The 553,920-nt window shown below is 41.6% G+C and overlaps 7 protein-coding genes and 1 long non-coding RNA gene across 30 annotated transcripts; 3 read left to right on the top strand and 5 right to left on the bottom strand.

Annotated features, from left to right (window-relative positions):
* Positions 1–19,353: 19,353 nt before the first annotated feature.
* On the bottom strand, positions 19,354–165,750 carry MAPK10 (mitogen-activated protein kinase 10). 6 transcript variants are annotated; one of them, XM_064711183.1, is made up of 15 exons: positions 165,337–165,750; positions 160,718–160,837; positions 115,202–115,358; positions 99,276–99,347; positions 89,629–89,798; positions 72,886–73,015; positions 70,819–70,877; positions 69,728–69,866; positions 68,583–68,748; positions 65,358–65,429; positions 43,959–44,141; positions 41,620–41,744; positions 32,245–32,308; positions 31,687–31,764; positions 19,354–26,760 (listed from the first exon to the last, which is right to left on the bottom strand). In XM_064711183.1, exons 2-15 carry the CDS (start codon positions 160,723–160,725, stop codon positions 26,618–26,620), a joined length of 1,566 nt encoding a protein of 521 aa, XP_064567253.1. In that variant the 5' UTR covers positions 160,726–160,837; positions 165,337–165,750; the 3' UTR covers positions 19,354–26,617. The 6 variants fall into 6 exon arrangements, with proteins under 6 accessions (XP_064567253.1, XP_064567254.1, XP_064567256.1 ...); XM_064711184.1 differs by lacking the exon at positions 165,337–165,750 and adding an exon at positions 165,129–165,214; XM_064711185.1 differs by having other exon boundaries at positions 26,615–26,765.
* Positions 165,751–202,618: 36,868 nt separating this feature from the next.
* ARHGAP24 (Rho GTPase activating protein 24) lies at positions 202,619–449,265 on the bottom strand. Of its 6 annotated transcripts, none has more exons than XM_064711178.1 (10): positions 449,130–449,265; positions 355,680–355,879; positions 320,484–320,571; positions 232,722–232,844; positions 221,000–221,207; positions 210,524–210,656; positions 209,687–209,760; positions 209,156–209,277; positions 205,531–206,602; positions 202,619–203,349 (listed from the first exon to the last, which is right to left on the bottom strand). In XM_064711178.1, the coding sequence occupies exons 2-10, from the start codon at positions 355,857–355,859 to the stop codon at positions 203,106–203,108; spliced, it is 2,244 nt and encodes a 747-aa protein (XP_064567248.1). In that variant the 5' UTR covers positions 355,860–355,879; positions 449,130–449,265; the 3' UTR covers positions 202,619–203,105. The 6 variants fall into 6 exon arrangements, with proteins under 6 accessions (XP_064567248.1, XP_064567249.1, XP_064567246.1 ...); XM_064711179.1 differs by lacking the exon at positions 449,130–449,265 and adding an exon at positions 411,809–411,827; XM_064711176.1 differs by lacking the exon at positions 449,130–449,265 and adding an exon at positions 385,069–385,222.
* Positions 415,776–417,719, top strand: PRPF31 (pre-mRNA processing factor 31). Its single transcript, XM_064712307.1, is given in 8 exon segments — positions 415,776–415,907; positions 416,400–416,608; positions 416,610–416,698; positions 416,701–416,830; positions 416,832–416,977; positions 416,980–417,375; positions 417,455–417,544; positions 417,547–417,719. Coding segments are annotated over 8 exon segments (1,365 nt in total).
* Positions 449,266–454,018: 4,753 nt separating the features above from the next.
* Positions 454,019–463,023, bottom strand: COPS4 (COP9 signalosome subunit 4). Its single transcript, XM_064711175.1, has 10 exons — positions 462,728–463,023; positions 461,486–461,565; positions 460,609–460,760; positions 459,517–459,620; positions 458,631–458,784; positions 457,373–457,523; positions 456,877–457,047; positions 455,489–455,604; positions 455,057–455,141; positions 454,019–454,566 (listed from the first exon to the last, which is right to left on the bottom strand). Exons 1-10 carry the CDS (start codon positions 462,802–462,804, stop codon positions 454,433–454,435), a joined length of 1,224 nt encoding a protein of 407 aa, XP_064567245.1. The 5' UTR covers positions 462,805–463,023; the 3' UTR covers positions 454,019–454,432.
* Positions 463,024–463,176: 153 nt separating this feature from the next.
* LIN54 (lin-54 DREAM MuvB core complex component) lies at positions 463,177–502,910 on the top strand. 7 transcript variants are annotated; one of them, XM_064711168.1, is made up of 15 exons: positions 465,843–465,954; positions 468,773–469,019; positions 478,938–479,671; positions 485,242–485,362; positions 487,917–488,062; positions 489,532–489,687; positions 491,951–492,167; positions 492,889–492,962; positions 493,115–493,312; positions 494,907–494,998; positions 496,170–496,241; positions 498,531–498,633; positions 498,827–498,964; positions 499,684–499,886; positions 500,205–502,910. In XM_064711168.1, the coding sequence occupies exons 2-15, from the start codon at positions 468,977–468,979 to the stop codon at positions 500,404–500,406; spliced, it is 2,499 nt and encodes an 832-aa protein (XP_064567238.1). In that variant the 5' UTR covers positions 465,843–465,954; positions 468,773–468,976; the 3' UTR covers positions 500,407–502,910. The 7 variants fall into 7 exon arrangements, with proteins under 7 accessions (XP_064567239.1, XP_064567242.1, XP_064567240.1 ...); XM_064711169.1 differs by lacking the exons at positions 465,843–465,954; positions 468,773–469,019 and adding an exon at positions 463,177–463,307; XM_064711172.1 differs by lacking the exons at positions 465,843–465,954; positions 468,773–469,019 and adding an exon at positions 463,526–463,651.
* Positions 502,893–507,988, bottom strand: THAP9 (THAP domain containing 9). 2 transcript variants are annotated; one of them, XM_064711165.1, is made up of 5 exons: positions 507,908–507,988; positions 507,640–507,835; positions 507,265–507,556; positions 506,859–507,009; positions 502,893–506,496 (listed from the first exon to the last, which is right to left on the bottom strand). In XM_064711165.1, exons 1-5 carry the CDS (start codon positions 507,985–507,987, stop codon positions 504,546–504,548), a joined length of 2,670 nt encoding a protein of 889 aa, XP_064567235.1. In that variant the 5' UTR covers position 507,988; the 3' UTR covers positions 502,893–504,545. The 2 variants fall into 2 exon arrangements, with proteins under 2 accessions (XP_064567235.1, XP_064567236.1); XM_064711166.1 differs by lacking the exon at positions 506,859–507,009 and having other exon boundaries at positions 506,130–506,496.
* Positions 507,989–508,321: 333 nt separating this feature from the next.
* Positions 508,322–549,147, top strand: SEC31A (SEC31 homolog A, COPII coat complex component). 6 transcript variants are annotated; one of them, XM_064711161.1, is made up of 29 exons: positions 508,322–508,435; positions 508,655–508,918; positions 509,459–509,541; positions 510,060–510,183; positions 512,361–512,559; positions 513,612–513,707; positions 515,218–515,358; positions 516,861–517,003; positions 517,938–518,037; positions 519,213–519,374; positions 519,564–519,716; positions 521,578–521,814; positions 522,354–522,428; positions 524,484–524,534; positions 525,246–525,323; positions 527,496–527,571; positions 528,141–528,319; positions 529,807–529,933; positions 530,065–530,210; positions 531,805–531,978; positions 533,239–533,409; positions 536,602–536,731; positions 537,726–538,034; positions 541,114–541,161; positions 542,623–542,681; positions 544,576–544,848; positions 545,242–545,361; positions 547,453–547,524; positions 548,410–549,146. In XM_064711161.1, exons 3-29 carry the CDS (start codon positions 509,463–509,465, stop codon positions 548,587–548,589), a joined length of 3,702 nt encoding a protein of 1,233 aa, XP_064567231.1. In that variant the 5' UTR covers positions 508,322–508,435; positions 508,655–508,918; positions 509,459–509,462; the 3' UTR covers positions 548,590–549,146. The 6 variants fall into 6 exon arrangements, with proteins under 6 accessions (XP_064567231.1, XP_064567230.1, XP_064567229.1 ...); XM_064711160.1 differs by having other exon boundaries at positions 537,726–538,079; positions 541,114–541,152; XM_064711159.1 differs by having other exon boundaries at positions 537,726–538,079.
* A 2,371-nt stretch (positions 549,148–551,518) lies between these two features.
* Positions 551,519–553,706, bottom strand: LOC135447396 (uncharacterized). The gene is made up of 3 exons (XR_010440096.1): positions 553,432–553,706; positions 553,023–553,145; positions 551,519–551,937 (listed from the first exon to the last, which is right to left on the bottom strand). It is a non-coding gene; the product is annotated as an uncharacterized LOC135447396 (long non-coding RNA).
* Between the last annotated feature and the right edge of the window lie 214 nt (positions 553,707–553,920).

Raw genomic sequence — 553,920 nt, 5'->3', positions numbered from 1 at the left:
GGTTGGAGCTTCCCTGGTGGGGAAACTTCCTCTGGAGTTTTTGTAGGAGCTCCCTCCTCTGTGGAGCCAGGCTGTGGAAGAAAATAGTTACAAAATAGCACTTTTAGTCACAAGGAATAATGTCGCCAGAGATATGGCCCCAAATTCAGGCTGTGTGAAAATGAACGTTCAGAATGACAGTCTGGTAGATTAATTTCTGTTTGAAAAAAAAAAAAAAAGAGTTAAAACATTGTGAGAACAGTTGCTTCAAAGTAAATAAAAATGTTTGACTGTAACTGTTTCCTAGTGAAATACCAATTGCTTTGTATTAACTAAAGTATTAAGGACTCAGCATAAAAGTCAATCTGCCATAACTAATAGTGTCAGGGACTTTGTGTAAGTCATAACAAAAATAAAGATGAGTAGTAAAACTAATTTACATAGTAAGAGACTACAGTTAATCTGAGAGGTTGTTAGTTATGTAATTTAAATATAATTTTCTTGTAATACAAGTTCTTTAAGTTGATAACTATCTACTTACATTTTAAGGTGAACTGACTGTATTGGTATCCACATTTCCAAAAGGAGCTCATTTTGGTCCCTGTACATCTATACATTCTGTGGCACCTCCTCTTTCTACAGGTCACTGTCCCAATGAGAGTTTTTAATATATGTTAATGATCTGTAATAGATTTTATCTTAAGACTCTGTTTCCACACTTCAGACCAATTCATAGCGGCCATAAGTCATGCCACTATATATTCTGCCCTCACTTTGAAGGTAAGCCACAGAAAGAATTCTTTGTAGGAATATGATTTTTTGCAAAGGGGCATTAATAACTCAAGGGAACAGAATGGATGAATCAGGACTGGGGGATGTGTTAAAACCCAACATACATAACCAGGCACTACTGTACACTTGTATTAGAACACACCTCTGAATATAGAAGTCTCCTCCCCAGAGAGTCATCTCCCTTAAAAGACTGTAAATTTGATTGTAATTTACTTTCCTCAAAAGAAAATTTATTTCCTTGTTCTTCATTCTCCTAATGAGCATCTGTTTGGGACAGCATTTTCCTTGGCCTTGTCAAATGTATGTGAATGCCTTAACAATTATCTCATTAGACTATTTGATTATATTTTTAATTAAACATTTCAACAAGGAAACTTGGAGCTTAGGATCAATGAAAAATATAATTACCATCTTCACCTACTGTGCATTTTACAGAGATGCAAATACATGGAAAACATTGCCATAACTTTAGAAACTTCTTACATCACTGGCTAAAAGAAAGACAGAATGTGCACAAAGAATGATGCATTGGAATGCCTCCACTGTGGGAAAATGAAATGGCTTTTGTCAGTGTGGTGCTTCTGGATTTGTTGTGAACACAACACATTTACTGCAAAGATTGACATTCCAGCAGTTGAGAGATTCCTGAGTGTGACTTTTTCCTTAGCTGTTCCGAGGAAGTTTCCATGCTAACCGGAGTTGCAAACATTAAATTTTCCTCTGAAGAGATTGTCTGGCAAGTAAATGTCCTCCAATTACTCCACCATCAAAATCTTGCATCATTTACTTATAGCTTATGTTTAATGTAGTGCAACTTTGCTTAAGAAAAAAAAAAAAAAGCCAATTTATATTATCTACTGTTTATGTTGAAACTTCCTTAATACAGAGTTGGATCTCTATCTATGCCTAAACTGGGAGGTTCAAGAGCATCTCCAAGTTCCTGGTTTGGGATGCATGTCTGGCCACACCTTGACTGTGTACTAGGACAAAACCTGTACATAAACTGGAGAGAATCATCCCTTAAGCTCAAGAGCATGGGCAACTGAGAACCAAAAATTGTGTGGCCTGCTGCAGTGTGCATGTAAAGGTCAGTTTAGAGGGAGACTAAGTCTGACAATTCAAACTTTGTGACTAATGGAAGCCATAAAAGGGAAAAAAAGAAAAAAAACCCGACATAGGTGCATCTTACAGTAATTCACACACTTGGCCCACAAAGCACCTTCTGTTTGTCTGCATTAGGTGTTGTCCTTACATTATCTAAAAGATCCTAAGCAAATTACATGAGGGGTTCAGAAAGAAGCAGCAAAGGGAAATAGCTACCACAAAGATTAAATCTCTGGGAAATATTAAGACAGGACAGTGACTGTCTGGGATTTTCAAAAGCAACAATTAATTTTGGGTGTTTCCCTGTTTTGGTGCACAAATGGGGACCTCATTTTCAAAAAGTACAGAACAAGTGGTATCTGAACTTTGGCAGCTTGATTCACAGATCCCTTTAGAACTACTGGCCATTTTATATTCTTTGGCTAAATGACAATCAAGGGATAGGGAAAACGCTGCCTACAAACATCTGATGAGGTTCAGTGCCAGTGGGAGGAAGTATTTCCAGTCCCCATCTGCAATGAAATCTATTTGTAGGCTAGTGCCAGTGAAGTCTGTAGTGCTCCTGTTGGCCCTATATCAGCACTGTTGCAAAAAAAGTGGCCTGAGATATATTTGGGAGTTTGGGCATCTTGTAGGGAAAAAAAAAAAAAAAAAAAAAGGAAGTTCAGTAGGAAAGTACTTCTTACACCAAGACTTTTAGCTCTTGAGGATAATCTTCAAGAAAATCTAATTTACAGGAGCTAATTACTCTAGATACTTAAAACCAGACTGGTTGAAATAGTAGTAAATATACAGTAGAGAACAATCTTGCCCAGACAGAAACTACTTGTTCAAACTGGTCCTTTCTGCATTTAACTTTGGAGTCTATCTTAATGAAGGTTTTGTTCAGGAATATTACAGTGAAGAGTTAAATCAGAGCAGCGGAAGAGAGACATTAAAATATGTAGGGAGAGTAGGAGAAAAGGACTTGTCTTCATCTGAGATTTGAAATGAGATGAAGGGTCACCAAGGCTGAGGAATACACAAAGGCTGTCCCAGACTGCAGCCTGTTTGGAAGAAAAGGCTCTCACATCAACAGTAGCTAGATTGTATGGAGGGACAGACCAAAGTCTAGACAAGTTGCCAGGGGCACAGGGGAGCACAGAGAAAAAAGATTTTTTTTCCCCAAAATTGTAGTGTTTCTATTATTTCTATAATTCTATAATTGATGACTCTCTGCTGACCAAATTGTAAGGGCCAGGCATTGTGGATTTTGAATATTCTTCTGTTGTAGCTCTCCAGCATCTACAAGCATTGTGTTTATCTTCAATCGATTCATTCCTCTTGCTGCAGTGCAACTTGGCATCATCCTGTGTACAAGTGATAGCACAACTGCTGCTGAGAGCTCCATGGTTCCCTCAACAGAGGAGTGACTTGTACAAATGACAGATTTCTATTTGGCTGTGATCTTCAGTACTCACCGGTCAACAAGAAATGCTGCTTACCTAGTGGTGAATTCTGTGATTTGGGGATCATTCCCAAATTTGTTTGTGGGTTTGGTTTGATGCAAGGAAAGTTGCACAATGACAGTTTCAGTAGGTGGCTGTCTGCAGGCAAATAATCCAACATTTACAGCGTGTGCATGGCTTTATTATACTCTTCACGAGCTGCTGGAATTCCTCAGGCTACACATGTGAATTTTTTCTGCTTGACCAAATCCCACTTTGCTAAGGTGACAGAAGTGACTGGAAACCAAGTTGTTCATATTCATCTTTAAGGACTGCATGATTTTGCTATTTTTGACTAGCAAATAAGTGCATATTCAGATGGGTGATCTTGAACCTAGCTGGAAGGGATGGGAACTGAATGTAATAATTGCAGTGCTTTTCTATAAAAGGTGGTAAACCCAGTAAAAGTTAGCAAATCAAATTAACAAAACCCTCTTTTTCCAAACTTTTTTTCCACTGATTATTGACATCTGTAAGATTTTTTTTTTTAAAAGTTTCTCTCAGGGATAGCATTCATTCAGGGACACTGGTTGTAGCAACAGTGTAACAGACTCTTGAGTCCTGAAAATTGCGCTCAATATTTTCTTCATTTTTTTTTTTGTTCCCAGTACCATCTATACAGAGGGAATATCAGGGTCTTTGCATTTCCTAGCAGCAGCCAAAGGTGCATAAACAAATGTCGGACATTACAGGTGATGAAATATTTCAGTAAAGGTAAAAATATCTATGGATGAAGAGATAATAATAAGATAGACTGATGCAAACATGTTTGTCGAGTAATTAAATGCTTTGGAAAACCAGCAAAAAGAAGTTTGAAGATAGAGTCCCAGAGAACATAGCAAGAACAGAATTAAAGAAGTAGAATCCCTGTATAAACCACTAAAGGAGCTATCAAAGAGTCTGAAGAAAACAAAAATATAAAAATATATCTGATGACATAGAAATATTGTACTCACTGTAATGGTGCTCGTAAAAATCTCTTCTGCCTGTCTGAAAATCACTCCACAAAAGTTTTGGAGTAATTCTCCACCAGAATAATTATATTGAAATCTGTGGAATTAGTCCGGTTTTGCATTGAAGTTACAGTGCCCATAATCTGACTGTAGGTGACAATTACTGTGACACCTACTTACTCTATAAACCATTTTAATTTATATTTCTATTCATATTTGCCATAAAAAGCTGTGAACTAATTTGACCAAAAAGCTGTCTTGTGTCCTATGTAATAATAAGGATTATTTTAATGTACCTTTTTAATGTTATTGTACAAAACTGTGCTTTTAAAAGCTGTGTGCTGGGATATCTGATGATAAGTTTGTTTTGACTAGGTAAAAAGCTGTTTTGTCATACTGAAGGGACTGAGTTTTGCTCTAAAAGTGAACCTTTTTAAACAGTTTTGCCCACTGAAGTAGATTGCTTTAAATTTTATTGGAATAATAAGCAATAATAAGTAGTGCTTTTGCATTTGTGCGACCATTTTTTTCAGGATTTTACCTGGTTTTCTTAATTGCTTATTAACACCAAGCTTTCATGGTAATTTTACTATTTGCTTGCAAGTCATTATCAATTAGTTTTGCTCTCATGGATTTTAAATCAAATGTCTTTTAAAAAGAAAGAAATACTTTTGAAGAAGAGAGCTCCTCCCACAAAGTGAGTGGCGTCCCTTCATCCTGGTAAATTTTATCACAGGCCAGCCACTCTAGCTGACTTCTGTGAGGATTGCATGTGAACAGCTTGTGAAAGTTTCACATTTTGGTGCTTAAAAAAATTATATTGATTAATATAGTTATGTAATAATTTTTGGACAATTCTTTCCAACTTCCACTTTGTTGTGTCACACTGCTTCTCTTAGTAACGTTTTAGTGCTTTGTTAACTCGAAAGTATTTTTGAAATACAAAGCAGATGGAGCAGTGTGATGGACAGTCTTCCTCATGCATCTTTTGTACTATGTATTTCCACAACTTGAAACATAAACAGATTTTCTAAAAGTTATTAGCCGCAAAGAGAAATTTCTTTAGTATCTCCTGGCCATAAATTACTTTTAGAACAAGCAGAGACAGGAAACAATTTGTAACAGAAACACGCCCTTGGAAAAGTTTCTCACTTCTCAGAGACAGGTCATCCTTTAATCCCTGTGAAGGAAACACTTGACAATTGGGGTGAAGTGTTAATGAATTGCTTAATTTTCAATTCTGCCTTTATAGTACTAATTATATATTTTTATGTATGCCTGATAATATTTTGGCATTTGTAACTCCTGCTTCTTGAAGCTTTCAACGCAGGTAGCTATATGGGATTTGCTAAATCTCACAACACGTGGAAGAGTAAAATTATCCACTTTTCAAAGAAAGAAAAGCTGAGGCATGGCTTGATATATTCAGGGTTATGGAGGAAACTTGGTGCAAAGTACTGACTTGGTATAAAGCTTGGACTTCCAGTCCCACATTCTTCCTCCAGAAGAGCTGGTGGTCAGAAGGAATCAGACCCCTGCTCTTCTGGAAGGTTTTCCTCTGGCTACATATAGCAGTAGTTAAAAATCTATTTTCACTTTACTACCTTGATTTTTTGGTAGAAGACTATCTTATTTAAATTTCAAAGGGCTTCTTTATAAAGTACTTCCTTATGGTGGAACCACTACTTTATGCTTTTAAATAAAATCTTTACTCAGCATGTTTAAAAATTACAGGGCATTGCACACAAGGAGCATTTCAGGCTACATGTGCAAACAAATTTAGTGTGTACAAATGGAGTCAGAGCATAAGAATGTCGTGATCTTTAGAGTAGCCTTTGCTGTTCTGAATTTGCCACTCTTTGGCTCGACACTACCTAATGTGCAGGAGCCACCTAAAACTGTATCTCATTCTTTTTGTTTGGCAGCTTGTGTTTTTAAAAACCCAAGCACAAAATATACCGCATGTCCTTACTTATCACATGACTAATTAAAACCCAGCTACTTTACACTCACAGAATACATCGTATTATGTCAATTACAATCAGGCATCATCAGATCCACACAACTTTGGCTGAATCCATTGATGGGAGAAACGCAGGGTGAACTGAAGCAACAGCATGTGGTGCCTCTTTATAGCATCATTAAGCCCACAAGCACTTCAAACACCTTCTTTTCAAAGTTAGCCCCAGCACTCCATGCCATCAGTGAACAGGGACAGAACTGTACAACTGGCAAGAGGAAAGTCTGCTAATTCAAGTTATTGCTCGGTGTCTCAAAGGGACAATCTGTGATGTAGTGTTTGGGTGATAAGGAAACATAGCCACCCACCAGATAGTCTGTCTTTTATCACCACTGGTGTTAAGAATAATCTAACTCTAAAAAAAAAAAGAAGATTTTGAAAATATTACCTTTTTATCTAAGTGAGAAACATGGATTTTTTTTTCTCTTTCTTGAACTAGGATTTGACTGTATTGTCCACATCTCAATGTAATTTGTCCCATTGCATGGAAAGAGAAAATGATAGTGCTCTAGAGAAGGCACACTTACCATGAACGCAAAAAATGTTGGAGGGATATGTCCAAATCACACAGCATGCCATGACAGCAAATCACAACCACATTACCAATTTAAGATGGAGAGAAAAAAAAAAAGAAGTTGTCATTAACAGACTGCTTTTATTACTTGGATTATGCTCTTGCACAACTACAAATAACACTTAGTCCCCTGTGGTACATATCACAGTCAGTCTACCTGAGGTCAGAATTGGGAAATTGCCATTATTTTCAGAGAAAAATAAAGGCATTTGTTTGTCCACAGCATATTTTCTGACCCTCATGTACCAAAAATCCGTTGAGATGTACTCTGAAAACTTCAAGGACAGCAGACTAATAGGAAAAAAAAATAATTCAGGGGATTGTACTCAAATTCAGTATGATCAAATCTATCTCTAAGTTACCTGGTTTGTATGACAGTTTAAAAGGAAGCCTAAGAGTGTTAAGCTGTACTATTGGATCAAACCCTTAGCTGCATGTGACTGGAGAGAAGTCATTCTTCTATTACAGGAAACTGTCTGGCATCAATTGTTTCCTTTACAACTTTTAAATAGACCCATTGTCTCTAAGGCCTATTAGGCAGAGATTTAAACAAAAAATTTAGCCATATGTTCTGCACACTCAGGACACAAAATATGAAGAAATATTTTTTGCATTTCTTATTTTAATCTTAGTGAAATTATCATTGCTAGACAACTGCTGGAATATGTTAGGTATGAAATCGCCAGAGGGGAAAAAACCCATACTTTTAAAGCTGTATAATAGTGGGAATAAAAACATAACTTATTGAAATAATTTTCTCTGAAGATTGCTGAAAATTTGCACAATTTATCTGTTCCTGGAGAAAAATATTAGTATTTTTTAAAATAGTTTTGTAGATTTATTCTCCCTGCTGGTAGGGCTGCTTCATTCCAATATGAGCAATGTATTTTCTCTAAGAAAGCCTGAGAGGTGCCAATATTGTAATTTTTTCTTTATTCTAAAGAGAAGCTGACATGACATTACTCAATTTTTATATGAATCAAAGGTCTTCTTTTTGACAGTAGGCTGGTCAATGTCACAATATTCAACAAACTTACCTGGGTAGTGGAACAAGGCTGAGACTTGGAGCTACATCAGCTCAAAAGTTTCTGAAGTGTTTAGCCAGAGAGGTCTGCCCTCTAATTTAAGTATTCTCTGTATGTAAACTGTGAAATTATTTTTAAGTGGTCTGATCAGCAGTTGTGTAAATAAACATGAGCCTGTGTACTTTGGGTATTCAGTCCTTAACATTATTCCAGCAGACCAAGTGACTGCAAACCCAAGCCAAATGTAGTGGTTGCTCTTCCACAAGCAGGGTTCCAAATTTGGGAGGTAGAAGTACATATAGATGGCAAGTAAGAAAAACCAAGGATTTCTTTCTTGTTGGGCCTTAAATTGGAGTCCTTTGAGTGTTGCTATGCATAAGATATTACTGAGAAGAGAGGTACTTGCCAAAAGAAAACCAGGGACCACCAAAGCAGTCTATGATGTAGTTTGGAAAAGGCAAAAAAAGGAATCACTTTCAAAATTTCACTCTGTGGGCAAGTATTTTTTAATTCTCAAATCCTTTGTGCTTAAGAGTTGTCCTTTCTCTTTCTTGAGCAAAAATTGAGAAACAAAGCAACTTGTATGGAGATCTTAAACACTAAATACATGAGCCATCAGCAAATCAGCAGTCATTTGAGTTGTGCACATTAACTTCCTCTCACCTCACTCCAGCTTACAGCAGGGGTTTCCTGTTACATCCCTGCAGCTCAGTCTCCTTCCCTGGTGTAAATGGATATGGTGCAGGAGACTTAACTGGAGATAAAGGACTCCTAGTAGTGCCCCACATGCAATGTCCATGTGATCTGCTCTTGGAACCCAAACATTCCCAGATCCAGGGAGGTTCCACTTCTGTGCCTTGTCCACACTTTTTCTGCAGGAGTGCAGATGAGATGACTTCACTCTTGGTTGCCTTTTTTGCTCAAGTAATGCTTGCTGCTCAAGGGTTTGTGAGTCCCTACAGACTTGTTTCATCTTCTGACTTGAAACATTCTGTATATTTCCATGCACCAACTCATCTTTTTCCAACTTTTTTCTGTCCTGCTCAGGCTGCTTTCACCAATGATGCAGCATCCGCTTTATTTTATAGAGAGAAGATATAATTTCAAAGCATTTTTTTTGTTTGAAGTGCATTAGTCTACTCCAATGCCATTTGTCTTTCTATCTAATACTTCTGATGTTCAAATATGGTATGAAGCATAGGAAACATAATAAGAATTATTCTGTTTTAGAAGATGGAATTCAATGTGTCTTTTCTCTGAAAGGAGATATTCCAAGTAAGTTAATTTACTGATACTGCCACAAATACAATGAAGGCAAAGGAGTTGCACTGATTAACTGTGCCTGCTAAAACTCAGACTGACGTCCTTGTTACAATGGCTGTGTAATTATTACCCAAGAAGGGGCTCAGAGGATATTTTTTATGACACTGCTGGAAAGCTTTCTACGTGGAATGCTAGCAAAACAGATACCAACAGCAGGTATCAATGTACTTGCCCACTTGTGACTGCCTTAACACTGCAGGTACTCCTTTCTGCCTCAGAAACATGCTTTACTGCAAACCTGTTCCACAGACACTTCAAGTCAAGTAGTTTAATGTTCAAAAAAAGAAATCTGAAACCCTGCTGATTTTGTTCATTTTGTCTTGGAAATGCTGCAGATTGCAATATATTTCTATACACAAAGGACTGTAGCATCTGATGTGCATCTGTTCTGGTCTGAAGGAAACAAAGCAGCTCCCTTTTCACCCTGTTCATCTCTTTCATTGTTAAAGCAAATAATGAACAAAAGCAGAAAGTCTCACAAATACATTTGACATTAACATGCCATTTAATCTTTCAGTCTAATATTTTGCTGTCTGCATGACTGGGTGTTTAGCCTCGGTTATATTCTATATAATCTGTTTCAAGTACTTGCAGTGAAGCTGCACTTTCTTGGCAGAGGTAGCACACCATTAACATGAGTGCTGTGACCAACTCCAGAGCAGGCAGCTTTCAGCAATAACCCCATGGTCCTGTAACGATGTTTAAATAAGCAGAAGGTGTAGCTGAAATTCCAGTACTATTCATACAAAATATTTCCATGGATGTATTTCCTCTCTACTCTCTTTTGCTTTTGTTGCAGTTAAATTTACCTGCATTGTCTTGCTGGGTTCTGCGTGCTTCAGCGTCCATAAATGAGTTAATAACAAATCCCTTACCTCTGTTTCACCATGCTGTGGCATGCAAGCTAACTTGTTATAATTTATAATGAGATGATATCCTACTTTACAGATTTTTAAATGCAGGGAGGTCCAAGCAAATTTATTTCACACTATGTGCAGGATAATAAAAAATTATTTGCACCATCAGCATAACAAAGTACTTTAATGTACATCTTAGTGTTGTTATTTGCAACCCCTTGGACAATCTCTTATTTCTGATAAAAACAGGTGGGAAGAAGGAGGTGATTGAATTCCAGCACATGATTTAAGTGGAGTTGTAGCCATCTCAGAAAGTTTAGCTCCAAATATTGGAGACTGAATTTGCAACTTGTTTAAGATAACACTCTCAGATGGTCTGTTCTGATTTGCAGCACTTCTAACTAAGACAAGTGGGGAATCCCATGGTGCTGTGGATAACAGAGCCATTATGCAAATGTACAACCTAAAGTTGTGCTGTTTGCACCATTAGTTTTGTAAAAGTTTAATGCCAATACACAATGAATTTCAGATTTAACTCAATAAAATCTGGTTTAATTTCCTGGTGGTGTTGAAACTACAGGCATTGTTGGAAATGCTGGAGTTTTTCATTTATATCTAGTATCCTAACCAAAATTACAAGAAAGCAAATTCTTTCAAGATAAAATATGAAAATAACTTTTTTTTTTTTTAACTGAGAGTACCTTCCTATTTCCATTCTAATCAAAATCTCTCATTGAATAAAGTCACAGCTTTGTATAAAAAATGTTTATGAAGAATGTCTGGAGGAAAGACAAAGTGACTTATGGTTGTAAATGGATTTCAGTAGCTAAAATAACTCGGTTGTAATCAAAGCACTGAAGTAAGTATAGGCAACATTTTTATACCATTCCCTGATACCAAAGTATTTGAAAATAAACAAAATAGAGTTAACTCTGGCAGTAAATTGTTTTCTCCTTTAGTATATTATTCAATCTTCAATTGTCTTGTAAAAGAAGTAGCTGAAAATATGGTATCATGTCAAATGTTTACTACCACAAGCCAGAGTATTCTGACAGCACAGAAATTTACTATATCCAGTATATCTACATTGGAAGACAAAGTATTTTTTATTTGCTTTGCTGTCTTCCAGAGTGCAATTGCCAAACATGGCTGCACTTCATTTGATTATAATGATACCCTTGCAAAGCAAGGCTTGAGAGGTGAAAGTGCATGACTGATTTCAAAGACTTGCTTTTATTTTAAGTCACATACAGAGTTATTCGTACAGAAAAATTTTAAATCTTGAGCCCTTTTTTGGCTCTTTCTTCTAAAAAGAAATATAATTAGTTCAGGATGGAAGACACATGTAAGTAATTTTTCTGAAATTATTATACTTTTCTGAAAATCTGGTGGCGGTTGGATTGGAGGGAGCAGAGAAAAAGATGGAGCTGTCAGACTCTTGCACCATACTAATGTAGAGAAACTGCACTTAACTCCTTCTCACACCAAAAAAAAATTAGTCACTGTCCATTAAAAGAAAAATGAGCCAAAACTGTCTGAGTTGCTATTTATTTAGTTACATTACAGAAAATAATTACATTTAAGCCTCACCAGATAAGGAGTTTCTTTCTCAGCCTTCATCTCTGTATAAGGCTCGACCTTGATTCTGACCTTGGTCAACCAAATCTCCTCTTAGTGAAGGAGGAGTTTTTGTTTGAACAGAGGATCCTGAGTGAGTAGTGCTAGTGAAGGAGAATGTACACATGAGGCCTGAGGTGCATAAATGAGTGCAGCAAGTACCTGAATTTCCCTTTCTCACTGAAGTTTTAGCTCTGTTCTGCTGTGGCATCCACGACTGAGATGGGGAGGAGACTGTAATGCATCTCACTAGTGAACACTGCTCCTGCAGCATGTTGTCCTGAAAGGGCAAGACAAGATTTTAGTGTGTCAAGAACATGGAGGGAAAGAGCTAAACTTTAAAGGGTACTTTATAGGATACACCTCCCATACTTTTTCACTGTTACATTAGTCCTTTTAATTGCTATTTTAAGTCCTGCTCAGTTGAAGAATAGTAATTTTCTTTCCCAGCCTTAACAGCTGCCTGCCATAGTCTTTTAATTTTGAAACTCTTTGAATGGGTAGGTCAGAACCATGTGAGTTTGTGAGAAGAGACCTCCCACAGGCAAAGCATGGACTTCTTAGCCTGTGTGACAATAAACATTCCAGTTCCCACTACTGAACCTCAGGGAAAATATTATGTGCCAACTGAAGCAAAACCTACAAGTCAAATTATTTGGCATCAAAGGCCACAACCACCAAACCAGCAATTGTTCACAGAGCACCACAGAGAATCAAAGAACTCCTCCTGCCATGGAGAGGAATGTTTGGGAATCCACTGCTTCTCTGCAGTGCAAAACTATCACACCTGTATTCACACAGTGGGACAATGTGTTGGCCACTCCCAGCTCTCCCCCTTTCCTTACCCTGATGTGCATTCCCGTGTGTACCCTGTGTTTTAGGGGTAATCTTACACATGGTTGCAAAAGCCTAAATCTCCAAAAGCACACGTGGCATTTAACCAGCTTCTGACCTTGGCTGAAGGTGAAGTTCTGATTTGGTGTTATTAACAGCCCCTTGCCTACAGGGAAAGTGTTTCCCATTAGCAGGCGTTGTTTTGTACATTATGCTCATTAAACTTGGTATTTCCTAAAAGAGTGATGACTGAAACTGCCTGCCAGGTTGTCAGGTATTTATTCATCAGTTCAAAATGCTGAACACAGCATCAGCAACCTAATTGCCTGAAGTGTCAGAGCTGTTTCAACCAGCTACTCATCAGTCCAGTATATCAGTTCATTTGGGTTGATTTTTGCAAAAAAAATGCCACTGTGGTAGATGGTTTTGTTAATACTACTGAGACAATTGTGCTCCTCAGCAGTTAAAAAGAGTGGAGAAAAGAGAACATAAAATATCCTCTGCATTGCTGGGACCTGGAGCAAGTATACGCCCTTATTTCAGTGTTGTGTTGGAAGAAAAAAAAAGAAAAAGCTATTGTGCCAAAATGTTTCCAGGTATATTTTCTCCAAACACCACACTAATTGTAATGAACTGTTGCCGGCATGCAATGTCATTTTCTTTTCTAACCTGCCTTTGAACATACGAAGCACTGTGATACAACTAACTCACACACACATAGCACAGATAAGAGGTAATTCCTGCTAAAAGAAACACCTGACAGAAACTCACTGCCTGAGACAGACCTTGCTGGATTCTATATTACAAAAAATTTGGTAAGGAAATATTTTTCATTTGGCTTGTTGAATGAATTGCACTTTTTCAGTTAGTGGCTATGTTGTTATTACTCTGACTGTTCTTCCTCTTCAATGAAGGAAAATAGAGAGTTCTTTTGTGTGCATTTGCTGTGTTATGTACCTGTTCCCTGAACATTAACTCTAGACCACCTCAAACCTCAAATCAATGACAATATGAATTTTTTGCATGGACTTCACTAGCTAGTGCAAATCATTAGCTCCTCACAGCAAAATTGCAATGTTGATGCTGCATTTTATTCTCTTTACTTGTAATACACGTCTTGCAGGCAATGTAGCAGGAATTTGCATGTGATCATAATTTCAAATGGCTTCTCTGACATGGTGAAATGAGAGATGTGATAATTACTGAATGCTATTTTTAAGAGAACTCATTTCCTGAGCTGATGGAGTAGCCTGTAATAAATAAATGCACTACAGCATAAAACAGAAGATGAAAAGCTGTATCACTTGGCAAGATGTGTAAGTTTTAAAAGGTTTGCTCCATGTGGGAGCAGCAGGTTCAATTGTACAGATTTAAATGAAAGTTTAGCCTGTTACTAGTAGTCATTGGCTGTTCCCACTGCTAAAGAAGTTGTTATAGAGGTAAGGGATAATTATAAATTAATTAATATTAGGATAAGGTTGATCTCTAGTTTGGTGGTACTGGTGAGACCCCCCTGGAGTGCTGTGTCCAGCTTGGGAGTGCTCAGCTCAGAACTCATTGGAGCGAGTCCAGGGGAGGCCATGGAGGTGATCAGAGGGCTGGATCACCCCTCCTATGGACAAGGGCTGAGGGAGCTGGGGTTGTTCAGCTTGGAGAAGGCCCTGGGGAGACCTTAGAGCCCCTTTCTGTACCTAAAGAGGGCTACAAAAGAGTTAGAGGGGATTTTTTACAAGGTAGTACAGTGATAGAACAAGGGGGAGTGAATTTAAACTGAAAAAGGGTGGGTTTAGGTTAGATATTGGGAAGAAATTCTTTACTGTGGAAGTGATGAGGCGCTGGCATAAATGGCCCAGAAAATTCCTTTGTGTTAAAGTGAACATGAAAACAAAAAGAGCATGGATTTGAAAATAACTCAGCACAAAGGAATTTCCCAAAATGGCAGTGTTGTCCTGCAGTCTGATGGCTGAGCTATCTAAAGGGAAGAGGAGTAGCCTAACATAAGTTGTCTATTTGGATGCAACTTTGCATGCTCTGTTGGAAGAAGTTTCCATTATGTAATTTCTAGTTGGTCACAGACCAGAGAGTTAAAAATGTATAAAATGCATTCTTTTTGGCCTCTTATTTTCAGGACTCCAAACAGTATTGAAGAGACTGAGGGTGCCTAAATCTACCCACACCCCCAACTGGTTTAAGCACCACTCTCTTCCACCCCTCAGTTCTGCTCACTTGATCACCTTTCTTGTTCTCCCCTGTGCTACAGGGAGCCTTTTACACTCAACCATACAGAAAAACTACTGGAAATGGAAGAAAAAATAACAAAAGCTTACTGAAAAAGTAGAATTATGTGTTGCCCCTAAACCTGGAGCATCTAAGAAATGCTGCAGACCATTAAGTCCACGATGAACTGTCCAGGGTCCATCTGGCTGGAGAAGAAATCCAACAAGTAGATGATTTATAGGCTGAAGAGCTCGCTGAAGTTGCCCTTGCTGGAGCCTTGAGCACATTTGTGCCTTTAGGTGTCACTGTTCACCTGCACCGTGCGTCCTCCTCGCTGAAGGAGCTGTGTCTGTGCCACACCAGCCGAGTGAAGAGAAATTCCAAGGCTGCTCTGCTGCTACAGCTCTGCAATACCACATTGAGAGGAGCAAGACGAGTGTGACATTAACCTGAAGTGAGGGATCTGATCTAACACGGAGCTGGGACAACCAAGCTGCTTGTCTTCCTTCTGTAACGCTGCACATTCTGATTTTTAAATTTATTTTCACCCTTCCCAGTTGCTGAATGCTCCTGTGAATTGGTTGCAACACAGTGTAAACTTGATGTACAGTCACAGTTCTGGATTTAGTGTCACAACAGTGGTAGCAAATTTTTTGCAGCACATGTGTGTGTGATAACTGCTTAGAAATCCAGCACTAAAAGTGATGAATGGCTTGGTGGTCCTGTTAGTTTGCTCATGCTCATAATTATGGCCAAGAAGGGAAATTAAAACAGCCTTCATGTATTTCAGAAATCACATGACAACGTTGGCAGATGAATTATTTTAACAATGCATGCTGTAATTTGTTGTGTCCACTAACCTTCTCTTGTGCTAAAATGTCAGAAAGCTAAAATTGATGAGTACAACTGTGCTGAAACCGGACCAGCACCATCCCACTGACCCACCTGCAGCCAGCAGCATGGAATTGTGTTGCAGTGTTGTTCAAGGTGTTATTTTTCTCCTTTCTGATGAAAAACATGGGAGTTCTGTGCTTTGCCAAAAATTAGTGTTTTCCTTTATGTAGAGAATCATAATAATCCTTCAACTAACTGGCATTGCAGAAAGCCATGCACTAAAACCCTCAGAGTACTCCTGCTTTGAGAACATAGGTGTACTTTCTGGTCTGTTACATGGCATTAGGATTTTGAAAACGAATTTGGACAATGTTCTGACTGCTAGGAACTCTGAAATCAGTGGGATTCAGACATTAGGTTTGATTCCTGGACTATTTCTTATAATGCTTTTTGATTTTGAAACTAGAACTTCATCCTTCAGTCCGCTTAGTAACATGCTGGACCCTACAGCACTTCCATTTTTACTGAAGAGAGCTTTTGCTCTCCTAATTCTCTGAATTTATCTGTGTTCAAACCCTGTTAAGTCTGAATTGAGGCTGATATTAAGAAAGAGTCTCCATCCCCCCTGAACACCCATATCCACAAATCTTTCCCTGAAAGGCAAACTGCTCTCTGGAAAACAGATGTGGATGGTGTAGGCACATTTAACAGCACCCTCCGGTGAGATACCTGAGGATTTTCACTATTAGGGCACCTTGGATAATTATTCATATTAAAAAAAAAGAAGAAAACAAAAAAAAATGAACATTTATTCTAGCTGTGATTTAGCATTCTTATGATACACTTAAAACATATCCTTTTCCTTCTAAGATAATGCAACTGAACTGAAAAGATTATTCCAAGAGCAGGGATATTGTCTAGAGAATGCTGAGGACAAACCCATCAAAGCATAAGCATAAATGTATCTACCAAGGCAAAAAATTCCAGAAGTAATCTTTCTGAAAATTTGTCAATGGCAAATCAAGACTCAAAGACATTTTTATAGGATTTGCCATTAATTTGTTAATTAGTATCAGCTTAGCCTTGTAACATCAGACATGTCTCTACTTAGTTGGCATTAACAGCAGGAAGGGGTCTTGGTAGAGGTTTTTACCTCATCTACACCTTAAGCCATTAACTGGTCTGGAAAATAGAAAGGTTATTTTGTTTCATTAACTTCTTTGTAATTTCTTCCTCCTGGGTTTGTAAGTATCAAAACCAATTTCCCTGATTTTCCACTGGCAGATGTGGAGTAGAGCAGGGAATAACTTCACACATTTTAAATTTAGCCTGGAGGAACATTAAATGCCCCCATTGTTAATAACAGACTAACGATGCAAGAAAGGCTAAAATCTTCCAGACAACAACAATCAACCATTCCCCATAATGGGACTTACTTCACAAAAGCCCCAGTCAATCCATTAAAAAGACATATTCACAAAGGGAGCTATTTTATCCTAGACCCTAATTCCTGGGTAAAATTTTCTGTTAAAGTGCTCCTGGAATGGGGCAGAACATCATATGGAAGTATCAGGTGACAAACAACACTTCTTCCCAGCAGTCAATTTCAAAATAAGACAAATACCTTAGGAAATTGGAATTAATTCACCAGCTAAACCTTCTCCCTGGCTTCTTCCATTGTACAGGAAATCACATTTTCTTGGAGGCTGAGCAGTTTTGCAATTCAGGCTCTAAGCTCTGCCATTAACAGAGGGCTTGGGAGAGAGTGTTGAAAAGCAACAGGAGTCTCTGTCTGTACTCAAGGAGAGCCTCAGCCACAGAGCAGCTGATGGAGAAGCATTGCTTTCCAAGCATCAGCACACAGAAACAATAAAAACTGAGCAGGCTTCAGCAGAGGGCTCCACAGGAGCCGCAAAGCTTCCCCTCCGCCATCACACCAGGGAGTTTGCCACACGCACACCACGCAGTCCCACTTACCGTGAGGGCACCATGGGCTGGTCTCAGCACACCCACAGGGGCCTCCCAGTACCACACTCAATAAATATCCATAGCTGGAGCACAGGGCTGGTCACTGACCTTCATCCCCTTGGTCTGCCTCAGCCAGAGAGCTCAGGGGATTTAACAGAGGCACTTTGATCTCCTTCCCCACAGAGGGTTCCACGGATCTGGCGCAGGCCCCGCTGCGGCCTTGCAGCGCGTGTGGGGTGCTCGGGCCAGCACGCAGCCTGTGGGGAGCCAAATCACACTTACAGCTTTAGAGTTCCATGATGTATCAATCACTGAAATATGGCCATAAAATTGTGTCTCCTGAAAAGGGCAAACTTCTCAAAAATGATGACCCTTCAATTGTTTCAGAAAGTACCCAGTAAAACAAAGAAGATGATCCCTCTGGTATTCACATGCCCTCTGAAGAGATAGAAGCTGTGAGACAAGCAGAGGAGAAGGAAAACACAGTTCTTATCCTGCTTGCTGTGCCTGTGTTGTGCTAAAGTAGAATGTAATATGGAGATTGTTTACCCAAAGTGAGGATGTTTTGTTCCCTTGGCCTGTCAGGGCCAAGAAGTGTGTGTATGTGTTGGACTGTCACAGGACAGTCACAAGAGAATCAGAGATGAGTACAGTTCCGTGCAGTTGTGAGCAAGAGTGAGTGCAGAGCAGATTCAGTTTAGATGAAATGTACATAGTATAGTATAATAAAGTAATTCATTAGCCTTCAGATAAGCCGGACTTCTCATCATCCTCTCTCCCCTTTGTTGGAGTCTCCTTTGATTTACAATAGATCCCTATATAAAATGGATCCCTCCCATTTTGGAGCAAGAACCACAAAGCCAAAATTCCCCAGCCACTGCAAATCAGAGGTTTCTATTAGATTGTGTAGCTTGGCCAATCTCTGCACATAGGAACTGGGAGAAGGACAGCAAGTCAAAACAAGAGTACTACTGTGCATAGTAGGCTTGAAACAACATTCAAGTACCAACAGCTATAAGAATTTCTTTCTTTACAGTAGTTCTTACAAGGAGCTTTAATTCATTCTTTTCTGCAGCTCCTGCTTTAAAATTGCTTTGGCAGAAAGCTGTTTGGGATTTTAATTTTCATCTCCGTACATGATAAATCCAAATATAAAAATGTCCTTTGTGTATTATGGTTTGACTTGCTTGGAAATGTTCTGGACATAGCTAGCTTATGCAAAAATTGAAAAATCATCAATCTTTTCCAAATGATGCATCTCTTTCCTATTCATTCGTATTTCATCTAGAGTGAAGTGCGTTCAAATTTGTGGAAAATCAATCTCCAAATTATTAACTCTGCAATTAGTATGGGGGTTTGGGGATTGGTTTTTTGTTTGTTTTTCTTCTGGGTCTCTTGTTGTTGGCTTGATTTTGGTTTACATCTTTTTTAATTGGGGAAGAGCTGGGAGAGGGACTAGGTTTTACTTGGCAAATTTCCTTCATTCTGTCATGAGACATGAAGTCATGTCAGAACTGCATTTCCCCTATCCCCTCCAATATTCCTAGGCAGTCAGTCAGAGGAATAGACTCCAAAGCCACTCAAAGAAAAAATACCTGAGTATCATATGTCTTAAGATACCTTTACATTTTTGTAGTGCTGTAGATGCTTCTTAAATAAAGCCCACCCAAAGCAGCACTGAATTCAGTAATGCTGGCAATGTCCATGTGTTTACTGCTTTATGTGTGTCCCCTAGAAAGGGCTGAAGGAAAGGAAACAAGAAGCCAGGAGAGCTGTAGGAGAATTCTTTCCACCTTCTTCATTGATACCCTTCATGCCATTCAAATAGACTCCGGAATACACTACTTTAATTAGCAAAGCTTGTTTTAAAGTAAACAACACAAACACTCCTTATAGGACAGTCACAGTCTCCCCTGCTAGATATACAGGCTTTTTTGGCAAGATCACATTCAAACAGCATGAAATTCACCCATGGGCATGGTCCCGAGAAGGCCCTTGCACCTCTTTAACTTCTATAACCCCCATTTAGCTGCTCTGGATAGGAGCGAGTGGTTTGTGGGATAAGGACAGCTTTCCTCCAAAAAAAAAAGATGGTCCAAATCCACATCTGCAAAGATCATCAGTTTTACCACTATAAGGTCATAAAGGTGTGATATAGGCGTCATGCATAGAGTACATACCATACTTCAATTGAGTCCTGTCCCCAAGTGACTTTGAGTCCCTGTGAAAGTACAACACACACCATGCCCACATGGAACCTGTGGTGGCTCTTTCCTGGGAACACTGCAAAGTCACTCACCAGACAGGAGTCAGGACAGCAGTGAGAAGAGTATCCTCATGAGGAAGCTCTGACAGGATTCCTTTTGACACATGGGAGAACATGAGAGTCCCATCTTCGTTCAGTAATTGCTAAACAAACAGAAATCCGAAATCATTGATGCGACATTGACCCATAAAACACTGATCACTGAGGCCCTGTTCTCCCCTGTGCCACACACAGGGAACAACAGATGCTCAAAGTAAACAGGGTAAGAACAAAACAGTATGGAAATAATGTTGGTTCCTTAACAAATGTCTTACTGTAGTCCATTTATGCTGACTGACACCGGTTGTTCTTTTCAGTTATAACTGTGCAACAAAATCAGACATGTCTCATCTTCCAGTCTTGATACTGAGCTGTTGCTGATTTTCTTTTGTTGATCAAGTTATTCAATTTTTCTGTTATTTTTCTCTTTTTTTCATTTTTCTTTTTTTTTTTTTTTCATTTTTTTTCTTGTTTACATCTACGTTTATCAACACTGATACATTACAGATTTTGTTAGTTATACTTTGAAGTCTGATCATGCAGAACTACAGGCAGGTGCAACTTAGATCTTATTACAGGATGGACATGGCAAGGTGAACAGTTGTTTTTGCTAGTTAAGATCTGGAGCTTTGTTACTGTTGTGGCTTAATGTATACTGGCCATAAGTCCCACTTACCCAATTTAATAAATATACATGATTCTATATGTACACTGAAACTTCCAGCACCCTCCTTTATCAACACGTCACTGACTCAGGAAAAGGTCAGAGGTCAACCATATTTAGGCAAACAGCAGCCTTATTGTAAAAGTTTTTAACAGAAATAGCATGTTGGATTATTACATATTAGTTACAGAGGAAGGAAAAAAAAAAATAAGTCCATACAACTATTTACATTATAAATATCTTGCTTTCCAGAAGACAAGAATGGCCCTGTTCAGTGAAAATTAGCAAAAGAGACCTGTCTGAAATGATAAGCATGGTAAGGATACATTTATTCCCCAAATTGACTGTGTCTTCCTTCAATGTGTGCTTTTCAGCTTTTCCCTCTCAGGTAAAAAGGCACCACTAGCCTCAGCTGAAGTTTTTCAACATTCTTTTGTCAAATCAAACTCTCTTTAAAACTCAAACTTGCCATAGGCCAAAGAGCCTGAACATGCATTAAGTTAAACATTTCACTTCTTTCAATCAATTGTTGATTAAAAAACCCCCAAACCTACAACAAAAATGAAAGAAAAATCAGGCCCCATTGGCAAGTTCCTAATACACTAAGAAGATTCCACTAAATTCCACTGGACAGGTTGGTTTTCCAGCTCATTGGTGAAGATGACACATTCACCATTCCCCTGCATACCTCAAGCATCTTACTAATTAAGACAATTACATATTCACATAGTATTCAAACCTACTGCACAATGATTTTCTTTTTTTTTTTGTGTGTGTGTGTGTGCGTGTGAGAAAAAGATCACCTTGAGCTTGCAATCAGTTAACTGTGTCCTTTTTAAAGTGGTGGAAGTTCAAATAAGCACAGCCATCAGATTCTTGAAGATGTGTGATTATGTTACAATTCCTCTCTTTATCCACACTGACAACTGGGACCAAGCACAAGTGGAACAGAGGTTCTGCAAATCCATATGAACACCCTCTCTTCCCTACACACACATACAGAAGTAAAGAAAAAGAAAAGCCTAAACATAAATGGAATGACTAGCTCAGACTTTAAATAGAAAACTAATTGGTTCCTGAAAGTTTTCTTTCATATTGCTCTCCCTGGAAGCAGAGTTCGTTGTAAAATGCCCTTTCTTTGGTTGGTTTTGCATGTTTGAATTCACACAAAATTTTAAACTCTAAATAAGCATGAAGGAAGAAATATAAATAGATCTGAATAGAAGTAAATAGATCTGAAACTAAAATAGTTTTTGGTCTTTTAAACTACTGTGAAGCTTGCAATATAAATAGCTAGCATTGGTTACTAGAAGTTACTTTGAATTAAAATACTCCAATTCCATTTTACAATAGTTCAAACATATTCAAAACACTTTTTTAATAAAACATTTGGGAGATTTTCTAAAAGTAACTCTCTCAGGCAGTACTAAAAGTTATTATTAGCATGTTTTTCATGAGAAAATAAATTAGTGGAAAAGAAATCACTGGTGCTCACTGACAACTTTAGAATACAATCCAAATCAGTTAAGTAGTACTACTTTGGGAAACTCCCAAAAGGCACTGCATCAGGTCTCATTTCTTCAGTATTGTTATCCCAGAATTAGAAAGTAAAGCAATATCTATGAAGATAAAGGAATGTATATGAACCAAATTGCTTATAAATTTGGAAGAGTAACATGATCATCTGTCTTGTGTAACCTTCAGAAGTCAATGCTTTGCAGGAACTGGTGATTTCCAGAGGAAAACCATCAGTGCATTAGGGCTTAGAAAACCTGATCAGGCTTTCTGTAGCTTTACTGCTTGGGGGTTTTTTTGTGGGGTTTTTGGGTGTTTTTTTTTGACACACTGCCATACTTGTACTCCAATTTCAATCTGTTTTATGTAATGCAAACTTGCTATGATTCATGAATCTATTTGTGCTGTGGAATTCTAGATAGGACAGGGGAACATCAACCACAATACAATTCGCATAAATCACAGTGATCAACTCAAATATCTGAACTCTCTGAAGATATATTCTAATGGAATACAGTCAAAGCTCACAATATACTATTGCAGCTACCAAGTCAGTATCTGAAGACTGTTTTCAAAAATTACCAAAATTTTGGATTGAAAACATACATAATCTTACATCAACTTGTAATAAATCACTGCCTTATCTTTGTTTAACCTCAGCAGTGAGAAAGCAAATAGAGGGATGGTCTTTTAAGAACTGTTCTGACTTATTTCTTTTTTTTCCTCATACTATCCCAAAATTCTCCATCTGAAAAAAAGCAGGGATGTTTTTCAGCAATTTTCCTCTCTACCATCTCAATGCAGCTAGTGGTCTGATCAGTCACTGACAGATAATGCTCGCGCCATTCTCCTCACCCTGCTGTTGCCTATATACATGACTTAGGTGAGCCACTTGGAACAGAATTTCCTTGGGTATTGAGGCACTTATGACACCAAGAGGCTCTGAGGCATATTTTCAGAAATGTCAAGGTGTCCAGCTGCCATTCAGGATGATGTAAGTTATGCCACTTCTGGCACAGGCTCACTGATTGCCCCCTAGAGTGCCTAAATACCTTGGAACATCAGTCACAGATCTTTGGCTTCCCAGTTTCCTTCACTTCTGCACTGGTGGCAGTGATGCTTACAACTGCAAACCTCAGAGAATTAAGTGAAAATTGTTGCCAAAGTACTACATTTAGTAATGTGTTAAGCAGAAGCAGCTTTGAAAGATCAATGGCAAAATTAAGGAAAGAATATATCATTATCAAGCTGAATATAATTTTGGAATAATGGGGAGCAGACTTTAAGAGGATGGTATCAAAACTTCGAGAATCAGAAAAAAAAAGTGGTTTCTCTTAAAACATCCTCAGAACATCATCACTATGATCCTTTATTCAAGAGTACATGTGTTATTGTAAGGTATCAGCTGACAGCACTGAATTCCTGGCACAAAGCAAAACAAAGGATGCTATTCCTGCTGCTTCAGTTTGGACACACAAGGACCAGAACTTTACAGAACTAATGCTTTTCTTCATTGATGGCTTTTTTTTTCTAGTGTCCAGTGTGGACAGCTCCAAGTCTCCTCCCCCAGACAGAGCTTCTCATGAAGGAGACTGATTTGAGGACAAAAAGAGATGCAGTAATTCTTTCAGGCCCCATTTCAGCAAGGCACTTAAGCACATGCTGATGTCGATCACTGCTGAGCAAAGGACAAAAGCACATGCTAGTTAATTTTTTGTAAGCATCCTCTAGTCTCTATGAGATGTTTGAACAAGCTCTGGTGCTTAGCAGAATCAGGGAATAAAGCTGATTATGTAACTCCTGTGTTGTGAGTCCATTCAGCACCTACCTAAGGACACCTTCTCTGGTGACTGCTTCTTCACCCTGCACTCATGAACCCAAACAGGACTGAATTATACCATGAGACTAAGAGCACAGATTTGCCTTCTAGAGATGAAACATGGGAGGTCTACAAGTCTCCATCTACTCTAAATGGCTTCTCTGCTATTGCCTATGCCACATCTCCATAACTTCACTGGCAATGAACTGGGATTACTCCAAGTTTCTACAGTCTACACTGGTGATATTTTTGCAGGTTTGCCTCAATGAGACTTAGTTAAGCTTTGCTTAAATAACACACTCGAATGGTGCACACTAAGGAATGTAAAGTAGATACTAGTTACCTGAATATTATTAATATGTATCTATGGTGAATTAAATCTGGAGGCGATACATTTACTTATTGCTAAGAAGTCACCCTTGGTGTTATTGCCTACATACCTACAGAGCTTTGCTGTTAACCTTTCAATACTTTTATGATCATTGGCTTTGGAGTGAGTTACATCACTCAATAATCACCTGATGTTTCATGGCTTAAGAGAGAATATTGCTAAATATATTTAGCAGTAGTAAATTATTGCTTTTAAAATTACTGCTCTGAGTTTTTAGAACATTAACAACCTAATTTTATTCTCCAAAAACAATTTGATAAAAAGCTACCAAAAATATAACCAGGGAAAGACCCCCACTTCTTACAGCAATTCTGATGCAGCTCAGACCTACCAAGTCTGATTTTATTTTATATCCTCTTCATTTTTATCTCCTGTCCTCCTCACCCTGGAGAGAAGTTTTTTCCTTCTCTTTCTTCCCTTTGAAAAAAATCTGATTTGATACTAATTTTTTATTCTACCACAGAATGGCAGGCTTGTAAGCCACCCAATGGAGCAGCCCTATTTTGGTAGAGTTTTGAATATTAAAGAGTTAGTGAATTTAAAATATCCACTAACATAGTCTAAACAGTTTCTCTCTCTGGCACTTGGAAAAGCATTAGAGTAGGATTTAGCTCATTTCAGTTTACATGGCACACTTTGGTAAAAGGACAAATGACTTGGAGTTTGGTTAATTTCCAACTCAGATAAATGCTGACCTTGCTGTGGAAAATGCCAATTGCTGTTTTGGCTGGAAAAAAAAATTCAACGGTTCTGAAATTTTGTGTGGAATTTTGTCATTCTTGCTGTTACTTACCACGGGAAATCCTCTGCTTTATTACCTGGCAAATTCAATTTGATATTCAGTCACTGTTGAGTTCTTCAGAACTTGTCCAAACTGCCCAAGACCCCTGGCTGTGACCCTTCCAGGCCAGCGTACGAGCTGATTGATAACCTTTGCTGTTAGAATGTAGGAAAACTAGACCCATGCACTCTGTGGTTCTTTTCTGTGCAACACAAATGCTAAAACTTCCTGGGGAGTCCACTGATTTGTCATGAGGAAATGAAGAGCCAATAGCACCCAGAGAATGCCTGTTCTCTGAGTAGCAGAAGTGCCTGCTAGGGAATGATGAAAAGGGAAAACAACCTCTGAGCTGCAAACACACACTGAGAGGGAGTGAGCTGCAAATATCCTTTCTCTAGCTAATCTAATAAAGATCTAGACATAAAATAAAAACAAGTTGGTGCATGTCCTTTTGATCACAGTCTGCTTATTCCCCAACCCTGTCATACCCTCTAATTTACAAACATACAAGTACTTCAAAATAGCAAGCCTATCTATGCCCTAAGATGATAACTCACTTAACATTGACAGAGAAAGTTGCTTACTGATACCTTTCTGGGCTTAGACATGCATAAAACCCCTTCACTCTTGTTCCCTGTAACTCGCAATGATGCATGTGCTTTCTTCTAACCCAGTCTTATCTTGGCATATCTGCTCTAAAAATCAGAACAACAAATCTTAACATTCACAAACTAGCATTTTTTCTATGAAGCTCTGTGGCTTCTTCTTTCAATAAAACTGGTTATTATTTCAAAATTTATATACAACTCTCAGCAGAAATTTGGTGCTACATCTTCAAGTGTCTGAGGGAGCCACAGGTCTATGTGGTTATTTACACTTCCACAAGTCCTCATATGTAACCTCATCAAGGAGCAAACGGATAGAATTTGTACTGTAAGATCCCATATGTAGTTAAGCAGTTCCCCTGGAATGGGCCATTTATAGTCGTGAAGTGCACACTAAGTGCCTGTGCAGATGTGCAGGCACACAGCTGCATGCACTGCCAGGATTCTGTTGGCACATGTGTGTATGTGTGTGAGGAAAAAATGCATGGAGATCCCTGCCTGCCTCACTGGGCAGATGGCAGAGCAGACAGTGAAGGCAGACACACACTCCTATGGTGGAGCGTGGCTACTGCACACCTTGTCATGCCATTGTGAAAAAGACAGTTGCAGGTTGCTGGTTTTGCAGCCATTCATTTAACATCTTGTGGGGAGGGGGGTAAAAAAAGGATTTTTTCAGTTCCTTTTTTCCTTTTGCCCCCCAGTAAGCATCACTGGAAGAAGACCAAAGCAGAGCAACTATAAGTTAAATACACACTTGAGCTTAGCTGCATTACATAACTCTGTAGGAGAAGCAGGCTGAAAAGATTTTTTTTTGTTTGTTTGTTTCTTTGTTTGTTTCACTTAAATCTCTGTGTTTTATTTCTCTTTCTTTTCATCTCTTAGCTCCCATCATTTTTTCCTCCTAGGTTCCATCATCCTCTGAAGAACGCTGGGTTTCGCAGGCAGGCGGCTAGTCACCTGCAACAACCGAGGGGTCCCGCAGAAGCTTCCAGGCTGCTGTCCGTGTCAGACGCCAGGGTTTGATCCGTGGACATGGATGAGATGTCGTTGACAGATGAGGATGGAGGGAGGCTCTCACTGCTGTTCACTGCTGCACCTGTGCTACGAAAACGAACACCAACGTGATTAAACCCGAAACCCCAGAAGGTGCCATGTGTTAAAAGAGCAGAGGGTGCTTACCTGGTGGTACGCAGACCTTTTTATCCAGTGGCAAACCTCAGCAGGAAATGGATCATGCAAACTTTAGACACTGGATAATATTAAATATCTTACCAGGAAATTCTGTCTCTCAGTCTGCTTTGAAAAGCTATAGCTCATACAGTGTTTGTCACCCCACTTTGCTCTAGTCTGCTTGGAGTTCCACAACACTCAACAGCATATTAGGATCATATAATACATGACCAAAACAAAACGAGGCCCTACCTATTCCTCATCAATTCCTCTCATATATTCCTCATATTCTCATAAATTCCTCCATATTCTTCTCATAAAATTCCAGCTTTCTTAGTGGCTTAGTCTAATAGAGTGGGTGGGATCAAATCACCCAGTGGAAATGCAGAGTGGTTTCTTTCTCTTACTAAGGATTAGGGCACTAAGCCCAGGATTTCAGCCAGGACTGTATTTTTGTACAGTCAAGTTTACCTCGCCTCTCTAAAATATGATGGTAACAGATATTATTGCAAAAAATCACTTTGACTTCATGAAATGAAGAATGAATCTTCCTGAGATTATCATTAATGCACCTGAACATTCATCACATCCCTGAATATTATCAGAAATTATCTGTCTGATCAATTCAGACAGCTGAATGACAAATACAGAGCCATGTAAAGAATGTATTTATCATGCACCTATGATTGCTTAACTGCTACTGCTCATTAACCTCAGCTCAAACTAAAGTTTGCAGAGTAGCATAAACCTGTTTGACTGGGAGGGATACATTAATTTCCATTAAATATTCATGATAATAAAATGTGTCATTTTGTATGATCTTGCATAGCTAGAAATTACAGCTAGGCAGGTGACACAGGTCTTTGTTCTGCAGATAGATGCCATTTCATTCTTCTGTCTGAAAAGTGTGCTCAGCCAACTTTTACAAATTTTCATTTCCACCAAATGGCTAGAAATGAACATCTATTATCCAGTAAAACTACACAACTCATATATTCCTAATACAGAGATTAAAAGTTCTCTCTACAGCCCAGGTAAAGTATATCCTGCAATGGCAAAAAGAAAGGATTTTTATCAGTTTCTAGTTTGCAAAAAAACATTAATTTGAGAAAACAAGCCACCATACCATACCTCCAACCACTATTCTATATTCCTCAACTTTTTCTTCTCTATATAGATATCCACTGCAAATATGCACAAACCAAATGTGAGACAGATATGCTCACATTTAGAGCTCCAGATGGGAACTGCTTTCTGCTGTTCTAGTTGTACATTACAGCATCAGAACCAATTAAATTCATTTACTCTCCTGATACATTTGAAAATAAAATGGCTAATTTTGTAGGTGCTGCAGAAAGAGCAATCTTAATGAAGTCTGACTGGTGGCTGCAGACAGCAATCATCCATCCTCTCTGTCATAAACCGTGTTTTGCAAAGTGTTATTTATGTGTACCTCATCATTCAGTACAATCCTGTTACTTCATGTTTACATGTTATTTAATCATGTGGTATTTTATGAAAATACTAATCAGTCAAGACAAGTGCACTTATGGGTAGTCAAAATATGACTGAATTCATTCATTTTAATGACTAAACAATATATTACCTTTCTATGTTTACCATGCTGGGCAGAAGCCTGCCATTAAGTCATGGATACTGTCCTAAGAATAAAATGGAAAGAATTCCAGCAGATTCAATCAACTTTTGATTAAACTGCTGCTTTCTTGGATGAAGATGCACTCAACTTAGCTAGGCAAAATAACTGAAGAAATAGCTGCAGAAATTGTATAGGTGAAGATTTTGTTACCTTCTGTCTGATTCAGCACCACTGAATTCAATAAACCGTGGTATGATCTTCTCAGCAAGTATCAGTGCAGCCCACGAGTTTCTGGAAATTGCATTTTTATGGCTATTCCTAGCCTTCAGCACAATTCCAGATGACACAACACAGATGTGACAGGTCCTGCTGCAGCCCCAAAGCACCCAGACTCATCAAGTATCCACAAAAACAAAGGAAACCACTCTAAACCTCAATGACAGAATTAAAGAGCTCAGCAGCACAAAGCAGGACTTGGGCAGCAGCACTCAAAAGCCTAAACAAAGCTGTCCCAGTCAGTAAGGAATGCTCCATTTGCTGTGCTACAGCAGTTTGCTCCTGGAGGGATGTGTGCCAGGTAGACAGTGCACATACGACACAGGTGCACTCAAAAGAGAAAAAGAGCCCCATTTATGAAGTTGCTGTTTGGCAGGAAGCTTCTCACTGGCTGCAGGATTGAGGAAAAGTGCTAAAGGTTAGAGCAGGTGAGAAACAGCTCCTGGGATCTGTTCCTGGTGCTGCTATTGCCTTGACAGCTTCTCTTTTAAAGCACACATCAGCCTGTGTCCTGTAAAGAAGGGATTCCTTCCTGAGAAGGCTTCTGGGAAATGCTACTAAATAGCACCAATGGAAGTGCCTCTGAGACTTCAACTCAAGTGATACAGACTTGGGGTAAAAAAACTGAAAGGAGAACTGCAGCTTTTGCAGTTTCCAAAAAAGCTCAGTGTCTCTACTGGGGATCGGCTCAGCCTCTCATAAATTGTGTGAATAGCAGCTCCTGGGATCGAATGTCACAGTGCTTGGCAAGTCCACCAGCTGCTCAGTTTAGAGTCTGCACATGACAGAGGACGTGTCCTACTAGTAAAGGTGTCCAGTAGTTCCTGGGTGATGGCAATTCAGACAGCAAGTAAAAGGCAGGAAATGAAGAATAAAAGATCCATTTTCACCTAGAAAGGGAATGCTACAAATAAGCTGCACTAAGATCTCTCTTATTTACTATACTCTGTACCCAAAAAGGACAAGAGAGTCGAAAATGTTATGTGTGAAACTACAGCTGGGTAGTGAAGGCTAGGGGAGAGTGTGAGAGGAGGTTAGATAATATGGACAGAAATTAAGTTTAATTCTAAATAATCTACAGCTTTGTATTAAACTTATCTTTTTTTCAAATGCTGCTGTTTGATAATAACAGAGACACTTTTTGGACAGGCAGAGGTGGCCTCTGCTGGGAACAATTTTTGACATTGTTGATTTTATTCACTGAACATAAGCACGAGGGGCAGCTGCTTGAGTTTCCAAGCTGATATGTTGTACTAACCAATTCTTCACAGAAAAGAGATTGACAGCCTGATACACAGGCACTCTAAGTGGCTCTATCAACGAGCAATTATTATCCTTGGTGCTGTCAGCTTCAGCAGTCTCCCCCAAAACTCTTATCAAGTAATCATGGAAACTAAGCTCCAGCTTGCTTGCCATCATTATTGATAGAGCACTAAATCTCAGCTTTCTGAATTCTTGCCAAGGACACCATCCAATGAGCAGAGCCTCTCTCATTTTCCTTATGCTCAGAACTGGTGTTTTACCTCTTTCTTCCATTATTTCATTCAGCTGAAAATCTAAGTCAGGCACACAAATTGAAGAAAACCAGGAAATCTACTGTTTCATGAAACAGCCTCATCTGAGAGCAGTTTGAAATGTTTTATGAACTTGTTGGTGCCTAACATTCAAAAAACAGTCAAAGGGAAACATCAGAACACATTCTAGGTAAAAAATTACAATTTTGTGTGTTTGAAAATATTTTACACAAACAAGAAAAACCTTCCACATAGCAAAAACAGAATATGAAATTAATAAAGAAATTCCTGGGTAGTTTATTCCTGAAAAAAGCACCTATAGTGTTTCTTGATCATAAATCAACCTGCAGCCACAATTCTGCAAGAAAGAAAAATTTAAGGATGACGATTTATCAGATAAGTTTTAGGGGCCCAGATTTCTTTTCAGTGGTGGCACCATAGTTAGGTAAACTAAATCTGCAAGTTCTGTTCTTTGCTACTTGGCAAGAACACAGTGGATTCTTTCCAATATATTACTTCATCCATGTCAAAATCCAGGTGCAGGGCTTCTGCTCCAACATCACCACCCAGCACTTTATTAACTCCCTCCATTATTGCCATGTTCCCCCTTGTCCTGTCAATTACTAGTGATGTATTCTTGTTCTAACATTACCTTGGCTCAGCAGCAAGTGAAAAATAAGAGTGTGAAAAAAACTGTCTGAAAATATGCAGGGAGCACTGAGTTAAATGATTACACTTTGAGGAAAGGCAGTTTTACTCATAAATACTGCTGGAACACTGTGCTCAAAATCTGGGCACTTCATGTTTCCCAGTGAAACTGTACCTTTACAAATATGTATTTCTGTGTACTGACAGTAACAGTTTGCATTTCTGTGAAAAGACTGCTGATGTGAATTATACTCTGAAAAAATTTAGTAGTTATTTTTTTGTGACAGGACTTTAAGAGTCAATAGTTGAAGATAACTTTCCCTTCCCACTGAAGTGTCATCAAGAGTTGCCAGCCAGCTGTTCTAATATGATTGGACTACTGAGAAGATAGACTACCAGATTAGTACCAGACACCTACATGGGGCTGGGGTGGAGCTCAGGTGTGCAGTGTTGTGTGTCCAAGAGATTAATGTGTGCTAACATCACCAATTTTGCCTGTTTCAACTACCAAAGAACTGGTTCAGTTATCCATCCACAAGCAGCATGAAAATACCAGCGTGAGAGAAACCTCCACACTCAGAGGAATACAATCTGTAACCACAGACAATACCAGCACAACTGTCCCTCAAATAGCAAGAAGACAATTTTTGAAGCACTATATTAACATGACACTGGAGTACAATTAATAAAGGTCAACTCATCTGAATCTCATAAAAACTTCTTCATTGGCCTGCATAACTGCAAGTGTAGCCCTTCAGCAATCTCCATTCTCTCTTTGCCAGAACAGAACACAAGGTTATTCATTGGGGCTGAGTACCTGAAGGAGAAGGCTGTCCTTTTACTACACCATTTTTAGTCTTTTCTTCAGAATTCATTACTTCTTTGTAGATGAGTTCTGGAAAAGAGAATTGGGACAGTTAGTGACTGAGGCCAGTGCCTGTGATCAGGAACAGAATAAATACCACATAAGCTTCCTAAGTCTGCTCTGCCTTGTCTTCCCAAGTCCGACAGCTCTACTCACCTAAGACCTCTCTCTTCCATTCCCCTCCCCTGCTCTCATCTCCTTTTGGAGCTGAATGGAGTCAAATGGGATTCAGCCAGAGCAGGGGAACAGTTTAATGCTTCACTGTCTAGAAGAGAAGCAGCACAATATCACAGCACCATTTACTGTGGCTAAAATTCTGATGCATTGCCCTGCTGAACAGTATTCTGTTCTCCTTGGATTTCAGTGAAGCACTGGAACCTACATCTCCTGTGTTAACAGTGACCTATGTAGAAAATTATAGCCCTCAGAACATTTTTCATATTTTTTGCTATGTTTTTGCCATTTTGCCACTGAAATACTCCTTCCCATGTAATTCTAAACAGCAATTACCTTTCCATTCTTCGATTGTATGTTCCCTTTCATCCAGCTGTTTATCATATATCTGAGGAGGAGGCTGCAGGAAAGAAGCACAGCTGTTTAGTCAATTGTCTGTTATAGTGTAAATAATCAGGACTAATTACTTAATTAAAGATAATTTCTCCTCTCTCTCTTTGCAATCCATCCTGTACATGCCAGAACATCTGAAACACATTTGAATATTAAGGGGATTAACACTCCTGGAAGTTAACTCTTTTTGTAGGAGAAATCAACATACTCCTCTGTTTTCCTTTCTTAAAAAGGAGGCATAGCTGCAGTTGAAATAAAACCCAGATCAACAATGTCATTGTACTTGTACTGAGCCCAGAAACTCCACACCTAAATCATTTGTACCAGCAGAGAGGTACTGTCAGTATACCAAACAAACAGCAGTCTTGATTAATTAGTAGTAACATTAACATATTTAAGTTATCATTAACATTTTTAAGTTGTTCTTTAGATTTGCTTCTATACAGACTTCCCGAAATAACTCTATTTTTTTTTAACTAAGTCTCTCTGCAACAGTTTCTAATCCATATTTCAAATTACCAAAATTTCCAAGATATGTATTTTTAACTAACTTTACTTTGAATAGAAAGTTTTTTATTATTTGTTTCTTTTAGTTGATGAGCATCTCAGAGAACTGGCAGATCCTGGAATTTACTGAGACAAAGGCACCTAAAGTTTCAGGGAACCTGAACACCTGCCTTCATTGGGCAACATAGCCATCATTGCCTCTCCTGATGTTGACTGCCAAATACAGCAGCCAAGGAAGGAAGGCTCTAAAGACGCCAAGGAAGACTCTCCCCTCCTTCCTTCTACCCAGAAGCTCTAGCATCTGAGGTAAGAGCACCTAATGAAGATGGAAACAAGATCCACAACACCTTTCTTGCTCAGATATATTTCCTCTGACTTCCATCTTGGGTACTTGCCATTGAGTCCCCTTCAAAACATCCTCCTATTATATGCATATTTACCAAGCTGTTTTTGTGAATCACTGAGAATTTAGTAATTTTCTCTCAGGACTCTAACTCCATCAGTCCATTAAGCCATTTGCATGCTACAAATACTACTGAAAAAGTAATAGCTCAGTGACATGATATGGACCAGGAAAATTATACGACAGCTGAACTGGACAAATCCACTGAAAACAAGGGCAGTTTCCCCAGAGTGACATTTATATTAGGGCTGAAGATCAGGGGATTAGGTGAAGTAATGGATTGCTGAATCTCGTACCTGAGAAGGAAACACATCATGAATTAAAGTGAGTGCCAAGCCTCAGCACAGTTACCTGAGGTTTTGTTATATCAGCAAGGTAAGACACAGCCCCAGACCAGTGCAGCTGTTCTCTTGTTCACCATAACCACCCTCCTCATTCCTTTCCAGTGAGCCCTGATGCTTCCAAGATTGGCACAACCTCTGTGGGGATTCTGTGCTCCTGCTGGGTGTTGTCAGAGAGCTGGATGCTACAAGAGTCGAGGTGATCCTCACCACTGACCAGTGGGCTGTGATAGGTAAGCTCCACTCCTCCCTCTGAGCCTGCAGGGCTCCTGCTCAGCCCCTCAGCCAGCCCTGGAGCATGCCAAGAAAATTTAGGGGGGTAGGGATTTACAGGAGGAGCAGGGGAGGTGCTTGGCTGAGCTGAACCACAGAATCACCTCTTCTCTGCCAGGTGCAAAGGGAGCAGGCAAACAAAGTTAGACAAGAATATCCTGAAAGCAGCTTTCTAAAAGTCTCAGGGAGAAGCCTACAAAAAGCATAGGTGGGGGTATTTGCTTCTACCAAGTGTAAACACTCTTTCTACACCTTTGATAGAAAAACTTGTATTTCTCCCCCAGGACAGAAATAAGAGGATAGATTCCCCCACTACTTTAATTCCCAAACACAAATTGCAGAATCAAAAGGAACAAGTGATCAGATGCACCTGTTCTCAATTCACACAACCACAGAATCTTCAGTTTATTTATATTCTAATTTAATTCAGCTACATCTTAATCTGGGGTAATTGGCTAATAAGCACCAAGAAAATCAGCAGTAATCATTGCCTAGATTAATACACTCTGGAAACAAAGGCATTTTCCAGGGAGAGAGCCCAGAATAACTTCACTCATTACCAAGCTCCTATTTTCCTGTAGAATCAAACAAGGGAGAACAACCAAGCTGTCCCTCACACACTGCAGGATGCCAGAAGCTGCACCTGCACAGCATTCTACTGCTCTGCCAGTGCTGACATTGCAGACTATTTACTTGTGAGCTAGCAGAACCACAGCTACGAGACATGGCTCTCAGCAGGCATGAGGGAGCCAAGGGTAGCAAACATTCAGAAAGCAAACAGCATGACTAAATCCCTGTTCTTCACAGAGGCTGGGTCTGTAACCACTCTAAAGCCTGTGAGAGCACAGTCAAATGGAGCTCTGCTGAGAGCCCAGGCCAGTGCTTCACACTGGCAGAAGTGAAGCTTTCCCATCAAAATTCCCTGAGTCCTCACCTTTTCATTGATTCAAGGCACAGAGGTAACCTGAGAATACCAAAACTATTTTGAGAATTTATTTTCTCATAATTTTCATTACTTCATAGGAGAACCACAAAGCTTAGCACACTGTTACCAACAGATTGTAATCCTCTCCATGCTGACCACCCCTTTTCTGGTAACTTGTTTGTTTTGTGGCTTTAAAAAAAAAAACCCAATTTCTAAAATTAGAGGAAGGAGGTTTTTAAAGATAATAAAACTAGAGGTTTTTAGAGATAATAAAAACGTGTTGTCTCAGCAATGGACCAATCACCGCAGGTGCCATACCTACATCCTCCTGAGCATCTGATTTTAGTCTTGGTCCAAACCTTTGCCTAAAACTGACTTTGCTACTTAAATCTTAGAAAATGACTGAGCTAATAATCATTAACTTTCCATGTAGATGCAGCTGCAGTGCCATAGGCATTCTTATAAATCCTTCATACTTCACATGCCAACTGAGAGTTTCACAGTTTACTTTTTATAGGTGTTTAAAAAAAGACTGGATGTGGCACTCAGTGCCATGGCTTGGTTGATAAGGTGGTGTTAGGTCATAGGTTGGACTTGATGATCTCCAAGGTCTTTTCCAACCTAGCTGATTCTGCAATTCTTTAGGTCTCAGAAAAAGTACCAAGTTCAAGTAACGTCAAATCAAGGCAGGGTGTGGATCAATCCTATGGGTGGCAGCATCCAGCTTCAGTTTAAGGCAGCCATTTTCTCCCCAAAAGAGATTGATTTGCAAGCAGTTGCATTGGCAACAATAACAAAGAATAAATCTATTTTTGGATATGGAAGCAAAGAATGAATTACATTTTTCTTATAGGTACTAAAACACCACCCTGTTGTTTCAATGGCTCTTGGCTTTTCCATTTTACAAATTGATTTTCAAAATATTTTTCAATAAATATAACATACACTGGACATAATAAAAATTAAAAAAAAAAACCAGAAAATATCAACATGGGTGTCTTTCTGAAAAAAAAAAAGGCAAAACAAACAAACCAATAAGCAAAACCAATCATAAAACAAACCAAAAAGCAAAATACACAAAAGACAAGGGAGGTTTATGTTGTCAGATAAACAGCAGGAGACTACTGGATTTGTTAAATACCATTCTAATATCCAGAGAGGGGAGGTTTTTCACTAGAGAAAAAAACAAAACATATGTTAGAACTAAAGTATTCTCACTTTCCCAAAGCAACATAGATTGGTTTGTGTGCCACTGCTAGAAAGCAAAGGGAATGAGCTGGAGCTCAGATTCCAGCAAATCCTGCCACCTCTGTCCCTGCCTCTGCAGAGCTAGTGCCAGCACAGTGGAGACCTTGGGATGAGCTGTTTTTAGAAAGCTTGGCAGAGCAAGGCCTGAGTCTGCATCTCTCCCCAGAATGGCAGGGTCTGGGGCAGCAGCTGTAGAGCAGCACACTGAGGTAGCAATGGAATTAGCAAGATAATGCAGATAAAAGAGGGACTGGAGGATGCAACAATTAATGGTGTGAGGTTAAACATTTTGTCAAATAGCTTAGATCCTTATAACAAATGAATATAAAAATTACTTGGTGTTTTGCTACAACCTAAATTCTGTTACTGACGCCATTCATATATTTATTTTTGCAGTGCAAGCCCAAGTACACCAGCATGCTTGTCACCAGAGGTCTGGCATCTCTTTATTTACAAAGTGCTTGGGATTTCACCCTGTATTGCCAAAGGGTTCCACAGTGGGCTAAGGATGATCTCAGCTATGGATATGGAAGAAGAGATGACTCCGGGCCCATTTGTTCCTTGGAGTTTGTGCAGAGCTTTTGGAAAACTCCACACATTATGTGCATCAAGGAAATTGTAGACTGAGCTGTTTCTGAACAGCTGGACCAAAAGGATGCCATGCAGCACGAGTCAAGATTTCTGGGCTACACACAGATGACTGAACAGCTTGAAGATACAACAAGCAAGCTGAAAAAAGATTAAGTTTTGATCAAAAAAGAAAAAGAAGAAAATCAATGCCTCTTTCTTCTCTAACCACTCCTCCTCACTGCCATTAACAAAGATTTTTGCAGAAGCTGTGTTCAGCTTCCGTAATCAATCAGCAATGAACAGATAGATGCTCTTGACTCGAGGAAATGTGTGTGCTTGTGCACAAAGCAGAGCTGCACACTTCTTTTGTGAGACAACAGATGCACACCATCCATCTCTGAGCAGAAAACCAAGCCCTGTAACTGGGTGCTAAAAAATGTGGCAGCTCATTGAAGACTTTCTATACAACATCCATACATACAGAGCTGAGCAAGAGAAAAGAACAGCAGAAATGATGCACAACCTGCCAGCCCTGCTTATGTCATGTAGTGAAGGTGACACCTTCTTTGAAGTGTGTTTGCCAAGGTCACAGAGCTCTCCAAAGTGCTTCTCCATCATAATGGATGCTTAGCATTCACAGGTAAAATAAGAGGTGGGTGATTTGTTTGTTTGTTTGTTTTTTAATTGTGATAAACCAGTTTTAAAAAATTGAATTTAACAGCTGGTCATAGATAGTTTATATAGGGCTAAGACAATACAGCCCAGTTTCTGTCCCGGACCCTCAGACTGAGAACCATAAACCAAGTTGTTTTTATTAGCAACACTGGAAACAGCATCACATTAATAGAAGGTAACACACAGATTGGTGTGCACAGAAAAATGGATGATAATTCACAACTCAGCCCCCTGTGGATGGTTCTAGATGCAAAAATACTCCAGTGAAATATAAATCCTGTAAAAATAAAACCAGGAATGAAAGCTGTATGAGTTACAGTGAATAAAATCCTATAAAATCCATCACTACTGTAAAATACTGTCAAACATGGAGGAATGCTTGAAAGGAATACTTTTAACATCTGATGTTTCTGTTTCTTAGAAATCTCTTTTCTAATGGATGGCACAGATCAGACAACAAAAAATAACTGCAGGTACAAGAAAGTTCAAGACAAATTTTGAAACCAGTTAACAGAAACATCACATAATAATCTCCAGCAAATTTTGCTACTGGATTTGTTGCCATGAAATGGAACAAGTTTTCCCAAGTAGGAATCAATATGACATCACACACACATTCAAAAGGCTCCAAAATGGAATCCAAGACAACATGAATGGTCTCTTTGAATATATCAATAACAAAAGGAAGAACTTTACTGTGCTAAAGCAATGTGTAGGAATCCATTTTGTTCACAATTTGATCATTTTGGGATAAAACCCAGTGACCTGCAAACAGGCATAAACATTAGGGTAGATATGAAAAATTAAATACCAGATTTGGGATTTATTCACAAATCATCTCAGTGAAGGATGAGAATGTATAGGAGCTCCAAAAAAAGAAAAAGAGAAAGAAAAAGGCAGCTGGGTAACTGAAAACAATCTCAAGCATAGCATTTTCAGACAGGAAAATGGAGAAGCTAATATGTCATCAGGGAGATACTGAGATTATCTACAATAAACAGGAGAGTCTGCATGTAGAGGCAAGAGATATTGGAAACCTCTTCTTTCCAGAAAACAGAACAATTGGAGGGAGAATAGGTATCGTGTGTGTCATTTATTCACATAATAGTCCAAATGCTGTTGTATAGGTAAATATCCTCACATCAAAGTAATAAACATAATATTTGTTTAAAAGTGGATCTGAGACAGTTGCTGAAAAAAAAAAAAAGAGACTTCCAGGAGAGTCCTCAACTAAAGAATAAAACAGAGAAGTAAGTTCTATAAATTCCTATCCTGATTTTACAGTAGAATTCCTGCATAGCATTAGTAAATAATACTTTTGCCCTGTGAACTCTTGTTTCCCTGCATTGAAATTAGGTGTGAAGATTGATAACAGATTTGAACATCTGGGAATTCCACACAATCCAAGCTGTACATGTTCTCCTGTTCATGGTTTGCATGTTCTCCTATTTTTTAGAAACAGGTTTTAGTTGTCATTGGCTGAATACAGAAATCATCTTAACAGTAATGCTATTGAAAATTATTTCTGAACAAAGGTGTATGCTCTGGAGAACCTAACCCTGTGACTTTTTAATCAGAGATACTGTGGCAAGCTGTGTGTGCTTAAAAGAACCTTGCAAACTACCTATGTTAGACCTAAGAATTCCCTGTAAATCCAAAACCCACAGGTAAGCTCCAAACCTGTGCAAGGCCTGTTTCTAGCTGTGACTATGAGGCCGTTTCAGAGCTGTTGAGGGCTTTGGCTGTGTTTGTTTCATGAAGAAATTCTGTGGGAGGGCCCCAGCACTGTTTGAGTAACCTCCTGTGGCTGGTGAATAGCAAGTCCCACATCTAATAACAGCTCATCTTCCCCTCTGGGTCAGAGAATCAAATCAGAGCATTTAGGGCCACCCAGAAGAGTTTAATGCTGTGACACATTGTGGGAGAAAAGGTATTGCATTCCCAGCACTTCCCATTTGTGCACAGTGTTTGCCCATTAGAACAAGACATAATAGTTCTATTGCCCCCACACAGTCTCTGAAAGACCATAAACTTATAATAGACTCCTAAAAAGGGACTGCAACTGTCTCACTACTCTGCTTTTTCACTGGGTAGGGCTGTTTTATCTGTTCCCCTCACATTTATAATGCTGTAAATCTGAGCAGACACAGAGGGTTGTTACCTCCAGGTTAAACTTTGACACCAAATTCTCTGCTTATTCCCTGAGCTGGCTTCAGTGCTCTGCATTGTCTACTCCAGCACATGCTGACATTTAACGATGCTGCAACAGCTCACTTCAAAATTCCTGTCACATTAAATGCTTCCAGTTACCTGTCCTCTCATGCTCCTGAATGAAATGGACACTGTACAACAGATGCCTGGCTGCTTTTGATGAATTAATTTACTGGGGAGAAGGAGGAATCTAACTAGACAGCAGAAGTTACCTAATTCCCCCCTCCCCAGTACTATACTGGCTGAAAATGCCTGTTGTTTAATAATCCTAATCTCTGTTATCTCTACTGTACAGGATTACTGATACTGGGAGGAATCCTGTCTCTTATCACAATATGGGAGGAAAACTTTAAAAATCCCAAAACATCCCACTACCAAACCCTTAGCTATGTGATGAAAAACTTCTGTCTAAAAGTGCTTGTCAAGTATTACCAAAAAAAAGGAGTGCTGTGAACATGGGCAGATGCAACACACTGCAGGCTTCTAAATCCCAGTGGGGGAACCAGGAAAAATAGTGGGAAGTTAAGCATTATGCAATGACTAAGCACAACTCTGTCACTAATTTTCCCATTGCTTTCTTGTCAGGTTCCCTGGCTGCACATTTGCAGGGCACTCTGTGAAAAAGCAGGGTTGCCTCATAGTCTCATCATGCTGCAAATTCAACATTAACAAGCCACATGGCCATTTTTAGGCTTTGAAATGTCATTCAAGTATTACTTTCTTTGTTCAGTTGTACCCTATTATAACTTCTGTGGTTTTGTTCAGTATATATTTACTGAGTCAGATTATTAAGTGAATAAGCAAAAGTATCTACCTCGCAAACAGCTAATTTGTTGGATGTTTCTAGATGTCTTTTAAGTCCTACCCCTGCTATAAATTTGGCAAGATCTAACAAAAATACATGAGATGAGTCATCTCCCATTGCCCATGGCTTTAGGAAATATTTACTGAATTTGATCCTAACTCTTCTGCAATTGTAACAGGGCAGATATCTCAGTGGAGTACTTGCTGGAGAACACCCTTCTGAGCAAGAACAGAAAACCACCATATCCCACAAATATTTTTTTTTCTCCAGAAAATAATTAGTAAATGACTTATAGCTAACCACTGAAGGTGTGTCAGCATGAACAGATGGATATTTATAATTTAACAAACTGTTCATTATGAAAAGAAATTCTTCCAATTCAACTTTCCCTCTGAAAATGAAAGTGGTGAAATGAAGCCCTATAAAGTACTCCTAAATAACATCCTCTGAAAAAATCCCATGTGTTGGAAATTTGATGGGGGTTTGAACATTCAATTTACTTTTGAAGTTTACTGCACTTTCAAGAACACAGACTGAGTTGGAGCATATCACTAAACAGCAGTGATTTAATTTTACTAGGTCTTCATTTCCTATGGTGGCTAAATCAGATTTCTGAACCTGTTTTCATCCAGGATATTACAAAGTACCTCTCTGAATCTATACCTACACCCATTATACCATACCTTTTATACCATGCCACTGAAGTGCTGACAGATTTCACTTATCCCTGTTAACAGCAGCCTCACCAAGGCTTACAGAGAGGTGTCTAGAGCATGACAGGATTATAAGAAAAAATCCATTTTTGTTTGCACACAGTGTCCATGATAATCTACATTGAACCACAGCCCAGGAAAACACCTGAGCCCCTAATTTTATAGAAAAATTTATGTCCTGCTAGGATTTTTCTGAATTCTGATTTCAGGATTTTTTTTTTTTCAGAATCCCAACTATTTTTTTGCTTAATTCTCTTCCTCTCTACATATATTCTTAAACACAAACATAAAAAGTGATGTTTGCTGTCTTCCACAGGGAAAGGTTTGGAAAGAAAGATAGTATCTTTTGCCAGATTGAGTTCTATATCTAAAAAGGTGAGCTAGTGGATTCAAAATCCTTTCTAGAAGAAAGCAGAAAATGGCTTCATATGCTTGAAGTGTTTTTGTTCCTCCCATCTATTATCAGTGAATGTAATAAAGAGAGATATCCTGTCCCTACAGATCTCATTTCACATCACTGCCCAGACCACCGCAGTCCTGGCATTGTTGTTTCCAGCATGCTCATTGCTGTGCTGCTGTAAAGCAGCAGGAATCCTTGAATCCCATTTGTGCTGGGCATGCTGAGGGAGCAGCGCTGCCTCACTTACCGCCTCCACCTCTGCTGGGTCGTACCAGACGTTAATGTATGGATGCTGTAAGGCTTCATCTACTGATATCCTCTTGGCCGGGTCAATGACCAGCATCTTTGATAAGAGGTCCCTGGCTTGGCTGGCTGGAACAAGGGAAGCAGAGAAACACAGAATTAGTACAAAACAACAACCCCTGCCTCCAGAGGGGCCTTAGTAGGAAAAGAGCAGTGGCACAACCCTTTGAGAGATTGATTGTTTATGTACCTCTGCTCCCCTGCCTCCTCATAGCAAGAGCTCTTCAACAATCATTTTAGGTCTGATTCATTAGAAAGGTGCCAAAATCAGGGCTGTCACCATAAGTTCCCTAGCAAGCTTTAGTAACGTTTTACATATGTGCAGATTCCACACAGAGGGATTAATAATACCCTAAAGAAAACATGCTTGATGTGTCTGTGATTATTAGCAGGATCAGAGTACAAAAGTTCACATAAAATCTAAAATCATGGCATTACAAAATCAAAGCCTGAAACTTACAGGCACTCTTAGACTGGCTCAGAAAATCATCCACAGTTCTTTGGATGTTTTAGAGTTTCTCACTTAATCTGCTGTGAGGCATTAAATATTTTAACGAGGCATAGAGATTAGGTTAATCTTAAGGCATCCCCTTAGAAGCAATAATTTCAAATCTGTAGCCTTGGGGTATGGAAGTGCTTGGAACAGCTTGAGTCTTGTTTGTCCTGAATAATGAAATTTAAATCAGTGGGGCACATCATCCTGCACTATATATACATATATATACACACACACAAACATTGAATTTTACATTGCAGCATTGATTCATTTTACCTGATAATATATTCCATTGTGCCCATCAGGCAAACAATGCCTGATCAGGCAAAAAATGCCTGTTTGCCTGTGGCAAACAAAGCCACAAACTCAGCTTTATATTACCCAAATAGATTTTTCCCAGTTGGAGTTTGTTAAAAATATAATACCATCCTAACCCACACAAAAAAATTATAACAACACATATTTATGTTATTATTGTTATTATTAACTATGTAGTGTTCTAAGCTCTTGGATGCTCAAAATTATTTGCTGTGTAAGTGAAAAAGACAATGAAAGGAAAAAAGTCGTGAAGAGCAGTAAGTGCAAAGATATTATTAGGTATCTCATCATACATGGACGAGTATCTAATTAAACCATTAATATTACATTATATTTAGGCAGGGCATGGGATGATACAGTGCTGCACAAGTAGGGGTTCCTGAATGCACTGTTTCTTGCTTTGTGGCTATATCTTCAAAACTGGCATTCAGGATGCTCAAATGTATGTGCTTTCTGTACCCAAAAGATAACAGCACTGTTTGACAGTCATTTTTATACATTAGCTGCAAATGTAGGAAAATTCCATTTTTCAGTTGTGTTGTGCTTGGAGTATAAAATTCTGTGTATCCAAAAGCATCTGCCCAGACCTCTCCCCTTACTCCCAGAGCCAGGACAGCAGCTGGGCTATGAGGCCGTTTTTAACTGGAAGAAAACTCTGGGTCGTGTAATGACATGCAAATTGCAAGCAATTGGAAACCATTAAATGCCAGTGTGGAGAGTGGCTCCAAGGACTGGAGGGGTGCAGAGCCAGTGCCCAGCACAGGTCTGCAGGGGCTCCAGGGATGCTTACTAAACACACAATAATCACTCTTTCCCATAGGAGGTTAATGCCCCATTCAAGTGAAAAAAATACTTCAATATATTATTAAAATCATGGCAATTTTTCTTCTAGGGATATCTAGTCACACTGTATTTAAGTTAGTTTTCTACTTCACATATCTTAAGTGACTCACAGGATTTTTCAAAAGAAGAAATCCATTCCAGTGGATACTAAACCTTGGCTACTTCATTTTGGCTGATGTTGATAATATATTTGTATTTTCTAGTAAAGGTAGAGCTACGAGGCAGGCATTTGGCTGAACCGGTATTTTTCACTTAAAAAAACCGGTGCAAGTACTGAGATCTCCCACTGGAAGTTCGATTGCTCCGTTGTGTAAAAAGTTCAAGAATAAGAGTAAAGGAACACCTCAATTCCTTGAGGCACAGGATCATCACGTGGAACACCATAGGAATATTCTCAATGCATCAGTGATTATACTCCCTTGGCTGCCCACGCACCAGGATCTCCAAAAACCATTTCCAAATCCTGCCTCTCAGCTGAACAAAACCATGCAGTCACTGGTCTGCAACTAACTCCATTAAATGGAGAGCAAAAAAAATTGGAAGAAGAAGAGAGAGAAGAAAAATTGGAAAAGCCTTCATTCCACTGCAGCTGTTGCACATGAACCACGTTCCTTTGTCAGACATACCTTTGAGTTTGTTGTGTTCTGAGTCTGCTGGGAAGAGAGAGTCTGGAAAAAGTTTGGGGAACGTGAGGCCAGCGTACTTGGGTCTGTTCTCGACGTAGTTCCGTACTGTTGGCTGCAGCTTCTTCATGAATTCTGGACATGGTGTTCCCAGCTGCTCAATAACTTTATTCCACTGATCAATATCTGAACAGCAGTAGTTAAGGGAAACAAAATGCAAACCCCCACACAGCCTCCTGACATTTCTGCTTGTGTTCTCTGAGAATCCTCAGAGGTATTTAACTCCCTTCATAACATCTTTACAGTCACTATCTTTCCTTCTCACTATTCCTCCAGGTCTAACAGCCTGCAAAGGGAAAAACTCTCACACACAATTTCTTTGCATCTACACTTGTTACCATTTTTTTTTTTAAACTTGAAATCCAGTGACTTGTACTCCCTTTTTTTACATGCAGATAATTGTCACCACTTCAGCTTGGAAGAACAACATGTGCACCTGCCTCCCTCTTCAGTCTGTGGAGAGGGAGACCCAGCTGGCTTAAAGAAGTTCTGCACAGGACAAAAATCTTCCTCCACTCATCTGCTTTGCACTTTACTCTCTCCAATAACTTCACTGATGCTAATTTTTCCAATACCAGCCAACCAGCAACCCCTCAAACACAATTTGTTTGATTTTGCAAGAACGCACCGGGACTCATTTCCTATTGACAAATGATGCACAGGTGTAGGCAGATGTTTCTCTTTAACTGAGAAAGTGATTGCTAATCTGATACTGGCTAATGGGAAACAGGCTCTAATGCCTAAAAAGAAAGTGTCTTACAGGCATTTCCTACTGAGCTTTTTATCTGTTGAGGTGTTGATATTTTAGTTTTCTTGTGCTAACATTTAGGCACCTGATGGGTGTTAGGTAGCTCTTTCAGCCACATTCCGAACAAGACTGACTGTGCCAACAAAAAAGCAAATTATCAGTAGCATCTCTACATCACATTAATTCACAGAGCTAAGAACCTGATGCCTACATGGGGAAAAACAAGGAGGGTTACATGCAGCCATGGTACACTGATGCTGAGAAATATGATGAAGGGAGTTTTGCTGAGAACACACTGGAAAGAAAAGGCTTTTAAAACACAAACATTCAAAGCATTTCAGCACAGAGATTTCTGTTTTTAAAAGTATTCTTTTAAGTTATTATTTTCATCAGTATCATAAGTATCATAAGTGTGGAGTTTTCCAAATATTAGGACAGATAACAGAAAAAATATAGTCAAGCAAAAGCAGTTCTTGGTTGCAGTAGCATTTTCAGATTTTAAAAAGTATTTTATTTTAGAGAAATGAAAACAGTATTTTCACATATCTTGGAAAGTAAAGACAGACTAAATTTGGACTTACCTGAACTATCTTATTTGAACAAAATAAAAAGCGAATAATTCATTTAAAAATTGCAGGTTTACTAATCAAAAGTGTTTAAAGGAATGAAAATAACGTAAACATATGCTTTAAGAATTCTAAAACAGTGTTTTAATTTTTTTTATTTTCACCTGAAAAAGGTTGCTAGAAATAGCAGCAGCCTGGAAAGATTTTTCTAAACACCTCTTATTTTTTAAACTAACATGAATATTTATATAGAAAAGCCCCTCCCACACACACCCCCTACGTAGGTTCTATGTAGCTTATCTTGCGTTGTCCATGCAAAATATCTTTTTCTTAACAGAAAACTGAACAATTGCAACAACAGTAGAGTTATCTAAGACTACAGCTGCTCAAAGAGTAGCCTGAAAATTTCATTAGAAAATAAAGTGGTTTGACATTTTAAACTTATGTTCAAGTCAAGACCCCTCAGTGACTGCTAGCTGAACTGCTTCAGAGGCAGCTCTCTGAGGAACCTGAGAATACAGAGTGTGCAAATGCTTTGCAGAGAAGAACAGAGAGTACAGAAATGAAGAGGCTGTTAGTTGTGCCAAGAGAAGCTAAATGGGCGAGAGTGCCAAGCTCTAAAACCATCACTGGAAGCATTACCTGTGCTTGTTGAGTGAAGTGTTTGATAAACTGGGAGGGCCAAACACAGAACTTGCTTCAAAGAAGGTCACCCCTGCACAGAGCAGGTGAACCATCTCCCAGGCATTTGGTGAAGGCCAAAGGAAAACTGATCTTTGGGATCACAGAATTATGTGGGACTTGGACACACTGAGAGGGAAGATGGAGTAAGATGCCCTAGACATGAGCAATAAGGGAAAAGGGGGGGAAGAAGTTCCCAGAGTAGGGCCTACATGATGGGAACCAGCGTCAGTGGTGATGGAGAAGGGAGAAGGAAAATCCACAGACAACAGATCAGCTTCCACTGCACACATTTCTTCTAGCTGACAGAAAGGCTCTCACTAAGAGACAACACACAAGCAGGCTACCACCCACGACTGGGACATGTTGAGATGCAGTCATCCCTGCAAAAACCAGAGCCAAAGGGAACGGAACAGGCAGAGCCACCATGTCCTGCTCCTTGACTGGACTTGATTTGCAGGATAGCACTGGACCTTTTGCAGCCCTGCTCTTACCAAGAGCCAAAAGGTCAGGCTTTATGTCACATCAGCCTCAGGGACTGGTTTTGAGTAATGAATGATCTGAATGGGTACTTGTGCTTCTTTACTGGATTTTTTCTGACTTATGTTATTCGTATACTGCCAAAACCCTTAAATAAAATACATCATTTTCTCCTTACATACATTTACATGTACAAACACACACACAAACTGATGTGATGGAGCACTTAGGACTGTTTTTGTCCTGACAATAGCAATAACAAAACCATGTTAAGTGAAAGCAGTTAGATAATGTTTTAGTCAGATGGACAGACACATCTCTCTAGTAATGGCTCTCCCTTTACCTAGACCTTAAATTCACTGGATTATATTCTGCTGGTCCAGCTCCATTTCACTGTAATGTTTTATGCAGTCACAGCGTGTGATGCATCTGTGATACACTTGGTGATGAGAAGTTGTACTTGTCATGGTATGAGATTATAGAAAAGTCTTGGAAAAAATCTGAGGTCTACACATCAAAGCAAAGAAACAGCTTTCTCTAGCTGCCAGCCAGCATTAGCTTTAGGAATTCTGCATGAAAACAAATGTTACTACCGGACAGTCCTAATGTGAATCAAAATCTACTGGAGGTGACATGAATCGATTAGAGATTGTAAATATTGATGTTATTGAAAAAATGGTACTGAAAGTTAGTGATCACATAACTCTGACAGAAGTTTTCCAGAAAAAAAAAAGAAAATAAAAAAATCCCTTAAAGAACAAGAAAAAAAGAGGACCCTGATTTTCCCCTTGAAATTAAGCAAATGTTAGACAGACTGACAGTTGCAAAGAATTCCAACCCAAAGCTCTGGAAAATGATGGAATTTCTGCTTAACAGCCATTTGAATCAGTTCAGTTGTTCATTGCCCTGAGCAGGATCAAGAAAAACGTGTCAACCATTCATAACAGCATCTGTATGGTTTAAGACAGAAGGGATCTAACCTGGATTTATTAGCTTGCCTTTGGCACTAACAATAAGGCATTTAGTAGCATTAACATGTCCACACAGGGTTACAGCAAAGATTTCAGAAAATAGATCTAAAATGAGTATCTTCTGAATGAAGGTTTATCACTGAGGCCTCAGGTTGCCTCAAGCTCACCCACCACCTTTTCTCTTTTCAGCTTCATACTCTCCCAAGGATTGTTCTCCTTTGCTTTCTAAATACTTGGTTATTTATTTGGAAAACAATACAAAGCTGAACTGCAGGTTAAGTGACATATTTTTCTAAAGCAAAGGCATAAAAATTTAATGGGAAAATAATATTGTGAATTAACAATAAAGCATTTCTTTTGAAAAAAAAAAAAGACTTCACTGTAAAGTCATCTATTTAGAGGCACAGGCTGAAAGTGTACCTGTATTTATTTTTTCTGTGTGCATTGATGCAATATAGTTCAAAAGTATGGATTAAAAAACAGTGTTTTGTTCATTCAGTTGTAAACCTCAGATAAATAAAATTCCTGAAAATTTCCATACAGCTATAAGGAAATTGAGTTTGGCTATAAGAGAAAATTTACAATACTTCTCTGTCAGAAAATATTAAAAGCATTTCTACAGTATACAAAATAGTAGCTTGTAATTAAAAAAACAATTTAGACAACAAATTCTCGTCTCCCTATCTAGCCTCAAGATCACAACAATTTTTCTTTTTCCCTCCCATGATGTGTCTGTAAATCACACTCTTTTTTGGAGCAAAAAATTGTATTTTGTTAAGTTCAACAGCAAGGTTTTGCAGGAGTCACCGTTTGCCTTAGGATGTTTCAGTTGTACTGCAATAGGAATAACTTAATCTCTCAGGTTTGTTCATCTGAAAGAGAAGCCTTTTTCTGAAATGCTCCTGGAGCAGTATCAGGGGAGTGTGATGTGGGAAACAGGAGTGACGGTGCCAGAATGGCTGTTTGTGAGAGCTGCTGGCATTGTGCCGGACAGCGGTGGTGCTGTGGGAATCACGCTGCCCTGCCTGGGCTGCTCCTGCTCAACCTGCCCAGCAGCGCCTCTGAGCCAGCTTTGCTGTGCAGGAGCAGGGCTTGCTCTGTCTGGGTGAATGTGCTGCTTCTGGACATCATTAAAATGGGGACGTGTCAAATCTTGCTTTTCTTAAGGTAGGCACAACATAAAAAAAACCGACACAGGGTGTTTTGTTTGTAACAAGCAGACAGGGGAAGATCATCTCTTTTCAATCTCAAAATCTTGAGGGAACCACCTTGCTGATTGTTTTCTCCTTAAATCTGCATATTCCACCAACAAAAACTAACTGCTCCACTTCAGGCAACTTTTTAATGCTCATAACTTGTCAAATTTAGAATAATTACTATTAAAAGCTCTCTAGTTCCCTCCCCAACACCAAAATTGTGGCAACAACTGCAAAGATGATAGGCCAATTTCTTTTATTTTTAATTTTTAATTGGACCCTTCTTTTAAAAATAAATCTGCTAAAAAAGACACTAGCCAGCTTCACTGTGGGAGACATCAGTGTCACATTCATATTTTTTCCACAGTCCCACAATTTACACATTGATGCCAACACAGTTTACAAAAAAAACCCACACAAAAGGAATTGAAAATGCTACCATCTGACAAGACAGTAACTATAAAGCATTTTCTGTTCCAAGGTGAACACTTTGAGAAGAATGTGGCATTTGTAAAAATTAGACTGCAACAGAAAATACTGTGCACTGCTCAGAATTTCTATTTATATGGGATAACAGGATGTGGTGATAACAAAAACCAAGATGTAGCACAAATAAACTACTTTAGAAGATTACCATTGATAATTCAGGAGTTAGGAGATAGCAGTGTTTATTGTGCAGATGCCATCATTAACATTTTGGATGCTCATTTGTGGCTCCTTAACTATAATTTTCAAATACTATTTTTTGGCTGGTATTTCATTCAGTTGCTGCTCATCTGTGCTTACACAGCAGCAAGCGAATCATAAAATCATTGTTGGAAGGGACCTTAGAGATCATGTCATTCCAAGTCCCCTGCCATGGACAGGGACAGTTTTCACCAGGCCAGGTTGCTCAAAGCCCCATCCCCATCCAAGCTGGCCTTGAGCACTTCAAGGGAGGGGCATCCACAGCTGTTACACCACCAACAGGTTACAGGTGTTTATAAAAGCCCCCTAGGAGTTGGCATAGGAAGTAGGATCTCAGTGATAGAGCACAATCCTAAAATGTTTCTCTTTTTACTGTCAGTGAACTTGGTATGATCTTGCTTCTGAATCTCAGGTGTAACTCCGACAACTTGGATAAGAAACCAAGAATAGACTCCTCAAGCCCAAAACATAGAAAACAGGTTCCTGGAAACTGTGGGGCTGCTCCTCTTCCAGAATCAGGAGAAAACAGAACCATTCTGTGTTTTCATTTGTGTAATTATTCAAAAGTTCCTTTTGCCCTTTACCAGTGAGTTTTTACAACAATTAACAGTTACTCAATTGCTCAGTGTTTAAGGAAAGACAAATTTTGGCCTTGGAGCTCAAGAATATTCAACAACAGACACCATTCTATATATTCATGTATCTGTCAGTCTATATCTGTATGTCCCTATGAGCTGAGCCACCTCTAGCAACCCTCAGCTCACCAATACTTCATGAATCTTTTTCATCAGCTCTTTCTCTACATTTTCTCTGACTTCCAAGAGTGAAAGCTGTACACATCACTCAAAGGATGGAAAGTCAGAAAAGAGAAAAGGCTGAATAAAGAGAGAAATAAAAAAATCTTCATGAGAAAATATAATAAATATGCAATAGAGCAGTTGTCAAAATGTATTATCTGAGCTGTATTATTGGATAGGAGCAAGTGTTCTCATTTTCCTTGTATTTACATACAGATGGCAGGTTTTCCAAGATAAAATGATAAGCTGTTAGCACACTGCCAAAGTTCAAACAATTTGTGTTCAGTACAAACATTTCTAAAAGAGTTACATTGCTGTATTGAAAATAATTAATAGGCAATGAATAACCTTTCATCCATTTAATAGTGCTGGGAGTGGATTTTTGCAGCCTGGGCACTCATTTTTTGGTGGTTTATCCACAAATAGCACTGTTTCCATGGAACCACTGCTCATTCAGCATTATTGCTCACACAATAAAAATTTGCTCACAGAAAAACCACACCAAAAAATTACTTTTCAAATAGAGTATAATTCTCATCTTGGATTTAAAGCAGAATTAATTTATTGTGCAAATTCACAAAGCTGCTTTTCCTAAGGAGTTTATGATTTCCAACTGCCACTGATACTCTGAAAATCACAAATGCCGTTTCTCTTACTGTTGTAACTTTTTAATCTGTACTTGTTTTAACAGGTAAGACCACGGTAGATTTCTGTGCAAAATTTCTGCAGGCTCTATGCCATTTTCCATCAGTTCAGATTTCCTGACAAAGAAAAGGTACAAAAAATTAGTTCTTGGAAGGTTTGCTGGAACAGTTTCCAATAACCTGTTCTCTTATGTTTTCAGAACAGTCCCTGCATCTTCTGCATAAAGCACAGAAAGCTTTGGGGCAGTTACTGAAATCTTTGATGCCTGAGGAAATAATTTTGCCACTAATCCTAGAAAGTACAAACCTATCTTTTCAAAAAAGATTATGGCCTGTGCTATAATGACTTGTGTACAGATATTGCTGGACTTTATAGATCATTCTGACTCAATACAGCAGCATTGGTTTATGGAACCTAGAGAAAGTTATTAGGCAAAATATGTATATTGAATAGTATTTTCAGAAATTACAGTAATTTTTCTGCTCTGTATTTCACCAGCAATGCTGATCAATTTGATGTGAAGTTTGTAAGTAAATTAACTCTATGCCTGGAAGGAATCTATCAAAAGGTGAAACTACTGTTTCAGGACATGAGTCTTGAAAAACACAGTTTTGTTTTTGTTGAAATGCAATGGACAGAAGTGTGAATTTAAAAAAAGAGGTCCTTCAAGAGTATTGATGGCTTACACGTATTTCTGTCTATTTTCTTCATCTCACACTGGGCATGTTCTTCACTTTCTGAACACTGAGTCTCAGCTCAACTCCTTCTCAGCTGAAGGAGAATCTTTAATGATGTCGGTTATCTTCTGAAATTCAGCTGTCCTTCCTGAGCTCAAAAAGACCCTGTTTATCTCATGAATTCCACAATATGGCTTTGAAGCTCTGCCCAGCATTTTTTCAGCAGCTCAGCCGAAGTATAAGCTCATCATATCTGTTGATGGCTGGAGAACTTCCTCTACAAACACATCTGCTGCTGCACCTGGCGCTGCCTGAAGATTTCAAGAGCTCTGATATGACTGATACCTAATAATTTCAGGGAGAAATTTCATACAGTCATAGACCTGTTCAGGTTGGAAAAGACCCGTAGGATCATTGAGCCCAGCTGATAACCCAGCACTGACAAGGCACCACTAAAGTCTTCTGAAGGCTGCCTGGGCTGCAGCCATCCTGCACAGGTGGAGCTTGCAGTCCTGAGGAATATGAGTCAGGTGAAGAGTAAAGTCAGGACCCCGAATTTTTGGAAAGCAGATTTCCAGCTGTTTAAGGAGTCTGGAACAATAGGACCGTGTGGGAAGCTGCCCTCGGGGACAGGGAGCAGAACAGAGCTGGCACGTATTTAAGGACACTTCCACAGAGCACAGGAGCCAGTAATCCCCTTATCCTCCATCCCTACAACATGCATGGCAGGATTGCAGCTGTAGAATAAGGTAGAATAAGGCTGCATAAGCTTGTGCAGACACATACTAAGAGCAGCTGACATCACATCTCTCTACTGAATACATAATTGTTTCCCTGAACCTGTCCAAGTACAGGATTTAAAGGCACATTCATCCTTGTCTGCCCAAAATGCCTGCAGTGGCTAAAAAATGAGTAACTACACTTTCAAAGCTCACCAGAGGACTAAGGCACCTCCTTCACTCCTCCAGACCATCCATGCAGCAATGAGAAAAGGTTAACAGTCTCCCTCATGAAACCTTGAGGAGAACATGTGGAACAAGAGTCGGACTCAGGTACATCTAGCTTATCCCATTGTTCCTGAGGCAACACAACACACCACGTCCTTGCTCAAGGCATAATTAGGTGCAAGCTTCATGCTGACTGCTTTTTGAAAGCAGAACTACTGCTGCCAACATTGAAATGGAGTTCTCATATGAAATTAAAAAAATTAAAAGAAAAAAAAGAAAAAGCTATAGCACACAAATTAAGTGCATCACATGCATACACCAAAAATGCTGGAGAAATAGTAAAATTTTGAGGATCAGTAAAGACCATGAGAATTTTGGACACAGCCAATCATTCTTCCCAACTGGGAGCTAAGAGAATAGAGGTGGGTTCTGTTCTCAGCTTCACCCCAGTGATTTCAGTGAATTCAGATGGATTACAGGAGTGGGACAAAGCAGCAGCCCAGCAAAGCACTCCACTCTGCACTTACTCAGACACATTTTCTGCTTTTCTGCTTCTGAATTTTGCTACTGAAATTTTTAAAGTTAGCTGAATGGACTATTTAATTGTGTAAACTGTAACAGCATCAAATGACCTGCATTCCTTAACCACTGGAAAATGGCAAATAGAAAATTTTGCAGTCAAATATATGACTGACAGTGCATTTCTCATGAATATTCAATCTTTCAGCTTCAAAACTGCTTTTCATGGTTATTTATGCATAAAAATTGACACAAATTAGTATTAAATACTCTTCAAAACACAGTGTGGATGTGGAATGAAACACTGCCTGTTAAGAAAAATTGCTGATAGCAGATTCTGGTACACTGCCAGGCTTAACCCATTTTATGTCAAAGAGGAAACTTTTAAAAGAAACGGATGTTTAATTACTCTTGCTCCTGCACTTAAACACATCCTTAAGTATGCTGCCCTTGAGCTCTGAGGGCTTAGAGTCCCTGCTGATGGAATTATCCAGCTGCCCAACTCCATCACAGCTCATAAGAAATAATCTTTTTCCAGCAATGCTAAGCATTTTCTGTGCAGGTTTAAGGCAGAGGATGGCACGAGGTCAGGGATCTCAGCAGGCTGGGTTGGAGCTTGCAGCTTCCCAACTGGTTTCCAGCTGCACAGATGGGCAGGGGAGCCAGAAGTGCTGAACCCCTGCTCGTGGCTGCTCAGCAGCAGGGAAGGGGTGTGGGGGATGGATTTGGAGATGGGGTGGCTTTGAGGAGGAGCCTGAAAGAAAGTGATGGCATCGTTCTCTGTCCATGGAATTGGCAGCCATGGAACAGCAGAAGAAAAGCAGAGAGGCACAAAAAACACAGAGCAAGTTTAGCAATGTATCATAAATAAAAATGAAGAACGTGAACTCAATTGCAGGCCAATCCCAAAGCAATCAGCAGCTGGTAATGACAATTTCTGTGGAGTTATTGCAATAATAGATGGCACACAATGCTTTAATTATAGAGGCTTTGTGCAAGTTCTTTTTAACAAGCATGCAGCTGTGTCAAAGAAACCGTGATTTGAAGTGCTATTTAAGACATATTCAATTCTTTTTGGACTTATTTGGGAGTATCTTTAAATGCTAGCTTATAAAATGTAGGTCTATGAACATAAAGCCAGTTATGATCACATCACTGAGGGATGCTTAAATGCTTGACTCCACATTGACGGGAAACAGAAGCACAGCAGATCTGGAGCCCAAACTGGTGCTAATGATTCCCATTAACACACAGAAGGGAAATGTTTACTTACACGTAGGTACAGGAGATGGGCTCCAGATCATACAAAGACACAAGGAAAGTGCACTGCTCATTTCAGTATGGGCATGCTCACCCAGCATCTTGGACAAAACACAAGTTAGAATCTTACTAGGCACGGCTGTGAAAATATTAATGATATAATTACCTACATTCATTTCTTTAATGCTCTTCAGATGATACTTTTCCCACATTTTGATCAAAATATTGAACCCTTTAAATTGTAAATGAGGTCAGAAGTACTGAAATGAGCTGGTGTGTGCATATACACGCACAAGTGTGCATGCACACCTACTCAAAGAAAATTACATAAAAATTAATAACGCCTGGAAACTCCTCTGTCATCTATGTACAGAATTTAAAATAGAAGGAAAACTCATACACAGGCCATGTCCATTTTTCATATTCATGATCCTATGGACAGTAAAAGATTGGAGTTAGATCAAGCATGTAGTGATCTCAGTTATTGTTATACACAAGGAAGTGTTCCACAATCTGATAAATACTAAAGTGCTTCAATAAAGCATGGAATAAAATAAGAAATATCGCTGCCTCAGCCCTGAGTGTAGAATGGTCTCTAAGGAAAACAAATATATTCTTAGTCTGCTTGTCCACTGATTTAGTGTGTTTATCTGTAAATCACTTCCTGTTGATGCCAAGAATATATTCTGCTTTCACATAATAGTTCCATGTTCTTAAATAAAAGATGGCAGACCCAAATCCATTACAACAGTTTCCCAAGAAACACCCAGACTTCTGAGTCATTAAATTACTACCAAGTAACTGATGATTTTAGTCTTGGGAAGAAGCTGTGCCCAAACTGAAACCATTTTCTACTTTTCTACTTTAATACCACCTGAAGAGCAACCAAACAAAGCAATTAAGCAATTCCATGAGTCTGTAACAAATAAGCATTTCTATGAATTTATGTCTGAGTATCACAGAGATGCAGAAATGCATGTGAAACACAGAACCTCTAACATCTCTCCCTGAGGTCAGCAGTGACTTGTGCCTCCCCTTCTACCACCTTTAAAAAACCCTCACTTGTGCAACTCACCCCTCCCAAACACACCACTAAATTAATAAAGAGACATTCATGACAACGAAGCTGTGGTCACTGGCTGCAGAAAATGATGCTGATGAGCTGTGTGGGATGCTGTTTTCCATCTCCTCATGCTGTACTTACTGTGGCTTTCACCTAAGGCCTTTGCTGAGAGGCAGTGATGGTTTGGTGACATTTAGGCTTGAGGGATTTTGCAGTGGGACTTAAGCCAGCTCTTTAGGTACAGAACAGAGGTGTGTCAGCACTAGTCTAGTGGGAAGGGGCTGGAAGGGAAGGGGTTGGAAGTACCTACGGGGGCCAGAGTGGCCGCTAGGAAGGATACGATCAGTGCCAGGAAACAACACAGCACCTTTAATCATTTCTCCCATGATGCACCCTACTGACCACATGTCAACTGAAAACAAAAATGAAATGAAGGTAAACAAGAAAACAGGAACAGAACAACAAACAAATGAGAAGACTTATCCAATCATGCTATAGCACAGAGCCTGCAGACACAGAGCTGCCTCTTGCTCTCAGCAGCTGCTTTTCTCTGCCTGAGCACACAAGTTTCATGACAACAGAGCAGGTCTGAGAAAAATCAACTCCAACAGTTTCCTTTACCCCAGCGAGGATGAAAGACAATGCCATTAAATACAGAAACCCAACTGAGACCTGCGGCTGGCTACTGTGTCATAATAAAACTTTGTAATTAAAATTTACCAATTAATTTCGTCTTTTTCAAGTTTTCATTTGTATTCATTACCTAGGTTTATGATGCTTTGTCTTGTAAATGAATGCTGGTCTCTGTATTCAATAAGGATATGCAAATTGCTATTCCTTTATCATTCCAGCTACCAGAGATCCATGCATATTTTCACAAGCTGAACTGCCAGAAGCCACAAAAGGAACTTGGGTCCTTGTGAAGACATATCCACTGCTGATTCAGGGTTATGAATAGAATTTTTGAGATCATTCAACTCCAACAATGCTTGCTTTAGGGCCTGTTGGCTCACTTCCAGCGAATCTCAGTCAAGCCAGCAGTCCATCACAGGGATCTTGAGAACTGCATAAGATTTCTATTTGCCATGATAGGAAATGGTGATTTCTAAATAGGCCAGTTGAGACACAGAAGGGCTAAGCTGCACCTTCTGCAGTGAAATTCAGAGAAAATTGGGGGCCTATTTACCTCCTACAGGGAAGAGCAGTTCAGCTGGGTCAAACAAAGCTCACCACAATTTACACTGGACCACAAGATGAAACTCAGACTCCTTATATCCAGCACAGGATTAAGGTGGCATTTTCCCCCATACTGAGTCCATGTAACCACATTACCTCTGCTGTCCTTGCTCTATGATAAGTCATAGGGCATGAAAGCAAGCACAGGGACAGACTGGTGTCTCAGGGCCAGGAACTGGGGAAAAAATATGAAAGCATCATGCTGCTTGGTTAAATTAACTCGTACAATTTCATATTCAGCAACAGTTTAAAGTGCATTTGACTTTGAAGGCAAATGCCCTATTTGTGGAAATCTTAACATGTCCGGGTCTAAGGTTCCCTTGTTGCTCTATTTAGCATATGAAAAGCTTCAACACTACACAATAAATAAATCAATAAACAAAAAACAAAGAACTAAAGAAAAGGCTACTTGTTTGGAAGCAATAAGCAGACCTAGAGATGCAAATTATTGCTGCTTTCATCACACGCTAAATGGCATGCAAAATATCAGGAAAAGATAGAGCAAGCAGTTGTTTGTTCGTCTGTTATTAATTCCTTTTTCTTTTCAGAGGCTGCCTCCTGACATCACTGCTCTCTGCTATGCTCCAGAGGGCACACACACAAGTTGAACTAGTGCCTCACTAAACTGCAAACCATGTAAAATCAGAGATGATTATTCCCCTCTGTGCCTGAGGTTTTGGGAAGGAAGCTCTTTGAAAATTTCCAAACCAGAAGGAGCGATGATAAACACCTAAATATAACCAATGTCCTTCTTGACTGCTGTCTGTTTTTCACCTCCTGAGGCAATTAGAAATAAATCAAAGTGAAACCAGGATCTGGCTGCATGTTAAAAGTAGTTAGTTGGAGGTTGAGAATTTTAGCAGATATAGCAGCAGCTGTCAGAAGACACAGTCAGGGCACTGAGACTTGTGCAAAGCTCCAGAAAGGACTGCAGAAATGAGATCTATGCCTTGATCCTCTGCTTCATTTAGTCCAACATCAAACCAGATGTTGCAGTCCAAGTAATTTCACTTATACAAGCATCAGAAAAAAACCAAGCACCACAATCTCTAAATACCTGCATTCAGCTCCAAAGCATTGAAGATCTACACCTGGTAAAAGTTTTTTTTTCTCAAATGTGAGTAATCACAAATGCTGGCAATGCTGCATTAACACATGGAACATCCCTAAGCTTTAATCAAGGGCAGGTCAACTTCTAGTGACCGACCTCTTCATGAATAAAGGTAAAGCTTCAGTCTAGCCACTATTTGCCTTGATGTCTTTAAGATCATGTGAAACAGTGTTAAGGAATTTAACCTACAGCTGTTCAAGACTCTCTCAAGTGGAACTGTTGGGATTTGGGTAGCCCTTGATGGGAAGCCCACTCACCACTGGAATGTCCAGATCCTGGATTACCAGGAGTAGGAATGTGTTTATGTGTTTAGAAGCTCTACAAACCAGATTATTGCACACTCTGGAACACATTCTTAAATGTGTACACACACTTCAGAATATGAGTAAACTTGCCAAGGACACCAAATGCCACCCTGGCATAGCCAGCTTGAACAAGTGCTCACCAGAAACCAAATGCACATGGCTTCCTGAACAAAGGAAAAAACATTTTAACCATTAAAAAACCCCATAAAATCTTCTCTGGGCCACCTCCTACTTCTGATTCCCCACCAAACAGGCACTTCCAGACCCAAATGAGTGCTTGTTTCTTCTTCTTCTAGATGTCAGATTCCCTCCAGCAGAGATGCAGAAGGGTCAGGAATTGTAGCACTACCCAAACATGCTTCTATATGGAGAGGACCCAAGTCAACCTTTCATAGAAACCTCGCTGATAAATCTACATTCTCCTCCTGCAAAACTGCAGGTTCTCTGGGACTTCACAAAACAATGAGAGGAAGCCCATTGGGAGAATTTGTAACCGCCCTTGCCCAAACTCCCACTGAGGTGGTTTTCAGTCTTGCACTCAGTAAGATCTGACTGTCATCCAACGAAAATTGTGACATTCAAAATGAAATTCATTAAATGCAAGCCACAGGAGACTCCAGAAACCAGAGATGCATGCACACCTGAATGAGCTTTGCTATCTTTTCCAGCCTCATGGGCTGGTTCACACTTTCTTCCCCGAGCACTGGTGAGAATACCAAACATTCACATTTGTAAGAGCTCCTGTTTCAGTGATGCTGAAATCTCCCCTCTGCCAGCTGAAAAGAGATGTTCACCTCCTCACAACTAACTGAAGAATATAATGATAAACATATTAATGAAGCAAATAATGACACTTGATTTTACTTGTGCAACTGTAGGCCAAAATATTTAGCCCACAACACTGCTTGCCAATGGCTAAGGTACAAACTCCAGTAAAATGTCAAGGCAGCTAAGTATGCCTGTGATAACAGCGAGCTTCTCTCTCCAAATTCTCCTAAAATGGACAGACACATTTGCTGGGCAGGACCTTTCTTTACCTCCATCTCTGCTTTGAGTACTCCTGCAGATCTATACTGATGTCTGCTGCTCTGAAGAACCATTTCTAGGCCCTTACTTGAATTTTCAGCATGAAAAATAATAATAAGCCTGTATTGGATGCTGTACCTTTTTTAAAAAGTTTTTTCTGTTATTTCTATGCAATAAAAAAAGGGCATGATTTATAAAAATACAGGGTAGTTTTCAGTAATACTTGGGCAAAGATGCTTTTTTTTCACATGCTCCAGATACCACAGCTATAAAGACTCCAGACCTGCCAATGCCAAGGAAAGTCTGGGATGTGTGGCACTCCCAATGACCATTGTGGAGATGCCTCAAACTCTTGAAAAGGATTAAAACCCTCCCCAAACCACCAAACCCTTATCAATTCTGGCTAAGTCATGGCAAACTCCCAGTTTTCTGACATTCCAATCTCCTTGCTGAGAACTTGCTGAGATACCAAAATCCTCCCCTTTGTGCTTGCATTTGTTATATGCTTGAATTCCAACATGTTTTAACAAGGGCTCGCTCAGCACAGTATCAGCTCATCCATTAGGATTTCCTGAGAAAGTTTTTCCTTTCTAATTTGAAACACCACTTTCCACATGATGTTATGAAAACCTTAATATTTCTCAATAACAGCAATAAGATTACTAAGTGTTTTAATAATTGCCTTAGTGACTTCTAATTTTCTTCTAGCCAAAAACCATGGAATACAGGTGTTCTTCTGACAGATGCTATATGGAAGCAAAAGGGAATTGCCACCATTTTACAAGGGTGAGGCTTCAAACCAACCTATGAATTTCTGTCTTTTTTCAAACTTTCTGTGACCCAGTGGGAAGCCTGCACTGGAGAAGGTTCCTGCCTTTTAGGCTGCAGTGCCAAACAAGTGCTAAAAAATGCCTGTTAAAAAATGACTGAAAAAGCCATGGGAATCCTGAGCAGAAAGCTCAAGAATGAGTGGAGGCACAAGGGATGACTCACACCCTTCCCTTTCTCCCATTTTCTTTTGTATATATCTATATAAAAAAAGCCATCACAGTAAGAGACCTAGAGACAATCTTGCCAAGGAATGTGAAACACACTGCCTTGTGTCTAACAGACCATAGCATTGAAAACATGTTTTGTACATCCTGCATTTCCTAGCTTCAGGTTCTCTTTTAGCTTCTTTTACATTTTGATTTCGAAGTATCTCTTCTCAGGTCTCAAAGACTATACAAGTACTCTTGTGTTACCTCTTCCAGCAGGAAACCCACAGGTAGCCTCTCTTGCTACAATACAAACAGATTAGCAGATAATTTGTAAGTTTTCATATCTGGAACAGGAATCACAGAATATGCTGAGTTGGAAGGGACCCATCAGGCTGATCCAGTCCAACTCCTGGCCCTGCTCAGCACAACCCAGGAGTCACCCCCTGTGCCTGAGAGCTTTGTCCAAACACTCCTTCAGCTCTGTTGGGTTGGTGCTGTGACCACTGCCCTGTGTTAGTGCCCAGTCATCCTCTAGGTGAAAACCTTTTTCTGATAGCCAACCTAAACCTCCCCTAACTCAGCTTCCTGTGATTTTGAAGGTGCTCCAGTTTTTTATTTTGGTCCTGTCCAAATACCTGCATGCTCTTGACAAAAGGCACTTCAGTACTGTTTTGTCCCCATGTTCTAAATTCTCTGCTCAGCTGTTCCAGTCTGTCTCAGCTCAATTTAGCACAGCTGCCATCAAGAAAAAAAATGACTAATGCCACAGAAATAAAACCCCAAACACTTGAGACCATCCAATTTTCACAGGTGCCAGAAAACTCAATTAAAACTTGCCTCGGTTGAAATTCATTCAAGGCAGCAGTACATCCTGAAAACCTTTAAGGTGAGTGATGGGAAACAAGCAGTGGATCATCTTCACTGTGGCACCTGGGAACCAGTCCAACAGCCACTCAGATGACAGACAGCATGGGGCTTTCATGCTAAGTGCAAATTACACTCTAATCTGTTGGAGAAGCATATCTGAAAATTAAAAAAATGAGAAAAATGGCAACAGCCAAATCATCCTCACATCTACCCTGAGACCTCTTTGAAACAGGCTCCACCTCATATGAGCAAACTCTAAGACAAATCCTGAGTCCAAAACCAAATACCCAGGGAAGAATAATCAAGGTCAACAAGATCCAAACTTAGCTACCAATGCCATTATAGCTAGCACACACTTAAGCAGCAGGCTAACATGAACCAGCTGATCCCACCTGGAAAGCCAGGCCAGTCACTCTTAACAGTATCTTTTAAATAATCCTGATGCTAGTTGCTGGCTTTGACTTTAAGACAAAACAAGCCTTAAGAAAATACCAGCCGGAACAAGTAAAACAACAGACTGCGCTTAACAAAAATGCAGAAGTTTTTATTAAACTGTACTTTAAGAAGCACTCAAAAATGCCCTCAAACCACTAAAATTACACCTATTAATCAATGCAGATCAAATACCAAGATAAATTCTGATTATGAGTGGTGGAAAGGCAGCACCTTTTCCTAAAATACTTTGCTGATGAAAGCTCTTTTTCTAAGGCAATAGAACACTTTCTGTCAGATGTCAGAGAGCATTTCTTAATCCCACCACTCTCAAAGACAGCTGGTGGGCAAGGGAATTTTTGAAAATCTGGCTACAGAAAACATTAGCTCTCTGTTAATGCTGACTTCTCTTCACAATTCCTCTTGGATTTTCATAATTACATAGAAGAAAGTTGGAATTTTTCTCTCTTCCTACTTTAATGGTATTTTCTCTTTTGAGTAAGACTTTAAGCTACTTGAAGTAGGAATTCTGTTCTTCATATTTACAGTGGAAATGCAGGCCTAGCCAAATTCAGGACACTTGGCTATTATCACTATATATTTCTATGGCTAAATCACTGTGTTCCTTTGATCTGCTGAAGGACTCACAAGTGAAATTGCTATAGAAATAGCCTCTAAATGCCTTCTTTTCAGTACTGAAAATAAATGCTCTGATCACTTTATTTTCCCCACTAAGTCATGTGTGCCTGTAGGACATCACTGTGGACCTGGCAGCTCAGATCTTAATAAAACTGTCTCACCTGAAAGCATTCATTTTAAGTTTTCCCTTATCTTCAAATAAAAAACCAGAAATACATTTCCAATCTTTAAATTGAAATCTTACGAGATTTTGTTGATGTTATTACCTAGAGCTGAACCAGCTTTTGGGAATGCCCTGGGTTTTTAAACATATTTCCAACAGCATCCAAGGATTCAGGCACTTTATAGCTGCTCACATTCTTTCCAATTTAACAAAAATGGAATAAGCATCAAAGAAACACTGAACAAGAAACTCAGAAGTGGACGGCAAAAGCTTACTGGAACTTGCCAGGAATATTTTGGTCTGAAAATCCATCTGGAAATGGATTCAAAGGTGGATTTCTTCTTGAGAGGTTCTGATTTCTGACAAGGAAGTTTCCCTGATAGTATTTTGAAATGTCTGCCCTAGCTGAATAACAAGGAATGAGGGTACCTGCCAGGCAATTTCTACCCAATGCTCCCCAGGACACTGGAGGCTGTTCTTACTTGTCTGAAACCCAGCTGCAGTCTACCCAGATTCCAGAGCTTTCTCAAAGCAGCTTAAGAGAGTTTCTTGTTTATGTAGATGAGAGATTTGAAATTAATCCCCTCCATGTTTTAATGTCCACTAAGACTTTAAAAACGAAATTTCATTTCAAGTCAGCAGCACCTGAGTGCAGTGGTAACTCAGTGGGATGATTTAGGTGAGATTAAATTTTAAAATATTTTCATTCCATGAAACATGGCAGCAGCTGTGATTTTTTTTCTTAGATGTATACTGTGCCATACACAAATGTTCCTACTCCAGACTAGAAATGAGTAAGTTCATATTGATAGCAAGTGCACACAGGAGACTGTCTTCTGAATGATTAAAAAGAACTGGTATTTTTGATTTCTATACAGACTTGCCTCCTCCAGCTAGAGAACTCTCTGCTGGAAAGCCTCAGGTAGCCCAAGGGAAGTATGTAATGTACTTCTGTGGAGTTTACCTGCAGCTGCACAAACGCTTCTCCAGCTCTTCCTGCACCTAGGAGGGAGGGAAACTAGATCTGCTCATTAATAGCCATGGAGGGGTGGGAAATCATATGGATCCATACACAAACCAGTCCTTCCAACACTGACAACTCATCCATGGGATCAAACTGGTTAACAAACGAGTACTGACTTGGAAATGAATGTACAAATTGGGTTTTTTTTCTTCCTTTTTTTTTAAAACGTCCCTCTCACCTGAATAAACCCACCTTTAAAGCATGGTAGTAATTGTGACCTGGCCCAAATTCTATTTCAGGATACAGGATTTCCAATGATTTAAAAAGTAGGACTATCTCACAATTTACACAATGTTTGGTGCATTTTTTCAAAAATTCAGTTGTTATTTTCAACTGGTGCTGAAATGTTAAAAGAAATTTTAAGATTATTTTACTGTTATCCCTGAATACAACGCTGTCATAAGAGACTGTTTCCACAGCCAGACAGAAACAAAGTAATTCTCATGTTTGAATGATTTTTTAAAAGCTACATTGTTTGATTTATACAGCATTAACATTTTTTCTAGACAGGGGCAAAAGAACATATCTCCTAATTTGTTGTTGAAAAAGGAGAGCAACCCATTAACCACGCTTCTATGCTTTTATCCTGAAATCATTCTTTGTATGAATTCCAGCTGCTTATCAACTAACATCTCAGACTTCACTCAGAAAAGATTAAATGGAAATATCCTCAGTATTTACAGCTGAATCTCAAGTGTATTATAGATAGTTTGGTTTTTCTTCGATATTTGTTGGTTTTTTCTTTTGGTTCTTTTTTTGGTGGTTTTTTTTTGGGTTTTTTGTTTGCTTTTAAGAGGAGAAGAGTGCATTGTTTGGAGGTATGATGGTGTTTCTGAAGTGGTGTTACCACTGAAACACAGCATAACTATCACACTGAATTACAGATCTTGGGAATGCTGGGAGCTGCTCTGCACTTTGAGGTGACACCCAAAGGTGGGTGTGCAGCCTGCTCCTCACGCTGCAGGGACAGCTCAGCACCTTTAAGCATCTCAAAGCTACCTACTGATAAAGAAAATCACCATTTTAGCCTCTCTGCCTTGCTTTGCATCCAGCAACTTTCCAGCCCCTCTTCCTCTAAGACTGGGAGCAGTGAAGTGCTGCTGTCACCCCCTGAGCAAGCAGGAGGCCCCTGCTGTCCCTCCATCTCCCTGCCAGTGAAGCAGAACTGCATCTTCACTGGGCCACCAAGCACAGCTCAGCCTTCAGAGGAAGCTGACAGAGCTGGGAAAACAGGACAGGCAGGACCCAGCTTTGACAAACATGACAGGAATTACTCAAAAGTCAGCAAAAAAATAATTGCTTCCATGGCTCCATGTCTGTGAAAGCTGGGTTTTCTTCACACCAACTGCCAGTGGCTGCTGATGCCAGGTTTTCGTGGTGCCTTTCTGCCAACTAGCTGAAAATAAGATGCCTTTTTGTTTCCAAAAGTGAAGAGATGTTATATTGCCTCATTTTATTCTGATGGGCAAAACACACTTACTTACATTTCCAAGCCAGCACGGGCAGGTTTAGCCTGTGATAAACAGGAGGCTGAGTACACTCCTCCTCTTTTGTTTTCATTTTCTAATATTGCTTTCACCACCTTGGAAGGGGTAAAAATAATATCACCCAAGACAAGAAGAACGAGATAGGAGGGAAATAAAGTTTAGTTGACAACACAGACCTCATGCAAGTAAAGGGAAGTTCATTTTTAAATCAAGAGAATCTGATTTCAGGCCAATTTGGACACCAAAGCAGAAAAACAGTTGCCTTAAACTGGGTGAGTCAAATTCTTCATTTTGTTTTAAAGAAAAATAAAAATGTTGTATTGACTCAACACTGAGCCCATACAGCATTGAGATGAATCCAAAACCATGATGCATTAGCAAGCAAAAGATTATGATGTCACCACAAATGTTATGAAGTCAATATTTCCAAAACATAAAAGCAGAAAAACAGATTTACAGGAATGAGATGGGCCAAATTAGGACATTTTCTTTTTTTCTTATTTTTCCTTTTAAGAATAGTAAATAAAGCTGTCCAATTTGCCATCATAATGCTTGTTTTCTGTATTGCTTATTGAAATGACATAAATAGTATATAAAATGGAATGATTACAGATTTTAGAGTAATTTAATTGACGGAAATAATTCTGTGCATCTGTTTTTCATTTTCAATTTTGTGCATATCAGTAGCGTGCTATTTTCATTTAGCCATACCTCTGAGATTCAACTTTCTGCTTCTATCTTTACAGTCCTGGTATAGTCATTTTATGGTAAGAGGGATGGGGTGGAGGAGAGGAACAAATAATAGGTGAAGCTGCAGCAAATGGCACAAGGATACAGTCCCTTCCTGGAAAGAGGATTTTGTGGCGAACCATTTCTCCCATAATGCATCCCACAGACCATATATCCACTAGAACAGCAGAGACAGGGAAGTGAAGAAGGAGGGAAAAAAAAGCAAAGTTAACTACAACATTTCACTCCTAAAGGAGGGGGAAAAGGTTGATCAGCACAGTACAGTTTGTTTTGTGGTTTTGTTGGGTTTCTTTTTCATGTCTCACCAAAAGCTAAAATAAGTAACTAAACAAATAAAAGCTCAACAGCAGTTAGTAACAACAGTGGAAAAAGTTTAAAAACAACATTTTGGGTAAAGGTCTAGAGCTAGCAAGTAAAGATCAAGTAACAACTGCACAGACCCATGGCATTTATGAATGAATTTATGGCTAAAAACCACTCCTTATTTTTAGAAAAAAAGCAAAACAACCAGATAAGGATGATCTGAATAAATTCTACTTGCAGAGCTCCTAGGCTTTGTTCTTCAGCACTGAGTCTCTCTGCAGCAGCTGACAAGAGGTTCTAAATGGAACTGCTCACACAGGTAAAGGCCATGTAGAAAAATCCCACCCTTAAAGGTTATTTAAAACTCCTCTTTCGGGATCTATACCTGTATCCCATCAATAGGTGCCTATCACAGAGCATGACCTGGGTGAACTCTGTTTTGTACTGTGTAGGCACTCAAAACAAATGCTATAACAAAAGATCCAAAGGACAAATATCAACAAGACTAAGAGCATTTCCTATTCCTAATCCTGCCTTCAGCTTTTAGATTAAATATACAGTTACCTTATATGGTTGACTTGGATAGGGGTTTTTTGCCCTTTAAGTCCTTAAAGCAAAAGTGCTGGATAGATAGCGACACAGTATTCACAGAAAAAAAAAAAATAAAACAAAACCTGTCTTCCATGTGAAAAGGTAAAAACTGCTTTGAAATGCTTTAAAAGACTATGCTGTTTCTGAGCCTGAAATCCTCATTTTCTGGTTATGTTTGACCTACAAAACCAATTTTCTCCTCTTTTTCTTGCCCTTTCTTAACCTTCAAAAGCAATCCAAAACAAACCAAAGAAACAAACAAACAACTCATTTCTTGGTGAAACAAAATAAAGGTGAAATGTTCCATTTGGGAAAAGGAGGGTACAGGTATCAGGGGCATGGGACAGCAGAAGCATGCCAGAGGCAGAGTTTTCTTCCTAGTGACAGTTTTGGGACCTTCCATAGAAGTGCAGCAAACTGGTGATAATTATGCATCTTTAGCCAACCAAGTGCAGAAAGAAAATGAAAGCAGTGAACAGTCGTTATACAGGCAGTGTACATAGTCAGAGGGGAAAAAAGTTGGGGAGCTTCAGTAATGTGGCAGCATAGGCCAGAGCAGGGGAGCAAAGATCATCCCTTTCTGTTGACTTCCTTGGGAGCTGGGTCAGAGCCCCCAAGCAGAGCGGCTCCTCTGACAAATGAGCTTCATTTTCAAATATTTTGTTTTCTTCCTCTCTTTATTTCAGCTTTGTCCAAGTAAGACAAGATCATTCATCTTAAGCCAAACTGATTGCCCAGGGAAGTCAAAGGAAGTCTCTGTGTTAACCTCAATGGGCATTTGATCAGGACCCTTGGATGTGGCAAACATTAGAACTTTCCCAGCTGTGTCACAAAAGTGTCTAACTTCTTCTTGGTGCAGTTTTAATCATGTGAAAAGCAAATGCTCTCTCTGTCCTTTCATGGGCAATAACAGCAACAATAATCCTAATCATCTACTAAATGTCTGGAAGGGGAAAAGAACAACAAAAGAATTAATTTGACAGCAGAAGATCTCTGGATATTGACTAAAGAACTACCTAAAGAGTGCTAGCTCAAATTTCTAATGGCACTTAGCAAAAATTTCAAACAAAATACTTTAAAGAATATAATTCCTTTACTTTCAGAAATTATTCTCTAAGCTAAGCATCTTCATAATAATAATAATAATAATAATAATAATAATAATAATAATAATAATAATAATAATAATTTCTCTACTTTTTAGACTTTTGTATTAAAATTTATACTTAAACTCATAAACATTACAAATAATCCATACAGGGACTTGCTAATTTTGGAAGAGGTTGTGTGATTATGTTTTCAGTAGTGCTGAAGTCATGGAATTGCCTCCCAAAATCAGTTTCACTGCCCTTTACAGGATGCTGTAAAGTGGCTGTTAGTAAAAGTTCTCCTGTAGGTTAGCTACCCTCCTCAACATAAATTAAGTAGGACACTTTTAATAAATTCCTGGTCTTGTCACATTTGCTGTATTTGCCATCAAAAAGTCTCCTCAAACAGAAAAATTACACCTTTGACAGCAAAATCTGAGCCATAGCTATTCCCTCATTTCCTGTCTGGTCTACCTGGCACTCAGATGCAATTCTCAGTTTTGTTACAAAATAAGAACAACTTAAAAAGTTTTCCCTTCATCTTCTGCAAAATTTGAGTTTTTCCTTGTCCGCTTCTCTATAGCAAGCACCCCCACCTGCTTTTCACAACATTTCCAAGGACCAAGATCTCTCTCAGACTATTCAGAGGAATATCCTATTTACTTCTAGGGAGATTACATACAAATTATATGTTTTGTTTCATTTTTGTTTTTAGTTTCAGCTTTTTCCTCTTCTCTGCAATTCTACTTGTCATTTTTTAAAAAATGAACTCAAACTGCAAAATTTCTACCTAGATCTTGACAAGATGAAACCTGTCAGCAAAACCTTGGACTTTGTTAAATTTATCATGAAGAAGGAATTATTTCCTGAAATTCAGATCGAGCTCTGGATTTAGAGAAATGCTGGAAGGGCTAGGATTTTCTATTTCAGCTTGTACTGCTTGTTCCTTCAAACAATTCAGAGATCCAGACTCAAATTTAGAAGACGTCACTCGTTTAGCAATTCCAGTGGTTCCCACATTATTTCATGGCCACAGAAGGCAAAAATGAAAGCTCTGGTCAAAATGAGTTGACTGTAGTTGTAACTTCAAACATAACTAAGAATAAGTTTCCTGTTACTCTGCCATCCCACACTGATAAATTCACCAGCAGTGCATCCCAAATGCATTCTGCAGCTGCAGTTCGCAGCAGTGAGGAACTGCTCTAACTCCAGGTGTCATTCCCCACCATTTCCCACTACATTTCCTGTCCGTCCTTTGGGTCTCCCTCAAAGTGGTGAAGCAGAGCTTGCCCCTGAGGGGCCCTGGAGCAGTGGCACTGCAGCCCTACCGTTCTCCTTGTAGCCCATTCCCAGGATGACCTCCGGCGCTCTGTAGTAACGTGTCACCACATAGGGGGTCATCATGAAGCTAGTGCCTGCAGTCCTGGCCAGTCCAAAATCCAGAATCTTCAACGTGCAGTCAGATTTTACTACAATGTTACTTGGTTTTAAATCCTGCAAAAGACAGCGAAAAAACCCCATGTGTCTGTCCTTTATAAAGCCAGGCACAGCTATGATACTGACAGATACTTTAGGTCACCCTTCAAATACTCTTTCCCTCTTCTGACCCAGTTGCTCTCAGAAATACTTGTAAATATACAGCAAATCCTTGCAGTTGTTTCTGTAGCAAACTGTTCTGCAAGTTGTTCTACCTCAGCATACTGGGCTCTACCTGGATATCAGGAGCCCACTGGCATTAAATTAATTGCATTTACTAGGATTAGTATCCAATAACGCTGTATTGGTATCCAAGTGCTGTTTTGATTAGATTATTTTCTCTTAACACTGTGAACCTGATAGAGACATTCCTGCTGTACCTGGAGAGATACCTTAATTCTTCATTTATAATAATTCAACTCATCCTTTGTTGGATGAGTATCTGGCAGCCAAATCTACAGCCCTCTGCTAAACACATGACATGTCAAGAAAGGAGAACTTTGTGGAAGAACTTCCACTTTGCAGTCCACTTTATCAGCCTTTCTTTTCTTTAGGGAAACTTTTTTTCTTTTTAATGTAGAAATCCCAAATTAGTGAAAGCCCTTTTCAATACAGAAGTTAAGTCAGGGTATTTTCAATCCATTGAGAATTCCCTCCTGCTCACAGTGACATGACCTGATCCCCCCTGCTCTTGACTATCACACATGCACAGCCAGGTACCACATTCTTACCAGGCACAGCACTGATGTGTAAAATGTAAAATGAGAGGATGCATTTAATATAGACTCAGCAGTCTTTTCATCTGCTTCAGCACATGCAAATGATGACAAATGCCAATTCCATATCCCCTGACCTCTGACTGTGGCTTTTATGTCTTTTATTCATTGCACTGGGACACAGGCCTTTGATTCCCAATACACAAGAGGGCCAAATGGCATTTAAAGTCTTCATGATAATTTCATATGCTGCCTTAAGTTTTAAGCCAAAGGCTCCTTACCCTGTGGATAATCCCTGCAGAGTGAAGATGCTTGATTCCACAGAGCATTTGGTACAGAAGGTAAGACATTCGCTCATGGTCCAGCTCCATCTGAATGACCTGGCACAGGTTGGCATCCATTAATTCCATTACCAGGTAGCTGAATGGAAAGGCAAAACCACAGGGTTAGTTTTTTGTGTTGAAGGAAAATCACAGCATCATCTCAAATAAGAAACAATGCCTTTTCTTGCTTTAAAACTCACTTTATTTCTGATGACCGGGAATAACCCAGCTGGAGACTGGGCCCACTAACCACAGCACCACGGTGGTGTTTATATCTCACTGCTGAGACACCACTCTTTCAGCATACCAGGAAAACTGGTGGCTTATTTGCCCTTTCTTGGTGCATTCCCCATGACAGAGACTGTACCCTACATGGACAATCAGGCAGCACCACACAGAAAGGCACTGACCAAAAGACCCATAAGCACCAGATGGTGTAACTGCTCAGCCTTTGATCACAGCAAGGATGGCTACCACAGTACACATAGGAATCTGAGAGAAACAGAGGTGTCTGAGAGGGTAAATTATGCATCCCCATGCAGAATGCCTTCAAAAATCCTCCTCAGCTTGCATGACTTCACAAAATTCTCATTTACAATTAATCGGTTACTCCTGGCATCAGACTATAGAATAGGAACATATTTCCATGCAATGTACTCAGAATATGGGAAAGACAGGAAGATAAAAGGAGAGCAACAATATAAAACAGAGAATACTTAAAATTTCATTCTCAGCAGGCTCATACTGGGCATAGAAGTGGTTATCCAGCAGGGCAAGGTTCCAACAGAGGTGTTGATTTTCTTCTACACCAACCCCAATTTCCCCAGGCAAATAACATTACACAACAACAAATATGGAACGGGTGGTTTTCACCTCAAATTATCAAAAGAGCTCCCAATATGGGAATTCGGAATATTTTTCTACCCACTAGAGTCACACTATCTTTTTTAGAGGGGACTGCAACCTTTGTATTTTGCTGAGGTAAAGGTACACCATAATGCCCCACACATCCCTAAAGCTTTAGTTTAATTACTGCCCCTGTTACTTACACATCTTGGAACTCCTCCAGAGATTTCTGTGGTGTGAAGACATTTAATAAACTTATAATCTGAAAAGCAAAGTCAGAAAAAAGAGTAAAAATAAATTATATACATAATCAGTTGAATGCATTTTGAACTGTGTTAAAGAATGAACTGTTTTTTCTCTGCTCTGTTTATATTAACACTTCTCACTTTATGGATCAGTAAAAAAAATTAGCAGAATTCAAAATAAAACACCACAGATCTCTCAGATTTCTTTTAGGTGCACTTGAAATCCTCTGAAAGAAGGATAACCAGTGACAAAACAAAGTGCTAAGGGTGAGACACTCCTCTCAATTTTGAAGTTGCAGGTTCAAGGATCAACTTCAGTTCAATCTACCACAGCAGTCTTTGTGCTTTGTTCTTATTTATGAGGAAGGCTAATTTGAGGGCAGAAATAACCAAGGACCATCTTATCAAACAGTATTCCTTCCTTCTCTCTGACATGGCCTCAATTCCTTTGAGGGCACACACATGCACACACTGGCTGATACAAATTCCATCATGAGAGGTACAACTTTTCAGTAGAAGCACTTTGAGACAGAGACCCCCTGAGCAAAGACATTTTGCATACTTCAACTCCTTTTCTCCTTTCTCTTGCTTGGTTAGCATTTTTGTTTGGTTTATTTTAAACAGGATGGGCTGCTGAAAGACATTGGTAAGAATGTGTGAAAAAGAAGAGAGGAAACAACACGACCCCACAGATCTGGATTTCCCCTGTTTTCCCTCTGTGCAGGTAACAGAGGTAGAGGACATCAGCACTGCTGCCATGAAGGCAACATCTGAATGTCTCCCTTCCCACCTCTATCATCATCTCTTTAGGTTTTCTAGCAGAAATTGTTCAACATTCTTTTCCTTTACTCTACATACTCTGACTGAATCTTACCTCTGCAAATGTACCTTTACAATCCTCTCCTTCCTTTGCACTTCTCTGTGCAGACAGATTAAGGCTCTGACCCAATCCAGGTGGTGCTGTTAGCAGCTGTCATGCACCATGTTTAAAATTATGTATTTAAAATTAATTACACTCCTGTTGCCCCTCTGCTCTTTCCAGACCATTAAAAAACTTCTGCTCATCCCTGCATTTTCAAATCCTCATGCATTGGGCTGGTTGAGGGTAGCTTCCATCAAGTCAACAGGGAAGAGACAGGAACAGTCCTGATCAACACAGTGGGAATGTAAGGATAAATCACTGTCCACAAGTGAGGCTGAGAGACTATAATGTTGAGTCCTGCAATTTGCCATTTTAGCGTCAGTTCTTCCTCTTTCCATGCAAACACATGATTGAGAACAAGTGTAAAATTTCCCTTTACATCACATTGTCTTAAGTTCATTTATGCTTTGCTTAAGGAGAAAGAGTCACTGCAAAATCTGAGGGACAAGTAAACACTGCAAACTGAAAAATTCTCTCCTAATGAAAAGGAAAGGGCACATAGATATGGCAGCAGTAAATCCAGGAGGTGGAGGAAGATGAAATCCCTGGGACATCCCTTTACAATGCAGTGTGGCAATCCTACAAATTTCACTACAAAAAAGCAAGTTGATACAGTGTCAGGCAGATAGTTCTAACAGATAATGGTTAAAATTAACATACAGACCTGGAATAACACTCCTGGAATATTTTCATTCATTATGGATACTAAATGATATAGAATAGATGGTGCAAGTAGCAGCAAAGTCTAGAACAATACCAGTTTGGCAGAGCCTTTAAATAAGCACATGGAATACCCTCAGTCTCTCCTGTGGGCATGTAGTACCAGACAGTGTGCAGCCCTTGAGCATAATTTACTTTAATTTCTTCCATTTAAAAAAGGAACCCAACAAAGGGAAGGGAACCCAAAAGACCCATAAGCACCAGATGATGTAACTGCTCAGCCTTTGATCACAGCAAGGATGGTTACCACAGTACACATAGGAATCTGAGAGAAACAGAGGTGTCTGAGAGGGTAAAATATGCATCCCCCTTCAAAAATCCTCCTCAGGATGTGTTCTTCTAACACAGCAATGCACGTGCCATTTCTCCTGCTGAACACTTACATTTTTATGATTCACACACTTCATGAGGACCAGCTCCCTGTAAGCTCTCTTGGCATGAGTTTGGTTCTGAAATGGTCTGCTGAGCTTCTTAATGGCCACATTTCTGTCAAGGACGGCATCATATGCAGCACTGTAGTGATGACAAACACAGGGGTTATGCATCTTAGAGTGTATCCAGCACTTCTCATGGCAAATTCCTGAACCTCAGGTCCTTTTCCTTTTTTCCACTGAGAAAAATACTGGGACAAAAAAAGAAGAGTTTCCATGTAAAAAAAAAAATAAAAAATTAAGAGATCAACAGGAAACGTAGCACCGCATCAGCAGAAGACAGCATACACCACTACTTCTGAACTCCAACTCCACTGGAAATTAACACTTATTTTCAAGGGGTGGGGGGAAAAAATTAAGTAACTTCAGATAAAAATAGAATAAAAACAGGCTGAGAAGGAAGTTTTTTCACAAAGCAACTCTCTGTGCATGGCCACAGCAGAAAAGGGTTTTACTTTCTTCTGTTGCAGTTAAGAACACTTTCACAACGTGGCTCAACAACCAAGTGCCCACTTACGCAAAATGAATTTTGTGTTTTCCTTATGATATTTCTAATGGAATAGTTATTTAATCATTCTTTGAGACCATATAATCCAATTCCAATAACATAGCTAGAAACAGAACCTTTTCACAAGGATTTTTACTGATTTCTGGTAACAAAAAATTTGTAACATATGCACACTTAAAACTTTTGAAAATGAAGAAACACATCGTTCAAGAAGTGAACTTTTAAAGCTGGGGCCCTAAAATGATCTTTAAACTTTTAAGTGTTTTTCAAAACTTTCAGCAATTTTTATAAATGTTACTTCTTATGTATTTGAAACACTTGTTTTGGTGGTTCAAATCTGACTACATAATTTCTGACTTCTGAATACCACAAAGCACACTAAGTTCTAGAAGCATCCCCAAATGAACAACTACCTCAGACTCTCTTCCTGATTTTTCGTTTTACCAAGAAAGAGAAATTGCATGACACAAGTTTTCTGCTAGTCCATGAAAAGCAACAGCGTATTTCCCAGGAGATAAATCAACCAAACCACCCATTGTTCTAAAAATTGCTTTCCTAAGCATGAAGTAAATATTCAGAGTGCTGCAAAATTTTTTTCATTAACCCTTGCTTACTCCAGACACTCAGTGACAGAGGCTAGCTAACCAAGCTGAGCAGAAAGCATACAAACATCAGAAGCTTAGTCACAAAGCCAGCAAAAACGTACATCTGCTCAAAATAGGTAAGAAACTGTTGGGAATGTTTGTCTGGGAAACCACACAAGAAGAGAAGAATCAGAAATACTGAATTTTCACTACATCTGCATAAATAACACACCAAATGCATCCCACAAATTAGAGCAAAGGTGATGAGAAGTTTTGCAAAGATTGCTTTTAGGATTTATTTAGGAAGTCTCTTGAGAGTGGATTTAAGGAAGTGACCTTTCCACAGCCACATCTGGAGTTCTGGGTAGTACTCCAGGCTTCCCAGTATGAGAAAGATAAAGACTGGAGCAATTCCACTGATGAGCCATGACGTTTATTAGGGATTGGAACATCTGTCATACAGGGAGCAGCTCAGTGAGCTGGAGTTGTTTAGCCTGGAGAAGGCTTAGGGTGGATCTTAGCAATTTTCTTATGTATCAGCCGGGAGGAGTAAAGAAGGTGGGGCCAGACTCTTCCACTGGTCCTGGGCAATCTGCTTGAGTTGACTCTGCTTTGAACAGCTGGGTTGGACCAGGTGTCCAACATCATCCCTTCTGTCTGTTGGTAACAATTCTGTATTATCCTATTAATGAATAAGGCATGTGACTTCCATGACCCAGCTAGTCACATGAACAAAGATACTGCACTCAGCAGTTAAACCACACAAGCAGCAGCTTAGGTGACAAGGCTATCAGAGATCCAGCCTGACTTGAATTCTCTCTAGCCACAGAATTTCACTCAACTAAACCTTGTGTTAGGAGGAGCATGGCATGTGATTTACAGCCTGACAGTATGGAGCAGAAAGCAAACCTCTGGTCCAGCTGTCAGAACCATGTCTCTCATTCTGATGTAGTTCAGCCACAACAGGGCATCATAAAGGCTACAGCTAAAATACCCTTTAGTTCCATTATGAAAGCATTGAACAAAACAAATGCAAAGCCCAAGGATTTAAATTTAGAGGATCTTTTAACAGTTAAATATGCTGTCCCTATTGTTCATGCACATATACTGCAAATATACTTCAGCAGACAAATCTCTCAGCTAATCCATCTTGATCACCCAACTTCTTTTAGGATGAAAAGCCTATGTAAGACTCATTTGAACTATGTAAGAGTACTGTGAATCATTTTAATAATATTTTTTTGTATTTAATCTCATTAGATACATCATAAAATTACTGACTAGGAGATAGAAAACAACAATAGTTTGAGCAAACATTTTCTTCAGCTTCTGATCTCTGTTTGCTTTTCTGAATTTTCTCTCTCTGTCAAAGCAGCAGACAAAACAATCAATCTAAAATCAGAAAACCAAAGGCTTCTTAAGCAGTTGGCTTTTATGATCAATTCCTGCCCTTTTGCATACCATGGAAGAACTAAAGTTTCTAATCCTTTGTAGAGGCTATTTACTTTGAGACACAAGGATACTGACTGTCCTTCTATCAAATGGAAGGTGTCCAACAACTTGAAGTCATTACATAAATTCATTGCACTGGGTAAACCCACAGCCCCGATGGGTTTTTTCTGTGCTCACCAGAAAGAAGCTTTGGTTTACAGCCAGCCAACTCTGCACGTCACTACAGTGAAACGACAGACACCAGATGTAGGTCCTCTCTCTGCTGCTGGCTACACAAAATCCTTACCTTGGAACAGCAAGGTTAGTACTGATGATAAACCAGCCTCAGACAAACTTCAGTCGCTGGCAGGAGAGTGGCTCTATAAACACTTGGCTCCAGGGATCAGGAATAAGAGAGAGAGTAATGAGTGTCTGTGAACTCTGGTGAAAAGGCTGAGTGTGAAAGTCACTCTAAATCTCAAATAAGAGACTGGACTTGCATCTAAAAGAGTTTCTCTGGAAACTCTATCATAACACCTTTTGCTCAACTGTGAATTTATTCTTTAATTTGTACAGTTTCTTGATTTTATAGCAGACTCTAAATTACCCCTGATCTTGTAATAAAATGATAGCTTTACTGCAATATGAGCTCAGAAAAATCCTCAGAGTTTACTACCATGTCTCTGGCAGCTGTACAGACAGAAAAGGCAGTAAATAAACTCTTTCCCCATAAATCCTCTTTACAGTTAGTTAGACATGGTAAATGTTAGTGCTAAAAATGCCTTTTAAAACCGTAAATAATTTGAAACAAACCTATTTAGCAAAGATAAAAAAATTTAGTGAATATAAATTCATGGCTACCAAGAGATATATGTAATCACAGTTATTTAACAAGGCTTTTTGCTGACTTTGGCAGGAAAAAAAATGAAACTCCTCCTAGTCAGATTTTCACCAACCCAGGTAATCATTTACCATAATATTCTATGTGAGCTCAGACTATGAGGATCAATGAGCAGTGATCTGTTGTCAGGCACTTGGAGGACCAGGCATTCATTTTTATACCTATTTTGAAAAGAAATAGAAAGCATTCTAGTTTCATGTCCAACTTTCTATTTCAATAGACACTTACCAAATAAATACTTAAATTTATTCCTCCCATCTTTTCATCAACAGGGAAATTTAACATTTATCAATTCCATTATAGTCTACCTGCCAGAACAGACTGTTAAACGCAGAGAAAAAAAATGTTAAAGCCAACTCTTGGAGATGGGTTCTTAGGATAAGAAAGGATAACCTGAAAATCACATTTAACAAGAATGCTAATGATGGCTCATCCTCAACCACCAACCACCACCAATATATGGAGTGGAGCACTTTCTATAGAAATGCTGAGATACACATCTAAATGTATATGCACAGAGAGATAAAAAGAAAAGCATAGATGGATGTCTATGAATCCTTTCAACAGCAATTTCTCCGTGGCAATTTCAAAGCCCTTGGTTTCAGATAACTATCACTATTGCAGTTTCTGAAGAAGCAATTTATAGGAATGACAAGAACCAAATTTTTTTCCTACATCAAGCAGAATTTCTGTAAATGTGGTTTATGAAGCTTTAACCATAAAATATTTCAAGTGCTTTACATTCTCTCTACTTGCAGTCCCCTTTCAGCCAAGTACTGCAACAAAAATGAGTGAAAATGTTATTTTGCTTCAAGCAAACTTTTCTAAGTTTACTGTGGCATTGATTTTTTGGTGGGTTTGGTTTGTTTGCTCCTTGCATTGCCCTCACATATCAGTCAAAATTTTAGAATGAAATTAGACTTTCTCATTCTTAACTTGTTTTTTCTCCTCTTGATAAATAACTTCCAAGTTTCTAAAGGCAGACATTCATACAAACAGTGCATATTCTGCTCTTCAATAATTACTTTTAACCAGAAAAAAAAGTTGTTAGAGTGAAAACTCTCCAGAAAGTATATTTAAATATAGTGAATGTTTTCCATTAAATTAGCAGAAAAATAAATGAATTCCATACATGCACCAGGGTGCAGAAAGTTTGCCCCAAGCAGTACAAGTCAAAGGCCAGTGTAACAAAAAGCCTTTAGATGTCCCTATTAGATTTGGAAGCAACCCTTTGTGCTGAAAATAAAAAAAATCCAGTATGACTGTACTGAAGAGTTGCAGACCTCTTGTCAGGAATGGCTACTATACTCTCTGGATCAGCTCTATTCCCTCTGAAAATGCAGAGAAATTGAGACAATATTCAGAGCTGATGCTAAAGAAGACCAATACAGCCTCACGATGGATGCCTACTGCACTTTTCTTGTTGCCAGCTATGGTTCCAGTCTGGTTTTTTGTGTGCTTCCATCAGCTTACAGCTTCTTGCAAGCCACTAGAAGCAGCTAGATTACAAAACATAACCAAGCTGCCTCCCCAGCTGCTGCACAAGTCACCATTTTTTCACTATCACCAGATTCCAGTTTCACAGAATAAATAAATCAGTTGCCAAGGTTTTCCATGAGGTTCCTCATCACTGCAGACATTATTGATTAGGCTTAAAACATTCCTTCCTGCATTGCAGGTGCAATGTGCATGTGAAACGTGCATGTGATACATGTGATCCATTATCTTGTGTTGGAATGAAGTAACATGAGAGAGGACAGAAGTGCCTGTATTTTTTGGGATTATCACCCCAGTCCTTGAATGGAAATTCAGCATTGCTGTCAAGATTAATAGTGAATTCTGTAGTGCCTAAACTTCAAAGCTGTGCCACAAAAATTTTAAGAAAGAAGTTCAAAGCGTGTGGCTCTATTTTTACATTTCAGCATTTTATCAGGAAAGACAGCTGGGCTCACTCATCCCCTCCCTATCCCTGCTTTGGATGCAGCCCAGGATGTGTTTGGCTTTCTGGGCTGCCAGTGCCCATGGCTGGGTCATGTCCAGCCTCTCATCCACCAGCACCTCCAAGTTCTTCCAGGCAGGGTTGCTCTGGATCTGTTCATCCCCAGCCTGTGCTGATCCCAGGGTTGCCCCAGCCCAGGTGCAGCATCTTGTACTTGGTCTTGTTAAAGGTCACAACCCTGCAAATTTGCTGAGGTGCACTTGATCTCTTTGTCTGTGAATAATGAAGATATTAAACAACCCTGATCCCAGTATGGACCTCTGAGGGGCACCACTGCTCATTAATGTCCATCAGGATTCTGACCTGTTGACCACGCCCCTCTGGATGCACATGTCCTCCCCTCAAATCCACCTCTTGCCATTTTAGAGAGAGGGATGCTACAGGGGACTGTGTCAAAGGCTTCACAGAGGTCCAGATAAATGACATGTGAAACACTTCCCCTGCCCACTGATGGAATGGAGTCACTCCATCACAGAAGGCCACAGGGCTGGTCAGGCAGGACTTGCCCTTGGTGAAGCTGTGCTGGGTGTCTCAAATCACCTTCCCATCCTCCATGTGCCTTAGCACAGCTTCCAGGAGGAGCTCTTCCATGACAGTCCCAGGCACAGAGGTGAGGCTGACAGGTCAGTAGTTCTCAGGGTCCTCCTTTCTATAATTTTTGAAGTTGGGTACAAAGCTTCCCCTTTTCCCATCATCTGGGACTTCACCTGGCTGCCATGGCTTTTAAAGCATCATGGAGAATGTCTTGGTAACTTCATCAGCCAATTCCCTCAGCACTCTGGGGTGCCTCCCATCAGATCCCACAGACACGAGTGCATTCAGGTTCCTTGGTGGCCATGAACTTGATCTTCATTTACAGTGGGAGGGACTTTGCTCCCCCAGTCCCGGTCCTGCTGTCCCTCCACTACAGAGGTGTGGGAAGACAGGTTGCCCCTGAAGACTGAGGCCAAGAAGTTGATCTTCTTCAGTCATCTTCTCTCTGGTAGGGGTGTCTATTGCCTGGCTCAATAGCCTACATGCTTACATGCAAACACAAAGTCCAAGCTCACATATCATCCTTCCCTTTACTCCCACCCATAAAGGATTAAACTGTGTCATTGCCATTTTCATAACTGTCCAATTCTGAATCTGTATTGCTCATTCTTTGTCAACTACTTCAGTCATTGCCTAAAATGCCAAAGCCAAGCAGCCTTTTGCAGCAAAGATAAAAGTGGAAGCAGAATTCATTCATAATTCTAAGGACAGCTGGATCTGAAAAGTTCTCTGTGAAATCTATCTCACAATTTAGTCATGCTGAGAGAGTTCTTATCTGCCAAAATTTCAGATTGGAGGGTCTGAAGAAAGGTGTCTGAGCCATCATATATAAGACAATGTAAAAGAAGCTGCAGGGAGTGGAGAAAGAATGGAACACTTATTTTTAATAAACATATTTACAATAAAAGTTAGCTATCTTTCTAATTACCTGAGCTGGTGATGCCCTAACAAGAATCTTTTTGCAACCCACCAGTTACCAGTTGAGCATATTGATACAAGATAAAACCCTTTCCATAGTCATTTTCTCTCACAAAGACAGTGGGGATACAGGGATACAGTGGGAAAGGCAATGTGGAAGCAGCTATAAAGTTCACACATTGCCTGGCACACCACTCAATGGGCTCTGGTTCAGTTTGCCAGGAGATTAAAATATTCATGAGGATGCTGAGTATGGAGCATGTTTACACACTTCTCATCTGCATGTGCTCTGCTAATTCTTCGTGCTTGGCTCGGAAAGCCGCTTGGCTGTTTAATACTTTTCTGAACAGAGCTGTAAAATCAGTACTTTGTACTTTCTGGTCTTGAATGTCTCTTGTCACCAACTCACTACACAGCCTGCTAGCTGCCAGGAGCTTTTGTCAGCTGCCAGCCTAGGAAATTCAACCTGGGCAGCAAAAGGAGCCGAGATTCTTTTCCATCCTGCCTTGAAAGGGCTCTAGACCAATACGCTTCCTTCTACATGTGAAGCATGTAAGAGATGACAACCTCATGGTTTCCAGAGTATCCTACACTACTCACTCTTGGCATGCTCAAGGATTTACCAAAGTCAGAGCAAAGTAAAATACTGAAAAATGGACCAGAGCTGGGGGTGCCTATCAATATTCAGTGGCAGGAAATGCATGGGCAAAAGAAGCTTAAGCATGATTTGCAGGTAAACCTTATTAAGTAGATGTTTACCCCACATCTGGAAAATGGGTATAAGACACTGAATATGGCAAAGAGATCTGACATTTACTGCTCTGAACTCAGCAGGGAATGTTAACTTTGGACAGTTTTCAAGATTGTTAAGCAGCACAGCCAGAAAAAGTCCAGTTTCCTTGTTTAATAGCAATTTAAAAGACATGGGAAATAATGGCACTGAGGCAGAGACTATGCATCTGGCAGAAGCAGAGTACCTACCACATTCAAAATGTCAGCCACATGATAAACCTGCTATTTTTGGGACCTACAAACTGGAATAGAAACCAGCTACTATCTTACTATTATTCCCTCCCAACCATAATTTAAAAGACTTGCTTGCTTGCCTGACAAACAGAACAAAAGCTGTCACTTGGGTGAATAAGAAATGCTATTTCATTTTTCTTGCTGCATTTCTCAAATGATTAAAAACCAAAATTCAAGAGTGGAATAAAAGTGTACTGCTACCAATCATTCACCTACAATGGGATAATCATGGGAGAAAAAGGGTAAGAAGTTTAACCCTAAAAGGCTGCTCAAATTCTTGTTTCCCCCCAAACTAACCCTGCAATCTCTACAAGGCTGTTCTAAGCAGACAAAACCAGCACATTTTACCTGCTGCATTACAAGCCAAAACGTCTTTTTCCAGTGGGAACAAAAGGAAAACTATTAGGTGTTGCATAGAGGTAAAACCTTACAAAGAGAAGGCCATGTAAAATCATGGCTGAGGCCTGCAAATTTGGATATGTAGAAGAGGACTATGGGAAAGAGACGCAGCTGAATTAGGGGTAGAAAAACGAGTCATATAACCCTAGCATGTTCACAAAGTGGTGTATGGTGGTTGGCTGAATTATGTTTGTTAAGATTTAATCCTGTGTAACTGAGAAAGGCCTGACTGCTTTAAAATGCCTGGTTTTTGCAATAAAGCAACTCTCCTTTGCACCTGCCCGGGGACTCTGTGTCTCTTCGGACCCTCACCCCACAATTAGGTTTTTGAGTTGCCACATTACACCAGAAATTTCAATACTTAGTTGTTTAAACAGAATTTTAAAACACTATTTGAAGCCAGGAAAGAAAAAAAAGATAAAAAACCAACCAACCCCCTCAAAAGAAATTCCACACAAATAACACCCACAAACAAACCAACCAACTCCTCCATGTCCTATTTTTGAATTGCAAAGTGACTCCTGCATTTGACTCTTCCTACTTTCTGCTTCCCTTTCTAACTATCTGTATCTACTGCAGACTTCTGCCCACTCTTTGTTTTCCCACTCATGTCATAACAGACATGCCTTGCATTGTTCACAAATTTCACCCAGGCTTCACACAGAATATCTTGTTTCATACTGTCTTTCTATCTTCTACAACTACTTTTTAATTTTTTTGGGCTGTCACTGGCTCTTATGATTGTCTAAGGACAGCTCCTGGGACCAAGCACAATATATTGCTTTCTGTAAAGCACCATGAATATCTGTAGACTACATTCATCTTAGAGAATAAATATCAGCAATACATGCTGACAAAGAAAATTTAATTACCTGAGCTGCATTTCTTTCCAGACTGGTTCTAGTTTTTTCTATTTCTGCTTCCACTGCTCCTTTGTTTTGATGCCTGCCCTTTTATTTAGGTGCTCTGTCCTATTGCCCCACTTCCCCGATGCCATGTGGCCATGGCCATTCTCCTACCGCAGGAGAAACCCCTTGGTGCTAAGAGGGAACAGAAGTGCTTTGTGCAATTGGTCTCATGTGAAACACATGGTGATGATCAGTGATGATGATGCAAGGGTGCTCATGTCAGTGGGGATGGGATTTCAGGGGAATGACAGGGAAGGATAAGCCTGAAGTCTCTTAAGGAGCAGCCACAAGGCACTGACAGGAGTTAATGCCAATCCTGGATTTCCAGAAGGAGCAAAGAGAGCCTTGAAAAAAAATCTGTCCAGTAAGTCGCATCATAGTAGCGACCCAGGACAAATGTGAGAAAAGGGAGATCTGTCAGCAACCAAAAGGAAGCCTTTTACAGTGTAGGAACAGATAGGCACCTGACATCTGTAAGGAGGGTTTGAAAATATCACTGTCTAAAAGTGTAAATTAAATGGAGTTTCTAACCAACTTAAGTTTCACAATCATCAGTTACTTCCCTGCAGACACAGAATTTACCAGCAGCTGATACATTTTTAAATGGCTCCAAGGGCACCACAGGTCTCCAGCCACAGCTGTGAACTAACCTGCTCTGTGCCTGAGAGTTGCACCAATCCAGCTGAAAACCCTGGCTGCCAGGGCTCTCAAATGAGCCTGACTCTGCCTTTGCAGTACTGAATCTGCGACCAGGTAAAGGGAGCATTGCTGCCAGGGTTCACAGAAACAGATTGCACAGACATGGCTCCCTCACAAACTTATTTGTTTTTTCCCCCCATAAACCTGCAGAGTATAAATATGGAATAGATTTTTCCTGCTTAACTGATGTAGTCATGGAAACCCTACGAGTTCTTTAAGGAGAAAGGAGTCAAAAAAGGACATAGAAATATAGGCAGTGTATTTTAGAGACAGAGGGCATGATTTCCTTGCTATAAAAGAATACTGTAGCACATTTTATTACATACAATTTGTGATTACCACTACATTTTAAATTTTAGATTTCTCTCTACAAGCAAAGGGAAATGAAACAAAAGACAAATGTGAAATATGTGGTGAATCCCTGCCTACTAGGAATCTCTGCATTCTGATAGAAAAAGGACATTAACAAAACAAAAAAAAAGAAATTAAGAAATATTTTTGGGTATATCCTTTTTCTTTTTTTGCCTCTTTCTCACTTATAGACAGTTGTAGTAGATAGAAGCGTGAAGAATCAAAGCAAACAATGACTCAAACACAATCCATCTGTCCTATTTTTTAGATGTTATGTATAGTTTGTCACATGGCAACAGTTCTCTGTGATCCTAACAGCAGTTCCTTCCATATCCAAGCTCAGTTCTTTGCTGCAAGAGCACTCCAAGACATGGCCTCTTCCTCCCACTCCATATGCAAGCAAACTGTCTGTGGATATGTGTTAATATGCAAACTCTAATAAATCAGCTTGAGAAACACAAATCTGACCAACTTAAGCACCTCAATATTCTGGAGGTCAAATACAGAGAGATACTCAGCCTTTGCTGCACCCACTGGGAATCTCTCAGCACCTGAAAATTCACATGCTGGTGATACAGATTCCCAATACAACCTGGGAATCTGCTGTGTCTCTCAAGAACCGAGGCAGAGATACATCAGAACTACAAAGCAGAATGTGGTGTTTCACATGTACACAAGATCAATGGGCGACCAAATACACACAGTTTTTGGTGTTTCAAAGTAACAACATGCTAGAAAATCCAAAGAATACCACAGTGTAACTGCAAACTGGGGTCCTGCAATGTACAAATGAATGAGAGAGGTTTGAAGCTTGCTGTGAGTTTAACTTCTGGTATTGCAACAAGAATTTCCCAAAATGTAAAAAAAAACCAAAAAAAACCAAAAAAAACCCCAAAAAAATTTACAAAAAGGAGGAAAAAATTTAAATCATCATGTGCTGCCATGCATACAGGATGATATTAGCAATGGGAAACATGGCAGAATTTGTTCATACTGGAATGCTTATTTCACTATCAGTACAGCAACAGTTCCCAGAGCAAAGGGACAGCTATTTTCTACATTCTTCTCATAGAACACACTTGTAAAACTCTCTAAAAGTTGTTTTCAGAAACCTCCTCGAGAGCAGGATGTCAAAGCACATCAGCAAAGCACACAACAGCTTGAGGAAGAGAACGCTGGCTGAACTAATGGACACAATTTGAAGAATCTACAACAGAATGGGATCAATCTGCAGTGCCAGCCAACAGAAGTTTAAGCACAAAAATCTGCAAGATGTAAGTGTAACTGGAATGAAAGCAACCAAACTCATGACATGTGCTCAGTTCTGCTTCACATGGGACTCTGGGGCTGACAGAATTAATGCTGCCACTCTCTTCAGGGCCACTGAAATTCTAGGCTTATCCAAATACATTGTTCACCCCCTTTTGCCTCTGAATGACATGTATTCTTTGTTCTCCTCTTCTGAGGAAAATTAGTGATTGATCCCACAGAGAACAGCACTGAACTTCAATGGAGCTATACCAGTTTATACATGCACAAATGTTGATCTCTATCAGGAAATACAGTATTTCAATTCAGTGACACAAAGAAATCAAAACAGTATTGCTGGGATAGCAAGGCCATGATAGAGAAAAATATTCAAGTCTCGAAACTTGAATACACCAGCGTCCAGCTAAACAGTACAAATAAAATTGTGTATTAGCTGTAAGACACTGATATGACCATTATTCTTTGTGTTTTTCCCACTGCACTGCAGCAAAAGTGTGAGCTTGGAATTGATTATGGTCAGAAGCAGGAACTGCTCTTTTCTATGGCTTTTACCATTATTCCTATTGCAGTATCCCTTGAGATCCTTATAGCCAGCCCAGAAGTCAATGGTGCTACACAAAACCAGAACTGAAGGATAATCATTGTACAAAAGAGCTCAAGTGTTTCTGCACCTTATAGTGGACAATACTTGTCACATTTCCCCTCCAGCCTTTGAACACTCTGGGAAGTGGCTGAGTCATCACCCCTGCAGGTATTGAAAAAGAAGTGCAGATGTGGCACCTGGGGACATGGTTTAGTGATGGACAGTGCTGGGGGAACTGCTGGACTCAGTGATCTTCAGGGTATTTTCCAACCTAAATGATTCTGTGGTGCTGTGATTACTTTAGCGAAAGAATCAGCAGATTTATAAGCTACAACAAGCACCACCATCACCACAGGCTGCTCTGAAAGAACTCTGTACTCCACAAGATTCAACCACCAAATTACAATTAAATCAGCAAAGGAGAACCTATGGTAATATTAGGCAACACAGGAAGCTTTTTATTGTCTTGCTGGCTCTACCTATTACAGGGAACACTAAAAGATTGTTATCTCCTTTAGGTTCAGGCTCAAAAGTATTATCAAACCCTCTAATTCAAAGAAAGATATCTGCAGTACATTTCCCAGTTTACTACTTCAGGAATATATTTACAGTCTCCTCTATATCTGCAGGTGAGTTGTCTTTCTAAATTTATAATGCACTCACTGAAAAGCTCTCATAAAAGCATAATACCTGCTCCCATATCCTCCACTCCAACATTACTCACACAGAAACTTTCTGCACCAACAAGACAGAATAAAGCCCGTCCCAGCCAACTCCTCCAGTCCAGCTGACACATCATTAGACCACATCTCAACATCATGCAGCATGAAAGCTTGTGCTCACTTTTAAGAAAAGACCAAGATTATAGATTTCAGCTGAAAGGCATCATCAGACTCATTTATTTGATGTTCACTCAGACAACTTAGTTTTCAAAGCTGTAACTAACTTTCTCCTGATAATACACACAGGCATAGCCACCATGCGATGATAAACCAGGCCAAATGTCTTCTATAAGGTACTGCTAAGATTTTAATTACTTGTGTCCTCAAGCCTGTAAGTGATGTCTTCCCTATCTGCCTCAGAAACCTGGACTTCACCCTTGCTTCAATCGTAAATTCAAAAGCTGTCAGAGGCCCTTCAAATTGCTTTTGAAATATTTCTGTACAACACCATTTTTCTAGACATCACAGGCAGTATCAAAAATATCACAGGCAACATAAAAATGATGACTTGCAAACCACAGCAGAAAACCTACAGATCAATTACCTTGCTTCCAGGCAAAAAGCACTCATCTAAACCATAAAGAAACACCCACTCCAACATCAGCATATTTCTGTTGATTTTATGGAACATGAGAATTCCTCTCCATTCACCATCACCCACCATGCACAAACCCAAGATGAAAGTGACCTGCCACTCTTTCTCAGCCCCTTGCAAACTGAGGTAGGGGTCAACTCCCTTCTAACATTGCAGAAGGGTATCAGCTGCTTCTTCTCTCAGCAGTTTAATGGCACATATCTCATTAAACTCAGAAAACTGTTTTCTGTTTCTATGACAGACTCAAGGATGAACTAGTGTGGTCACAGGCCTGTGCAGTTTGTACAACTACAGTTTGCTCTAATAAACACCAAGCTGTGTTTCAGCCACTCCCCATTGTCATCATGCCTGTAATAACAACATGATAATGATATGCAAACACACTCTTTATAGGCTTTCTCACAGATGTCAGTGTGATGTACAGTGGGGAAACAGCCTACACTTTGATAAAGAGTAGTGTTTGCAGGGTGAAGAGCAGCTTCCCTGCTCAAGATATTCCAAGCATCTTGTTTTCTTTCCTTCTTTCGGCTGCTAAAATTATTTTGTGAACATAGTTAACACAAAACCCATTAAAAGAGACCAAAGATAAATTTCCAAAGATCCTACATATACTATGTCTGTATAAATACCATTTCCTCACTGGATTTATAATTATTACACATGGGCACAATTATAACAATCACACCACATGGTTTTGTCTTTTCCACATAATTCACTAAATTATCATCTCATGAAGATTTAATATCTTTAATGCTTCCATATGAAGAAAATAATTTTTTTCTTTGATGTAATTTTCAGCACTACCCAGTGAAATCAAGTCCCTACTTTTTCATAACCACATTTCCTGCTTCCTGTGCCTGCTTCTTTTCCTCGACATAAATTGTTTTCCACTGACATTTTCCTGCTTATCTTGAAACCTTTTCATAGAACTGTGTGGGAAGGTTTCAGTATTCTGTGGCTTTGCCTAGGAACCCTGCAACACCTTCCAGAGCCTGCAAAAATCAGCCTCTCCCCCTAAGAGGAGTTAGCATTCAGCAGCCCTGCTCCATCACTCCATAAAACCAAGTGTCACTATGCACCACAGCTGTCTCCAGTAGCTGGGCAGCCAGCTATTCCACTCAATGAGAGGTATGTCCTTTCCTATAGTTATCCTGAAGGAAAATCCAGAAAGTGTCCATGCCCTGACAAGACTGAGCCTAAACTCCTCTGTGCCTGCCCTTGGCAGAGGGAACAATCAGAAATCACCATTTGGCTTCTACACTTCTCCTAATTCTGGCAGGAAGGGACAGAATTGCATCCCAGATCTGTGACACTTCTTGAACAAGCCATTGAGTATAAACAGAGCCACTGGATCTGAAAGAAGCTATGACATAGGTTTTCCCTGCTGTTTTCATAGAGGCACTCCTTGTGGCTATTCTTTGCAAAGGAACAAGACAAGCAGGGCAGGTCACCTCCACCAGAGCATGCTGTGCTGCATAAATAGGCAGGTTTCCGGTATTTTTTTACCTTAATCAGCTTTTTCTAGATGTAACTCTATTTCCATCTAAATAGAGTAAGCTTCTACAGTAGAAACTTATTCTAATAAAGTTTACTGTGTAAGCTTATAAATATGAGGTAATGAGAAACTTACACAACTGAGGATGTTTCTTATAATGTATTGTTTTCTCTTAGCTAAACTACAAATATTTATCTCCTAATTGTTTTCTCATTAATTTATCACTTCACAATTGATTCTTCACAATTTGCTGATGGATGGTTTATTGTATTTCTGATAAATTCTGCCTTACAACAGGCAGTTTAGCATGTAACACAAACTAAGAAAAAAATGCTCATTATCATCCCCATCTATTGTGTAATATTTCTATATCTCTGTCACCAAAAAGCCTCTTATGGCCTCTCCATGCTACTCACCATTTCAGAGAATTTGTGTTAACTTTCACTTGAACTTGCTTGTTTTCGGATTTGATTTTCTTTCCTAAGAAATTCTTAAATTTTGCTGTCAACTCTTAGTATGAAAGTAACATTCACAGGATGCCTTTGATTTTATTTAGCTAATTTTTCTATTTTTTGCTGCTCACAATTGATCATTACAGCAATTCAGTTGCAGAGAGGTTCAACAAAAGTTGATTTTCCTCTGAAACAAATAGAGGATAGAAAGGAGGAAGAAAAACCATCTTTGCCTTATATGAAATTGAAAAAACAGTGCAAAATTAATTTCAGCAGTACTGAACCCAAAATAGGCCTCTTTTCCAAAACTGATTTAAAAGCAACCTTGAGTTGTTTCGTGTTTAAGATAAGGAATATGGTGCATGGTCATTTAGGTCAATCTTTGGACTTGCATGGTCTCAAAGTATGCTAAACACTGGAAGTGATGGACTGAGACATAAGGGTGTGCTGTCAGTGCTGTTACACTGGCAATCATGGTGCCAATGCCAACAATCCATGCAAAAACATTTGCCACTGGATTAAAGGAACCTCTTGCTTTACCACTGCCTACACCTGTAAAGTAACACATATTATATCAAATTCAGGAAAAAAAAACCAGTGACAGACGTGACAGATGAAATTAAGATTTCACCTTTGATCAAGATATAGATAAAATATTGTTATAGCTACCCAAATGTCTCATAATTAAACAGGCAACAAATGCTTGCACAGACATTTAAATACAAGCCACAGATATTTAAAAGCCATGTCTAAAAATGCAGAGGCAAAAGCCATCCAGGATTCCACAACTTTTGAACATGATAAATTCAAATTGCATTGTTTAGGAGAGCTACTGAATTCATCTTTTGTTCACATTATTCACATCACTGCAACATCACTTTTAAGAAATAAAGGAAACATTAGCAGTTACCTCTATTTCAAAGGCTTCCACCCTGAACATCTGAGAATGCTATGGGATGTGACAAGTTTCTGAATTGCTCTCAGTGACTTTCACTGTACAAAGACTAAAATTACGGGCTTTTCTTGGGATATTATTTGCACTGCCTCTGGAAATAGAGCCTCAGTTGTCAATTATGATAAGATCTCTCTCCTGCTTTCTTGCTAGTTGCATTTTGCTGTGTGGAGAAACAAACCCAGTGCTATCACTCTCACCAGCCGGGGAATTTATTAGCAAACCACTGGGCTCCTTCTGCTTCGGGATGTCTGTTGCCTGACTGCTATTTTTGCAATTTTAGACAACAGCTGTGGCTGGCAAACTGTGAGGAGATGCAAAATGCCAATTCTGTTTCCAAGCATCATAAGAGAAAGTGCTGATACTCACCAAACTATTCCCTGAGCCCCAGAGCCAATAGGTTTCAAGTTCTGGTAGCGTTTGAGGACTGTGAAGGTCGAGTCACCTACTTCCACGCTGTAGAACTGGTTGTCAACTTTGCTTTTGCTCATGTTGTAATGTTTGGCAATATATGACACATCCACTTGTTTCCCAAATCCCTGTTGTATAGAAGAAGGGAAGGGGAGAGGGGTTGGTAAAAACAGAGAAACCAAGGCTGGTAAAGCATTAGAATACTGATAAAGCACTGTCAGCCTAATTTTTCAATATAAATTATTGTCATTTTCGTCTCATTTTCATAAAGACTGTACCAAATCTTCTTTCATGCAGGCAGCCACCATCAAAAGGCACTGATTAAAGAAAACCAGTTAAAGAATTCTCCAGCTGATGTTGGTGACACAGCCACTGCCAACTACTGGTCTCTGCCTGCCATCACTCCTGCCTCATGACTACTGGTTATGTGCTCATGCTGATTCTGCCCTCATTTGTTTTACAATTAATTTAAAATAAGATGACTTTCATCAGTGTGGAAATGGGACAAGAGACACAGGAATCAGGCCTTTCATTATGGACCAGACAGAGCAAGCAAATGTATTCCTATGAGTGCTAAAACTTTCCCTGAGCACGTGATAAAGGCCTTGAGAACCTTCCAACAGGGGTTTCAAAAGAAACAGAGCAGTAAATGAGACAAGCTGTGACCCAAAATGGCTCAGTATCATGGAGATTCATCCAGAAGCTCCAGAGGTCTTCAAGAGTTCTGGTTTCCTAAGGATAGGAGGGAGGACTGCTCTCGTGACCTAACAAATGCAGCAAACACCAATTTTCATGACACAAAACCAAGCACTGTAGCTAGCACTGCACAGCAGTGCTCCTCCCCTAAACTGTAAAATTAAAAACCAATAATTTTTACAAGACTTAAAAAACCCTCCCTCAAATTTGTAAAACTACCATGCAGCAAGTTACATTATAACCCCTTTATGACTACTGCTGAGCTCAGTTCCCCATGGACTACAGAGCAAATTTATAGTAATTTGAGATTAAAATCAGAATTAAGTGCTTGTAATTAAGGATTCTATAGTACATGATTCTGAGCACAGGATGCAAAAGCTCAACATATTACAACAGAACTGCCCTAAAAGAGTTGACATTTCAGCTATGGAAGCCAAGACATGCCCAAATGCCTTCCATAAAGCAAACCCAAAACAAAGCTATGCCTCTGTCTATGCATTTTTTTTTTCAGTGCTCCCAAACACAGCTTATAAATTTTCTTATTTGCTCTATTATAAATTTCTTTCCCCCAAAAAAATCTGAATGACCAAATGCATTATGTGTTTATGGACTACTAAGTTGAAATGTGATGAACCTGGGAAAAAAGTAAAGTTGACTTTGATTACATTACTCATTCAATTAAAAAGGACATCTTTCCAGTGTTCCAAAAATCTGGCCATTAAAAACAGATTACTGACCTTGCAAAGAACTTGGATTTTAAGGTTTGCCTTGGAAAAATTATTTTTTTTTTGTCCATTATCTGACTGGAAGGCCCTTTGGTATTGGACAGCATCATCCTAAACACCCCATTTAGAGACTTTGAAACATTTTAATAAATGCAGCTCTTCATTCAAACACAAAATCCCATCTTAGAAGACCAAGTGGAAACTTTAACTTGTTCTTCAAATATTGTAAGGTGGAGAGCAGGGGAGGCCTTGCCCTAACACAAAAAGTGAGAGATTTATGGACACTGACACAGTGCTAAATTGAAGCTTCCAGAGAGTGAAATAATTCCAAAAGAGGTTTGAATTTTTCTCACTGGAAGACAAAACAGGCTGCATCTGATTCACACTGTGTAGCCTTAATCTTAAAATGTCTTCCATTCTGTGAAGAGAGATGCATAAATTTGGCTATTCAGCTCAGGTATTCATACCAGACCTGAAACTGGGAGGGGGTTTTTTGGGTTTTTAATAACATGCTCCTGATTGACAGGAATTTCACAACTCCCTCTGGCTAGACAAGCACATTTGGAGCGTGTTTTTCCTGATGTCATTATCAGAACAATGCAGGACATATTCAGCATTAACACCCATTACTCTGAAACCAATGTTTATATATAAAGTGTCAGCATAAAAATTGCATTCCTGAGTGAGCCTGACTCATATCCAGCTCCTCTGGAAGTACAGAGTGAAATTTTAAAACAAATTGGATGACTGTGTTAAGGATTGGATGAGCCAGGCCTGCCACAACTTGTTTGTGTCCTCACTCCCAACCTACCTGACAGCTCCTTGTGTGGCATGGAGCTGCATGGGAGCACATATTTTATCACTCTGTGTCTAGAATAAAAATTACTTGCTTTTAAGTTAGCCTGACCGTGTGAACTACTAGCCTCAGGAAACTCAAGCTGCGTACAGCGGGGTTTCTGAACTGCTGCAGTTTCAGCAGCTGGTTCTTTTAAATCCAGAAATGTCTTGAAAATCAATTAAAACAGCTGAGAAGAACCATTCTGTAGCACCTCAGTTACAAGGGTAATTAACATATCCAATTACTTCAGTCAACAGCAATTAAAGTTGTGGACCCACAAGACCACAACTGATAAGAAAACGTGAATGTCCCCATGATGTCCTGAATCTGCTCCTAATTGTGTGACAGAGGGAAAGATAAAGACTGTTTTATTTTTCATTGAATAATTTTTTTCTTTTTAGATTAGTATCTTTTTCTCTACTTAAAAATTTGTGCCCCATAAAGTCTTTGATAGAAAACAAACACCAAGCATTACTTGGAAAAATTCAAGGCAGGCTGATTTAGTTTGAAGTTTACTTCAAGCAGAATGCCTCCTCTGAGTGACAAAAATTTCAGCTTTGTGGACAGGCCATGATCTAAGCTGCCTCCTTGCTCTGCAGGAGCAAAACCCACACTGCTATAAAACTACCAAAAAAAAAAAAAAAAACCAAAACAAACCTCTACTCTATATTTTCCAATTTTTACCAAAGCCTAAACAAGCAAAACAAAAGCACTGCAAGGTTACTGATGCCCTCTGCACTGCTTACTTTCATAACAACAGGAGATGAGTGATATAACTATCCTTGTCATGAAGCTGACTTAAACCAAATCCCTAAGTCAATGAATTAACACCATTATTGAATTAATCACATTTGATCAGATCCCCAAGCCAAGCTGACACATAATCAAGAACCTTCTCTGGTTGATTCCACAGCCACTTGCTATTGAGGACAAGGAAATGGCAGTTTTGTTTCACTCCAAAATTAAGATAAAAAATCTTCTCCCTTTAGCAAGGAAATTCATACTCTTTATAGAGCATGTCAATGTTAGTTTTAGTTTCCAATCCTGATGAAAAAGTTCTTCTCCCAGTCTTCAAATTCACATAGCTCATCTTAAAGAAGCCTACACACTACATTTTGTTCCCCTGTTACATCCTCAGTGCTCATTTAAAGCCCTTCCAGAAGCCTTGGTGTTGGTACAGATACTGATATTCCCCCAGATGCCCCTCTGTACATCACTAAGCTATTTCACGTTCAGGTTTTACTGCACAGTGCTTACAAGTCCTGTACAAACAGCTTAAGTTAAAGATTTGATTATGTGGCATCAGAAAGGAACCCAGGGCTAGGAATTTCCAGTACACACCCTTCTGTAGATGCACCTAACCATAAACTCCTTTCAAATGTGATTGAGGCTAACATCATAAGAAACCAGGAATTAGCACTTCATTAAGAACTAGATGGGGGAAGGAAGTTTATAGATATACATTGCAATAGGGATACCACAGTAAAAATGTATAAGTCTCATAGAGTAAAGTGAATCACAGTGAGTTAATATATTTTCAGGTGAACTTCAAATGAACTTGGGCAAGCTACAATACTGAGGCCCCAGAACAACAGTAAACATTGAAGCTGTGAAACTTTGAAGAAAACTCATCTAAGCTTCTCAGCCCTCTGTGTAAGATGAAAGATTATTCCTCAGAGACAAAGCGTGCATGGAAATGCCATTTGTTCTCAGTTTCCATAAACATTTGGACAATGAAATTACATTACTTCAGCACTGAGACGAACTTAGCCTTCATTTTATATGTACAAAAATGCATGAACCATTACTTTCTCCTTTCAGTACCTAATTGAAAACTTCTAGTGCACACACACACACATTCCCCAATGCCATTCTCTTTCCTCCATACTGGGAAATTTAAGAGTAAGAGAAGTGAAAGTTTCTAAGCCCTGAAAACCTAACTATCCTTGTTAGCTCACATAAGCACGTAGCCATATTTGCAATGATGTTTTCTTAGTAATCTGACAAGTGAGAAAGAGAAAAGAAAATAAACTGTCAAGACTCAAGCATCTGAGATGAAGGAAAAAGATACTCCCACCATTGCTAATTGCTTAGAGAGCATGTATTTTGCTTTCAAAGGACAAGTATTTAAAAATTCAGTGGAACTCAACTTACTCAATAACTTACACAGAGCTACAAATGGTATTCCTTTCCTTTCTTTCAGAGTACAGAGAGCAAGAGAGTTAAAAAGCCCAACAGAAACAAAATTATGTTATTTTCTATATTGTAAGGTGAATTGCTTCCTGATATCCCATTTTATTTGTCCATTTCTATCCTACAAAATAACTATATTTATCATATTTTACAGACAGACTTTTGTTTCTGAACACCATTCCCTCTATTATTAACAAACCCAAAATATGGTAATATATTGGAGCTCAGCATCTCATACATTTCAGCTTTTATAAATACAAACCATGCTAGCAGCAATTTAAGGCAAATTGCTCTCCCTTGCATCTCCAAGACAGTGAGCACTGTCACAGATTCTGCTAGCAGCATCAGCAGAGGGGAAACTTTACCTCAGCGCTTGTATCCTTCCCTGTCTGCCCACAGAAATCCTGGCAGGAGCACCCATTTGAGGGTGCCATGATGCAAGGCTACTGAAATCAATAGAAGCCCTGCAGGTGTGTGTAAATGCAGGTGTGTGAAAGAAGCAGATGGAAGGCTGAGAGGCTGACTCCCAGCTGGCACAGAGTCCAGAGACGGGCAGGATGAAGCAGAGAGGATGCTCTGAGCCAGACACCATGGTGGCCCCCCAGCAGCCCCCACATCAGCACCCAGCCTCAGACAAAGAATCTGGTGTGGACCACAGCACATTCCAGAGGTGGATGCCTTTGGATCCCTCAGGACACAAAAGGATATCCTAAAGCTACAATTTAACCTTGAAAGTCAAATGCTGAGATTGTGCAGACCAACATTCATGAGTCTGGTAAAACCCTCAGGCTTCTGGCCTGCTCACCTGGGTGCATCGGCCCAGACAGCAGCAATGTGAATTTAATGGCTGTGCTCCCACTTGCACAGCTCTAATTCTCACAGAAGTCTCGAGTGCCAGAATTCTGCCATGAACATGAATTTGCTGAGCCTTCTGCTTCGAATTTCATGGTCACAGGTTTTGCTGTGTAAATTTGAATGGCCACAAAAGCTGTCACTTGGGAAATACAGAGTATCTTTGCATAGAAGGATCTACTGTATTGTTTTAAATTGTGTTTTCTATATATGACACATTTATGGCAGAAATTTTAGCTATTTTTTCTCTCCATAAAGCCAGACTTCTCACTTCTCCTGGCTCTCCCTGAACTCAAAAGTCCATAAACAACGATCCAACCTCCTACACACGGTTTCATCTTGTGTGTGTGTGGCTGGATGTAATATTACAGATTGTGGTTTTACCAGCCACATCATACCACAGTTCTCCATTCTTCCACCTCATTCTCTTCCTGTGAGGCTTGTATTAGTCACCCAGACTTCCTGATTTTAGTGTGTTTTGAGAGGGATTTTAAAGCTAATTTCTGGCCTTCTTTTAATCTCTCTCCAGCTGCCTTGGCCCCCAGACAGGGGGCTTTCTGCACTTAGCCTTTCAAGCAGACAACAGCCCCCTGCAAACAACTCAGCCTTGACTGATCAGTGATTGATATTCTTACATTTGCTTTATTCACTCCATTTCAACACACTATATCAAAGCATTTTATCAAATGTAGTACAACATTTCTAAGTGCTGGTTGGGTTTGTTTGGGGATTTTTGGGTTTTTCTTGGTTGGTTTTTGGTTTTTTTTTTGTTAGGTTGGGGGTTTTTAATAGCTGTTATTTTTTATTTATTTGTTTAAACACTCTGTCCCTGTTTAACCTCTTCTAACTGAGATACCGAAAACTTATCAGCTTACCTAGCTCTTACCCAGTTCTGATTGTACACAAAGCAGCAAGTCTGCCTTTTCCTTTTCAATTGTATCTACTCAAAACATGAGGCAAAGCACTATTTCTTATTTTTCTCTTGTCCTCCACATGTTCACTGAGCTCTTGGTACTTTTAATTCATTCCTTCCTATCTGTATCCTACAGATACCACATTTTCATAGGCCATTTCTAACTGTGGTATCACGTATTGCTCAGAAGTCACTGTGTCCCAGAGGTGTGGCCCTCATGCCAGGCCAGATTCCCACAAATGAGCAATCTGAGAGTATCTGCACAAGAAAACACTACTTCAAATGACTCCTCGTCCCCCTGATGCCTGAAGAGCTCAGTGCTGACACACAGGTGACATCCAGCCCTGGCCGTCACACCAAAGGAGGTTGAAAGGACTGATCAAGAAACACTGAAAGAAAAGGTTCCTTGAGACTGAGGTTTCTTTAGGGAGACAAACTAAATCAGTGATCCAAATGCAAAATAAAGCCAAAGACAGGAGAGGAAGTAGATTTCTCAACAGAACTATATAATTACAGTATTGGATGTGGAGACAATAGTTAATGAAAGAATTCTCCCTTTTACAAATAATGTATGGAGCTAAGTAATCACATCTTTAGCTAGAAATAGACAGCTCTTGACCCTATGAAGCATCATTTTATTAACAGAAATCTAATACATAAATTGTTGGTAACTTTTGAATGTTAACTAATCTCCTTGGATAGAAGGCATAATCATAGGACACACTACATTTAGAATTGCATTCTAAATAAAGGTATCCTTCACACCTACAGCTTAGGGAACATGTAAATTCTGACAGACTATACATGTCTTGATATTGATTTAAAAAAAAAGATACTGGAAGACTAAATGGAGAAAAACATGGATGAAGAAGTCAGTATTCTTTTGGAATTATTAGATATTGTTAATATATTTGTATCAAAATTTAATGCCCTCTTCTACTCATGACACAGTACTCTGCATTACCTTGTGCTACAATAAACATGTGTAGGGTCCTACAGTAAAAAGTTTGTTGGTGACACAGCCTTACAGAAGTGTAATGAAATTCTATAGCCCTTCTACTACTTTTCTATTATGATAGAAAAGCAGATGTTCTCTTCCTCAGCCTTAAGAAAAGTAGCTGCTTCTGAAGATAAATTGGCTACCCATGTCCTATAATTCCAGACCTGGGTGTTTTCACACTGCAGACAGGGTGAAGGGGTGGGGAGGTACATATTTACCCTACTTATGCTGCTGAGGAAAGTCTGGGTTGTTTTTTTTCCTTAAGCTGGAAATCTTTAAAATTCTATTCCTGCTGAATTAGCATTTCATTGTACAAAACGAGTATGCTCAGGGACATAAACTCTATGTCAAAGATAAGAGCCTGTAATTATGAATATGTCACTTGCCTTCAGAGCCCATAAAGCTATGTCTTTTAGGCTATAAATACATATTACAAGAAAAATACACCCCCAGTACTAAAAATAATCAGGGTTCCCATCAATATTGGAGCTTTAAGGGAGGCACTTCAGCACAAACACTTTGGAGAAAGTCTGCAGTGAGGCATAAATTTCAAATTGAAGCAGGAATAAGAATGGAATAAACAGTACTACCACCTGGACACTATTCCTAGTCTCTAAATAAAGATCTGGATGCTTGGACCAAGGACAGAGATATAACCCCCATCCACTCTAAGCAATACAAATGAACAGCACCCAAGACAGGTCTTAATGCAAGCAGACACTTAATTTAGAGAGTGTTCTTGCACATAGTTACAGCTGTTGTTCGGATCAGGGCCTATCTTTATGGAGAGAATAAATTAACATGAAGCTTAAACCAGTTTTTATCCTCAAGAGAATCGATCTGAAGGTCTGAAGACCTTGAAAAGGTGTCTGTGTGGCAAGGGCTTGAAGGATGGAATTGTGTTCCCTACAATGCCAGGACAGTATCTCTTTGTATGTATTTAGTGGATGGTGCCATTCTGGGTACCTGCTGCAGCCTCAAACAGGAATTAATCTCACTCAGTGATAAAAATGCATCCAAAATGCTCTAAGTAAAAAGGAGAGAAGCGCTATTCAAAAAAACCTCTATTCTGCACAGCGAAAGTATTTTTTTTTATCAGTAACACTTTTCTCATACAATCTGAGAAAAAAAAATTGCAGTTTCTGCAAATATTTTTTGGAAGCAAACTATGTCAAAGCATTACAAAAATACTATGTTTGACAAAGCTGCCAGTGGAAGAATTAAGCCAGTTAAACACATGCACATAAATAAAATAAAATAGAAAAGACAGTTAAGCAGATTATCAAACTGAATTGCCAAGACCCATCCCAGAGCTGATCATTCCTAAATCCAGATTGAACCTTCTCAGCAGAATTAATATTAAGTGTCCCTGAGTTAAAAAACATAAAGCAAACTTTCTAACACCTCTGTCTCATCTTAAATGCTTTTACACAAGTAATAGCCCTTTCCTTTTTTACAACTGTGCTTTCACTTGGACTCCACATGTAATATAAAAGAAAAAAATAGTGTTTATCATAAATTCATCTAAGAATTCATTCTAAGAATGCAGCATTGTTTTCCACTTCAAAAAGTGAAGAATGTCCCTAATATCTCTCCAGTTAGTTAGATTACTGATGTCCCATCTCACAAAAAAACCTTATAACTACGAAGAGACAGGATTCAAGCACAAAACATTGTTCAGAAGTGAGCAAAAAAGTAATCTTTCATTCACAAGGGAAAATTATGCACACAGATTTGCGACTAAATATGTTAACTAAATTAACCAAGAAAATCAAAAACTGGATAAATCAAAAGCTTTTTCTTTGCATCAAAGATTTCATTTCAGCTTTGTGGGCTCCCATACATTGTGACCAAACCATTTCAAGAGTGATGTAGAAGTACAGAATTGGCTTTAGTGCAGCCTCACGGCTCCAGGGCCTCAGTAGCACATGGTGTTCAATGGGAGACAAGACAAAGATCATAATTTTAATTACTCTTCCTTTGCTTCCAGTATAGGTAAACAGAAAATTAGCCACAGGCTACAGTGTAAAAGACTCTATCTCAGAAGAACAGTGACTAAGACAAAATAGTTTTAATTTGCAGTTTTTCTGTTTGAATACTGTGCCTTTATTTTCCACTATAAAAACCTCAGAATATTAACTGATAGTTTGTCAAAACAAAATGAAAAATCATTAAGACCAAATTACAAAATAAACTTGAGGGCAAAGAGAAAAGTAATTCTTTGGGATTCATTTCTCTATTTTTTTGGTATTTATTCTCATTTTTATAAACAGTTACTTGCAGGAAGCTGCTGAAACTCACTTCTATCTTTCTCTTTTTATAGCATGTATTGCAAAAATGAAGTACAAGTATATACTGTACCTTGTTTTACCTGTAAGGAACACACACCTGACAAAAGGCAATCTTCACATCCAGAGTAGGTTCACCAAAATAATACAAGAAATGGCGGCTCATAAATACCTGTAATTAAAGAAAAGTAGACTTAGAATTCTTATCTGGCTGCTGATGTGCAAGTATAATGCAGCTCTAGCTTCATTTGGATTATAAAACCAACCTGATTTGTTACCCAGCTTGTCAAAACCAGAAATGTTGTAACACTGAACTGTAAAAAAGCTTTAAATTCTGTTCTATGCCTGTCAAGGTTATGGCCCCAAATATGACTTGGTTACATCTGGAAAACCTTACAGTAACTGGTGCCATTAATTCAAAGTTTATCATATCACTTGCATATTCCTACACCAGAAACAAAATCAACAAAATCAGGTCAATAATGTTCTAAACAATGTGGGTGTAGGAGACATTATTAAGGGAAGGAAGAAAAAGTCCTAAGTTGACAAGTATTAGCAAAGTCATAGAAGTGCAAAGACTAGCCACATCACTGTGTAAATTCATCCACTTTGTGAGTATCCCGTGTAGTTCTGGTTCTGGTCTTGACATTCTACCACTAGAAAAAGCTACAGCAGAGGGCAGTAAGAAGGGTCCAAAGCACAAAGAACGTTTTGTTTGGGTTTTTTTTTCACCTAGAAAAGAACTGTCTGAGCAGAAATATGCTGGAGATACATAAAATGAGTGGTATACTGAAAAATGAAAACACCCTTCCATTTCTTTTTTTTCAAATTAAAATAAAAAAAGGCACCAAGTTATGTTATCAGAGTTAGAATCAACAATAGGAAATAGTTCTTCATACACTGTTTCATCACAGTGAATCTCATGTTGCTGTGGAAGCCAGAAGTCAGCACAAGCACTAAAATGATTAGGCAAATTCACATGAGAAGAAATCTGCTGAAGGCTATTAACCTCAGAAATATCACCCCCGAGTCACAGTCTGCCACTCCATGCTCAGCTATTTCTGGATTTCCCAGTCAGCTGATACTGGCCCAGGGAGCCATAGGCTGCACTGGACAGCCTCCCTGTGCACCCCATTGCAGCTGTTTTTGTTTTAATTTAGTTCCACAGCAGCACATCCAGCTCTGCCTAGCCAGTCCTGTCCCAGCTGCATTCCAACATGGCACATCAATGGCCAACACCCATAGCAATGCTGTCGGGCTGGGATAGGCAGCTACGTCACAAGCCTTTGGAGCACATAGATTCTTCTGCATGACTCCAAAAAACCAAAAAAACACAGCCAAACACACAAAACAACAACAAAAACCTGTTAACAGTACAATGAAAAAAACTAGCAACTTTTAGCTAAAATTAGATACATTATATAGAACTTAATGTTTTTCTGTTAAATATAAGCTCCATGTAAAGGCTTAAAAATGAAAACAAAACAACCATCCAACCATCACTCCACAAAGACATGATTCTGAAACTCATGGCACTTGTCTCCAGTAGGAACAACTAACTTCAGGTGTAAATGGCACTAAATAAGACAAGACTTAATTTGGAGTAATTTCAACTCACACCAACTGATCAGGAGTAAAGAAACTACAAGAAAGTATTCACCAACACTTGCCAACTTCTATGCACCATGTGCTCCCACATGTGTTTAATTTTTAATGAATGAATATATGAATAATCCTGTTATGAAAGCAAGTTTATGACCTTTTCTGCATCACGTTACAGTGTCTGAGATTGCTGTCTCACTGCCCACTGAGTCATTGCCAGAGTCTCATGTTCCACGGAGGCTTTATAATAGTTTATATTAAAACAAAAAAGAAGAAAGGAAGATTTTTTTAAAAAAGAAGAAGGAAAGAAGCTTTTAACATTAGTCACATTGCCAATGATATCTGGAAAGCCAGCAGGTAATTACAGTGTCATGCTGCAGATACACTCCCTGGCTGTATGCATTACATTGCTATAATAATCAATGACTGAAATGTCAATAGCTATGACACACCATGTTCAAGACAGAGCTTAATGGTGGAAAGTGAAGAAAGGAATGGAAGAAAATTGGGGGAATTTGGTTTCTCCCTGAATTTGCTGTAAGGGTCTCTGAGAAGATATACTTTGTATTATGCATGCATTACTAGTCATACCCTGCTCCTCAGCTGTCCACAGGAATTACTGTGACTGTTAACAGTCACCCTCTGCAGAACAATAGACTGGTGAGTTTTAGGAATTGGAATACATTTCACAATTTATGATGTTGTCCTTGTGGGCAGTTAATGCTTATAAAATAATAGAAGTATGCTATGTTTTAATGGCCTAGATCAATACTCACATTCCTCTGTACAGGAGATACGCCAAATGAATCACTACAGAGCTGAGCTCCTCCAGCTGTACAACGGGAATGAATGCCACTTTTCCATGGCACAGAAAGGTGCACCCAGGACAAAACAGACTTGAGTTCATGTTTATTGAATTCATACAAGGTTCCCTTCAGTGCTCTGTAAGTGATTCCATGTGTATGTAACTTCTAATTCCTTCAGGCAGAAAACAGATTTGCACTCAGCTGCACAGATCTCCTTGATCACGTCTCCTCTGGTGCGAGCTGACACCACATCACTGGAGATGTTTAAGAAGTGTCAGAATAAAGAACTGGCCTGATGCTGAGATAATTGTGTTACAACATAAAGCAGTTATCAAACAAGAAGCTACTGAGACAAACAGCATCACTCACCACTGACTGGAGTTTTATGTGAGAGCATAAGAATTCAATATTTCTTTACCCCATTTCTGACACTTTACCTTTTCAAAACTGAGTGAAATCACCCAAGGGGCAGAGAACTGGGAGAACAAAACACTGCTGATAGAATAAAATAAGCTGGGAAGCCAGAGACTTCTGTAGCATTACAGGGAGAAAACCTGTCTGTGAAACAGCAAAGCCACGACTGGATCCCAAATCTTCATTATGATCAAGGCAACTGTATGCCAGGAGCCACAAAAACATACAAGACTGAGCAGCAAACATATGACATACTTTCAGGCAAAACAAAACTAGGAGGCACTAAAATCAGGAAGAGGAAACCAGCCATGAAGGCAAGATAAAGAAAATCCTGAAAATCCTCTGAGCTGTACAGTGGCATAGCTCCAAGGGAACTGCTGGATGGATCCACTGAGGTTTGCCTCTACCTAGCCTGCTGCTTTGCCATCCTCTTCTTCACTCCACCCTTCCTTCCTTATGGAAAGCTGTTCTTTAAAACAGGATGTGGACTAAAGACATGCCCAAATTTCAGGCATGAACTTCTCTTTACCTGCAGTGCTCCGATGAAATCTTCCTTTTCTGTACAAGGACTTTTTAGGGCTTTCTTTACTTTTAATAATGGTTATCTGTCTCTCCAGGGGTCAGGAGGATTATCTAATTATTATTCAAACAGCTCTTTGAAGACTGAAAGGATTAAATCAATACTATTAGTATAATTACTAAGAACAGAGAAAAACCATGAGAGCAGTTAGACCAGAAAACCAACAGCAGCTGCAGTTCTCAAATAGAGCCTCTCACAGTAAATCTTTCTGCTCATCTTTGAATTCTTTCCTCACCCTCAGTGCTGTAGGATATTGGTACTCAGGGAATGCCTGGGCAATTTGGCCCAGTAAGATTAAATATTTTGGCCTAGGAGTGTTCTTTTCTACCCAAGCTGCCTTATCCTTCACATAAGTGGCTCCTGGATCATGGACAGGGTGTGTTTGCCTTAAGCCTAAGAGATGCAAACCTCCAGTTTGAGGGCTCTGGGCTATTGCTCTGCTGGCCCAAGAAGAGCCTAAGCACTTGCACCCACCATGCTGAGCTCCTTTATCTGGAAAAGGCATCACAGTCACTTTCTTTTGAGAAAATACCTTCATGATGGTTTATCATCCCTGCATCCCCTAATCAACAGCGGATGCAGGGATAGTAAACCATCCGTCACTGCCCAATGGACAGTGCCTCAGCCTGACACAGTATATTTAAACCCTTTTGTGAAAGTTCAGGAGGGCAATGTTGAGCCTCAGTAAAGTCCCATGTAACTTTTTATTCAGAGAGATAAAGGAGCCAGCTGCCCTGCTGCTTTCTTCATCCCAGCCCAGGCAGGCAGGGCTGCTCCTCTCACCCCACAGCACAACCACCTGTGTCAGACACACTGATTCAGGGCTCAAACAAGGCTCTCCATCAGAAAAAACTGCAGCAGCTCTTTAACCTGTATGTAAACCAGTGTTTAAATGCACTTGAAATGAATAACCCAAACTAGCCCTGCTGCTGTTCTCATCACCTCCCATTTGCTCCCATACTTTGAGAGGTATTTACATGCCTACAACAAAACAAAATGGAAACAAAAGCCTAAATTCCTAATTTAAAAAGTAGCCCCACATGGAATTAAAAAAAAAATATTAGAAATGCAAGTCCAAATTTAAACAGGAATCAAATGGAGATTGATACCTGGAGATAAAGTAGAAAGAACTACTTGTATGTAAAACTTCACTAGATTTAAACCTGGCATATTGTGGCTGCAAACTGGAAGGTTGTAAAAGAATCACAGAACATCCACCAATACCTAGGCCAAGTCCCATCAATTGTGATAATCTCAGTAATATGGGGAAGCAATATATATTCATATCAAGTAATCCAATCCAGCATTTCTGTTCATTTGATATTCTGTTTATATGATATTACCTCCCAAATGCATGGCATGTGCACCATGGGCACAGTGAATGTGCTCCCTATCTTCACCAATTTGCAGTTCTCTACTTGTTCTACAAAAGGAGAATTAAAGTATTTATTACTACCTCATTTAGTTTCATTCATGAAGATTCAGAGCATGAAAAAAAATTAATGAAATAGCACCATCACTTAAAGTTATTTTAAAAACCCATCCTGTCCTAATTCAATGAGAGGGGACAATTGATCGATTCAGTTGTCACTTAAAAACCTTCTTTAAAAACACTAATGTTCAAAGATTAACTTTCATGAATTATTAATGCTTCCTGTTTTGAAAATGTGCTGGAACAATTTCATGCATTTCCAGTACTGGAATTCCTCTCTCCTTCATCTGAAAATACATCCTCTCACCACAGTACAAGTTCTCTGAAGCTTTCAGTAATGTTCTAACTCCTGTAACTGTATTTTTCCTTTACTGAAACTTGGCTATTCTGCTATTCTGTGTAAACAAGAGTGTAGGAAATAATGAAGACCTGAACAAATTCACCCAGCATGACAAAGTGAGTCAGCAGAGAATGGCAGTGTCTGATCCCCAAACTCCTACAGAATTTCAAATGTGGGCTCTGACATCTTTAAAATGCTGGATCAAGAAAGAAGTCCAGTAATTCATCCTCATTTTTCCTATAATTGCTGCCAGTTATAATAGGGAATTAGATGTTCAAATATCCTATCAAATTGGTCTTCACAGACCAAATCTTTAGGCTTATCAGCTTTTTTTTATATAACTTTTTTCTTTCAGATCTAATGTAAAACACTGCAACAGGAGACCCACTGTTAACAAGAAGCTTAAAGACACCTCAGAGGATAAATATGAACTAACATTTGCAAGTGGATTAATAATAGTCAAGGAGAGTGTTCCTACTGCAAAAGAGTGCCTTTCTGTTGTGTCTACTCTCCCATTTTAATTATTCTTTGAATAACCAGGGAAAGCACAGTGATGTGAATAATGTAATTATTCAGGTTATATCCCAGCAGAAACAGATCATCTTCCACTGGGAAGAGAAGTGATGGCATGTTTAGATTCACAAGAATCATGGAAGTAGCTCTAAAGCAGCTGCTGGAAAATAAAATGAAAAGGAAAGAAACAATTTTGGAATAGCACTGAAAAGGAAATATAAATGAAAAAATAAAGAACAAACAAACTGAAAAGACAAGGGACTGATAAACTGATATTCCCAATGAGCACAGCTCACATGCAGAAGACAGGAACAAATGAGCTCTAAATCTGGTCTTGCTACCAGCTTCTTGTTTTTAGTTTTTTCTCCAGCCAGTAATTATGAGAGAGGATTCCTCACCTGACTATATTTGGTCTAAATGCCCAGGTTACCACTTCCAGAGGAAATACTTACTGTTATGAACAGGTATTATAAGGAAAAGAGCCTACTCCTGCAAGATGCTGCAGCAGATTAATTAGTCAAAGTTTATGATGATCTTGTCATAATCTCTCATACCATCTTTTCATTTGCAGGTGGATTTCTTCACTCCCTGAATAAATCCTAGCCACTTCCTAGAGTCATAAAATTAAACTTTGATGTTGGAAGCAACTCTGAATTTACATAGGATGAACCTGGAGTGGCAAGTGTGTGAGACCGTGGCTACTACTGTTAACAAAAAAAAAAAAAGAAGAAAAGCTATTTGGAAAGAGATGAGCACAGTTAAACACTGCCTATAAGATAACCTTTATCACAATAATGAAAGCAAGATTTTTTTTTTTAATGTATTTTTCCTGTTTTGGCACTTTATTTTATTCTGCTTTCTCTTTTTCAGGAAAAAAGAAGAAGATAAAAAATTGAGGTAACTGTCTCAGCACAGCTGAATAAAAAATTCTGCTCTCTCAGAACTTTTTTTCCCTCTATTAAAAAGTAAAATCAATATAAAGCTGTTCCTTGGATAAATGTCACTGGCAAAGCTGCCTAAAGGTATGTACTGAATCACATCAAAACTATTTTTAATAAACTCCAAGTCAACCTGCAAACCTAATTCAAATTCAGTTACATTTGCCTTTAACACCTAGATGTCCCTAGCACTTTATGATGGGTGAAAATGACCTATATTTTATGGACTACACAGAGAAAAATACTTGATTACCTTAAATATGTGGCACTGCAGTAAACGGCAATTTCTGTCAGCTTCATTCAATTTAGTGGGAAAATTGAGAGGTTTGGTCACTTAAGAGGAAAAAAATTGCAACCAAAATAATATTTAGCCATGCTTTCACTTATTTGATAAAAATTTTATTACACTCTACCAATGCCCATCTTTCCTGTATCAAAGTATGCATGATGGGGATATGAAATAGTTCAGGACTGTGGAATAACTTGCTCAGCTGCAACATCTGTATTTATCATCACGGCTTTAAAAGGGCTGGGTAATTGGCCACTGAACTGAGCCAGCTCATTCACACCTCAAGGTTATTCAGGAACAGAGCCAAAAATCCCTCACCTTGGAAGGGACCTTAGGATAGCTATAATCCAAACTTTCTAATCAAAACAAGGACAGTTGCTTCATTTATTTGCAAAGTTAGGGTGCTCACTCCCTGCCTTGGTTTGTATTTACATATTTGTAAATTCATATTGTAAATACATATAGTTGTGTGGCTGCATCCAGTACCCACACAACTGAAAACTAAAAAATGTAAGAAGCTTAGTTAAGGAGAGCAAGGCTGCAGCCATGAGCAGATTACAATGTAAATTCTGCAGCTACAAAACAGCTTATTTCTCAAACAACTAAAATACACATTCATTTGCTTCTGAAAAGCTTTTCCCCCTTCTAAGCTTTAATATTTGCAAATTTTAATTACTCCCATAACAAAACACTACTAGAACAACTCATCTCCAGGATGCAAGCAGGATTTATTGCAAAATCTCTGCAAGCTGTTAATATCAAATGGCAGTTACATATTGTTTTACAAAACACAGAAAATATTTTGATACTTTCTGGCTGCTTTTGATTAAAACCCTAAATTTATGAGAAAAAAAAATTCTTAATGGAGTAAGAAAATACCCTGTGTTTCAGACGATCAATAACTGACAGGAAAAAACATCTTGTCTACTGCTGGATTGTAGCCATTTACCTATGCTGCTGTTATTTAGAATGTGTCATACTAATGTAGAATGGCTCAGGAAAGAAACACCCCTTTGATTCAGGCAGATACAAACCCAGCAAAAGTGGGTGTATCCTTGCTCCACTCTATAGATGATGCTGGGGAAAATTCTTCAAAGTATAAGGGATAATAATGATAATTATTAATGCACTGAATAAGGTTAAATTTCCAGAGTACCACAAAACAATGGGAGATGAATTATCTAAAGAAAGCATATCTGCTGCTGCCAAGGGGTGTTGCTGCAAGTGCCATTTGCTTTTCCATATGCAAACCCAGAAATACAGTAGGTACTGAATGCATAAATACAGAATTATGAAGGCTATTGTTAGTTTCCTATTATACAGATAACTGCAAACTAGCACATTAGGAAAAATTCACAGTCCTGTGAACTTAGACTGGACAGGTAAGGACTGATCAAAACCAAGTCACATTCCCTTTAGGTTCTTACATAAAAGTAAAACAAGGAAAAGCATGTTAAAATACAAAAGGTAATCACCACAAGAAAGTAATTTCTTTTCTTTGGCTCTCTTTGTTCTGTAGCATTGGAACAAAGTGACTTTGATAAAGTCAGGGGATAGGAATTTCTTCAGTAAGGAAAAAAAAGAGCCAAAGAGGCAAAGTCTGCAATTTTCTAGACAAATCATTTGGGAAAAGGAAAAGTGGAACCCAAAACAGGCTATTCCATAATTCCTCCCTTCTCATTGCCTCTAAGACTAGCTCATACATCTTTCTGACTGCAGGGAAAGTCTCCCTGCCATGGGTAAACAACAATTTGGAATTGATTTTTCCAGGCAGAGGCCCACAGCAACACTTCAAAGCATGGGTGCCCTCAGAGTTAGACAGAAATGCTGGAACTGATTAAAGCAGAGCTGAAACACAGACATTTCAGACAAACAGGTGACTCTGCCTCTCCTATTCTTGGGTTGCTGAGAAAAGTTTTCTGAAATATTTGACTCTGCTGAGGAACAAAAGGTTCAGAGACAGGGATAAAAGGCTTTAAAAATCTGCACAAACATACAAGGTCCAACACCTCATATGAAAACAAAATGGTCACAGGTACTGGATGTAATTCAAATGTGACATGACATTAAAAACTCTATTTTTTCTTGTATCCCAGCTCCCCTTAGAGCTGGGAAAAGAGGCAAACACAACAACTATGCTGGCCCAGTAAGGCAAGGGAGCTACAGACAGTAAAGGCACAAGCTTAATTTACCTGAGGACACCAGACAGATTGAGGACTTCTTTCCTCTCTCACAAAACACTACCATTAACAAGGTGAGCATGCCCCAGCAACAATAATCTGAGCATCCTGGAGACAGTCTTTGCCACCAGCACTCTGTGGTGAGCAATGCAAGGAAGCAGTGGGGGAAGAAAGACCAAAGGCAAACTTAAATAACAACCTTATGTATTACTTTGAAAGAACTTGGACTGAGTACCCAAGATGAGTATCACAAAGTACGCTGACATGAGAAGCGTAAATATATTTTACATGAATACTTATACTAAAGAATTTAAGAAGTATAAGAACCGTATCCTACTTTTATTCCCTAAATGTAAGTGCAAGAATAATTCTCAGGTTCTTCCTTTTAGAACCTTATTATGTCATTTTTAAAATGCTACAATCCATAGCTTGTTCTTCCTATTATTTTGGCTTCTTTTTCAGCTGTGACTCAATTACCAGAGCTCCTCCACAGCTAGAAACCTTCTGATGTCCAATGTGCCAAGCTTTCATTAGGCTTACAAGAAAATAGCAAGATAAATATCCTTCATTTTGCCCTAATGCCTTTCAACTTGATTAGTTCTATTCCCTATAAATCATTAACCCATCTGCCTGACACCAATCCCAGTCAGATTACAAGCTTGGAGTGCACAAACACTGCACATCCGGCAAAGCTTCATGCACACAAGCCATCAGATCAGTAGCAATAATAATCACACCCCTTATATGTGTTCATAATGCTCATGGTCATCTGAAGAAGAGAAAGCTCTTAAGGGAGATATAAACCAAATGCCCTTTTTGTTCTAGGAAAATCCCAACCATTTAGCGTGTGTGCCCAAGGCATAAATGCTTCCCAGAGCTCCCATGGGGACAGTGCAGCTTTGCATTAGTCTCAGTGGAGGCCCATGCTCATAAAGCATAACAAAGCCCTTGCACAATCCCACTGGAGCACTGGCATTCACTGCCCTAAACTAAAATGTAAACATGAATGAAAAAAAGTAGAACTCGGTCATATACCAGAGCTCTGGAGTTTGGGATTAAGGTTTCAGGGCTTTACCATTTTTGGTTTTGGTTTTTTTTGGGGTGGCAGCCTTTATCAAGGGCTCAGCAGGGGATCGTTTTCTGTCCCTGGAACATCTGTTGGCCACTAAAATCCCAATTACACTGAGCTCTTTTCTTGCAGCAGGCAAGGAATTATGCACCACAAGAAGGCAATTGCAGTTTGAGTGAGTGACAGACCAGCAAATGTAAGGGGAGCTGAAGTCACCTCCTCCTGCTTTTATACTTCAACTACAAATGTCAACTCTCCTGAACTGGGCAGAAGCTACAGCACCTTGCTTACTTAACTCAGTTGCTATCTTCTAGACCTCTAAACAGGCATGAAATATTATTAAAAATATGTATACATAAAACACATAAATATGTGATGGTGTTTGCAGGGGTCTTAGGATGAGGGAAGAGACGAGAATGTTGACTCCATGTTTCAGAAGGCTTGATTTATTATTTTATGATCTATATTATATTAAAACTATACTAAAAGAACAGAAGAAAGGATTTCATGAGAAGGCTGGCTAAGAATAGAAAAGGAATGATAACAGAGGCTTGTGACTGACTGAGACAGTCCAGACAGCTGGGCTGTGATTGACCATTAATTAGAAACAACCACATGAGACCAATTACAGATCCACCTGTTGCATTCCACAGCCTTAGATAATCATTGTTTACATTTTGTTCCTGAGGCCTCTCAGCTTCTCAGGAGAAAAAATCCTGAGGAAAGAATTTTCCATAAAACATATCTGATATGTAAAACATATCTGTAATATAAAAAAAATATTCATACATTTCCTTGTTCTCGTGAACCTTGCAAAGGCCACATGTCCAGAAAGCCCAACCAGCCAGCTCTGCTGCCTGCTTTTCAGTGCCAAGCTGCAAACACTGCACTGAAGGGCACTAATTCCCTGTATCACAAGTTAGTTTGAGCCTGCCTCTTAAACAAGAACAGATGCTCAGAGAATCAGATATGACTGCGCCTAAGTGTTTTCCGATATCATTTCCAGCTCCCATAGACACTAAACATGAGATAAATCAACTTAAATCCAACTGACCTGACATCACTTGCAAGGCATTATCCCACTGTGAAACAGCTGATTGATTCCTCTTCTCCATTTCAAAATGGTAGTGTGAGCTACTGCAACATGCAATGAATGCCACAAAGCTGCTCAGAACAAAAATGACTCTCTGTCCATGAAAAATAGCTGAATTTAGACAAGAAATTTTCTTCACATGTTTCCAGCCTCCTGTAGACTACAGAATAGCTTTCACACCCTATGCTACATAAACCCCTTGCAATAATGTGCATAGTGAAAATATTTCCAAGGTAATTGACTGTTTATTGCAAACTTGGCGATAAAACCACACAGTTTAGACCACTCCCCTCTCCAAGTACGGTGCACCATGCAAAAGTAGGATCTAAATGTTTTACAAAAATAGGTTCTTTTGTAAAGACTTCAGGAGTTCCTCCACACACTTTTGACAGAAAATAAAACAAAGGCACTGGAAAATAAATTATATGTTCACTCAGTCAGGAATAGTAGCTTGGATGCCTGGCCTTAATCCACCTACTGAAAATTAATATAAATAAGAAAGGCCAAATTCCTAAACAAAACAAAAGTTAAGGAAGACTGTGTTTCTGTCAAGGAAAACTTAAGAGAAACCCATCCTTGTTTCCAAGAAACAATGGAACAAAATCCAATTTTGCCTGCATAACCAATTGCTTTCTTTTTTTGCATTTCCTTTTCAAATCCAGACATATTGGAGTAGAAATGAGCAGCTGAATAAACTGATATATTTCTCTGTGAAATCTTGTATTTCTATAATCTTTTTTTCCCTACAACATATTTATGGGTTTTGGTGTGAAATCAAACGGATACACGAATAATATCAACAGATTTCACATTCTTTTGAATGGCAGGGAGTTTTAACTTAGGCTGGGCAGACATTTGTGAATGATGACGGGATGCAGGAAAAGGAATATGAGGTTTCTGAAGCAGGATGAGCCTTTAAAGCCCTTGTAAATGCAGCTATAAAAGTAACCATGCCCCTACCTCTCTACATGAGCACAAAGACTCTCCATCAATCATTCTGTGTCGCCCTGATCCTCTTTGTCCTCAATGCTCTTCTTTAGGGCATGACAAAGAAGAAGGCTGAGATTCTGTGTAATTTAAGTACCTACAACTAGCAATATACAAGTTGGAACATTAAAAACAAACAAAAGATAAAATCTTACACCAGGTTCAGACCTCACAAGAAGGTGTTTTACAATATTACATTTTTTTAAATTTTATTTTTAAATCTCAATAGCCCATCAGATTGAATAACAATCTTGCAAAATGAATTGTTTATCAAAGCAGATGCTGCTTTCACAATATATTTTGTTTGTACATCTTTCCTTTGTTTTTTTTTTTTTGAATTCTGAGGGTTTTGTTTAGGTTTTAGGTGTGGCTAACACTAAAAGGGTCTTCTGGCTTTTTTTTGGCCTGAGCTGACCACCACGAATACATCTGCTTAAAAGTAGAGTTCTAAATGTATGCTACACCTTTATATACCAGAAGAAAGGAAAAAAAAATCAACTTTTATTAGGTCTGTTTGCATTATGAAAAGATCTTTAATATAATAACACTTTGGACACTTACAACAATAAATAAGGACTGGCCAGACTGATCACCATAAGATGCCTTAAACCTGGTTAACCTTCACCGCTATTTTCTAGTTCCAAACTTTATATCCAGCTGCCATTTGTAACCTTACAAACCCTGTTGTGAGTTGTTCCAGCCCTCCTGCCTTTCAGCAGAGCCCATCCAAAAGGTGCCACATGGAACCAGTGCAACTCCAGTGCAGGAGGGGACCTGTGGGTGACACTGCACTGTAAACTGGGCAGGCTGAGACAGCTCCTGACCTGCAGCACCTCAGGGTAAACTCTGCCATTTCTGCACACATTGCTAAAGCAGGATGAAAGTTTTAATTTTTCTTTTTTTCCCCTAATGGAATAAAGCTTGTCTGTTCATCCCTCAACACTGAATCACTTTTTGAAGTATAATTAATCAGGAGCAAGAAACACAGAGAAAATCAGGCTTTAGTAGTTTAACTGTTCATGAATTCATTTGAGTGAATTTATGGGCATCTTCTCCTCTATGATATTTAATGAGTTCAACAAATTCCCTGCAGCAGACGTCTTTTGAGACACAATGTTATAAAAACATTTCATCCCTGATTTACACAAAAGGGGTGAAAACTGAAGGCAGGCATTTTATACCATTATTGGTTTTCCACAAATAGACATAGGTATTGCATTATACACAATACAAACAAAACTGTTCAAACACTTTCCAAAATTGAAACTCAATCAGCAGAAATGCCACTTATTGGCCTCAACAGAACAGCAGGGGAAATGCTGCCCTGTTCTCCTTCTCATGACTGTGGCCTATTTCTCTAAATTACAGGGCCAAACATCTGCAATAAAGAAGCATCACTATTAATCCTTTGTGCCAGCTGTCCTTACTTTGCTCACACAGGGGCTCAGTGCCCCATGCTATGTAATTCAAATAAAACACATTAATGTGAAAGAACAAGAGGGAATAATTTCAGCAGATTACTCTAAGTTGCAACTGAACCTACCTCAGTCCTACCCAAAAACTGTGCCTGATTTCAGTTTCCTCTCACAATCTCTCAGGCTCCCTGAATAACAGCAACATTTTATTTGCAGGTAGCATGTCGTCATAATTTACAGCTGAAGATACTAACTTTGAAAAAAAGAAGGTTCAAGAATATTGTTATATTCTGACCATGTAAATTTGTGTCTCAAGAAACTCAAAAAAATTCTAAACTGAATGGAACAGGTTTGGCAGACTAGGTATGTGAAACAGATAGAGATTTTGTGAATGACAGGATTTCAGTATCCAGTACAGCATATTGAAAACGTTCCTGTCGTGAAGTGTGCTTTTTATCCTCAGCTCTAAGACATAAAGAATTTGCACAGCTTCTGCACACTTTAAGATATTCTGAGCCATGTATGGTAAGAACGTCAGTATTTTTTCACATCTAAGCTATGTAAATACTGACCTCCTTGGAAATGTAAGCCCTGTGCATCTAGCCAGCAGAGAAGAGGACTAATTTTTTTTTCTATTAAGCACATAGAAACTATCAAAAATGTACAAGAAATTACTTCTGGGGAGGCATGGAGCCTGCATGCTTCAGCCTTAATCCTCCTGTCTTTAGCCATAAACTGCCAGCTCCACCATTTCAGTGACTTCTTGCTGTTGGTTTGTTGTTAGGAATGTTAGAGAACCCTGGTACTGAGCAAGGTTTCACTAGACACAAAGTAAAAAGGTAAGAAAGGTTTTTTCTTGTAATAATCTAGTCAGAACATCGAAGTCTTATTAAGCTCAGCATGAGTCTGTCTTGCATTTCGAGTTGCTATCAACTCTTCCACAACACAGACTCATGAGCAGTTCTGTCTCTTCTCTAACCTCTCCTAGACAGGTAAGAACAGACCTCAACATCATCATGACAATGCTGTTCCCATCAAAATTAATCCTGGTACAGGCTCTGCACTGGTGCTCCCAAGCTGGCCTGAGAGCAGCTGGAACAGCACCAGCATCTCCTCTCAGCAACAGCCAAGCATTGTTTAATGGCAGGTCATCTTAACATGACATACTGGGGACTCAGAAATGGAAACAGAGTCATAGAATCATAAATGTTGAAGAAGAGCTTTAAGTTCAAACATTAAAACCCTCATTTATTCCAATTTCCTGCGCATTCACTTAACATGCAGCCAATAGTTGTACCTCCAGTAGGATCAGTTCCTAGGAAACTGAGTTCACCCAGTCACATCCTATCATGAATTTAATTGACTATGTTTATCAAACTAAAAGTACCACAAAAACCCCCAAACAAGTTAAATTTAAGTAAATCACTCACTGAGGCGGAAAAAAAATTAGGCTACATAAGATACAAGAATGCTTTGTGATTTTCTGCAGCTGTTCTCAGCCTTGCTTAGCAAATTAATTTAACACAGAATGTCATTCAGAACTATCTTTAGTCCTTCTTAGTGTTTTAGCACATTATAACAATTAATCATCTTTTATTAATGCATGGGCATTCAAAGATGACCTAAGAACAGTCACATTGTATTGGGTACTGCTAACTCATCTTTTATATTAACATTTACATTATTGTTCTACTTAGTACTACACATCCATACTACACAGAGAATTTTACAAGTGTATTGAGACATTGATTTTGGAAAAAAAATAAATACAGGCCTAAAGGGAATATGAGAATGTGCAATATTCTCTAGACCACAGAGGTAAATATGTGCATAAGGCTTTGCATAGGATCCACAGCTGCACAGTCATTCTTACAGAAGAGAAATAATATTGGAATTAGATTTAGTGGTGAAATGTCACTGTAAGATATGCAGCTAAATAGGTCAGGTCTGCCTCCCCATTGTGTCCAGGCTTAGAGCTGTCATCTACACCTATATATTTTCATTCAATATTTTTTCCAGGATTCATTGACAGGGCAAATCTAAACCTGCTCTGTCCTAACACATACAGGCATATGTATGTGTTATAGGCACATTTTGCATAAATGAATCTACAGTCACAACCAGCTCTCCCTCAGAGGAGGCAGACTAATAACAATATCTAAAACCAACCAACAGAAGAGTGTTTCTTTTCCAGCACTAGTTTTCTTCCTATTAGTTTGCATGCAATTTTTACAGTATGCCCATCACAGCCTAATGCAAACATTTCACAAACACATAACATGTCCTAGTAGTCCCCTTATTTTACAGGTTATGTCCCTTTCTATTAAGCTTGTTTTCATCAGTAATCAGGTGGCCTTAGATGCCTTACCAGGGATAGGACAGTCTGACAGCGAAGTTTTACATTTTGTCCAGGTGGCACACTTGCAATTGTTCTCAGGTCTTCCTGGGGAGAGCTGCAGGTCTGGGGAGCACTGCTCAGCACACGCGGTCTGTCCAAGTTCCACCTCTGTCCCAGTGGAAGACAGCTGCAAAGGAGTTGAACACAGGCAGGGTTAAGGAAGCCTCAGCTGGTCTCAGTTGGGTCACTTAGCTCATTTTGGGATTGTTTACTCCATTTTTTACCATTCTCCAAGTTAAAACAGCATAGATACCAAGTAGTCCATTTTCTCTCATTAGAGTAGCTGGGGTTTTTTAAACCCTCTGCAGCTTTTCCAAGGTCAGTCCTTTCATGCACTGCCATAGTCTGCTGGATTAAAAAAGCCTGGAGATCACTATGATGCCTTGTGATAGGCAGACACCTGTCAGTGGCAGAGAACATTTCTGTTGCTATGGACCTTTAGGTATAGAGAGCTCTTCAAAAGGCTAATAAACAAGAAATACATTATTCCTTAAATGTGCCATTAGACAAGTTTAAGGAGTCTACATCCTGCATCTTCTTTCTGCAGGCTTATGTGAAGTCCTTTGTGAAAAGGACTACTCCTCATCTGGAGAAATAAAGAAACTTTCTGAGTAGAGGTAAATTAAAATCACCCAAACATCAGTGTTGAAGTAATCAGGAGAAATTTAAGGGAGGAAATCAATAAAATCTTATCAGCTGCATATCTGTGAGGAGAGAGCACATTAGGAAGATGTATTGCTGTCCACTGTTTAAGAATAATACTGACACTTTAATTTCTACCAAACCCATAAAATTTCATGAGCTGTTTACCAACCTACCTGCCAACTATACATTTCCATGTTTCTCTTTTGCCTTGCTGTCCTGAACAACTGTAGCAGGTCCCATAATCTATAGAGCAGGGGAGGGAGGACAAGGGCAATCAATAGCCTCGAGCTTCTCCCATTTACTCACTCTGCAGGATCCTTAAATGTCACTTGCATGGACGACTTGGCAAAATACACCCTTCAGACCATCACAGGGCACATTTACCTCCAGGTGTCCTTAGGTTCCTACAAAGGCTTGTACTGCATGCCACATCTGATCTAGGATACAAACTTCAAAAGGAGCAAACAGCTGTTTGAGGCCTTCAGGACACCCTTGAAAAACAGGATTTGTACAATGAAGAGCCTCTGCATCTTCAAAAAACAGTATCAATGATCATACTCTGCTTTCTACTCAGTCATGCACAAGTAAGCCCGGGCCACAAACCACCAGGCAAAGTCAAGAGTAGAAAAGAAGATCAATAACTTTTCCTTTCCTTTTGTTATCCTCCTTACAAGTGATTTTAGATTCTAATATTCCTGATAACAGAGCTATAAAAAACACTGCTGAGGAAGACACCAGTAAATTATCCAATCTATATTCCTGCCTGACAGCAGGATCAACTGTAATTATTTCTGACAGATATTTTCATAACTTGTTCTCCACAATGCAACATGTCCTTGCAATTTACATTACAGTCAGTGGAGAATTCCTGTTTACAAAGAATAAAATCCGTAGCATCAGGAGAACAGCGCTCAACAGTATGCAAGGCTCACAAAGATATGCAAGAATTCACAGCAAATTTATACACCAATTTAATTGCTGGTAGAAAGGTTAATCACGGTTTTTGACCACTCCCATGATGTTTTCCTGCATAAAGTCTGAGAATTTTATCTGTTAATGAAGAGCCTGTGTGTTTAGTATCCTCTTGTGTCAGTTGCTCTACACATGCCAAATATCTTAAACAGCCACTGCATTTGAATTACCATAATCTGATGAAACAGGTCTAATCAACCTGATCAGAAGAGCTCAATGAACTTTTATCATTTGCCTGTTTCTTTTACAGTGTGTGTTATTATAATTATAGCTCTGTATAATCCAAACAATACCTGAAAGCTGCTCAATTAAAACGGTGCCGGTTGACTTTAAACAGAAGTTCCTACCTCAAAGATACACCAGAAGACAAATAAAGTCTTATTTGTGGGTTACTAATCGCACATTATTGCAGAACAACCTAGTCTGTAAGTTGTAAAATGGCCCATTCTTCTATGAGACATACATCCATCTGTCATACGTAGAACAGAATTTCCCCCAAATTAATAGCCATGAACTACCAATCAAACAATTCTACTGGGTTGCAGAAAGGGCATAAGCTCTGGACTAATCTTAACATTTCAATGACATTTAGAAGTTAAGCCTATCTCATTTAGTAAAATTGTCTTCAGACATAAAGAACGAGGCAGCTGCCAAACTGAGAGCGAAACTTTGAGCACATACTGCAATGTTTGGGATTTTGGGGGCTTGGGGTTTTTTGGTACACAGAGCTTACCTGCAAGCCTTGAATGGTTAGAGAAGATCATCAGATCTTTTTCTAGTCTGGCCAGCATGTGCTGTTCAATAGCTAATCATTCCTGAATAACATTCAATGATGACATAAAAACTAAATCTCTCCTATTGTTAAGCAGGATGCAGTTTATCAGTCAAATGTTGAAAGAGATGTACAAATGAAATTCACAGAAGCAGCAATAATGAATGGGATGTTTAAAAAGCAAGATGGATGCCTCCAACTCTCAAACAGAAAGGCACATTATACCAGTCACAGAAAGATGTTTCCATTTCCAAGACCTTTTAGTGCATTCATACCTAGTCCCAGCTGCATTTCAATGAAGATAAAAATAAAATTATTCGTACACCACACCAGCTTCACAGCAGAAGCACTTCCATTCCTGGGAATGGAAGAGACAACTCCTGAAGCAGAACTTCTCAAAAGACATAACAGAGCCAGCAGGGCACAAAGCAGCTGTTGCTGCTGACAGGATGGAAACTGAATGTGCAGGAATTCTACACTGAGTTGGAAGAGGAGAAGGGGAAAAGGAGAAAAGGTATGTGACCTGTGCAATTCCACAAAATTTATTGCAAGTCTTCCTTAGATAAATTTCAAGGCTCTAATGGGAAGGCCAACACTACCAGCAAAGTTGAGTTCTGTTGCAATTATAAATAATCCTCAACAAAATAAATGTTTTAATTATTTGCTTAAATCCATAGCACAGTGTAGCCCTCCCAACTTCAGCTGTGTGCTGTCCTCCAAAGGCCATGATCCACTGCCCAGCAGGGCCAGCCTTTCCTCACTTCTCCTATGTCTACTACAGCTATTGCTGACAAGCCTTGGGTATCACAAAGTCCAATGGCATTTGCTGCTTTTCTCAAAGCTTCAGATTAAGAATTTTATCTTTCATTTAAAAGATGTTTCTCTTCCTCATAGTTGCAGAAAGGCAACAAAGAACATATTCAATAGCCTCAGAAGGTCAAAAAAGAATACAAACATGTTTCATTTAAAAACTGAATGACCCAGTAATCTCTTGCAACTTCAACTCATGATTTCTGAGTGCATGAAAAATGAAAGGCAGACCTAGGCATGAACTTATTTAACCAACGTGTGGCCATAAATTCAAATAGTTTCTTGTCTTGAAAAGATGCCTTCCTTTAACACCAGTCTTTAAAGGAAACTCTAGTAATTCCTGCAGTGGGAGGAAAAGCAGGTTCATTGGTGGCTGGTGTCAGTCACTGCTAATGAAGGCTGAATCACCACATAAGAGTTAAGAGTCCAAGCAAAGGTATGCCAGCAGGGTGGAGAATTAATCTGCTGAAAGAAATTTCCACTGACATAAAATTCTGCAGCATGAACTAAGGGTCAGCTTGGTGTAATGCAGAGCCAAAACACAGACCATATCTCATCTACACTGTGACCATGAGCACTGCACAGCAAACATTTTTTAAAATCTTGTCAGTGTATCTACTGCAATCCTTATGAATACATACAAGACAAGTATGTGTGGGGGGGATTTTGTAGTACTGAAATCTTCTTGGCTTAATTTGAGAAAAAGATTGCACATATGAAGGAGCATCTGCAGGGCACTGGCTTACAGGACAGGATTTTTTTCACCAGAAATTGCCCCAGTGTATCAGAGACCCTCTGTAACAACAGATTTCAATGTATTTGTTTTTATGCAAACATGACCACCGGACACAGAATGCTGAAAAAGTGCAAAGAAAAGACTTGCATAAAAAGCGTAAACCATTTTCAATAGTAAGAATTGACATCCCATTCCTCTAGACAACTTTTCAGTTGATGCTGCAACAACTGACTAGAATACTACTTGTACACTGTCCATCTAATTGTCCTCCCAAATGCTGGCCCAAGAAAAATCCCGTACTAGCCAACATATCTCTTGTCAGCCAGGGCAACAAAGCAGTGGTTTTCAACCACACAGATTGAACTGTGAATATATGCAAAAAATTAACACCACTGAGGGAAATAAGCTCATTACTGTTTCACTGTTTAATTATGATTTCTTTTCCTCATTGCACTACAGGTATGGATTCCTGCTGCCACACTTGCCCCTGTTACCTCTCATGTGTACAACAACGTAAGCCCTCTGCAAGAAGTTGCTTCTAATGAATCCAAATCAATCACTGCTCACTGAGGAAACACTGAATGGCACTGACTTGAGATGAAGACTGGAACACTTTTAACAGCTGATAGCTGGGGCAGAAGGGCAAAAGGGAGAGAGACAAAAAGAGAGAGAGAGAGATGGACTCTTTGCTTTCTTTCTATGGCATTGCCTAAACCAGCCTATTTCGAAACTCACTGCTGTGAAGCAGTTAGGTACTTCTATCACTATGCAGAGTTTCACAGTAGAATTCTTTTGGTCACAACCATTACATCTGGTAAAATTACTGCAAAGTGGGTGTCAGATATAATTCTGAATTGCTCTGACCTAGAGAAACTATGAAGCACAGGGTAGTGGAGGTTATGCAAGAGCTATTAAGAATAAAGATTGGACAAAATGTTTGGAAGCTATTCTTGACAACATCAATAGGTCATGTTTATAAACCAGTACAAGATTTGAATGCAGTAAAAAATAGAGCTGTAAAAGTTCATTAAATATTGTATTTGGTTTGATTTCTAAGAGGCAATCACATACCTTGGTTTTGGGCTGAGAATGCATAGTCTGGTTTTGGACAGACAAGTCTTTCTTTTAAAAATAATTCAATCACTTTTCACTAAGGAGAAAAAAATAAGGGAAACTGGGGTGGAGAGGTTAATTTCTGAAAAAAGTGTATTTTACTACATTTCTTTCTTGGGTTGGTTTGTTTGAGGTTTTTAAATGAACTTAAAAAAACAGCATAAACCTTTAAATGAACTTAAAAAGCAGCATAAATCCAAGCATAAACCTTGGATTCCTACATGTGCTCTTGAAAAAGAATGGCCTGACAGACTGAAGGACCTCACCAGAAGTGAGGGCAGAAAAAAAGAATTATTTTTGGTACTGCCTGTCAGCTTCAAAGGGAAGGAAGGAAACCAAGGTCTAAGTACAAAGGATTTAGTATCAGAAAAAATATACATAATCCAAAACTTTGATATTGCTTCAGTATTCAAGCTGCCTGAAGTCCTATAGGGCAGGACATGTCATTGTCATAGCATAGTCTAAGTCATGAGGTTGATAAAACTTTTTAAGGTTTCCTATACTTCCACACCTGAAAGGCATGCAATTATCTGCTGAGGAAGGAACATGTTTCCTTTCTGAGTACCAAAATTCACTCTCTTCCACTAATGGGTCCCTCCTTACAGGCCTGCAGTTGTATTCACAGTCCTAATGACATTGAGTATGGACCACTGTGCCTTTGCACTTCAGGAACATCCCCCCCTTATATTTATATAGACCCTGTAAGTGTCAGAAGTCACAAGTATACAGCCTGGGATAAGCTACAATTCCCTCCAGTTCCTTCAGTTTTTTCTCTCTTTCAACATTCACAACCCAGTCAGCAATAGCCTTATCTTGGAGGAAAACCTCTGTTTAAGTGTTTAAGTATCTTAAACTGTACTGTACTGAGATTCCTTCATTTCTCCTCACGCGAAATAAGTTATGAACAGGAAAACTACTCCCCTACAGTCAGTTTTATGCAGGAAAATACTGTGAAAATACCTTCTTCTTCAAGAAAGATGATGCCTTAAGGAGAGAGAGCCATCTGATGTATTTAATTACAAATGTGAATGTGGCTTTAGATCATGAAAACACCATGACAGGGCCCTGTTTCTCATTTCATGTCAACCCTAGCTCAGTGTTTACCACTGTGACAGACTTTCAAAAGGTTTCACTGTCAGACAGATTGTCTCTCTACTTACAGCACCAGAGTTCTCTTACATCCTTCATTTGAAAATTCAGATTTCAGCTCACACATGCCCCACATTGATTTCTTGTCCCTCCTGAAACTCATAGCAACACAAAGCAGCAGCACTACTTGCCAGCAATGCAACATCTGGGATTCCCTCAGCTGGCAAAATGCACTACAAATTCTAAGTGTAATTCACATAAAGAAAAGCTCAGGTGTGTACAGATTCATTATTATGCAGCAGTCCTTGCAAGCACGTGTCTTTGCATAGTTACTCAGATTTCTGTAACTGTGACAAGTGTATGCAATCCCATACATTGATTCCATCGACCTTCTCTGAAGTGCTCTTCAGCACTGGTTTTCAGATGAGGTATATTCAAGGAGCTCACAGAATGAACAGCCAGGAGATTCTGATGCCTTTGCAAGAACCTCCAACAGCCACTCGTCACCAGCTTCAGACAGGGAAGGCTAAAAATGACACCATTCAGAGACTGGACTCATATGCAATTGTTCCCTGAAGTAAACTTCAGAGGCTCCAGCTCTGGAATACCATCAGTCTCAGCAGCACAGTGATGGTATGTTGAAAAACATATCCATGAAATTCTCCTTTCTTTACCTATCGTGCACAATCAATTATAAGGAGGCCTACAGGCAGGCTGAAATAACTACTGTAATTGGCTCAATGGCATTCCCATAAATAAACATATTAGAAAGGCACTCTGAAGATTTACTGAGGTACACAGGAAGAATTCAGTTAGCATTTTTTCTCAGATTTGTAGGAATAGTTACTTTAATACCTTTCCTGGATTTACAGCTACTTTTCTATATATACTGCTAGATCACTCATGCTGAAACTGAACCTACAGCTTTTCTACATCCTCTACAGTGCAATGGAGCACATTAAATGGTAAGATATTCAAAAACCTCTCTGACAGAGAGCAAGCATGGGTCTGTGTCCTGCATCACTTTGTACTGTCAGATATGCACATTCTTGATGCATTAGTGCTCATCAAAGAATTCAAAACAAAACAAGCCCCTTCATTAAAATCCTGTCTGAAAACTGCCAGTGCTACAATTGTATATGTCACACTGGAGGACATTGTGAAGTTTAGGGACAGATTAATAAGGACATGAGAGACAACCCCCTTTGAAAACGACAGTCTAGTCTGATGGCTTGGCTCTTTGTTTTGTACTGGGCCTGGACACGAAACCCAAATGCCTTCAGGTCTCAGAGTGTGGTATTCACATTTTCTGAACAGAGAGACATATTCTCTCTCCCAGGATTTTTCCTTGAGAAGCTCAGAGAGAGAAGAGAAAACAATTATTTTCTCTACTTGCTGCTCCTGTTGTTCGGCACATGTGGAATGTATTATGGAGATTGTTTACTGAGAGTGATTTGTTAATTGGATTCTGCTGATGGTTGTTTGGATTGATTGGCCAATTGGATCAAAGCTGTGTTGTGACTGTCTGGAGACAGTTACAGGTTTTTCTTTAGTATCCTTTAGTATAGCACCTCTTTAGTATAGTTTTAATATAGTATTAGTGTAATGTAACCTAGCTTAAAAAAGCATTGTTCAGCCTTCTGGAGTCATGGAGTTGAGCACATTGTTCTCTCCAATGGGGATGCCCTGCATCGATATCAAAGGACAGCAAATTTTTGTTATCAATGTCTAAAGTCAGGTCTCACACTACCTGTTGCAATACTGAAAGCAAGCTTCATTACCACAATAGGTTTAGCATTCCTGCATTAAATTACGAGTAATTTCAGAGCACAGCCAGTTCAGCTTTACAAAAGTCACCCTGAGCACTGCTAATAAATCATGGAATCACAGAATACCTCGACATGGAAGTGACCCACAAGGATCATCACAAGTTCACCTCCTAAAATAGCCATGGGAGCATGCAGCAGGAGCAGCACCAGCTGGGGATCAACCTATTTTTAGTGCAGTTCAGACTCTCACACTGTTGGGACTTTACCCTTCCCAGCACCCAAATTGGCTGATTTAGGACCAGTTGCACATACACAATAAACCTGCACTGGCTACAGTGCAAACTTACAATGAACAAGAACTGAACAAAGGAAATAGCCAGTTCAGTACATCACACAGTCTACCTAAAGTTTGTAGACACTTGACAATAATTTGCTTTTCCCTGCACTTCACATATGGATAAATAGTTTACATAACTGGCAATTGTGTAAAAAAAAAAGGGAAAAGACAAATATTAAGAAAAAAAATATTAAAAATAGTAAAATAAAAAATAATATAGGCAAAGTAAGATCAACAAAATCAATGTACCTAAATATTTTGAAAATACAATGGTATCTGCAATGACTAGGCATAGAAGAAAATGGGGAAAAAAAGGCAGATCATTGTTTCAATATTTTACTCTTATCAACCCCAAACAAACTTGTCAATTCAAGAGAAATGGACAGTAATACTGCAACATTAAAACATTAATCATCTAATTGGATAAAATATTTGCACAATCAAAGTACTAAATAGAATCTGTATGGATACAAATGTATCTGTTAGGTGACTTTTTTTTTCATCAAAAAAAACCACTATAAGCAAGACCAGCACAACAACGGAATCTGAAAAGAATGCAACTGAAAAAATGAAAAGAATGCAACTAGACACAGAGAAAGGGAAGCAGTAGAAATACAGGCTGCTCCCAACTCCAAAAGGAAAAGTCTCTGCAATTACTTCAGGTTTTCATAGAGGCTACAGTTCAGCATGTTTAGTAAAGAAAGTACAAAATGTGTCACCATGAAACTAAGTTTTCAAACAAAGCCAAAAAGTACTAATTAAAATGCAAGAAATTAATATCCACAGTTTCAGCCTGGAGAAGATACAGAATTTCTCCCAAAAGGCATTCACATTCAGAAAAAATTAGCTAGCAGCAGCTCAAAATAAGATAAATCTTCATGTACAGATACTGACAGCATTTGCTGACCCCCATTTCCCAGATATCAGTGGCATCTTGTCTTTGGATTACATTATTTATAAAAACCACAAGATTTCTTACTCTCATAACAGAGAAGATTTCTATGATCCATACAGAAGCTTCAATCTTAGGAGTAATTTTTTATGCCAGTTCAGTAACTTCATTTCTGATTATACAACATATATGCAATCTCAAAAAAATTACTGCAGTTGACATTTTGTCTGGTAGTGAGTTATTGCAGTCAATAGATATCTTTCCACTGATTTCACTGGGCTTTGGCTTATTTCATTAAAAGGTGTTCTGCTTTGCAATAAAGGTCTCATATTTATGGCGCCAGCCTAATAGCTTTTGGTTGTGTTTTACAGTCCAGATTCAGCAAAGTAATTAGTCTGGACCACTCTACTTCCCTGATGGATATGCTGAAGTACTTTGTGTAACAAATCCAAGATATCAAACTGAAAATTGCTTAACTGATAAACTGAAATTTAAGGTAAAGCATCCTTATTTCCCTACTTCAAAAATGTTGTCATTTTAATAGGAACTTATCACCACTTAAATATTACATAAGATCTGAGACCAACCAACAAATTTTAGTCAAAGCTGTGTAAGTTGAAGCAAAAGTAAAATAAATTAGAAACTTCTGGTTATTAACATGTTAACATAAATCAGTGTGGCATTACTGAGTGAGCTGCAGCACTAGGTCGTTGTCCCAGTTAATTATCAGAGGAAAGAAGGGATGCCATAGAGGAATGGAAAAGTTTTTCAACCCTGGCACTCGCCATTGCTCCTGTGATACTGTGAATAGATGGAGGCTGAGTCCTGCTGCTGTGGGAGAAGCCAGCGTGCTTCTCTAGGCACAGGAGCAATGGCAAAGCCACCTGGTGGGCCTCTGTCCTCCTGCACTGATTGTAAACCACTGCTGAAAACAGGTAGCTAGTCATATTTTTATGGTGAACTATTTGTTATTTGCTTATTTATTTCTTCTAGGCCCTTAACTGTCATGTCAGGACCATGATCTCATCTTTTATTAACTATATATACTCACAATAAGATCATATAATGAAATATGTAATATGTTCTTACTAAGCATATTTATATACACCTTTATTTATATAGACCTTTTGCAATGTCACAGATTGAGATTATTATGCTTTACTTAATTTTTCTTTCATCAGGGTTCTAGAGTTTAAAATGCAAAATAAAACAGTTTAAAACATTTACTGAAAGTAGGTGCTGCAGTGCAGCCATGAGATTACAAGAAACAGCAGCATATCCAGTTGCCTTGGATGTCCCCAAACCAAGACACTAAGAGAGGTACACCAAACAGGTTTTTGTGTGTGAGGCAAAGCCCAATTCCACATCACTGACCTGGCATCCCCAAAAAAGCCCTAAGCTACCACAAACAAATCACATGTAGGTTAGGTAAAAATGTCTGCCATTGATGATTTTTCAAAGTTGCATTTCTATGCCACTTTTTCAGTCTCAAAGGAATCTTTATTAAGTTTTCTTTTAATGATTTCAGAGTCTAATAACGTAACTAGACACAGTTAAATACTAGATCAGCCTCTTGCCGCCAGTGTCTGCATGAAGCACAGGTGGAGAAATATGAGTGAATTATAGTGCTTCCTGAAGATCCTCTTTCCCTCTTCCACCCTTTGAAAAGTTAATTTGCATAAGAAAAGCAGCAGGATATCCAAAAGATGAAATATCAAAGTGGACTTACTGGCTCACATTTCATTTAGCTTTGGTCGTAATTCTGTTCTCCTCTCAGTTCATTTCACAGACTCTCCTTGATGTAGTTACCCTTACCAGTTTGTGATCTGCTCATGAAGACTGACTGACATAGAAATTGCTTTTGTAGATGTGCTGTGACCTTGTACATGCTCAAAAAGATTTAATTCTCACATTCTTACTCCTCAGAACAATGAGTGAGTTTTGGGCATAATTAAAAGGAAAGCACTACAGAGCAAGGTTGCATTTCCACGTAGTTGCTCTTTGTTTGAGGGCCTCTCTAAGTCAGTACATGAATTGCCTTAGAACTCACAAGTCACAGTCTTAAAGATTATCTTGTTCCAACACCCCAGCCACTGGCAGAGACACGTCTCACCAGACCTGGTGTTCAGCCTTTTCAGCCCCATCCTACCTGGCCTTGAACACTTCCAGGGATGGGGCAGCCACAGCTTCTCTGAGCAGCCTCCTCTGGTCTCTCCAATGTCACAGTAAAGGACCTATCGTGCCTGATCCCATTTCCCCATCCAATTCTCTTCCACACATGACTTGCAGGCAAGTAAGACACTGTGAAATTAGTGTTGGTTATCTATCTATCCCATTACCGGACAAACATTTCCAAAGGCCATCCCATCACATTCAACTCTGCCACTTGGACAGGATCTCTTCATACATAGCAATGTAACCAAGATCAGAAGAAATGAAGGCCTGAAGGACAAGACTGCCAACTATAAGGCTAAAATCAGATTGTTTTCTATAGCCAAGAATTTTATTTTAGATTGCATTCAGTAAAAAAAGGCAGGTCAGTCAAAAATATAACAGGTTGACCTAGAAACCATGCACCATAGTCAGTTATTATTACATCTCTTTCCAGGGGTTTATGTTCCTGGACAAAACTTAACTCATAAGTGTTCTTACAGTTGACATATTTAGACAAAAATCCCTATATATGAAACATTCAATGGGCAGTGTTTATAGTATTCGCAGCATCTGTTGCCTCAAAGTACCTAAAGAGGCATTTTCACTACCTTTTTAAAAAAAAAAAAAAGCTTTTCATTTTCAGTTCAGAAATCACAGGTTACAATGATTGAGGAGAGCTCTGTCTCAGTAATTCCAGTTGGCTCCTCCATCAGCACAACACAACATGACAGCTTTCACAATTCATCACCTTCCTTAAATATAAATGCTATCTTTCTGAAGTACTGCCAAGAAGTTTGGCACAGTTGCCAGCCTGGATTACAAGCAGAAGACCACTACAGCACTGACTTGCTCAGAACAGAACGCTTTTTGGGGAAATACATCCACCCTTTTGCAAAAATCAAGGAAAATGGTTAAAGTACAGTCACAATCATGGGAGTCACCTAACTACAATACATACAGCAGATAAACTTTGGTGGAACAACTGTGAGCATCAGCAGTTGATGCTCCCACCTCATTGCCACCAGTGGCAAATGCTACACCAGCAGTTCTTTCTAGAGCCACCACAACCAAAAACACACGATCTGTGCTCCACAGAGCTGTTGTCCAAAATGGCATTAAGTTGTACAACAGTAAAGAGCAAACATGAAACAATCACAATAGAAAAAAGCTGAACTATAACTCAGTTGAATCAACAATAGATAAATATGCCTTATTTTTAATGCTTAATTATTGTACAGTTGTTATTGCTGTTAATGATATAATCTCCTACTTTTGCCATGATGATCAAGAGGACAGCTCAGTGCTTTCCTGAGAAAACATGGGACCTTGCAGATGCTGTTTGGAGCTGCAAAGCTCACTCCCATTTCTCTTCATCCCACAAACCTGCACAAATTGACTGTCAGACTTCCCAGCTTAGTAAGCCAACTGGTTTAACAAGCTGAAGGTCACTAACAGCAAGATCTCCCCAGCTCCTGCCTTCACATCAGACACTTTGGTTGGTATGAGTTGCCCATCAGCCAGAGCTATAGCCTGCAATACCAAAACACAGCCATAAATCACAAATACAGTAAAATATAAGGTAAATTATGAGTGTTCCCATACTGAGTAGTGTTAAGCTCTCAGTGAAGTGGCAGACAAGAAAAAAGAAGTTGTTTTTTTTTTAAAAGAATCCTTTCTTCCACAAAACAACAGAAAAGATAAATAATTCTATAGTTTCTTTTTTTTTTTCAAAAGAAAGTCTCTTCAAGGTCTACTATTAATGAAGAAAATTATTAATAGTATGATTTTCTTAATTAATTTCTAAAATTAAACAAAGCAAATGGAAGGATTCTTTAGAGGCCCCCGAGTCCCCTTCCCCACCTCTCAAAACTTACTATTTACCAAACTCTGAGAAAATATTTGTCTCCTTAATGGTACAAGCACATTTTTCAGAAATAACACCTTTGTATTGCCAGCATCTCCAATTCCCAAATTCTGCATTTCTTTTATTGCAATGTTTCTTATCATGCTCCTTTTAACATACTTCTGTGTGTGTGTTTCTATTACAGCTAATGATACAGCATTTTTTATTTTAAGCAGTTTTCCACCCTCCTGCGTGTTTCCATGAACTATAAAGGAACTTCTGGAGCCACACTGTGTGAAACTGTTAAAATTACCTATTTTGGGCATGCTGATGTGTCAACAAATTTATGTACACCAGAAAGCTTCCTGGAAAATGCCTCTATAATCTTTAAGTGAAAAAATACTATCCTTTCATCTCACTATGGTGGTATGGTGTATGCTTTGGTATTCTAGGTGTATGTAGATGACCATAACCCTCTTTCTGAAAATAAGCATTTCTTAATTCTGCTTGAAAAACACTTTCTGTCTCCTTGCTGGCTGCAGTTTTTTCCAGCCTGTTACCTCTTTTGAGAGCACCTAATTTCTGATAATTTCAGTTTGCTGCAGCACAGGAGACTGAGCAATATTCATTCAAACTACAAGTAAACCCCGACTGTTCCCACGTGGGCTTTCTTTGTAGATCCTTTCTCTGCTCCTCTATGATTAGAAACTTCCAGCAACAATCACATTCAACAAGCACCAGTGTGCTCACTGAGTTTTACCAGCTTTCTGCCCATCAATGAGCCCCATTAAGATCCCAAGTTCTTCAGGAGTGAAACATAAAACAATCAAGGTTTTATTTCATTATTCACTTCAATAACTCCAGCTGTAAAATGTAGATTCTAATTTTTGACGTCTGTTTTAATAATTTCATACACAATAAAAACCTTAGAGAAAAAGTGGTCTGTCCTGACCCTTCCTATCCATCCTTCTCCAGAGAAACTTGGCACACCCAAATCACAGCCTTTTTTCCCTAGAGCTCGTTTTTATGAAGCTGCATTATTTTTTGCCAGCAATCCAGACAGATAACCAATGTCCATTTCATGCTGGCTGTTGCACATCTTTGTCCTCCAAGCTTATATTTATCTCCCATTGTTCCTACCACAAACCCTAGAGCAAACAGTAGTCACAAGCCTGCAGTTGTCACAATCCCATAATTTGTCAAAAGCAGTGAAAGCACAATTGCGTACAAGTAGAAAAAAATGAACTGGACTTCTTTCAGTGAACTGTTTGTCCTTCAGCTTTCCAACAATCTGGACACTGAATTGAAATATATCTTCAACAGCTTGAAGATCTGACACTAGAGTAAAAAAATCTGAGCCACCAGGCAAGGAAAGCCACACTTTAACATGACTATTAGAAGTAAGAAACAATCAAAAGTAAGAAGCCATAAACTTGTTCCAAAAAAGTGAATTCTCTTCTGCTCCCTGACAGAGGTTATCGAAACCACTTTGAAAAGCTTCTGGATATTGCCAAGCAAATTTGTAAATTGCAGCTGCCAACCCAAATCACTAAAAACTAAAAGCAGTAAGGGAAGCCTTCCAGAAATTATTTAATGACATGGAATTATTTCTACAATCACCTCCTTTCTCTGGGATGCACAGCAAGTTGAGGCCTCCTTTGTGTCTGCCTTCTGGAATGGGAGTTCACTGGAGCAGAAATTCCCTTTATATTTGTGTCTTGTGCAGCACAATAATGTCACCAGTATTCTGCAAATACAGCACTGCAGCAGAACCTCAGCACTAAGCAGCTGATTGTCAAAGTGACTTTATAAACTTAAAACTTTGTTTCTGGAACATGGGACTTTTTTCAAAGCTGAAACTGATAAAATCTTAAAACAGCACTTATCTACCTCTTCTTGCTCAGGGAAATAATATATCTGGTACAAACAAGCTTTTTTTTTTTTTTTGCCCCCTCCCTAGAGTTTAGGAATTTTACGGCAGTTAATGGCTGGCTGATTTGTTCTTCCACTCTTGTACAATATTACACGCAGCTATTCAAAAGCAATCTAATTAGGAGAAAAATCAACTCAACTGGCCTTCTGTACACCTCATACCTGCCAGAAAATCAATGGGTTTTACTGGAAAGCCAAAACAATGTATGACCCTGACTGCATTGGTAAGATTACTCTTTTAATCCTAAGGAGAAAAAAGAGACCACTTGGTATGAAAAAACATCACAAAGGAGGAAGTTTTAATATCTGTGTCTATAATACCCCTTATCCCATATTAGTAATTTAATGGAGGTGAGGATAGCAAAGGGGGGACAATTGTTTTCCTAAACAAAATGCAAAAGACCTTCTGTAAAGTACAAGTTCACCAGTTTCATAAGAGGGCTGGACAACTTTTTGCATGCTACATTGTTTTAAATGAAATGAACTCTCCTGGGTGTCATAATCTGTTAGTTAATTCTGGAAGTGGCCCGAAGGCCCTTTAACAAATGCGACCTTCAAAAATGGCAGCTCAGATAGTCTAAATGCACATCAAACCAACCAAAGTGGTCCTAATTCAGTAATCCCTTAAACACAGAAAATCCCTTTGACACAGAAAAAATTCCCACTTTGAGCCTTGGGACAGAAACATTTTCTTAAACTTGGACATTTTCCGCTCCCTCCTTCTTTGAGATGGTTGTTACCCATCAGTTAAAGCATTTAATAAGCCGTGGTTTAGGGAATTGACTGTGAACTGCAGATACTCTTGTACCAGAAACCAGACCAGAGATGCAACATAAAAAAATATTTTTCTATTTCTGCACATCACTCTGGTCCACAAAGTCCCAGAGCAGCTTATGAGTGTTCCATACCAGGGAGTCAGATAGACAACTGCAGATAGATAACACTTATCGGACAGAAAACAGCAAACTGTAAAAATTATAGGAATACAACAGAAAGAGTGTTCCATTGTAGTGAAGAAGTCTGATCCATTGGGAAAAGAATATCTGTGAAATGCCATAACAAGAAGGGAATAGGACTGGAAGGAGAACAATATTATTTGCAGCATATTACAACTGAAACTGTTTCTCATCACTCAGGTAAGTGCATTCATCAAAAAACATGTCAAATGTCTAAATGCAGAATGAATGAGAAATGCAAAAATAGAGGGTCTTCCTTTAAATAATTTATTTTGGGTTTTTCTTTCTTCTTGTCATTCAAGTGTTCACAGATATTTTCAGTTTAAAGTATTAAAAAATAGGTGGCAATATATTTTCCACTTCTCTGACTACTGCCCAGCTTGCAACCTTTGATGTGCGTTGGTGGATGCTTTAAAGAATTAATTGGTCTGATTTTACTACAGAGCTGTATTCCTGTAGCTGAGCCTGTTTGTGCAACAGTTTGTCCTTCCTGGCATTCTTCCAAGATTCTCTTATGTCCATTACAAAAGTAGGCAGATGTCCCTTCTTAATGACATTTCTACTTGCTTAGAAATATTGAAATCTTTCTCCCAGTCCCAGACAAAGATATTCTATCATGTCCTTAATGATTCCATCTTTATTGTAATGAATTTACCAGAGTTACTGGTTCTTCCTCTTTAATTGAATTCCAGAACCAAGCCTTCATACTCAAATGACTGGGAGTCACAATGCTGCTATGGAAATGGTTTTTTCACTATCATCAAAATGCAAGGATGTTTTCAATGCATCAAAAAGTAAATTCTTCTTTGTTAACAGGAATAGAAACAGAAATTGTCTGCTTTTTCATGTTATTAAAGGATTTGAAGCAAATGATACAAATTATTTTCAGAACATCCTTTCAAAATGGTCCTTTCACTATTTCAGTTGTTATCCTAAGATGATAAAATCTAGCTTGATGAAAATTTTATTCTTCATACAAGGACATTTTATTCACCATCCTAAACAAAAGTAGAACTCTGTTTCTATTCGTCTGCCACCTCATCACTGTTCTTCCTTTCCTGTTGCCCAGTTTTTTTATCATTTTTGTCCCAAAGTAACCTCCTCTGTCCCAAAATGTGGAATCTTGCTAAATGTTAATCATCATTTTACAGGACTGGCTGTAGTTCACAGAATATCAGTTTCTATATCTCACATTTGAGCAAAAGGAAATTTGGGGTGCTAAGTTCAGGCATGAGCTTTAGCAAAGACAAAATAAGCAACTACTTATATTAGCATGGCTCTGGGCACAGAACATTCCCATTGACCCCTCTGCCTAATATGTTTGTGCCCAAGTGACAGAGAGATTCGTTGCTCCAAAGTCCAAAGTTTAACTTAACAAGGTTAAAATTAACAGACTTGAACAAACTCCAAAGCTGTAACTCCCAAGTTAGTACACATGGAGTGAGGGCTACAATGGAAGTGATTTCTACAGTGTCTGCTGTCTATGCTCCCCTTCCTCATCCTGACTCCACCAGCTGCAAGAACAGCAATCCTGGCTTTCCAGAAATCTTGTCCCACCAGCCAGGTCCCATCCCACATGATTCTTGTGACAAAACTTATGTTGTTAAAAAACCCTATGGCTGCCTTTGGCTATATAATTCAAGTGACTCAACTTTGAGACATTCTTTGGATCTCCTTCCAAACATATCAACCACAGGAACATCACACAGCCTCACATACTCTCCCATCAAGTCCTGTGGAGGCAAACCAGACTGTTTCAGGATGAAGTGGTGCCCCAGCTGAAGTCAGTACCTGTAGCTTCCCAATAACATTTGAATGCTGGTTTGATCTCTACTGAAGCTCAGATCCTGGACTCACTAAAATAAAATATGTTAGCATTTTTAGGCAACTACCTTGCCTTACAAATAAGGAAATGTTTGGAATAAAATGGTTTCAGCCTGTGATCTTATACTGCAAAATTTTCCGGTTTTCAAAAGGAATACTTAGGAGACATTACCAGAGCATTTTAAGTATTGAAGACAATGAGACATATTTGATAAATTTTCTAAACAACTAGAATATTTAAGTAGCAAAAAGAACTTGGTAATTCTGGCACTAGTTACATTTATCTTCTACTTAGAAAAATACCAACTCCAATAATTTCTTTTTGTACAGTCAAAATTCATGCTGCTACTATTACTACTCTCCTCTGTCTTGTTTCCTAATAAGAAACTATCAAAGCCACCTGTTATATTCTACTAATGCTGATAATGTAATACTCATAAGAGAAAACGTATTCCCTATTCCAAAAATGCTTTTATTTGTCTGCATTGTGTTGATCCAGACAATTAATATGTCTTACTTCAAAGATAACAGTCATTGCATTCATTTCCTTGGCATTCCTTATATGCTTAGGAGCTTCCTAGTGCGCACTGATCAAGGAGAGCAGCACACTAAAAATAGAGCAACAGTGCATTCCTGACCTGAAATTACTCACTTTGTATGGAGATTTGAATTTCTAATTATTTAGCTAAAATGTCATAGCAAAAAGCACACTGGAGGAGAGGGGATTCAGTGGATAACCTGAAGTACCACCTGGATGTGCAGTGTGATTTGGGAATGAAGTCCTGCTGCTTTGCAACTGCCATGCGAGGTAGAACTACAGGCAAAGCATACCCTGGCTAGGAGAGTCCAGCCTCTGTTCTTTGTGTGGCACCTTGCCAATCGTTATTTGGAAAGCTATGGTTTATTGCAGCACTGCTGCCTCCATGATCACTTGCTTTATTTTACTAATTGCTCTCCCTTTTGGGAGTGATGTCTTAATATCCAGTGAAAAGTTTCTTCCTCCTTTAGCTTCAGGCCATACATCTTGCCCTAGAATCAACACAAGCATTTGCAAAGGCAAACAGGGAACAAAAATCCCAGGCTGGTCTTGTTTCATTATTTTTCAGCCTGTTTTCTGAACAATAGATAGCAGTACTTTGTTGGTACAACACAGAAAGCTTCATTTGGAAGGGCCGTGGGCAACCACAGTTCTGCCTGTGTTTAAAATACCATCAGCTGTTCCAAGGGGGGGAAAAGTAGCATGTGAATAACATCCATATCCAACAGCATGCTGCATATCTGACTCTTATCCCAGATAAAACTCACCTGTCTACATGAAAACATTTAACCAGCCAACTGCCAAGAAGTTTTTACTACCATACCTGTAGTCTTCCTCCTTGCTGCTGTGGACAACAGCAAAATGCCTGTTCTCAGTTCTAAATAAAAGCCATCACTCCTGATACTTTGAAATTCTAGTAATTTTTAAGGTTTTAGACTACAGAAAATCAATTTTGAATCAAAGCCATTGATAAAAGTAGATGCAAATTTGTTTATTTGGCTCTTCTATGATACCTTTGTATTGCCAGGGCAGAATAATGTGAGCAGAGCATTGCCTTAATCTGGATAAAGAAATATGAAACTACTGCAAACACAGGAAAATCTGTAAATAAAAGCACAGCTTACAGATGAATGGGTATATTAAAATCTACCATAAATTTATCCAAATTTGTCTTAGTAAGCTTTGCCACAAATTCCACTGTATTAAAAAACCCAAGAAGCACTGATAGCAAAATAAATCAAAATTATTTAAAGTAATACAGACTCTATGACATTTTCCATTTCATCTTCCTATGGGCATTACCCTGCAAAATATTATTTCCAAGACATTAGCTAACATCTGCATCTAGCACTGAGAGTTAGAAATTGGAAGAATTAGGAGACTTAGAAATGATTTCTCAGCACAGGAGGGCATATTAAAATGCAGATGTCAGATAAGGTAGGTCTGACATGTACTATGTGAGTGATTTAACGTGTTAAGGAAAATGCAAATGGAGCTTCAAAAAGCAATTACACCTTCAATCACTTCTCATGTGTGAAACACAGTCTATGACAAAGCCTTCTAAAAACAGATGCATTTTGAAAAGATGACATACTGGAGGAAATAAAGTACAGTAGCACAAACAGCTTGAAATTGACCAGGCTTAGTACATTTCTAACAGAACTCAACATGTTCAGAGATTAAATGATCCAACAATCCAGGTGAGGCTGCTTTTACCTGCATGTGCAATGTAAAAATTATAATAATCGGGGACTACTCAGATCATTGGTTTAAGTTATTATTTTACACGCTTTTCTCAGAAAGGCCATTCTACCTAGAGTAAATGAGGCAGGAAATATCAAACATAAATCACAATGTCCACATGGACATTGGGAACAGCCAGATAAAACAGTCACAATGAAATCCAGTAGCCATACCCTGCTACAGAAAACACACAGAAATTGGCACAGGAGAGCTGTCTGCTCACTGAGTGGGCTGACACTGCTCCCACCCTCTGCCTCCCTGCTCAGCTCTTCCAGGGCTTCCAAAGAGGGCTCCCAGCACCTCAAATTCCACACAACTAAACCATTTGTGTTGCTTTCAAAGCAATTCTGGTGGTATAAAAATGGATAGGCACTTAAAATTCACAGGAGGCAGTTAATTTCAGTAATTCTCTTCATCCTGTGTCAAGCTCTGACTATGTGAACTGCAAGAGCGGAAATCTAGAACTAGTGAGAGACTCCCAAATCCATACTAGTGAAAGACTCCCAAACTTTCCATAGGAGTTTGAGCACATGCAGCTCCAAAGTATTCTTTCTTTGAGAACTCAAAAGTGAGAAATATTCCAAAACAGAGGAAGCCTTCAGAATCTTGCTTCAATATCTGCATCTGTTTCAAAAATAAAGGTAGCTCTATATTTTTCTCATTAAGTTGCTCTGAGGCTTCCTAAATGCCTGCATGCAAACAGTGTTTTTTAAGAAGATAGGAAAAAGAAAAATTATTTGACTTTTTTTAAAGTGCCTTAAATATTGTGTATTAAACTAGAAAATAGTCTTTCTTCTTCTTCTTTCCCTTTTTTCTTCATCCAAAACACAAACAAACTACCCAGTGAGCTGAAGCTGATGGAAAAAAAAGTGGACTATAAAAACCCCAGAAAGATTGAGAGCTAATTCTCATTTCCTTTCCTCCAAGAACAACTCCATAAATTCTTAGCTTTTATCACACTAAATAATACCAGATATACAACAGTGTAAAAGAAACCACAACATGGACCATATGTCCTGTTCATATTAATGTTATTTACATTTCCTAAATCAAGAGCACTTCTAAAGCCCACATTTTACTGTACATCTAGCACATACACCAGCTATCTGTATACCACGTGCATTTTACCTAATCAGACTCATTGAGCATATGTGGTTCTTTGAACATGGAGGCCTTTTAACTTGGCAGCCAAAGCAACATTTCTTGTCTCTTCTCCTGTCCCTCCCAGTGAACAGCAACACTGCTCATCTTTAGCCAAAAATGGCCAGCAGTCTCATTTCTCACAGGCTGTGCTCCACAAGAAATTTACTCACTGATCCCTCATTAGAATGTAGATTTGCTTTCTTACAAAGAGTGAACCCCAGGAACTCTCTATACAATCCAGTCATGCCCCTGCCATTACAGTTTTTAAACTGATGTTAGACATAATTTTAATTTAAGGTGTAACACCTGCTTGGTTTTGGGTGCCTTTTGGAGTGAGGGTTAGAAGGGGGAATAATCACAGTTAATGTTTCATATCCCAGTCCTGAACAGCAGGTGTTCAGATGAAAGCTCTGAGATATCAATTTGAAATTATCGCTGAACATTTTCCACTGCTGACAGTGCAACAGTTGCTGATCATTTTAATAGTATTGGCAAATCTTCCCATGTCAATAACCACTTATCTTCAACATAAGTGGGGTTATTTGCTTCAGCTTAGATCCTGAACTCTCTAAACTGCTGATTAATGACATCTCTCATCTGTGACAAGGGACTGAGCACTCTGAGTCAGTTTCAGTTCAGCAGGCCATTTGACATGCCAAAATTATTTCAAGCAGAAGTGGAAGATCAGTTCTGCTTCACATCCCAGATGTTTTCCATACACAATGACATCATGTGTTGAAACACCACCAAAGTCTCTTCCACCCAGAAAACCGGGGCATTCCTTGAGGACATGTGGAGAGCCTCAGGACCTTTCATTGCATCAAGGCTGTACTGCTCAGCAAACAAACAAAAAGTTCCTTAGACTGAGCTAAATACTTTCCTATGCTTGCTAATATGGGTTTCTGAGATGCCAATTTATCATCAAACCACAACAGAACAAAAAGCCCAGCATGATCTGAACTCTGATATTTCCAATCCTGACATGCATTATGCTTTGCAAAATGTTGTTAGTATGAGTTGGGTTAATTTTGTTCTCAGAACAGTGCAATAAGTCCAAAGTAGGAATGCATGCTGCTGAAATACAGAAAGGTTGCTGGAGTGTGAAATGATCAAAAGAGTGGTCAAGTAACCAACCTGTAACTCTGTTACTGTCACCTGGTCCAGCTCCACTCAACAGGAATTGGCCTTTAACAGAGCAGTTACATTTCCACCCTTCCCATACTCATTAGGAATATTAGAATTCATTGGTCAAACTATTAATACAAAGCTAAAGACCCAACACAAACTTAACTGTTTGAATTGCTTGCAAATTGTATTTTGTGCTTCCAAGTACAGGTCAAGTTATGGAAGGCCTCCATCCCCTGGCAGAGATGTACAAGAAATTGTGTAAGCTGCTGTTTCCTCTCTTCAAGGACCCAAACCAGCACCCCTCTGCAGACTTTATAAGGGGACACAGTTTGGAAGTCACCACCTTACCAATGCCATTAACAGCAGCAGTAATACAGGCACTGAACAGCAGCCACTGCAAAAACCAACAGAGCTTGCATTATTCATCACCCTAGCACTCCATCTATCAACTGCCTTTACTGAAGTCACCACCAGCCATGTCACTGAAAAGGGCACCAAGTCTTGCAGAAATTTTACAGAAGACTCTGGAATGAAGGTCTAATTTTCTCATGGCAAAAAAAGAGACTTAATTTATGTCCAGAAGCTAAATTTAAAATTCTTAATATATTTTGGTTTTGTTTATCTTCTATATTAATTTAAGGCTATTCTTATTTCATTTTTATTTGATCTCAAGACACTGAATTCAGAAACAAACACACCTCACACAGCAACATTTTTGTTCCATTGCTTCCACATTTGGATTCATTGATTTCTGTCTCTGGAGCTTAGAAACAAACACACACACACAACAGCAGGTGCAAATACATAAAACTCAGGTGTATGTCTAACTAGTTCATCTTCTGCTCATTATTAAACCTTGCAGAGGCAAGCAGTGCTTGGATGCACTGCACTGAGCATAATAATCAGCACCAGCCCGAGAGGTCAGGTCTCACTCAGCAGCATTTCACAACATCTGAACGTCACACACGTGACAAGAATATGAATGAGCTCTGTGCAACAAACACACACTTTCAGAGGGACAGGCAGAACACATTTCTGACCTGTGCTGTCAGTCACCGCCTCAAAGCAGCACGTCTCTTGACAGATGCCAAAAAGGGGGTGAAAAAGTGCAAAGGAAAAAAGAGACACAAAGCAGGAATTTCAGACTGCCCAGTTTTTACATGTTTACCTTCACAAAAGCCAAAGATAAAATCACTGCTGTGGACTGGTCTCATAAAGATATGTTTTTCCAACAGCAAGTGGTGACTGCCTTGGGAGTTACAGCAGCAGCAAGCAGAGCTCACTTCCACGCTCATCAACAAAGGTTTAATTCTTGTGAGGTACAAGGAGAAAACCCATAAAATTACCAGCCCTGTTGCTCACACAAAACAACCACAGACCCACTTCAATTGCTGGCAACAGCTGCCATTCCTCTGCAGGGACTGTAAACCACCAGAGAGAGGAATTAGTGCATGGAACACAAAGAGAGGCTGAGTGAAGATGCCACAGGAAGACAGAGGAGACAAGGGGGATGGTCCATCTGAAATGCTTGGAGAAAAAGGCTTTGTGAGGAAGCATAGAATTCAGACAGGGGATGGTATCTTTCTCCACCAATTTCAGTCATTCTTAATTCCATTCCTGAAGTTGCTTACTGCCTCACAATTTAAGGCAATCTTTCTTTCAAGTATATTCTTTTCCTCTGCACCTCTTTCTTTCCTTTTTCTTGTTTTTTTTCTTATTGCATCTTTTACAATTTCCTTTTTTTTGTTTTTTTCTACCCATACTGCCTACCCCTTTTCTAGTCTGTCTTATTTCCCGGTGATGTGTCCCATGCTAAGTTACCCTGGAAACAGGGATTTGGATACCTAAATTACAGATAACTCTACCTGAAATCCCTAATATTGCTGAGTATTGAACTCCACACACAATTTGAGGCACAACCTCATCAGGCAAATAAAATCAAAAGAACACAAAAAGGTAGGCTCTCATACATTGGTAAAACCAACAAATGGTCAAGTCATCCCAAAGTCAATCAGTGCATCTAAAACTGAAACAGCTCCACACAACTATTTCCAGAAACTCCAAGACCAGGCTTTTTGTGTTTAATTATGACACTGATTAAGGTATGATTAGCGTTCCTGATCCTTCAGGTTCAATAATGAAAAACAGCCTCTTAAAATTTACTCCAATGGAACAGACAGCCTCCAGAAAATATGGACAAGCTCTCTCAGTATAGAAGCAAATTTCTCCTTGGGAAATTGACTTTACACAGCTGTTCTTTCTCAGATTTGTGAAGAAATTCATAAGGATACAATCACACAACCTCCTGAACTCAAAATGGCCATATTAGCAGCTTTTCATCCCGCCTGAGTAAACTTCATTAAACTCTCTTCATACTCAGCAGATGAAGCACAATTGATCACATACAGAGTCAGATGGAAATGCAACATTAGCTGGTTTAGAGATGCAGGGACAGTTAAAGACAGCTGAGATTTTCATTCCATTTTCTTAATAAAGAGCAACAGTGACTAAATTTAGTTTTACTTCTCAGATAAAAGAAAAAAAAATGCACGTGCAAAATCAATTAAGACCTGAAAACATTCTACATTCATTTCAGAAATTATCATATACTGAGCAACCTGACAACATTCCCATTTTGGTCAGGGACACACAGGATTTTAAAAGCCATGACACAGGACAGCCATCATCCTTCCAAGTCCTCTAGCAACTCATCTATTCCTCAGTTGCTTCTCATTAGAGAGTCCATTTCCACACCTCCAGCTGCCCCAAAAGGAAAGCAAAATGTTTCTGAATGCATCTATATTCTCCATGTTTGCCCAAGATAGCTCTAGGAGACAGGGAACAGAACAGTGCAGATTTCAGCTTCCCACCAGATTCCCAAGGCTGCAGGAATAAGCGTGGTCCGCCTCTGCCATTCTCCCTTCAGTTCTCCAGTTTCCAGTTTAGGATGAAGGAAGAACAGGCCAAGATAAAGACAAGGCACAAGACAAGCCAGGTCACATAAAGGAGGTGGAACAGAGCACTGTGCTGGTGGAACAAGGCCACGTGAATTCATGCCTTACAAAACAACAAAAAAAGGACACTGAGAGGGTTGAGATTCAGGGAAAGCATTGTAAATAGGAAAGATTTTAGATGCTAGCAAAGAGATGTTCCTCTTTCAATAAAGACACAGCCAAGATATGTCCCTGCAGCTTAAACATGAAGAAAAAAACAGAAAAAAGAAGTATCAGTTAATTCTCTGCCTGTGTGAGCTCTTCTTTAGAAAACCTTGATTTGAAATTTAGAACAGTGCTTCACACTAGTGCTAAGGTAGATTTAAAAGTAAAAAATTTCCTATGGTAAGAAACTGCCTAACAGTAATTAATCCTGGAGAACAGCACAGCAGAAAGATGCTGTTGACTGTTCATGGGAACAAACCCCAATTTTCTTTTCTAACATTCCATCACAGATGAGCTTCTATAAAGGTCCCTCTTGACCTGCCTCAGTCCCTCCTAAAATACCCCATCAAGTATGGTATCCAAGGAGTAGCCCTCACATCGGCCCAGTGTCCATCCTCCTGTAATCCTCATGCTCACCCTGATGTTACCTGCACATCGAGGAGCAACAACCTCCAAGTGCCTGCTGAAGAACCTCAGCTCACTCCTTTAAACAGCAATTTTCCTGGACATTTAAAGAAGAGCAAAAAACACCATAAAGCCACAGGAAATGCCATCACTTCCACATTTTTTTTCCTTTCAAGAAGAAACCAGGAAGGAACTGGTCAGATTTTAATCCAGGCCAGACGATTTTTCCAGAGCTCTCAAAACACGATTACAGCAACTCCTGCAGGCATGGGGAAAGGCCATAATAAGTTGACAGGGCCCATGGAGAGTTACAGAAGTGCAGATGCAAAAAGGTGATGCCCAGTACTTTCAGCAGTAGTGAATTACTGCTAATTTGTGCTCCGATAATTCTTTACACAGGCAATGGGGAGGTCGTTCTTTTTTAACAGGTATGATTATCTGGTTACTCGTGGGTAAGTCAGGGAGACTTCTGGACAAAGCCAGGGAGGAGGTACCGATGCACTGTTCAATTTAGCAACTGTTGCCATGGAAATATCTTTTTTACTGACTGCTGATGATTATCTCATGTTTGAAATGTGATTTATGCACATTTATGCAAGAGCAGAGAAGCATATTTATAAATGAGCAAACCATGGTTAGTCCAAGATTAAAATGCAGTGTCCTACATGTACTTTTCAGAAATACATTATTTGCCAAAACAGATTATTAATCATGAAAATATATTGGTCTTCTGCAGTATGTAACCCAATTACCAGAGTAAAGCAGAAGCCCTTTCCAGATCTGAAATTAACAGGAACAGGAAACATAATGCAATTCCCATTTTCTTCCTCTTATCTTCTCACAGGAAAGGACAGGGGGTGAGCCAGAGAGACTATCTGGTGCAGCAGCTGCTATTGTTATGAATTTACAAATGCACAGGCTGCACGAAGACATACTCTGCTTCCTGCTGCAGGATTTTTGTCAGTTTTCTCCATATTGGCCTTTGTGCCTAAAACTAGTTTTCAGAATCAACGTTTCTCCACAAGCTTAGACACATTTTTTTAATCTGCTTTGTACTGATATTTGCCTGTCAATCATCTCTCATTCCACACACTTATTTCAGCTATTTAAACAGAGACTCCATGAGGATGATTCACTTATTTGTGTCTGTGTGTGTGTGTAAAGCAAGCTGAGAGATGCCAAAAAATACCTCCATTACTTCTGACAACGTCTTAATGGGCCAGAAGTGAGGGTTTCTTCACCACTTGCAACAAAAGACAGGAAATGAAACCAGCAAAGAGGATCAAAATTGATGGTGGTGAACAAAATAGCTTCAAATGTAGGGAAAAAAAGTGTTTCTAGCTGCAGATTGACAGAACAAAACACCAGGTCCTGTGAGGAAGTCCCAGCAGTTCCAGGAATTCTAACTAGACAAAGATTAGAGCTATTGAAAGTCCTTGCTTTAAGGTGCAAAAAGCAAATTATAATTGCAGAGCCTCAGAGAGCTGAGACTTCTTGTATTAACCAGCCTGCACAAAAGTATTTTCAAGGTAAGGAAAGCATGAACTGTACCAGTGAAAGTAAACATAGAACAACAGGTCACACAAATTGAAAGGACTCTGCAATTGCACAAAGCCACCCAAAATATGATCAGTACTTGAAGTACCAGAAAAATGCAGAAAATTAAATGCCTCTTCTCCCATGCAAATAGACAAAAATTAGGCATTCAAGACCTGCAAATGGTTTGTTGAAGCCAGATGTGATCAGGCTGCTATTGTGTGTAAGACCTCACAGATAAGAGTGAAAAATCTTTAAATGAAAATGCCCAAACTGCAGACACGTTGTACCACGGCAATGGTACAGGCACCACACAAGCCAGGCTCCTTGTGTGGATTAGGTGTCATTTCTGAGCCATACTGGGAAAGGAACCCTGCTAGTTCAGTGGAAGACTGGAGTTCAGCTGCACTTTGTTCACTATGAAAGCAATATACCCACACATTTCAACTACAGTACTGCAGCTGAAGTTAATCTACTACACTGCATTTGAAAAAGGTACTTAAAAAACCACCTGAATTTTAGTTTTGTAACATATGGAGATCACAGAACAGTTGGTAGTGAAATCCTCCATTTCAAGAATAAGGCCACTCTTCAATTCTCCACTTCTATTTTAATGTCAACTGGATGAATATGTAAAGTTACAGCTACCATGCATTATAATCTTATTATAAACAGAGACATAACCCCAAAAGAGAGCTGATTACACAATACCCAGAAATGTGATGAAATACAAGAACTCTTGAATAAGCCCAATTAATACATCAATTGTTGAGTGACAACCATCATATGTGGGTGCAGAAATGGGCTCTTTGCAACGACAGAGCTGGTAAATGGAGGGACTCACAGCTGAAGCCCACTCTGCATGAGCCTGGCCAAATTTAAGAGAGACAGAGCAAGAATAGAATCCACCTCTGCTTCCATTTTCTTAGCAAGGCTATAGAGAGACAGCATTCCTCAGTTCCCAGAGCAGACATTCAATGCAGCCACAGTGCTGAGAACATACTTAGTCATCCATACAGATACTGACAAATCAGATCGGAAAATCAACTGTCTCAAGCACATACTTTGAAGGAAGGGGAAAAATGCTTTGCATTCTTCTTATTTCTGGGAATTAAATTGAATAAGCTGACAAAGTATTTTTGCTAATGAACACAAAAAAACCTGAAGGTGTTGCCAGCACATAATAGCTAATGACAGCATAAGAGCATCAGTTCAGGCAGAGACTGAAGCCAGAGACAGCAAAGGCCCAAGCAGAAAATTTTAAGGTCAGTCCAGGTAAAATTCAGTTTGTAATGAAAGAAGACAAATGCATGAGACACCTACTCTTAAGTGACAGAACCCAGCCAGTGAATCCAAAGCCACTTCTAAACTCAAAATTGTAAAGATTGTTCCAGAAGATCCAGTTGCAGAACATGCCAGATGAAACCTGTCTTGCCCACTGCAGCAACCTCTACATGACAGCAGACCAGGAACGGCAGGACAAACATTCCTGGGAGTATCTGAGCCAAGCCACCTGCTCTGGCCAGAACTGTGCCCACACAGTGACCACTGGCGCCCAGTGCTGCAGTCACAGCAGACTGAGCATCAGGGCAGTGTGCATGGGAAGCAGCTGGCGCTGTGTGCCATACCTACAGCACACCCATTTGTCCCCACAGGACAGCAGCCACCACCACTGACATGTGCACCAGTGCTTGGAACTGCCACCACCATCTTTAGAGAAGCATTTTACACAAGACATGTCAGTAAACAAATTAACAAGTGGGAAGGGGTCATGCATCCTGGCTTGACAGGGTGACACGTGTGACAGCTCCACTCAGGCTCTGGATGAAGAAGCAGGCTCAAGGAGTAATAAAGATTGAGCTTTGACTAGTTAAGTGTTAATAATATCTGACACACACGGATGAGGATTAATCAGGGAGTTGTCAGGACTGTTATAATAATAGCTGCTTGAAATGCTGTTCAGTGGGAAGGATTCTAAATATGAGAATACATTCACTTAATATATTGCAGAGCTTGCTTTAAAATTAATCATGAATAATCATTAGAGGGCTTCTGGTTGGAGGGAGGGAGCATTTCACATGACCCAGATGCTGGCTGTACATCTCCACAGATGGGATTATAGCTGTCTGGTACCTAATAATGAGAGCTCTGTTTCAGCCTCATGCCTTTTATTTCACTCTTGGTCTAACTGCAGTGGCACTGAGAAAGTCCATCAGTTTCAGCCAACAAAAGTCCTGGTGTTGCTGGGGTTGAATAAAACTAAGATGAACATGCAACTGTGCTGGTGGGAGGTTGTCAAAGACTTACCCTGGAGACAAAACTGAATTCTGCCTGTGGAAACTTTGCTTGTGCTGGGTTGCAATTCTGTTTTCTGCATTCAAACATAATGCAGTTATGTTCTTAGTGCTTTAAGTACCAGGATAGTCTGATTAAGACACCGTTCAACTTGTTAAAGTTAGATGAGTTAGGATGCTTCAGTTGCTTAAAAGTTATGCATACAAATTATCCTGGTAAAGAGCTCTCTCTTTTTCAGTCCTGTGGGTAATACTGCATCCAGAAATGCTGTTGATGGTAACAATAAAGCATCCAAAAATGAGAGAATGCAGATTAATACTTTTTTTTTCAGTAGTCAATGAATGCTGTTCCATCTCAAACCAAGGTTAAACAAAACTAACTGCAGGCTAATACAAAGGAGTACCCCAAATTCTTATTCTCTTCCATTTTGACTCTAAGATCCTGATTACATTGCTTATTTGGTTCCTTATAAGACCTCCTAGAGACAGACTTGGTTTACTTCTAGTCTACTACTAACACCAACAAGGTAGCAAAAGAATTGTATTCTTTCCTATTAGAAAATAAAACTTCCTTATAATTGTTTTTCACTCCTAAAAATGAACCAAGAGACAGCACTACTTCAATTTTTGCTCCTTCTGTAGTAGTCAGGTGCCAAGTGACTCACTGCCCCTTTAATCTGTGGGTAAGTATCAATATTCATGAATGTAACGTCTATTTAATAATTAATTTAGGGACAAATACTGCTTAGATATGGTAAGTACTTGAACTTCTAACATGCACCAAGGTTAAATACTTGTCAGAAACACCTTCTGTCCTCATATCTCAATTACCTCTCAGGAAATAGAAAGAAAAAGACTCTTCAGTCATATCAAAACGTTTTGCCTATAAATTTGTAATACTGAATTTACAATAGACAGATGTCTACATGCTATACAGCAATGTATATGCATTGTTATACACAACATATGTTATATGGCCTTTTCAACCACAGTAATGGATGTAAGCTGTTGATCAATGTAAATGGCATTAACTTCTGGTTTTGGGGACTTGACACATGTTACATAAGTACAGTGAGGACATCTCTGAAAAACATCAGTAAGCAACACCAGAGTGTAATTTAAGTTAGAAGCCAACAGCAGTCTTTGGCCATACTGAAAGTCTCCATCTCCCCAAAAGGTGGGCTTTTAATTTCCAGGTGGCCTCATCACTATTTATGATGGTTTGCTTCTATTTTTTTTTCTTCTTCTTCTGAAGGAAGGTTTTCTATTCCTAGCCTGCTGTGGCATGCCTTCCATTGAGGGATCTGTAATTAGTCAGTCTGCATTTCCTGCTGTGGTACAGGTGAGGATATATTTCTGGAAGTGGTAGCAACGTCAGCTTTAATTCAGTCTAATTTTACTCTATTAGGTTTTTTATTCATTAAATGCACCTTGACGATCTCCCACCAGTCAGCTTCCCAAAAGAAAGGAAAGTTTTCCCTATGTGAACATGCAACTGTCCCTAGACTGTTTGCACATATTGTCAAGAGGTTACATATAAAGTCTTTGCTTGGAAGCTACTGGACAAACTTCAAAGAACTGAAGTAACACACAAGGTCCTTCAAATCCAGACTGGGCTGGGCATTTTGTCAAGGGATGATCAAAGTCTATAACCCAGCCAAGGTTCAGGGTCTTCATGTTTGAACAAGTGAGCTGTGAAATAAGAGACTGACCACGATGCTTTGCTCAGAGGATGCTCATGGATTGCTTTTGTGGTCACCCACCCCAGGATGTGTTCCTGGCTCCTCACCTCCACAGCAGCAGAGAGCACAGAGATCTCCACTCTTGCCCAGGGTGATGCACCACAGACCTGTGTTTTCCACCAGAATCTCAGAGCCACATTTTCTACCTCAATGCACGTTATTTACACAGTTTTCCATCTACACTAAGCATTGTTGAGGTTGTTTTTGTTACTAAGCCTCAATACTCAAGGATCTAGCATGATATCTGCACTTTAATACTGAGGTTCACCGAGCTGAAAGGGTATCCAGAGGTGCCCTTTTCAGGATTTGTCACTTCACTCTAAATCACTTACCCTCAATTATGTTTACCCAACTATAAAATAGGGGCAATAATACTTATTTTTCCAAGATGATATGAGGCTTATTAATGCTTGTTTAAGTGCTTTGTTATGCTTGAATGGAAAAGGAAATTATTATTATAATTTTAAGTGAAGCTTAATTATAAAACTGTTAACATAAGCGTATTAGAAAAATGAATTTTGAATTGCAAGCCAGCAATTGCTCACTCTTAAAACAGTGTGAGATGATTTTATATGCATCTTGCTATCACTAATCCCCTCTTCTCTAAACCCTACATTTGTTTTCCATATTGCAGCTAAGAAGAGGCAACATGCAAATTAAATTTAGTGTCGAATCAATCAAGAAACAATACCTAGTAACATATTTGGTGATCTATCACTAGAAGCCAAATTAAAAAAAATAAAAATAGACTTGCTACAAACCCATTCTGTTTGCTAAAATAAACTACACATATGAGTGTCACTGGTGCAATCTCTAACCTGGAAAATTGGCTAAATTACCTCTCGTTCAAAGGCAGGAAGAGAGCTGGGTATTTTCAGCCTGGAGAAGGGAAGGCTCCCAGGGGCATTCTGTACCTAAAGGGGCTACAAGAAAGTTGGAGCCCTTTGGAGCTGGAGTATGCAACCTTTTTACATGGGTGTATAGTGACAGAACAAGGGGAAATTGCCTTAAATTGAAGAAGGTATGTTTAGATTAGATATCAGGAACAAATTCTTTCTTGCGAGGGTGAGGCACTGGCATAGGCTGCCCACAGAATTTGTGGATGCCCCATCCCTGGAAGTCCCAGGCTGAAGGGGGCCCCTGAGCAGCCTGGTCTAATGGAAGGTGTCCCTGCCCACGGCAGGGAGGCTTGGAAGTGGATGATCTGTAAGGTCCCTTCCAACCCAAACCACTCTATGGTTTTAGGAAGATCAAGTCACCAAGTTACCAAGATAGCATAAAATTTGTAATAAGATTCTTTCACAAAATTGCAAATCCTAGAGAGCACAGCTCTTCCTTGAATCAAACAACAATATGAAATCCTTTAAATGGCTTGCTTAGAAGACAACTCAGGACTCATAAAACTACATAACACTAAGGATTACACAATTGTTGTACAGAAAGAATTGAGCAAAATAATTTGCTTTTACCTGCCATAACGCATTTGTCAAAACAAATATCACTTCACTCCCAAATCTTCTGCAAATGTGTTCTATAAGCTTAAACTCTGACACTTACACAATGTATACAAATAAAGGCAGAACTCCAGGATCATTTCCAGACAATAAACAGAAAGAAAATAAGCTCACTCCATTTCCTCCAACCCTGTCACCAATTTGTACTTCAGAGGCTCACCAGAAGAGACAAATAAACAAAAAAAAAAATCTGTTTAGATAAGGAACTGCTCATAAAGTTTTCAAAAAGAGGATAAGTATTTGATGCTAAAAAGAAGTGCCTTTAAAAAAGCTTCTCTAGAGCTGGGGGCATGTACTGCTCCCTGCCCAGAATTGCTGTGTCTGGGAATGTAATGGTAGTTTTCCATAGTCACAAAAAGAAAAAGATATTTCATGCTGGGGAGGGGTGTGTGGGTAGGGTGCTGTGTGAAACAGCAACAAAAAACAAAGCAAGACAACAAGAAATCCCCAACAAAACAAAAAGGACCCCAAAATGAATATCCAGTGGAAGCCAAGACTTGAGATGAAGAGAGACATCCAATATTGTCCAATGTTGACCAATATTGACCCAAACCAAAGGTCTGTATCAACAAACACAATTTGAGCAGAACTGATCACCAACAGGACTACTTAATCTAAATTAAATTCTGTAAGGTTAAAAAAACAAGTCTTAAAGGAAGCAGCTCTCCAGAATTTCAGTTGAAAACTGCCAGTAAGAACACTGTCAGTAAAACCAAGAGATTTCAGTCAGCTGTGGCCACCATGTGTGGCTGGACCTTGCCTGGAAGAAGCAGTGCCACCACTGCTCCCTCCCCACTGCAGCACCCCTGGAGCATCACCTCACGTGCCACTCCCAACAGCCCCCCAAGCACAAGATGAGAGAGGGGAAATGGAGAACTGAGAGAGTAAATGCACCAAAATTATCTGATAGAACAGCCTATTTGACACCTTCTAGACAAAGGGAAAATAAGAACAATTGCAAGAGTAAAGCCTCAGTACTGACAGGCCTCTGATGGACCAGAGAACACGAACAATGTCACAGAGCTACAGCAGACTGCTGCTACTGAAGATACAGGGAAATCTCACATTTAAGGACTAGCATGTACCTGGTTCTCTCTGTGACTGTACCTTGTCTCCTCCCCTTAATGACATTTCGGCCACAATTAATTCAGAAAGCCACAAGGTTTTCTACTGGTTTTTTCTACTGGATCTTCCCTCCTGCATGCAGCCATAGTGTCCTTAAAAACAACTTTCCATCTTTGAGACAACTTAGCTGAAGACAAAAGTTTTTCCAATCTGGAGCTACCACCAGTGTAAGACACTTGCTTGTATTTTCCTACTCTTAACTTCATTAACAGATTGAAGTCCTAATTCGGATGAATAATTCAAATGCTGGTAACTAATTGCACTTGTTCCCTCGGCAGATTTTTCCCATGGCACTTGCTTGTCCTACCAACCAACCAACTTCAATGACAAAGGCTTAATGTCATATTAGCAGCAGGCTTTTTTTGCCCTCTTATGCAAACACCCTTTGCATTGTCCTCCATATTTCTGGGCTGCAGGTTCTGCAAGCATAGCACACTTGTCAACTGGACTTATTGAATGTTTAACAAACCCACACTGACTGTGTGACAGTCTCCTGCAAAAATACTGCAGGATGACACGTACAGCATCCAAACCTGGGCTCCCAGAACAACTTGGAGTCAAAGTTGCTGTCCTTTGTCTTTGTCCCGCACCATCCTCACTTTTTCTCCTCCTTGTTTTTTAATCCTTCAGTTACAAACATCTCAACAGCAAGCATGGTACTCTGCAAACAAACACACTTACCATATGCAAGGACAAATCAATTCATCCACTGACCTAATTTTAATTCTGAAAAAGCCAGTTATGATTTACTACATATTCTATTTATTTAAAAAAACAAGACTGGCATGCCAATGCAAATGTGCAATGCTGATGATGCACTTTGCTAGACAATTAAGCCATAAAATTCTATAGCACTGAAAATAGCACAAAATACCACATGCACAAAGGAGCCAAGTTCTGCATCCTGAGGAAATAGCTTTGTATTCCATAAATTTACAGCATTTTATATCTTACCAAAAAAAATGAAGTAAACCCCAGAATTGAAGGTTTCCACCCCCAATCACCATTATATGTGTTATATGGAAGCCATCACTAAATGTCTGATATTGAACGTAGAAAAAAATAACTGAGTATAAAGCCTAAGTGCCAAAACAGAAGCATAATACCATTTTCTGATGGTAAATTTGAGCAATTTAATGGCAACATCTGCTCTTTTTGATAAACAGGCAGATGTATTTTGGGCCTTACCCTAAGTGAATGAAAATGAATACATCACTTACTAAAAAGCAATATTTTACATAAACTCATAATACCAAACCTACAATGAAAATCTTATTTATTCTGATGACTTACTAGCCTAGCAGAAGCTTTGAGCCCAAATATTTCCTTTTACTATAGGAACAAAGTGATTCTCTGCATGAATTTCGTGTTATCCATCTGCAGAATAACAGTATTGGAGATGGAATAGTGGCTTAAATCTCTCTTGACACCATGCTTTATTTTCCTGCACGGTAATAAAAAGCAGAAAGTTTTATTAATGTGAAACCATGAAATGTACCAAGAGATACTCTAATACTATTCACCATGAATATAGATTAACATTTTAGGGTTTATGGCTAGTTATATATTCATTAAAGTTACTGTAAACAATATCAGATGGAGGTGAAATAAACATGTGAAAAAAGCTCTCCGTGGGTTGAGATATATTCAACATCACAAAGCTCCTCATGTGCTCATTAAGTGCAATGATGTAACAGATATAAATCCAACATAATGACACAGTTAAACATAAGTCTTCCTTTGTTTAAAACTCATTCTGCCTCTATTTTGCTGCATCTATCCTCGTTCTGCCTCTATCTGGCTGCTGAGCCAGTTATCTTTACATATGCTTGTCCTTCAGAGCAGTGATACACAGTCCTTCCAAACTGCAGCTCATTGCTCCAACACAGAATTTCTGGAGGACAGGAACTCTTCTCACAGAAAAACAGAAGGCTTTCATAGCACTCTCTCCCTCAGACAACTCTCAGCTCCAAGTGGAAGCTCTGCACTAGAACATAAGGATCAAAAATAAATAACATAAATTTGAAGTGTCAAAAGCAAGTGCCTCACACAGGGGGAAAAAATCAGCAAGATAAATCCTGCACAACATAGGTACACTGATTTTTTGCTGTCTGTTCTCCCTCTTCACTATCCAAAGAAAAGGTGCCCAGTGAAAAAACTCAAACAGCCACTGATTTCTGGTCTGGATTTACGGATTGAATAAAGGAACATCCCAAACAAGGAAATCTATTTCCTTTCCAGCATGGCCAATAAACAGTCTCATCACAATCAAGCTTTTCCAGGTACAGACTTGCTTGTCTGAACTTGCTCTATATGTTTGGGCTGAATTTTTCTTTTAAAGTTGAATTTTTATGGAATTCTTTTGAAGACGTCATGTAACCTTCTTTCAAATTTTGAATATCACATTTACTTACCACCCTGAGCTGTACTAGAAACAAAACCAGCCTCCAGATCCAGCCCAAAACCATGCAGTTGCTCTTCTGGGCATTCCATACAGTGCTACTTTGAGCATCTATTTTGGGAAACATCCACTAAACCTTCTCAAGGACAGTTTCTAACACAGAGACTGCAAAAGATGCAACTACAAAGCAACACAACTGAAGAAAACTAGACACTGAAAAGAAAACTAAAAACAGGTTGTGGATACAGAGGAGGTACAATGGTTTTGTCTGTCAGGCATAGAAATAAGAAGAACTTGATTCTGGAATCTGTTTTTATGACAAGCAGGTTCTAAAGTAAAATACTGGCAATCCTAATGGATGAAATAAAAAGAGCAAGCTTCCTTCTTTACATCCCTCCAAATGTTCTGAATGAAATCCAAACCAGAGTTCTGCTGACCTCTGCAGAAAAATCCAGCATGTAGAGAACCATGTTAGTTGTGAAGATGACATGTATTTTAACACAGTGCCTAAACTGCAAAGCAAAAAAGAAGCAGTGTTTATCTAGAGCAGCAAGAAATGGAGTAGGTGGTGGGACAGAAGTAGCTCACATCACAAGATCAAAGCAATTGGGCTTTGTAATCCAGCAGGATGGGTAGGGAAAACCTGAGGCTTCGTGACCCCAAAGTCTGTATGAGGTATCAGTGGGGAAGGGAGGAGTGTGCAGGGCTAGGACAGGCTGCTCAATGAGCACAGCCATCAGGCCACTGCAGGGCTATTGGTTTATCTACTGAGCAAGCTTTTATTTTCTTTCTTTTTGATTGGAAGGGGCCTTCGAAAGGTCATCCAGTCCAGTCCCCTGCAATGAGCAAGGACATCTTCAACCAGACCAGGTTGCTCAGACCCCATCCAGAGTGATCCTGAATGTTTGCAGGGATAGGGCCTCTATCACCTCTAGACAATCTGTTTCAGTATCTGCCCTAAAGTGACCCTCCTTCAGCTGAAACCCATTACCCCTTGTCCTGTTGCCCCCACTATAAAGCCCCCACAACTTTCCTAGAAGTCCCTTTTCAGTGCTGGAAGGTTCTTCCCTCGGAGCTTTCTTTCTCCAGGCTGAAGCACCAGTATCTCAGCCTTTCCTCAGAGCAGAAGTGCTCCAGCCTTCTGATCATCTTTTTGGCCCCTCTTTGGGCCTGCCCTGACAGGCCCACGTCCATCACGAGCTGTGTACAGCACTCCAGGTGAAATCTCCCCAGAGAGGAGCAGGCCTGCTAACTGAACTGATGTGTGCTTGCAGATGATTAAAATTAGATCACTGAGCAGTACAAAGTTTCCTTGCAATATTTCCAGGTGTGAGGTCAGAGGTCAAATTAATTTAGTAATCACCATTACACTGTATTCTGTTGCTGGCAGTCAAATCCTGACAGAATACTTAGAATACATTAAATGTTGTCCTCTCTTTTATACTTAGAACCCAATAAAAATCATTGTAACATAAAAGGGGCTACAGTTTGATTTAGGGTCTCTAGGGAGTAATTTTATGTGTAATACTTTTTGTTGTTTTAAAAACTGCCCCCATTGCCTTCAGCCTGTTAAAGCAGCGTCTACCTCCACCAGAATCAACCTTCATATTGTTTCCATGACCCCACCAAGTTCTGCATGGTTTTACATCTTTGATTTTCAGAGTAAACCTTAACAATGAGATGTGAAGGTGGCCCACAAGCTCACAAAATCAAAATAAACCAGTTCAAAGCCTGAGGGTTTCACTGCAGGCTTTTGAATACTTCAGTTCTGACAACATTGCTTCTTCCCATGTGACAGTTTGAGCTTCATGCTCTGGGTACAGAGCCACACATGGAACCTCAACCAACAAGTGCCACATCTACCCAAAGAAGCCAAAACCAAGCAGATATCCTTGTCTTTATTTTTCCCAAATTCTTACAGGAAAACCAGAAAATTGCACTACTGGTTTGTGACATTGAGGTTTCAATATATCACCTTCAAAACACTTTATGAAAGGGTTTGTAGATCATTGCTGTTTGTAAAACCATGTGGGTATTTTTTTGATAATGTTGTGTCATGGAAAACATCCACGGGATCCTCTTTGCACAGCTTGGCAGATTAAAAAAATTAATTTTAAGTACAGCAGCAAATCAAGCATTCATAATATGCCACAAAAACATTTATCTACGCACTGATGACTGAAATCTAACAGAAAATTCATGCAGACATTTAAGTAGTATTATGATTCACAATTAAGCTATGCATATCTTTTTCAGGATTATCTCAGAGAGAATTTTATGTTTCGAGAAAACCAGCATTAAAATGCAATTTCCTTTTTGATTTGCCCTTCAAGTCTCTGTTATAAGAGTTGGAGTCAATTTTTAAACACTGTCTCTGAATTTTTGGTGGTGAATCACATATATAGTGTTCATACTGATTTGAACTAGGTATGAAGTAGTGAAGTTAAAAATTACGATACACAGACATAGCAGTAACCACTTATGCTCAGAGAAACAACTGCATTGAGAATACAGGGACAGGAACATTTGGATACCTGTCTTTAGGTCATTATTTTACCTGGTTCTGATGTGTGACCAAGAAAAACCATCATATCCACTCTGTGAAGCACAGGGTAATTATTTCCACCCTGCCTTCTCTTGAGTGCTCTATTTCAATCCTAACAGCCTATGAATCAAGAAAATCCTCCCATTCATGGCTCATTTCAGGCAGTGCTGCCAGGCCAGAATGGAGAGCACTGACACCTGCTCCAAGGAAAGCAGCCCCACTATCTGGATACCTACCTGCAGTTGGATTTTTAACAAAGGCAGTCAGGAAGCAAATCAGAAATACTCTGTAACCCCAGTTAATCCCAGAAAGAAGGCCCTGCCTTCCAAAGTGCCTTCAAACCAAACCATTGTATTACTCTACCTGCTGCACTGGTCTAGATAAAGCAGCTTGGGATAGTAACCATGCAAGCACATAGCTACACACAAAATAAATTACTCCACAGCCTTCTGTTTAAATATTACTTTAGCCATGATTTCATATCTGTTAGGAACAGAACATCTTATTAGAGTACTTTTATAAATTTACAGTACTTCTAAGGCCCCTGCATTTTTACAGTGGGTTCACGCAAGAATTTTTTTCCCCAGAATAGGGGTAATATGTATGCTAAATATCCCTTTTTAAAACAAATAAAATCCCAGAATTTTCAATGCAACCAGAACTTGATCATCATATTAAATATCGAGAAAAGATCTTACAGAACACATACTTGGCAGAAAATGGTGGATTAGAAAAGAGAATTTTTAAGACAAAGAAAAAATTATTAGGTCTGAAAAAAGTCAGACTGCCAGAATACAGGAGGACACAACAAGAAAACCATTAGTAATTCCTTATCTTGTTCTCACTTTTCTTCTCCAAATATTTAGCTAATGGCCACTGAGGACAGAAGCCTTTTCTAGATCGATTTTTCCTGTGAGACTACTGGCTGTTCTTATATTCTTACTCTTCTTTAAAGTGATTAAAGACTGTAAGCCTCAGGAACTCCGATTTTTATAAAACTAATCTAGAGCTATTCAACATCCAACAGCCCAGGAATTCCTATTTAATAATTACATCTCCTCAAACTCCTCACTGGTGAATTGCTCCTATTAATTCTACCTGGGATTTGAACACATTAGGAATGCACAAGTACTGCACCGTGCCTGCAGTGTTCCCTCTCCTCCTGCCAACCTTCAGTCTGCATCCAATGCAGGAAGGATACCAAGTGCTGTACATGAGGCTGTGGATGTACGAGTTGGAACGACCTCTGGATAACCTCACTCTTCTGGACAATCTTGCACCATACATTTTTCCTTTGTGCTTTCATCTGTCTGCCACTCTCCATCCCAGCAATGATAGTTAAGAGAGAAGGAACATGACATTAATGTCATACTTGCTGCATTGCACTGATAACCCCCTCCACACCTTTGGCTTCTTTCATTCCCTTTTAGAGCTGGGAAATGACTGCCCAGGAGCTTAAAGCTGCTCACCTAATGCCTGTGCAGCAGCTGGCACACTGCAGCCTTGAGGCAACGTCCCCTAAATCCTTGTGCAGGGATGCAGCAGCCAATGCTGCCAGCACTGTGGGTGCTCCTCCCTGCAAGAGCAACACCCTTCACCCACAGCCAGGGCTCCCCAGCCCTTCCAGCACACACAGGAGCAGAGGAAAAGCTGGCAGTACTGCATGGTATATCCAGGCTTCTGCTCCTGCTGACAAACTGTGGGAAGGGAAGGCACTTGTGACAAGGACAGGCCACAAAGCAATAGGCACAGACACAGCACACTGACACGCCTTGGAGAGGAAGCAGGCAAAACCTTTCTCCCTGTGGTCACAAAATACTTCCCACCACTTTATAAAAAAGGGGTTTGCATGCCTTGCCCATTAGCAGAGCTGAATTTACTGCTGTCTTGGTCTCTTTTCCACCTTTCTGCTGGCACCATTCTGGGTGTTTTTTGCTATTGATTTGGCATTTCCATTTATTCTTCTGCAGGCTATTAAAATTATTTTAACACAGCTCACAAGAATCACGCTGGAAAACTACTCAAAGGTTCAGAAGATATTTGTCTGACATTCTACTCCCATATTCCACAGCAATAGTCCTGGATATTCTCCATAAGGTTGGAAGAGGAGCCTGCCAAATACTGAACTAGCCTGGCAGGTTGTTCAGAGCTATTTTTTCCACCAGGAACTCAAAAAATACAGCAGACACAAATATTTCATGGAATATATTCACAGGTCACGCCTGACACAGGAAAGCATTAAGCTCATAAATTAAGCTCACTCCTTTTCAGTAAGCTGAGACTGACATGAGGCAGAATAAAAGCATTTGGTCCAGCAGTATTCCAGAGCAAAACCAAACTAGAGATCCCTCAAACAGACGCCAGGTACTTGAATTTTTTTGATAAATTTTATTTTCACTTTTTAAATGTGCAAATAACTTGACCTCTGCTGGGCCAGTTCAACTACTGGGGGAATACAGACATAGATACAGCATATGGTATGCCTGTGTCTTTACAAGCATTAGAAATGTAGCAAATATTCATTTTCCAAATAAATAAAAAATATTTTTTTAAGACTATCTGTCCCAAACATCTTAGACTCATGTTATATGATCTCAAAATTCCAATATGCCACTAGGGAATAATCTTGGTGGGAGGGCTGTGCATTTTTGAAGCATCACTCTTTCACATACTCAAGCTTCAATTTTTTTCAGTAATATAAACAAAAAGCCTACATTTTGCTAAAGGAAAGCTCATAGTTTCTCACATGTATGTGATACTTAGCCCAGAGCATTAAATAACCTCAAATACTGCATAAATAGACAATGCTATATTTCAATGTAATTTAATTAAAATACTAATCTTAGGGGCTGTAGGAATAACTAAAGATAAATCAAAGATGGAGGGAGAAGGGATAGGAATCAGAATAAGAGCTACTAGTATAAACCCCACATGACATGATCTGAGTTTAAAGGGCAGTGAAAATACTCTGCAAAACAATAACCTGAGGACACAAAACCAAAATCCACATAAAGGAAAAAAAGATAACCAACAAAAAAAAAAAAAAAAAACCAAACAAAAAAGGCAGGAAAATTCCCTTTATGAGCATGTCCAGCGAGCTTTATTGAAATAAGAGGTGATCAAGTGGTTCTATAATCCAAAGTGAAGTCTATAGTCCTAAGTGAAGATCCTAGCACTTGCTGGAAAAAATTCAGCCCCCTTGAAAAGTAGAGAAGGTGAGCAGCTCAAGTGTTGAGTGTTAGAGCTCACCTCTGGAAAACCTTTGCTTGCATGCAGCTGATCACATGACAAATAGCTTCTGGAAATAGGCTCAGGCAAGATCCTCCAAGGGGAAATGTGTTGCACATTACATGGCCATCATCAGTAACAGGTAGTAAGTTTTTACATTTATCATATGCAGCATATTTAATATAAACATGGTTTTCCTGTTAGACAGAGGAGCAGAACACAAGTGTCTCAGAGAAAGTGTTCCTCTGAACACTTTTCCTCTGGGTTCCTCTGATTTTTCCTCATGCACTTAACACCTGTGAGAAACATTAGAGGAACCAACACAAATTCCAAAAAATCATGTCACTGTAGTCATAGCAAGCTACCAAGCCAAGACACTACAAAATAGATCCTCAAATGGTTTTTTTCGAGCACTTAAAAAAAACCCCTCAAATTCCTTTATCCCAGGCACTTTGCTTCTCTGCATAGATGTAGCAAAACCTTTCTCTCACGTGGTTTCTTATAAAATTACGAACTCAGCTGTAAAAAACACCTATTGCCCACGGCACAAACATCAGTTTTTTTGGTAAACAGAACATCCCAAGTTTTTTCCTTGCTTGATCTTTTCTGTGATGAATATTAATAGGTACTTTTGTTCTCCAAATGCTTCTTTTCCCGACCTTTTTAAAAAGACTTTGGCAGTTAATTCAACTTCACTAATTATATGCTAATTTTTGTATGTGGTTTCTGATTTTACATACAATTTCTACTGTTGCAAAGCTTGTGTTTTCATCAACAGATATTGCTGAATGCAAAATAAAGCTATATGATCAAGCTGTCTTAATGAGCAGTATTAACTGGAGAGAGCCTGCACAGAGAGCATAAACCCCAGATTTCAAACTGCATTTGTTACCCACACTTTTACAGAAGTGCATGCCTAATTCCTATACAGACAGAACTTTAAATCCATGCTAAAGGGTTGTATTAAATGCCTGAAGATACCTGCAGATGTTTTTTGTAGCCTCACAACACTACTTTACAGTCTTTAATTTCTGTTAAGCATATTTAACTAATTTTGCCTATTAATGCTGTGTCATCTGAGAGGAAACTTCTCAAGCAACTCTCTCCCTATGACATCTCTGAGTTCTTTTGACACATTTCATATGCTGATTCTGAAAACCTGGTATTTGCACTGATTACCCACCCTAAAATCTAAATTGGGAAGAACAGAGCTGGGGGAGGTGACTTAGATGTGCACTGAACTCAGAAAGTAACCTGAACAGAGCCATTGGTAAATGCCTGAAATACCACACAGCAGATATCAATAGCTGCAACATTGAGATAAAGACATCTTGGTGACCTGGGGGACAAATGACCAAGTCATACTGCTTGTAGACAGCAGTATCAATGTGTTCCAAAATTAGCACTACATATACTACTAAATGCAAAATCACCAGGAGTGGGAATTAACATCAGCCAGCTTCTTAAGAATTATTTTTCTACTTACACAGCAATTTAATAATCTTAATGGTGAGAGCAACTGAGCTGCCATGACTATCAGCTAATTGCATTAACATGTACAAAACACCATAAAAATTTCATGCAACATCTGTTTAGCAACCATTCATCATGGACATGTTAACAAAATCCATTATTTGCACCACTCCATCAACTACCAGAAATCATATATCCTTTGCTGTTGCCAGCTTATTTAAAGTTCTTAGTATCTACAACTAGCAGGTTATCTGAATGCTCCTAAACACAGAATTAAAACAAAATAATATTAATTTTTGTAAAAAATATGGTTTCAGGCTTTATTGTAAATGCAAAAGTCACCCAGACCCATTCATATGCAAAAGGCTCAGTATTACAGTTTCTAAAGCCCAGACATTAAGCCAAGATGAAGGCTTTCTTGTTAACCAGAATTACCTCAGGACAATGGGCCCTAAAAGCCATAAGAAGTTAAAAATATCATAGCAGTAAAAAAGAGAGGTTATTAATTTCTACATAAATGTACTGCTTCCATTGGATGTCCATCAGTCAAGGATGAGAGCATCCAGACTGTGACTCCTCATGCCACAAAGCACTGTCCATGTCCAGGGTACGGCTTCTCCCCTTGGGAAACACTCTATCTTCCACCAGAACGCAAATTCTGTGAGTGGCACTCTAGCAGGCACTGCTTTCTGCTACTCATCTCACTTCAAAGCAGTCAGATACATTTAACTGACACCTCTTTAAATCTTTTTCATCAGCTTCATCAAGGCTGAAAGTGTCACCAGAGCATTCAATCCATCACCCTTGGTGGGTCATTTCATCACCCTACGGGCCACATGTACAAGTAAGAGTTCTATCTCCCTACAGAAACATTTCAGTGACTTGGAGCTGGACCTTACTGGAGTAACCCATGCAGTTTTTGACATCAACTCTATTGAGATTACATGAGAAATCTGAAAACAATTCCTCGTCTCCCAAAGGTACACCAAAACCATCCTAAAGAAACTATCAGAACCAAAATGACTTTTTATGTATGAAATATGCATTGAAATTATTAGCAGACTTAAAACAGTTAAAGCTACAAAGTATTTTTAAAAAGACTATTTGATATTCATCATTGTTCTCACTATTTTCCTGTCCAAGAATAAAGAGATATATGACAAAAAAAGTCTGTGATGACTCTCCTCAGACTTCTTCATTCATCTCAAAGAGAAACAAAAACAACCTTTCCTCTCCCCCCACACCAAATCTAAGAGATGAAAAACATTAGTTACAAAAATCAGTCCAAAATTGTGGATTTTGTGGTAGTGAAACAGATTTTGCCATTTTAAATAGTGCTCAGAATGTGTAGGGTCTTTTTTAAAATTATTTTGCTATATTAACACTTCCTCTGAAACCACATTCTGAATGTGCTCCATCTGATAACTGTGCAATGCAGAAATTATACACTTGGAAAACTCATTATAAGATGACAGCGTTATGTTAATGTGTACTAAAAATTACTACAAGTTGTAACTTCAAATTTCCCTGCCTCCCCCCTCCAAAAAGAAAAAAACAAAAAAGGAAAAAAAAATCAGCACGCACTTCTGCATTAAGCATCTTTTGGCTTTTTTTTTTTTTTTTTTTGCCAAGAAGTATGATTTAATAAGATAATACATTGTTGACTCACCACAGCATGTGCTATGTGTCATCTATAGGAAATAGTTCAAAGGCATCAACTTCATGCATGGGTTGCCATAGCTGATATTTGAGTCTGGCCTGCTGTTGGTACAGGTTTCTAATACTAGCCCTAAGCACAAAAAAAGAGAAAGAAATATTTGGGGTTTATTTCTCAAGTCTGATTGACACAGAAGTTTTCAGAAAACTAAATTAACCTGGAATACCAATATCTGCACATTATATAACAAAGAATTTAGATTTTCCTCTGATAATACCATAATGCATCCCATTCAGGCAGTATCTGTACCATAAATTTCCTTTCTTCCACTCAAAGAAGAAAGGCAGGAGACAGGAAAAAATGCAGAATGAAGTGCTGTTTAAATGGGAGAAGTGTGTCACAGTTATTCCCCCATCAGCAAAAAAAAAAAAAGGAAAAAAAAATCAAGGCCTTAGTGCTCAAGAGCACATGTTCAAGACTGTTCAAATTGAAACAGATGGCACTAAAAAAAAACCTACATAAAACTGATCTAAAATAATTCTTTTTGTTTCTATACTCTCTATCTTTCTCAGGCCAGATCTTGAAATTTTTATTTGAAATGAGGAAGAGCAGAAACGTTACCTATAACAAGTTGAGATATGGACACAATCACCTGCCACCAATACTAGGGGATGGAAATCAAATTTGACTTGTGACATTATTAACAACTTGAAAAATTGTGTGATATGGATATATATATATATATATAGGCATCAGGAAAGGCCTGTGAATTAATGCTGTTTATCAAATAAGCATCCTCTTAAAAACAAATAACAAAGCATGTGACAAAAAAGTTCAACTGACAAAGCACATGCAGGCAAGAAACCTACAGACAACCTCAAGAACTGCAGGAAAAAGCAAATGCTGTGGTATTAAGATAGTGAATAAGAGAAGTGAAAATCAAACACGGTGTTCTGGAACCTAACCAGTGAAAAAAATGAAGTGATAACTTTTAAGTATAAGGTTTGACCTGTATCCTAACATACTTTCAAGTACCTGAGAACTAAAACTTTGTACTAAGAACAGAAAATGAAAAATCCTCATGAGAAAACAACTCCTTAACAAAAAAGAGCCCAACTCAGGCTCCTGAAATCCCACCCTCAAATTACAGGTCCTAATTTGCTGGCCTATTGACCTCTTAGTGTAGAATCCTGGCGAAGCAGCTATTGACTGGAAGTCCCTTCTCCAACTTTTACTGATGATTACCTCACAAAAGTCCTGAGAGCGTCCAACAGACTCAAAGATGGGTGTTAGATCAGGTCCTAACACATGCCAGATTTCCCATGTCACTGCTGTGATGTGAGCAAGGGCTGCACTCACAGGGTCATCAACATGGTCTGCTCTTGGATGGGAGAAAAGCCCAGAACCTGCCTGAAAACACAACAGTGGCTTTTCCTTTTCCTTGATGTAAAAAGACACTGCCTTGTGCTCCAGGCATAGTCAGGAAGATCCTAGGGTACACTAAAGCTCATGAATTCACATCCTTTGTGTAGAAATGAACCCGAGAACATGCCACCATCACTAGTGAGTTCACACACTGAAACTTCTACCCGAAATCTCACTGTTTAAAAAAACATTAAGACTGGAACATTTTGGGATTTGAATTCCCTGCCTTTCTCTTCTAACAGCTAGCCAAGATTGACTCTGAAGCTTGCTAACAAAGCTACAGCTATCAGGCTAAAACACAGTAGAGCAGCTCAAGAAGAACTGCGTGACTTTCATAAACAGTGGAGAGGGGACCAGGAAATTCCATCCCATCTCCTCTACTGCCTTTGATTTCTACTTTAATCACTGGTGGTCCTTTCATGAGGGTTCATTTTCCTTGCAAGTAGCCTTCAAAACGGTAAGTGTCCAAGAATCATAGAAAAGGAGTATACACACACATACACTGAATATATATATAATATATATATATATATTGAATATATATATGTTATATATTCAGTATACATATATATTTAATATAGTATATATATTAGTGTGTGCATATATATCCGTATATATATTATATATAATATATACATATTCAGTATTGTAGGTTCAATGAAGACTCTCTCCTTTACTCCTGATGACATAACAGAGCAGCAAGTATGATGATTCTGCAATCACTAGGCTTTCAGAACATAATTTCTAGTACTGCTATTAATGTCAGCTCAAAATGTAATCACTGGAATGGGAGAGGCTATGAGTATGGAATGCTTGTGACAAAACCCCCAAAAATGACAAAAAACCCAAAAATTTACTAGGATTTGAAAATTTACCAACAAGCCAGTGATATTTTTTGTAATTTGGAATTGTGCAAGGAACTGGGTAGTATCTACTGAACAACAGTTTAAGAGATTGCCAGTTTTAAAGCTGGAGGCCTTTCCCTAAATGCAGCTTTTCTCTCTTCCAGGTCTTAAGAAAATTATGATGCTGTCTGCAAAAGCAATGCTAAAATCACCCTCCTTTGGGCCTGCTTTAGCCCTCCTTTAAATTGGATGAATTTTGCAATGAACTGTAAACTACAATGAACTTTATGACCTTCTCCAATACCATGGCAGTGAAATTTTGATAACTCTCTCTTTGCTTTCCCAAGCCAGATTTGGTACTGTAACACTGTTTGAAGGTGTATTGATCCAGTACTGTTAAATCACTAAAAAACAGCTGCAAACATGCCAGCCGCTGACAGCAGGGAAAAAACCCCAAACCTACAAGAAAACACTCATCCCTGTCATCTGCTCATAGAAATCTGTGTGTGCACTGAAGGAGCTTTTTAACAATGAGAAGGACATTTTCCAAGGAGGCAGACAGGCAGCTAAGTTAACTTATTTTTCATGGTAAGTGATTTCTGTCCTTATCCTATTTAGGAACATCCTTGTAATCTTAACCCTCCTCAAGAACACCATAATTACAACAGGACCCTGAAAAATTACACATACTCTGAAACAGCAGGAGAGAGCTATGAGCAAGACTGCAGTTTATTGAGAGTCAGGGAAAAAGAATATTGTTTAATGGCTGAGGTCAAATCACCTTTGTCGTTCACATCCGCATCCCTGTAAGACAAAGTCATTAGCTGAGCAGCTGAAAGGGTATTCCTGTGCCACCATTCCTAGCAGGAAGAGAGCAGACAGCCAGAGGACCACAGAAAAAAATATTGCTCCAGTGCTCCTGACCAGTGATTACACAGCATTGTACTGCAAGAAGGTGGAAATAGCGGGGGTTTGGTGCACCCCATTTTCCCCAAGGCATGGGGAATGAAGATAGGTTACACATGGGAAAAGACAAACATCCCTGTGCCATACCTGCACCAGCCTGGTCTGTCTTTACCCTTCTCTTTTGCTAAAGCTGGGCTTGCAGGACAACCTCTGTGTCCTCCATCAAGCTGATTTCAGACTCCCCTGATTAGTTACAATATACTTATTTGCATGTTCCTCCCAATACATTTCTACTCTGTGCCATAATTTCCCTCAAAATTTGTATTTCCACATAGTGTCGGTTTGCCCCTGTAGAAGTCTCTGATAAAACTTACAGTGAACATATCAGAGGAGGGGAAAGTTGCACTGAGATATCAGGAAGCTCTGCAGCAAAAGGAGCCCATGTAAACAAGCTGACAATCCCCCAGCACACGAATGCTGTGAAACATGCCCATCATGGTTCACTGGGAGCACAGCCTGCTTACTAAACAATGCTGTAACACTTAACTATCCAAGGCAAATTTCTATTATTTCTAATAATGTCACTCTGCTCTAAAAAACAAAACCAACATTTCATCCTGTAGCAGTGGCTTTTTCTGCCAGAGGATCTCCCTGCAAAGCAACATTGATTTCACTGCAGCATCTACAGATTGTTAATTCTCTTTTGCAAAATAACTGGCCCATAGCTTGCTGTAAACACTTCTCCTGAAAGCTCTGTGGTTCTGTTAAACCCAGTGGGCTGAGTTGTTCACTTGAATCCAAGTAATGTGGAAGAGTGATGATTAAAGGCTACTTTCTTAAAAACAACCCCCACCCCCACATCCAACAAGGTCTGTCAAACATTTCCACATACACACTTTTTTTTTTTTGGCATTCAATCACTCCGCAAAAGGCCAAGACTTCTGTCCTCTGAATCTTCCAGCACCCTGTCCTCTCTTTATTTTTCCACATTGAAATTTTCCACAGCTGTTTATGGATGGATTACCATACACCCCTCACAACACCCTCATCTTCCTCCTGAGCCGCAAGCCAGGGCACCTCCTTCCCCCCAAAGCCCACGGGCAGGGTTCGAGGCGATGAGGCAGAGTAAAGCCCGGTGTTTACAGGAGCCAGCTGGTGAAGCAGCAGCACCACAGTGCCGTGCCCGGCGTGCCCCTGCCCCACTCGCACTGTCACCCACAGCGCCCAACGCCAACGCTGGTACCCACCCGCACAGACAGGAAAATGATGCTCCTCCGGCCACAAAATGGACAGGTGCAGCCTCCTTGCTTCACTTAGCTGTTCACTTCATTAACCTCTCTCTCTCCCCCTCTCCCCTGCTTTAATATTTTTTTTTCCTCCTGAAGCAGCAATCAATATTCATCACCCCACCCTGCGAAAGCAGTTAGTCAAAGAATATTAGCATCAGCCACCTACCATTCCTTGCTCGCCAGCTATTCTCCTCGTCCAGAAACCTTTTCCCCAAACTGCGACTTTAGGTGGTATTTTAAAATCACATTCCAAACAGTGCCGAGGAAAAAAAATGGGCTATTTATAACAATAGAGAGGGGGGGGAAAAAGGAAAAGAAAAAAAAAAAGAAAAAAAAAAAAAAAAAAGATGGGCAGTTGGTTTCAAGGTAAATCACCGTTTTCCTTTAAAGAACTGAATAAAAGCCTGGGGAAGAGGGTAGAAGAGAACAGAAAAAAGGGAGGCAAAATGTCTGATAATAATGAAATAAAAGGGGAGGGGGGGAAGAGTGGCTTGCTGAATCACGCTCTTTCACTGCCTGGAAACCATTGTGCAGCGTGATGCTGGCTGTACCATTGTGGAACCTACCAGAGGAGACAGGCAGAGAGCTTGGGGAATGGGGCTGCTATGGCAACTGAAAGGAGCACACATGACGTCAAAGCACACAGAGGTCTCGCAGGGGGAGGGAGAGAAAAATCTAATCTGCAGCCACAGCCACGGTATCTCCTGGAGAATCAGGGGATAGAGCAGCCTGCAAAGGGAAGCTGAGCAGCCTCCTGTAGCACTCACCAGCAGCAGCAGCAGCTCAGACATCTGCAGTACCGAGGAAAGAGGTAATAGCAGTGTGGATCTGCTCTTTCATTTACATTACCTGCTAGACAAAGGCTTAAATGCTCATCACCCTAAAAAATGCAAACATCTTTAAAATTCAATCAAGCTTCAGCCTGGGAGAGGGATTTAAAAAAATAATAAAATTACAACACATCTTGTCCACAGCTATTGAACACAGATACTGCTCGAATGAACAAGCAGTGCAACTCTCTGAGTCCCTCAGAAGCTCAAGGACCTGCTAAAGATCTCCCCATCAGCAGTAGCCTCTGCCCACTGCTAGACTGCCACAAATCCCACTTCTAAAAACTACCACTGCACAGAGGAACTATTGCATTTTTTGCTCACAGAACCAAGCAGAGTTGGTGATGACTTCGGATGCCCTCCAGTTTAAAAATTGAGCAGATAACATTTCTTCTGCACATATCAAACTGCAGGATGCCTTCTCTCATCTGACATAAAACAGCAAAGAAAGTACACTGGAAGGCTACTACACGTCCATGAGATTTAGGCTGGTATAAGAGCTAGTCAGAAATATTATCATACAATCATAGAATGGTTTGAGTTGGGAGCAACCTTAAAGATCACCCAGTTCAAATATCCCTGGGCAGGGATGTCATTGATTTGACCAGATTGCTCAGAGCCCCACCCAACCTGGACTTGCACATTGCCAGGGATGGGACATCCATTCTTTCATTCATCTTTCATCCATCCGCCCATCATTCTTAATATCTAAGCTAAACTTGCTCTCTTTCAGTTTTAAGCCATTCCCCCTCGTCCCATCACTCCAGGCCCTTGTAAAAAGTTCCTCTCCATCCTTCCTGTAGGCTCCCTTCCAGTTATAGAAGGCCACAGTTAGGTCACCCCAAAGACTGCTCCAGGCTGAACAATCCCAATCCTTTTTGCCTTTCCTCCTATTATGGTGACATTCTATCTTGCCAAAAATACCCTTTCAAAGAACCAAACCATTTTCTTCAGTATATCAATTGCATTGGTCAAAAAGAACACCAAGGAACTCATGGCAGCATTCTGGCCACTGGTCTGAATACTCCACAGGTTTTAGCACACCCAGAGCCAAACACAGTCCTGTGTGACCAGGAACTCAAACACAGATGTTATCTAACCCAGGCTGGGCAACTCCTGCTTTTCTCAGGGCCACCCAAGTGCCTTTACCAGCCCATAATTGACAATATGGCATGGCACATAAACATTTAAATCATTTAACCTAACTACAGACAGTGAAGTCAATAGCTGTGATGGGCCCCTGAGCTATTGGTTGCCCATTCTTGCCTACATATACCACTCCCCCTTCTCCATCAGCCTGTTTCTTAGTTTTTGGATGTGAAGGCTTTTGTTTTAATTCATGCATCATTCCTGCATACATAAATACATGCATGAAGGTCTGAACATATTTAGTTGCAGTGAGAAAAAAATCTATAGTTCCAACTTTCACACAGCTGCCTTTCCCCCCCTATTTACCTAACAACTCCACCACAAGCCAACAGTCACCACAGAAAGGCCTCCCCACGCTCCACTTATTACCAAGAGAAGATGTGAAGATATCCTGCCATTGTCACCAGTGCCCTGTGGAGGCACAAAGGGCAGCAGGGCACAACTTTCACTGCAGTTTGTGAACACCTGCACAGTAGAAACAAGCAATAAGCCAGATAAATGCGTCAGGCTACTGGTCTCAATACAGAACTTCTTCAACAATTCACTATTTTTAGATAAAATACCAGGATGAAATTACCTCTCTGAAAGTTTTTTTCCTTAAAAATTAATCCATACACATATTTTTCTGTATTACAAAAAACATTCAGCATACAATAAATTTAAATTTCATAGGAAAAAAACCCCAACAAACCAACAACCCCACACTATTGTGTGAGTCAGGAAAATAACTTTGGAAATACCACTAACTGACCACTCACTGGTGCAGAAGGGATTAAGGGTGGCTGCTTCAGACATAATTACAGGAGTGGGGTTGGAGAAACAGAGAGGAGACAAAGAGCCTAATCTTCTGCAGCAGTGACAGAAGCTTTGGAGTACAATTAGGATACTTGCCCTTGAAACAGTGTATCTAAAATAGCGGTTTTCCAAATGCTTCTTTTCCCAATCAAGGGATGCTTCTTCCTCAAGCTCAACACCAATTCTCTCCACAATCATCTCAGGTGATTAGTGTCCTCCCAAGACGCTTTACTGGCTGGGCCAAGATACAGCAAGGTGCCACAAAATGCATTCCACACTGGAATCAGGCCTCAGCTAAACACCGTAATGGCCTGACACAGTGCATCAGACTGGCATCTGACAATTTAAACAGATCATTTTTGGCACCAGTTTCCCAGAATAGCTGCCCCAGTCTTAACTGGTGGCAATGCTCTCTGTGGCAGGTGAGGCCAGAAGTGGCTATGGTCTCAATTTAAGGTCAACTGGACGTGAGCAGATGTTCACAGCACAAAATTAGCTACAAAGGTCACAACGAGCCAACTAAATTAATTTCAGGTAAGATCTTGGACCTCCTCTTTGTGCCTCTAAAGCATTCAGTGTTAGTCCTCCTTAGTACAAAAATAATGCCACTTCAAAGGCAAATTCTGCATACAATTTGTATCCCAGGAGATGAAAGCTGGACTGTACCTCTGTCACTGATTTTCATGAGAGACAGCGGGAACACATTTCTCCCAGAGCCTGCTGCATGGATGGCTGAATGTAGCAACTCCTGAATTGCCACAGTTTGCAATCCAGCACATCAAAGCAATCTCAACTTGGTGATGGCTTCATACAGTTGTTGCAAACTGTGATGGTTTAAGAGCTGCCACACGCCCCCTTCAGCTCGGCCTGCCTTACAGGGGTCATATTGCTCTGAATCACATTAAATTAAGGCCACTACAATAAAATCCTACTGAGCAAGCATCTTCATGTTTTAAGGCATAAAGCAACAAACCAATCTCTGAACAAATTCTTCCACCCAAGTCAGTGCTACAGCCAGGACTAAGGGATTTCTCAACATCGCTTTCAGCAAAAGATTTTTATGATTCCAGCCTGATGCAATGCTGCACTGTCCAGTGGAACAGTGAACAGGCTCTCCATGGATCCAGCCACTGCTGTTCTCCCCAGGTATGTACCCACTGTACACGAAATCCAAGCGTGTCTTTGTTCCAAAACTATTCTTCAAGAAGGGTGCAATATAACAAACTCTTGTTTTGCAGCTCTCCTTTGTCTGCCATACAACCCTCTACTGTACTGAACTTCTCCGCTAGTTTTTAACAAAATCCAAAAATTTGCAATGCTTTCTTATTCAGTCTCATTATCAAGGAAAAATTACTGATGAAGGTTGACCTGGACTTTACCCCAGACAAGAGAAATCATAATCTTGGATTTTGTGTTCAACTCCATCAAGAGACCTTCAAAGCCATTATATTTTCTACATTGTTATTATGTCAATGGTTGAGAAAGGCTTTAAAAAAACGGAAGAAAGCTACACATACTCCTTAAACTCTTTCATGCCCTTTCCTCCCACTACCTCTTCACTGCTACTTCATAAAGAAGTGGACATTTTAACCTCAGGATTTCTCTTACTTTGTTATGCAGGTGGACAAATGTAACAGAACTAAACTGAGATGGAGTATTAACTATGACCAGCATCATGTCAGCTTTCTATATAACTCTGAGGGGGTAAAGCACAATCTAAACCTTCCTGTTACCTTCCTGAGGCCTGACCCACACAGAGATGCTGCAATTACAAAGCGTAATTGGAGACAAAGCCGGATAATTGAGAACAGGCAGTGATATCACAGGGCAGGGCATGGCTCTTGGACAAGTCCACTTGATTCATTTATTCACAGGGGAGGTTTTAAGTGAAAAAAACAGTGAATCAACACAACAGATGCACCCAGAAGAATTCTTAAAAGACAGACTGATTAGCAATAAGCAATCTAAGGAGTTGCACTGATCTCTTGCTTGTACTTTGTACAAACAAGAACAAAACCCAGCAGATATCTGACCAAAATGCATTATTTTAGATACTGAAATCCTAGCTTAGATGTAGTAGAGAATAAGAGCAAATTCCGAAAAAATGGTTCTTCAAGTCAAGAGTGCTTTTCATTACCCACACAGTCCTAAATCAAATCTAAGATAGGACAAAACAAATCTTAGCAGATATGCATTGAGCAGCAAAACCACAGGCAGTAACACAGGGGAAATGTGCACATAAATGCATGCACATGAATACACAAAATTGAAGGGTTCAAGCTTTTATATTCATCAACATTAGAAAAAGGATGTCGTGATAGCAAGCCCATAAACATGAAACAGTAAGATGCACCTATGTCACCAGCAGTTAATTAGATGTACAAAACTGGACTGTTAAATATTTACTTCAGTAAAGGGAATGAACTTAACAAATAACTTCAAGCATCCAAGTGTTAGAGAAACAGGACTGTCTCACTGTACATGAAACTATTTCATCTGTACCTTCAATTACTGCATCGTTATGAAAAATATTTTACTACTTATTTGATGACACACATATCAAAATAATAACTTTGGCACACAATAATACTGCTGCCAATTTTGAAACTGCTTTGTCTGCTGTCAAGGGCTGCATGTCCTGTAAAACTCTAGCAAATAAATGTACCCTAAAACACACTAATATAATTTTGAATAAATTTATCATGGATGTTTTATTGCTCTAATGATACAAAACATTACATAAAGTGCTAAAGGTGCCATAAACCAAATGCTCACTATAAAAAAGAAAACAACCTTAATTCTAAATTGCCATCTGAAGGTAATGCCATGAACTGCTCAACTCTTATTAATTTTAAAAATTGCCACTTTCTGTATTCAGTAATTCTTCCAGAGCGCATGATTTCATGCTCAATTTTCCCTGCAGAGATCCATAAGGCATGTATGAAGGATTCAATTACAAATGATTCCAGTACAATAGAGCACTAAACAGAATTTAAACTTGTTTCAGTATGCAAACAAAGAGAAACCAGTCCCTCCCCCAAATGAGTACATTCCCCATTTACATAACATGAATGCACAGACATCGTTTACAACATTTCACAGGTTTACCTGAAAACCAGGACACACTTCCAGCTGACTCCTGTGAAAAATTCCACACTGTCAGTTCACTTTGCTACGACCATAAAATTGAATCAGACTGTGACAGATGGTGTCCAGCCTGTCTGAAGATATTATCTGCTGTATAAATAATGATGATTTCAATAAGTTGTGCTCCAAATATACATTTTGAAACCATACAGATTCCTATCTTGAGCTAACAGTAAAAGCTTTGGCTATATTACCATGACAACAGTATGGCAGTAGTAGTTCCCCAAGGTAGGATTTAGAAGATATGGGCCAAATAATTCTCTTGGCTAAAAATGTTGTATTCAGACTTACTGAAATGGGAAAATAATGCATTAGTAGATTTAGTGAACTACATGGATTTCAGCACCCTGCTGAGACATGGATCAACCTCCTCTGCTACTGAAAACTCTGGCTCCTGGGTTGCTTCAGAAACTTTTAATATACTGCCTTTTCTTATAAAATCTTTCTTGGTACATTACCTGCTTGGGAATTGTTTCATTTCTCAAATTTAATTCTCACATATGAGCTTGGACCACTCATCGATTTCTTTTTCTCAAGCTCACCAGGTGATGTTTTCACTTACCAAGTCCTGATTACACATTTCTTGCACATAAGCAACTCTGCTCCCACAAGGAAACCAAACAGTTCCAACTAAGACTACACACTAAGACTATATAACGTCAGAATTAGAAGTACATGATTTTTTTTTTAAAAGGAATTGGGCTGACTGCCTCCATGCACTTGATTCCCCCAAGTATTTTTTCCAAATACGTGATTTCAAAGGTGTTCTTGTTCCCCTTTGGAAACAGAGTGATCACAAAACGGAAAAAGCATTTTTGGATGTTGTATTTTATCTTAGCCCTGACCCAAGAAATAGGTCAGAAAGGTTTCACTAAACTAGGGAGTTGTAAGGGCTGTAGCTCATAGAGACAGAAACTAGCCCCAAGGACTCAGCACTGCCTGTGAGTTAAAAAGAAGTAGAACAGCCAAACTTTCATTTGATTTGTACAAATTTCATTCACAGCAAAACACAGCGAGATAAGGCAGGGCAGCTGCCCAGCGCAACATCCATGAGATGCACGATCTCAAAGCATGTAAAAATTCCCTCCACCACTCCTGCTTTCCACATGATGCCTCAGGAATGCTTGTGAGGCTCTCAAACGCTGGACAAAGGCAGGAGAGTGTGAATTACACATGATGCTGCACCAGCACCTGCATGAACCCTTCCCACCTGAGGCAGCCCTGCCCAAGGGAGCCTTGGCTGCCCCACCTCAGCAGGAGCAGCTCACCTGCATCCTCTGTGCCACACAGGCTGGCGTGGGGCTGAGAAACCACCTGAGAAACCACATTTCCTCTCCCTCCCACAGCTCCTCACGTAATCCAAGGCCCCTGCTGGAATGGGTACAAACACAATTTAATGTCACACTCGGATCCTGTTTGCCAAGACACATCTGAAGATAAACAGAACAAGACCCTTGGGGTTGTTGCTTCCATGGCGTGCTCAGATGCTGCTGTCATACAGCAATGTGCAGGTCTGTCAAAGCTACACTTTAAACACCATATTTCAATATTGATTCTGGAACAAAGCAGCAGCTAAGTGAGGACAATGCACAAACTGGCTCTGCTCGACAGCTCCATAATTGCCCAAAGGTGCAGAACAGAGATGTGAAAAGAGAGTAATTCCAAGGCAGCACATTTCAATTTTAGAACTGAAGTAATAGCTCAGATATAACAGAGCTATTCATGTTTTCCAGGCATTCTCATTCCACTAAGGCATTGTTCATGCTTCTAGTCCTTCCCCTTCATCATTGCCTCAGCATTCTTCATTTCATCCCGCCCTATTGCAAAGAAGGCTCAGAAACAGCAAGAAAAAAACAAAACCCCAAACCCCCAAAAATTTATACACTCATGAAAATCCTGCCAAGGCCAGAGAAACAAGGATCCTGATCTGTTACCTCACTGAAAAAATACAGAGATGGTGTGATCAATGTCTGTTTTTCTACACTGGAATAAATTATCTGATCTAGGCAGTCATGTAATCTTGTAAATCAGGGTAAACCTACAGCCAGCAGTTGGAATATCAATCTAGGCAAAGCTGGAAAATAAAAAGATAAAAAAAAAAGAGTCCATAACACCATGTTCTGAAAGTTATGCCAAAACTGGCAGGCCTCAGTCTAATACTGCATTATTTCTGCTGACAGGAAAGTCAAGACCATAACCTGCCTCAAGGTTTAAAGACTTAGACAACCACTTCTGTTGACTGAGAATAGTTGGCAGAGGCCAGTTCTCAAAGGATTATTCTTATAACTGATCTAATTTCATCACTGAAGAGGGACTGCAACATCCAAAGATGTTTATGGTGAGGAAGAGGCAAAATATTCCTATTTATTAAGTCAAAAGGAAGTTAAGAAAGCTTGAAATTCAGGACTGATATCTACTGAAATAGACCACTGACTGCTGGAAATCGAAAACAGAACCAAAGTCAGTATCTGCAGAAAATTCTATGATCTGCCTTCAAGAGAGAAAGAGAGGCTCTAAATCATAGTTCAGCAACTGGCCATTTTAGAGAATGAAATAACACTGGGTATCTGTATTTGAGGCCTAAGAATTAACATACTGTGAGGATTGTTATCATTATATGGCAAGATGCAGCCGGGCGTATGGGGCCACCAGAGCGAAATCCGGCTAGCTGAAGGTTAGTGGCCGACACCTCAGCTGCATGGAAGCCAGCCCCCCTTGGCGTCTTGGCCTCGGGCTGAGCTGGATCGCAGGTTGGAATACGCGGCGCTGATGGGATGAGGAAGGAGCAGGACACTTGCTGGGGGTGAAGGTCGTTTTATTGGATGACTTGGAAGCACCAACCAAGGATAGGCACCAACCAGCAAATGGCCCGGAGGGAAGGGAGGAAGGGTTTTAAAGAGAGGGGGGGTGGATAAGGGAGGGATCCACAACTGACCAATGGGGAAAGGTACAGGGAGGAACTTAACATAATAGGCATACAACAACATCCAATAAATACAAAGTAAAGGAGGGGCCCCGGGACCACAGCCAACCACAACTCCCAGAGAGAAGAAGGTTCTTGAAAGCTAGGAGGAGTGGGGGGTGATTGACTGGGCCCAGGGAGGGGGAAAAGTTTACATATAAGGAGGGATAGGGGAGGAGAAATTATATAACTTAACTGACTGACACTAACCGAGGGCAGGGGTTACTATGGAAACAAACTGCCAGGAGAGCTGTGGCGGGAAAACTGGGGAGGGCAGAACCATTTTACAGAAAAGGGGGGATACAATACATAAAATGGGGGAACAATACAAAAAACTCAAACCACACACTACAACAGCAAGAGTTCTATTACCATATTGCTAGAGTTTTCTACCTCCTTGATGTTTCTTGTAGGCAGCTCCTGTAGCACTGACTCTTCCTTATCCTCCCAGTCACCAACTGACTCCAGTTCCCCTCAACCAACCAATCCACTCTTTTATAACACTCTTCTTGTTGGCTGCAGCTGTGGCCTGTTAACATCAGGCCTGTTCCCAATCTCTAATAATTAACCCAGCTGCAACTCTTTAGGGGGTAAGATTACTTTCTATACTACCTTTCTTTATCTATATTCTATTCGCCTACAGGGATGGATTTATCTACAGTGGTTCTTGCTGAGGGCCTCTACAAACTCCTGTTCCACCCTGTGTTTATTTTACTTGAGCTGAAATCCAGGACAAAACCCAGAAACACTTCTGACTGACACTTACCTGGCAGGTCTCTCTCCTGTGGTTTCCCCTCAGTGATTTGTCTGATTTGCCCTGGACTCAAGCAAAACCAACACATTATGGAAATCATACACTCTGAATCCAAACAACCCTCCTGGGTGACCTGGACTTCTTGCATCTTATGGAGCAGGATTCTGTCATCTCCTGGTGAGCACTTGATGGTATTTGAGACACCTTTTGAAGGCCAGGACAACCTGCACAGGCTTGGACACCAAGGAGAGTTATATCGCTCCTGAACTAGCATCCAGATAACAAAGAAAATTCCCTGTGGCACTTCCCATGCCACTGGGATCTGTGTTTGTGCGCCTGATTTGGGCTCCTCATGTCCTTGGACATCAACTCCCCACCACTCTGCTGCTTATTGTCAGCTCCAAGTCAGGCTGCAATTTATGACACACTCCAACTTACCTTCCACCGTTATCACAGACAGATGGAGCAAGATAAAAACATGAAACTATGGCTTGGAAGACACCCATGAAACATCTCTTGTTTCCTCTCCTTTTGATCCCAGATTCTAGGTGTAATCTTGACATGGATTCCTCTCAAGCACAGCACTTTTCCTCCCAAAACAAAGCACCAGGTGCCCCAGTGAATCCTTGTCAATCAGTGAAGCTCTTTCATCTGCATGCAGTGTCATTTAGAGTCATTACCAAGGCATTAAACCACCCAGCAGGTGACAGCTGACACACGTTCTGTAAAGTGGCTTTGGCATGAAAGACATTATAGGCATTAAAAAACATTACATTTAATACTGTAATATAACTATTGTTAATAACATCACTTTGAACTGGTAGCACCTTCACATGAAGAATGTCACATTCATCTTTTCCTCAAATGGAAGATTCAGAAGAAAGGAACATTCTAATCTTTTTAAAAATTAATTCCTGAAATCAAGAAAAGTACTTGAAATTCCTATGAAATAATAGAATTAATCAGAAATTAGCGAGAAAGCCTCTTGAAGGAAACAAAAACATAGATGATGGCAACCAAAAGTTATTTACAATGGACATCAGTGATCACTGCACAGATTCAATAAATCAAGTTTACATAAACAGAAATTATAGGGTGCTTCCATATCTTTGTTTCAAGTGACTTTTCTTAAGTAAAGTTTTAACAATTTCCAATTGCAAGCATATTTCTTAACCTCAGCACAGAAATAGCTGTGCTGTCTTTTGAGTGCTTCTGTAGATATATAATCTTAACAATTGTTATAAAAAATTCAAAGCTGCTCCACTTTTGCATCTGGTCAGCCTTTTTTTTTTACCTTTAGGATAGAAATATATTTTGCCTATATCTTCAAACCAACAGTTCTCAAAGAATCTCATAACCTGCATTGTTGCAGGCAACTGCTTTCTGAAGAGGTGCTCTCATTAACACAGAAAATTCTTGGAAATGAGATGAGGAGTTCAAAGGTTTTGTGCTAACAAAGCATGAAAAAGAAAAGCAAATTACCATTACCAAGAGTTACCATTACTGCCAACAATAATGATCACATGGAAATTGATGCCAAAAGTAAGTAAATTTTAATTTTTAGTGGTTACCCAGCAAAGGTTTAAAATAATGACTTTTTTTTTTTCAATTGGCAGTGAAGGATTGGGAAAGAAGACATGTGAAAAAAATCCAATTCTTCAAATGTTAACTGGAAAAGAAAGCATTGCCAATCCATGAAATTCCTATTAAAGTCATGACATTTCACTTCACTTATTTCACTTCACTTTCCCCCTTAGACAACCAGCAAGGAAGAACAAATTCCAAAGTAATTTTAGCTTCTTTCCCATCACAGGAAAAAAATAAAAGAAGCGCACAACAGATGGACAAAATGCTATATAACGAAACCTTCATGCTGGGGACTGTACTCAATACGTGCCATAAATAGCCACCTCAAATCCGCCCCAGATCACTTCACCAAACCCAACATTTACTACAGAGCCTCTTGTAAAATCCCTGGGCTCAGTGAGGAACCTGCACACCTGGGAGTGGCCCACTGACACATCTGTCTGCCAGGCCTGGGGCTCCCTTGGATGGAATCCAGATCCCGGAGCTGCGATCCAAGGCTTCCCGTACCACGTCTGGGGAGGAGCAGGCGTTCCAGCCAAGCTTATCTAAAGCTGCAGGCGTGAAGGATGACAACCAGCCAGTTATCTCAGAGGAAGCACTTTCCACTGCACTTGATCCAAATTCCTGTCTCTGTCTCCAGAGCATGGACAGCCCAGGTCTCCTCTCACAATCCTGGGTGCCTGCAGCTGCTCTTTGAATGGCCAGAGAAGGACTCCTGCTTATTTTTGAAGTGCAGCTGGAAGAAGTTGCAGCACTTTTAGCTAACAGCTCAGTGGCATACCACTTTCCCAGGCAGTGACAGGCTTGGATTCACTGCACAGAAGTGAATGCAAAACCCCAAAATCAGAAAAATAAAGCACAGGGGAAATTGTAGCATTAACATTCTCTGAAAAAAATCCCTTCAGCCAGGATTTTTCTCCTGGGAAGCTGAGAAGCCTCAGAGAAAAGGAAAACAATTCTTATCTCATTTGCTTCTCCTGTGTTGTGCTCTGTGGAATGTGTCTGGAGATTGTTTCATTGGATTCTGGCGTGAGTTGTTTCGACCCTTTGGCCAATCAGGGCCAAGCTATGTCAGGACTCTGGAAAGAGTCACAAGTTTTCATTATTATCTTTCTAGCATTCAGTAAGTATCCTCTCTGTATTCTTTAGCATAGTTTAGTATAGTATTCTTTAATATAATATAATATTATATCATAAAGTAATAAATTAACCTTCTGAGAACATGGGAGTCAGATTCATCATTCCTGCCTTCATTGGGCATTCCCAACAAACACAATAGGAAATAACTCACAGAATCACAGGGTTGGAAGAGACCTTCAAGCCACTGAGTCCAACCCAGCCCTAAAACCATGGCACTGAGTGCCACATCCAATCTTTTTTTAAACACATCCAGGGATGGTGACTCCACCACCTCCCCAGGCAGACCATTCCAGTACTTTATCACTTTTTCTGTAAAAAACTTTTTCCTAACATCCAGCCTATATTTCCCTTGGCACTGCTTGAGACTGTGTCCTCTGATTCTGTCAGCTGCTACCTGGAGAAAGAGACCAACCCCACCTGACTGCAGCCACCTTTCAGGAGATTGTGGAGAGTGATAACGTCACCCCTGAGTCTCCATTTCTCCAGGCTAAACACCCCCAGCTCCCTCAGCCGTTCCTCACAGGGCTTGTGTTCCAAACTCACTTGTGCAGTTCTGCAAAAGTGGTAAAAGAGGATCCTTGAGTTTGTTCCTACGACTGTTTAAGCAGTCGTAAGAGAGAAGCAGTTTTTGGAGCATCAAAAAATAACTCAGACCTGTGGTGAATGTGCAAAGCCACTGAGATGGCAGGCGTTGCCTTTCCCATCCCTCCCTCTCTCTGGCTGCTTTTCCTAAATAAAGTATTCCCAGCTGCAGCCACAAAGAACCCAGTTTAACTGATATGAATGTTTTCAGCTCTGCCCTATTTCTCAATCCCTACATTTAAGAGAGATGTAGGCGATTATCTCATCTGATACATACAGAAGGGCATAGAATTTCAGGTGCCAAGATAAGGAAGTGATAAGGCTTTACAGCTTTGTGTGTTTAAAAACCCTCAGGTTGTGAACACTTGTCCTTCTCACCACTGCTCTGAACGGCAGAGGGAGAATGAGGGATAAACCACAGACCAGCCTCAAAATTTCAAACAAGTGTCTTTGTTTTATCCTCAACTCCTAACAGCTGAAGATGAATAATTTATAAAAAATATTAGTCAGTTATTAGATACATGATACTGTGGGTGTGGTCCAGGTCATCTGATGGTTTCCAATTGCTGCAGACTGGATAACATTTTCCTAGTTCATTATGTTTTCATTAAAAATATCAGGTAACAGTTACTACCAAATATTTTACTTCCTGCCCTAGAAAACAGTTATGTGCTATACCTGAATGAAATAATCAAAACCAAATTATCCTATTGTTCCATTTCATAGTGCGTTCACTTTTTCCCTTCTGCTTTTTCTTGCATCCTTCATTTAAAACTTCATTACTTCAGAAAGAAGCAAACATTTTGAATTTAATTATTCCTGAAAATTGAAGTTTGAGGGTTTTTTTCAATATTATTAAAGAAAGATTTTTAAGTAAAATGTTTATTGTCATTACAGAATAAACCAACAACAGCTACAAGACTGCTTCCATCAGCCCAGTGGCCCCAGTATTGAAGCAGGTTGCCTTGGACAAGCTAAGAGGATGATTCAGATGTTTCTGGATGTGAGAGTAAATCAGACCCTTGGATAACTGAACCAAGGTTATGAAAAAAATAAAGACAAACTTTAACTCCAATGATTGCCTTGATTTAGTATTAATGAAATACTACATTTGTTTGGGTGTTTTTATAACTACCCTAGCACTTGTGAATCTAGATTATTTAAACTGTTAATATCCTGGGTTACAATTCTTGATAACAGTTTGAAAGTTGATCAGAATAGGCCTGTTCTAACGTGATCAACTGAGTGAAAAATGCCATTTTATAGTGGTTATCCTTGGGACTGGAGAGATTTCTTGTCAACAAAAACCTTGTGTAACTCTCCCATCCTTTCCAGAACACAGAAATTTCAAACCTCAGCAAGACTGAAACCTTGGTGCCTAAATGAAAATGCTGAAAATACAGACTCCAGAAGTCCTTTTCTGTGCCCCTAAACATTTCTCTAGGCAGAGAGGCCATTTTTATTCAGCAGTGCTTATTCCTTTTTGCCAGTAATAACTTACCACAAGAGCAGCTGGTCCATTTTCATCTTCACAGAAAAGAAAACACCACAGTTCTGTGCAGCCACCACACCTTTGTGAAACTGCATCTCTTCTTGAATAGCCAGATCTAAACAAAAATAAACATTAGTTATCTTATTTTTTTATTTCCTATAAAATGCATGGAGAAATATAGCTATTTTTTTCCATTTTAATGTATTTTTCACATTTAGATCCATACATAGCAGCCCTGTCTATTCAGACACCAATATCACAAAAAAGCTAGCAAAAAAACTCACCTTACTTTTATTTGATTGTGTCATACATTTCAATTTCCACAAAAAAACCCATGTTCAGAATGGATTTTTTTTACTTCTAAATTCTTTGCAGGCATGCATTTTGCAGACATGTAAAGAGGCAATGCAACCATCCACTACAAAATCTATTTTAGCCCATTTTGAGCAAGTCTTTTTCCCCCACCTGTCTCTACATGGGAAAGAAGGCCTCAAGTCAGTAAAGATTACAGTGAAGTAAATTGAAGGTACAATGGTTTCTGTTTCAGATTCCAAACTATTTATAAAATAGAATTTTGAAATGTTTTGTCTTGGAAGGGACCTTAAATATCATCTAGTTCCAACCTCCCTGCCATGGGCAGGGGCATCAAGTAGGACTTCAAAGGACCAACCATCATTTTAAAGCCATATTTATAGTCCAATGATCTTATTGTAGACATGTTATAAAACTTTTCTGATTCCTACACAAATCCAAAGGTTTTTTTACAGCTGAGTACTGTATAATTTGACTTCCACTTGTGGGAAGAGAGACTTCAGGTTTCTATTTTTTCCCAGGTATTCCAGAATGGCTGTGACTGCACATCAGCCTTGGGCTGGATGCCAACAGTGACCTGGTAGCACTGGGAGACCTCCAAGCTATTCCCTGATGCTCCTGCATAGTACATTGCACACACCACACAACTGGTATTAAAAGGAGTTCTCCCTTGGGTCTAAGCTGGCCTACATTGCTGATCTTCTCCTTTTATCCCAGCACAGCATGAAATGTGGTGCAGCTTTGTAGCATTCACATTCTCTGAAAAAATCCCTTCGCCCAGGATGTCTCTCCTGGGAAGCTGAGAAGCCTCAGAGAAAAGGAAAACAACTCTTATCTCATTTGCTTCTCCTGTGTTGTGCTCACATGGGGAATGTGTTTGGAGATTGCTTACCCACAGGTGATTGTTTCATTGGGTTCTGGTGTGAGTTGTTTGACTCTTTGGCCAATTGGTGCCAAGTTGTGTCGGGACTCTTTCCAGAGTCACGAGTTTTCATTATCTTTTTAGCATTCAGTAAGTATCTTTTCTGTGTTCTTTAGTATAGTTTAGCATAGCATTCTTTAATATAATATAGTATTATAAAGTATAAATGAGCCTCCTGAGAACATGGAGTCAGATGCATCATTCCTCCCTGCCACGGGGGACCCTGCAAATTCAATACAGCTCCACCACAAACTCCCCCACTCCTCTGCTGCCTTTCCATGCATACACACACACTATACAAATAAGTGGATATACTTAGATAACATAAATAAATTAGATAATATTGAACTACTGCTGCCATACCTTTGTATTCCCACCCACCCCTTCTTGCTCTGTGTGAGACCTCTGGGTCCATGCACACCTTCACATCCCACACACAGTACCAGGCACTGAGGGAACACACCAAGTAAGGAAAAGCCTCCCACTGACTCCAGCAGTGACACCTGGACAGGTCACAGTCCCTTGCCTGTGGCTCCAGCTGCTCCCCCCACCCAGGGCACAGCCTGCAGCTCCCACTGCAGCTGCTCACCGAGCTACTGGCACTGTGGGGGTTCCTCAGCACAGGCAGATCTTGAGCATGGTGGAAACATCAAGGCCTCTGTTTTAAAGATTTAGCTATTTAAGAAAAAAAAATCTCCCTTTCCATAGACTGGGGGCTGCACTTCTAAAGCACACGGGGCTTCATCTTGTCATTGAATTTTGATTATGATCAGTGGAATGGGTGCACACTGCAAGCAGCATTCCACAGATTCACTGGCACCAGCACCTGTGTGCATATCAGCACAGCCATGTAAAGGAACTGGATAATACAAGCCTGGATAATACAACACCTGCAAAGGGCCCATGTAATTAAACCCTTCCCATCCACAGGCAGAGCTGAAACAGTTCAAGATCCCAGATAAAAGGTGTCAGGGAAGACAGACCTATTATTTATCACACAGCTAGCAAGACCAAATATAAAAGACTAACCAGTAGCCTTTCCAATCCCACACTGCCAGCTGGCACTAAATGATAAGTGAAAGCACTGCAAAGTGCTTTTTCCCTTGCTTTTATAACAGTGCAATTTTAGTATGTGGTGTATGGCACATTGCCATTTCCATTTTTTGAGTGCAAAAGCCTTGTACAGGGAACAGGGAGTACAGCCAACACAACCAGATCCACTAAAACTTTGAACTAAAATTCATTCTTTGATGAGTGAGCAGCAAATGTTGGGGTTTGGGTTTTTGGTTAGTCTTCATGCTCAACAGTATGCATTTATTTGAACAAACTGTTAAAGCAAGCTTTTAATACAGGCATCATCACCAAGAGGTTCTCATTTATTTGCAACTCTGCCCAGATCAATTTTGCCAGAGGGATTCACAACCAGCTATACACAAATTCTCCCAGCAGCAGCAGCATCCCTCACACTACAGTCCATAGGGATGGAGGCACAGGATTCAGAAATCCCAACACCAATGGATGACATGGGCTGCATTCAGCCCTATTATTTATTTATTTAGGAAGCCCTAATTGATTCACCCTTGCTGTATCCAGCCCCACATTCACAACCAGCCTACTCCAAGAGGTGAGCCTCAAGGACACAGTGGTTGCTGTTACAGACACCAGAGAAGGCACTTTTGTCTGACCAGTGTGCATACAAGTAACTACTGATAGGATGGTGAGTGTTCACACTTATTTACTAATGCAGATACATTGCATTGTAGAAAAATCTCTTTGCTCCAACTTTATCCTGGGAATAATAGCAATCAAAAAGAGAGTTGTAGTTACAAACCCAGCCAAATAGCAGGATGAAAGATTATTGGTGAATTTTACCTGCACACGATTATCTGTGGGGGTTTTTTTATTATTTATTGTATTTGTAGTGGCTCAGTGCAAGCATTTCCTCTTTCTGCATTTAAATCACTAACTAAGCTGGATAAAAGAGGCAGATTACATGACAGACTCCTTTCAAAACCTGGAGACTCCCAAGACCAGGCTAAGAAAACTGAAAAGCAGGCTGGAAACCTGAAAATTCAGGGATAATAGCAGGGATTAAAAATAAACACATCTCAGAATAGGACTAATGCTATTGCATGTTGATGTTGCAGAATTACATTGGCATAACAAAACACTAATGTTGGGGCCTGACTAAATTAACAGCTGCACTGCCTCTAAAATAAGACAACAATTACATTAAAAACCACTGCACACAGGGAGAAATGTTTTACAGAAAATATTGTTTTGTGACCATCTGCCTGTCAGTAAAACCAGCAGTCCCTTAAAGGTTTAAATAGGAAATTCCTTCCATCTCTGGCACCCGAATTCCCCCCTGAATGACACAGCTTAACTAAACCTCCTGAAACGAATATACTAAAAAATTATAATTCTGAATCTGGGGGGTTTAGTTTGGTGTCCAGTTAAACAATCATTTATATTACCTTCAATAAGTAAGAATAAAAATAATTCTTTTTAAAATTATAGATGTTACCATGAGAAGTCACTCAATTTTGAAATGTTTAAGGGAAAAGAACTTTCATATGTATAAATAGGGTACAGTGAAAAAAATGCTGTGGGCTATCAGATTGATGCTTTTAGTAGGTTTTGGTGTCAAGTTTCTCAAAACATTGTATTTTTTTGATAAAACAAATTAATTTTAGGATCATTTGGAATGAAAATGCAAGATATAAGAAAACTTTTTTTTGGAGGGAAGATTAAACAATAATAAATCTTACTAATACACAATACTTTTTCACAAGATAATCCTACAAAAGTTCAAGACTCATACAATTAAAACAGGACTCAAAAAAGTTTAAACTTCCTTCTCCATATGAAACAGACAGTAATGGAATTGGAATGCAACAGGACTATGGCAGCAATAAACAAAAAAAATTCCATAAACCAGAAAACACATCAGTTTTATAAAGGAAGATAGAATTGTACCTTAAAAGCTTCAAACCCAATATATAAATAATTTATCTTTTATATAATCAGGAATGCAACTTGGTTGTGCAATGCATATAGACCAAGAGTATGAAAACAAAGATTATCTCAGAGAATGCCACCTGATAAAATTATTAAAAAATTTAACAAATAATTCTGTTATAACACTCAGCAAAACCACATTCATTATTCACCATGTGGTCAGCACCTTAAGAAAGTCAGGATTTTGGTTTTTTGAGAGTTTTTTCCCTAAAAGTCAGAGCAAAAAAACAATGCAAATCTCTTCTATGTCCAGGATTCACTGAGCGCTTCTCCTGAATTCAAATGTTTTCTCAAACATAAAAGAAGAGGAAAATGACAGAAAACTCATTTGTGAAGAGAGGAAAATGAGAGAAAGAAGAAAGAAAATGAGAGAAAGAAGAAGGAAAATGAGAGAAAACTCTCAGAGTATCTGACCTCAGGGCAGGTAAGAGGGATAATGTTCTCCTTAGATTCCCACTGAACTCAGCTGTGGGATGCCCAGGTCTCACCTGTGTGTCGAGACACACACACGTTTCTATAGCATCATAAACTGCTTGTTGTGGAGAAACTAAAGTTGTTTTGTTTTTTTTTTTTTTTAAAAAGAGTGTATTTATTACAACTGAGGCAATATCTGTGACTTGCTGAAAGCCCAACTCATTTGAGCGCCTTCTCTACAGAGGGGGCTCTCTGGGAAGGGCGTTTATCAAGAAACGAAAAAAAAAAAAAAAAAAAAAGAAAGAAAAAAAATAAAAAAGAAAGAGAAAAGAAAATTGTTAAAACGCAAAACTTCCCCGCCACACTCCTCTCACACCTGTGCTCCTGGCACAGATCCCGGGGGAATGAGGCCCCTTTCAGCCCTTTTTTCACCCTAAAACAGCGACGCCCGGGCCGGAGGGGAGGGCCGGAGCTGGAGCTCCGTGCGGGGCCGCTTCCCTCATTCCTCCCTCCGTGGGAAACCGGGAATGCGCTGTGCTTCCATTCCCAGAGAAACTTCAGCCTGCAAAGAACACAAATGTAGTGCATGGCCGAGTACAAGGCACCTGGGAAGTCCACAGTGTTTGCTCACCGCGGGGAGCAGCACAGGGAAGAAGCAGCGCAGCGAACTTCAGCTCCATCGGTGATTTATTGTTCCGAACCAGGTGTGCTGTCTGTGCCTCACCTCGCTGTGCCTGCACGGAAACGCTCGAGGTGGCAATGGCAGCCTGCTTGGTGCTCTGGCTTTCACGTGGAACTGAAAGCTAAAAAACACTAGTACCTAACTCATTAAGTAACCAGAAAATTTCTGCTTTCTACTCACAGAGCATGAAGCCAGTAAGGCATTTTTTGACTCAAAAATCAGCCTAACTAGGCAATGTATGATCATACAGGATGTACACAGAAGCTCTTGCCTGCTACAGTGAGCTATTAGCAAAAAGCACCTACAAGAGCCAAGAAGAGGAAAGTGAAGAAAGTAAGGACTGAAGCTGTACCTTGATTTGCTGCCTTCTTCGAGATGCAGAAATCATAATGCTGTCCAAGTTCTAGGAAACATAGTGCACAAAACAACCAGTGATTTTAAAATATTTTTGGAGTTTCATAAGCAGTAGCTGGCTTTGTGCATTAGCTTGCGTTATTTATTTCTAACACCATAGCACTTCACGCTCTGTCAAAGAGCAGAACTATACTGAGCTGTGGACAGACACACAGTTAATTAAGGTGCAAATTAAGCTCAGAGAGAATGATAGTCTATACCAATTGCTTTTCTAGAATTGGCTACAGCTGTATGTTTGACACTGGAAATACCTCTAGTGAAGGTAATGTTAAGAAAGAATTGGCAGTATATTAGTAGACAGTGACAGATGAAGATAAATTCACCACTGTGAATGGGGTTCTTTCTTAATCTGAACAGGGGAAAAAAAAGAACAATTTACAGTCTCTGCCAGTTCCATTGCTTGAAACTGAATGGCAGTGCAGTTATTGGCCACAAAGTCCTGGCCAAGTGAGTTCATAATCATTTGTTTATGCTTCTGACTAAAACCCAACTCAGAAAAGGCAAAATATCTGCATGACTATTAAGAGTTTTTGAAGGTGATACTCTTGTGCAAGGACTAATTTAAACTTCACTTAAATTCATTGATTTATATTTGTCCTTCAAAAATATTTTTAATAGGCTAATTATAGTCCAGGCACAATACACTTGTAATCCTGTGGGATAATATCTCCAGAACTAAAAGGCTGCATTTGGGATTCCTTTTTTTCTCCACATAGTGGCAAGAAAGAAGTTAGGTTCTCTAGTTTCTGCCTAACAGGTATCATTATACTTATATATACAGGATACTTATGAATTACATCAGGCTAACACCTACAACTCAGTCCTAAATCACACAGTGGCATCTCCTTGCAATTCCAAGCTCTCAAAAGGGAAACAGGGAACTACTGCCCTGAGAGGAATTTGTTAAAATTTGAAGAGAATGCTCCAAAAACAAGACAAAAATTCCACTGATAAGCAAAAGAGAGATATTTATCAATTTACTAATATAAGCTATTTTCTTAAAGTAAATGAGAAATATGTGATTACCTTTTTATTTAAACCTAAATTGAGTATCAATACTTGTTTATCTGACCCCTTGGAGCACTCAATCTCTACTTTTTCAATGTTTCTTACAATACACATACCAGGTATCTTTCAAAGTAATAAAATATCCACTTTCTCTTAATTTCTTAGGAGACTGGGGAGTAATGTTCTAAGGTATTACATAATCACTCACTGAAGGGGGTGGGGAAATCAACTTGATATTAACTTGTAGGATGAACTGTAACTTGGTATTACTTTATAGGACAGACTGTGTCACCCATCATTACATGAAATTTTTTAGAAACAGGAAAAGAAAAACAGTGATTCTGACAGCAGCTTTCTGGCTTTTCTCATATGCTCTCTTCAAGCTCCCTCATATTATGAAACAATCCCAGCCACTGAATCCTTCTATCACTCCTATTTTTCTTTTGCCTGTCCACAGGAGATAATATATACACTACCATCAGGACTGAAGTTTTCCTTCCTTGAAGAAGCTCTCAAAATGAGATGACTCATTTTTTCCTTCTCTTGATCATGTAAGCAAAGGGCTGAACTAGTCATTCAAAATGTGTCTAAGCTGCTTGGAAAGAACCAATTCAGTTAGGTTTAAAATGATCCTATTCCTACCACATAATCAGTGCTTCTAGGGAATGCAGCACCTGGATTTATGTGGCAGTAGCTGGGGGAAGTTTGGGCCAGAAATATCCACCCCTCAGAATATTCCTCATCTGAGAGAACGCCTTTTCCTTAGGAAGGCAGAAAGTTAAAGGTAGAAAATCCTGCCTTTGCAGTTACTCTCAGCTGACCCAGGAGTGCATTCAGAAAGCCTTGGAAGCTGAGAAAGGCTTGTGGTTTGGTTTGTTGGTAATTGAGGTGAAATATAAATTGTGAACCACCTTCCCACGTGGGTGGTAGGTGAGCTGAGGATCTGGAAAATCACCAGGATGGAGAAGGCAGAGCAGCTGCCTCAACACTTCTAAAAGGTCCTGCTTTTCTGTGTGGTAGAAGCTGTAGGGTCACAGAACTGTGCTGCAGCACAGCTTCACCCTATTTGGGTTAAATATTGAGGTTTCTTAGAGTTTTCTTAATCTAGGAGCACCATTTGCCCAGCTTTGGTTACCATCTCTCCTCAAAACTGAAGCAAGAACTGCAAGTGTGCTGCTCCAGTTCCATTGCAGCCTATGAATGTTTCACTGCATTTTCTCTTCAAACTGCAGACCTCTTGAAAACAAATCTCAAAGGAAAGTACAGAAAGAAACATCCTAACACAGATAGCAGTCATAACAGTAAGAAATTACATCTAAAATTAGCATAACTGAATTGGCAAAGAATAAAAGCAGTCATCTCTTTTTGAGAGAGTTTCTTCACAGAAAATGTTAATAATGGGAAAAATTCTGAGATTGTTTAGTTTTTGATGTCCTTATTTTAATAAAGCATTGGTTGTTTGTGAACCTAGACACTGATTTTATGACTGCAAGTCTAGGCCTGCAGAGTGTGCTTGCTCTAAGTATGATCTGCACCCTTTGGTGCACCAAAGCAAACTGAGACTTTGGCTCATGAATTATGGTTAGAGCAGCTCAGTCAAAATAATCCCACAAAGCCCAAGAAAACTTTATATATTACAGTTATGCATTTGGCCCCATTTCTCCTTTGATCCCCATTAACATAAATAATTGCCTTATTTTAGAGTCCATGGCAAGCAGGTTCCACCACAGAGGTGTTGGCTGTGGGCAGCAAGGTCCTGCTGAATACACATGGATTCATTACATTACATTGCCCTGCACACCCATGTTGAGGTGCTCAAGATGGGCCTCTGAAGGAAGCTTTACTCAACAGGATGATGCCCTGCTGGAACAAATGTGAGCAGCTGGCAATATTCTGTCATGCCCTGTAAGAGGGGAAAAAAATCTGAGTTTGTTTTTAAGACTGCTATGTATTCAGTAGACAAAATATGTATAAGATGATTTTGGGAGCAACAAGATCAATGATGCCCTGAAATGAGGCTTGGGTTCAATATAAAATCACAAAATGGTTTGGGTTGGAAGGGACCTTAAAGATCGTCCAGTTCCATAAGCAGGGACACCTTCCACTAGACCAGGTTGCTCAGAGCCCCATCCAACCTGTTCTTGAACATTTCCAAGGATGGGGAATCCACAGCTTCTCTGGGCAACCTGTGCCAGTTCCTCGCCACCCTCCTAACACATTTATTCCTAATATCTAATCTGGACCTGCTGAATGCCGCACTCCAGGTGGGGTCTCACAAGAGTGAGGTAGGGGGGCAGAATTACCTCCCTCAATCTGCTGGTCACACATTTTTTTATGTGACCCAGGCAGCTGCTTCAGAAGAGAATTCGGTTCCTGGTACTTCTCTTGATTTATGTAGAAGTAACTATTGCTTTCATTTTATAAGGATTGAGTTTTCAAATTGATGCAATCATCAACTCCCATGTAACCTCAAAGCTGTTGTCTGACATCACAATCATGTACTAAGGAGTCGTAGATCAAGATTTTAAAAAAAAGTTTGCAATTCTTGTCCTGTGAACACAGTTGCAAACTCATGTGGAACTGATTAATTCTTTATATGGGTATTAAAGTTGTATAAATTTTGAGGTCCTGCAGAGTTTATGGAGACAGTCAGCTCCATGTGAACACAGTTTCTTCACTGTCTGTGCTAATCTTAGAGACCTGCACACGTGCAGGAATCTCTTTTGCAACAACCAACAGTAACAACTGCTTTTCATATACCACCCACAATAATGGCTGTCCTTATTCAAAGTACTTTAAAAGGCTGCAATCTCACCTTAAACAAAATGTCATTGGAAGTATTTGAAGGATATGAATAACTAAGCAAAGCAACCCATCACCTGCAAGAGGAAAAGAGATTAACCCTCCAGACTCTGTTGAGCACAGTATAGGTTAAAGAAGAAAACCCAGAACTAGAATTCCACACCCATATTTGATTGCCCTTGTTTTTTAATGTCAGCTTCAGGCTTAAAATGCAGACTGCACCACAGAGAAGAACCTTTCAAGCTCTGACCATCCAGACAAAACACAATATGATGCAGCTGGACAGTGGTTTCTGTAACAAAGAAGTACACCAGAACGCTCATCAATTTTCAGGCAGAAAATGAGTTAGAGGATTTTCCACAGGATAACAATGCACTACTCTGAAAGGCTGCCATCCTGTGGCACTTCAGGGATGCTGTAGTAGCCCTGAGCTAGTGGTTTCTACACTCTGGACTCAAAACATGTCCTAGATAAACTAAACACTTTGGTTTTTTTTAATATTTAGATAGTTTCAAGAGAAACCTCTGACCCCTTCTGAGTTAGCTGTATCATAGCTCAGCTTAGAAGATGGAGCTTGGTCAAAGTTTTTATCTTATGTCCATCAAAAGAGCCAATAAACATAACTTTCTTAACCTGAAAATATTCAGCCATAAATCCCAGCTGCTGAATAAACATACACTCACTCAAAAACAGAACAGGTGGGGGAAGCTGATTTGCTTGCAGAATCATTAATATGTTGTCAGTAAGCAGCACATTGTGAGTTAGAAACTAGTCCTTTGTATTTTTTTCCCCTACAAATCCTAAATTAAGATGAGCTTGCAACTGTAAAATAGAATTCCACAGTAAATAATCAAAGGAGAAAAAAAGCTACACTTCCACTCTTTAGAGAGCCTTTGTTTAAAAGGCTAGGAAAAAATGGGTAATTGAGAAATCTTTCCTCTGTTAGTAGAAGTGATAAAGAAGTAACACATATCTCTTAGACATGCTTTAATCTCAGTTTAAATCTCAGCTCCTTGAAACACATCTCGGTTACTTCAGCAAGACTTGTATTTTGACAAGTTATATAAGCCATGTGTGTATATATACATACACATACACACACATTTATATAAATACACTTTAAAACTCAGATCCCAGGCAGCTTGTTCAGCTTTTTTGACACCCACACTCCATTATCTGCAAGGATAAAGCAGCTCACCCGTGGCCCTGGCATAGATTTCTCCTGCCTGAGCTGGCTTGTCAATCTGCTCTCTGGTGGCAGGCAGTATTACCTCACTGGAGATGTGCTTCTCAGCTCTGTTTCTCTACCCTTGTGCCCCACTGCCAGGCTATTTTTCAAACTGTACTGTCAAAGCTTTTAAGGACTAACCACAATTCTCTCCTCCAGTGTCCCCTGAAGCACCAACCACCTTTCAGAGTGCACAGAGCAGGAGCCCTGCAGCATCACCAACCCGCACCTGCCACGTCTGCCGTGCTACTGGAACATTAATCTGCTCTTTCCCTCCAAGACCCAGGGACATATTCCATTCCACACCTGCCTCCAGCCTGTATTTACCTTTCCACAAGCAGGGGGGAAGGAATTTCTGGTCAGACAGCAGCACTGCCACCTCTCAATCCTGGCTGACGCAAACTTTTTCACAAGTAGTCCCAAACCATTTAGTGACCATTAGTCTCTTCTAGCTCATAAAACCTTCACAAAGTGAGAAATTAACTCTCCCTTAAGAAAACCCTAACACTCTAAATTCCAATTCCAGTGGTCCCAGAATTCTAGTCAAGTATTTACTACAGTTTTTCATTATAGCAGGGAACACCCTAGAACATCTTTCTGTTTAATCCCACTTTATGGGATTCCTCTCTGGAAACTTCATAAATCACAGCATTTTTAATCTTGCAGGAAACACACTGATAAGGAAGTAAGATGGTTTCTTGAACTGCATTTCAAGCCAACATATCCTGCTTTCACTGCTCAATTAATTATAGAACTGAAGGAAACACAGTGTCACAGGAGACGAGGAAGGGAGAAAAGTCTGCATCAGAGAAATTACATTCACCTGTTGTACTACTCCAACCCCTTATTGGCATGGGGAAGAGGAGACTGGGAAATTCCACAGCTGAAGTTCAAATATTTCAAGTGAGCTCAATAAGTGCAAGCCTAGGCCAATGCCCTTTATTTAGAAGAGAGGCTGGAGTACGTGGGATTTTTATCCTTTGCTTTGTAAAGATATTTTTAATGAATCATACAGCTTAATGAACTCACTGCCCATCCCACAGTGAGGAAATCTGATTGTAAGTTTTCATTGTTTGGCTGGCTGGTTTCAGCCCAGTGTGATTATTCAGTAAAACCATTATACATCTTTGCAAACCACTTCATTGTCTGCAGCTTCACTGCTAGTTTTCTTTGCTTAACTTTCTTTTGTTTGGCAAAATGATGTAATAAAAGGCTGAGTTGTAGGGCTCTTACTGTAATCCATCTTTCCTTTGTATAGTTCTGCTTCGCCTGCACTTACCAGAAATTACAGATGAAAAGATTAATATCTTAATTAACCTGTAAACTTATTTTAGAAGCTTGGGGTCTGTGCCTGGTTTTATGGGTTACAAAGAAAGTTGAATTTAAGCAATATTTTGTGATTATCTTTAGGCTTAGGTTAGATGCATCACAACAGCTTTACACATCCAGAAACTCCAGAAGGCATGACAAGCTCTTCTTCAGTCCACCCCAACCCCACAGAAATATGACTGGCTATAAATAAATTCCAGAAGTATTAAATTAGCTGTGGCAGCACATATTTTGTAAGGCACAATACACAGACATCTGAGACCCCAACACTTTCTAGAGCTGGATTTCTAGAGAAACTAAATCGTCACTAGAATGGCTGGTGAAGCTTTCCTAAGAGCAAGACCTTAATAAACTTAACTAGACTTTTTACAGTTAATTTTCTTGCCTAATGCAGTATTTTCTTTTGCATATTTCTCAGCTTTGAACTCTGCTCTAATCTCCTTCAGCTATGGGTAATTAATTAATGAACACATCAAAAAGATTTAGCCACAGGGGCTCAGTTTGGGTTTGCAATTCTCATTTCCATTTGAGAAGCTTCAAATTTTAGTTCACATAGCAGCCATTGCTAGATGTTGTAACAGCAAACACAACTTCCTTTCTTCTGAACAAACAAGCAAACAAAAAGCAGTATTTTCTCCTCATAGTCCAGTGGGTGAATCTCTTGAGCTGAGCAGCGAACACCTCCCCTAAAAGGCTTTTGCAGCAATTCACAGAAGGTATTCTGCATGGCATTTTGTACTGAACTCTTCCTTCTGGTATCAACACCTTACGAAAACTGTTTGCACCAGTACAGAGCTCTCAACATGCTTCTGATTATAGGAGCTGCAACATGATTTAATGAAAAATTTCCTAAAAAATGAAGTAGAAGAACATGCAAAGAGGGATGTCTTCCTAATGCTACAGTCCAGTAAATTTTTTTGCATAGGAAAAGCATATCAAGTTGCCAAGTGTTGAAACCACAGGAAAAATACAAAGTTAACAGGGACATAAAAAGAGGTGGTCAATAAAAAAGCTTACTTGGAATTTTGGCTCTAGTAATTCCCAACTTAATTCATGACTTGACAATGTGGCATGCTTTTGGAATGACAAAGGCTAAAAGGCACTTGATGATTTCCAATAAATTTGATAAATGTGATGATTGTTGCCCATTACAGTCTGATACACGCCATGTGAGGGAAACACTTTCTCGATTTGAGAATAACCAGAAGTTATTGTTCACTTTTTAAATAACAAAGTGGTTGCATGTGTTCAGAAAACTGAATTTTCAGTTCCTGTCTCCCATTTAAAAAATCCCACAGATTAAACTGGAGAAATCTTCAATATATAAAAATAGTACTCCTTCTCTGCCTACCCAGCAGATCAGATGCTCAGGATATCCTGGAATTATTTCCAAACAGCAATGTGCTTCCTAAACTCCTATGCCAGCACGGCAGTTGTGAAGTGTCTGTGACCAGCACCCATCAAGTCAGGATTAGATGTAGGCTTTATCAGATGTGCTCACATGCACTCATATAAACCTCCAATAAATTTGTAATTAACAGCTCTGAACGTTTTTGGAACATGAGCTGTGCTGTGCTAAAGGGAACCTGTGCAGTAGCCTCAGGAAGCTACAGAGTGTGGAAATTGTTGTTATCCTTCACTGATACTGGTACCCAGATTAAAAACCTGCATTACAATGTGCTTTCTGAACAAGTCACACTATTATGCAACACTGCATTTGAAGCACCTACTGCAACACTTGATAGCTAGCAGAACGAAATCCCTTTACAAAAGCATTTGCACTGATGCAGAAAACCTCTTGGCACAGGTGATAAGGCAGGAATATGGCTGAATCCCATCTCTCCTAATCATTGGAAGGCACAAGGGGACATAAGAATGTTAAGAATAAAGTGGTCACACAATTAAATCTGGGTAAAAGAGATTGAAAAGGCATTGAATTTCCCAGTAGAGAATGCTGAGGCATGGATCAGTCCTTACATGGCAAACTCTCTTATACCAGGCTCCCCTCCATTTTCTTTTCCAAGGACACAGAGGAGAACTGCCTGGATTTCCAGAGAGACTGAAGGAACCACATAAGCAACATCATCATCCCTTTCTCTGAACACACAGTGGCATGTACATGGTGGCAGAACTAAATAATCACATTTCACAAAACATATAAAATGGAATATTTTTCTTTTTTTTTTTTTTTTTTTTTTGAGAACTCTCAGCGTTACTGAAATTCTGGTGCAGAGAAAGAATATTTGGAGAACCAGCTGTGAAGTGTAACTGAGAAGCCACAGTTATCTTCCTTTCTATTAGGATTTTTTACTTGTTAGATGTCTAATACTGCAGTGCACTTAAGTGTCTCTCAAGAGTCCTCCTCATTTGTGATTGAATTTATAATTTCCATTAGTGCAACGTGAATCTCACATCCACAAAACTGGCAGCAGACACTTGAATATTTATAGACTGCAGTAGCTCCAGATAAACTTAATATTCTATATTTACACAGCAGTGATCTAAAGGACCAACAAAACACTCCAAGAACAGGTGTGTAAGCACTGATTGAAGCCTTGGAGGGAGAGGCACAGAGCCCATGGTAAGGCTCTTGCTACCAAAAATGACTCCCTAATGTGAATTGCAGGCTGTGAGGGTTTTCTTCTTGGTATCAGTATTCAGGGGAACTGCCTCACTGGCAACATAATTTATGTTATTTTAGCTGCTGCAGATAACCTTAGCTTCTGAGTAAGAATAAATGGTCACAAGCAAGAAATGCTGTGGTTACTAGAGTCAAATAGGACAAAATAAAATGCCTTGTTGTATGTGTCTCAGGAAATCTCACTTATCTTTTCAGATATAGATGGAGTACTATCTGTTTATATATCACCGTGTATTTATCTACTCCTCCTCTAAAGAAGTCCTTAAAGCTTGAAACCATTGCCATCCTTCACGGTTATTCTGCAAGCACGATTCTCACTGAGATAGAAGAGGATGAGAGCAGCCTTTCCTTCCACTACATCAGTTTGAAAAACAAGTAATTCACACATTTAACAAGTTTTATGTGCAAAGTAATGGCATTCAGTGTTAGCATCAAACATTTGAATTGCATGTGAGAAAGCATTTAAAGATAGATGCAGGTTCTGGTGTTGTGATTTATTTCGTTTTGCTTCTCTTGTTGGGTTTTTTAGGTGATTCTTGGCCTGATAATAAGCTCATATAATTTCAATAGAGTAGGTCAATCCTTCCTAAAATATATATACATATGAAAAGCTCAAGGCTTTGGGATTTATCAAAGTTCCTGGACTGGGATCACAGCTATCTATATTTGAAGGTTTACTCTGTGACTGCTTTTCTTCTGCTAGTATTTTCTGGTATGGGTGCAGATACTTGGTCTAAATTGTTAGTGGTCCACAGAAAATCTTAGAAATCAACTCAATTAGCAGGTGAAAAGAAGACCAGGAAGACTTTATCTATGGCTATTAGGACCCTGTGGGGAAAGATATTAAAGATATTTACAACTGCCCAAGAGGAAATTTTATAAGGGTAGATAATGGTCACTGCCAAGAGCGCCATCAAATTTCACAGAAGATTTTCAAGATGCTCTTCCTTTTCTGGAGCCAAAACAATTAGGAGGAGCAGGAGACATCTTCAAGTCTACCTTGAAGATTGAACTTGTCCTTGCCAGACACATCCCATCAAGAAGAGGCAAGTTCTGCTGTGTCATCAAGCACAACACACGTTCCTAAGGTAGGAAGAAAGCTTCCCTGACATTCACTTCCTTGGTGTCACTTCACAGCCTCTGGACAAAGAGACACAGTCCATTATTTACCTGATTCCTCTCTGCATTCCTGGGCAATTACTCAGCCATCATCTGGGTTTTGTTCTCTTGGGCCAATCCTGTAGGCACCTAGGGCTGGAGCTATCTTCCAAGAAGCATTTAAAGGGCTTGTTTTGCCAGACCACAGTACTCAGCACACAGAAATTTCCCAATACTGTATCGTCTCAGACACTCTGGTCTTAAAACAAATTCGTATCTTTCTTTTACTTTACTGCCTTTCAATTGCCCCTCCATATCCACAAAGAAGAAAAAAAAAGATGGGGTGCAGAGTTTTGCATTTATCTCTAAATTCCTGGGCAGTCCCCCTCTGAATTAGGGAGCTCTTGGTTCTACTGCTTGATGTACAAGCTCCTGTGATCCACAGGCACCTCCTCCTTCACCACACCAGCCAACTGAGCACTGAGCCTGCAAAAACAAAGATATTCTGTCTGCACAGCACTGTCATGGTTGTGACAGCGTGTCTGTACATACAGAGTGCAGGATAATCCACCTGAAAGCCTTTGCAGTGCTGAGAACAGGGGGTTGTGGCTACATTGCTTCTAGCAGGATGACATCTCTCTTGCCTTCTGACTGTGTCCCCATCTCATACATGCCATGCATAAATCAGAACTTAGGGAATATTCGTTGTTAAGTGGTGCTGCAGTGTCAAGAGTTCAACAAAAGTGGATCAGGAAGAAGGAAATAAATCCAACAGAGTAGATGCCCAGAGATTAACCACAAAACAACCAGTAAGTTGTCAAGATTGTGGCCAGTTTTCTGGAACTTGCCCAAGCAGTTTCTGGTTGCCATCTTCTGTTGATAGTAGGCCACGTTTGATCCCAAATTTAAGTCTTTAATAAGCCTCTAAGGCCTTTAATTAGGCCTTGCATGATTTAGAGGAGACTCTGTAGAGGACAACAGCAGATTTATATTTCTGCAGTACCACAGGCTTTCAGTTAAACATCACCACCCTGAGTGTCAGCCATCACACGAAGGTGATGCATTATTGCTGTCCTCAGGTGGGTCACTGATTCAATTCCAGCTTCTCAGGCCAAACCAAAGTCATTCTACTGACCTCTGTATGTGTTCAGCACACATCTATTAACTATATATTCCTCTTCTATTTCACATCAAAATCAATGCAATATTTATACCTAACATTCACGCCTGACTATTCTGTAATTTTTAAAAATTCCTAAGTAGGAAATCAATGTATGTGACAGGCCTGTTGATTTGTGTTCATCAGGGTGGACCTCAGTCTCCTGCTAACTTGCATTTTTAATTGCCTTTGCTGAGGTGTGATGGATTTGGCTCCCCACAGTAAAACCAAGATTTATTGTTAAGTACTGCAATGCATAACTAAAGTAGCAGAGAGCAGGGCCTGCCTGAGGTGCGCTTCAGTGCATTGGAATTACAGGTTTGCAAATAATACGGTTTATACAGGTCTACTGAGACTATAATGTTTAAACAAAGAAACACCTACTACAACTGGAGCTGGTTTTCTTTTTTTCCCCCCCTTCTTTCTTCCTGTTTGCCTTGACAGTAGAACTTGAATAGCAGAGGAGTAGAATACAAGTAATTTGTTTATATTTTCTTAAAAATTGCCCAGAAACTGTCAGGGAACAAAAACCTGTCACACCATTAATCCACAGCACCACACACCTCTAAAGTGTGTGTGATCAATACAGATGAACACAGAATCCACACAGAAGTTCTTCTGAACAACTATTCTTAAAATGGATGCCACTTGGGCTTATTGGCTGGATTGGGGACTGAGATCCCCAACTGGGACATGTGCCTGGTTCTGCAAGCTACTGCAAATGTACCCAGCCCCTGCTGGCTCCAGGGCATCCAAAGCTGTCCATCTTTACCCAGCATATCCTCCTGAGTAGATACTAGCAGGTCTCCACCTCTTCCCTTGTTAGACAAGGTTTTTAATAGCTTAGTGTGCTTTTTGGGCCTTGGGAAAAACAGGCCTAGCTGGCAGCACAGAAATACATTAATAGTTCATGAACTGTTCTCTTAATGGCCTTTGGAATTGCCTCCAGAGATGCTTCATTTCTGCCATGGTTCATACCCTGCTTACTTTCCATTTCAGCCTCCTTTGATGTAGGTCCCTCCAGTCAGACAGAAGAATATAAATTAAGTCAATTGTGATACACTCACTATTAATACCATTAAACTATACAAATATATCCATTAGCCACATGCACTATTAGTATTAAGGCATGTCTACTCATGGGAACTCCTATGGAATGAGGGAGGTGTGAATTTGTAACTTTTTCCACACACAACTTATCCTCAGAGTAAGGTCTCACTGTTACGCACATCTGCCAGAGGAAATTAAGCAAAACCTCACCAGAGTGCTCAGTCTAGGTTAAAAGTGGGAACAGCACTACATTTGTCATCCTGCTCTGCCAAAATCCACGCTCTGTCATTCATCCTGATACACAGAATGCACAATCAAAAATACCAGCTACTAGCATAGCTCAGCAATGCTGACGATTTAGAGAACATTTTTTGTTACAGCTTAGGAAATTAATTTGCAAGTAGTGCTACATGCAACAATCACCACTGTTTTTACTGAACTGTAGACTACATTTCAGTAAATGTTAACTTTTAAGGTCAAAAACTCAAGATTGCACCTTTGTCCCATGAACAACAGAGAAAATACTGGTGCTCAAAATTACCTATTCTGGTCCCAAGCCAAGTCACCTCCTAAATACCACACACTAAAAAAATTACAGCCATGCACATAATAGTATTTTAAACACAAAGTGCTACTGAACATTAATCACTTTAAACCTCTTTCTCATGAAGAGAGTAATACACAGAGGTAGAAGGGGTTTTCCATTCTTGCATTTATAAGATTCAAAAGTGGAATTGTCTAGCATATAAAGCTCATTATCCTGGATCCCTCTGGGAAAAAGCAAGGAATACATTTGCATCACGATCATGTTTCTGGCCTCAAAAAATTTTTTTGCATTCTCCATTATTACTGGCGTACTAAAGAAACCTGTTTTATTGCTGACAAGCCTTTTTCCAATAAAACCCTTTCCCAATAAAACTAGATCACCAACGCTAATTGTAATTACACACATTATGACAGCTTCTAAAAGCCTGGCAGGGAAAGCTCTCAGTGTCTCCCACCGCTTCCTGAGCCTCTGCAGAGTCTCGGCAATTTGCATCAGCGTGAATCTCATTTCCTGAGCAGCGCGGCTCCAGAGATGCTGGATGACAGGGCAGGGCCATCAGCAGCTTCCAGAGCGAGTGCTGCAACCCAGGGGAACTGCCCGGCCTCCCGGGCTCCCTCCCTCCTGCCACAATGCCTTCGCTGGGTGTTCCCCCACAGCAACTCACTCTGCTGGCACACAGGACCCACAAAAACAAAGCAGGTATTCGTGGAACAGCTGAGCCAGCTCCTGGTGTCAGCCCACAAAGCAATTTAGAGCCAGAAAAGCTCTGAAAGAATAACACAACATTCTCAAAGAATGCTCTTAACAGAGAGCAGATTACTACCACCTACACATGGCAATTTCAGGTATATTAACTTCCCTGTTTTCCTCATCTCTCCCATCTGTTTCCTCTATTTTTGCATGCCCACATCACAAGTACATGTTAATTTCTATTTGCCCATCTCCCTTTTCCATCTCCTCTGCTTCCTTGCAGATTTGCCAGGGGCACAGAGTCTGCACTCTCCTCTTCAATGGACAGACTCCAGAGGGACTTTAGAGTAAGAAAGGAAATTAATTAGGAGTTTCACTCATCCAGGAAGTGCTCAAATGTAGAGCAGCTGGAGGCAACTCACTGTTTTGACTGGGCTGTCAAAATGTGCAAATCATTGTACCTGCTTATTCATTCTGTCCTTACCCTGACTCTGTTCCATCCCACTAGGGATGCTACACAAGAAATATTTGTCAAATATTAAGGTTTTTTAGGAAATTATCTTTCTCAAAAATTTCTGGACCAGCACTTTAACTACTCGATCAAGTACTGCTTAAGAGCAGTAATATCAGCAAGCTCCTTTCCTCTTTGTTCTCATGAAAATCTAACACCAGTTTTGCAAATCCCTTCACATGGTATTTTATTTATTAATCTTTGTGTTTGGGAAGCTGATGCTGAGTTGCTGAAATAACATCATGTGGCAAAGATGTGTAGTAACTTGATTTATCCTGCTGCACCAGAGCATACTCCAAATGTGTAGCAGGACTCTCACAAACAGAAGGGGAGACAAAAGCTTCTCAAAGCACAACACCAGCATCTAACACTCAAGAGTTATGGGGTGTGTCTGCCACTTCTCCAGTCTGCTGTGCAAAGGCATATAAGGGTACGAGCATCCATCCCAGTGATCCCATGATGTGGCTGGAGATGGGATTAAGTGTGCATCACTCTCTTACTCTCTGTGCCCCAACTCTAGCCTGCTTGTGTGTCTTGAAATTATGCTTTTGGATGTAATGTGAACCTTGGGACTGGACCAGAAGGTCATCAGCTCAACAGATTTTTTTCCCAGCATCTGTGCTGTTTAATTGTAAAAGGTTTGTCTCTTGCAAGCTGTGCATGAGGCAGAGGGACAATGTGCTGGAATGAGCTGTACTGGCATTCTCAGCTTGGGGCGGGCTAGTGAACTCATACAACAGACTATTAATTTGGGGAGCTCACAAACCTGTGAGGAAGAGCTGAAAGCAAATTTATTAACCTTATTTTAATTGATATTAGAAACTTAGTGCTCTCCTGCAGCAGGTAACATTGTTAGCTTGGCCTGTAGTGACTTGTTCCATTACCCGAACTGGTGATAAAACCAGGTGTCTCAGTTATATTCAGTACCTTATCAGTTAAGAATACTAAAATCTGTCTTTATGAGATACATCGATCTAGAAATACACTGCATAAAATCCTTACAGTTTTTTTCACAGCCTTCAGGCTCAATCGACATTAACCCTAATCTTGTGAATAAACCTTGCCCCTTTCCACTGCACTGAATGAGAGGGAGTGTGATTTTATCTTTTGGCCACTTGGCTCCATCAGCATGTCCTCCTCAGCAGGTCACTGCACACACAGGCTGGACATGCTGAAGGGAGCAGAGCAGCTCATGAGTTGTGGGCCACCTGGGAATGGTGTCATCCAGCTGAGAAGTAACCAGTGTTAGATTCTGAACATAAGAAACATCAAGGACTTTGTGCTTTTGAAGAACTTGGACAAAACAGGAGCATGAAGATGACCATTTGAAAGACATAAATAAACTTTATCACCACAGCCTAAATGCTGCTGCAATCTCACAGGTGGAGAGGGGTACTTTGGATGGATCATGATGGGAATGAACATCTGCTGTCAGTGGTATTTTCTAAGTTTGCTGTGCCTGCTCAAGTTCTCCCTCTGTACAGATGATTTCTGCAAGACAGTGAGATGAAATCTTGTTCTGGACTGCAAAGCAAGAAATTTGGGTGTCAGTGCTTAGCCACGTAACTGGAATTTGAACATTCTCTGAGAAACTGACTAAAATACCTTTTGAAACATGAAGGTAAGCTTCAAATGCAGGCAAAGTCAATCTTCAAACAAACAGACCAATCCTGCCTAACACAAGGTTTGATAGAAGCATTCACTACTGTGTACATCTAGTGTAAAAAAAGAAATTCCAGTTAAGAAAATATTTGGAGGCTTTGATGTCATGTCAACAGATGTCAGATATTGCTAAAATTGTGAAGCCTATTGCATCAGTTATCAAGGTCTCATTCAATTTAAAAAAAACAGAATTAACATAGTAATCTGTTTTCTTCTCTCACCATTGTGGCTACATGTTGTGATTGCTGCTAACTGATGTAAAACATGCAACTCATACCTTGATCTCTCCCTGTCTGACTTTTTTCTGATTTACACACAGATGTACATGTTCACAGCAATCAATACAACAGCTGCCCTGACAGGACTTTGAACCTCACCACACACAAACAATGCATCCACAAGCACCACATGTAATGCTCTGTATTTCTCTGAAACTTAAAATCTCATGTTTGCTTCCCAGTCTAATTCCCACATCCAATTAATACTTGTTTAATATCTATACCATAACCAAGAAGGTTCTTTGAAGCCACCTTCATCAATCTTTTTCAGCTGGAATTAAAAACTAATTGCAATATATTTAAGAGACACTAGAGGGAAGCCAAGATGTCTCAACAACCCTCCCTAATAATACTGCAGCCCTAAACCCTAAGTTAAAACCAAACATTCTTAACATGGTGGAGAAAATACAGGTTATAATTACTGTGTTTAAAGATGCCAAACAAATGAATAATTTACAGGATGGCTCTGCTGTTTCTTTCCATTGGCACTCTGCCTGCTGTGACGCTCCAGGCTGTTCCCTCTAGGTGCTCCCTTGGTGATGCTGAGAGCCTGGAACTTTCACAGTTGTAACACTTGACAATAATCCCTTGAAGCATTCATGACAGTGTGATAACTTGTTAATATACACTGTAAATACAAGTGGTGAATATGTTGGTGTGTTTTCTTCCTTATTTACTGTTTGTTGCCAGCTGCCTCAGCAATTTCTACCATGGACATTTTTTTATTATTTTTTCGATACCCATCACACCGACAAGGTTACCAGAATCCCCAGTTAAACCTCCCTGTGTGTCCCTCCACCAGCACTACAAAAAGGACTTACCTTCACCCAGAGTGCAGAGGTAATTCAGATGCAAACATGGTCTGAACAACTGTTTTATATCCCTGCTCTGAACTGCAGTGATGAGGCACAGGGCTTCTTCAGGGTACACCAAATACTCTGGTCATGTGATGAACTTCTCTTTAAGTCCCCCTTTCCCCTCTCCCTAACTTCTTACTTGGTCACCCACACTTGCTCCCAAACAAACAGCTGTTTATCCCTCTGTCACTCTCCCCAGTCTAGGCTGATTTCATATCCTCACTTGTTACTTAACAATGGGGTGCCCTGGAACTTGGTCCCCTGGCCATCAACTCTGTGAAAGCAGTACTGCTTTATTTTTCCCGTGGCATACTTCAGTCATATTTCAGTTTCTCAATCCTGCTATGTTTGGAAGCGACGCAAATCAGAGCTAACCATCCACACATTTACCTTAACATATCTGTTTATCTTCACTCCCCAGCAAAAGGGATAACAAAACAAAAACAAAAAACCCATTTGATATACAAAATAAGCTGATGGTAACACAATGCCAAAAATAGCTTATTATGTTAAGTGCAAGGGAGAAAAGCCTTTATATAAAGCTTGATTGCAACAACATCTCAATTTACCAGTTTAAATACAAGACTTGCATTAAAATATTTCTTCAGATACATCTCTTGCTCTAAGGTGGTTTTTAAATTTATATACACATATCCAGTTGTAACACTTGACAGTAGTCTCATGAAGCATTCAAAGAGTATAACTTGGTAAGTACACACTGTAGATATGACTGCTTAATGTATGTATGATTTCCTCCTTCAAGGGTTTGTAACATTTTGTTGAGTACTAGCCTCAGACAGGTGACCAGCCACCTGATACAGTATAATACCCCCAAGCCCTTCCTCAAGTCCCACAGCCTATGCTTCCACAGCTCACTGGATCCAGATGGTGTTGCCTCTTTCTGGTCTGCGAGACTCCACTGTCAATTCCCCAAAAGTAGAGAAAAACTGCTCCATTTCCTTCTGCAGCATATCATTCCTCTTCTCTGCATCCTCCTTCGCCCGCTCCGCGTTACGCATTTTGATTTCCACCATTGTGAACTTCTTCCTCTCTTGATCCAGCTCTTCATGCAGGGCCATCATTTCAGTCTCCAGGGTGAGATTTCTCTGCTCCAGGCTGCATGAAGGAAATAAAAGCAGACAGGTTCTGAGCAGCACTCCTCACTCACTCAAGCAGAAACACACACCACCAACAAATTCATACACGTCTTTTCATTTCTAAAGCTTAGACTGAATTTCTGATGGGCATATCTACAAACCATGGCTCCATCCATGAACTGCTCTCACAGGGCAAGCTCTCTGACAGTTTGTTAAAAAATACCTTTGTCTCTTTGGTAGCTCAATTAGAAAATGCATTGGAACAGCCAAAAGGCACAGAAGAAAACAGCTTCATCTCATTCTCCGGGGGTAGGTTAACTATTCCCTTTACTTCCTGAAGTGTTGACACCCAGCTGCAGCTAGTTGCAGCAGTTACCCACAAGGTCAGAATAGTGCCCTGAATGTCTCTGTTTCACTGCTAATCTCCTTTCTCCTGCCTGCTGCATTTATTTGCCAATATGGATCTGCATGTATGTGTAAATATGGCTGTCATGAAGTTCAGTACAGCAAGGTCCTACACCTGTGCCATGGCAACCCCAGGCACACCTACAGGCTGGCAGAGAAGAGACTGAGAGCAGCCCCGCTGAGGAGGACTTGGGAGTGGTGGTTGATGAAAAACTCAACATGAGCTGGCCATGTGTGCCCACAGCCCAGAAAGCCAGTTGTATCCTGGCTGCATCCAGAGCAGCGTGGGCAGCAGGGTGAGGGAGGGGATTCTGCCCCTCTGCTCTGCTCTAGCAAGACCCAACCTGGAGTGCTGTGCCCAGCTCTGGTGCCCCCAGCATAAGGAGGACATGGACCTGTTGGAGCAGGTCCAGAGGAGGACCATGGAGTTATAAGAGGACTGGAGCACCTCCCCTACAACAACAGGCTGAGAAAGTTTGGGCTGTTCAGCCTGGTGAAGAGAAGGTTGTATGGAGATGTCATTGCAGCCTTCCTCTATCTGAAGGGGGCCTGCAGGGAAGCCAGAGGGACCCTTCATCAGGAGGTGTAGTGATAGGACAACAGGGAATGGCTTCAGGCTGGAAGAGAGTAGGTTTAGATGAGCTGTTTGGAAGAAATTCTTCACTGTGATGGTGCTGAGGCACTGGCACAGCTTACCCAGAGAGGCTGTGGCTGCCCCATCCCTGGCAGTGCTCAAAGCCAGGCTGGATGGGCCTCTGAGCAATTTGGTCGTGTGGGAGGTGTCCCTGCCCATGGCAGGGGTTGGAACTGGATGACCTTTAAGGTCCATCCTCACCCAAACCCTCCTATGATGTTAGTGGCACTAAACACAGTCAGCACACATATTAACCTGTACATGAAGTGCTCCACTGCACTGCACACTATGCTGGAAAGAGTGGTGCAGGTGAAAAAGTGCAACAGCCTGTGTGCTGCACTCTGACTGGCAGCTGCTGCTGCCAGCAGTGCTCACACTGTGATCTATGACTTGCAGTGCCAGAGGTACCAGAGCACAGAGCTGCTGTGTAACAGAGGTGAGAACTGAAAGTCCTGAACAGCTCAACTGAAGAACCTTTCTAACAAAGAGAGCACATGCAGCTCCACACTGCTGAGTGCATTAATTAATGCTAAGCCCAGACTTTGAGTTTATTCACTGATCTCTACAACCACCCACCCCAGTAACATTGCTCTGTATGAGCAGAGTCTGCACTTTCTGTAGATAAAGACACCCTCCTCCCTCCCTTGCCCTCTTTTGACAGGTCTGAGCTTTGAAGGAAAGGCTCAGCAGTGGAGCAAAGATAGGACGGTGAGCAGATGCTGCATTTTCTCAAGAGGAATGAGGACTGCAAAGGAGTCCAGCAGTCTCCCCAGTCCCAAAAACTACAAGTGGAATATGCCACAACAATGCTTGCACTGAAAGGTGACACTCAGTTGCCTTTCTCTCAAGAATAAGCATGAGATAATGGAAACACTGTGAGAGGCTACTGATTTTGTTAATTAGATTATACAGAAACTCACAAGGTTCTGGCTTTACTTTTGACACCAACAGGATAACATGTCACAACCATGGCAAACAACTGCTCTGAAAAAAACTCCTTTGGATCACAGTATCACTGAAGCAATGTCAACACTGAAAGATGACAAACCACTGGCAAGTGAGTGACACAGCAGTGACTGCAGCTAGTGCAAGTCATGAGAGGAGAAACTTGGATTTACTCTGCAAAAGTCAGTCAGATGGTAGAGCGCTGAACCATCTTACCTTTTTATCCTTGTCTCATACTCTAGTTTTTGCTTGGCCATTTCTTGCTTCAAGCTGGACACCAGGCTGTGCAAAGCACTGTGGTTGTTGGTACTGTTGGGCACAAACGTTTCACTGTTATCGCTGCTGCTGGTGGCTCGGCTGCTGTGGCCCCCCACACTCCTCCTGTCACTTTTGTTCTCATAGTCACCAGGGTTAGAGAGCTCTTCGTGGGGTGGCCCATCCAGCACAGAGTCTTCGAAGTTACCTGCATAAAAGTCCTGCTCAGGGCAGGTGGTGGTGGATGAGCGACAGGAGTTGGAGTGCTCCGGTAGGGATATCTCACACGAGGACGTGGACCAGGTGGCACTGTCCACACTCTGCTTGTCATCAGAGTTCACCATGGAGAACTGCTGGTGGACATTGTCGTAGGTGGAGAGCCTGTTGTGCTGGCCCGACTCGGCCACCGAGGGCTCCCTCTGCTTGTTGTCCCTGAGGGTGACGAAGCCATTGGGCGCCCAGCCCGGGCTCCGGCTGCCCAGGCTGTTGCTGTGCCCATCCGTGCTGGAGACGCCCATGCGCACCCCGCCGTTCTGCACGCTGTGCGTGCCCATCTTGGTCACCGGCCCCTTCAGGGACGACGTTCTCCTGGCTTGCAGGGAGCAGTTTGGCACGGCCTGGCTCTTCTCCGGGCCCTCCACGGAGCTGCTGAAGGACCCGTTGGTGACTATGCCGCTACCTTTATTAAAAGCAGGATTCTTTTTCACCATGAGTGGCGGGCTCCTGGTGACGTCTGGTTTCTGGATGCTGTTCCTGGGGCTGTTTGTCTTGCTGCCTGGCAGAGCAGTCGGAGACTCACAGTCCATGCTTCCCCTTTGGGGAGACTCGGGTGTGTCCCATGAGCAGCGCCTCACTGCCGACTCCTTGGTATTGTTGTTCTCTTTGTTCTGTAGTTGCCCTGCAGTGGTTTTCTTTGGAATTTCGTTGTTGTTGTTGCACACCTCAGGTCCCATCTGAGGGTCTACATCCTTGGGAAACAGCTCTTCATGTTTGCTAATCATCACTGACATGAGCTGCTGGACTACTACTGTACCTGAAAGGGGACACCAAGCACGTGGTTGTGAATGGCCTGTTTTATTTAAGGCATAAATACATTTTATCTCCCAGATTCCACAAATACCTAGCAAACACTGAGCTTATACAAACATTGACACAATGCAGCCATCTGTGTAACACCCTGAATGTTTAACAAGGCTGAAGTGCCTCTTGGCTACAGGGCCACATCAGCATGAACTCTTCCTTCCATCACACCAAGCCAGCAAGGCCTCACAGATCCCCTAAAAACAATGGGAACATTTGCAAAGAGGCTGTTACCGTGACAGTAACTGCATCCCATGAAGACCACAGGAGGAGATAATGAGCAGAACATGGTAACATCATTCTAAGTGATGGCTTTCCACTCAATGTGGGGAACGTTTTAAAACCGAAGTCTCATTCTGGCACAGCACTTATGCCTGATAGTTTAACAGCAAATGGGCAGACAAGGGATTTGCACTGCTGGAACAGACATTTTAGTCTTCTGAAGCAAAACAGTGCAGTAATGAGACAGAATTAATTTCATGTGAATGCATTTAACCACTCTATGGTGGTTAAACACAGCCAGAGAACTATGCCACATTATAGCAAACTATGGAAGCAATGCAAGACCACAGCTTGCTGCTTCCTGTAATAGATGGCCACTTCTCCTCTAAAGGAACAGCCCCTTGGTGTGCACACCACTTGACTGCACTGTAATTTACACACCAGCATTTAGAACTGGACTTGGCATGATAAAGATGTGCAACTCTATTTTGCTAAAGCAGACCCTCATTATGGTTTATTAAGAATATTTCAGGAACAAGGTCAAGGTAGTTATAATAATCACTTCATTTTTAAACTGTTAAAAAGCTTTGAGAGGCATGCTGTGCTTTTCTAATCAATAAATTCCCACTGTGCAAAAGTCATTTCACGTCAACTTCTCTATAATACTCTGGATTTTATATCCCATCCTTTTAAAAGACACGTACACCAAGAGTCAATTCAACGAGGGTACTCAGTATCTTTTTTAGCTGTTCCCACTTGTTTGTTTGCTGAGACAAAATGATACTTTAGAACTAGGCAGCAGGAAAATTCACTTAGCTAATCCCCTGGCACACTTAGCTGCATTCCTTCTTAGAACATTACCTGTTGTGTGCAGAACTTTACGACAAACATTGCTTTGTCCTCAGGCAACTTTTATAACTGCATTTGATAGGGAAAAAATTTTCCCTTTGGCTGGAATTCTGAAAGAAACCTCTGCTGAATCAAACAAAACCAACTCCTGATCCCTATCAATAAAGATATGATTCCCCAGAGCTGCATGTTTTATTTTGAATGATTGTGCAAGGAAAGCACTCTGCATCTTCCAAAAGGCAAAGAAAAATGACAAAGGGGGGCCATGAGCACCAATCAATGTGTAGTCTTTTTTCAAAGTCCCTATACATTTAAATATGTGTAGCCTAATTGCAAATCAGCACTGTCTTATGTCAAATCTTACAGTAATGCTTAAAAGACGTCATGAATCTGTTTAATCAAACCTGTTTCTCAATAGTTAAAGAAGTGTTATGTAGTTATGTGGGACAATGTAGTATCCACCCCGTTTCCTGCAACGGGCACCATCATTTTAATTCTAGGGCTGCTGATAAGCAGGCTGGAGAGCTGCTCCAGACAGTATTCACAGATTTCATACGCGATTTGGAAATGCCATGTTTCTGTTCACAACAACATAGTCATTGTCAAAAAGAAGGAGGAGAAAAAGTTAGGCTTCAGAAAAACACATGAATTAACAAAGTATAGAGGGAATTGTATCTGGGAAGAGAAAAAGCATCATACTCACAGGAAAAGACTAATTCCATACACTATGAAATAAACTATGAAACCTGCATTTTTTAAATTTTCAGTGTACAGTCTATGGACAGCACTAATTTTTGAGAAAGTGGAGTAAATCCTACACATTAAACAAAACATGTTTGATGGCAGAAAAGGCATTGTATACTTTATGCAGAGTTAATGTTCCAAAGATTAAGACTAGAAGAAAGTCAGTCACAGGAGGACACTGTCATGTCCATATTTTTGTCTTAATCACAGCAAAATGCTACAGCTGACCATGGCTGTAAATGAGAGCATGCAATCAATCTGGTAAATTGATTCCTGCTGTTCAGCAAGGCATGGAATACACAACTGCCTCATGGGGGTTCTATATGGGTCACTGCAGTGTGAACCTGAGCTCTTCCTTGTCCTCAAGAAGCATAGGTGAAATATTATCTGCACTCCAGCTCCATGTGCTGAGTAAGAACATGCCGTGCTTTCAGGAATTTTTGAGAGAGAAGGCCCATATTTAGTGAAGCTGCCAAGGCAGAACAATCTCATGCAAAGTCCCTATGCAATACTGCACATTCCAGCAGTTTTCACATTAGCCTGCAAGATTTAACCCAAAAGCTCATTCAGGTTGAAAATTTCTGTCTCTGTATAACAGATATATGGAACTTACTGCACAGACTGGTATGTGCTGGCAATAAACCTAAAGACATTTCTTCTTTTCTCCTACAAGTTATTACAGTAAGCTCACCCTCCATGATTGTCAGAGGATCTTCCACTTTGGGGCGCAGGATGTTGGGGCCAAAAACCGTAGCCAGGTTTTGCACGCTCATTTTGTTCACACCTGAATATGACTGCACTTCATCAAGGAATCTGTGGGGAAGAAAGAGGTCCTTAAGGAACATGTAAGGAGGAAAATTAGAAAAAAAAAGTCAAATCATGTGATTGTTTCTTAACATAGTTCAAGTATTGCATTCTAAATGCAAACAAAGCCAATAACTGCAGTTAGAAATGGGAAAAACAAGGTCCTGTCAAGAGGATAGAATATGTTCACTTCTACTTTCTTGCACTCCTTGCCTGCTTATGAAAGAAAAGTCACAATCTCGATAGAGCAAATTACTAATTAGTCATGCAGTAAACCTACCATTTTGGTACCTTCACTTGAGTTCTCCAGTCCTCCAAGTGTGAGTAATGTTTTTCCTTCAGGGCACACAGACAGACAGGTCTGTCTGTCAGCTCACACTTATAAATACCATTGTGATAGTCTTGCAAGAACACTTACCTACAGATGTATTTCAGCAGATTGTAATTGACAGCTGGCAGGCTCTTCACTTGCTTCACCAGTTCCTTCAGGCCCTTTAAGAGGTTTAAGGAAAAATACAGAGTGAGTAGGCACAGTTTTTTAATATTTTATCAGAGATTAAAAATAAAAGGTCAGCAATTCCAATTACAAGACAACAGACACACCACTCAAAGTGCAGCATTAAATACAGGTTATGATAAATAACAAACAGCTTGTAGAACCCATTTTGGATTAGGCTAACATGGATTAACTCTGGAAAAAAAATAAACAAGAAAATAAATATCTTGGTTTCATTGTGTCTTTTCTTTTTCTTTCATTTTTCCTTTTTTTGACCAGCAGCTCCATTTCTCCTTCTGATAACAAGGCTAAGCCTTCCAGGAACAGTTCTGGTTTGAACTAGCTGGCATTTCCTACAAGAAACTACTTGGTTATTTTACCCAGTTCTGATCCATAGTAGATTCTGACTAATAAATGACTCCTGATTTAACAGCAAGAGTTGAACAGCAACCATCAAGACCCTTCCTCTTACAGTTCAGAGTCTAATCCATGAAAATATACATCTCTTCCATGCAAAATGGAAACTATTGACTACAGTGATGTTTACTTGAACTGGATTCAGAGACATGCAATAAATACAGCTAAGGTTATGCTACACACTTTTATTTTAGAACTCCCAAGGACCCAGGTGGCAAGAATTTTCATACAAAACCTGCTTCAATTAAGAGATGCTCATTTAAATTAGCACAACTGCCAGCTTCTCTCCTCCTGAAAACTGGAACAGTTTTTTATTTCATCTTACTTGAGTTACCAACTCACCGTTTCTTCCTCCTTGCTGAGCATTTTGGCACAGGAAAGAAAATCTTCATACTTTGCATATGGTACAACTGGTTCTGGGAGCTCCCTTAGGTACAGCTTGAGCAGTGAAGCCACGGTGTGCACATCTGTGTTGCTGTTGGGGTGGAATACAAGAAGTCATTAATGTGAATCAGGATGATGCTGTGAGACTGACAAGTTAAAACCTGCCACTTTTCCACTGCCACCCCACACTTTACTCATCACCAATATATACATCTACAAACTCTACCTGTAATCTGTTTTTCGTTGGATTTTTTTGTCCTATAAAAACTCAGGATACCCACAGGCAAATGTCCATCAGCTCTAGTGATTTATTACCATAAATAATTACACATAAGGCCCTGTTTTCAGAGACAGGTATGGAGGAGATAGATCCTGCCTCTTGTTGACAAGCATCTCCCTTCAGACATGCAAAATTCATCCTAAATGACACTTTTAATTTTCACTTGAGCTAGAAGCAAGGCATTTACACACTGGGAATTTTTCTCCTACTAGAGATGGCCCCAGCTCCCAAAACATGCCCAGTGTGTCTCAATTCCATTTTATCACCACATCCTCTGTTACCACTATTGAAGAAGCAGGTTTTAAAGGAAACATATCTACCACAGGCATTTAGTTGAAACCTACCTACTGGAATTACAGCTTTTTCCCTGATATGTGTCTTTTTCCTATGGGATCCTGCTAAATGACTTCTGTGCCTTATAGCTGTACTCTTACACTGAAAACCTTGCTAAACTACACTCAGAACCACAAATCCCTGGGAAATGAGTTTTAGCTCTACCCTCTACCAAATAAGCTGATGCACCAAACAGAAAATATCTATCTATGAATGCTTGTAGCATAGGTAACATCACAGGGCCAGCAGTCAAAGGCCTGATGCAACATGTGCCTCCCATGACTGCATTTGCAGAAATTTAAGGGTTTTTTGGATACAGCTAGTAGGAGCCTCAGCTGTTTATCAGGCACACTAAAAGTAACACAGAGAGAGGGATCACAACCACAAGTTCAGACAATGCAATCACACTTGCTTCAATGTTTCTGTGGTGTGTAAATTACACTCCTGTTAACTTAGCAGTATTCATCTAAAAATAAGTAAGTCAAAATTGGACATAAGGCACAAGTTAGCATGAAGAAATCTCTCTTGCATTATGTCTGGCTCCATCCCTGGGTTTAGCTATTCGGGCATTTATTCAAATCCTTACTGGAATGTTCTACATGCTTACCCTGGCTCAGATAAAGAATTGTACTGCAAGCTGTTATCTTTACCTCTGATTTCTGAAAAATCATAGAAGGGGGCACTAAATTTTGCTCATTTCATGAATATGAAACAGGAAAGGCACATATGCCTACAAGGTGCATTATTACATATTTTCTTTTTCTTTGAAGACTTCACACATGGAGTATTTCTTTGTAACTCAGTGTCTTAAAGGGAGCCATTGGTATTTGACACATTTAAGCTTTGCTAGAGGTATGTTAATCATTATTTTGAAATAATCTGTTAAAACAGTAATGGCTTTTACTAAGTTAAATCTTAACAGGAATGGTGGGAACAGCCTTAGAGTAATGTTGTATGGTATGTCAGAGAAGAAGAGAGATGATAAAGCACTGTGTATGTTTTAATGTTCACCACCACCAAACTCCTCAAAACGAATGTGCAGAAAACATTTCTAATTCCAACATGAATAATTCCCAGCTCAAATTCCAAAAAGAGTTTTCTGGAAAAACTGTATAAAATACTAATGCAAACCCAGATTTTTAAAGAAAGTTCAAATTCTAATCTCTTGATTGCAACCCTCTCTTGTAGAGTGGCTGGAATTCAAAAGTGTTTGCTTACCCCCCAAAATTTTTGTATACATATATAACAGATGTGGGGAACTACTAGCATGAAACTCGGTCTGATTGTACTCTTTAATGAGATTTCAAATGCTGGCTCAGATTTGGCCTCTAACCTTTCTGCTCTATCTAATCTCAACTCAGCATTGATTGTCTTTCTGAATATTTTATTATTACTGCTATTTTATTTAAATAAGGAAATTCCTCACACCTTGCTGAAGGACTTAACCACCTTTTTACAGAGTCTATTTGCATAAAACTAGAGAGGTCTTTCCAAAATACAACAATCAAACAGGGTGAGTGAGGGAAATTACTGAAGAACAATTAGAAGGTGGAACACAGGTCTCTCAGTAAGGGGATTACACAGTAACATCCTCCCAGGAACTGCCAGGATCATGCTTCCTGTAGTATGTAAGAATGATTTCACACCAGTCCTTGCTGTGGAATACTTGTTCCTAGAGGGCACAGCATCTGAAGGATAAAAGAGGTTGAAGAAGGAGACAGAAGCCTTGAAAATTAATGCAATTTCTAAACTTTCTTATTTTGGTGTGAAGTACAGTTAGGTTATCACTGCAAGAGGTAAGCTGAGTGCCAAAAGTTGTGGGTCTGCCATGGAAGAACTGAGAGAGAAACAGGGAGGCAGGATGCTGAGGAGGAGGGAAATGGGAAGTGTTGCTCTCAAATTAACTTCCAAAGCACATGCTGTATTTACAAGGATGTAGAAAGGTCTTTTATAAAATGGGATTAGAAACTCAGGTCACAATCAGCAGACAGAGACATATATACAATATTTTCAACTAATTTTCAATTCTTTTCTCCTACGGCAATACCACAGACTGCCACAAGATGGTGGGGTCACAAAATAAGATTTTGGAACATTTGGGGTTTTTTCCCTTAACAGTACTGGACCACTTCTTAAGACTTCTATCTGTACAGAGATTGCCATACAGATTTGGGCAGCACAAACAAAATAAACACAGCCTGCATACACAGACGTACTGCTTGCCAAGCTCTTTAAGAACTGGATTTTTAAATTCTGCTTTATCAACACTGAGACAAAAGCTAGCAACTTTCTTTGAGTGCAATTGTGGGTAAAAAAATGTCATTATTATTATAAATAATGTAACTAAAAGACTGTCTCTCAGCATCTGAGACTTTTTTAGACCTTGCAATGTAGTATTATTTTTTTCACCTTCTGCTTTACATTACAGGGGAAAATTTTAAAATGTCAGGCTCCAGTCCTAATGCATCTCTATTTTGGGTGTTTTAGTCCACAAATACCACTAAACACTTTTCAGCCACAGAGGACAGCTGTAGGTTTCAAACAAGTGCTGAAGTGGAGGGCTGGGAGCATTTATTTCCCTTTTTAATCTACACTGTTCCATCGACAGTCTAAGTCAAAACCAGCACTTAGATCTCTGCCTTTAGGATAACTGGTGTAGTTTTTAAAACATGGATCTTTGCATGCCTATGGAGGACCTTTTCCTCATGGACTTTTTTCAGTTACAACTGATCAGCTTAAGACAGGGCAGAATTTCCCCCTTGAGCACTGTCCTCGCCTACATTCCAGAATCATTACAGCTACAGAAATTTAATGATTATACCTATCATCATATTTCTTTTGCTATCTGACTGTGTAATATCAAAGTGTTTTATGATTACACATTCATAATTAACATGATTAGAAGCATTCATTAATTTTTATTAAAACACAGGATGTCAATTCTGGCAGAAAATCCTCTGTTATCTAAATTGGAACAACTCTCATTAACTGAGGCAGACTTTCTCCAAGTGCACAATCACGAGCTTGAAATGGGAATGACGAAGCACAAAGTGGGGAATTTAATGTAACATAAAAAGCAGCAGCAAGCTGAGGAACAGCTATTTTGGCATGTTGTGGTGGGAGGTCTGAGCAAGATGACTTATCTCACCGAAATATTAATCCTGCATTCATGGTGGCATTTCCAAAGGAGCATGCCCCCACTCCAGCACTGTTCATGCACGGGCATGACAAATGCAAACGTGTCCCAGCCTCTCCTTAGTCATCATATTCAAAGGCCCATTCATCTGAGCTTTGTCAGTAATATCTCTCATGGCGTTGCTGTTTTGACAGCACTTTCCTTTGTGATACCACAGACACCGTGGAAGTGCCTGTCAGACCGATTACACTCCCTGCAGTTTTTCACTCCCTCTACCATAAACAATATCCCTGGAGCCCAGCAGGTCACCAGCAATCCAGGCAGAGCCCTCACACTCTGAGCAGCAGCCAGTGCGCTCAGAGAGCTGCACTCAGCGCTCCACGCACAAAGCCAACGAGCCCCTTGTAAACTCCCCGAGAGGAAGCACTAACAAGGCAAGGTCACATTACAAAAAGATTAATGCCCTGCCAAAAATAGCTCTAGATCATGATGGCACATAAACAGTTTGCATGAAGAACAAACACTAGGGAACAATAAGCTGCGAGGCTATAATTCAATTTAGGAGTCCTGGTAATAAAACAAAGGAGAACATTACATTTTGCGTACCAGTTTGACTGATTTTGGGAGACAGGCTTTGGTCCAGAAATTCAAAGGTCAGGTTAACTTAATGTGCTATGTGATTTTTCTTCCTCTATGTGGGTATTTTCAAAGCATTACTCTATATAATTTTCCTACATAATGCAGAGCTCTAGTACAAGCAGTCCTGTGCCTCATTTAAATACCAGATTAAATTTTGCCCACACCTTGTGAAGCATATATGAAAGCATTTACCAGTCTGGCTCTAATATAAGTTAACAACTGATTTCTATTCTTGTTTTTGGTTTAGACAGAGAAATAAACCAAACCTATCCTGCTCCTTTGTCCTGGTGCTGACCATTTTTACAAATCATGATACCTTCCACAGTCCACAAGGAATGGTGAAGACTGGCAGACTCTATTTCTGAGTTAGGTACCAACTGCAGTAATTGTAACAGCAGCCAATTTATGCAGGTTTATAAAGGCTTTAAAAACAGCAATGAAGACAGCAATTTAGGACAAGGAAAAAGACAAACTCCATGGGGAAGGATGTTAAAAATTACTTCGAAAATACAGATCCTTAAAGAGACACAAGTGCTTTCAGGTAAGGTGGGCAGAGGTCTAAGAAACAGCTGGGTTTCCTCTAGGACAAAGATCTACCAGCTCCACTGAATATACTGGTGATTATCTTCTCTTGATAGATTGTTCAGAAAAACTGTTAAGTTTCTCCAAGGTTTTTCAGGGATTGCAAGCATATGTAAAAACATGGAAACCCACAACAAATAACCTACCCGATCTTGTTTACTGGAAGAGAAAGCCATCAATTTTGCAACCTGTCTTTTTCAAGAATGCTTTAAAAAACCCACTGTCTCAGGCATTGCACATGGTAACAAAATGTCATCCTTTCTTAAAGATGACCATGGCCCTCTAAGAAATCATTGGTCAGTGGCAAATGAAATACATAGCTGGCTTTTCTTTTTTTTTTTTTTCAGAGCTGACAAACCAACCATTTCTGAAACTGAAATTTATGCAAAGTCACTACAAATGTTCATTCACTGCCAGTAACTAAAAACACTCTGAGGACACCAAATCCAACTAAAAGCACAACAGGACACCAATTAAACTAATTTAATGACCCTTGCAACACACTAGATATATCTCCTAATGAGTATTTAATTGCTAGACTAGGTCTTTAAGTTGTGCCATATGCAGTGATTATTTCTGTTAGCTGGTTAGAGTAAGGGCTGGAACTGGAAAGGACATGAAGTGGGTCCAGAGGCATAGCTGATGAGCAGATTGAGAGGATCAGGGAAGAAAGGCTGGAACCAGCAGAAACAAACGGGAATTGTCACAGGCCTAAGGCCATTTGTGTTTGGCAGGAACAAGCTTTTGAGTAAAGATTCATTTCACATAAAAATGTGGAGTTCAAGGGATTACTGCACTTTGCCAGTAGGAAGGCATATGAAGCCCCTTCTTTGTGGGAAACTATCTGCTTCTAAACAAATTCTTATGTACAGGCTTGGATCTGAAAAACAAAGAACAATTTTTACAACCAGTGTTTTCTGCTTGCCATCTGCACAGTGCCAATGCAGACTGCAGCCCAAATGAGACACATTCCATTTCCAGAATTCACCAAAATTTTAAAACATTCTTTTAAATTCTTCTTTTAAAATTTTTCTCCTCCTCTGGAGAAGAAAAAAATTGTGCATGTGCTTCTTCTCACTTCATCCTTGTCACTGTCTTATTTTGCTTCAACAACCCCAGTGATTAAATGCCTAGAACACAGCAGCTTTACATTTTGGATTATTTGGCTCCAGTGAGTAAGCACTTGCCAGCTATCACATTCTACCAACTTAGGCACCTTTTCTCAGTTGACTGCAATGGTGACCAGAGCAATAACATTTTGTTCCTTTTTTAGAGCAATTCATACCCATAAGAGAACGTATTAGGGACTTTGTTTTGCTAAATATGCATTTATGTGCTCTCCTCTCTTGTGCATGCACACAAATGCTGGCGGGTGAGCTATGTAACTTTTAAACTCTCTGAACCACTTAACTATGTTCACCAGTAATAGTTATGAAAATCCAAGCCACACACATCAATCATATTATTTTTTTATTAATATTTGTTTCAGTGACATTTCAAATATTTTTTCTCCCTGAGCAATCTTATCTCACATGTCATCTGGTAGTAATTGTGATGAACAGCAGATGAAAAGAGGTAATATGGAAAAAGAAATCCAATTTTTACCCCTCCGAGGTAAAAACTGGAGAACAAATCCTTATGCAATTTTCATTATGCAGTGCCATATTCTCTGTGCTAATTTCACAGAACAAATGGTCATAATTCACTTTGTGTCATTACAAATGTATGATTTGTAAAGGAGATGAGGGACTTTATAAGTAAAACATAAGCCACACACACAAGAAGAGAGAAGCAAATACCCCAAGGGGAAAGAAAATGGATTCCCTGGAGGGGGCAATTTTACACAGAGGTGGAGCTGTACTGGAAATACCAAGGATATTTCAAATAGTAGCAAGCATGAGTGATTGCCTAATTGCACAGCTAGTTCCTCAGAGCAAATTTCACAATATGTACAGATACATTCAGAGGGAGTGAGGTATTTATTGATTTTTGTTTCTAAACTGACACACAATTTTGAGGCGTTGTGTTTTTCCTCACACAAGAGGCCTCAGCAGTTTTCAGCTCCAGCAGCTGCACCTCACCTTTCCAATACTGATCATCAAGAAATGATGGTGTTCCACTTTTTGTCAGAGGGGGCCTGAGGCGTTGGATGTTTCAAATCAGACACAGGATTTTCTCAGTCGGTGAGATGAAAAATTTTTAAATGCTTGTTCCATTCTCATACACAATTCTTCAGCAACATCTTATTCCAATCATAAGATCAAGATCAAAATTAGTAAGTGGAGGTTCTTTCCACTATGTTTTTTTATAACAGACTTCAGTATTGGAACACCCAGCTCTGAACTCACATGACAGCAATGATTTCTCAGATATGTTTTATAGGTTTCAAAACAATGCTGCATTTTCTTTTGAGTGAAGCTTGTTTCTAATTTGCTTCATTTGCTCTGGTTGTGCTTGCTCTGTGGTCTTCTCTGCCAGGGGGGTGCAGACAGGAAGGCAATAGGGGACAAAGAAGGCCAGGGGCTCCACAGAACCATGGATAGCAGCTGAACTCTGGGCAAAGAAGAGATCTGTGCCTCTGAACTTCATCTCCCAATGCCAGCATGGTGAGGTGTGCAAGCATCTTAAGATACAGACAACATTTTAAAGGAGTACTAACCATGGTATACGATCTTACTTTTGGTTTTGTCTTTAATTCTATGGTACATATTTTACTGAATCGGCTATGAAGGCATAAAGAGAAAAAGAATTATTTAACAGCAATTTGTCACACAAAAATAAAGCCTACACATGTATTTCAACATGTCTCACATGTTCTGAAGTGTTTGTCTGCTAACATGCACTTGCACATGGAAAAAAAGTGAGTATGGAAAGTGGCAAACTCCTCAAACACCAGCTCTCTTTGTGTCAGTTCCAACTCTGATGACAGCAGCCAGTCTTTCTCCCTGCCAGAGCCAGTGACCCAGCACCGCTACGGAAGTGTGACCTGTATTCCATTGTGTTCCATGCCCCAGGAACAGAAATGTCAGCTCTGCTCCAACTGCAAAAATCTCTATTGCTATCGATGTAAATTCATAGAGAGAACCTGGGTGGATTTTGCATGATGGGACTTTTGGCTAATAATAACATGTATTTAATTACAGACTAAACACAGTGGATCTAGAGGTTCACAAGAAAAAGTGAGCATGGATGCCTAATGTATGTGTTTTTTTCTTTCTCTACAGCACTATTCATACTGTGGTCACTTTCTAAGAGCTCAGCTTACCAAACAGGCTGCATCAAACCCAGAGCTCAGGCTGCTGTTCAGCACAATGAAAAGTTACCCCAAACCAAGGTCATCACACAGGTACTCTACTCACAGGTACTACTGTGAAATGAACTTCACCTCAAAGAGTTTACAAGTGGAACAAAAGGCTGGGGGAAAAAGCAGATAGCCAAAGGAAACAATGCAGAGATCAGAGCAGAGTTTATGCCTGACTTCTGAACCACTGCTACACCTGAATCACACCTCTCCGAACTCAAATGTGAAAAAGTAAACAGGAAAAGCACCCTGTGCAAGGCATGGGGACGTACAAGGTCAGTGTTCTATAAATTCTGAGCTTCAGAAGCAGAACTGCAGGACCAGCGATTTATAGGCGGCTCCTGCTGCTGTTTCTAATTGCTAGAGTAGAAATTACGTGCATCCTTCACAGCAGTAGCATGTAAAATCTCTTCTCCTTTTCATCTGCTAAAGCTCAGCCAGCATACCTGTTCATGGGGCTCATTAGTTTGTGCTACAGATGTTGCTAGATAACCTTGAAAAAGAATAAGTGCGGCTGAGCCCTGGTCTCATTTGTTTGGAGTAGTTAGAATTTGTGCACTTCCTCCAAGCTGTACCTCTCAGTGGGGAGTTCAGTACATCATCTTCCCACAGTTCAGGGTGGCTTGTTTTCTTAAGCATTTCCTCTACAATTATTTGGTTTACAGGCACAGAAAAAATAACCTTTTGTTTCTGCCACTCGCCTACCCTTTGGTAGAGACAGACATTATCAGTAATATTTATCATAATGTCCAAGTAAGGAAATGTACCCAGTAGATGCTTCTTCACCATTTTTAAATAAGCTTCATGGTATTTGAACAGTAAGTGAGCATGCCATAAACATTCATCAGCTAACACAGTCACTTCCCATAGTGCTCTGGCTCCATAAAGCCATTTACTCATCAATTATGCTAACTCACCTTCAAACGAGAAACGAATAACCTCACAGGAAGACAAGTCACTTTTCCAGAACGTTATAAATTCTTACATTTTCTTTTAAACTGAGGGTCAGGACTGAGGAAACTGTTGGAGATGAAAGAACATTACAGGTGTCTGCCTTCTGTGCATCTGATGCACAAACCTTCAAGCTTAATGAATCTGCTCACTTCACAGGAACAGGGAATGGAGGCACCTAAATGATTTCCAGCAATCAGGTTTGAATTATGGCATGTTTCTGCACTAAAAGATCAAGCTACAGTTTCCTTCCTGATACTTGGATTGCTATCAGACAAAGGTCTCATATAATAAATGCAATCTGCCTCTTCCTCCTAACTCCCATTGGGCCCACAACTGCAGCAAAGCTGCCAATGCCACTGTGGGGGTGTGATGTCACTTATGGATGTCACTTAGGGCACATGCTGAGGACAACCACTGTTTAACAGTCTCTTCAACTGGAATTTCATGACCACCATACTAATTCTGGTCAGAGTTAAGAAGTCCATGTGGCACTCATAATGCACTGGTGCTGTTTCTCTGATTGCACACTGTATATGTGACTACTGCTGCCAATGCCTACAGGAAGACAGTACAAAAATCACAGGGGACTACAATTACTTACAGGAGAGTAAAGTCATACCCAGCTGTGTGAACAGGACCAGGTTTTCCTTGGCCCAGAAACGCTCATTAACTCTGTAAAACTGCATAAACACTGGAACACAAATCAGACCTGGACCCTCAAGACCACATGGGCTTGTTTTTATGGCCAGAGTGACTTTCACTGTAAGACCAAATGCCCAAAATTATAAAGAAATGCATGAAAGTACCTTCCCTTCCAGTTTTATAGGTAACAGAATACACTGAGGCTGGTGATAACAGAAATTCTTCCTTTGTGGAACTGACCAAATGCCAGCATCACCACTGCATTTCAAATGATATTAAGATCAAGGCAATCCAGATATTTTTGATTAGGCCAAAACATTAGCAATACTTCTCCTAACCAACTTTTCACAAAAGGAAATTCTCCAGAAACGCTTTGAAATCAGACATCAAAGTCAGAACAAAAAAGACGACATTTCAGAGCAGTAATGGGAAACACACAGGGAAACCTACAAAAACATGTCATTCTGTCTGCTGCTGCCATGTGTTTCACAGCTCTGTGGGTCAGCCAGCCAGCACACCGTGCCCTGCCTGGGCTGCAGGGCGTGGGGAACAGCTGCAGGGTTTTACCTGTCAAAAGAAGGCTTTTCTCCACAGTCAAAGGCATCCTGCAGCTCCTTGACAAGATTGGCCTGCCCAGGCAGTCGGAAGAGGCCCTCCTCCTTCAGCCCCCGCTGGCGGATGAAGTCCACGCACTGCTCCACCAGCATGGGAGCCAGGCGGTTCCCATAGCGCTTCTCGTACCGCACCGTGTCTTCCAGCTTCTGCCCAAAAATACCTGCACCAGAAAGAGAGCTGGGACTCAGCTGAGCAGCACAAACACATCGGAGGAGCCCACCCTTCTCCTGCAACCCACGCAATCTGCAGGTCATTTAAATGCCTGGACAATTAACCTACTCCTTTCTTACAAACAGAATGCTCAGTTTCACCATGGACACTCTTCTGGAAATACAGCACTGACATGTTTTCCAAAAACATTTGAGCACTTATTTAAACATTTGAACATTTATTTAAAATAAAACACTAAATTATTAGCGAGATCACCAGCACAGGAAACAGAAATAACACAAACAGGATTTTCTGTCATAAAACCTCTGATTCAAAAGTGATTCATATCTCCATCTTTTTTTGGTTAATGCCCAGTTATTAAGTACCTCTTGCATCAGGTCCAAAGACATATAAACATTATCTGTAGACATGGAGGGAAAAATGTTTATAACTCAGAATTTTGTTGCTACTAAATGAAATTACTATTTTGTTCTCCAAATAGACAATGGTAAATCCATTATGTATTACCAACCGCATTATGACCATCTGCTTTAGCAGTAATAAATTTTGTGTACAAAAAGAAGTTCCTGACATGAAAGGTAAAATATGTCAGATGAACTGCAGGAAAGCTGAATTCGTCCTTAAGCTCAGAAGAAAATGGAGGTTTTTTGACAGAATTAATTTCAACCCTGATTTGAGGGTACCAGTGCTACCCTTTACAGCTTATTTTGCCTCTCCTTTCAAAGTGCAGAGCAGCACAATAATGTTCAGGGATGTCATCTGTGCTGGAAGCTCTCTCTTGAGACCACCACTTGCTGAACAGTACTAGGGCTGAAGCAAGGCAATTCAATTTCTATATATAGCAAGACAATGAATAGTTCTAAGGCAGTCACGATCAGAAATTAAAGACCAAATGACTACTTCGCTTTTGCAATGACGTACACTGTAAAGTGTGAAAAAAAAAAGAGGCAGTAAATTGTGCCATGCACTGAGCACACTGCTCCTGCTGGTTTAAAAACATAAAATATTCAACAAGAAAAATATCATTGTTTTGGTTTGCTTTCTCTAAAAAAAGCCCAAAATGGAGATAGATAGCTTTTGCTTTTGACTTAAAAACTTAATTCACCCATATATTTCAATTCAGATTGAACCTTTCATGTGTACATTTTTCCTTCAACAGAAAGGTAACTAACACCTCAGTTTGTAGGTAGGACAGCTGCCTTGCAAATGCACAGGGATGAGGGATGTAGGGCAGGTCTCAAGTTTCCCATATGGAAGGTCTGAAGTTTGTAGTTAAAAGCAATTATTTTTACTGTAGCAGAGGAAGTAACTGGAGAGAGTAAATGATGTCCTGCTAAGACATCCAGAGAGTCTCTGAGATGCAGAGCAGTGTATTTTGTGATTGCCATGGTACCCACACTTGGGGATGCCAAAACCAGCAGTAGGTAAGGAGAATGAACATCACACAGTCATTCCTTATTACTCCTTTTGTACATGCTGTACAAAACCCAGAACCCAACAATTAGCAGTTAAAGAAGGAATTTTTGCAATTTCAGAGTCAAGTTTAGAAGAATACTGACTGAAGTAGCATCCACAAAGTTTGGGGCCTTGAGGTTGGCAGAGGAGTTAAGTATGCTAAGTATATTTTCTTCATTATTGCATACCTTCCTAGCCTCCTAAAAACCAACTATGGGGATGGGAGGAGTATTAATTGAATTTGTGTTTCCTGTATTTTTCCAAGAGTTGCAGCTGGATGACACAAAGAAAATCCTCAAGTCCTTCCACTTGCTACACTCTCCTTCTCAAAGTAGTGGAATTAGGGAGGGAGGTCCACTGAAAGTCAGTTAAGGAATCTGTGTGATTATGAGACTCTGGGGATTTCGAAGCTGTTAATATACGAGAAGGCTGCACTTCAGTGCCCCCCAGTCTGTCCCTTCTCCCAGATGAATGAGCCCCATTTTCTCTGCCTCTCCTCAAAGGGCAAGTGTTCTAGCTCCTCAACCCCTTGGTGATCCTTTGCTCAACTCATGTTAGCATTATCTCCACCTCCTGGGTTTGATGGGTTTTTGTTTGTTAAAGGATGCAATATTTGGATATGGTCTAAAAAATGTTAAGCAGAAGACATTAATCACCTTCCTCCTTCTGCTAGCTCTGCTTCTGCTGATACTGCCCAGACTGCTGTCAAATCTTCCTTGCTGCCAGGTGCACTGCTGGCTCATGTTCAGCTTACTGTCCCCCAGAACACCCAGCTCCCTTCCCCAGAGCTGTTTCCCTGGGGTTATTTATTCTTAGGAACAAGACTGGGCCATCCTACTCCAGTTTGCCCTATGAACATACAGCCTAAGCCTCCCTGAAAGAATGCATGAGATTTCCTGGTTTTAAACACTAGACTCTTTGCCTCTTTTCAAACAAAATATGATAGGATATTCAAATTATACCTGAATGTACACATAACTACACTTCATGCCCACAATTAGCAGGAATACAATTAGCAGGAATAAGCTTTCTGCTACTGGTTATGCCTTCTTCTCACCATGCTAACTTTCTTTAATCAGTAATTTGCATATTGCAGCTTCCATTTCTAGGAGAGAGTAACTTCTTAGACCAGAGTGCTTTGGAACTCCTATTAGTAATGACACTGCAGTCAAAATACATCACTTTCTATTAATACATTTTTTGATGCTGCCTTTTTATTTTTTGCTCGTTTTAAAATTGGTTTTCAAAGAACATCTAACAGATAATGAATAAAATCAGAATAAGGGCATTTTGCAGTGGGAGCAAAAACCCTTACCATATTATTATAAATTGCTGATGCACCACAACACAAAATGTACTGAAAACAGGTGGGAACCAGAAAGCACTAAGATGTCTGCAATTGGAATTAAACACTATTTTTCAATTTGTTTGGCACTGGAATTAATCTCAGGCAGGCTTGGGTTGGTGTCTAAGTGTAGGCTGAACTAGATTCTCCAAAGGAAGCATTTCCTCCACCTAACAAACATGGAACACTGCACCAGGCAGCACCTGGCCATGAAATGAATCAGTCGTGATAAGCCTGCACAAATATTGACCAGAAGTTACAGACTTGCTGATGCCTTATGGCAAAGGCACTCTGTTGCCAGGGGCAGAAGGGACAGAAACAGGACAACGCTGCTTCCACATCATGTTGCCATAGCTTCTACCTGGCTCATCATCCTTCTGGTGTCTCCTGGGTAAGGCATACCTTCTCCCCTCTCTAATGCTTTTATCCCCTCTCATGCCACAGCTAACTGCTACTGAGATGCTGCAGATGAACAGTCTACAAGCATTAAGGGGTTGACTACTTGGAAGCAAAGGCATTCCTGTGAAAACTGCAGCTCCATAATGTTGGCAGAGAAAATGATGAACACCGTCAGCTGTAATGGGTAACTTGCACCTCCTTTACAAAGAAGGAAGGAAAAGACAGTCCAAGCTATGGAGACTAGATTATAACCAAAATCACTGAGATAATCTCAAATGCTGTTCCTTAGGAGTAAATTTCCACTACAGTAACTTAACAAGAACATCTTTTTGGAGAAGGAAGTAGAAGAGAGCCCTCATAACTCATGTTCTAATCCAAACTCAAGTGGCTCCTAAATCTCAATGTCTCCAAAATCCAGAAATGCACAGATACACAAGAGCTGACCTGTGGCTTGGTTTATCCTTGGGATAGGGTACGAGAGGAGAAACAAATCAACAAGAAACCATGAGGTTCAGAATAGCACTAGTTTGGCTTCTCCACAGCCGGTGGAAGGCAGGGAAATGCACAGGATCCAGTTCTGACCAGTCATTAGATTTAATCAGCAGCACTGCTTTTTCAGAGAGCCCTTGCAGGTCTGTAAAGCTGTATCCAATTAAGCCAAGATCACGCATAACATCAAAGGAGAAAATCACATGCTGGTAAAGGGCATGCTGAGCAGTTACTCATTAACTAGAACATTCCCGTGGCACAAGTTTTGTAAACACTTCGAGAAACTGGGCTTCCATGCTTAACAGATACCCAAAAACCTCATGAAAAACACCACAGTGCTGTATGCAAATTCTGCATGTGTCTTCTCAGGAGCTGTGGAAGCACTGTGGTTATTTTGCATGGTACATAGTCACAGTTAGAGGATGGCTTTAAAATCTAAGAATGCTATTAGTCAATGATTTCCTCACTAACTGAACACAGGCAGGCATCACATCTAAAATCCATGGACTTCTGATTCAGGAGGAAAAAAGAAGAAAAATCTAGGTGGCCATTCTGCCCATAAGGAATGGCTTGAAATAAGGAATATCTCAAAAAAGGCCATCTGCCACTCTACATCCACCACAGCACACTCATTCAGTGAGCCAGAAGGTTTCAGACCGCAAAAGGCACTGAGGGCTGATGTTTTCATAGATGGCCCACACCTGTACATGTGCAGCACAGGACCAAGGGAGCCTGGTGCTTCCCAAGTTCTGATTTCATCGGCTGTACTGATCAGAAAGGGTCAGTTAAGGTTAAAGGAACTGATCCCAGCTTAGAATCTGGATGTGAATTTTTGAACAGCTCTTAATTCTTCATCAGTAATTCATTGACAGAAAATAACAGATCAGATGAATGGCTTTCAACAGTGGGGCTGGGAACAAAGGTCCTCAATAACACAAAGAAGTGGCTGTCATGACCACATAACACCTAGTAAAGAGCTTTTAATCATTATTTTCCATCACCTTTCTGCTCAGATGTTCCCCAGCAATAAGTGCTGTTTTGAATGGATCAAAACCAGGGAGTATTTACTTCTTCTCTACAGAATTTTGTAATGTACAGGAGAGGAAAAGCCCCACCAAAACCAGTGGTAGCAGAATTTTGTTCCTGCCTGAGTAAGGTAAGATAAACTCCCACCCTGGAGTTTAGAACATATGCACACCCCAATAACCTGCTTGCAACAACAACTCTGATACAAAAGCAGAATTAGCTCCAGGAAAGGAAAGGAGACAATCTTGAAAACATCACCAGGAACTTGTCACAGTTGATCACATGACAGGCTGCACTATTTTTCTGGCCACAGCCAATGCCACCTCCTTCTCCACAACTCTGTCTACTCAAATTCACCACATTACTGAATGTTCTCAACATTGCGTGCTTTCTCCATTGACCCTGCATGTTCTCTATGGAAGCTCCTATGGTGGTACTTTAAACAGAGAGCATCTGCTTCAAGCTGGAGTTTAAAGATGTTTGGCTCTGTCTCTGTTCAGATGCTGCCCTCTGAGCTTTGACTTCTCCTATGACGTGACTCCCAAACCCCAAAAGTATGGCATCTAATTTTTTGGTGCCAACCACAATGGAACTTTGATCTGGATTTCCAGGAAGGGTTCTATACCTGATATCATATATCAGGGTTCTTCACCTGATATAATTGGTGAAGATGATGTCATGATTCTCTTTTGTAAGTCTTGCCACCACTAGCCACTGGTCTTCCCCGCTAGTTTTATTTTCTGCATCATGTTGCACAGCCTAGATTTAATTGATCTGCTTTATGCAATTATGGATTAAGTTTACAGAAGGCTAATTTTGCCTTTTTTTTATACTTAGGTATACAATCTGCAAATGAAGTTGCCATAATCCAGTAAACCAATTAATTAGACAAGTGCAGTTAGCCTAATGTGCCAGTGCCCCTACAGTAAGGGCTTGACTGAATCCAGTTAATATCTGTTAATCTTTCTGTTGACTTCAGTGGGATATGGATCAAGTTAAATACATGCCCCAGCACTCCATAGCTCTGATCTAGGGGCCTTGACAGAAAATGTATAGAAGAAAGCAAGCAAAACAAATTTTACATAGAGGAAAGCAAATCAGCAGCATCACCTCCATCCCTCTGTCCTCTGCCCCAAGTGCTGCTGCTTCACTTGGGAGTTTTAGGCATGGATAGTTTCTGTATCAGAACATATGGGGGAAGAACCAACAGCTGAAGCTCTTCTTGGAGCAGCTAAGGCCGTACCCAGGCACAAGGGCAGCTGCCCGTAAAATTATCAGTTAATCCTTTATTCAACTTCCAAACACTTCTCAAATAGTTAAGGGCATAAACGGGGCACAGGCAGCTCTAATTCACACCGACACCTTGAAACGCAACACACACGCACATCCTCCTGGCCAGCCTCCAGCAGGACTGAACTCCAGCCCCCAAGGGCCCTGGGGAGGGGGTACAGGGGCAAGCAGCTCCCAGTGCTCCCTCAGCCGCATGTGAGAGCTGATCTCTGCAGCAGCTCTGCAGTGAGCCCCTCGCTGCCTGCGATCCTGCCTTCCAAGACATCGCCCCTGCCTGCCTGCCTGCTCGCAGCCCTCGAAAGCAATGATGTCACTGCACTGCTGCTGAGGCTGGGAGCAAAGAGCTGCCTGCTCCTGCAAAAGGGCAAACGGCAGCACGGGGCAACAGCCGAGGAAGGAGCAGCAGAAGAAGGTGACAGAATTTGTATAATCTGTACATATTATTTGTAAAATTTGTAAAATAATTTCTCACGCTTCAGAAGAACATGACAATTTAGCCCTTACACTTTGAATTCTCAGTCCAGCAGAGCTTTTAAAACAGCACTAATATCCATCCTCTTTTTCCCCACACACAAAGTTTTTGTCCTTGTCATGGAAACAGTTTCTCCCCACCCATCCCAAGTGCCCTAACACCTTACCATCCCTCGTTGTATCTCTGTCTCAGACGTGTGTTTCCCTTCCAGTGCTTTCAGCTGACATATTATGACATCCAGTCTCCTCTTTGCCCTTTTACCCCGAATATTTCCATGCTCTGCTTCAACAATGCAAAACAAAACTGGCTATAAACCTCTCTATGCAGCAGGTGAAAAGGCAAATGCAGGCTGCAGGGCAGCACTATGAAGTGGCAATGCAGCCCTTGCACCAGGACAGTCATTGTAGAGCTACACTTCATTCCATCAGAAACCTCTGAAATCAAGGACTCAAGCTTCTGCACAGATAAACATTGATCACCTTGCTTTGCTCCCTCTCTTCTCCCTCCCTCCTCCCACACGGACAAAATGCAAATATAAACTCTCTTTCCTGATGTTCTGCCAAACAGACAACTCAGAGCATCACACGTCTAATTCCCTCAGTGTTCTCACTCAATTCTGCTCAGAGGCACTGCAATGATCTTGTCTCATTCTACCATTCATGGCTATTATGTAGAGGAGACAGTATCCGCTGGCCAGCTACAAACAAATGAACAAAGGAGTAAATAAATCATTCGTGGCATGTTGGCATCTGCATTGTTTAATGCCTTTTGTTTGGGTGCTCTCCTCTGCCCCTGCACACAGAGCAGACCCCCTTGCCTTCTCAGAAGCCAGGCTTCCCCAGCGCAGCAGAGCACAGCACAGCGCAGAGCACACCTACCTTTGCGGAAACTAAAGCAGCGCTTAATTCTCCTGTAAGTAGTTTTGGGAATGAAGGGAGCTGCTGCTAAGGCACCTGGGCTGCGGACTCCAGCATTCCTGTCTTCAGGCATCATACAGGCCAGAGCCCCCACGTCCCTCCAAAGCTCTCCTTCACCAGCAGCATCCAGACAAAACACCACAATTAATCATTGCTACTAACTGCTGAGGAGTTTTTGTAATAGTGTATTTTCCTCTGGAGCTAGGAGATTTGTGGTCTTCTAGATCTTGCGCAGGGCTTGAAACGATCTCGATGTTCTCTTCCCTGCTTCAGTTTTGCTTTGGGGAACAATTTCTTTCCATCTATTTCCTTTAGTTTCTTTTATTTCCTGCAGTGAGACAACTGCCTATTATGCAATGTCACAACAAAAGAGTTTCAGCAAAAAGATGTATCTTCCATTCAAACAGAAGTGCCTGCACAGATGGACGGGAGAAAGACCTCTTCCTCCCGGCTGGAACAGGAGGCTGAGTGGCAGAGACTCTAATTCCACAGCAAAAGCTCAGCACTGTGCGGTGTGCAAGGGGAAAGAGAAGAACAATACCAAAAAGGCCACGGAAGAATCCTTCAGGATACAACACTCCTCGCTGGCACCCTTTATTTCCGCACCCGAGAAGCAAAAATAACAGTCAAGGCTCTTTGTCCATACCAGATTCCTCCCCAAAGTCCTTTCACACGGCCAGCTCCTCGTGTGATGCTCTCACGGGCTTCTCGCTTGTTTTATTGCCTTCCAACTACCAGGAGCTCTCGGGGGAGAGGCGCGTCAGATGCGGCAGCGGCGCATCCTTGCCGGCAGGATCCCGGGAGCGGCTGAGGAATCCGCGCCTGCAGCGGGGATGCTCTGGCGGCAGGGCTGGCAGCAGGGCAGGCAGCAGGGCTGGAAGCAGAGCAGGCAGCAGGGTTTGCAGCAGGGCAGTGCCGCTGCCGCCTGCGTGCAGCAGGTGCGGGGCGGACGCGGCGCGGCAGCCGCAGCGCAGGTCGGAGGCTCCTCGGGTGACTTTGAGTTGACTTCAGGCTGTGCCTGTCATGTGCGGCGGCTGCGAGAGCGAGCGGGCTGCGCCCGGCTCCTGCAGGAGGTGCCAGACCTTACACTGCTACCTACCCCTGCTAAAATGCTCGTGCTCCTTCTTCTCGCCTCCTCCCTCCCCGCTTACTTGCAGGCTCTGTAAAAAATTGCCTTTTTAATCTAATCAGGAGGGGAATTTCATGTGCAAACAGGCATTACATGCCCTGCCTCATTTGCATTTCTTTTCCCTTTCAGATTTTTCTTTCCACAGTCACCTTATTCTTCTGGTGCAAAAAACAACCTGTTTCTGATGAGCTTAGCAGATTCCCACCTGCCCCCTCCAGCACAGGTTAACAAATAACAATTTAATGATAAGGTTAATTATTTACAGAGCTCCTTGCACTGGTACCAGGAGTCTTCTCCTGCTGCCAGACAAACTTTAAATATTAGTGGCTCAGCAAGGCTTGTACACATCCGCTGCACACACACACACACACACACACACAGAGCTTACTTACAATGCTTAAAAGAACCAGAAAATTCACGTTACCCAAAGTGGCACTTGACTTGTGTGACACCAGGCTATTGCGGTTTACCATTAAGCACTGAAATTCAGGAAGCTGATAGAAAACGAGTGTTTTGATTAATTAGCTGTCTGAAATAATGTTGTGTTGCAAGTAATTACTTGTTAGTGGCTAGTCGTCATCATGTGATGGCAACTTTCCTGTATCTTTTTTAATATGTAAAACCATTTTTAACTTCAGCAGCTACAGATCAGAAAGGCAGGCTCTTAAGACATCTTAAGGCAGAAGTGCCTGTCTTAAGAGTCAGACTGTTGCAGCAGCTGTAGCAACATCCCCATAGCAAGGATAATAAAAATATGACTGTGTCTGGTCATTCATAATTACAGAAGAGTTAACAGGATTTATTTATACTTGTTAAGATAGCTCTATCAAGTAGTGAGTAAAATGGAGGACATGTTGGAAACTTGGTTCTTAATGATGACACATCCCAGGATACTGCCTCTGCCTTGTTATCACAGTCAAGCTTTCTCCATGAACACTACACTCTAAACTATGTTCCAGCTATTTTTGCATTTTCCAGGGAGTTAACTGTTTGCTTCCCAATGCAAACAACCCTGAATCAGTATGCTTGCTCAAGAAACCCAAAAAGAAAAATAAAAACATACTTGGAAGTGTTTTAACTGCAAATAAATTGGAAAGGTAATGCAAGGATTGCACCCCTGTAGTTTAATGCAAATCAGCAAGTAAAATCCTCAGCAAGGTGCCTCCCTCAGTAACTGGCATTAAACATTCCTGCAACAATGATGGTGTCCTGAGAATTTTCTTGGTGGCTGGAAGGATTCCCAGCTGCAAATCACAAATAGCTCTTGCCCTATAAAAGCAAACGAGGAGCTGGTGAAGAAAGCACAGGGTCAGGATTTGAGAGATTTGGTTTCTATTTGTAGCCCTCTTCATTGACTTGGGCTAGAATTTAGTTTCACCTAATGGCAGCTCCCTGCCTGTGACATGTGGAGACACCTCCACTTGCAGGAGAACAGCAAGGCTGCCTTTCCTTTTTATCTGCCACTGAAAGATACTGTGGTGCAGGAAGCACAAAACTCCACAAAGATACTCTCTGAAAAACCCACTTCTGCTAAGCCTCCAAATGTATTACTGCCACAGCAGCTTATGCTGCCACTGGACTGGAGCAGGAGAATGCTGAGGAGCTCATCACAAGGCCTGCTTTCTGCAGAGAAAGCTGGGGATGGGTAATCTTTGTGCTATGTAAAAACCAGGTTTCTTACCTAGCCTGACTACAGAAGACTGTGCTACTTAGATCTTCTCTTTCCCAAACCAAGTCCCTATACCTGCAGCAGTTCATGCCTTTTAAGATAAATCTTTCATGTGGTGAGTTTTGGGATTTTTTGGTATGTTTTCCTTTTTTTAAGCATTTTAAGACCTACACTCCCAGATTCAGGATTGTGCCATCTTATTAAACATAAAGGGCCAGATGCCAGTGACATGACGGATTTGCACCATCTTTTCAAGGCACATTTTCCCAGGAGAAGCCATGGAGAAGGCAGTCATGTTCCAGAGATGCCAGGCAGGCCCTAGCTGGCCAAGTCCCTCAGTGCAGCCCACCAGTGAGGCCAAAGTCCTGTCCTAAAAACTGTGTGACCTGAATAAAGCACAAAGGAAGATGAGTGACCTACAAGAAAAGTTTTCTTTAAAGTTTCCATTAGTCCATCCTCCTGCCTCCTGTGTTCTACCCAGCAGTTCAGAGACAGAAATCAGCAAAAAGAGTTTTCACTGATAACTGCACTTCTTCATCATGAAACAGCACAGACAATCCTGCCCTCCTGACTTTTTGCCAGCAATCTGCAGACAATGATATTCATTTGCTGCAATACAGGTGTAAGAAAATATTTCTAGCCTCAGAGTTAGAGATTTGAGAGGTCCAAGCAACAGACTGATTAACATACAGACATGTTGTGCAAGAGTATCAATCACACTCATATTATAATATAGATATTATCACCAGAATAGTAATGATGAAAATTAGTACAATAATTTGCAACCCATTCAATGTAAGAGAGCTTTTAAAAAAGGCAACTAGACTCCTAATGATAAATTTTGGTTCAGTACTACTGAAATCATTGGAGATGCCAATCAAATTCCCACACTGTTAGTGCTAATATTCTGAGGCACAGTTTTATATAACACTATTACTGCTCTTAGCTGTCACTGGCAGGAGAACTGCTGACAGCTTTTCCAACAGGCATTTAAGAAACACCATGGATGGTTTTTCAGCTGGTGACCAAAGGAATTACCCTGCAGGAAAGCTGATTTCATACAAGACCAATCTTCTTTAAAACTTCCCCTCACACTATCATGTGCTACCCTCACCAAGGGAAGCGGTTCCAGACAGTTCAAAGTCTTTTAACTGAGCCCTCTGCATGGAAACATGTTTACTCCACTTTTCTGGAAATATCTAGACCATTCTCCTCTTTACTTCCAAACCCTGGCTGTGATTCAGAGATAGCAGGAGAGCCCCTGTGAGCCTTTGTGCATCTGTGAGCAGTGCATGTTCCCTGGGTGACTCACCTCCTCCGAAGGGCGCCCATATAACCCTGCGGATGGATTTCACCCAATCCTCCATGTCATTCTGCGTGCTCGCCATGAGGAGGTAGGTCTCATGATTGGCTGTCATCCGCTCCCGGTCTGCTCCTGCAACACAAGACAATTGCCTTAGGAACCCTTTGGCTTCCCTGCCCAGCCAAGCTCCTGCCACTCTGGCTGCTGGAAGCACCAGAGCAAGCAGACGTGGACACTGTGCAGTGCTCGCTGACAGACATGGCATGAAAAGAAGGTCCTGTAAGTACATTCCCCATGAGACACTGAGGAGCTGTCATGCTTCCAAAAGGAAATGAGAGGATAAATGTCATCAGTAAACAAAAACAGCCCCATGCTGTTCCAAGAACCACGGGGGCCTGCACTAATCTGTAACTTGATACACGCACTGGAAATTTTGCAGCAGTTACTGTACCACGATGGAGAGAATAAATACAGAGACTGATAAGGGTGCTTTGAACAAGTGGGGATGACTCCATTCTTATTTTCAGGAACACACTGTGCCACATTCAGGGCAGTAACACTTGATACACCCAAGTGCTGCTGTGACTCCCTAAGGAGAAGGCAGACGACACGGCACAGCCCGCTGCCTTGGACGGCTCTGATGAGGATTAGATTAAAAGGGAACACGCTGCCTTTTTATCCTTTCTGTAAAGAATGGGCCCACACCAAGAAGGTCAAAACCAGAGCTTGGCTTGCCACAGCTCCATGTTTTCAGACTTGTAGTACCGTTTCATCTCCATTCTAAAAGGCACCTTAGTGCAAGGGCACTGAGGATTCAAACCACCTTTCCAGCACTGCAGAATGCCAAACCCTTCCAGAAAAAGAGTGGCATTTTAATGCCCTTTCACTGAGCCAAGGGCATACACCAGTACTTCACACACGAATGCAATGCACCTAGAAATCCTGTCAGTCCTGTATTCACATCTTTCCTGCTTCTTACATTCCCATTTTTTATCCTAGTGATATCTAAAGTAAATACCTCTGCTCATTACAACAGGAATACTGCTCCTGGAAGAGTGCCATGCTTAGTGCTGGGCATTCACACAGCTAGGATTTTAAAGAGAAATTTCTTAAGGACTAGAAAATCCTGGCCCAAGTATTCTGTATTAATTACTCCTGTAGACCAGGCTTTACAGAACTAGGACACACAACTGTAAAAGAGACTTAACTGAAACTTGATGAATACAAAAGCCAGACATTGGCAGATTCTACTGAAAATTTATTCTTAATGATTGTATCATTACTCAAAACTTAAATTTTAACTTGGAGGTAAACAGATATTCTGGTTTTCTACAGCCAAAACTCAGCCATTCATATGCCCTATGCTACCCTAAAAGGCATCAAAACAAATAATGCAACAACCTGAACTACAGTACATTTTAGACCATACCAGTTTAAAAGTCTAAAGAACACTGCTTTTTTTTTTTTTTTTCAAGATATAGTAATGATGAACCTATATCAATACTAGAAAAATATCAAGATTATTTTTTTTAAAAACCTTTTCAGTGACTAGCCCAAGGTCAGGACAAAACATGGGACTTAACTTCCGTGCTATGTTCCATCCTTTTTACCACAGAGAACAAGGGTAAGGGGACAGGGAAGCATCAGAATCCCAGACCTTAACATTCCACATCAACCCGGCCCTGCAGAAAACACACAGCCACAGGCCCTGGGAACTTGCTCCCCATTTTTACCTTTTACATATCCATTTAAACCAGAAAAAAGACAGATTTCTCATTCAAGGACAAAAAGGAGACATGATACTATCCTTCAGTTTACTTCAACAGTATTTTACACATCATCTATACTTCTCACCCTAAAAAGATCAAAAATTAAGGATAGAAGCATAAAACCTCAATATATTCTTACAGCTATTAAATATAATAGTAATAAAATCAGCACAGAGAAAAATAATGCACCACAATTGAATCCTTTCGGTGGCTTATAAAACCTGAAGAAATTATTTATCATATTGCACTGCAGCTCCTTTTCATTTCAGTGGACTAGGATCTTGCAAGCTGCCACACAAAAAAAACCCGAAAAACATGCATAAACATAATATATATCAGATCCAGCAATGAAAAAAAAAGTAGTGACGTGGCTTTTTCACTACAGAGACAACAAAAAATATGACACGTGATGGTACTCTGGTGCTGCCAGATTGATCCATATTCTTTTAATAGCCTGCATATTTAAATTCAACAGATTATGTAATACTTGCTTAACAGATGATGCAGTATTTACCAAGTTACCATGTTATGACAAATTGGAGGGTGTTCTCCAGATAGAGTGGATTAATCCCAGAAGTCTAGCTAGCTTATTTACAGTGTGAATTCCAGAGCAGTACTTTAGCTCAGGTAAACACCCACTGAGCCAACACACAATCAGCCTGATTTTGCAGAGAAGGAAAGCATAATGTTTGGCTACATTACCTTGAAATGAGAAAGTGAAGCTTTCCTAACAGAAAGAGCTTCATCATTTTATAGCAATTTTGGAGCTACTTTGTAATTCACATCCCTTTCTTTCACACACAATATTGGATCTTGCAGGGTTCTCCTACTTGTGTGTTAGTGTAGATATTATTCATTAACTAAAGCCTCATTAAAAGATTTTTTGGGACACAATAGCACCTGGATTTGTGTTTTACTGCAAATATTAATTTTTAGTGAGAGCATATTTTAAATGCAAAATTTACAAGATAAGACAAGAAGAAATGACCATGATTTGGGAAAGAAGTCATCTCAGATAAGAAATATCAGAAAAACAAAAACAGAATTAGGACCTTTCCGAATCTTCAGTAGTTCTGCAGGACATTTGTTAAAGACATTGTTTGGAACATCCACTTCCATTCTTTTTTCCTTCTAATACTTTTGCTATGACCACAATGAAGCATGAGGAGATCATCATCTCCAATAATCAGACATCTATTCATACCACAGATATCAGCATTAAGAACATCAACTTGAAAATGGTGCTCAGCATGAAGTCATATTGCAGATGTAAATCCATACTTTTTTCCATGTGCAAACCATAACCTATTTTACCTATATTGTTTTCTAGTTTCAGGTTACGCCCTCTCAATTTTCCCTGCCTGCATTTGCAGTCCAAGAAATGCCTGAGTCTGTGTGATGTGGTCTGGTTGTGAACAGCACAGCCAACTCAAGGGACTGGAATATGAACTCCACTTTTCCCCATCTTTTTCCCTTTGTTACTTTGCAGATGCCACAGGAGCTGGAAGAGTAGAACCCACCTGACCAAAGAAGCTGACTCTGGCCTGTTTGAGATGAAATGCTGCTGTTTGCACCACTGATGTGAATATCCTGTACATTCCAGCCTCTGGAAACTGCCAAAAGTAATTGGATCTACACAGTTTGGAGTCTCAGAATGACAGTGTACCATCACACAATGTTACTCCTGTGGCCCTAACCAGACCCTAATCCGCTTTATTTCCTTGGCAGCAGCAGAAAGGAGCTCTTATTCATTAAAGGGATCTATCCATAACACCCATACAGTGCCCAGTGCTCTGTCCTGCCGCTCAGGGGCTCACTGACCCACAGACTGATGCTGCTGGTACCCCCAGTACCAGCTAGAGATTTTAACAACTCTTGCCAGCATCCAGAAAAAAAAACCAAACCAAACTCCACACTCCAAAACTACAATAAAAATACAGAGAGGCCAATTCCAGCAGGGATCCACTCCGCAGGGGAAAGGGGAGGGATCAGGCTGTGCTGGTGACGCAGCACCACAGCTCCCACTCGGAGAGGCACTGGGAGCAGGCACTGCATTTAAGGGGGGACTGCTCCCTGAAGTACCAGGCTCTGCAGCTCCTTACAGCCCGTCCATTAAAGGAGAAGGCACAGACATTCTGGCATCCAGTCCTGAAAGGTGTTTTTACTACTTTGTAGACTCTTCCTGTCTGAGCCAACACCTTTCCTTTACCTGGATGTACCCCAGCTGAACTCTGCACGAAGTATTGCCTTTGTCCTTTTAAAAGGATCTTGGATTTCCTATGAACAGTGGTTCCAGCATTTCTTGAGAATGGAATGTGAAAGGATTAAATTCATACCAACTGTTTAAGAGAGAATTTTCTCCCAGAAGGAACATCAAAAAACTAGGATTAATCCAATTTTTTCTGAGCTGAGAATGTCACGGCCAACCTCACAAGAACATTCTCATTCTACACAAAAAATTAAAATAAAACTGGGGACCAATTTCAAAGTTAAACAGTTTTCTACTCCCTTGTGCATTTCTCTTAGCCACAGTTTCTGAAACCCATACTCTCTTCAGCTTGGGAACTGAATGAATATGAAAGGCAGACTGGCCTTACAAGACAACTCACTAAGTTTTCTCTAGAAACATTCTCCTCCTTGGATGCTTTATACTGGTCTCATCAGGAAAATGATACGTAGTAAAATTTGATTAAATGGTAAATAGTAAAATTCTGATGTTTCAGGTGAATACACTAAATGCACTTCCATATAGTATTCAAACAGACTCCTGTTTCTCCACACCTCCTGGCACACTCTTCTCTGTTCAGGTGAATGGTTAAACTGGGTGACTTATCATTTCTGATCAGGACTCCAGTTAGTATCTCTTCACAAGCAAAACACCAAAAATCATGATAAAATTCACAGCTCTTCCATTATACTTTGTGTTCCTAAAATTTCCCCTTTGCTGCAAATAAACTGTACACTAACTGACATACTTAATCTATGTCTCTAGAAAAACCCACCTGGATTTCCTTCATTAACTTCCATTTTAGGCATTTGTATTCAGACATTTTAATCCGAAGAAGAACTCCTCTCAGCAAATTGAGGAGACAGAGTACCAGGGAACAAGATGAACAACCTTATTCTCCTTTTTTCTTAATGAAACCCCTTGTTCAAGAAAAAAAACCAGAAAATTTTGGTTACCCAACCTTGACAGTAAAAGCACAGCTGCTTTAAGCACAGGTCTGACTTGGCACACTGATGTGCTGCAGTTCAAATCCACGTGTTTTCTTCCACATACCAAAGCTGGAAACTATGGAATCCATCCATCCTCAAATGAGACAAGGAACTCCATCATAGTTGCTAAACTTTAATGAAATGCAAGAACTATTTTGCTGGCCACTCCTTCTGTTGATGAGCCCTGTGCACCTTGAGTGTGATGAAAATCACACATGGCTTATTTCAAGGATGATTTGGGCTCCTGCATTGAGCTGACAATTTATCCTTCAAACTGCCATGGAACTGGCAGATGAGTTTAAACACTAAAATGTTTCATGTTCATAGGTAGGACAGTGTAAAACCCTAACTGCAAGAAACTTGGTTGAAGCATAGGCTGAGCAAAGACAAACCAAGGAGCTAAGCTGCAGAATGCAATTGTATTTTAATGAGATTTTAATATCTTCTTGGGTTCAGGATTCATTGAGAACTTTTCTTCATAGCAAGTGACAATCTGTGTTGAAGGCTGAGCAACTGCTGCATCTCAAAAGACCAAGTTGAAAACCAAAAGAGAAAAAGCGACTTGAAACTTACTCTCTCTGGGATTTTTTCTGTGGTTTTGTTTGTTTATTTAGAATTCTAAAAAGCTTCTTTATTCTGCATATGCCTGGTAATTGGTCCTGTTCTTCCTGACTGTGTAAAACTTGACCAAGAATTTACAGCCTTCCCTCTGTTCATCTGAGAATGACAAAAGGAGTACACAGCCTAAGTTCAAGTCACTGCTGTTTGTTTTTTTTTTTAACTACAAAAAAGAAAGTCTGGACAACCAATGGTTCTTAATGACCATGCAAAAACTCATGTCTTCAGAAGAACATTACACAGTTGCATTACCTCTAAAGCCTTAACGAGAGGTAATAGATTGTGTTGAGGGAGATCTACAAACTACAATTCCAATTCCAATTTCCCAGGACTGCCCTGTTCTACCTGCTGTCATTGTCTGGCTCAAGGTTGCTGAGTCATGTAAAGGACAAAGACGTGTCTGGAAAAACACTTGTGCTTTAACTGACTGATGCCACCACCACTGAGAAATCTCAGCTTTGAAACACAGACCTATCAAAATCACCTTTTTTTAACTAGCAAACCACATCAGGTGCCCTATTAAATTTCTCTCTTCACAAAGAATTAACACATTTTCCTAGAAAGGGAATCAAGTAACTGTGAACAAGTCAGTAATGAGGATATTGCTTTTTAAATACTTCAGTACAAATATAACATTCTCTTGCTCCTATCCAGCCAATCTTTTGCATTAATAATCTGCAACAGCAGTGCTCTAAACTATGGGTGTATTTTTTTTTTTTTGAAAGGGGCATATTAGCTTTTCAACATAAAAGCTGAAGCCTAATTTAAGTGCTAAGTGGCAAAAGATTGCTAACACAAGTACATTCCCTGGTGGGCATTGTGCTCTAGCACAATTCCCCCACTTGCAGAATGCCTGGAAGACAGCAGGGCTGTTTCAACAGAATGAGCTGTTTTCATGAAGCACTGAACCAGCTGCTGTCAGATATCTGAAATCAGGCTCAGGAAATGAATTCCTCGTGTGTAACACAATGAACACTCTGTACAGGCAGGTCTCTCCTGTGCTGCAGGGCTACAGGGGCAGCACCATCAGTCTGTAAGAGTAAGTTCAGTGTTTTGCACAATAAAAGCATAAAAGCAGTGCCATATTTAAGCATTTTGTGTTTGCATAGCTGTAATTATTGCTTAAATACCTGAGCAAAGAACTGGGATGCTTGCTCATCAACAGTTATAATTGTATGAGAAAGAGATCATTAGTAAGGAAAAGAGACACAAATTCAAATCATCCCTTGCACAATGTAAGAGCTCCAATGTTTTCAGAGTCCTTTAATCTTTTCAGGCATGTCTCATTCTTCCCCCCACGTTTTTGCCGCTCTTCCTTTATTCCTAATTTGAACTTCTGCTATGCTTCAAACAGATTTCACAATCTTCCACCTCTTCCTCATCCACAGACCCCAAGTGGCACCTATTTTACAGAGTCTGTTCATCCCACCCTTCCCTGTCTCTAAGATGCTGGTGCCAACACAGTTCGCTTCTGTGTTCTGCCCTTTCCCAGTGCCACTCTCACTTGAAAAAAATCTCATCTCTCTTCTTGCTCAGGGCACACCACCCAGAACTGTTTGTTTACAGGTTTTAATAGAAGTCCATCAATCTGTGTGGACCCCATCACAGCTCTGCACTTTACCAGCCCCTGAGCACACATTGCCTCTTGCAATAGAATTTCATGGGGGCTTTTCTTTATGATAGAAAGATGGGAAAAGCATAAATAAACAAAAGCCAAGAGACTGGCCATTAGATATCCACTCCTCTATATCCTTCATTACTACTAGAACTTGAGACTTATAAAATATTGATTCAGTTAAAGAAAAAAAAAACCATTGCATGCCACATTTGTCTATATAAATGTACAGTGCTGTTACAGTGCCCTATTTCCAAATCTTCAACCATAAAGAGCTTTCCTCTGAAATTTTGAGTTAAAAAAGTAAAAATAAAGCAGAATTTTGCCTAATGCCACAAACCATTAAAAATCTACTGTGGCTTTTTTAGATAAAACTTGTACACACAAAACATATCAAATTGTCAGTACTTGTTTCCTGGGGACAGAGACAAGAGAGATTTATTTTCTGAACAACAGCTTTGTTCTTATCAGACAAAAGAACTTGTTTGAGACCTCCTAGAATAAACAGCAAAGAAAGAAGAACATGAGTTTTTCAGTGACCTGTGAAGGGAGGAGTTTGAGGGTCACATAATGTCAAACATCACTGGCAGTGCAAGAACTTGTGGACGACTTCACTGTTACCTGTTGTAACTATTTATTCTAAGAGAAAAGCATAATTTCAAATTACTACAGCAACTTATTTTCTCTGCCCCACATGACACATCTTGAAGATAAATTACTGTCTTTGAGAGTAAGAACCTTCTTTGAAGTTTCTCAGGTTGGACACCAAAATGAGCATTATGTTATTTGAAATCTGGCTGATCTCCAAGCTGATTTTAGGGGAAGTCTCTGCAAACATATCTAAACTTCTAAGGAAAGAGGGGAGAAAGTCCCATGCATTTGCTGGTGTAGTCATAGTCAAACATGTAAAAAATGCTTTAAAAGAATTTGACTGTTAGGACTCTGTTTTGGGGAAAAAAACAAGATCCTGGAGCTTTTGCTGCTGGGGAAATGACTGCCCTGCACTACCAAATTCTTTCTTTGCTCTTCAGCCTCTCATGAATTGCACTGAAGTGCAAACACTCAACTTGAAATGGATTTTTCTGAAAGGTCAGGTCCACAGCACATATTTGTATGGCATTTGATCTAGCAGGAAATTAAAACTTCTGATGATTTTAAGAAAGGAAGGATCAATACCTGAATGGAAGTCCTCAAGTGTAAATTCACCCAGGGACTGGCAGGACCTACCTATATACACACTGGGATGTGAACTTTGGGCTGCAAAGCCAGCATGTCAGGATGCCAGAGCAAGGCTGTTCTCAGAGACTAACAAGAACAGCATTCAAAGCACATGCTCACTTCAGCTCTCAGCATTTACTCATTAAGCTCTCCAGCTCTCAACATCCATTCATTAAGCTCTCTGTTCCTCATGAATATGGAATGCCCTGAGCCTTCAGCAGGTAAAGATCGAGATGCTCTTTTATCAGTCTAAGCATGCTCTTGTGTGCACAACACAAGGTGGGGAATTAACTCAGTACAAACCAGCTAAATTCATGTGGTATTTCTTCACAGAGGTCAGCCAAAAGAACTTCCATCAGGAGACAGCCATCCATTATCCTAGGACAGTGAATTGTGACTAAGCCTTAATATTGTATTTGCTGGGACCCTCGTGGCAGAAAGGAATGATGAATCTGACTCCATGTTCTCAGAAGGCTAATTTATTATTTTATGATACTATATTATATTAAAGAATGCTGTACTAAACTATACTAATGAATACAGAAAAGATACTTACTGAATGCTAAAAAGATAATAATGAAAACTCGTGACTCTTTCCAGAGTCTCGACACACCTTGGCCCCAATTGGCCAAAGAGTCAAAACAACTCACACCAGAGTCCAATGAAACAATCACCTGTGGGTAAACAATCTCCAAACACATTCCACATGTGAGCACAACACAGGAGAAGCAAATGAGATAAGAATTGTTTTCCTTTTCTCTGAGGCTTCTCAGCTTCCCAGGAGAAAAATCCTGGATGAAGGGATTTTTCAGAAAATGTGAATGTGACAGCAATAACTTGAGACACTTTAAAATTCTGTTTCATACAGTGGCTTACTCACAAACAGAGTGAACTGCCCCAAACACAGAAGACATTGCATGCCTTCTAATTTTACAGACAATTATTTTGTAACCAGATAGATAATGTCTTTCCAAAAGCTTCCAAGAAAAAGAGTTTCCTTTCTCCATCAGGAACTGACCATACTCCTCCCTGCTTCTGGACAGTGCTTTCCAGTCTGCACTGAGTTAGATCCAAACACAGAAACACTTCATTTTCCCAGAGAGCAGCCAGTCCTTTTAGCTCATTCAAATTTAATCCCAGATAAAAATAACAGCTCTTTGTGGCATAGATACAAAAGTAAAAAGATGCAAATATCCTAAATGAGAGAGTATATATTACGCATACATGTAATTTTATTGAAGCATCACTTATTTAATAATGCAAATTCATGTTTTAGCAGTTCAGTAAATAAATCGAGACTAAGTTATTCAATAAAGCATGTGGGCTAATTGACATATGCCAAAAACAATTACCTAATAGAGTGTTAGGTCTCAGCATAAGACAACCTTGCTTATCTAAAGTAGCAGGAGATTTTAGTCATCAGCTCAGGACATTTGTTCCACAGCTCATCTAAAATCAGCCAGAAACACTGTGCCCCTTGGCACTATTTTGGGATATCAATTCAATATTGACTTAAACAAAAGTGTGCTGCTTAATGAATTATCAGCTCAACTCTCCAGTCCTTTAGACATCTCAGTCTCTGAAATGTCAGATTCAAGCACAGCTTTCTTTGATGGAAAGAGCCATCAAACACCGGTTATCTGCAAAGCACAAACAGAGCTTGGTGTTCTGTCCATCCCCACACCTTGCAATAGAGCAGGATGAACAGAAACATAATTTCAGCCTTGTTCTGCTGTATTTATGACACAGACATGTCCATGATATGGTCTGCATTTCCCCCCTCAATAATGAGGGCAGAATAATCTCAGAGTGAATTTACTACTAACCTGGTAGGTCTATACCTTTGCCTTGACAGCTGGAGCACATATCCCATGGAATGGTTTTTTCACACAAAAATCACTTGGGTCTTATATCTGGCCGAGTGCATTAACAGAAAGTGCTTGCAAAAAGAAACCCAGTGTATTTCAAAGTATTCTTTTTTAAAGGACATTATACAGTGAGTACCTACAACCCATTTACTTGTTAAGAAATATCAGTTAATCTATGAAGTAATCTGCAATTAAGCAGAAAAAGTTATTCAAGATCCTTGATTTTTCTGGTAGGGAAGAAACAAGGACTCCTTATAGTAAAGGCATGACTACAAGACAAACCTGAGAGGTTACCAACAGGCATTTCTGATTTTGGTACACAATTATTGGCAAATTTCTGTGCACCAGTGAAGGGATTCCAAGTCTGATAATGGGAAAGGCAACAAAAAATCCATGACTGACAATCTGGATGACAACAATGCATTAACCAACAAAGCCACAGACTCAGCAGACATTAGCTAATACTGAAGAGACAGCGTCTATCCTCTAGGTAATCAGTGCCCCCTCATGAAACACACAGCCTTAACCCAGAGGAAGTTGTAAGCGTAGGATAAGGACCTAATAATGATGTACAAATACCTACTACTGACAAAACAGCAGACAGGAATTTGGCTACCACCAGCTCTGCTTTGATAAGTTCACTGTCCATAACCACCATGTGCACTGTAAACTGAGGCCACTCCACAGAAGCTGCCACAACTTTCTGGTGTCCTCACAGAACAACAGAAGAGAATGCTAATGTTAGCTAGGAGTTAGACAAAGAGATTTCACTGAAGTTTAGCAAGATTCTCCAGCTACGTTAGAATCTACAAAACTGCTGAATGCCAAGTTATGGCAGATCCTTTAAAATTCTGCCTTATGCTTAGACTAAGTCTAAACATTCAAAATAAAGGTAATTGATTCACTGACAGGTTACCATTCACTGAGGATGTTATTTCCATATGGAGGGTATGGAATATTTTTCTTGGTAGGTGTGCTGAGCACAGACAGAGCAAGCAACTGTCCCTAAACCATACAGCACATATGGCAGAAAATATTTTAAAAAAACAAGAACCAAAAAAAAGTATGTTAAAATATAAATCAATAAGAGAGAAATATTTGCCAGTGAGATTACCCAATGCATCACCAAGACTCATCATCTATTCAAAATACAGAGAGAACTGTAGGATCTCATATCATGTTGTACATGAAAGTTGCCACATCCTGAGTGATTTTTTGGAAAGGTGACTCTGATATCTTAGAAAGACTCTCAGTATCAGTGGCACAGCTAGAACTAGCAATTATCACAAAGTCTGGGTGAGAGCCAGCTCTTGTAAGGTTTCCCACATTAAGTCCTCTGACAGGGACACAGACTCTGATGGTTATCCCAGCTGAACTGCTGAGTCCCCCTGGAGTGTAGCCAGGCACTCAGCATGGACAGAAAGGGAGGCTGCCCTAAAAACAGGGTTTTTTTAGGTGGCACAGCCCCCCTAGAGGCACAGCTGCACTCCCAAGAGCTGAGTAGAAATCCCAGGTGAGCCTGACACAGCACTTGATTTCTTCAAGTATTTTATGGTACAGCCAGCAGCTGCCAGGCAAAGAGAAGTTCCCCATCACACTGCAAGTGCAGTCACTTCTCCCACGTGCCACAGAACCTCCTCAAATTGTGAGGTCAATGTATCAGACACAAAGCAATTAGCCCCCAGTTCAACACCACCTTCCCCTTGCAGTTTCCTCTCCAAAAATGAGACATTTAGTTCGCTGCTTTTTTATGCAATCACACACAGCTGAATTCCAGTTCTAATTCTACCTAGCCCAAAGGCAACAACAGATGTACAGAATCCTTAGAACAGCCTTAGTCTATAGGAATGGCAGTGGATTGGGGGTCTCCTTGCTTCTACACAGACATGGAGGCACAACCAATCTCATCAAACCCTTCTTGAAGGGCGGTTCAGCCAGTGCTGGGGGGATACAGAAGTGCTCTCCTAGGTACCAGCATCTGCTTAGGTTTTCAGAATGAAAAATGAAGGAGGGCAAAGGAAAATACTTGAAAGAGGATGCTTAGATGAGACCCAACCATGTGCTGGTGCCTGCACTGCAAATTTCACTTCCAATTTCACTTCCTTTCAAAGAATTCCTCTTCAAAACATCTCTGTGATCCTTTGCAAACATACTTCCCCTGTCACTTTCCAAACTGTTACGAAAGTAAATTGGATACAAAGTCACTTTGAATGTTCAAGGATTTAAGCAAATTCCCTGGAACTCTGTGTTGCCTCCTGTGATTATTCTACTGTAAAAACACTTATTGATTACAAGGTGAACAGGAATACACTTTCCATCACACATGCTACATTTTGAAGTTGAAAGCACAAAATTCACAGGAGAACTTCTTATTCCATAATAAATTCTTACAAAAAAATAAAACTCAAGTTGATTATGCCTAATCAAAGAGGGAAAGAGACTAAAACTTATTACAACTTAATTTCTGCAGATTGACAGATGGTCACATCTAGTTAATCTCATCATGTTCCTTACATATTAAATACATCAGCCAATGCCCAGCATTGTAAATTATTCTGTGACTACACAGCACCGAAAAGGGAGAAGGGTCCTTATCCTTGGCAACCCAGTAGTTGGGCATTTTTTTTTGTGCAGAAAAGAGTTTGAAATGAATGGCATGAAAAATGAGCTGAATGACCCAAGGACAACCTGCTAAAAAAGACAAAAAGCCAAATCTCTCCACCTGGAGCTGCTACAGTACCCACAGATGGAGAAAGAAGTGACATGACTAAGGGAAGAAGTAACTCCAATCAGGTTAAAAAAACTCCAGCTGGGAAGCAGGGTCCATAATAAGAATCAGGCCATAATGAGAATTGTGCTGGCTGTGGCCAGCCTTCTAAGCCACACCTGAATGAGCCAAGCCAAACCTCACCTGGGTACACCCATGTGGCACTTCAGGGACAACACTTCAGGAAAAGCCATTCCTGTACTCAGGCTACTGAGGCTCTGAGAAATGCTGCACTCACCTGTTGTAGGATGGAGCTCGTGCCTGAGTCTGCTGTGGCAGGGGAGTGCATTTTCTGCTGAGATTTCTCTCGTTAAAGCACCTGACTAGACTCACTTCTCATGCAGAATCACTCCCAGTGAATTAGGTTTTAGCCCTTGGATAGAGACTGAGTGGGGAAATGGCCCTTTCGACATTCAGATTCATCTGTTCTCTAACTGATATGCACAGAGTAAATAAACTTCATTTGCATAGAAGAACATGATGACTTCTCCTCTAATGAAGGATTAACTATCAATGCCATGAAAGGCATCTGGCAGCAGTAATCCATGAGCCTTCCTTCTTAGGGGCCTGGACTACTTACAGAAATAACTTCTGTTCCAGCTGGGAGGACACTGACAGATCAACAAATGGATTAACACAGTCCCAAAGGCTCACAGATCCAGTCGTGTGCCCCAGTGACCAGGCTGTCCTTTTCCCCAGCACTCAGCTGCTGCAGCAGTTATGCTGTGTAGGCCTGAATTGCCACGTGAATATTCCAATAATCAGGCACAGGATAGAAGAGCAAAACCTGTTTTCCACAGTCTCAGAGTTCTTTACTGCTAACTCAGGAATTTGGGAAAATTGTGTCATTTTCCTGACCTTCAGATACTCTAAATGGGGACAAATGCCTCTGCCTTACTCTGCTTATTATTCTGGCGTAAAACACTATTTAAATGCTGATAAAATAATTATAAAGGAGACAACATCCCATGGAAGAGAAAATGAAAGTGGCAGCACGATCTGAGGGGACAGTGTAAGTTAATTCAAAACGATAGTGGAAATATAATGATACAATTAGAGTGGTAAACAAATCTAGAGGTAATGAATCAATTCATTAAACTAAATGTCAATATGCATTCCTACCATGTAGGCACAATTCTCAGAAGAATGCCTCAAATGAATCTGAAGAACTCAAACATACCAAGATTGCAATTCAAAAAACTAATGGCAAAGTCTACCATTTAGGACTGCTAATAAGATTTCTGCAGTTTAATAGCTTTTCTCCCTAAAATAGATTTTGCTTAGCCATGTAGCTAAGCTCACAGATCTCTGCTCTTGACCTTCTAGGGCAACTTCCATGACTGTACTAAAATATACACCACACTCCTAGGTCTGGGAGACAGATTTGCTGCCACAGAGGCTGGGTCACTGGAAGGTTAATTCTTTCAGTAACTGCTTCTCAGCAGGACTCTGCTATCATATCCAACAGCTCTGCTCCAGTGTGCAGTGATGAAATGAAGGTGTTTATCTGCACGAGAATGGGTGGGTAGGAATGGATGCCTGTTTGTGGGATGAAATCCTGACACATCCATCCAGACATCAAAACTGGAGACTTCCAAAACAAAGACTGCCATAAATAAGAACAAGTCTCCTACTGCATGATGCTCCTGAAGCCCAAGTCCTCATGAAAAAGTTAAACTCTTAGCTAAAACGGAGAATGATATTTCCATGCTTGGAAGAGAGGCCTTCTTGCCATACAAGGTATAGCCACCTTTTTTTGGCCTTTTTTTTATTTAATGCGATTAATTCTCCAGACCTCACAGATCTGAAGACATAACTCATGAAATGCAAGGTTATTACCTGTGGAGAGAGGCCACAAATGACTGTGTTTGTGCTAAGACAGGATCTCAGGAGTGACCTCTGGGAATGGGATAATGGGGATGCAAGTTTCAGCTCCAAGGACACATCTGGAAATGCTAAGGGAGGGGTGGGTGAGAACAGGACTCAGACACTTTATTTAGACATCTAAAGCACCTGGGATTTTCCAACCACTCCAGAATGACTCTGGATCAACTCTCCAGATATACATATATATATTTGTGTGTGTGTGTGTGTGAACATCCAGCCAACTATAAATTGGCTTTGCTCCATTTACCTCAGGTATCCCATAAACCCAACCATTTGCAATATTCCTTTCCTTTAACTTTGCTAGTGTATTACCTTTCCCAGGCTGAAAGCATACTGAAATCTAACTGCAGCACCTGTGGAACAGCTTCATTCATCCTCCCATGACATGAGAAAACCCCCCATCCCAGAGAAGGAGCAAGAGATGCACACAGCCCATTCATTCTGCATCAGGGGAGAGAAGAGCGAGGTACCATCCTGAGACTGGACAGGAGTCTCTCCTTCCAACAATCCCCTCCCAACAGCAGCACAGAAACTGCCCTTACAGCTCCATAAAACACATCAGCTCAGGAAGAGATCTGCTCATCAGGGCCAGTTGTAATTATAAAAATACATATAAAATTTATATTAAAATAATGTGCCACCTCACTGTAAAAGGTACAACACCTACACAGCAGCACACTGCCACTGCACATCCCAATGTTATAGTCACATTAGCCTCATGAAGCTCCACTTAGTCAGCAAATTCAGTATACACACATGACTGTATGAAATATTCCACCCCGCTGTCTGCTGGTGTGGGGCAGCTGCAACACAGGCATGTCTGACCAACACGTCCATCTATTTGCTTTTGCTGAGCTTTAAAATAAGGCTTCAAGCCTGTGGAAGCAGCTGCATGCTGCCTCAGTAAAACCTCTGAATAAGAGTTTGTTTACAAAGCAAACTGAATTTCTCTGGGACACCACCAAACAAAACTGAACCTCCCAGACAGCATGTCTGTTCTCAGATTTGGCAACAGAACCACTTGAGTTCCCATTAGTATTTAAGCACACAAGTGGGAAAAACTCACCCAGAGCTGGGCACCAGACCTGAAGTGTCAGAGGCTGCTAGGCTTCCCTCAGACTGCTGCAGGAAGAGCCAGCCCCACACCTTCAGGAGATGGTCATTCTCAGCTGACTTTCATACAAGTGGCCTCTCTCTAAAGGCACTGAGAAAGAAACCACAGCACAAGCTTGCTGCAGAGCCATCCTGGTGAGCAGGCAGTGCTCACCCAGCTCAGTTAAGGCACACTGGTATGCACCAGAGAGCCCTTTTACTGCTCCCCACACTGCTGCAGAGGACACAGACACACCACCTGGGCTAGCTCAGCCATGGAACAGACTGCCTGCTGTCACTTGCCAGGGTCCCCAGCTGAACTTGGCTCTGTCCAGCACATGGGCTGCTCCCACCACGTCCCATCACCATCACAGCCTGGCTTACCACAACTCCAGAACACCACAGGAAGCCTGCATACCTTGCCAACAGCTCACCTTGGCCCTTGCTCATGTCCAGTGTGGATGTGTAGCTCTCACAGAGACCCTGGCTGTTTAACAGGTGGGAACAGGGAAAACACTGCTCAAAATGCACTACTCCTGTGTGCTGCCTGCAGCTTTGGCCACAGGCAACCTTCCAGGCAGCTCCACAGCTTTTTGCTCTGATATCCATACAATTCACCTGCAGTGCCCTGCAAAACACACGCTTCTTTGCAGCTGGCCTCTCCATTTCTCCCCTCCCTCCAAGGGACAAAGGAGGCTTATCATCAAAAGAAGACAGACACGGATATCAGCAGCCTACCAAATCTGCTTGAAGCCAGGCAAACAACAGCTCTGACCTTGGAGGCAGTCAAAACAAAATCACATCTTATCTCATTCCCAGCATGGCTATCTGATTAGTTGGAAGGACACTTAACATGGCGAGACAGAAGTACCTTCACTGCACACAGAAAAACAATCTGATAGTAAATTCACAAGGGTAAGTTTGCAAGAGTTAAATCATGAAAGGTGGTGGCTGCATCCTCAAATCAGCTGCCTGCATGCCATCCTATCACTAGGGTCACTTGCCTTTCCTGCCCCAGAATTCAGTGTCTGATTCCAGTGCTGAGCTACCAATTCCATTAGAGAAGAGTTATGCTTCTACACACAGACTACACTTGGGATAAACTGCTAATCCCACCTCAATATACAGGGCTAGAAAGAAACTGCAGGCTGGTGTCATATGCATCACAAACTATAGTGGGTGAATATTCTCTGCAGTGAGAGGGTGAGGTGAAGCACTTCAGCTGAGTGGAATCAGGAACTTCATTCTGGGGTTATGACATACATCTAGGAACTGAAAAGTAGCTGTCATCTAAAACCGGCTTTACTGGGTATTTTGTTGGTGTGCATGCATTTGTTTTTTTTTTTTAAAGGAATGAAATGCTATCCAAAGAAGTTATCCCAGTGCATATAGTACCTGGTGTAAGCCAAAACCCTTAGTGTAGAAAGGAGCAAGTTGAGGGAGACCGTGGGATTTGCAGAGCCAACCACTTAAAAAACCAAATCCTCTCCAAGGACAAACCACACTGAAAAATTGTTCCCAGGCTGCATTCAGGGAAGAGAGGAAGAACGCTCAAGTTCTAAAAGAAAACCTTGCATTTTCTCACCTGGATAAGTGGAGAGACACTTTATTTAAAAAACAAACATGTTTTCTCTACCCAAACCCACTTCCTCTGTCTTTAGTCCCTGAAATGTTAATTTAAACATAAAGGAGTTCCTGATCCTGCCCATGGACTCCATAAAGCAAAAAAGTATTCAGAGAGCTGTTTTTGGATGAGATACTGGAGAAAGAGACAAGGGTCACAGCCAAGTTTTGGGAACTTGGTCATTTGTGGATACCAGGACCCAGAAGCTTCACTGCATTAGAAATTTACAAAAGACTCATCAAAACACAAAAAATTAGCTACATAGAATTTCAGATGACAGTGTGATGAATAAATATATTACAATCCTGTCCACCTGGTGATGACACTTGGGTACATTTCCCCAAGACATACACTGTCCTTTCCATACCCTGCACGTGCAAAATGCTATAGGCAGTACAGTTTTCCCCACGGCACTACCAGAAGCTCAGTGCACTGGAAAAAAAAGTAATGATGTGCAATACAGCCTTTACTGCACACAATTTCAATACTTTTTCTATCATGTGATCTGCAAATGATCCAAGATAATCACAGATATTTAATGAATATTTAATTGTGAGTATTTTATCGTTTATTGTGTTGTTTATTGTGACAACTTAGAAAAGAAGAAGCTGTTTCAACTGCGGATCAAAATAAGCTCCATGAGTGGTCAGTGAGGTTACAGAAAGCAAGACAAGCAGAATTTACACCTGTCAAGTAAGCACAGAGTTTTCACTGGCCTACCACAAGAACAGATATTTACTGACACACCAGTTTTCAAGGCACATATGCTAGTTTTTGATATAAAAGCACTGCCTTCTGAAAGAACTGCATATTGCATGTGGTAATGAAGCTGTTCTCAGCCTCAATCCTCTGCTGAAAATACTGTAAACACACCACACACAGTCTGTGCTTGAAATTCAGAGTGACAAATTATCTGATTCATAAAATGGAAACAAAATGTCTCCAACAACAACAACAGAAATTCCAAGTAAATCCAAACCATAACTCCTCTATCAGAGAAATTAATGAAATTACAGACTCCTAAAATTGATGGTAAATTGTGCAAAGAACTGACTCAGCAGTTCTCCATGTCCCCCTGAGTGGGTAGCAGTGGAGGCATTTCAAGCTTAGCGGGAACCTCCATTCCATCCCTAGCTTCAGGATCCAGTTTCAAGAGGAAAGCTGAGCTAGGGATTCAGCACAGCTCTCCTGAGTCCCCCCAGCTGGTGGGGTGCATTGGCCAAACAACAGGAGGGAGCCACACTTATCAGGAGCAGCATTAATTTCTCCTGTGAGAACAAAAGCCTCAGGTATGTGCCACAGGAAGATAAGCATCTGGCTGCTTATGCACCGGGAATAAATGGCATTTAGACCCCAATGCTTCCTGAAGGACAGACTTGAGGACTCCAGCAGGCTGTACCTGCCCAGCAGCAGCGGACTGAGACTTGTCTCTGCGCCCTTAACCAGACCTAGGTCCTTGCACTCCCCTTGAAAACACAGCCAGGACTGAACACACAGCAGTGGCAGGGCACAGGAAGCACCTGAGGTTTCCAAAATCACCAAGCAGGCGTGTGCAACCTGGTAGCAGCATCCACAGCCTCAAAGGCAGAGGAAGGGCAGGTTCCAAGTGATGCTTATCAAGTCTGTTAACAGAAAACTGGGCACAGAGAACCTGTCTGGGTTGACAACCACCGAGCTTTGTGAAATAACATGGGGATATTTCAAGTTGAAAAAAACAAAGCTTACACCCCCAGGAACATGAGACTGCAGCAATGTTACGCTGCAATGTGGGGACCTGGGGAGGGAAATCCCAAAGTATTACAGTGACACAACAGTGATAACCAGTGGGGCACAGACCTCAGCACAGCCACAGGGTCAGTGGCTGCAGTGACCCATTCCCCACACCATGCTCTGCTCACAGAGGCTGCCCAGAGTGCTCCTCCTCTTTGACTGGAGACTTGCCAAAAATTTGTCCCAGCTGCTTAAAGAGGTGCTGGGGATTTATCTGCTCCTGAACAAATAAATTCCCTCTCTAACAACCTCATGTGCTAGACTGCAGGAGCCAGATGCAAGCCACACAGTTTTCAGGACATCCATTAACAGCAATAAGCATAAATACATTATGTCTTACCAACTCTGGGTAGGTGATAGTATTTTCTCTCCTGTAAATCAGTCCATAGCAAAATTAAATCCCTAATTTCACTACAGGGATTTGTATTAGCTTCCACCAGCCCTGACTTTAAGCTGCTTATTTCACCTCAGACATCACTGTTTCATTGATTAGAACATATAAATAGAAACGTGCTTCTGCATCAAGACTTTTTCTGTATTGCACAGGATGACAGATGTATTATGTGACTACACAAGAAGTAACCAGCCAATCCTAACCCCAATATGAAGTGCAAGTTTGGAATATTTCCACTGAGAACAGTAGGGTTAAACTTGTCCAAACATATTCATAGTAGGCTTTTGCATGCTGATTTTTAACTTATGATAAAAATGTAAATCTCACTGCTGTTTATTTCTCAAACAGCTACTGATATCAATGGTAATCATGTCATGAAAGAATGCATAACTAAATATACTAGAACAAAACACATTACTCAAAAAATCTTTCATTTTCAATTTTATGGAAGACACTGCAGTTCTTCTCATCTGATCTTCATAAAAGATGAACAGATTTTTTGTTTTCACACACCTGTAAAAATGAATTTAACTATGAGAATGAATGCAGCAGCCAGAGGCCAGACTGCAGGCAGCTCTTGCAGTTCCACTCAACATGCACACTCTGTCAGGACCTGCTCCAGAAACCCTCCTGCTGCTGAGAAGCACCTGTGTACCACTGAGCATATTTCAGTGCATGAATCCTGGGAAACCAGGGCTGGAGAGCAGGCACTGATCCATGCCTCACCTCTGCAGCACACAAACTGCACCTTGTGATCCCCCACTCCCTCCTGCTGCCCTGAGACGCTGGGATGTGAGGGCAGAATGGGCCCTGCCAACAGCCAGGCTGTGCTCTGCTGTCCACGTGCCATTTCTCTGCAGGGAATTCAGGATACTCAAGTATTACTTTTGATGCTCTGTGCTTCTAAGACTCACATCAACCATGGTGGAGCTTCTTCCACTTCTTAAGTATTAATTACAATATTTTCCTAAATCACTTGTTGAGTATCTATCCCTTAAACAAATTTCAAGGTATTTTTTAATTTAAACTGAAATTTGTAATCCCTTAGAAAGGACCTTCCAGGACACTCAGTTGCCCAGGGTTAGGCATTTTCATTGCACTTCTCTCTGGACTAATCCCAGCTAACCAAGCTGCATTCATTAAGCACAGACAATTACTTAATCCACTATTTTCATAACAGAGGCTGGATCCCACACAATGCTTTCATATCACTTATTCCATCCTATGAGAGGAAGAAAGATGATGAGGCATCAATACTGACCCTAACTGTCAGAGCTACAAAGTGCCAGTTTGCAATTAAACTTCCTTCCCAGTTTGGGTTTTGCTTTGACTCTAGATCTCATTATAACACATAGAGCCATTATGTTCAATGCTATGCCATGTTAAATATCCTGCTATGGGGTACTTAGGGCAGAACTCCTTTCTAATGATGGAAATTACATTTCTATTAGATTTGCTGAACACAATCTCTCTACTGGAAATTTGACACTGAGTGTTGCTCAATGCATGAAAAATCTGATTTATCTATTAATTTATTTAAAGTCACTTTCTGCTTACTTTGCCAGTGCCTTGAGGAACACTGCAGTAATGAAGAGGCTCTGCAGAACTCCTGAAGGTCTTACAAAAATAAGATATGATCATCCAGCAGTCCCTGTAGAAATGTGAAGTATTTTCAGTAACATTATTATTGAACTAATAAAGGAATCTCTAGCTTGCAATACAGGTATGGTGGTACTGCTGACAATATTTCATTAAAAATTCCTAGAGGGCAGCAGGGATCCAGCTATGAAGACAGCACTAACATTCAAAGCTCTGAAGGGAAGAAAGCAGATTTTTGGTTATCATTTATTAAAAAGGAGCTTCCCTCTTCTGCTCATTCAGAACTCATTCTTTCAGCTATATTTCCAGTCCTTCAGTTCATGCAAAGCACATGTTAATACACACCAAGATGGCATTTCAAGCTGGAGTATAGTTGTCTGCCGGGTTTTACATCCTTAGACACTTGGCTTCAGTTTTGATTCATGTAATTGTCACACTAAGTTGTGCTAGAGGGAGCACAAGGAAAAAGGCTCTAAACCATGCTGTTATGGCTCCCTACCTCTTGATGTGACAGATCTGTTATTACTGCACAGTAACTGCAGTATCTATTGACAGTGATACCTCCAACTCAACACTCTGTGCCTGTGATTCAGCTTGGTAACACATAACCTTGAGCGGTGTAATTGCTGAAGAAAAATGAGATGGAATTACAAATTTACTTGACTCTGACATATTTGAGAAAAACACACAGTTGGTAAATTGTGAGATCAAGAGAGCCAAGAGTGAGTGCCTGGGGCCGGAAATGTAATAATGTACCTCATCTCACAGCTCCCAGCCCAAACTTGCAAGAGCTCTGTGCAGACTAAGCTGCAGTGGACAGGCTTCAGAGGCACAGGTGCCAGGGCACCCAATGGCCAGGGTGGCAAAGCACTTTATCTGCTGCTGCCCAGCACCAGACACTGCATGGGCCCTGTGCACCAGCTCCTCTTTGGCACTATCCACAGGGGCTGTACCACACATTTTACCTGCACAGCTAAAATTAATGGTAGAGGAAGGAAGGAGAAGAGTGTTTCCATGTTCAAGACACTGAAGATAAACATTAACTGGCAGCTACAATTTCTACCAGGTGCTTTAAAGTATTGTATTTTCTGGGACCCCTGGATGATGGAAGGAATGATGAATCTGACTCCATGTTCTCAGAAGGCTAATTTATTACTTTATACTATATTATATTAAAGAATACTTAACTATACTATACTAAAGAATACAGAAAAGATACTTACAGAAGGCTAACAAGATAATAATGAATACTCGTGACTCCTTCCAGAGTCTGACACAGCTTGACCCTGATTGGCCAGTGAGTCAAAACAATTCACATGAAACCAACAGAAAAACCACCTGTTGGTAAACAATCTCCAAACACATTCCACATGTGAGCACAACACGGGAGAAGCAAATGAGACAAGAATTGTTTTCCTCTTTCTCTGAGGCTTCTCAGCTTCCCAGCAGAAAATCCTGGGCGAAGGGATTTTTCAGAAAATATCAATGTGACATTAAAGCATTTGGATAAATATGTGCAGCCATAAAGATTGCAGATGGGTCTCCAAAACCTCCTGACTACAGCAGTAGAAGAAAACAACTGGCCTAGAAGTAAATGAATGTGCATGGCTTGGTCTTGTTCAAGACGAGGGCTAACAGGAGACAGTGCTCGTGGTGCTCAGCCCAAAGCTGGCACACAAAGGAAGGAGCGCTCCATCCCATTAGACAGCTACAGATGAGGAGCTTGATGAGGATTTTAGTCAGAATGAAACCCTGCACTACACCCAGCCCTTGGACTCCACATGCAATGAAGCACCACTGGGATTTACGGTCCTGAACTTGTATTATGTGCAAGAATCTGACAAAACTCTTATTTCCCCCTCTTCCCTGTTCATTTAGCCTCTCATTACAGATTCATGAAAGTGCCTCAGTAAAATGAGGCTATTACAGTCCCAAGCAATTTTGATTTGTTTAAGACAACACGAATGAAAAATGAGAATGTAAAATATTTATACAAACAAATGACATTTTACCATTTTCTACACTAAAGCAGCAAGAGGAGAATGAAAACACAGTTGACACTGAAATTCCTTCTCCCAGTAGGCAGAAATTAGAGATCAATCATACATGACATAGAGTTAAAAACCAAAAAAAGCCAGTTCAGGAATTTAACCATGCCGTGGCTTGCATTTGTAGCTCCAGCCTCATTTCTTTGAGTACATCTCCTACCTGCAGCAGAAAAATGTGCAAACCAGTCTCTGTCTTGGCTTCCTCACCCCCATTCCTGCTTCCATCTAAGTTTAGCCTACAGAAGGCAGTTCTGAACACGACGTGCCTACGTACTGCTGGTGTCATGGGTGTGGAGATGCTTGGCTGAGGACTGCTGGCCCTAAAAGTTGATTCCAGTTGTGCTCATGGCTTAGCACAAGGCCCAACTATGTTGACTTTTGAACTGATTGTTCTGTACTTCATTTAACCCTTATGGTACCATTAATTACCTCGACTGTATTAGGAAGCCATTCTTAAGGCACACGGCTGCTATGGCAACAGCTTTTGTAGGAAGCAGATGTTCCACTCTCTCCACAAACCCAGCAGCTTTCATAGCACCTTGTGTTGTTGGCGATACCCCAGAGAACTACTGCAGTCACAACAAGTGAACCAGGCAGCTTGCTGCCTGCCATCAGCACTGCTGTTTCACTGGAGACATCATTCCTAAACAGAGACCCCAAAAGCAAGTTAAACAGCCACAGCTGCCTCACACAGGGATTACTTCTGAAGAGCTGCTGAACATCAGCAGCTCTACTCTGTTCTCAGCACCTGCAAAAGGCATCAGCAGCCATCACAGCTAGCAGAGTGAACAGGCACGGAGAGGTGCTGAACAACTGGCTGCTGCAGACATGGTTTATTAACAAACACAGACCTTCCAAGGTTGCTGAGCACCCCTGGCACATTTTGATAAGAGAGCAGAAAGGCAGCCACTTCTTTTCATGATTCCTTGCAGGGGAGCCAGCCCCATGCTGGCACAGCCATAGCAACCCAGACAACAACAGAGCATCAAGGCACATGAAATCACAGAGACAGAAGTGCAGAAACCACCCGAGTGAAGCATTTTCATTAGTGACTGCCCTGCACCAGAAAGCAGCACCTGAGCCCCTTCCCCTAGAAACACTTAGCTGAGTTTGAATCAGGACTTTGTGCCTTGAGTCCAGGCTGCTTTTCATATAACATTCACTTGTAAGCCAAGGGTTGTGATCACACAGAGAAGAGCATATCAGACTTAACTTTCAGCTCTCAGGGTGACAACAACCACCTCCGAATCGCTCTGGCACACAGCTGTTCATTGCAATGCACATGCGGAGCTCCCCTTTGCAAGAGGCCCCGGTAACTGCAATGATAACAAAAGCCCATTATGAGAAGGTGAAGATGCTAGCTGCCAGCGGATGCCAAGTTGCTAATGACCCAACAAAGATGAAATCAGAGCCAGGGCTTAACCAGCTAATAGCCTCAGCAGATGCCCTGGGCCTGGCTCTCCTGGAGCAGCAGGAGGGGATGCACCAGAAGCAGCCACAGCTCTGCCTCAATGGCAGAAGCCCTTGTGTGGCAGCAATGCTGCCCACCAGCCTTGCACCCACCCAGGTAGCTGCTCATCCCCTCTGGGGCTGCAAAGATTAAAAGAACACATCTGTAGTCCTGGAAACACTGCTGCTTCATTTTCATTAAACTATCAACTGCTATTTCAGAGAAGAGTCAGGAAACAAACCTCTGCTTACCTAAGAAAAATATGAAAGAAGAGAAAACAAATGGCTCCATCCCAAGCAAAGCCCTCTGCTCTACTGATTACATTTAGCAGCACAAACGTGCCTTTTCCCTCATCCTCTCTCCAGCCTGCCACAGGATCTGTGAATTAACCCTCCACAGGAAGAGGCGACCTGTGACGCACCAGAGAATTATGCTTTTATTTTTTGAAATGCATTGGCAGTCCAGCCAGCTAAACACAACAGGTTCCCTCAATGAGGCAGGAAGGCAGCAGAGCAAACACAATCACTGAGGCTCCTCTAACACCCTGCCTAGAAAAGCAATATAAGGGGAGGCTTGAGCAGAGCTCCTCAAGCTCTGGGTCCCTCTCACACACATTTGCATGGCAAGGAGAGGAAGGGACAAGAAAACACGGTTCAGACAGCTACAGAAATCAGATCTGCTTCTAACTGAACCTGTTCTTAATTGGGGAAGAGGTTGAGAATGTGAAGTCAGTATTTCCTTAAGTCACCCCACACCTAGGGAGGGGGTTCTGTCTGCCCTGTCACTGGGCACTCAGGGACCTTGGCCTTCATTGCTGCTGTTTATGGAACAACAAATACCTCTCAAATATCTCTCTCAACAAATACCTTTGATCCCCACATAAATATTTTTATTTGTATATCCATCACAGGCTGTGGCCCAAAGACAACACACATTTTCATATAGTCAGGTTTTTTCTGTCTTGTGTATAACTCAGTTAAGAAAGGAAAAGACATGTGAGGGTATTTTTCAGCAGTTTACTGTAGACTGGGAAAGCAGTTATTTTCTTTAGCTGCTGCTGTTATAAATCAAAATGTGTAGATAGGAAAATATTAAGGTATTTATAGCTATGTGAATTTGAGTTTGTGGAATGCTGGCAAAGAAAGCCAAACAGTCCTTTCACTGACTGAAAATGACAAGCTTTTTGGCTTCCTTGGTAAAACAAAATTGCAAATGCTCACTTCAGAGCAGTAAAAATACACCATAATGCAATAATTAAAGTATTTTGTTCATTTAATGCCATATTTTAATAGCAATCTTGATAATGTTAGAGGCAATATGGTCTCAAAAGGAAAAACACCTGACTTGTTATTTGTTGGAAACATCATACACTATCTACTCATATTTTTTTACCTGACCTCTTTGGCAAATTCAAATACACTTCATGTATGACTTTAGTTAACCAAGAACATCAGGGAAGCGTTCCAGCCCTCTTCTACTAGAGCACCCAAGCCCTGGGTAACACAAAGTCCTTTATCTGGTTTGTGTGGTCAGGGCAATGCCCAAAGCTGCCTGTGGCTGCAGGCAGCACCCACTGAGCTGAGCGCAGCTCCCCAGGCAGACTCCAGCCACCACCTGTTCCATTCCTCACTTCCTCTGCTTTCCTCCATCTTCACCCCTTTTATTGACTGCAGTAAAACTACTGTAAACACTTAAACATTCATTATCACACTGATACCTTTTCAGGGACACACTGATTGCTACCAAGTCGTTTTGACACCATGCCAACACATTACCTGGGACCTAGCTGCCAACTCTGGCATTTTGCTTATTTTATAAGCAAGGTGGCATTTTGTAATTCTAGTAACAAACCATTAAGATGGGCAATTAAATACATTACATGGGGAATTAAATGTAAGGCATAAAGAGCAGCAGCAATGTCTGTGGTCTGTTGCTGTACAGAACCAGACAGATGTGTTTGTGTTGTTTGGTTTAGCAGAAGGATCCCAGCAGCAAGAAAGGGGATGGAACCTGACTCCCTGGGCCAGCTGGGCCAGTCTGGGCTGAAGCCCATGAAATGCTGCCCAGTTTCTTGACCTGGGTCAAGCAACTACCTGCCAGCATGAAAGCTGATCTGAATCCTCAATGTTTGCAAATGATCTTTCTGTTCATGATGCAAACAAATGTTTCCGCCGTCCCAGCTTTGAACTCAATGTATACTTAACAGTCAAACTAAAAACAAAGCCATAATCGCTGAGGTGGAAACGACTGCAAATACTGTTTAATATCCCAAACTGGTACCTTTTGCTAGCTGAGCTCCAGGGGCCAGCCCTACCATGCTGTTTGTTTGGGGGGCATTTCTTTGGAGGTCACCTGCAGCCACAGGAGCCAAAACTGCAGAACCTGGGCCTTCAATTCTGGCATTCAGATGTGACCTCCAGAGCTGCAGCACAGCCCCTTTCCTCTGCTCTGCACCATTATCTGCACTTGCCTGCCCAAGGCACTTCTACTAGTCTCATTTCTCCTCTCCCTCTCTCCCACCCATTCCCCCATAGCAACCCAGTCCTGTTTTTCTCAGAAATGCTTCCATATCTCTCCACTAAAGGGACACTGTGTCTTAGCCCACAGACAGTATTTAACATACTGCAAAATGTTTATCTTCAACTAATTTACACTTTGTTATTCTTGCAGTCATCCATCCCTTACATTTTTCCAAAGTTTTTCAGCTGGGAATGGAAAGCTAGATCCCAAGACTGTAAAACAAGCTCCCACCAGGAAAGGTGTTCTGTGAATTGCTCTTTTAACACACAGGGAAAGGATTTAAAAGCCAAAGAGAAACACAACAGTGATGACAGCCCTGACAGAAACCTGCCTGATAATTCCTGCCTGTATTTCAACATCCCCTCAGCCACAGCACATAATATAAGCATTCTCTTCTGAGCAGACTCAGCCAATATTAATTAAAGGCATTTTAACATAATCACCAGGCTGCTTTCTCCACCTTTGTGACAAAGGCATCACTTTCTCACTCCCACTCTTCCAAAATAATCTCCATCCCTGAGTAAATTTACCTTTCAAGGCAGAGTGCAGAAGGTCTCCAAAAACCTCATTAAAGTTCTCATTTCACTGGGGCAAGACAGATGTTTTTATTTGCCAAAAAACAAACAGAATCCCAAGCCAGGGAAGGAGAGAGGTGAGAGGTGGCAGTGGCGGGCAGGTTTCACTGTCTGCAATTGGCTTTTGCAAAAGGTTAATCCCTAACGTGCTTCGAGGAGGCAAACACCAACCTGCTGTACATGCAGCTGCATACAATGGAAAGGGTTTTATGGCCAAGGACAAAAAGGTCAGGGACACTCCTCACGTTCACATTTCTCCTGGAAAGCCATGCTGAACAGCAAGCTGCTGAACACGAGCCTCTGTTCACAGAGAAACAAGCACAAACTAAGGAATGCAAAGTTGCAGGTGCTAGGAGAGGGGCAGGAAAGTACAATGTGCTGTAAGGGACATCGTTTGTCCCAGGCATCCAATACATTCATTCCCTGTATTGAGCTATCAAGCTCTGAAAAAAGCAAGTCATTAATAATTGGATTTGTAGACATGTGGTTTATAGAACACTACAGCATGAAAGGCCTGATAAATAGAAAGAAACACATTTTTGTGAACACTACTGCAAAGCAGGGCATTTGTTGCCTCCAATATCACAAGCACTTAAGCTGAGCCTCAAAAGAGAACATTTTTTACATCCCATCCTTAGATTATCCTTGGGAAGTTCCTCTAGCTCCTAGAAGAACTGCTGAGCTAAATCTTGCAACTGAACTACATCACACTATACAACAAAGAGGTTATTCAGGTTATCAGTGCTTGCATGACTTTTACACACCTTGGGATCCTGCTTTCTCCAGAGGGACTGGCCTCAGCTGATTCAGGTCCCCTTTCAGAGTTCCCACTGTGTCACCTCAATGCAGATGCAGCAGGAGCACTAAGGACAGGGCAGGTGTGAGATGCCACCGCCCTGTTTCTGCACACATCGTACAATCAAGGCCCTGAAAGCGAGGCAACTCAAGCATGAGATACCAAAGGAGTTACCAAGGAAAGCTCCCCTGCAGACTCCTGTGCTGAGGGAGCTGACCCATGAACAGAACTGCCTTCCTCAGCATCTGGGCTGGAAGCAAAGTCCTTTATGAGCACAGCTGGCTGAACCAACTGGAGGAGTCAGTTCCTTCCAACTCCGTGATACCAATGAGCATGGAAGAAAAGCTGATGTGTAGTGTAATACCAAAGCCAGCAGAAGGAAGACTGAAAATTGAGATGGAAAAAAACAGAGAATTTAATTATCAAAGCAAGGATATCTTCCATCCAGATCTAACAAGTTACCACCAAACACTGAATGAGTACTACAGCTCTAATTCCACCCAGCAAGAGACTTGTAGATTTTGCGGAAATGATACAAAATACCATCCCTGCAAATTGCTCTGCCATTTTTACCTCTTCCCAAACCTCTGCAGCTGTGCTCTTGGGCAACTGCCCTGACCTTTGGTACAGCCAGGTACAGAGCTGACAGAGATGCAGCCAATCCTTCTAGGTTGTTCTCCCATGCTTCCTCTCACCAACCACTCTATTCTGATAAAAAGGCTGACAGCTGAGCTATAGCACTGGAAAGAGAAGGTGCCACAAATAAACCTTCAGGGCATCTGAAAATTGTGTCTGAGAGACAACCACAATAAATCCCAATTTCTTTCTTGAGTTACATTGTCAGCTTTTTCCTCAGAGCTGTGTATGAGAATACCCTGGAACACTATCATATTTCAGTATGTTATTTTCTGTCTATTTACAAGAACAACAGTTTACCCTCTAATTCTCTTTCACTTCATCCATTTCTAAATCTGAGCATAACTGCTTCTGCTGCATTAAAATCTGTCTCATAGCAGGCTTACGTTAAAAAAGCAGTCATGTTTGTGAAGTCTCTGACAAAGTAAGCTGGTATTTTGTTTGAAGTATGAGAGTTACATTTATTTTCCTGTTTGCTGACAACTTTTCAAACTACCACAATTCTATACCCCTGTGATCTGTAACAGCTAGAGCATGGCTGCAGAACAAATTTAACACATTCTTGACTTGTTCTAATTCTGATCTTACTTTGGGGACGTTAAGAGGCTTTTTCCTTAATCTTGTGATTCATTTTTGATGGGGGAAAAAAGCCCCAAAACACACCCATAAATAATCCTGCCTTGTTGTAGGACTTACTGAAACAATTCTCTCCTAGAACTGAAAAGAAAGAAAAATAATTTCTATTTCTGTTATCTAAAAAATTGAGACTCCAGAAACAGGTTTCTCTTCTGTCAGGAGCACTGGGAATTAATTCATAGCACATGATGACATACGCATAGGCTCTTCCAGAGCAGACACAGTGGAAATTCCTCATTAGGAAGCACTGCCCTGCCCCTCAGCTGGAAGTGCGTTATAGCCACAGGTCCCACATGCTCACTCTGAGGAACTGACCAAAGTTGAAATTTCCACAATACAGGTAAGTTTCAGCAGATCTAAGGTTTGGAAAGAGATTCCAGCATATGCTGCAGGGATGCAAACATCTTTGTAAGACTAAGATCACAGTGCTGGCAAACCCATTCAAAACTAGTACACCAAATAAAACAAAAGATGACAAACTTTATCTGGTGATATTTATGCTGGGAGAACTTGCAGTATAAATTTTTGAGAAAGGGACTTTTCCGTCTCACCACGAACACAATGTCCTTCTAAACACTGCTGCTGCTTTTACTTGCCCAGTACAAAACCAAAGAGCACCCAGAGTACCTCTGCTCCTCACTGCTGCTGCTCCTTTCCAGTTTTCCAGGGCAGTGTGGATGCGCTGGTTTGTGCCAGCTCAGCCCCACCTGCAGCTACCAACAGCCCATATCTGTGCAGCTCTCCAGCACTGGCCCAATGTATGTGTTACTCCCATTAGGGCAGCTCAGACTGCTGCCTGAACAGCCCTGGACAAAGATTACGCTGCCACAGCGGTTTCCAGGCGGCAAAGCCATTTCTTGTTAATGCCTCTGCTGTCTGCAGCAGCCTCACAGCCCCGTGCCCTGAAAGGGGCAGGGGAGTGGGATGGGGCTGCCTCCCAGGCAGCTGGCTGCCAGCCTCGGGAGAGCAGCCTTGCCTTTGGGGCTGCTGTCTGAGGCCTTTTTTAAATCCCACTTCACAAACGGCAGCTTTGATTCGTCAGATGTAAAAGTGGCTGCAAGAGGGGATGGCAAACTACTTAATTCCACAGTGTTATTTATACAGGTTTAGATATACTCACTTCTTTTATGGCATATGAGTACGCAACCACCATCTTCTGTGGATATTAAGTGTCAAGCAATGAATCTAAGAGGACTCCTTTCACTTTAGTCATGCAATTCAGATCACAGTGTGGTTTCAACTGCACTAGGAGACTATTTTCAGTGCCCTGAATATATACAGTGCACTCAAAATTAGTCCAAAATACTGATCCAATACTTCAATGAGTTGGTAGCTGCAGAAATAGATGAAATAGGTAAAAAACCCACAGGGGCATGTAACAGAAGGGATAGACAGCATGGCAATGCTTTTGTTGTCATAACACTGAGGTCAATCCTACAGATTATAGAAAAAAAACATGCCTATCATGTGGTTTTGCAATGCTTGCATCTCAGTGCTGAAAATGCTCAGGTACCTACCACCAATAGGGTGTCATTCAGTAAATTACATTTTCTAGACTAAAGCTACATTTTTATCCTTAAGTCTGTAAGTTCTCCCCAAACTGGAAGCTAACAAAGCACTACAGAAAATTTTAAACAGTGACATCTCAGTATTTCCTCTTCCAGATCCAATAATTAATCAGCTATACAGTCCTGCACCTTACCTCCTTACAGCCAAGAAGCCCTTCCTGATCCAGACTGTCTTTGGCTGTTAAATGACAGCTTTAGCCATATTAGTCATAGAAAAAGGAAAAAAGGAATTATCCTTATACAGGTACTCCACCACTGGAGTGGTGGGGAATACCACCATGAACTCTGAAGACAGGCCACCAAAAATAAGGGTCAGGTCCATTCTGTCCTGACCCTGGTTCCTGGCTGTTTAAGTGAACACACTTCCACCAGTTCATAATAAGATGCAAGAGAAACATCGGTTCCATCTGCAATGCAGCAGACACAACACAGGCACACTACAGGAAAAAGGGCTGAGCAGCAGGAGGGTTTGTGGGACCTTCCCAAAAAACCCCAAAAAACCCCAATCTTTTCCAAGCTGGAGGAGTTCTCACACTAAGGTCCCCTGCCTGTATTACCAATTTCTTGCTGCCACAATAAAGGAAATTTCAAAATTTCTGGTAGTTTAAAAATATACCTGGAATTGGCTGACAAGCACTGAAGACATTTAGCTTGGTAACAGTGATTTCCTACAGGCCTGACACCCAGCAGAGGCATGGCCAGGTATGAGGCCATAACTCCAGAAGGGCTCGTTTGGGATTGCTGCACCATCAGATAGCTATGGATGCACAGTGTTACAGCAAGCACCAAGGCACTTCCACTGTGTGAGTTCCATTTCAACAACCAAATCACTCTCACATTCCAAATTTAACAGCAATAACCACAGGAGGTAAGGCAGAGTGTCCTTAATGCAAAATCACCACACCAATTTCTTATACAGAATGATACCAACCAAACCTTTGTCCTGTGAAACAATGGGATGGAAGCATCACCTTGCAGTCTCTTCCCATGCTCCAGCTTCCTTCAGTTCAGATGGCTGACTGGGATGGTTTGTTTGCTAATAAACTACTTCCCAGTATTTACACAGCAGATCGTGGGCCTGCCCCACTTCATTTTGTCCCTACTTTCCCGGGGGTTTAAATGACTGCCACCAGCACCTGCTCTGGTTTTAAGTCACCCCCTGACCTATCACAATTCTTCACTATCAGCCAGAATTACTGTTAAAGTCTCTAGGCAAGAATTCCAAACAATTCTTAGTGATAACTGCTGTTTCAACAGCTATCCTGTGCCAGCACAGTTCAAGGCCACAGGAATCTCCAGTGGCTCCAGCCTTCCCTGCTTTAAGGAGGCTTTCTTGGGGCAAAGCAGCTCCACTCTCACAACAGTGACATGCTTTTACTCCTGATCTGTTGAGCTGAAATAAAAACAAACTGTCTCCAAGCTTTCTTTCTAGTGTCCCTGTAGAAGATAGGTGATTTATTTTCTAAGGAAAAAATATGTGATCTGCAAATGTCAAAGCAATAATAATCTAGAGGTAATTCCTCATCGATTCTTATTTCACCTAAATGAGCTCGTCCAATTTGTTACTGCACGACTGCATTTACTATAACATCTATTTAACGTGTGCTGGGTAAAAGAAAGTGCCAAGGGCTTCAAGTAAATGAAAGTTTTGCCTTCCTTGTCCCAGCTGCTCCTGGCTTCTTTGCAACTTTCACAGTCAAGAGCCTGCTTTGTACAAAGCCAGTAGTGCTTCAGCTCCCAGGGAAGTGTTTAAGAGCACCACAGCAAGGACTGTCTTCCCCTGGCACTTCTGCACTGCCACTCTGACATTGCTTCCAACACTTTATTCCCCTTCCTCTCAACAACACAGCAGCTTGTGCTGTCCCCTCTTGCCTCTGCATTCAGGATGTTCAAATGCAGAATAAAGCCTCAAAGTCCTTCCAACCTTGTCATTAGAGCTATTCTGCTTTCAGGAAAAATAAACCACCAGGTAATCAAGGGTAAAAAAGAACTTCCACGTGGTGTGGAGCACGGTTGAAGGGACAGACACAGCTTTTTCACACAGCTGCAAAATGACAATGATGCCCTGTTAAGCTTCCTTCCTTGGTGGTCCTTAAAGCTAGGCATCACATTTATATTGTTAGCAGTACATACAGTAATTTCTGCACAGGTTCTGCTGCCATTTTTCTGATAAAGCAGTCAACAACAACACAGTGGAAATCTGTTTCCCCTTTAAACTCAGGACAGAGTGAACAACAACTTTTCATCAAAATGGGACTGAAAGTCATCTTAACACTGCACATTCCCTCTTCCCAAAACGTCCAGTGACTGGGCCCGGCACCAGCAGGCCTGAAGAAGTGTCTGTCCCCGCCAGCCCATTCAGCCTGCTCTCCGTTTTCACCAGGCACAGAAGGTGACAGCCTGACAAGTGCATTAAAACTTTAAGCTATCTGAAGGCATCCAGACAGCAACTTTGTGTACAGACCCCCCAGGGGACTCTTCTTTGATTTAGCTTCCTAAAAATAGCTCTTTGGAGGGGATTGAGGCTTTCAGGGGTTGCTTGTTGCTTTTTTAACCACTTCTGAAAAGGCTCCCTCATCCATAGGCTTTTGTTGCTTTCAGCAACTTGGAGATCAAAAAGAAGAAGATGCACTGACAAAAGAAACCTGACCTACATCTTCCCTCACTCTGCTGGGTTACATCGTTCCTATGCCTGCTTATGTAAGAGAGAGAAATGGTGCACACCAGAGAGGGTTCAGGAATCACAGCCTCTGCTGCGGCCTCTTCAGTAGCTTTTCACCCAGCACTGGTGAATTCCTTTAAAATTTCTCTACCATATTTTCCTCTTTCTGCAAAAAGCAATTAAGGGTATTTACTGACCTCACAGGGGAGACACAGTATTTCAGTTAATTGCATCTTGTAAAGACTCTTAGAACGCTCAGTGAAAGACTTTATAGGAATGTGAAGTGCATCATAAACTCAAAAATGTACCAGCAGAGACACAAAGGTCATACCTGAAGTGAAGTACGTCAAGTAAGTATTGTGTTGTTTAAAGAAAAAAAGTTGTAATTTAAATAACTACAAAATGCTGTCCCACCATACCTTAACCGAGATTTTACAGACACCCATCAGAAACTCAGTAATTTCACATGCTACTTGGCGAACTCGAAGGAATCTAAATAGATAAATAAGGTATTTGCAATCAGTGAGAACTGTTAGAAACCACTACCTATAAAAGCTGGCTTTTTTGCTTTAAAAAGACAGAGTGAGGGCCCACACAAGCAGAAGCAGAAATGGCTCTCACTACTACCTATCGCTATCTCTAAGTAAAAGCCTCCTTTCAGTTTTGGTGATAAAAATCAGAAATCAGCTCCTTTCAGTACAGAAGCTGAAAGCTGCCAGCACCTGGGTTCTTACAGGACAGGATGACAGGATCCCTGAGGTGCAGGAGAGCAAACAGGCAGGGGGGTGTGCAAGGGCAGGGGACAGGCTGCTGCTCCTACCATGGCAATCTGCTGGGCTAGCTGTAGATTTTGCCCCCAGGGGATTATTTCCCACTAAAGCAAGATCCCATGGCCTGACTGAACAACGTGCCAGCTGCCAGCATCACAAGTCCAGTCACGGACCAGGGCACATACCTCAGGGGCCCTGATGTAATAATTACACAGAGTGACTGCATTTCACAAGCACCCACTGCTGCCTTGGTATCCTTCTGCTAAGCAGAAGGATTCAAATGCAGCTGAGACCACAACTTGGCCACCTTGAGACAGGAGGGAGGGCTGGCAGGTAAAGGGTGACTCTCCTGGAGAGCCTGGGCACCGCACAGTTGTACTCCTGCTTGAAAGCTGGCCTGCAAAATGCTTTTGACAGTTCACTTAGCTGCCCTTAAGGTTACCAAAAGTGTGTGCAATTTATCATCTTCTCTGTCCCAAACCCCCACAGCATTTGTTTCTTTCCCCTAAGAGTCCTCTCTATTCCACGTGTGAATCTCAGGGTGTTAGGTCAGCTTTTGTAAGGCTGGGAAGGAGTACAGGAGTAAGGCTGAAGCACTTGCACAGCTGCCTTTCCTGTTTTGCCTGATGAACATCACATTGTCCAGGGCATTCAAAGCCCTTTATAAAGCACACAGATCCCACCAGTGGCCACACATCCTTGTAGGATTAGACAAGGACTGCTTAAGGTAAGAACTACTTTGGTAAAGAATCTTTATTCTATTGCTCTACTGCTTCCATCAGCTTCTTCTGCTCTTAGGCAGCATCCCACCCTTCACCTCTCCCAGCCACAAAGACATGGCTCTGCCATGTACCAGAGTGCCCCAGGGGAAAGGCAAAACAAGATCTGCCTTTCCCAGTCTATCTCTAGATGAGATGAGATCTCTATCTCATCCTTTGGAGGCAGAAACCGGACAAAGATAAGCCCATGCTTCTTATTCCCCTCAGGATGTCAGTACTGAAATGCACTGGTTGTGGCCCAAGATTCACTCCTGGTGGTCACAGTGTGATCTGGGTAAGGGGTGCACCCTGATTTCTGAAGGAAGAGCATGTGAGATGCAGTTTCCATAGGCTGCAGAAAGGCAGATGACACTGTGACTCAGCACTGAGGTTGCTTGCTGGCACTATATCCTCGCCATTATCATCCTGTTTCTGAAAAATAACCCAAAACTTACAGTTGGCTTAAATCTGACCAAGTGACCTTCTATCACTCTGGCGCCTCCTCCTAATGACTGCAAAACCTCCAACCACAGAATTTCTGATTCACTCCTATGTGTCCAAAAATCCTACTTACAGGCTTTTGCCAGTGGCAACCAAGATGAAAAAGCTATTTGTGGAACTGAGAAAGACAAGATGATGGGGAAGAGAGAAATATAACAACCAGAGCATAATGTAATTCCACAAGAATGAATTCTACTTTCAAACCTCCTCAAATTAAATTTAAATGAAGAAAGTATTTCCTTAGAAAACATTTCTCATTTGAAGCAGCCACAACTCTCCTGATTCTGAGTGCCTAAATAAATATATTGCACACACCACTTTTAATAAGGATAGATTTTTCCATTTTATCTTTGACCATTTATTGCAAGCTCCAATTGTACTGCCATCTCTCTCATATTTTAAATCACTCTGGGGCTATATTTTACACCTTCAACCTATCATTTTATTAGTTTTCCTGTTAGCAGCACGCAGAAACAGAGATGTCCAAAGCCACTAACCCCCTTTTATACTGAAACAGAGACCCCAATGGCAGGCCATAGGGAGACATGAACAAACGGTGCCAAAATACACTATCTTTTACCTCTGGTAACACAGCACCATTAATTGGCTCCCTAACTGTCTGAAATTTAAAATCCACAGACAAGCATGGTGAATTCTTACTGTTAGAGGAAACATTTCAGAGATTTGTTCACTAAGTATTGGAAACCTAGTGCTTCCTCATTACAAATCCAACACATTTGCAATGGAGATATCCCAGGGGGAGAAGAAAGGAAACCAAATGAAGCCTGAAGCAGACTGCAAACAGGGAACCTGAAACAACTGCTGGATGTTGTTAGCTCTTCCACACATTTTCAGGAAACACTCCTAGCACATAGATAGCTAAGTACTACCTGTATTTTCCTGCTGGGAATGGTTCAAAGCTGCATTAGGGAATTTAGACTGGACATCAGGAAGCATTTCTTTACTGAGAGGATGGTTAAACTCTACAATAGGCTTTTCAGACACATGGTTGTTGCCCCAAGACTGTTGCATCTGGACAGTGCCCTTAATAACACACTTCAACTTTTCATCAAGAGAAGTGGTCAGGCAATTGGACTGAATAAGTATTTATAGGTCCCTTCCAAATGAAAAATTCTCTTCTATTCTCTTCCAGCCCATGCCATCTCTAAACATATTATGCTTATTTTTCACAAACATTCTTTGCTGCTACTAACTGCCCCATTTTTATTTATGGCTAAGTGTAAAAATTCAGTTTAGGTGTTCTCTGACCACTTTCTCATCCACAGAAACTGGGCTTTTTTAGTTTTGTGCACAAGGTTCCCTCTTTACCCTGCTGTCAGATGGGCTGAAAAGCGCACTGGTCCTGGATCTAGCTGCATGCCTGGAAAAGGGGAAGGTTTCAGAGCAGCTCTTGTGACAACCTAAATGACCCCAACATGCTCCTGGTCATTTTGAAAGTCTGACACTTCCTTTCATCACTAAATAAAACCCCAGCATTATTCACAAAATCTGTTGCCAAGAGAAGTTTCTAATTGCTCCTCTGCCAGCAGGAATGAATGCTGAGAACTTCCAACTTTTTACATGCGCGGTATTAGCACATTTCAGAACTATATCTTGGAAGAAGAGGGAGCTGCAGTCTATGGATAATGCTCAGGTTAAGTACTTCAGAAATCTGCTACCATCTGACATTCACAGACAAAAAAGTCAATGACTTCATTTAATGATTAAAATGAGTTTGGTTTTGTATCAGACTTGGCTTAAGAAGGATGAACTGGATTCATTAGAAAATGATGTTTAATTTATAAACCACTTCTACTTGAATTAGCTAACAAAGATCAGGGGGAAAAAAAAATCAAAAATCCCCAGAAAGCTGTTTTAAAACAGATGAGATAATTTGACTTACTGCACTGTATTCAGAGGACATGAGAATGAATCTGACACCTGCTCATCTTTAGCCATAGCTCAGAAACCACCTGAATGGAAATAATGGAATTTAAATGACAGAGTCAGTCTGGACTTTACAGTTTGCTTTTGGGCTGCATCACTTGGATTTATGGCCTGCAAGAGATATCAGGGGCAGAGCTTATGCGCAATCCATCACTTCCCAACTGGTACAATAAAGCCAGAAAGATACTTCACCTCCTTCAAATGAGATTTCTGACCTGTCTCAGAACCTGCACAGACAATGAAGTACAGTGTAACCCCATTTAGGAAAGAGAAGCCCAGAGGCAGCAGCAGGTCATCCTGCAGAGCACACGGAGGGAGCTCCATCCGTGAGCAGCTCCAGAATCAGGGTGTTACAACACACCCTGCGGGGCCACCTTTGCCCGTGCTCAGGGCATGATGTGTGACCAGCAGCACAGCATCTCACCCACCCACCTAACTAAAAGGCTTAAGGGTGTGAAGAAAAAAAGTGGTTTTATGTCCTAATATTGTGTAAACAAATACTTCCTAACAGTTCTCAGAGGCATTGCAACTCCCTATCCCTTACCTCTCATATCTGCACTACCAAACACCAACTCAACTACTGCTACTTCGAGCTGTCCTCAGGCAGGGTATGGACAGAATCTGTAGGGAGCAGAGAAGGACTGCAGTGTCCCTGAGGTAATGGAGCTTGTCTTTTGAGGGCCGTGTATCTTTCCAATACAGAGGTACCAGAGTGTCAAAATGAGACAGTGCTGTTGGTCACACAGAGTGTCCCCTGTGCCAGGCTGATTCCAGCATGTCCCAGACACAAACTGCACTGCTCACCTAAAAGCTGTCAGGGTTATAACTGTGCACAAGTATCCTCGATGCAAACACAAACACCACAACAAGTCAGTATTTCTAGAGGTGGGCTGTGTGGTACCTGCCCTTGAAACACTCAGGGTAACAGGACAAGTAGATGGAAAGACACAACACTGATCAAGAAATATCCAGTCAGCCCTGCCAGCAGTTTGGTAAAATTTTTGCATTTGATCACCATAACCAAACACGAAGCTTTCATCTACACTGACGTGTACAGCATGTCCCAGAGAAGTGCCCTAACACTAAAACATTTGTCACTTAAGTTTTAATAAAATCTCATGCACTTCTACTTTTTGCCAGAAGAAAACCCAATTAATTCATCTTAATTACTCTGAAAGTATAACAAGTTCTAAACCATGCAGACTCAGTTTACTGAATTCAGCCCATGGAGTAATTGACTTTTCATTCTACTTGTCTTTGTTTTAGTAACTAGCACTGAAATTGGCAACTAGTGATGAAGACTATTTGTGGAAGATAAAAGTCTGGATTGGGCAGAACCAGTGAGAACAAAACAGGGCATTTGAATTTTTTTTTAGACAAGCACCAAAACATTAACTCCTTCATCTCCCATGAGCATAACTGATTATTATCTAATTATATGAACTAATTTAATGCACAAGTAAGCCAGCACATGCTATAGCTACTCTGCTTGCACCATCTGCACTGTTAATATATGGACACACAGATCTAACAGGAGTACACTAAAATTCCCATTAAGGATGTGCCATTCCACCTGTATTTTCAAATGTACCTTAAGCACAGCTAGGGCAGAGAATGTGACCACAGCAGCAGAGAATAGTTTGGCAATACACATTTCCAGAACACGGAGAAGACTGCTACAGCAGCTCAGCATGCTGAAAGCCTAGCAGGATCTATGAACACAAAGTTCATGGGAATTCAGCAGTTCCCCTTGTTTTTTCTACCAAGTAACTCAAGGGAGGCAGCACATCGAGCTATTTTAAGATAATGGTATCATTAAGGGTGAAACACATGTAGTTATTTTAAAACAAAGCAATGCAGCTAAACTGCATCAACGCTCACTCCAAAGCCTGGCTCTGACTCTGAGGCAAGGAATCCACAAGCGCTGCACAGCCGAGCTGAACCAAAAGGGTGCAAATGCGAGACACCAAAGCACTGCCCCGCTCCCTCCCCACGGCACTTCACACACGCACAACTTTCCCTGCCGAGCCCCGCCGCCGCTCCAGCAGGCCGGGATCCTCGTTCTTAGGGCAGGCTGGCAGAGGCTGTACACAGCGCTTGGAACCCGGGTGGAGGCGGGCGGGATGCAGCCGGGATCGGGCGCCCATCCCGCCGGCAGCGCTGCCGTCCCTGCGGGGCAGGAGCGCCGCGGAGCCGCCCAGCGCTCACCTGGCACCGGCGGCCGAGCCCGGCCCGGCCCTGGCGCCCGTCCCGCCCGTGACTCCACCGCCCAGGAATGGCGACCACCGCGCCCAGGAGCAGCCCCTGAGCCCCCCGGGACCGGCGCCGACCTGCGGGGAGCGCCGCGGCCGAGGCGGGGTCCGGCGGCCGCTGGCCCTCGGACACGGCCCGGGCCCGGCTCCAGCCCCTCCGGCCGCCCGGACCGACCCCCGCCGGCCGCGTCCTCCGCCGGCCGCGGCTGCGGCTCCTTCCCGGCTACTCACCCAGGCACTGCCACGGCGGGGCTTCCAGCAGAGCACGACGCCTTCCGCTCGGGAAACTTATCTCTCTCCCGCCACTGCCATTTGCTAACTTGCCTAAAGAGCCTGCAAAATCCCAGAAAAGGCTAGGAAACGAGAGGAGACGACTTAAAAGCTGACGGTCAGGACAGGAATTTATGGAATGAAATCTTTAAGGGCAGGAGCAGATAGAGCCAGCCAGCTAACGCTTTCATGCCCTGACTCTGGCCAGCAGTTTCATCTCGTGGGCAGAGCAAGGCTCGGGAGATGATGTGAAATACCTGCTCCTGGCGTGCTTCCCTGCGCATCAGCCGGAGTGCCCGGGTGGCCAGCGCGCTGCCGTGCCTCGTCCTTCTGCCTTTTCCTGCAGACCCCTCGCGATCACGGTGTCACCGCTCCCCAGGCCTCACAACCAAGCGGTTTGTTGGAAGGGAACTAAAAATAGCACTGAATTTTTCACTGGAGCACTTGCTTGAGTGAAGATAGTGCCAGTCAGCCCATGCATTAGTGAGCCTTACAGACCTCTAATACAGCCCAAATCCTCTTGGAAATACAGCCATTGACTTTTTTCAAAAGATTTTCTTTCTTTCCTTTTTTTTTGAAAGACAGCACAAAATAAATCTTCTTTCTGACCACTAAAAGGCGAACTGAGTGGGGTTGTTTTAAGAATATCCTCGGGAAAGAGTGAGTCACTTAAGCTGCTTTTATGATAAAAGATCCCTGGAGGAAGTATATCTCCTTAGTCTCTGAGCCGTTCAGAGATCTGTGTGTCCTCCTGCAAGTCAAAGTTCCACACTGCTAGGGTTGTGTTGTTTGTTTGTAATAGTATGAGCACCTGCTTCCACCGAGGAGTTAGGTCTAGTATGGGGAAGACAGAAGGATTTTATCCTGGCCAACACCTCAAGAAGCTCGCTAACAGAAGCATAGGTCCTGCAGGGCACTGAGGAAAGTCTGCAAAAAAGTCTTCAAAATGGCCCATAAGGAAAGTTTATGGCACAGGCTGACAAGTCCAAAAGAAAAAAAAAAAAAAACCTCAGGAGGAATTATTTTTTGCAAAGCTTTTCATTGCTGTGCCCTGAAAAAAAAAAAATCACTGACGACCAAAGTTGTAGAAGATGTCATTCAAGACAAAGATGCCAGAGCCGCTGCCAATATCTGAGCTGGGATAGCAGATGCAGATTTGAATGTAAAACTAACAGTCTGTGGATGCCAGCCTCACAGATATTCACACCATGTCACACAAAGAAATGGGAAGGGGCAGGTGATGGCTGGCAGCAGCCACTTGTGGCATTCTAAAAGGCTGGAAAAGCCACAGTGATTCTCCTGCTAGTTGTTCCAGCCATGAAGTGTGCCTGACAACAAGCCACGATGTCTGAACCACAGCAAGTTAAGTCTTATTAAAATACATATATTTCAAAGAAAGATTTTAGGATAGAAGTAAATAAAAAGTTGGAGACTTACTGTGAATCTGGGAATATCAGAGGAGAGATGCTGGGTTTTGTTTCACTTTTGTATGAAGAAGTTGACTGTCTGTTAATGTAAAGCTGTCTCCCACACTTGTTTCCCCTCATAAGTCTTTGAGCATTCCTTGGATTGTATTTGTTCTGCAGCAGAATTGCAGTGTTTTCGCCCTCGTGAAAGGACTGGCAAATTCTCTCTACTCTTTTCTAGTGCTGACCAAACATGCTGGAAGGCATCATATAACATCTATGTAGCAGCAGCAGAGGTAGCCACAAACATAACAGTGTAATGTCCTCATCCCCGCTCCACTCGCCAGCTATTATTTATAGAGAGAAAGAGCATTAACCGAGCACAACGTTCTCACTAATTTAGTCTCACTTCACCATCTGTTACTTCCCATGAGTTGATCCTAATGAGAAACTACTTCAGAACACATTTGAGGACCAGCTGCACCCAGTGAAGTCACTGTAGGAGAGAAATATTCCCCTCCTAATACATCATATTCCAGGGTTACAAAGCAGCTCCTTCCCTACCGAAATCCATGGGAACACTGCTGGTAATATGAACACAGCCCTAAGTCACAGCCTCTTGCAGTCATGTTGAGCAAGTATCACACTCAACATTGTTTGTCTGGATAATTAACAATTCTACAAAGTTGGAAGGGCAATGAGAGAGTTACAGACATCATCCGTCCCCCAGGTCTGAGCAGCCTGCTTTCTGGAGCTGCTTCTCCTCCAGTGAGTTCATGGAATGATCACAGAAATTGGAATCTCCCCAGGAATAACATGTGACCACTACCCCTCACCTTTTCCATGCAACTCCTTGTAAAAAGGAGTCTCCATCTTTCTAGGCACCCTTTAAATACTGGAACATGGTGATATAAGGCCTCCCTTAAGCCTTCTTTTCCCAGTGCTGAACAAACCCACCTCTCTCAGCCTTTCCTCATATGGCAGCCTTCCCAGTCCTTTGATCATCTTTGTGGCCCTTCCCTGGAACCCCTCCAGCTTGTCTACATATTTTTGTATTGTGGGTACCAAAACTGAACACAGTATTCCAGGTGTGGCCTGACAAGCAATGAGTAGAACTGGATAATGATCCTTTATCTCTGCTGGTGGGGCATCCCACTGGATCTCTGCCACAGCAGCACTGTTTGCTCATACTGAGCTTGTTGTCCACCAGAACCCCTTGGGCCCTTTCCACAGAGCTGCTTCCCACCAGGCAGCTCACACACAACACAGCCTGTGCTGCACCCCTGGATTATATTTTTTTCAAGGTGCAAGACCTTACACTTGGCCTTGTTGAGCTTTACACAGTCCAGGCAGCCCACTCTTCCAGTCTATCCAGGTCCTCCTGCAGGGTGGGTCTCCCTTCTGAAGTGTCCCCTTCCCCACTCAGTTTGGAATCATTAGCAAGCCTCCCCAGGGTGCACTTGGTCCCATCACACTGATCACCTGTGAGGATATTAAGCAGGTTTGGGCCCAATATCCATCCCTTTGGACCCCACGTGTGACAGGTCACCAGCCTCAAGAGGAGCTGTATACCAGCACCTCCTGGGCGCTTCCAGCCAGCCAGTTCCTCACCCACTGCAAGCACCACCTGTCTAGACCATAATGTGTCTGTCTGTCCAGGAGGAGGCTGTGGAAAACCATTTGGAAATCCCTGCAGAAATCCAGGTAAACTAACAATGTCCACCGCCTGCCCCACTTGGACTGAGCAGTTCCTTTGCCATAGAAGGTGATCAGCTCTGTCAAGCACAATTTGCCCTTGGTGAATCCATCCTGGCTTTTCCCAATCACCTGCTTCACCTATCTTGTGATAGCTCCTAGGAGGATTCCTTTGGTAACTTTGCCAGGAACTGAAGGGCCTTGTATTACTGATGGGCCTGTAATCTCCTGGATCCTCTGTTAAGCCCTTCTGGTATATCCGGGTGAGTTCAGCCTTCTTGGAGCCTTCTCTGATGTCCTCTGATCTCCAAGATTAGGGAGAGCAGACTCCCAATGAAGCCATTCAGCTCTCTCAACACCCTCAAATGGATATTGTCAAGGCCCATTGATCTGTGGGGTCAAGCTCATGAAACAGTTCACATGCCAATTCTTCCTCCCCCAACAGTGGTGGGTTTGTGCTTGCACCAATCTGATTGTTGCTCCCAAAGCCTAGGACCCAGCAGTGCTGGTGAGATGGATGTGAAGAAAGTATTGAGAACTTTTCAGTGTAGGTGACTAATTCACCTCTCCTGTTAAAAAGCAAGCCAGTGATGCAAGTATTCAACAGTCAGCCCCTCTCCAAAGAGTCAGATGTTGGCTGACAGCATGCATGGAAAGACGAGTGGAAATACTGGCCCACAGCTGCCAAGATTTAGAGTTCACTACTGAACTCGCAACAAGATTGCTACTGCCAAGGCCCTGCAGACAGCTGAACCACATCACAGCAAGTATGCACCATTTTCCATTTGAATTGCTGAGGTTAAAGCTCTCTGTCCTCCTGAGCAAATTCCTTCTGAACATCCACCTAAATCATGTGGTGGTCCCATACAGTGGTGGGAGACACTGCATGATCAGTTTGGTTCGAAGCCAACCTGTAAGACTGCATATTTTGGTCAAAAGCACATGAGCAAGAACGATGCCCTGGAAAACAGCAGTTGGTTTTTAACTGTTTGCGACAAAAATCCAAGGCATTGTGCTGTAGGATTCCTTATTACAAATCAGGTTTAGCCTTAATCTTCTCTGTTGCTGTACCTAAGTGAATCAGCTGGGCTTGGGAGTGCACTGAAGAAACCCAGGAAAAAGTTGTGCCACAAGCCTGCAGAGTCCCTGGGTGCACTTGCCCTCCCCAGGGCTCAGGGGAGCAGAGTCTGAATGCAAGTTACCACTGCCTAGATAAGTCACTGCTCCCAGTCAAAGTTATGCTAGCAATAGCCTCCTGCCTTCCCTGGAGTTCATAAAAAAGGCAAAAAAATCTCCTTCTGTTGCCTTTGTTGCCTCCCAATTCTGTTCTCTGTGGCACCAGGGAATATTTAGAGCAGTATTTTGTAAACAGCACGTGTTCCAGTGGCTGGCGGGGCACTGGCCCAGCACTGTGGGGCCGCGTTCCTCACATTTTTGGACACTGGTGGACACCAGGGCTGCCTGGGCAGGAAGCAGCTGTGTGTGTAGGTGGGCAGGGAACAAGGGAGGGACAGCAAGATGGGAAATGCAGCAACTCTGCAGCCTGCAAATGTCATGGTCCTGACTGCAGCTCTCTGAATCCAGACTGTTCAACAAGTCTTCCTTTCGTGCCAGCTGGCTGAGGTGAGGGAAGCTGTTTTGCCAGACATTTTACTTTCTTCCCAAGTACCATGAGAAGCAATAAATTCAATTTCTTAACTGATGAAACCAACTGCTTAGGGGCTTCTGCTCTGCCTCTAAGGTTTGAGATCTGCCATTTAAAGTATCCACTTCACATCCCACTCAAAAGGTTCTTCCTTATTCCTGGAGAGACTTCAACTTTGCATACTGGGGTAATTTTTAATACTTCATGTGACTTCAGAACAAAATCCTTTCCTTCACAGTGTGTGCTTAAATGGGATTTGAGCCTCTACTTCTCTTCATTTTTAGTAGTTTATGGCAGGTTTTCAGAGGTGTCAGCTGGGCTACACCCATACAAAATGGGAGTAACACCCAGAAATGTGAATTAAGGATCATATGCCAATGTAAATTTAGCTGTTGGGCATATCCCTTGTGTTTTATGGATGTGTTTAACAATGTGACCACAAATATATTAAAGGAGGAGGTATGGAGGAAGACAGCTATGCAGTGTAGGTACTTGCAGAACACTACAAGGGGAATCTTTGAAGTACCCAAAAATCCCCAACTGCTTAGGGAATTCAGTGTAACAAGAACACTTGGGGTCCTTTGTTAAAAGTGCCTAGAACATGTGAGGATGTCCAGATTTCAATCTGCCCTCCACTTTATCAGCAGTCTCTGGCTGTCAATAAAATAATCTCTGCTGAAAGCAAAGCTGTCAGCTTGTCCCTCAGCATTACTAACGGCAGCATTACAGCAATAGGCATTACTAGACAGCCCTAGGAGAAGCTGAACTGTCCTTTCTGTTGTTCTGCTGGATAAAATCGCTGTACACATTTCATAGACAGGTGAAAAGTCAGTCACACACACAACCATAACAGCAAAGAGGACGTTACAATCACAGAAATTATTTCCTCTGTGATACAGATCTGGTTTTGCATATCCCAGCACAAGAATAAATTTTCCAGAGCGCTTTCCTCCATTTCCTTCCAACTTCACTGCAGTCCAAATACAGTTCAGCTGATATGTAAGAAATTAGTCTTTCTCCATATGTTTGTGTATTTGGGCTTGGAATTGGCTATATTCGTGCAGCCCTCCGGAATGCCCAAATAACCCTAAATATCATGCTGAGATCTTCTCATGGAAGCTTCTGTCAGCTGTACCATGCAAAGGGCTCTCAGCTGCACACTATTTAACTTGCCCAGTTACATTTTTGGCTGCTGTTCTGCCTTGCAGCTTAGAGAAACCCTCTCCAAGAGCTAGGTCACAAGAAAAAAATTGCCAGAATATGCTGTTTTTCAAAGAACCTGGTCCTAAGGGGAATGGGAGATAGGAGAAACATTAGCAGGTCTGGAAGAAAACATCAGAAAAAAATTACAGTGAAATTATAATCCATAAGGACAACATATTTGCTATCTTCCCCTTAAATCTGGTTGTTACATTTGGAATGAACAGGTTCATAAACACAGATGCATCCACAAATTGCCCTTCAGATATTCACTCCCTTTCAGTTTTGATGCTGGAAAAATATGGTGTTTGTGTGAGGCATCTGTCTGCTTGACATAAGCAAACACCAGCTGTTACTTCCTTGGTTTATGAAAAGAAGGAGTAAATAAAAATTTAGTAATTAAACATGGAATTCAGAAAGCTCAAATGTGGATTCAAGACTTATTACACAATCATGTCAACTTTCAGTCAAGGAGAGCACACGGGACCTGTGTCTCCCTCTGTATCACGGTGAAATGCGGTGACAGCAACATCTTGCTTTCAAATCCAGAGAGGAAGTCAAAAAATAAGCAGAGGTTCTGAAGGTGAACGTGGTTTTGAGGTTTCACCATGGAAAACAACCCTCCACGTGAGCCAGAAAAGCACATTATTTGCTCTTACATGGCAAACAAAACTTCTCAAACTCTTAGCCCTTGAGAACCAGACAGCACATCCGCTGGATCTGCTTCCCAGCAATTTTTCCAACAGCTCAGTGACACATGCACCAGGGAGGTACAGTTCATCTGCAGCACCAGTTATGAATCCAGCTCTTTAAAGCTGCTCCCTCCTGGGGCATCAGTTCAAACACAGCCCTAGTCGGAGATGATTGAAACTTGCCACAGCCTGACACCTGTAAATCAGCTCCAATGAAATGAGACTGGCTTCACTCCCATGGCTGCTGGAGAAGCATCCCAATAAAAACGACTGTAATCAGTAGCACCTCTGATGTCAAGCTCACTTAAAGAGGCTTTGTCTTTATAGATCATATGTGACCTTCAAAGACCCTACAAAAAACTGACTTATAGCTGTAATTTATAAAATATTAATAATACACAAATCACACATATGGACTCCAGTAGTTTTCCTAGGTTACAGCATCAATTCTGTGAGAGACCTGTCTTATCCTGTGTAATGTGGGCTCTGTCAGGAGATCGCTGTTCCTTTCCATAAATTTATGTTTATTCCAAAGGTTCTGGGAGAGGATAGCAAGGACAGGGCAAGAATTAGCTGTGCACCACCATTTCACAACTCACACTCAGAGAAGCACATCAGCTACAACTTGGCAGCTAGGATCAGTATATTTTTCCATAAACACAGACTCAACAGCAAGCTGGAAGGTAAAGACAAGTTTCTGTGCTTTGCATTGCTTTAACTCTGAGAAAGGGTCAAGGGAAAACACAGGAAGAAGGCAGAAATCTTGCTTCTGTCCACAGAGGCTTTTGTGCAGTTCATAAGCTGAGACAAAAGAAGAGTAGTGAAAACTCATTTTCCATATCCCACATAGGTAAATCCTAAAATAATAAATGTCTACTAGGTATAACTGCTGGCTTCCAGGGACCAAGACAAGAGAATAGTTTTTCTTATGGCTAACGATAATGAAATATATTTGAGAAGGCAGTTACATAAACATATTATTCCTCTAGCTACACAGCAAAATGAATGTATTATAGAATCAGAATGGTTTGGAAGGGACCTTAAAGACCACCTCGTTCCAATTGCCCTGCCATGGGCAGAAACACCTCTCATGAGGCCAGGTAGTTCAGAGTGGTATCCCTCCCCTGGTCTCACTCCTGTGCTGGGGACCAAAGAGCTGAATATGTAATGGGGCAACAGTGAAATATCTAAAACAGACCTGAGAGGCAGCTCCAGGAACAGAAATGTAGTGTATTTGTTCCCTGTTTGTTGCCACTACTCACTCCATCACTAACAAGGCTAAAAATAAATAACAGATTTGCCTTTCCCAGGGTAGAGGTGTTCTCAGCAGATGCTCCTGCTCTGAAGTGAGAGCAGGGTATTGCCATGAGCTTAGTTCCAATTTGGCTTGCTCAGCTGCAGTATGGAGTGGCCATCCCTAGGGAATCCTGGAATCTACCACTCCACACAGCCTCCTACCTGAGCAGCCCATTTTTGCTGGCTGTTGGAGCTGAGCTGTCACACTCCCTGCACAACTTTTGGCAGCTAATAAAAAACCCTTAATTTCTTGGTCAGTCTAGGCAACACAAGAAACAAGTCATGAGTATCTTCCAAAGGGCAGGATCAAAACATGCTGAGAGCAGAGCCCTGTCAGAAAACATCCAGGCTTGCTGCCAGCACTTCATGAAGGATCTATATTACACCCAAACAGAGGCCTGGGGATAGATTCACTGCTCCAGTGATATTTATGAGCTTTTTACTCTGACAGAGCTCATTAGAGCATTCCCCCATGTCCTGCTCCCCTGACCTGTGCAGCAGGTTCACTGCAATCCTGATGTCTGTGGAACACAAGATGCAGTTTTGCCTCATCCTCTGGGAAACAAGAATGTGATTTCTGAGACTGTAATCACTACCCTTATAGCAATCCAATAGAGTTCCATGGTCTTACACTGTTTAGATGACCTTTTCCTATACTTCCTACAATTGCACACTTTTCAAAGGAGATAAAGCACATTTGGTTTTGCCTTTACAAAGACATCATCCTTAGGGAGCACTAAGAAATTAAACACCCTGATGGCATGCTACCTCCTAAATGCATCTGTGTCAATTACAAGCACGTTGGGAACTCTGAGGAACTAAGCCAAATCAACCCCAGCTGGACCATTCTCCCCAGGTGAAACACATGCACACAGAAAATCCACAAGCCTTGGTTCAGGTGTTCTGTATGCATCTATATGCTACACACTTGCACAGCAGGAGTCACAACTGTTCAGTAACATCTGGAAGCAGCCAGTACTATTTCCTGAAGGATAAATAATCAAAATGTTTCCAACCAGTACAGTTGTAGAGCGGCAACCTTCAGACACAGTGTGACTCACAGGATATGTGATGTCCTGCAAAAGTCCTTTCAAAAGCTTCAAGTGGAGTAAGAGGACTTCAAAAGCATACAGGAATTTCTCATTAATACTATAAATGCAGCATGTTCCAAACCACAGATGTGCATTCACAATCCCATATTTTGTGTATCCTTCTCCCTGTTCCTTTATACCTACATCTGGTATCAGGACTCCTTTGTTTGATGCCTGTATTGATTTTTCTTTAAAGCCTATCCAGACAAAATGTGTACACAGACATGGCATTACAGCCAGACTAACCGCACTTACAAATGTCCTTCCCCATACTAAATGAGCTACAATCTGACATCATCAGGATTTGCAAACACACCTGTCTCAGCTGACATGCTTCCTTCAAACTGTGATTACACAAAAATGGGGATGAAAACCAGTGCAAGTCATGGGCATTTGTCAGGAAGCTTGTTGTCTCTTGGATAAAAGATGGCTTAACTGGTCAAAGACAATCCTTGTCATCTTGTACTCCAAAGAAACCAGATAAATAAAAACTAAAGTACAAATTATAAAGTTTTTCAAGTGTCATTATCTTGAAGAGGGAGAGTCAAGCTGTTTTTCTGCACTCTACCCAGACCACTGAATTTTATCCATAGCCTCCCATGCAGTTGTTCAGCCATTAAAACCTCTTCCAGTCCTGACAAATCCTTTCCTTTAGATTCCTGAAACATTGGAGACAGCATCCTGCAGCTAAAAAGGCAGAAAAGCAGCATTTAGCAGCAGTACTTTTAGCATTGGCTCATATGTTGCAGAAGAAAGATTATCTCACTCAGAGATGAGAGAGCATTGGCAGACAGGTAAGTATTTACCTGAACTCCAACAGGTTCATCTGTTCACCAGATACTCAGTTTTGTATAAAGGGGAGCCCAGTTGAAGTAACACACCAGCCACACTCCACCTGCTACTTCAGCAGAAACCAGCTGCTGCATGAAAAACTTGGATGAGCACATTTCAAAAGCTTAAAGAAAATTGATTCTGGATTAAAATTATCAACTGATTTCCCTCTTGGCCTTCCTGGGAATTGAGCCTGTCTACACAATTAAACTGTGTAAAGATTTTCTCTGAAGCTGTAAAAGCCTTTTATTTATAACAGCATCTCATCATAATAAACACCCTGCTCCAATCTATTACAAGTTGAAGGGATGACAAATACTACAGTGTAAGCTGAATGCACTCAGCACATTAGGCATCTAAAGCACTGCAAAATTTGACTTATCAATTTCCACCTTAATTAAGAGCAATCTTCCCTTGAACTGACTACTTTGTATGAACCCAGCGACACACTGCCAGCAGGGATGAATCTATGAATAGTTGTGGGGGTTTTAAAGCACATCTTAAAGGTTTCTTAATCTGTAACCCATCCTGACTACCTATTGACTGAAGTTTAGTTATGATAAATAAGTAATTTTTATGCTCCTATTATCTGAAATCTACAGTAGCAGCTGTGGCCAGGACTAAGTAGCAAAGTGTTAGTAAAACCAGACCGAACTGCAAACCAAAACTGTAAAACAAAAGTTATGCAGCTCAGAAGTGAGATGCTGCAATACACATCTTGTTACACATACTTAGAGCCTGACACCTTGCATTAGGAACCCCAGAGCTCTAGGGGCAGTGTATCCTCCCAAAAATAACTGGGGCAGTGCTGAAATATACCCTAAATCTAAGAAGTTGCAGAGAGAATTGCAAATATAACCCACCCAGATGGCACAATGTTATCAAAGTTCAACATGTCAATCTGCAGATTTAATTAAAGTCTTTTCATCTCCATGGTTAATGGCAGGTCTGTACAGCAGAAATGGCACCAGAACAGATGTTAGCAAATTTGTCAAAGCTGCAGGATGATTGCTCTGGCTTTAGTGTCTTTTGGAGGACTACTCTATTTACATTCCTACTGATCTCTCATGTCAAATCTGGTAAATATTACCTCTCCTTTGGCTGCTCTACAGGAAGGCATAAGCCAAGTTTCTTGGTTAAAGTCATCTGCTTTGGGAAAATACCATATAATTACAGGCTTTTTTAAGATTTCAGGGGAAAAACCTTTAAATGATGGAAAGCTTGCCTTAATTTGAAATAGGCCTTCCTCCATATTTTCTTCTGTCTTATCTGCTCAGGATTCCCTTGACAAACCACAGCTGTGATTTAAGACAGGAAAAATGTACTTGGAGAACGGCTTGGCCACTCAAGGGAAGTCCTGTATCATAATCCACATTTTGGTGGCATCAAGAGTGCCCAGGGCACAGTTAAACCTGCAGGTGCACAGGTGAGGAGTCTCAGCATGCATGCTGGCATCCAAGGAGAGGCACAGCCCATGGGTGACCCACCTGTCCTGTGCACAGCACATCTGGACGAGGGAGGGCAGAGAAGCCAGCAAGCCTTTGCCCCAGGCACTGAACCACATTAATGAAACTTTGAAATGCTTGCATTACAAAAAGCAATCCAGTTACCACTGAGGGCAAAGTAATTGCCTGCAATGTCAAAGGGAGGGCACAGCTGTTTAAAGCCAATGTGACCCTATATTCAGTTTATAGAGCAGGTCATCTGAATTATGTAAGAAAATAGTACATTTTGATGGGGTAATAGTTTCTTTTCCAGTCAGGGAAGTTCCACTTCCAAAGGCTATAATATGCAATGGATCACAGTGAACAGTTTGATCTCAAAATACTGCTCAAAGAGGCAGAGGCACACAGGAATGCTGCAGGGTCAGCCACACAATGGAGAAGGGCAAAGGGCTTTCAAAAGAAACAGCAAGCCCTGTCAACAGAAGCAGCATGCAGGAGCACAGTCCTCTCCTACCAGAGATCTGCCTCTCTGAACAAAAACCAGTCCAGGCTGAGCAAGCAAGTTTGCTCGTTTGTGTGATTCTAAGCAAATGCCCTCTGAATCAAAGATGCTCCAAGATAATGAGAGCAACTACAGTTCATGAAAGCAGCATTAACAGAGATATTCCCTGTCTTCCACTGGAATTGCTCACAGAGCTTTTCAAGCTCAGTTACCATCACTTCAGTTTATCAATATGCAAATTAGAGCAATTAGTCAGTAAGTGGCTCACTTTATTAAGTGCATATTAAAAGATAATCAGAGGTTGGAAAACAACCTGGGTCCAAGCTAAGGTGATTCACAAGCTGTAAATATGAAGTTATGCTTTAGAGCACAAGGGAAGGTGCAAAAAGAAGGATCAAAAGGAAAAGGAACTTCAGCACCTTTCAAGGATCAAAACCTGAAAAGGAACTTCAGCACCTTTCAACATTACTGATCCTGCAAAACTCATTTATGAAATTACTGTACAACTTTTTTTTTCCTTTTACACCCTCCTGGGACCATACTTAGCTGGAAACCAGCAAATGCCAAATCATTTGACATTATTTCAGCATGACTTGCACAGAACTACAAAGTGAGCAGCCTCCTTTTGAAGGTTCTCCCAGACTTGGGTTTTAAGACCCTGCTTGCCATCAGAGCTGCCTTGGCTTGGCCCTGGCCTCCCTTCCCTTCAACAGGTAGAGTTTGCCATGCCCACAACACCAGGAGAGAGGTGTAGTAGTAGTTCATACAAGGAAGCACATAGTGCATGTGTTCAGGAGCTAGAAGGGATTTCTTTTCAGCCCAGGAAATGTTTCATCCTGAGGGAGCCTGGAGATGAGCTGTGTACAGGCAGGTGGATTGAAATGCAGAAAAGCAGCACTAAAAGGCTGGTCCAGCCCTGCTCCGCCACCCCAAGGGAGCAGTTCAGTGCTGGGGATCCACAAATCACATTACTCTGCTATGATGGATCCTCCAGTTGTGCCCCATAAGCACAGTATTTTTTTTTTTTGTTCTGCTCAAAGGTAATGTCCTAAGGACCAACATAAAGGGAATGAACATGAAGGAGGTTCCCCACTGAATTAGGCACTGGCTGTTTGTGCATAATTTCACCAGGACTTACTCCTTCTTTATTAAGCACTTATTCTTAGCTACTTTACAACAAAATCCCACTGTGCTCTGCTCTTAGAGAAGATGAAGTACCTCTCTGCAGGAGAAAAGGAGGTAATGCTGAAATGTGCACATCTCTCTTAAGAAAGTGGGTAAATTATTCCTTCAACTTTACTGAATGCATCTGCGCACTTCTGCCTCAGAAAACTAACACCCTGTGCAATCACTTATTTTCTACTTGCTTCTTAGCATAAATGGGTATAAATGTTTCATAAATCATAAATGTTTCAAGAAAAAGATAAATGGTGAGCAATTACAAATGTAATCCTCCCCCACTTTAATGTGGCATCTATTTGCACTTAGGGCAGATGGATCACCTGAAACTATTCATTTGTATAGTGGCTTGGTGAGTACCATGGGTACTGGGTAACAAGAACACAGCTTTGCTCCCTGTTGTTTCAAAAATACTCTTATTATTTGTTTGCTAATTTAATAATAAAGATAATTCTAAGTAGATGCGCACCCTGTTGTCTCAGCTTTGATCTAGGGGCAACCATCTGAATTGAAGCCTGTTAACAGAGAAATTACCCTTGCAGGGAAATAGCTGAGCAGCAATTTTTTTGATAATGTATAATAACTGGGGATCATCAAGGAAGATGTGAGTGTAAAGAAGCATATGCTACAGCATATGCAGCTCTCCTCAAATGTAGCTGTAAGTAAAATGAACTGGGATTATTACGGTGTTGTTTTGATCTTGTATGGAATATGCAAATACCCTGTGGAGGGTTTCTAACATAGAACTGTTGCTGTAAAAGCCACTTGTACCTTCCCTCAGAACACTCCTGGGCCAGGCCCACAGTTACCACAAATCTCATCTCTCACCTGCTTTATGCTGGACAAGGGAAGGAAATAGAATACATTCAAAGGCTTGATCTTCATTTGTTTGTTTGTTTTTTTTTTAATTTATATTACTAAGGGCCTTTTTTTCTTAATTGGAAACTCATTCAAACACTTTCTTTAACTCTGGGAAAAAGATTTCCAATAAGGGTTTTAGAAAGCTCAAGTTGACCTCATTTACTTTAAGGGAGGAAAAAATAAAGAAGAAAAGTCAATACAGGACAGAGTAATCTCTCAGGGACATCTTGTTTTACTTCTCAGAACGAACAGGCACATCCCCACACCACTGAAAGAAGTCAGGCCACTTTTCCTGCGTTTTTTGTTTCTCTGGTACATATGCTCTGGAGGAGCAAGACATCTGCTGAACTTTGGGGTTTAGAGGCTGCTCAGCTGTACAGGGCTCTGATTATGCAGTCAACTCCTTTGGGAGCCAGCAGGCTACTGAATTTTCAGTACATATATATATGTGTGTGTATATGCTGCAATGTGAATGTGCAGAGACAATCTCAACTGCAATCTACTGCATTATTAAAATAGCCCCCAGCAAAGCTACTATTTCTATTAAAAATAATGTCTGGTATGATTAAAAAAACCCACTGCTGTTCACAATTCCTACTGTCACTTAAACCTGCTTTTCTTCCAATTTAGCCACTGAAGCTTGCTTGAGGCAGCCTGCTCCCTTACAGCAATGCTGTCAGCACACTTGGGTTGTACCTGCTGGTAACAAGAAATCTGTACCTGTGGCACTTTTGAAAGGCCTATAGAGATATCTTTTGTTCATGCCAAGTTTTGAATGTGTTGTTCTTCTGCAATCAAAGTAAGAAAGCAGCAGTTGGGTTTGCTATGACACTGCTCTCCCAATCTGAGCAGTAAGGCCTTCAGGGAAAAAAAAAAAGAATATTGCTCCCAGATGGGTGAGCACAGTTCTACCAAAAAAAAAAAGGCAAACTAGCAATGGGAGGGAGAACATGGAAAACAGTTAAGGAAGCGATGTCAAATCACTCAGTATTTGATGTAACATTCATTACTTTCACAGATGCGATTTTTGATAGCTGGAATTCCAAGATTCAGCAATTTTAGTGGAAAGAATTTGTAACAAGTCATGGGAACTGCTGGATTTGCAGCAACTAAACACAGGCATGGGAAAAGATGTTATGCTATGCAGTATCAGGGAATTAAAGGTATGGTGCTAATATTAGGCTTCAAATGAAAATCTTTTGTGAAGCCTCCAGCAAATGGAAGACATATGAGAAAAAAGCCATCTCCTTCCCTCTTTGAAGAGGTGTATGTCCCTAAAAAAATAGTTGTGTCAACTGCCCATCATAATCCATAACTCAGTTTGTTTATTATTTCAAAGCAGCCTAAGTTTCTGATTTTCTCCAGGATATTTATGCTACAGGAAGGTTACAACATCTCTTGAGATCTGAGCATTTGCTGTTAATGGTTTAAATCAAACCTAGTGGCAGCTACTGATCACTCAGAAATACTGCCATTACAGCTTACAGTATTTCCCACAGCAGTACAAAATACTGTTCTTTCTTCTGAGGCAACTTTATCTTTTAATTTCTATTATTCCATTAAGTGATGAGATACAACAGTTGGACTTTACCAGCTGACTCAAAGTACAGCAACACATAAGGTGCATTCTAGCATCCTAAAATGCCTGTGCTAACTTACAAAATACTGCACAAGGACATCAGTAGCAGCAGGGAGCAGAGGATGGCACAGCTTCTGGAATCAGCTAGAAAAAAAGAGTATTATTATGCTAAGCTCTCAGAAAAGTGGATCCTGGTGGGCCAATATAAAGAAAAACAGTGATCAGCCACAGTCTCAAGAAAGGGAAGGAACAATAGGAGAGAGCCCTAGATTTCACATGCATATGCAATAACCCCTTGTGATCTACAAATGTCTGATTAGCTGAAATGACAACAAGCTGTGAGCCCTCCAGCTGGTATTTGTGACTGAAGTTTAATGAACCAGTGCTGAACCAAAAAACAAGAGCCAGGGAAACAACAAAAACATAATATAAAAAAAATATAGAAACAAAAATCAAATTAGCGTTGTTGCAATTTCCAAATGACTAGGTCATGATGAGTAGGAAATGAGATTAATATGTGGTTGTGCAAAGGTTAAGGGACTTCTCTTCCCACACTTGAAGGGGAAAAAAAGAAACTGAAAAGATTTTTCCAGGTCAGGGTTTGTTTAGAGTTAGTAGGATTAAAGGTTGAAGGTTTATGGGAAAAAATGTGCCTACAAGTGGAAAACATCCCCCTTTTTTGGGCCACTTTAGTATGGCCTGCCATGGCTGCATCTATGACAACTGAAGAGCTAAAGCAATTCTAGGAACTGACAGGCCAGAAGGCAGAGCCTAGCACTGTCCCTGATCTGCATCTTCATTAACTTGGGAAAAATACTGCATTTATTGCATGCACTACAAGAGGCACTCAGGTTTTTGGGTTGTGACTTGGTTTTTTTCAATCTTGTGCTCTGTAATCCCATCACATACAGATTCATGCACTGTGCAACTCCCCTGGTGCAGCCAGCAGAGATCTCCATGTAACTTATCCCCCTACCCCACCCCAGTTTTTCTGTACATGAGCCAGGTGTGTGAGGGGAAAAAAAAAGCACTGACTCGGAAACCAAGATCATCTTTTCCTGAGAGGCAACTCAGCATAGCAACTCCATAACTGTAATTATTAACAACTCAACCTCCTGGACATGTGCAAGGCATTACATCCCTCTTCAAAACTCCCTTTTACACTCATATCTTAATTAGAATGTGATTTTATAGATGCATATACAGAGGCAGCATTATAAAGCACAAACTCTTTCCATCTCAGAGAACTGTATTTTTGGTTTTGTTGTTTTTACCTACAAAAGGACAGGAGGACAGGAGGCCAGCCCTACACAGAGATTGTTCAGTAGTGTCTGCACCTTGAAACAATTCAACCATCCCAAGCAGAGAACACTTGGGAACCTCTGTGACCTCAAACGAAATTTCCGAGTACCATGGCCAAAATAAGAAGTGCTACAAATCACAGGGGAAATACTCCTAAACATACTAAGCACTGACTACTCTGTCCCCAAGGATTCTGAGTCTTAAAAGCCTGTGCTGTCCTGCTGGGAACTCATGTCACATTCACAAGGCACTGCTGGTAACACTGAGCTGTCACGTCTGATCCGGTCAGTATGACAAAAATATCCCCTCTTCTCTTCCCAAAATGCAGCAAAGAGGAGGAGCACCAGTCCAAACTGCAGGCACTCCTTTCCCTGACCTCTGTGGCAGACATGCATGCACACAGCCATGGCATTTCCCAGAGGGAGCGAAGGGGAGTGCTGCCTGTGGCATTCCCAGACAGCTCAGGGACATTCATCACATCATTACCCACAAACCGGTTTCCTTCTCAGCCCAGGGCTGACTCACACTTTTCAGCTTAGGCTGTATGAGCTACACAAGTGTGTGGCATTCTCCTGCAAGGAGCCTTCTGCAAGACTGCAAACACATTCAGGTTTGTCAGGAAGAGGCTGCAGGCCTTTGGGCATCTCTGGGTCTCCAAAAGCAGTGTATTGATCGGGTATCAGCCAAGCCTGGTCATGGACACACAGCTGAACCTTGGTGACTCACTTCTGACAAAGTCGGTTCCTTGTGTGATATTCTACATAGCACAGATTTACCTGCATTTCCCAGCACTCAAATAACCAAAGGCAGATGTGCACTGTCTGAAGTTCCACTGATAATATAATTTGGTCTTTTAAAGTTTCGTTTTATTATCTCTATGTTTTCGCAGGAAAGAATGAAAAGGTCCTTGTAGCACTGGCAACAAGCTCTTTGTGTACAGTTATTCTTGCATCTAAGTAAAATATGAACGGGTTTCCTCAAAAAAACCCCAAACCCGCTGTTAATTCCTCCCAACAGGTGGATGGATACTGTGAAAATGACTTGGCTGATGTCCAACAGCAGCTCATGGAAAAGATTATTCAATTAGTTTTCATGTTAAACCACAGCATGGTGGTTAGACAGAATGCATTTTATAGAGGGCAATTCCATATCTCTTCCAGAATTAGCCAAGGAAAAATTCCTAGATACTACACAAAGCAAGGTATTTTGCTGTGCATGGAGGGCCTCCAAAAAAGGCTGAGTTTGTCCTGTGCAAGACGCAGAGAATTATTTACTGGTGTGATAAATGTGTGCTGGTCACCAATATCAGCATTTGGAACCATGTGCCTTGCACACCAGAAGAATTATTAAGTAGTGTCCAAACCAGACTGTGTTTTTAATCACACATTTCACCTCAAGAGAAAATGCAGTATGCAAATTGCAAGGGGGACTCAATAACAGTAGGAAAGGCCAAGAACTGAGAGAGGAGCAGGAAGGCCTGAGAAAAAGGAAGCAAGAGGACAAAGGAGAAGCTGCATCATTAGGACATCCTCAGTCATCCTAACATCATAAAGCCACATGGTACATTTACTGTGCTTGCTCAGTGTACCCCCAAAAACTGCCTCCATCCTACAATCATTAGAAACTCAGCAGAGACTCTGCACTAGTGAGGATTTCTGTTTACTTGCTCCTGACTGGAAAACTGCTCTTAGAGCTGGAAGCTGCTGTGCCTTCAAGGAATCCCTTCCATTTGCTGACAGGGTGAGGCATCCAGCCCTGAAGTGACTTACCCTGCTGAGTCCATAAAGCTCCAGGGGTCTCTCAGAACTGTGGCCCTGGCACTGAGGAGCACTGAGTGCTGTGCCTGCACACCCCTGATTTGCCCAGGCATCACACAGATCCCTGTGCAGCTCCATCTGTCCAGCCCAGCAGAGGCCAGGCCTCGTGCTGACTGAGCTGCAGACTGCATTCCTCAGCTCCCAGACTATGCTGTTTGTTTTTCATCAGAAGCAACAGCCTAAAGCAATGGAAACTGTGGGAATTAGCCGCACTGTGTGAAAACGCCATTTACAGTACTTCAGTGTTCAGGCCACTCAGACAATATAAATTCCTCCCATATGGATGCCTGTTGCTGGCTAGCCCCAGCTGGGGCAGGGCACAAATCCAGAAGGATCCCTGGAAGCACTGAAGCCACGTGAGCAGGCTGTCCCCCTGAATGCAGATAGGAATTCGCTCCCTTCTGAAGCTAAAAAGGGTAAGTCAGAGCAGAAAGGAGGAAGGCACCGAGCTGGTGTGATGCTGTGGGATTCAGGCTACTTGGTGGGAACAAAATAAACACAAAGCAATTATATTGGTACAAAAAAATAGTGTGCATCTCCTTTGCCTTATCCCTATGCAGCATAATTTTTGGTTTACTACCCATGGTATCAAAAATCTGCTCTAAAAGCAGTCAGCAATACTTAAATGCTCACCAAGGAACAGGGTGGGGAAGCTTATTTCTGTCTCTCTTCCCTTCTTCTGTACCCTCCCCTCTAGTCTATGCCCCTTTCATCTCCTCAGGGCTGAAAAGAGGCAGCTCCCTCAGCTTGTCCTCTCCTGTCACTGCTCCAGCATCCCCCTGACACTTGAGCACACCAGGATCTTCCTCACACTGGAGTGCCCAGACTGGAGCAGGCACCTTCCCTCCCCTGCTGACAGCTCAGTTGGCTCCCTGGCCCCAGAATGCCCAGGTGATTCCTGCCAGGCTGCCTGCCCACCCTGTCCACCAGGGCAGCATTCCTTGACAGAAATCTGGGCACAAGCTTCTGTACTACAAGAAAAATTCCAGGTATAAATCTGGAGTTTGTGTAAAATCCCTGACTCTCAGAGCACCCTGAAAAAGAGTTATTCTGTATAATGTTTCCTTTTGTTAGCTTCCTGTGGTCAGGATGCCAGTAGGATGTGGTCTGGGAAAGGGGAGATGGATTTGTTCATGCAGACAACAGCTGCCAAGCCAAGTGAGAAGTGCGGAGCCCACAGAAACTCCAGCAGAATGAGCGATGCCTGTGCACACTCCAAGCTGTGCTCACCCAGCCAGCACCAGCCAGGCTGCTTGTGCATTCCCATTAGGAGATTTTCTGGGTTGTAATATTGAATAAATATTTTTCAAGCAACAATGACTAGTTGAAATCCCTTAGCACTGGAGGAAAGGCAGAAATTTCCATCTAATGTTGGCGTACAGTTCATGTCAGCAGCCTGGGGAGACAACAGCCTTCAGTGGTATTAATCCAGTTTCAAAAAGCAATGGGAAAACACTCAGTGCACTGCCCACAGAGGAATTAATGCAGAAGAATTCAGAGACCATCTGACCTTAAAAAATGTAGTGACACATTAAATTACCCACATTTCTACTACTTTCTGCTGTATAATGCCATACTACTTCTGATTTCTAAGACTACTATAGATTTTTAGAATTTATTACTATCTAGCAGTGCTCCAGGTTTTCCTGGATGCAGCAGAAGTGCACACTGATCTTGTGACCTTTTCACAAAACCATTTCATTAAATTGCATCTCTTCATGTCTGCCTTGCACCAGGTGGCATAACAAGAACATTGTAGGCTCAGAATAATTTTAAGTTTTCAAAATTAATGCAAATGAATGTCAGCACATCTTCCAGGCCTTTTCAACATCATTCACAAACAGTTTTGATAGGGGGAAATTAATCAAGTCTCAGACAACTGGCATGTTCCAGGGTTAGGGAACTCCAGGTTGCTAATATTTGGCCATCCTAAATAGAAAATAAAAGAGTGGGGAAAAAATTGTGGGGGGAAAAAAATTAATGGCAAATGACAACTGAAAGTGGTCTGTAACTTGAAAAGACAAACTATGTCCCCTTTCAAACTCCCATCTCAACCACAGGCATCAAGATGTGTAAACAGTATTTTCTCATCCAAATTTTTCAGAAACAACAGATAAGGCACTATTTTTCTTAATGGCTCATCCAGGAAATGCAGACCAGCAGAACTTCTTGGGTTACAGTGGGCAAAGTAACAGAAGACAAATAAAACAACAGTTTCAAATCCTTTCCTTCTCCACTGAGAGCAGTAGCGGAACAAGGGTAACAGACATTATGCAAATAGTTTTGTAAAATCTCCATCAGTCTTCCTGAGAAATTCAGTACTTCATTTTTTTGTGACCATGACTTGACTTTACATAATGTACAGTAGCAAAATATATAATTTTTACTCACAATTTCAGCATTTTCACTAAAAACATTATTAGAAGGACTCCATCAATGAGGGTTTCAAAAATGCAGCGGATTGGGCTGATTAGTTACAGTAAGTAGCAAATTGTGATATTTTAATCATCTTTTGCATTCCGGTGGAGGCATATTTTGATGTCTTTAGAAATGTGTATGAACTACTTCTGTCCTCCCACACCACAGGAAACATGAGCTGTGAACACATATCAGGAGACATAACACTATCAGCACAGATGGACAGTTTTATCTCTGCCTCTCTTAAATTCAAGTTATTAACTGCCAATCTTTTCAGACATTAAATGCACAGCTGATGCTCTGGAGACGTTTTAATAGCCTAAAGGAGAAACTATTTCTCTAAACAGGAACCAAGGGGAGTCTGTGTTACCATTTATTTCCCAAGCTTCCTGGCTTCACTGTTTTCTTAAACAGAGTCAGTTCAATTAATTGAAATAGCAGACCCACAGCAGCATTGTCTCCCCATTTCTGAGAATTTTAACTGGTACTGTTTCAGTCACTGATGCTTCAAGAACAGAAGAAAGACTGTATTTTCAATATGTTTATTACATTTTTGGATGTGGAAAGTAAACCATTTCACACTGGCAGTTTTATAGATAATTCAGCCTCCCACCTTGGCTTGCTCTGTGTTGATTCTGAGTTCTCCAGCAAGCTACATTACTTCCCAAGTTTTAGGTCCTGGGCTTCCAATTACAAGAGTGGGCTTTTCCTGGCTTTTGCAATTTCCTTGCTTCTTCTGGGAAGAAGTGCCCATTCTATGCTGACCCTACTCTAACAGACTTTTCCATCAGATTTATTAACTCTGTTCTAACTGTCTCTCAGTCTCCATTTGGTGCCTGCAGTATTCTATGTCTGCTATGAGGTTTCAGGTCTTAACAGCAGGCAGGCTTCCCATGTAGGAAAGACTTGGGCAAAAACCGCATCTACGTATCCCTAACACGGATCCATAAAAACCTAAGCATAAAGATCACATTCCTGAAGCATTCCCAAGAACATACCTTGCCCTGGGACATGCTGTCAGAAGGATGATTTCAGCCTCATGTGCTGTATGCAGTCTATCAGTAGCTAAGATGTCTCAGTAGTTTGAAATAGCACCCAGAGCACAAATAGTTGCACCCAGAGCCCAAACCTTCTTGCCCTCTGCAGAAATCTGCTACATTTCACCATCCCAGCCTTAAAATGACCTGTGCTTACAGTTTTGAGCCCAGTGTGGAGCCTCTTCAAGCCACTGCTTGGTTGTGCACTCAGCTATTTATAATGGTGCCTTAAAATCAGCTCAGGAAGTGGAAAAGGCAGTGAATAAGTAGGCTATTTCTCTCTTATTTAATAAATCTTTATTAAACCCTTCAATAGATACTTTTAGCTCTTTTATTATGTGAGTCTCAAGAACAAGGCTCAGCAGACTGGAAAATCCCAGCTTACATGGTGTTTTCCTCTCTTCCACACCTTAAGGCAAATCCTTTATTGTTCAGGGTACCTAATGCCCTGGCTGGTGCTAAGGCTTCCCTATGCATGGCACACACATCTCAAGGGCTCCACACAGAGCTCACATCCCAGCATCCTGGGGCACAGCTCATGCTTCACAAGCAACCAGGCTGAAGGGAAGTATTGTGCCAGAAAGGAAGGGCTTGTTCCATGCATGCTACTTGCAGGGAAAACACTTAGGGATCATACCCTTTAATTCCAGGCTTACAACAGGCTTAGCTGGCCACTGCTACAAGGCAGCAGGAAAGGTTATGACTCACAGACAGAAAAAGTGCTTTTATTTTCCAACTTATCCCTGCCTTAGTCTGGTGACACCCAATGATCTTCAGGTTTAATAGAACTGAGTTTTTAAGTACTGACAGAGAAAGCAGAGCTCCCTTCTCCAGGTGTAGGCACAGAGCAGTGCCAAAGGTGCACTGAGAACTCACAATTTCACACACTGGGAGGGCCTGTTCCCTCATGTGTGACAAATACCACACAGCTCCAACAAGTATCTCAGGGGTTTTGGTAACACACTTCATGGCGTGCACAACACTCCATGGAATAATCTTTAAAACTGGATGCAGGTTCATATACAAATCATAATGGCTTCCAAGGACCAGTTCCAGATATGGAAAGGCAGCTGCAGGACATGTGCCCTATTTTCCCTCTGAGTCTTTCACTGACTAGAATTAATAAACATGGTAGGATAAAATACCTCAAATTTTAGTTCTCAAAAGAAAAAATGTATTAATAAATCAAATTATAAATTCCCATTCACATCTACTGTCTTAATAATGCAGCATAAACTCGGATTATCTATACCACATAAAAGCTTTTACTGGTATGGTTTTACTTTATCAATAAAAAATTGATGAGCTAAGCCTTGTTTTGCCCATGTGTCTGCAACACCAGTCATGCAAACATTCACGTTTCTGACTGTAGCATGAAACTGTTATCTGCAGGTATATCAAATACCCCATGAATGCAACTTGGCTCTCAGTCAAGAGAAAATTAAACTTAAAAGGAATTAACTTTCCACCTAGTGATGCTAATTGAATTTCTCTTTTATTTACTTTCTGAGTTAATGTAAAACCTTCCAATGGCCTTCAGAAATATCAGCTTTGGGGAACACAAGTGTCCATCTGGCACCAAAGCTTGCAGATATGAATTTTCTCTCCTAGAAATCAAAATATCTTGTCCTAAACCTGAGCTCCCTTAGGAAAACCACCTGTGCTAGAGAGCATTACTACTTCCATTTGTCAAGAAACATTTCTCTTGGAAGAGATCAACCTAACATTTATGTGGCACTGAAGAAAAATATATTCTCCCACGCTACATATTTAGGCTGCATTCCTACTCCCAGAAAAAAAAAATGTCTACTTGGGAGAAATAACAGGCAGACACAGTTGCAAGGACCCAAAAATCAGATAATGGCCTAATAACTATTATGCTATGAAGAATATATTGGAGGTGGAGGTTTTTTCCACTGCTGTCATACATTTTTGCATGTCTAAATAAGTGGGGTAATAATTATTTAGAAGGTCAAGCCGTTTCCTACAGTGTAACAAGTGAATAACCATCCACTCTTTCACATGCCAGCAGAAAGAGCACTGTCCCTCTGTTTATAAACTCTGGGGGCTTCCTAACAATTGGAACTCAAACCAGCACAACTTTTACCACCTGGGTTTAGAATTCCTTTTCAATCCACCACTTTCTTATTTTATTTCAGAGACTTTAAATTAATAAATGACGCTCTCATGGCTCCCAAGCACGTTCCAACCCCCAAGATAAATGTATCACATACATCCACAACCACTAACAAGCAAGGAACAACAAGGTCCAAGCAGCATTTGGAATAGGATGGCCACATAAGTAGGAGGAGAGGGGAAAAAAAGCAGTACCATTTTTTCTCACTATTTCACTCCAGCAAACATCCATTCCTGAAGGAGAAATGCACTTGGTTTTTGCTTCCTATCAGCCTGTGCAATCTGAAATGGGACATGTGCCCCCAGCAGAGCTGCAGAAGGGCCACTCAGCATCACAAGGCAGCAGCGTTTGACCCACGTGAGCTAAGGGGAGCTGGACAGTCTCCAAAGCAGAAAAACCAGGAAATATTAAGAACAGAAGAAGATCCACAAGGGCTGCACAAGTGGGTAGCTGCTTGACAGTAAGTTTCAGCAACAGCACAAAAACTACTTCAATGAGATTCACAGCAATCCCACACACTACATGAGAGGAGCCGAGCGCCCCAGTCACCAGCAGGGATGGTTTGGCTACACTGATGTTCCCAGCAGAAATCAGGAGCAAGAGGAAGAAGGTCCAAGACAAAGAGATGGCCCTGGGAGCAGGGGACACTGATAGATGGCAGTCAAAAGGCAGCTCCATGAGCTGCAGTACTCCCAGTTCCTGCTGGATGTCAGCAAGAGCACGGCCCCCCTGCTTGTGAGACTGCAGAGAGCCCCCACTGTATTGAACCACACGTTTTATTCATTTAGCATCCAACAGCAGTCACTTCAAGGTCCAAATGCATGCTTCCAGGATGCATATTTCACCAACTAAGCGTTGGCTCCAACACTCATGAGTCTGAAAACAAAAGCATATACATCTGCTAGAGATTTCTCTACCACTTTTTTCCCAGACGTTGTGCAGTCTTGTTTCCCAGGCAGTGCAGATTGAGAAAGAGGAAGATCTTTAAGACTTCCCTTTAACTTAGATCTTATTCACCCAGACACTTCCCCAGCTGAAACTGCCTTCTTCAGAGTTTCTTCATTATGTCTTCTTCCCTTGGCCCCTCCAGAAAGCAGCTTCTTAAGAGGACCAAGATCCTAAGAGTACTGTACAAACTCAGGGTGGTATCATAATTTACTGCCAACACTTCTCAGAAGCTAGGCATGCTCCCAGATTTTCTTTCCTGTGATTCCCAGAACAAATCCACGGAAAAGCGTGCAGGACTTGAGAGACATCAGGTTGATGCTAAGCTGCCTGCCATTCCTGGAAACACCTTTGCCTGCAGTCTCCCAGTCACTCCATCAGTAATGAACTGAATCTAATGGCTCTGCCATGACTCGTTGAGCTGATAGGCTGCATTAGCTAGAAAGTACTGAAAGCAGCTGTTTATTTTAGTGCTATTTGAGGCCATTAAGTGGCTACACCACTAAATCATCTGGGAGGGAGGGAAAAAAAAACAGAGTCAGCTCAGAATGGGAAGCATTAGTACATGAATGCCCTTTTCCTTTTTCTTCTGCTTCCTGCCATTAAAGGAACACAAAGTTCATCTTTGGCTGAGCCTCATGGGACATACTGATATGATTTCATAATATGCACAACACTGTCAAATATGTGGCTTGTTTGATATAGGGCAGGACAAAAATATCTGTATTTCCTTATTAGCCCCCCCCCAAATTCTGCAATATCAAGGGAAAACATGCAATCACCCTCCTCACCACCACCAAACCCCCAAAATAAAATTCTTGCAATGCCAGAATCTTGTCAGATTCTAGGTACAAGAAAAAAAGGTAAAGAACAGCTACACACCAGCTTTGAAGTGCATTTCTATAACTGACAAAAGCTTTTAAAGATTATACCACACTTGCTCATTTTAAAATGTGTTTTCCTATATAATGACAACTATGCAAAAGTTCATCTTTTAAGGATAAAAAAAATCATTTGTTAAGAATAAATCTAACACTATAAATCTTACACTATGCACAACATTGAATTGTCAGGTATTCATTAAAGGCAAAGAGCTTCCCAAGAGGATGCTGCATGGAGGACAGGAGGAGTGGAAGAGCTGTGATGTTGCACTGCTTGTTTGAAGTTTCTGAAAACAATCACCCCTGTGGATGGATTTTATCTATAGCAGGCATAAATTCTGACCTCAAAAAGGACAAAGTGTTTTTAAACATATCATTACATATATAAATAAACAATACCAAGTATACATCCTTCTATTTATATATACACATCCCTTCTGCTGAATATAAACATACCCCATAGATGCTTTCATTATTAAAATTGTGTTGTTTATTGCTGAAACAGGACGTGATCTTTGAAAACCTTGTTCTAAGTCAATTCAAGAGAAAGTTTCTAACCAGTCAAAGTAAAATCCTGCTTTTCTTATTTAAAGGTCAATACATTTCCCAGGTAACTAAACCACAGAGTCCTCTTATTTTTTTAATTTATTATAATTATAGGTAAGGAACATCTTAGAGAGGGCATGGCTGTGTGGGCTTCTTTTTCCATGGAGTTCTACAACGCAATAAGCTACACAAAGAACAACAGACCAGCTTCCAATGTTATTGTTTGATTTTCCACGTAAGAACATACTCTCAGAGCTGTGGTGTATCTTATTACATATAAAACTTTTGGATGCAATCTGGAAATCTGGAACAGACTTCCTGACCACATGCTGTTACTCAAGTCCTTGCAATGCTTTTACCCCCCAGAACATTCATGTAGGGAAATGGGGGAGAGGGGATGTTTAAACATTGCTGTTACAGCGAAATTAAGATGTGGTACTTAGTAGTTTTCAACCTAAAATCCTCTTTCCCATTTCAATGTATTATAGTATTTTCCATAATATCCTGTCATAACTGGGCTGCTTCTTGTTTATACTAAGTTGCTGGGAACTTTGCCATTGGGATCAGGAGTCAGATGTAATGCTGCAAAGCTCTAAGCAGTGGTTTTCCAGACAGAGGTCATTTCCAATTGATTAAAAAAAAAAAAAAACCACTAAGATTTTTTGGAATATTTGGGCAAATTATTACTGGAATCAGTGAGCCAGTCACAAGTAGGATCGACACAGAAGCATTTTGTGTTGACAACTAAGTTGTCCCTCGACATTAATGAAACCACATGTTTTATTTATAGTATTGTCTCTTAAGTAAACATTGAGATACTGGCAGCTAAACATAAGAACAAGAAGGCTAAATAATCTCTTGCAAGATGCTAAACCACAAAAGAACTTCGTGACAGAATTCTGATTTGGTACAAATTTTCCTTTCTGGATGATAATAAGCTCTGCAGTACTGATAAAAACGTAGATTCATCTTCACTGAGAAGCCAATTTTGCCAAACATTTTCACATATTTGACAGATGAGGTGTAGCAGCACAGACCAACACAACTGTAGCTTCTCAGATCATAAATACTGACTTTCCAGCACAAGCCCTGATAAATCTGTCCACTTACTACAAAACTACATGAAAAGAGAAGTGGTTCAAACACCAGAAATAGTCACAGAATGGCCTTTGTGTTCATTCAAGTTCTTTTTCCATCCCTCTGCAATCTGAAGCAGGAGGCAACCAATTTCAGGTCATAAAATCACAGAATATTCTAAGTTGGAAGGGACCCACAAAAATCATTAAGTCCAACTCCTGTGCCTGAGAGCCTTGTCCAAATTCCCCTTGAGCTCTAGCAGGCTTGAAGCTGTCACCCCTTCCCTGGGGAGCCTGCTCCAGTGCCCTCTGGGTGAAGAGCCTTTTCCTCAGATCCAACCTAAACCTCTACAGAGGGGGAAAAAAACCCAACCAAAACCTGTATTTACAGCTCACCTAATTTGCTCAAAAACTCAAGCCTAAATCCCACTGTTTTTGAAATAATTTGGCATAACTTAACCATTCCAACCTTGTAAACTGGGACTGACTCCAATTGCACTTGGGATTATTTTTTTAATGTGGTGTGATTCAATGTAAAAATTTCTCAAGAAGATTTAAGAGACACCATAGAAGAAGAGGCAAGAAGAACTATTTTAGTTTGCTTTGTAAATCTGCTCTTAAAATTTAAACAGTGCTGGGCACTATAGTACAGACTTTTTTTAAACACATAGCTTTATTTATATTGCAAATATGTCAGAGAATAAGAACTCCAGCTGAGCTGGGGCACAGGAGGCTGAAACCTGATCCCAGCACCCCCAGAGAGGTATCATTTTCCCTCCAGCTCTACCAGCTATTCTGTTTATTTTAAATTAATCTTTTGCAGTATGTTTGAAGTAGATTTCAATCCCATCCACCCTGCCAAAGACAGATCCAGGACTCTGGGATCAGAGTGCACAGGGAAGGGGCAGCCCCAGATCCTCTGACAATTCCATGCCTGCATCCATGGAGCTGCATGCTCTCCTCGCTCCCCAGGCTGGGTATTTGGAGAGAAACTCTCCCACCCCATGTCAGCCTTTCCGCTTTGGATTTTCTGCTACCTGTCTGTGCAGTGGGGTCAGTCGGAGACTGGCCTGCATACAGCATTCTCCAGTTCTCCTGAAGCAGCATCAGTAGCCAGAACATTAAAATGTTATAATAGAACCAAAATTTACAACAAGTCTCTTGCAAAACATTTCCGAAAGATTATGAAATTCCTCCATTTAGGCATTATGTTTCTTTTCCTTACATCATAGGGGTTAAATACTTACTAGCATAGTATAGCATCTGAAAAATTTACCCTAACCATTGAATATTTATATGTTTCATAGTGGAATGGGAAAAGAACAAAAATCAAAACAATTTCTGAGGTGCCCAAAGGCCATTTGGAACGAGACTTCCAGTATTCACAGAGCTCCACAGACATTAAGGTCAAGTGTCACAACAAACACTTAATAACATTCAGCAACCTTCAGTAACTGTGAGGGTGAACTTCCCTTGAAAAAGAAGAGTGAATCATCCTCTTCAACATACACTAGTTTTGAAATATAATTTTGAAATACATTTTCATATATAATATTAATTCAAGGCAGAACAACTTTTGATTTCTTATTCAAAATTTAATTCACAAATATTCAAGAAAGTATTTTCTAAAATGGCTGCACATCCTAGGTACATTCTAGGTAAAGAATCTACACACAGAGTCAGTCACAGGAATCCTGTGGCTGCAGTGCGCAGCCCCACTCTTGTGCATACACAATTCTCTGCAAGATACTAACTTGTTCCTAGCACTAACAGAAAGAATATGGTAACACAAACCATGTTTCAGGGCTGAGAATGGTATTCATTATCCAATCAAAAACACCATTCTAGATTTACCCTCTAGACTGCATGTGACTGCTGTGACACCACTGCACCTTGGCTTGCCAGCCAGCCCCACACCAGGAGTAGCCCAAGGGAGCAGGGCACTGCCAACTCCAGGATTAAGATGCGTCAGAGCTGGGCAGAGGACCACAAGCCCAAAAAGCTTGGCATTTGTCAGGGACCTTGCTTCTGGAGATACTTAGCAGAACTGGCTGCTTTGACATGGCTGGGAGCTGAGGAGGGAGAGACCTAGATGTAGAAAATCCTGAGACAGAGATGTAAAAAGTAAAGGTAAGGTTGGTTTTGGCATTCCATTTCAGCATAAACCAGCATAGGTTCCATTCCCCTTGCTGGCCATTGGCTCAGAGTTGTATGGCAATTATGAAGCAGTATTTATGTTACACTTTGGAAGCTTCTGCACTCCTGCAGACATCCTGAAAGCAGAGAAGAGGGGAGAGAGCTGCCTACTGAGGCTGAGAGCAATTTCAGAAGCCAGTCTGTTGAGCAGCAACACAAGGAGAACAAGCCTACACTGCTCCTCAGGACATTTTGCAGAGGGAAGAAAAAAATCTGAAGTGTATTGTACCTCACATGAGCTTTTCTAACACCACAACTCTAATGCTCTTTTTCAAATCACTGAGAGCCATCAAGGACAAGCAGAGAACTGTTCCTTAGAGAGGTACAGACTATTCCATTTTATCCAAACAGGATACAAGGGATAACCAAAATTTATGAAAACATAATGCAAAGAACAAACATCATTTTCCACTGACTACTGTTCACAGTGCAAAATATCCTCAGCACATAAACACATGCACAAATATAAAAAAAATAGTTTTATTTAATTTAGCAGTTTATGGCATCTAAGTGCCTGATTTTAAAGAATACACTTTAATACCAACTGATTCTGAACATTTCTTCTTAGTATGCTTTTTAATTCTTGTACTTCCATCTGCTATGGGGCTGAACTACCAGCACCTTCCAGAAGGTGAGCTTTTTCTGATTACCTTGATTTATTTTTTTATTGTACATAGAGATGAATTGGGCTTTATAACTGTTGTCTGCCAACACCTCTTGAAATTCAGCCTAGCAGACAGACTGAGCTTTTTTTAAACCCTGGTTGTTCATCTCACCAAATGGTTACAGCAGCTCCTGAACTGCCTCAAATACTCTCTCATTTTCAAGCAATCCTGGACAACAAGACACCTACAGTGTCATTAGCACAGTATCATTAAGCTATTATTTTTAGCTATAAAATAGCATAGAGAGCATTTAGGAGTACAAGTGCCTACCAGAAATGCATTTGGAAAGCCTTTTATTCAAATCAAATGAGCAGAAAGTGAGCAGCCCACTGAAACTAACTTATATTTATATATGAAAGCTTAATGCTTGCATAAACCAGTAGGTTTTCAAATTTCAAAATAAGCTGTAATTTCAGTCCAAATTGAAGAAACTGTTTACATATTTATTTTCCCTTCTTGTAATGCATATATTAAAGACAGATATATGCCTGTCAAGAGAGAGGGAAAACAGTCTATCCAAGTATGCAACCACCTGCTGCCTTTTATAACTTGCCAGCTTTGCGATTATACTAGTGAAAAGTTCTATTAAACGTTCATTGCCTTTGCTTTCTTGATAGTTTTGCTTACAGAACCTGATATAACATTTCAAGGAAAAACTCTCCCAATTTTTTTGCACTACTTCATACTGAATGGTGACTTTTGAATGGGATGATTCACCTTGGTAAAACGCTGGCACAGCTGAGACACACTACTTTGACACAGCTCATAATATATGGAATCAATACTTCCTGTCTTTCCAGCACACAGCATCATGGTTTTATTTTAGCTACCAAAAGACATGTTTTTCTCTCTGTCAGTTGTACTCACAACTGAGAGCACAGAACAAAAAAGTCAATACCAAAATTGTAGCCAGCATCCTACTTTGGTCCTGCAAGCTTTGTGAGTTATCATTTCCATTTACTAAATTTAATACATCTCCGGAGCTTCCCTACCGGCTTCCCGAAAAGATTATTCTTGCTCATGTTTCATTTCTGGACATAAAATAGTCACACAAGAAAGAACAAGAATAATAAAGTCAAGAAACACTGAATGCTTTTCTGCTGACAAAGATGCAGTGAGGACATGATGGATGGATTAAAACTGAATTCTCCAGCTTGTAAGCCAAGGCTTGGCTCAGTTCTTCCAAGTCATCACACGGACAACTGTGGGACTTCACATAATTTATTAGGAAGTTGATTATGTTGCTGGGGTAAGTTTAAATTAATTGCACCAAGGCCAAACTCTCTTCTTACTCACAATAAAAAAAATGAAGGATGACTTCATGTAGACACTGTAACCAAGACTAAAGACAAAACTTTCACATTTAGAAGAGCATCTGTAGCTGAATGGGGCCCATTACATGATTGCTAAAACTACGTACACCAGCAAATACAGACGAGGTGACCAAGTGTACCTGGTGACAGAATACCACATTCTTTGCTCACATGAGACACAGAATGAATTGAATGGACTTGATTATCCAACACATAAACAAAAATAGAGCAGGAAAATGTTGTTTGGCTCTTTTAAAGCTGTTTCAACAGACTTAACTACTCATCTTCAGCACATTCAAGATTAAAGCTGTGAAAAATACACAGAAATTCCCCCTCTTCTTCAAAACATCATCCTTGTGCAAAGTCCAGACAAATGAACAAACAGCACTAGGGACACAACATCCACGTTCCAAAAAATGTTCAAAAATTTTCAAGTAAAGAAGTGCACTCTACAAAAATATGCCACCTATAAAGCAGTAAGTCTTCTTGCCAGGCGTTGCCAGAACTGGTGACAGGCACAAAAAGCACAAACTTTTCAGACAAAGAAGAACAGGACAAGACACAGCTGTGACTGTGTGTGAGGATACCTACCTACTCACCAGATGTCCGCAGTGATAATTGGGAGGAGCATCATTAACATGAGCTAAAGCTCAGAGCATCCCACAGAACCCCAACAAGCCCAGCTTGCCTAGCAGCACCAGGAGAGGCTCACTGGTGGGTACAGCAGCCTCCATCATCAGGGTGACAGCAGGAGCCAGCATTAAGAATTCCTTGCTGAGGGTGTTTTCCAGCCTTAGCTGGGGCAGAGCTGCCCTAAAACAGCTCCCCACGACGGCTGTGGACACAGAACAGGAGGCTGCAGAGGGCAGCACTGCCATGCGCTACCCATCCTGGTACCGCACAGCCCATAAAAATGAAACATTAACTTTATTAACTTCATGGCTGCATGGATCATAAAATTTCCTTGATTTTAATGTCTCCCTGAAAACCAGTGGACTCTTAATGGTATTAGACTTTGTTCATGCTGACTGAACCATAACTGGCCCTTCATGACCAAAGCTGGGATAACACTCCTTTCAGTCCTGCCCATAAGCCTCATTATGAGACTTCCAGGAGCAGCAATTTTTGCAAGACCACATAAATGCTTTGGTCACTCAGAGCAGGGTGGTTTGCAAAGGGTAGCTGGGGCGTGGAGTGACCAGGACAGGACTGGCATTGACAATTCTCAGAGAACATAGGGCAAAACCTCAGCTAGCTCCAAGGCAGGAAGATGTAGGAGATGGGAAGCAAAGACTCATCAGGGATGAAAAGGGGATTGCAATTTTTTCCCTTAGCAAAGAGACAAAGAGAGAACTGGAAAAAGAACAGGAACAGCCACAGGCCTGGTGACACTACAACTGCTTGCTGCCACCGGATAGGAAATCTGCAGGAAACTGGGAGCAGCAGCAAACAAGGGTGCTCTCAGCTCACGGGCTGGCACCACATCAGGGCACCATCAGCCTGTCTGAAAGGTCCTTACATCTGAGAGGTCTTTGTGCACTGCTTTGTCGTCCACCTCAGCAGAAATACTACATGAATTTAGAAAAGCTGATCTGTGAGTACTGAGATTAATTTTAACCATAGAAAAGCTATTCAGTAGGTCTGTTTAGCAGGAGAGGGGTTCTCTGCCACACAGAACAAAACACTGCTGTGGAGCACACAGAAGTCGTATATCACTGCCTCAGGTGCAGAAAAAATCCAGCTTGGATTTAAACTTTGGTTTGTGTCAGAGCCGGCCAAGATTCATCACTTAAGTACATAAATTACTGAAGTGATCACTTAAAGAACTGCCACACACTTCACATTATATTGATCTCCCCATCCCTTCACAAAAATAAATTTTCTCATTACTGTTACAGCAATGACAAATTCTGCTGATCAGTAGGGCTAACTCTGAATTGTATTAATCATCTGCTTTAGAATATAGTAACAATACAGATGTTATAACAAAGAATATTTTAAAAAAAATTTAAAATCAAGGAATAGGTATGGTGACCAACTACAATTTTAAGGTCAAGTTCACATAACTCAGTAGCACTACTGTAGAGAAAAAAACCACAGAACACCTTAGGAAAAGTATTATGCATTACTGCCCGCATTTCAGACAGGAGGACCCAACCATGGGCCAGCATGGTGTGACACATGTCAGGGAATTAAAAGAGAGCTGATGCATTAAAAACAGCTGCAGATCCAACAGAACTTACTGGTACTCTGAGAATGTAAATCTCAGAGTTATCCCAGCTCCAGTGCTGACTCTCTGCCAAACCTATCTGAACTGTGGTTTTATCACTGAAGTGTGTAGGAGACCCACAAGATCAAAAGCTCTTTCAAGTGGGATGTGACTTCCACGTTTTCCTTCTCCCATCATCTGCACGTGTGGACAAAGCTGTACTAAAACCAAAATAATATAAATGTACACACCTATTACAGCACCTGCTTTAAGAGAGCCCACTTTTCTGCAAATCGATGTGGCTTTCACAAGCCTGCCACATGAAAAGCCTTTGGGGATTTTTTAAATAGGTTTTAGCACACTGAAGTCTAATTCACCTTTGACACAGCTTTTAAATGAGAATCACAAATATGCACTTCGAGTTAAGACTGCAATTACAGCATTTTCAATACAGGCAGGTTTGGTATCACAAAAGTTCACAAGGATTAATAATAAGGAGGCACAATAAATGGATTTGCAATATTTTGTGGCAAAACACTACTCTTCAGTCCATAGAGACTGCCTTTAGAGATACACAGGAAGGATAAACCTCTCTGAAGAAAATACATGCTTGTCCATGGGCCCAACTCCTGTCATAATGACAACTGTCCAAAGTAGAATGCTGGACTCTTGCCACTTTCCAAGAAGAACTACTAACTGATATAATTGGGTAGTCAGTGTACGGTGCACCATTTTCCATAACCATAACAGATTTTTATTTAAAGGAGAATTGTTTCAGGCATAGCTTGATGCTTTTATTTAATCACAAGGCAGCACAGATGTAAAAAAAAAAAGATGAGAAATGTTCACGTTTCCGTATGCAGAAAATAAAGTATTGCACAGGTAATCCAGTTTTTGAATTGCATTATAGCTGAACATCTACATTCCTTATTACTTTCAAGCTACATTCACACTTTAATGATATCTCAAAAACTGTAAGGCAATTATGCATATGATTCCAGGAAAGCAAAATTACAGTTATCTGAATGGTGCCAAAACATATCCCTTACTATTCCCATTTCCCATCATTTCTGTACCACGTGCAGCAGTGAAAGAGGGAGAGACAGCATGGGGAGATTCACTTCATCTAACACCTGTAGCTCATCACCACCTGCAGTCTATCTGGCAATATATGTCAAAAAGAAAGATAGATGTCCAGTAAACAGAAGGGGGAAAGTTCTGGACAAGCTAAAAATGGCAATGACTTCAGATATCCATCACTGACAAAACTATGACCCTTCTATCAGCATCATCCAAACCAGAACAGATGGAAGCTAAAAGTGCTTTTATCCATCCCAGGCCCATAATGAACTGCAGCCTGCCCTCCCTGCCAGAATTCTCTCTCGTTGTTCCAGAGCTGCTCCTCTGCAACACTGCAAACAGAAGGACAGCACGGGCATGCACGTGTGCCTTGCAGGAACAGGTTTTATACTGGGGCTGTTCTTGAGCCTTTACCACAACCTGACTCTCAATACCTAACAAGGAGATGGCACAAATTATTTCATGTTCCTCTGATGTAAACACCCCCCCTTAATGTACCTTTTTAGTAGCCCACTGCTTAGTTCCATTATTTGTTCTCCTTAGCTCCAGCCATTATTTTCTCTTGTACCTTGATTTTAATGTTTGGCTTGCCTGTTGCTAAAGTACACTCTCCTACATTGGTGCCACTGAAATGGCTGTATTTTGTTCCCTGAGCAAAGATACATCAGGTGGTTTAGGCAGTTTATTTATAGTTTTTCCTTAAGCCCCTGCTTTCTCCTCTGTCCCTAGAAAATGAGGTGCACGCCTAGTACGTCACCACACAAAGTGAAAGGCATGAGCTGCAGGGGTCATATCCTTTCGAAGCAAACCAGCCCCTGGTGTACCTGATCTAGTTTGGGGATGTTCATCCAAGTTCAGCAAGGTCTCCACAGAGCCAGCTCATTCTCCCATCAGCTGGCATAAGCCTCCTGTTATTACCACTCTAACATGAACAGTCTGATTGGAGTTGTGGCTCCTTACAGACACATTATCCCAGCCTGGTTTGGGAGCCCCGTGCTGACCCTGCTCATGGCTCCTGCAGCTGATCCTTCCATGGCAGAATGGAGGAGACACATCCTGGTGTCCCAGGCACCCTGTCCCTCTCCCCAGCACTTGCACCACAGTGACATGCAAGGCACAGACATGTTTGCCCTTTTACCACCACGTCCCTGCTGCTCCCATCCCTTGCCAAAGGCAGCATCCCAGCAGGCACAGTGCCAGCTCCTTCTGCCAAGGTCGAGGACAACGATGTGCTTTGTGCCCCCGCAGCCACCGTGCCAAATGGCAGCACATGGCACCTTCCCCCCAGATCCCATGGCTGCAGGGCTGCACTTGGCAAGTCACAAAAATCCCCCATCCCTGGGCGCTCTCCTCCTCCACGCTGGCATACAGCAGAGTGTGACACGGCTGTCACATTTTCCATGTCACCCTGAAAGGAGCCCTTGCGGAGCAGGTCCAACAGTGCACGGACAAAGGGCAGGCTGCTCCCGACACACACCACACAGGGAACACTGCCTGCTGGGTTTGGTTCAGTCCAACCCAGAGCAAGCAGCCCCACTCCTCCCACAGCAGAGAATGTTCAGTCTGCAGCAGGAGTCCATGTAACACCATGGAACAGTGCTCCCTGACGTCATGCTTTCATTAGTCATCACCTAAACTGCAGGCCTGCTCCATAAAACCTGACAGTCAGCCACGGGCTTGCAGTTTGACACTGTCTCTTCACGAACACACATCAATCACATGGTCCTCCTTGCTATTTCTTCCAGAAAATAAAACTTAAAGAGCTCACTAAATGTATGGATGCAGCAGGGATTTGAAATACAGCACAGAACATCACGATTTCACAAGTTATGCCCATCAGATTTATAAGAGACAGAGTTTAATTAGCAGAGATCCCCACCTCCAGAGGTAGCAGTACAAGCTGTGACTCCAGGAGGAGAGATGAGACAATGTTGGCCTAGGAAGAGACATTCACATTTCACAGAAAGGTTTTCCTCTCCTGTCAAAGGGAAGGAATCAGCCTAACCTCACTTTTAACATGCTGCTTAACCAAGTACATGATGTAACTCTGAAACTGGCTGATATTCTGCCTTTTCAGCATTAAATCTGACACCCATGCTGAAGAAACAAGTGAGGTCCTTGCAGTCACCATGGGTTTGAAAATTTTTTCCCACCCTTTTAATACAACGCCGGAAAAGAAGACAGATGATGCTTTAAGTAAGGATCAGTGTTCCCCAGGCACCAGTAATGGAAAAGGGGGAAGATGAAAGAGTCTGCAGAAGGGTGGGATAAAGAGCAAAGGACTTGGGAGCCTCATATTGCCACAGGGTGGAGGGTTCAGTCAGGCAGCACCACCCAAGCACTTGAGAAAACATGAGTTGTCCGACGTGAGATCTGCAAACTTCTGGAAAACTATCCAGTTCCTATTCAGACTACCTAGGCACTACGAAGGAACGTATTTTGAGGATGCTTTGCTAAACCATCATTTAATCAAGTGGAACCTGGATTTTCCCACTACTTTCAGAGATAAGAGGACTTCACAAACTTGTATCCTTTTCATCCCAGATCAGAGGCATGGGTCTTTGGGGCACCAAGGAGTCAAGATCTGCCTTCAGACTCAGCCACCAGCTTTCCAGACAGCTTCAGGCAAGTCACTTCCTCTCTAGCTTTCCTGCCATTTACAGTGGAATCCCACCAGCTGTATCACATAAGAGGTGATGTGCATCTTAACTGAGTTACATTTTTCAGCTGCAGATTTTCTTGCTGAAAATGGTAATGAGCATGGGAATTTTATGTTGGTTTTTATTATTATTATTACTACTATTACAAAAGAGTGGCAAACATCTGTACTAGAAAATGCCCCATCAAATGATGGCATCTTGAATTTCTATGCTTTGGAGCTTGCCCCCATCACATTTCTGTCTCACTTCTTCCTACAATGCTGTTTTCCTTACTTAATTGAATACAGAGTGTCTTTTAACAACGGAAATACAGAAAGTGCACATAGACAATTGCAATGAAAACATTACTGTCTTGTAAAACCATGCTGACTAAAGCTGAATAGATCCTCAATTCTGTGAGCGAAACAATCATCATCCCAATCCACTCAAAAAATATCAGTATGGGCATTTAGGAACATCTTTTGTCAAAAGAAGCTTGAATTATCACTGCCTCTGACTTTTCACTTTTTCCCAGTACTTACTTCCTACTTCACAGGATTTATTTGGGAATCTCAGGTTCCAACGGTGCTTCATGATATGTCAAGACTATTCCAAAAAGCAATAATGCAGCTAAAAACTGAAGCCCTGGACAGGCTATCCCAGACACAAGAACATTTTATTACTTCACTGGACTTTCTGATGTCACCACTAGAGGGACTTAAATGAAGCTAAAAAACCCCCAGCAACCAATCAAGGCAGCTGGTGTATTTAGAAAAAGGCATTTTGGCTTCTTTTGAGGCAAAGTTTGTACTTCCACCCCAGAGAATGCCAAAAGTATCAACGCACAAGATTTTGCACTGGCAAACAAAACAGCCACAGACACAAGGACAATGGACACAGACCTTACTGATGACCTGCTGTAGCTTCACAACTCTTTCCAGTCACACATCTGGAGTGCAATTTATCTTTATCTTTAGCCCCACAGAGTCTGCACATTTAAAGTTCAGGTATTTTCTCACACCTTTTAACAGAACAGTGGAAAAAGCCAATATTATGCTTCCCCACACCTATAATTTGGCCCCCAAATCACTACCAGAAATGATCCAAGTACAAGCTCTCATTCCAGATACCTTTCTCACTTCCCACAGACCACCTGGCTGTGTGAGAACTCCCTCTGCATTTCTGGCACTATTTAAGCCATGTTCCAACGTTATTAATGATCATCAAAATCCAGTGCTGGCTGCAGAGCTGAGGCAGAGAAAAGACATCTCATTGTTGCTGCAGTTACAACTGGTAGTATTTAAAATAGGCTGGGAATAAGCCATATCCCCTCAATGTAATTTTCATTATGAGCTGCACCCTCAGTGGGAGCCAATCTGGTGTGTGCACACAACAATGGTGAAAGAAATTTATCACAATCTCAACCACTGAGTTTGCTTTTTGCCACCAAAGTTTTTAGAGAAGCCACTGCCATTATGCTCCAAATTCCCCTGTGCAGCAGATGACCTCCAGAATGACAGCAGTGGGTCACAAATGATCGATATTGCTAACTCAACACACCTCAGATCACATGCACCACGGGCTAAGCAGGATCAATAAAAGCAATCCACTTCTGAATTAAAAGACAGAAGTGAAAAATAACATTTTAACTTCAGCTTCATACACCATGCTTGAGTAATGGTATATTTTTATGGAGTATGGGTGAATTGTTATAGTCTGTACAGTTCTGCCATATGAAATTAATGTCACCGAGAACAGATGATTAAGCAGAATTACTTCAGATGAAAGAAAATGAAATACACAATTGTTCAGGAGATTTCAGAAATTATTCACCTCTCTCACTTATTTTCAAAATAGACTGTAACTAGGAAAAAACATTCAGAAAACAGGCAACATTACTATTACTTCTAATATAAACACACTTTTAGCCTATAGTCTGCACTCATTCACCAAGATAGAAGGGATTCAAGATAATGGGCTTTATATATAAAAATCTGTGTTGTTCCACTAAATACAAAGTTACACAGTCAAGCCATCTGAGCAAGGAGAAATGTGTTTATTCTGCACATGCTGTATACCTCAGAGAAGATATTCAGAGAAGATTCTTCTTTAATTTTTCTTTTAGAAAAATATTTAATTCTAGATTTAATTCCTTCACTTTAAAACGAGATGGCCCAAACTTCTACTATCAGATAATTCTGGGCTGAAAGAAACCCTGTGAATGAATATTTCTGTATTTAAAGAAATTATGTGTAAAACAGTTATTTCAGGCTCTTCTTTGCTACATACCAGTGCTTGAGTTCTAACACAAAAGAAACCTCATCTTCTGAACGGGAAAAGGTGCTTCATTTCCTCTTGCATGATAAACAGGACATTTTCTGGTAGTCCTTTAGTAGCCCAAATCTGAGTAACACCAATTTCAATCTTGAATCGGACGCAGCATCATGAGGGGATCTCATAATATGAGACCCTACCCTTTAAGATACAGTGTTGTGAAGGGATCTTCCATATGAAGGAGATGAGGCAAAACTACTCATGTCATTCTGGAAATGCATGTCTCAATCTCAGCCTTGCCTCTCTCCCCCAAACCCTCATATATAGGTTATCATTAATTCAGACTGACCCCACTAATATGCAAGGCTTGTTCTGCAGGTATCATCCCAAATACATGTGGACACATAGGCACAGAAAGGTAAGACTTGATTCAATGTCACAGAACGAGGCACTGGAACAAGAATAAGGTTTCTTAAACTTGGTTCCTTGTTGCTCAGTAGCCATGACAAGAAAGGCACAAAAACATCAGTAAAAAGGGGTATCACATGCATTGACTTGAAGAGAAATGAGCAGATTTTACAGTAGCAGCACAACCATTCAGTGGCATGACCCACCATCTCATTTCACAGGGATGTAAGACTGAGGATGGATTGGGTTTTGTTTTTCTGAAAACTACTAAGGTAGAACAGAACTCGGCACATCAACTAAATCCGCATCACAAGAGCTGCTGCTCAGGGTGGAAAAGCATTCCTTTCCAGTGAGCCCTCACCATTAACCTTGGGAGAAACATGCAGCAAGGCTTCAGCCAGCTTCATTTCCCTGGCTCGCTGACTCCAGGAACCTCTAAGACTCACTTTAAAAAAAAAAAAAAAAAAAAAACCAGTTTTGAATCACCTTTCAAAGGATGAGGATGAGGCAGTGCGTGCCAATGTGTTCAAGTGCAGAGAGGTGGCTCTCAACCAGATCCATTTCTGAGAAATGTATCACCCTTAATAAGGATGGCAGCGCTTTCAGGAGATCCTCGGCAGGGAAGGAGCAGCGCTCGGAGCTGCTTTAGCGCAATGGGCGATCACACAGAGATATCTGTGCAGCGGGGCCGGTGCCCGTTTGATTAAACAGCCTGTCTGCTCCCTCCACGAGATATCAGAGGTACAATTAGTTCAGTCGGCGCTATCAGCAATGCCCTTGAGGTGCCGTGCTCCTGACGACTAATGAAGAGGCACTGCTGGCTGTCAGCACGTACAGGGGGAGGCATTCATCTTCCTGGCAGCATCAATTAAATCTGCCCGCATCATACCAGCGGCCAGGAATTCAGCGCCGGCAAGGAGTCAGAGCAGCTGAATGGTTTAACACCTTGGTTTGGGGTTTTGTATTGTGGAGAAAAGGGAATAAATTGGGCTAGCTATGCTGATGGCAAAGGGAACCCAGAGGATCTGCCTGACAGCAAAGGCAGAGAGCACCCGCAGTGCTCAGGTGTGTGCACACGTGCACTGCGCTAAGTCTTTTTATTCGTATCAGGGCAGGAAAAACCTCTTAATACACAAACAATTTTCTCCTGAAGTCAACAGAAGAGAATTTGCTTATTGCACTGTGTTGTCAATATTCTGCTAAGCCTTCAAGGAAAGCTATTTGCTGCATGTGTGGGTGCATCCTCACTTAGGACATGGCAATTTCTTCTGAGAAGACAAGGCAGGGAGCTCTTGTCCCTGATTTCTTACAAGGCTACATCCTTACAGAAAACACACAGTTCCATTTCAAAACAACAGGCTCTAAACCTTCTACAGCATTTCTATCCCTGAGACATGATGGTGCATCATATCAGCCACAGTCAAACGTGTCAGCTCATCATCTGCCCTGCCTGGTGCCTCACTGTAAAGTCCAGTCTCTCCCATCCCACAGAAATCTGGCTGTCAATAGGACTTACAGGACTAAAAAGTACTGATATCAGAGGAAAAGGGTATTGAAGTTGAAGCTACAGCAAGCACCTGGTATCTAACTTGCTAAGGTACATAGGAGCACTTCAAAGAAAATTGATTTTTTAGCTGAAAAAGATATATCTGCAATTTCTGTTTTGTCTTCCTTGTGTCCCTTAGGGAAAAAAATACAAGTGAACTTAGCAAATCCACATTTTCCAGGCCTTCATGGACCCTTAATTAAAATCACTGTGAATCAGTAGATGGCAAAAATTAGCACCTAATGTGACTAATTTCTCATTTCAGATGTTTTGAGAACTCACGGCGAAAGTCTTAGAGCGCTTAAACTGTACAGCAACAGGGAACTCAAGAGGTTCTGGTAACTTCACAACAAACTGGCAGTCACTTATCTTCTCAAACCTCCCAACATCTTTGTGGAGGCTGAAGGGGCTGTTCACTGACAGGGAGATCAGTGTGACACACACAGGCCAAACTGAGCCCACCTGGCTCTCAGCCATGGGGGCACAGACCCACCTATGCACATCTCAGCTGACTAAAAGCAGTGAAAACTTTGCTGCAGGACAAGCAGCAAAATCCTTTATTATCCAATCTTTCACATAAAGGAACCTTAAAAACCCCAAGCCTCAAACCTAACTCACACTCCCTACCAAAACAGTTATATTACATTTCTTGTAGGTTGCCATACAACACGCAATTAAATACATGAAGAAACAAAGAAAAAAGCCTTTGGATGCCACTCTTCCTCTGACTAAGGAAAAAAAAAACCTATTTCAAAGTTCTTGGAATTTAGTATTTCACTCCCTCACAGAGGTTTTAATTAAGCGCCTGACAAACTGACCTTTAACAAAGTATAATTCTTGCCTTCTGCAGTCTCCACCATCCACAGCTCAAAACAAAATCTCATGTTGCCTGATAGGAAGCGATATAGCCCAGGATCCACAAGCACAAGAAATCAGCAGGCACACAAATGCAGAAAAAAAGCATCAGCAGAGACTCCAAATGACTTTGCTGAATTATTACAGTTTTCCTAACAGTCTGAATAATCCCTAAGCACAAAACTTTAATTTAGGCTGCAGACACGTAACTTGGGGCTGCACAAAGAATGCTTTTAGTGGGATGAACTGACTTTGGTACCTCAGTAAGACCAAAGTGCAAATTGATCTACACAGATGCACATGCTGGACTGTGATACTTTGTCAATGGTAAAAAACACAGCACGGATGCACAAAGTTTACAAGCAAAAGATTCCACAAAGAATACTGAAGATCAGTATTTGGAAATGTATGTTCTAGTTTAAACAGTACTAAATAAATATTAAAATTCATGCAACTACAAAACTCATCAAAGAACTCTAGGAGTTTTGTGTCTGTAAGGGAACTCATGATTTAGATCACAGCATGCAAACAGGTCACCTGCTAGTGAACATGGTCCTGAAAGTAACCTTGTCCTCTGCGTTAATTTTTCACGTGATTCGGTAACATCCAAATGGTGAGGCAGCACTGGAGTGATGATCTGGCTTCTTACCTGAGGCCAAGCTGCAAAATCATTTATCAGACTCACAGAAGGACATCAGCTAGCACACAAGGACCTCAAGTAAGAGCAGCTGCTGGGGTAGCAGTATGAGCAGCTTAGTTTCCAGGATCCAAGTCCAGTCAGTGATGGAAGCACATTCCTTTGTCCACTCGATAACCATCATCTCTTCTAGACCAATGGCCGACATAGGCCCAGAGTACTCTGAGCTGGTGGTGCTTCCTGGGAGCATCAGAAAATGAGGATTCAAGTCCTTGGAGCTCCAACAAGCCTCCAGACATCCCTGGGAAAGCCACAGGCCCCTGCTGCAAGGCTTCCCATGCTGCACTTGCTCCAAATGCCTTCAGACAGCAATCCTTGGAGAGTCCAGGGGACTCTAAAACTTGTGTGAGAAACAGGGAACAAGCCAGAGCTTCCCACATCTCTGTGCTTGGCTGCTCCTGGTGCCAGTGAGGTGCAGGAATCCTGTCTGCAAAGCACCACACGTGTAAAGCACAGCTGTGCCCCGTCCTGCACCTAGGGGTGACATTAACCCACTAAGGCACAGCAAGGTCACCTGTTTCAGTTCCCTGGTAACACAGATTCCCTCCCCCATTACACTGCACACCAAGAGGAAAAGCTCAGCCTTCCTTCAGAATCCAACCAATGCACAGAATGAGGGTTTATCCCCTACATAAAGCTCAAAAAAATTAGCAAATGCAATGCAATCACTCAAAGCTAATCACACAACTTGGCTGTATGTGCACATTTTCCACTAAAAGGTATTAATTTAAACCCTCTTCTGATTTTTGTTGACCATGAAACATTCCTCTGAGTGCACAGGCATCACTAATCATTTCATGGTCACTGACTCCAGCACAAAAAACTCCCACACAGAAAAGTGGTGTGGGCTTTGTGCTGTACAGGAGAGGGTTTCTCTCCTGTAAATTAACTTTGTCAGCTCACCAAATTCTTTCTTACAGAAGGAAAAATTTTAAGTATTAAATCATCTAATGACTTAGAAAACTAACAGAATGTTTTCAAAATGCAAATTTAAGGCATCTGTATTTTAATTACAGCACCAAAACTACAAGATACTTGTCTCCACACACATTTTTCCATTCATCTTCAGAGATGGCTGCATACAGAGTATTAGTTTCCTAGTATAAACCTACTCCCACGTACATTCCCAAAATAATTTGCATGTATTACCAATAAACAAACACACGCACACAAGTTTTCAGGCCGCCCACAGACCGAGAGACAAAAAGAGGACTTGCCACTTTTGCTTTTGGGATAGGAACTAAAATTGATTCAAATTTTAATACAGGGGGAAAAATGCAAGAGCAGCATGAGTCTCGGCACCATACATTCAACACAATGCTCAGCTGACAAAATCCTTTAAAATGTGCAAATAGATCCTGTTGCTACATAGCTGATTTCCCATATGAAAGCTAACAAAGGCTAAACAGAACCTTAGCTACAATACACTTTTCTGTGCTACACTCAATGAGCTCAGTTGTGTTGTTGTCAGCCTATAAAACTGACTTTTATACTGAGTCACTAAGGGGATACAGATGACAAACAGCTCCATTACAGAAGGATGCCAAATTCTTGCCTTGAGAAGCAACGGCGATATGACGACAGTGGCAACGCTCACTTCATCTCTGCACAAAATACAGCTGGCACTCCTACTCCACATCTGCACTGTGATACCTCCTCCACAGCCAGGCTGAGTCTTCATTTTCATTTCATCCCCCAAAGACTATGGCATGAAATGTCCTGATTTTCCCAAAAACCCTTTTTTTGGTCAAGAATCCTTGGCATTAGATGTTCAGTAGGAAGTCCCTGTAGCCACATGCTTGTTAGCAAGGGGGCACGGGGGATAAATACACTTGGGCTATCCTAAAACACATTCAAAACCCCATTTTCGGAATTGAAAACAAGCAAAACAAAAAAGCCTACCTGATTCTCAGGGATGCTCCAGGTAAATACTGAACTCAGCTCAAAAGTAAGTACAAATTACTTTTTTACTTGACTCCACGGAAAGGTGGTATAACAAACATTTTGGGAAATGGAGTGCACTCTTAACTTGGACATGAAGGACAAGCATCCCCAGGGTCAGCATTATCAGACAGATTAAGGTGTCATATAAATCAGGACATCTGGATAATTCTCTTAATTTCCAACAGAAACAAGATTTGAGTCCACTCCAGACTTGCAATGCTAATAAACAGGTTTCTTTCAATATTTTGAACATACAAAAAAGGGACTTTGAGGAGAGACAGTGAGAAACTTTTCAAATCTGATTCAAGATTGGAGTGAGTGTTAAACCTCAGAGATACCACACTGGCTGTCTTTGCATAATAATCCCTGGCTGCCCATGGCTTTCATAATCAAGTTTTGAAGCCTACTTCGTATTTCTCACACTTTTACAATTTATTATAACTTGGCACATCAGTGAACACAACTATATTTGTGCCTGATAGTAAGACAGTTTAAAATCAAGAACAACAGACATTACTATCTATTTGCCCTTCCAAAAAGCCATGATAGGAGGCAATTTGAAAAGTAATACTGGGATTAATAGAACATATGGAATAAATACACTGGGCTGACTGGATGTGGAAACAAAATTCTTTAGTTTTGGAGAATATGCCTAAAATCAAGTCCAATTATTAACCCAACACTGTAACATCCATCACTGAACCAGGTTTCTAAGCATCACATCTGTAAATCTGTGAAATACCTCCAGGTATGATTGACTCCTCTACTTCCCTTCCACAAGGGAAGTCTCAATGTCTGACAACCCTTTCAGTGAAACAGTTTTTCCCAATATCTAATCTGAATCTCTGCTGGTGCAACTTGGGGCCATTTCCTCTCATCCTGTCACTTGTTACGTGCAGTAAGGTCCCCACCCAGCTTCCTTTTCTCCAGGCTAAACCACCCCCAGGCGTCCCTCAGAGCGCGGCTCCAGGCCCTTCCCAGCCCCACTGCCCTGCCTGGCTTGCTCCAGCCCCTCTGTCACTCTGTGTAGTGAGGGGCCCAGAGCAGGACACAGCACTCAGGGGGGACCCTGCCGAGTCCAGGGGGACAATCCCTGCCCTGCTCCTGCTGGCCACACTGCTGCTGATCCAGGCTAGGATGCCACTGGCCTTCTTGGCCACCTGGGCACAGCTGGCTCGTGTCAGTCACTGTCACCAGCCAGCCCCAGGTCCTTTTCTGCAGGGAAGTCTTCCAGCCACTCAGCTGGCAAACCCACAGTGCCACATGGGGCTGGTGTGATCCACGAGCAGGACCTGGCACTTGCTTGCCCTCAGGAATTCTGCTTTACACTGACAAATAAAATACACATCCTTTTCCTATGCTGCCTGGGGGTGAATGAAAAAATTATGAACCACCATATTAACAAATTAAACCTTTTTCCCCCCCCCCCTTAAATTGAATCATTAATCACCTTCAGCTTCTGTTCTGGCAGACAGATGTGGCCATTTATCACTGAGGACAAACTGCAAAGGCTTTTGATAAGGCGTAGAATATCCTACCTGGAACAACCTCAAAAAGGAACTTTCCTGGACTTTCTTCATTGCAGGGATGCTCAATTACTCTGTTGCCAGGCAGAAAGATGGTACCCTAAAGAAAAAAAGTAACGACAAACATGGCATTAAAACTGCTACCATACTTTGACAGACTAATGGCTCTTCTTTCTGGACTGGGTTACACATGAATCACTGTAAACACCTGAGCAGTTGATTCCCAAAGTGAGACTGAGGAGGGATTATCCCAAAAGCCAACATCACAGATCACTTTAATTAACTGAGGCATTTGAAAACAGCTTTAAGTTTTTTAATCTCTTGGGTATTTGATACCATGGAGAGTTTTGTACTTATCACATGTACTAATCCCACTGTTCTGCAAGGAAAAACCAAGACTTAAAAGCAAGGGGTACTGAAGAGCTAAGAAGCTGCATGTGTGAGGCTGGTGAACTCACCAGCCAGGTTTCTTGGCTGAAGGCAAAGGGAGTGTGGATAGAAGACCCTCAGTTTGTGGGGTGTATACCCAGTTCCTGCTCTGGACCCTTTTCTCATGGCATCCCAGGGAGGAAATAGAGAGAAGACATCCCACTCCCATCCAGTGGCTGCAGCGTGCCAGGCTGCTGGTTCTAAGCCACAGCAGGCACAAATAGAGTCCTGTCCAAAGATGTGCTTGCTACAAGCAGAGAGATGTCAGAAAATCTCTGTGATGGGCATTGAAAGCCTTTATTACAACTTTACTACCTTGAGAGAGGTGGGGAATTTTAGCTGTGCATACCTATAGTAACATCCAAAGACAGAAACAACTCCTGTAACCCTCACACAACATTTCTGGAGCTGTGTTGAAGACACAGCTTATTCCCTCTCCTTTGGTCTGCTCACACCTGGCATGGATAGACCACGCCTTGCCTCTGAGAGATTTTTGCCATTTTTCGAAACTACAGCTCCTCCTAGTACCATTTCAACCCCCATCAGCAAGCACTCCTCAGTGAAATTATGCCGGGACGGTTGTCCAGGGATACATTTTCAGAGCAGTATCCTAGGAATTGTATTAGGTACAAGCTCTCCACCATTGTTAACAGGAGATAAGACCTACTTAGTAATATTCTCCAATTATGGCATAATGGGGCCCCCATCTCCAAAGTAAACAACTTACATAACTTACACATCTTAAACACAGAACACATCAAGTAAGGTCCTTATCCCCCGATGGATCATTGAGTTCAACATGGAATACTATTGTCCATAGTAGTTTCAACCAAATGCCCAAATATGTCAGACCCCTCATTTAAACAGCCCTAAAGATATCCCTGTACATGAAAAACATCAATTCTGTTATGCAGTATTCATTGTTATGACCTGAAGTCTTCATTACAAGCAGAACCATTTACAATTATTGGGAAGTCAAGACAAGTGGAAACACTACAGTTTTCTCACAAAGGAATTCTTACAAAATGACAGGAAAAAGCCACCTGAAAGAACAGGGAACAAATGTTTCGCAAAATAAGTATTTGTTCCAGCTGATGCAGAGTCTGGGCTCTGTACCAATGAGTCAGTGCTGTGGTGCCAGCACGAACAGTGTCATCACAGGAAGGGAAAGAGAGAGTGCACAGCGATTTCGTCAGAACATACGGAATCACCTCCATGAAGCACGGTGATGCTTGCTGCTGCTGAAGGCAGATTTCATCAAAACATACAGAATCACCCCCATGAAACACTGTGATGCTTGCGCAGCTGCATGAAGGCCAGATTTCATCAGAACATACGGAATCACCTCCATGAAGCACGGTGATGCTTGCTGCTGCTGAAGGCAGATTTCATCAAAACATACAGAATCACCCCCATGAAACACTGTGATGCTTGCTGCTGCTGAAGGCAGATTTCATCAAAACACACAGAATCACCCCCATGAAACACTGTGATGCTTGCTGCTGCTGAAGGCAGATTTCATCAAAACACACAGAATCACCCCCATGAAACACTGTGATGCTTGCTGCTGCTGAAAGCAGAGGAAGCAGCACAGCTGTCTGCCGAGGTGGAACAAGTAGCAGGTCAAGCAGTCGTGGGCAGATGTCCCCACTCACTGCATATACAAATGTATCATAAGCATTAAGTGCCTTGGTCCAACTGCCCCGTTCAGAGTGATCTTCCTTCATTCCTGCCACAAGCAGCATCCCTTAACAGATGTCACACTCCAAAGTCTTCTGTGAAATACCTTATTAGGCCACCAAAATATCATAAACAAAAATGATTATGTGAACAGGAAAACATAAGTCACAATACAGTTCAAATTCTCACATTAACATCTAAAGAAAAAACAGGAAATATAAGGAATACATTTTTTCTGAGACTTATGGGAGACCAGGAGTAAGAATCTCTAAAAGGCATTTTAAGTACATGCTTTTTTGTCCTGTGTAACAGACCATTAAGACTGGTATAAGACTTTATTTCCCCCTCTCAGACTGAGCTGGTTGTACCCAGAAGAAGCTCCACCCAGCACACTGGATGAGCAGATCACTCTTCATGCTGGAGTTTCACTGTCCTGAGAGCTTGCACCACCTGAGGCACACAACATATTCAAGCCAATCACAGGTCTTGCTACTCAATTAAACAAAAATACAAAATCAACGAGACCTAGCCTACAGCACTGTAAACTAAAATCAATTCATGAGGCAGTAAAAGAAAACTGCATTGAACTTTGCTGTTAACTCACTAGCAACAGGCACACTGCAGGCTCATTACAGTGCGATGTTCTCTGATTCTTTGATGCAAAACTCTTGTACCACTTACAGGGAGCTCTCCTAATGACAGATTTTTGAGAACATAGAAATAAAAGTGTTTTATTTATAACACTGTGCCTCCGTTTCATAGATGAAACCTATTCCATCTACTAAAATGTAAAGCCTAAAGCCACACACAATAGCTAAATTAATATGAAGGGAAACCAGACTGTAACACCATATAGAATACTGCCATAGTATAGTATAGCTCTTTATAAAGAAAATGTCCTCAAGTGGTGTTTTTATTTCACTATTTCCAGAACTATTATTGCAAACATCAGCACACATGAAATACTTCAATATACATATGTGAGGGGTTTTTTAAAATTTAAAAAAAAAAGTTTTGTTTGTGCAACATGCACCTGGGTGCCCAACTCCAGGGGAGAAAGCGTTAAGAGAGCAACTGCAGCTCTCTCACTTCCCATTCTGTCTGCTTTCACAGCCATCTGTCTGCCTTCACCACACAGCAACACTTCCCCCTTGCCAAGCTCTGTAGCTGTCTACATCACTGCACTGAGGCTGTCTGGAGTGTCCCTTTGCTGAGTTTCCTGATGCCCAGGGAACACATGTGTACTGTAAAAAGCTGCAGCTGTGGGGTATCTGGTACAAACAGGGTCCCCAGATCGCTGTTGGCCCCCTTGCTCAATTGCATTTCTGGGCCCTTAAGGTGCAACATCAGGCCCATCCTTACAGCCTGGAGAGTCCCATGAGTATGGAATATCAGTTAGTTGCAAAGCTTCAACAAATTCAAGCTCTCCTTTCTGCCTTGAGTACCTAATTCCAGGGGGAAGTCAGAGAAAAGAAACCAGATAGCCTTAGACACCTAACAAGACAGTGATTTGCATACAGAAGAGGAAGGTGATTTCCAGAGGAAATACACTGTTAACTTGGCTGTCAGTGCCATGTGTGCATGCAAATGTTCCACAATAAGGCAGCTTCACATTGCTTCACATCAAAGTCTTCAGATCATTCAAAATATTTTAAAAATCGCAACCCAAGACTGCAGATTGGAGCAGATTAATATTTTGCTTTCAAAAAACAAAAATGAAAAAACCAAACTAGCAGGGTGCCAGCAGGAATCAAGACAAAGACATACACTCTATATCGAAATACAGGAAAAAGGGAAGTGGGAGAAAAATGTGGCCCTCACCGAAATCCCTCCTGGCTCCCATTGCCATTCTGTTTGCAGGCTGTGCCTCCACCAAATCAGCAGTGTTTTGCAGAGCTCCTGCTGCAGTATGCTCGAGTTATTTTTCCATTTCCAACACTTCTGTCCTTACCAGGGCAGTTCTGCTTCTCTAGCTGAGCATTCAGAATGACTTGCAGCATGCAGGAGAAATCTGGATTGCTCAAGAAGCATTGGCCTTTTCCCTAACAAGCCCATTTTCAAAGGAGATTCTCACGCACAGAGATTTTTCTATAGGTCGCTGTTGCTTTAAACCAAAGATCTCAAACAGCAGAGAACACATTTGCTAAAATCAAAAATCTGCATAAATGAAGAGTTCAACTTGAGAAAAAAATACTGCTCCTTTAACTAAGTGCTTGACAAAAGACTGTAGTGCAGCAAGAATGACATCAATCTACTTTGGATTAGTCTCACAGCATGATACAGTCTTGCTCAAATAAACGTTTTATCCCATGCTGGTGCCTGAAAACATTTCCAGCACCATTCAGCAGCTGAACTTCAGGAGGAAGCACGGAAGAGGAGACAGGATGGCCGCTGCACAAGTGCTTCATGAGGAGCAGCTGACAGATGGTGCTTCTGTTTGCACGCTCCGTGCGACGCCCTGCACCAGGGAAGTGACCCTGTGCCTCCTGCTGGCTCTGCTCCACCTCCCTTCCCTAGGTATGTCTCCCCTGCCCTATTTCAACTCGGTTTTCTGAAGCAGACTTGCCACCTTGCCCAGGAGATACCAGGTTTTGCCCAAGAAAGCTTATGATACAAGAAATTCCAATGATGCTGATTGGCACATGTGAAAACAAATACATGATTTTAAATATCTCCAGATGGATTTTACTCAAAAAAACAAATAAACACTCGAGGTTTATTAAGTGCTTTCTTGCCAAAATAATGTTTTCAGGTTTTATCCTTCTCCGGGGCTATTTGCTTGCTGTAGTTTGTCCTGCTACCCCTTAAAAAAGGGGTAGCAGGACAAACTACACAGTAGAAGTACACAGTACTAGTAATTGTATAAGATGTTCTTCTTGTCCTTCCAGTTTGATTATTTATTATTTTATTTATTTTATTTATTTATATATTATTTAAAGACCACTGAACTCTACTTTGACTTTCAAGTTAGGTGTTGCATTTGCATATCTGTTTCTGTGGTTTCATGGAAAACTCATCCCATCAGCTCTCAGAGAGGCAGGAAGATCATCAGCCAGGGAAGAGGCAGCTGATGGAGGGGATGAAGAGGCAGAAGGAACCTTTGGGTATTTGTGTCTTCTGTGTGACTCACAGCCACATCCAACTCAGCAGTGTTCTGTGGTTTCTTCTGTCACTGTTGCTGCTCCTGCAAAGTCTGGGCTGTCAAACTTGGGAACAACAGTGGACTTAAACTCAGATGGCATCTTAAACTGAAAAATGCCATCTGAAAAAATGAAAAATACTACTTTTAGTGAATAATCCTCTCAACATCACTCGTATTTACAAGGTCACCACCAGAAAGGAATCTACTGTATTTCACAGAGAAGGCTGTTAATCAATGTAAATTAAAGAAAACACATGACACAAGTATATTTCTACATGTGTATACAGACGTGCACACCTGTGAATTCAAAAATAAGTGATGCATAGCAAAGAAGGAGAAAGAACATGCAAGTTATCAGCTATTTATAAATTCTTGTTCCTCCCATTGCTGTTTCTGCTCTTAAGCTACCACAAAAACAGCTCTCAGGTCCAAGGGAGCCCTTTGCACTGCCAAGAGCCCAGAGACAGAAATCCACTCGTACTGAGGTCAGTAATGAATGAAACCTGCACTATGCTCACCAGTTTGACTGCAGTTGTTTTTTAAAAACTCAACTTTACTTCCACCATTACAATTCATTTCCAAGATCCCAGTGAAATCACTTGCTGCAAAAGGGCACAGCAACTCTGAAAGCCAGCCCTTTCATCTGACTGCCTACACAGAAATATCTGTATTTCAAACTGGGCCTGAGCAAGTTCTCCAGCTGACTCCAAACCCTGGGCCAGTGCAGATTTTTTTAATTTTTATCACAAGAATGAATTTTTATACTACTTAAGGAACTAAAGCACTGAAAGAAGTATATTGACTGCAGGAGGTGATATATGCCTTGGCTTGTAGTTATTGCAGCCATTTACAGTTTTGCAGTATGTACAAGGAGAAAACAATGGCTGGGTGACTTTTCAGATTTTAGGGGATAACATGCCAGGAATGAAGAGCAGAAAGAGAAAGCACAAAAAAAAATACCCAGACCAGGATTGGCTGGATGAAATAAGGCCATTACACAGCATACATTTTTCTGCATAAATACTGTGCATTTGACATTTTCTTGTCCCACTACGTTAACACATTTTTGAGTTTGTTTCTGTTAAAGAATGAGAACTATTGTTTAGTTCTCAGAAACTCTGCAAACAGGAGCCTAGAGAGATCTTTTTTTCCCTTTACTTAAAGCAATATTCAAACCTACCTGATAGCTTAATACTAAATTTAAAAAAAAAGGTAAATTCCTTCCCGTGGTGGTGAATAGCATCTCTACCATTTGCCTGATAGGGAGCACCAAAACATTTATTCTGACATGAGAGACAGAACTGACAGTTTTATTACTATGTGATTACAGTTTCTTTAATGATTTTTCTCCTTCTCTTCTGCCAGACATTTCACTTCATGGTTGAGTGCTTCCCTGCTTGAGAAAAACTTCTCTCCTGAAGAATGAAGCAATTCTGGCTTGAGCAGCCACCAGGCAAAAAACTCCCTTATTTGTCCCATAAGAGAAAGCAAGCCCATGCCAAGTTAAGCTATTGACAGCACAAAAAATTAAGTTTGCCTAAATCCAGGGGCTGGATCCATACTGCATGCCTTTGGTTTTGATTTCTCTAGTAAGGGCAAGAGAGAAGAAAACAGCTATGATAAGACTGAGCTCAGGTAAGAGAGGAGGACAGATCACAGGGCTCAGGGGCAGCAGGTGCCCTCCTGTGGATCCCACTCTGCAGTTTCCATATTCCTCACAGAAATGTCCCTTGGTATTTTCCAAAGGCAAAGAAAAAAATAAGATGCCTGAAAATTAATAAAAAATCATTTCAGAGAGTGCACTGAGTATAAGAACTCATGAATACAAGCTGAGAGCATCATTACATGCGTACGTGGAAGTTCTGATAAAATTCGGCTTCACAATGGTCATTAAATTTTGATCAACACACAAAAATGGAACTGGGTACTACTGAATTTTTAGGTATTTTTGTTACAGAAAAAAATACTTTCAATAGCTGTGGTCAGCTTTTAATTAGATAAAATTCGATTTTCCCAAGATAAAAAGCCAATAAGGCCCCAGAACACAAATGACCAAGTCCTGCTTTACACATCTCTTCTGCAAAGGAAATTTACCAACTTCCAGTCCTGAGAACATCTAGGTTAAAACAAGGCAATTATTCCCCAAAAGGGTAATATTTGACAAGAGGAAAAGTTCAGTTATACCCTCTCATTTATCTACAAAGCTCTCCAGTGACAGTCTGGACAGATACAGCAACACTGTGAGAGAGACACTGGCCTATTTACAAGTCTGGTTGATATGAGTGCCCTGTGACACATTCCTGCAGGGCAAAGGAGTCCAGGAAGGCTGGACATTTTTCAGGGAGGAAATCTTAAAGATGCAGAAGCAGGCTGTCCCCATGTGCCAAAAGGCAAGATGGTGAAGAAGACATGGGTGAACAGAGAGCTCTGGCAGAGAGGAAAAATGAAGGAGAGTTTATGATCTTTGGAAGCAGGAGCAGGCAACTCAGGAGGTCTAGGAGGATGTGGTGAGATTATGCAGAGAGTAAATTGGAAGGCCCAAAACTCAACTAAAACTTAATCTGGCTACTGCTGAAAAAGACAAATGATCGTATAAATGACGTAAAAATGATTGTATAAATACATTAGCAACAAAGGAGGGCTAAGGAAAACCTCCACCGTTGACTGGACATGGGGTAAAATGTAGTGACAAAGGATGAAGAAAAGGCTGATCTACTCAATCCCTTCTTTGGGAACAGAACCAGCCAGCATGGATTTATAAAAGGCAGGTCAGCTAACTTGGTTTCCCTCTACCACAGGGACACCCCCTTAATGCGCGAGGAAAGGGCTGTGGATGCTTATCTAAGACATTAATAAAACCTTTGACACAGTTTCCCACAAGATTCTCCTGCAGAAACTGGCTGCTCCTGGCTTGGATGGGGGCACACTCTGCTGGGTTAAAAAGCTGCCTGGATGGCTGGGCACAGAGAATGGTGTAAATGGGGTTAAATCTGGCTGGCAGATGGCTACAGGTGGTGTGTATCTGCTGGAGAGTAGGAAGAATCTGAAGAGGGATCTCAACAGGCTGGATCCATGGGACAAGGCCAACTCTATGTTTTTTCCAGGAAATCTATATATGGCCAACTATCCCAACCAGGACAATTAATTTCCATAACCCAGTTCAGCAAAGGTTGAAGTTGTTGCAGATTTCCTAAAAATTACACATAAAGTGCAACTTTTACAGCATAAAAAAGGTGGCACAGAGAGACATGGAAATGGGACCACCAAAATTCCACCAGAATTGGTTTTTCTCCTGTGCAAATACTCTTATCAGCTTTTGTCTAGCAAGAACATCCCAGGGAAATCTGCCTAACTTATCTAATTTATTATCTTGCAGTTTTTTATGGGAAGAAAAAAAAAAATCAAGTTTCACATGGAAAAATTTCAGATGTTAATGGCAAGGGTTATGTATTTGTTTTGCAAGGTTTTTTAATTATATTAGTGCCTGTTGCTTTAACATCTATAGACATTGTTTATATTTAATCTATACAGTAAATTTTCTATGAGCACAGCTTATAAAGTGCTGCTACACTACAAATACCACAATCACACATTTAACTGTTCATTTAGCTTTCTGGCATCTGTGTAGGGTACTCTGCTGGTACTTGTTTAAGGGATTACATTAAGTAGCAGTGATCCTATCTCAGGGGGAGACTAGGGTCACGTCTTTTGTGCTATCCACATAAAATAGGTGCCACCTAAACAAACAGCACAACTGAAACTCTGATTCTCTGATTACAGATTACTTCTCCTGCAGTACCATTTGTGTGCAGTAGGTATTTCCACATTTTACTTTTAGTTCAGCATCTTCATTTGCTTCATTCATTCTCTGATACTGTTTCCAATTTGAAACTGGACCTCTTGGACAGTTTCATTTTTATAACTGGTCAGAATCACACACTTTTACAGCTTTAGTATGAGACATAGCTGTTCATTATTAGTCTTATTAGTGTATTAGTAACATGTTTTTTGAGGACAAGGCTTAAATTACAAGCTATGTAGGAAAAGGTGCCAGACAATCCCCAATTTAAATAGCTACAAAATCATGGCAGAGTTTAGGAGGAGCTGGTTTGGGTCAAGTCAAGCACCAGTGAATCAGTTCAGCTGTGCAGAATGCAGGCACATTTCTGCAATTCTGCTTGCACAAGTTAGGGTGGGGGTTTTTTGTGTACACGTGGTTTCTTCACAATCTCCAACTGGCACAATGCACATTCAGAACTATTTCAAGCTGGGGCAAGTTGTTGACATCAGTTCAACTCCATGAACTGATGTGCATCACAAAACTAACCTAGGGTAAGGCAACAACCACTCAAGGACCACCACAAACAATCCTCTCAGTGCTACTTTAATGGACCTATTGTTTCCCCTTGGATCTCTCTTCTGACAGTTTGCTACTCCAGGAGGAATTTACCAGGTGCATGATTAAAATCACAGTCATAGGATAACAGATATCGTATTGAAAATATAACCATGGGGAAGAAAGTCCACCTTTCCATCTTTTATCTCAACAGTTTGGCTGTAAGGACACGATGGAGGACCACACCAAAGCCAAAGCTGAGCCACAGAGCTGCTCTTTCTGTATGCAAAAGTTTCCAGAAAGACTTGCTCCTGCACCTTACCAGGGTCTGTAGGGAGGCTGGCCTTTTTAATTAGAGATATGTTTTAAAAATAGCCAATATTTTTCAAGACTATGCTGTCTCAAAATAGCACTTACTTCACTGAGAATAAATAAAACTCTCATAATCTAGATTTTTAAACTGTTCTCTGACTACCACCACCAAAGGTATTTTACAACATTCTGTAAACATACAGCAAGGACAACTGAGTGTACTTGGGCTTACTACAGCTTTTTAAAATATAGAGACTTAAATATCAAACCATCATTTATCTGCTTTTCCACAGGACAATGTGACAAGCTTTCTGCAGACCTGTTGAGGGGGGTGTATCTTGCACAGTGCCAGACAGTCTGGAATAAAAATGGATTCAGGGTGACTGGAGGCCAGCATTATTAGCTGCACTCCAGCAGCTGCTCTGTTCCAACAGTATTAATATAAATACCTTAGATTCCATGTTGCTATTTTAATAAGTTATCAAAATATAAGTGACCATGAAGGCCTTCACGGTCTGCAGGAGAAACTACAGAAGCCCTTATAAAAGCAAGAGGACAAAATACTGTTTATGGAAGAGGAGAAACCAAGCAGTCTTTACACAGCAGGTGAACAGAAACAAAGCTCCAGGTTTTCTGGCAAACACAGGGATATTCTGGCCACTGAACTGCTCCCTGCCTGGAGTTATTGTTGAAAAGAGGCCTTTCTTCCAACTATTAAGAAAAAGTAGTTCATCCCAGTCATCTGCTGTCAACACTTTGGAATCTGCTTTTTTTAAGAGACAGCTCCAGAAGCTTTAAGCATTTCTAGAAGCACATTTATTTGTTGCACATTTGCTTTCTCCAAAGTGAAAGCACAGGGCAAAAATGTCAAATAAGTCAGCCCACCAATATGCAAGTGAAAACTTTACTCTGGAGCTGAACCAGAAGTGGTCCCATTTTCTGGCATGCTCACAGCTACAGAGAACAGTGATTCCAGCTGGAGCTGGGATCATCATGGGAAACCCAGGTACCCATGAATTAGGACGTGACAAGAAAAAGAAGGGTGTCTCAAGTTTATAGCAGTTTGTGAAAACTACCACACTGTTTTATCTCATGGGACAAAACATAACTGAGCCAAAAGAAAAACAGAAAAATTTCTGAATTCTAATATCCACTTGAGTCACTGGTTTGAGGATGCTTTCACAAGCTGCTTTCTGAAGCCAGAACACACAATGAAGGTAACCAACAACACTTCATTACTATTTTTAAAGGGTACAATTTTACAATGCCAGTGATTCCACCAATGGCTATTACTGATCGTGCTCCCAACTTTGCCCATGTACCTCACAAATCTCTACACAGCTTTCTCCCTTGCTATTCTACCTCCTTACCCACTGCTTTTATTTTTTCTAGCTCCTTTCTGCCCCTCTACAACATCAGTGAACTTCAGTCTGATCATTGCATAGCTTGTGAGTATTGTTTACTAAGCCAGAAATATCTTCCACACCCACAGTAAATCAAAGTCAATCGAGGACCTACAGAGCAAGCATCCAGTATGCTTCTGGATGAAAAAAAGAAGACTGGGAATTCACTGAAGAGCACAGGAAAAAACACCCTGTTGGGGTTTCTCAGAAGAGAAGGTTCTGGGGAGACCTTCCAGGAGCCTTGCAGTACCTAAAGAGGGTCTACAAGAGGGATGGAGAAAGTCTTCTGAATACTTTGCCCACCTGCTGCAGAAAAAGCTCCATCAACCTGTCTTAATGCACTCAAAGGCTTTCTCTCACACACATGGAAACATAACATCCTGGTACATTCTTGGTTTATTCTGAGAAACATCATCTTCCATTTAGAAAATCCAGAGCAACTACTTTCCCATTAACCTAACAACATAACATGAGGTTGGGCATCCTTTGACTCCCAACAAAACACGGTCTCCCCGTGGCTTTGGACAAAAGGCCCACGTCCTTGTGGCTCTGCTGCACAAAAGCCACATTTAAGATTTAATGGCTCCTTCACTGGTTTGCCTGAATTCTAATTAAAATACCAGAGCAACACCAAAGCCGCTCCGCTCAGAAGCATTTGCTACATGATATCTCAGAGTGCCTGAGATAAGGGAAATCTCAGCAAAGGAAAGTGACAACATTAATTACACTTTTTCTGTTAAACACAGAACAGTTCATTAAAAGCTTTAACAGGTGGCAGGTTTGGCAGCTCTATTGTGTGCAGGCTCTAGACAGATTTATCATGCCTTTCATTTTAAAACATTTATGTGACCACATTTGCTGAGATAAATTATCTTGTTCACAAAAGCATCCTGATCAAGGCTGCTGTTTGAAGTGTTACATCAATCAAACCACGTTGTAAAAATGTTAGCATCAATTTTGACAAACAGCATCTCATATTTATAGTTTTGGTGCTCTCTCCATTAGTTTCCCTTCCAACTTAGGTATTTTGTACGTTTTAGATCTACAATAGTCAAGGAAGTGCTGAACACAAACTGGCTGAGTCATTCAGCATGGCTGGACGGATACCCCGGGGAAAGCAGACAGCAGGCACACTGCTGTCACAAAAAAGACATCTAGACTCACAGGCGGGTTTTGGGAGGTTCATGAGGGATTGAAATTAAGGGCTGCTTTCATGGAAAGGCAAGGTTTCAGCCATTCCAAGGTTTTTCATTAGGCAGCTGTCCTCAGAAGCATTTGTCTGAAGGGGAAGGAATTACACTGCTGTGGTTTCCACTTTTGTTGAGAAACTTTTTTGTGTAGGCACTCAGATGCACAAAACCCAGGGTCTCACATCCCAGGCCCCATCCATCCAGCTAGGAACTTTTCCCAAAGACTTGGTATTCAGCCCAACAAACATTTAAATATATATACTACAAAACTCCAGTCCAACTGAGAGTGCCACTGAGTAACAGCCTAAACTTAAAGGAGAGAAGACTTTCAGATGAAGTTTCTGCCTACATCAGCAGAGGTGTCTGGAGTGAGACTTAGAGCTATGTTGAATGAAGCAAATTATCAAAATTTCTACTGCTATGACCCACTGTCAGAGCACCAATCAAGAAGTGGGAGTCCATGGAACACACTTAGCAAAACAGAGCAAGAAAGCTCTCCAGCCTGAGAGCTCCACTGAACTGCAAGATGATAAACATACAGTCACCCAAACAAAAACAGCAGCAAGTTCATTGGAAGCCACAGAATCCATCCTTTCCAGCAGGGTTTTCCTAAGGAACAAAAGTTTTTCCACTACTGTGAATTAGAAACTCATGTCTAAACCATCTCCTTTTCTATCTCCTAAGAAGAGTTTGCATCAATGATTGCTCCAGATCTCTTTTCTCTTTGCTTTTTAAAGGAGAGAAGATCAACTGATGTAACAATATTCCAACTCTAGGGGGTTGAGTAGGTTTTCATTTTGAAACACAAATTTGTACCACAATTTAACAACCTCTCTCTAAGGCTTGCATTCCCATTTACAGAAAGATTTCAAGTTGAGTGCTAAGAAGAACTGAGGATAAAGAAAATTATTTTCGAATGCAAATGGCTTCATGATCTAAGAAAACCAGAGCAAGTACCAAAGCCTGTAAACATTCCTGTCCAACATTCAGTCCACAGTCCTTGTCACTGAGTTTCAGGGCCTTTTAACTGATACACACTTCTTTGGTACCACCTATTCTAGACTTCAGGCATTTCTGACCAAGATGCCGCTTAAATATGAGTGCCAGTCAAATGACAGACACCACCAACCTTGAGGGATTCTCATCCGCTGTTATTAAACTGAGAAGTTTAATAAAAAGTTACATAAGTTACAGCATCTATCCAAAGGAGAGATGTCTATCACAGTCTCATGTGATAGACACCGTCAGAATTTTGGGGCATCTGTCCTTCCTCATTATTAATATCATACAAGTATCAAGGGAATTGCAGTCTGTCCTAGTCCCTGCTGTCTTGTGCAGTGCCTTTGCTACAAACAGACATTTGAAAGTAAGACAACAGATGTCAGAACAACAACCACCAAGCCCTTTTTGGCACTTGAACGTTTAAAAACTGTTTCTCCTATCCACTATAAACTCCTGAATTTGCTGATCTTCATTTCTTAAACTGAACTACCCTCGTTCCCAGTGCAGAAAAAGGACTCATTTGATAAACCCAAGTTGTATAAAGGCACTGCCATTGACCTGCTGTATTCAAGTTTCTTGCACTAACCAGTACAGCACCATCTCAGTTTCTTCTGTGCTGCACTATCTTAGTTTCTTCTCTACTGCACTGTGTTCTGTACAATTGTCAGAAACTTTGGCTGCTAAAAGAGCCAAATTATTTTTATGTCCTTTGCTGCTGATAGAGAATTAAGTGTCTTGCTTAAAGGCAGTCTGGCAAGATTCCTCTGAACACATTTTTACCTTGTTTGGTCTATTAAAAGAAGCTTGGAATGGTTCTTGATGGAGGCTCATATCAATGACTGTGCAGAAACCATGGTTCAACCCATTAAAAACTAGTTGAGTGCTGCCATCATAGAATTGGACTCAGCAGGCAGCAGGAGCTTCTTTTCCCACATCACTGACTGTCCAAGCTGGAAAGGGAATGAGAGCAGCTCCAGAAAGCCAGAGTCACTTATGGAAATATTTTCAGACTGCCAATTGAAGAGTAAGGAGGATTTCAGGAATGCAGTTTGAGGTCATTCAGTTTTTCTCTACTACACAAGCCTGTCGAAGAACTAAGAAAGCCTCTTCCCCTAGCAACAAGTCATGTTGTACATGCTGCTTATTCAGCTGCAAATACAGCTCTTATCCCAGAGGTAATGGACTTAGAGAAGGCTATTCTTAAGCACTAATACGCTAAAAGGACTCAATTATTTTAATTTCAAGCCTAATGAGGCTCTCCTGTGAGCTATTCATTTTGCTACTTCCATGAGCCATGCACACTTGTACCACATCCAAGTAAATAAAAGGAAGGAAGAAAAAAGTCATCATGACTCGGCCCTGTTAATGGACACAGACCTCCTACAGTGCTGAAATTCCCTTTCAACAGCAAAACAGGAAGATCATCAAAAGCCCATCACCCACACAAAGGTCAAGCCGTAGAAAAGACCGATTATCACACAACTGCTTATCATCCCTAATTGTTTGGAAAATTTTACAGCATTGAGACTGAGTGTGGGATGGAACAAACTTGAATTCTGGTTTTCTCAGGCCACTCATATTGACCTGATCACGATTAGTCTAACCCACAAGTGCTCCTATCTGACAAGATCAAGAGATTATGTGAGATTACAAGGAACAGCACCACTGTTACTCATGTATCACCTGGGCAATGAGCCCATGTGAGGATACACACTCACACTGTACCTTCCCCTGTGGCCACCCAAGAACCTTTAAAAACTCACAAGGGGTTTGGTTGCTAACCCCTGGAAGACAGAAGGCTACTTCTGGTCTTTGAAAGCAAGGTGGAAGACAGGCTTTATTTTGTGTGGGGAAGACAACCCTACTATGTTCGCAATATCTGTGCACTTTCTATATTCTATTTCTCCATCTACCAAACAAATTTATTTAAGTCTTGGCTACATCAGGTAGTGATGATACGGCCTGTGCTGCTGCTAAAACTTCTTAATGCTTTACTGAAAACACAAAACAAATGCAGGAAAAAAAATCAAATTAAGACACCATGATTCAATGCTGCACTTCATGCTACTGACATCAAAATAAAACTTCCAATTCCCAAGTCACTCTTATTTGATTTGTACCCCTCTAGCTCTGTCTGGCTGTTCCTCATGTAATGCTGGCCCAACACATAATGCAGTGTGCTTCTAGATCCCTCCTCTCTCTTCTGCCATGACAAAATGGCTCTCTGAGCCTAATTTGATTTCCTGCTAGCTCCGTCCTGACACCTGAAATCCTTCAGCCACTTTTTCTTTTCCTCATGGCTGTTTACAACACACAGGTGGCAGCCTGTGCAGGATGCCTGACAGACTGGAGAGCAGAGTGATGGCCAGTGGCAGAAATGCACCACCATTCCATCTCACCTCAGCTGCTCCACAAATTTTCCACTGATTTTGTTTCATCTCATTCCCACTCCCATCAATTTTCCCAGCAAAATAAACTATAATAAAGTTCTTTGCAAAGTCCTCAGACTCTAAAGCTTCTGCTACACAGCCACCATGTTCAGAAATGTCCATCTTATCAAGAAATAGTCAAAAGGAAATCCAAATGTCTGAAAGACCCCCTTTCAAGTCCAAGCCATTGCTGAAGCTCAAGTTCTTCTCTGCTGGGCAGCATGACAGGCAGCTCAGCAGGCACTGAGCATTTACAGTTCAGTTTTATACAGAATCATTTCCACATGGTCACATGCTTTCTTCAAACCAAGAATATTTTTTTCATCATTAATGACTTACTGAGGAATTTAATTATCTGCTGTACCATCAGGGCTGACATGATAAAGCAGCGAACTGTAGTTTTAGTTTTTCAACTTGTCTGAGAAAGGAGACTTTTTTTCATATGGTCTGTTTTCATTTCAACACTGAAAACTTATCAACCATGCCGTCAGAAGTTTATTCCAAATTTCATTTGCACATTCAGGTAAGTAACTTTAAGCAAGCAAAAAGCAATCTGACTCACAATCCAAATGCACAGGCTACTGAGATAGTCTTTCACAAGTCAGTGTAAACAGAGTAAGAAATGAGAATTAGCCTGTGAGAAAACATCAGCCTCTGGTGTGCAGCAGAAATGGAAGCAAAATCAAAACTGCCTTATAAAAGACAGCAGTTACCTACTAAAATCTATCTGGCAAAACCAGCAGTCACCCCACAGCCTGGAAACTGTGAGCATTGTCTGAAATGCAGTTTTATCTCAGGTTACCCGACCAGAAGGGATCTGAGCAGGCCAAGTGCCTACACTGGCTCTGAGCAGGGCAGGGGGCTCACGTGGAAGAATGCTCCCCTTGTTTTTAGCACTTCCTGCCCATCACTTCCCTGTTATCTTAGGAATCCTGCCATGAGCCTCATCCCCACAATCAAGGACATCCCTTCTACTCCCCTGAGCTTCATTTCCTACTGAGGATGATGAATGGTGACAAGTCATCTCTAATTTATTGGGACTGTTATTCTCTCAATCCAGAACTGTTTGGAGCTGTCACCTGCTCAATCATTTTCTATGTGCTAGTAATATGGGACAAGGGAGACCCCTCTGAAAAACTCATGCAGGTGCTAGTAAAAATCCTGTGGATAATGGCTGGATTATATTATTCCATTGAACTCAACAGGGGATGATATATTCCTTATAGAAATGTTTGGAGGTCATTAAACATTTCAGTATATTTCCAAGAAACTTCCAGTATAAAACAACAGTGAAATTTCTGTTCCATAATTTTAAGTGATAGACAATCTTTCCATAAAGGTTATGAAGAATTTTAAAGCTGGAATAAATGGCTAATAAATTTGAATGTTAATCTTTATTCCTCTCTTTAAGCAGAAACCAGGCCTCAATTTCACAATCTGATAAAATAGCACAGCAGCACTATTTGCCTACACAAAAATAGAAAAAATCCTGTGATGAGAAGTGCTAACACAAGTCTCAGGAAAAGAAGTGGGCAGGTTCCTGCACCACATACGCTAGCACCCCAAAGCCATGTCCCTTTTACTTCAGCGCAACATCAAAAGCAGTTTTGCACAATACTCATTATTCTCGGTACATGCCAAGATGGAAAAATCTACAGGAACTGAACACCCATCAGTCTCTAATATCACAGTGCTAATATCTAGCAAACCATGCATGTGAGAAGAGGCTCATTTTAATTTATGACACAGGCTTAGACTAGGAGAGCACATTTTTCCACAAATGAATAGATACATTTGGCTAAGAAAGGGATCTGGCAGCGCTCCATTACATTCATGTGATTTTTGCCAGCCCATTCACCTCATATGATACTGCCAGAGTCAGTCACTCAGCCACCAATAAAGTTGGGAGACAAAACCAGAGCAGATGGGCCTCACCTGATGCTAAGTGACTGCACTCATCCCAGTGTTATTATGCAATTCCTACAGATGTCATCTCTTAGAAATACACTTCACATAATTGCCCATATGCAAACACTTGACACATGTATTATTTCACTGTGTCACCAGCTCCCTCCATGACACACTCTAAGTTCCAATGTAATTTACCATTACACTCCGTGGTAAAATATCATTTCTGATCTCAAAGTTACAAGAAGTCCTTCACTTTTACTGCCCCACAGCTGATGGTACAGGGCCCTTACTCATTTATTCCAAGACAGGGCAGTTAATGTTTCTTTTAAGAAATTAGAAATGATGAGTTAACAGTAAGTTTTCTTTTCCATTAACCCCACACAAAACCTAAGGTTCCCTCCTGCAGGTAAGTGAAGTAAGCAATGGAGACCAAACAAACTAACATCAGACAGGAAAGTGCTCCAGCGAAGAACTACAAATCTGCAAATGCCAATTCAGATTCCTGCCAGCTGCGCTTACATCCAATTTACTGCTAATTTAGACAGAATACAGAGAGCATCTTGCTCGTCTTTAAAATGGTCACAGCTCTCCTCACAGGTGGCTGGCACAGAACTGACACCACCAGCAGCCACCCTATCACGCTGTGGAGGAGGCTATTACTATCCCAAAGCACTAACTCACTCCCCACTTGTTCTCCCCAGCTCTGGCACTCTCCCTAACCAACTAAGAACACACTGAAATCAACATAAAGATGTCAACAAAGCACATCCAAGCTCTTAACATTCAGATCCACATACTCTTAAGCAAGTTTAGAAAGGCCATTTCCACCACGGTGATATCCTGGATAGCAAGAGCCAGGCTGCAATGAACACTTACCATTTTCACTGAGTCTTGATGTGACACACTGCCCCCATTCTCTGAGCCACAGGGAGCTCAACCCTTTTTGTCCCTTACAAAACACACTCCTTGGGTTTAAAATGACATTTTTCTTCTAGGAAGCCAACTGTAGTGCCCCCAAGTTCTTTCATGTGAATTAAAAAAAAAGAAAAATCCTCTTGCTTTGCTCATTTTCACAGGGCTCGTTAGGTTGCTTATGCATGCAAGAGCTGAAGGCATGAAACTTCTCATTCCTTCTTCTGAAGGAATGTTTCCTCTACTTTACACAAAAAGGCAGGCCTCGAGTGACAATAACAACAAAAATGTAATTCCCAGAACTCACTATAAAGTACCGCTAAACAAAAAAAAAAAAAAAATCCAGGGATATTTGTCTGTCTTGCTGAAAACAGCCTAGCATTTGCAATTTCTCCTGAAATGACATCCCAACCTAGGTTAAAAATCAGTGTCTCAGCTTTTATAATACCTGTGACTTAAGTGACCTATTTTTTTCTATTTATGCATCTGACAGTTTTGAAGAGCTCTTACCTTAAGTTTTAGCATGCCCCTGACAGAGTCCACAGCTTTTTCTTAAACAAGTCATTGCCACACACAGTGCACAAATGTGTGAATCCTACTGTGCATATAATCTACAAATGGAACTAAATGAGTGATCATCAATTGCATTTAATCCTTTTTCTAATATTCTACAAGCCTCTCACAAACATCTGTGTATTTTCAAAATATTAAACGTAATTTCATCTTCTTTCCATATTGTATTTAAAATATCATCTCTACTTACTTTTAGTAATTTTGCAGTGCTTTTAAGCTAAAAAGTGTTTATTAAATTATCCATACACTAAAACTAACTATGGATAATTGAACATACCTGAAAACCACAAGCCTAAGCTTTTCCTTTTGGGATACCAAATTCCTCCCCCAAAAACACTGCACAAGTCTTCATATATTTCGCATGTCAGAAAATAAGTAAAACTTTCTGAAACTACAGTTCAGAAACTCTGCTGTTCATCCAGATACCTGCCAGGATTTGGTAGGACAGATAGTCATTTAAGGATGAACATTTGCCCAGATCTACACCCTGCCTTTCTCTCTCCCATGACACTTGTTCTTCATGAACATTCCCGATACTCTCCAAATCCCAAGCACTTTTTTTGGCACTTTGTCCTTCCACTCCACTTAAACAATAGAAGGGTAGGAAGAATATGAAAGGACAGCGTTACCTGGAGTAATTACATGGTAAAACACAATTTTATTCTGAGCACACTCTGCATCACTGTGCAAGATTCAAAACAGGACTTGACACCAGAGCTACATGACAAAGGCATTCCAGTTTTTGCCACTCAGGACAAATGCAGGCATGAAAAGAGAACCACTCTCCTGACACTCACCTGAATCATGACTTTTTCCAGTGTTATTCCTCCAGTCCCTTTGCTGGTATGCAGGAAAAGCTGTAGTGACCTATTTTGACATTCACCTCCCATTCTTATTTGTGCCTCTTAGTTTTTCCCTTTGCTTCTATGCATACAAGGCCAAAACCCAAAGTTTGCTTCTTACCTACCTGGTTCCTAGAGCTTCTGTCCTTAAATTATTTCTAGTCTTTTTACATATAAAATGGCTTGTCCCAAAAATTTCTTAGAAAGGCTTCCCATAAAAACACTGAACTCATTCTGAAAGTAACACAAATGTGGATCTTCAAAGCATCATACAGGATCACTTTCACTTTAGACAGGAAATCAAAAGACACATCTCCAAAACCCTTCCATTAAATCACTATGTTCAGCATTTTCTTTTCAGACAGTCCTTAACATGCGAGCTACTCTCTCAAAGAAGCACAGCTTCGTTCCTCCTCCCCAGCTCAACTTCACCACTGCCCAAAACCCAGCCAGATCCACAGGCAGTCTGAGCTCAGCAACTCTTTCTGAAAACCTCCCCCCTAAAGAAGGCAGGCAACAACAGCATTACTGCAACATTGCTACTATTTGAGAGAAATGGAGCCATTTATGTCAGCTTTCCAAAATTTCAGACAGATAATTGTACCCTTAGATAATTGTACCTCTTCCTGTAATGATTCAGATAGAGCGAACCCCACCTTCCTGCACCATCACCTTTTGGGTGTCCGGTCAGAGGCTGTCTCACAGTACTTACTTTTGTAGACATCTCTTTCTCTCCTCTCCCAGCCCTGACCATGGTATCTCCCAAAGCAGATCAGAGTTTTCCTCTCTGGAGGGACTTTCTGCCACCTCGCTCCTGCTGTGCACACAGTGGTTGGATTATTAACCGTGTAAGCAGTTAATAGAGAAATCTATCACTGAACCTTCCTGCTGACTACACAGGCATTAGCAAACTCCACAAAGCACAGCAATTCTTTTCTGGATAGTATCCATTATTCACAGTCACCCTACATAAAAAGCCTTTATGCTCTTCCTGAATGTTTGCAGCACGTTGGGGACCTGCTGGACGCAGCCCACTGGATAACTGGCAGCAGGGCTGCCTTCAGCTGGTTTCATTCTGCAGCAGCCTCATGTACCATTGCTGGTAATGCCATCAATTTGAGAGAAGCATGGGTATTATTCTAATAATGATTTTATTTTACTGTCTGCTTTAACATTATTTTTCTACTGTCAAATGTTCATTTAGAAGTGCCTAAACAGCAAGATTTAGAGATCATCCTGCAAAAAAGCATTTTTCTCCCTGTACCTTCCACAGAGTATATGTTCATGGGCTCTACTGTGAGCTGCTGAAGGTTTTAAAAACAGAGTTCAAGTGTTTTGTGGGAAAACACTACAAGCCAAATGCTGAACCTAAATGTTACTTGCAGATGCACACTGTGCTCACAAGGTGAGCCAAGCAGAATAAGGCAAGCAAATAATTATCCTCTGAAGAAAACAGACAGTGTGAGGAATAGTGGTTAACAAATTAATGGAAGTCCTGCCAACATTTTAGATCTGGAAGTTTAGCTCTTCCTCCCCACACCTGCTGAGAAGCCCTGGTGCAGTTCCCCAGCCTCTCATTTAACACGTTCTTCCCTCGAGCTCTGGTTACATTCCTTGAGCCCACACAGCACAGCTGAATTTTCTCCCACAGCCCCCTCTCACCACCTCACCCTCTCTCCCAAGGTCAAATGCTATATTCCTGTCCAAGCTCCCACAGCACCACATTCAAGCCCCTGATCTGAAAGACTGCACAGCTTTACATGCATGTCATTAACCTCTCTCTGAAATTATTCCTGCAGGCACCCCCTGAACCCTGCCAGCTCAGGTTTGTAAGCTGCAAACCCAACTTGACTAGCTCACATTGAGCTACTGTATCCCCAGAGCACTTTTACTGCTGCAATGACAGTACTGGGCAGCATCTCCTCTGTCTCTGCACCAAGACTCCATTCCCAGCAGCAAAGAGATGGCAGCACAGGGTGATGGGAATCCATCTTCCATGCCCTGTAAAAGGTCTCCATCCTGATACATAGATGCTGCCAGAGGAAGCCAAGGGTGACCAATACTTAAGGGCCCTTCTTTGTTGCCTGGCTCCTATTTCCCCAGCCCTGCTCCTCTCCCAAAACACAGTGCAGTGAGACAGAGAAGGAGAGGAGCAGCAGCACACTGTGAAAGTTTGAACTGAAAAAAAGTAATATAAGTTGAAATAAAACTACAGAAGGGACACTGTCTAGCAGGCTACGTATCAGTCAAGTACACCTCAGCAGTCTTTTGGCCATCTGAGAGCTTTAAAAGGAATGATCCAAGCTCACCTGTGGTGAACTCAAGATTTTCAAAGTAAGAGAAGAGGGTCTGGAAAGCATCTTGCATTTCAGAGTCCTGTAGACAGGAGACAAACAACTGCTGATCCCTGCACTGAATCCAAATCACACTGCTGCCACTACAGAGAACATGACACAGCTGTAACCATGCACCACTTCTAAGAGCTGCACTAAATGCCTCAGACTTAAACATATACAGGAAGATATTTGAGAACTATTAGAATACTTGAGAGAAATTATTATTATTTTTCTAAGTAAAGCAAACATGAATCACTCAATTAATGAAACCCTTTTAACTTCTTAAACACAGGTGATTGCAAACAGCAGCACTGGTACTGCTGGTTTTATAACTCCGTTATATCCAGAGGCAGCAACCTGAGCAGGACCCCAGCAAGGGAGAGGACACAGAGACATCTGTAGTACACACTCCAAACACAACACTGCTTCAAGTCTTTGAAGCCACTCACACATACAGCTATTCCGGATATTTTCAGCGGGACATAACCATAAAAAGTCTCAATGCTGTCATCTTTTGGAAGACCAAGAAAAGCACCAGCAACTTAACCTAGCAGACCTTTGGTTTAATTAAACACTTTATTAGAAAAACTATATACTTATTTATGATTCATATTTTAAAAGTCCAAGAATACAACTGTGGTGTGAATGCAAGCCAAGAATGGGAATCTTGGTTTTGTGTTTTCCTCATGTCAGCTTACCAGTTTAATTAGCTCTACTCACAGTGTTAAATACTCTCAGAATGAGAATTAAATCAGCCTTTTGTAACATTCAGAGCAGTGGATGAGGTTTTTTCACTCAGTTAATTGGATACTTCTTTCCAGTGTAGCAAAAGGACACCAAAATAATCTCTGTGGTTACTGAACCAACTGTTACACTAAAGAGGTTAAAACAAATGCCATCAGGCACATTTGTTTGTTTTTAGAATTGGTTGTAGTCTGTTTCTTGCAATCACAAACAGGCCTTGAGAAACAAGAACAAAAAAAAGGGTCATAATGCACTGGTCCTAAAAGCATGATTTCACACTTGAGTAAAATCCATGTTTTCACAGTCCACACTCACAAGTGCCTCGGGAAATATAAACCTCCAGCTTGCAGAGAAGTGAGAAGGACTGGGCCTTATCTTCCCAGTGAAAATTGCTCCATAGGCACCAGGTAGCACTGACTTGAGCTTTTTATTGGAACAAGTGCTTTAATAGAAATTGAAGACAATTTTAAAGAAAAAACCTCCCCATTTCCTCTCTAGCATGTCTTCAGCATAAAGAACATGATTCCTTGTCTCCAACTGGCTCAGAACAGTTTGATTACTCATAAAATGCTTTACTTTCACCTTGGTATGAACCAGAGGGTAGAAAATTACCTTATGCTTCTCTTCTTATTGTCACATTATAAATGCCAAAGACTTACTTTCCACTGTATCCTCCATCCTCAGCTTAGGCTAACCTATTAAAAACCAAGGAAACTGGCCAGAAAGCTAAAAGTCAAAAAACTTCAGTACATCAAAAAACCTGACACATAGGACCTGTGTGTTTTATTTTTCAGTTATGACTTGCACTTCTTCCCAGATAGTGTTGGTTATATAAATGACATTATATAAATACTGAGAGAAAATGAAGAAACACACCTGGAATAACAATCAAACCCATGAAGCCAAAGGAGAAAGATCTTCTTTTGATCCGAAGGTATTTAAATGCAGCATGTGTTTTACAGCCTAGGCAGTGAATGAAATCTAACACCAGGCTTCTTCCAGACTAACCCATGAACTCTCATGCCATCAGCATCCCTTCAGGAGCCTACCATCACACACATCTTGCTAAGCCTCACCCCCATGGAGAGCTTTTCACTCTTTTTCACCAGGAAAGATGCTTTTTCATGAGGAAAGATGCTTGGTGGCAGAAGAGTTTGGACGCTGCACAGAATTTAACACAACTTCACTAAAGAAAATCAAGCCAGTTTGGTGCTCTGGGACTGATCTGGCATTCCTGAGAGGCATGAAGAAGGTTACAGCACAGCAAACTTAACACTCTTACATCTCCTTTCCTTTCCCAGCACCACTGTGTGCCTCATCCAAGCTCTACCCATGGCCAAGCTCTCTGCTCTTAAACATCTATGTAAGGAATTGTGAAAACAGATTGATCTCAGTCTGCCTCTTTATCTTTTTCAGAGACACACTAACAGGACGTGCACCAAACACCAATAGTGCTAGCATTTCTCATGGGGTGTTTTCTCAAAAAAATCCCTCTAGGCAATGTTTCCCCTGCTGAAAGGGATTATTTCTGTAACGTGCAAAAGTTGGTTTATGTAGCACATCATCTGTCTCATCCACATAAAACTGGATCATTACAGGGAATTTGGGAGTATGCAGATGAAGAGGTAATACTGCAATCAACAAAAGATATCAAGAACAGCAGTGAAGCTCACTCCAAGACACTGTTAGTGATTCTGCAGTACAAATTAAAGGTTTTATAATGAAGTGTACTGAGCAACAACTTCATCTGCAGGAAAGATATCAGGAGAAACGCAATATATATATATTATTTGCTAAATACATGTTCAGCTTGCAAAAGCTCAACAGTTTCAGTAATTGCTGGTACACAGCAAGATAAGTATCACTTCCAAGTCCAGGGAGAACTGGGAAATCTGGCATATGAACACTAGGCAGTTTATGGCAAATAGTAATGTTAATAAGAACAACAGGCTGAAGTCTTTAATAATATCCTTTTTCCATATGAATACTAAACCTCTTCTTCAGATGTGGAGCATTATTTATTGCTCTTTAAGTGAGGAAAAGGAAAGGAAGGAAGTGGGAAAAATCTGCAAGTGTCTCTCATTCTGACTGGGCTCCAAAACATGTAAATAATTCTCTATTTCTTTCAAGAAGTTTCTTCTGAGATCCCCACTGTACTCTGGCAATACACACATAGTAGCTTATTAAAGCATCAGCTCATACACTTAAAAACACAGCCTGTCTGTTTTCCATCACCTGCATGACCAGATCATTACAGTAATGCTCAGCTCATGTCAACCAGCTTCCAAAACACATCTATGTCCATGAAAGTCCTTAGTACTGCTCAGTTGCTTGTAGTTATTATTCAAGAGTAAAAGAGTGGAAACACTGCAATTACTCACTCAAAGCAGGAGCACTTTGTGGGTAGCTGCATAGACTTTTAATAGATTTCATTCTGCAGTCCAAGCAGTAAAAGAGAAAAGTTCTTGTTAGCTCAACTTCTGTGCTGCAAGCCTGCTGGAAAGGACGTCCCTCCAGCATTAGAAGTTAATTTAGCTGCTTCTGTTACTGTTCAACCCCTGGACTCCCTTCTGAGGCTGCCAACACAAATACCACCTGTGAAGGCCATTCTCATAAACTTGTTCCATGCAAAGGGATTTGAAATGTCTGGCTCAGCTCATCAGGGAACACGTGGCAGCCCAAAAGCTCTAACAACCAACACACACAGGAAGGTTTTTCTTGCCCACAGTGTCCATGTTAGATAGAACATCTTCACCACACTGCTGTGTTCAAATTTGTATAGGATTCATGTCATTTCCATGTAACAGCATTCATGCAGTCTAGCTGAATCAAGATGAAATCAGTGGACTTGTATGCTGCTAAAAATTATTGCTAGGATAAATTCTCAATTACTGCAGCAACAACATTAAGTAAATCCCTTAGCAATATGCAAGGAAATAGGCAAACACACCTAGGATTTCTTTATTTTGGGACATTAACTGTGGCCTACACAACTTAATAGAACCAGGTGAACTTTTCCACTCCTAAAACTTCCCTTAAGAGCATATGCTAAACTAAAAACTATCAACAGCAACTTTAGTTATGAGTTGAACAAATGTTACTGAATTTCAACTGTCAGGCTCTGGAACAAAACATCCTCATCCATTCATTACTCCACATGTTTACCCTTAAATAAGAGAGACTTACCACATAGCCTCTGCTGCCCAAATTATTGGAGTGTGAAAAAAGATCAAATTTTACAACAGTTAAGGTTCCACATATGCTCTAAAGAAAAAAACACTAAGTTTACTTAAAGATGAATCTCAAGGCTGATTGTCATGGAATTTCATCCTATGGCCTCACATGCGCTGTGTAGAAGCAGTAAAGCAACTAATGTGTAATTCACATTAGTTGCTTTACTGCTTCTATTAAGCAAGGAAATCTAAAGAGAAACATCAAGAGCAGACCACTGCTGTCCCACTGAATATGACACAAAGCACTGCACACTGCACTGGAGTTCATAAACCCCTGACAGAATTAGGAATTTAGATCAGTGTCTTTCAGACAAGAAGGTGGTAGTAAGAACACAACAACAACCATCCAACATAACGTGACATTTTTCAACCAGCCTGACACCGTCCTTACTCCTCTCCACACAATTGCATTAATCTGTTAAATATACATTCATTAGCATTCATCAGAAATGCACTTTTCATTTGGCAGTCAACAGAGAAAAGAAAAAGACAGTATCTCCCCTTGCTTCCCTGTCCCAAACCCTGGCACGAGTCAGAAACAGAGGAAAGGAGGGAGGGAGTGATGGTGTGAGCATAAAGGGAAATACAGAGCTCAAGGCAGCTACAGACTGGGCAGCCCCACCACGATGGAAAAGCAGCTCTGTACCACATAGCAGCTTCTTACATTTGGAAGCCCTGCCCACCCATGAAAGGCAAGGAAGCACACCAAGGGGTGAACTTCAGCATTAGCAAGCTTTTACAAACAAGCCAGCTCCCTGGTCCCAGGAAGAGAAAGGTGGGGGCAGCCCTCCGAACACTTGGACTAGGCAGATGCATTGGCAGCCAAGACCTGAAATTAAGCTGTTGGCCAGTTTAGATCTCATTAGAGTGCCTCTCTTTTCCAATCTAACAGCAGGTGTTGGCTGGGTCTAATGACACACACAGTTTACACAACACATGGCAGCGTACTCGGGAGCTCCAGCTCTGACAGCACACACATGGGTCAATGGTGCTGGCACTTGCAGTCAGGGCCACCAGGCATTCCTGCTTTGTTCTATTATAAAAATATTTACTGGAACTAATTTCCCACTTTGGACTGATTAAAGATACAGAAGTCTGGGAGCATGTATTTATTTTTCCCAAACAGCTCTGAATGAGGACTTGGGGCAGCACTGACTGCCACACAAACAAGCATACTCTCGTGGGATCATTTTTTCTTTAGCACCCTGCATTTTGAGTCTAGTTATAATAACAAAAATTCCCTGTGGAATGCACAAGTTGAAACACCATAGAAGGTTCACATTTCCCACCTACAAAGCTGTCTCATTTCACTGAATTTTGAAATTCAGTCACTGGACCTGTTTTCTGAGGTCCAAAATGAGACAGACACGTTCTCAGTTTGGCATAGCTTGGCATGGCACCCAGGCCCAGAGTTGTGGGAAGGTGGGTGTCAAAACACATTAAAAAGGCTGATTATAGAAAAACAAACTTTTAGTTTTAGCTTAAACTGAAGATCTGCTCAGGCATCCAGCATGCCAGGGGCATGGGGAACAGGAAGGCAACTCTTCAATCTGTTATTTTCCAAGTTATCAAATGGGATGGAGACACTGAGCCATGTTAGAGAGCAACAATCATATAAGCCAGAGCTTTATGAATGTTACAGGCACTGAGAGAGGAAAGGGGCACAGTCATTTCACTAGCCAGTGTATTCAGAGGCAAAGGAAGACCAGGAAAAGTGGGAGCCAGAGCTAGATCTGAAGAAAGGGAAGAGGAGCAATGAAAGAAGAACGAAGACTGCACCTGAAAGTTGTTTTAAAAACTCAGTCAAATTCAGGGAGCATGAAAGGCTTCAAGCCCTTGGGAATGAAGCATACACAGATTTAAACAAACTGGTATAACAGGAGGATACAGCAGCTTGCAGATGTTGCCAGCACGGTCACAGCAATGACACAACTGCCACATACACATCTGACTAAAACAGACACTGAATTCCCCTTGCATTGCACTCAAACCTAAAAACCATCCTCACAGGGGAACTGCATTTTCAACTGCATAAGCTGGGGCAAAACATGAAGCAAGAACTGCACATTTTGTGGCACAGACTCCTTGCACAGTGCTTAGTAACACTCCTGTAATTAACATGGTAGTTAGTGCTTTGGGAAAAACCTTTTTAATTCCTGTGAAAATCTGTAAGGCTCCTACTGGGCGAAGCCCAAAGACTTTTTAAAGGAACAAAACAAAGAACAAGTACTGAAAATTCAAGTTAGCATTTTTGATCCAAAAGAAGTAAAAAAGGGGATTAAAGTTGGAATTTGATCATCTCCAAGATGAGAACTTCAGTGATGGATCTTGTTGCTATTTGTCTTGGGCTGAGAACAGAAATTCAGTCCTGTGAATTTGAGAAACCCTTCCCCAGCAACAGAATAATGGCACTGGAAGTACCCTGGTATCAAATAAACTCAGTCTTATCACACTAATCTCTCATGCACAAAATTCCCAAGGGTATCTACTGACCAAAGTGTATTACACGTTTATAAGCACTTCTATAAGCCATTGAAGAAAAAAAAAAACCATGCCTCTAGGAGTAAGTTATTGAAACCTGCAGCAGTAAATTACTTGAAAACTTCGAAAGGTATTAGAAATAGCAGAACTTTCTACTGTACATAAAAGCTAAGATTTATCCTTTGATAACCCTCCCTGTATTTCAGAGATTTCACTGCTTTAGTTGCAGAAGCCTGTTTATATTCATATAATTGAGGAGTCATTCATGGAACACCCAATAAAAGAGCCCAATGTTGTTTTGAGCCTTTCCCTTCACCTTCTACTCCACTGCATTCACATAAGCCATTTAAGATGTGCTTCTTGATGGATTTTTTCATGAAGGCTTTTTATTTTTTTAAGTTCCATATTCAACACTACTCAATAACAGAAAGTATTCTTGGTAAATAGTTTGATATCTGGCAAACATCAGTACTGATGTCAAGAAAATCCTATTTAACGTCCTCCAGTACATTTAAGTGAAATTCCTGAGAAACATCTCTCTATCAAACCTCACCCCTAGCCCCCCATTTCTTGTGACACCTGTATAATTTCATTTGATTAAATTCTCCCTTTAAAGTTCACAATAGGTTTGCACAGGCAAGAGTTCACCCTGCAGCACATGTCCATCCCAAAACTGTTTCTACTTTCCTAGATTAATAACAAGCGTTTTGCCTAGAAATGGAAAAATTGAAATATCATTATCAGTGGCTTGGACATTCCTTGCTGTTTTCACATAAAGTTCCTGAATTGGCTTTGTGGCTTTTCAAGCAAGGCCCATGAAGCCAAGCGTGAACTCGGTGCTTCACATCCTTCCCTCAGCAAGACTGAGCGGGATGCTCTTAAAAAGTAAAGCAAAATCTGCTAAGAAGCTGTTTCACTTGCTGTGATGCTCATCAGTATTTACACAAAAGCTGGATCTTGCTGCTTCCCAGAGACGAGGACCAGAGTGCATACTCTGATCTCCCTTGACCGAAAATGCTCTAGACAGCAAGGAGAGATCACAGTTCCTGTGATGCAGTTCTCAAGTGCATGTACAATCAGGCTTTTGCCCTCCACACAGAAATGTTTTCCACTCCCTTTTAAGTTATTAAAAACCACGATGATCAATCTTTAATCATATTCAATACTAATACTGAAGGATTTTCCCTGAGAGGCTACGATACAAAATACGTATTTATCATAGTAATTTCTATTTACATTCATTAGAAGCTTGATTTTAATTTAAAAATGCAGCTGCAGTTTATCAAGCTTTCTATTAATGCTGTTAAATGGATTTATCGGTCGATGAAATTTTTACACAAATTGCATTAAATGGGAAGCAGTGAATCTGGCAGAGACACGAAGAATAACAAAGAGGGGCTTCTACAAGAATGTTAACCAAAAAGGTGTATGTTAATCAAAGAAGGTGTAGCCACCCCAATATACAACATTGGTACACTGTTAACAACAGATGAGACCACTGAGGTACTCTGTAGCTGAGGTACTCAACTTCTTGGCCTCAGTCTTCAGGGGCAGCCTCTCTTCCCACACCTCTGTAGTGGAGGGACAGCAGGACCGGGACTGGGGGAGCAAAGTCCCTCCCACTGTAAATGAAGATCAAGTTCATGGCCACCAAGGAACCTGAATGCACACGTGTCTGTGGGATCTGATGGGAGGCACCCCAGAGTGCTGAGGGAATTGGCTGATGTAGTTGCCAAGACACTTTCCATGATGCTTTAAAATCCATGGCAGCCAGGTGAAGTCTCAGATGATGGGAAAAAGAGAAGATTTTTCCAACAGTGCAGAAAGCAGGATCCTGGGAACTATCAGCCTGTCAGCCTCACCTCTGTGCCTGGGACTGTCATGGAACAGATCCTCCTGGAAGCTGTGCTAAGGCACATGGAGGATAGGAAGGTGATTTGAGACACCCAGCACAGCTTCACCAAGGGCAAGTCCTGCCTGACCAGCCCTGTGGCCTTCTGTGATGGAGTGACTCCATCAGCAAACAAGGGAGGGTTACAGATGTCATTTATTTGGGCTTCTGTAAAGTCTTCAGCATGGCTCCCCACAACATCCTCCTCTCTAAATTGGAGACAAATGGATTTGATGGTGGGACTGTCAGGTGGATAAGGACTTGGCTGGATCCAGAGGGTGGTGGTCAAGGGCTGAGTCCCAATGGACATCAGTGACAAGAGGTTGAAACTGTGAATCTTTAAGGTCCCTTTCAACCCAGGTCATTCTATGATTCGTTTTATGATTTTTCCAGAAAGTAATACTTCAAAATATATTTTTTCTGTACATCAGAGAACATCCTTCCCTTACAGACAAAACAGTGACCTGTACTTAAGACTGCAGTTGCCACTACCTCACTTTCAGTCAGCAACCAATTCAAATGTCACACTTAAGACTGACACTTTTCCACTTCAATCCCCTGTCCCATCCCAGGGCCTAAGATACTGCGAGCCACTGAATACCTTCCAGCATTACATAAGCTGAACAGTTAAGTGCTTATAAAGATCTTGAGGAGAAAACTGCATGGCAAACTGTTCAAACTGGAACATCAACTTATAAACTGGGATATAAACTGAAACACTAGATCCTTGTCAGCTTTCAGACATACACCAAAATTGCTTCCTGAAGGCTAACTCATAGCTTTTCAATATCTCTCTGCTATACACACCTCAAACTTAAGTCCATAAACCAAGCTGAGTCTCAACAACATTAAAGAAACTCAAATGCTTTTTAGACTGGATGAACTTGTCCATGCTTGTTCATTTACAACCTAATACCAATGATTTTCCATCAGTACAAGGTACCAAGCCTTGCTCCCACTTGCTCAGTAACACTGGGAGAGTAAGACAGCAAAACTGCAGAAAGGAGACAATGCTCCAAATCTCCCTTCTCCTGCTCACAGAACCACAGAAAAAGCAGAATGTCTCATTGGCCAGCACTGACTTCCCCCTCCTGGCTGCAGTCAAGACCATGTCAACCCTGACACAGCTGGAGAGGTTAACCATAGGAGAGAAAAAAGGAAGACATGAATTTTCATGGGCTGCATTTCAACAACAGCTGTATTGTAGAAAAGAGAACGCTAAATTCTGATTTCTTTCAGCTGCCCACATTTCAAGCTTGAAGAACTGACCTTCAGATCTAGCATAACATTAGCTTTCTAAAGCACAAAACAGTAAAAAGAATTAAGAAAGCAAAATCCAGTATCTCTTCCAGGCAGCAGAGATAACACAGATTTATCAGAAATCAGATTTTATTCCTTCACATGGCCTGCTCACTTATTTGTTAAGATTTTTTTTCTCCTGTGGAATTAACTACATTATTGCTATCCAAACACACATTTTCAGTAAACAGAAATGCTTTGCCAGATCCTGAGAGATATTTCAGGGATACCAGAGCAAACGACAGATGCTAATATATTGATAAAACATTACAAGGGAAAGATCCATGTGTTTGATGATAATAAAGAATCAATGACAATTCACTGACCTTGACTGTAACAGCTGTGCACTGCTTTTTCTTCTGTTGTTCTTCACTGGCTCTGTGTGCCTGTAGGCACAGGTTGGCAGAGGCAATTCCCCACTCTCACACTGATAGCTAATGACTTTTAAATTTAATAGCCTTGACACCAAGGAGATGTACACACACTGACTAAAGCATATGTGGTACCCATCTCTGTTGCTAGCAGGAAACGAGCCTGCTTCAGGAATTCCAAAGCATTTACTGATGGTTTAGACACAAAATGTTCCTCCTCCTCTTTACTTCCATTATACACAGTCACCTGGAGAATAAAGTCTGACAGATCATAATATTTTTCTAAAATTTGGTTCTGTTCAGATCTCCCTCACTTTCAAAAACACAAAACATCATGGTATAATATCTGTTACAGACTGAACAGAAGCCAAGCCCACATGTTAAGCAGAATGGTGCTCAGGACACCTGCTGAATTTTACACCAGAAACTGGATTCTGCTTTTCTCTAATTCACATTAACATGAATACAAGATATGAATATAAGCTCTCTGGCTTGTATTGTCCTCTCCTACTATAATTCTTCCACGTTCTATAAATATATACATAGATATAGATATACATATACACAATTATATTTATTATATATACATGCAATTAGAGTATTCCTCAGTACAAGTAATCACTGCTCTCTGCCTCCCTCCAAACAACACCAACCAGCAAGCAAAACAAAAACTACAATCTGATTTGGAACAAAACCTCATTAACTTTCTTCCATTATATTATTGTCTAAAAGAATTACTGTACATCTGTAAATCGTACAGACTGAACAATCCAGTAGTAAACAAAGAGGTATTTATCCTAAATACAGATCCAATATAACAAAATATGTTTGCCATTTCCTAATATCCCTATGCACTGAAAATTGATGCTATCAGTGGAGTTCTTTGCTTTAGCTCTCCACAGCAAGAACAACAGGGCTCCCAGAAGGTCATAGTGATTTTCTTGTCACAGTTAATGCAGCAAACCCTTCAGTGTAATGGGAAAAAAATACTTCTGTGTATGGCATTGAACCTGGGACATATTTCAGGCACTGACACTTGTGCAGTTTGTTTCAGAAACATTTCAAAAGCTACACCAAGGTGAGCTATTGACTCATCCCAACTTGGACAGGCACATTAATTTTCCAAACCCATCAGCATACTTTAAGTTACACTTCTCTCAGCACTTTTCCCACCCTATTTTATATTTCTTTATGAACTTCCTTGAGACTAAAGTGGAAAATTCAAATAAGCTTTTAGTTACTTCACAAGTTAACCTAACCTATCACAAGTATCAGATCAGAATCACCACCTCCATTTGACAAAAGGGAAGCAGCAAAGCCAACAGGATATTTCTGAAGCCATCCCACAGGTCAGCAGCAGATGGACAAGAAGATAGTTTGGGCTCTGGGCTGTAGAAGGTTCCACAAAGCACAGCATTATGCCACCTCTTAAAAAGCCAATAAGTCTTTGCATGAGAACATCCCAGCAGATATCAAGTACTAGGAAGCAGAGTTATATTCTGGAAATCCAGGATCTGGCCCACAAACATTTTACTTTGATGGCTGCTTTTTACACTCTTGATTGAAAATATATATACAGGGGAAGATATGCTGTATTTCCCAGAAATAATTAACTATTTCATATTCAAAGTAGTCATCATATAATATAATTTGTGTAAATACACAGTGTGTTACTTGATTAATCTATACTACCTGAGATAATTCTATGGGAAAACAGCTACCAAGATGTAAAATAGGTATTTAGAAATTAACTCACACTTTGGAAACCATTTCCTCAAGACTGAATACATTTCTTAGCATGTACACCATAATGCAAGCTGTAAAGCTTGGCCAAGTGTCATGCCTGTTCCATACAGGAAGCTGGATTAGATGGCTTTTACATCTGAGAACTCCCTGTGAAATTCTATACAAAAGGTATACCATCAGAGATCTAGTAGCCATAAAAAATACAGGTGTGATGATGATATTTAATACCTGCACAGAAGTTAACCCACAGATGTCAAAGCTTTTTTTGAAAGTCACAAACATCTGGAAAATCGTTAACACATGAGACTATCATACCCCTGTAGGTGCTAGCAGGAGATCTTTACTATCAAAGAGGCTGACCCAAGAGGCAGCAGTATTTAACTCTATTCCTCTGGCACTCTGGGGCTAGGTAGCCCTCAAGCATGCTGATGAAAAAGCTAAATAAATAGGAAAAGAGATGAGGGTTAAGGAGCAGTAAATCACCACAAAAGAACCAGCCAGGCACACACCAGTCTGTTCCATATTACAGATGGCAATGTATTCAAGCTAGGGTCTTATGTGGGAAGACATAAAGCAGGGATACTCTGCATAGTAAGCAGAAAAACCTTAAAAAAAAGGCAGTATCTTTTCAAATATATCTTATTCATCTGCCTCAGTCAAATCCATCTGACTGATGATTTTTGCTACTTGAACTTCCTGTATACTCCTCTCCTTCTAAAATGCAGAAATGAGAAAACCTGACCTGGGAAAGGAAGTTTTAGAAATGAGTCTGATGGGGAAACCACATTAACTGCCAGGGCCTGACTCAGTGTAATCAAAATCCCGAATCCAACACTGAGCCAGTGACAGAGATGGAGAAGTTTGGTGCTTTACATTCCAGACAATTCTGCTTGTGTTAACCTACTTTTCTCCCTGACCTCCCATCCTATCTCCTCCCTTCACTTACCAAGGGCTTGGTTTCATCTTCATCTTTGAAATAGTAGAGCTGGTCCCCCCTGAGGACGAACCAGCGCGTGTGCCAGGTCTTGACGAAGCCGCCCTGCTTCCGCAGCCACCCGCACTTGATGGCAACGTGCTGCACTGGGCTCAGGGCTGGAGCCTCTGAAGAGCCATTGTGGTCTTCCATGTTGGCAATGGGCAACTCTCCTGTTGGGAAAACAAGAGGAAAAGGTGAAATTATTACATTATTATGCAGGCAGTAACTCGCTCCATTCAACACAGCTGAAAAAGAAACATGCCTCGGCTACACAAGTGTGTCAGAAAAGCATTTGCCATCTGCCTGCTTGTTCTCACAGCAGCACCCCATCAGCTGAGAGAACTACTACTCACCTATAAAGTAATGATGAACTGCTAAAAAGGGGGCAAAAGTATGTTCAACTGCTGTGCAAGACATTTTGACCAGCACTGAAGAAGACATCAGCTGTTTCTGAGGGTGAGTTCTGCTGGGTTACAGGCAGTAACAAGAAATGAACTTACAGTACTTCCTCTGACTAAGGAAAGCAGCTGACTACTGGAAGTCCCCATTCAAAATTCCTTGGCAGGCTTGGGGCTTTCAGGGAATGTTTAAAAAGCCTCTGCTTCACCAAAGCTTAATTTTAACCCATCGGACAAGCAGGGGTTTTTTTTGTTATTGTTTTTACTCCTTTTACTGAAGTCCATTTAAAGGAATGGGGACAGTAAATGCAAGAATAGTTGCACATCACCTCCTACAGGCAACCCCTGACTGAAGTGACTGCGTGCCCAGACACTTGTTATAGACATCTGGCAAATCATGAAGAATTTTGGCCCATCTAAAGGCACAAGAACTGTGCCAAAACTAGAGCTGAATTGTGGAACTGAACTTGACAAAATTTCATGTGGCATTTTGGCCTTATTAAAACTATACCTTTTAACCATTTCTGGACAATCATGACTCTTCCTGATGGATTTTGTACATATAATCATGTAGTAATGTGCTTAACCTTGACAGTCAAAAAGCTTTTCTTGCTCTCCTATTAAGTCTAGAGCACAAGCAAATGATTTTGAGTTGCAAGTTCTGAAATTTCCAGTTAAAATATAAATCAAACCGAAACTTACATGTGCCAAAGAGTTTACACCTAAACAGAATAAAATGTGACTATGACCACAAACACAGCAGTGTGCAAAATCAATCATGAAATTTCACTAAGTGTTTGAAGAACAACATGTTTCTCTTCTTTTCAGACTGCCACTGGCAATCTCTTGCCTCATCAGCAGCTTGCACAGCTGTTTGAGTCCAGAAAGGTTGGTTTTTTAGGTAGCTTTTTGTTTACAAACATCAGGTTGGGAAAAGAATGAAATATTCTTGACATTGCAGGCAGCAAGACATCTCTAAGAATATCTAGACTGACGCTTCATGCTGTCACTTCAGCAAACTGGGTTAGCGAGTCCAAGCCTGGCACTCCTGCCCTGGGTCCCTACACAGCACTGAACATCGTGACTGGGCATCAGCACTGCCACTGCAAAGGGATGTACTCAGTTTCTAAGGCAGACTAGAAACACAGATAACACACATGTGACAGATGAGGCCATCCCTCTGACAATTAATACACAGTGTTACATCACCATAAAATGAATCACAGTAACAGAAGGAATCAATAGATCCCAATCAGAAATGGTTTTCAGCTCCTTCTTCCTACTGCTCACAAACCCCCTTTGAAACAACTTCTCTAGCTGCCACCTCTGTTGTGTGTTTAGAGCTTTTTCTCCTTTAATACCTCCTCACAATCTGTTTTCATGTCCCTGCTCTGGGCTGGATCCTAGAATCTGCTTGCCATGATTACAGCTCCTCACTGCCCTGTGCCACTGAGGTTAACAGGGCTCAACACAAGCACAGAGGTTTCAGCAAGGTACACACTGCAGGATCAAAACTTAAATCACTTGGCATTCTTCTCAGAGAAAGGAAATCCTTCTCCTGTCTCTTTAGGGTTCACCTAGAGTCACCCAGAACACTTGTACTGTGAGATATACTTGAGCCAAGCGGCACCACAAAACATACAAATGTGTCTGGCTCTCTGCAGAGCAGATAAAGATTTTTGTGTGTGTGTCTGTGGTTACAATTGCGAGAACAAAACCAAACCAGCTGACAAGCCCTCAGACCACACTGCCCTCTCGCCAAAAGGAAATGCACCCAACTCATAACTGGCATTTTCTGAATACAAGCAGGAATCTCTTGGATGCTGCTGGGTTTTGGCTGGACCAAAGTAGATGCCAAGAAGCAGCCCTCCAACTCACACTCTTAGAAAGTGAGTATTAGCAAATATTTTATGGCAAGCATTGTAAACAGCAGGTGACTTAGTGCAACTGAAAAAAGGAACAAAATCATTACCCACAGGCTACCCTGTGCTCCTTGGTGCACAACTGCTAAGCTGATCAGCTCAGCTCTGCTGCCCGGGCAAGCCTCAAGGCAGGGACAAAGGATTTTAAAAAAAGTATCTGTGTGTATCACTGCAGTGCTAAAGACATTAGGTCCCTATTACACTTGGACCACAAACAAGAACCTAAATACCGAAGTCAAAACCAATTAGCTGTTTGGATGAAAGATAATTTCTTTCATGAAGTCACATGCCAATGGTGCTGATATCAGTATACAGTAAGGATATGAATTTTTATCTAGCCAAGGAAGATGTTAATACATCTCCATCACTTTGGTAAAATTTCTATCTATTTCTGCAATATTGAATGAGGTGTAGGAGAGACAACAGGTCTACTGCTCCCAAGTCCTCACAGGACAGTGTAAGATCTCCTTTAAAGCAGTAGTATGCAGTTAGAGATGCTCTGTACAAAAAAAACAAACTGTATTATTTCATTCATTAGTGATTTAACTCTCTTCAGCACTAAAAAATTCAGCCACTTAACTTGTTTGCATTTAGTCCTGAGATTAAGTTTATTTGTTGTTTTTCATATATCCTTCCCTTTCAATGTCTGCCTACTAGAAACCAGACTTGGAATCAGAAATTCCAGCAGCTGGCTCACTTTGACTACTTGTTTTTACAGCTGTTTCAACACTAAGATCATAAAAATAAATTGCAGAAATATCAGGGTGCTGGCACTGATGCAGAGAACAGTGAGGTGCAAACAGTATGTAAACAACACATGACAAAGTGTGGAATTACATCAACATACTCCCAGTCCTCCCAGTCTCATAAGAAGAGGCAGAAAGCCACGCATTTTCAGCACTAAATGAGAATATTCCTCAAACTCATCTTCTCAACAGGAAACACAACTTGTGCTTGCTGCCAGAGTCAACTCTACTGACTTGGCCATCCTCCAGTTTAGGTAATGACCAGAACTGAATAAATTCTATAGAATATATTCATTTGGGGCTGCCTGTGGGCTCACTCTCCCGGGCTTGTCTGGACATCGGAGTGCAAAGCAAACAAAACGAGAAATGTTCCCTGACACTTTGGCTCTGCATCAACATCTGCTGGCCCACAGAGACCATCACCATCCACCACTGCTGGCCTCAATCCAACCTTCTTCTGCTCCCACAAAGCCACTTGCCTCTCTCACTGGTCTGTCTAGAAGGCAACCGACTGCACTCATGTTCTCCTTGCCAGTCTGGAAGGTCTGTGCTGGCGGCAGGCACAGAAAGTAGGGAAGTGTTTCTCCTCAGCTACCACTCACTCAATACTTGAATTATGAAATTGGCCATCTCCCCCAGATCCCAGCATTTTGCCAGGAAATAGTCAGAGAAACTCATTAAAGCACACCAAATCCAGTTACAAGAATAGCCACAGGACTGCATGAAGATGATCTGTTTGGCAAGAAACCCTGGTGGTTTGCAGTCAATGTTTTTGTTCTCACTGAAATTTCTCATGGCCAAGATAGCACATTTCAAGCATGCAAAACATCAGCAGAGTTCACTTCCAGTAACTCTTCATCTCTGCCACTGCTCAAATGCTGTTCTTTGCAGCCCAATGACAGCCTACCACAAAATGGATAAAAGTGGGAAGCTGCCGGAGCGCCTGCCCCAGATCCATCATCTTTCAGCCCATCTCACCTAATTCCCTTACTCTCACAAAAAGAGCAGGCACACACAACACTGCAGAGACATGACTTCTCCACACCAGACACGTGGACAGATAGGCAGTAAGAGGCAGCAATTTTGCAGCAACAATAGGCTTGGTTATTGATGAACTTATCTGTCAAATACACATACACGCACAAAATTCATAAAATTCTCTGTGACACAATGGTGCTATGTAAAATTAGAATAATTCTTCAACACTTACATCTCTTTCCAAGTGATATCCAGTTCTGGGTACCCTCAGCTTACTTACAAGCTAACCCAGAGTGTGCTTGAGGTTATTGGTATCTTTCAGGTTCAGAGTTGCTGCCTTTGACCAGTGAGTTCCCTTTCAATTTATTTTTGATTTAGTCTCACTGAGTAGTGAGTAGTAGTCTCACTGATTCTTCAGATCATTTAGTATGTGAAAACACTGTCAAGCACTGTGAACACACAAGCATTGATCTTGCTCCTAAGACATCCCAAGATACCTGACTCTCTGCTGCAACAGAGGCATGAGCTTGAAGCAACTGCTGCAGCAAGCAGAAGGCTGGCCTATTTCCCACCATCAGGATACTGCAGATCAGCTGCTACTCATCTGTTGTGCCAATGGGATATTGCACAGGCAAGGAAAAGCAAGTAAGAAGTAAAAATATACTTAATAACTTTCTAAGCTTTCTGTTTGTGCTTAGCATTTTTACATTGCATGGAGCATGTCTCAGTTTCTGCCACTGCAAGGAGAGATTTTACAGCATTCCTCTCTTGCTTGCTCCCAAAACCTGCAGCAGTGCACGTGCCAGTAGCTTTCTGCCACAAACTTTCAGAACAGACATTATACATTTTACCCAAAAACTTTTCTGAGACATCTAACAAACCTCTTGCAGCACTGGCAGTAATGATCCTAGGCACAATCACCTGGCTGCTCTGCATTCCTTACTCTCACTTCTGTCCTAACAGGGACAGCCTGAATATACTTTGCTTGAAAGAATTTTGATTCCAAGGCCTAAATAATTATTCCTTAGGTCAAACTGCAGCAGGTGATATTCACTGTCTGGTACAGCTGAGGGGAAGACATCCATTACTTTTTCAATACATTTTGGGATCAGTTCAAAAACCAAGACCCAATAATTTTGCCAGAAAATTGAGGCCTTGGCCAAATACAACTCTTCAGTACCTCATTTGCATTTTCATGTCAGAATTTTCTAACACATTCTTAGACCAGCCAAACCTTTACAAGCCTACGGTTTTCTTACAGGAATTCAAACACAGCTATAAACCGCCCAAATCAAACAAGACTTGAGGATTTAAAAAGAATACAAGAAGACATTCAATTTCTTGTGAATTACAACAGGAATTAGTTAACACATTTGGTCAGGCACTTTTGAAAACATCCACTTCTGCATGTGTATATTTATTTTTGGTGATAATGACTAGTGCTAGTAAGCATGTGCATAGTTTGGTAAAAGCAAAGCAATTGCAGCCTGTCACTGCAGCATCAGATCACAGTGTCAGATCAGCATTTGGACTAATTTTCACAGCTTTAACTTTTGCTGCCCTTGCCATTCAGTCCTATTCTGTGAAAATCCACACAGCAGCTTTCTCCTTTCTTGTCCTCCCACCACTGCTGCAGCAGCAGGAGCCATAACAAACTGCAAAGCTGAGAGCACTTTGCTGATCACAGATTCTCTCCTGACACCTAGCAAGGACACCTCACCATCACTTCCTAACCCCACTAACATTTTTGGGTGGAGATGGACTCCACCTGTAGAAGACTTGTGTAACTGGCAGACATTTGCACAAACCTGTCTGAGTATTGTTTCTCGGGTACAGATACACCATACCTGATCTAGGAGTGGCTGCAAAATGTCACAGTACAGAAAAGGGTTTTGAAGAACTTCAGCAACAACTTCCAAGGATAACAGCATCTGTTATGCGTTTTTGCATGCTATACATTATGTATATACCCCCTCAGCTTTTTCCTCACATGGCAGCACACAGTTGCAAGACAAGGTTGCTGCTATCACAGTGATGGGAAAAGTGAAGGTGTCCCTGTTCATCGCAGAGGGGTTGGACTTGGTGACCTTTAAAAGGCCCCTCCCAACACAAAACTATTCTATCATTAGAATGGAGTGGTCCTTAACCTGCCAGGTTTCTATCCAGACTCCCATCTCAAGTGTCTTATTCTGCACAACTGGCAATGTTAGAGGTAAACTGCATACAGCAGAAGATCAGCCGTAACTATCTGGAGAAGCTTGAAAAACTACAGACAAGGCAATAAAGAGCCTCTGATAGCTGAAAGGGTCAAGTGATGCAAGACAGACAAAAAAATGCAGAACAGCTGACAAGTCTCAGGAGCTGAAATACTAAGCAGTGAAAAGGTCAGGGAGCAAGTCAAAAGCAGCATCTGGAACAGCTGAAAGACATTTCAAGTCCCAGATGTCTCTTCCAACCAAAGGGCAACACTGCCTCTGAATATCTGACACTGGAAATACATAAGCCCTGTTTACAGCTTCATACTTTACATGGAGAAAGTAGTAGTAAGGACAGCTTAAAAGTAACTTAATTCCCACATAAGAGTGGCAAATACTTCAGCAGATACTGGCTTCACTTACAAAAGAATTGATTTAGAGTTGTCCCCAAGCATGATCTCAACAGATGATCTCTCAAAGTACAAAAATAATCTCTAGCACCACTCTTTGTTCTCAAAGACTGGTGGCAAAACACATCTGAATGCACAGATGTCAGCACCCTCTGACAGTGAATCACTGAGAATGAAACAAGGCTGAATGTTTAGGAAATCCAACACAACAGGACTTTCCAGGTTGTCCAATTCACAGCAGTTCAGACCTTGCACATTCCTTATAAAATTGATCAAGAGAATTAGGATGCTACAAGTGAAATTCACTAAATGCGCTGCCAAGCAGCAAAAATACATTCCAGTTTGTCTATGGCAGCAAAAGCCTCCTCTCAGATCTGCTGCAGTACTTGCAAATCAAAGGAGCTCACAGGTTCTGCAGGAAAAGTTTGTAGTTGCTGGAGAGTGGGAGGAATAAAGACAAATATTTGCTGCCTGCACCACGCTTCAAATTCCTCTCTTGGTCAGAGCAAATGTAGTCCCAGCTTCGGCAAAGAGATTAACACAGCCAACTACTGGCTAGCAACATCTCTCTGGATACTCAGATGCTCAGAGCAGGAGGAACCTTATCTCTGGGTGTATCCACAGAAGCCTCAGGGGAAAAAAAGGAAGGCTCAACCCACCTCAACTCAGCCCACAATGACCTTTAAAGTCTTACATTAGTTCACATTTGACAAAGAGAAACCCATAGACTTATTTTGAACATATTTGCTATGAACATTTCATGCAAAATTACTTCCTCTGCTTTGTTATGCACAATGTAATGTTTATCCCAGTCAGTAAAAAGAAGTTCAAGTAACAACAGCACTTGGTGATGTGCTGAGAGATTCCTCTGAAGCAAATCTTTCCCACTTCCACGTGCTCCCCAGAAGGATCATGGCATCACAATGTGCATGTGGGAGCATCCTGCCCCAGTGTAGCAGGCAACTGACAGAGTTACAGCCAGTGCCTGCACTGCATCCAGAACTGCCGTGCCCATTTCCCAGCTGTCCTGTACGCATCCAGAGCAGTACATGGATATCAAGCAGGTAGGCACATCCTGTGCACAGGTAGTGAGCACCCACCCAGCCTCAGGGAGAACCTTGACACTGTCCCAACTCAAACATGGGCGAGTCAGAACCAAAGGCTCAAACTTGGCAACCTCAGAGGTGCATCTGCTTCCATTCCTACTAAACTTAGTACCAGAGCCAAGATTTGTGTCCTCTCTGCGTGCCAACCCCAGCAGGACCTAAACTTTAAATAGACCTACTTTTAAACAGGAATCACTATAGTTTTAATGCTGTTCAAAAATGTTTTATGTAAATGGTAATTGCATCTGTCACTTAAAAACATTAACCATACTGACATAAATTTCCATGCTAGAATGCTGGAGACAATATAGTCAGATTTTTTAAAAAGCAGATGTGTGTCTTTCCACTGAAAAAGCCAAATCTAAATAAGCACCATTACTTTGCAGTTGACATTTCCATCTTCTGCCCAGGAAAAGCATTAATTCATACTTAAAGAACTAACATTTCACTTTTGTAAGAACAAGTTTACATCAGAAAAATAGAGTCCACAATCCTTCCTATGTATTTCAGAAAGCAGCAATGTATGCCATGCAACTTAATTTGTTTTAGTAAATGAAAAATAACACCATTGCAGTACTGCCCTTTCCAGTAAAGCTCTAAGCAAAGTGAATACTGTCCCTGAATTCCTAAATCAGCACCAACACTCTGCTTTGACTCTAGAATGAATTGATATGGGGGAACGGAATAAATTCATGGGGTCCTTCCCCTTTAAAAGGCCAATCTGTGCATGGATGCTAACATCTACTCTTCCAGCCTGTACTAAAGGAACCCTTAAGGGCAAAGCCAACCCCGGTGTGTTGCATCCACAGTCTTCACATTCCACCATCATAACCCCCAGCTAAAAGGTGAGCACACCTTCCCTAAGAGCATTTTATGTTCATGTGTCTCCTTCTGACCACTGCTGTGCCAGGTGAGCTGAAGGAGAGGCAGAGCTAGAGTCAAGAACACTTCAGGTGACCTGAAAGCCAGCTAAAAACATGTAAGCCTCTTCTGCTGGCATTGCTGCACCCAAAATGAAAAAGGGAAAACCAAGTGAAGTTATTCACCTAAAAGGATTCAAATCCAGCAAGCATGAATATGTTACTTACCTACATAAAACTTCAGGAAAACATTGTTTAGATTCTTAAAAAAAAAAAAAAAACAAAACACTAACTAGTAGCAAACAACATAGGGCACTCTCCAGGTTTTAGGCAGGCTACAAAAAGAGAAATAGACATTAACCAGGACTAATACTTCAGAAAAATACATGTAAAAGAAAAATAATCCAGAGATAGTGGGTCCTGGATCTGCAGCCACTTTGAGACTGTGCTCAGCATATTCATGTTTACAGAGTTCAATTTATTCAATTTGTCTAATTTAAGAGGCAAGGCATCATGAGAATATAAATTTTTTCCGCTATGAATGACATTGGTCATTAGTACCAGAAAACAGCATCAAGAACAAACCAGCAAGATCTACCTTATCTTATTAACTCCCTTTGCAGTCAGGAGAGTCTGTTTTATATAAGTCACTATCTAAAGAGGAAAATATCAGCATGCCCAAGGGAAAGGAGGTTATCACCTCCAGTCAGACAGGCCTTACTATTTCACTTTACTGTAGTCAAAACAGCAGAGAAGCCCTGCCATCCAAACCCAAAAAATGCCCCATCTCCCTCCATATGACCATCATGGCTCCACACTGCTGCTTTCTTGATTTTTTTTTGTTCTTTATTTTCACAAAGAAGAAAAGGACACCTTTTTTGTCTTGCTTGTAACTTGCAGGTTATCTGTGACCTGCACCAACACCATCCTGCATTTCAAAAGCTATATGTTTCATCAGTGCAGGAAAACAAATGAAGTTTAAATCAGGGTCTCACAAACTCAAGCAGCTCCTTTTTGCCAAAGCACAGACTGTTTGAGGATTTCTTTTTGCAGAATAAGGTGCATTCTGGAAAGTATGAATTACATGAGTTGACTGCTAAAACAATCAGCACCACAGTTTATTCCATTTACAAAGCCAGTTCAGTAGAGATGGGTGAGAGCTACAGCTGTGATTTTTATTATTTTACAACTACCAGTTATGGACAAATTTTCCCATGGAATTATACTCACAACCAACCTCTAGAACAGATAATGCAGAAAACTGCAGAACAGACACTGCAGAAAAGCCAATGTAAGGCAATTAAATTAATCCAACCTCCTAGTAACTTCATACTTCCTCTTTCTAACTGCAACCCTAACTACACCCTTGCTTTTTCATCTTCTCTTGATCAGATAATGATTTGAAAAATAACTCTGCTCTTCTAAGTTGGAAGGTAAAATCCCTAGGTATCAACCACATAGAAAGCAATTTTTACATGGAGTTGTGTGGTTTATCAGCTTGATCCATCATTCACCCAAATTTAGGAACAGAGTTTAATTAGAACAGATGAAGATGGAATAGGATTCTTCAGATTCTCTTCCAACAGACACAATGGTTCTCAAGACAGTATTTCAACCTTTACAAATGGAAAAAGATAATTAATCTTGTAACAAAACAGATTCCCCATTGCAAATAGACAACATTGTAGCAACAGTTGGGTTTTCTAGAAAACAGAAAGAACTTTGTGCTTTGGGAGACTGCAGAACAGATGCCCTGATTATTGTCTTGTGACCTGACTTTTCTTCTATTAACTCTGGCAAAGCTTTTCTAATTCTTCACTTTTTTGTTTTCAGTTATTCCTAAGGCCTTTGTCTTTTCAAAGACACAATACTGCTGGTGCCGCTTCAGAGCTGTTAAGTGTAAACAGCAAGACTCATCAAAAACATTTATTTGACCTTGCATTTCCTAACAAAACAGTCAAACGCCCTGGAAGATTCAAATAAATAAAAATCACTTTATACATACAGTTTTCAAGTTGACACAGAAAAACAATCCAGCACAGATAACAGATGTCAGACATTGTTTGTGGAAGGCATTCAGCTTCACAGCAATAGGCTGGTAAAGCAATCTGGACAGAACACACACAAAACAGCACCAACACACTTTTGCCTCTTTAGGATGATGAAATTTGCCACGCGTTTCAGCAAAACAAACAAGAAAATTGCTAATCCAGTTGCTATTTGTGACCAGGCACTGTAAGAGAGCAGCATCACCTACCTACCTTGTGCACCAAGGCCTGCTGAAGAGACTAAGCATCAGCTACTGAGGTACCAACCATCACCAAGTGTCCTTGGCCAGATCTGGGAGGAAGCTCCAGGAGCAGCAGCTCATGCAGAACATGTGAGATCCCCACACCACTGCCTGCAGCAGGAGCAGCGGAGCAGCAGCAGGAGCAGCAGGGAAGCAGGATGGATGCAGGGAAGCAGCACAGGGCTCCTCTGCCCCCACCAAGAGCTAAGCAGAACCACAGCTGAGCCAATGGTGGGCTCACCGCTGCCCTCCAGCTCAGCCCACACCAAAGGGATATGGACCCAAACCTCCAAATAAATGAAAGCAGCTCAACTTGGACACCTCTGCTCTGCACACACAGAGGAACAACTCCACTGTGATGCCTTCCCTCGCAGAGTGCTTGCAGTTATATTTCGGCAGGAACAAAACATGTTTCCAGCATTCCAGCTCTCTGCTAAATTGGATGCAGATGATGAAGGGTTTTCTCCAAACATATGGAAGACAGCGCAGCTGAAATCTCAGCTAGGCTTGAGAGATCCTGTACATAAGGCATTAAGCCTTCTACAACACACAAGGAATCTAGGCGGCAACTATTATGATTTCATTTCAGAGTGTGATTTAAGATGATATTATGAGACAGAAATGTTAAAAGAAACTAATAAAAGCCTTTCATGTACTCTCAAATAAAGTCAGATGTTCATATGCCATGTATCTGGACAACCTCTGCTTTCAATGGAAGCCTGGTCTCCACTTCAAAGGGAGGAAATTAGACAAAAGGGAAAAGAATGTACACCTCTCAGTACTGGAAGCCCCAGGAAACCCAAGACCAAAGGACTAAATCCATCACTTTCCCAACACCCCCAAGACAGACAAGCCTACAAGATGTTTAAGCAAGAGAGAAATCAAAAGCACAAGTGTTTGCAGTCCTCACTCTCATCCACCAGTACATAAACTCAGTTCATTCTATTTTTTGAGTAGTTACAGCATAGCAAAAAACATTTCTGTACATCAACTGCTAATGTAACTTCTGCTTATTGCTGTGTAAAGAATTCCCTCCACCCAGTGTAAGTGGCTTTCTTGTTTTAATTGGTGTTGCAGGCAGGATGTACGTTTAGCTTTCTCAGTGTTTCGTCTGTGCTCAAATATTAACATAATAGTCACCACCATGACCAAATGCAAAACATTAAAAGCAGAGTTAAGTCCCAGCTTCCCATGCTTTCCCCCCCACCCCCCATATTGTGAAACTATTTCTACACACTAGTAGTTATTTAATGGTAAACAAATTCTTCTTCTGGTGCTCCATCCTTTGGTACAGAGCTTGACAGGAACCAGTTTTAACTGTAAGCTCTGCAGGAAGTAGTTTTCACACTTGGAAGCAGAAGTAAATTTTTCATGAGATACCTTGCTGTACTATTTTCTGATTACTCAGAATTTTGTCTATCCATGCTATGATGCTTCAGTCCTTACACAGAATATGTTTGAAACTTCTCCATAGGAGCAATTATTTTTGCCTTCAGTGGCACAAAAATCTTGTGACTAGCCTGAAAGTTCAACAATTACCTTTGCATTTTCAAGAACTCACTCACTCTGATGCTTCTAGAGTGTCAAATATTTCTTATCAGACATATATACACTTCACTAGGACAATTCACATAACCAAAACACATTAATACGGCTAGTACTACTGATTTAGCCATACAGATAATCCTGTTCACACTGAGACAGATTTCAGACACCTAATGAAGTTGCTTAAGTTTATTTCCAAAATCTTTGAAAACTTATCTGTGCATTACTAACTCTTCCTCCTTCTCAACTCCAGTGACAAGACAGATATGGCTAAATTGATCTGGAACCTTCACCACAACTCACTGAAAAATACAGTCAGTTTTAAAGCTAAGTGCAAGACATGGAGAGCTAAATCACCATTAAGTACTTCCACTTAATTTCCATCACCATTATCAGATCTCTGTAGAGACTGCACCAGAGTTATCCCTAGGCTTGAAATTAATGGTTTTTTTCTGGCAGAGTGGAAAAATATCCAGTAAGCAGTTTTAATTAAAAAAAAAAGACATCTACTCACTAAGCAAATCACTGAAAAATTAACACTTGCAATAATTCACACTATTATTTAAAACTTGTTGAACAAGCTATAAAGCTTGAATATCTCCCTATTTAAAACTATTTTAATAGTTTTATAGAGTGTTTTGTTAGGTTCATTTTACAAAGTTTTTTTTCAGTCACTCTAAAACCATTTTGAAAAACTAGTATGAATGGAAATGAGGCCTAGGTTCATTTTCTGAACCCAAGGAACTGCAGGTGGAAGAGGAGTGTGTGTGATGGATTTCAAAGCATCTCCTTTCGCCCTGTCCCCCCTTCAAACTGTTCTTTTGTAATTTCACCTCAACCTATTTTCTCCTGCTCAAAACTGGCAAATGAACATTCCCTTTATAAATATTTTTGCACAAGGGAAATACATTCCCAGGAATTTACCAGGCAGTTCTTTGGCTCCTGCTCTTTGGTGCAGCTCAGCCACGCAGCTTTTCCTGCACCACCACCCACGCTGGGGATCCAAGCACAGCAGTGGCCCAGCTGTGCTCAGCCCCTCACAGCCCCACACACAGAAATGTAACAGAGGGAGGGCTGAAACTCCACCTGCCCCTCTCCAACAGCGCAGGGAAGCTGAAACCACTGCACCTTCTGTCCCCACCTCCTCACACACCTGTACACCAGAAAGAGCAGTGTGGAAAATCCTCCTGTCCGCTCTACGTGGTTCATCTCTCCACCAAGGGTAATGAGCTAAGAATGCACATCTTTGGTAACAAAAAAAAAAACCCTGCCTGCTGTCCCTGCTGCCATTTTCATTGGCTAGTCCTGTAATAAGAGTGACAATATCTACCACAGTCGTGGGTACACAATTTATGGCAGAAAATGGCACAACAGAAACTGAAGAACAAAATATAAAAAGAAGTAGATTCATTTGTCATGGCAATCACCCAGTAGTAGCTGTATGTGAATTACTGCCCAATCCAGGTACAAGCTCAAGTACACATAAGAGCTCCTGAGAAAATGAGAAGCTTTATTTTAAGACTCTTAAAAGTGCAATTATTATTGCATTCTTACTGAGCTTTAGAAAATTGTCAAGAACCCCCCTCACCTTTCTCAGGCTTTTCTCATCTCAAACTTGAAGATGAGTCCTATTTCTCATTTCACCTCATCATTTCAGATACATTCCATTATCCTCAAAGCAAACCCACACTACATTACTTATCACATTAGTTTACAACATGCTCTCAAAATCAAGCAGTGGTTGCACCAATAGGAACCCAAGAGCATGAAAAAGTGACACACTTAACAGCAGCTCCCCTGTGCAGGCAGAACCAGAACTCAGCTTCAACTCAGAGCAGTGCTGAGGGGAGCCTGACCATGTCCCTGTGCCACAGTTTATATGGAGGACTAAGCCACAACTTATCCTTTGAATTACTCCACTCTGAAGAACACAAAGTGAAAGGGAAAGCAGAAAACAGATGTTGTCACTACAGCTGATTGACAAAGGAAGGTCTAAACACATCTGGATATCATGAAAGCTAAATATTTTTAACATGACTTCCAGTTCTTCTCTCTGGCAAATACGCATTAGATGTCCTAAAATCTATTCCCAAGTTATTTGGATTAGTTTAGAAATACACACCAAAAAAACACAAAAGCACCAGGGGAAAAAAGAGGGGAGGGGAGAAATTTTCTGCTGGAAAAAAATCCCATGATAAGCAGCACACAATGGAATTTAAAAAAATTCAGAAACAGTTCTAAGATTTGAACACAGCCTTCCAGAACAAAGCTGGTTTTATCATCTTTGTTATGGTTCACTGGAGAATTTTACTTTATTTTTCCTGTAAGGAAGGAAGGACATAAGTAGCTCTCACAGCACCATGACATTTCCTGAGAGACTGCCAAGGAAATTGAGGTTTCCCAAAAGATATCTCAAGTCTGGGACCCGGGGGCATCCTGGCATAATTTCCAGAAGATTTCCAGAAGAACCTATCATTCAAGCAGCCCATTCAAGTTCAAATCTGCAAAGCAAAACCATAACAAGCTGTACTAGCATCCTTGAAAAAAAAAAGAAGGTTCAGATAGTGGTAATTTGGAAGTGATGGAACAATTTGCAGAACTCAGATTTTTTCAAAACTAACATGAATTTTCCTTTCCTACCCCAAGGCAGTGAGGTGACTGCTCTTGGACAGACAGCTTGCCTTTAAGATTTATAACACAATCTGATCCTCAGGAGAACTGCAAAAATCACATTTGAAGGACAGAACAGAGAGAGAAGACAGTACAACTCTCACCTACTTCTTGCAAGATTCACATTTGCAAAATACTATTTACCTTCTCTGATAAAAATACTCTGGAAGGAATACAGCATAAAAATAGATCTTTTTCTGCACTAAGTTTGCTAACAGTGAAATATATAACAAGCTATTTGTAAACTTGCTTTCCAACTCAGTAAGAAAAATAATATGCCATATCAATACATCAACATCTTGTTTACCAAGTTCCATTTTTCTCCACTGGAAACAACAAAGCTGGCTTGGCAGGCGTTCAGGGGAACAGAGATGAGCATTTGGTTGGACTGACACCCTGACAGCCAAGAACACAAAACATTCCACAAATGTTGGAAGGGTGCAAACAGAAGGAGCAAAAACAACTTTGTGGGGGGGTGACACACATCAGCTCACTAAGGCACACACATCAGCGGCTCAGGAAATACACCACAAGTATCACTGGCAGCAACAGAAACCAAAGTTTCCTCCCCACAACAAGCCTGAGCGAGCAGACAGCCCCTTGCTCAGGGAACAAAAATAAGCACCACCTTTCTGCTGCACAGCAAAAGCCTCCAAGAGATCAAGTGAGGACTACTCCTCTGAAATCAAGTAATTTCTTCAGAGCCAGAAATTCATGTACACCAATCAACACACATTCAGCTCGCCCATGCTCTACACCTGCATCCAAATTTGTACTGTAAGAAGGTGCCCTGAATAGCACTAAAACATTTTTATCATCTAGACAAAAATTCCATAAACCCAAAGCTGACAGTAATAATTCTACAAACCATCTCACTAATTAATTCCACTCTATGGAAAGAAATCATCCCATTTTTATAATGTTCTGTATTATGACATCACCTACCCTGCACAGGTCAAACTAAAAGATCAAGCATATGAACAAACCTGTGGATTATGATAGACAAAACATCAATAATAATCATTTTTACCTGTGAACAATTAAAATAATTTGTATTCCATGAACTGCATGACTTCATTTGCAGGAAATTTTCCTCTTTCAATCTGCAGATTGTCACAAACAAGTGGAATTACCATAAAACTGTGTTGCACATTTTTCAACTCACTACTGACTCAATACTCAGATTATTTTACTCTGCTCACATGAATCTTCTTTTATTGGTATGTATTGCCTTTTTTTCTCAGCAGTACTTTTTCTTCCTCTTTATTTGGTCTCAGATATTGAACACAATATAAATGGAAGCTTTCCTTAGGGAAAGATAATCTGAGCTATCAAAAGCCCAGAGCAAATGGATCTCCTGGTCATGAACTAGATCCCTCATGCAAACAGAACAAGACAGTGTCAGCAACACTTCAGATAACAATATCAATACTTAGTCCAATGGTGACAGTTTTTTTTTCAAAGATGTGCCAATATATATTGGTAAAATAGCATGGATCATGGAGCTGCTGCCACCAAACTCTACAGCAGGTCAACATGCTGAACAACAGTAAGTGCAAAAAAGTCCTGGAGACACAAATATCCACACCTAGCTGTTCCCAATTTTCTGCACAGCAACCACTGTGTTCTCTAAGGTAATTTTTAAGAACCTGTCTGAAAACAAATGTGGCAAAACTGCAAAACATCCTGCTACAGAGAGATGATAGGAGGTGCTCAGTGGAAAAAGCCCACAATTTCACCATACATGAAAACATCCTAAACCTGCTAATGAAATTCTCAGAGCCCTCTCCTGTGTTAAACCTGTGCCCAGCACATCACCTGACTGAACATACACAGTAACGAAATATTTCTTCCGGTCTATTGTACATGGAGTGTGCAATTCCAACCAGCTCTCAGGTACTTGCAAACAAAACATTCTATTTAGCCATCACATCAGCTTACAAGAGTCTTTTGTACTTAGACAGCAACTAAAACTTTCCTGATACACAGTTCGTACATTTTAGCTGCAAAAAAACCACCAAAAATTGGCACAACTCTGCAAAAAAGTCTAAATTTTCCTGAAGATCTTAATAATAGAGAAGTGACTGAACCATTCATAATGTACTTTATAATTTCTTTAATGTTTAAGTATATTTATGTGGCCTTTAAAACTCTGCACCATATCCTAACTGGTAACAGGAAACTGTGGATGGTTAACTGAAACAATGGGGGACCCATTTTCATCATTGCTCAAAAAAAAGCAGCAGTTTCAAGCGCACCATAACATTTAAGAAAATTCTCAAGGCACTGAAACACTTAGGATCATTTGTAATCACTTTATTTTAATTTTCCATTCCTCCATCCCACATGCTCAAATTAATGAAGCACTTCTGTAAAATACCACCCTGAACTATGCCATATTTTCCTAAGCTCTACAGCAGGACAAAATACAGTATTTTGCTTTGTTGTGCTTGGTGTTTGTGATCAATAACACTACATTACAGTGTCTGCTGACTGTAGAGAATTTTTCTTTCAAGGGAACACTTGCAAACTGTCCACATTCAATATTTCCCTTTCACAAATGCCTTAAAAAGTCTAACAGCAATGTGGAGTCACACATTCACGCTACTAAATGACATTGAGCATGACAATTAAGAAGCAGCAAATGCAGTAAGTGCCAGCTTGAGTAAGGTGAAATCAAGTGCCACAAAAGCTGGGAAAGACATGGAATTACTGATTTTCTACTACCAAGGAGATTCCTGCCCATCTTCCACTCTGCAAATGACATAGTTCATAATTCCATTTAAATTTTTCATCTGTATGGACAAACCAAAATAACAACTTTTAAAACAGATCAACAATTACACTTCTTGAGGAAGGCAACTTGAAGAGTCTTATTTTTCCTGTAATATGTTTTCAAGAGTCCACAATTCATTTTCAGAGTTTTGTAAAACCCTATTCTTACACATAATTTTGCAGACAGCCATGTTCACTTATCTTTCTACAAATCAAGGTAATTTTACAAGATTTTCTCAGAGTAAACTAGCAGTGCCTATGGCAGACCAATGGGTGACAAAAGATAAATTAGCAGAAAAACATTACAACTAGAAAATTAGGCACTTTTAGACAGCACATAATATTTAATGCTAAAAATATACTGATATGGCAACAAGAATCAATCAAAAACACCTGAAAGTCATTTGTTAGCTGATGAAACCACGCCAAGTCAAACAAAAAAGTTGCAATTTACTCACAAAGCCAAATTTAAGCCTAGATGCAACTAACAGGGACTGGCAACAACAGATCTAGGACTGTCTTTGAAGGATCTCTACGCTGAAATAGCTCTGATGCATCTACAAATACACAAAACAAAAATGCAACAAAAATCCCCTGCCACCTTGTCCATGGGCTTTTTATCTGAACAAGAACACTTTATCATGGTTATTCAGTCCTGTCCTGTGTAAATGTTTAAAACCTCCTTGTCCATTCCCCAGCTCAAATACTTTGGTATTATTCCTCCATCTCCAGAGCACCTACTATGAGAAATTTTTCCATCCCTTATTTACTGCTTCACAAAATACACGTTTATTATGAAAAATGAACAACCATTCTAATGTTACAAATGAACTCAAAAGGTCTTAATGAGAGATGTTACTTAATAGTAAAGCTTTTTTTTATTATTCCAAAAGTAATTGAAACCAATTAAACTAACAGTTTTATTAACATATATATGCTATGTCATACAGTACATTAAACAGTGCCAGCAAAAAAATGGCACTCAGACCACTCCAAGCCATCAGCAATTTTACCCTGTGCTCTTTTGTCCCAAGATGGTAAATATCTTTATCTTGGAATTATTAGAATTCTGTAACCTTTTCATGACAAATTGGTCAATACTAACATATTTTCACAAAAGCTTTCAGCTAAACAACCATTTGTTCTGCAGAGATCGAACACCATATGTAGAGGTGTTTCAGCACTACCATCACCAAAAATATAACAAGTTAGAGGTTAAAAACATTCTCCAAAGAGCTCTGTCAAATTTTAAAGGGGGAAAACCTACAGGATTGTGTCCTAATTTCCACACTACTTTACTTTTTCCTACTTTATTAGCCTGAAAAAAAAATGTGCAAATGACAGACTAGCCAAAAAACCTTTTCTTCTTGTTCCACTTTCAATGAGTTGCAGAACAAACTATTTGCTCTTATCAGTTTCCAAGCAATCTGTCTAGGCATCCAAGTTTATCAACAAGAACCATTCAAGCCTCCCTGCTTTTAAACATACCCAAACTGAAAAGCTTGTTTAACTGGCCTATTAGGCTCTGTGATTGATTTCTTGACATTTCCAATAAATCATCTTTCTGGTTTTGTGAGAAGATTTCAACCCTTCATTGCTTGCAATCTATATATCAGATGCCAAAAAAGCTAAAATCCACTTCTCTGGACCTCCAACAGCACATACAGCTTGTTGAGCTTCTGAGCTCAAGTTCTCATCCTAGTTTTTAAGCACAGATACTAACTGCACATTAATTTACAGAAGACTTTCCTACTCCAGCTCCACACTAAATATTTTCCAAGTAGGCATTCAAGACTGCTGTACTGTCATGCCATTGACAATACTCAAGATATACTGTCTGGAACTGTCAGCAATCTCCCCATGCAAATCTGCTACTTGAATTTCAAGTTTCTAGGAAATTCCCTAATACCTAACAAAGCTCAGTAACACAGTAAAAAGTGTTCCATGAGAAAAAAGACGCAGATTTCACAAGAAGTATCACATGAATTTTCTGAGTACAAGATTGCTTTACATAAAATACCTGCAAACCATCTCTCACCATGGACCTCTGATCCTCAGATAGAGACGAATGAGCCATAGGACACATGACACAGCACACACATTAGTCTCTTTTTCAGGTACATGACACAGGGGAAACTTGTGACACACACAGTCCTACACATGGCACCGCCACAACTCAGAAGAAAAATTCTAAGCTTTTTCTCCAAGGTGGAAGTACAAAAAGAATAGCAATGTTCTGGCAGCTCAAAACCAAACCACTCATTGAATACACTCTTATCACAGCTACCCTAAGAGTCATGTTGTATGAAAAGCTGTTGGATATTTTATGGTATTAAAAAATTAAGTATGAATTAACTTGTGCTCTTAATTGAGTGGTATCACAGGTCTCAGTCACTGACTTTTGGCTTATTTCTGTACAATCCCTCCAGCCTAAGACACTCAGCTTCAAGGCACAGGAGGACATTCAGCTCCTTCATGGTACATCACAGTCCCACAATGGTGGCTCAGTTACCAGAACTAACTTTTCCTCAGAAGTCTAAGCTCATGGGACACTCAGAGGCTTGAGCCAGGTGTGCATTTTGAGCAGCATAACCTCCTACATAATAACTCTTCTGAGTTATGAATCCTTCCTTCTCCCTCCAAAAAGGCTGTAGGCTTGGGGCACACCCCAGCAGCACAGACCTGCCCATGCCAGACTAGAAATTATTTCCTTTCCTGGGTATTTCCACCAGGTAATGCACAATATTTTTTTCATTACTTACTGGATACCTGAATAATGTACAAAATACTGCATAGTCATATGTGGACTAAAAATACCTGCTATGTTATTTTGGCCAATCTGCCATTTTTTCTAGCAGTCCCTACAAAAGTAAGAAATGGTAAAACTCACGTTTCAGAGCCTTCCTGTGGGTGCTGGGAGATGAACATCTCCAAAGCAGCGTCCCAGAATTGACACCATCAAACATGATACTAACATCTGAAGGGAGTCAGAGAGAATTCAGGATTTTATTTCCAATGCTGGCAGAGGATCACACCTATGCCCAAGTTGCCTTCTGCACGTTCCCAGTTGCCAAGGAAAGGAGTCAGAGCCACATGCACTGCACAGCAGTGCTGCACAGAGCCTTAATCTCATTACGTGATAAACACTCCTGTCACCGAACACGCCACGTGCTGCACGCCCAGCTGGCTGCTTCAGTCCTTTCCTGGCGTCAGCTGAGTGCACCGGGAGCTCTGTGACAGCAAGAGGCAGGAATTCAGGGAATTCCTGGGAATTCAGCACATACTGAACAGGAGAACAGCCTAACACAACAGACTTGAAGAGTGCACATGAGAAACGCCCAAGGTCCCCTGTTCAAAGCATCATCATCATCATCACAGCTGTCTCTGCCCACAAGAGTCCCTGTCCCCTCACATCTGGCACAAGGCAGCATTTTCACGGGACCAACCACTCCTATACAAAGAGCCACTGGCCACTGCAGAGGGCACAGCAAACAACCCTTTCCCAGTGTGGTAAATCCTACCAGTAATACCAGCTGAGCAAATGGGGAGCTGAATCACCATGGCAAGAGGCCATAATTGTAACGTCTGTACTAAAACCTAGGAAATTCTTCAAAAGCAGTGAAGCTGTTAAGAAAGAAAGAAGTGAAGTCACGATCCCTGAAAGAGTTCAAGTAGTGGCTGGATGTGGAACTTAGTGCTGTGGTTTAGTCAGCACAGTGGATGGTGTTCAAAACTTGGACTCAATTATACTGGAGGTCTGTTCCAACCTAAATAGCTCTATGATTCTATGAAATTAATTAATAGTTGACTCATTGCAGGACAGAATCATCACAGTGAAAATAATAAAGGTCCTACGTTGATGTCAATTTTATTTTTATCCTGGCACATCCTACAACATTTGTAAAATATTCCCATGTTCAGAACTAGACTTATTTTTCCCAGCTGTCACATATGACAGGCAGGACAGGAAAGGATCTCCCTGCTCACTAAGCCCAACTTCTGAAACCTCCATGGAAGCCAGCAACATAGTTACACTCTGACAGAAAAAACATCATCAAAACAGCTATTTTAATATTTCCCCTCACCCCCAACACAGCAGTCACAAGGCATCCCAGGAACTCCTTACCCTGTTAGAATTTATTCTTTCATTGCAGCACACTCATGGACAGGCTACACCAATTTACTCCTTACGAGCTCAAAATACTTCTGTTCTCTCCCGGATGTTTACACATATTTATGTGTAGAGTCTAAGGCTGCTTTCTCATTTTCACAGAATACACAAAGCCAGGTCTGAGTTTCTCTAAAGAAAGAGGACTCGAGCACGGCTGGTGAAGTCTAGGCAGCAGCCATCACACACATACCAGGTTATGTGGAAAACTAAACAGCCCAAAAGCACCAGGTCTCATAGACTTACTGACAGATATTTATTGTTTTTCACAGGTTTTCATTGCTCAAAAACACTACTTACAACGTGTGCCTTCTCAGAGCTTCTTCCTGCTTACTCAGTTGTGAACCCCAAGAGAAAAACCCAACCTAAGAAAGCTGCTGGCATCAAGACATAGATGTCTATTTATAAAAATATACCTTTTCCTAAATATAATTTATTAAACATTTCTGGGGATGTGGTTAACAGATTCCAGTTTGAGCCTTGTATTCTCCTAGGAGGAGAAGGTGAAACCCCTTCATGATGGTGAAACCCCATTATGCACCAAATGTTAATAACATTTTACATTTCAATTAATTTATTGACTTCTAAAGAATTTTTACTTGAGCTGTAAAATTTTTACTTGAGCTGCTGCTTAAAATAGCACCTTCAAGACTTCCCATTGTCATACACCAGAACTGTATTTGCTTTTTTCAAAACAGGTCAACAAATGCATCTTACATATGAACAGAGTTAGTTCTCAATCTTGCAATCAGTTATTGACTGGGGGGTGTTTGCTATGATGTTTTCATTCCAAAATTTCACTTATAGCCACAGGGCAGAGCTCTGTCAGAACACGTTTTCTGACCAGTATGTTTCCTATTCACTTCTAAAATGAGCAAAATAGACATTGAAGTTGGGTCCATTTGAGTTCCAGCAGTGCTGTTAAGATTCCAAATTACCCCAAGCAGATTCTTACTCTCAAAGTCTATTTGCAGAGCTCCAATTTTAGGACACTTCCATTCAGCTCTGCAGAGCCTAAGCAGGCTTTGGACTTGGCAAACAAAGTAAGAATTCGCAGTCATTTTGAAAGAACGTAAATTACTATGTCCAAACTAAAAGGTACTGCATTTTCTCTCTTTCTCCAGGCAGGCCCTTTAACATTGCTGCCTTGGTTTGCTTACTTCTTAGGAGAAATTAAAAAAAGAAAAAAAGCCAAGAAAGAAGAAACATCTGTGGGAACAGCTGCACAAATACTGCAACTGCCAGAGGAATTATTTCTTTCTAGCATCCAGCATTTCTGGGTTTGTGTGTTGCAACACTTAGTAGTGGATAATCACAGTGACTATCCGTGCATGTGACACACAATTTTGATCTCCATCACAGACAAGAGGCAAGAGCTCAACACCAGCCCACCACAGACATACACACAGAGAAAAACAACTGGAAACCCAAACTCTTGCAAGAATTGTCTAGAGGCTCCACAACAAAAAAGCTTATACAGCAAGCAGGCTGCTTGCTCCAACTTCTGGACAATTAAAATTCCATGATAGCTAGTTTATAATTATAAGTACAGGTACAGCACAGCTTTTCCTTTCATCATTATCTCACCTTTAACAACAACACTAAGACCCCAAATTACTCAGAACACTTTCCAAGACAACACTCTGAAATAAGGCAATGATGTCACTAAATAAACAAGATTTCCAGAAGTCTGTCTTCATCTCCTAGATACACGTCTGTATTCACATACTTGTCTTTGAACTGCAGCAACCTGTTATGCTCCAACAGGAAGGATTAAAAATGAGTTTATCATATTCTGTGCTATATATTGATAACTGCACAATTCTTATTTCTCAGTCCCAGCCCAAGTAGGTAAAGCAAATATGATTAAAACTCCATTACAGTGATAACCAACTAAATTAAAGTCACTAGTTCTAAATACACACAGCAACAAGATCTTGAAGCTAGTGTAAAATGCACAGTTTGTTTAGGAGCTACTGAAACTTTTTTCCCCCTCCAAAATACTGAAAGAACAATCAATCAATATGGCCATGGAGGGAAGTCACCTCATCTAGCTGATCCACAGAGCAGGATTTGAAGAATGAGAAGCAAAGTTAATTGCCTGCAGCCTCTGCATCATTTTTCTTTCTCAAGAAACTCAAGAGGGGCCTTAAGCATACTTTAAGTCACCCTTGACTGTAGCACTCTCCCATTTGCTAAACAGTCATTTAGCACACTGGGATTGCTGCAGCACGGCAGCACTTGAGCTCCTTCATCTTCCACCTCTACACAGTCAGCTGTCAGGCTGGGTACACAGAAAAAGCCTTATCTGACCAGGATCCAGCAGGCTTCAGGGGGTCTGCTGCACTTGAATTGATATGATCCATTGTTATTTCTTCTCTAAATACTCATCCTGTAAGACCATGCCTACACATTCCTGCAGCACTGCCTGGAAACAAAATGGTGATGAATCTCTTTGCTTTCCATTTTCAAAGATGACAACTCGCTTTGCACCAGCAGCTCTTATCCTTCCTTGTATCCACACATTCCTAGCTGAAGAAGGCAGCCCCCCTTCATGATCTGCTGAGGTCATTCAGCTCCTTTTCATCAAGCCACAAACAAAATATCAGATCTTTTTTCGCTCCATATAAGTAATACTAAAATAACAGAGTCAGAACTGAACAAATGGATGGCTACAATGGGACAGAAAGAATTCATCCAGCCCAGCATCCCATCTCCAACTGTGACTGAAGCAAAACCTCAGGCAAGCAGGACAGCTAAGACAAGCAAGCAGCAATATTTTGGGCTAGCTATCCCTTAAAACTGGGTTTTCCTTTTACTAATCCCTACACTGCAAACACTTACTAATTAGACCTTACTTACATCTTGTGCACAGTATTACCTCCTTTGATTTGTTTTGAGCCTGCCACCATCACTCCTGGACACACCCTGGGACTTCTCTACTGAAAAATAAGGGAGGAAGAAGCAGTGTCTGTTTACCCTTTTCCTGCCACTTGTTAGTGAAGTTTCCTCAGTCATCTCATCTCCAGGCTGAAAAGTTTCCTCCTGCTGCACTGTTTTCTCACAGAAGCTGTGCTGTCCTTGACCATTCTTTTCATTCTTTTCAAGACCTTTTCCAGGTCCAACTAGAACCTTCCTCCCCTGATGTCACCTCCATCCTCCTTCCCATTTTTCTTAGCACAGCACAGCATGTGGTAGCTGGGGGAGGTCAAAGATACAGCTATAGAAAGGCAGCTTATGGAAAATCCAGGATGCTGTTGCCAGAGCTGAGGTCAAGTCAACCAAGCAAGGATTAACTGCAAGGCCACTTTCTCTGCATGCTGCAGGAGCAGCCTGCCTGCCCCTGGAAGGCAGTGAGCTCCCTCTGGATATCACTAACTGGGAGAACCAAACATGCTTTTTCTTTGATTAGCGTGGTCTGGGCCAAAATGTGTTGGCTATTTCCTTATTTTGAGCTATTTCCCTGTTTTGCAGGGAGGCAAATTGCTGGGTTTTACTAATGCTCCATGATTGTTCACTTTGACAGGCCAAGAATACCAGCCCACTTGAAATTTAAGTTCTGTTTCCTTTTCTTTGTTAACAAATTGCTGTTCTGAAAGCAAAGGTAAATGTGGGAAAAGAACCATGGGAACACACCAACTACTTCTTGGAAGTAACACACATGAAAAATTTGCTAAAAAGCTACTAATCATAATTGCCATTACACAAAATCGCACAAAACTCAGTACAGGAAAATGAAAGGCATTTCATGACAAGAAACTGTACACTTGGCCAAGGAATTCCACATGTGCTGAGGTTCGTCTCATTGAGCAATGGAGCATGAGAGCCCCCCAAACTAACAAGCACAACAGTAAACAATACAAGTTTGTTAAAGTTAAAAGCAACGAGCCTGTGTGTTCCTGCAAGACCCTTGGCTTGATGGTGCATGACATTTTCATTAGAAAAGCCCAACGAAACTCGAGCTGAGCCAAGCAGACAAAATTAATTCAAACATTTAACAGATAAGTCAAAGACCATGACCGTAAACAAAAAAAGCACCACGCCACAGGTGGCTCCGAGTCTCCAAGCAATTATCTTATTTTGCAGTGTAACCAACAACTCGGAAGAAAAATGAAGAAAAAAAAAAAGATCATGACTGCAAAGTTGTGCAGGTGACAAATACCAAAGTGACAAATTACAAAGAGGAAAGGCCACTGACAGCCAGCCGTCTGTCTGTCTGTCTGTGCACCAGTCTGTGTCTCCTTGTTCAGCAGGTGCTCAACTTGGGGAGAACTGACAGCACCCAAGAGCATCTTCTCTGGAAGCCATTTCAAAAAGTGTTGGAAGAGAGAAAAGGAGAAGAAAATGAAGCAATTAAGAAACTGTATTTTCCACTTATAAAAAAAGAAGGTAAAGAAAAAAACAGTAACTCTAGAGAAAGCAGAAATTTGGACAGAGAAAGCTATTAAATGTACAAAGAGCTAATAAGAACCAGAGCTAACAAAGCTGGTGGTCAAAAACACACAGTAAAGATGACTGATGATAATTACACCAAGTTAATATATTGTAGAGTCTATCAAAAGTCTTTGTTGGCAAAACAGGGTATTATTCACAACTAAATATGATCTAGTTTATAATGGAAGTTAATCAAGGCCTATTACGGTTTATTCTGGATCCATAATCAATTAAATACAAAATCAATTTACAGCTTCACTCCAGTGCTTACCATATCCACTTTCATCACCCAAATGTAACTGGCAAAATGGTGAAATGGAAGGAAAGAGTCAGGAAACATACAAGAAGCTGCTATGCTGCTGAAGCACATCCATCTTTGACATGCCTAGCATTTTCATGTATTTTTGAGTGCTTGCAATTAAAAAACCTACAACCTAATCAACATTTTTCTAAATAAATGCAGGCAACAACTATAAAAAACAATGCTAACTTGAAATCCTTCCTTTAGCATAATAATAGAAATTAACACACTAAATCCTACCTCTCACACTTTCTACATGAAGCAAGAGAATCTAAACTGGAAATTTGGCTTCTTTTGTCTTTTTAAGTTTCTCCCAAGACTGGCAGCAGAGTAGCAAGTGTCATTAAAAGCTGTGTGTTTCTTTATCATCCAACACTATCAGGCACTTACCTTACCTGGAGTCTTGGACGTAACAGAATGCCAAGTTCCAGACTTGGAACTGTACCAGATACACTCCTGCCATGTTTCTCTTGGTTTACAACACCAAGGCAACCTTTTGTTTTCCTCCCTGGCTGAAAGCTAACATACATTCATCCTCAAATCAGTGTACAACACAAATGACACCCCAATATGATGAATTATCACACTCTGTTCCAGGAGATTATTTTAAAATAAAAGTGTATCGAGCATTCCCTCTGCCCAGTATAGAGAAAGCCAGTTAATAGCTCCAGGAATGAAACATACCTCCAAAGGCCATCAGATCACAATAAACACAAAAAAAGTCTACACAGAAGACAGTTAAAGTTAGCAGATGCAAAACACTTCTAACTACCCACCATGAATTTCAGCTAGTTGGTTTTTTTCTCCTTCTGCCTGGTGTGCTTTATAACAAAACACCAAAATTTTGAATCAAGCAGCAAGATGTGACTGTGTGCTACAGCTGCACAGGGAGGTCACAGAGAGTTTTGATTCTGGCTGCTTCTGAAGAGATGACCTTATCAGAACTTCAAATTATTACCTGGTCCATGTCTTAAAGGGATCCTGATTTCTGTCTTTCTAAACTCCATCTTCAGAAAAATGAACCTAGTTACACAACCACTAATAGAAGTGATCTATGAACCACTCTGCAAACCCAGGAGAGGTACACGTCAAAGGAACAACCCAGAGCCTCCCTCTCACCTGACCCCAGCAGCACATTGCCCCAAAAACACAAAAGAAGTCATGCCTTCCACACTAAACCATGTTTTCAGTTGAATTTTCTACATGGCTTTACATTTTTTACTTAATTACCATGTTGTTTGCTGGGATTTTTTTTTGTTTGATTTGGCATTTTTGGCAGGGGCATCCCCTTTATTCCAGACTAGACTTTTAGTGTTTGATGAAACTGACTAGGTTAAGTAAAGAACAGGAGAAGAAAAATGCAGCTGAGAGACAGGACAACAATGAAAGAAGAGGCAGTCTAATAACTTTAGATACCATGCACAAGGAAACAAGCTTTAGGCACATTTATTTTTAACATTAAGTTACTATCACGCACAAGAAGATGCCTTTTGCAATAACAAAACCTGCCACAACATGAAAATTTCATGGGACTGGAGACAGGCACTTGACTCTCAATCCTTCCTTCTCTCTACCCCTGCCTGTCTTCTGTGACTATGAAATTACACTTAAATGATTATTAGCCAGGACAAGATATTGTGCTCCTTGTACTGCTCAGTCCCACTCCCATAATTCTTACCTCAGGAGGAATCCTGAGTGTACAGAATTTACTGTCACCTCCTAGGTACAGAACTACTGTGCAACAGAAGAACTTACCAGCATCTTAATACCCACTGATCTAAGAGTTATCACCATCCTCTCTCAGCAACCATGCTAGTGGACAAACAGAATTCAGCTTAACATTAGATAAATTCTGTGTTATGAAGACACTGTGCTACAGAGTAAATTTCTTATTTCTGCCTATACAGGAAAAAGGTACCCATCCAAAAAAACCCCACTGTTTACTTCCAATCATCTGTTGCAGAAATGTTTATAGCATCAAACATTAATTATTTAATACTCTCCACCCTGTTGGAAGAAGCAAACTCCCAAACTAACAACATACATACATATTGCTGCGAAGGAAGATAGAGACAAATATTACCTTCAATTTCCTTCCCAGGGAAGGAAAAAGACAACACAACTACTCCCTTGTGTTGAAAAGAAATCCCCTCAGAGGCTCTAAAGATCCATGGAAGACTGTAGTCACTAAAGAGTTAGGCAAAGGGCTCATTTCAAAGTCTGTCCCAATGAGGACCTTATCTATCAAATCCTTCAGCAAATACTTATGTAGAAGGAAGAAGATTTTAACACAACCATTACAAAACTGCAGAAAGCACAAAGGGATTTGATTTATATTCCAGTCAACAAGTAGTCAGATGACACACTCAGCCTGTACCCCTGAAACCAACAACACTGGATCCTGTTAGGAGGCATTTAGCACTAAGAAACAACAGCACAGCAGAACACTGAAAGATGCCCGCACACAGACGGAGAGCAGACGAGAACAGCCGGCTCACACATACTCAGCGGTGCCCGGTCCGACAGAGCCCGGTTCCGAGCCCGGTCCCGGCGGTACTCACCCGGCGCTGCCCGCCCTCACGCAGGGCCGCCCCGCTGCCCCATACACGCGGCGGCGGCTCGGGGCACGCTCGGCACCGCCTGATTCCAGCCCGGCTGCGCTCACAAGTTTCTCCTCCTGCCCCCTCCTCCCTCAGCCGCTCAGGCGACCTGTGCGCAGGCGGGGCTGCCGCCAGCAGCACCAGCACCATCCCACGGGGGCTGCCGCGCTGCCCCGGGCGCCGTGTGAGGGTGATGGATAATGTGCGATGTGCCGTGTGCGCCGGCCGAGGGGCCGGGGCGGCCCGTAGGACCAGCCCCCGCGGTTCAGGTTTCACGGGCAGCTGGCAGCCCCGGGGCGCGCCGCCGGAGGAACGCGCCTGCTTTCCCAGACGCTCTGGGAATGCCAGCGCCGGGACACCCGCCGGGAGCCGTCCGGGCTCCCTGCTGTCCCCCTAACCCTGCCACGCTCTAAGGGGACGGCCCGAGATCCTGCGCAGAGTTTTGCCGCCCCCTCTGCTTTCTCCTTTGTGCCTGTGGTGCAGCTTTAGGCGACTGAACACAGTCGGAGCAGCCCCGGCTCATCCACTTCCAACAGCACCTCTGCAACTCAGCGCGGCTTAGCGCGGCTTAGCTCTCTGAAAAACACACTGTGTGATTTTACCCATCCGTGGACCCGCACAACGAGGGTCCAAAGGCCCAGCTCTGACTCAAGTGCACAGCAGAAATCTGGGAATTAGGACGGAAACTGCAGCCCTGGTTGGGTTTCGGGAGCTGCTGTCCGCCCCGTGGATGGCAGGAGTGATGCCTGCTCCCGGGTGACTCAGGGCTGCACTCTGCTTGTCTCCATCCTGAGGGCAGTGAATGACATGGAACCCCGTCCTCCCTTCTGCCACACCGCAGTATTGGTTTTGGTGGAAACAGCCTTCCTCAGAAAACCCTAGGTGCTGTGTTTCCTGGTCTCCTCTTTCAGATCCTCATCACGAGACAAAAAGCAGTTTCTAATGCAATACCACCATGAGATCATAGGAAAAAAATTACTAATAATGATAGCTGAAGGGGGCACATCATCACATTTTGAAGCCCAAGTAGGGTTCAGCTGACTGTACGCCTTAACAACAAATTCTTGCACAGTTTCAGTTACATGTACCAGGCATGTGACATTCCTCTAATGACTGGAGCTGGAAGATCTGTAGAAACCAGAAAATTGTTTTCCATGAGAATCTCAGTATCTGATGAGTGCAACTTGGACAAATGTAGACCCACTCCCACCGACTTCCCTCTGATGACCCATTTCTCACAATTCTGTGTTTGCTGGTTCCAGCTCCACCCAATGTGAAAGCGCTAAAAAATCCTCAGTATCACAAGAATAGGTACAACCTTTTGAAAGCAATCAGTTTTCTGATTTATTCTTCAGATTTATCAGGTTTTTCAATAGATGATGTCTGAAGAATATTTACGCAGTGTAGCAGGTGGCATGTCATAGCTTGCAGCAGTGATAAATGGGGTACCACTGCACTGGAGAAGCTTCTACTTTTAACAGAAACAAAATAATTCAGGTACCTGGTTACCCATACTAAATCAAACCTCTGAACTCTGCTTGTCACTAATGAAGCAGGAAGGGCTGGGGCCTGCTGCAGTATCACTACATTTAGTAGTAGGGGCATACTACTAAAGGGGAATACCCAAGACACTTTCCTCAGCTTCCCAGCTTTTCATGAGATAACCAGCCAGAAAAGAGAGCTAAGCAAGCCATTAAGCATGAGGGCTGGTCCCTGCTCCTGGCTCTGGAAAAGAAATCCACAGAGACAAAGCAAGGAGGAGGCAGAGCAAGCTCATTGCTGTGATCTCCCTGCCAAATGGAGAGATTTGGCTAACAGAGGTCCTCAGCATCTGGAACAGCATGCTGCACTCCACCAAAATTCAGCTTGTCCCAGGAGCCATAGCAGTTTGAAGAAACCACTGAGTCTTGCTGACTCTTTGCCAATGTAATTTTTTAAGAATAAACAGGGTGTATAATACATGGCTGCTCAGGAAGAGAAAATAAACGTGCACAAACTTTAGATGGCGAGGAGGACAGAATTAAACACATGCACAGCAGGATACCTATGCTGGCCTTCAGTTTGCTTGGCTGCCAAATTCAGGCTCAGAAGGAGAACAGCCAGAATGACACACTAGAAAAAGCATTTTTTAGTGGGCTGGAAAGGCTTCCACCATCAAGGACCATGCCTGGTCAAATGAGGGGCCTGTATGTATGGCAGCCTCACTTTATGAGTCACATTTATCAACATTATACAAAAATTTAACCCAGGCACTTCTGCAAGTTTTATCTTTGCAGCTCTGCCTTTATCTGAACAACAGCCATATTAAGACACAAGACCTCTTGTTTAAATTATAGGAAATTACTGTTCTGTTACTGTGCTGTTCTCTTAAGAGAGAAGTAACCCCAGGGAAATTTCTAGCTACTGTAGAGAAAGGAGAGTGGCACAATGCACTTCCTAGGCACAGGGACACACAGGAAGCGAGCTGCAGGGCAAACTGGAACTGCTGGCTGCAGCACTGGGTAAACACTGAGCAAACCCCCTGGGCCTGTGCCAGACCTGCTCCTGCAGGCTGCTCACAGCCTTGTGCCCACAATGCAGGTGCTTTCAAGAGCTGAGCTGCAGAGCCACTCATGTCCTTGAACAACTGCACATGTGAAGTCTGGCTATCAGTACAAAATTGCAAACAATGACAATGAGGAGGCTCTTTGTAATCAACTTTCCTTCCTTACTTGGCTTATGGGCGCCCACTTTCTCTTGTTCTATCTCTCTGTTTATGGTTTGCTAGCTGGTACCCTTCTAAAGTTGAGGTTTAGAGCATAAACTGGTTCGTATTTGCAGTTTTAGGGGCATTGAAATTCTTCAGCTTGACCTCTCTTTTTTATACATGCATCTTTTTTACACATGCATCATCAATATCCAGTCATTCACTAGCTGTGTTAGGAAAAAAACAGTAGGAGCAGGCCTATAACGGGAAAGAGCTTATCCAACTCTGCACAATTTAAGGCAAAGAAAAGCCTGTTTTGGTGCCAGTAGGTATCAGCTCATGTCAGAACTGCTTTGATATAACTCCTTAGATACCAAACCTAAGAGTGAGGCACTTCAAAGGCTTGACCTTTGCATGGCAGGGAGCTGAGATTTTGAATCTTTGCCTCTGGAAGCATAACACATTGGTTTTTTCCAGAACACTTAATGACAAAAACTAGAAACACTTTACCAATCAAACAGGAAGGAGGAAATCTGCATTTCTCATAGTTTGGCCCTGCTCAGGCATGGAATACCCCTAGCCAAGTGCAAGCAGTTCCAAAGGTAATCCCCCTGCTCTGGGCAAACATGTTCCTAAGGCAAGTGTCCATATAAACATACATATACACAGTCTTTGGAACTCAACTTCTCTACAGACATCTGTGCAGTCTGGTGAGCAAAGTGGGCAAAAGTCTAAGCAAGCAGGAAAAACACCACTTTTTTTCAATGGAACTAAACCCAGAAGGCATCTGCTGCCCCTGTTGTCTAATAACAACAGAGAAGACTATACTAAATTCACTTTACATTTCAGGAAATATCTTCTCATCCAATTCTCACTGGTTATGTTCTTCAATAGAACAAGCTGGATAGTCGCTTCCTATTCTCATTTTCATAGAAATCAATTCACCTTATTAACTCAGAGACAAACTCTGTCATATTTCCTCAGTGCCTGGATTACTTTGGAAGAGGCATTATTTTTTTTAACACTAGTGTTTTAACTTTTGTTGGATATTTTTGAGTACTGGCTTACCACGATTTCCTTTGTTTATCCGATGGTACAGCTGACAATAAGCAAAGAATTGCAATTTCAAAGAGCAAGTGTCATCAAAATTTAAGGCCACAAGGTAGAAAACACAACTACAGCTCGCTGAATAAATATACTCCTCTATCATTAGTCCTCAGCAAGAAAAGGACAAGCCACACTCAGAATTAAGAGACAGCACCCAGAATAGTGGCTTAAATCTTTACTGTTTCCCTAGGGAGAGATCCTGAAAGATGTTTCACAAATGAGTAAAGCTGCTTACACTGACAGCCATAAAGCACACACATGCAAGGCCTCAGAGACAGGGCCAAAACCTTGCATGTTGAAAATGGTTTGAAAAGTGTTAACTTCTTCCTTCCACATACAGGCAACTTCTACTCCAAGTTATCCAGAATGTTTGAATAACTTCTGGGTCTTCAAATCTATCAAAAACCTAGCTGTCCAGCTGAGAATCATTTTATCTCAAATAACCCGTGGGCATCCTGCCATTTACACATCCACTTCCCCAAGTGAAGTAAACTATTCCTTACCAGATTGTAGATTTTTCTGCTTTTCCTGCCTTATAACTTGCTCCATCCCTGTGCTTGGCAACTGAACCTGACATACAACAATAGCTGCACTCAATATCATAATTCCTAGCTACATGTTCTGTTTTGCAGTCTGAATAACTGGGACTAATGTGGGACTCTTAAGATGTGTGTGTCATACATCAAATCCTAAGAAATTGTGATAATACTCTTTCTCAAAAAAACAAAAAAAGGCTTTTCATCACTTCTCTCTTTCTCTTTCTGTGCAGATGCTCGGAGTAACCTCGTGTTTAGGTTGGATGTCAGTATTCAGCAGAGAATTTCTCCTCCTCTTGTAAGAGTCCAAACAATTTTATCTGGTCTACTTCCTTCAAGTTCAGATTGTTGAGTCTAGAGTTGTACTAAAATTGTTATGTAAAACAAAGCAAGGTTATTCTGGACACACAGAAGGAAGCTGATTCCCCTGTGTCCTGACTGAGGAAAAGAAAGTCACCCATGTAATATGTGCTTCAAATTATACTATTTCCTTAGAACTGAGAAAGCATTAGAAGGCACAGAATAGAGCTTCAGGAGATAAAGTGATGATAAAAGGTGGCAAATGGATGCAGAAATGTAGAAACAAGACAAGCAAGATCAGGAACATCAACACAAGGCTTTAAAACTAATGTTTTTGTTAAAGCACTCACTCACTACAAGACTTGACTCTTTCACAAGGCTGTTGCCAGGATCTCAGATTAGATTACACCACTTGGCTTTAATTTCCTAAACATCTTCCAGTTTTTCTCCAAGATTACTTTGGAATTAGTCCTTACTAGTATAAACATACTATTCTTTCCCAGCTATAAAACAAGTTTCATTTAGACTCACAGGACAGGCAGATGGTAACTGACCTTTTGTTTTTGCAGAAGCACAAAACACAAGCAAATATACCCTTACCTGCTGCCATCCATTGCAGGAAGAAATAAAAATAAAAAACCCTTCCTAATGTAGTCAATTCCATCAGTGAATCGTGATTTACTATTATGGGACACAGCTCAAAGCAGCAATTTCTGGATAGTTTAGAACTCAAAGTTCTAAACAGGACCGTTTAGAACTGAAATTTTTACTTCTGTTCTTTTCTATATAGAGTAAAACCCTCAAATATACAAATATAATATGTGTTTTCTTCCAAATTTGACAATGGGCATTTTGCAGAGTAATTGGTGCTGTGCAAAAATAACATTGAGTTTTTTTAAAGTAAGCTAAAAAACTCCAAATAATGGGATTTTCCTAGAAGCTGAAATTCACATGGAAATAAAGGGGGTTTTGCCTGTACCTTTTGGGAACACTGACATTGCAAAACAAGATTTCTTCCCCTTAAAAATTAACATCTACCCTTATATTCTGCTATGCATTACAGAAAACTCCTTGGTTTTCTATTTAGCAGCTGGAGCAGCCTAGATGAAATTAGCAAACCCAAAAATACCGGGTGCCAGAGTTGATTTTTGGTGATGTACTTAAAAAGTATATACACAAGAATGCAAGCAGAACTTAATTTAGACTTAGGTTCCTGCTATGTGATGTTTAAATGTGCAGTCTCACCTTCTACTCAAAGATGCAAACTCTGAGCAACTTCACTCTCATAAGCAACATAGCAGCAGCTGCAGTAGAAAACTAGTAGGAAAAAAGCAGTAGAAAGTAAGCAGTAGGGGGAAAAAAACCCAAAGTCCTCAGAGGAGTTTACCATTGGCCAAGCAATCTTCTCAAGTCACTGAGAAGTGCATGTTCCTCATCAACAGTAAACAGGAGCTCCAGTTTTTGTGGGCTCTCAATAGGCTGGATGGAAAACCAGAAACAGCCACCCCATAAAGCAGCAGTACATTTACAAGGGAAAAACAGCAGCCCACAGCGAACCTGCAATAACACACAGGGATGACTGCATCAAATGTGATGAATTTTACAGTTAAGGCAGCAGGTAAAGAATTCAGAAAACCCTAAACAATGGAATTATGTGCCACTGGGTCTGTGCTTTGCAATTCCCATGATTTCTAACAAACTGTCTGCATGCCCTGTGCAGGGGACACTCATTCACCTGTCAAGGCTGATCTCTGAGGAGAAATATGAAAACATCACAGAGCACATCCTCCTCAGGCAACCATGTTCTCCTTCCTGTGCTTTCTTGTAACAAAAAGCCTGTGTAAAATGCACAGGTACAGTTATTGCACAAGGCACAATTTGTGTCTGTTTAAAAACACTCAAGTCCATATCTATCACAGCAATTACTTCTGCTGACAGCTGCAGCCAGACATCACCCTCTGAGTCAGTCACTGCTACATTAGATCAGTAAAGAACAAGCACAGAGGGGGAGGAAGTCAGTGTCTCAAAAAATTTGCACTAGGAAATGTCTAGGTATTTTTTTTTAGTTGAGAAAACCAATAGACCATTGCATTATATTTTAGCCTGGGGGTATGTGAGGAAGGGGATCTAACAAAATCCATGTTTAACCCCAGCACAGATTCTCAGAGGTCAGTCCCAACCTCTTGGACTTAAGTTCTGAAGTGACAAGCCCCACTGCATGAACTGCATCATTTAAGGTGCAAAGGGCAATAGAGGTAAGATGAACATGACCAGAACAAAAAAACAAGAGAGCAAGAGCTGGAGACAATTGTTACCCAATTTGCCAAGAAAACACTCTCCTGCACAAGGCAACAGGCTTAGTCACCAGGGAGAAATTAGAAATTTTGCTCTAGAAGACTTGGATGAGGCAGTAAAAAAACTCACAAATGGCTTTTTGGGTCAGCTTTCATTAGGGAGCAAAAGCAAGAGTGATGGAAACAAATTACTCTGTTCCGTATTACCAAAGCATTATTTTGAAGAGTGATTCAAAAAGGAGCACTGAAATATCTTGAATTAATCCAATAAAGTTGCTGTGTCAAGACTGCTACTATCAGGACTTGCACAAGGCCTTAAAAACAGAGCATACCATTTCCCAGATTGTGGAAATGTCACATTTTCTCAGACATTCTTCCAGGTGGAGGTATCCCTTCTAGCATTACTGCATCATCATGAGAGCAACAGTCACAGCCTGGGTGTCTTGATATATTATACTTGCACAAAATCTGGACCTCCTATCACCAACACACTGTATATCAGGGGAACCTCAGTCCTTTGGTAAATCCACAGATTATTTTCTTGTAGGACATTGCCTTCAATATCTATATTCTGCAATAATTTAAGTGTGATCCTGGAATATCCATCAGCACTTCCTTCAAGGACAGATGCAAGTAGGCTGTGTCAGTGGCTGAATAACACCCAGAATCTTACTACTGCATCAAATGTTTCCTGATAAGTTATTTCCTACACCTCTGAATAGCTTACCCTCGCAGTGTGCCATTGACTAATATATCATGATGTGTTAACATTACTGATTGGCATCTGTAGAGCACAGAATTTATTTCATCAAAATCCTTCCAGGAGACTCACCATTTCTGTGTTATGATGCATTCTTATTTCCCTAGCACTGAGCATGCTTTTATTAAGGTTGCTTTCTTTGTTTGCTATTTAAAGTTTTCTTTTATTGGTGATATCAGGAACTGTCTGTACTTCTTTCAACCATGTATTAAGGCATATCTCTGCAGTTAGTGAGTTAGGCATCCAAGGAAAAAATTGGTTAAGAATTTTTCAGTGCCTCACCACAACATTGATCACTTGGACTTGGTTGTCTAGTGCTTTGGCTCCACTGTGGTCCTGACTAGAAGAAACTGAAATAAAAGTTCTAGTGATTACAGCTCAGGTGCCTTTTGCTAGTGGGCAGTTTGTTTCCTAGACCTCACTAGCAGTTCTTGCTGCACTTCATCTTTAATGCGTGCTGCATTGTTTTGCGGTACTGTAAATCTGACCAGAGACTTACAGAGTGAAGCCAAAAGGTGAGCTCTATCACTGGAAAAGATAGGACACAATCCCATTCATATTTGTAGATCGCTGACCCCAATTATTTTCATGGTAAGCTTGGTTACCCTGAAGTGCTGGGAAGTCGAGCACTCAGAGCTGCAGCAGTGTTTGCCATTCCTTATCATGCATTTCACAGGAGCTACAGCAAGGAAAGCCTGAGGATATCCCAATTACAGCCTTCCAGTTCCAACAGGTGATTCAAGTGACAGATAGTTCTAGCAACTGATTAAGCTTTAACAGAAAGCACAGCAGTCCAAAGTCATTTCTCTCCCTTTCTTTTGGATGTATCCTGAGGCAGGACTGACAGATAGACTTCCATCTCAAACAGTGGCATTTACTTCAAACTACTAGAGAGAGTTCTTAAGCCATTTGATTTTAATAGCAAAAGTAAGGCTTTTACCTTTAGAGTCAAAAAAGCCCCATTTGCCACTCAGCACACTCCCTTTGGATCAGGCATAAATAGGAACCTCTTTCAGCTATCCCATACATAAAAGCCATCCTAGTGACTGTCCATTCTTCTCCCACACACAAGCTGTTTTCAAGGTCAGTCAATTGACTCCAGGTACTTCTGAGATGTATTTTATGCCTTCCAGGTGCTTAATAAAAACCTTTCAGCAGGAAAAAACCCTCAACTAGCTCTTGGGTTTCTCTTGCAATACCATTGTCATCTGTTCTTTTTCCCTTTAGAAAAAGAAGAGATCCTCTTCCCCTCTTCATCAAGGCCTTTTACCCAAGAATAACCCTGCCAACAAGAACAGGATTTTTACATTTGAATGTTTTAAATGAATGTTCTGCTTGCCACAGAGGTCTATCTTAAGCCCCAATTGCAATTTTCTCAACATGATACAAAATAGATGCAGTGAGTGGAGGTGATGCCATGAGCAGAGGCTACATGAAATCAGAGAGTCAAATGAAGCAACCTGACTGGATACCTAATCATGGCAATAAGGGCTGCTGCACTCATCTCCACATGCCTCATTTAGTTTTATGAGTATTTTCCAGAACCTAATGTATGCCTGATGACCCGTGTACTCAAAGTTTTTAATTCCAGAGATTTTATCAAAGTGTCATGGCAAACGACCTCCTCTCCTCTAGGCAAGCAGCCACAGAAACGAAATGGGTCACTTCTTGTAACAATGAGGCAATTAAGGCTATTGCTTCTAGATTAAAAAATGCTTCCCTTCCTTAATTACTAGAAATAATGCTTTAAAATCACAACAAAGTGGGGATTCCTACTTCATGCAGTATAATCCAGGACAGATGACAAACAGAAGCCTCATTTTTTGGCCCTGCTATTTCATCGTGCAATTTAACCTGGTGAATTCTGTATTAAATACATATATAAAGGACCTGGCATACAGGCTATGTTGGGTTTTTTCCTTTTAATTTACTCTCATTTTTGCAGTACATACTGCAAGCACTGTGGTTACTGCTTGGCCCTCACAAGCAAGCATCAACAATCAACACTTGCTGCTCCCCAGCTTCTTCAGTGCTGTGGAAGAAAGCTCCTGTGGCAAACAACCAGATCCAAAAATGGCAAAACTGAGATCACACTTGTTATCTCCAAAATTAAGAAACTCACAGCTGCTCCCAGAAGGGCTTGGTCATGCAGTGTTTCTCATTGTGAGGGAAGCTGAAACCTTTCACTCCTTGAAGACAGGAGATTTCTAAGCCAACACACAATTCCAGCATTTAGATTCTACAGCTAAGGCTGAAAAACAGGAAAGCGATCTGGCAGAGGCTCCCAGTGATTCACACCTGCCTCACACTGTGCATAACTGTCTGTACCAGGTATGGGAGAACAAAAACTAATGGATAAGAATGAATTCTAAATCCCAAAAGCTAGCAAGTGAGACTAAGCAACCAGGTAAATGATACTAAGCAGAAATTACACTTCAGAAAGAACCTTCGGGTTTCCTTTCCTTATCTGTCTGATCACCCCTGCAACCTCATTTGTCTCTCTCCATCCTCTATCTTTGCTTCTAGATGTCTGGTTTTCTCCATTTAGGGAGAAGCAGTTTTCAAAGACTTTTAGGCAGCAGCAAACAGAAATTGTCCATGTACAAGGAGACCTGCAAGAAGCATTTTCCATGCAAATGATGGCTGATAGAGGAAGTAGCATCATATGCCTCATCTACACAAAGCCTTTAACATCATATGCCTTATCTACACCAAGCCTTTCACAGGAAATTCCAAGCACTAACAAGTTAAAGGCTTCTCCTCTTTTTAACTTTTCATCCTGGTAACTCTTTCCCCCTGCCCCAGGCTAGGATGCCACAATAAAGGGCCTCGAGGCTGCATTTTGTGAATCTCTGAGGTAAAACTTCTGCCATCAACCACAAATAAATGACAGACTATCCCTGTAAGTGACAGAGAAGCTGTGGGATGATAATACTTACTGAGCCCTATTTCACCCAATTTCCCCTTGTCCAGCCAAGCCCCCATCACCCCTCTAATTGTGATCAAACAATACAGACTGTGGAGTAGGAAGAGAATGTAATTGGTTACACAAGGAAAGAAACTTTCTGAGGAACCGGCTCACACTGCATCTACCATTAAGCGCACAGTGGGATTCCAATCCCTTTCAGAGAGGCTGCCAAAATCCTTGCCAGCTCTCAGCCAGAACCAAGCTGTCAAACACAGACCAGGGCTTTGTAGCAACCCGAGCCTTCCTGCTTGCCAGACCTTGGGGACCAGAAGCAACAGAAAATGCAATAGTCTTGTGACTGGCTTCCCTGCCCCTCCTAGCAAATGGCTACACTGCTAACGTGGTAACAGAGCTGAAAAATTCAGGGTAGGAAAATGCATCCCAGACTGTAAAACCATTCCTACCTGATGCTTGCATACAAGTCATGCATAGTCAATCCTGTAACTGGAATATTTCAGCAAAACTGGATGCTAAAAAAAACCCCAAACAAAAAACTACTGTTACTTCTCCCCCTTCAAAAAAAAACCCCTGTAATTGTGGTTTTGGGAACTTAGGGATACTGCAGTGGTAATGTCCCGTTAATTTCTTTTCTTCAGCCTACCTGGCAAGTCTCAAAAATGAGACAGATGTCATGAGAGGTATAAACAGAGAGCAGGATCCAGCCCAAAAAAAGCAGTGAGCTAGGGGCCTTGAGATTTGAGTTCTAGTCCAAGTTTCTGCCAGCCAAGCAGATCTGGGAAACCCATGCTGCTATTCTATGTCTTTCTCCTTCCTCCCCCACTTCTAACACATCTGTTTCAACTTAAGCTCTCCAGGACAATGACTCTCTATTGCTACAATGCCCGTCATGTCGTGCTTCCATTAGGAAGCAACAAAAACCTTATATGCATAATATGACTATAGGATACCCAGGCTTAGTTCTCAAAGATTCTGGCACAGGATTTTATTTTCTGTATTTTCTGCTGCAGGGAAACAGGATGAAGTCACCCACTCATTGCACTGGAAGCAAAGTAAAGAGGAATTTGGACTGTGAATCCCATCTCAACAGATCAGGCAACTCATCTTCAAGTAACTGTATAGAGCACAAGTAAATAATGCCTTGCCAACTTTTACCCAGACCATAAAAATCAGAGACAACTCATTTTTTTTCCATATTTGGTGGTATGTAGATGGCCTGGAAAGGGGAAGTAAAATGTAACGCAGCATTGGTCTCACTTTGTGGGGTAAACAGTCTCAAAAGCGCAAATGAGAAGTGGACTCAGTAACTAAACTCCTTCAAAGCCTATGTACCAGCTAAATGCTGCAGGAGGACAATAAAAAAACCCTACTGAAATGCACCAGTGCTTCACTGACCTACCTGTGGGCATCTACCTGCAGCAATACGCTGATTATTAAAATGATATTGGCAAAAGGGACATGGGAAGGGGCTCCCAAAGAGGAAATGGATGTCCACAGCACAGATCAGGGTTTAGAGGAGAAAGCAGAATCATTTTACTGCTGCTCAGTCAGATATGCACTGCTAGACAGGCCTACTATCTCCTGCCAAAATGCACTGCACTGTTGTTGCTTTAATACTACTTTAAAAATGTTTTAAATCACTTTTTCCATCACCCTGTCTCCAATGAACTCAAAGGTTAAGTGCTCTCGCACACCACCTGCAGACCTTTCTCTGTAGCAGGAAATGTTTCTATTAATTACACTGAACATGTGTCATCATCAGGATAAGAAATACAGGACTGGTAAAGAGAATAACTGAGAGGGTGAATTATAAGCTTTGGCTTCATATGATGAAGTAGCAAAGCAAAAATCTAACACAAGTGAATCACAGTTGATTTTAGTAAAATGTAATTACATTAATCAGTTAGACATTTCCTGGGGAAGAAAAAGCAAACCAAACTACAGTGACATCACAGAGGATGAAAATCTTTTTAGCAGAATGAGGGAAGAGCTTTTTGTCCTTGCTTTACCTTTGTCACTCAAAGCTGAAAAGACAGCCATTAGCATTCACATTACCAGGTACAGTCCACAGGAAAACTTCACCAGATCATAAGGCAAACTCACCAGATCTTTACCCTGTAATACACTGTTAGATAATTTTAATCCACAGTCTCATTTTGCAAGTATTTTGTGAGTGCTCCTTGGTGGTACAGGCCGAGACATCAATAATTCTGTGAGTTGTTTTTGTGAAAATTATTGCCAAATAAGAACTGTTCATATTCTTTGCAGACTGAAAGCAAGCATGCATTTTATATTGGCTGTTCACTTTTAATGGAAAATGCAAACGTTTTGTGTATGAAATGATGTATGACACATTTTGTTATGAACATGGAGTGAGATGCAGCCAGTGATAACTGTGACAGAATGCAATGGACAGGAAAGAGATAACCTGGATAGAAAAGTGAACAATTTAATTGACTTTTAAATAGATTGGCTTCTGAAATGCTGTAATTTCCTAATATGGGCAGGATGGCCACAATTCAATATCCAATTCTGTTTCCAGATTTTTTAGGAAGGATTGATTTGCTTTGGGTACTTTTGCTTAGCAGCTTTCCTGTCAAATAAAAAGGTTTTTATTTCACTGACAAGAACAGAATGGAAAGACTCCAGTGGTTTGAGGCAGTTGAGGGGTTGGGTTTTTTCAGAGGTGCTTGTCAAGCCCGAGGAAAAGACATTACTGTAATATCACACAATAAATTCTGAGAGATTTCTAAATATATTTCAAGGCCCGATTTTCAATTTCCATGAAGCGTATAAACTAAACTAGAAACGGGGAGGTTTTAGTGACATGATAAAGCATTCAGACATGGTCTGGTGGCTTACAATGTCACCTGGATCTTTTCAATATTTGTTTTTTCCTTCACACCTCTCTTCAAACTCTTTCTCTGTAGTTCCCATTTTTCTTTCCTAAAATTACAGATTTCCAGCATTAAAGCAGCAATCCCAGGAAACCACCTAAGTCACTGATACAACGTACATACCTAAAGCCCCTTAAAATCTTCATCACACACCATTTTTTCTAAGACTCAAGATTTCCAAATTCTTCTCACCCTCCTTTTATCAAACCCAAGATTGCCAGGCCAATCTGAGATGTTTAGGGCAGTTGGTTCCTGCCTTTTTCCACACAACTCATGCTTCTAGCATGTAAGATCACTTATCTAAGTATTTTACCATTTCTGCCTTGTGAAATAAATCTAGTGATCAAGCAAAAAGGACAAGAGCACTGAAATGGACCTAAGCGAAAAGCTATGCCTCAATGATCAGGTGTATTGATGAAAAGAATACTTGTTGTCTAAAACAGTTATTTTTATTCAGGCTGTCCCCACAAGGAGCCATACCAAACTTCACCACTTGAACAAGTCCAAACAACAAGGAATCCTAGATCAAAATGGCCATTTCATAGCCTCAAGCACATTTCCAACACTTAATTGATATCTCTGAACCTGCAACAAAAATATATTCTTTTCCAGCATGTCAAGCAAAGCCAGCTGTTTGCTTCATCAGCACAGGTCAGCACTAGTTAGCACTCAGCTGCCAAGCATGAACACGTTTGATGTTGATTTCAGTGGTACAAACTGTGCATAAGTCTCCCATTTCTGTCATAGAGTACAGAATGCCTCATTAAATGAGAGCACACACCAGTGACAAATACAGCCTGAGGTGCTGAAAAAGCTCACACCAAAGTTTCCCTTTCTATCACTAGAAAGAGGTCGCTCCCAGCTCCACACATGACTGAGTTTTTCAGATCCATCAATTCAGCAAATTACTGGTGTGTAAGGGCATTTAAATTCAGCCACACACAAGTCAAAGTAAAAAACTACAATTAACTCTTAAGCAAATAAAAAACATGTCCTCATTTTCATCTAGTGTCCGGTTATCTCGGCTGTTTGAGGGGCCTGGAAAGGCCCGAGGTGGCCTTGGGGCAGCCCGCGTATCGAAGGACGAGAAGAGGCTTCAGTTCTTCTTTCGGTTTTTATGTTTATTAATTGTTTATCTAAAAGATGTTCTTTCAGCCGAACAGAGATCTGCTCAGCAGTCAGCCATGAGCACACTGTCTGCCCTCCGGGGCAGCCACGTATCTTTATACCCATTGTTACGTGTACAATATTTATCATTTTTCCCCAATACCATTTATTCTTATAACTCGGTGCACTTTCAGTAATAACCAATCCGAAAGTGCCACCATCACCAAAGAAGATGGAGGAGAAGAAGAAGAAGAAGGAGGACAGGACACACCCCAATTCCTCCATCTTACTTCTCTAAACCCCCCTGTACATAAATCCTAAACCCTGTTTCTCACCCTCTAATTAACTAATCCCTTCACCATTCACCCCGGTGAAGCCCTCATCCTTGTCGTCTCCTGTGTAGGACCAAAGTCCAGCCACCAGACACTTCTGGCAACATTCCAGGACTCCCGAGCCCCCCAAGGTGGTCTCGGTGGCTCAGCACCTCAGGACTGAGATCCTGAGATCCAACAATCTAGGATCCTTTTTCTTTTTATTTTCATGATTCTTCGTGCAAGTGCAGAGTGTTCTGTGTACCTCAGCTTTGTCACAGACATAACACATTACTTGATCACAATCTCCTGTTTATGTTGCCAGTGGTGAACTAGTTAAAGCACAAGTCTAAGGTTTGACAGTGGGGACTGATGACAGCTCTGTCATTGTTGTCAAACTATAAAGCCCTCAACAGTTTGCAGTAGAGTGAAATTAAGTAGACAGTGACTTCCTTCTGTGCTGTTCCATTGTTCATTTTCCTCTGGACTATCCCTCTCTGTTTCTTACCCTTCTAGAATCTCCTCAGGACATGATAGAAAGTCATAGTACATATTTAAATAGCTACTGCAATTATTTCACTACCAGGAGGATGGAAAAATAAGAGAAAGGCTGAATCCATGCTGCTGAACTTCTCTTGATGGTGGTGTTCTTTTTAAATGGAACCTTGCCCTACAGTAGCATCTGTGTTTCATCTCCCCTTGCTCAACTTCTTTGAAGTGTGGCTTTCCTTAGGGAATTTTTTGCTTAGAATACAGTAATACAGTGGGAGCACTAGCATGCAGACGTTTCTTGCAAGAATTGTTTGCTGGAAAAAAGCACTGGAGTATGTTTTATGGTCCTGCAAACCATTGGGACCACAGCACCATCAGAGCTGGTCCAAACTGAGCACAAGGTAATAATTAGCATCTCACAGCAACTCTACAAAGCATGAAATTAAAATTTGGATAACGAAGAGCAAAGATTGGAATCGATCCGCTGTCCAGAGTCTGGAAATGTCTGAATCAAATCATGGTGTTGCTCCATGGTCTCTAAATTCTTCAGAATTGTAGCATTTCAATGATGCTTTTAGCTACAACTGACATTAATTTGGAGGTTTTTTGTTTGACTTTTTTTTGTGATTTTTCAACTGCACTATGAAGGAGTAAATGTGACAACTATACAGCATGAGAGAGTTCTGGTAACAGATTACCACAATTTGCATTGTCACAGGACCATAACAAATTTCCAGATTTCTTTGTGATCAAACCCACAGCAACTGTATTTGTCCTTACAGCAGCCATGTTAAGTGCTAACCTTCCAAAAATTCACCCATACCCATCACCATATCATGTTTTCCTCTGTGGCAACATCTAAAAGACCAAAAAATAAAAGGTCTTGTAAGGTTTCTGTCAACTATTTTTCGCTTCTTCAAAAGCATTATAAGAATTTTTTTTCCTCTTCAGCCGAGTGAACTGAGCCACAAGGGCTGAAATGTTCAAGTCCACACATAAAAAAAGAAAATACATGTCATGATTAAAAGAAACCAGACTTGGTTCTTTGTTATAACTCCTAGTCATTACTCTACTTTATCCCTTTAATTATTTGGTGTTTCTTCATCTAAGCCTGTTAGAGAAGCTAAGCTAGATGTAGCACACTTAATTAAAGCTGAGTTTCAGCATTCAGCTCTTTTCTATCTGGAATTGCCATTATGAGACTCTTGTTGGCCAAATAAGAATGCAAATGTTCTCTTAAATACAGAGCCGGTGATGAACTAAGAAATGTCCCTCTCACTAAAGATGCAGCCATCTCACTTAGCATTTCAGGTCACTGAAATCACTTGGAGGGAACTTCCTGAAAGAATAGCCCTAGATTTACAGTGACTAAAGAGAAGCTGATGCTTTAAGTGTTGAAAGGAGGTGTGCAAATATTAGATGATTGTAAATCCGCTTAAGAAAGTGTAAGGCTGTCAAGGCCAACTGTTGCAAGGCATTACTCATTTATACAACCTAACAGCTCAGCATTCCTCCTGAATGCAATAGCCACCCTGTCAACACAGGCAGTGGATTCTGTTGCTACAGACACATGGAAAAGTCAGCTGTAAAAGCCAATGCAAGTGCAGCCATGATTTTTTGGTAAAATCTTCATTTTTCTGCTTTGGGAAATAGGAAACAGTTATTTCCTAGACAGGTATATTGCTCTCTTAGCCATGTGCCACCCTGGGACAATTTACAAACAAGCAAAATGCTTACAACAGGAACTGTAACAACAATACATACACTCTGTGCCACATGCTAAATCATGCTCTGCACAGCAGTTGTGCCCTCACTCTAAAATGGAATAAACAATTCAGTGCATCATGCAGACTTTCAGATAAGGTTCTCTTCTGTCTGTGTCATGACAAGAGCAGTACATGTAAAAGGCCATTCCTAAAATAAAATAAAAGCATATGTTACAGCAATGTAATTATATTCTGGACATAATTTGGTTGTCCATTTACTCAATGGTAATGGGTTCATCATCCTGTTCACTCTGAACATCCAGTTCAGAGCTTGAAAAAAATGAAAACAGGATCTTGGAGTCCAGGGCTGCTGTGCAATTGGAACAGTAGGCAAGCTCTGCTCTGCCAAACACCGAAGTATGGCTGTCGTGGTCAGCAAGAACATTTGACACACCTTTTCACTGAGGAGCCAAAAATTCATATTTCTCTCAGCATTGACAGCAGTTTAAAAGTTGGCCTTAGCTAGGATAAAAGTCCCATACTCAGAGTGCCATACAAACTGTTATTTGTTAAATGCAGAAAATCTGTCTTCCACAGCTATTCCTCCCCAGTTTTTTTTTTTCGTTACAACAATGATGTAATATTTCAGACACCCATCAAAAGTGTTTCCACCTATTCTTCATCTCTGTGTTTCTAGATCCATCATTACCATCTTATTTGGCGTTCTTCTGTAAGAGATCTCTACCACATTTAAACTCCCCTAAAAGCACAGTACCTTTCACCTTTAATTAGTACAGATTCCTATAATGGAAATTGCCTTATCAGTGGGAACACAGCAGTAAGCCTGTTCCAATAGCTGATTTTAGGGGGTTTACTTAGAACATCATTTTATGTAGCTTTAATAACCCTTTATGACCTAAAATAACCTAAGAACTTTGCCATCTGCATGATACAATGATACATTCCTTGATGTTAGGCTCTGCATTTTCTTTCCTTTTCCAATTTCAAGCAATGTTTACTGGAAAATTACAGCTAATTTTCCTTCCAGCCCAAAGTCCCTTACCAAAAAAATTAAACATACTCCTTTACCATTTTCCAAGAAACAGACAACATTGGCAAGAGTCACACAAAATCATTTCCATTTATTATGTGCCCTGTCTTAGCTTTCACAGGTATTAGCAAAACAATAGCTCAAGTTGTGTCCCCACCTTCCAGATGGTAAAAAAAAAAAACCAAAAAAATTCAATGGCCATGGTTTCTTTTAGAGGCAACAGTTGCACTAACATGCTACACTTTGTGTTTGCTAATTAGACTAAACTCCCTGCACACACTCACATCAACACATTGTGATTCTGGGCCATTTGTTGCAGAGCTCTCCTAGCTACATTTGAAGCTACTCCGGCTGATAAATTACCTCTTTGTATTAAAAAGAATATACAGACAAGTATCTGCAAGATCAGCCTCCAGGCCTCCTGTTTGTATCAGAGCAATATTTCAGCAGTGTTTTTCAGCATTGCTCAGCCTTGCACGGGGCCTCTGCAATAGCTGAGCTTCCCTACTGCCTGTCACATGTAATTTTTATGATCCACTTCTTCTCCAGCACAAAAGCCTCCCTCCCATCAGCACCTCCATCACACAGAGCACCTCCAGAGCTCTGCTTTCAAGGGCTGACACTGATGCCTGGGAGTTCAGCTGAGCTGCTGACACATTTATGCATGCAATGATGGCAGTCATCTGCTTGACTTCAACAGAATCCATCCGCTGGCCATTCTGGCCATTCAGAAGGATCAGACAGACCAGGAAACACACAAAGAGAGCAGGACTACAGAACACAGCTTAAGCTGTGCTCTGCAAAAGCAGCATTCAATGATCATCTGTAAAATTTTGGATTTTTTTTAGTGTGTAGTGAGTATGAACTCTACTGCAATTTTCACTGTAAGAAAACTGACAAAACACCAACGTTAGAGCCTGAATCTGCTTCATATCAACGTCTTAAAAGAGGTAAAGGTTTCCCTCAGCTTTAAAGAAAGAGAAGGATAAACCAAATGTTTTTAAAAGAACCTACAGTTCAAACATTACTTCTAGAAAGCCTTGCTAGCTCACAACACCACACTGACAGTGGTTTTCCTCAGTAATTAGTAGTACCTTTGTGCCTCAGCAAGCTGGAGGCCAGATCATCCACAGTGCTGAAAAGATGCAGTAAAACACAGATCTAGAATTCACTGAAGTATGTTGAATTGCTTTCTTCTGATTTATCCTTTACAAAGTGCCACACTAAGACTGGCATTCACACAAGCAGATGGCTTTAGGTACACCAGCATCATGGATACCTGAACTCACTTCATTATGTTTTCAAAATTACTTGTCCCATCCCTATTACACAAATCATCAGTGCCCTTGCATTCGTGTTAATCTTTAATCTACATGATAAAGCAAGCATAAGTAACTGGCTGAAAAATTGAAGCCTGAAAACGTAAAAAAAATGTTTCAGAGCATGGTTGAAAAATCATCTGAGCTGACCCTGGAAACTTCTAAGGAACTACTCAATGCTATGTCTAACCATAATTAGGAATTTCCTGCAGTCTCTGAAGTATAGTCCATGGGAAAAATTAGGAGATACTGGAGAAAGGGTCAGCAAATTACTGGTGAAAAAAATACCATCTTGCACAAGAGCTATATCAACAGTAGAATACAGTGGAAACAACATAGAGCTGAACATTTGTCAAGGCATACTGAGCAGAAAAACTAAGCAACATCCATTCATCACTAAACTATTTCATCAGAGAGGAAATATTTACCAATAAACTTGTTCTAAAAGAAAATACTGCAGCTGGCAATACTTGGTGAAGACAAGACAGACATGAACAAGTATAGCTAGGCACATTTCTGAGACCCAGCAGGTGTGTCTGCTACCCACAGGAGTGTTTTAAATTAGGTCAGACGTGTGTCTTAACAGTTGTTTTGCTCAAACATTTGCTGAGCCTGCATCCTTTGAGTTCAGACTGGACATCAGGAAAAGATTGTGAGTGGTCCAGTGAGAAAGTGAGTGGTCGTTGGAACTGGCTCCCCAGAGAAGTGGTCATGGCACCAAGCCTGACAGAGTCCAAGGACTGGCTGGCTGATGTTCTTAGTCATATGGTTTAGTTTTAAATAGTCCTGTGAAGAGCAGGGAATTGGACTTGATGATCCTTATGGGACCCTTCCAACTTGAGATATTCCACGACTCCATTACAGGCCTGGCCCCACCACCTACTGTTTGTCCTTCATCCAAAGCATGCAGACAAAAAGCAGCAGTTTCACTAGTTAGAATGATTTGAGAATAACCTTTTTTCCTCAAACTTGTCCAGATTAGTAGTCTGCCTCTTCCAGCCTTAATTCACTACTTACACAGAAAATCTTGCTCCTTGAGAGTTGGTGAGGGCTCCAGTTACAGCATCCCCCAGCACCAAAGTACAAGCACAAAATATAAGGTATGTAAAGGACTGGCCCTTTAGGTGAGGAAAAATGGGCATTTCAAACACAGATTTTTCACTGATGAACCTGCAGGTTCAACAGATTGCACAAGACCAGAGAGTTTCTTATGTCTTGTCTTGAACTGTTTTCACTGTTCTTGTGTCCAGTGTTTCTTGTCCTGTTTAATATCTTTAATGGTGATCTGAGTGAAGGGATTGAGTGTATTATCAGCAAATTTGTGCAGATGGCATCCAGCTAGGTGAGAGTGACTATCTGCTGGAGGGTAGGAAGGCTTTGCAGAGGGAACTGGACAAGCAGGATCCATGGGCTGAGACCAACAGCGTGAGGTTACACAAGACCAAGTGCCACGTTGCAGCTGGGTCACAACAACTCCAGGCAGCACCACAGTCTGAGAGATGAGTGAAAAAGGCTCTGAGAGTGCTGGGTGACAGCAGCTGAATGTGAGCCTGCTGTGCCCAGGTGGCCAAGATGGGACACAGCACCCTGGCCTGTTTCAGAAACAGTGTGGCCAGCAGGAGCAGGGCAGGGATTGTCCCCCTGTGCTGGGCACACCCAGAGTGCTGTGTCCACTTCTGGGCCCCTCAGTTCTGGAAGGAAAACTGAGGTTCTGGAGCAGGTCCAGAGATAGGCAACAAAGCAGCCACCCAGCCAGACTCATGAGAGTCTTCTTCACCCTTCCACACTTGCTGGTCTTCTCTAGGAGTGCTGGCTTGCCTGTCCAGTTTTGATTATCCCCTCGCAGAAGACTGCCCTCATGTCTCTGCCTGCAGTGAATGCAGGTGTCTGACAAAGGAGCATAACTGCTCCAAGACAGTCACTTAACTGGAGTGTTTTAGCAGGCAGGAGGCTGCACTCCAGCAGGCTGATTGCAAAACCTCCAAGGCAATAGTAACTCAATTCTGATAGCCAGAACATTGCTGGAATTACAGTAGTATTTCATCTCTGAAAGGAGTTGTTCATTATCTTGCCCAATGATCTCATCTCAGGATCCATCACTCGCTTGTTCTGTTGTTTTTTCTTTTTACTGCAGTATCTGGAGCTTAAATCATGAACTGTTATAGAAAGGGCAGACTTGACTGAGCCAAACTGCAGAGGCATATGAGCAAGCAGCCAGAGCTACTTCAGTTTATCAGAACAAGAAAGTAGTAAAAAAAAAGAATTTTAACTGCACACGACAGCTCCCCTTGGTTGGTGCTTGTGCTCCCAGTTGAGGGACAGCTCACCTAAATCAGGCATAAACTCAAGCAGCCTCTCAACCTTTTTCTCAGTTAAACTTTTATACAAAATTGACTTTCAGGCGTGAAGCACCTGCACCAAATCAGACATCCAAATACCATCCAGGTATAAGAACAGAAAGAGCAGAGTGCACAAGACAAAGGGTCACAAATAAAGCTGGCAACAGGCTGAAAATTTGCATTTCTACTCTTAAAAAACTTCTCCTGCATTCCCTAACCAAGCAGCCCTCAGGTACTAGAGCACACAACTCAGGAATGTTCTCTGGGCATGCCAATATGAGAAAATAATCATGCTCTACTTAATCCAGGCAAACTATATAAACTATAAACTTTGAACTATAGTTAGACTAGATACTAATCTGCAACCTGAGTTATACTGTGATCCCAAAGTCTTCTCAGTTTCTGAAACAACTCAGAAAGGATATGAAGAGTGTTATTTCTAATAGGGAGGCAGACTTTGCAAATACCCATCACTGTCATCAAGTAACACCGAGTTTTAAACAGTTAATGTGTACACATGGGCTCATCACAAACTAGGTAGAATATTTCTTTTCTGTTTTTCAAATACTGGAGTTACTTTACACAGCAGAAATATATTAAGTTTTTTTTCATTAGACTTCTAATGCAGTCATTTTACCTGTACAAATTGACTGTAAGAAATGACCAAAACACCTCAGAGATGTAAATCCTTTTAGAAATGAAAACTGGTGTTTTGTGTTCTAACTACAGTTTTTAGATTTTAAAATTGCACATTATTTTGACATTAAAAAAAATACATTTAAATGAGATCTGAAATCCCACTAAAACCCCTACAGGCTAAATGTCAGCAATGTTTAACACTGTAAAATTCTGCTGCAGCAGTATAATCTCTACATCAGTGGAACTGAATAGGTTTGCTTGTAAAACACATGCAACTACACAGATGTCCTTCACTAAAGAAAATATTTAACCCAATTTCCATTACACAGAAGTTTGAATGCCAGTGAATCCAGCACATAAAATATATTTTAATTTAATATATATCATTTTTGTTGGGTTTTCTTATTGTAGCCATACACATTACTAAAGGGACAGGGAGATGATAAGTTATATGTTTATAAAATACTCTCAAGTCTGCAGAGTGAATGGAAGAAAACATGATTACTGTTTCATTAAAACCAATCAGACATGCTACTAAAAAGTAAAATGGCAAAACTGCACAGGAAAATAAATCAGGAAATTTCTTCAGAGAACAATAGTTGCTAAATACCATTAATTGGTGCTGTACATTTCCTATGGAGCTCTTTGTGAAGGTGGTAAAGTTTAAAGACACATTTACTTGGTAGAAGACTGATGACACCCCTCCTTCCAAGCAGTTCAGCTGACCTTACTGCCCCCACAACTTTTATTTTGTGAGAAAAGTTAATCTTGCTTGGCACCCACCAGAAGGGCAGTGAGCCTGGAAGGAAAGCACAGTAAATATCAGCTGATACATTTTCATCTGTGTGTGTAAAAATAACCAGCAATTCTTAAGAATTCTGTGTAACAAAGGCAGGCTAGAGTGCTATTTGTCATTGAAGGTATGATTTTTTTAAAATTGAGCTGAGTCAACATTGTCAAATATAAAATGCTGGCTTTTTAACCTTTGATTTCTCCGAATCATAGCAGGAAAAATAAATAGATTATAAAACTAGTTAGGAATTTGTCTTTTCAGTTTTGCAAAGAAACAGTTTCCCACAATAAAATTGATACTCTAATTCTAAGCTTCTGAACAAGACATTCTTCTAAAGCTTCGTATCCATTGCTATTATAAATCAGAAGCTTCTAAGTTAATTTCATTTATTTTAATGTCTTCTTCATCTGGAAAATTTAATGCTTCAACATGCTGTTGTTTTAAATCAGAAAAGATCTTTATTATTACATCTATGGGGAGGGCTATTGCTGCTTTAATCAGTAAGCTGGATTTTCATCCTGCCTCCTGCCTCAGTGTTTGATGAGCAAAAAATCTGAAAAATCAGAGCTGATAACATCCATTTCCCAAATGATGAAAACAGGTATACTTCCTATTTATTTCCATGGATGACACTAAGCCATGCCATACCTAAGGCTCAGACAACTTTGTATCAAAAATAATGGGGTTTGGGTTAGTTTCATTGTTTTTATTCTAAAAATACTGGTAAATTGATTGCAGTTTTTATATGTTTTTAATTTAATTCTTTAATTCTTGGTGGCTGCTACCTCCAGGGTACGTTCTTCCAAAACAATTTTATTAATACAAAGATTTTAAAAAAACTCCCTTTTCCTCTGAGTTTTCATTAAATTACAATCTAAAATGTGTCCAGAACTCTTGTGATGTGATCCTGGTCCAGACAGAGCTTTATACAGGCTCCGCCCAAACTTTTGCCTTGTGTGAGCTTTTTAAACTCAGCTGATGTTTTCCCCCTGCCTCTTGGAGGCTCTCCCTGCCTGTTCAAGCCCACAGCACCTTCCCTGCAGATAGCCCCAATTAACCCAGGCTGCTGAGGCAGCCTGAGAATGGGCGTGAGTGGAAGAAAAATTGAGAGACAGCCACCACACTGAATCAAGTTTGTTACAGCTGAATATGAGCTCTGTTATAAAATAAAGAAAACCAAGAACAGCTGCAAACACCATGCTGACAAAACAAGCAAGAACCTAGATAAACTGTTCCAGCTTTACCATTGTGTGACACAGGGAGTTTTGATCTTCACTTAAGATCAGTGTGCCTAAATCCACTTAGGATTGGTTTAAAACTGCATCAGTTTCAAACAAATTCCAGCTGGTGCCACTCAACAGACACAGAGTGGGCCTGTTTTCTTCTGTCACATGGTTCTCACTACTACCAAACTTAGTTTGCAGTCTTGACTTTCTGCTTCTACTCCTGTGCCAGACAGAATATCCCCCCAAAAATGGCGTGGCAGGGAAGCATGCAGTGAAAGACCCAGCAAGATTATTCTTCACTGATGATATATGAATATTTTAGTTCAGCTTTGTGGAAACACTTGAGATGTAGAACATCTCAACTGTAGGTAGGAGTAAAAGTGAATGAACTGTCAAGTTAATTTTTTAAATATTGAACTTGGTAGCCCATGTACTGGCTTGATATACAGGGAAGGAAAATTTATGCTTCCTTTCATCACCAGTGTGTTAATATCACTGTGGAGGAGCAGCTGGTCACATACAGAGCTCAAAGTAAAATTTCAGCCTGTTTATAAAATCCATGTGCCTGAAATCAGACAACCAACAACAAATAAAACCACAAAAACCCTCCAAACAAGGAACAACCCACAAAGCCAAAACAACAACTAGAAGAGACATACCCAATACATATTAAAGTAATTCCAGGTGTTCTCACAGTTTCTTGAAACATCATTTTTGTACTTTCCTCCCTCACAAAGAAAGGTGCTTACCAAGTTACCTGTATTTTGACCTATCCTGGAGCCATCAAGTTATCCTCAAATTAACCAAAAAAACCATTTGTAAACTGTGAAACTTTTCAATGTCTGAAAATAGAGCTGCCTGTTGTTTGCAACATCCTGTGTACACGCAGGGAATGGGGAGAGGAAAAAGATGTAAGTACAGCAAAAGAGCACTGCATTAATATCCTGATAATCTGGCCCTTTAAGGGGTTTTGATACACAAGATGAAAGGAAAAGTTGATCAAGAGAGAATAAATTACTTTCAGTGTTACCAGAGAGATTTTTTTCCCACTAATGCTACAGCTATCTAACAGTATGGTTAGGGCAAACAGTAAAGAAACTACCAAAGATTTTGCAGTATACTGAGCCAAAAATACTACATGACTGTGTTTTAAGGCACTTCTAGACACAGTACTTGAGCTGTTTACTGAGCAGTCCACAAGCAGCCTACTCAGATATTTGATTTTATCGGCACAGGCCACCCACATCTGACCCAGTAAAAGTGCACATGTGCAAGAAGAATCCCCCAAAAACAGTGCATCTTTTTTTTATACTCTGACCTTTAGCAAACAAAACCTCTTTTCTGTCATGTTCATACAGAAAGAAATCCAGTACACAATTTCATGGAAAGTACACTGGGAACATTTCTTGTATCACTGAGCATGGCATTAAGTCAACACAGGAATTTCTTCTGAGACTTGTCAATGCCTCAGCATTTCTTTAGTTCCAAGTTTGTGGAAGAATATCAATACAAAATGTTCACATATCACGCATGTACCTAATGTGTTCAGTCTGGCAAGGTAGACCTGAGACTCCCTGAGAAAAAATGAAAGGACAAAGAATTGTTCATTGTAGGAGGTGCTGGACAACACATGCTGACAATTACTGTGTGATCTGAAAATGTGGATTTTGCTTATATTTCCCTTACAGCAGAGGCAGGATGAAAAATAAACTATGCTTCATCTTTTTTCTTTTTCCAAAACCTACAATTTATTCATAGAAAACCACTTGCAGGCAATCTGTAAGATTTCAGAACAGGGAGAGCAGGGAGAAATAGAGCCTAAAGCAGCAAAAAACAAAAACTAAAAAAAAAAAAAAAAAAAAAAAAAAAAAAAAAAAAAAAATTAAATGCAGTGAAGAAAGCTCCATCAGCCACCAGAGAACCACCACCATGTTTCAGTTTGGTTTAGAAACCATAGCCTGCACTGACTGAACAATTTAGTTTATACTTTCAACTTATTCCTCATGCAGGGATCCAGTTCTCGTGTCTCAAGTCAAACAAGAGTACCTAGGCGAAAATAAACCCTTGGCACAAAATGAACATATGATGTTTCCACATACAGTACTGAAAGGAACTTTCTCTCCTAGACACAGAAAAAGTGAAAAATAAACAGTTCTACTGCAAAAGTATTTGCAGCACCACACAATTCTCATGCTTATCAGTCAGCACAGACCTCAGTGGAGACACCAGGGAAATGGAGAGCAGTGGGATGTAAGAACTTCCATCAGATACAGGAACACCCACAGGAACAGGTCATGGGGAAACTGAGCTCTGCTGTGGTCAGCACTGTGCTTATGTAACACCTACAGGGAAAAATCAGTTTTGGTTACTGTAATTAGCAGCCAAAATGCCTTCCCTTCCTTCAAGCAACAGTTTAGACAGATACTATCAGAAGACAGGAAACTTAGCTAAGGATTTAAAAAAAACCACATTGCTAATAAGATCATATTCAACATTAAAGAATGAGCAGCATGAACAGCCTTTTGTGGATTAGATGGCATATTGCAATTGTGCCTCCAAGCGAACTGGGCAGCAGAAAATGGTGTGTAGTAAGCAACTAACAAAAGCACCCAGCACACAAGTGCTGAAAGACTGCCTCATCTCTTTTATGCAGTGACTCTTGGCTTCTGTATACACCTAGACACCTTGATTTGCTCATTTCTCTAGATTTTTTATGACATAATGATCATCTCAAGCCATTTGAAAGTGCAACAAAGGGGGGGATATCCATGAGCAACTTCTTTGTTAAGCACAGCAAGCGTCCATAGTGACTCACCAGACTCATCCATTTTTCTCTACCTGAATAAAAACATGCCACTAAAACAGGAAATTCCAAGTTTCAAAGGTGCTAAGTATAAAGTCTTAAGAGGCCATGAAAAATTCTGTCACTATTCATTTTTGTATTTCATTTGATTCACTCAATCTGTCTCCATGACTTTACATTGTAGCTTCAACAACTACTCCTACAACCACATTTGAATTGTAGAGGAACAAGATAGGTCTAACAGACCATTAAATAGCAATGGCACTTTGTTTCCCATATGAATGATACTTTCTCCTGCCTATTAATATTTCATTATACCAAGTCTGTTTACCAAATGTTCAGATCAAATGTTAGGGAAAAAGATGTTATAGTCTACATTTTATTAGCAGACAGTGTGCATTTGTGGAGTAAGCATTTTGTGGGAAGAATGGCAAGCTGTATGCTCAGTTATCTAGTTGGATAGCACAGTGATGGCTGATAAAAGCTTCTCCTTGCACCCTACAGGTTGTTTCCAGAACAGTTAAGGTCTGGCTATAATGTTAGCTCCAAATAAACATCTCATTATTTTGCTCAGTTCTGCTCAACAATCCCTTTTCAAAAACAATCACCCAACCCCATCAAAATTTATTCAGTTTTCTATTTTCTGATTTTGTATGTCTCACACGATGTAATTCATTCAGATAGTGACCAAGGGATTTAGTGTTGAGGTCAAATATAAGTTACAAAAGAAAAAAAAATTTCACGCTGAGAAAAACTGCTTCTTGATGTGTACTTAATTTTTAATGCAGCATGCACTTGGAAGCCATGAGAGAGTTAAACCTGCCCCAGACCTCAGCAGCTGCTCTGTGCACTTCCGAAATAACCTTGGGAAGGAGCTAGCAACAATCTGTGTCCCAGCTCCCAGAATGCCAGGCATTCACACATCACGGCAACAGATGCTCCATTCCAGCTCTGCAGCTTTGTGTGCTGGCACACTTTCATTTGTTGCCAGCCATCACCCCCCCAATGACCTCCTCCAGACCTCAGATCAACAACAGAGCAAGGGAAACTACAGTCAGGATCCCAGAGAAAATGCAGCTTTCCCTCAGAATGATGTACCTGACACACCAAAACCAGAAGCACTCCAGAGTTCAGCTACAGTCACATAAGTATCACACAATGACACTGTCATTAAGACAGCGTTTACATTAGTAAAATTAGCATATAACAATTGCACCTGGCAGAACTCTTTCCATCCCAAGAAAATGGCACCAAATTTTCCATGTTACTTAATCATCACAAAACAAGATGTGATTGGCCCATGCAAAACCAAGAAGCACATCCTGGTTGTTCAAATGGGTCATGAGATTTCCTCAGATACTGTTGGAAAAGATGGCCCTTAACTTCAGCTTCACTCCCAAGAATCTTGGAAAATAAAGTGCTGTTTATCAGTACCCCAGACAGCTGGGGTGAAGTTTCTATTTCCACAGACCTTCTGTGTCACGACTGATACTGAATTTTTTTTTCCTGCATTATGAAGGGATCTCAAAGCAAAATCTTCCCAAGCACATGGAACAGTCCCCACATCAGTTCCTTTTCACATAAGTGTTTGCCAAAAAGATGATACTCATGGGAAAATATTTTTTTACACTCAACTAGGAATGTTCAAACAAGTTCATTCCTATAACTGTAGGAAAATTATGACACAGAGCAAGCATGAGAATGAATGCAAACAAACCCTATCTGTGAACTTACGCTTGAAATAATGTACACAACTGGTATAGAGAACTCAGATACTAATTAACAGAAGGAGCAGCAATGCTTGATTTGATTTTTGCCAAAACATGCATAAGACATTTAACCTAGAGCTGGTTATGTAACCTGAAACCCTAGCCTTAAATCCCCTTCCCTTCTATAACCTGATCTTACCTACAGTAAAAAGGTATCTGTACCTGAAAGACAGTGTATCAGTTTATATTCTTTGTTTCAGAATTTCTATCCCTTGCAAGCAAACAGATCTGAAACTCAAGCAAAAAAAACAAGTCCCTGAACTGGTATACAGCAGTTGTCAATACATAGCATACAGTGCTCAAACTTTGCATAAGCCAAAAAAAAAAATCTGAGTTTTAGAGTGCTCCCATGGCATCTGATGTGGAAATCTTCAGGCAGAAGATGAAGGGTGGAACAATGACCAGCAAACAGTGGGCGGCAGCCACCTCCAGTCCTTCAGCTTTTCACCTAATGAGCTCACCAGCCAAAAGTCCTATAAACTATGTCCCACTGGGTCTGCATTTTTTATGGGCCCTCTGGGAATCCAGACAGAGGTCATCTCTATGGTCACTGTGTCGTGCAGCTATTCCAGGAAGCTGGAACAACTGAAAACATTACACTTGGGCAGAGAAGGGTCAGGAGGCTGAGCTGTTTCATTCATGGGCCTGACAAGTTCATGTGAGGGGATTTTGTGCCCTTTTGACTCCTCTGTTCTTTTCTTCTGCTCTATCCTGGCAGGTGGCATTAATAATCCTTTTGTGGATTTCACTTAGTCTGACCTCTGTTTAGGGGGGAGACTACAGTAAATCCTCTGGAAGGACCAGGGAGGAGCCTGGGTGTTATTCCAACACCAGCTCTGCCTGTTTTAGAGAGAACCCCCAGAGAGCTGCACAGGTGGAGCATTTGAGAGAGCATTTACAGCAGTGCTCCTTTTGATAGGTGTTTCTTAGTGGCCAGTTTCCATATTGAAGGAAATAATCCTTGCAATCCCCGTTTAGGACAGGACATGTGTACACACAAACAGATCAGGGTTTTTTCAGTCCCATCACCAGGATATCAAGTGGCAGCAAAAATGGCACAAATGTTCTGCCCCATAAAAATCTCAGATGTTAATGAAACCGTAACAATTGCCAGGGAGCCAGCTTCCCTGTGTTCTGGGAAAGCAAACACAGATTTGATGTGCCAGGGGTCTCATATTCCACCAAAAACAAACAGCTTCAAGGGTTAAAGTCAGCAGCAGACAGATGTGCTGCCTTTTCCCATCAGCCACCCATATCCTGTGCCAAGTCTGCTTGAGACCACAGTGAGAACTAACTGGAAGTCAGCTGAGGCAGCTTATGAATCTCTTGCATAGCACAGCTCTGGAAACATTCATCCTTCCCTCAACAGCTGTCTTCAGAAGGTCTTCAAGGAATCATTTGGGATACAGAGGCAAATGGACAATGAAACCCTTAGATCATGGCTATAAATACTGCCTTTCCCCATGGCTATTTTAGTTAAGGGCCAGTCATGCCACCCTTACACATACTATTCAATCCACTTGCATTAACTACTCAGACAATGTGTTATTAATGAATTAACTTTCCAAAAGCTCATTTAGCTCCTAATTCCACCAGCTTTCAGTAAGATGCCCAGCTGTCATACATCTCAGAGCCTGTATCTCAAATGGATAGAACCAAATGTCTCCCAGATCTCTCCTGGGAAAGCTTCTGCACCTGATGCCTTCTACAAACTAGAAATGAAAACACACACTTTCAAGGTAATATTAGTTTAGGAGCTAATATAGAAGCTGGTCTTTGTCGGAAGCCTCCAGAGGCAGTTATGGAGAAATGTCCTCACAGAGGTGCACACAGTTTTACATGTTTGGTAAATTAGCATAGTTGTCAAACCCCACAAATTGGGAGCACAAGGGGTGATGCAGTCAGAAGTGAGAGGAAAGCTAATGTCTTTACAAACAATTTGATGGGTGAAGATATGTGTGTTAACATCTTTGAAAAGAGTCTTAAACAAACCTTTGGGCAACAGGTTTGTTGCAGAGCCCAGAGACCTTGGCTCCAGGTTCAGACAAGAAAAACAGACAAAAGTCGATACAAGCCTGAACTTGGGGGTAAAGTAACAAGTTCAAGGAAAGAACATGTGGTGGGCTGTTTAGGAAGGCTGTGCCTTCTTAGTGTCACAGAAACTGCAGGAAAATCAAAAGCCCTCCAACAATATTTTTAGTGTTATAGAATCAAGGCATTACTTTTTCCAGCCAGAATGTGCAACTGAAACCATTTCATCCACACACAGCCCAGAAAAATATTCCAAACAGTCCCTGGAGCTGGAGTTACTGGTGCCCAATGCCCTGGATTACATTTGAACAATCAAGGAATTGGAGAATTCCCTGGATAAATGCAAGAATGAGAACGTGCAGCAGATCTTGATCAATGCCACCATCACGGTGGTCAGCATGGTGGCAAGGGGGGCAACAGCTGTCAGAGGAGGAGCTGGGTAGGATTGAGGATGCGTATGACATGGCACCAGCACTGGGCTGGGCCAAGCTGTGCATCTACAATACGTGGAGTTCTGTGTGCCCCTCATTGGTCCCAACCTCTCCCTCATCCTCGCGGCCTCCATGGCTGCCAAGATCAGCGGGTGGCAGGAGGCCTGACCCCACTGTCCAAGCTGCAACACCCTGCTGCTAGGGCTTGTCCTCCACCTCTGTCCTGCCCCACACCGGCTTCATCCACCACAGCATCGCCCGGGCCCTGATGCCAGATTTGAGGAGAGCAGCGCGGCTTGTGGCAGCCACATGCAGCCAGGGGGACACCTGCCATGAGAGCAGGGCAGGAAGGTGGGCTATGAGCTGAGGGAGGGGATGGAGCACAAGTTGGACAAGTGGCAGGAACCCATCCCAGTGAACCCATTGGCAGCACCACTGGATGGGCTGAGGGAGAAGGGGGAGGGCCAATTGTAGTGGAAGTTGAAGGAACACTTGGGGCTGACCTAGATCCACAAACAGGCCAACAAGATGAGCTCTAGGGAGATGGAGGAGGACATCTATCAGGGGGAGCTCAGGTTCAGCCTGGGCCACCTGGGCAAGGCCAGGGGTGGCCGCATGGGCCAGACCCTAGTCCATGAGGCCACCAAGGCCCAGATCAGGAAAGCCCTGCAGAGGACCCTGCAGAAGCAGAGGGTCATCCACAGGGGAGAATCCACAATCTGGATTTCTGTTTCTCATAGTTCATGTTGGGACTTCATTGAATCCTTAAGGCTGGAAAAGACCTCCAGGATCAAGCACCACCTTTGACCAAAGACCACATGAAGGCATGGCCTCAAGCATGGCCTTCACCCTCCTGCAGAGGTTGGAGATTGTGAACCTACAGGCAGCTTGGAAGAAAGTGGCTGAGGCCAACAGAACTATTTCTCCTGCATGGCCAAGTTTGTCAAGGTCAAGGGGAACAAAAATGGGATCCCCATTCCCCCAACCCCACTGGGATCTCCAAATCCCACCCTGCGACACCCAAATACCCAAGGATTCCCTCTCAGTGTCACTTTACCAAATTTTTTAAATATTGGAATTTGTGGCTGAGGCATCTTAGGGGGGTTGAGGGTGCCACCATGATATTTTATGAAAAATCTATTTGCCAGGATTTTTCTCCTGAGAAGCCTCAGAAACAAAATGTAAACAATAATTATCTGGTTGCTTGGAATGTGGTTTGGAGGTTGCTTACCAACAGGTGCATCTTTGATTGGTTCCATAGGAATTGTTTTACTTAATGACCAATCCCAGTCCAGCTGTGTCAGACTCTCTGATCAGTCACAAGTTTTTATTATCATTCTTGTCTAGCCTTCTGATGTGGACTTGCTCTTTCTTTAGTACAGTTTTAGTATATCTTTCCTTTTAATATAATACATCATAATATAATAAATCTGAGAACTGAGTCAATTCTCATCTCTCACCTCATCCTGGGGACCCTCATCACAACACCACAACAATTGGTGACCACATGAGGTGGAGTCAGAGAGTCCTGGAGGGATTTTGGATGGTCCTGGATGGATTTTGGGGGAATCCTTAATAGAATTTGGGAGTCTTAGGGAAAAAAAAATTAAAAATATATAGATTACAGAGTTACAAAGATATGTGTAAGCAATGCAGAGAATACATAAAACAAAAAAAGGCAAAAAATCAATTGGCATCACACCCACACAGTACTTTGATATTTAAGAAGTCACCATGGTAACATCTGCACTGCAGCCCAGAATGAAGCAGGTCTTGCTGCAAGTCCTCTGCTAGAACTACTGGAGCCTGACTTTTTACTCCTTACAGTACATCAGGGCTAAAATATCAGCCCAAAAAGGAGACAACAAAACCCTGGCCACTAAGTAGTACATTTAATGAGCAAATAACTGTAGGCAGAACTGTTGGTTTTCCTGGGCATTCAATTGTCTGAATCTTATGCAAGAAACTTAAACCAACAGAAACTGATTAAGAGCTGGGCCTGGATTATGTTGTGTTTGTGAATTACAGCCTCAAAATCCATCTAGAACTACAGATGACAAACTTTATATTAGTACAGCTTCCTAAAATGAGAAATATGTTCCTGGGAAAGTACATCACATTAAGCAGTACACAGGTCTCATTTCTCAAGTTGTTTTTTTTTAATATCTCAAAAAAATATATATATATTGTCTCCTTGTAATCCTAAGAGTCCTCTCCATCCCCTTGAAATCCATCACCCATGGCGCCATCAATACTGGAGCACCTGCATGTGTTTGGTTTGTTAACACAGGCCCTGTTTATTTTCTGTCACTCAGAGCAGGCAGCTGCTCACACACTCTGCACCAGTGAGCCCACCTGGCTCCCTGTGTCCTTAACTCTCCCACTTGAATCCCAGAAGAGGGCTGATGTGCAAGATACTGACCTTAACTTCTAAAGCAAGGTGTGGAAATACAAACATGTTCCATAACAGCACCTTGGGAAGAGTTATTTGAGAGAAGGAGCAAATTCGTGTCTGCTTTGCTGTATCACCACAAAACATTGAAAGACACCACCTCTGACATCTTCTCCTGTGCCTGACACAAGCTGCTAAACAAGCCTTCATAACATGAAAAGGCTTCTCAATCATTACTGACTTAAAGATTGTGGGTAATATCAGATCTAAAAAGGCCTGCAAAGTTTTCTTTCCCCCTTAGCATTATTCCATGTTCTATCTAATTATGCAATATAATGGTAAATACCAACTCTGCAATCATGGATTAAGAAAACCAGAGGCATTTACCAATTTTCTGAGTGCCTTTTTTTTAATAATCAGCTCAAAAGACACTTTATCTTCTGTATCAAAACTAATAGCTAATCGAGAAAGCTAACAGATTAATTCATTTCAGCCAATGCCAGACACTTCTGTATCCATCACAAAATTCAAATATCACTGAAGCAAAAGACCAGTAAAATAGAAGTTATCCTATAGAGACACATGCCTTTATACCCCATTAAGTACAGCTGTCATTGTTGCATTTAGTGAAAAAAGTGTAATGGCTCCGCTTACAAGGAAATTCTGTAATTCTAAATTTCTTTTAAACCATTCTTCCAGCTCCTTCAACTGCCAGTCCTCGTGGGTTTTGTTATGCAGGCCCTAGGAATACACAGACCAGCTGCAACAGCTGGGATCCTGTTTCACTTGCTGTCTTATCTTATGGATCTACAAACACTTAATGTCAACCTTCAGAAAATCAATCCAGATCACACCCTTTGAAGCACAGCATGATGCTTTCTACAGTTTGCTTTTGTGGGGAACTTCTGCACAAGTCTAAGCCTTCAACAGCTGCATGTTTCCTCCCAACATCTGTGGCATTGGAAACATCAGACCAGATACCTTGAAGAGTATTAATAACAGAATGAGGTAGCTATAACAAACAGAAGAACAGTAAATATGCCCAGCTGGTTCCAGTTCTCCTCTTACCCCTAACTTGCATTTTGTTCCACCTCTCTCATGCCATAAAGTCAGCTTCCTTGCATACACACTTTCTGTTTATAATTTGGAGTCAATGCAGAAGTTGCTCACAATTAGGAATTACATTTTTCTGATGATATTAACTTCTGCTTATTTCAAAATAAAATTCTACATGTCCTGAGTTCCTCTTAAAAATGTTTATAAATCATTCCACAAGGGTTTTTTTGGAAATCATGATAACTTGGCTGTGTACACATACCTCTCCCACTGCTTATAGCAAGGTTTGTGACAGTTTTTTGCTGCTTTCCTAAGAAAAGTAAAGTTCATCTATTTCCCAAAAAAAGCAGTCCATTGACTTGCAAAAGCAAAGTAGCTGAAGAGTACTTTTGACATTCTGCATTATCTGGCAGCTGGCTACTAAAAAATGTTCCCAAATACTCAGCTTGAACATAGCAACTTAATACCAAAGGCAACAAGCTTAAAAATAACGTTTTGAAGACAGATTTTTGAAAGAACCACAACAGAGTGAATTCAGAGAAGAGCAGTGGACCTAGGGAAGGGTCTAGAGAACAAGAAGAGAAGCTCAAGGGGCTGGGGTTGTTTAGCCTGGAGAAGAGAAGGCTCAGGGGACACCTTATCAGTCTCTACAACTGCATGAAAGGAAGTGGTAGAAAAATGGGGGTTGGTGTCTTCCCCAAGACAACCAGCAGCAGGGTGAGAGGAAATGCTCTGAAGCTGGGCCAGGGGAGGTTCAAGTTGGAAATCAGGAAGAATTTTTTCACTGAAAGGGTGATTGAGCACTGGAATGGGCTGCCCAGGGAGTGGTGGAGTGTTTCGAGAAACAGCTGAATATGGCACTCAGTGCTGTGGTCTTTGGTCAAAGGTTGTGCTTGATCCTGGAGGTCTTTTCCAGCCTTAAGGTTTCAATGAAGTCACAACACGAACTAAGAGAAACAGGTAATTTTGTGCCAATGCTGCCAGAGCAGCTTTAACTGAACCCTGCCATGGTCAGACATTGTTTATATTAATTACAATTAACATTATGCTAATTAAAAGCTCTCTGTCAAAGCAGAGCTCATAGCAAGAGGCATTGATGTAGAAACGGACAGCCTTGCTCTGTGTTCTGTAAAGCTAAGTGCTTTCTTTTGCCAAGCCAAGAATCAAAGTCAACCCTCAACACTGACATTCTTACAAATTCTGTCCCTTAACAGAAAGAATATTCAAATCATTATTTACACTGCTTTATTGCATTATTTTACGAAGTCTGTTAAAAATACAAACCTTAACCTCCACCCTACCTCACTCAGAGAAGCATTAGAGATGTACAAGTATCACCTTGTCCTTCTCCGTTATTTAAAAACAACACAAAGACCCCTGACTTGCACTCACCATTGCATGCAGCAGGCACACAATTGCAAACTCTGAAAAGCATTCATTTCTCTGCCTGCACTGTTCTCAAACCCTGGCAGAACAGAGGGAAAGCTGTCTATAGGATGTGGGAACATCCCTGTTGTGCTCATCCAGTAATAGTGGCACACAGCAGATGACAGAATGGCTTCTATTTTGAGGTCATTGGAATTCCAGTGTATTTTAAATTCAACACCACAGCAAACTCGTGTACACTTGATGCTTCTGTAAACTAAACTAAGGCTCCTCAACTCATCTTCTTCAGGACAAAAGTCATTGTTACAACACACCATCTCCTGCCAGCACTCATAAACAATTTAAACTATCTCTCATACCTACACATGTTGCAAGTGAAGCAAAAGATCCATCTCTATTTTTAAACTCTGAAATTAAAGCCTAGTGATAGATCAAGTTAAGCAAGCTGCAAGCCAGTATTAAGGAAATTTTAAGTCCATGAGGGGAATTTTCAGGTTAAAAAGGCATCAACACCACAGAAAGCTTTGCTGGTATGATTTTAGCAGAGGTTGCCATTTAAAAGTCATACATATAAAAAGGTGCTTTTATCAAATCGAGTGTTGCTCCTGCTTTTATGCACATATTTTAATAGGACTATCAGTGAAGAAGATACTGAAAACATGCAAGTCTAAAACTGAACATCAGTTAAATCTGTCATGAATCAGGCCGTGGCAAATCACAAGTGCTTAATGGCCTTTTTCATGCAGACACAATCTTAGCAAATCAGCCTATTTTTACAAATAATACTATAAAGCCTAGAATTCCTCACATTTTATAGCCCAGAACATGAAATTAATTATGAGTTTCTACAAAAAAAAGGCAGCATTCTGAGAGTCCTTTTTTTTTTTCACACCTGAATAAAAACCTTTTCTTTTAGCTGTAGCAAAATTGCAAGGTTTCAATCTCACATAGATGCTTACAGAGGGAATGGTTAGAGCCTGCTCCAAACAGCAGAGGACTGAGCTGGAAGAGACCTCTGGAGATAATCCAATGCACCTATTTCACATAGGTTATCTACAACAGACTGTCTGGGACCAGGTTAATATGGCGTTTGAATAGCCCAAGAATGGAGATTTCAGAGTCTTTGAGAAACCTCTGATCCTTCTTGACCACTTTCACAGGAGAAAGATTTCTTATCTGTTGCCTTTTGCCCTTTCACCAGTGTAAGGCAGAGCAATTTACCTCTGTCACCTTTAATGCCTGTAAATAATGACATTTTCTTTTACTCAGAGGCCCTCCCATAAAACCAAAGTTCAATTACCTAAATAAAAACCAGTTACTCTTAAATTTGAAGCAAAGCTTGGTAAGGAAGCTTGTAGATTAAAAACCCATCTGAATAAAAGAGATGATTCAACCTCTGAAATTCTCAGCTCCCACAATCTTTGTACAGGAGAATGAGCAGCGCTTCCAGCCTCTTATCAAGACCTGCACAATTTACTCAGTTAGTACAAAGATAAAGGGATGTACAAGTGCTAGAAACAGACACAGACTGAGCAGCAGGTACAAAAACAGCGGAAGCTCCAAAATTCTGATTTAGCCTTGAAACAAATGTGAGCTTAGTGAATTCCCAGGGAAGAGCAGTCTGCCTCACAGGTTATCCAGGCAACAGAAATGGGGGTTTGTTTGTTTGTGGTTTTTTCCCAACTTTTTTGTACAATAAACCTGAACAGTCTTTAGTTAGACACCACAAAACTAACCACTACTCTGATCTGGAGACAGGACGAACTTGAGATGGCTGTGCTCAAGTAGCACCTTCCCTACTCTACTGCTAAATCCAAAACCCTCCCTCAAAAAAGACAGTAAAAGCTTTTTTTTTTAAAAAAAAAAATACTAAATGGGCACAGTCCAACAGTTTAAGCTGTGCCCATATTCAGCAAGAACAATTATTTTACCATACCACTAAAAAAAATTAAAAGAAAATATAAAGGACTTAATACAGAGAAGTACAAGATAAGCCTTGTTTTCTAATTGAATGGCAAGACTAAAATACTCACAGCATCTTCTCACATACTTACCAGATGCTGCCTGCAGGTAAGTTCACACAGAATCCTGCACTGTGTGTTTAAAACTAGGCTCAATAAGCTCAAGAAAACATTGACTAATACTCATTTCTGCTCTGGCAAAGGGAAGGACACGATAGGATCCAAGGATTAGATATCAGCTCCATTAAAGCACCTAACTATGTTAGGGTTTTCCTGTGGATGTTATGACAGTGTAGGACAGGTAGCTACCTAAATAACCTAAGCTTGATGCTCTTAGCAACTCCTAACAAACTTCCTTCTCTCTGCCCTGCTGAGCTGAGTAGTTTCTGCTTCTAAATTAATTAGTAATCCCTACTTCAGAGCACATTTCTTTGTCTATTTTCAAAGAAAACATTACTCCCTTGATCATACCCCTTCAATACTTGTGGCATTCACATTCTCTATAAAAATCCCTTCGTCCAGGATGTCTCTCCTGGGAAGCTGAGACACCTCAGAGAAAAGGAAAACAATTCTTATCTCATTTGCTTCTCCTGTGTTGTGCTCACATGTGGAATGTGTTTGGAGATTGTTTATCCAACATGTGATTGTTTCATTGGATTCTGGCGTGAGTTGTTTGACTCTTTGGCCAATTGGGGCCAAGCTGCTTTGGGACTCTGGAAAGAGTCACAAGTTTTCATTATTGGCTTTTTAGCATTCAATAAGTATCTTTTCTGTATTCTTTAGTATGGTATTCTTTAATATAATATAGTATTATAAAGTAATAAATTAACCTTTTGAGAACATGGAGTCAGATTCATCATTCCTGCCTTTGTTAGTATACTCCCAGCAAATACAAGAAATACTTTTACTATTTCCTTAATTGGGTATCTGTAATACCAAAATTGCTTCTTTATTTCAGCAAATCTAGGATTTTAACAGTGCACTTGCTTGAATACAGAGCAAATACAGCCTACAGGACCTACCTGCATTAAAAGTTCTGCCTTTATCTAAACTTCGACCCTGAATCTGACTTGGAAAGAATGGACATTTCTATGGATCTCAGAGCAGCAGCCAGCAAGGATTCAGGAAACAAGTCAATGAAAGCCAATTAAGTAACTAAGACAGAAGGATGAACTGTACTTGTGAAATTCATTACTGGAGATTCTGCCTTTTCTGCAGTGTAGCTTGAAGATTAAAAGTTTAAAAGCCAAGCTAATTTTTAGATAACACATTTATTTCCTTCTTCCCTACCCTGTCCCTCCACTTGAAAGCAAGTAAGACCAGCTTTCATATGTGAACTGCTGGGTGGAACCACTGAACTGAGACCACATTCCCACTGGGATTTTAAGTGACTTCCCTTCAGTCCAGACAGCTGTGCAACACAGTGCCCTTGGCCCTCACTCTTAGATGGCTCACATTTGACTTGCTGGAGTTAACAGACATCAAAAGTATCAGTGTGAAGGAAAAGTCAGGGCCAAAAAATTAAACTGGACAGAAATATGAATGCCATTTCAAGAATGATTAAAGGAGAAGTTGGTGTCTGCTATTTGCTGAACAGCCAAGTCTCAGACTTCAGTGCCCCTGAAATGCAGGATATGAAATCCAGATTTTGAGTCTCATAGTTTGGACCCTCAGCCCAACACCAAAGCATCATGCCAAAGAGCAATGTGAAAATACTCACATGCACTTGACTGAAATGCAATTTACCCTTAACATTGCCGCTAAAAATGTTCAGATATAATTTAAAAATTCATAGAAGACCACCTTCCTTAGGCCAGACTATCATTTGTTAAACTAATCCATGTCATTTATGCCGATACCCATTACTAGCACAAACTATTAAAGTGACAAGTTCTTTCAGACCGAGTCAGAATCTGCACATTCAGAGGATGCCTGCAATTCACCTGTCAGTGTCCTGCACCCCAAAGCAGACAACTGAAGCAATTACTATATTGCTGATAATCTTGCAAGCCTTTTTTTTCCTCCTGTTGTCCACTTCCAGCAGGGAAATTATATTCCACCTTTAGGTGCATAAAAAACATTTCCAAGTGCTAATTTGCTAAAGCTTCAGCTGTAGAATTGACTTCATCAGCTAAATATCCAGGGCTCTGGTGTAGCAGAAAGCTTTGTTTTCTGGCTCTCAGTCGTTGCACAGAATGAGCTGCAAGGCATCTGGAGTTGTCTCTCATTTTGCCCCAAGGACAACCCAAGCTATTTTCTCTGCTGTGAGGAATATTGAGGAATATTGACTGTCACACAGAACCTCAGAGATGTGGCTCTCCTTGCTGCTCTGTGCCAAGCTCTCACCCACAGCAGTATCAGCAAGGGGAGCCCATGGAGAGGCAGTTTTTGCATCTCCAGTCCTGCTTCTGCCTGGAGCCACTTTGATTGCTCCTTGGGGTTGCTGTACTGTACACCAAAATCCCTGCTCTTCTGCAGGCTGGAGTGGCTGGAAGACAAAAATACCATGGTCCCCATTCTTCACATTCACTTCCAACCCCAAACTATTTGCTACAGCTTGCTGTCCAGACATCATCCCCAAGGCAGTTCCCAGTCCTTCTCTTTTTTCTGTTCCTTGCCCTACTGTCTTAAATTTCCATGTTATTTCTCCCCAGAAATCTTCCCTTTGATCTACTTTTGATCCAGCAGAAAAAAAACTGGTGGGAAAACAATATGCACTGAAAAGCTGCATTTAACACAGAAACATTCCATGAAAGTCTAGTCATTTAAAACATGGAGAGACATCTCAGCTAGAACTATCACAAGACAGTTTTGTGGTACTAACACACACACTGTTTCTAGTCAACTTGTATTTATAAAGCTACTCCACCCTCTCTTCTTTTTAGAGAAGAAATTCAAAGGGATTGCCAGCACATGCTCACTCTAACCTTGTTCAGAGCAGGAGACAAAAGTCTTTTGTTCAGGTTCAGAGGCAATTATTGCTCCCCTATGATGACAAAAACTTAGAGTCAAGCTAAATTGAAAGTTTTTCTTGGTATAGCAATAGATTCTTTTATACATCCATATGAATTTCTGCTATTAAAAGCAGTAATGGAATTTCCATGATAAGTATACCTTAAGGGGACTGATCATTCCCAAAAAAAGAAAGTTCAATTAGCAGCAAAAATGGAAACTAAACTTGTTTATGCTGCATTTTAGAGTACCCTTCTGGTTTTGCAGTCCTCCCATGTTATATAATTTTTATTTTATTTTGTCATCAATTTATCTTATTTGTTTTTCACTTTACATCTTGCAGCACCGGATCATAAGCATTATTTCTGGTGAGAAGCTGCATTGCATTTTAATTTAAAATAGAAAAATTTTTGTTTCAAACCAAGATGTTTCTTTTATAACAATGGCCTGATGTGAGCTATGATCTACAAGGTCTTCCCCAGCCTAAGTGATTCTATGATACTCTGGAACTAGCCTTAAAAAAAAAAATCACAGCTTTTACTTATTGGTCTTAAGAAACCCACACCTCTATTGTCCACATTACAGCTCTTCTATGAATAAACCCAGTATTTCACTTCAAGGGCTGTCTGTCCCAAAGTTCCTCCCATGATAAATTTAATTTGTTTTTCAAAAGGAGCAGAGCAGCTGAAGGTCTCTTTTCACAATATCCACAGAGAAAACAAGATCCTGTTATTCCAGCAGCACTCCTTGTGTCCCTAAAGACAGCATGCCAGCCTCTCCCTTATCCTAACCCCATTTCTCAGAGGTTAATAACTGATGTGTCACTCTGCAGCTACACACAACAATCTACACAGTCTCCACCAGGGAGAAGGCCCACAGGATACAGCTGGGTCTTTGCCAATTAAAATTGATTTCTTCTAGCAAACAAGCCTGGTAATATTACAATGTTAAGAAAATTTTCAAAGCATCAAAGAGAATAAAATTGTCACCTAATAAAGTCATAAATTGCTGTACTGAGTAAAACTGCATTTTTAGCTGTAGGTATACTCCAAATTCATTTTTGTCTTTAAACTGTTCAGAGCAGGGTTTTTTTAACCTGTTTTCTAACTATGAAGAGAGAGGCTTCTGTCCTCACAAAAATTCCACACTTGAACTTTATGACACTCTTGCATTTCAGCAGTCCTCACACTCCAAACCAGTCATATATTGCAGTTAATATGCAAAGACTTCCATTTAAATGATTTATTGCAATTCTAAAAGTACTTCAAACTCGTAATCTAAAAATATTCACTTGATTATAATGCCTTCTTACCAGTCCAAATATTAGAGCAGAAGGCCATAACCAGCTCCATTTATTTCAGCATGCACAAAAGATTTGCTCTTGCTTCTCATGCACTCTTCAAAATATATTTAAAGCTATTATTTCACATACTGTTTTCTAGAACTAAGTCTTTCACTTCTCAATCTACATCCTTTGCTCCTCTGTGTGACCCTGTTTAAGTACAAAGGCCTCAGCCCCCCAAAGCTACTGATCACTTTCTCACAGGAGTATTGAATAAATATTAACATGGGGCAAAAATCCTCCCCGAGAGAATTTAAAGCTGTGTAAAATGAATGTACTGCTTTGTGCAAAGCAAATGTGCAGTTTTGATGCCTTAGCACAAAGGTCCCTCACATTCCACGTGTCTACCTGAACACATGATTAATTAGAGGATGAATAAAGACGCATACTGGGGAAATCTCAATAAATGTCAGACACACAACAGTTGCACTTCCCCTGAAGACAGCTCAGTTGTGATTCTGCACTTCCAACACCTGACTGCTATGATAACTCATTTTCCATGTAGGTGAAAGACTTAACAGAGACCCTCTGGCCACGCTGGGGCTTTAAGGACATTCTAGATGCCGTGGAGTTCTGCTTCTTGGCATTTCCTCCTGCTGCTGTGACCATTGCACAGGCACTAAGGAGATGAAGGTGTAGCTGAGTATCCACCACACTAAATCCATGCTTTTCTCATACTTCATGCATTTGTAAAAACCTAAGAATTGATTATGGGCAAAACAGAACAGTCCTCCCCCCACTGACTCGCCCACTGCAAGAAAAGTGTATGTCATGGACATATTTTCTGAAAAAAAACCCAAAAAACAAAAGAGTTGATAGAGTTAGCAGCTCAAAAGCATTGAAAAGCCAAAAATTAGCCTCAGCCCAAATGGTTCAATTAAGGGCTGTGGCCAGGGCATTCCAGAAATCTTCTCAAAATTGTTTGATAACTCTCAATGGATTTTTGATAATTGTTGATGGATTTTCTTTAGCAGTTCTTTGTTTCAGGATTCTGCAAGCCTGTTTCAGGACCAAAAGGGACTTCCAGAGATGCCAATGACAAACATCTCCAGTCCATGAACTTTCTCCTGAAACTCAGCTGTTTGGACTTGAAGCAATGAACTTTCTTTGCATTGTTTTTGCATTTTCTTATATTGTAAGCTTGTTTTAGTGGTATGATAGAATTTCATGTTCTACAGGTGAAGAATTTCCTTGATCATTCCACATCAGCACTTGATGGAGGTTTTTGATTGGCGACAGATAAACCTGTTTAGTAGTGTTTGCTCTCTCTTCTGCAAGGGCCCAGCAGAAGAATTTACAAACACATATCTTTTTAATTTAATCTAAAATAAAAAGGGTGAAATGTCACAGACATTTTCTGAAAAATTCTTTGCTAGGATTTTTTTCTCCTGAGAAGCTTCTCAGCAGAAAAGAAAAGCAATAATTATTTTCAGAGGAAAAGAAAAATAATCATTATCTGCTGCTGTGGAATGCAACAGGTGCATCTTTGATTGCTCCATGTGAGTTGTTTTTACTTGATGACCAATGACAGCCATGTGTGTCAAGGCTGTGAGCAGTCACAAGGTTTTATTATCATTCCTTTCTATTCCTTTCAAGCCTTCTGATGAAATCCTGTCCTCTATTATTCTAGTATAGTTTTAATATATAATTTTCTTTTAATATAATACATATCATAAGATGAAAAATCAGCCTTCTGAAACGTGGAGTCAAAATTCTCATCTCTCCCTCATCCTGGGACCCCTGTGAGCACCACCCCATGTGGAATTGCAGCATTGTGCTGGATCTCTCACTGCCATTCATGAAAGGCACACATGAAACCTCTCAGAGCTCAATGGGACTTGCAGCCTCTCACTGGCCAGCTTTCATGTAACTTGACATCCTGCTGTGTGAAAAACAAGAAGGCACTAAACACTTGCCCCTTGCTATGCGAACTAGACAATAGCTGCATTTTTCATCAACGAAATAATCTCAAATTTAACTGTGAAGTCAGCTGTGATTTACTGTAAAAAGTGCAGTTAATAACTTGCATCTTTCTAGCTACAACATCAACATAAATGTCTAAAACTCTCTGGGCAGCCTGTTCCAATGCCTGACCACCCTTTCAGCAAAGACATTTTTCCCAATATCTGATCTAAGCCCCCTCTGGTGCAGCTTGAGGCCACTTCCTCTCATCCTGTCACTTGTTACCCAGGAAAAATGACTGAGTCCCACCTTGCTGCAGCCTCCTTTCAGGGAGTTGTAGGCTAACATCAAAGTTTCTCCTCAAAGCTCAGTTCTGGTTTACCAGAGAAATTGAATTTTAAGAATGGTATAGAAATTATTCAATTCCAATTGAACAGTGAAAAAGTAAACAGTAAAAACTCAAGTATTTAGGAAGCACAGATATTGAAAAGACATTTTTCAGGTATCTGCTAGTCTTCTTCAATTTGTAAAGTGATGGAAGGAAAGAAAAGCTGCAGATGAGAAAAGACACAGAATATTCTCTCTCATCACCAAGATGTGAAAGAAAAGGATGAGCTCATCTCTGACAGCACCAGCTTTTTCCATGCAGCATGTGCCACTTGGGCACATCACATGTCAGATAGGATCACAGCAGTGCCACACAGCAGAGCACACATTTGCACATGCCTTCTTCACTTGTCACCAGTGAGTCATCCCCTGCAAACCACAGAGAACTGATTGTTTTCACCTTAAAGAGGCAAACTTTGTTACCCCAAAGAACAAAAGTGTAAGTAGGTTCTTCAGTTCTGATGGAATTGTTACAAGGTTAGTCAGCATGCCCATAGTTATCTGTGCTTCACTGCTATACATGCATCTTTTGTATTGGTGTAAGGAAATTCTGATTCATAAAATATCCCAAGTAACTGTTATCAATTGTAAAACTGAAATGAGGACCCAGCTTAGCAGACTGCTCATCAACACCGAAAATAGCAAGGCCATGGAAATACTGACACAGAATAATATTGTTATTACCTCCTGCTTAGCTATCTGTAAACCACCAGTTTATCATCCACTGTCACAGTGGTCACAAGGGTCTTCAGGGTGAGACAGAGACGAGAATGTTGACCTCATGTTCAGAAGGGTTGATTTATTATTTTATTATATATATTACATTATTACTATGCTAAAAGGAATAGAAGGAAAAGTTCTCAGAAGCTAGCTAAGCTAAGAATAGAAAAGGAATGAATAACAAAGGTCTATGTCTCAGCAGAGAGTGAGACCCAGCTCTGCTGGGAGTGGTCACTAAATCCAAACATCCACAGGAGACCAATCACAGATCCACCTGTTGCATTCCACAGCAGCAGGTAACCATTGCTTACATTTTGTTGCTGAGGCCACAGCTTCTCAGAAGGGAGAAAAATCCTAAAGAAAGGATTTTTATGAAAATGTATTGGTGACAATACACATCTATTATTTGATTCTATCTTCAAAGAGAAGCTTAATACCAACATTGAACATACAAAATGCACGCTCACTGTGAGCAAAGCAGCCACAGAGCTCTTCCCAAGGGGCCACACTGTTCTCACTCAGCCCTGTGCTGTGAAATTGTCTTCAGCTGCTCCATTGCCCTCTCTGCCCACCCCTTGGCACAAAGGTCCTGCCACAGCCCAGCCAAAGCACAACTTGGAACTGCAGCTCTGAGGTTTCCATTTGGGATGTTCTGGCCTCTCAATATTTACTGCAAAACCTGTTTTCCTTCTAACAAGAAATTGCATGACTCCAAGTTTGGGATCTGCCACTGCATGTCACATTTCTTTAAATCTCTGATAGCTTTCTCTTAATTGTGAAGTTAGAAGAATCTCTGGAAAATTCACTAAGAAGCAATAGATGAGAAGGAACTTGTCTTTCTATATTCTTTAGCAGAAAAAAAAAAAAAGCTTAAACTTGAGCTTAGTACTGGCACAGCACTGAGAGGCAAGAGGCATTTTTGCATAGTTGCCAAAACTGACACATCTTGGGGAACTTGGCACAACTCCTTTTAAAACAAGCCTTGCTCTCCTTTGACAGAGATGGGGTTCACTGCATCCTCACACTTCACTGGAGGTGTAGGAGCAAGCTGAGACTGGGGAAAACCTGGCCACAGCAAGTTTACAGAGGAAGCCAATTAAAGAATGTGATCTATAGACCATAAAGTGTAGGAAGCACCTTAAGATCATGCCTCATCAGAGGCTTGTTCCAAAGCAAGTAAACTCCATCAAGATCAATAAGCCCTTGAAGTGGATTCCAGACAATTCATACAGGGGAAAAAAAAATATATATATATAAGTTCTTTCAAAGGGAAGAATAGCAAACCAGGACAAAGAGGGAGAGGCTGCAGATAAGTGGGTGCAGCCAGAGGTAACATAAAAGGCTGCACTCAAGATACAGAAGTCTACTGAAGCATCTCAAAGTGCCATAGCTCCATATATTGCAGAAACCATTCTTTTTATTCTTCCACTCTTTTATTATTTCTTGAGTCAAAGCCAGGAGCTCCCTGAGCAGATCTCTGATTTCAGAACTGCTGCACTCAGATGAATAATAGATACCAACTCTGAAAGGAAATAATTTGAAACTTCAGATTTGCTTTAGCACCACAGCAAAGCCTTTATTGTCTCCACAAGTGGATGTAGCCTGCTGCACAGAAAAATGTGTACTCTCCTGTTTCCAGGATAAGGCTTCTCCTCAGGACAAAAGAGAATTAGTGATAACCTTTACTTTACATGGGCCAGAACCTTAACCTGAGCACAGATGTGCATATTTCCACAGATGGCACTTTCAGGTGAGGATTGTGACAACAACATTTGAGGGACTGAAGAAAAAATTCTTTTTCTTGCTCCTATTTATGCCATTTTCTTCCCCACAGATGTGGAAGTGTTGTGGTTTTACCCAAGCTGGCAGCTGAGTGGGACACAGCTGCTCACTCACTCCCCTAGCATTCCCAGAGGGGCTGAAGGCCCTCTCCTCCTCCTCCTCCCTGCATGGGGGGACCAGGGCAGAGAGAATTAGAGAAGGCAGGCAGTGGAGCAGTGGCTCTCCCTGTTTTCCAGGTAGCAGAGCTGAGACAGGCCTGGCCCACAACTTCCTTTGTGTGGTGTGGCTGTGTGACCGTGTTCACAGGGGTCTTGGGATGAGGGAAGAGACGAGGATCTGACTCCATGTCCAGAAGGCTTGATTTATTATTTTATTATATATATTACATTAAAACTATACTAAAAGAATTGAAGAAAGCTAGCCTTCTGATGAAATCCTAAGAATAGAAAAAGAATGATAACAGTGTCTTGTGACTGATGGAGACAGTCCAGACAGCTGGACTGTGATTGGTCATTAATTAGAAACAACCACATGAGACCAATCACAGATCCACCTGTTGCATTCCACAGCAGCAGATAACCATTGTTGACAGTTTGTTCCTGAGGCCTCACAGGAGAAAAAAATCCTAAGGAAAGGGTTTTCCATAAAACATGTCTGTGACATGGCTGGGCAGTAGCAGAGCTGGCACTCTAACCTGACCACACAGTCTCAGAGAAATGCTTCATATGTACCAACCACCTGAGAAGGTTCCTTTCCTGACTATGCTGAAAGGAAAAACCTTAGGTTTGAAGCATTATTTCCATGGAAAATAATCTCCCCTAAGCTATGAGAGTGTCAAACTAACTCACATCTCTGGAGCCCTGTCCCACACACAATTATACCAACAGCAAAACTGACACACAGAGCATTGCTGTGAACACACACACAAGACACTTCTTTTGCTACTCTTCCTGTTGGATATAATCCTGCCTCATAGTGGTCTTGTTCCAAACTGATTAAACTCCTTTATGAACAATGCAGCCCTTGAAGTGTGTCCCTGACAGCACTTAGTGAGAAAATGACATGTTCCTCCAAGCAGAAGGAATAGCTAACAGGACAAAAGAAAGCTTACATAAGTAGTACAGTTGATCTTCCCGAAAGAACTTTCTAAAATACTAAACCCTGCAACACAGAACTGAGTGAATAACAAAAGTCAGAGTTGGTTTAACAGAAGGTCATTTTCCACTTTGAAAGATTTTCCCTTATCAGGAGCAGTATCATAAGGTAGAACCTCTGAGGAAAAAACCCTGGGCAAATATCCTAAGGTGTCAACATTTTCGCCTGCCTGCATTCTCAAGACCTCTTAAAGAAAGATTTATATTAACAGAACAATACAAACTTGTCCTAGCAGGAACTTGAACTCTGTGACTGTTCCCTCCTAAAATATACTCTTTCTTGTCTGTTCTCTTTGCAAACACTTGAATTGCCAAAATCATCTGACTCACCTGCCCCCAGCAGTAAGCAGCCCTAAGTCCTTCTCATGAATAACACTTTCTCCTTTCCCTTCTGACTGTAGTTCAGCTTAGCTACTAGCACAGGATCCATGGATCCTGCAGGAGAAATCAAGCACATCCTTGAGGACTGCCTATTATTCCTTTCATTCACCACTAAATGTGCAGGAATGAGATCGTTATGGTCCCTTACAACCCAAATCACTATGAAAGAGTATGAAAACACTCCATGTTATTTTTTGTTCCTCAGCTGCTTTTCCAAATGAGGCAATAATGTAGTGGCTTTCTAACTCCGTCCTTGTAGAGATGAAAATTTATTAGAGCACCTGACCACTCCAGTGGAAGCAGATATATCATTCTGATGGAAAAATTCATGAGTTCGTATCTGCCCTTACAGACATTTCAACCTCAGAAATTACCTTGTGTTCTAGGAGAGGAAAGGGAAACACAAATATTTGTTTGGGTCATTGGGGAAGAAAAGGGGAAAATACTGATCAGTATTTCCTAGGATCAGTAGAGTGGACATTAAAGCCATGGCAAGTTATAATCCATAACTTACAGCTGAAGCTGCATCAGAACTGCAGATGATAATTCAGACTGGATCATCTTTTTGTTATACTATAGCATCCCACAGAAAATCACCACTAGAAAGGCTGCTCAGAGCTTTCACTTTAATGTGGGAAACCATAATTGTGCTTCAGGCATCTCAGTCAAGCAGAACAAACAAGCTAAAAAAAATAATTTGAAGCACAGACTCTAGCCATGACCCTGTTAGACATCAAATGTTTTTCATTTAATTTAACCAAGAACTAAGAACTTTCTCTGCTTACAACATTTTATGAACTTGACTGACTGCAGAGGAGGTATTTTAAGACTCTACTGCTAAGTTACTTGTGAAAGCATTTGTAATTTAGCACATAAGCATACAGGAGGTAAAAACTTAGCTATTAGTGATTAACAATAGGTATTTATTCTGAATTTTCTGGGTTTTGTTGTTTTGGGTTTTAATCTATTGTCAAAGAACCATTTTTATAGAACATTTATTGCCTCTCAAAGGAAATTTGCAACTTGTACTACAACCATTTTGGTTCTGTCCTAGAACTCTTTCCAGAGCTGAAAACACCAACTAATGGGGCTAAGCCTCTGATTTAAGACCAAACTGTCATCCTGTCTTGTAAAAACCTTGATGAATGTTGTCCTGTTTGCCAATTAAAAAAAAAAGTATATCCTTAAGATGAACAATATTGACAGGAATATTCACATACAGTTAGACACAAGAAAAAGCCTATGGAAGGTGAGATGAGCCTGACTCCTGCCTGTTGCACATCAGCTGACCTTGGACTATGTGTCCTTGCCCTTGTCTTCTTTCCAGGTAAGGAAAGATTGGGAGCAGCTTCTACTGCAACTTGGGCAGCTCTGGAAAATTTCCTGAGATAATCAGGAGATTGAGAATTACTTGCCCAGCTTTTGAAGGGGCTAAAACACCAGGGGTGATGTTGTGGTGTGTTGCAATGTCCTGTTTTACCTTCTCCCTTCCCCCTCGCTGAGTGTGCCCTGTCAATCAGGCTAACATACCAGCAAGGCGTCGTGTGATAGGTGTCCCTAGTCCCTTGAGACCCTGCCCCTTCACCTGGTTGGTGGCTCACCTGTCCCCTCCCCTTCCCCTGCCCTGAGCTTAAAATGTTAATGAGACCATGCGGCCTCATTCTGTTGGAGGAATTGTCTGGGTGCAGACCTCTGCACCCATGGAATAAACATCTGGATATAACCCTCTGGCAGAATCCACTCCTTCCTTCTCTTCACCATCGCCAGAAGCTCTCTCCTGAGGTAAACGGAGTCCTGACAAGCCTGGACTTGCGTCTTGTGCCCCGCTGCACTCTCCTCTCAGCCAAGGTATCTCTGGGGTAAAACACCACAGTGCTGCCTTTGGCCCAGCAGCGAGGGTCAGAACTGGCCCAGGCACCATCTAACTGGTTATATTGGGATTCTTATTCCAATAGGGTGATTTACATTTGGCCACTGGCAAAGGCATCACAGCAAGATGTGCCTGTAAATAAGGTGTCATTAATTTATCTGTTTCATACCACTGAGTTATTGAAGCACTGGATGCTGCTAAATCAATAATAATCAATACCAGCAAATGCATGAACAGCACTTTTTCTTTGCTTTTTCAGCTTTGTAGCAGATGCTCAGCTGGAATAACTCTGCTCCCTGCCTCCAGGCACCCCAGCAGCAGTCAAGCTGGGACTCCACACCTCTAACTCTTGCACAGCATAAAATCATGGACACAGGAGGCAGCACAATCATTAGACACCCCTCTACAGTTTAAGATGCAATGCCTGGTTGTTTAAGTGGTGCTCATATTCACCTAATTTCATTTCTGGTAGTTTCAGTGTTTTGTCTCCTATCTGTCAAAACAGGGATCAAAACAGGGCACTGAAGGACCCAGCTCAATGTATTCCTTTAGATAGGAAAGTAATACTTATCAAAAAACCAAACAAGTTTTTCTACCCTCAGGAATTGTAGCAGCAAATGAGAAATTGGATTCTTTGTGTCATTCTACCATACATTAACAGACTCAGGAAATCTCACTAATAGGAAGTGCTAGAACTACTTTTTTCCTGATACTGCAATTACTGCTCTTACAGATATAATTAATCTTCTCCCTGCCTGCACTCAGTACATTTGCCACACAGCACCATCCCCAAAATGCTTGTTACATACCCTCAAAGCAGCACAGTTTACATTCACACTCAGTATTTATTACACAGGGGCTGAAGAGTTTGCATATCTGCATCCAGCCCTTCTCCACAGCTTTCCATTTCTCACACTTATCTTTGAAACAGCTGGAAGTAATTGCTGGAAAGCCCTGATAATCCTATTCAGATAAGCCACAAGTAACACCACATTTCTAGTCTTCAACAGTGTTCAAGTAAACCAGAACAAGAATCAACCAGCCTACATAGATATCAATCTCTGTAATACAGCTTTTTAAACTTTATTTGGTAATTCCATCAAATGCAGGTTAATAGGTGCATTTGATGGCATCTAAGTTATGTATAAAAGGGTACAAAGAGCAGCCACACATCCAACAAGAAAAACACTAAGTCTTGAAAACGGGACTTCTTTTTAATGCAGCTAAGTGGAAATTATCAACTTTCTTTTCTTCAAGGTTACACCCAAGTTTCATATATGGCATGATCCCCAGCTGTGCAGATGCTTAAGCTGCATTCATGTTAACAGATGTTAAATATTTCAGTCTCTGAAACCATGACCACAAAACAAAGAATTTCAATGGCTACATTTGAATATGCAAATTTGAAATGTCACTCTTGATGAGCAGGCAGAATACTTTCGTTTCCTCCAACTTAAGGATTCCTTGATTTCAGATCCAAAAGAAAGAGATGCCATCATGGCACCTGGCCTCCAAAATTCCTGCAATACACAGAGTTTCTCCAGAAACACAGAATTAGCCCTTGTGCTCACTGCATGCTTTGCTCTCTCATATTTACTGTCAAGCAAAGAGCAAACCCAGGCTGGGTACCTGGAGCATCTGATTCTGCTGTGACCAGTCAAGTAATGCCCTTTGCTGTGCAAACCTTATGCCATTTTTTTTACTGGATCCAATTATGCCCAGGAAACAGAATGGGTACAGTCATGTGAAGCAAAAAAAGGAAGTGCAAATTGCAACCTCCTATGCACTGCTGAAGCATTTACAAGTTAAAAATCCACTGCTTCTTCCCAACATGGCTCTGTCCACAGAGTGACTTTCTACTTCTTCCTTTTTAATTGTTGTGCTTGGACACAGGTTACAGGTTTTCCTTAGATACTTGTTCACAGCAAGAAAATAAATGTATGATGCAGACAGATAGAAATATTCACTCAGTTTTACATCAGGAGAAGAAATTCTGTGAGAAATAGTTTGCCAAGTAACAAATGGTGATTGTCAGGCCACAACTAGGGTAGTACTACACAGACAACAGCAGATAGTTGTCACCATCATGTTTTCTGGAAAAATCCCCTTGCCCGGGATTCTTCTCCTGGGAAGCTGAGAAGTCTCAGAGAAAAAGGTTTTACTTAATGACCAATCATGGTCCAGCTGTGTTTCGGCTCTGGAGAGAGTCACAAGTTTTTCATTATTTTCATTATTTTTCATTATTCATTTTTTATTATCTTTTAGACTTCTGTCTGTATCCTTTAGTATAGGTTTACTATAGCATTCTTTAATATAATATAGATCATAAAATAATAAATTAGCCTTCTAAGAACACAGAGTCAGATTCATTCCTTCCTCCTCCAATGGGGGACCCAGAAAATACCACAGATAATTTTTTAGTCATCAGGCAGAGGGCAAATGCAGCACAAGGCTCTATTTCTCTCCTATTTCCATAAATATTTCTCTATAATTCAGCTTTCAGTATCTTTCATCAGCCCTCCCTTTTATTTGACATCATCAATTTAAGTTGCTCCCCTGTTGCTATTTCCTCCTTCTCTGCGAAGTGCAGCCATTCCTCCTATATCTCTCTGTAATTTGCCTAAACAGCAGTTGATCACATGGTTCTAACAGCAAGCATCCACCACAATATCAAAAAAAAAAATCTAGGAAGCTCCTGAGACATTAAGAGACAGTGAACCCAGCATTGCTTCTTGATGGTTAAAAGTATTTTTCAACCAGTAGAGTTTTTTCTCTAACAGATTTCTTTTTATCAAGAGAAAAATCTTTAAATGCATGCTTCTAAGGTTCCACATACAACAATTTGATATTAATAGAAAGAATAAAAACCCCTCTGACAGACCTGAAAGATAAAGCAAACCTTTAGGAATTGTGCTACATTCAGCAGCTGTACTGCAATGCACAGGCTCACCGAAGCCTGTCGGCAAATTTGGTGCAAGTGACAAGGTAATTAACAACTTACTGCTAAAAAATAATCAAGTTCAGCTCTACCTCTGCAAAGAATTTTAGCCATTTGTCTAGCTCTCCACAACCTAGCCAGTGCATGCTAACTACAGGAATAAGGGAAAACAGCGTGGCCTTGGCTTTGGGCTTATAGCAGGGTCAGCACATACATTCAGCACTTACTGGTAGGCAAAGGGGGTGAATGAAGAGTTCCACCCAGCTTTGCAAATGGGGAAATTTGACTGCGAAATAGAAAAAAGCTGTTTGAGGAGTAGGGCCAAATTTTCTTCCCTGAATTCATTTAGAAACCACAGTCATGGATCTGGTGTGAGGCAGATCTGTTCTGTTCCAGTACTGCAGACAATGGGCACTAAATACTGTGGGAGCACTTAGGGTACAGAGTAATTCTTCAGATAGATCTGATGCCTTCTTATAAACTTTGTACTGATCTAAGGGAAGTCAAAAAGCAACTCAAAAATCCAGCTTAGGTAACTAATCTTACAAATCCAAGTGAACAAACCCAGTCCCATTGCTCACTGACAAACACTAGTTTTCTTTGCAGCACCTGTTCACACATCAGGAAACCACTTGCACTTCCAGTACACCAGTTGAATGCCCATATGTCCATCTTGCAGCTGAGTTATCTGAGGCATCAAACAGGCTAAAAATACTTAAGGTCCCAGAAGAAAGCAGGGCCAGGCTAGAGCATCATTTGATATGAAAACAGCAGTCATCCTTCCAGCACAATATCCATGCCCACTAACTTGGAACAGTTGGTCTGACTGCAGTTTGGTCCACTGCTGCCCAGTTATTGATGTAACATTCTCTCTAAAATGCTTTCTAGTGAAGGTTAGCATATCCTTGCTTTTGTTTGAAACATCTGCTGTCAAAAACCTTCCAAGATATCAGCCCATGCTGCTGCGGTTTTACTTCACACTAGGTAAGTTTACAGGATTCTTTACACAGAGATTCTGGTCTAACATCAGTTTTTCAGCCCTTTTATTTAATGGATTTTATCAAATCTGGTAGATTTTATGTCCAGATTGGGGATGTTAACAGGTAATTTTTACATTCAGCATTTCTCAGCTCTTCTCTTTACTAATCCAAACTAACCATTTCCATTGCCGTTTTAAGGGCTGAGTTGTTACTGTAACATTGCAATCCTACTGACAGCATCTCTCCATGTGCTGCCAGAATCCATGAGCAGCATGCAGGAGAATGTCAAACCCAATTGTTCATCACAAGCACTCCATCCACTGATAAATGCTTGCCCAGCTCAAAACCCACCCCGCTCTGCAGAAACTTCTGGCATTTGATTTGAACACAAAATTCAAGCATGATACAAAAACCAGAGGGTAAAATCTCTGGAGCCTGGCTGGAGTATCATATATCTAGGAAGATTAGACATCAGTGTTGCTACCAGTAACGTGAGACTCCAGAGAGCATTTCCCATGGTGTGCTGCACACGTTTCACTGGAACACCAGTGCCTGTGGCTTATCTCTCCAGACTCAGCTCTCCACAAGAAAAAGCAGTCAATTAGCTAAAAGTCCTGCATAGACAAGTTCAATTACATCTATTTCTTCAGACCCCCATGGGGATAAACTATACGCAGGACCAACAGGGTTGATAATTAACAACCAAATTATAAAGCAGAAGTTAAGTTACCATAATCCACGAAAGAGTTAAGCTTGGAGGCAAAAGATGAAAGAAAGCCTAGCAAAAAAAGCCTATGGTAGCTTGTTCAAAATGAATTACTCAGTCTAATGTTTGCCCTTTAAGTCATTCCAGACTTACTACAATATATCTGCTAGTGTTTTGGCCTCTAGATAACCTTCCTAGTAAATCAAAGCAAAACAGTGCATAATTAAAACCTAGTCTGGTTCAGATTATAGAATATACAATTTATTTTTACAAGTAAGAAGACAAACCCCATAATTCACTTGACATTTCACCACTCTCTTGAAATATAGTCTTTCCACTGGTGAAAATAAACTGCCTAGCAGCTGTGTTATATATTTCACCTAAATGTATATTTAGATCCATGATGTGCACAGTCTAACAGATTTGTAGCAGTTTTAAGGAGCAGAGACAGTCCCTACTCAGCTTTCACACAGGCAAGTTGGGAAAACATGGTAATAAATGGCATTTGGGTAAACAGAAGAACAGTAGAGACCAGCAGGATACTTCATTGGTACCATTTCATTGAGAAATAGCCTTTACCTTGTTTGGATTCCTTCATTCCAACCTGTGTCTGCAGGATCCCTGTGCTCAGAACCAGTGAGGTGCTAACAGCACAAGTTTCACAGTTAAAATCCCAATGATAGCCCCAACACCACTGAGCTCTGTACACACAGTGGTTTGTACTGGGTGGGATATCCAGGCAGAGCTGGTCATGTGTGTCTCAAGAATGCACCCTGCCAACACAAACTCTACCCTCAAACTCAGAATTTCAGAGAAATCCCTAATATCTGGCTCATTTCCTACTCTCCTCAGTTCAGTTCACTTCCCTGCTCCATTGATGCTGAAAGCTCACAGGATCATTCTGTACATCCTTAGCTGGAATGCCAATTCCATGCATTTTCAATAGATCCATGATTAAGCCTGGACACTTGATGGAAGATGCAAGAGAAAAGGGAATCATCTCTGCATGTTCTTGCCCCCTTTTTTGTGGCTCCCACTCCATCACAGACAGAACAACTGCATCCTACTTTCCTCAGCCATAAGCAATGCTAACTGTGGCACATTTTGTACAGGTAACACAACAGTTTCTTCAGCTATAAGCTTTGAGATAGCTTCTGCAAGGAAAACAAAACTTAATCCCAAAATAAGCAATCACCATCTTCTTTACTACAGCCCTCATCCCTGTTTGTCCCTTGCTACTCCATGACTGCAGCAAAGCCTGCATTACACCAGACAGAGAAGATGATTTCCTGTTGTTCCTGTGTGACAATCTTTGTGTTACTGCTGTGCCACAATCCCAGGGGAGCTCAGCTCACAGCCAGGCACCAGAGCCTGCTCTGGGTCTTCCACCTTGCCTGTGACAAGGAGCTGCTGGGACGGCTTCAGCTGGAAACAAGCCCTTGCTCCAGGCTACGTTCTGTACATTTTCTGTATTGCTACCTCAAAGATATCCTTGCAAACCAGGACTGCCCAGGACTTCTGACACTGTCAGTGCTCCTGACAAATTATATCTCCTAAAATGAAAGGGGAGGAAGGATATTTCAATAATAAGAGAAGACCAATAGTCCTTAGCAAAACTTATTTGCATTAAATCACAATCTTGGGAATTGCTGAGTACCAGTGGCTCTGCTTTCTCAGTAAAGTGTTTACTGCAGACAGCAGCCAAGTCAACCCCAGAAAATCATACCCACAAACATATACCAGAAGAAATAACTTTTTTTGTCCCATTAGCTCTGTCTTGACACATAGAAACTATCATTTTTGCCCTTTCATACTGTCACATGTTAGTTACAGTAGTCTGTTACCATCAACACCACATTTTCCATTCATGTGAGCAATCTGTGGCTCATTTCAATCTCCAAACCAGAGGTTTTGCCATTGGCATGGCCTCAGTCACTGTCAGAGGAAGGGTTAACCCTTGGGGTCATGTGGCTGTCGTGCCATGAGAGACAGTGCTCTGAGTATCATTTCTCCTGTCCAATGACTGCTGCCTAAAGGTGGTGTAAGCACACCACATCCCAGGCAGGATGGCTCCCTCCATAGGCAAGCAGGATAACCAACTCTCTCCTGGGCAAAAGGTGCCACACACATCCCAAAAGGTGAACATTTTTCTCTGGGGTTTCTCATCTTTAGGAGACTGGATGATTGATTGTCCACACAGTGCCATGGGCAATGCTGTGTGAGAGGCATCCTTGCTCCCTGACCACCCTGCAGGCCCCACTGAGGTGGTTTGGGAAAACTCACATTTAGCTGTCCTGTCTGCTTCTCAAACCCTGATTCAGGTGGGCTCCAATTAGCTGGTTTGTAAATTAAAGGTACAGGGCACTGGTCCATGTCCTCCCTTATCTGAAGCACTGACATTAAGGGACTGTTGGACCAGGGTGCATTTCCCCTTTGAGAAATAGTGTGGGACTCATTTGTCAGGGCTGGCAAAGGCTTTGTGTGGCCTCCATCACAGCTTTGGGCTACTGCTCCCAAGAATTGTCTCCAAACCAGGTGAACCTGAAAAACTCAACCCCCCCAAGGAATCCTAAACTTTTATATCATCTTAACTGTGTTTTGCAATTTCTCCTGTCTTTCTCTAGATCTTAGTAACATGATACACTGCTACTTACTCTTTCCTAAAGGGAAATCAGTGGAAGAGCAAAGACTAATTCCCACCTCCAGATATTGGAACAAACACACTCAGGCTGAGTTTTCTCTCAAGCCTTCCTCTAAGGCAGTAGCAGAAGGTACCACTATGGACATCACTCAACAGCTTGTCCTCAAACAGTGGGGAAATCCCTGCAGAGCATTTTTGATCTAACAGAAATAATCCCTGGCTCACATGTTATGTGTTTCTCAGCTGAAGGGGACTAGAGGATTGGTTATGGGCACAGAGCAACAGGCAATGCTCTGTGAGAAGCACCCTTGCTCCCTGACCACACTAAGCTCATTTGGGACACCTCACATGTGGCTTTCCTCTCTGGTGCTTGGGAACCCTAATTCAGGTGAGGTAGCTTTTATTTTTGAAGCAAACCACCATCAAGAACTCTGATAGAGGAGAAATCAATTTTTTCAAGAAAAATTCTTCATTACTGTGTTTAAGAAAGGATCTTGTAGTCTCACCTCAACAGCCCCATGGCTTTTACTGGCAGTCCCTAATGCACTAGACAGGAGGCTCCTGTGTGCAATGAAATTATGCTTTCTCTGTGCTAATACTGGAAATAAACTATGACACCACTTTTGAATCACTGGGTGTCCTTAGGAGCTTAAAATGGTTCAGCACAGATTGGGGGCAGCAAAGGAGACCAGCTGCAGAGCACACCAAGAATGATCCATGTGGCAAAGCAGCAAGTGTCTGAGAATGTTCTATGCAATGTCCTGCTGCTAGTACTCAGGTTTCATGGCAGCAAACTAGTTGTTCAGTATTGTAGAACACAAAGAAAGGGTTCAAGAGCAGGGATGTCCAGGAGAAGATTCCTTCATCTTCCCCCAGATTGCCGTGCTGAGCATGATGCCATATGGTCTGGAATGTCCCCTGGGTCAGCTGGGGCCAGTTTTCCTGGCTGTGTCCCCCCTCCCAAGTCCTTGCACACCCCCAGCATCCTTGCTGGCAGGGCAGTACCAGAAGCAGAAAAGGCCTTGATGTTGTACAAGCCCTGCTCAGCAGGAACCAAAACATCCCTGTGTTATCAACAGTGTATTCAGCACAATTCCAAAACACAGCCCCACGCCTGCTACTGGGGAGAAAATTAACTCTACCCCAGCCAAAACCAGCACACATGGAGACAGCAGCTTGTACATTTCAGAGAAACTAAAGCTCCTTACTAGCCATGCACAAAAACCAATTATGACATAGGATAGTTAAGAAAGATGAGATCAAAGCTGAATTGAGGTGAGCCAGAAGCCCATGACAGGTTAGGCACAAACCACGGAATCCAGCACAGCCTGATTTACCCATCTGGTCCTCACGGCATAGCTGGGATTTGTCTATGGCACAGACACTGTGGGAAAGCATCAATCTGAAACTGAAATCTGCTTCTTGCCACCTGACTGTCACAAGGAAAATCCACAGTGGCAGGGACTGGCACAGCTTCCTCCCTTGTGCTCCACTCCCAGGTGCCACAGGAACCACTGTGAGATGGACTAAGGACCAGGGCAGCTTGCTGGGTTCTTGCAGTGGAAACTTCCACTGTGGGGCTCACTGCTCATTGAGGGAAAGCACCCAGCCATTCACCCTCACACGTGTGGAGGTGCAGCAGCCCTCCAGGTCACCGTGCACAGCAGCCATTTCCAGGGAACAAAGAACCAACTGTGTGGAAAACATGAATAAAACATAGCCCGTGCAAGGCAATAAAGAAAAGCCCTTATCACAAGCTGAAACAATAACACACCGTTGATTCCTCAAGACATGCCCCAAAACCAAACTGTTTAAAGCGTAACTTTTTAATGGGATATAGCTCAGAAAATATTTTAGGTACTACAACAGGTGCCATTATCACAGTGCCCATTTGTACTATCAGGATATTTTCATTTGGGATTCCTAACTCCCTTCTGCTGCACATGCATTAGCCTTGTGAGCCAATTTCAGTCAGAGATTTCTCACCTGCTCAGAACCAGGCCCATGTCAGCTTATTTCTGTGCAATTCCTCTCAAAATGTGCCCCCTTCCCATGCAACACCAGCTTTGAGAAGTACAGTCCTGCTGGCTCCAGCTGGGGTCTCCTTCTCAGGGACTCCCCACTAGAAACAGTCACTATTAATGGTGGATTAACAGTCATTGTTAATGTTGCACATCTGTAGCACTTTGGGACACCTTTACAGCTGTTTCACTGGAGAATGGGGCACACTGGGCTGCCAGGGTTGTAGCTCTAACCCCTCCAGAGCCATGTCCCAGCCACATGAAAGCCACAGGACAGGTTTATAACTGCACCTAGCACACAAAACAGCTGCTGAACACCCCAAACTAACAACCTAGTCACACTTGCTGTGAGGTAGAATCAGTGTTTCATTCCTGAAGCCCTTAAAATGTGAGCTAACAGATTCCCTTCCCTGAACTATCTAACCTGTAGAAATCCTAAGCTGGCTCTGTGGTGCTCTTGGGAAAATCAATCCAGCTGAGTGCAAAGGGCTTCCCACCAAGATGGAACATATTTCATTCTGTGAGAATGCAATGATTTGTTCTAGCCTAAGAATTGATTGCTATGGGTGAGAAAGAAAAGCCAACCATTTCACAGATTCTCTCCTGTTTTAGTACAAGTTAATATCACAATCAGCATCCAGGAGCAATTGCAGAATGTCAACAATGGAGGAAAATGCCTGACAGCTCTACAAGTGTGGGAAAAACAAGCTTGGAGGAGCAAATGGAACATCTTAAACCATCTTCTCTTAACTACCAGAACTGTTTGAGACCCTCAGGAGCAGGTAGCAGCTGGCTGGTATCACTCTCAGACACTGGAGCAAAAATAAGTCATCTGTAATGAGCAGATTGCTTTGCTCCCAGCTCCCACAAGATGCATAAACACACTTAAACATCCCCAGTGCCTGCTGTCAGCACAGGTGGGCTTGGAAGAAACCCTTTGATGCAAGAGGGTTTTCTGCCTCACCTCCTCTTCCAGCTGCAGCTTCCAGTAGGATTCCAGCTGGATTCCTCTGCACAGGCTGGGGCATGCAACAGCTTGGCAATGAGATTAATGGGCACAAGGCAACAAAACTGAGATCAGGGCAAAACCAGATCTGTCCTTGGGCAGAGAGAAGAGGAACAACTGGCTATGAAATTGAATGCCTGCACAACAGGACATGTAATTGAATTGTCAGTCATCTTTTTTCAATTAAAAATTATGCAAGAGTCCAGCCTGTGATGAAGTACTACAACTGATAATCCAATCTGTGTCCCTTAGAGGTCTCTTACCCATCTGTCTCCCAGAGGCTGTCCACACTGATGCCAGGAGGCAGCATGCTGCTGGGATTTCATGACCAGCCTCAGTCCATAAATCATACTCAGAAAGAGCCAAATGCACAAGCTCCAGCTGACAGCAGAAAGCATTTCTGAACAACCCCACCACTCTGCTCACAGAGAGAACAAGGCACCCCACTGCAAGGTAGGGCAGACAGATTTGAAAATCACCCACCTGCCCTTTGATGCTCCCCAAGGATCCAGCTGGGTCACTCACCAGCCCTAATGTCAGTGTCTCTCACTAGAGGCAAGGCACAACTGTTATCAGCTTTTCACCCATGTTTGATAACTCCCTGGAAAATGTTTTCCTGACTTGACTGAGGCAAGGAGCAGCAACAACAGAGTGCCTCACACGTGGCAATACATCCTCTAGCATCTCACTTTCTGATCAAGGAATTTCAATATGTATTTCATTGGTTAAAGTCAAGCTGTCAGATGAAATGTGATTACCTTATTGGAAAATAGAATATAACCTTCCACTCAGACCCAGAGGTTGGTGCCATTATTATTTGAGGCATTTGATTGCTTTGCTGTCTGGCCATAAATTTCTGATGCAGTTCTGCCTCAGATACAAGCATCACAGAACAAAAACAATTAAAGGCTACAGCATGGCTGCTGTGCAGAATTGGGTAAGGTACAAGTCTTTTCACCTTCAAATCACTTCTCAGATTGAAAAAGCTTAAAGCTTGAACCGACCACTAGGTCATGATCACCTCCTGCATGTCAGATAGACCCTTAAAATGCACTGTTGCCTTTGGACTAAACTCAGCCAGTATTAAACTGCCCAAGCCACTTTCCAGCCAGGCAGCCATTCTGGATTTCAGGACAGCAAAACCGTGGAAGCCTACCCTTGCCTTTTGACAGCTATTTCCAGAGCTTAATTCCTGCTCTGAGGAGCTGCTGCTTTGTTTTCTCATTACAGCTGCATATTTCCATTTTTTTCCCATTTGTTACTGCATCTCTTACCCTAGATCTGTGAATATGCTTTGCAAGGAAGAAAATGGATAGTCAGCCACTCCAGGGACTTCTGAGAGAGCTCAACAGCCTAAATTCCTCAGGTCCTCCCTAAGAAAAATTCACCTTTTTAAAAATCAGTCTCACCACACTTTACTGTACTGTCCATGTGTTTTAATACAGCTTTAAAAGCACACACAAATATTTCAGGCTTATTTCTCTTAATGGCTTCATCCAGTACAAATATGCAGCACAAAAAGCAATGAAATACTGACACACCTGTGTCTAATTTGCATGCAGCCATTTCTATTTTGCATTAATGACTCCCCTCCACCCTGACTGCCTTCACTGTAGCACAGCACCCACAAACATCATTCTATCAGCTCTTTGCTTGCAGACTGCAAACAAAAATGCTTAATTGAAGCTGCCTCTAACAAAAACTCCCAGCTGATAAGGATTCCTTAATCAACAGCCAGAATGACATCAGTTTGTTAACTCTTATCCTATCAGCTCCTGAACAGTTAATTCTTGCAAATCACAAGCACCTGTGAGGTTGGGTACCTCTTGTCCCCTGCACAATTACTTTTTTCAACCCTACTTATCTTGTTTGGCAGCATCTGTTCCCCTTTAAGTCACATTGACCTACACTAATACATTCCCATCCTGTAGTTTTTTATTGAGTGAATCACATTTCTGTTTTGACATATTTTCCCTGAGAATGCTGATAGGATAGCCAGCCTATGGATGAGCCCTAAACCAATGTGAGCTCCTAGTCCAGTGATCAACTCCCATCTGTTTATCTCTTCACATCTGCCACAAAGAGGAGAAGCAGCCTTTACAATACAAAGGCAAACTCCACCTAAAAACCACACATAAAAATTCAATGTAAATCTGGAGTAGATATTTTTTTCACTGTGAAAGCTGCAGCAACTTTTGCAAGCAACAACAAAAAAATCCTTATGATCCTGTCTTGGGTCTTCAGTTCCCCCTACAGTACAAATACACCTTCTGAGGTCATGCATTCTGTACTAGCCCCCCTGGCTGGGTGTGCATCCTGAATTCCCCAGCAGCCTCCAGGGAATTCATAATCTTGCCCTCTCTGCTAATCCTCCCCTGGCTGGCAATCTTTATTCTGCATGGAAGGAAAAAGCATCAGATCAGAGCAGCTGCCCCCAGGTGAGGGGAGCAGGTATTGAGCTCCATTAGCAAAACCCCACAGATCAAAGCTATTGACAAGCTGCTGGGAAAGGAGGCTTACAAAGGCAGAGCTGGATTCCCAGCCCTTCACAAAGATGACAACAATGGAAATAGCACAGGCTGGGAGCACTTTCAAGTAACAAGACATCTTACAAAAACTATGAGAATTTGAAATTTTCTGACTACTCCTCTCTGGTTTTATCCATTACCGAAAAGTAATGGATAAACACAACACAACAATTATCTGTTTTCAGATAGTAAGCATGCTAATTCAAAGGGCACAAAGTCATAATGCTGTCTATAATGCCACAAGCTACATGGAGTCCCAACAAAATGCCACATCCAACACAAATGTACAAGGCAAGGCAGTAGAAACTGGAGAAAGTGTCTATTCCTCATAACAGAGTATTATAGCTACTCATGGACTCTGACCATGCAAAATAGTTAAAAATACTTCACATACCTTATTATTTTCCTCTAATTTTATAATCAGTGCAGTACCTTGGGACTCTTCATATCTAGTAGAGACCAGCTAGCCAGACCATGCTGGAGAGAGAAGGTTCTGCTCTTCCTGGTCCTTAAAAACCCTCCAAAACAATCAGTGCCAATTGTTACATGAGGCTTTAATGGTGATCAGGTGTGCAACAACAGTGCCTGTTTTGAAAGCAAAGTCACAGCAGCTGGGAAGTGTTTTGTACCCAGAAACAAAGCATCATACAGGCAATAGTGGGGGCATCATATACCCTGAAATATGGAAGTTAGAACCATGATTGCAGCGTTTGAAAGCCAACAAAAATATCAATATGCTGGGACTCACCCAAAGCTGTGAGGTAACTGGTAACACATGTTTTCCTCAGTTCTTGCCCCAAACAATCCACACATGCTATGCTGTGAGAATACACCAGTTAAACTGGTAACTGATCTAGTTCCAACCCCCTGCCTTGGGCAGGAACACCTAGAACGGGCTGCTCAAAGGCCCTTCTGAGCTGGACTTAAACACTTCTAGGGATGGGACATCAACAGCCTCTCTGGACAACCTGTGCCACTGTCTCACCACCCTCACACTATGGAATTTCTTCCTAATATCCAATCTAAGCCTGCTGTCTTTCAATTTAAAGCCATTACTCCTGGGGTACCCAGGACTGGACACAGCAGTCTGAGTGGGGTCCCACCAGAGAGGAGCAGAGGGGCAGAATCCCCTCCTGTCCCTGCTGGCCACGCTGCTCTGGATGCAGCCCAGGACACCTTTGGCTTTCTGGGCTGTGGGCACACATGGCCAGCTCATGTTGAGCTGTTTATCCATGAACACCTCCAAATTCTTGTCCTCAGGGCTGCTCTCAGTGCGTTCTCTGCCCGACCTGTGTTTGGCTCAGCCCACCTGCAGGATCCTGCCCACCAGGCCTTGTTGTTCTTGAGGTTCACAGCTCTCACAGCCCCACCTCTGAAGCCTGTCAAGGTGCCTGGAGATGGCTTCCCCTCCCAAAAAAAGTAATGATTTCCAGTTTACATTGTTGCAACAAAATGAATGCTGCACACTCACTATGAACCTAGGCTGACCTCCTGCTTTTCAGCCTGACGTTCTTAGTCTGGTAAACTCCTTTACTTTGCTTTTGGATTATCTTTTGCAACAAATAACAAAGTTAGAATAGTGACTACCACAAAGAATAAAAACATTGTTTTATAGAGAAGTCATTTATCATCTATAAAGTGAAGTCCCTAAGCCTTAAACAAAAAAAAGGAAATGGATTTGCATGGGTGTTGTCCTCCTAACAGATTACTTGCATTGTTTTCAGGTTTCTTCATGGAAAAAAACCAAAATATTTCTAGATAAATGTAGCTCATTGTACTAAGATTAAAAAAATAATTAATAAAGTCTTAGTATTAGTTATAATACTAAGACTTTATTAATCCCAAATTCAGTCCCACGTTAAAACATACTATGTATTGTTAAAACATACTATATATTGTTTTGATCGTCCTGTGAGCCCTGGGGTAGTTTTTACCCCCTTACTCTGATCAAAGTTCTCTTTTTGTCATTTTTAGCTTGGGTGAAGGGAAAACCTTCTGGTACCAGGGGACAGTAAGTTGAAGTCAAGAAGCACAACCTCAGCCCTGCGTGTGGCAACAAGCTTTGTAACCTGCTCTGAACGCAGCTGAAGGCTCACAGATCTAGAGGCCAATTCATTTGCTGTCCTGTGCTCGCTACGGATGAGCGGAGTTTAATCACAGAACGAACCCGGGAATATCCGCGCTGCTGTTCCAGGCTCTGGAGCCTCCCCGTGGGTTCTGTGCGCTCGGCTCTCCATCTAGCGGGGAGCTGCTGGAGCAGGAGCATCAGCCGTGGGGAACGGGCTCGAGGGGGTGGCTCTGCTCTGTACTCACGTTTGGTAAGGAAATACCCGCAAACATCCCGGTCGGACCGGCCGGGGGCCGCGCTGCCCCGCCCCGGGCTGTCGCGGTTCCAGGGAGCCGGGGGTGCCCGCTCGGGCACACTCACACAGGTCCCCCCGCTGGCTGGAACCCGGCTTCCCCACAGCCATGTCCCACTCCCTGCATCCTCAAAGAACATCTGATCGATATATTCATAGATATACTATATATACTGTGAAAGTATAATCACAGGATTATACTTTATTAATTATACTATATATTTTACAGTTTTATATAGTAGATACAGTATATTATATATACTGTATTATATATATAGTGTATATATATACAGTATCTATATACTGTATGATATATATTATATATCTATATATATTATATATATTATTATATATGTATATATATTATATACAGTATCTATATACTGTATGATATATATAGTATATACAGTATTATATAGTATATACAGTATAATATAATCTACAGTATTATGTTATAATGTTATAATATTATAAAGATTTATATTGTTATTATATTAATCCTAATTTATATATTATACTATTATAATATATAGTTTTATAATATACAGTATTATACAGTATTATACTTTATTTATTAATTTAATGTTGGTGCAGCAACACCATAAGAGCTGGGGTTGTGCCTCCAACAAGCACACTTGAACAAAGGATTATACTTTCACAGCATATATATATAGTATATATATACATACTTTCACAGACACTTACACTTTCACAGTCATTTACATTTTCACAGTCTGTGTGCCCATTCCAGTGGTGAGATTTAGTCTGGGATCTTTTTGCTGTTCATCAGCTCCTGCTGTGTCTCAGGGTCACCAGTCACTCCTTGGCATGGTCACAGCCGCTTGCTGGGGGCCCCTGATATTCCTCCCACCCAGGGCACAGCCTGTAGCCACCAGCACTATGTGTATTCCTCATCAACTCTGTCTTAATTGAGCATTTACTTCTGTTTTAAGCAGCATTTTACTTTAAGGAAAAAGAAATAAAAAGAAAACTTTCAAGGTATTGAACCACTGCCCTTACAAGTAATAAACATAATTAAGACCAAGAATTAAGAAGATTGCCATGGAGTGGTAATGATTATCAATACAAAATCATGAAGGATTCTCGAAAGTCACTTGTTGATCAACTGTTAGATCATTTAACTACTCATCTAATATGAGGATGGTGGATCCAGTTTTCCTTACCTAAAACTGTTAACTGCAGAATAAGAAGAAAGTAAGAGAGTGTATAGCCCCTCCCACTCATGTTCCTATTTGGATTTTTGTGAGAAAATGTTAACACTTCCATGTCAGGTTGCATATCACATGCCTGTATCTCCAGAGGGTGGACTGATAGCACTGAGCATACTTTCCCCACTCTTCAAGCTCTGTGCATATATATAACATATTGGACCAGGTGTTCCAAGCCTCTCCCTTTACAGGTTTCTGGGATGCCTCTAGTGTGGGCTGGGCAATGGATTACAGCAGTATCTGCAGGTAAATGCACTTTAATAAATTAGAACTTCCCTGCTGACACACTCTTTCCACAGCATTCCTGTTGCATGACATACCCCAAATGCTGCATGTGTCAAGGCTACAGGTTGTGCCCCTTGTGTGTTCATCCTTGCTGGAGGTGGCTCTGCTTCCCTCACCTGTCCCTGGCTCACCACAGCATTCCCAGGCTAGAGCTGGCCTATGTTGGGGCTATCAGAAAAATCAGTCTGTGGCCTGAAATATGCATCACCCAAGGTCATCTTGGTTTTGAGGCTTGAGTTGGCCACTTCAGGTCTGTCCTTTCAGAAATGGTTCAGTAGAACTGTTTACTGCTTTCCAGCAGTCAGTCCTGGCCGACAGGGAGAAAAGGTCCACAAGACAGCTGTGAACACACACAGGTATGGCTTTTTAGGACTGGATTCTCCTTTAAGTACTGGACTGAAGCAGCAAATAACCTAAATGGGAATGTACATGAATGGCACACATGGCACACCCCCATCTGCAAAGGGCATGCTCCAGAACAACTCTGTGTAGAAGTCAGAGCACAAGCTAAAAGAAAAACAACAGGCTCCAAACTAATAGTGACTGTGTCAGCATTGCTCTTGAAGGGAGAGAAAATTCTCAGCCAGTACCACTTTGAACAAGTTAAAAGTAATTTCCCATAGAAATTGGTGGTCAACATACCCTTCAGCCTACCCTCACCACTTATCACTTTGCTCTTACTTTTATGATGCTGTTGTACTAAGATGTGCAGCACTTGCACAGCAAAGAACATCATAATTGAGTCTACACTCACCAGACAGTTTATTACTGAGTAGTAGTGCCAACACACCTCAAAAAGAGGCACTTCTTCACAAACAATGACAAGTATAGCAAGTGTGCATGCTGCTCGTTCCTGTTTAAAGATTTTGATTGAATAGCAATTAGTTTCTGCTGTGCTTGACATCCTGAAACTTACTAATTCCTTTCTTCAGGGATGTTTGCCTCATCAGCCAACTTGGTTTTGTTTCTCTAAGCTGTTAAAGAACTGAAAAATATGATGGATCCAGGGTATGGAGCTAGATATGCAACTGAGTGGATTATTGAGTAGGTGGAGTTTCCAACAGTCTGGAGATAAGCAAGCACAGAAGCCTCTGAAGACCCAAATATTTGTCTTGTTTTTTAAATGTTTGTATCTGGCAAAGCACAAGGATGGGTAAAGAGTGCCCAACTCCAGACTGATAAACATCAGAAGGGACACTTTCATACTTCATTGCTGTGCATAAGCTTTTCAAGTTAGTCTTGCTTATCACATGACACCTTGACTTGCATTTCATAAGCAAAAAAAGAAAAAAAAAGGTTTTCATTTAACATTTTCAGGAGCTGAAAATGCAATTATAAAAATCTGTTTTATTTCAAGTTACTGTTTAAGAAAAATATGAAAACAAAACCAAAAAACCCAAAACCACAGGTCCTTACAACACTTAAACCAAGTGGCTTATCTCAGCCTTTATTAGAATAATTACAACTAAAAGAAACATGGTGCTTCTATTTTCACAGCAGAACACGCACCATAGGAAGTAATGAGCTACAAAGCTATAGCAATACAGTGAAAAAAAAATTAAATAAACCAAACCCAAAGCTTGCTGCAGACATTACAGCTTCTTTAAAATGAAAACCACAGGGCAGAGTGCAAGGCAGAGGCAGCAAGAGCATGGAGCTAAGCTCAGAGAACTGGGAGCCTGTCACACCAAGCACGGGATCAGCCAGCGGTGTCCTAAGCACAGTGAAAGCAGCAGATGGGCAAGTGAAGACGGTGCTGTGCTGTTTCCCAGTCCTGCTCAGCTCCCCCTGCCGGCACAGCAGGCAGGTGACAGCGGGCCCGGTCACTGAGCCATCTGTGCCTCCATGGCCTGCGCTGTCCACTCCGGGGCTGTCTGACTGATCTTCTCCAGCAGGTTGTTCACCTGGAAACACAGCGACTGAATCTGCTTGTCCCAAGTCGGCAAAGCTTCACGGGCTGAAAAGAAAAGAAAAAACAACCAATACTGAACAAAGTAAGTCTTAGCAATTCCCTTGCCTTGTCAGCTGCAACCTTTCCTTTTGCCACTGCCCTCACCCAGCTCACAAAGGAAGCCTTCCTGCAGTGACACCAGGATCACAAAGGCTGCAATTATTTTGGCTGCCTGTTACAAGCCTAACTCCCTCATCAAAGCAAATTGGAACAGAGAACTTCCTGGTAAACCTGTTCCCAGAAGGAGACTGATGGAATAAATTCACTCTTTCCTGTGAGTAAGAGGATGCAAAGCCCTCTGCAGGGAGTGGGTGAAGTGTCAAGGTTGTCCTTGGTGGCCAACTCTGCCATCTCCTGGCTACAGCAGGACAAGCAAGCTCACTTCGGGCAGAAGGGATTATTAATAAACTTAATTTCCTGATCCTGGCAGGGACCACCTCAAAAAGCTCACTCTGAAAGGTGCTAAAAAAATAAATTATACTGTGGTTTCACTTACTCTCAAAGTGAACAATTCCATCAATCTGATCAATAAATCCGTTCATGCGACCCTCAGTTATCATCTGAGATGCAATCTTCTCTGCCTAGAACAAGGAAAGATGTCAGACACTTAGTCCATGCTCAGAGAAGTTAGAAATTATCCACACTTAACAGTCTTATGGGTTTTTAACAACTCAGGGGGGAAGGAACCTACAGACAGCACGCATTAAATGATTAGACAAACAATCAGTGGCATCTAACTCCACTGTTGTTTATTCCACATTGTGCTACTACCACTCTCATAAGATGTACTGGATACTTAATCTTCCTCATAACACAGAATATTTAATTATTCCCTAATATTTAACTAGTTTTCCTAATATTTATCACAGATATTTTCTCATGCCATTCATGCTCCTTGTTTAAAAATAAAAAGGCAGGAAACGGATACCTTGGCTGCAGGGATCTCTAGTAATGCTCCAAGCTCTTCAAAGGTAATGTTGTTGTAAAGTTTGCTTGCAGATAGTAAGTTGTGTTCAATAACAGCTCTGTCCAGAATACTGGAACCTTTAGGGTTAGATGAGGGAAAAAAACCCCAAAACATTACTGTAAGATTGATAGATTGGTTTATAAAGTACAGTAAATGAAAAAACGCTTCTCTTTTTTTTCTAAAGTGTTACATGTGCAGATGCATCTGCCTTGCATCCCTGTTAAGCTGTGCAGAGAAAGCAGACAGAAACAAATGGATGGCACATGGCTGATTTTACAACAGATAAACTCTTTATTTAATTTCTAGAGTAAGCAAGTGGAGCCCTTGCTACAAGACTTACTGTCTGAATTGAGGGGGTTTGACCTCCTGTGATCCTAGCCTGACAAATGGAAAGACCATTGGGGGTTTTCTTATTGTTCATTATGGCTCTTAGGGGTACAATTAACCTCTCTCTTACTCTGCTTGTGATAAATCCTTATCTGATGTCTCTCCCCTTGACTGAACAGTTTTCAACAATAAAACTCATTTGCCCCTTAACCTCTAGCTGAAGATAAACACATTATTAAACAGCACCTAACCTGCATTCTTTAAGGACAAACAGTACAGGTTATAAATAAACAACAAAGTCACCAAGGGAAGGAATGCAGCATATATTGCTAGCAAGTACCTTTAACCCAGTTTTCACTTCTACAAGTACATGGTTACTTATTATTCCTTAATCAACAGTTATTTTTCACTAGAAAGATTTTCCTGATTCAGAGGTATTTCATGCTTATGTATTTTTCCACTTTTATATTCTTCCAGTCAAGAAAACTGAGACCCGTGTGTTTAGGATACCAGTTAAGTCATTACTTGACATTTTTTCTGACTGTTCAGATGTTCAGGACTTAGTGTCACGTCAGTGGAGATGTGTGTGAGGTCCAAACCATCCCCTCACTATGTCAGGAAGCAGTTCCAATACATGTATCATCAGTACCAGACCATTTATGGCTGCATGCCTGTCATGGGTTTCTAGGCACCCTACTCTGAACAGTGCCTGAGAAGCTCAGGAGGACAGAGACTCCATTAGCAACACTGGAAAGTTGTCAGTGATGAGGACTGTACAAGGACATGGAAAGAAAATGTGACAAGTTATCCACCAGACAAGTATTTCAAAACCTTACTGGCAAATCAGAAAGATGAACTATATTTAAGAAGCTTTACTATCGAACTATACATGCTGAAAAATATTTCTCAAATGATGATATAACAGTAATAAATTCTTTTCCATGACCCTTCTTGACTGATTGGGGAAGTCTAACTTCGATGGATGAACATCTTGCATTACAAGGTTTTAGAGAAGTGTGTACCATCAGCTGTAGTCGCTTTCTGGTGAGGCATTAGCATGGCTGCAAACTCTTGCAGTTGATTTCCACGGATAATTCTGTCCAGATACATTTTCTCCAAGATCCCATAGGCTGCAAGCTGCTGGCATCTCTCATCCTTGAAGAGAGTGGCAAGCATGCGGGAACGCTGTTGTCCTAGGAAAGCCAAGAGGAATTCTCACACCTGACCACCAAAACACTGAGTACTTAGAGGTAAACAGCAGGAAGTTATCTTTTTCCCCAATGCGTGCAAATAACAGCCAACAAAGCTCTACTGAAGAAGGAATTTGGTTGTGCTCAGTTCACAAAGGCAAAGACACTGCACTAATCCAATTCTGAGCTAACAGTCTGCCACCACGTAATTCTGACATCGTGGTCACAACTTTGGATTCCTCACCAAATCTCAGTAATACAAGTAAGACACAAGCTGACTTGCTCCAAGGAAAATACCTTTTACACAGAAAGGTAAGGTGCATTTTACCTGCTGATGCCAAAATAGTGCAATGCAGGGCGTGTTTCAGCGCCTCCAGGCGCTCAGTCTCATGGACGATGCTCTTGTAGGACAGCTCGTTGTACCTCTGGGCAGCCTCAATGAACTTCCTCCTGTAGTCGAGCACCCGAGCATAGCAAACCTAGAAAGGAAGCACAGCTCAGGAAAAGCAAAGCAGCAGAGGAGGCTGCAGAAGACAGGTGTGTAAAAACTGCACACTGTCAAGTGATAGCTTCCATAAACACTGCTCTTCTGCTTCCTGGGGAAAGGTGTGCCTTCAAAGAATTAGCTTGACTTGACAGGTCCTTGCTGAAGTATCAGGGAAATCAATTGCAAGGGCATTTCCCACCACTGCTCACATGTTAAACATTGCAAATATTGAAAAGCCAAGCATTGAGCCTAAGTAATTGAAATATTCTACAGCTGATACTGTACTTGTGTGAGTTTCCCCTTCCCTACTGGCACTGACAGCAATTTGTTTCAAGTATTTGCTTTTCCCTTTCAGCATGGGAACACCACCTAAAATTTCTTCCTTCCTTTATGCTTTTCTAAGATTCACAGAAAATATTTACACTTTCAATTTAGTGCACACTTCAAAATGTAATAAGGGATGAGGAAAAAAGGAAAGGGAAATCCAACAAACAAAAACCACCAGATGCTGAGTTACTGCTCCTGGCACATCTGAATTTTAAACACCACCACACCTGACCAATTCTGTTACACTCAGTCATCACTGCTCCTCACTTACTAAAATGGTTTGAGAAATTTGTGTATGAACTATGTACACTGTAAACCCACAAAAAAGCAGGAATGTCAGCAGTTAATTTACTATTTAAGACTTTAAGCTACTTTTATGTATGGAACTTACTTAATTACTTGGGGGTGGGAGGACTACTACTGTCTCTAATATTGTATGCAATTTTTCCCCTCACTTAGATTTATAGACAAAGGTGGAGGCAATATTTCCGAAAGTATTTCAGATGCTTTTTAGCCTACTTTTATTTTCTATCAGTAAAGCTGGCATTTAAGGAATCATTACATACTTCTCTCCAAATGGTAAGGAATGACTTGTTTAATAACTGCTGAGATGTGTCTCTCAAGCTCCCAAATCCATGTAGCTTTTCCCTTTGTCTTTTTTTTCATGATGAAAGTTTTAATGGCACTGCATTAAGACATCTCAATGTGGAAATGTCTCCCTTTAGAAATGTCTCTCTTTAGAAGGAGAAAGTAATAAAGCAGGTTAGACAACCTTATAATGGATTTGCAGCTGTTCATTAGTTGATTCATTCTGAAGCAGGGAAGCTCGGTTGATGTAAGCTTCTGCTTGAACTGGGTCATCATCCTCCAGATACAGCCTGGCAATTTTCAGGTAGGTCTCAAGTTTATAATCTACATTGTACTGCCTGCAGAGGAAAGAAAAAAGCAAGTGCTCAGAGTTGCTCCAGAACTACCTGTGCTCTTAGCAGCTTTAACATTTCTTATGCTTCTTAAGCACTTGGCATCACTTGCTTTACCCTGCTTTCTTCTGCCCCACTGCCAAATTAGTGCTTTCTGTACAAAGTAAGGGAATTTGAGATAAATGCCAATACAGAACTGGCTCCTGTAAACAGCAGCTGAAATAATGCTGCCCACCAAGACACAAATGCACACTCTCATAATCTGTTTTTTGTAGACTGGAAGTTTGCCACCAGTGGTGAGCCACTTAAGAATCAACCTTGCAGTGCAACAAATAAGTAGGCAAAACCTACAGCAATTCCTTCTATGTACACAATGAGAAAGGGGGAAGGACTGCCAGAGAAAACTAACTGCAAGGGTTCTACAGGTAAAAAACCTAAACAAACCAAACTAAAACAAACCCCACCTCACAAGCACACAGAAGAACCCCCAACTGCATTTGTTAACATCCAAATCCAGTTACAATCTGTGTCTTCATTTTGAACTGAGAAGGTGGACACATTAAAAAACTGCCACCTTCCAATAACCTTAGAAACAATTCTGCAAAATACTATTAAAAATACTTGCTTATCAATAACACTAATTAATAGTGGGTAACTTCTGGTGCAGCAAACGCCAAAATTCTCACTTGCTGCTCTAGTTTAGAGAGAGCAGTTAACACAGAACTGGGTGTCACATACTTTTGCCCTGTTTCCAAAGGGATCCCCACCAACACTTGTGCTGCGTTTCTCCAGTCTTCTTCTTTCTCATAGATTGATGCAAGATGTTGCCTTATTGAAGCCACCTGAAGGACAATAAAATCAACAGCAAAGGTAGCCATCATTTACAGAGCTTTTACAAAGGTGAAACAAATCTTGCAAGAACTGGAGCACCAAGAGGCACAAGCCATTTCTTGCAGTTACAGCTCATATCATGCCTGTGAGGTAGGAATGACATGATCTGTGATTAGATCCTCATGAGAAACTTCTGCTTTGGAGAGCAGCTGTCAGCAGGTAAAGTATCAGTGCTTACAACCTGGGTTTTTAACTGGAAGTGTGGGTAAAAGCAAATAAATCATCTGATGTATCTGATTTAATTTATGCACAATCATTATGACATACATGCAAGCCTGTTTAGCTCAGAGTAAAAGCTGCTTAAAAAAGATGAAGAGAAGCAAAATAAAATAATGGCAGAAACTACCTTGACTTTCCACTTCTATACTAGATCCTAAGGGATTTTTATATAAACAGATGATACTGTGCATTTGTACAACAAAACATAGAATTGAACTGAAAAAGCAGAGCAGCATATTTAGTAGTTAAGCAGAGTAAGATTTCAAGAAAATATTTTTTCCTGGTAAAATGATTATGGCTAAAATAAACACACAGAGAAAATTTATTTCTTTTGAAACAAAGCTATTTTTCAAGGTGCATGCTCTTCACACCACCTGTTTCACTACTTGGGTAAAAGGCAATATAGTGAGTAGCAGCCTGTCTCTCCAGCCACCTCCAGCAGCTCAAGGACTGTTTCACTGGAACAAGCCAATTACTGGAAGCAGAGGAATTACATGTCCATCATCATGATGAAGTGACAGTCTGTAATCTTTGCACAGTCCTAAGTGCTCTCTGCATTTAGCTCAGGTTTTCCATGCACAGGACTGAAAAACTGGACTCTAAGTAGAAATATCTGTTTTGAGCAGCTTTTTGAAAGGTTTGAAATAGTCAGCAGACAAGGAGGGGAAAGACTAAAGCCAAACCCACAAGCCAAAATCAATTTCACCATTGATGTCTCACCTGTTCTTCAAATGAAATAACTCTGGGCTGTATCTTTTCCAAGGTGAAGTGGTAAATTTCTTTGGCTGTGCTGTCAGGCAGACTTGGAAGATGTGTACAGAAATCTGTCAGCAGCTGCCGTGAGATCACCAGACTGACGTTCTCATTCACCACTGGTTCAGAGGTGCACAAAAGTAAAACACAGAATAGGTGCAGTATTTTTCAGTGCCTTCACTACAGGTCATAATTTACTTCTACATTACATTTGAATATTTAAATTTTAAAAACTATGCAAGTGAAGGGGATTTTTTTTTCTTTTTTTATAAAGGTGGGTTTTTCTATTCTTTCAGAAATTGTTTACACTAGAGGTCACCAGAGTTCTTAACCCCTGACAGATAAATGAATTGTTCACGTTGATTTAGTTCTCAGTTGCTGAAATATCTTGGACAAAGTACTTTTTTGAGCTAAATCTCACTAAGCTTATTCTCAACTTTAAAAACATTATAGGAGATATAATTTACAGAGATGTTCCAAACACCCAGTACAACACACAAAAAAACCAAACCCTAACAAATTCTTGGCAATTTCACAAATGGGTGAAGAAGGAGGCTGTCAGTTTAAATGCCATTTGGCATCCAGTACCAACTCCAGCACTCAACAGAGACAGCTCTGTTTTCACCTTCTCCTGCTGACAGGTTGGAAAGCTGTAATAACCACAAAGCTTACAAATCCATTCCCTCTTCACTTCTGAATGTGCTGATGAGGGCTCCTCTTCCTGCTGTGTCTGAGCTCCAACAGGACAAAAATATATTGCATTTACACAGCTAACAAACACACAACCCCACAGACCTCTGGCCTCCACTCAGTGTACAACCACTTACACCACTTATGCACTTACTTGCTTCTACAAAAGCCTTGAGAGCTTCAAGCTGCTCTGCACCCGACAGCTGAATGGCTTTTTCCAGTATCTGACGGTACCTGTCCATAAATAAAATTTGAAAAGGTTAAAAATCACACATTTTTTCACTAAGAACTTCTGCCTCTCTGCGTACTTTCTATGTCAGAGCCCTATTTTTGCTCATATTTTCTATGCCTTGAGGTGGCAATTCTCCAGTTTGTTCCCAAGTGTCATGAATGTTCACCTGGAATTGGTACCTGGCTCTTCTTAAATCCCAGGACTAGATTCTCAGGTAACAGAGCCCAATCATTTTGTTATCTAAGAACATATGTGTAATTTTGGAAGTTTAAAACAAACAAATAATAATTAAATAATAATTTAAAAAAATTATCAAATGCCCAGGATAGTACATAGAAAAAGTAATGAAAACCATGCTGCTCGTAGATTCAGATTAATCAAGGCAGTCAAACATTCAAAATGCCACATTCAATGTGAGTGAGAAATAGTGTTGTGATAAATATTAAGCTACAGCCACTTGACACCAACACAGGTGTACTCCACGTGTTTTCAAGTGTTTATTCCTGCAAAGCATAACAAGTTCTCTTTTCTTGTTTCAGCAAGCTAACGAAACTTTGCCTCAGTGTGTGTGAAGTATTACATCGGCGTGGAAGCCACATTTTGAGGGGAAAATTTCCAAGGTTTCACAGGAAAACCCTAAAAGTGACACAGCCCCGCTAGGACACAAGCAGGTGGCCAGGGAGCCAAAGAATTCCCGGTGACAGATCCGCACCTGGCGGGACTCCGGAGTGAAACCCTCCGTGACACATCGCGCCACGAGAAGCTCAACCCCTCAGGGCTGCCGCCCAAAACACACACCTAATGACAATGGCAGTAATAAAACGGCAATAATGGAATAGCAATAATAAAAGGGCAATAATTCTTAATGATAACAAGACAGTCGCTGGTACATCCACGGCAGCAGAGGAAAACAAACCCCCGGCCTCTCTCTGTAGCACACCGAGGGGCAGCAGCTAAGCCTTGAGGGGGCTGAGCAAACCTGCCCATGAATGAAAAAGCTACACAGCCATGAGGTGACACCTTCCTGTCTCCTTTTTATTCGAGGAAACGCGGCCGCTGGGCACGACCCACCCTCGCAGCGCACGGCGCCCCCTCACCCTGCGGGCGGCTCACACCCCTCGCCCCAACCCGGGGAGGCGGCGGCGGCGGTACCCGGCAACTCACTTTCCGGCCAGGTCCTTGTGGGAGCCGCTGGAGTTCATCAGCTGCGCCAGGTCCTGCCTCACCGCGCCCGCCGCCATCTTGGGAGCCGCCTCCTCCTCCCACCATGGAGCCGCGCGCGCCGGCGGGAGGAGGGAGGGTGCGTGTCACGTGACGGGGAGCGCGCGCAGGCCGCGGGAGGGGGGCGCGGGCGGGCCGGCCCCGCGCGCGGTTCGGGGAGGGGGGCGGGATATCCCACGGCGTTATCCTACGGGAATTACACCGCGAGTGGGATACGGCCGGCCCCGCCGCCACCGCCTCCTCCTCCTCCGCGGGTGGTGCCCGCGCGCGGCCCCGGAAGCGGACGGCGGGGAGGGGCGGTCCCGGAAGCGTGGGGCGCTGCGCCGGCGGTTGCCAGGGCGGCGCGGTATTATGGGATGCGGCGGGGGAATGGCGCGGGGCGCGTGATTTTGAACAAACGCGGCGGCGGGATCGGCGCGGGCGCGGCCGCCGCCGCCGCGGCCGCCGGGAGCGGCACCGGGGGGTGCCGGCACCGGCCGGAGGCATCGCTAGCGGAGGGAGGAGAAGAGCGCCCGCCCGCCCGGTGAGTGCGAGGGGCGGGAAAGCGGCGGCGGGAGGACAGGGAAGGGGGCGCGGGCACGGCTGACAGCCGCCTCCCGCCGGTAAAGAACAGGCCCGGCCTCGCCAGGCGCTCTCCCCGCAGTGGGCCGGGCTCCCGGCTGGCCCCGCCGGCCTCCCCGGGATAGCGCGGACAGTCGGTCCCGGCCGCCACTCCGCCGCGGGTGTGCCCGCCCGGCGCGTCCCTTCCCCGCCCCGCCGCTCGCCGAGGTCAGCTGCGCCCGGAGCCGCGGCGGAGCGGCGGGGTCACGGCGGCCCCGCGGCGCGGGCAGGCTCCCCCTCGGAGCGGGGTCTGCGCGGGAGACGCCGGTGCGGAAGGGGTTGGGGTTCGCGGCTCGGGGGCGGCGCCGGGGCGGGGCGGCGGGGGCAGGTGCGGCGGGGGCGGGAGCGGCGGTGACGGGCTGAAAATGGCGGATCTTTCGAAATACGGTGGCGGCCGGTGGCGCTGACGGGCCCGGGCCGCCCCCGCTAGGTGAGAGCCGGCCCGGGGGGTGCGGGGGCAGTGGCCGCGCTGGCCGCACCGCGCGGGGCCCGCGGCCGCCGGGGCTCGGCGCGCCGGGCCCGGGGCTGGCGGGGCCCGGCTGCCCGGCCCGGGGACAGCCAGTCGGGCGGCTCCGGGGCCCAGGCGGTACGCCGGCCGGGCAGAGCGGGTCGCTCCCGGGGAGCCTTGCCGGTGTCAGCGGGATGCTCGCTCCGGCCGTGCCCGCGGAGCTGCTGCGGTGCTTGCTCGGCTCAGCCCGTGCCTGGGCGCACCTGTGGCCCGAGCGCGCTGCCCGGCTGGGGACAGCCCCCAGGGAATGTGTCCGCCTCTGGCCTCCGCAGTACGAGAAAAACAAGCAGCTCCTGGAGAGGGTCCAGTGGAGGCCACGAAAATGATGAGGGGTTTGGAGCATCTCTTGTATGAACAGACACTGTGGGAGCTGGGATTGTTTAGTCTAGAGAATAGAAGACTGATGTCATTAATGCATATGAATATCTCAGAAATGGGTGCCAAGAGGATGGTGGCAGAGTTTTTGGTGGTGCTGAGCAGCAGGATATGGATAAGTGGCCATAAGGAAAAATACAAGAAGCTTCACCTCAGCATGAGGAAGGGCTTTATGCTGAGGGTGGCAGAGCACTGGTACAGGCTGCCCTGGGAGGTTGTGGAGTCTCCCTCGCTGGAGACATTTGAAACCCACCTGGCCACGGTCCTGTGTCACCTGCTCCAAATGGCCTTGTCTTGTCAGGGAGGTAGGACTGGATCATTTCCAGGGGTGCCTTTCCAACTTAATGATTCTGTGAAGGTAGCCAGACCATCTTTTGGGATAGTCCCATCTTTTCTTGTCGCCATCTTGCTTGTTATGAGGTATATCAATATTTGGAATGTTTTGAATTATTTGTTAATATAATTAACTTTGAAGCATGTAATGTACTAATTATGTAACGCTTGACATTGAGGATTTGGGTTCTGGAAAGCCCTGTGGCAGGGAGAGCACATGAAACTGCCCACTGGAATATACTGTAATCAGGAGGAAAGCTCTCAGACTTAAGATGTCAGGCGAGGAAAGGATAGATATTTAAATTACCTTTCATTAGTTTCATCTTTCTGAACTGTTCCTTGAAGTATATTACAGTTACTGTAGGAAATACTGAGTATAGAGAAATAATTTGAAGTGTTCTTAGTAATGTTTACATGAAACTGGCAATAGCAAGTTACTGAATCATTGAGTATGTGGTTAGCTTCTTCTCAATAGCTTTTGGCTTATTGGAGGCAAGAAGAATAGTAGATTATCAACTGAATATATTTTTTCTGTCAGTGGAATCTTTTTGTAAAATTAAATGCATTAGACTTGTCTTTTTTTTCTTCTTTTTAAATTATTATTTATCAAGACATCCAATTTACATATCTGTCAATGAGTTACATGTTAGTTGCATGCCTTGTACTGAGTTGCACCAACCTAGAGAGGAATGTGTGGTTGTATTGTTCTGTGGGCCAAACAATCTTATAGGCTGGCTTGGAGAGTGTGTTTGAAAACACAGCCCAGGCTCCCTAATGGGATAAAAAAGTACTTCATGCTCCTTGTGATGGGGTAAGCTTCAGCAGTTTGTTAGGCAAGGCTGCTTGTTCAGCTTACATATCAAGAACTATCTGCTGATGTTTGGTTTGCTTACACTTTAATGTCCACGTTTAGAACTGAATGTTCTGAACAGTTCTGTCAGAATTCTTGAGGAGTTTTAAATGCTTTCAGGTGGAGTAGCTACTAACCACAGGTGCATAAGAAGGGTGATGTCAGAATTCAATCTTAGAGATGTTGTTATCTCCTACACTGCAATATAATTTATTTTAGATTTGGAAAAACTGTCAAAACCCCTTGGGTTATTTTCTCTTACTTTTGTTTGAAAAATGTTTTCAGGGGGAACTAAGGTAGGTTGGGGGGGGTTGTGTTTTGGTTTCTGCTTCATCAACAAACTGTGGTTCCTTATCTGTCCCTTGGTGTGATTGTGCTTTTGTTCTCTATAGGTGCTATAGAGGTAACACCTGCTGTGAGAAGCACATCCTAATGTCCTGAAGAGGTTGTGCCCTACAGCAGTGCCAGGGTGTGGTGGGCACCTTCATAGCAAGTACCTAGGAGGTACACTCAGGATTCTTCTTCAGGTTTTTAATTATTATTCTTAGTTCCCAGAGCTTCCAAAGAGAAATGGAAAATGTTTCTTGAATTCTTGTTTTGAAGGTTTGTATTTTGCCAGGCCTTATATTTGCATAGCTTGGTTTCCTCAGTTGCTCAGAAAGCTGATAAACAGCATGTGGCTTTCAGCACAGCCAGTGACTAGGCTCACCTGACAACATTAGAAGTCTGGAAAAGAATGTTCTTGCACAAGAAAGAGGGAGACTAACAGAATAATCCCTTGATTAGTCATGGGGCACAAAGCTACATGAAGTGAGAGATTCCTGTGTTCCAGATTTGGATGTAGATTGGTAGTTCCTTAATTGGGGCATCACTCCCCTTCAGCAGCATCCTTCTGCTATTGGATGTGTTGCTGCCCACGTGAGGGGTATGTCCTTAGTGTTGGGCTCTGCTTTGATCTGTTGTGTGCGTTCTAGGTACATACTGAATCCCCATCTTTAGGGACTGTCTGTTTTGGGGGTTCTATTCCTTTGCAGTAACAGCAGTTTCTGTTGGAGACTCAAGCAGTCTGTTTTCCTTGGGTGAAACGATTGTTCCTGTGAAAAGTCTTTCAGGTGCGATCCCTTGGTGCTGCTCTGGTGCTCACAGACTTTGAACAGAGCTGTCTCAGCACACTGACTCACCAGAATTTGTTTACTACTTTGTGGGTTAGTTTTCTTCCCGGGTTGGACACCAGTGTCAATGGCATGGAGAAAATGGGTTTGTGACAACCTACAGTTGGGTTTGGATGGCTTTGCTCCTGCCTGGCTCCTTCATCTGGGTTGCCCTTGCAGTTATACAGATGTTTGCTAGCACAAGGAGGGAAAATGGATGGAAACAAAAAGGCAGATGCCAAAGGTGGACAGGAGACCTTTAGCAGTAGTGTGCAGGTTTAATACACACAGGGAATTGAAATATAGGGAAAGTCATGCTGCTGCTGATGTACACACAGAGCTGCAAATGCTGCTGTTTGAAATAACCATGCAATAAAGGTATTGCTAGGATATTGCTCACACTAAATCCCAGGAAGTTGTAGCCAGTGCTTGTTTTATTAGTGTATAAGTTTGTTGACATGTAAGGTTTTTTAGATTTACTTTTCCTTTCAAAATTATAATGGAAGCATAAATTACTCAGAAATTGCCAAGGGAAGAAGGATCTTCATAAACTGGTCTGTGGACAAGTTGGTTTGTTGTTTTTTTTCTCTCCCCAGTCTTAAAAGCAAATCACCCAGCACCTCTATAGTAAACATGGCAGTGGAAACATGAACTTAAGCAGTCTTCCCATGGAAAAGAAATGGAGCAAACCCAAAACCCTCAACTGTGTAATATAAAATTCTCATGTACATATCACTTGACAAACATGTAGGAGTTGCTAATTTGTGTACCTTGCCCATTGTTCTGATCTGCTGCACACTGTTGTTTGTGTGGTGTCTCAGGCAGCGAGCAGTCACTTAGCAGAGTGTAGAGTAATGGGAAGGGAATGGAGTGCGTTGGTTGAGGGAATTGTGGTTGCCTTGGGAACTATTTTGTGACTATAGATGGTTAATTTGTGGTAGAAGAACACCTGGTATTTTCTTAAGTATTCCTTGTAACTGTTGGAGAAAAGACTGGATACTTAGACACTGGTTATGTATTCAGCATTTGATAAGGAGTGAGGTTGAGGTTTTTTCCTTGCTATGGTTTGCCATTGGTATTGTATTTGATATACCTAGAGCCATGGTCCTTTGGGAATCATGCAGACAAACTGCCTCCATGACCTGTCTTATGTGGAGACTGGGAAAGAGAATGGAAATGATTTTGTCTGTTTTCCACATACCTGTTTTGTTACTGTGTTAAAGCTATTTGCTTTCACTCTGCTATTACATATGCAAACATGGTGAGTTTGCAGTCTTAGATGATTAATTTTTCCACTTACCCTTGTTAATCATAGCTTCCTCATGAATTCATCTTTTTCTGGTTTCATGACACGCATTTTGTTAAAGCATCTCTAGCTCAGTAAGCTTAAACAAAAGCCTCTCTGTTGAAAAAACACAGTGCTGAGTGATTTTGTAATTCTTTGCTTTATGACAAAACAAACTTCAGTTTTAGAGATAAAACACAGAGTGTCAGAGAGAGTAAGAAAATGGGGAATGCCTAAAATGAATGACACTATTTTCCCCATTATTGGAAAAATAGCAAAATTGAAGAATGGCAGTTAATTAGGAGAAATGTAGTTCAGCAAGATCACCTACGTGGAATTGTGCTCTTTCATTTGACAATATGCCCGCAGAGCAGAGTGAATCTTGATTATACATATACTTCTGTGGAGGCTTTTCTTTCAAATGAATGAAAGCATATCTGGTGTCAGTAGTTTCTTAAGAATGGCATTTCCAATTTTTTTGTGTTGTTCTTTGTGAATTTCAGTTGCCTGGAATAGTTGATGTGCTTGTTTGTATTTGTCAAAAAGGGATGAGAGAACATAGCAAATAAGGAGATTACCTAGCATGTTCTTTAGTTTGTTTTGGTTATAAAATGACCCAATAAAAGGATTTGTTTCTCTAAGATTTATTTGTTTTCCCTTGAAATCTACTTAGGCAAACAAGTGACCTTCACTTTCTAAAGTGTGACTTGATTCAACTTTGCATAGGTAGGTGTTCTAAATCCTTTGCGCTAGCAGGCAGTCAAGAATCTCTGGGAACTATGAACCTTGTGCTGTTATGCATTGAACTTTTCTTAAAATAAGTTTTCTCCTTGCTGGGAGAATGCCCGGACCATTAAATGACCAGTGGGTGTTTTTCCATTTGCAGAGATTAGTTTTGGTGCCAGTGCTGTGAACGGGCTACACTGCAATGACCAGCAAGGCTGTAGTCAGTTTTGCAGTCAGTGATACTGGCAAAGTTTGTCACTCTCATTTCTTGTGGACAAAAAAAAAAAAAGTGGATTTCCCCAAGAGAGAAGCAGAAAATACGCAAGAAGGAGGCTGCTTGTGAGTTTTTACCATCACTACTGGAATGACTGGGAAAAATAAGAGCTCAGTCTTTTTTGAACAGGAAGGTGAGTTTTGGTGTCATGTCAGCAAAAAGAAATAGGTTGAATGAAAGATTTTGACAAGTTGGATGTCCTGGATTCTTAACAAAAATTCTTAATGACATTGATAAATGCAGATGCTATAGAATTTTGCAGAAAGACATCCCATAGTTATTTTCAAGTTCTATTTCTGCTGCTGGGTTGGTTTCAGTGCACTTTGCAGTTTGACACAGAGCTCTTTGGGTGTGTGTCCTGAGCTGGATTGTGGGCGAATTTACAGAGTGACAGCCTCTGGTTCAGGTGTGTCCAGCCTGTGGGTGTGTGGTGTTGCTCACTGTGCAGCAATGAACTGGGGCAGCTGAGTCACACAGAGAACCTGCCAGGCTGCAGGTCAGCTCCACTGTCCTGTCATATGTTAATCACTGTTCGTCCCCAGTCTTCAAAATTATGAACTGACAAAGGTGTCAAAAAAAAAAAGTTGGCAAAAACTTCTTTTGTGTATACAAATTAATTTTAGATGTAATAAAGAACTAGATCTTGCTACATTAAAAAAAAAGCAAACAACTTTTTCCATAGAAAAATACAGTTAAAGCTTTGCATGCTGTTGTTTTTTCACTTAGGAATTCTGAGAAGGAGATGAACATTCTGGCTCTCTATCAACTCAGGCAGTGTAGTGGTGACTTGTCCAACGGGTGGTTGAGCATGTTTGGCATGAAAATCCAATTTGGAAGGGTATCCCGTAAGGACAGTTTTGGGGCTTTTCTCAAGTCCTGCTGCTTGTTTAGGTTGGGTATTAGAAAAGGTTCCTCCCCCAGAGAGTGATGGGGCGCTGGAACAGACTTCCAGTGAGCAGCATGGAGAGTGCATCCAAAGAACTCTTCTTCCTAAGCGGCCTTGGCATGTTGTGTCGAATAAAGCTTCTCCAGGGGTAGAGTAAGATACAGTGTCCATATCTCGCCGTGTCACTTTCAGCATATTGAAACCTAGTTTGTAAGAGATACAGTGTAGTCCTAGTCACTGAAATGTTTCTTTCTGGCTAGTCCTGTCTGTGAGTTTTTGGGGGTTTTTCAAGCGCTTGTCCAAAGCTGTTGGTTTTCTTACCTACAGCTAATGAAACTTACAAGTTTGTGTTTCAAAAACTCTTCAATGTATGTTACAACACATGAGACTTCAGAGGTCTGTGCAGCCTGCATTTGAAGGGACCCACATGGTACCGGAGCAGGGATGAAGATTCCACAGAAATTCCTATTTCTCCTGTTGAATTGATCTCAACTCAAAATCTTAATGTGGAATTTCATTCCACAAAGGCCAGTCAGCTATTGCACAGTCGTAGTTGTTTAAGTAAGTTTTCCCAAAAGGAATACAGAGATGCTTTTTCTAGAGACTGAAGTGGGAAGGAGGTGTTAATAGTGGTTTTTCTGAACGAGGGAATCTGAATGCAATCCTGGTTTCCTGCAGGTGAACATTTATCTTTAGCTTAGCCCTTCTGCAAGTGAATATATTCTGTACTTGTGCAGTGTTGTCATGTTTAAAGCTGGTAGAACTGCTGAGATTGCAGCTAAAAGCAAGTTTTCCTGCAACTCATTGCAAACTAACTGTTTGGGCTATCTGTAATTTTGTTTTAATGCTCCACTTGAGTCAAAAACGAAGAATGCCACCCTAGATGAGTTTAAAAAGCAGTGGTGGCCATAGCAGCTTTCACTGCTGTTCAAATCTTGACAGCACTACCTTTAAAGCATGGCAATATTGTGTCTTAAGGTTTTTCTCTTGTTTTTATCTCTGTGGTGTTCTAACTTTGAAAAGGATCATGATTACATAAGACACATAAGGAATTAAGCTTTTAGGGCAAAATTTTCTGTGCCATTTTAGCATGTTTTTTTGAAATTAAATACTTCACTGAAATCAGTGTCATGTGGGGGGTTTGTTTCAGTTAGAATGAACTTCATGTGTTGCACCTATCTGGGCAGTGCTACTGTAGAATAGGTGAGATGCACTTGGATCATCATTGTGCTTCCCAGCTAGAAGTCTCAGTAGAACTGGTAGGTTAAGATTCTGTGGTGATGAACTCTTGTTCATAAATACAGCTCTAAAATGTACTCTTGCTGAAAATGCTGGCAGCAAGCCTGATCTTAAGGGTGTGCAATATGATAACACCTGCTAAAAGTTTGTGGGGAATTCGATATCAAGCCTATGGTGGTAGTTTTCACACTTGTAGTTTAGAGTGTTCCTGGTATGATATTGCTGTGTCTTCTGAATTTTTCTGTAGCCTCCCATTCAGGGGGTGCCTGGAGTTTGGAAAGCAAGACCTTTATTTCAAGCTGTATATAAAAAACAAAAATCTGCATTTTTTGGGCCTAGTGATAAGTACTCCTCACATTTCAGGTTTGTTTGGTTTTTGGTTTTTTATCAGTCAAGCTAAGTTCACTACATGTTTATTTAATGTAACTTTAGATTCATTATGCCTTACTATTGGCCTACTAAACATGACAAAAAATTAAATTACTTGAAGTTATTTTAAGGTTTTCTACTTTTGGTCTCACTGCAAACTTCCATACAAAGTTTGTATGGTACATTAGGTTAGAAGTGCTTGATTAAATGTAAGGGCCCTAGAATCCACAAACCCAGAATTGGGGTTGTTCACTGTAGTGAACACCTTCAGAATGTATCTAGTGGTTGTAGCACCTGTGCAGTTCTGTGTTTCAGCTTTTGTGCTATGGCATGTTTTGAAAATGACTAAATCTGGCATGCAAACCAAGGGAAGGACAAAGGAGAATGTTCTTATTTTTAGTTTCTGGGGTTTTTTTAGTTTGCCTAAAGCTCTGCTTGAAAGTAGAACATTGTTTCCCATTACAGAAGGCAATCTGAACTGCTTTGAAGTATTCTGCTGCATGGAATGTTATTTCCACTACTTTCCTGGAAAGTTGCTGTGAGTGAGATGTGTGGTAAACAAGCAGCAAGTGTTAAAGACTTTAACTAATGACTCTTAGTGAGTGCTTGGGGTTTTGTTGTGTTTGTTTAGTAATATTGCTCAGTACCTCTCAACAACTGGAATGTTCTTCCTTCATAATCTGCTTTTGTAATAGGTAGTACCTTTGGGCAATGTAGTATTTTCTTGTGGTGGAAAGGGGGTTGTCCAATCCAGAGCTAGATGTCCCAGTGTTTTGAAATGCTGGTTTTCTAGGAAACAATGCACTCACTTGTACATGTAACGTAATTCAACCATTTGCAATTTGTATGACATGCTGCTTTTGTTGAAAACTTAGTTAAAGCTTTTGTCCTTTTTCTTTGCACCTTCCATTTTGCCTGAAAGGCTCTGACTCATGGGAATTTTTGATTATGTACTCTTTCTAAGGTCCTTGTTAGTTTAATTGTAAAAATTGCTTTTGTACGTGGTGTATAATTGAATTTCTGTGGTAGCATGCTGAGATTCCTTCTATGTGAGAGATAGTTTTGATGTGAAGAAAACAGCTATAGGTCACAAGATAGCTGAGTCTTAAAGTGAATTTGTAGCAGCTGTTGTGGTGAAGGAAGAAGATGCATTTGTGTAACTTTTCTATTTTGAAGACAGTAAGACATGAATATTTTTGAAAACTTTTTTTTCTTTACAGCCTGTCTTCAAAGAACATAATCTCTTTCTTCCTCTGTCTATTGGGTTTTTTGGGCAGGAGTGGGTGCTCATTGTTTTAAGTGTCCCTGTCAATATTTTGTACTATTATCTGTTAATTATAGCAGCATGGAGAGCTTAGTAACTGTTCCATGGTTGAATAATTGCAACATGCTTTTATTCCACTCCATCCCAAGAGTTGGGAGATTAGGAAGAGGAAGAAAAAGTAGGTGAATGAATTGCTACTGCAATACACTGTTTCCATTGGTTTGTACTTAAATTGTTGCAGCTTCCAGCTGCTCACAGATTCAGGGAATTGTTGGGGTTGGAAGGGACCTCTAGATCATCTAATCTAACAGAAGCTAGGGCAGGCTGCCTGTTTGTGTTTAGGTGGGTTTCTGCAGAAAAGGATACTCTGCAGCCTCTTAGTGCAGCAGTTCCAATAGTGACCCCACTGTTCCCGACTCACCCAGGACACCACTGACCTTCTTGGCCAGAGGGGCACACGCTGCTGCCTTGCATGGAAGTTCTCCCCTATAACCCCCAGCTCCTTCTCCACAGAGCTGCTTTCCAGCAGGTCAGCCCCCAGCCTCTACTGGTGTGTGGGATTATTCCTCACCAGGTGTAGGACCCTGCACTTACTCCTGATGGATTTCATTAGGTTCCTCTCTGTCCAAGTCTCACTGAATTGTAGCACAACCTCTTGATGTATTAGCCACGCCTTCCAGTTTTGAATCATCCTCAAACTTGCTGAGGATGCACTCTGTCCCTTCATCCAGATCATTTAGCAAGTTCAGCAGGAGCAGACCCAGTACTGACTCCTTGGAGAACCCTGCTGGCTACAGCCTCCAGCCAGACACTGCTCCAGATCACAGCCCTTGGTTGTGTGATCCCCCTTCCCACAGAAGAGGGAAGCCTCTTCTGACACCTTTAGTTAAAAACCCTCCTCACCATCCAGACAAGCCTATGGACAAAGATCCCTCTCCTTTCTCTGTCAGATGGATCCCCCAGTCCCTCACAGACCAGGCTTCTGAAGTGACTCCCATGGTGTGAGCTCCTAAACCCCTGCTAGTGGCCAAGGGGGTCCCTGGGGCTGCCTGAGCTCCAGCATCTTCCCTGCTGTGATGGTTCCATTGTTTCCTCTTCAGTCTGCAGAGCAGTGAAGCAGTTTGGCCGGGGCATCTCAGCTTTTGAGAGAAGTCTCTTCCTCCTGCCAGTCCTTGCTGTTGGAAGCCTCCATTCTTCAGCATTATTTCCCCTGTCCCTTCTGGGTGTGCTGATGGGAGAGTTTTGGGCTCTTTGGCTGTGGACTTTGTCTCCTGCAGCTTGGAAGCCACCATCCAACTCTTTCCTACCACCTGCTGCATTAGATCAACACCTGGGCACACCTTTTGCAGACAGGTCTGCTACTGTCCCTGCACTGGCAGGAAGGTCTGGGCACTGGCACTTGAGGTCTGGGCACTTCAAATGGCTAAATCTCCAAGTATTAAGGTCCCAAAAAATCGGATTTCTTCAGCTCAGCAGCCTTCAGGAGTTTAAATATCTGCCAGGACTGGAGAGAGCAGATAAGCAGAAGCTGAAAATTTTGAAAAGCCTTTAAGCAACTAAAATGTGGTTGGCAGCATCTCGTGCTTATCACTTAAATCATCAAGGATCTATTCTGTATTTCCCCATTTTCCTCATGTTCTTGCCTTTGTTCTAATGAATGGACTTAAGAATTAAATGTATTGTGTTTTTAAACCTTGCTAGTTAAGGTTCAAATATGCCAATTTTATGAATGTAACCATGAAATGTGGGATTTTTGAGTTTTAATATCCTCACATCTGAGCCATACCCTGCTGACAGTCCTCTGCTGCACCTTGATTGGAAAGAGAAGAGATGGTGTTGGCGCATTTTTGTCTCAGCTATGGAAAATCCAAATGTTACCCCTTTTGTACTGACTAACTGTTGATCCTGCATTCTTTTATATTCATTTTCATTAGAGTACACTGTACTTTCTGTGAACAATTACTTGTTAGGTTGTCCACTCTTTTCTGCCTTCATCTGACTCAGGTTTGCAGCCTCATTCTCCCCTTTCTTGAGGGCAGGCTTCATTGTTCTTCTTCATACTTCTTTTTTAAGCGTTTTTGCACGGTTTTAGCTCAGCAATTGAAAATATTTGCTCTTGCTGGCCCTTAAGGGTGCTACTCTCAAGTGTATCTGTCCCAGCATTAAAGAACTGCTAGCAGATACTGCTGTATCTGGCAATGATACTTAGTTTCACTTAGCATTTTCCTGCTGGTCCCAAGAGAATCCTGCTGCTTCAGGGGTACATTAGATGTGTTGCATTTATGAGGCCTTTGATTTTGGCTGCTGTGGGTTTGTTTTGTATTTCAAGAGATGTTCATATAAAAGTTGTTACTGATTTAGTTTCCTTATTTTCTGGTGAAAGTGACACTTGGAAATTTGGTTAAAAAATGAGCATTGCCAGGTTTGGCCAGTGTTCCTAGATCTGTCAGGTTATACCAGAGTGTTCCCATGGCTGAGCACCACCAGGGCAGCAGCCACAAGTGGTGATGAGTGCCTTGGCCCTCTGCTCTGTTGTCATGGCCTTGCTAATGTGCATCACCTTCCTAAGAGTTGGTGTAAAGCTGGTCTCAGCAGCTTTGTTTCTGTATAATCTGAATTTATCAATGTGTGTTTTGCTTGCAGTACATAGCCTTGCTGGTGGTTTTGTAACCTGTCACTCTACTCAAACTGCTCAGGGTTGCAGGCAGGAAGGTTGGCTATTCTTAGTGAAATGGAGACATTTCTGCATGTAATAAAATGCAGTTATTGTCAAGTACAAGACATTTTTATGTCTTGCATTTTGTTTACTTCTTTGTAGATCACTGTGCTTATTTATATTGATTTTTTAATTTTCCCTGTTTAGTGTGTCTGTTCTGGTATTTATCAACAAAGATGTTGATATGATTGATCTCAATACTTTTAACAGAGTTTCTTAGAGATTTTGCAGTGACATGCTAGTGATGGAGAAAGATCAAAATTCAGATACCTTATCTTCTTTATCCTCTTCCTTAAAAATCCTCTTTATCCTTTACACCATCATATTTTTTTTTCTTCCTGAAAATCAAGAATAGGAATCTGTTTTATGGGTAAGATGATCAAGTAAGGTTAAGCTTGAGAGTTTGTTGCTCTCCTTGCCGTTCCTCTACCTTCTCCTTACTTTTCAGAGTTGTTGGTCCCGGTCTTTGCTGACAATATGCTTTAGTCTCTAAATTTTTTTAATGTGCTTGGCTGATTGGGTGTTCTGAGCTAGCTGTGTTTACAAATCTTCATTATAAGTTTTTCAGTGAACTTTTATTTAATTGTATGGCCATTATTTTTAGGCTAAAATTATCTGTTTAGTAATCTGAACCTAGGATATTTGCTGAATTTCCCAATCTAAAGCTTAAACACTTGCTTAGTCTAGATTGGTTTTTTTCCTTCAGGCTTTGAGTAAACATGTAGTGATGCATCTTTTCAAGGGGTTGTAGTCAGAGCTTGTGCATTATTCGGTACTCAAAACATAGCTGCTGAAGTGAAGGAAACTTTTAAGGGTTTAAATAGTTAAAACTATTTGCTACCCTTTCTTGACAATCTCAAGGCTGTTAGGATCTTAAAAGAGGTTGGCACATTTTTACTGCTGGTAATCACTTTAGTAGAGGAGCTGGAAAAAGGGCAACTGTATAAAAGCATTAGTAAAAAATAAACAGCTGAACTGTTGAGAAATCCTGGCTAGACATCAAGAAGTAAAAATCTGCAGGGATGCTGAAGTTGCCTTTGACAGCAGCCTCTGGTATAGCCAGGATGAAATTTTCATTGTTGCCTTTCACGTATCTATTTCAGTCATGTCCAACCTGCAGTGAAGAAATGGAGTCAGTGGGTTGTGTTATGGTTCTTCTTTGCTGTTGTTGAGTGCACTAGCCTGAATACAATAATGGAAGCTAAGTTTAAAATTACCTGATAACTGCAAAATCTTCCTATATGATTGCCATGAGTTGTTCATACAGTAATTATGAGTAATGTTTTTCTTTTCACTTTTCAGTTTCTGATTCCAGACTAGATGTGATATATTTCTTTTTCTTCTGCATTCTGACTTGCAGTAGTTAATTTGGACTCAAAATGCTGTTTAAAAGCCTGACTCTGTGTATTTTAATATAAATATGCTTTCTGCTAGATATAGGTGTTTAATAAGCACTTATCACTTTGTAACATAACCAAATGGTAAGGATAAAGAATGCAAATAACTGATGAACTATAAAACTACTTGGATATATTTAAGTATTTTATGATCATACTGTTAAAAGATGCTAAGAAAGGCCATTCTTCTTGGGAAAACCATGTACAAATGGAAACCAAAAGCAAATTATTTAAAACTATTTATAATTACAGAGTGAGGTGGTTTCCCCACTGTCTAATTTAGATAATTCTCTCCTTTTCTAACTTGGGGGCAATCATTACATGGATTGTGCTTGACACTAGGAGTCTTAACTTCTGGATTCAAGCCCTATGTGCATATCAGTATAGAACAGGATGATGCTTTGGTTTGAGCTTTATTTTTTTGTGCGTCTGAAATAGTTTGAAGTTTTAATATCTGAGCCGCAAGCCTTTGCAAGTTGCTGAGATGACAGTCAAGTGACACAGCTCAGAAAAAGCCCTAGTGACCTTAACATATGCTGTCTTCAAAAACAGTCTACTTTTGAGTAATCATCTGTGCAGTTAACCTATTTGACTTTAGGCAGCAATATGATACTATTACTGATGTGTCCCTCAGAGCTAGCTGTTTTGTCTAGGGCTGCTTACCAGGGCTGGCATCCCTGTGCCAGCGTTACTGGGGGACAAATGCTTTCCACAGGAGGTATTTCTGGCAGTGACATCAGACAACTTTGTATCTTTAAATGCCTGCCAATAAGGGAGCCGTGAGTTTGAGGGTCAGTGCAGTTCTTCCAGAGCTCAGGCTTCTTGAGTGTCAGGGCAGCTTGGTCTGGCTGGCACTCTGAGGTGAGGGGGGTCAGAGTGGCACCCTTGGCAATCAGTGAGGCCAGAACTGCTCCAGCATAATCTCTGGAGCTTGACATGGAAACTCTGTCATTCTAGCAGGGCTTTTTCCCCCAATCCTTCCACCTTGTGGGTGAAATGCTGATGTTCTGTAGTTAGTTGCTCTACAAAACTCCACAACAACTCCAGAGGAAATAATGTCACCCCCGCATTTGGTCAGTGTTTTCACTGGCATGCTTCCTCATGAATTAGTATTAAAACTCAGTTCTGCTTTTCCTAGCAAGTAGGAAACAGAATTTGCAAGGGTTTTGTCCCCTTGAGCTTATAATTAGTACTCAGGAGCATGTAGGCAGACCCACAGGGTGTGCTCACCCAGGGCCCAAGTGTGCCCCTGGGGTCAGCAAGTGCAGAAAATGCCTTATGGAGCTGATCTGTTCTCAGACTCTTGACACTGATACAGTTTATGGGGAATGGTCCAGTGTGGCCATTTCCAGCAATGTCCGTAAGGTTTCTCAAGTGGAAGTGACTCTGGCTTTGAATCTCACTGCAGGGGTTTGTTTAATATATAATTTGGGTGCTCTTATAAAATTCCTTTTATTTCCATACAGTGTTTGTGTTTAGAACACCTTTCAAATTAATAATGAATTTGTGTGTTATATTTTCTGGTGAGTATTGAAGTAAAAAAATTACTGAGCTCTTCTTTTCATAGCCAGCATCAAGGGATTATCTCTTCATCTTGTGAGTGGCAGGGCTTTAGCTTGATCCTGTGATAGGTGGCTGTTGATTGACCTTTTGGGGTTGTTTAAGTCCATCACTAAACAGTCATTTGTTTTTCTGAGATTTCCAAAATGAAAATTTGACAAGAATGTTACATCTGGTATGGATAACAAGTCTCTTGAGCAACGTAACCTGGTAATCAATGTTGACATGTACAAAAATACATCATCATCTATTAGATTTTTTTTAAAGCTGTTTAACTCTTGCTTTATACTTTGGTGAGTTTAAGTGTCTGTGCCCATATTTTCAGAGGGGAAACACTGCTTCTTTGTGTACTGGAGTGTGAAGAGTGGACTGGTAATGCCTTTATTTTACTTCAGTGAATGAGACTGTAAAGGTTTTATATAAGTTATTACAGAGACTAAATTCAGCTTGGTGTGTCACATTTTGATGACAGGGTTTTTTTCCCATGATAACCCTCCTGTGCATGCACAATACTTTCAGTATGAAAAAAATGGACTACATTTTCTTCTTTGATAATATTATTCATAAAACTTTGAAAAGATTTGTTTTCTGGAAGCCAATAACTTTTTAAAATATTGCAGTACCTGCTCCGGCCATCACTGCCACAGCTACTAAAATGGAGGTGGTTTCAGCAGAAGTGAACAGCTTGCTCCCTGAGGAAATCATGGACACCGGCATAACTCTGGTGGAGGACGACAGCATCGAGGCTGTTATCGTGTCGTCGCCCATGGGGGGAGAGTCCATTCCCATGGAAACAGAACTGGAAGAAATAGTGAACATAAGCACCACCAGCGACTCCTCAGCCACCACCACAGCCACAGTCACCACGGAATCGGCTCCTGCGCCCAGCAGCCACTCGGGAGATGCAGCACTGACCACCACCACAACTCCAAGCCCTGATGTGAATGCAGCTGTAAAGCCTGCCTTTCCGGGTGGCCTCCACAAACTTGGTGCTCAGACCCCTGTCACTATCTCAGCTAATCAGATTATTCTGAACAAGGCCACTGATATTAAAATAGGCAGTCAGAGTATTAAACCGGACGGGCAAAAGCTGATTGTAACAACTTTGGGCAAGTCTGGCCAGCCCATTGTCTTAGCATTACCCCACAGCCAGCTCCCGCAGTCGCAGAAGGCCGTGTCCCAAGCCCAGGCTGGAGACTCCAAGGTACAAGGCCAGCAGATCAAAGTTGTCATTGGAGGTCGGTCGGAAGTGAAACCTGTTGTGGGTGTCTCAGCTTTGACGCAGGGGAGTCAGCTGATAAACACTGCAGCCCAGCCCTCTGTCTTGCAGTCCCAGCAAGTAAAAACAGTACAGGTAAAATAAATTATGCTGGTGAAACGTGTTCAAACCAGTTCTGTTGCTGCAATTGTTGTCTGTTTCCTGCACTGATTGACACACTGTTGCTTTCAACCTTTGCATTTATTCTTTGTATTTAAAAAATACAATGCTGCTCTTAGCCCATGCTTTCATCTGTGGAATGCGTTTGCCATTTTATGCTGTTTGCCTCTAGCTACTGTCTATAAACTTAGGGTTTGCCTCAGACAAAGTGAAGTATTCAGTAGATTGAAGATAATTTCCTCATTATTTTCATTTTATAAAATAAATTCTACATACTTTCAGGAAGACTGAATTCAACTTTATATGCCTGTTGTTGTTTATTCAAAGTATACACTCCTTTATGGAAGAGTAGCTTCTGCCTATTACATTCAGTTTGTTTAAATAAATTCTCTGAAAAAAAAAACTTCTAGCATCTGAAAAAGAACAGAAGGGTGTATCTTGTCTGCCTCAAATCTAGTTATCTAAAGCTGAACATTCAAGGTTTTGTTCCCAATCTCTGGCATGGATCTTGAGATATTTGAAACCACAGAGAATCTGCTTGGATCTGAAAATGTGTTGAAAAGACTTGGGTTATGACCCAAAGGGTCTGATTCTCATCTGTTATGTGGCAGAACTAAATGTGAGTGACTTCCTTCTTCCTTTCTGCAGTGAGGCAGAAATAATAAAAAATAAGACTTCTTAAAGTGAAGAACAAGTAGAACTCAATGCAGGGTATGATGGAAAAATATTTATTTTACTGTCTAAATAAAATGAGAAATTAAACTCTTACATATGCTATTAAAAATAATCAGCTGCATATAAAAATGACAAAGTTTAAAGAATTTTATTAGCCAAATGTTCCTTGATTAGTATTTCATGGCAGGTGAATAAGATAAATTCTGAATATTTTCTTTAAAGTTGCAGATGATTCCTTTACCAATTTCTACTTTCTTCTTTTTTGTTGCTACATCATACCTGGAAACATATTTAATAATGGCCATTTGAAACATAAATGATTGTCACTATGGTTTTCAAGAAAATCTCTGCACTTCAGTCATCATAGGAACCTTTAAGAGCAGATCAGTTCCTGTTATTCAGCTTCATTATTCACTGCCAAGTGACAGGTACAGGAAACTGGGGAGAACAACTTAGCTGTGATGTGGTTTTTCCTTGCATGAGATGATTTGTGCTGTCAGTGACTGAAATAAGTGGCTTTGCCATTGACTCCTTCAATTTGCCATTGGGAATTCCACACATTCCTTAGCAGACGCTCTTACTAATGGACTTGCATCTGTTTTTAAATCTAGTTAATTGCAGTTTGGGTAAATTTGTTTTGTTGTGGTTTCTTTTTGTTAAGCCATTGGTTCCCTTTGCAAAACAGATTGAATTGTTAGCACTTGACATTCTTTTTTTTCCCACAAGGAGAGGAGGAAGTAGAAATGAAAAATAAGAAGACAAGGTTAGCACCCATTATTGCAGGGGAAATGATTGCATTAGCACTTCATAGACAGAAGTGCTATTTTCCCTGCAGAAAATTTCTGAAGTATCAGAGTGACATATAAGGCTGGGTGAGAGATTCTGGCTCTGCTCTACCCTGAATGACAGGGGAGGTAACCCACACCTCAAGTCCCTATCTTAGAAAACGAAGTGATTCTTTGCCCATCACCCTGAACGAGCCCCTTACACCTTCATTGAGTGGAAAAGGAGGCTGTGAATGCCTCCCTGACTCCCCGTGGGTCTCCTGTAATTTATCTCTTGTGAATCAGCTGTTTCAGATGGAGGGCAGCACAGGACTTTGACTTGGTGCTGAGAATGAACTGGTACAGGTTAGATGACAAAGAGCTCTTATCAGTTCTTGTGGTCACTACCATAAAGGCTTTGTATATCATTAGAGAAACTCAATTGCCTTGACATCTAATCTGATCTTGTAATCTAATTGTGATAGTTGAAGTCTCAGCACCTGAGGCATAATTGGTAGAATTCAGCAAAACGTTTCTTGGAATTTGACTCCTCTGCTTACAGTTCTGGATGGATGAGACTATGAGGTCTTAATTGTGGCAGGGCCTTTGGCCTCATCTATACCCAGAGGTTAATTACTGTCCTTCTAGCAGCTTGTCCTGATTTAGCTGAAATTGGTGCCACAAATGTGTGGAAAAAAACTGCTGGGCAAGTACATCTCCTTTCAGCCTGTGGCTCCTGCCTGCCTACAGCCTTAAGAGTGGTGTTGTGCCTGCTGCACTGCTGCTTTAGTCCAGGTTTATGAAGCGGGAGTTTGGCCTTGCCATGACTCTGAGCCAGATGTCCAGCCATATCACCATGGCTGCTGTTAAGTCTGCCTTGTGCTTGTTTTGTGTGGTAACTGGCTCTGGTTTTAACAGTGTCCATAGAGTTGTTGCTACCATGGCAAGGCAGCTGCTAAGCCATCCTGGTGGCTTTATTTCATCATTGAAAAGGGACCTTGTGCACTCCCTAACCCCAAACTCCCATTCCTAGCTCAGTTTCTTCATCTCTGAAGTTAAGATGTTCTTTTCTATTTCTAGAGTCCCTGATTTTTCATGCTATGTCAATATAAATGACACAGAGTGGGTACATGGACAGGGTCCCAACAGGTCATCCAGGAAGTGGATTTATAGTGTATTAGCTCCTTTGTGGTAGCTGGCTGGATATCCAGCAGTAAATGTGAGGTAGGAGTGTGCCTGTATGAATAGAACAGAGTCTGAAAACAAAGTCCAGCCATATGAACTTGCTAGTTCACCTTTAGTGAAGAGTGTTGAGGAAGACAGAACTTGACCCTTGAAGTCAAGTTGCCTGCAGGGAAATCTCTTGACTTCTGTAGGGGAGGGAAGGCTGGTGTGTGCTCCTAAATATAATAACATTGCTACAGAATAGCTTGTTGCTCCAGGGAATATGTTTGCAGTCTAACTCAAAGGAACTTGCAGAGGGCATGCTTAGCTTACATAGGCAGGGGGATAATGCCAAGCTCCTTGTGATCAGTGCAGGCAATGGCAGAGTGCTCCAGAAAACTTGTCCATTCTGAAGTATCAAAGGCCATCTTGATTATTTCCTCTGGCTTCTCCAGTCTTTACTGAAATGGGCAGTGAGTTTCCCAGTGGTGCCAAGAGGCTTCTCCCTGGTAGCTGGGGTTATCCAGTGCCATAAACCTCAGAAATGCTTGCTTGGCAGCAGGTAGGGCCAGGAGTGCTGTTCTTCATTTATAACCAACCACATTTGTCTTGCTGTTTCCTAAGCCTTGAGGGGATTCACTTGTTTATTAGACCTCGCTCTTTGTAGACAAACAGTTCACCTAAAACGCAGGGGAAAATTTATTTGAGGAGGATACTGCGAGTCAAGTTTGAGGGAAGCAGGGCTACTTGTGTTGACCTGTTATTTTAGGATTTTTAAGGTTTTTTCTGAAATATTTTGTGTTAATGATCAGTAGTATTTTACACACATTCATGTAAGTCATTTAAGCACATTTATTGACTGTTACTGGGAAACAACTGCTGTTATCCAGAGTTGGCTGTTCCTGCTGAGTGCTCATCATGTTCTGAGCCAGACTTAGCTCCCACTTCAGAGAAAAAGCAATAGCAATTGAGTTACAGTAATACCTTATGGCAAGGTAAGATTAATTTAAAATAGAAATCTCAAATCAAGCAGATGAAAGGTGTAGAATTGAACAGAAATTAAAGCGTGTCCAAGCTGAGAAAAAAAATTACGGATAAAATGCCTGCTCATCTATCAGCTGTGTATGTGCAAAGGTAATTGAATCCTTGAAATTTAAAAATGGCTTTGAGTTAAATTTGTGAGCAGGGCTACAAATGAAATTTCCTTCTTCAAACAACTTATGTTTAACAGTTTTAGTTAATGTATTTCCAAAAAGAACAGGTTTATTTCTCCTCTGTTTCATTTTAAAGCCTTGACAATTGTATATCCCTCATAAAGCACCTCCTGTGCCTGAGGAGCAGCATATTTGTTCTGAGATGGAGCTTTCCTCTGTGGAGCACTTGTAGTGTAACTGTGGAGCGGCACATGGTGTCCTTTAACTGAGATCCATTCTCTGGTAGTGCCTGGTGTCAGAGCTGCTCCTTGCTGGCTTCCCTGGCCAGGTGTAGCTCGGGCACACAGAGGTGCCCTTGGCTTTCCACAGCAGCCTGGAGGGCTCCAGGGCCACAGCAGAGGGAGCTGCAGCTTCCCTGGCTGTGCCATGACTGTGCTGCTGGGAGCTGGGGCAGCCTCACGTGTGCCTTTTGTGGAGCAGCTGAGGAATTTGTTATGTGCTCCTGAATACTTTGAATGTTTTTGCCTTGTGGGGTTGGAAAAAAGGTGTTTTCAGACAACAAATTCTATAGATAGGGTTTTGTGGAGGAAACCATAACTTCCAGCCTACTCAGTTGCTTCATTTGAGCATTTGTAACTGTCTCAGGCTGTCGAAAGTAGCTGTCAGCTCTGTATCATCAGAGATTTCTGATCACATCAGGCAGATTTCTGATTTAGCTTGAGTAAGAAAGGTGGCTCCCCACATGGATGTTCATGTGGTGCCTCTGGTATTGCTGGAGTTGAAGGCTGGTGCCTATGGGATGTGGTGCAGGAGAGGCAGGATGTGTCTCACCTGTGGGGTGGGCAGCTGTAAGGGCTTCAGTAAATGAGAGCACACAGCCTTCCTCACATTGACTCAGGCCACATCCACAGGCAGCCCCTGCAGCCAGCAGGTTAAAAGTCTTTGGAAAAACTCAGCCTCTAAATTGAGCTATTCACTAGCTGGGTGCCAATGTATAAAAACTGTTGGAATAAATGCAACTGGTAGTTAACTTCTCTCAGTGTGGAAGGGGAGAAAAATCTTCTTTAAAACTTTTCAGACTATATACTCCTGCTTATGAAGATTTCAAGCTGAAGTGATCTGTCATTGAATTGCTGTATGTGTTCTTAGTCCAGCTGCATTTCAGGAGACTGGATTGCAGTATGAAAATAGATCCCCATTTACCTGGAGGTAGCCAACTGATTTGTTCTTGGCTAGTGAGTACTCAAAACTTTTAGGCACTGATGATCCATGTACTTTTGGGAAACTGTTACAGAAAGCATTTTCCCCATTTGCAAAACAAGTGTGCTGCTATGTCAAAATGGTCAAGAGATGTTTCAGAGCAGTAGTGGTCATATTTAAATCACTGGGGACAAGTTTTGTCCTGGTGGGCTGAAAAGGAAGTGACTTCATTTAAAGCTTCGAATACTGAGAGTTGTGCATTTAATTTTGACATTTTTATGTAGACCAACCATACGTAAGAAATAATTTCAGCATCTTGAAGATGAGATATTTGCACAGAGAGCTATCTTCTGAAAAAGCTGAGAGGGATTTGGCTATCCTACTTTGGTAGCTGGCAATCTGAAGCGTCAAGGATAATCCCCTAGTTCTTTCCATAAGGAGAAGTGGAGATGAAATGCAAGATACACAGTTATTCTTCTAATTATGTGTGCAAGTATTGCCCTTTTTATTTTTTAATGTACTTAACAATACAATAATTTAGATCCAAAATGCTCAAGTTACTTTAGATCTTTTTTCCTCCATCTTTTAGATTGCGAAGAAGACTCGAACCCCAACTTCTGGCCCGGTGATCACCAAGCTGATATTTGCAAAACCAATCAATAGCAAAGCTGTTACAGGGCAGACCACTCAAGTGTCACCAGTCATTGCAGGTTGTACTACTTTGACTTGTTTTGCTTTGCCATTTTTTAAAGGCTTTTCAAAAAATGGTAATTGTAGAAATTCTTCTGTCTCAACACTTTTACTGTAGTTTCTGTCGAAGTGCCTCAAGCAATTGAAAAAAAAAATCAGAAAACTTTTTTGGCAGAAGCAGATAAATGCACTTGTTGGTACCTTTATACTCATTTAGAATGATCTTGGTAATTGCAGAGTTGCTTTTACTGCAAGGTACTTTTACTTCATGGATTTTGGGGAGGAGAAGCAAAATACCTCAGAGCCACAGAAAAGATGACTTGATGAACAGAAAGTATTTTCAGAAACATTTTATAAATACACAGAGGGAAAGGGAGACACATGCTTTTGTATTACTTTAATCTGCTTATAGTTGGACTTAAATGTAATACATGCAAATAATAGAAAAAAATGTTTGAATGAAGAAAGTGAATAAAGCTGTGTTGTTTTTGTTAACTTGCTCACCTACTTCAAAAATAACCATGGCAGAAGTGTCTAGGAAAGTAATTAAGGCAAATAACAAATGGTCTTTCCCTTTGGAAAACAACTCTATATATCCTTATAAAAAATAAAAGCCCAACTGACCACAGAACAACAGCAAAAGCACCAACAAAAGTTAAGAAAAAACCACAGTGTAATACCTTGTTTATAATGGCAGTGTATCTGTTGCTAAACATCTTAGGCATCTAATTTTTCTGAAAAAGATAAAAGTAGGAATCTGGGTTCATCATTAGAGCTTTGAAGGATGTCTAACTGCTTACAGATTTATCAGTCTAAGTAGGCCTAAAATCTCTCCCAGGTATTTAAACAAATTTGTTAAGTCTTTACAGCACTGGGACTTGAGCTGGTTTTAAGAAGGATGCAACTATCTCCTGTATTCAGAACACTGATAGATGCCAGCGAATGGCACAGAGCTGGGACATCATCTTTTTCTTGAGTTGGCAGGCTGCCTGCAGCCTGACGTGTTTCAGGTGAAAGAGGAATTCCCCATCCCACTCCCCAAATTTCTCAAATTCCCTACCAAATATATAGACCTGTAAGAAGATTGCTATGCCTTATAAATACTTGAATTAAGTTGTTTGTGTGTTTAAAAAACAATCCAAACAAACAGCCCAACCCAAAAACATGAAAAATGACTTGCAGTTTTTAAATCAGTATTTTGAAAAATCACCTGTGCCTGAGCCATCACTAAAACTATCACTGGGAGGTAAAGTTGCTTCATTAATTGAGAGGGAAATCTTTAATATTAGTTTTTCCCTCGCCATTCCAAACAGCCAGCACAGCTTGCCAGCTTTGAGAGGCTGGCATCACTAGAGAAGGTGTAACATTTGTGTTTGTGTTTTGATTTTTTTTATACATGTTTTCATGAATCTGATAAATATTTTTAATTGCCTGGAAATTCCTGCAAGCTGAGATGGAAGTTGTAATCTGGAAAGACTTGCTAGTATAAGAAACCAGATTCTCTTTGGAAGCTGATGCTAAGAAGGAAATGTAGTCAGAAAGGGAAAGCTGTCATCAAGGAAATAACTCAAAGGATTGAAACCTCTAGATGTTTTTATTTCCCCACATACTGACATTCTTTAGGTTGCATGTGGCTTTAGCAGCTGCTGGCAACTCTCTGTGCTGTTAATTAGACTGCACAAAAGTGATTATTTTAGAGCACACAGACTGCAGAGGAAATCAGCTTGCCATGAGGATAGTGCTTTTTCTTGTTAGTTCCAGTTGACTTTAATTGTGAGACAAGAGAATGAGTGACAGAAGCTATGACAGAAATGAGTCTGAACCAAAGTGGAGCAGAGAAAAGCTCAGTGGTCAAGCATTCTTTGGAAAGAAACTTAGAAAGTACGGAAAAAAAATCTGTTTTCCATTCTGGGAGTTTGCAATATTCCTGAAACTGATGTCATGATGTGGAGCTTCTGTTTTTAATGTTTAATCTTCTTTGGCATTGTAAAAAGAGAGTATGACACACACATGAAAACATGGATGGTAGTGTGACTAAAAACTGTTAGGCAATGAAAGAGGCAACCATCAACAGAGAAAAAAACCAAAAACCTCAGAGCTGATTGTAGACAGACCAAACCTCTTTTTCTTGGTCGCTGTAACCCAGCTGGTGTTTGATGGCTGAGGTTGCAAAGGAAGTAGTCCCCCACCAATGCTCAGTTTCTCTGGGCATTGGCAGCAGCCCAGGGTTTCCCAGGAAGCTGCCAGCTGGCTGGGGTCTGTGTGGTGCAGGTGTACTGGAGAGCTCTGCTCCTCAGGATGCTGTCCTGGCTTTCAACAATTGTCAGCTGAATGGCACAGAAAGCTCAATGTCCATTTTGGCTCTTTTTTTAAGCCTGAGCAAACTGTCTTTTTGTTTGTAATAGCAGCAATCGTTTTCTTCTTTGTTGCTAAATCTAAATTAAAGAGTGCCAGTGTCCTTCCTGTCAGGTCATACACTCTCAGAAGTAGGGATAAAATGGCAGGGAAAACTTTGCTTTAAAAGTGACTGTGACCAGGGATAACTGGAGCTGATGGTATCTTCATTGTTTATAGGTAGGGTTTTTTCACAGTCTGCTCCAGGGACACCACCAAAGACAATAACCATCTCTGAGAGTGGAGTCATTGGATCATCTTTGAGTACAACAACACAACAGACACCGAATAAAATAGCTATCTCACCACTCAAATCCCCCAACAAGGTAAGGACCTGTTCTGGCTGCAGCCTTCTATCCCTCCTGCACAGTGGTCTGAATGGAGCTCTCTGTGTCTGTGCTACAAACTGTTTATTTTCTCTCCAGACATAATAAACATGTCTCCAGAGTCCATAAAATATCTCCAGAGTCTCCATTTTGCATCACAATGCTCTGTGGTAATGCCCTAATTTAGATTTTTTTCAACTGGCTCCCTTACTGTGGTTTTAAGCAGATATGCATTACTGCATAGTTTCCCATTCCTGCCAGTTCTTGCCATTCCCTAAGCATTGATTCTGAGAAGCAGCTGTTCCCTCTTAGCCAAGCACTCAGACTATTTTTAATGCCTTCATAAAACATCAACAGGCTGTTCAAGAGGAGACCTCAATAATATTAATAGGTCAGCACTTATTAACCATTCCTGCTACTGCACAGGCAATTTAGTCTTCCCTGATCATTTGTGAAGTAAATGAAGTTTGCAGTGGTCCTTGCACAGAGCTGGAGATTGGCACAGGTCAAGGTGACACTTGTGTTTCAGATTTGATAATTGTCTTGAGAAGAGGAGTATTGCTGAAGAAAGGGAGATGGAGAGACAAGATGCACAGTGCAGGCAAACTGAAATATCATGAATAAAAAGCAAATTAAGAATAAAGAATTATTTTCGTTTGGCTATGCTTTAGTGTTGTGATGTTATACACATGGAGTTAAAGACTTGTGTTTGACAGTTATTAGTAAGAGAAGCAACATAAAGAAGTTAATTTTTATTCTGAAGTTACTTTTTTAACTAGGAGTGGGTGTGAAAAGACTCTTTAGGGTTTCATCTTGAATTTACTGTTAATAAGCAATTCTAAGTATCTGATTTTTCTTAAAACATTAGGAAGTTGACAACAAAAAGTAGAAAACCAGCCTTGGAAAGGGTGTGGTTATATAGAGTGTTTATAAACACTGCACTCTGCAGAAATGTCAGAAGAATGGATCTCTGGGAAACTGCAGTGTAGATTTGAAAGTACTGATGTTCTTATACTTTGACTGAATCAGTAGTGTGAGGTGAGAATTTTCTTTTCTTTTGAACAGCTTTTCTTTAAAATTTCTATTTATTATGAAATGGTCATTGTACCAATTATGACGTCTTTATTTAGAAGATCCCTCTTGACAATGCTCAGGCTTTAATGGGATGATTTCCTTAAAAAAAAACCCCAATAAAACAAATGGAAAGACAACCTCTTACTCCCACCCAGATGCTGTGCTAGGTTTCTGCAGGAGCCTGTTGGTGCTGGAAACCAGTGATGCCTTCAAGGTTCTAAGGGCTCTGTTGTTACAGCTGGACCTGTGTGAGCTGTGGTTAAATGCAGGGCCCTTGTTCACAGAAAGAGCTCTGTTCTGGTGGAGAGCTGTGCTGTCCTGAGGAGGGGAATGTGTGTGTACAGGGCCCTGTATCCTGCACAGAGGTTTAAACTGCTTTTTGTTTTGCCAAGCAGCTAACAGTGGTGTCAGTGGCCTCCCAGCCTCCCAGCTCCCCCCAGAAGACGGTGGGCGTCCCACTGAATGTAGCGTTAGGACAGCAGATCCTCACAGTGCAGCAGTCAGCACCCTCCTCCCCTGGGAAGGCCATAGTCAACCACACAACCACCCAGGTACAGACTGACTTTGCTTTGTCTTCTGCTGTGTCTGTGTCATTGCTTGCTGGGAACTGCGGTGTTGGAGCACGGCTCGGCAGCGCTCTGTCCGCCGCTGTTCTTGGGATGGTGTCTGCTTAGGAACTGGCAGAAGCAATGCCCCAAGGAGTGTATATATAATGTACTGCTTCAGTTGAGGGCTGCAAACCAGTGCAAGCCCATACAGGGCTGTGCTATTAGACAGTAGCTTTCCAGCCTGGAAAGCCCCACTTGGTGCAAATTCTTGTTTCTGTCTGCTGAATCTCCCAAGTCACATGAAGAACTCTGTGACACGAGGAGGAGTTCTTTGGGTGATTCTTTCTCTTCTGCCAATGTTTCTATGCCACTGCCTAGGGCTGCTTTCCAGGTATTTCTGAGGTTTGCAGCAGTGGAGTTCACATTCCTGCTGTAGAGGTCTGGGCTGAAACCTGCAGAACCAGAAATTATTTATTTCCCATGTCTCATTTCTAGAAAAATGGGCTTTTCCTTAATAGCTTTTATAAATAGTTTTGCATTAATTAATCACAAGACAAAACTGACCTTTCTTACAAATGACAGTTTTTGCTGTTTTCCTCTTTTGTGATCTTAGGTAAATCTTTTTCTATTGCAATATCTGTACTCTTGTTGTGGTAAACGTGAAGGGATGTGAATGGGTGTAAATATATCCAGAGTATGGATATAGCAGGGAGTGGACACACATGTACAACACGAGACCAGACACTCAGACAGATTTTCCCAGTCTTATCTTACTGATACAGGAAATAATTGGAATACTGATATGGGAGTATGGACACCACAGAGATTTGAACTGGTTTTTTCCTCAGAGAAAATTGTCTTCTGAAATAGTTGTTAAAAGGTTAAGTCTCTCTAATGCAAGCACCCTAAATGAAAAAATGGAGATGTCTGTGGGAGTTGTGTTGCAAAGCTGTCTGACACAACTCAAGGGCTTCACCTGTCTACACTGGGCTCAAGAACATGCCTTTAGAAGAGAACTGTCCCTTGAATTTGACAATTTTTCCCAGTTGTCCTTGGATAACAGCTGCTCATTTGTGTGCTGGAGAGGACAGGTCTCCCTTTGACAACGTCTGTGACCATGCTTGCACACAGTGCTTATTTTGATGCTCTGGCTTGTTAAGGTATAAAATGTCTTAAGAAAAATAAAACATCCCAAGAAAACATCTTTTAGAAGAGCAGGGTTGTTTTTCTAATGAAATGTGTGCAAATTGAGATTTCATTTCTGTAGTTGCTGAAAACTGGGCAGCTGGGAAAATGTTCTCATAAGAATTCACATCATACTGACAACCAAGCGTAATACTTTAACTTGATGTCAAGGACCAATAGTAATGCTTTATACCAATAGTAAATGATACTGAGAATAAAAAGCTGAGCTCTAAAAAAAAGTTAAATGGAAGCAGGAAAAGGAAGAAATCAAGGTTTGAGGTTGAGCAGGTCTGGTAAAAGAGACTGCTATCAAACAGTAGACTTATGAATGTGTTTAAATGAAATTAAACTTTCTTGTTATTAGTTTGTAGTTTGAGAAAAGTTGGAAAGATGAACTTTTGCAGATTCAAGCTGTAAGGTAGCACAGGTCTGCTGAGCTCACTTTCTTTCAGCATTTTGCCTTTTTTCTTAATGAATTTGTTTTGCTACTTCTCATTGTTCTTGCTTCTTTCATTTCTCAGCTTGTACTCTTTCTGATGTCCATCAGTTATGGATTCTGTTCCCTTTTCCTCACAAGGGTTGCAGAGTGATTTCTGTGGATTAATTACCAACTTTCTTAACAGGACATATCTGTACATATGCAGATAAATTATGATGCAGTCCAGACAAACTGTTCTGCAAGTTCTTACCATGTGCTTTTAATAACAGGAATATTTCTATGTTTGGTTGTTTGATTGTGGAAGACAAACCAAGCCATGTTCTCTGTAGGCACTGGAAATAGTTTTGGCAGATGTTGTATCTTGTGAAGTGGCCTGAGTCACCCTACTCATGTAAATACTAGTTTACTCTGGTGTTTGGTGTAGAGCATTGAAAATGGAACTGAGTTTACTCTGAGATGTTGAGAGGCATTTAATCTCTGCATCTGTTTTACTTTTGAAAGCAAAAAGAGGGTAACTGTCTTCCCTCTCAAGGGTGCAAATGTTATGCTAGAGTTGCTCACTGACAAATTGAGAAATAAACATATTGATGTTCTTTCTGCCTTTGTACAAGTAACTTTGTGCTGTCTGTGTTGGCTTAACAGGCTGTGAAATCAGCAGTGCAGACCATTACTGTAGGAGGAGTGGGTACATCTCAATTTAAGACAATTATTCCCTTGGCAACTGCACCCAATGTTCAGCAGATTCAGGTACCTGGGAGCAAGTTCCATTATGTCAGACTCGTTACTGCCACAACAGCCAGTAGTTCAACCCAATCTGCCAGTCAAAATCCCAGTACGAATACTCAGCCTCTGCAACAGGGTAAGTGCTGCTGGGGACACTGTCTGAAGACTCTATTGGGTTTTTCTTTCATGTTTTTCTGTAACAATTAAAATGAATACGTAACAGAGATCTGTGAAGACTGCCAGATGTACTTGGTTTTGTGGTAAGACTTCCATAAATTCCATACTCTGCTGCTACCTCTGGTCTGTATGTGAAAATGCTCCTTTGTGTCAAATTGCTCTGTAGTTAGGCCTGAATCCTGGGAGCATTTTAGGTTGCTTTTCCCCAGTTGACCAGATTTGTGGGTACTTCATGGCCTCTCCCATCTCATCTATGTGAAGAGCATGAAGGCAGGACAGCCCACAAACATATTGCCAAAACTTCTGTAACATGAAGATCCTTCCATGTAAATTGCTTTAGAAGTGTCAGGTGTTTTTGCTGGTTTCTGTCCATGCTTTCCAGAGGGGTGATGGAATAAAAGATTTCAAAGGGAAAAGGGATGTAAGGGAAATCCATCAGTGTCAGAGGAAATCCAGCAGTGTCCAGAGGAGGTCTGCACCCTGGCTGATTTTTTAATCCATTGCTGTGAAATGTGTGCCATAGACCTGTTTACAAAGGTGTTGGCATGCAACACTTGGATGTAGACATGAGTTTCAGTGCTAAGTACCTCTGTGTTGTGCACATGTGACAGTCTGAAGGGCTGAACTGTGGATTTGGAGTGACTAACAGACATTGATGTGATGTTGTTTCTTGACCCCAGCGAAGCCCGTGGTGGTGAACGCGACCCCTGTGCGGATGTCAGTTCCCATAGTGCCAGCACAGACTGTGAAACAGGTGAGTTGGCTCTGAGTCATGTAATAGTCCTGACCTGGTTTGGCTGCACAGAGAAAGGTCTGCTTCCAGCTCTGTAAAGAACTGTTCTACTAATCAAAGTGTGTTCTGAATGATTGAAACACTGATTTCATAAAGAGCTCTTTTCTCTTCAGGTGGTGCCCAAACCAATCAACTCAACTTCTCAAATTGTCACTACCAGTCAGCCCCAACAAAGACTTATCATGCCAGCCACTCCACTGCCACAGATCCAGCCCAACCTCACCAACCTCCCCCCAGGCACTGTGCTGGCACCAGCCCCTGGCACAGGAAATGTTGGCTATGCAGTCCTTCCAGCTCAGTATGTCACACAGGTATGGCCTTTCCCAGAGATGGTTATGTAAATGCTGCTCTTGTGGAATATTCTGTCTTTCTCGTAAAGGTTTCTGCTCTGTGACTGCCACCTGGCACTGAGGCAACAGTTCCTGTTAGGGGGACCCATGGCAGAATGATGATGGCACTTTAATTTCAATCATGGTTGCAATTAAAGCTTTGTTTTCTCAAAGGAATTTTTATTAGCATAATAGCACAGTATTTCTGTAGGCAGAATCAGTGTAGTGCAATTTTGAGTAGTGTACAGAATTTATAATGCCAACTTACTTGAATCACCTAGATCTCAGCTTGGAATTTCTAATCACCTAGACCCTGCATATTGGGTCAGATCTTGATAAACAGTTTGCTTCGTCACTTTAGCAATCATAACCTAGACTTGAAAATCATATGAAAGAGTACAGGTCACTTAGGACTTGGAACAGCTTGATTTTATAACTGCTCTGTGTGCTGTTACACTTCCCTGGTCCCTGACAGTCACCACCAGGAATCCTGGGAGCTGTAGGGAGAGGAAAAAGAAATCCTATTGTTTTGTCTGCTTGGTTCACAGGACCTTCAGGGCCTGATGATGAGGAGCAAGGCAGCATATATGTCACCTGCTTGGTCACAGAGAATGGCTGTCTTCATTATAAAATGAAGTTAATACTAAGCACATTGCCAGGGGTCAGAAGCAACTGGTACCAGTCACTCCAACTGAGGCCTAGGGATTAGTTTTTTCCTCTTTGCCAGGATCTGACCAGGATGAAAAGGGAATAAATGAAATCTTCTGCTGAAGACTGAAGATTGTAGAAACAAAGACTCTGATATTTCCTGGCATTACTGGTACCAGACAGGTTTCTGGTTGCCTTTTGATTTTGTCACAGTTGCAGTTTGACCCTGAAGATTATTACTGTGTCCTTCCAGTCTAGATCTCCAAACTTTACTTAACACTAGCATCTGTTGGACCTCTCCTCTGAGGTTTGTGTTCCAGTCACAGCTTGCCCCCATTTGCCTGGCCCCAGCAGGTCTGTATCTTGCCACGTGCCAATATGTCCCCAGAACCTGTCCCAGCAGGTGCAAACAGCTGCTTGTAGGTAATGCTAAAGAAGATAGCCCAGAGCAGTGTTGTTTGGCAGGTTCTTATGAGATTTTGGTTTTTTAATGTGAAAAATAAATGGTGGGTTCAGGTATGCAGAGGAGTTGGAATGCAAACCATTTTGCTTACTTTCATAGTAAGTAGCTTGTATATAAAGGAAGCTACTAATTTGTGCAGGAAGTGATTCTGCTCTTTTAGAGGGAAAATGAGCATGTTTTTAGGAACAGGAGCTGTTTGTGGTCTGAACATTTCTGTGTGTTATCCCTGTCATCTGTGTGCATCTAGACACTCTGATGGACAACAAAAAGTACAATCTAAAATAGTATTTTTATGCTAAGTATGGAGGCAGGAAGTTGCCACCTGGTCCAAATTCTATAAGTGTCTAAAAGTGTTCTTAGAAGCAAGTTATTTTTGTAGTTAACTAAGTTAATTAAAATACTAGCAACACATCCTCTTGTTTATAATTTCTTTCATGTCAGGCATTAACCTTTTTGTTTTGTTAGCTCCAACAGTCATCCTATGTATCCATAGCAAGCAACACTGGCTTCACAGGGACATCCAGTGTCCAGTCCCAGGCACGGCTGCCATTTAATGGGTGAGTTCTTAAAAAAATCCCAAAACCTGTAAAATAGGCTGCTTGAATAAGCCTGAGGTCTTGGAGTTTGATTTGGGGAATTCTCAAGTCTGCTGTGCTGTGATTTTTACCTCTGACTGAAGGGTGTGGATCTCTCTGACATTTGAGCCAGCCTCTTGATCAAAGCTGTGTTTTCCTTTCTGTTTTTTGAATTCATGTAGCAGGAAGTTGACCTGAAAGCTCCCTGTTTCTCTTTTTTTATTTGCAACAGCACCTGTGAGCTACCGGCCTCAACTATTTCTCAATATTGCTGCAGAGATGTTCTGGACAACATATAAGCTACGTGCTTAACACATGCAGAAATTCAACCAAACAGCAAAACGGATACTGATAGGAGGCTTTGGGTTTTTTCAGTCTTGCATTTTTCCTTTAAGGATGAAAATAACAGCTAACATGTATTATTTTCCCTTAGCCAATCCAGCAGGCTTAGCTGTTCTGCACAGTCCTTTTGTGTTACTGTTTGCTGGAAATTGTGAACATGAAGTTGCTTTTTGTTGCTGCAGCCTCAACTGATGCAAACTAATCCCAAATCCAGATGCAGCTATTCAAATGAATGGGTTTGATTTAATCTCCCTGGTACTACGTGCAGAAATTGCTGGATAGGGATGGAACAAATCTCATCAGATGTGATTAGTGTCACAAAATCCAAGTCTTAGGAGCAGTTAAAGACCGTGTCTGCTATAGAATTTATCTGAAAACTGAATACTGTGGTTTGCCTTGCTTTTCCATTATTCCAGAGGGGGTATTTTTTTGTTTTCTTGGATTTTTTTTAATTCCAAGGAGAACAAAAGAAAAGGCACAATCACGTTGCGTGAATTTTGGTTGGATCTGGTCCCACTGAAGGGATTCTGGGGAAGGTTTCCCTGACTCCAGTTTTTAGTTATGCTTCCTCTACCTTTAAAACCTAATTTCTACTTCAGGCATGCATCCAAATTTGCAGCAAATAATCCATCTCTTTCTGGGTTGCAAAGGCACTATTTATAACAGTTACTTAAACAGAGTCAGCCAAAAATCTAAAGCAAGGGGAATAGAAAGATTTTTTTCAAAGTTTTTATTTTGAGCTGTTTACATGAATTTAAAATAGGAAGAAACTGATAAAACTGTAAATATAAATGCTCTTTTCTCCCCCCAGAATAATTTCTTCTGAGTCTGCAAACCGCCCCAGGAAGCCTTGCAATTGTACTAAGTCTCTGTGTTTAAAATTGTAAGTACAGCTTGGTACAGTTTTTTTTTCTTTTAAGCCTTATTTTTAACATCACAAATGTGCACCAAGTATGAGACTATAATGGTTTGAAGTACATTCAGAAATTTTATGTCTAGATGCTGATTTAAAGTGGATATTGGTGGAGTTGTTGCAGAGCCTGTGTCATTTTGCAGCTCCTGTGAGCTATATGGACCATGACATATAAAACTGTCTGATTTTGCATCATGTACCATGGTGGAGCCAATTCCACTCAGCAGCTCTGGTTGCCTTGTTGGTACCATGAGTGAAATGGTATCTCATAGTATCATTTGTGGGAATTTACTGTACTTTGATGAAGTGCATCAATAATACCATCCTAGATCAAATACTTCAGAAAAATTGGGCTTTGTATATTTTATTAAAAGATAGAATAGACCAGTGATTCTTCACTGATAGGTCTACCTCTTGCTTATCCAGGAGATATTGTGCTGCTCCTTTCCATGTATTTGTAAGAATTTGACACAAAAGCATTTGGAGCTGAGGAGAGTTTCTTCACCTTGATCAGAGCCAGTTTACTGATATTTCTGGGACAGGAATGGGAGGAGATACTGAAATTAATCTGTGGTTCCCTGAATCCTAGACAATGAAGAGGAAATTAGGGGTGTGGTACTTGAAGGGGAAGTGATGCAATGGCATCTGAACCCAAGTTAAGAAGTTTGTTTGAACTCTTAAGCTTGGGTGTCTTTTTGTGTAGTGCACCCACCTGTGTATGGGGAAGTGTGCCCTGTGTTTCCTGGTCTCAGACTTCTCTGTTGCATAGCAGGAAGATGTGTAGCTGTTTTTCAGATATTTTGCATACATGACTGACCTCACAGTGCCCAATGTATGTTAGAGGTGTATGGGTTAGGTTTTGGTGCCTGAATGTGCACTAGAAATGCTGGGAGAGGAATTGGCATCACTGGGAATAGTTTGCACGTTCAGAATGTTCACTCATGTTATATGTTCTGGGCGTTGGTGCAGAGCAGATGGTTAATTCACTCTGGCACAGGTGCTTTCTCACTAGTAAAATGTTTTTTTTTTTTTTTGTCTGGAGGGGAACTTATTTTTTCCCAAATGCTCATGTAAGGAAGGCACATAGCCTTTTCTACTAAGAAGTCAACTCAGTTATTTTCTCTGGATTGATGCTGGCCCTGGTTCTTTTGGAAACCAGGACTGTTCTACCACTGAATTTTAAAAAAGAAAGGAGAGCTATTACAGGTTGTAAAAGCTTTTGATTTAGTTTTGTCTCTGGGACCATTCAAGATGCTAAAAATCTCCAAAATCCAGTTCAACCTGATGAAGGGTTGCAGTGAGCTCCAGGGCAGCCCTAATCTCATTTACATCGTGCTAGGCTGGGCAAGCCACAGAAGGCCAGTTTAGCAATGGGTTTAGGCTTCAAAAAATGACCACACACCCCCAGCAGGATTTGCAAAGCAAGTGAAGAGGATCAGCAGTTTTTAGCTATTAGCTGGTGGTAGTCCTGGAAGCTTTGAAACATGTTGGAGTTTGTTGTGGCCTAAAGCCATGTTTGAGCTGGGAACGAATGTGGAATTTCCATGTATTAGATCTTTGAGTCTGTGGATTGGTGAGATATTGTTTTTGATGGGAGGCACCAGAGGTGCATAAGAGGCATGGCAACATGATTGGCTTTCCCTGTCCATGTTTTGCTGCTTTTTGTTCATATATGTGTCCCTTTTTAAAGTCTGCTTTGTCCTCATTCAGATCCTTCCCCTGGCTGCTGAGATGTACCAATTGTTATCCCTTTTCTCTTCTTCCGTCCCAGCTCAAGGGCAAAACTAACAACAAAAAAAGCTCCTTTCTGGGTTAGTTTGCCTGTGAACTGTCACTCCAATTGCTTGCCTTTTTTTTTGGCTGTATGAGGGCTCCTGGCTTGGGCTGACTGGCTCAGGAGCTGGCTGTAACGTGGCTGCAGCAGACTGGGCCTCAGTATGTGGGTGACCCAAGAGTCACTCTCAGAAGAAGTCTCATTAACTTCTCTGGCTGCTTGGGGGACTTGTGCTATGTGATGAGCTCAGGGAACACCTTTGAGCTCCTCCTGTGTCTTTAGACAGCTGCTAGACTTGCACTAGAGAGGATTTTGGCTCTGCAGTGAGGTTGGTACTGCTTGTGTGTGTGGAGTTGAGCATAGGATGACTCTTATCCATATTGATGCCAGAGTAAGGACTTCTGGTACTGCAGTGTGGGAGTCAATACTCACACACCAATGTAATGGTCAATATTTACAAATGCCTTCTGCATCTTCTGTTTCAGGTACTGTGACTGTTTTGCAAACGGTGAATTCTGCAATAACTGCAACTGTACAAATTGTTATAACAACCTGGACCATGAAAATGATAGGCAAAAAGCAATAAAGGTGAGGGGCCTCTTCCCCTGCTCCCTGGGATCAAAGTCATTTAGTTTCCTTTTTCTGAAGCTCCAGAGTGGGGCAGAGTGGGTGTATAATGCCCTGATCTCCTCCCACATGTGCAAGGCTTAAGTCCTCTTATTGCACCTCTAAATTCTGCTCCCTGCATGCAATGACTGACCCTTTGGGTCTGCATTAACAGGCCTGCCTGGACAGAAACCCTGAAGCCTTCAAGCCCAAAATAGGGAAAGGAAAGGAGGGAGAATCGGATCGGAGGCACAGCAAAGGGTGTAACTGTAAGCGCTCGGGATGTCTCAAAAACTACTGCGAATGTTATGAGGTATGAAGCATTATCTCATTTGAACAATAGCAGCTTTTCCCCTTTAGTGTAGTGACTTCTCTCTGCTTTGTCTCTTCCTTGTATTGCTATAATGTTTTCTCTTCTGTTTGTTTCCATTCCTGTAATGTTACCCCTTCTCCCAGAAGTTTGCACATAGAAAGTCATGTACATGGAAAAATTTGGTTGCTACTGTTCTGTAATTTTAATTTTAAACTATTTAGCAACTTTGAACTTAGGCTTGGATTTGTTCTTTACTGAATATCACCATTTCCTAAAGAAATCTGCTGTACCAAGTCCCTAGGAGGAGTTGAAGCAGCATCCCCCAGATGCTGTGGGATAGAATGTGTCTGTGGAATTCAAAAGCAGAAGTTGTTACTTCATCTGCTAACTGATCAGTCTGTGAATGTAGAGACAGTGTAGAGACAGACTGCCCTTTCTCAAAACTCAGCTATCTAAATTGCATCTGAAACTGGAGGTTGATGAAGAAAGGGATGAGTGGGAAACCACTTATTTACATTCTATGCTCTATGATTCGATTGAAGTATACATCTGGGACATCTCAACTTGAGGTAAGAATTTAGAGAGAAGACCACTGCTTGAGAGTTGGCTCTAGTGGTTAGTTGGTAAGAGATTAAAATAAGATCTCCTTTCTGTTGTGGTTTCTCATAAGGGGAGTCAAACTTGCAACAGATTTCTTATGTTTTGTTTGTTTCTTTCAGGCAAAAATCATGTGTTCTTCCATATGCAAATGCATTGGCTGTAAAAATTTTGAAGAAAGCCCGGAGCGAAAGACATTGATGCATTTAGCAGATGCTGCAGAGGTCAGGGTGCAGCAGCAGACTGCTGCAAAGACCAAGTTATCTTCCCAGATCTCAGACTTGCTGACAAGGCCAGCACCAGCACTCAGCAGTGGTGGTGGGAAGTAAGTTAATACTGCACCCTCTTTGAGTTTTGTGTTTGATGTGTGTGACAGGTATGTCCCTGCCACCTCTGAGCCTTGTCTGTGTATGCTGTAGAGGTGGGAGCAGTCAGGTGAGTGGAACACTTTATTCCTGTAACAGTAGGGATTCTGCCCCACCAGTTCCTTTGGCTCGTAACTGAGGCTTATTCACTATCTAAAAGCCCTTGGAAGTAATAGGACAGGTGAAATCTCATCAGTCCTCACACCAAAAAGTTGCCAGCCCTGGAGTTAGTCCCTTTGTGTTTTTGCAGACACTAAGTGGATGTTTCTTTGTTTCAGGCTGCCCTTCACATTTGTCACCAAGGAGGTGGCCGATGCAACCTGTGAATGCCTCCTGGCCCAGGCAGAGCAGGCGGAGAAGACGGGCAAGTCCAAAGCTGCGGCAGAGCGCATGATCCTGGAGGAGTTTGGGCGCTGTCTCATGAGGGTTATCAGCTCTGCAGGGAAGTCCAAAGGTGACCCTTGTGCCATGAACTGCTGACTCGTGCACATGAGCCACAATGAAGCGGACTCAACAGAACACTTAAGGCACAGGGACACTTTGGTTTAGCATAAAGGATGGATTTAATAATATTTGTTAATTTGGTGCTTGTTGTAAATTGACCCATGTAAGATTGAAACGAGAAATTCTTTTATAACAAGATGTAGAGCCTTTTAAATCTTAGCTAAATCCTCTTCTATGTCAGACAATACCTAAAAGTCAGTTCTTCCCAATGTACAGCTTTTACCCTGGGTTTCTTAAACATTAGATGTGTTCTCCCCTTTCCCCCAGAATTAATTGTCTGAAGGGCATATATAAATTATTATAATATATATTATTTACAGTGTATGGATTTGCATCACTGTGCATACAGGAAAACACAGATGATGTCAACAGCCAGGTCATGCTTTTGCTGACAGGCCTGTAATATGGAGGTACCAGTGTATCCAAGAGAATTCTGAAAGGAAATAGGTAGAAATAAGCATCTAAATGGAAGGTAGTATTTGTATTTAGGACCTGACACAGCATGTCCCTGTAGTGCATGGAGCACTGTGAGATGCATAGGCAATAATGCAGAGGGGTTGCTTGCAGATATAGCACTGAGCAAGTGGTGGAGAATGTTTCTGGAGCAGGGCCCAAGGAGTATAGAGGTGAATGGCATTACAGGGAATTTTTGATAGGAATGGGGCAGAGTGCTCAGGTGTTTCTTAAGTTGGAACTTGAAGGCTAAGAGAGTGGCCTGTCCTCAGCAGTGAGGAAGAGCAGGCATGCTGCAATGCCAGGCTGTCTGCCCCGTGTAGCGTTACCTGAGTGTGTAGCAGATTGATGTTGTTTGGGTGAAGCTTGGTTTTTCAGAGGTCTGCAGCAGCCTGATCCCTCACTGGAAGTAGGCTGTGCAGTCCCTTGTTTTCTAGGATCAAGCTGTAACCTTGGGAAAGTGTTTAGGCCTGAGAAGCTGAAGTCACTGGAGATGACAATCTGCATCTGAATCGACTTGCAAATGTGGGTAGGAATCATGTTCAGCCTGCTGTGGGTATTCAGGATGCTGCTCCTCTCCATGTTGGCAATTTACTTGACATAAGGGCTCTTTTAGTGTTGTTTAGAATAATTGTGAGAGCTGTGATCAGAGAAAGTACTAGCACAGAATCAGGATTGCTACAAAACCAGGCACAAATCCTTTTACACTAAATGGGGGGCAATCAGCTATAGCTGGGCACAGACTAAGGCAGGGGATTTTTCTCAGTATTTGTTACAGGCAATATCACATTTTTGATAGTGGAATACATTTGCAGAATTAACCTGGTGGGTTACTTACCTATCATGAACATCCATTAACCATGTTTAATCACAGGCATTTTTATTACCTGTCTCACTGCAGCCTGAACTGCTATGTTTTTCCAAAAGGGATTTTGCATTCCTTCTATAAAACTGTAAATACAGAGAAATGCAGGGCCAGGCTGGGGAGAGGTAGGGGCTAGGCACACCAGCAGCAGAGATTTGTGCCTCTGTGTGTGAAGGCAGTAGGGTGGGAGGATGCTTCACCTCCCAGCCCTGTGCACTGCACAGAAGGCCCTTGACCCTTCCCTGGTGCCTCCTTGAAATGCCTGGGAGGCATGAAGGGCTTGGGAGGCAGTCAGCAGCAGTGGTGGGCTCACAGACCAGGTCTGACCTGCCTGAAGGGCTCTGTCTGCTAAGGACATCTCCCTGAGCACAAATAGCAATGTTTGTGCAAATCTCTGAAAAGGGAATCCACCTCTCCTGTAAGTAAATGCCACATTTTTTCATTATTAGGACTTGGATTTACTAAAAAATCAGTGCAGTAACTTTACCTGTAGATAGTGCAGATATTCTGTTCCCTTCTAGTGACCTAATATAGTCTGTCCAGTAAGATTTGTATAAATGTAAATTAGTGTAAGTGAATAAAGTAATACCTACTTACGTTATTTTTCAAACAGATTGCAATATGCCTTTTGTTTAGACTTCAATCTGTGTTAATTTTGTATATATTCAGTGTCTTACTCTAAATTGCACCTTTTGTGATGTGTATTTATATACAGTGTGCAAAAGCACTTGTGAAATTTAGATAACAGTTGTAATTATGTATGATGGCATTGCTGGAGAATATTTTGCTTGTAAAGACTTTGAAGGTGCAATCAAATGCTCTTAGTTCTTCTATTTTGTTCTGAACAAGCTTTCTCAAATATTAAGCTTGGATTCCTCTCTCCCTTCTCCCTGGTGTAGAGTGTATGAATTGGTTTTTGTACTTCCTTAGCCATTTGCATCAAACTGCTGGACAAGATTAACAGTCAAGTTCATCCAGTTACATAAAAAATAACTGGGAATGGGGCAAGGATTCATTTTATAGTTCTGTTTACATCCGAAAGTAGAAAAATTAAATTTATATTTACAAGACCTATTCAAAGAATACACTTTTCTATATTGTACAAATAAAACAGGCAGATAAATCACAAAAAATAAACATTTATACTATTCTGTAAATATGATTTTTTTGCACTCCTTTGCTTCAGCACTGACAAATATACACAGGTTTATCACTGAAATACCAAAATAAATTGTTAATACTAGGTCCACTTCTGATGCAAGTGCTGACTTGGATTTTCAGTGTGAGACCAAATGCTACCAGAGATAAATAAATATCCCTTGGTTACTGGTGTGCTGTCATGCACAGCAATCCATGGCACAGTTCATAACTACTCATCTTAGGGCTGGAGGTGGAGGCAGTGCGAGTGTTCCAACATTACATGATTGCAACCAATCTGTCACTGCTGAGATTCCAGCAGCATTTTGCCAAATGTTGTCCCAAAAATCACATACAGAGGGGAGGGAATAATTTCCTGCAAAGTCTCTTGTAGCTGGAATGGCTCTGTGACTGTGATGGCTTCAACATGGTTTTTTGCATAGGTATTTGGACTGGGGAAAGAAAAGCCCAGAGGTTCTGGTTTGTTTCTCCCAGCAGTGATTGTATGAATTCCTGTGGTGCTGCTGCTCTCCAAGCAAAGCTTGAGGGGTTGGCTGCAGCAGAACTAAGGGAAGGGAAAGAGGAGAAACCCAAACCAGCCAGGGACAGTTTTGTCAAGTCACTGGTAGGCAGAATGATACCTTTAATATTATTACTGCCTAGGATGTGGCAGATCCCCAGTTTTCATCCCAGTTCCATCGTGGATCTTGAAAGTGACTGAACAGCAGGTTTTGTGGTAAGCAGTTAGCTTCCATCTCTATGGATGCAACCCCAGTTCTGCATGGCAAAGGGAAACCCCTTGGCAGCAGTTCTGCCAAACTCTGCTGTTCCAGGCAAAGCACTGGAGGCAGCTTCCTGCCATGGAAATGAGCAACCTGAAGGAGCCTCTCCTACTTGGTGGCATCAAAGCTATGCTTCAGGTGATCAGTGGGGGGGTGCCATGTGCCCTGGGCTGCAGGACACGGGCCAGCCCTGGGAGGATGGGGCCATGAAATGAGAACTGAAATGCTTGCCCTGCTGCAGCACACCCATGTATTCCTGCCCCTGGAGGAGGCTATTGGTGCTCCTGGATGCCACTGGACGCAACAATCTGGTCACAGGCTCAGCACTATCCAGAGGATCTAGACTGGACCAGCATCTTTAGCTGTTCAATGGGACATTGGAAAGGAGATAGGAGCTTGTGTACAGCTTGAGTGCCACTTGCTTCTCACATCTTTATTTTCCTATTTAAGTAGAAGCTCTGCAAGTTTTCCTTCCCCCGGCTTTTAGAAAGCACATCTTTTTGGTGAGATCAAAGTGCCAGTGCATGTGATTCCCTGCAACCCCATAAAATACCAGTTTTCTTCTGGCAAGAGTACTTGCAGCACTAAAACCACCCAGCACTTCCAGGGACACTGCAGTGCCCCAACACCTGGAGCAACCCTGACTCATCCTGACCTGCCATGAAGTTTCATGCAATACTGCAGGACTGCTAGAAAGGACAGGGGATCAGATAAACCTCCTTGCTTTGCTCAGTTAAACTCTGCTTAGGAGGTTTGCAGTGGCCCAATACACCAGTGCTTATCAGCACTAGTTTTGCCAGCATTGTTTCCTCATGTGTTGCCTAGATCTGTCCAGCACTGAGCTCAGCAAGGAACAGCCATCCCTGGAACCAGAGTACTCAGTAAGATGATGTGTGGGTTAAGCTTGACTGACAGCTAGCCAGTGGTGATGGAAACAAATGCTTTCCCTTCAGTCTCTTCAATTGGTGCCTTCCACAAGGGTATTTCAAATTCAGGTGTTGGGTGGGCTGTGTTCTTACGTTCAAGTAACACCGTATTATTTCCTTTACTAAGACTGTGTAGTGGTTGTTGATGCTCAGCTCCCCCTCAAATAAATGCTTTGTGAGGGTGGGAAAGAGGGGGCTTTCTCCCAGAAGCTCCTGGAAGACTTTCTGTTCTAGACACAAATGCCACAGCTTGGTATTGTTGTTGGCACTTCCTACTTTGCCATACCAGTTTAGGACTTGCTCTGAAATGCTTGTTATGTGGTGCACACTGGCCGACGGCAGACTCAGGTCACCCAACTTTTGTATGTAGAGCACTGACCTGCATCTTAGCCTGCTCTCATCTGCCTCAAACAGAGAGGCAAGACAAGGCTCACACTGCAAGTCCAAGGCCAGCTGCTCGGCCACCCAGCCAGCCGTGCAGGTGAGGCTCTGTGCGTGCAGTGACAGATCTGTCAGCGCATTGCTCAGGGCACAGCTGGGCAAAAGCAGGCCTGCACTGTAGGGGAACTCTGGGGCCACAGGCCTCCCAGGACCTGGGTGATACTGGGCACGAATGCTGCCCAGAGTTAGAGCTCTCCTCTGAGACAGGGATACATCCCAGGGGCTGGCAGTGCCACTGCTGGGTGGTGAGCTGGGAACCAGGCTGCAGCTGGCCAGCAGTTTGTGGTAAGCAGCCTGGAACGCAGCACAGGTGGGGCTGCCATTGCTGCCACAGGCTTGCAGGAGAGCCCTAAGAAAGTGCTCCAGAGGGTCCAGGCTGAAGGCACGTGTGTGGAGGTGCTGGGAAGGAGTGCCTTTTAAACATGTGTGGTTGGAGGAAAGCCATTTGAGGCTTTCAGCATTGAGCAACAAGCTCAGAAATCCCAGTTTGCGTTTGCTCTTAATAATGTATCTCCCCACCGAGTCTGTTAAGTTGACAAAGCAGCTCCTGGCCTCATCAAAGAGGTTGCTTATTTTGGTGTAATTCCCAGCTAGCAAAGGCTCCCTTCCATAGGGACCTCTGCCATAAAACACATCACACAGGGAGCTCATCAGCCGCACAAACTTGGCAGTCCCGCTGCAGCTCTGAAACGAGGCGAGGCCCAGCTTCTGGAGGTGCTCCAGTGCCTCAGCAACACCCTCGCTGAACAGCAGGGAGGCAGGGTTGACCTTCAGGTGGGAACTCCCTTTACTCCCAGCCCTGCCCGACCCAGGACTGCACGGCTCCAACACCCTCTGCTCACCCAAAGCTGCCAGCTCCACCACATGCTGCCAACACATGGTGTCACTGAGCCACTGGACCCTGTGGAAGCACTGCAGAGCATTCCTTATCAGCAGGAGGGCATGAGGAACATCAAAGAAGTATGCGATGCTGTGAGCAGAACCAGGTGGATGCTGGAAAGTGCACTGAGTCCTTTTGGGATCTATCCTGATGCCCAAAGCTCTGGCAGTCTCAGCACCACAAGCAGAGGCCCCCAGTGTCACAGCCAGCACCACGACCCCAACGCTGTTCAGCTTATGGATGGCCTGACGGAGGAGCTGAGCAAGGAAGGGGCCAGATGTGCTGTTCACCAAGAAATAGCCCAGGGGAGCTGTCCAAGGGCTGGAGATGCCGACTGCCATGAGGACTATCGCTTCTGATGCCAGTGGAGCTTCATCAGCATCAAGGATGCCTGCTCCCAAGTCAACAAAGCCCGACAGCTGCTTGCTCCGTGGGTCCCACTCCTGCTGCTTCTGCAGGGACACGTCCTGTACCAGCACGGCGCAGCAGCGGCAGGCCTGCTCCCCTCTCTCCACCTTTTCCTGAAGCTGGAGAAAAATGTCACTGCTGAAGCCTGCAGCAGCCTCGTTATAAGACAGCCAGCTGGAAAAAAAAAAAAGGCAGGATGTGATCAGGAGACGTGATTCTGGAGAAGTTGAACAACAGGCAGCACGTTTTACCACTGAGGGCATGGTCAGCCATGCCCCAAGCTGCAGAGCAAGCTGACACATACAGGGCAAAGAAGGCAGCCCTGCTTTCCCTCATGCATAGTCCAAGTTTCTTTCCTCTAACCGCAACCAAGGAAAGCACTGACCATGCAGGGAAGTAACAAAGCAGCTTCAGGACAGATCTGTTACACCTATTTCTACACCAGTACTGGAAATACATTCTGAATGAATGAATGAATGAATGAATGAATGAATGAATGAATGAATGAATGAATGAATGAATAACTAAAAACTTGCTTTGTCAGGCTGTAAGGATGAGGGAGGGGAAGAATCTTCCGTAGGTAATCATAGGCCTTAATGTGGTAGAGATGGAGAAGACAAGCAAATTGCCTCATTTCTGGTGAGTAGTCTGCCATCTGCCTCCAGCTGTGCAACTCTCGAGGCAAATCTGTTTAAGAAATCACAAAAGGGCAACTTTAGTGGAAGAAGTAAATGGCTGCAAACAGAGGGATGCATGCCACAAATGCATTGCGGAATACAAGGCAACACAGCAGGGCCTCTGGAACAACTCGGTCCTGAAGTCCGGTGTGAAGTGCAGGGCTCAGGCACGGTAGCACTGTGCCTCGCCTTTTCCTTGGTTAAGCAAAGACGCGAACCGGGGGCGAGGGAGCGCACTCTGCCTCAGCGAGCGTGCCGGCAGTACCTGAAAACTGCGCCTGCAGCAAACTCACGATTTCCTCAGACAGCTGCCGCTTTGCCGCCAGCTCCCTGAGGATGCTCGGCACGCTCCTGCGCCGGGGCGCGGGGCCGCATGTCCCGGCGGCCGCCGGCGGCTGCGCCTGGTGCTGCGGGGCGTGCGGCGGCGGCGGCCTCGGCGGGGCGGCGCGCTGGCCCTGCAGGCTGTAGTTGTGGTCCCCGGCGGGCGGGCTGGGCAGCGGCTGCTTCAGCGCCCGCCCGGGGGTGCTGCTCTTCGTGCGGCCGGCGCCCGGCGGCTCCTGGCGGGGGAAGGAGAGGGAGGTCACGGCACACGGCGGAACGCCCGGGGGGAGCGGGGAGCGCGCCCGGTACCCGCCCGCACCGAGGGGAGGAAGCGGGAGGGCACGGCCCCGCGCCGCAGCTTCCGCCGCAGCCCGTAGCACTCGAAGTCCCCTTCGGCGAAGTGTCGGGAGCAGAGGATGGCGCCGGGGCCGGGCCGCCACGCCCGGCGGCTCTGCGGGTCCACGCGGTTCACGGCGCGGATCCACTCGCGGCGCTGCGCGGCGTCCACCGGGAACCTGCGGCAGAGGGATGCGGCGGGATGAGGGCACGGAGGGGCGGCGGGCGGGCTGCAGGGCGGGCGCACTCACTGGTGGAAGGAGATGCCGCGCTCGCGGCTCCGCCCGGTGTCGCGCGCGGTGCAGCCCAGCGCGGAGCAGCTCCGCGTCATGGCCGCCACCACCGCCGCGCCCGCCGCCGCGCGCGCGCTACGGCCCGCCCGCCCATTGGACGCCGCCGCCGCCCGCGCGCCCGGCCGCCGCCTCGCCATTGGCCGGCGGGCCCGTCGGATCGCGGCCCCATTGGACGCGGCCGCGCTGTCGCGTCATCGCGGCGGCGGCGGCGGGAGCTGGGGCGGCCCGAGCCAACCGGGAGCGGCGGCGGCGGCCAATGGGCGTAGCCAGTGGCGAGGGGCGATCCTGAGCGCCAATGGGAGCCGCGCCTCCCGCCCCTATTTATAGCGGGGCGGGCAGCGCCTGCCGTCTCTCCCGCTGTGCCCCCGCTGAGCCGCGCCATGCGGCCCGGGCAGCGCCCGCCCCGCGTGCGGCGTCTGCCCGCCGAGCGGCCGCGGAGCCCGGCGGGAGGCGGCAGCGCAGCTGTGCCCCGGCTGCCGTGAGGAGGTGGGTCCGGGGCTGCTGCCCCCGACTGTGGAAGCCGGCCGAGCACCCTTGGGTCGTTTCCCCGCCCTGGGGAGGCCCCTGTCCCGTGATGAGCCTCACTGCTGTTCACATCATGAGCACGCCATGATTACTGCCCTTGAGCTGAGGACAGGCGGCCCCCGCGCTGCGCCCCGGCTCCCCCCGCTCCCGCCGCCCCTAACCCGTCTCCCTCTTCCCCAGGGCCGATGGCTGCTCCCGCCCCGAGGGACACGGAGGACACGCGTGGAAGGAGGCGGCTGCACATCCCCACACACACCCTCCCACCACCACCACCCCCGGTGCCCGCGGCTGCCCGCCGCTCCCGCCCCGTGCCGGGAAGGCGCGGCCCCGCCGCCGCCGCCCGGAAGCCGCGGGGCGCGCCCGGAAGGCGGTGGGGGCCGGGAGGCGGTGCCGGGGCTGCCACGTTGGAGCAGTCCGGGGACGGCGAGCGCCGGGGACGCCGAGGTGAGGGCAGGCACGGCGCAATGCTCTGGTTTGCAGCTGTTCCCCTCCGGCTCCCGTCGGAAACGGGGCGAGGGTGGCGGCCCCGCCGGCCGGGCCGGGCGCTCCCGGGGCGGGGGAGCCCTCGGGGGCTGAAGGGGACCCAGAAGGAGCCGCTGAGGGTGCTGGGCTGCACGGTCCGGGCAGGGTCCTCCCGGGGCTGGGTCTGTTCCGTGGGGTAGGGCAGAGAGCTGCTGTAGGGTGCCCGATGCCTCGGAGCTGTGGGAAGAGGGTTCGCACAGCTGCTGAAGCTTTGCCCACGTTTTCCTGTGTTATGTTCCGCAGCCGTCAGTTTCCCCTACGTGTCAGTGTTATTCTGGTAATGGAGAGTTGTTCCTCCCCTCCCCCGGGTGTCCTCTGGAGACGGTGGCTTGGGTGTCTGTCTGAGGGATAGCTTTACGAATATGGTCCCTCTGCCGAGCCCCAGTGCGGCTCCTGATCCCGTGGCAGTGCAGCCTCACCATGCACCATGTAAGCATCACCTCTCTTGGTCTTGCTTTCCAGCACAATGAAGCTGAAGGAAGTAGACCGTACTGCCATGCAGGCATGGAGCCCTGCCCAGCAGCACCCCATTTACCTGGCCACAGGTGAGTTTTTGGGAAGCACGTGCTGGCAGACCTGGGGCTGTGTGCGGTGGCTGCACACCATGAATGAAGGGGTACACCATTATTGAAAGCTGGAGGAGTTACTCTGTGTCCTGGGGGCTGGAGTGGGGTGTATGTTGTGGGGTTTTGAGAGGAGTTCTTGCATTGTGCTGATAAAAGCATGCTTTGCATTCTGCAAGTGACAGCCAGCATCCTCCCCTTTCTGCCAGGGAAAGGTGACACCAATCCTAAGCACTTGTGGCTCCTTTAATCATGTTCTGTGCATCGTCAGGGAGAGGTACTTGCCCAAAGCTTTTCCTGCTCATAGTCATTAAGAAACACCCAAACAAAGGGCCATGGGGAGGAGAGTTGTGTGGAACAACATCTGAGTAACAGAAACCTGACCCTATCTCAGGATCCTTTTTGAAAGGATGATGTTTTTGTTCCCCTTCTTGTGCTGCATTTGCAGTTACTGCTCGGTGTATCATGCCCTTCTCACTGCCAGGCTTGCTTCCTCACAGGTACCTCAGCTCAGCAGCTGGATGCAACCTTCAGTACAAGTGCTTCTCTGGAAATATTTGAGTTGGACTTAGCAGACCCTTCATTGGATATGAAGAGCTGTGCCACATTCTCCTCCTCACACAGGTAGGCAGTGTTGTAAGAGAAAGGCTCAGTGTGTGGAACTGTTATGTGTGATATGCATAGAAATGTCACTTCATGTGGTTTGGCTGCACTTGTTGAAGAAAGAAGTCCAGCACTGGAAGATGAAGGGAAGTGTCTGCAACTGATACTGTGGGGCAGCAAGCTTGGACTCTAAGAAAGCAGCTCATGACATAAACAGAATTTTTGACATAAACAGAATTGACATAAACCGAATTTTTTAAGTATATGTGTGGTCCCTTTGTCTCAGGAAGCCTCTGGGATTCACAAGAAAACAGAAGAAAATGTGAAATGGTGAAAATACGGTGGCAGCTTTTCATATTGCACCATCCTGTTTGTATGTAGGCATTTCAGGGGGACTCCTGTAACATGATTAACTTGGGTTATGTTGTGTGTGTTCCTACAGCTGGGAAGCCAAATTTCTGGCTGTACAGCTCCACTTAGCTGTTAGTTCCTTACTGTGTGCTTATCCAGACAAATATTGTTAGCATCAGAGCATCCAGTTCCCATCTCAGCAGCACTTGTAGCAGCTCTCTGGCAGAGCTGAAATTGCCACAATCCCTTTTTAAATGCCCTGCTCTGTGAGCAGAGCTGATGTCAACATGTCCTACTGACCTGCTCAGAGCAGGAGGCACTGCATCTTTTGAGTTTCATTGTTCTACCTTGTTTTAACTATGACTGAGATTCCTCAAGGCTTGCCATTTGCTTTCTGAATTTCTAGAAGAAATTATAGCCAGGATGCAGTGCTCCTTGCAAAGTACCTCCCTTGACCAGCAACACAATAATTTGACTTTGCCCCAGAGAATGCATTAAAAATGAGGTTGAGGGTTGCTTGTTTGTTTCTAATTAAAGATTAGATAGCAGTGTATACGTCAGGCCATATTTTGGTTTTCAGCAAATCATGTCCAGGTGATTGGACACACAAAAGATAAATCCTTAATTGCCCTCCAAGCAAAGTTTTGCACTGCTTTTGTACAACCATGCTTTATCTTGGAAAGAGTAAAGGGCAAAAGGGAAGAGATTGCACTGTTAATTTTTGGGTTTTGTTCCTCATTGTTTCCTGCCTTCATTTTGGCCTGTTTTAAGTCCTGTTCAGTCTTGCTGATGATGCCTGGACAGCCCTGTCAGTTACTTCATTCCTTGTAAACTTGCATAGTTAGGTGCCGAAGCATAAAAATCATAGCCAGGAATGGGTCTGTGTGATATCACAGACCAGTTTCCATTTGTAGCATCATTCTTTGGTGGAGCCCTGCTGTAATCTCAGCACTGGGAGCCTGAGCACTTGGCTGTTATGGCATTTCTCAGCCAGCATATGCTCTTTGGGTACCTTTCTGCAGTCTCTATCTCACCATGCTAAAGTTGCTGTGATTTAAAGAAGTTACTCGAAGATTTCCTGGAGGTAACAAATAGATGAGCAATATTACAGTGAATGCTGAGGTATCTCCTTGTCACCTTCCAGTCAACGTGGGTTTGCTTTCTGCTTGCATTTGTGCTGATAAGTGGCTGTGTCATCTTACGTAGAACAGACTCATTCTTTGCATGGTTAAACAGCAGGAATGCTGTTTTGCTTAGGCAGGAAGTTAATTGAGTTGAAGGGAGTTTGGGTATTTACAGATGGACACAATCTGTAATTGCTGGAAGTATGTTTGATTCTTCTTGAGTTAGCCTGAGAATAGGCTGTGGTCCAGGAGATGTGTCTGTGATGTTGGCTAAACTTGCTGAGTTCCTGGCATGGCAGACAAAACACTTGCACATCCAAAAGCACAGATATGGAAAAGCATATGGGATTTTTCTAGTTTCACCTGTTTCTTCTCCTGTATGAAGCTGCTTGCAGATAGCAGAGATTTTTCTCAGGCTGTGGCTGGATGGGCTGGCAGCCCTCACTTTGATGCCTGCTGTTGTCAGGAGCACTTACCTGATTTTGCAGCCAGGAGATTGGAGATGTTACCAGTTTGTGGGTCATTGGCTGTGCCTCTTGTTAATGAGCAGAATTGGGGCATGCCCTCCTGATGGAAAGGGTTGTGCTGAGACTCATCCTTAGGGAGAAAAGCAGGCAGTGCTTTTCTCCGACTTCAGCTGGGGTGAGCAAAAATGGGATGTATGAACCTACAGGGAGCTGGTGGTGGATGGTGCTCAGACTGTGGGGCCTCTGTGTCTTGCAGGTACCACAAGCTGATCTGGGGCCCTCACAGCATGACCTCAGGGGACAGAGTGTCCGGAGTGCTGATTGCTGGGGGTGAAAATGGCAATGTCATCTTGTATGACTCGGCCAAAATCCTGGATGGGGAGGCTGAGGTGATAATAGCCCAGAAGGACAAGCACACGGGACCGGTGAGAGCGCTCGATGTCAACATGTTCCAGGTTGGTTTTGGGCTGTTTCTCTTAACATACCAGCAATAGAGGAGTGGCCTATCTTAACTCAACCTCAAATGTTTCTGCTGCTTCCCCTCCCCTGAAAAGCATGAACTATATTTGATGTTTGAATGCCTCTTTGTATTTAGTAGGAAAAACCTGTCCCATTACTGGCATTTCATATGGGGAATGAAAGTTCTTTCATTTGTTCTTTCCCCTCAGCAGTTTACCTTGTCAACTTAGTTGATCTGTTTAGCTCTGCTTATTTGTGAAGCAGAGGGGCTCTTCAGGGTGTTTTTAGTCAGTCTGTTCTCTTAGCCTCTGTGCCTTGTGCCAGTCACACAGGAAGGAATTATGTGCTCTTATGCATGTTTCTGGTGAGATCAGTTTTTCAGGTCTCTCCTGCGGGGATTGGGTAGGATCCACCTTCAAGGTCCCCTTCCTAAGAGAGGAGACAGCAAGGAAACACAGCCATGTGGCCTCTTGAGCAGAAGGGCTCTCAAAACCAACAATTCTTCCCACACCACCAATGAGCATTTACTTCCTTCTATATGCAGTGTGTTGGTTTTTCCCTGTTGCCACCAGCTGTCTGAGAATTCATTTGGATTTGTTTCCTAAATAGCACTTCTGTCCCTGCACACTTGCGTCCAGCAAGGCTGCACTGTGTTCATTGTGTCCTCTATGAATTGCTTCCTGTCCCTTTCTGCCTGTTGTGAGCTCAGGACTTGCCTGTTATCAGCCACAAAATGTGACCAAAGGGCACTTGGTGACCTTGGCTCATGTTGCCCTGCCTGGACTTTTGCAGGTGCAGGAGTTCTTTGGATGGCTGCACTCACTGGGCAGGGCAGGAATGCCACCCTGTGCAGAGCAGAGCTCTGTGGTGGCCATAACTGCAGCACTGCTCCCTCCTCTGCCTTCTCACTCTTTTCCCTGCATATTTTCCTGTATCCTGAGCAGATAGGGGAAATTTGCAGTGTCCTGCAGGTCTGATGCCTCCCAGCAGCTAAGACTGGGAATGCTGATGCTGAAATACTCTTAATGTCTATTAATATTTCCTACAGACTAATCTGGTGGCCTCTGGTGCTAATGAGTCTGAAATCTATATCTGGGACTTGAACAACTTTGCTACACCAATGACACCGGGAGTGAAGACACAGGTACCAGATTTGTGTTTATTAAATTCTCCAGGGCAGACTCATGGAGAGAAAGACGCATGGCAGTGGGGTGGCAGCTGATTGAAATTTGCAGTTTTAAAGCAGTCTCAGGAGCATGGAGGAGGGGAAGCCTCTTGAAGTTGATCTTGGGCAGTAGCTGCATACAGGAGTGACAGGATGCTGCTGCTTTTGTAGCCCCTGGGGAGCAGTGTCCTGGCTGTACCTGTAAGTGCAAGTGTGCAGTCCATGCAGTGAGTGGTGTGCTCAATTCCCCTGCAGCAACCCTGGATGTGCTGTCTTCTTTATCCACACCAGACCCGCAGTTTTGGCTTGCTGCACAAGCCAGCCATGTCTTCATGTGGCAATTTTTTGTTAAAAAATTGTATTTGGCCAGGGAAAACTGTGGTGTCCCCTTAATCTTTGGGAAATGTTGCATTTTATCAAGCGGCAAGCAGAGTCTTTTAGGCTACACTCCTTTTCAAATACCATAAGCATTACTTGGCTTTTAGTCTTCCTCTACGTGTTTTACTGCATGCACAAATCTGAAGATGGTGAAGGTACACAAAGAAAAGTAGGAGAAAGATAAAAAGCAGCTACTGAGAAGTCAGATGATGAGGCAGTGGGTTCTGCAGTTACCTTGGTGGGTTTCAGGGAGTGGTTTGATTGCTATGCTCAAGGTCCAGTGTTTAGCTTGTGTCTCTTAAAGATCATCAGTGGGAAAAACAATAGTCTTTTGTGCCTTTTGCCTTGTGAAGGAAATGGAAGAATGGGAGGAAGTTGTTTCAATGCAAGTACACTTCTCTTGCTGTTACAAAATTCCACAGAAGTTCGTGGTTGCTGGAAAATGGGTTTATTACTGCATGATAATTTGGAGACAAAAAAGTGTGCAAATGGGATGAGAAGTAATCTTCAATTTAAAGATTTTTAGTTTAAGCTCTGTGAGGTTTGATTACTTGGTTTAGTTCAAGTAATTTATTAACATGTAGGCATTTGAGGGGATGTTCACCTTAGAGATCCCTGTAAAAAACTTTTTATGTCTAATAGTGATTTTTTTAGGCTGGGATATCTTTTCGTCCATATGCATAATGACAACCAGAAGTAATAGGGCAACAAGAGCTGGGTTAATACTGCTTTCAATTTTTAGTCTAAAAATAAGAACTGGAGGGGAATTTAAAAAAAAAGCATGGAATTTCTCCAAGCAAATCTTTTTTTTTGCTAAATACAAAAGAGCATATACCTATATATACTTCCATGGAGTAATTTTCTGTTCTTGAAGACAGTTTTGCTTAGTCTTGTTTTAGAAACTAATGTGTAGTACTGTAAAGCAGAAAATAACAGAGGAATTCTGAACATCAGTGTTTTCAGGTGTTGTACACTACAGCACGTGTAGAAAGGAAGCCAGAACACTCCCAGTACACGGGGCACTCTCCTTGCAGATTTCCCACTTAGCAAGTGCTGAACAGAGCGGGGTTTGGGCCTGCGGGGTTGTGACAGGCTTGTGTGTGTGCCGCAGCCTCTGGAGGACATCAGCTGCATTGCATGGAACAGGCAAGTGCAGCACATCCTGGCGTCCGCCAGCCCCAGTGGCAGGGCCACCGTCTGGGACCTCCGGAAGAACGAGCCCATCATCAAAGTCAGCGACCACAACAACAGGGTGAGTGCTGTTCTCTCCCCAGTGCTGTTCTCTCCTGCAGCTGCTGGTGCTTGCTCAGAACTGCGGGGATGGCTCAGGGCACCCCTTTTTGTGTGACACATGTGGCATTCACGTTCTCTGAAAAAATCCCTTCGCCCAGGATTTCTCTCCTGGGAAGCTGAGAAGCCTCAGAGAAAAGGAAAACAATTCTTATCTCATTTGCTTCTCCTGTGTTGTTCTCTCTGAAATGTGTTTGGAGATTGCTTACCCACAAGTTTCATTGGATTCTGGTGTGAGTTGTTTTGAGTCTTTGGCCAATTGGGGCCAAGCTGGGTCAGGACTCCCAAAGAGTCACGAGTTTTCATTATTATCCTTTTAGCATTCAGTAAGTATCCTTTCTGTAATCTTTAGTTAGTATAGTATTCTTTAATATAATATAGTAAGATAATAAAGTAATAAATTTTAAATATAATATATAAAATAATATTTAAATATAATATATGTAATTTTATATAATAAAGTAATAAATTAGCCTTCTGAGAACATGGAGTCAGATGCATCATTCCTGCCTTCATTGGGGATGCCTGGCAGATACAATAGCCAGAGATACTGGTGCCTGGCCCAGTTTGCTCTTGGGAGTATATTTATGCAAGAGGGGTTGTTGGCATTATAAATTAAAATAGCCAGATGCAGGCTGAAGCAAGGCAAGGCAAGGCACTCAGGTGTCCTGTCAGAGTGATGATTGATTGAATTTTGAAAAAGCACTTACTGATCTGTTTGGGGCTACCACAGAAAGATTTTATTGATTTTGCACAGAGAAGTGTGGCATTGAGCAGGTTAGAGGGGTGCTCCTATAGTTATAACCACCATGCCACCCCTTTAGGGAGTGTAAGTGCAAAAAAGAGTTCAACTCGTGGAGAGTGACATATTTGTATAATTTTGTATTGTTTTAAATAGAATGTCACTATAACAAACTCCAAAGATACAGCAAGAGTTAAAAATGAAACTTAGAAGTGGGTAGTTGGGAAGTAGCTCTTTCCTCACAGTATTATTATTTTGATAAACTGTGTAACTTTCAGTGTTTTCTGTGTTTGTTGCTTGACATAACAGCAGCACAGTAGGCTGTCTTCATCATGTGATGGTAGTCCTGTGATACAGTGTTCTCATGCCAATAACCTCTGCCTAATGATGGCTTTTATTAGAATAGCAATAAAAATAATAAAGAAAAGGGTTTATATGGTGAGCTTTAGTGTTTTCTCACATTAAAACCTAGGACTGTGAAAAAGTCAGCACAGTGTAATCTCTCTGAAAGGACCCTGGGAAACTGAAGTGCAAGTCTCCTCATTCACAGGAATAAGGAGAATTTCACAGTCTGAATGCAGTCAGAAATAATGCCTGGAAAGACAGCTGCAAATTCCCTTGCAGTGGTGCTTTACCATGCACACAGACAAATTTGGGTTAGTTTTCTCTTTCCTTTAGTGCTGCTCAGCTGTGTGATGCTTTGGCCCAATGTCTCCCCTCAGATGCACTGCTCAGGCTTGGCATGGCACCCTGAAGTTGCCACCCAGATGGTTTTGGCCTCAGAGGACGACAGGCTGCCTGTTATTCAGATGTGGGACCTGAGATTTGCCTCCTCCCCACTTCGTGTTCTGGAAAGTCACACAAGGTATGAGTCTTACACAGCGTGGTGTGCTCCATGGTATTTGCACTGTTGGTGCCTGCCCTGGTTTGTACATCCCACTTCCTGCTGTTCCCTGAGGAGGAAGGCTCCCTGGTGCTGGCAATTTCAGCAGCAGCCACTGCTCTATGCTGGCTTGCTGACCAGCCAGCCCTGTGCCATGAAAGACTTGTGTTTTTGGAGCTTGGTACTCTGAAGGAAACTAGCCCCAAAATTAAATAAACAAGTCCACCAAGCTGCTGAAACAGTGAAGCTGCTTGTTTGTTTCTAAGTATTTTAAGAAGAGGAAGCTAAGGAAAAAAGAATTAGTAGTAGTTGATTTTGGCGGAATAACATACACCCAGGCACATCCTTGTGTGGGTTTGCACAGTTTCTCTGCCCTCAGTCCTCTAAAATGCCTTCATTTTTGGTGTAGTGGATGATTTTGTCAAATTCTTGTCCCTCCTCTGTTGTTGGTGAAACTTTCCTTATTGCTCAGATCCAGTGCTTGATTTAAGAAGGGAGAACAGTGTTGTGGCTTCTACCAAAACTGCTGCCAGTGGGTTCTGCTGGGTTGAATGTCTTGCTAAGAAAAAGCTGCAAAGCTTCCTAGTCAGTGACCGTACCTGTGGGTTTGCACACTGGGTATTAGAGACACTGCAGGCAAACAAACCATGTTGTTACTGATGCCCAGCTCCTCCCATGTGACTGTTGCATGTGATTTTCAGATACAATGGCTACATCTTTATACCTTTTCATGCAGAAAATGGCAAACATCTATTTCAACAAAACAAGGGCTGCTAACATTGAAAAATTCCTCCTCCTGTAAGAGGAAGGGGTAGAGAGGGCATTTTGACATGGAATGCTGAACTTCTAAATATGCTTTGTTTATCACCATTTTGCATTTACATTAAGCTTTTTTTTGTTTTGGCTTTTCATGCAGGGGTATATTGGCCATTGCTTGGAGTATGGCAGATCCAGAGCTGCTACTTAGCTGTGGGAAGGATGCTAAAATTCTCTGCTCCAACCCTAACACAGGAGAGGTATTGTATCCATACCCCTTTGAACGGACATATTTGGGATTTTTAAAGGTGGCACATGTAAAGCACGTGTTCCTGTGCTTGCATTCCTAGGAATTATGCTTCTGTGGGATGTTGCCCCCTATCCTATTTGCTATACATGTCTTCTGAGCTTGTTGTGGTGGTGCAGGATTCCTTCCTGGTATTGTCAATATTACACATTTGTCCTTGCAGCTTCTCTCTTACTGAGTAGTGATGTCCCTGTTCCTTAGAAGAGATGGAAATGGCTCCACTTAAACTAAGTATATGCTTCCTACTCTTTTATTTTGAGTTCAGTGTGGCTGGATCATGGTTGCAATTGCCTTTTTCCTTCTCTAAGAACTTTATCCAGCCAGGAGGGTATTTTTAGGTTGTCATAGTTGTAGCAGATCAGTGAGAGCCACTCAAATCCCACCCCATCCTTTTTGCCTGGGAATATCTTTCAAAGAGAATGCAGATCTGTTTTTCAGACAGTGTTTGTCCCTAGACCAGGAAAAAAGGCTTCAGACATGCTGGAGGGCCCCTTGCCTCCAGTGGGCAATAATTGTGGAATGGGAAGTGTTTCTCAAATTCAGACATTGGGCCAAAAGTGCAAAAGCTGTACAGTGTTAGGTGAGTTATCTGAGCTGGATCCTGTGCTGTTACAAATTTTTTAAAACTAAAAATGAGTTCCATGGGAGACAGCATTTTGTTCTTTGAGTTTCTCCTGGTTTGTGGTTAAATATCTGCTGTAAGGGGAGCTTGTCTGTTCTATGGCACAAAAGGCTGTCTGCCCAGGGTGCAGGTTTTACCCTTTTTAGTTTCCCTGTGAAAACAGACTTCCTCTGCACAGTGTGTGAGGATACCCAAATCAGCTCTGAATAAGCTAATGTGAATGTGAGCAGCTCACAGTGGGACAGCACAGACACCCCACCTGCATCATTTGTCCTGTGAGGATTCAACAGAAGGTTTAACGGGAGGAGGAGGAGATGAAGCAGGGGTGTGTGGTGTTCTGCTGTTTGGGGATCATCAGGGTTTGCCCACTGTCAGTGTGTGTGGTGGTGGGGAGGCTGCTGGGGAGCGGGGAGAGCAGAGCAGCCTCGGGGCACACGGGAAGGTTGTTGCTGTCGGGTAGAGTGCTCCATGAAAGCTCTGATTTGTTGGGCTTGGTTTGCTCCCAGGTGCTGTACGAGCTGCCCACGAACACGCAGTGGTGCTTTGACATCCAGTGGTGCCCCAGGAACCCTGCAGTGCTCTCTGCAGCCTCCTTCGACGGCCGCATCAGCGTCTACTCCATCATGGGTGGCAGCGCCGATGGCCTCAGGCAGAAACAAGTTGACCAGGTGGTGAAAATTGTTCAGAATAGGGACAGAAAGTGGGGAGGGGGGGAACAAAATATGGGAAGTCTTCAGTGGCTGCCTGCAGCCCTGCTTGCAGGAGTGCTTCAGCACAAATAGATGTTTCATTTATAGCACAAATAGATATTTCGTTTATTAATGTCGCTTTGGTTTTTCCCCCTTGTGTTATCAAAGCTCTCTTCGTCTTTTGGGAACCTTGATCCCTTTGGCACGGGGCAGCCCCTGCCTCCCCTGCAGCTCCCCCAGCAGACTGCCCCACAGAGTGTGGTGATGCCTCTGAAGAAACCACCCAAGTGGATCCGGCGGCCCATGGGAGCGTCCTTCTCGGTAAGGAGAGACTGTGGGATTCACGTTCTCTGAACCTGAGAGAAGCAGAGAAAAGAATGATCAAAACAGTTGTTGTCTCATTTGCTGCTCCTGTGTTGTGCCAAGGTAGAATGCAATATGGAGATGTTTACCCAGGGTGATGGTGTTTTGTTTCCTTGGCCTATCAGGGCCAAGCATGTGTGTCAGGACTGTAAGCTGACAGTCATGAGATGCTGTGCAGTTGGGTGCTTGGCAAATTCAGTTTAGATGTAGTGTAATATAGTATAGAATAATATAGTATAATAAAGTAGTTAATTATCTGGTGTTTCTGATAATGTCCTTCTGATATCAGTGGAGTTCTCCTCATCATTTGTCCCTGCCACAGGAGTCATGATAAATACTGTAAGAGACAGGGATGGGCAGGGCTGGCCTGGCAGGTAGGGAGATGGTGCTGCCACCTGCCAAACTCCATAGGAAGGGGGGAGTTCAGTGTGGTGCTCCACCCTGGGACATCTTGCTCTTTGTTATCATAATGGGAGATGCTCTGGGTGCCTTCCAGACAGGGCACTGGTGACAGCAAAAGCCTGACCAAAATGCTTGGGACAAGAAACATGTCTGAGAGACATTTGTTTGTGTTCTGGCATTAGGGCTTTGCTTTTGTTTCTGTGCAGTGCTTGCTTTAGAGTAAGTAAATATACATTGGGGGAGAATGAGACCAAACTGGGCAAGTATCTGGGACTTCATAGCTTCAAACTGCACTCAATGTGAGTCAGTAGAGAACACTCAGGTTAGATTTGATCCAAGTAACAGGAGTTGCTGTAGCAGCACAAGGATAGGTTCCTCCATGGCTGGTTCATTTGCAGAGGAGCCACCTGAGGGGATGGCAAGCTCAGCTTTTTTGCTCCTTGGCTCCGCTTCTGGCTTATTTTCTAAACCCACAGGCCATTTATTTGGGAACTTCTGGAGATTTTAGCCTGTCCATTTGAATTTGATTTCTCTGCTGTAATACTACTCAGTTTTCAGCATCATATATCTGTTTATTCATGATCTGATGTGCAAATTAAATGCAATTTTCTCCTGTCAAAGAGAAGTGATGTTGCCTAGCCACTGAACTGATGTGTCATTTTATGATGTTTTTTCCCTTATTTGTCCTGGTCTCCTAGGAGCCAGGTGTCAGTCTTTTCCCTGGCTAGGCTTTTGCTTTTTTCTAATGCAGGTTGTACTGGATTTGCCTGTCTAAATTAACTTTGAGCTATAGAATGAAATAATATTATAAATATCGTAATTATTTTCTTGGGTTGATTTGACATCTTCAAATGTTGTCACAACTTACTGCCTTTCTCTCAATAGAGTTTCAGCTGCTAAACAGCCTGGCAAGAGCAGGGCAGACATCATGCTTGAGCATTTACTTGATGATGTTAAGTAAAGGTTTCTTTGGCAACTGCACTGCAATATCACTAGATACTCCACTGTTGCTGAATACTGCATAGACCCACAGCTCCAGCTCTGTTTCTGGTCTGTCTTTTGTCTGAGAAAAAAACAGGCACAGGAATGGCTGTGCTTATAAATCTTATAAATGTGAACCTACTTATCCAACAAGCTCCTTACAGGCATAGAAGTTTGGAATGGGGTGGAGAACAAATAAATGAGCAGATGTCAGGAGTATTCAGTTATTGGACAATAATCATATACATGTTATATAAAATACATTTTGATACATGCTCCCCTGCTGTGTACTTGTATTTTCACATGCTGTATGTGTGCTTCAATTGCAGTTTGGAGGCAAGCTGGTGACATTTGAGAATTCCAAAATACACTTTGATACATGCTCCCCTGCTGTATACTTGTATTTTCACATGCTGTATGTGTGCTTCAATTGCAGTTTGGAGGGAAGCTGGTGACATTTGAGAATTCCAGGCCTCCTCAGCAGCCAGGCATGGAGCAGCAGCAGCAGCATCCCCACGTCTACGTGAGCCAGGTTGTCACAGAGAAGGAGTTCCTGGCCCGCTCAAACCAGCTGCAGGAGGCTGTGCAGTCCCAGAGCTTTGTCAGCTACTGCCAGAAGAAAATGGACATGGCCCTGGCTGACTTTGAGAGGAACGTGTGGGCCTTCTTAAAGGTAACAGGCTGGCAGCCCTGCAGGAGATCCCCAGGGACTGGGACAGCCAGGACATGGTTCCTTCTGCACATTTGGCTGAAGAGGTGCTGGGAACCCAAAGCTGCAGGCTGTGGGAATAGTGCCCATGAGCCATGGCACTGCAGGAGCCCACCAGAGGAGGGAGGGTCCTCAGGACCAAGGGGGTTTGTGGGGAGTCATGGCAAAGCAAAGGTGTGGGTGAGGGTATCCCATGGTTTTGGATATTCCCCATCAGCACATATTTGTACAGGGTTTGTGAGAAGGATTAAAGCTTTGGGATAGCTTTAGATGGGCTTTCACTGCTCACTCTAAGCATTTTAGAGGTTTCCAAGTGAAGCAGATAAACACATGGTTCACCTGCAGTAACCAGATGGAAGCCTTGCCCAAGTCACTGAAGGTTTTTGCATTTCTCTTTATTACATTCAGTCTACTCAAGTCATTAAATCTCCCTGGGTCATTTGTGGCAGTGAGGGAGAAAATGGAAAATTATGAATTGCAATATAGTCTTTAACTCTTTAAAGGTGAACTTCGAAGAGGATTCACGTGTTAGATACCTCGAGCTCTTAGGATACAGGAAGGATGATCTGAAGAAGAAGGTAAATGTGAAATATGTGAGATTAATAACTTTCGAATTTCAGACTTTAATTTCAGAATTCTTACAGAAAACAGTTTGCTCAGTTGGGTTTTCTCAATACTTTTGTCTTCTTGTAATATGGACGTTCAGTGGAAATGCCAGAGCAGGCAGCAGACTTCAGAGGTGTGTCTGCATCTGGCTGTCCATTGTTGATGTGAAATTCTCACTCATCAAGAAGCTTTGATATTTATTGATCCAGGCTATGGATCAATAAATGTAACTTTGCTATGTGACATCCTTCTACTTGAGCATGGTGGAAAGGGATCTGCTTTTAGGCTTTCTGGTTGAAGAACATGTAAGCAGTTTTCATTAATTAGGAAAATCTGGGCTAGTCTTTTTAGTTTGTGGGAGACATTCTTCATTTTTGAAAGGGAAGGAAAAAAAACAAGCCCAAAGGTCAAACGTGGTTGCATTTGGAAAAGCAAAATTTGGATTACCAGGAAGCAATTTGCACATCATTATAGACCTTTCTTCCCAGCTGGAAGATTTTTATTCAGTGTTACAGGGACTTACCTGCTGTGCCTTTTGGCTCTGTTGTTTTCAGCTGTCTGCCCAGGAACTATCTAGTATTTCTTCAGCTCTGTTTCAGTGGATTTTAACATTTGACTCATTTTCATTATATCAAACGAATGTTTTATTTTCAAAGAGTGGCTTCATTCAAGTGTATTGTGCTCACAAATTAAATGCCGTTCAGGACAAAATTAATATGATTATGGAAAAAAACCCATGGTTTTGACAACAGTTTGTCCTCAGCTTCTAAATATTTGTCCAAAGGCAAACACAGCAAGGGTAATCCTGTTTTTGAAAGGCAGATCTCAATTAGAAAATCCAGTTGAAATTCACTAGTGGTTCTGCAGAGTGACCTCATGAGATTAAAACCCACTGCTTGCTTTTGCTTTGGGTTTATATGCCCTGTGCATGGGGAGAAGCTGGGAAAATGGGCACAGCTGAACTGGGTGGCCTGGAATGCTGGGCTTATCCCATTATTCAGTATTTAGGGAACAGATTGAAGGAGCTACAAGGTCCTGGTTTTATGTAGCTGCTTTCTGAAAACATTCCACACAGAAGTTGACTCCATGTTTTTTTCAGTGTGAAGAAGCAGCATAATACAGCTCATGTGAAAGTTTGTGATACCCAGATGGAAAGCTCACTAAATCACAACTTGGTTTTCCTATTATTGGTACCATTAGGCAAGTAAAAACAGAGATCACAGATTTCAGCTTCTTGTAATAAGCTGTGAAGAACGTGGGAAGGGTGGGTTATATTCTTAAAACCTGTGATTCTCATGCAAGCCAAGTCCTGGATTTCTCATTTTTATTGTAAACTAGTGATTAAAAAAGAAAGAGAAAACTGTCTCCAGCAATTTGAGCTCAGCTCTCTACACAAACCAGCCCACAAGGGTAAAATAAAGCCTACAATACAAAAAAATAGTAGATAATTTTAGGAGCAATGTGAAACCCAGGCTCCCTGATGCTGAAATAATATAGAAACTCTGTACATAAAATTGCTGGTTTGAGAGCCCTAATTGAATCTGGAGTTAGGTTTGCTTTGCAAAGCAGTAGAGGCTGGGCATTGTAACTCTTTTTTTACCTTGGAAAATCCTAGCCCACAGCCAAGTGCTTGATGTCAGGAACCCACAACTTCCTGACAGGCTCTCTGTTCCACAAGGATTGTCACTGCTTTATTTTCCCTGACTAGAGCAGACAGAGGATTTTGTCCTTCATGTTCTGATACTGATTTTTATTCCTGTAGTTTCCAGCAGCTCTCTAGTGAGGTTTGAGGCCCTTGAGCTGACAATAAAGGTTTAAAGGTGTAGGACAGCTGAGCTTGGGGTGCAGGTATCTTAGCAGTAAATCCATCTGCAGGCTGGAAGAGGAAATGGCGTTAGTTTTATGTTAAAGTGTTTAATTTCATGTTAACTGTTGTGCAAGCAACAGAGTAGCTACATGTGCCAGTTTTGCAATCTGAGAATTTGGTGCCTCTTTAAATGGTTCTTACTTAAATCTTTGTTTTCTAGATCACATCTGCTCTGAATAAAGAAGATCTTGCAGATGGTGCCTTGGGAGAGGTAAGCAAACACATATATGTAACTCTGTGGTTACTTTTATAATGCCATAGTAATTTGTAAAGTAAGAATTATTTTTCTTTCCACTTGATAGCTGTTCCAAAGTAAGTCACAAATAATCCAGTGTGTGGCAAGTTCCTACGTTCAGCAGGATGGAGGTGTTATTTAAAAAAACCAACCACTTCTCCACTCAGATGTTCCCCTCCTTTTTCAATGAAGGGCTCTCAGGCACAGGTTTTAATATGGGGTCTCATTGGCACCTGATTTCAAGAGCAGCACCATAATCAGGCCTTAAAGAAAGCAGGGCTGAGTGTGTGGTCCTGTAACTTCTCCTGCAAGAGCAGTACCTACAGCTCAGGCACTGCCCACACTGTAATTGCAATGGCCTGAGTCCACAGCAGGACTCTGCTGTGCTTTTGTGCCACAGACAGTTCAGAGTCATCTGTAGCTGCCTCATGGGGAAGAAAGCTTTTTTTTTTGCATGTTTTGAGGCAGCTGAGATGAAAACAGCACAAGATACTGTGTAATGACAGAGAGCAAGGAAACAGGGCCTCTACCCTGTTTAGGGACTCAAGCATATATTGCCAGTGCATTTCTGTGATTTTCAGTCTGGTTCTTACTGTTGGTTGGTGGAAAGGTGACTGTACTCTGCAATGCAGAGTATTCCTACCTCTTTTGCTGGTGGATGTTTATGGCATCTTCTCTCTGCTGAAGGCTCCTGCAGAATCTGATGGATCTGTGCCAAACGAGGGGGATGAAGGCCAGACTACAGAGGAGCAGTTCTTGGGAGAGGTATCTGTTGCCCTCTAGACTAACCCTGCTGACATCCCTTGTATTTACTTTGTTCCTTTTAACAGCATTTCATTTTCTTGGCTTTTCCTGCTGCTGAGGATATACAGAAATACAAAAAAAAATTATTTATAATGGTAAAGCTGGACTCTTGCTGGGATTTTTGTTTCATCTGCTTCAGGCAGTATGTTCAGCTAGGTTTACTGAAGGCAGTTTGTGCTCAACCATGCCAGCATTTGGGATCCTACACACTGTTTGAATAGGATTGTTTTCAACCCTGTGTTTTACATATGAGGACAGGTCTCTTATTAGCACTAAGGACCCAGTCTCTGCCTTGTGAGGTGTCACTAGCACTGAAAATAGTGTGTTGCTGTGTGAACAGGCCAACTTCATTCTTCCCTATTCCCTCAGTCTTCCTTTTGGGTTAGATTTTGGGCTGGTAGCTGTGCTTCCTGTGCTTGGTGCCTTCTGCAGCTGTCTGGAGATGGGGACAGTGGTTTAAGGCTCATGCATGTTGGGGTGGTGCACACATAACAAACAGCCTGTTAAAGACACTAAAATCAGGATGCTCTCCTTGGGTTAGGTGCCTGATTGCTTGTTAGTTCTTTAGGCTCTGTACTGGCAGCTGTGTGTGTCTGACAGTGTAAGGGCTTTGCTGTATGCAGTCATGAAGATATCCAATATCTCATTACAAATGTCTCTTCTGGAGAGAATTCACAGCCAAACATGGCCTTAGCCTACCTAAATATCTGTGAGCCTGGCCTGCAGCCACTGGTGATGCATCAGGACTTGCTGTCACATACATAAAGTAACTGGATGGGCACATTATTCCTGTGGTAGTCACAACATGCTCTCAACCAATACCAGACACTCATCCAGTGTTGTCTGACAACAAAATCATTTCCCAGATGCTGTGTCCTTTTCACGAGCCAAACGTCAAGCTTGTTTCAGACTTGCTTCCCCCTCTAAATAAATGTCTTTGGTCTGCTCTGTCCTTCAGTTTAGCTGAACAAGCAGGGTGTTTCTGAGCTCCCTTAGTGTAGTGGAGCAATGGCTTGTGACAGAGGAGGTGGTTTGTGGGCCAGGTTCTGCACTCTGTTAGCCTGTGCTGTGAAAATGGATGGTGAAGAGAGACTTGTCTTTTGATGTTTTTTTTTTTATTATTGAAATGTTTGAAATCCCAAAATCCAGTACGCACACAAAGTGGTCTTTGTTTTATTTCTGGGGGAGTTTTATAGAAGCAGCAGCCTCTGTCTACTGAGCATTCCTGTCCTGGGTGCTACACTGGACTTCTGTATTGAAAATTGAGCTTGTGTTCATGTGTAATTTGCTTAATTAAACTGGGGTGTATGTCTAGTGCAGAGCGTTTCAAGGATGAGAAATTCAAAGGGGTATTCATTAATGGTAGACTGTTCTTGGTAGGGGTTAAGGCTGAAAGAGAAGGGAAGAAAAGGATTCTGAGTTTCTCATTGCAGCTGTAGCTTTGCTTGGAGGGGGCTGTGTGTATATGGCTACAGATGGAAGTTGGTACCCAGGATCCAGGTGTCTGGCTGCTGGTACTTGTGAGATAAAGGAACTTTAATTGGTAAAGCAAAGAAAACAAGGAATTCATTAACTGCTTCCCATGAGCAGGCAGATTTTCATCCCTAAGAAAGCTGAGCTTCATCACATGTAACAGTGACTTGGGAAGAGAAATGCCATCCCTGCAAACATCCCCCTCTTTCTTCTTCCTCCAGCTTTATATTGTGCTGAGCATGATGGTAAATGGCCTGGAATATCCCTTGGCTCAGTTTGGGGTCAGCTGTCCTGGTTGTCTCATCCCAACTTCCCATGCACTCTGCACCTTCTCACCAGAGGTGCAGTAGGAGAAGCAGAAAAGGCCTTGGTGCTGTGCAAGTGCTGCTCAGCAAAAGCAGCAACATCTCTGTATTATCAACCCTGTTTCCAGGACAAATCACACAGCCCCACACTGGCTACTCTGAAGAAAAGTAGCTTTACTTCTGCCCAAACTGGCACACAGGGATAACCTTCCCTTTTAAGTTAATGGTCTCTGAGCTGACTGGTAGTCCAAAACTCTAAATTTAACTTGCAGTGCAAGAGCCATATGGTTTTAAAATGTTTGCATTTTCTAAGTGTTTACATAATCTCAGAAATTATTCTTTTCCTTTCTCTTAGACGCTGAAGGACCATAAAAAAGAAACTGAAGATTTGGGACCTGCAAAGACAACATTTAACATTTCTGTTAGTGGAGGTACAAAAAACCTTACTATTTTTTTTATTGTATGTACTGTTATTTGTGAGTACTGCTGTTGAAACTGGAGTTCCAGTGAGAAGGCAAATTCTGTACAGATTGTGAAGGATTGCTTGCCTCTAACTGCATTCTCACACAGTCTCAAGGCACTTGAAAATAGTTTTTTTAAGGAAGGAAGGAAGTTATACAGCACTTGTGTACCCCCTTGCTGACATGCAGCTACTCTGAGCGACAAAAGAAGATACGCTTGGTCAGGCATGAAGTGCTGTTTCTACAGAGCCTCCCAGGGGATCTCGAGTAACACAGAAACCACTGACCCCTGTCTAGGTTTGGCTTTTTATGGCACTATTCAGGTAGTTGTTTTAGGGGCCATTTAGACCTCTAGGAACTTGCTCTGTCACAAGGTAAGTGATGCTTGGCAGTGCCCCTGTGGCATGGCTGTGCCCCTGTGAGTACCTGGCTGGGAGTGGGCTGTGCCAGCGTTGCACAGTCGGACAGCGTCACCTGCTGCTGCACATCTCTCTGGCTTTTGTGGCAGCATTTGGAAGTGCCCCCCTGTGTCGTTGCAGATGTGGATGGGCTGATCACACAGGCTCTGCTGACAGGGAACTTTGAAAGTGCAGTGGATCTGTGCCTGCACGACAACCGCATGGCCGACGCCATCATCCTGGCCATCGCCGGCGGGCAGGAGCTGCTCTCCCGCACTCAGGAGAAGTACTTTGCCAAGATGCGCAGCAAAATTACCAGGGTATGTGTTTCAGGTCAGAAATAACATCCTCATATGCCTTTGGCAGCTCCCTTTTTCACCTTAAAGTTTTCTTGCTATTTTATAGATTTATTTCTGGCGGATGTTAGTAAGTGTTCAAGTTGGTAAGATCTTGGAGCAGAAAGATTTTTGTTACTCTTTTTTAATGCATTGATTAAGGGGACAACAGTACACAAGAGTATTCTTTATCAGTACACAAAAGTATTCTTTATCCCATCTCCAGTGTCTCTGAGTTGCATATACACTAATAGATTGTCAACAATAAAGACAAATGCTTTAAGAAGGGCACATTTCAGTCTGCTGTTCTGTCACTTTTTTCACACGTGGCCCATGCTCAGGGCCAGCAGCATTATGTTGATTTCTGCCCGTGATCAGCCTTCACAGATTTTGCTGATGCTTTGTTTTACTGCATGCACAGAAGAGAGAGCAAAGCATGCCCAGGATAGATTATTCACCCTTTGTCTAGGAGACAGCATGTTATGGCCAGCTGGTTATTGTTATTTTCAGCTTTTTGCAGTGGTAGGGGTTGCTGATGCTGCTTGTGGAAATCTTTCTATTTTCAATATGAGAAAGAAATGACAGGAGGTTGAAACAGGAGAAGTGGCTTTAAAAGAACAGTTGGTTTAGCAAGGGTGGCAGCTTTTCGAGGAATTTCTTCACTGTAGTTCATCCTTTGGGAAAAGGTGTTTTGATGAAGAGCTGACCAGTTATTTGTGCCTATGCTGACAGGCAAACATTGACCTTGTAGTCAGGATGTTGCATTTGTTGTTCAGGTGTGTTTTTTCTCTTCTGGTCCCAAACTGCGCACATACTGCTTGCTAGCTGTTTCTGAGCTTGAAGTCTTGGCATGAGAAGGACTTTGTTCACTCTAGAGCAGCACAGCTGCCAAGTCTGCCTTTTGTCCAAAGCAAAATAACTGGAGGCAGAGTTTTAGAAGGATGAAACTGGAATTCCATTCTGAGGGCTGTGCAGAGGTGGCTTGTGTAGGGTTTCTACAGCCAGCTCAGGTTTATATTGCTGCCAGCTCTTTATGCAGCCTTTTCAACTGCCCCTCACTGGTCAGCTTGAGACCAAGAGCTTAAAGCTGAATGAAACATTTTAACAAACAAAATTCATACATCTCCCTAGGTATTGTGGAGAAGGACTTTATAGCTAAATACTTGGTAGGTTATCTTTGTCTGCAAAAATAGTGCTGAAAAGCATTTGCACCAGCTTGTGGAGATTAGTGTATTCTTTTCTTGTTCATTTTGTAGCAAGAATAATCGACCTCTGCATGTTCTGAGTTGTGTTGTGATATTTTCCTTTTTAAGAAAGATGTGCTCTTGTGCAGCTGTTCAACTGCAATGCAGTACCTGTCATGACCCTGGATATAGTGGGGATGAGTACACTGGAGCAGATCCAAATTATCCTGTGCATTAAACAAAGGAAGTCTTAACAAGATCCTGACTGTGGTCTCTCTCCTGCTCTAGCTCATCACTGCAGTTGTAACAAAGAACTGGAAAGAGATTGTGCAGTCTTGTGACCTGCAGAATTGGAGAGAGGCCTTGGCTGCTGTGCTCACTTATGCCAGGCCAGATGAGTTTACAGCCCTCTGTGGTAAGGACCCTTCACAGGCTGGATAATTCCAGAGCAGCATCATGGCTTTGCTCACAGCTTCCCAGCTTCAGCAGTGCTGGGGAGGGGTACCCAGAGTGATTTACCTGCATCTTTGTTCTTATTTTATCTAGATCTCCTGGGTAGCAGGCTGGAGAATGAGGGGGACAGCATTCTGCAGACACAAGCTTGCCTCTGTTACATCTGTGCTGGCAACGTGGATAAACTTGTTGCTTGTTGGACCAAAGTTCAGGATGGAAACAGCCCCTTGTCTCTTCAGGTTGGTAATTCTATTAAGAATGGTGTTGGAAATAACAAACTGCAATAATTTGGCTCTTAAATTATCTAATGTAAAGCTTTGCTGTCTGATGCACATCAGAATGCAAGCCTTTCCTTTCTGGAAAAATAACACACAGATATGATACTGGAAAACATGCCCCCTGTGCTTGCCTTGTTCTTTGGGCAGTGGTACTAATACACTTCTTGTGTAAAATAATTGTAGTTCTTAGTGTTTTGGTAAAGAAGGGCCTTCCAGTGCTTGCATCTTTTGTGGTTAGGAAATATTTGTACTTTTGGAAGCTCAGGAGAAGAAATCAATAGAATTAGATTTAAATCTGGAGTTGTAGGAAGGCTCTCATGAGAGTTTTCCCTAGGGGTTTGCCCATACATGGCTTGGTTTCCAGCAGTGAAATACATTGCTTATAGCTGATATCTTGAGGGAATAGGGTTGATGGATGGAACGAAGCAGTAATGGAATAATTTATTTTGTAATACAATGCTAGTTTCTTCTATCTGTTTAAGGCCTTTGAAGAACCAGTTTTAGAAAGTATTTACTTGATGATACTGTGAGACTCTTTAGTTAATTGAAGGAACTGATGTGTATCTGAGTTTTGCTTCATGTCATTAACTCTCTGAATTACCAAAATAATTTGATTTTTGAGGGCTTTATTTACAGAGTTACCTTGAGTTTGAATTTGCATTTTGATTGCATGGCTTTGGTCTGTCAGGCTGTAAAATTGGAAAATGTTGTTGAAGTCCTAATTAGGTGTCTTGTTTACTATGATAGTGGCAATAGAAGCTGTTGTTCTGGGGTTTTTTTCACTTGCCTTTTTTCAAGTGCTGATTTGTAGGGAAAAACAAATGGTTAGAAAACAATTTGTATTATTAATGTATGGTTGAAATATTTTGTGTGGTACAAGAGATGTAATGCGAGTGTAAAATTTTTAAAAGGGCTTTAATTTTGGGAAATGAATATTTGTAGTATCCTTTAGTATAAATACAGTAAGAAAAACATAGGAAAGCAGAACAGAAGATGTTCCTATAATTAAAGAGTACAAGGAAACCCAACCAAGACCAGCTCTGGTGTTGGGGAATGTGCAAGGAAGGCAGGTTATAGAGTATTTCTGGTGAATATCAGGAAAACAATTTTTCTGTAACAACCAGAAAAGTATGGACAACTCTTCCAGAGGAGTTTTTAGATCCTTTGAAGATGGATAAGAATTGACTTACTGAAGCCCTGTAAATTAACATGCAGTGCAGTAGTGGTGACAAGTGTGATGTTGTCTGTTTGCTCAGGTAATATTATGAAAGCATCCACTTGGTGGAGATGCTCAGTGCTGATAGAGCCCTGAAATCCTGTTTGATAAAAGCAGCTCTTTGCAACTCTTCTGGCTGTGCTGTTAGGAGCTGCTTGGTGGGTGGTTGCTGATCCATCCCCTGGGAACAGCCATGCCTTTGGTGCAGCAGGGAAACCTGTGCCTGGCTTGGGCTCCCCACAGGGTGACACGGGTCCTGCCTGGGACAGACTTAAGCCAGGGCCTGCTTCACTTTGTTGTTCTCACTTGTGGGTGTGCTCTCCCCTGCTGATGTTTCAGGACCTGATAGAGAAGGTGGTGATCCTGCGCAAAGCCGTGCAGCTCACGCAGGCCGTGGACCCCAACGCCATGGGCGCCCTTCTGGCCGAGAAGATGAGCCAGTATGCCAACCTGCTGGCTGCTCAGGGCAGCCTGGCTGCAGCGCTCTCCTTCCTCCCTGCCAACACCAGCCAGGTATGGCCTCTCTGCTCCCTCTCTGGCTGTGAACAGGGGTGCTTCATCAGAGGTCTCTGCGTGGTGCAGCTCTGTGCTATCTCCTGAGTTCTCCAGACAGAGGAGGAATGAGTGGATCTGACTCCATGTTCTTAGAAGGCTAATTTATTGTTTTATGATATTATATTATGGTGTGGTGTATGTTATGTGTGTTGTGGGGTTTTTGTAATTTTTTAAAATTTTTTAAACTTTTTTACTTTATTTACTTATTTAATTTTTTATTTTATTCTTATTTTATTTTTTAATTTTAGAAATTTTAATTATTTTATTTATTTTCAAATGTAATTTATTTTAGTTTAAAATATTTTTAAATTTTATTTCTTTTATTTTTATTTTATTTTTAAAATTTTTTTTATTTTATTTTATTTTTTAAATTTATCTTAATTTTTTTCTTTTTTTATTTTATTTTATTTTAAATATTATGTTATGCTGTACTAAACTATAGAGAAAGGATAGAACCAGAAAGCTTAAAGATAATAATGAAATCTCCTGACTCCTTCCAGAGTCCTGACACAGCCTGACCATGATTGGTCACTAAGTTAAAACAATTCACTTGAATTACTTGAAGCTTCTGTAAGTGAGAAAAGCCCACATTTAATTTTATATTCACCCCCTTTCACTTCGTTTTGTGTTACATCTTAGATCTAACTCAAGGGAGTTCTAATTTTGAAACCAATCAAACAACCACCTGCTGATAAACAGTCTCCAAACACATTCCAAAGCAGCAAAACACAGGAGAAGCAAATGAGATAAGAATTATTTTCCTTTTCTCTGAGGCTTCCCGGGAGAGAAATTCTGGCCAAGGGATTTTTCCAGAAAAGATGACAATGACATGGTTCAGCTGCTTGACATGCACCTTGGAATGTGACATTCAGGCTGTTCCCTCACCCTGCACTGGCCTTGCTGAGCTGGCAGGCCTGCACAGACCTCTGCTCCCTCTTGGGGAGCCAGTGACTGCCAAAGGGTGTCCCTCCTGCAAGCCAGACATGGCAAATGAAATGCCATAAAGATTGGGTTGTTCTCTTCTGACTTCCCATCTTCCATCAGCTGCTGTTTGTGGACAGTTTGGGAATGAGGCAGGCAGGTGTAAGGCAGTCCAATGGCCTTGTGTCTCATGCAGAAAAGGCTCATGCCAGTGCAATAAAGCAGGCTTAGCAGTGAGTGCTGCCCTGTTGGCAGGCAGTGCCCCTCAGCTCCCTGCCCTGCCCTTCTCTGTTGCAGCCCAACATCGTGCAGCTGCGGGAGCGGCTGTGCCGCGCACAGGGGCAGCTCCCGGCGGGACAGGAGCTCCAGGCGCCCCATGAGAGAGAGCCTGTGGTCAGAGGGAGAGCTGGCCCCGCGCCTGGACGCATGCAGGCACCCCAGGCTGCAGCCCAGCAGTACTACCAGCAGGTAAAGGGCCTTTGCCACGAGGGAGGGACGTGGTGCTTGAGCTCTGCACAGTGATGGATGTAATCATTTTTTTCCTTTCTCTTGATCTGAGGCTGTGTGACAAACCTCCCCTGAGAGCCTTGTGGTGAAGGTCACTGGTGCTTCCTTTCAGTCAGTACAGATGCCTCCTTTGCTCCTCATCTGGAAACATCCTTTAAGCACCTGCTTCTGAAGATTAGGTGTTTCCCCTTTTGTTTGAAAATGTTCCAAGAGCAGCTGTGTGGGAGAACAGCGCTACAGGAGTTCTGTGTGCTTCCTCTCACAGTCCCTGATGTTGTCCCATCCCTGCAGGCCTTGGGCTTGCTCATGCTGCTCTCTGGGGCAGATTATTTCCACTCCTAGCTCTGACTTTGGCTGCAGAAGTTGCTGAGCAGTAGTTATAGCAAACTGAGGGCACTTTAGTGCAGCTCTGGGTGCAGCCTGCTGTGAAAACACCTTCCCAGCCAGGTGTAAGAGGGCAGGGGCTGGTGGGGAGGCTGAGACTGCTGTGCTACAAGAAAGACCAGGTGAGTATGAGACTAATAAGGGAGCTGTGCAGGGAGGAAGAGGAGAAATGGGGGAGGGAAATTGTCTGGTTTTACCTCTAACCTGAGGATGCCACTGCAGCAGAACACTCTGGCCATCAGGGCAGTGTGGTGTGTTGGGCAGCCCTGGCTGTGTGTGCTTAGAGAGCACTGCCAGGGCTCTCTAATCCCTCAGCACAGCACTGCAGCTCATCTGCCCCCCTCTAAAGGTGCTCTGGGCTGGGCTTTTCTGGGATCAGAGCTGGGTTAGGGCTCTGGGTGTTCTCCTTGGGCAGAGATTGGCACAAGCAGAGCTATCTCCTCTCTCTGCTGTCCCCAAGCACTGCCTGCCAGAAAAACCAAGGCAGGAAGAAAGAAGGGATGAAAAACTGGGGGGAAGTTGGGCATTCTAAATGCTCAGCAGTAGTGTGTGCCTCTGCCTTCTCTCCAGGATGTTAGCAAGGTACATTTCAGAAGGGACAAAGCCTTCATCCAGGATTTACCTTGCTAACCCCACTGCATATGGTATTAAATGCATCATCATTAATAATCAAGCCTACTCTGCTGTCTGTCTTTGGCCTTCCTTGTAACCAATGAGTTGCCTTGAGAGGTGAAGCTCTGTGTGTCCTGTTTGGCTCTGGAGAATAGCAGCTCTCCTCTAGATGCTGAGATATGAGCAATGCTTTTTTAAACCAGTTCCCTCTTTCTGCCACTGTTTCTGAAATGCGAAGCAATTATTTCAGCAAGCCCTGCTTGTTAATTAAAGGCTGGATGTATCAGAACCCCATGAGTTCACTGGGAGTTACAACCCCCTGTGTTGCTGGCTTTTCAGGGAGCTCATCCTCAGCAGGAAGGGCTTGAAGGGGACAGGTGTCAGTCAGAAAGGTTCCCAGCTGATGAACCAGAATGGAGAGAAATTACACGTTTGAGTGTTAGGATACTTGCTTTGTTTGCCTTCCTTTAGAGAAGGTGTGTATGCAGGACTTGTTCAGGCTTGAGGCAGCCTTTGCTTAACTGCTGTCCCAAATAGGAACATGCTCTTAACCCTTGGATTCCTTTCAGCACAGTTTTGTTGAACCCTCTTTTTCATCTGAATAAACCAGGTGTGAAAGGGGGTGAAAAGTCTTTGAGATTCTCTTGTGAGGAGTGATGCAGGCATTAGCAGTGACTGCACCATCAGCTTAGCACTGTGTGGGGTTAGAGACACCCAGCCTGGAGCCAGCTGAGCCAGCCAGGGCTGCAGGGACACAGCTTTCCCTCTGCTTATATCCTTGAAGCCCAGCCATGGGCTTGTGTTGCCCACTCCTTGCTCAGGAATGTTCCAGGCCCAGGAAGTTGTTGATTTCTGTCCCATCAGAAAGGTAGGAGTGGTTGTATGGACTTGAAGCTATTTGGAGTGGCAGAGAAGGAAGATGGAGGAAAGGAGCTATGGGAGACTGGCTGGGAAGCAATTACCATTAAGATGTGTATTTGTGCATGTGCAAGAGCTGAATATCAGTTTTTAACCTTTCAAAACTATATTTTAACCTTTTTAAATTCATCTGAAGCTCAGTTTGAACAGATTCCTTCTGTGTGAGGCATATGTTTGAATTTAACATGGAACCTGGGGCTTGCAGCTGTGGTTAGTGATGCTCACTGTCATGGGCCAGTGGGGGGGGGCTTCTGCAATAGGAAAATGTGATGAGAGATGGAGACCTGGCTGACTGGCACACATAACACTGCACTTGCTCCACAGCCTACTGCAGCTGCAGCACTGCTTCATCCTCACTCTGCAATTCACTTTGGCTCCAGTGATTTTTGTCTGCCTTGAATGCAATTCTCCTCTTCCTCTGAGATTTTATGGCTGTTACAAGTGCCAGCATGCAAACCTTCTTGCACTCACTTCTTTGCATCTTGATTTGTGAAACCCTTTAGACTTTTTTGTTGTTTTGTTTTCCATGATTGGTATTTCTTTGTTCGATTCAGGTTAGAATTGCCCCTACTGTCACTACCTGGAGTAACAAAACTCCTACTGCCCTTCCCAGCCATCCTCCTGCAGGCTGTCCCTCTGACACACAGGTATAACCTTCATTATTCCTCCCTGAGCCTCTGCTCCACCCCAGTGTGTCCCCTGGTGTAATCTGTGCAGATAGATGGATGGAGCAGCTCCCATGTGTGCTCTGGTTTTACTCCTCTGCATCCCCTTACTTTTCTGTCACCAATGCCCAGAGGAGTGGCACAGTGGAAAGTCTTGAGTGGGAGCTCAGTGTGACCTGAGTCTCCCCAGCCGTTGCCCCACAGTGGAATATCTGAAGTATGATTTTTCCTTTCCCCTTTTTCCATGGAGATCAGAAGCTGCAGAGTTACCATTTAAGTTTGGTTGAAGGATGGCAGGGAGCTCTTCCTTGTGCAGGCAGGGGTGTGCTGCTCTGCTTGCTGCTGAAGTCACTGCACATCCAGCTGTGCTTTCAGTGCTGTGCTGGGCACCCTGAGGCACTGGGGTGGTTGGAGGCATTTGCCCCTGTGCTGTTGATTCCCTTCTTCCAAGGAATATGGTTTCAGGCCTTGAAACATGAACTCATCCTTTTGCTGCAGTTCTGCTTCAGCACTGCATTGCCAGTACTAATGAAATCCTGTCTCTCCCATTTTTCCTGTAATTTTTTTTTGACAGGGGGACAACCCACCTCCTCCAGGGTTTATTATGCCAGGTGCTGTTGGCCCCAGCATGCCTCCCCAGCAAGCCACATCTTCCAACTACAGCATGTACTCGCAAGCAGGAACGCGGCCAGCGTACCCACAGAGTGAGTAACAGCAGCCTCCCCTCTCCCTGTCCCTGTCCCTCCCACCCAGGTGGGCCAGCCCTAACTCTGGGATAGCCCTGAGTCCCCTCCTTGTGGGTGGAGTGTTCAGACCAAGCCAGTCCCACAGTTCTTGCGGGGTGGGGAGAAAGGTGAGGTGACATCTGAGGGTTGTCATTTCTTGGTGGGGTGCAGGCATCAGACACCCTCTGTCAAACTTTCCTCCTTGCTGAGGTGCCTACCCACAGCTCTCAGGCTCATTGCCCAGCTGGCCTGGCCCAAGCTTGTGCTGGGGTCAGAGACTCCAAAGTCTGAGCCCTGGGAAAGTCCCACAAGCCTGGCAAAGAGAGCCACAGCTCATCTGTGTGCAGCTGGGCACACATTCCCCATTGGGGCTCCATGGCAGTGGGACAGGGGATGAGGAAATGAGGGCAGTAGTAGAGGTGAGTGAAGAAGGGGGCAGAGCCCTGGCTCACCCAAAGCAGGGACTGAAAGTACTGGCAGGAGGGAGGAAAAATGGCCATAGATGGGCAGAGGCAGAGAAATCAGCTGCAGGACCCACAGTGAAAGGCTGTGAGCTTACATTCCCTTCCAGAGTATGTATTCATTTCCTTGGGCTAAGTTTTCCCTTTGTGAAAATCTGGGACAGGGCTTTCCTTTCTCTGAGAGCCCCTGTGAGGATTGCAGTGGTCCAGAAGACAGCAGTGTCCATGTGTCCAGCCCCACCCCAGGCATCATGGTGCCTCTGGGCTGGAGGGTGTGTGTGGGAGAGCAGCAGTCCTTTGGGCCAAGGCCATCCTCTCTGTGCCTCCCAGTGCCAGGGTGGGGATTTGAGCAGCCAGAGCTGTGGGAGCCAGGATTTGGCTGGGCAGGTAAGCGGTTTTGGGGTGTAGGGGTGTGAAGAGAGGAGAGTCAAGTGAAGAAGGAAGCAGAGACAGATGAAACCCACTGCTCCACTGTTGTGAACTCACTCACTGTTTTCTCTCCCTGTTTGTAGCATATCAGGCCACACAGCAGTACTCTGGAACTGGGGGACCAGCTCTCTATCAGCCTCAGCAGCCTGTTGCTGCCCCTGCTTCAGCCTCTTACCCCAGCCCTGCCCCTAACACCACCCCCTCCTACCTGCCCTCTGCCCCTGCCCACTCCATGCCCTCCCCGCTGTACCCTGGGCAGCCTCAGCCCTCCCCAACCAGCCTGAACCCCATCTCTTCCTTCCCTGTTCCTCCTTCTGGCACCTCCTTTCAGCATGGCAGGCCAGGACTTCCAGCAACTTCTGTGGCTTATGCATTACCTACTGGACCAACAGGTACTCTGCCTGCAGCCAGTGACCTTCCTGCATCCCAGAGAACAGGTCTGCGCTTGGACAGGGGGGCAGGCAGGGAGGAGGGAGGGGTTTGCTCTTCACCCACTCAGTTCAATATGCACTTCTTGCCTTGTGAATGCTCTGTAAAAAGTTTGCTTTTGCTTAGAGATCAGTTGAAAGCATTTCTAAACCACATCATCACCCCTGTGCATCTGTGGTAGGGCTCTGTTGACCTTGCCACTGTCACAGAGCTTCTGTCTTGCCCAAGACAGGATGCTACCACAGGCTTCTTATGTTGTATGCCATGGATGGGTCATGGCTCAGTTTTAATGTTGGTGTCAGAGCCTGCGCTGTGACTGGAGAGCAAAGTACGAAAATGAGCAAGTTTTCCTAATTGCTGCTGACAGGATGATCCCAGTTCTCCTTGCTGAATGATTTGCAGATGTGATTTGCCCATGTCCCTGGTTTTTCAGCAGGCTTTAAAGCCTGGATTAGCAGCATATTTAATTCAAACAACATTTCCCATAGCATCAGCTCTCCTTCGTTGTTGTGTCCCTAACCTGTTACTGCAATGGGATTTACTGAGGTTATGAATGCCTTAGAAGAGAATCAGAAGTGATTTAGAAATGCTTTTGCCTGTCTCTTCCCTGAATGTCAATTAAAAGCATGTGTGTGGGGCTGACACTTGGAGCATGTTGGAGCATGCTTGGTGAGAGAGCACTGGCTGAGGTGGGGCTCCCTGTCTGCTTGTGACTGGCTGGGTGTCGCTGCTGTGGGACAGTGACCTCGCCTGCCATGACAAACCTTCCCTTGGCAGCCTGTGAGACAGCAGCTTTGCATGCCAGACAGTGCAGGAAGAATCAGCAGTCCTTTTCTAAACCTGCTCATGAGCACCCTGCACATCCAGCTGGTTCAGCTGAAGAGTCAAGGAGCAGATCTGGGGAAGGAGAGGGTACAGGGAATCCTGGGCAAGACTTGGGGGATGTTTTGTTGACAGACACTAATGTGCCCACTGTCATTCCCTCTCTTATTTTAAAAGTCTGTTAGGGGTGATGCAGTGCAAAAAAAGCATTTTGCCTTTGCCTTACTCATGAATCCTATGAGTAGGTGCTCCTGGTGGTGTCTTTGAGGCTGGCAGCTCACAATACCCCCTTGTGTTTGGGGGAGAAGTGGTCTTTTGCTATGCCAAAAAATAGGACTGGTGTAGGACTGCCAGAGTTGCAAAGGGAGAAAATACCTTTTCCATCCACCATGCAGCCAGATTGGTGTCCCTTCTGCTTTTGGAGGTGCTGCAGTGTGATCTCTCCTGACCTCACATTACAGGGCATGTCAAACTTGACTCTCTAAACCAGAGGAGTTAGTAAATTGGAAGGAGGGAGAGGTGTTGGGTAGGGCTCTAGGCCTGGGATGTCAAACAGCACATTACAAGGCAGACAACATGGCTTCTGCACCTCCAAATAAATGCAAGGAACAAGAAAATTGTTCCTTCTTATCCATTTTACTACTCAGCTTGCATTGCAGTGATGTGACATAGCCCACATGGCAGGGTCAGAGTGGGTGAAGCTCTTTTCAGAGTTAAAAGTTGTTCATATTAGACTTTTTATCAAACTTTCTGAGAACTATCAATGCTGCTTCTGTTGTTCTCAGCAGGTGTGGTGAGCAGGGTAGCCAGTACAAAGTGTCAGAACTTTGGGCATCCTCTCTGATTTCTGCAGCCCTGGGCTGAAATGCAGGGGTGGACAGCAGGGCATGGTGAGGTGCTGAGCCCAGGATGGCTCATGCATACACACAAGTGATGACTGCAGCTGGAGAACTATGGAAAAAAAAATGAAGTGTGTCTGAAGAGCACGCTCTGTTCTCTTCCAGTGTTTAGATTGCACCTTTCAGAAAGCACACCAACAAGAATGAAAAACCCTTGTTTTCCAGGTGCAGCAATGACAGTGTACATGCTTAATATGCTTAACCACCAACACACTTTGTGAGCAGCTGCACTGCCTGGTGGGGGATGCCTTGGCATGAGATCCTGTAGGAACACCGAGATCTGCAGCCAGGAGCAGAGCTCACCTGTAGCTCTGAGTGTTGTGGTGCAGTGATGCTGGTCCTGCTTTTGTTGTGGTGATGATCTTATCTGGGAACATCATGCTTCACTGTGCAGTTGTGACTCATTTAAAGAATAAGGAATAAGGGAGGAAGGGAAAAATATCTCCAATCTGAACTCTTGAAAAGCACCCGACCTTTGAACTGGCTTGGATTTAAAGATGCATGTAAAAAGGAAGAGTTCTGTAAATATATTTTGTTTTTTATTCAAAGGCACAAAATATCAGTATGTTAAGCTGTACTTGAAGCTTCTGTAAGCGAGAAAAGACCACATTTAATTTTATATTCAACCCCTTTCACTTAGTTTTGTGTTAGATCTTAGAACATACTGTCAAGGGAGTTCTAATTTTCAGAATCATGAATCTTGTTTGAAAATGCAGTAGACCAATCCTGATCTAAGGGAAAGGTTTTTACCAGAAGTATGAGCAGGCCAGCCCCAGGGACAGGAGTTATCTCATTCCTCTTTGGAATGGTGAGGGGTTTATTGGCTTTATTTGCCATTTGGGTTTGTTGCTCAGTCTGAGCAGGCAGTGTGTGTTTGTGTGAGTGTAGTGTGAACATCCTCCTGTTGCTGGGCTGCATGCAGCTGAGAGCGTGCCTTGGTTTGAGAAAATACTTGGGAGATCCACTCTAAACTCAGGTACTTCAAGCATCTCTTGGAAAGCTTTCTGGAATGGTGAAATGCTGTTCAGAAGATTGTAGCTGAGAGTAATGGTCTGTCAGCTGCACTGGAATAGAAAATGAGAACATCAGAAGAGGGAAGAAAAAGGGCCAGAATGCTGCAACCTTTGTTACAAACTAGAAATACTGATTTACTGCATGGAACAAATGACTTGTCTCCAAGCTGGCATTGTAATTTGGTTAGGTGTGTTTTTCTGCTGATGCATGTTGTGAAACTAAATTGCTGGTCAAAAATGAAAGGCCAACTGCTTTATTATTTTCGAAGAAAAGTATTTTTTTAGTTTTCTTTGCATTTTGTCTGCAGAAAGTCTACCAGCTCAAGACCAGGCCTCTCCCTTCACAGGTGAACTAGGTACCACCTAACCTGAAAATAATTGCAGCCACTACATGAAATTAATTGAATGGACAACAATTATGCAAATGTTCTTTACAGAACATTAAGTGTGATGCTGTTTGCCAATTAGACTTTAATCAAATTGATTTTTAATTCCTTAATTAAAACCAATAACAATATATCTGGAGTTTTTAACCACAGAAGCAAATTATTTTTCAATATTTTCCTTTTTTAATGCAAATTATTCCAGGAAATTAACATCAGTGACAGTCTGGGAGATTTTCTTAATGTGCTATTCCTATCACTTAGACTCCCTGTATCTGAAATACTCTGGGATTTTCTGGATAGGGAGGAATAGACGAGGCTGCCAGGAGATGGCACTGCCTTTGGTTACAGAGAAAGCAGCTGTGAAAGGGGTTTTGAATAGTTGTTCATTTACCCCTTTAACATGCTCTGGTTGTGGAACTTGCTTGACAAAAGCCTGGGAGCAAATGACATTTCAGATAAATTGAGCAAATTCTGCAGGAATGTTAACTTGTGCTGTCTAAGGTAAATTCATCATCTGCTGAGTGAAAAACACTGTGGTGAAAAAGTCCATGGAGCAGGGCTTTGCTTTTGTTGGCTTTTTGTGGCTTTGTGCAATAAATCCTGATTACTGGGGCACTGCAGTTAATAATGCCTGGGTGTAATGCCATGGGCCCAATTCCCTGTGCTCCATGAGGAGGTGGGAGCTCTCTCCATGCCCTGATGGAGCTTTGGGCTGCAAATCTCCCAGCTGCAGGGGGCTTGCTTTCTGGGGAGAGCACAAGGGCTGGTGCAGAGCAGCACCCCAGCCTGGAGTGAATCTGCTCACACATCCTCTGTGCTTCCAGTTGCAAACCAATCACCCCTGGTAGAGAAAGCCAGGTTTTCCCACCTTGCTCAAGCAGCTCTGCTCTGATTTGGGGATGCAGAGCACCCAAAACCATGCTGTAGCTGGCAGGGGAAAGCTGGGTTTGTGGCTCTTTGTGTTTCCAAGGTGACTGGGTGAACCTGCTCAAGGCCTCTGATGCCTCTTCTTTTTGTGTGGTGTTTGGTGTGGTGTGGCTGGGGAACTTTATGTACAAATGTCCTGGATAAGCTCTTCACATACACAGTCTGTGTAGCAGAGCTTTCTGGGGCATGGCAGGCCCTCTTCAAAGGCATGTCTGCTCAAAGATCTTTTATCCTGCAAGAGAAGTAAAAGTTAATTATTGGGTTATTAGCTTGAGAACGGTTGGTCAAGATCCCAAACCTTGCCCAGTGGGCACAGAGTCCAAAGGGTCTGATGGCAGGGATGTTGGGAGGCCCTGGCTGGCACAGGAGATGCTCTGGCCCTCAGGGAAGGGCAGAGGAACAGGCAGGACAGGGCCATGGCATGGATCTGGCCCAGCAGAGCTTAAGAAGGCATCACTGCCCTCTTCCCAGGTACTTACAGGCTGTGTTCTCTCTCTGTCCCAGGGCCCCAGAATGGCTGGAATGACCCTCCCACCCTCAACAGGGCTGCCAAGAAGAAGAAGGTACTCTAGCAACTCCTACCTCAACACAACTGAGTGCTGATCCCTTGAAAAACAATAGTTTAAGCTGCTGCTGGGAAACCTGTTGGCAGGAGAAGGGAAGAGAAGGCTTAGCAGCAAACAAAAGCTGCATCTCATGAGCAGAAATGGCCTTTATGTCTCTCTAATGTGCATTATCCCTCTCCAAATGTCTAAGCCTCTAAAGAGATGGTGGGTTTTTGCTGAAGTTGTGGTTGTTAATGGCAACGTGGTTCGTGGTTTGGACCAAATACTTCCAACTGTTTTCATCTGCAGTAAAGCAGCAGAGTTTTGCAGGAGATGATACTTAGGCAAAATGAGGAGGCTGTGCAGATTGTTATAGGTTATTGACATTGCTGGAGCTGAAAGCAATTTATTCTGATTAAGGGTCTGACCCTGAGAGATCTGTTGAGAGTAAGACAATTTCCATGATGGAGATAATGTAGTTTTGCAAAATGGATTTAAATTGCAGCAGGGCAGGATAACTGGGAACGCTTGGCATGGAGCAGAGCGAGCCTTTTCATCCCCTGGTGCTCCTGCAGGCTGGAGCATCTCCACAGCAGTCAGTGTTATCCACTGCTCTGTGACCCTGGGAGGCAGGAGTTAGTCTGGAGCATGTAAAGTGTGGGGAGAGCAAAACATTAGAGCAGCCAAGATAAGGTCTGGGTGAAGGCAAAGGCAGGAGCCTTCCTTACCCTTTGGGTTTTGGTCTCTGCAATTCAAAGTGAAGCTTTTGGAGGCTGGATAGACAACTCTTAGTGTCAGAGTAACTGCTGGAGCAGAGAGCTCAAGAAGCAGCCTTGTGCACACAAGATTTTTGCTACTTCTGTTGTGTGTGTGTCACAGCCAGAATTTCTGCCATAGCCAAGGCTTGCAAGTTGGCTCCTTCTAAATGAGGAATGTGTTTGTTGCATTCTCTCTTGGGTTTTTAACAAATCTGTCAGTCATGTTTCTATGTTTGTTTCCCTTCTGTCCCCTGTCTAAGGGGTGGTTTAGGATATTATAAAATGACTCACCACATGGACTGTTATAAAATAGAAGAAATATCTGGCATTTCAAGCCATAATTTTCAGCTATTTTCCTCCTAACTAAGAACTTATTCACCACTGAAAAGTTTATTGCTGTGATTCATTTCTTTTATAATTGACTTTGTTGCTGGATTGGAATTTTTTTTTTTCTGTACCAAATCACTAGCTGAATTTAGATTCATTCCATCATTCATTTAAGGTTCTGTAATCTTCCCTTTTTTTTCCATGCACGCCCAAAGAAATGTGCACATTCCCATGGAAGCCCTTTCTGTTGTTTTGATTCCTGCATGATGTGTAGCAGAGGCCAGTAGCTCATTTTGTTGTTTCTTCCCTGTACCAAATGTTTGTGAAAACCCCCTGTGTAAAGACTGGCAGATGCTCAAGGGTGAATCTGAAATGCCCTGGTAATCTGCCTTAGTGCAGACCTGTGTGCCAGGAGCTTGAAAGGCTTTCAGAAGCTTTACTGGGGCATGTTGCTGCCTGTGACCTACGTTCTGTGCTGCATGGACAAAAATACACCCTTGAAAGTGAGACACAAAAGTCTAAATATAATGACCCAATAGTAAGAATAGATGAAGGTGTGGGTTAGTTTTCTCCTCTAATAGTGCTGTGGTTTGGAGGGAGGGTGGCTCTGATTGGAGGTGGCAGCTCTCAGCTCTTGTGGCCGGGGCAGGCTGGGCTGCACTGAGCACTCAGTGTGCAGCAGAGGGATGGCTTTGGTCAGCCACAGTGGCGTTCTGTGTTATTTGTGTACCCAGCACTCCCAATTGCTGTGCACTGGGGGGTCTGTGGGAGCTGGGTGTTGTGCAGTGCCTGCAGCAGCCCCCAACACGAATGCCCTGTTTTCCCAGGTCCCTGAGAACTTCCTGCCCCCGGTGCCCATCACTGCCCCCATCATGAACCCGCTGGCAGAGCCGCAGTCCCAGATGCAGCAGCCCCAGGCTCCAGCACCGCCCAGCAGCGCGCCCAGCTTCCAGCCTGCTCACCTCCCTGCAGGGCACATGGTGCTGCAGGGGGGCTTCCAGCCTGCTGCCCAGCCCCTGGGGCCCTCCACCATGGCACCCACTGCTTCCAAACCCAGCACCGAGGGGGCCCCGGGGGCTCCCATTGGCAATGCCATCCAGGTAAGGCAGCCCCAGCACTGCAGGGCTTGGGTTGTCCAGCAGTAGAGCCTGCCAGGCAGGATCCTCTTGTCCAGGCTTTTCTTGTAGCTGCAAAGTGTGCTGTGGAGTTTCCAGGCACTGGCTTTGCACCTAGGTGCTGGCATTTTGCTGCTGTAATCTCCACCTAGATGGCACTAATCCTATAGTCAGTGTGGGCCAACAAGCTGCTTCCTTCTGCAACTTTCACAGCTTCCCAGAGGGAGCAACAGCAGGTGCTGCTGAAGTCACCTCCACACACCCCCAGGGAAGAAATAGGAGTTGTGCCAAGCTGGGCAATAATGCCACTTGGTTTAGCTGAGAACAACATGTGGGCACAGTGACCTGGAAAAGCCTCACCTGTTCTCTGTTGCTCAGCACGTGCAGGCACTGCCCACAGAGAAGATCACCAAGAAGCCCATCCCTGAGGAGCACCTTATCCTGAAGACCACTTTTGAAGCTCTCATCCAGAGGTGCCTGCTGTCTGCCTCCGATCCGGTAGGGGATTTCTGTGACTTGGGATTTCTGCTAACAAGCTCATTTCAAAGGGAAACAACAGCTACCTGGGAAAGGGAAGGCTAACAGCTTTAACACAACCCCTGGAGCTGGATAGGAAAACATTTCCCATGGCAGCCAGTACACTGTAAATGAGCTATCCCTCCCAAAGCTGCTCACTTATTGCTGATGGCCAGTAAATAACATGGCACCACAAAGCCCAGCTGCTGAATGGTCAGCTCATGCCTGCCACGTGCTAAAAGATGATGCTGGTAGCATGCAGAGGGCTTTGTGCACTGAACTTGCTTGGTCAACAGCACAGACTCGTGCTCTTGTCAGTTCAGTATCACTCAATTGCTCAAAATTCTTTATTTAAAGGCTGTAGAGTGCATTATATATATATGTGTGTTTGTATGTATATATAGTGTATTCTGCATTCCCTTTGACCTTTTCTTCCTCCAAGTGCCCCTTCCCCCAGACAGACAGAGAAGGCAAAAGCATTCCACTCATATCTGCACCTGGGGATTGCTTTTCTGCTCTGCCAACACATTTTGCTTGCTTCTTGTTAAGTCTCTCTGATATTTTTAGGCAGTGAAAGTGTTTCAGCCCACAGAGACAGGAGACACCACCCTGACTGTACACATCAGTTGTTGTCAGAGCAAATACAGGCACTGCTCAGCTATTGCATTCTGAAGGGGAAAATGGGAACAGGAACTAAAGAGTGAGGAGAAGAGCAGTTTGCACTTCCACCAAATTTGGCTGGAGAGATGTCTTGCTGTTCCCTAGACACAATTTATTCTTCTCTGTCCTAGCTGACCATCTGTAAAATGAAAATAGCATCTGCACCTTTTCATGGGCTTTGAAACTCATGTTTTATGGTCATGCATCTGAGAGTTAGGCAGTCCAGAAGAACTGGGGGTTTCTTACCTGCTCCTCCTGGGAGACTTTTTCCTTGGATATCTCAGTTCCTTGATGACATAACTGCTGCTGAGGAGTTTCTGCATGTGGCCCAAGATCCATGTGCTGTGTTCTCCTTTATGCCATCTGAACAGCTTTCCCTAATTTCTAGCACAGCAAGCAGCCAGCAGTTGGTCTTCCCCCTTGAGCTACAGCATTCCCACAGACTTTATTTGCTCCAGGCAGTTATTTAATCCAGAGAAACATTTCCTCTTGCCAGGGAAAATGGCACTTATCTTAAGTGAAGATGGATTGATGCACAGACTGATTTAGGAGGAAATGCCATTACTCTTGTGCACTGATGCCATTTCTGCTGCTGTTGACCAGCAGCTTTTTTGTGCTCCTGCAACTGTAACCTTGATGCTTTATTACTGTTTTATTACTCTGGAGTAAAATCTACAATTTTAGATGTTGGCTTAAAAAAAAAAAAAAGTGGATAAAAATTAATTTCTCCAGCAGCTGCAGCTCCAGGTGAAATGTACTGGGCTTATTTTAAAAGCCTTTGGTGGCAAAATAATTCCAGAAACATCAGTGGGTGGTTTACTTTATAAAAGTCATGGAAGCCCAAAGTGTCTGTAAGGACAGACTGGGTTAGGCTATTAGTTTTTCTGTTGACACTAAAAACTTACAGACAAATGGCTGGCTTTATTAATCAAATGAGGAAAAATATAATTAGGATTTACCATAAATGATGACTGAGTTGTATACACTTAGAACTGGAGAATCTGCATGTGCCAGTCTCATTGATGTTGCTGGATATTTCATTCAAGTGAGAATTTTACCCAGTTATCACTATGCTTTTTCAGTGAACCACAGGAAAAAAATTGTGCTTCAACTCAGAATTTTGTCACTTTTCTTATCAGTTATGCCAGTGGGGTTTGCAAATGACCAGTGGCTTTTGGGGTGCACCTCTACAGTTTTCTATCTTCTGTAGATAGCTGAAGAGTTTACATGTACTACAGTCATGTGGTCTTTCCTAGCAAAATCATGGGAGTACAGAACAAAGAATCCAAATGATGTGTTAGGAAAATGTTGAGAAAGGAATTTGATGTGCTCCATGGACCTATTTGCTATGATATCAGATTGGTCTAGAATTCTAAAAATTGCTGTCCCTTGATGTATTTATTTGTCTTGCAGCAAACCAAGAGGAAACTGGATGATGCAAATAAACGCCTGGAGTTTCTGTATGACAAACTTAGGGAACAGGCAGTAAGTTCTGTTTTACTTCCCCCAGCCCTCAATCACATATGGCCAGTGAATTCATTGGTCCAATACTACTTCTGCAGTATGTAGCAGGTGCTCATTATTTCTTTGGCAGTGTGCTCCACATCCATTTATTGGAAGTTTGCATGGATTTCTTAGAAATCAGCCAGTTACTGTGCCTGGCCCCACGTGCCTGTGCAGACTTTACAGTGTTGTTTTGGGGTTGTGTAATGAGTTTTATGGTGCTGTGCTGAGCCAGAGAGCAGAGCTCCTTGCAGCAGGCACCATTTCTCTGCTCCAGGCAGGAACTGAGACACACAGCCTGGGGTCACAACAGAACCCAGGGGACTTGATTTTGGAGGCTCAGTGACTTCACTGGAAGGCAGATGTACTTTTGAAGATCTGGTGATTTTTGCAAAGCCTTCCAGGAGGCTTTGGCAGAATAAAGGACTGTGCTTAAATGTCTCAGTACCTTAAGATTAGAGTGATGTAATCCTCCTGTTGTCAGGCCACATTTGCTGAGCAATTAACTTTACCCAAAGGCATAAAAAGCTCAGTAGGTTTTTCTGGTGCCAGGATTGTGTCACAGCAGGTCTCCCACCCCAGGGAATTGCAGCCAGGCAGGGAAGGCTTGCAGGGCATAGCAAGAGTACTGCAGAGAAGGTCCATTCTGGTTGAAGTCTATTGTTGGACTTTTCAATGACTGTTCCCAGTGTGGTGCAGCTCTGAAGATGGCCATCCAAATAAAGGAGCTAAGTGCTGCACCTTCCTGAGAGCCAAGCACCACACTCAGAATTTCTTTTTCCTGTTAGTTTCCTTTCCTCTCCCGGTCCCTTTCCTCTCCCGCTCCCTTTCCTTTGTGCTGACCTGCCTTGCCTGCCTTCCTTGCAGCTCTCTCCGACCATCATCAGTGGCTTGCACAACATTGTGAAGAGCATCGAGACGCGCAACTACCAGGAGGGGCTGAACATCCACACACACATCGTCAGCACCAGCAACTTCAGCGAGACCTCTGCTTTCATGCCAGTCCTCAAGGTTGTCCTCACGCAGGCCAACAAGCTGGGGGTGTGAGGTGTGCCCCACATGCCAAGCCCTGGAGGTTGCTTTCCCAAAGAAGTGCATTTCTGCGGCAGACGCGCGGGAAATGGACCGAGCGCTCGTCCTCGCAGCATGGCGCAGTAGAGCTGACAAATGGCATTACACCCTCCCTGCAGAGTACCTGGTTCTAGAAGGGCTGTGGAGCCCTGGTGCTTTTCTTCTTATTTTAATCCTTTTCCCATCCCTAACCATTCTCATCTACAAATAGTATATTTAATGGGTGATGTCCCACGTTGTCAATTTTTAGGTGCATGTTACGCTGCTAAACAGTGGCTTTTAATAACAGATGTATGTGTTGAAACAACAAGATAGGTTGTGTATTGGACCCTAAAACAGATTCTTCCCTTCCACCTCACTGTTCCTTATCCACCAGATTAAAAACAGTCTGATCATGTTACAAGTGTATTTGGTCTTTCATTTTATGAAGCTGCTTGCAGTTCTGTTATTACCATTTACATGTTAAATAGCTTAATTGTGCACTGGGGCAAATGAGCAAAATAAAAGCTAATATGATATTTTCAATAAATGTAAATTTATTAAAATTTGTCTCTATGAAGTGCAGTGGAGGGATTTTGAACTGGAGTACAGTGGGGCTGCTTTCTGTTGTGTCCTGGGCATGAGAATACTTTTTGTTTTTCCTCGTTTTATCACTGAAAGGCCTGTGTAGAACACAGAAAGATCAGCAGTTGGAGGAAATGTCTGAGTTTGGGAAACAAAAGCAGTTTTGCATTAACCTAAAATATCAGTCCTTGTGGAATGTAGATTTGGCAGTGCATACTGCAAGAAATAATCTCAATAACAATGTAAATCACTGCTGGCTTCTATGACTTCAAACAGATTTGTTAGGCAAAACAGTTTTATTTCCTTTCCAGCATTTTCTTACTTCATAAGCTTTTAAAATTGGTGAACACAAGGCTTCAACTTGAAGTTACCTTATTTCAGGAGTTTAAACAAGACTTGGAGTAAATATTTTGATCTAGGTTATTGGTTTCTAAGCAGTGTTACAAGTATTCTTGTGTAAGTGTACTTATAGCAGTGTATTCAGCACCTTTGTGTCTTGACTCAAGGTTGAAAAGAAGTTTTAAGGTGTAAACAGGAATGAAATAAATTTAAAACCCCAACCCTCAGTAGGGTGAAAAGCAGCTGTGCTGGGCTGGCCTGTGCTTTCTGTGGTGCACTGCTCAGCAAGGAAAAGAAAAAGCAGTCTCAGTACTTCAGGGCCAAACCAGCAGACAGGAGGTAATACTAGAGGAATTCAGGATCTGGCCTTGCATGTGCTCTCCCTGGGTGGTTTTGGGAGTTCTTGACATGGAGCAGGAGTGGGGGCATGCACTGGCACTTGTGAAGGACAGGCAGGTGTTCCATGTTTTGGGAAACTGCTGTTTCTGGCAGTGACTGGGGAGACTGGTGTTGGTGGCAGAGGGGCATGCCCCCAGTAGGTGCAGGCTTGTGGGCAAAACCACTGCTGGAAATTGGAACGAGAGCAGCAGGATCTGAGCGTAATTAGCTGGGAATATCTCCTGTGAAAGCCAAGGGATGCTTAATGACACAAACCTTCATCAGACTTGCATCCATGTCAAAGAGGATAACAAATGAGAAGGGACTCAGCAAGGCACACGTGCCAGGGATAGGACTGAAGGTTTATTTCATGGGAAGAAATTAAATAAATTTTGCTTGCTCCCCATGTGAAGAGCACAAGGGAATCAGGTTGATTGGAACTAGAGAGCGGTGTCACATGAGAAAAAATGTGGTGTGAGCTGGCCAGGTGTAGGTTTGGTCTGAAATTCAAGTGGGCAAAAATGAGACCACCGGATAAGAGGGAAATGAGGAGGGGTTTTGAGGTGATGGTATCCTAAGAGTACTGTGATGCTGCACCATGGTCAGGACATTGTCAGCAATGGAGTCATCTCCTCTCCTTGTGAAACAAAAGCTGTCTTCCACCTCAGCCACTGTCAGGAGCTCAGGACAGGAAAAATGCACTGCCCAAGTGCATAACAGGAGTGGAGGCAAAAATCTGCTGCTTCTCTCCTGAGAGCAGCTGAGATGAATTATTGGTTGTGCTGCCGTCTGTTCACATCTTCAAGGAATGCCAAGCAATTAGCCACCCATCTGATGGGATAAATGCAAATGGCCATCTTCATTTGCAGAAGGCAATGAAGCCCTGCCAAGTTAGGCTGGTAAAATAATTTGGCCCCAAATAGCCTAATTTTGATCTCACTGAGTGAGAAGAGATTTATACCTTTGTAACACCACCCAAGGCTGCAGAGTTACAAGAAGGGAAGGAAATTCAAGGATGTATTCTGAGCAGCATAGGTGTTGTTTGATGGCAGCTGGCATGAGGAGGTACCTTACTACTTCACCAGCCACCATCCAAGCAAAAGGGGCAGCAGGAAAGGGCAGGGTTAGTGCAGTTGTGTCCTGTTTGCTGGAAGCAGGTGGGGATGTAAGGGCAGCAGTACTGCAGAGAGGCCTGGCTGCAGGCAGGACATCCAAGCTGAGCACTGGAGTGAAAGCCTTTTTGTGCCTGTGAAGCTCTGTAATGGATTTACTTTGGTTTGGCTGGCAGAGGTCTGAGGTCTGCATTAGGCATGAATGTTGGAGATTGTCTTTAGTGGCTGCTGCCTTTCTAGCCTGTGCACAGTGTACATCAGATCTTTCCAGTGTAGTGCCTTCTGGATCACACAGTTCATTCAAACATGAAGATTGGGAATTTGGGTTATAATAAAATGCAGGGAGCCTCCAGCACAGGGAATGACTGGCATCTGACTCCATTGATTCAGAATGCTGAACAATTGCTTTATTAAAACTATACTATATTACATTATACTATACCATATTAAAGAGATACTATACTATACAAAGATACAAACTAAAGAAAAACTTGTGACTCCTGACAGGACACAGCTTCGAGTGATTGGTTAATTAACATAAACAACCATCACCAGAATCCAATTACCAAATCCCCTCGGGCAAGCAATCTTCCTAACACATTCCACATGTGCAAAAACAACAGGAGCAGCAGGTAAAGATAAGAATTGTTTTCTCCTCTTTTCTCTGTGCTTCTCCAGGAAAAAACCTGGGAGAGAGAATTATCTCTCTGTTCAGAGAATGTGAGTGCCACAGTGGGTTTACTGCACGGTAACTGTGTGTCACTCAGCCTTGAACAAGGGCCAAGGCCATTGCCAGAGGATACTGAGGGATGTAATAAATACTGTACTGATACCAGGAACAGTGTCAGCATGACCAGCCTTAGATGGGTGATCTCCCAGACTTGACTTGCTGTGTGCTGGGTTGATCATTCCCATGTTTCCTCTGGAGATCCTGCAGATCAAACAGATACAGCACCAAATGGCCAGTCAGCATGGATACATTTAATATAATCCTCACCCAAAAGAGGCTGAACTGATTAAAATTCCTCTGAGCTTTAGAGCTGCAAGTTATCCAGAAGAGCATCTAATTATGAGGGGATTTATTAAGAAGCACTCTAAAAAGGCTGACCTCACCCAAGAAGTCCATGCATGCCTGGACAGCACACAGAAGACTTCTTGAGAAATTGTTGCACAAATTCTTTGCCAGGTAGAGAAGAAGCACTTCAATCACAAACATTGATCACATATTCCTTATCCCTCTGATGTTTAAGGCTTTGTTTCCTTTTTTACTTAAAGTGTTCATTTGAACAATGCTTTGGGATCATTATTTTTCATGGCAAAAGAAAAGAAAAAGAAAAGAAAGGGCCACTGTTGACAACATATTAAATAGCTCTGCACTGAAATGTGATGGTAGCAGGCAGGACTGAGTGCCATTAAAATAGAGTCAATGTTCACATGAACCATTCACCACCTTTCATCACCACTGCCCTCTTTCTTTCTTCCGGGCAGAGAATTCTAGAAGGATGCTTAAAATATATCAAAACAATCTTGGGTTTAATTATATGCTCTCTGCTGACTCAGTTGCCTCAGGAGGTGTAGTTAGTAATTAATAACTACAGACTAATGTGTTAGTCTCAGCAGACTAATGTGCTTTGCAGCAATGTCACTCATTTAGCCACGCTCTGCTGGGCCCAGGCCCATCAGGAGTCGAGGCCAGTGCTGCACAGAGACCCACTTGGGATGGGGTAAGCTGGTGTGTGCTGCCTCCCCTGCCACAGCCCTCCCAAACCCTGCCAAAAGCCTCCCTCTGACCTCCCTTGGGTGGCATTCTAAGCCAGGAAATAGTCAGGTCAAATAACTGCTGGACAAGGACAAATAAATTCTGGAGCTATGCAACATTAGGTTTTGCTGTTCCTGAAACCTTTGTGATAATAAAACTGTGAAGATACAAAGACCTTCAGGCTCTCAGTCTCAGCTCCAGAGGAGCATCCAGCCTGGCTCACCCCAGCGAGGCAGAGCCTCTAGGCCTGGTGTTACCTGGCAGAAAGGATTTGTGGCGGCACAGGCATCCACCGAGGAGCTGCTGCTGCTGCTGCCCACACAGGCACTGACACACGGAGCACAGCAGGCAGGGGCCGTGCACAGCTCTGAGTGGATTCCCTGCAGAGTGAGGAAAGAAAACAGGCTTTAGCTAAGGGGCAGCACCTAACCCTGAACCCCTGCAAGTCTGTGAAGTTTTCTGCTGCAACAGGAAGCTCCACAAGATGTAGGTCTTTGTTCTCATGCTGGTTGTGGGACACTCAGCTGTGCTGGCAGAGTAACCCACAACCTCCTCGCTCCCAGCAGCACAGAAGCATCTTTGTGCCCAGAGACAGCAGTCCCCATCAGCAGTGGGAATGTGCCAGGGAGGTATTCCCAGGCTGGTGTCCAGGGCAGCATTTCACACCTCGGTGCAGACGATGGATGAGCCCTCTGTCAGTGCTGAGGCTGAGAGGATGTGTGCTCACTTTGGGGTGCACTGAAGCACTTCTCAGAGCCTGTGCCAGTGTGTTCAGCAACCTGGTGCAGCATTTCAGGCACGCTCAGTCCCAGGGGGAATCACACTCCTGCCTGCTTCCTGAGAGTGGATTTGAGTCCAGCCCCTCACCTAGCAGTGAGTTTAAGCAAGACCTGTGTGAGGCAGACCACACAGTGGGATCATTTGTAGCCAGTGCACAAGGCAGGAACAAGAACTACAGACAGGTCCCCTGGCCCACAGGTGCCCCTTTTACCTGCACAGAAAAGGCATTCCTGCAGCAGGGGAGGCCAAACTCGGGCATGACAACAGAAAGCCCAGCTGGAACTGCCAGCAAAGGCAAGATGGAGCTTGCAGGTGAAGGCTGTCACCTCCCTCTCACAACACTGCCCTGAGTTCTCCTTTTCAGCTTGTCCACAT

The sequence above is a fragment of the Zonotrichia leucophrys genome, chromosome 4 (assembly GCF_028769735.1).
Source record: "Zonotrichia leucophrys gambelii isolate GWCS_2022_RI chromosome 4, RI_Zleu_2.0, whole genome shotgun sequence".
NCBI lineage: Eukaryota > Metazoa > Chordata > Aves > Passeriformes > Passerellidae > Zonotrichia > Zonotrichia leucophrys.
This window is presented reverse-complemented; position numbering and strand designations above follow the sequence as displayed.

Excerpts from the sequence above, each read along its gene's own strand:
- MAPK10 (XM_064711183.1), bottom strand. Across the intron at positions 70,878-72,885 it reads AGTGTGTGAATCATAAAAAT|ATTATAAGTTTATTAAATGT; the intron begins GTAAGTGTTCAG and ends TTTGCTTTTCAG. Across the intron at positions 44,142-65,357 it reads CCTCTTTCCAGGAAGGGACT|ATATTGATCAGTGGAATAAA; the intron begins GTATCCTTGTGC and ends ACTGCTGTTCAG.
- ARHGAP24 (XM_064711178.1), bottom strand. The coding sequence starts at position 355,859 with ATGGAAGACCACAATGGCTCTTCAGAGGCTCCAGCCCTGAGCCCAGTG. Across the intron at positions 232,845-320,483 it reads CCTTTTTGAGGTTGTTCCAG|GAGCAGACCGGGAGCGGATG; the intron begins GTAGGATATTCT and ends CTTGTGTTGCAG. Across the intron at positions 206,603-209,155 it reads TCCTCTGACAATCATGGAGG|GTACAGTAGTAGTCCAGCAG; the intron begins GTGAGCTTACTG and ends GTCCCCTTTCAG.
- COPS4 (XM_064711175.1), bottom strand. The coding sequence starts at position 462,804 with ATGGCGGCGGGCGCGGTGAGGCAGGACCTGGCGCAGCTGATGAACTCC. Across the intron at positions 458,785-459,516 it reads CCTTTGGAAACAGGGCAAAA|GCAGTACAATGTAGATTATA; the intron begins GTATGTGACACC and ends TTTCCTCTGCAG. Across the intron at positions 454,567-455,056 it reads TGGAATTGTTCACTTTGAGA|CCCGTGAAGCTTTGCCGACT; the intron begins GTAAGTGAAACC and ends TTTTCTTTTCAG.
- LIN54 (XM_064711168.1), top strand. The coding sequence starts at position 468,977 with ATGACTGGGAAAAATAAGAGCTCAGTCTTTTTTGAACAGGAAG. Across the intron at positions 488,063-489,531 it reads CACTCAAATCCCCCAACAAG|CTAACAGTGGTGTCAGTGGC; the intron begins GTAAGGACCTGT and ends TTTGCCAAGCAG. Across the intron at positions 498,965-499,683 it reads ACTACTGCGAATGTTATGAG|GCAAAAATCATGTGTTCTTC; the intron begins GTATGAAGCATT and ends TGTTTCTTTCAG.
- THAP9 (XM_064711165.1), bottom strand. The coding sequence starts at position 507,987 with ATGACGCGGAGCTGCTCCGCGCTGGGCTGCACCGCGCGCGACACCGGG. Across the intron at positions 507,010-507,264 it reads GCTGCAGGCGCAGTTTTCAG|ATTTGCCTCGAGAGTTGCAC; the intron begins GTACTGCCGGCA and ends TTTCTTAAACAG. Across the intron at positions 506,497-506,858 it reads CATCCTTACAGCCTGACAAA|CTGGCTGTCTTATAACGAGG; the intron begins GCAAGTTTTTAG and ends TTTTTTTTCCAG.
- SEC31A (XM_064711159.1), top strand. The coding sequence starts at position 509,463 with ATGAAGCTGAAGGAAGTAGACCGTACTGCCATGCAGGCATGGAGCCCT. Across the intron at positions 513,708-515,217 it reads CACCGGGAGTGAAGACACAG|CCTCTGGAGGACATCAGCTG; the intron begins GTACCAGATTTG and ends TGTGTGCCGCAG. Across the intron at positions 527,572-528,140 it reads TAACATTTCTGTTAGTGGAG|ATGTGGATGGGCTGATCACA; the intron begins GTACAAAAAACC and ends GTGTCGTTGCAG.